At 35.7% G+C, this 544,621-nt stretch overlaps 1 protein-coding gene and 1 long non-coding RNA gene across 16 annotated transcripts; one reads left to right on the top strand and one right to left on the bottom strand.

The window, feature by feature from the left end:
• Nucleotides 1-31,139: 31,139 nt before the first annotated feature.
• Nucleotides 31,140-408,135, bottom strand: NOL4 (nucleolar protein 4). Of its 13 annotated transcripts, XM_054537788.2 has the most exons (12): nt 407,094-408,135; nt 406,175-406,565; nt 324,407-324,556; nt 298,924-299,035; nt 297,918-298,030; nt 287,365-287,497; nt 197,164-197,447; nt 134,088-134,267; nt 133,172-133,363; nt 118,884-118,997; nt 58,201-58,381; nt 31,140-33,073 (listed from the first exon to the last, which is right to left on the bottom strand). In XM_054537788.2, the coding sequence occupies exons 2-12, from the start codon at nt 406,436-406,438 to the stop codon at nt 32,880-32,882; spliced, it is 1,917 nt and encodes a 638-aa protein (XP_054393763.1). In that variant the 5' UTR covers nt 406,439-406,565; nt 407,094-408,135; the 3' UTR covers nt 31,140-32,879. The 13 variants fall into 13 exon arrangements, with proteins under 13 accessions (XP_054393763.1, XP_054393764.1, XP_024091891.1 ...); XM_054537789.2 differs by lacking the exon at nt 133,172-133,363; XM_024236123.3 differs by lacking the exons at nt 406,175-406,565; nt 407,094-408,135 and adding an exon at nt 405,205-405,670.
• Nucleotides 316,612-340,384, top strand: LOC129051542 (uncharacterized). 3 transcript variants are annotated; one of them, XR_008515901.2, is made up of 4 exons: nt 316,612-316,766; nt 317,681-317,779; nt 319,694-319,805; nt 340,103-340,384. It is a non-coding gene; the product is annotated as an uncharacterized LOC129051542 (long non-coding RNA). The 3 variants fall into 3 exon arrangements; XR_008515903.1 differs by lacking the exon at nt 340,103-340,384 and adding an exon at nt 325,319-325,540; XR_008515902.2 differs by lacking the exon at nt 340,103-340,384 and adding an exon at nt 320,423-320,984 and having other exon boundaries at nt 316,613-316,766.
• Nucleotides 408,136-544,621: the final 136,486 nt, after the last annotated feature.

Below are 544,621 nucleotides of genomic sequence, written 5' to 3' on the forward strand. Positions count from 1 at the left end.
TTACAATCCTTTAGCTAGACGCAAAAGTTCTCCAAGTCAGTACCTGATTAGCTAGACACAGAGCACTGATTGGTGCATTTACAAACCTTTAGCTAGACACAGATTGCTGATTGGTGCATTTACAAACCTTTAGCTAGACACAGAGTGCTGATTGGTGCATTTATAAAACTTTAGCTACACACAGAGCACTGGTGCATTTACAATCCTTTAGCTAGACACAAAAGTTCTCCAAGTCACTACCTGATGAGCTAGACACAGAGCACTGATTGGTGCATTTACAAACCTTTAGCTAGACACACGGTGCTGATTGGTGGGTTTACAAACCTGTAGCTAGACACAGAGCACTGATTGGTGCATTTACAATCCTTTAGCTAGACACAAAATTCTCCAAGTCACTACCTGATTAGCTAGATACAGAGCACCGATTGGTGCATTTACAAACCTTTAGCTAGACACAGAGTGCTGATTGGTGCGTTTACAAACCTTTAGCTAGATAGAAAAGTTCTCCAGGTCCCCCACCCAACCCAGAAGCCCAGCCGGCTTCAACTCTCAATGGCACTCTCCACGGGACTTTGAGCCACCTAGCCTGGGCACTCCGGCAGCCCAGAGGAAGCTCGTCCCCCAATCAAGCACAGGAGGCGCTGGGCTGCCGCGCCGAGTTCGGGGCCTGCCAAGCTGGCGCCCCTTCCGGCGCCCCACCAGAACCTGCGCCGCCGGCGCCCCGCCCGGACTCCCGCCCCTGCCTCCCCCTCCACACCTCCCCTCGAGCAGAGGGATCCGGCTCCAGCCTCAGAGAGGGGATTCCCACAGCGCAGCGGAGGGCTGAAGGGCTCCTCCAGCGTGGCCAGAGCGGACGCCTAGGCTGAGGAAACGCCGAGAGCGAGCAAGGGCTGCTAGCACGATGTCACCGCTCAAAACCTGGGTTAAACCTGAGTAACCTGGGTTACTTTCTACTGGTAGAGACATTGGCTTCTCACTGCAGACCTTGATAGAAATGTGTAATGATTAATTATATCTTGACTTAACAACAAATTGATTAATTTAATTTTATCTTAAATTAACAACTTGACTGAGTGTGTTTATATGTTTCCCGAACAGAGTAGCATTTGAATCAATAGGCTGTGTAAAGAAGATCCGCACTCACCAGTGTTGACCAGCATCATCCAATCCACTGAAGGCCTGTATAGAACAAAAACTTACCCTCTCTTTCTGAGCTAGGCCATTTATCTTCTCCCACTCTCAGAAATCGGCACACCTGGTTCTCAAACATTTGACTTCACCTGGGACTTACTTCAGTCTCTCCCCCTCTCCCACCCCCATCTCACCTTTGAAGTTGACTGAATTACACCACTGTTTTTCCTGGTTCTCCAGCTTGCAGATGGCAAATCATAGGATTTCTCCACCTCTATAATTCCCATAATAAATTATAACATGAGCCAATTTCCATAGTAAATTTCTATGCACACACACACGTAGATGTGTGTCCTATTGGTTTTGTTTTTCTGAGAAATACTGCCTAATAAAAAACGTGTGTGTGTGTGTGTTTAAATTGTAAAGGCCAGGCTCAGGAATTAATTGAAGAACACTTCGAAAGTTTCTGCTTTGTATATATAAAAAAATTTAAAACACTCAACTTCTCAATTTATTTACATAAGCCATATCTTAATGACCTTCCATTTTCCATGGTAGATATGTTTCCATACCTCAGATCCTTACACATAAAGCTTTTTGCTCTTTCTATAACAGCATAATCTTTCTCTCCAGGATATTATAGTAAAGTTGTTATGAAGGTCATGTGACCTCACACAATTTGCATAGGCCAAGACTAAACATGGCCAAATGTCTTCATTGCAATGAGTCAGAAAGTAAAGCTTTCATTAGTCATTTCTTGTGTAATTATAGGGAACAGAGAAATGATTGGCAACATAAATATGAGGCATGAGTGTTTTGTTTTTACTTTTTCAATCTGAACTTATTCCAATGAGAAAGCTATAACAAAAGCCCCAGATTCAAATATTCATGCGTCAGAAAGAAAAGCCCCCTTTCCTGCTGCTTTCCTAATAATGCATGTCAGCAGCAAGTGATTGCGGTTTAGCCCCAGCCTAATCTCAGATGGTTTCTTTCATAAGCTGATGCTCTGAGTTGACAAGAATCAGCTGCCGGGATCTTTCCCCTTTCCCCTACCAATAGCCGAAGAAAAGAAGTGCAAGTTCCTTACCTGGCTGGATAAACTGAAGGAGTTTCACTGGAGAGTACGCTACTGGGGAGGGATACATTGCTCTACTTTAAAAAGTTGTTCATTATAAAAGCCCATTTCAAATGTGTCACACTGGTTCTCACGGATGCCTGTGTCACTAAGTAATATAATTAATTTCAACCAGACAGGATGAAACAGAGTAACAATGATGGTTTCCATTCTTTGACTTCCTTTCTGTTATAAAATAACAACATGGTTCAAGGAGCTATGTCCGGGACATTAAAAAAGCCAAAATCTTGATTAGCAAGATGTAATGTTGAAAGTACTGGTTAAAAGCTTCCTGAAATAATGGAGAGATGATAAAATAGAAAGTTTAATAGAAAAGTATAATTAATGGTAAGAATAGCAGCAGTTTACATTTCTTGATTATTAATCAATGCCAAGGATGTATATTCAGTCTAGCATTCACAGCCCTCAATATCTTAAACTCATCCTACCTTTCACCCTACCTTACCCTATCCTACCTCACCCTACCTTATGTCCCAGCAGATTCCCCTCCCCATAGCTAAACCTTCCACGCACAGGGTTCTGGCCAGCCTTGACTACTCATCTTTCCCACACTATTCAATATTTTCTGGATTTCATATATCAATTACGCCTCCTCCTTACCTTCTTTTTCTATTTTGTTAAAATTCTTTTTATATATTAAGGACCATTTTTTATGATAGTGAAATATTTTCCATGCCAGTCAGAATTACTTTCTCTTTCCTGTGTTCATCTATTACAGTTTGTTTATACTTCCAGTTTATTATTTATCATTCTTTTCTTCATATTAGTATTTCTTATTGTGATAGAAAATGCTTCCCAGTATCCATTCTTACCTTCGTCCTCAGTGTTACAATTTCTAAATTTTTAGGTGTCCATTTTCTGATTATTGTTGCAGCTAGGAACAGCTTTGTGGCTAAATTTTGTCAAAGGGAAAGAAGTAGAATTGGTGTGTGAAAGATCCAGAAAATGTGTGCCTTTTTCTTAAAAAGGAAGGAAGTGTGCCCTCCTCCCCACACTCCCTTTTTATTTATTTTTTTTTGCTGCCGTTCAGGCTGGCACAGGAGTAAACATGCCAGGCTATGAGAAGGGAGCCTGTGATCCTAATTATTACAGAACTCCCATACTTGTGTTAAACTTCATATACTTATGAGAAGGTAATACATTTCAATCTTATTTGATCCTCTGTTCTTTTGGGCTTTGTCATTTGCACTAAAATCTAATCCTAACAATTAAACACTTGTAATATCTTTCCCGCTAAACTGTGAGACCTGTATGGTAGGTTTTATGCCTTCTTTTGCACTTCCTGGCAACTAGCACAGTGCATGGCATACATCAGTTGCCAAAAAATGCTTTAAAATAATATAGAATTTAATCAATGAAGAAAATGTACTTCCTGATATTTTCTCCTTATAAGGCAAGAAATGACAATGTGATGTACAATCAAAAGCTACATGAAAGCAGTTATTATTCAGAACTGGATTTACATGAAGAATGTGCTGAAGAAAGGGACTTACAGTCCACACATATTGTACTGTATCAATATTGTACCAAAGAGAGTTCAGTTGTAAGCACAGCTCTTGGGACTGCATTAGGAGCATTTAATTTTTTTTTTTTTTTAAACAGAGTCTCTCTCTTGTCTCCCAGGCTATAGTGCAATGGCGCGATCTCAGCTCACTACAACCTCTGCCTCCCGGGTTCAAGCAAATCTCCTGCATCAGCCTCCTGAGTAGCTAGGATTACAGGCACGTGCCACCACGCATGACAAATTTTTTTATTTTTAGTAGAGACAGGGTTTCACTGTGTTGGCCAGGCTGGTCTCAAACTCCTGACCTCTGGTGATCCACCTGCCTTGGCCTCCCAAAGTGCTGGGATTACATGTGTGAGCCACTGTGCCCTGCCTTAAAGTCATTTTTTAAGAGATGTAATATGTTTATTGAGGTATATGTGTTAGTTTATTTTATCAGTATATATTTATTATTGTGGGGTGCTATAACAGAGAGAGGGATAGATTAGTAAAGAAACAGGTATGGCTGTGCCCTCATGTAGAATGTAGTCTAGTGAGTGAGATTTTTATTAATTTAAAATTCCTGCAGAAAAATTATAAATTATTTCTATAATAAGTGCAGTGAAGGTCAAGTATGTGCATTCTACTGGAGTGCTAGAGATAGCATTGGAAGGCTTTGAAATTTATCTTGGGAATGAGACCCAACAGAGCTTGGTGTTGGACTGGATGAAGAGATAAGGAAATGAAAAATACCTAAGATGGCTTCTAGTTGCCAAGGTTTTGTAACTGTAATAACGGTGGTACTGTTCACCAGAAAATAAAAATGCTGAAGCTTGAGAAACAGAATTTTGAGTTACCTCTATATGATGGTAGTGGACACTGTGGGGATGAATGAAATAAGAAGGAATTTAGGACCTGGTAGTGAATGATTTCATTAAAAGCCAGGTCAAAAATGATTACTCTATAAAGGAGAAATAAAGGGAAAGAAATGGCCAGGGGAATAAGAAGAAATGACTTCCTAGAGGCCAAATAAAACAAGGGTCAAAAAGCAAGGAGGAAATAGTCACAAGTGCCTAAACATTCAGCTGTCAAACAAGATGAAGACTTAAAAACAATCTGTTGGAATTTATATCATAGAAGACATTTTTATCTTCAGCAATAGCCATTTTGGTGAAGATAAGAGAGTGGAAGCCATATTAGAGTAGGTTAATAATTGAACAGAAAACGAGAAAATTGAGCAGAAAAAGAGAAAATGGTGCCTGTAAATATAGATAATTTTTTAAAAAGCTTTGCTATACAAAGAGTGAGAGAAATAATAAAATCATGAAAGTGCTGTGGAAATCAATAAAGATTTTTTTTCCTTTTTATTTTACACGAGATGGCTTGATCATGATGCAAGGAAGGATTGCATATACAAAAATGGAATGATACAGATAATATAATTTTTCCAAGATGACAGGAGTAGATGAGATCCAAACCATAAGATAGAAGCTTAGATCTTAGTAGAAAAGAGGTAATTTTTCCACAGGACAAACAAATGATGATAGGATGTGTGTGGATACATTTGTTATTAGTTGAATCCAGCTACTAATATCAAAGTCTGTAGGTAATTGTGGCATAAATCAGATTAAAATTTATTTTTTTGTTGTGTAAAATATGTTTGAAGATAGGCTCACCCTTCTTAGCTCATTGCTACCATTCTCCATGTCACCTCAAGGGCCTAGATAGCTTGTGACCCTGCAGCCATCAAGTCCATGTTCCAGGCACAAAGAAAGAGGAGGAAAGTGAAGGAAAGAAGGAAAAATTATCCAAAATTAGTTAGCAACCTTTCAAAAAATGTATAGGCAGTCTTGCCCAATGGCTGCTGCCTACATCTCACTGGGCAACCCTAACTCCAGGAAGAGTCTGAGAATTTGCTTCTGTGAATAGAATCATAGCTTTGCTATGGTAGATTAAGGACAAATCAAATGGATACTGGGTAGGCAATTCTGTAACAGTAGTTGCAGATAAGTTGTAGATGATTTAGTTGAGAAATATTTAAGAATATCAGATGTCTGTGGTATACAAACATCTTGAGACAGGGTGAGACAATATATGAATGGGGGGAGCTTGATTTTTTTTTTTAATTATGAGAAGGTTTAAAAATAGTCATTGTAGAGAATAGGAGAGTGAACTGATGATGGAAACATCCTTCCTTGCAGTTTTTCGAGTCCCATTTGAGGCAACCAGGAATTTGTTGCAGGGCCAGTCTTCGACTGCATGTAACTGTCCACACCAGATCTTGGCTTCATTGATCCAACCACAAAGAAATCATATAGATATATTCACCTAGGGTTGAGGCTTTGCCCGATAGCTAAGACAAAAATTACAGATGGATCAGTAAATTAGATTATTAACTTATTGGCAATAATTATTTAAATTATCACTGAAGGAGTTTCAGCTGTATAAGCTAAAAAGGAAGAGTATGGAGGTTTAGGAAAATGAAAATGTCAAAGAACTAGAAATCCTTATGAGTTAAAATAATGACTACAGTTTGAGCAGCTGTACAAGAAAGCAATATCAGGTGATTAGAGTAAATAAACCGTCAAACATTGAGTGAAGGGGATTGAGTGAGGGAGTAGGACACTTGAACTTATGATTTTAGTGGTAAAGCACTGAGATGATGTCAACAGCCATGCTGTGACCATGGATTTGGGAAGCTTCGGTGGAGAAAAGACAGTTATTGGGCATGAGAGTTTCAAGGACCAGAGTGTCCTGAGCACCAAGAACATTAAGTGGGTAGTCATGGTAATGTCAATGTCACTGAAGATGATAGAATGTGAGGGTGTAGAGGAAGATGCAAAACCAGGTGCCTTAGTCTAAAATAAATATGAAAACTGACTAAAACCTTGGTAGGTAACCACCTACCAAGTGGTTGATGAGAGGGGTATGAAAGTGATGAGAGGGGTATGAAAGATCAGAGTGGAGTACTAGAGATCAGAGTGGGAAATTGTGTGTGCGTGTATGTGTTTAATTCTAATCCTGAAGTTCTAAATGTTCTAGAATAAGCAATTAGAAATGTCATGTCTAAAAATTTCGTTTTTATTTCTAAGTAAGTTTATGTGAAATAACTGTCATAGATAAAAACAAAAAGCAAAAATATTTCTTGGAAATTATTATTTTTAAATTATGATAATGAGAAGCACTGATTATAATTCTCCTCAAGGTAAGGAGTTGAAAATGAATTACAAAACTGAAGTTCAAATTTCCACTTTTCTCAGGTAGTCCTGTTTAGTCTCAGTTGGTTTGTGAATACAAGTACTGAAGTTCTGCTAATGAAAATTTCTGTTGTAGTCTTTATAGTACAATATAAGACTTTAGGACAGAAAAAGATTTGGAGATATTAACACTTTACATCATATTTGTTGTACATATTGTTCATTTATCATTTTTCAATATTTTTTATACTTTTTTGGCAAAGAGAAATTTATAATTTTTACTAAGCCCATCTTTTTTTTTTTTTCTATATCTTCTCCCATAGAGGGGGCACATTTCAAAGTGCTTGTTCTGCCTATGTACATTTCTCAGAGACCCTGTTCCAGCCCAAAGCCTGGTTAGCAGCAGCATGAATTCCCTCGTCATATGTGACCACAGCTGTGTTGGTAGGAATGAGCACCAGACTAGCAGACAACTGAACTTTGGGTGGCTCGTGACAGGGTAGGGGAAACATTAGCCCCTTTTTGCCTGGGACAGCCCCAATCACAAATTGAGCATGCTTTTGCTCTCAAAATGGTCCTGGTTTACATGAGAAAATATGTCACCCTCTGGATAAGTGTCACTGGCTTCAAAAAATATGAGCTAAGTCATGTGACCCCCTTTCTAGAAATTCAAAACAGATGTTTTGCAGGTCACCTGTAAGAACTTGAGCTCTTAGGTATGTTATGTATAGAGGAAGCTCACTAAAGTTATTTGGGATTAGAGCTACAAGGAAGCTGGTGCGGAGTAAGAGAAAAACAGCAGATGCACAGCAAGCACTAGGTAAAAATTTGTGTAACTGTTAGAGGGAGACAGGTAGGACACAAGATTTGATTTTGGAATTCTCAAGTATGAGAGGACAAATTATATTTCATTTCCTCTTCATGTATATATGTGATAATTTCCACAGTATACTGGAGCTTGCTGCTGCTTCTATATGTAGGCTAATTAAATTTTTCCTCTCTATAAAAGTCTTAAGTAGAGAAGGATCCATCCCAGTGGCAAATATTTTCTCCTAAAAATTTTATGCTTTGATTCTTCTTTAAGTACCTTTCTTAAACTCTGCAGAATTTGTTTGTTTCATCATGTGAGGAAAGAGTCCGCTTTATTTTTTTGTATATATATTTAACCAATTTTCTCAACCTCATCTATTAAATTATTTCTTAATTTATTTGTGATGAATCTTTTGTTATTTGTGCCTGTTACATATATTACTATTTCAGAGATTCATATATTTTATCTCATTAATCTATATGTTGACTTTTTTGCCATTACCACATTATAATTAAAGATTGTGATCTGTATTGATATTTGATAGTGAAAATGTTTATTCAATTTTTCCCCAAAATTTATTTGTTCCTCTTACTTGTTTATTCAGCTGTGGCGACTTTAAAATAATTTTGCCAGGTGACAAAGAAAATCTCAGAAAAATTTTTAATCTTAATTGCATTAATACTATAAATTGATTTGGAAGGATTTAACATTTTATAATATTGTCTTCCTCTGCAGTAATGTGGCATATTCTTCCTTTTGTTCAAGCATTAAAAAAATCTCTTAGCAAAGCTGCACAGCCTTCTTCATAAGGGTTCTTAATATTTTCTTCTGAGGTGTTCTAAATGAATTAATGTTTTCTATTGATACCCCATAAATAAATATTTTCCCTTTGTAGTCTTTAGTTCTTTATTGCTTGTATGCACAGAAGTTATTAATAGTTGAGACTTTTCCTTGTGCCTGTAGAGTTCACTGAGCTCTCTTCTTAATTCTTGGAGTTTTGGAATTTATTGTCATGGCTTCTCTGACTACAGTAATTTATCACCCTTCCAATAATAATGCTTCTTATGGTTATTTTCTTGTTCTTAGTTCATTGATTAAAACTTAAAACAATAGTAAGTAGTAATACTGAGATGTGAATGGGCATTATTCTCTTGCTGCCGATTTTGAGTTTAGTGCAACATTGCCCAATATATGTTTTATGGAAGAACAGTCCCACAAGATAATCTGTGAAAATGAAATCATAAATCTGTTAAACACTCTTCACTGTATTGACCCTCCTTGAAATCAGCTGTTTGCCTCCTCTGTCTCCTCAAAAATCTTCGTTAAAATATATTTTACTAGAAAGTGATTTTGTACTTGAATTCAGAGGGTTTAAACAATTTTTGTGGGGGAGATAGAAAAATGAGCTGATACTGTACTCAAAGGAAGAGAGGATGAGCTCACAGGGGCAAACCAGGAGGCCCCCATCACTTAGAGATGATACGACTGATGGTTTTTTTTAAATAGACATCCAAGTTTGAATGAGATGCCATTTTTAAGGAAGCTTCAGTCTTTATTAGTGATTCTTTTACCCAGTTCCTCTTACATGGTTTGTGGCAGAGGGCACATGCAAGGAATGCAGGCATCACAGTACATTCCCATAGGTCAACACATTAGGACTAAGATTTGTCTCTCTTTGCAAACCCGACTTTATTTGTTAATATAGCCTAGTGGAAATTGAGGGGGATCTGAAATGATGGCTTAAGAATGCATACAATGAATATATAGTGGTACTGTACCAGTGCCTTTTCAGGTTGCCTGTTAATTACCGAGGGATCTGAGCCTTATCTGACTTCAATTTTTATAGCTTTTTACAACTTTACTTGTCCTTGCCCTCACTAAGACTTTTAATAACCATCTCCTAGAAATAAAAAAAATGTCTGCAGATCATGTTATTAAATGTTTTTTTGAGGAAGAATGAAGTGTTTGCTGTGGATAAGGAAAGATTTTTTTTGTAAATTAAAATATTTGATATTCAGTCCATGTTTATTGGAAGAATAAAGCAAACAGATCCTTCAACAGCTCTAGGAGAACCTGCAGGGGTTTTGTAATTGGGGAGCTTTGCAAATAATCATCAGTTGATGGCAGGGACTGGAACAAATGATCCTTTGAAATAGATTCCAACTCTAGGATTATGTGTGTCTGTGAAATGACGAGTGTAAACCACATCACAATAATCTTGTTATTTTGCTGGCAATTAATTGATGCTTTTCAAAGAGTGACAAGTACTATAATGACTATGTGACATAAGAAACGGTATCAAAGAATGACAAAGCCATAGTAACATTATTGCTTTTTCAGTGTGGTTCATAGACAATGAGGCAGCTATAAAAATAACTTCATCAGTGATTAAAAGGATAAATGCCATTTGGTTTACTGTAAGTGATTAGTATAATTTTTTCTACAAATATTCCTCAAGAGTACACTTGGAACTATACTGATTCATTTATTTGTGTTACTTTATCTTATTTTAAAAAGGTTTTAAAGTAGTTCACAGAGATCCATAGAGTATAGCATGATAAAAATAAATGGAAAAAGAAATCAAAGAAACAATGAGGCAAAGGGAAACTAAGTTTATATAAAATGAATTCAGGATAGTGTGGTTCAGTGCCCAAAGGCATGACATAAAGTGCTTTCTGGGGAACAATAAAAAAGAAAGAGAAATCATTAGGTACACAATATGATCCATAATTTATATTAAAAATCAGTTCCTATGGGATGCAAAATTATATCTGATACTGTAAGCTGATGCCCATACATGCTGATAGAGAAGGCGCTTTTTATTATAAAGACCAAAGTACTAGAATGATGTCATTAGAGTAAACATAGTAAAAAAAATTCATAGGACTATCCTATTTTTAACTAAGCTAAGTCCACATTCAAATAATAATCTCTTTTTGTGCAGTGCAGTTACCTTGTAACAGCATACTTCTGGTTCTCTTCTCTAAATCTTATAACACTCTTAGTATTCATTTCATTTATCCATATGTTGTGATCAATCACCTCATGCATTATTACTGTTATTCTTTTAAACAGTTATCTTTTGATCAACTAAAAAATTTAAATATTTGACTTTCATGTTCTCTTCTCCAATGCTCATCCTTTATTTAACTAGATCCAAGTTTCTGACCTATGCCATTTTCCTCCTCGTTGAAGAATTCCTTTTAACATTTCTTAAAGGGACAGTCAGCTGGCAATGATTTCCCTCAGTTTTTGTTTTTGTTTCTCTATCTAAAACAGTCTTTATTTATCCTTCAATTTTGAAAGATAGTTTTGATATACATAGAATTATATGTTGGGATATTTTTTCTTTAAAATCTTTGAATATTTTACTTCCCGTCTTCTTGCTTACATTGTTCTGACAAGTATGCTTTAATTTATTATTCTTGTTCCCCTATAGATAAGGTTATATTTTCCTCCTCTGGCTTATTTCAAGAATTTGTCTTTATCTTTGTTTTTTCTTTTTACATTTTTAATACATATGCCTACCTGTAGCTTTAAAAAAAAAAAAAATTTAGGCCAGGCGTGGTGGCTCATGCCTGTAATCCCAGCACTTTGGGAGGCTGAGGTGGGTGGATCACGAGGTCAGGAGATTGAGACCATCCTGGCTAACATGGTGAAACCCCATCTCTACTAAAAACAGAAAAAATTAGCTGGGTGTGGTGGCAGATACCTGTAGTCCCAGCTACTTGGGAGGCTAAGGCAGGAGAATGGCGTGAACCTGGGAGGCAGAGCTTGCAGTGAACTACTGACACCACACCACTGCACTGCAGCTTGGGCGACAGAGCGAGACTCCGTCTCAAAAAATAAATAAATAAATAAAAATATTTACCTCTTTGATAAATCTGTGTTTTTTCATATGCTTGTATCAAGCTACATGTATCTATGGTTCAGTTTCTGTCATAAATTTTGGAAAGTCTCAAGTCATTATTAATAAAAATGCTTTTTCTGCTTCATGTTATTTTTCCTCTCATTCTGATTCTCCAATTATACGTATGTTATACCTTTTAAAACTGGTCCGCATTTCCTAGACTTTTTAAAAATATTGTTTTTTCTCCTTGTATTTCAGTTTTGGAAAATTATCTTGTCTGTCCAATCTTCAAGCTCACTGTTTCTTTCCTCATCTGTGTCCAGTTGACTGATAAGCCCATCAAAGACTTTTCCATTTTTCTTACAGTTTTTTGACATCTGGCATTAATTTTTATGCTTTTGTAGAGTTTCTACATCCCTGTTTACCTTATGCATTTAATCTTTCATGTTGTTTTCTTTATCCACTAGAGCTGTTAACATATTGATCACAGTTATTTTAAACTCCCTGGCTGGCCCAGGCACGGTGGCTCCCGCCTGTAATCCCAGCACCTTGGGAGGCTGAGGCGGGCAGATCACCTGAGGTCAGAAGTTCAAAACCATCCTGGCCAACATGGTGAAACCCCATCTCTACTAAAAATAGAAAAATTAGCTGGACGCAATGACACGTGCCTGTAGTCCCAGCTACTTGAGAGGCTGAGGCTGGAGAATCACTTGAATGCAGGGGGCGGAGGTTGCAGTGAGCCGAGATCACGCCACTGCACTCCAGCCTGGGTGACAGAGTGAGACTCCATCTCAAAACAAACGAACAAACAAACTAACAAAAACACAAAAAAAAATCCCTGTCTGATAGTTTGAACTATCAGGCTATCTGATTTGTTATCTGAGTTTTGTTCTGATGCTTGTTTTGTCTCTTCAGATTGTGTTTTTTCTTAGCGTTTTCCATGCCTTGTAGTTTTTTGTTGAAAGCCAGACATGTTTTGTTGGGTAGTAAGAAATGCCTTAGTACATTTGGATTGCTATAACAAAAATGACATTGACTGGGTGGCTTAAAAAGCAAAAGTTTAGTTCTCACATTTCGGAAGGTTGGGAAGTAAGAGATCAAAGTGCCAGCTGATTTGATTCCTGGTGAGGGCCCTCTTCTTGATTTGCAGACAGGAACCTTCTTGCCATATCCTCACATGTTGGAGTGTGAGATTATCTCACTTGTGTCTCTTTTTATAAGAGTGCTAATCTTATTTATGAGCACTGCATCCGCAAGATCTAATTACCTCCCAAATGTGCCACCTCCAAATACCATCGCACGGAGGTTTAGGGCTTCAACATATTAACTCTGGAGGGATACAAACATTCAGTCCATAGCATGAACTCAAGTGAATAGGCTTTTAGTGTGAGGATTTATTATTTGTCTAGAAGTTGGGCTGCATTTAATATTTGTTGTAGCTGTGGATATAAGAAGCTTAAAACTCCTCTAGTATCTTTGCCTTTTTTGTTTTCCTTGATTTGGAGTTTCTTAAGTTCTCCTCCTTTGAATAACAAGTCTATCTGTTGTTTGTTTAGCTGCATTATACTGTTGTACTGAAACCCGATTGGTATAAAAGTTAGGTGGCAGAGGGGAACATTCTTTAATGTTAAGATTAAATCTTAGTCTTTTAGTGGCCCTTTGTCTCTGGGCTTTAATCTTCACAAAGCTGTATAGTGCCCCCTCAACTCTTCTCTAGCTGTATAGAGCCCCCTCAACTCTTTCGTTGAGAGAGGAAGGATGGGGGTGTGAAATGGTAAGAATGTCCTTTCTCCAGTTGAGGTAAGTCTCTGGCAAAGATTTTTCTCCTGAGGAGGAAACTATTGTTATGAAGAACTCCCTGCTTATTTCACAATGGTTAACTTCCTTTTCTTCCTGCCTGAGACAACTGGGGATCTTGCATGGTTCTTCACCATGATAGCTGAATGGGGCTACTGGAGAGAAAATACCTGAAGGTGGGCCCTCTCCTGAGTGTAAGCCCTAGGATTTCTCACTGGTTCAGTCGTCCACATTTAGCCTTCAGAAAATTGTCAAAATTCCCATTTAGGCATTTCTACCAGTTTATGTGAATAGCTTCTGCTCCAGATAAGCAAGAGTCTTAGTGATGGCTTGTGTTTACCTCTCTCTTCAGGTTACTGGGTAGCAGTTAGCTTTGAGTTCTTTGATGTGTTCAAGGAAAGTCACTGATTTTCAGTTTGTCCAGCTTTTTCTTATTATACATATGGAAGAGTGACTTCTAAGCTCTTTATATATTGAGGCTGAAACTGGAAGTCCCTGGCCTTGAATTTTATTTGTTTGGGTTTTTTTTTTATTATTTTAAAACATTTTAACTGACAAAAGTTGTATATATTCAAGGTGTACAACATGATGAGTTGATACATGTATACACTGTGTAATGATTACCACAATCAAATTAACATTCATTACCACCCATAGTTACCACTGTGTGAGTATGGGTATGTGTATCTGTGTAGGTATGTGGTGAGGTCACTTAAAATCTGCTCTCTTATCACATTTCAAGTGAACAACACAGTATTATTAACTTTTTTTCCTACAAGTTTCACTTTTTAAATTAATTCTTGCTTTACCTCACTGGCCTTAAGGGGGCACTCCTTCTCTTTGATCACAGAGTCCAGGTATGGAAATAAGACAACTGGTATCCTTCCTTAATGGAGACTACTGGAACTTTGAAACAAGAATTTTCAGAAGACTTGAGCATAACACAGGGAAACGGTTATCACAGAAAGATTATGTGGTTTACAGGATACACATTATTTCATTAGAGCTTGGGGTTACCCAAGACGACCTCTTTGCCTAGCTTCCAATCTTCTTCTCTGTGGTCCATGTTATATTTCCCTCCAACCTCCTGGATCCCAGGAGGTCGTTAAATATGTGTGTGTGTGTGTGTGTGTGTGTGTGTGAGAGAGAGAGAGAGAGAGACAGATATTGAGTCTTTTCACACGATGGTTTCCCTCAATAAGCAATTCATCCTCTTAACCTTGTCTTTTCACAAGATCTTAAGAGGTTGGACCTCCCCAAAATGTAACAGTCCATCTTAAAGGAGCAGAAAATCAGGAAGGAATACATTTTTATGCTTGTTGGGTAGTAGATACCCAGTAAGCATTTGCTTAATCAATGAATAAATGACTCTAAGTCTAGGAATTTGAAGCTGAGGAAAATAGATTCAAAGCAAGAAATGGATTGGTTTGAATGGTTTCTGGTAATATCATTCTTTTAGAATACACAAGAAAAATCTGGAGAAAAAAAGAAAAGAAAAGGCTAAGGAAATGGTTGAATGGTTGTTACCATCACTTGCCTTTCCTGAAAAAAGGAATGCAGATACTCTTGGACATTTAGAATTGAGGATTAAATTAAAGCTGGTGTTTTAACAATCACAGTGGCCTAACTAATATGTTTGCATCCAGCACCACCACCCTACACATACTTTTTGACCTCCTCCAATTTGTCCTCCATTGCTCACTTAGGGTGAATTTTCCAAAATATAAATTTGATTATCTAATTTTTGTGCTGAAAATCTCTAAATTCCTGCTACTTAAAATTGACCACATGTATTTATTTGGCATTAAAATCCAATTTATTATTTTGCCTCAAATTTTTTTTGTTGTTTGTTTGTTGTTTTGGTATATCATTGACCATTCTTCCTCAAATAATCTGTCCTTCAATAAAACTTCTTACCATTGTCAACCTAAACAATGCATTGCCTGCAGTGACAGTGTCTGTTTTCCTTGTTGAACTCCTTACATCTCTGAAAACTCAGCTTACTTTCTATGAAAATACTTTCTTGAAGAGTCCCACACTTTCGAAGTTTCAGTTGTATTGTGCCATAACTATTTTATTACTTAACATTTTGTAGTATAAAAATCAATTTATAAAGTTTTGGCCAGGCACGGTGGCTCACACCTATAATCTCAACACTTTGGGAGGCGGAGGCGGGTTCAAGTGATTATCCTGCCTCAAGTGATTAACCTCCCGAGGAGCTGGGAGTACAGGTGCATGCCACCATACCAGGCTAATTTTTTGTATTTTTAGAATTTGAGCCAAGATTGTGCCATTGTACTCCTGCCTGGGCCACAGAGTGAGACTCCATCTCAAAAAACAAATACACAAATAAATAAAAATAAATAAATAAATATGAATTTATAAATTTTTATTGCTTCCAATGGTTTCCTCAATTACACAATATAAATGAAACCTAACCTACCAAGTGTTTGTGAGGATTAAGTGAATCGATCTTTAGACCAGTATTGGATACAAAAGTACACACAGAAATGTTTGCTATGGTCATGACCATGAGGATCATCACGGTGATGATGATGATGTAGAGATGCAGACTTGAGGGTATTGTTCGATCCATAAATAGTAGAGACACTTGAGGTTTGAGAGGGAAATTCAGGAGAGAGGAGACAAAATTTAGTGAAGTTAGGAAGACTAAAAACACACTGTTGATAGTATAGGGAAGGAGGAATAAAAAAAAAAAAACAGGCATATCTGGTTAAAACTTTTAAGTATTTTGTTGGTAATTCTGTGATGTAACTTCCCCTTGTTCCCATATTCCAAATGAGATTGTAAAATATGATTACAATTAAAATTTTGGTTTTAGAGATTTCCTCCTGGGTGTGAGAAGAGGTACTGAGTCCTGCTTCAGTGTGGTGTGGGGCACAAATAACATTTACAAGTGGGGATTGCTGACTTTGCATTGCAGACTGCCTCTTCTTCTAACAAATGAGTCCTGTGAGGCGTATCTTTTTTATCCCTCTTATAGCACTTACCATTCCAGCTTTCACCTCTGAAGAGGGAAAAAGAACAAGGATGATAAATAAAAATAAAATTATCAGCCCCAGGGCCAACTATACAGACCCCCCGCCCCCCACCACCAACCTTTGGCCAAAGGGACACAAGAAAAACCTTAAAACTGAGTTCATGGCCATGACAGAATGGGAGGTCCAACACACCTTGTCATCTCCCCTCACTCCCTAGTTGACATGAGGTTTTCTTCCCTAAAAGCTAAGCAGAAACCAGCCCTTTTCAAGAGATTCCACTGTGGATATCAACCAACCGCTTGGCTACTGCCCCTCCTTTTGCAGTTTTTGCACAATAACCAACCAGCCTTTCTTCTTGATAAGAGACCACCAAGGAAGCAGTAGTTCTGACCAGTCTTCAGAGGATGCACAGCGAAAACTTTCCTCTCTTCCGCTTCACTTTTTGACATCAGAGGGCCAAATACTCTACCCTTGGTAAAGACATGAAGCCCAGTTGTACATTCACATGTTTCTCCATTCATAAATATTCATGACTCCTTCTATAGATGATTGAATATGTATATTTGCCCACCCCATTCAGCATTAATCCCTGTCCTAGTTGGCTGAGCCTCAGTGTATCTGTTTCTGGCTTCTGGCCAGAGGCTACACTTCCCAGACTGTCAGAATGGCCACCCTGGGGACTGCAACACTTTATGAGAAGTAAAGCTCTCCTTTCCAAATGTATGAACCTCATCATTTTTGAGTTGAGAAAGAATATTAGAGTTTGTTTCTGAACTACCAAAAGTGAAGCCACTGGCATCCCAAGACTTGATTTTTCTTTTCTTTCCACTCCTAAACACATTTCTTACCCCGTGGGTATTCCTGACTGGTATTCTGAGCCACATTCAGTTTGCTGATAGTCAACAGGGATAATGTATGCTTTTTTGCTTTCTTTCTCTGTTACTAATCCCATTGCCATCCCCACTCAATGTCTCCAATAAAACAGCCTTGTTGCCCCACTTTCTGATGCCTCTTTTATTACAATTCTTTATCAACTTAGTATTTCTGTCTCAGGTACTTTCCCTTTGAAACTTGGGACACTTCCTTAAGGCTGATCTGAGAAAATAAAAGTAATGCTTTTTGTTATGCAGCCCAAATGTTCCCTCTCCAGCAATTAAGTACTCAGGGCAGAGGCTTTGATGAGTTACCTGCATTTATCTGGAGAAGGCACTCCCCAGGAGGTAAAGCTGGTCTTTGTTCATCATTTGTGTTTGAGAGCTTAAGTCCTGGAGTTATCTATCTATTTCAACAACTTTTATCCCCATTTCTCCCAGGAGGCTTCTAAGAGTCTCCAGCAAACCAGATCAGCCTGTTCTGATGAACCTGCACTCTGTACTGATGAACCTGCACTCTGTACTGATTTCCCTCTTGCACCTTTTAACTAGAATTGGGCTTTGCAGAAGAGAAGCTGGATTTCAAATTATTCCCAGCACAGTGCCAGCAGAGTACAGCTGCTCTTTGCTCCATTCCTTATCCATATGAGTCTTAATGAGCATGGAAACCTATCAACATATTTGACATGTTAAGAGGTACCTCTTTATATGCATGTATTAAACCGTTAACACCTATATGTCATCCAAGAAGTCTCATGAAGACAAGATTTTTTTTTAATTCTGGAGTTTCATGCACATGGAAGATGTTATATTCTAAGATGTGCTTTCTGAAATTGATGTGACCTAATTTAGGAGTATTTTATAAAGCAGAAAATTAAGTAATCTGGACTGAAATAATTGACCAAAGAGGCCAAGTTCAGTTTAGTCTACCTAATAAATAATTTCGTTCTTGTTCATTTCCTTAAAATAGTTCATCAGCTTATATTAATAAAAATGATATGAAACAGATCAATTATAATAAATAAGTAAATTGAGGAAGAGAGGGAAAGAAGCAGCAGGTGCCTGGAATCAGTTACAGCGAAAGAATTGACATGTAGCTCTGAGCCTTCTGTCAACAGGGTGGGATGCAGAAACAAATTTGGGTTGCAGCTGACATCTCTCAAAGGCTATGTGCCAGGTCTGGTTCCAAGGGACTTTTTAACATATGAACTTCTTTTACTTTCACAATTGCCCTATGGGGCAGGTACTATTGACACCCACATTTTACAGACGAGGAAACTAAGACAAAGGAAGTGAACATAACTAGCTCAAGGTAACATGGTACAAGAGAGAGTTGGAATCTGAATTTAGGCAATGTGACTCTATAGTTTATGCTATTAACCATAATGGTTCTTCTTGCTATCTACTAAGAGTCCACCAATAGATAAAAGCTTTTCCTTGCCCTGATTCTGAGATAACCTTACTTGGTAGAGCCTTGGACTGGGTAATGTAATGGAAACATGGAAATCAAAAATATGATGCTGGTTTTCCCAAAGAAATTATACATTCTTTACATGCAAATTCTTTTGTTACTCCTTTAAAGTTAGAGAGACAGCATTAACCTATAGTTTGGAGACATAGACACTTTGTTTTGTGATGTTGGAACTTAGCACAGGGTCAGAATTTAAAGGTACTGGAAGATATCTCAGTTAACCTGTCTTGCTCATGTTAGATGTTTTAAGCGAGATTTTGGAAGCACCTGCTTCAAATCAGTGTATAGTTGGCTTATTTAGCTAATGCTTTAAAAGATGTAGGGCATATTGTTGATTAAAGAAAAAAATTATATACTGGTAGAAGTCAGTATGCTGGTTTATAGGATGGTGTCCTTATCTAGGTAAGCACAGGGTAATGGGGTAGGGATAGCTTGCTTTATCTTGACATACACGTGAGGTTTGGTAGGGTGAGTTGTGAAACTGGAAGGGACACACGAGGCCAGAAGAAAACATTAAGGTCAGGTGTAACTAATCAGTCTTCTCTATAAAAGAAACTTAGTATCTTATACAATATGCATTTTTAAAATCAGGGACTTTATATATTTTATTATTATATTTATTATATTAGACATGACATTTACTCTATGAGTTTAAAGTTAAAGATATTGCACTAAATATGAGTTAATACAAGTAAATATGAATATATGCTACCTCTAATTTTCAGAAGTTTAATTTTTAGAAGTTTAACTTAGATAGCCTTTCCAATTATATTCTTCAACAGAGTGCCAGATGATAAGAACTGAGGTGGAGAGTTAATTATTAAACAAATCACACTTTAAAAATACTTCTACAGAAATAAAAGATTAATTTTGTTTTCAAAACGTGTCCTATATATAGGTTTGCTTTCCACTTTATTTTACTGGTAGCCATCTTATACTCCAATTGCTTTACTATTTATTTACTTTGGAAGTAGAAAGGAATGTGAGGCAGGGAAGAGCAGTTGTAACATGTAATTTACTCCAGCAAAAGGAAAAATTTTGTTTCTTGTTAAAAAAGCTTCAGTGCTCTTTTGCTAGTCCCTGTTTGTCATTACTCTCTCTTCCAGTAGGGGGCAGGATGTAGCAATCTGTGAACTCATACTTCTAAGGGGTTAAATGAGGAGCAGTATCATGTTCATTTCGAGTTGCTGTTTAAGTAATTAAAAAGCTGTTTTTTTTTCGTGGTGTATATGATCCTGGTTTCTTCCACTGAATCCCCTAAAGAGTTATTGTGATAATTTTCAAAATACTGCATTGCAATAAATCAACACCTACCCCAGTTCTCCTCCTCTAGAGTGCTTCCAAGGATTTCAAAAAAGAATTTTCGATCGTTGGCAAATAAGCAAGACAAATTTTGTTATACATTACAGTCTCTGTTCAGATGTTGTATTTTAGGACGAGTAAACAATATAAACGTTTATTATTAACTAAGAGGAGCCACACAGCAAATGCTTGCTGAACAGTGACACTTGTGCCTGGCATGCTCCCAGCTCTTGGGCTACAGATGCAAATGGAAGAAAAACTCTGCCGGCAAGGATCCTGCATTCTACTGAGAGGAGAAAAACAATCCAAACAGAAATGGCCAAATAAATAAAATAATTTCAAGCACTTATAATTACTGGAATAAAAATGAAATAGGGTACACAATGATGGGGTAGCCAGATTATCAGGAAAGACTCTGGGGACTGAGAGTCAGTTCCCCAAATTGCATATGGACTGCTTTCCCATAGCACATTTTTTTAGGGTCATGTTTTGGCACTAAGAACAACTTTTCCCATTAAAAGTGTAACATGGTGATTATATCCCTAGCACAGCTCATAAAAGACTCGCAGTCAGAAAACATAAACAAAGTACTGTTTGAATTCTAGATGTCTGCTTTAAACAGATCCCTTGACCTGTCTAACCCTCTTCCCCTGCAATATCATGATCATAACAACTGGGAAGGTTATTGAGAACATTAAAGATAACGCAAAAGGTAGCCAAGTAAAGCACCTGGCATACAGTAGTGGTGGAGAGCTATAATCTATAATATAATCCTCTAGACAAACATTTTCTGTAAAGGACCAGATAATAAATATTTTTGGTTTTGTGGGCCATATCATCTTTGTTGTATCTACTCACTCAATTCTACTGTTATTGCGTGAAAACAACTATAAGCAGCATGTAATGAATGAGCATGGTTGTGTTCCAATAAAACTTTATTTACAATAATGGGAGGCCGGCTACATTTGGTCCACTGGCCTTAATTTTATGACCCTTGTTCGGAATATATGTATAGTTATGACTATATTGATAAAAGTATAAGTAATTGGAGTATAGTATAATGGAATTTAACTCCCAAATATAGCAATAATTGTGTGATAAAAAGCATTTACTGATCTTTTTCAGTGTGCCAAAAATATGTCTCTACTCAGTCCAAGAGATAGGAACACTCCCAACCACCCAGTGTTTTCTGTTATAAACCAGAAGAGATTTACTGCCTGGGCCATCCTTTCCTCACAGGAGAGCTGCTAAGTGATAGGGTGGGGTCTCTAGGGAGAGAGCTGGGTGCTTTATTTGTGAAAAAGTAGGAGCCATGGAACTAAGAGCTTCTCCACAAAATAACTTTCTAGGAACTTGTCTCAATTCTGGGCTCTCAGGCCATCAGTTCATTTTTCCTCAAACATGTCCACTTATTGGCCCATCTCTTCCCTTTCTGTGATCCAGGTTAGAACTTCTAAAGCCATCAAGTTGCCTCAGCATCACCTAGGAGAGCTTAGCTTACTAAGAGGAGAGCTTGCTGTGCCCTAACTACACTATCATGCCCATCCCCCTCCCCCACCTACCTCCTCTCTGGTTTCAGATACAGCTGTGATGGCCCTCAGGCATCTAAATTTTAACACATATCACCCTAGGTCCTCCAGCTGATACTGAGAAATACTACTCCAGGGTAAAGAATTGTTTGGCATCAGGGGATGTGGATTAGCATAAAGTGAGGAAGTGAGGGCTGCTTCGGGAGGTGGAGGTCGCACTGAGCCGAGATGGCACTACTGTGTTCCAGCCTGGGTGACAAAGCAAGACTCCGTCTCAAAAAAATAAAAAAGTGAGGGCTCCTTCTTCTGAATGAGAAGCAAGAATCACCTGCCTTCACCAGGTAATTCTGCCACCACAGACACTTCTCATTGCGTTAACTATTCAGCTGGGTACCCAGAGAAGCATACTGCGGAAGTGAGAGAGATAAGAGAGGATGAGGAGAAAGAGAAGTAGAAGCCCACAGAAAGAGCCTGTGGACTGCTGGGCTGTCTTACCTTAATTTGTCCTTGAGGCTTGACCCAGCCCACAGTGTCTGGCACAGTGCTAGGCGCTATCTATTCGTTGTGGCTGAAGAGCGGGGGTGTTTTATGCTAGTCATGAGAGAAAGCTTAACTGTTTTCACAATTAAGATATGTTTATATCGCACACTTCTCTCACCTTCCCCACACAAAAAGGAAATAAATTAAAATATTAGTCAAAATTAATACAGCTGACACTTTGTGAGAAATACTGCTTTAGGATAAAGAATTGTTTAGGATCAGAGAGATACAGAATGGCGTTAAAATGGTATAATTTTAGAATTAGAGAATAAACGAGATTTGGCATGCGTATTTGTGTTCATGTTGAACTTGTTTTGTTTTCTAATCATAAGTTGAAGCTGTATGTAAATTTTAGGATTTTTCACTGATACGCAATAAATTGTTAGAGGAAGGATAGCCTGGAAGCTAAGTTTCTGCTACTTTTTAGTTGAATGATATTGGAAAAACTAATTTTGTCTTCCTGTGCTTTAGGTTTCTCATCTGTAATATGAAAATAATGCTACCTCCCTCATAAACATGATAAAGGTGTAAGAAGTTCTACCCGCTAAAACAGAGTAGACACATAGTAGCGCACAAGGAATGCTAGCTATTGTAAACCAGTAAGTGTCTGATACAGGTCTCAATCAATTTAGAGGTTTCTTTTGCCAAGATTGAGGATACACCTGGGAAAAAGAGATGCAAGTTACAGTAGGATCTGTGGCCTGTGATCCAAAGAGGGTTTTGAGGACTTCAGTATTTAAAGCGGAAAAAGCAGGCACGAGGAGAAAGAGAAACAGTCAATTATGCATCTATCACTAGCTCAGTAAATCTGCATTTTACGTATGATAAAGTAAACATAGAGTAGAGGAAAAAGTCAAATATGCATCTGTCTTAGAGTGGGCTGAGGGATGATTTCTAGTCTTGTCTTTTCCCCATACTTGTGAAAACAAGGTGTGCATTTACATTGCCAGGATGAGGGAGGCTACCTGAGGTAATATGTGGCCTTCTGTCTTGCAGCTATCTGTGTAGGAACAAAAGGAGGGCGGAGTTTTGCATGGCTCCATTTTGAAGCTTAACTTTTTCCTTTTACATGGTGAAAGGAATGTAAGTGAGTTTAGGGTTCCAAGATATTGGGGTGTGTGTGTGTGTGTGTGTGTGTGTGTGTGTGTGTGTGTGTGTGTGTGTGTATATATATATATATATTTTTTTTTGAAACCGAGTCTTGCTCTGTCACTAGGCTGGAGTGCAGTGGTGCGATCTCAGTTCACTGCAACCTCCGCCTCCTGGGTCCAAGTGATTCTCCTGCCTCAGCCTCCGGAGTAGCTGGCATTACAGGGGCATGTCACCACGCCCAGCTAATTTTTGTATTTTTAGTACAGACGGGGTTTCACCATGTTGGCCAGGATGGTCTCAATCTCTTGACCTCATGATCTGCCCGCCTTGGTCTCCCAAAGTGCTGGGATTACAGGCATGAGCCACTGCTCCCGGCCCTGAGATTTTATTTACCTTTCATGCTATTATGGACCAGCGCATCAGACTGTTACCTGGCACTCCTCTCTGGTAATGCAGAAAATGTAGTAAATCCTGCATTATCTCTATTTTTTCAGTTAAAACAGTGAAAAGAGGTAAGTTTTTATTGTCTTTGGTGGGAGCTCCTTTTAGAAATATGGAATGCATTGGACGTGTATTTGAAGAGTAACCAAACCATGGCCTCTATATCTGGACAGCGAGAGCTAAAATCACATCTCCACCACTTACTAGTGTGCCACACTGGACAAGTGGTTAAGCTGTAGGTACCTCAGTTTTCTCATGGACAAAAATAATGAGAAAAAAATCCACATGGGATTTAAATGTGAATGAAAATTTTATTATTATAGTTTTTTTTTCAGATGTTCCTTTCTCCCATTGCTAAATGACCATGTCCAAAATAGAGTGAGCAGATTGAAAATTAGATCTAGTGCAAATTTTAAAATAAACCTATGGCTTTGTTGTTTTTAGCGTACCTGGAGTCCCAACAGGGACCTCGTGTAAGCAACTTTTGGAGCATTTATGAATGTCCTATGCTGCCTAGGAGTGCAAAGCAGGGCTCAAATGCATGTTCCTATCAAATACAGGAATAAGCTCATATGTCTTTTGCCTTCATTTGGTTATACTGGCCAGTGGAGATAATTGTTCTTATTTTCTAAAATTAAACAATGTAGCTGAGAGCTTCAAGTGGAAATGCAAAAAAGAAATAGCACTCTGGGAATCTGTTTATTCAGTATATACAGCAAAACCTTCTGCTTTTATATTTACTGCTTTTATATTTGAGAAAGAGCTTACTCTCATTTTACACATGGACAAACAGTTCTAGTTCAGTGGCTGTTGGCACACAGGGCCTGGTGCCAAAATACTCACTGGTGACTTACAGATCCTTCATAAACATAGATTTCTTTTCTATCTGATCTCCCAACTCTGACTCCAGAGAAGCATGGGGTTCTGCAGGTTAGAGGCATTTAATACATCCTGGTTGAATGACTTTCTTAATGAATTTTTATTATGAAAAAGACAAAAAAAATCACAAACACAAAAACAAAACAAAAAAAACCCGACAGGTGAAGGAGGAGAGAAAACCAAAAATACCTAGGTTTAAAAATCTCCAACATTATAAGTGTGTCAAAAAATGAGTATCAGAAATTAGTAGAAAAACACAGATAGTATATGTTTGTGACATATAAAATAAATAACTCTTAGAAATGCAATGTGAAATAATGAGGCCCAGATGGAGAAAATACAGTACCTCCCTGTCCTCACAACAGGTCTCCCTAAGTAGAAAATTAATCAGGACTTGCCATTTTGTGTGTTCTCTGGCAAGAAAAGAACGGCTAAAGAGTAAAGGCAGGAAGATGGTGGTACCCAGGGCAAATTTTCTACAAAAATAAACAGATCTCAGCTGGGACACCCCCCTTCCTGTCTCTTCCTCTTTCTTTTCTCCTCTGCTGTGACCCACCTCCCCACCACTCATCAACACAGGGGCCAGAATTCGTGAGTTCAGCTTGTCTTATTGTATTTTCCTTCTGACAAGGAGGACAACAGGCAAAGCTACTGAGGGGAAGGGTTAAAGAATTAGGAGAAATACATATTTGGGTCTTATTGCCTCTACCAAAAGCAAAGCTTCTAAGGGTCTACCCAGAGACTGGGGAATTTGGGAATCTGAAGGCTAATTCCTCATCTCCAAATACAGATCACATATAGTCCTGCCCAAGTGGAGCGAGTTCTGGACTAACTGAAATGGCAGAAGAATATGAGAGACTACTGCCCCAAGCTCAGTGCCAGAAACACCTCCCATACCTCTGCTCTCTGTGCGTGGAACTCGAATACCCAACACTTCAGCTGCTGACCTGAAAAGAAAAGGTGTACATTTCAGACATGGGAAAGAGATGTCAAGGAGAGTTTAATCATACCACATTAGGACAAATAGTAAATTAAAAAGAGCATGCCCCTTAAATATAAACAAAAGTTAAAGAAACAACATGACACTTTATAGGAAGAAAGGAAGGCAGACAGGAGAAGAGTTCACAAAAATTAAAAAAAAAAGAAACTACACTTAAATTATCTTCCAATAAAACATTTTTTTCTTCAATAAATGCTGTGCTTGCTAAAATAAACCATAAGAGCAGGGAAACACGTTTTCACCTCATTTGACAACCCTAAATTATAATGATGTCACCTTATGGCAAATCTTTAATTATAAGGATTCTTTCTCAAAGGGTTCCTAAAAACAGAGCAGTCTATTGTTGCACACATTTTCTATCCACTACAGCAATGCAGGGTGGGTGCCTTAGACATTATGCCAGCCCAAGAGAATGTGGGGCCCCTCGGAAGACTGGAAGAAAAAGACTGTATAAGAGTTTCCTTAGTGGTATAGGAGAAGGACTAGTTTGGCAATGAAGCTGCAACCTCATGATATGGTATTCACATTGGGTTTCAGTTTAGTTTAGTTTGGTTTTACTAGTGAAATGACAATTCCTCATGGGTAGTGTTTTCTTTGGAAGATGGGACAAGGTGACCCATTGCATCACTCATACTGTATGCATCCCACACAGACAGCAAAGTAGTGCTGGACCTTAGATCAGCAGGAATTCTATGGCATGACTCTGCCACTCCTAAAGCAATTATTCTCCTTTTTTTTCATTAGTATTCAGCCTAGCTGCAGATATTGCCAACGCCAAAGGTCAAATTCAAATTTCTATATATAATCTTAGAATTCAATAGGAAGTTGTACTCCTGACTGGTGCCTCCAATGTCATGTTGGTACAGGATTTCTCACAGAAATTTTCCCCAGCCAGACTTCATTGGTGTATCCTTCTTCCCAAAACCACTTACAGGCTGAGAATATTTTCTCTCTAAATATATCTTATGAGCAGACTGGATTGGGTTTGCTTTTGTTGAGCCCTCAGGTGGTCACAGTAATATGTGGCATTTTCTGACTTTTTCTGGCTCCCACCTTACAGTGCTTATAGCAAAAAGACCCTTCCTTCCTTCCTTGTGAGTATGCTGCTCATGCAATCATTTTTGCTTTTTGTTTTCCCTTTTGGGATTTTCACTTTGGTGATGGAAGGAAGGTTCTATGATGCAGTATTACTTCATCTTACTCCAGAAGTTTCTGCTCAGAGCCATCATGCAATATTCAACAAAGGGACCAACCCACATTTACCACCCCACTATTTCAAATATGTCAGTGCCTCTTCATCCTCTACAGGACCCATCTGGCCCCTTTATTCTTCTCCAGGAATCTCTTATCCTCAAACTCTACCCTCCAGCAACACTAAACTTCTTGAGTGACTGTGCACTTGTTATCCCTTGCCTCCTCTGTACCTCCCACTTCGTTGCCCCTGCAGTTGAAACATCCTTCATTTGACACATGTTTCTCTTTTCCTCTATTCTCTCAAAAGATGCTCAACATTTGGCCAGGTATTCCCTAATGATCCAGTCTTTATAATGAGCTACACCCTCCCTTCATCCTTCTGCCCCCATGACCGGGTCTGTGCCCTCCCCTGACCTTTCTGGCACAGTCCTATCGTTGCATGTTGTATTGTCACACTTTATCCTTTTGTATTATACCAACTGTACTTCTGTCCCTCTCTTCCATTAGATGTTGACTCTTTGAAGCACGAATTGTAATTTTTCTGTATCAGAGCACAATGCTCAGCACATAGTAGGGAAAGAATGCACAATGATTAAATGAATGAAAATTAAAATGAGCTAAGAGGTTTACTTGCTCTATGGGTTTGGCTCATATCAGACCTTTGAATCCTTCCACCAGCAAAGGAAATAAGAATAAATAATCTATTGTGGAATCTCTGGCCACTATATTATCACCGTGATGGAGTGCCTTAAATAAATAGAAGACATTTCTCATGGACAGCCCTATCTAATCCACTCCCCAATAAACAGAGAATATTAGAAGTTAAAACTTTCAAGGGAAAAAACTGGTGCCAATCCCACACTTTTAGTAATAGCATTTGGTCTGTGTGGTCTATGCTTTACTGTATTTTTTCTCTCATAGTATTAAAAGTAGTCCTGAAAATTATCTTTAATTTTCTTTTCTTTCAGCCAATAGCCTTGAGTGGGGAAAAAAAACATAGTAAATGAGATGAAATACAATTTTTAATATGGAAATAAAAAAGGTTTTAGCAAAGAAATCAAGGGAGAGCTTTAATTTTTAAACTCAGTTGATCATCCTAAATTCAATAGATATGTTATTGCCAAACACTCTCATTTAAAAGAAATGTCATCTAATTACATCTAACATTAACCATATCTTTTAATTGTTCAGAGTAAATAAAATGCCACTGGTAATTACAATGAGAAGTTTTATGAATGTGGTTGGATTGCTTTCTGAATTTAATTAAGCTTTGGATTCTCATGTACTCTTTTCTCCTAATGAGTTGGAGCCTTCTCAAACATATTTCAGGGAATCTCTTGGGCAGAAACACCTTCTAAGAAATCAATATGGAGGAAAAGGTCCAGAGGTATTTCTTTTATTTCCCTTGAAAGACTTAGCTGCACTTTTATCGTATTTGTTTATTATATTTAATTTGAATGAGAGACATTCAAGAAAAATACCATTAAAATAATTTCCAAAGATCACACCCTTTATACAAAAGAAGAATTATAGGTGCAGCAGCTAACAATTATTCATAAATGTTTGTGCTGCTGACTTAAGATATTTTCTACAAGTGAATGGAAAAATGCAACTGGGTACAGAGTGGTTTTTAAAAGAAAAAACAAGAAATTAAATTAAGTACAGCAGTAAGCAGAATAATGGCTCCCCAGAGATAGTCATGTCCTAATTATAGAACCTGTGAATATGTTTTGTTACATGTCAAATTATGGAATTAAGTTTGCAGATGGATTAAGTTTGCTAATTAACGAACCTTAGTATAAGGAGAGTATGCTGTATTACTCAGGTGGGCCCAGTATACTTACAGGGATCCTTAAATGTTTTTGAAGAGGAAGGACAGGGCAGAGTTATAGAGAGATTTGAACATGTTATGTTCCTGGCTTTGAAGAAGGGGGAAGGAGCCCCCAGTCAAGTAATGTAGACAGCTTCCAGAAATTGAAGTAGGTAAGGAAATGGATTCTCCCCTAGAGCCTTCACAGAGGAGCAGAGGCCTGCCAACACATTGATTTTAGACCAGTGAAACACCTAACCTATGGTTGGTGTATGTAATACGTTGTTTGTGGTTTTGAAGCAGCAGTGGAAAACTATTACTAGTACACTCCCATAATGTCACACTACACAATCATTAAAGTAATTTAAGAAGAATGCCTGATGATTTGGAAAATATTTATGGTATATAATTAGGTTATGATAAAAGACCACATATGGTAAAAAACAAACAGAAAAAAATAAGTATATACACTTTAGATAAAATCTGAAAGATACACTATAAAATGTTTCTCATGGTTCTCTATAGATGCTGACATTTAATTCTTCCTTTATTTTTATTTCTTATCTTTTTTCTTCTACTTCCCAAGTTTCTTTTGTAATCAGAAAAAATTAAATGTTGAACATGACTGATGTTAAAACTGGAGAGAGGTTACTTTATTAATAGCATTGTATGTCGTTTCAGAAACTTTTTTAAGAAAGAAGACAGCTATACCTAATATAGTAATTTTCTGTAGATTAGCTTGTGTTCAATTGACTTTACTGAATATCGGCATCCCAAACACACTTCAAAAGATATGATAATGTCTACCTACTTCATTTTTGAATTTTTTTCTATGAAACATCTTAAAAAGTGGGCCACATGAAATTAGAAAATATTTTTGCCATAGAAAGTTTAATCTTTGAATGATATTTGTGTTCATGCTGTCAGGGTTAATGACAATAGCAGGATAGCACCTGTATAGTGTCTGGGGCAAAAACCTCAAGTGAATGAATTTTTCTTTATGAGTTCAACTAGATAATCCCTTTTACTTTCCCTTACAGAATTCAATACTGGCCCCCATTGATAAAAAGTCACTGCCTTTCCCTTTCATGCTTTGTGTACTTGATTTTCATTAGTGGTGGGTTTTATGGTGGCTTTTAATATTTGTAAAGAATGTATCGTAAAGGAAATTAAATCTTCTATAGCAGAATAAAACTGTGTTTAGTCAAATAATTGGATAAGTTATGTGCATTTTTAATAAGTAACTATGATTTATCTGTACATATAACATTTCTAAAATTTAGTGTAAAAGCTTGGTTCTAAGATACAGTGCAGAATTTAATTATTTAGTACTCGTGAAGGAGCAGATGACAGTGAGCAACAGGGTGGGCTCTGGCATCGGGTGTGCCTGGTTCAAAGGATGGCTTCAACTCTCACTGTCTTTGTGCTCTTGATTACTAATTTCCTCTTTTGGAGATGACTTTGTAGAATGGAGAGTGACTATGCTCATCTCAGGTTATTATAAGAAGTAAAGGAAGCAAAATACATTTCCTTGGTAAATAATCATTAAATGGTGGCTGAGATATCTTAAAGCCCTTTTCACTGAGTATTGTTATTTGTACTACACAATTTAAGATTCAGTGACTTTGTGCTTGCATGTGCTATGGTTATTTCACGGCACTTTTCATAAGCATGATAAAATAATACATATGTGACAAGAAACAGGTATTGTATGATAAGCTAACTGGCAGAAGTGACAGAAGCTTCTGTTTGATCTCTGTGTTAATGATAGTTTCCTATTTTTTAATCGCCTCATTTGAATGAGAGTATGAACCTTCACTCAGTTTCTCCAAAATGCTCTATAAAGAAATGTGATCTCTTTATTCTGCTGTGACAGAGGGTAAAAAAAGGACCAGGCTGTTTTTCAGGTACAAGTAAAGAAAAAAATGGACTTCATTTTGGCCTTTGTACTCTCCCAGGAATGATGGGAGTCCCAATATACTCATTCTTTTGAACAAATGTGCCAAACACAGAAAATTTGGGGTATTTTGTCCTTGGTGAGTGGATGTGGGAGTTATAATTGAAGATGAAAATGAAATAGAAACAAGAGCACCTTGTTGTAATTTACCTTCTTTACTCCCTTTGCTTCTTAACCATCAAGAATTTTTGACATATACGCTAAATTCAAGCCTGAGTGTTAATTTGCAAAATAGAAACCCTGTCCAAGCCTTTAAATACTATTACAGCAAAAGGCAAAGCATAAAACATGCACTTAAAACAGGCACGTGCTTCATCCAAGATGTTAAATCAGGAAGAACTAAAAAATAACAGGTTACTCCTGAAAAAAAAAAGTAATAAAATATACAAAAATATTCTCTATTCATATTTGAATAATCAAATGAAGTAGTCTTAGCTTCCTAATTTCCTTACCCATTCTTGGAATAAATTCTTTATTAGAATGAATGTTGAAACCCTGGGGGATCTTAGGATATTCTTGAGAAATAAATTTGAAGTGCCAATTTTGTGCTAAATCGGTAGAAAATAGCCTTTTAGATTTTAAAAGTAAATGGCTAAAAATTAAGCATTGTATCCTTCAGAAAGTTTATAAGGTTTGACAATCATTGTTTTAACACAGAAATCTGTTTATTAAACCAAACAAAACAGAAAAAATTATACCAGCCCTCAATTTTTGAATTTTCATTTAAATAAGCAAACTCTAAATCCACATCTTAAAAGATGTTTGTGCAGCTATGTATTTCCAAAATACTCATATTTCAATAAGATTTTCACATTATATTCACCAACAGTATCACAAAAGGTTTTTTTTTGTTTTTTTTTGTTTACATAATTGTAGGAACAGTAATTCTAGAAACACTAGAAGAAAAAAGCATAGCAATGTCCACAGTTACAAGAAAAAGTGCACATTACTCGGTCACAATCACAGTCATTACTTGAAAAACTATATGTAACAAGTAGATAAGAAATATCACTGATGCCTCAAACTCATTGTCAAAAACTGAATGACATAAATTTTACATGAAATAAGGCAAATTCAGGAATGCACAAAGAATTTGTAATCCAATCAAAGCTAAACAACAGAAAAAAGTTGTATAAGAAGCATGAACTAAAGTACTTCTCCCTAAATATTTTAAAAATAGGCTTGCCTCAGTGCACAAAGAAAACATCACTCATGTGTATCCCACACTATAAAATAAGAAAGAAGGGTAAAGTATGGGGGATAGCAGGGCACAGTTCATTGTAAGTTGCAGCTGCATCTGCTGAGAGTTCTTTACATTATTTTTAGCTAGAACTGAAAATTATACAAATCATATCAGGAGACGTAATGGTCTTTTTGGAAACTATTTCTAAAAGAAATGAAAAGAACTACACACAAGAGTGCAAATTTTCAGATTGTCACTTGCAACCTCTTAACATTCAGTCATGTACATCCAGGTGCTGCTAGAGGGATGCCTGGAGACAGCAGCGGCAATCAGGAACGAGCAGCTCTAAGAAACCAAGGTGTGATTATTTTTCAACAATATGTGTTGTCATTATTAAAAAAAATTCTGGGATGAAAACTGCTATGATAAAGTTGCAGTGTTGAGTGGGGTTTTTGAGATCAGCATGAGAGCAGAAATGCAGGCTTCTCTTGGTAGTAGTTCCTGATGTGACGATTGAAAGAACGTAGGCAAGGGTTTTTCCAGCATCAAGTGTTATTTTTGTAGAAAGAATTTGGAAAGAGGAGAAGGCAAAGGGATGTGGAAAAAGTACTTACAGTAGTTTCTCAAAACAGTTTTCTTTTAGGACCTATGAAAAAGTTACCAAAGTAAAAATGACAAGTTTGAATGAAAAACAAGTTTTCTTTTTATAAAAATTACATATTTTTTTAAAATACAAGATCCTTTTCATTGTTGTTATATCCTGTAGCAACAAGAAATTTGGCTTTTTTTTTTTTTTTTTTTTTTTTTTTTTGCCAGGTACTTCAGCTTTCAGTCCAATGAGTCAGTAGCAAATTCCACTAATATTTCAGCTGGATCTGGAACTATTGTTTTATACCACAAGCTTCTTCTGTTTTATCCTTGAATTAAGAATAGATAGCCTTTTATGCCCCTGATATTTATGCTGACACACTAAAACAAAAAGCAATAGGCTGGACATATTAAAGTATCTCAAGTACTTCAGAGGTCAGAGTTCCTTTGAAGCACCTTAACACATCACTTAGGGATCAAGGACAATGTGGCATAATGGAAGTATTTCTCTTAAAAGACTGTGCAGTAAGACCAGAAGTATCTCTGTTGGGAAATCAAAATGTCATTAGTGGAAACTGCAAATTTAGACCTCAGTGAATATGGTGGTCGTCTGTCTCAGTTCTGTTGTAAAATAAGATTTTCCAGTTCATCTGCAGATCGCAATAAAAATGCAGCTGATTCTCGATATCCTGCAACAAGCTGTCTCACGGCATTGATTTCAGTTGGACTCAGCTGGGGTCTGGAGTTTGAGCTGCTGGAGGATCCTGAGCTAGTCGCCAATTGTCTCTTCATGCTGAGATCAGTGGGTCCTAGAAAGAAAATCATCACAAAATTAGACATAAATATTATTTGTTCCAGCATCTTGGATGTGAGCATTCAATAAATTATAGTTGAATGAATTCATGAATTCTTCCACAAAAAGCTAGTGATCTCTTTGATCAAATACATCTACTCTCAGAAAGATTAATGAGCAATGTAATGGTAACCAAGTGGCTTCTCTTTGGTCTTCTCTCAGATGCCCGAATCAGCCTCTGGAAATCACTTCTTGCTGTGGAGAGATGGTGAAAACTTTCTTGGAACATGTGTTTTTTGAAAAATTCAATTTTAAATCTGTCTTCCATATGTTGTAGAAGCTTCTCATGTAGCATAACATGATGGGAATTACAAACATTTTTCATTTGTTACATTCATTAACAGATATCTTAGACCCCATCAATTTGCAATTTTAAAAAAACTGTGATGCTAATGACTTTAGAGTACAAACTAGTCAACTTAGCAAAAAGGAAACTAAGGACTAAAGGACTTCAGGAATATGTTTAGAGTTTGACAACGTTTCAGTGGCACAACCAGGACTTGACTTAAGTATTTTATTATTATTATTTTTCATTTCAGGCAGATGTTGTTTACCATGTTGATTAATATTAAAAGTGTTGACATATTACATTGGAATTTGCTTTAGAAGTGCAATAAGTAAGTGATTACTGCAAACAATACCACAGAGAACCTAGACATTTGGAATACTGACTTAAGTGTTTAGGAATTTAATGTCATCTCTGTATTTATTTGCACAAAACACATTCATGTGCCGAAACCTTTTTTTCTTACATATTTGAGCCATCTGGTGGGTATGCTTTTTGACAACGTTTTGTAAATTTTTATTTAAAAATTATTTATAAAGTTATTTAAAATCTTTCATTCAGTCATTTGTGTTGAGAAGATACTTCTTTCAATTATTCTTTAAGTGTTCACTTTTATACTTCTTAGCTGACATTAAGCATTTACTGTAATTATTAAATTTGCAGTATTAAATTTAAATCCTTGAATAAAACAGTACTAAGCACATAACTAAACATGTGTTCCAAAACTGTAATGATTCTATAACTTGAAAATGTTTTAACAGATTTTTCCTAAACATGCGTAAATTTTCAGATAATGGTATTCATTTTGTGAACTAAAACAAGAGATGTTATTTTATCCTTTTGGTTCTCCTTGAAGCATGATGGAGATAGGTCAAGACCCAACCCTCTCCACCCCCTACCTCCGCAAAGGAGACAGATGTCCCATGAGAGGGAAATAGCTTCACTTGAATTTAATTAGAGCAGAGACAAGACTAGCACACAAGAACTCTGACATCTGAGAGAAATGTATTTCCACTTCTGTAGTGGCCTTTCAAAGCTTTGATTTTTCTAGCAGGACTTAGGTTCCATTTGTTCTGCTATTTACAAAATCATGAGACTGACACAACAAGCTGGAAGAGAGATGTGTGATGTCATATTTGCAAACAGAAGTTACTGAACCTGTGTTGAGGCAAATCATTAAATTGAGTTTATTTGGAAAGTTCTGAGTGGATTAAAAAGGCATTATAACAGGCGTAGTGGTCCCCAGATGAACCCACTTTAAGTTTTGTTTTTCTTTATATTTAAGAAGCCCAGTACCAGGACAGATATTTATAACAGATATTGAAAGGGTTTTCCTCTCAGCTATGTCGTTATCTAGTATCTGGTTGGCTGACTATCATTATTTCATTACAAGGTGTAACATTTTGATGGTTTTTGTTGTCAATCCAAGTTGATTGGCATCCTTAACTAGAATTGAGGAAGGGTTGAGGCTAGGGCTCCAGTTCTTTCTAAAGTGAGGGAGATTGATTTTATTCTAATCAGCAGTTTTTGAATTACACCCTACCGCTGGCTCAGTGTTCTAAGCTTCCAAACCAAGACCTAGCTTTCACTTTCCTTCAGACCTTTGTTAGCACAGGCACAGTCTAGAGAAAGCTCTGCCATTTGGAGGCTATTCACACCTCCAAGTTGTTATTATTCTTTGTCTGGAAGCAAGTTGACATCATTATCTTGGCTTTTTTCAGATCTGCAGGATCAGGATAGAGTGCATAAACCAAAACTATAAGGAGACCTTTAGCTGAGTGTTTGTTATCCATGTCTTCACTACTATGGGGTTGGGTAAGGAATCAAGCTAAAGTAAAAATATTTGCAAATAAACAAGATATTTCACTAGTGACCAAATGGCCCTCACTGATTATCGCTACCATTCATTTCTGCCTCATTGAGTGAATCCCATACTTGACTGGTTTGGCTTAATTATCCCCAACAGTATGATCTGATTAGAATGCATATCAATTACAAGTAAAAAATCAAATTTTATAAAGATGCTACATTTAATGAAGTCTAGGAAAGTATTCTTGGAGACCTGCTAAAATCTCACACAAGGCTACTGAGAAGCATGGTTCTGGAAAAGCTGGACCAGTTAACAAGAAAATGACCAAGGGTAATGACACAAAAGATACTTCAAGAGAAATGATTTTGATATCCAAGGTTAAAGGCACACACCAAGGCAACTTGCTAGGTCCACATTTATCTAAGTGCCCACATTTTTACCAAAGTGATGCGAACCTGCTTTATGATCATTCTGAAAATATAAGAGATAAAAGATATTTCATGCTAACATACAATGCTGTTTGAAAAATTAAGCTCCACATACCAAAACAAATTATTTATTCATTTTTTGAGGTTTGAGGGATATTTAAGTTATAAATAAATTTCAGTTAAATGAAAATGTATATTTTCATTTTACTTCTTCATTTTCTTTTTCTTCATTTTATTTTTCAAATTAAGTTATCAGTTGAATATTTCTCCCCTGTTTATGGTGCATTTTTGGTTGTTGTTTTAAATAGACTTATTTTTGTGGTCATATTTTAGTGTCATTTATCCTTAGGTAGTAGGGCCCCTTAGGACAAAGTTTTGTTTTTGCAGTGTAAATTCTCTTTGAAAGACTATGGTATACATTTTTATTTATCAAAAATTAGACTGAAGGTAAGAATGCAAGGCCCATAAACGCAGGCACCCTTTGTGTCTCATTTACCATATCATTCTGTGGAGCTGTGTTTGTGCCTGGCACAAAGGAAGCCTCAATAATAATCAGTGACTGATCGATGTTTGTGTAACCAATAAATGAGAAGTGCCAGATTCTTTCTATAGCCAATAATTAAGAAATAGGAAATAAGTGATGTTATTAATAACACTAGTTATGGTTAAAACAAAACTAGTAGACATAAAACACAATGGTTTAATGTGACTTATTCAAGTAAAGTAACCTCTAATATATGGAAATATTATTATTGCCATAAAAGTCATCTAAAATTGTAAAAATGTAATTGCTTGAGTACAGTGATTTCCACATGAATCATTGCTGATAGAGAAAAATAAGTTATTGTCCATTTCCTAAATAATCATGTTTGCTTCACCACTAAATATTACCACAAGTCCTGAGTTGAATATAAAATAATTCCTAGCTTCATACAGCCTTCTCCTATGTTCCCTTCTTCAGCTAGGACCTCCACTCCCAAGTAATAGACTATGAAATGTCTGGATAACTGGCAATTAATTTAACAATTTAAATAAGTGAAGAACATTTTAAATTAATTCTTTACTATAGGGGTTGGTGAAATTTTTAAACAAAGAACAAGGTAGTAAATATTTTAGTCATCTTAAGCCATGAGGCAGAATTGCAGATATTAATATGTAGGTACTTATACAAAAAGAGAGAAAGCAGATTTTTACAACGTTCTCATGGACAAAATTCAAAGTATAACAATTGAGTCTTTTTTTTTTAAATAAAGGTCTACTAATGAGGAGAGTAAAAAGCTTTTTTCTTAATTGAGCTTCACCGTTAGTGTTCCTTTTCATCAAAATCAATTGCAAATGTTCATCTATTAATGAAGATTTGTAGTGATATTTTATGTGTTTCATCTTTGAAAATGTCTTTTTATACAGTTAAGTATTTTCAAATACTTTTATCAGGTCACAACCATATTATTTTAATTGAGCATATTCATCACTTAAAAGTCATTATAGAATTCTATTAGATCCTTCTCCTGATAGTTACCTTTTATTAGGTCAATACACTGCAGATTAATTACTTCCAATTAAAGTTTAAACTGGAAGCTCCTCAACTGAAGAGTGAAAAGGAATTTGAAATATAAGAATTTACTTTGCGTTTGCATCAATGTACTAAAATATTGCTGAGTCTGTGGTATGTGCTCAGAAAATATATCCACTGCAAATCTGCTTGGGAATGGAGATTTTACTTCTTGTTTTAACTTCTGATAGGACAAGAAGTTTATAAGCAGTTTTCTATTACTGTGATTCAAACAATATTGGCCATCATCAAAATAACTTTACCACAGCATAAGCTTTGCATATAAGTACTGTTTTATCTTGTAATTTCAGATCGAATTCAACAAGAAACATTGCCAATTCTGCAGCAAAAATTAATTTCCAAAACCATTGAGTGTTTACTGATACTGTCTGAGAGCAGTTCTTATTCAGAAAAAATTTAATCTTAGCCCTGATCTGAAAAAAATTTGTAATAAAACCTTACCAGGAAGCCATCAAACTGCTGTGTGGTAGGAAAACTCAGTATATTCAGATTCTATTCTGACAAAATTTCACAGTAATGAACATGGTTAATTGATGAGAACAAATGAAGTTTAAAGATGATAGTACTGTTTTAACCATGAATGAAATACTGAAGTGTTTTCCACAATACAACTGCTAATGGCTCTTTCAAGGAATAACCATATGCTTTATGTTTTAAGAAACTTTGTAAATATGTCCAAATAACCCTCTTTGTGCTTCACACCTCTTAGTTCCACTTTGAATTGTATTGAATTAGTTTTTTTGCAACTTTGAAAATATTCTCACCTATAGGTGTTCCACACTTACTATTCATAGAGGCTAATTATTCATCACTTCAAACTTATCATTGACTCCTCCAATAAGCAACAGCAGAGTAGTATTAGTACCATCTCAACGCAAGAGGCAAGGAAAACTACTTCAAACTAAAGTTACCTTGTTTGTTAATTGACTATTTATATTACCAATATTTCAATTTCCTCAAGCTTTCAAGCACTGTTCTTGCCATAATGCTGAAAGTCTTAAGAAGGCTTATTTTTCTGGACACAATTCTTTAGTTTTGCAGTAAAATGTGATTTAATAAACTTGCTATCAGTAAATGAAGTGATTTTCCCTGGTTGGCTAACAAATTCGCCACTTGAAAACTTTGTTTGTAGGCCATTTCATTTCTTATTTTTGTGATCAGATGTTTAATCAAGGTATTCATGATGATATTGTAGTTCTTTTGCCAAAGAGTAAAAAAAAATCAACTATAAAACCTCAGGATTTTAGCTAAGTTAGCTAATATAGATAAAGTAACCATCCAGCACAATGCCTGGTTATACTAGATATTCTATAAGTGGTAATTTCCTTCTCCAGATGACTGAATATTTATCAGTGGGCTAAAGATATCTAAAATATCACACTAAATATGCATTGCTAGATTCAACATGCTAATGAGTTTCATTTATATTCACAAGTGTGATTACACTATAATTTGCCTTTCTAATACTCTTTTTGATGATAGAATTATAGTAGCATCATAAAATGAGCTGGAGTACTTTCTCCTCTTTTATCCATTTTTCCTTCTTTTAGAATTGTTTGTCTAAAGTGAAGATTATCTAGCCTTTGAAGCCTTGGTAAAAATTTGTAAAACCATCAGAGTCTGATATTTTTTAATGGGCAGATTTTTATAATACTGATTCTATTTGTGTAATGGTTACAAGTTCATTGGGAATATCCATTTTTGAATTAATATTGGCCAATTATGCTTTTGTAAAACATGGTCTAATATCTCTAAACTTTCAAGTATAATGGTATAAAAATATGAATTTTATACTTTTTAAACTTTTTTTTAAAATTTCTATTATGTTTCATCTGTCTTTATTCATCTTGTCATATTTTTAAAAAAGCCCTTTCAAGAATGCTGCTTTTGCCTTTGTTAGTCTTCCCTATTGCTTCTTTGATTTGTATTTAATCAATTTTTTCACTTACTCTATTGTCTTTGGGTTTTCTCTGTTTTGACTTCTCAGGTTAAATCATTGGTTCATTAACTTTCTATTTTTTTCTAATGTGTATGCCAAAATACTAAATTAGTTATATTCCATAAATCTAGTTATGTAGCATTTTCATGTTTGATAATTATAAATACTTCTTAACACAATGTGATCTGTATGTTAATGATTATTTTGTTGTTTCCATTTGCTTAGGTGGTCAATATATGTGAAAGAATATGTATTGTTAGACAGTTGGGGGTCAGATTCTAGATATAGCTATTAGATTAAATTTTAATTATTTCTTTCAAATCCAAATGTTTTTCTGGTGTATCTTTTTTTGTTTATTTTTGGTTTTTCTGAGAGACTTGTGTCAAAACTCTATGACTATCATTATGACTTTCAATTTCTCCTTGCTATTTTGTTACTTTTTAATTTAATTTTGAGGCTTTGCTATTGGGGTACATAGTTGTATTAGTCCATTCTTATACTGCTATAAATACCAGAGGCCAGGCATAGTGGCTTACGCCTGTAATCCTACCACTTTGGGAGGCCAAGGTGGGTGGATCACTTGTGGTCAGGTGTACAAGACCAGCCTGACCAACATGGTGAAACCTAGTCTCTACTAAAAATACAAAAATTAGCCCAGCATGGTGGTGGGCACCTGTAATCCCAGCTACTTGGGAGGCTAAGAAGGAGAATGGCTTGAGTTCAGGAGGCAGAGGTTTCAGTGGGCCGAGATCATGCCACTACACTCCAGCCTGGGGGGACAGAGTGAGAATCTGTTTCAGAAATAAATAAATAAATAAATAAATAAATAAAATGAAAATACATACCCAAGACTGGGTTATTTTAACAAGGAAAGAGGTTTAATTGACTCACAGTTATGCATGGCTGGTGAGGCCTCAGGAAACTTACAGTCATGGCAGAAGGAAAGCAGGCATATCTTACAAGGTGGCAGGCGAGAGAGCACATGTGAAGGTGGAACTGTCAAACACTTATAAAACTATCAGATCTTGTGAAAACTCACTATCATGAGAACAGCATGGGGGAAACAACCCCCATGATCCAATCACCTCCCACCAGGTCCCTCCCAAAACACACGGGGATAATGGGAATTACAATTTGAGAGGAGATTTGGGTGGGGACACAGAGCCAAACTATATTCTGCCCCTACCTCCTCCCAAATCTCACATCCTTTTTACATTTCAAAACCAATCATGCCTCCCTGATAGTCTCCCAAAACCTTAACTCATTCCAGCATTAACCCAAAAGTCCAAGTCCTAAGTCTCATCTGAGACAAGGCAATGCCCTTCTGTCTAGGAGTTTGAGCAAGTTAGTGATTGTTACTTTTGCACCAACATAATAGTTACTTCCAAGATACAGTGGGGTTACAGGCATTGGATAAATGCTTTTATTCCAAATGGGAGAAACTGGCCAAAACAAAGAGGCTACAGGCCCCATACAAGTCTGAAACCCAGTTGGGCAGTCATTAAATCTTAAAGCTCTGAAATGATCTCCTTTGACTCATGTCTCACATCCAGGGCATGCTGATGCACAGGGTGGTCTCTCACAGCCTTGGGCAGCTCCCTCATGAGCTGGCATTGAGTGACTGAGGCTTTTTCAGGCACATGGTGCAAGTTGTCAGTGGATCTACCATTCTGGGGTCTGGAGGATGGTGGCCCTCTTCTAGGCAGTGCCCCAGTGGGGAATCCATGTGGGGACTCCAATCCCACATTTCCCTTCCACACAGCCCTAATGGAGATTCTCCATGAGGGCTCCATCCCTGCAGCAGACTTCTGCCTGGATATCCAGGTGTTCCCATACAGCCTCCAAAATCCAGGCAGAGGTTCCCAAGTCTCAATTCTTGACTTCTGTACACCAACAGGTCAATCACCATGTGGAAGCCACAAAGACCTGGGGACTGCATCCCCTGAAGCAATGGCTGAAACTTTACCTTGGCCCCTTTTAGCCACAACTGGAGCTGGAGTGGCTGGGATGCAGGGCACCAAGTCCCAAGGCTGCACACAGCAGCAAGTCCTGGGCTTGGCCCAGGAAACAATTTGTTCCTCCTAGACCTCCAGGCCTATGATGGGAGTTACTGCTGCCAAGATCTCTGACATGCCCTGGAGATATTTTCCCCTTTGTCTTGGTATTGACATTCTGCTCCTCTTTACTTATGCAAATTTCTGTAGCTGGTTTGAATTTCTCCCCAGAAATGGGTTTTTCTTTTCTATCTCATTGTGAGACCACAAACTTTTCTAACTTTTATGCCCTGTTTCCCTTTGAAACATAAGTTCTAATTTCAGATCATCTCTCTCAAGTTCAAAGTTCCACAGATCTAGGGCAGTGGCAGATTGCCACCAGCATAGCAACAGTGGCCTTTGCTCCAGTTCCCAAGAAGTTTCTCATCTCCACCTGAGACCACTTCAACCTGGACTTCATTGTCCACATCATTATCAGCATTTTGGTCAAAACCATTCAACAAGTCTCTAGGAAGTTCCAAACTCTCCCACATCTTCCTGTTTTCCTCTGAGCCCTCCAAACTGTTCCAACCTCTGCCCCTTACCCAGTTCCAAAGTTGCTTCCACATTTTCAGGTTATCTTTATAGCAGTTTCCCCCTGTCTGTGGTACCAATTTCCTATATTAGTCTATTCTCACACTGCTATAAAGAAATACCTGAGACTGGATAATTTATAAAGGAAAGAGGTTTAACTGACTCATAATTCTGCATGCCTGGGGAGGCCCTGGAAACTTACAATCATGGCAGAAGCGGAAGTTAACACATCTTATATGGTGGCAGGTGAGAGAGTACATGAAGGAGGAACTGTCAAACACTAATAAAACCATCGGACCTCATGAGAACTCACTTACCTTCATGAGAACAGCATGAGGGAAATCTTTCCCATGATTTAATCACCTCCCATCACATCCCTCCCTCGACAAGTAGTGATTATGGGGATTACAATTTGAGATGAGATTTGGGTGGGGAAACAGAGCCAAACCATATCAATAGTACCTAGACAATTGTTATCTTCTGATGAACGGTTACTCTCGTTATTAGTTAATAAATATTTAATTCCCCTAAGCTTTCATATTAACGCCAATTACAATGGTTCCTCAGTATCTTTGGGAACTTGGGTCCAGGATACCAAAATCCAGGATACTCAAGTCCTTTATATTAAATGACATAGTATTTGGATATAACCCATGTGCATCCTCTGGTATGTTTAAAACCATCTCTCAATTACTTATAATACTGAATATAATGTAAATGCTATATAAATATTTGTTATACTGTATGTTTTCATTTGTATTATTTTTGTTGTATTGTTACTTTAGATTTTTTTCCAATATTTTTGATCTGCAGTTGGTTCAATCTGGAGATATGGAGCCCACTGACACAGAGGGACAGCTGTAATGTCATACACCCTCACATAAAAATTCTTTCAATAATTCTGCAAGACTGTATTTTATCTGGATCACTGCTATCAAAAAAGAACTACATTTTATTTATGCATCCACCTGAGAATTTGTCCTTTAACAAATGGTGGATAACAACAGAACCAAATATGAGATGTAAGTATCTGGTCTTGGAACTCTCCATCTTCAGATAACTTATCCTTTGATTAGAGAAAAGATTGATACTACAGTTTGGTGGTAACTGTGTCTCTTCTGTAGTCTATGTCAAACCGAAGTCATTTTCAAACCAGTTAGGTCTAACTGTAACCCTAATATGATTGTGCTTTCAAATACTTAACTCTTCCTGATGTCATTAAGTTTACACTTCTCTATTTAGTTAACACTGATTAATCAATATTAGGTTACCAATAAATAGTATACTTTTCTACAAAGTAACAAGTTGCTAAGATACATATTGTACACATACTTAAGAAAATACAAAAAGCAAGATATGTATCACTGTCAAGTCCAAGTAACTGTTTAAGGCATTATGCAAGGGAGAAAAGAGAACCTTATAGATTGTACTCCCCCACCAAAGTTGTAAGACTTCTTTCTAGCAAAGCTAAGGATCAAACATTGACAGCATTTGCAGGTTAAATTAGATCCCCTTCATAATATATTCCTGGACTGATTTGAGGGCAATTTTGAATGTTTACTTAAAACATTAATTTTAGTTTAAGACTGTAAATATCAATCTCCCACACGTTTGAAAAATTAAGTACTGCAAAACTCAAATCTCCTGGACCTGCTTTTTTTAAATTCTAAATTTTTACACCAATTAAAACATTTTAAAATCTTCTTTTCCCACTGTCTTTATCCATTTGTGTTTTAGTTCATTTTTCTGATCTAAATTCACCTTGTTTAAAAAAAGAGAGAAAAATTGCTGTTGAACATCTCAGCACTTTTGCTTTTTATCTAAGGGGGTTTTCTACACATTCAATTTAAAGAGAAGCAGTTATTTGCCACATTGGCCTTTCTAATCTTTCCTCTACTTGCATTGGCTAATTCCCAGTACTCAGCTATGTAAACTGCCTGAGTTTATTCAGTAAATGACCTTTCTACCGAAGCTTCAAATTCAGTATTTTGTGGAGACCTAACTAATCCTTTGATAAATCACAGGATAACCTAAAGTGAGAATCAGTGTCCCATCAGTTTTAGAAATTTGTAGAGGGAAAGACTCCTAGCATGCTTCTGTTTCCAGGCAATTTTTGGCTTCTGGGAAAAGATACAAATACTGCAGGAGAGAGAAGAGTTACTTTTTAATTTAAGCTGAACAAACATACTATATAAGGGCATAATGATTTACTGTATTATTTGTTTATGTATATATTTACATACATGTATACATTTTCAAATAACAGGAAGCAATCCCTAAAACCAGAAAGAATAAAGCATGAATTTATTATTCTTCAGAGAGCCTATGAGGTAAAAAATATCACAATTGCTTAGACCATTGGGTTCTCTGGCCACTGTTAAAGAAAAGAGAATATTATGATTTGTACTCCCCTACCATTCATAATTCAACTTCATTTCTCCTGTTTCAACAAGCTGACAAATAAACAAGGAAAACAGTATTATTTATAGTTTACTTGTAAATACCATTGGGGTTAATTGTTTGCCTAAATTCACATAGCTTGGAAGTTTCTACATTAAGATTTGAACCTGGGTTTTCCCCTTGGTAATCTTACTATCTTATAGCTGTGTGTTGCATAATTTTTGTCTGTATATTAAATGAGATTTCATCATTTGGAGATTAAACTTGTGTTCAAGTTCAAACTCATTAGTAAATTTTTACTATTTTCTTGAGTTATCAGTGCTCTAACAAAGCTGGAATATTTACATATTTAAAGAGTCTTCAAATATTTCTGGAAATAGATTGAATAAACACAAATGTACAGATAAATTTTACAACTGACAGTAAAAAATTGTGGCCTATTGATTTTCTGTTCCCTTAAAAGTGAAATAAAATAAATTTGTAAAAGAATAAAACTGTCTAGTATTTCCTCAGGGCATTTTGGAGGTTTTCGTCTTATCACGCCCCTTGCTTACCACAATTCATACTAATCCCTGGAAATCTCTGGAAAGTTAAGACTCTAATGTGTGTGTATGTACACACACACACACACACACACACACACACACACATACAATTCCATATATATGTAGAATTGGCTCTTGCAATTATATAGATTGAAAAGTCCCAAGATCTGTAGTCAGCAAGCTAGAGATCCAGGAGGGCCAGTTGTGTAGTTCCAGTCTGAGTGTGAAGACCTGAGATTCAAGAGAGCTGACTCTTAGTCCAAGATCCAGGAGGCTCAAGGCCCAAGAAGAACTAATATTTCAGCTTGACTCCAAAAGTAAAAAAAGACCAATGTCTTGGCTCAAGCAGTCATGCAGGAGAATTCCCTCTTACTAAATCTTTTTTGTCCTTCTCAAGTCTTCAATTGATGGGATGACGTCCACCTACATTAGTGAGGGCAATATGCTTTACTCAGTCTACTGATTCTTTATCTTTTTTTTTTTTTTTTTTGAGAGAGTCTTGCTCTGTTGCCCATTCTCAGGTGGAGTGACATGATCATGACTCACTGCAGCCTTGACCTCCAGAGCGCGAGTGATCCTCCCACCTCAGCCTCCAGAGTATCTGGGGCTACAGGCCATGCTACTACACCTGGGCACCTGGGTAATTTTTTTTTTCAGAGATGGGGATTTGCTATGTTGCCCAGGCTGGTTTTGAACATCTGGGCTCAAGCAAACCACCCGCTTCAGCTAGGATTATAGGTGTGAGCCACTGAGCCCACCTGATTCAAATGTTAATCTCATACAGGAACACCTCACAGACATATATAGAAAAATCGTTGGTCATATGTGGGCATCTTATAGCCCAGTCAAGTTGACACATACAATTAGCCATCACATTTATATACTCTATTCAGGAGAATTCCCTTATAATATCTCAAAGGGAAGGTATTCTAAATCACATTCAATATTTTGAGATAATTACTAAGACATGTTCACTATAACATAGATGCCTGTTAACAACAATACAAGATTTAATAGGAGTTGCTTTTTGTTCTGTATGATTAATGGTCATATGAAATATTTTAAATTCCTGTATTTCACACACACACACACACACACACACACACACACATACACACGTTTATCCCAGAGTGATTAAATTTGGTAGTTTATTCCACTCCTTTAAAAACTTAGGACAATGAAAATCTATAACAGAAACACTGATGCCTCATGAGGTAAGACACATGAATTAGTGAAGAATTAGCTCCTCTGGAATTGAGATTACTAGTAATTAACAATGAAATTGACAGCTGATAAGGATACTATAATACATTAGTATTGTAAAAATCCAATACAACCCTCAGTTTAGTCATTATTATATTGGAAAATATTATTAAAAATTTCTTAAGGTGCTGTGAAATAATTTGTCTCACTGTTTTAAAGTACAATATTAAAAAAATGGTCCTCTTTTTGGCAATTTGCTGCTTCCTATCACTATCAATAACCTAACAAATATGTAGGTACCTATGATATGTCATCTGTATTCACATATTTTAAGTCCCTCAAATTTTACTGTAAGTAGATAATAATTATAAAATAATATTACAGCACATAAGATATTTATATAGAATACTATAAATATAAGTTCATATTTATAAGCTATATATTTATAGAACAAAGTACACATAAGATGGTTTAAGTTTGATCCATTTATTTTTAAACTTCTCAGAGACTGTTCTGTTTTACTTTTTGTCAAATGAGAATCAGCAAATTTTAATCAACTTACATATTAAGAAGATGTGTAAGTGTTTTATAGACAAGGTAATTTTAATATTTGTTGCTTTGGGAGTGGGGATGAAATTGGGGTGGGTAGATCCTGCCACCTCTAGAGTATCCTTTTTGCTCTTAGAGTATAACAATTTAAGGTAAGGAAGAGAAAAACAGGCTCCAAGTTTGTAAACGAATAAATGATGGAAGTCTAGCAAATAGTAGACTACAATTAAGTTGAATCACTAAACTAAACCAAAGGTCAGCAAGCATGGATATTCTGCATATTTAAAAAATCACATTTAATCTACAATCATCCAAAACTACAAACATATTTTTTATGTTATAAAACTGTAACTCATATGAAATATAGAATATTTACACTGAAATATCTACTTCTTTTATACTATTAGCCAATAAACCATGAAGGCAAAATTACAATTTTAAGGAACAGAAAATTTTAAGAATCTGTGTTTAGATGTAAAACACATGTGTCAGACTTCTCTTAGTGATTTCTTATCAAATATTTACATTGCTTCATCAAACATCCAGAGGTTTAAAAATAAAGCACAATCATTTTCGTGAACCTAGACAGCATATTTTCTTGTATATGAGGAAAGACAGGGTGGATGGATTTCCATTAATGTTAATGCCTGTCCTCATTTCTCACCTTTGTTATTAAGTTGCTTAGAAAGCAAATTAGTATTTTATTCAAATTTATTTTTTAATTGGCACAAATTGTATGTATTTATCATGAACAACATGAGGTTTTGAAGTACACATACATCATGGAATGGTTAAATCTAGCTAATTAACAAAAGCATTACCTCACCTAGTTATTTTGTAGTGAGAACATTTTACTTCTACTCACTTAGCAGTTTTCAAGAAGGGCATTATATTAAGTGAAATAAACCAGGAACAGAAAGACAGATGCTGCATGATCTCACTCATATGCGGAATCCAAAGAATTTGTTCACATAGTAGAGAGTGGAATGGTGGTTGCCAGAGGCTGGGGTGAATAGGGAGTAGGGAATATTGTGGAGACGTTGGCAAAAGAGTGCAAGTTTACAGTTAGATTAGAGGAGTAAGTTCAAGAAATCTACTGTACAGCATAGTTAATGCTGATATATTATATTCCTGAAAAAAAATTAATATTTTACAAGGAACAGAAGAAATCATGGGAGCAGACCATAGATGGACAGAGTGGTGTATGAAGAATGGCTTTTAAAGGATGTAAACATGGAGAGCTGAGTATATTACAAATGTACAAAAGATATGTCTGATTTGAAAAAACACAATGAAAATAAACATAATATGACCTCCTTCACAATTATGGAAAAACTGTGCTCATAAATATGCTTTCAGGAATAAAATGTAAAAAAAAATTCTTATAATATTGTCCCAAAGAACACAAAAGACATAATAACCTATATCATCCGAAATAGGCACCAACAAACAAAATCCTAAATTCAGAAGACTGTACAAGCTACTTTTAGATCCATTCAGAACACACAAGAGGATTATATTTCCTAATGGGTTTAAATTATAAGGAATAATTTGTTTCCCTCTGTGGCCATTTAGATATTGGCCAGAATGTTCGTCAATCACACACTTAATTTTGTAATCACTTTTAATTCTGAATTTTAGTGAGTGGACCAAGTAACAACTCAGGAGGCAAAACTTGCACTGTGTGGACTCATTCAAATGTATCTACTTCTACTAGTTCCAGCAATTGTTCGTGGATGAAAAAAGGGTTTACAGAAAAAACATTTTAAGTGAGTTAAGAGCCAAATGACATTTAAAAATTAACTTGTGCCTTGAAATCACAAAAGAAGATGTTAGCATAATAATTGTCATCATGCTCAAAGGTTGAAAAGTTTATGAAGAGGGGAAAACAAAGGCACATTTAGCATGAATACACTCTTGGAATGATTCAAGCAGACAGACCCAAGCTCTTTAGTGGAGGTAGGCAAATGCAAACAAGCTTGGTTCCTATTTCTGGAAATTCCATCAGCACCCGAGCCCAGGAAAGGGTAATGTGGACAATGACTAGCTCAATGTCCATATAAAGAGTGAGATTTCTGACTTCCTGAAAAAGCAGAACATCTGAGCTCCCCAGAACAACCCCTTCCTAAGTGGCAGAGGGCTGGTGAGACCAGTGATATTTAACTGGTTTGTTCAGATAGTTCCCCAGAGGATGTGTCAAAGTTCAAAGGAGGCTGTTTAAAGAAAACAACCCAAGCCAACCATAATGAGCCCATGTCACCTGGAAAGACCCTAAACAGTTTACTAGCAGACTCAAAAAGGAAGGTCCCAGGACACTTTTCATTCCTTCCCTTCAGTGAGTAGGCACAACACAAAATTCCCAAGAGGCTCTTAAGAGCATGTAAAGATCCATTTTACTGTACAGTTAGAGAACAGGCTTTTAGGAAGCTGCTGTCAGAAAAGCCTGATCAATGTTGAACTATAAAACCAATTACAAGTGCTGCATAGTTCAGGGAACACACAGGGTCACTCATTCCCTTTTCAGGGCCTTTCTTGGAGGCTTTCTGCCCTGCAGTAAACCAGTGAAAGATTTGAGGGCTCAGCCAGATAAACTGAAAGATGCTTAATTATATTCACAGATAATTTTTCACATAATTTTACTTTCAATTTTTCAGCAAATGATTAACATAATTGTAAATCATTAAAATTTACAAATAAGCATCATCTCTCTGAATCTATGTATCTCAATATATATCTGTATAAATAATTCACAATATCAATTAAATTATAGGTCATTATCATACTATTTGTGGGAAATCTGGAAACAAAGAATGAGCTCAGTGTCAAAAATGTGGTCACATTTCAAATATCTTGAGTTTAAGCTTGCTTTCCTTAAACATCACAGTTTCAAATTCTGTCACAATTAAATTCTTTTAAAATTTGTTTTGTTTCTAGTTTTTAAGTAATCCTAGCCTATGCCAAAGTGGTTTTCAATGCCAACGTTATAACTCACATTGGGATTGGTTCTTCTTAGAACCTTAACATGCCGGATGTTATTTAAAAGCCAGGCAGTTTGAACTAAAAACATCACTATTTAAGAATCAGCATTAAGTTTCTATAAGGTTGTTCATTGACCCCATTTATCTCATTGAAGAGTGAATGATATATGACAAATGACTAAATACAAAGAACCTGATGGAATAAACATAGAAAAGGTATTCTGCAATGACAAAATGACCCAAAGGCCAGTGCAATAATGTGAATAAGGTGAGAAGAGTTGAGTCTGGAATCAGCACTGTCCAACTGAAACTTCTGTGCTGATGGGAATGTTTCTTTGTGTTGTTAAATCAGTAGGCTCTCACTATTTTGCCTGTTGAAAACTTGAAATGGATCCCGGTGGAGGAACTAAATTTTGAATTTTGTTTAATTTCAATAGCCACATATGGATAGCGGCTATAATGTTAGATGGCACAGGCCTACATAAAATTATATTTGAAAGAAAGAGAAAACAATCAAAATATGGATACAAATTAGTAGAGTTTAAAATAGGAAAATACTTTAAGTCAGGTCATCAAGGAAACACAGATGGGAGAGCTTCAGCAAGCTGCACACTGGCGGAAAAAATTCCTAAATATAACACATTGTTTCTTTTATAACCAAAGTTTCACTGTGTGCTGCAGAATGTGCTTTGACAACTCACTCAGGTTTCATTGGACCTCCTTGGATATATAATAACTGCATAATTCCAGTTATATTTACTTCAATTAGATCACACAGTCACTTTTCTTCACATAATTGTTACCACCACGCAGATCTTCCAATTGTGTAAAGGTCATACAAATTCACCGTGGGGGATTGCTTAGCTTCCGTGAATTACTTTTAGGCTATACTCTATAAAATTATTATCTACAAAGTTTTACATGATAGACTTTATGTGTTTTTCACACAACAAAAACATCCAGCTGGTCTCCTGGAGCAGGATGACAATGGTTCCCTCCCCACACATCTGCACTACATCTTCGCATATGGTTAGTGAGCCAGAACAAGCTATTAAGAGTGTAAGCTAAAGAAGAAAAGCACACTCTCCTATGACCCTGGTTAATTATGGTAAACATGTCTTTCCTGAACTACGGGTTTAAGCTTAATAGATTTCAAAGCAGAATGTATGTATTTCAAGATATTTCTCTAAAATGTTGGATATGAAACATTTCCCTTCTTTCAATGTTGTGCTTTTCAGGATATTAAGAGAAAAAGAGAACAAACTTTAAGAAGACATCCTTAACTTCAAGTGATTATCTCCATGGTCAACTGGATTTAGTCAAGATCCCGTAAGAGGCATAATATTTTATTGAAGCAATTTCTTTCACTCAGTCATTCATCTATCCATTTAATATTTATTGAACACTCATATAAGGTAGTTACCTACTAACACTTGATGGTAAGACAGTTTTAAAAATGTCACCTTGCCTGCCCTTGTGCATAGTTTATAGTCTAGAAAGGAACACATAACAGACAGGTAAAATAATAAGAAATATGCTTAGAATATCATGGGAACATATTGGAAGAAAATTTAGCCAGAAAATTAGTGAGGTAAACAGAAAACGTATCATAGGGAACATAATAGCTGATATGAGTCAGGTGCAAGGGAGGGTATCTCTGCATGAGATAACCCCAGAGACAGGTAATAATATGCATGGGGATGAAGAATTCATTTTGTTAAATCAAATATTAGATTTCTCTGGATGTCTAGATCATGGTAGAGAACTGGATACAAAATCTGAAACTTACGGGAAAGATTGGGGTTTTTATGCACATTTGGGAGTATTTTCTAGTTGAAATTGTAAGAGCTATGAGTTCTATCTTGGTCATTATGCAGAACACAAGGATTAAGGGGAAAAGTGTGGGATGTTGAGAGAACCCAAGCATGAAGGGGCATGAGTACAAAAGAAATTCTAGAAAGGCAGCAAGAGAAAAATTATCTGAGAAGCACAAGGTACCATGAAATTGTATTTCAAGAATTTATGTATTTCAAGATATTTCTCTAAAATGTTTGACATGAAACATTCCCCTTCTTCCAATATTGTGCTCCTTAGGGTATTAAGAGAAAAAGAGAACATACTTTAAGAAGACATCCTTAACTCCAACTGATTATTCCCATACTCATTTGGATATAGTCAAGATCCCCTAAGAAGGATAATAAGCATAGTTGCCAACAGGGTGGACATTTCAACATTCTAATCATCAATAGATTCAAATATGCTTAAGAAATCTAGTCAAGTAAAGAGCAAAAATCCATCTTTTGTTTGGCAATAAGTGGAGTCACTGTAAACTTAGCCAGACCAGTTTCAGCAAAATAGTGGGGTGAAGCTTGTTATCGTGGAATGAAAAGTAAAAGGGAGGTAAGAAGTGAGGCAGTGAATGAATAAAAATGCTCCTTTGAACATTTCAGATGAAAAATATGTTTCAGAATGCTGGTTTCTGGCACTATCAACAGACACAGCCAGTCACACCACTGTAAACCAGTTCTAGTGTGATGGTGAATCTTATGGCCAAGTTTCCTTAGGCTCATAACTAAAGGACCTGAGCAGAGGAATCATTAAAGCCAAAATCCTAAATATTAATGAAGATCAAGGAAGCTAATGAACGTTAAGAGTTGGGAAAACTAGAAATTGCCATACAAATGTTAGTGATTATGGTCATTATTACTACAATTTGGTCTTGATAGATTTTGGTCTGTATATCAGCCCAGTTTATAATAGAGTTGAAAAACAAATTGAAAAGTCTCCCCCCATGGAGTTTGTAGAGCGGAAACATCAGTAGTTAACTTATGCATTATGCATATAATTTAGACTCAAGAGATCCAATGAATAACTGCAGTGAACTACAATTGCCCTCTTTAGACAGCTCAATGTGAACTTCCTGATAGAAAGAAAACAGTCCAAAGTCCTATGTAAATGGTGTGATAATAACAGGAGGATTGGCTGCTTGCTTGCTCCTCATTTCAGTTGGATAATTTGAATAAATTCTTTATACAGATTGTAACTGCTGTCATTTTGATAATTCTCCAACTTGAAAATTTGGATTGTTGGGTGCAGCCCCTTGCCAGCTCCAAACAAATGGAGGTTGGCTAATGATGGATTTGAAGGGCACCCTGGCATCATTGGTAGACAGAATATTTCCTTGCTATGAAGTCTTCAATCAGGCAAGATTTTCTATTGCTATTAAACAGGAGCTTATAAAACTCTAAAACTACTGTAGACCCATAAACTGATGAATGAACTGGAGCCTTCCTCTTTCACCCATAGAATCCCCAAGTTCAGTTTAATCATTCTCCTTGCCTCCAATTGCTTTGATTTATCTAAGATTAATCCTTCCCTCCTGCCATCCAAGGTACATACTTATCTCTGTAGCCTTTTTTCTTTTGACATCATTCTATTTTTTCTAAATATTCACTTATTAAGCAAATATTATTGAGCACTTGCTATATGTCTGACCTTACTTAGAGGGATATAACAGTGAACAAGATGAAGTTTCTGCTTTCAAGAAATGCATATCTATAATGGGAAATTTTCTTGAAAATATATCTCTCAATTCTATGAGATAGGTGTTAGAATAAATACACATGCAGGGGAGTGATCAATCTTCCAAAGAGTGGAACGATGATGAGGTAGAATAAGGAAGTATTTAATCAGAGTCCTAAAGGATTCTGACATATAGACAAGAAGAGGAAGAATATATCTCTTTTTGTTTACTTGATGTCATTGATTCTGCCTTATCCAACTTCGCTTCTCTTAAAGTTACAAAGATTTGAACATGAGAACTCCAAAATATTTAAATCAAATTCAAATGCTGCTAAGGTATCCTCTTTTATTCTTCTGCCTATAGATTTGTCTTGAACATGATCTAATCTGCATGGATAGTATTATTTTAATGACATTTGTTTTAAAGGTTCTGGAAACATCATTTTCCCTTCAATCTTTGCACTCCTAATTCTACTGCCAACCTGCATCATACTTCACAATTTCTCCAGAGAGTGGCTTGAATTCTGATTGTTTTCATCTATTTTATAAATTAAATCATATGTAAGGTTAGTTCTACTTGATCTCTTAGAAGTTACTACTCCCTTCCACATATATCAGATCTCTACAAATCCTAAAATCAAGAATTCTCAAACTGAGATTAACTGGAGTTGTCATCCATCAGCTATGAGGTTGGCATCTAATATAATGCTAATCTTCTGTTATGTCCTTTTTAGCTCTCAAGATTTATGCATATGTATGTAGTTTCTTTCTCCACAGCTCCAAAACTGTTACAGGGAATGACTATTTTGATGTCTTAAAGATGAAGAAATGATAGATATGATAATGCCATTTTAAAAAGTCAGAACATTTGGAATTCCCAGAATTTATGAAGAAAGTACCCAAATAAAGGACATTGTAGGCCCAGTCAATCAAGCTGCCTTTCTGTGATTAAAACAAGCAAAAACTAAATAAACAAAAGTAAAAGAGCAGGAGACAATATCGTTACAGGTAGTATACATTTTTTGGGTGAAGAAAACAAAACTGGAATTTAGAGCTGATATATAACAAGGGAAACATCACTTCCCTTGCTACCACTACATTGCTAGAATCCTTTCTCAAATGTACACTAGACAAATTCTCTTTGGTTTGAGACTAAAGCTTTTGTTTGCCAAGATTAGTGTTTTGATCTTTGTTGTTGTTATTGCTGTTTTTTATTTAAATTCAGCTACACTCAGCTCAAAGTCATTGCTCAAAGAAATTCACATCATTTTAAATTCTCTGCATGCCATACTGATTAATCTGTTACTTTTGTTTCATTTGAAGTGTACACAGACAGCCTGAAGTGTTTGATGTTATTGGTTGCTGTGTCCTTCAGATATCATCATCTCATCATATAAGAACCAAAGCAGGAAGATTGCATGAGCCCAGGAGCTCAAGACCAGCTTGGGCAACATAGTGATATCCTGTCTCAAAAAATAATTTAAAAAATCAAATTTAAAATTAACCAGGTGTGGCAGTGAGCATTTGTAGTCCCAGCTACTCAGGCAACTGAGTGGGAGCATTGCAGTTGCACCCCAGCCTAGGTAACACAGGGAGACCTTGCCTTAAAAAAAAAAAAAAAAAGAGCCAACGCATGAATTAACTAAACAACTCCAAAATCATTATACATGACCTTGAGCAAGTCACATAAATTTCCAGCCCTGTTTCTTTCTTTGTGGTCTTTACACAATGAAGTGGTTGCTATCAAATGATTTCTCATGTCCCTTTAGCCTCTGTCATTTTATGATAGGAAAGTTTTTGGGGAGAAACATACAGAAAAAATAGACCTCAACATAGTACCACAGCATCTATATTCAAACTGTGCATTTATAAAACATGCTTTCTAAACACTTACATGGCTGCATACCTGGGATTTATACCAAATTTCCTATGTGGCTTTTGGGCATCACTGAAAAATATAATTGAGGAATAGATACCAATGTTGTGTGATTGTGTGTGTGTGTGTGTGTGTGTGTATGTGTGTGTGTGTGTGTGTGTGTGCTATCATACATGCTTCAGAGGATAAATTGAGGATACTATGAGAGTGTATATCTATACCTCATCTAGACTTGGAGTTCTGGATTTAAAAAAGGGTGTGCAATGAATGAGGAGAGAGTTGGGGAGAAGCAGGTGAAAGAAAACTTCAGGTGAGTAGACCTTGAAGCTGGAAGAGCTGGCTCACATCCTTTCCCTAAGAACAATGAAAGCCCATAGAAGGTTTTAGATGGTGAAGTGATGTGATCAGATTTGCCTTTTCTTAAAAATTATTTTGGTTCCTCTATGGAGAATTGGTTGAAAGTCAGGAAGGACTTTGGGAGCCCTGTTCATTAACAATGCATAACAAAACTTTCTTTTGGATTTGCTATCAATTTTTACCCAGGATTGGTAGCTGCCCCAGAATGCTCTCTTTTCTTCTCAGAATACTCTTTCAAAGTGTTCTCACTTGTGTATTATCCTTTTCCTTATTTGTATACGTTATCTTTCTTACCACTGGTAGCTCTCTGCCTTTAATGAAAAAGCAATGCTTTCCTCTGGCTTCCTAAGTAAATTAAAAGGGCAAAGTGGGTCACGAAATGTTTGTAGTCCCACAGTACCACGTGCTTAGAAAAGTTCCATGCTTAGGTTAATTCTCTACTGTTAATGCCTTAAATTCTTAAGTTTTAAACAAGAGGCTTGATGTTTTCATTTTGCATTGAGCCCCCAAAATTATCTAGCTATATATGAAACATACTTCCAGCATTGTAAACTAAGTGATTTCATAGAGTATAAACTCAGACTAATAATGTAATTTCTCCCAAAATATAAGCTCACCCAGCCTAATTCAAAATTTTAAATTCAAGTTGGCTGTGGTTTCCAAGCATTTCCAGGAAAAGGAGATATATTTTGTGTTTTTTAAAAAACAAAAAAATACATCGTAAGTTCCTACTGGTACTACCAATTCAAATACAAGATTACGGAGTTTTTGCTCAAATGTACTGATTTTACATCTGTGTCTACTTTGACCCCTGCTGAAAATGCTAGCTTTCACTGACACCCACATAACTGGCAATTTGCTTTTAACCACAATACATAGACAACAGTCCCCAAATAATAATATGATTACTGAAAATACTTTAAGGTTTAATCACTGGCTTCAAACTTACGGAGTCAAATTATGATTTTTGGAATCACTTGAACAAGTCCCTCTCTATGTGAGGCTATGCCAACAACTCGTTAAACAATTGAAGTTTATTTGCATCACTTTTCTTTTAATTTGAAGAGTTTAAAAAAACAGTTTAATAGTTACATAAATATATATTGTTCCAAAGTTAAATATATAAAACGAAGTGTAAAAACCAAACACATTAGGAGTATTCTAGCTTTTATTCCTGCCCCTTATACTGTTTTCTCCCCACTCCACATCTAAATAAACTTTTTAAAAAAAGTTATAGTTTATGCATCCAATAGTATAACTCCTTATTCCATGAATGTTGGCATTCTATAAGTACTTTTCACTACCTAGAGACCACTATATAATATTATATAAAGGTATTTCCTGGCTGGGCATGGTGGCTCACACCTGTAAACCCAGCAGTTTGGGAGACCAAGGTGGGCACATCACTTGAGATCAGGAGTTCAAGACCAGCCTGGTAAACATGGTAAAAACCTTGTCTCTGCTAAAAAATAATAATAATAAATTAGCCCAACATGGTGGCATGCACCTGTAGTCCCAGCTATTCTGGAGGCTGAGATGGGAGAATCACTTGAGCCTGGGAGGCAGAGGTAGCAGTGAGCCAAGGGCACACCACTACACTCCAGCCTGGGCAACAGAGTGAAACTCTGTCCTAAAAATAAAAAAAGATAGTTCCTATTACTATTTATACTCTTTTGTTTGGATGAGCTACAATTTAATCAGTCAGCCATGTATTGCTGGGCACTTTTATTGGCAACCTTTTTTTTTTTGCATTTATAAATGACAGTGCAATAAATAGCTTTGAGCATATCTCTTTCTGTAACTTTGTCAGTGTGTCTCTGAAATAGATTCCTAAGAGAGAGATTGCTGGGTCAAATGGTAAATGTACATTCAGTTTTTTCTATTAATATATACTGTCAAATTCCACTCTAACTTTTTGCATTGAGCAAGGCATGATAGTACCTTTTTAACCACAGTCTTGTTAAAAAAAATTCTGTTAAGCATTTGGATTTTTGCTAAACCGATGGGTAGAAATTGCATCTCTCTTATTAGGAGTAACTGAGGTTGAACAACTTTATAAATATTTAAAGAACATTTGCATTGTCTTTCTGTGAATTGTGTGTTTCTTTTCTAGCATTTTTATCATATGATTTGGGGTATAGTTTTTCTTTATTTATAGAAGACCTTTATATATTGACCTGCTAATTCTTTGTGGTAGAGTTAGCTAATATATTTTCCAGTTATCTTTTTACCTTTTTATGGCGTTTTTTTGTTATGCAAAAGGGGTCTGTGTGTGTGTGTGTGTGTGTGTGTGTGTGTGTGTGTGTGTGTATGTAATGAAACTTTTCTCCTGGATTTAAAGTATAGTTAGGAAAGTTTTTCTTACCACTCAATTATAAGAACATTATCCATGTATTTTTTTCCTCATACATGCATAGCTTTATATTATACAGTTAAATTTCTGACTCCTTTAGACTTCAACCTGGTATATAAGTTCAGAAAATTCCTAAAAATTTACCAACCAAGAGTCAGTACAGGCTTGCTCCAGTACAACACTGCTGACCAAGCATGCCGTTGACATTGACAAACTATCTTCTGGAGACCCATGCGTCCTTTCCATGTGTTGTTTCATTTTGCATGTTCTTAGTTATGACTGTGTATGTTTCATGAAGTTGGAGAAATTCCTGGCGCCTCAAATTTTCTAAATCAAAAGCCTCTTTGAATATGGAAATAATGTGCATTACAGCATTGGTGGCAGAATGGATCACTATTTAGAAGAAAAGCATTTGCTATTTCTCTAGTTGAGTTTTTTTTTTTTTTAGTATAAACAGTAATCATTCAATTATATAATAGTGCTGCCACTTTCAGAGACAGCAACAAAAAGGGGGAGACACCCATGTAGAGAGACAATCATTATGTATTAAATGGCCTTGTTTTTATTAATAGAAGATTGGCACTGACTATTCTCATCACAGTCTATCCATTTTCTTCTCTCAAGTTTAAAAAATTTACCACCACCTCCCCTTACCAAAAAAACAAAACAAAAAACACAATCTATGATAAATACTCACCACTGCTGGAAGCATCATTCAGATTTAGCAGACCCCCTCCTAGCCCTCTGTAACTATGGTAACTATAGGTCCCATTTCCATTGATGTACAGCACGTCCTGTGAGCCTGGAACAGTTGATGTTGAGTAAGTGGCCTGGGTCGCCTCCGGTTTACACTGTTTGTCAGCTGGAGCAGACTCATCCTGCAAGGACAGACAGCATTCCATTATTTATCACCTCACTGTGCTATTTCACCTTGAACAGGACTACCTTATTGTTATCTAAATATCTGCATTGAATAAGAAAAAATATATAGTGAATGTTAAGTAAGCACAGATGCACATTTTCAACATCTTTGCTAAAAACTAAAATAAGGAAATCAAAATAACAATGTGGGCAGATTGGAGATGGAACAATTGACAGTTTTCAGCTGAATATAAAATGACATGAAGAAAGTTACTCACAATAACCAAGTGGTGGAAGCAGCCTAGACATCTATTGACAGATAAATGAATAAAGAAAATATGGTACATACATACAATAGAATACTATACAGCTTCAAAATGAAAGAAACCCTGTCATACTACAGCATGGATGAACTTAAGGACATTGTGCTAAGTGATATAAGCCAATCACACACAAAAAAATATTGTGTGATGCCACTTATGAGGTATCAAAAGTAATCAAAGACAAAGAAACATAAAGTAGAATGAGGGTTTTCAGCACTTGGGGAGGAGCTATTAGGGAGTCTTCTACAGGTATAGAGTTTCCATCATGAAGGGGTGGAGGTGGGTTGGTTCTGAGCACTACTGCACAACCATGTGGATGTGGCTGACAATATTGTACTGCACACTTGGAAAATGTTGGAAGGGTAATTTTTATGTTAGAATTGCTTAAAATAACTTGCTAGGCTTTAAAAATTAAATGAAGAGATATTACAATGGAAAATAAATATTTAATAAAAGTTGGGTTCTTGAAATCTGTTTTGCATCCTTTTATCTTCCTTTCTCTCCTTCTCTGTTGTCTCTCTCTTCCTCTGTGTATATGTGTGTGTGTGTGTCTTTCTCTTTTTATTATTTTGTTTATAGCAAAATTTGAGTGCCGATTCCAAGCTGATTCCATTACATGCGTTATAACAGACTGACAAGGACGTGAATACATCCAAACCTTTCAGTTTTTTATTTGTTTGCTCATTTTTAAGCTATGCTAGTGTTCACGAAATTTTCTTCAATCCTTCTAATCATGTCAAGTTGTGAGGAAATAAAATGTTTAAATTGCAATAAACTGTATATATTTTCAATAGCAACACAGATTGAATTTCCCTTCAGCTGTGAATTTGTAAGACTTAAAATATATATACATATATGAATTCACTTTCCTTCTACATTCTTCATCTTTTTTTTTTTACTTTTTGTTAATAGGAAAGAATTATAAAGAGATTTCTAGTGAATTCTTAGGAGAGTTTTTTGTCACAATCAGAAGTATTTTGCAGCTTGTAAATGTTGAGTATGTGGTTAATGGAACAAGTAACTTTCAAATACATTTTTTTGTGGCCCCAAAGGGGTGAAAACGAGGAAATATGAAATTAGTTGGCTCTGTTGAAACAGTGGTACTGTTGTATTGAGAATACTATGACCATCTATATTGTGAAATTATTGCCATGACTATCAGCATAACACAGTTATGGCTTTGCTCTTGTTCATCAAATTGAATCAACTCTAACTGACCCATTCAGCTCTGACCATTATACTCAGCTGTACACGTGAGACACATAATCTATAGCCTTTCAAATATTTTCATTTATAGTAAGACTATAAAATAAACAGCAAAATATCTCAAAGTAAATTGAAGTAAAAATAAGAAAATAATTGAAAGGAAAACATGGGACAATATTTTAAAAACTTGAATGTTGATATAAATTTATTTTCCAACCATTACTTTTTTTAAAAAAATCATTCCTCTGAGATATATTTAATGCAAACATTAATTGACTGAAATTGGTGTATGAACTAAAATGTCTAATTGTAATTTAAACTCTCGCTATTTAAATCATAGAAATCCCAATACCCCACAAGCACAGGCAAAGAAAGCAAAAATGGACAAACAGTATCACATCAAGTAAAAACCTTCTGCACAGCAAAGGATACAATCAACAAAGTGGAGAGACAACCCACAGAATGGGAGAAAATGTCTGCAAACTACCCATCTGACCAGGTTTTAATAACCAGAATATATAAAGAGCTCAAACAACTCTAGGGAAGAAATCTAATAATCTAATTAAAAAATGAGCAAAAGAGTTGAATAGACATTTCTGAAAAGAAGACATACAGATGAAAAACAGGCATATGAAAAGGTGCTCAACATCATTGATGATCAGAGAAATATAAATCAAAACTACAGTGAGGTACCATCTCGCCCCAGTTAAAATGACTTGTATCAAAAAGACAGGCAATAATAAATGCTGGTGAGGGTATGGGGAAAAGGGAACCCTTTTACACTGTTGGTGGGAATGTAAATTAGTACAACCAATATGGGGAACAGTTTGGAGGTTCCTCAAAAATCTAAAAATTGCACTACCATCTGATCCAACAATCCCACTGTGGGTTATCTATCCAAAAGAAAGAAAATCAATATATCAAAGATGTAGCTGCATTCCTGTGTTTGTTGCAACACTGTTTACAATAGCTAAGATTTGGAAGCAACCTCTGTCCATCAAAGGATGAATGAATACAGAAAATGTGGTACATACACACAATGGAGTACTATTTGGCCATAAAAAAGAATAAGATTCAGTCATTTGCAACAACATGGATGAAACTGGAGATAATTATCTTAAGTGATAAACCAGGCCAAGTAAGACAAACATTGCATATTCTCACTTATTTGTGGAACCTAAAAATCAAAACAGTTGAACTTATGGACATAGAGAGTAGAAGGATGATTACCAGAGGCTAGGAAGGGTAGTGAGGGGATGGTGAAGTGGGAGGTGTGGATGGTTAATGGGTAAAAACAAAAATTGAAAGAATAAACGGCTGAGTGCAGTGGCTCATGTCTGTAATCCTGGCACTTTGGGAGGCTGAGCCGGGCGGATCACCTGAGGTCAGGAGTTCGAGATCATCCTGGCCAACACGGGAAAACCCTGTCTCTACTAAAAATACAAAAATTAGCTGGGCGTGGTGGTGGGCCCCTGTAATCCCAGCTACTCAGGAGGCTGAGGCAGGAGAATCACTTGAACCTAGGAGGCAGAGGTTGCAGTGAGCCAAGATCATGCCACTGCACTCCAGCCTGGGCAACAGAGTGAGACTCCATCTCAAAAAAAAAAAAGAAAAAAGAAATAATGAACTATTAACTATTATTTGATAGTGCAACAGGGTGACTATAGTCAATAATAACTTAGTTTTACATTTTAAAATAACTCAGAGAGTGTAACTGAATTGTTTGTGACTCAAAGGATAAATGCTTGAGGTGATGGATATCTCATTCTCCATGATATGCTTATTTCACATTGTATGCCCGTATCAAAACATCTCATGTACCTCATATATATATATATCTATATGTAGATATATCTATGTACATATATGTCTATATATATCTATATATATTATATCTAGATCTATATACATCTATATATATTATATCTAGATCTATATATATAAATCTAGATATATATATCTCTCTATATTATATTTAGATATATATATCTATATAGATTATATTTAGATATATATATCTAGATGTAATATATCCATAATAATCTATATAGATATAATATATCTATATCTAGATATCTAGATATATTATAGATATCTAGATATAGATATCTAGATATATATAGATATAGATATCTAGATATATAGATATCGAGATATATATAGATTTAGTATATCTATATATAGATATATATCTAGATATAATATATCTAGATATATCTAGATATATATCTAGATATATATCTAGATATAATATATCTAGATATATATCTAGATATATATCTAGATATATCTAGATATATCTAGATATATTAAATCTAGATATAATATATCTAGATATATATCTAGATATATATCTCTATATCTAGATATATCTAGATATATTAAATCTAGATATAATATATCTAGATATATATCTAGATATATATCTCTATATCTAGATATATCTAGATATATTAAATCTAGATATATATCTCTATATCTAGATATATTATATCTAGATATATGTATATCTATCTATATGTATATAGATAGATACAGATATATTTATTATATACCCACTAAAATTAGAAATAAAAAGATTTAAAAAATAAATAAATCACAGAAATCCCTGGAAAAGTAAACTGCTTTAGAATAGCATAATCCTAAATGAAAATGTCTTAAAGAAGGAACCCTGAATCACATTTTGTTGGTATTACTTCAGATTTGGTAGTCAGCAAATGGCAGATTATTATTATATTTTAATTCTGAAAGTTATTCTTTGCTGTTAGAAAGTACCAAAGAAGGTGAGTTGTTTTTTTTTTTTTTAATTATACTTTAAGTTCTAGGGTACAAGTGCACAACGTGCAGGTTTGTTCCATAGGAATACATGTGCCATGTTGCTTTGCTGCACCTATCAACTCCTCATCTACATTAGGTATTTCTCCTAATGCTATCCCTCCCCCAGCCCCCACCCCCTGACAGGTGCGGGTGTGTGATGTTCCCTGCCTTGTGTCCATGTATCTCATTGTTCAACTCCTACCTGTGAGTGAGAACATGCAGTGTTTGGTTTTCTGTCCTTGTGATAGTTTGCTTAGAATGCTGGTTTCCAGCTTCATCCATGTCCCTGCAAATGACACGAACTCATTCTTTTTAATGGCTGCATAGTATTCCATGGTGTATGTGTGCCACATTTTCTTAATCCAGTCTATCACTGATGGACATTTGGATTAGTTCCAAGTCTTTGTTATTGTGAATAGTGCTGCAATAAACATGCGTGTGCATGTGTCTCTATAGTAACATGATTTATATTCCTTTGGGTATATACCAGTAATGGGATTGCTGGGTCAAATGGTATTTCTAGTTCTAGATCCTTGAGGAGTCACCACACTGATTTCCACAATGATTGAACTAATTTACACTCCACAAAACAGTGTAAAAGTGTTCCTATTTATCCACATCCTCTCCAGCATCTGTTGTTTCCTCACTTCTTAATGATTGCCTTTCTAACTGGCGTGAGATGGTATCTCATTGTGGTTTTGATTTGCATTTCTCTGATGACGAGTGATGGATGATGAGCATTTTTTCATATGTTTGTTGGCTGCATTAATGTCTTCTTTTGAGAAGTGTCTGTTCATATCCTTCACCCACTTTTTGATGGGGTTGCTTTTTTCTTGTAAATTTGTTGGAGTTCATTGTAGATTCTGGATATTAGCCCTTTGTCAGATGGGTAGATTGCAAAGATTTTCTCCCATTCTGTAGGTTGCCTGTTCACTCTGATTATAGTTTCTTTTGCTGTGCAGAAGCTTTTTCATTTAATTAGATCCCATTTGTCAATTTTGGCTTTTGTTGCCATTGCTTTTGGTGTTTTAGACATGAAGTCCTTGCCCATGCCTATGTCCTGAGTGGTATCGCCTAGGTTTTCTTCTAGGGTTTTTACAGTGTTAGGTCTTACATTTAAGTCTTTAATTTTTCTTGAGTTAATTATTGTATACGGTGTAAGGAAGGGATCCAGTTTCAGCTTTCTACAGGTGGCTACACAGTTTTCCCAGCACCATTTATTAAATAGGGAATCCTTTCCCCATTGCTTTTTTTGTTCAGGTTTGTCAAAGATCAGATGGTTGTAGATGTGTGGTGTTATTTCTGAGGCCTCTGCTCTGTTTCCTTTGTCCATATATCTGTTTTGGTACTAATACCATGCTGTTTTGGTTACTGTAGCCTTGTAGTACAGTGTGAAGTCAGGTAGCATGATGCCTCCAGCTTTGTTCTTTTTGCTTGAGATTGTCTTTGCTAAATGCCCACAAGACAAAGTAGGAAAGATCTAAAATCGACACCCTAACATCACTATTAAAGGAACTAGAGAAGCAAGAGCAAACAAATCAAAAGCTAGCAGAAGGCAAGAAATAACTAAGATCAGAGCAGAAATGAAGGAGATAGAGACACAAAAAATCCTTCAAAAAAATCAATCAATCCAGCAGCTGGTTTTTTGAAAATATCAACAAAATTGATAGACTGCTAGCAAGACTAATAAAGAAGAAAAGAGGGAAGAATCAAATAGATGCAATAGAAAATGATAAAGGGGATATCCCCACTGATCCCACAGAAATAGAAACTCTCTTCAGAGAATACGATACACATCTCTATGCAAATAAACTTGAAAATCTAGAAGAAATGGATAAATTCCAGGACACATATAGCCTCCCAAGACTAAACCAGGAAGAATTTGAATCTCTGAATACAGCAATAACAGGTTCTGAAATTGAGGCAATAATTAATAGCCTACCAACCAAAAAAAGTCCGGGACCAGACGAATTCCAGGACCAGACGGATTCTGGTAGGAATTCTACCAGAGGTAGAAAGAGGAGCTGCTACCATTTCTTCTGAAACTATTTCAATCAATAGAAAAAGAGGGAAACCTCCCTAACTCATTTTATGAGGCTAGCATCATCCTGATACCAAAGCCTGGTAGAGACACATCAAAAAAAGATAATTTTAGGCCAATATCCCTAATGAACATCGATGTGAAAATCCTCAATAAAATACTGGCAAACCGAATCCAGCAGCACATCAAAAAGCTTATCCACCACAATCAAGGTGGCTTCATCCCTGGGATGCAAGGCTGGTTCAACATACACAAATCAATAAATGTAATACATCACGTAAACAAATCCAATGACATAAATCACATGATTATATGAATAGATGCAGAAAAGGCCTTTGACAAAATTCAACAGTCCTTCATGCTAAAAACTCTCAATAAACTAGGTATTGATGGAACGTATCTCAAAATAATAAGAGATATTTATGACAAACCCACAGCCAATATCATACTGAATGGGCAAAAACTGAAAGCATTCCCTTTGAAAACCGGCACCAGACAAGGATGCCCTTTCTCACCACTCCTATTCAACATAGTTTTGGAAGTTTTGGCTAGGGCAGTCAGGCAAGAGAAAGAAATAAATTGTATTCAATTAGGAAAAGAGGAAGTCAAATTGTCTCTGTTTGCAGATGACATGATCGTATATTTAGAAAACCCCATCGTCTCAGCCCAAAATCTCCTTAAGCTGATAAGCAACTTCAGCAAAGTCTCAGATACAAAACCAATGTGCAAAAATCACAAGCATTCCTATACACCAGTAATAGCCAAATCATGAGTGAACTCTCATTCACAATGACTACAAAGAGAATAAAATACCTAGGAATCCAACTTACAAGAGATGTGAAGGACCTCTTCAAGTAGAACTACAAACTACTGCTCAAGGAAATAAAAGAGGACACAAACAAATGGAAGAACATTCCATGCTCATGGATAGGAAGAATCAATATCGTGAAAATGGCCATACTGCCCGAGGTAATTTATAGATTCAATGTTATCCCCATCAAGCTACCAATTACTTTCTTTACAGAATTGGAAAAAACTACTTTAAAATTCATATGGAACCAAAAACAGGGTGAGTTTTATACTGTAGTTCTCTATAAAAAACGGTATTGGGCCAGCATCAAATTTACAGATGATAATGAGAACTTTTAAAATACATATTTCTATTTGATATCTAGGCAAACAATATATGTTTCCTTTTGTACTTATGATGAACTTTTATATTATAGATAGTAAGGGAGTTTAACTTACTAGATATTAAAAATGATATTTCAACAACTCTGTTGTTGCTGGAAGTGTGTGTGCTAATACACAGGTCAGAGGTAAATAATCACATTATTATAGTGCTACTGCAAACAAGAATTATCAATAAAGAAATAGTGGTAGAGAAATATAGGTATCATTAGGGTCTGGAACCAGATGGCATGTTACAATGACAGAGTGGGTGGGTGGAAAGTGGTCAAACCAAAAATTACTACACCTCACACACTATCCATCAAACTTTCATAAAGGTACAATGAAAAATCTCCCATCTCGGAGAGCTAACCTTTCTGTCTGGAGAAAGAAATTTATATAATATAATGTATATATTATATGATTACACATATATTCTTCCATACTATAATAGGCATGTAATATTCAGGTTAAGCTTATTAAATGAGTAAATCTTGCCAAAAGATTAAGAGATGAACCTGTGATGTTCACATGGATTAATTTTTCTCATGCATAAAACAATTTCTTGTAAGTAGTTGATTTCAAGCTGATGTCCATGGAACTGTAAGGCTTCTGGGGGAAATGGCTCAGTGTCTTCCTGAGTTTATGGGTGAAGGCATATAAATACGCTTTCATGTCCTCTTTAACCAGACTAGCAGCTCTGCTTTCTTCTATTTTACACTTATAAAATCACCACATATAAAGCATTATGAAAACTACCAAGGTGCAAAGTATTCTTTCTGCAAATACTTGTAGCTATGGAAACTCTGAAAGAAGACACAATGTTCTATACTTCAAGGCAATTTTGGGGTCCTTGGGAAAAGGTGGCCTCAAACAGTCCCAACATTCCTGTAGCAGAAATAACTTTGGCAACATAAAACTTGAGTTTCTGGTTTTGGAAAAATGGTGGCTCTTCTGAAAAATAGAAGTCTACTTCTTTGTATTTGGAAAACAACAATGAAATGCGCTTGCAGAAGAGTTTCTTATTGATGAGTAAAAAGGAAAAAGGGAGAAGGCATTGTTGCCACAGTATTTTCTCTTGTATGGTAGAATCAATTCAAACTATGAGATATATTTTTTAAAAATTCCCTTCTTTCATTATTAACTGGTATTCCAAACCACAGTAACTGCACTAAGTAGGCAGATAATTTATTCCATTAATAATCAACACTGGCCTTGTAGGGATTCATTTGTATTCAGACATGGATTTGCATTATTAATGTTTTTGGCAGTCCACAATATTTTGAGAAATACAATAAATGAAACTTCCAATAAAATCTGGTCTGTAGTGACTTTTGGGCAAAAGTTTAATATAAAGTTAATTCATGTTTTTATCTTGAATGATGATTATTACTGTTTTTAAAGAAAGGTTTTTAATAACATAAAAATTAAATATCCCTGGAGCCATATTTTCCACTGGAAGCAAATTTTAACAATCATTAGTTCCAGGGCCAGTTGCAGTCGCTCATGCTTGTAATCCCAAAGCTTGGGAGGCTGAGGTGGAAGATTACTTGAAGCCAGGAGTTTGAGACCACCCTGGGCAACAAAGTGAGACCCTCTCTCTACAAAAAAATTTAAAAAGCTGGCTGGTAATGGTGGAATGTGCCTGTAGTCCTAGCTACTCAGGAGGCTGAGGTGGGAGGATCACTTGGGTCCAAGAGTCTGAGACTATAGTGAGCTATGATTGTGCTACTGCATTCTAGCTTGGGTGACAGAGTGAGACCATGTCTCTAAATGTAAATAAATAATAAATAAATAAATGAAATAATCATCATTATGAGTTTCCAAAGTTCTCACAGCTGACAGCTTGCCTCCTGAGTTACCATGAAGATTGTTTTCACAAGAAGATAATATTAAAATGCTACAAGGCTTCACATCTAGGCAATGAAATACATTTTATTCACCATGAAGTAATTTTCTTTTCTTCTTCTTCTCCTTCTCCTTCTTCCTCTTCTTCTTTTTTTTCTTTCGTTTGAGATGGGGTCTTGCTCTGTCACCCAGGCTGGAGTGCCGTGGCACCACCATAGCTCTCTGCAGTCTGAAACTCCTGGGCTCAAGTGATCCTCTTGCCTCAGCCTTGTGAGTAGCTGAGACCACAGGTGCACACTGCCCTCCTGGCTATTTTTTTTCTTTTTTTAGTTTTTGTAGAGACTGTCTCACTATGTTGCCCAGGTTGGTCTTGAACTCTTGACCTCAAGCTATCCTCCCACCTCAGCCTCCCAAAGTGCTGGAATTATAGGAATGAGCCACTGCATCCATCCAGAAAATAATTTTATATCCTAGCTTTCATTAGACATATTTCACATTTTTTATAATGTCATGAAAATAAAATTGAATCAATGAATGACCACATACAATACACTAGATAATGCACGGAGTTGTTTTGATTAGATTTATTTGATTAAAAATCTATAAGAGATTAAAGAAACACTTATGGTGACTTACATAATAAGGCTCTGGGTTTATCAATAAATATATTCTTGATATGTATCAATATGCATTTCATATATCCAAAAAAATGATTTATAAGAGGATGGGTGATATTTACAGATTAAGGGCAAGATTGAGAGCGGTTTAGAAGAGTACAGATGGCCTGCCATTGGCACACTGTTTGAGAAAACAGGTTTGTACTCCTTTGTACTCTTGTCCTTAGAAACCAGACACAGACAAAATTTGAGTTTGCTAAACCCGATTTGGTCCCTGAGCCAACACACTGAATTCCTAACTCACTCCAGATGCCTAAGAAATGCTTTACCTTTATTGCAGTACCTTTGATAGACATATTATTTATAAAACGAAGTTTGATTGATTCGATTCAACTTTTTGACAATAGGTTTTAATAAAAGTTGCATATAAAATGTTTCATTAACTTTTCTAAATCTTCCGAGAATTCCACTGTTTAGACTTTATATTCTCTACCATCCAATGAATGTTTTTATGTTTTCAGTAACTTTCTCTGCCTTTAAAGATCAGAAAACTTCAATAAAATTACTGCTATATTCAGTAGTACATATACCTTGTTTCTGTTTGCATTTTACCTGATATTTTTATAGCACTTTGAAGTCTACAAGGCATTTTTGCATTAGCACTGAATTACATTTTAAGAATATCATGTGATGTGGTCAGGGCAGGGTATTAGTGATCCACTGTTTTAAAGTAAAGAGCCTTAAACTGAACTTCTAAGAATATTACCACAGCAAAATAGTAAATAAGTGGATAATGAAGGCCTCAGTTTGCCTTTACTATCTCTAAGATTTTCTACTGGACTTCTCCTGCCCTTACATGCTGTTTGTAATCTATATGAAAAAGTATTTTTGTTGAAGTTACTCCTCTAAATGTCTCTTTTGCTCCATTAGTACAGATGGGGCAAGGGAGTGCAATTTGTTTCGTGTATAAAACTGGAAAACAGCTCTACCTTCTAGAAGCTTCTCTTCTTCCATTTGATAGCAAGTGTTCCAGAACTAAGTAAATTGCTGAGTTTCCAGGAAAATTCATTGAAATTCTGCGAGATCCAGCGCTCCTATTTAAAATGCTTTTCTGCTAAGAAAAACTGTCTGCAGTTAAAGTGAATGTGATTATTATTTAGGATGTTGAGAAGTGATTTTTGATGGCATCAACAAAACACACTCAGATACAGACACGCATACCCTCACATATACAACAACACACAGGAAATAATTTCTTTCATGTAGTTAGGAGCATTCTGTATAATGTCCTGTCCTTGCTGGCCATACAAATGATTAAGTACCCAACACAGAATTTTGTTCTTTACAAAGATGCTCCCAAACCCACTAAGACAGATAATAAGTAAATTCATGTTTTGACTAAATCCAGAGAACCAATTACAAGCTTTGAAATAACGAGGAAACCAGATTAAATTTGTTTCTGACTTGAGAAGCCAAAGTCACCGCAGGATACCTGTTACCAGAATTGTATCAAACTCTTCAAATAACAGGTTATTATTTTAACAAATTCTCTTTGTAGCAATATTTACATGCACATACACACACTACATGATTTTATTAACAATAAAGGTTTGATCTCACTTATATGTGGAGTATACTAAAGTTGAAATCAGAGAAGTAGAGAGTAGAATTATGTTTACCCAGCCTCTGAGCCAGTGTGGGGAGATATGGAATGGAGGGTTGTTGATCAAAGGGTGCAAAGTTTCAGATAGACACGAAGAACAGGTTTTGTGCTCTATTGTTCAGCAGGATGACTAGTCAATAATGATATATACTTCATAATAACTCAGAGAGTGAATTTCAAATGTCTCACCATAAAAAATGATAGGTAAGTGAATTGATAGATATGTCAATTAGCTTGATTTAATCATTCTACACTGTGTACATATATCAAAACATCACATTGTACCCTATACATTTTTAAATTATGGTACAATATGTCAATCAAGATAATATGAATAAATTCCTTAAAAATGCATTACTGTGAAAAATACAAATTTGAGAATGATAGGCTTAAAGAAAAATACAAAATAAATACAGTAGTGATAATCCTTAACTAAATTTATATGTATACATGACTAGCAAGAAGTAACAAGATGCAATGCAAAGTCACCTGTTCTTAAAACTTCCCTGATCAACATAAAGCTTGGTTATTAAAAGTAAAAATGGAGACTTGACATTTTTTGAATTACAGGTTTAAATGCAACACTTTCCATTTAGTTATTAACCAAAAAACTCCACATTTAAAAAGTAAATGTATTTTTTATAGGTTGGTAACATTTAATTTGGAGTTTGTTATTATGACCAAATCAAAATTTTTAAAGAAACATTTTCTGGAGGTTCAAAAATAAGATTACAGATATAAGTTATTTGGCCATTGGTTTTATATGTGTATCATAGTATTTTTCACCTCAGAAACATCTTTTAATTTTAACAAAGAAAAAAATGTGTCTTTAACATTGTCATATTACATTTTTGGAATAAGAAAAAAAATAGCCATCTACAATAAACCCACAGCCAATATTATACTAAATGGGAAAACACTGGAAGCATTTCTTTTGAAAACCAGTATAAGACAAGAACAGCCTCTGTCACCACTTCTATTCAACATAGTATTGGAAGTCTTAACCAGAACAATTAGGCAAGAGAAAAAAATAAAGCACATCCGATTATGAAGAGAGAAATTCAAACTAACTCTGTTTGCAGATGACATAATTCTATATCTAGAAAACCTCATATTCTCAGCCCTAAAGCTCCTACAGCTGATAAACAACTTAGCAAAGTTTCAGGATACAGAATCAATGTACAAAACACTAGCATTCTTATACACCACCAATAGCCAAACCAAGAACCAAATCAGAAAGGCAATTCCATTTACAATTGACTCAAAAAGATAAAATACCTAGGAATACAGCTAACGAGGGAGGTGAAAAATCTCTACAACGAGAATTACAAAACACTTCTCACAGAAATCAGAGAAGGCACAAACAAATGGAAAAACTTCTCATGCTCATGAATAGGAAGAATCAATATCATTAAAATGGCTCTACTGCCCAAAGCAATTTACAGATTCAATGCTATTCCTATCTAACTACCAATGACATTCTTCACATAACTAGAAAAGAAATTATTTAAAAATTCATATGGAACCAAGGCAGTCCTAAGAAAAAAGAACAAAGCTGGAGGCATCAGATTACTCAACTTCAAACTATACTACAAGGCTACAGTAACCAAAACATCATGATACGGGTACAAAAACAGGCACATAGACCATTGGAGCAAAATAGAGGGCCCCAAGATAAGGCAGCACATCTATGACCATCTGATCTTCAACAAAGCTGACAAAAAAAGCAATGAGGAAAAGATTTCCTATTCAATAAATGATGCTGGGATAATTGGCTAGTCATATGCAGAAGATTGAAGCTGGATCATTTCCACAAAAATCAACTCAAGATGGATTGAAGATTTAAATGTAAAACCCAAAATTATCCAAGCCCTCGAAGACAACTTAGGCAATATAATCCTGGACATATGAACAGACAAAGATTTCATGACAAAGACACCAAAAGCAATCACAACAAAAGCAAAAATTGACATATGGGATCTAATTAAACTTAAGAGCTTCTCCATTGCAAAACAAACTAACAGAGTAAAGAGACAACCTACAGAATGGGAGAAAATATTTGCCAACAATGCATCTGACAAAAGTCTAATATCCAGCATCTATAAGGAACTTAAAATTTACAACAGCAAAACAACCCCATTAAAAAGTGGGCAAAAGACATGCACAGACACTTCTCAAAAGAAGACATACATGCGGCCAGTAAGCATATGAAAAAAAAGCTCAGTATCACTGATCATTAGAGAAATGCAAATCAAAACCACAGTGAGATACCACCTCACACCAGTCAGAATGGCTATTACTAAAAAGTCAAAAAGTAACAGATGCTGGTGAGGTTATGGAGAAAAGGGAACATTTACACCTTGTTGGTGGGGGTGTAAATTAGTTCAACCATTGTGGAAAGTAGTATGGTGATTCCTCAAAGAGCTAAAAGCAGAACTACCATTTGACCCAGAAATCCCATTACTGGGTATATACCAAGAGGAATATCAATCATCTACCATAAAGATCATGCATGTGAAAGTTCATTGCAACACTATTCATGATAGCAAAGACATGGAATCAACTTAAATGCCCATCAATGGCAGGTTGGATTAAGAAAATGTGGTATATATACACTATGGAATATTATGTAGCCACAAAAATAGAATGAGATCATGTCTTTTGTGGGACATGGAGGCAGCTGGAGACTATTATCTTTAGCAAACTAGCACAAGAACAGAAAGCCAAATACCACATGTTCTCACTTATAAGCAGGAACTAAATGTTAAGAACTTAGGAACACAAAGAAGGAAACAGACACTGGGCTCTACTTGAGGAAGGTGGGAGGAGGAAGAGGATCAGAAAAGATAACTATTGGGTACTGGGCTTAATACCTGAGTGACAAAATAATATGTACGACAAAGTCCCATGACACATGTTTGCCAATGTAACAAACCTTCACATGTACCTCCAAACCTAAAATAAAAGTTAAAAAATAATTTCTTCTAATAATATCATCATTGTATGTCTCTTTTTCTTTTCTTTCATTAGAAAAACTACATTTAGGACAACTCAAACCATTTTTGAAACCATTCCATTGTTTATAACTGGGCTCCATTTATTTTAAAAAATCTTCTTTTTAAAATAACTTTTTCTTTGAGACAGGATCTCACTCCATCATTCAGGCTGGAGTGCAGTGGTGTCATCACAACTCACTGCAGCCTTGACTTCCTGGACAATCCTCGCACCTCAGCCTCCTGAATAGATGGGATCACAGGTAGGCATCACCATACCCAGCCAATATATTTTTTTTTTTTTGTAGAGACAAGGCCTCCCTATGTTGGCCACGCTGGTCTCAAACTCCTGAGCTCAAGCAATCCTTCTGCCTTGGCCTCCCAAAGTGCTAGGATTACAGATGTGAGCCACTGTGCCCAACCAAAAATATTTCCTAAATTATTTTTTTCTTAACCCCTTTTGACACAACATTCTCTTTTGGTAAAATAGCTGCATTGCTTTAGCTGGTGCACATGGCAGATATGGTTTCAGTTACTACCTATATGTAATAGTCACTCTCAAATTCTTACCCCTAGTCTCAGTTTTCCCCTCTGAGGCCTATGCCCAAATTGTCTATTTTTCAGTTTAAATTTTGATATTAAATTTATTTCTTCTTCCTCCCAGATAGCCCTTGAAAAAATTTTTAATTATAAAGAAAACAACACCCATTATATCACCAGTGTTCCTTGTTCTAGTTAATGCACCATACCAAGATTTTTTCTTCTCTTAGCACCACTTCCTTCAGTCAAATAATTTCCAAGTCCTATCAGTGACATGTTGAAAATGACAATTCTCGTCATCTGAGAAGCATTTATTGTCAATACATAACTTCAGAGCTCATCATCCCTCATTTGAATTATTGTGATAACATACCAATTCTGTTTCTTTTTTCATATTCATATCTTCTTAAGTTAATTTTTATTCACTTATGTTGATTGATCTTTAAAAACTTTTGAGACTTCTTTTTTTCCTGGAGAAAAAAACCCAAAGTTCCTGGCATGCAGAGCTCTTCAGAGTTTGAAAACAATCTTGCCAGCCACATTTTCTGTCACCTGCCCTTATGCACTCTACACTCTAGTCAGACTATAACAGTGAAAAGCAGGCCTAACATTATTAACTCAATTTTGCCTGTAATCTCACAACACCCATCCCCACTCCACTGGGGTGCTATCTTTTAGGTTAAATACTTTTGCTTATCTGTGCATTTAGGCCAAGCTAACTAGGGGAAGAATTTCATTTACTGTTTAAAGAAAAGATGATAATACTCCCTTCCTAAAACTAACCCCTGAGGAGATAAAGAGGGTGAATACACAAGTAACAATGTTGTGTTGAGAATTTGTGGGGGTATTGTAATCTGACCAAAAATGGAGAGGTTTCATGGCCTCCTAAGCCCCTCACTGGTGCCCACATGTCTGCAGTCATTGGTTACCTCTTAATCCCAACTCCCTTCTTTTCACCCTGATCTTAACATAATAGGAGCCTGAAATTTGTACTGACTTAAGATGGTTCTTTAGGATGTTAGTCCCCCATCTTTTCTGTTTGCTGGCTCTCTGAAACAAAGTTGTCTACCTTACTCCAACTCTTTGTCTCTCAATGCATTGGCTGTCATGCAGCAAGCAGAAAAAGTTTGGACTCACAATTTGGGGAAGCCTGCAGCCAGGAGAATTTGCTCCTGGCCAGCTGGCCCCAGCTTAGGAATTCTTGGCTATGTCCCTATCAGCTGCTGAAGACTTTTTCCTCTAGGGACCCCTGCTAGTTCCCTTGGCAGTACTGGCTGTCTCCATGCATACTGCTGAAACAAGGTATTGAAAAATCTCTATGAGTGAATGGACTCGATTCAGAAGCAGGACAAGTTGCTCTGGTGTTTACAGCTGGGAACTCCCTTTTCCCTCTGTTTGGGTTCATTTTTTGAACCAGCCATTTTGTTTTACCTTGGGGTATCCTGTTGGAGAGGGGGAATAGTGTTGGACTTGTATCTGATTTAAGAACCAGTTCATTTGCATTTGTCTTTGTTTTTTGTGGGCCCTGGGCTATATGTTTTAAAACATGAGAAAATTCAAATGCACGCTAGGTTTTCTGGGATTACAGCTGTTACATATTATGGCCCATTTCTGTGTACATTTTAAACTGATAGGCAAATTATAGCAAGAAAAATCAGAGATCAAATTGTTAACCTGCAACTACAGAGTTAAGTAGTGTCTTCTAAAACTCTTTATTAGTCCATTTTGCACTGCTATAAAGAAATACCTAAGTCTGGGTAATTTATAAAGAAAAGAGGTTCATTTGGCTAATGGTTTTGCATGGTGCTGGCTTCTGTAAAGTTTCTGGTGAGGTCTCAGAAGGCTTTCATTCATCAGGGAAGAAGAGGAAGCAGGTGTGTCACACGGTGAGAGAGACAGGGGGAGGTACAAGGCTCTTAAACAACCAGCTCTTGGGTGAACTAATAGACTGAGAACTCACTCATTACTGTGAGGACAGCACTAAGCAATTCATGAGGGATCCGCCCCCATGACCCAAACACTTCCCACTAGGCCCCAGCTCCAACACTGGGGATGACAATTCAACATGAGATACGGAGTGGACAAATATCCAAACCATATCACTTTCTATTGCTCTCTTTCCTTTCTGCCTGCTTTGAATTTCCCATTATTAAGCTACCGGTGTTGAGATAAAACTCACTTTTTATATAGCACCAACTAATCTGAAGTTACTTGGAAATTCTGTTTCCTTATACAGTTTAGCAAGTTCTAGCTAAAATGTAAATATTGAAAATTCATTTGAAACTGAAGGAAAAAAAGATAAAACAAGTTTTTAAAAAAATTAAACTGCCATGAAAACGGTTTTACCCATAATTTTGGTCTACATCCTTCACCAGATTATCTACTGGGGAAAATAAAGTTTTGGCATATGTTTTCAGGAATAATTTGGATCCAGCTATCTTTTAGAGGCCAGCAAAAGTACCAAATATTAGCCACTAGACCACAGGGTGGCATTTATAGGCCAGTGAGTTTGTGATGCCATCTTATGGCTAGAATTTTAAGGTAAAAACAATTGGATCTTGGCTTGTGTGTGTATATATCTGTTTAGATGTGTTTATGTGTATGTAGATGCATTATTTGTTATGTCTAGCATGCTACAAATTGGCTTATAAGTAAATGAGTACTTGTACATTAAATAAGTTCAAATGCTTTGCAAGTTCATATGAATTTAGGTATCTTTGGTAAATAAAAATGGTTTCAAAATTATTACTAAAATACAATAGAAATGTCTTTGGAATTTCCACAACACATTTTTGGGTTTACTGATTATTTTATATTTGCCTTTGATAGATATTTTAAGATATCAGGGTTTGGCATCAGGTCATAAGACTATAAACCCAACCAAAAACACAATAGTCTTTGTTTATGTGATTTTTTTTGACAAATAAGACTAATACAAGATCGTTTGTTCAATGAAAACAGCTGAATCATCTGAGTTATTGGCAAAATGCTCATGAGTTAACTTTAAGGTTCTTACTTAGATGAACCCTGATGTTCACAGGCTTTAAAAATGGTTAACAGGGAAATAACTTTAAATGATGACTGGCTTTGTTTAATACCTGAGTTAAGATGTAATTTAGGTAAAGTGTCATAAGTGAAAGAATTGAGTAAGTGTAAATAGAATAAATGATTCTAGGAAACTTTGTGTAATTTAAAATCTTAAAATTAGTTTCAATTGAAAAATAGGTGCTCATTGAATATCTGAGTCATTTTCAATTAAGAAAGGATTTTGATATGTGGAAACATGTTTATAAACATTTTGGAGTGTTTTCATCCATAACATATTAATATCTGACAGATTATTCAGGATTTATTGCCTCCTAGGTTTTCACTAAAATTTAAGGTTACTAAAAGTAAGAATTCTAGTTGACATAATAATTCTCTATATAAAGTGTCAAGGTAAGATGTGGGCTTTGATGAGAGACTAAATTATAATACATGTAAAGCTCTGTTACTATTGAGAAAAAATAAATTTATGTGACATGGAGATTATTTAAAAGTTGTTTCTGAAATAAGGTAGAAAGGAACCAGTAAGTAGAAGAGAGAAGTATGAAGAAGGCTATGAATATGAAGATGTATTTTTAGTAGGAAAGCTTAAAAAGAGAATAATTGTGTGTAAGAAAGGATCTTACATGGTAAATTTTGGTCCTAAAGTAAAATGGCTAGTTATTGAGAAAAGACAGAAGTATAGGACAAATCAGAAAGTCCAAGTATGTTGTAGATGGGTTTGAAAGTTGTAATAAGGTTTGTGAAAGAGAATTTATAAAAACAATTTTGATGTGATTCAGTTAGCTTTTTTTTAAAAGGGAATTATTTATAATAGTTCTTCTACAATTGGTCCTCTATGTTAAATGAGGTTTTCTTAAGGCATTGATTTGCTCCTAACAAAATTACTAGAATTTTGATTTTTAATTCTATAACCTGTTTCTTTTTGAAAACTTTTCAGATTCATATCTCAGAAATTCAACTTTTATTGTATCTCACTGCTTTCAGCTTTTTCTTCTGTTGAGAAGGCCTAAGATGATATGCTCTCCTTTAACTTTTTCATCCAATTCTATAACTTTTTTCCTCCAGTTTTAACTGTTGTTGTAGACTGATGCGGAAATGTTTTATATAGAAAAGCAATGTTTTCCTTGAATACAACTTGATATTGTACTCAGCTTTTCTTGATATGTCTGAATTTTTCCATGTAACCCAAGAACTTCCCATGCAGTCACTAACAGTCATGTATTTCCATGATATACTAATAACCTGGGACACACTTTTCCTGTGTCTGATTGAATGTGAGTTCTTTTTTCATCAAGTTTGACTTTGAGTCCTTTTTTCATCAAGTTTGACTTCCAGGTTATCTAAATAAGTTTCCCATAAGGAGAAGCAATCACATTGCAGGTTTTTCTTTGCCTTTTTCATAACTGGCCTAAAAAACAAAGTTTTTACATTTTATCAAAATAATCCCTATGTTATATTTATAGGTTTTTAATTACTTGGGCAAACTGAAATTTAAAAGGCTTAAAATTTCTATATGTATGTAATTTTCTGTATTGCTTTTAAAGTTTTTTGATTATCACATTTGGTTAAATGAATAACTATTATTCTGTTTTGTTCAAATATTTTGAGCCCTTTAACATCTTTGATAAACATCCTCAAAATAAAATTTTAAAACTAAGTCTCAGATTACTGGAGACTTATCAAAGCTATAAAGTTAATCACTTAAAGGTTGCAGAATCTTTTTACAACTTCCAGCCAGGTGATAAACAAAAGAGAGTTAATTGACTCACAATTCTGTATGGCTGGGGAGGCCTCAGGAAACTTACAATCATGGTGAAAGGCAAATGGAAGCAAGGCACGTCTTACATGGTGGCAGAAGAGAGTGCACAGGGGGAAACTTCCACTTTTTAAACCATCCAATCTTGCAAGAACTCCTTCACTATGATGAGAATAGCATGGGGGAAACTGCACCCATAATCCAATCACCTCCCACCAGGTCCTTCCCTTGACATATGGGGATTACAATTCAAGATGAAATTTGGGTGGGGACAGAGAGCCAAACTATATCAATACTTATCAGGTACTATTAAACAATCCTTGTGCTGTTAAGTTATAGGGTTTTGACTCCTGGGTACACATATCTCATCTAAAGAAGGCACTCACTCCTGCCATTATCTGACACCAAACTCAAGTTAACCAAAGCCTCATCTTTAGACCTGGGAAAAGATGACAATCAAAGTGAACTGCTTTCATGAGTCACAGGGATAGGCCCCTATTCAAAGAGATTTGGATTCATTTTATAATTGTGCCTCTATCTATATCCTTGATGCTAGATAGTTTGAATGTTTAGCTACCTGTGAGCTTCCTTTTTCAGTCATTCTCATAACTAGACAAGGCTTATGACCTTTTTGCTTGAAACCCTGCTAATACTTTATGTCTTGTTTTATCTTCAAAATTTAAAAACAATTCAATCCCACTAGGCCAATCCATTTTGCATTGCAAACATACTGCTGTTAAAGTTATACAAAGTCAACCACCCTCCCTCTATGCCCAGGGACTATTGCAGAAGAGATAGGCACATGTAATTTTAAAGGGTCTGTTTTGAGAGCTAAAACTAGTTCAGACTCTCCAAATCAAAGATGGATTCACAGATGCCTAAATGGTTGATGGTTCAACACATAAAACTTATAGATAAATTGATTTTATAATCTTGCTTTTTGGCTTTTGGTTTTTGGCTCTTATGTTACTTGAAAAAGTTATAATTGTTAATGAGTATCTGCCCAACTCCATTCCCACAGATGCCTAGAATTATTAGCTAGCTTTAAGTCATTTGGGTCTAATTCTCTTTGCCATAGGGGTCCCATCAAGGGATAGTATGGACCTAGGGCAGGTAGCCACACTACCCCAGCAATGATATGGAAAAAAATAAAAGCTTGGTCATTGATGCTGTCTCTGGCATATTTTGACCAAAAAGAGGGTATGTAAACTAAAAAAGTAGAATCCTATGTCCCTCACTAATTAAATGGACCTCCCTTGGCCAAGGGAGCCCCAGAAAAAAACCTTAAAAACTTAGTTCCCAGCCATGAACTAAGGGATGGGAGGTCAGACATGTCATGTTATCCCTCCTCCCTTTTATGGTTTAGAGAAAATAACTCAGCAGACTTAATGACCATTAGACTAACAGAACAAACTCTTTGTGGCAATAAGATACCAAATCATAAACAGGACATAAGGCCATGCCAGGCAAGTGTTAAGTCTTCACCTGAAGGTAAACATGGACCATATGTTACCTGTATGTTTTGTAAATATGCCTGTGTTAGGACTGCCTTTATAAATACTCATAGATTCTCCTATAACCTGTTAAATATGTATGTTTAGCCAACCTGATATCATGTCCCCATAGGAGTCCCAGTACAATTGATAGTGGGGAAGAAACTTACTGACTTTCTTATTGATGCAGGGGCCACAAATTCTGTAGTTAACACCCATCTATCCCTGATTCGAAGAAGACTATGATGGTTACATGAATGTCAAGGGAAGCTGTAACTCATTCCTTCCTGAAAACTTTGAATTGTCAGCTTGGAGACCATAACTGACAGAAAAATTGAAAAGATAAACCACAGTCTAAAAAGAAGCATCAAAATTTTCAAAGAATTAATTTAACTTGGAATAAGGCATTGCCAGTTGCCCTGCCGTAGATTACAGGAGCTCCCTGAAGTATGCTCAAACTGAATCTCTTTGAAACATTATATGATGGGTCATTGCAAGTTTCAGCTGGAGAATGAACTGATGTTTTCAGAGATTTAGCAATTGCCAAATACGTTAACTGTAGGCACTGTACTAACTTCTGTTCATGACTTTGCTTCTAGCAGGATAACTCATCCCACAGATGTGGTCTCACATCGTTTTTGACCAGGAGGGGTCTTCTTAAAGACTTGGAAAGAAAAAGGACCTGAACACCAACTTGTTGCCAAGTGAATGGGACTGTTAGAGGTGCTGCTGAATACCCACTTATCAGTTAAACTTGATGGATTAAAGCCATGGGTATATCACACTTGGGTCAGGTCACCCCACCATTCCAGAAACCAGGAAAACAGTGGGCATATGAGCCCCTGAAGGACCTAAAGTTACTCATTCACAAAAGGATAAATGAAATAAAAATGAAAACTCTATGTGTCTTGCTTGTCTTTTGGGGATTTTCATATGTCTGGCAAGACAAGTAGTTAGGATTTCTCAGTCTATTGCCACTTCCACTAACCTATCCCCCACTGCTGAATTTGCCATCCTACACCTTGTTCAGTACATGACAACTCTGATCGTATAGTTGTTGCTGTATATAGGGTATATAGGGCACAACTATATGCTGTATATCAGGAAGCATGCACCCAGAAGTTCCATGCTTCTTTCTTACTCAACTTCTCATTAGACACTACATGCAAAGTGATAGTGGGAACCCACAAGCCTACAAGGGGAATATTTCCTTAGCCAGGTCAAATGGTTTTATTCCACAGCCATCCCTCATCAACCCCATCCAACAAGTAGTACCCAGAAGGGAGACAACATCCCATTGTCCTCAATTCCATAAGATTTTGGAATGAACCTTTGAGAGTGGGGAAATTGTAGCAGTGAAAAGGAGGCCTAGCATGACTAACTCCATTTTGCTCCTAAACTCATCACTCCTTTTGTGGTGATATCTTTTAGATTAACTGCTTTTGCTTATTTCTGCATGTAGGCCAAGCTAACTATGAGAGGAATTTGGTGTATAGTTGAAAGCAAATATGATAACAGTTCCTTATGAAAACTAACCCAGAAGATAAAAATAGTGTACCCACATGTAACAATGTAGTGTTGAGTATTTGTCGGAGAGTCATGACCTGACCAAGGATGGAGGCGTTTCATGGCCTCCTCAGACCAGACCCATGCTGGCACCCAGATATCTGTGGTCATGGGTCACCTCTGGACTCCAACCCTTTCTTTTTTCCCCTTCCCTTAACATAAAAACAACCTGAAATGTTTACTGACTTAAGATGGTTAAGACATTACTCCAGCATGTTCTTAGTTTGCTAGCTCTCTAAATAAAGTCACTGACCTTGTTCCAAATCCTTGTCTCTCAACTTACTGGCTGTTGTGTGGTGAGCTGAAAGAGTTTGGAATCAGATACAAGACTTTAAAACCAAACAATTCCTACTAGTGTCATAATCTGGGCCATGTAAAATGACCAATATATAGGAAGTTTCTCACAATTAATGGGTGTTGTATCCTCTAATAATTTGTCATTTAATTTTTAATGTAATTTGCAAATCTTTAATATATGTATCTGTTGAATAACAAATTAATTTTTTTCTTTGAAGCATTTTAGAACTTTTAAAACATTGTTGTGTGAAATTGAAAAGTGTTATGTAGATAAAGCAGGCTTAGATATGGCTTTCATCAAAAGTAAAGGAGAAAAAAAGATATTTTCCTTTTCCACACCCTTAGTGCTCCAAGTGAACAGAAAATACTGTTCTTTTTAACTCTCTAATCTATCCCCCAGCCACTTTCACACACAAAAAGCAGGGTCTGTTTGTTAGAAATTCTTTTATCTCTTCTCTGTTACATAATTATCTTTATGAAAAATGCAATAAAAGCAAATAGTAAAATATATTTTAAGAGAAAATAAAGACTTTCATTATATATAAATTAGTTCTTTAGTTTTCAGATTGCTACAAAAGACCTTGAAAGAGGCAAGGCATGGTGGCTTATGCCTATAATCCCAGCACTTTGGGAGGCCGAGGTGGGTGGATCATGAGGTCAGGAGATCGAGACCATTCTGGCTAACAGGGTGAAACCCCATCTCTACTAAAAATACAAAAAATTAGCCAGACGTTGTGGTTGGCACCTGCAGTCCCAGCTACTCGGGAGGGTGAGGCAGGAGAATGGCATGAACCTGGGAGGCGGAGGTTGCAGTGAGCTGAGATTGCGTCCACTGCACTCCAGCCTGGGCGACAGAGCGAGACTCCATCTCAAAAAAAAAAAAAAAAGACTTTGAAAGAAATAATAATAAACAGTAAAGAAGATAATCTTTACCAATGTTTATCTTCTCTTGAAGATAAACAAAATCTAAAACGATCATCAACACAGTTGTATTTTAACGATAAGCAATTTCTCCCAAAGCAATAATCTAAGGATAATATTTATGTTAGAGTCTATTATCTATAAAAATATTACAGCTGTAATAAAAATTCAGAACAAATATCTTTGTTGTTAAACTTTTAGAAGCACAATGGAGGTACTTTTTTTATAGGAGTTAACCGTTAGCTACTACATAATCCTATTAATGTGGCGATGTTGGAAGATCAAGGCTGGCATCTGCATAATGGCTGTCTAGAACATGATGTTGGGCAGGGTGAAGAGCTGCATTATTTTATCTGCAATTTAATCAAGTTTTTGACACATAAAGGAGCTTTATAAAGGGATTTAATTCATGTCTGGTACTTAACAATTCTCTTTTGGTAATAAGGCTACATATTTATTTTGTCTACATATAATAATATGTATACATTATTGGTCAAGGCTAAAATAAACTCATAGGTGTTAATGCTGTTTTGACTGTAACATTTTATTTCAAATCAAATAAAAACAATACATGCCACTTTAAAAGACAAATTAAGGAAACATCCTGACTTTCTTTTCATTTGTTATCAACTTTCCCAGAGTATAAGACAGGACCTACAATTTATGTTAAAATTATGTTTAGATTTATTGTCACAAATGGTTCCATTGGCATGTCAAGAAAATTCAGGCCTGGTACTTCAAAAGTGCCCTCTCAGATACTATGCATTTTTCATAGAAGTCAGTTACCCAACACTGGCGTTCTCACTACTGACTTAAGAAAATTAGGCTCAAGTAAGAAACAAAACTTTGAAAAATACAATTAACGTCTTACAGAAAACTAGCCATCACAGTAAATTTTCATCTTTTCATATTTCTTTTCGAGCAAGTAGAAAAACTTGGACTGATGATGCGATTTCAACACTGACATTAGGATATAATCATAGATGGTTTTGAAATTAGAAACAGGTGTGCCAACATGGTTGGCTGAGCAGAATGAAGAGCTATCCCTTCCTAATATCACTACATAATGGATTTCTTTGTAGCAACTTTTGATGAGCATTATGTTCAATCATATAGTAAACATAATTCCATCTGGATTATATATCTTGAAGGAGTCATAAAATTGAGATCTTAATTCCTACGTGTTGAGATTAAAGTTTATAGGTTATTATAATTTAATTCAAACTTGTTGTAAAGATTGCCCATCTGTTTTGGTATTTCAAGCATATCAATTATGAAATAGTCAAACTAAGGTAATTAGATAAGCCATCAATATGGTGATGCCTGAGTGATAATGCTTTTATATTAATGTGAAGTTAAATTTTAAGAGGAACACGCATAGATAACATGAAATTGTCTAAAGACAAATAATCTAGTGATGGATTTAAAACAAATTGCGTAAGCCAGAATATGTGTGGGTGTTATATGGTGTATACATGAGGAAAATATTATGCTCTTTGTTAATATTCCCTTGTTTAATAGTACTGCTTATATTACTTTCAGTTTAGTCCTATAAAGTGTTCTGATTTATTATATTGACTATGGGTGTAGGGCATACAATAGGAAGATAAATATCACTGTTGGCATATTTCTTTAGACATTAAATATAAAATTTATAATTTTATTTCCATTAATTAAGAACAAGTTGTTATTTAAGAAGTTGTTAATTTTTAGGTGTTCTCTACTGTAACTTCTCAAAAATATGCACATATGCACCTATCAATATTATTTAACACTACTTGAATTTGGAAAGTAGTGGTTTTATCTTCCTTAAGATATTGAAATATATTACTCCACCACATGGTAAGTTTTGGTAGAAACATATATCTAAGCTTCTATTTTCCTTCCATTTTTATTCTCTAGGAGTCTTTTACTTTATCTGCATAATTTCCCTGCAAGATCTCATCTGTTGTTTATGACTTTATCTACCACTTCTTTACCAATGACTTCTAAATCTAAAATTGCAATTAAAACCTTTTCCTAAGTCCACATTTCCAAGTGGCTACTGGACATAACAACCAGCATATCCCACAATTATTTCCTAGGCATTATGTCCGAAACTGTGCACTTTAACTTCCCATGCAATCACTTCTCCAGCCATAATTTGCTGTTCCCTGAAATCCTGATCTTGATTAATGATGCTTTGATTTATCCAGTTTCCTGAGTTAGAGACTCAGGAGAATCATATTCAACCGTCCCCTTTTTTATTATCTCATGTCTATAACCCAGGACCAAGTCTTATACAGTCTAATTTTGTTTATGAATAAAAACTTAATATTCTGTTGGATGCCTTCTATCTACTAGGCTAGACAGTCAGCTGGGTGCTGGGAATATATCAACAGAAAAAATAAACATGATCCCTGCCCTCCATGGGATTTCCAGGGCTGAGGAGGAAGGATAGGCAAGAGGAAGGATAAAATATATAAAAAATAAAAATTATTTCATGCAGTGATAACCATTAATAATGAAAAAAAATTGGGTGATGTAAACTAATTATTGGGGATGGGTGTTCAAGAGGGAAGGTCTTTCTAAGAAAAACATGTAAACCAATAAGCCTTCAAAAGAATGATTTTAAAAAGGCAGTCATGTGAGGATATAAGCTAAGTGCACGTGTGCATGTACATATGTGTGTGTCCACACTGCACAGAAATACATACTACATTTGCTATGAAACTTTCTTTGTATCCAAAGATTTCTGACTATGCTCTTGAGGATTTCGTTTAATTGTGCCACGTAAGTATTCACATAGTTTAGAACTTCTTTTAACAACATGAAATTATAACACTATTTTTTTCTGGCACAATGAACATTCTTAATTTACCGCTCCAAATGCCCTCTCTAACACTGTTCCCTGGGGGTATACCCACTGTGAACTTAGGTAAGCTGGGCTTACTTGCTCTCTGGACTCTAGGGTTTCAAATCAGTGAAACACACCGACAAGAGTCTAGTGTTTGAAAGATGACAGTGCGTGGCCTATTTATTTCCCGGTATCCTTTCCTGCCATGTCATGGTTGGGCAGATGCTGTGTTTCCCCACAGCAGAACCTGGATCCTGACAGACATTCCCTCTCCCAGGGCCTCAGTTCCCTCCCATTGCTCCTCCTAGCTCTCAGTGGTGAGGGTTCCTCTCTCTTGCTAGTCCTTCACCATCTCATCTTGATTTCCCTAACCCACCCCACGCCTACGTAAATAGTCCGTTTATTAGATACTCTTCAATAATTTATTTTGAATATATTATTAATATCTCTCTCCTGCTGAGACCCAGGATGACGGTGTTGTTCACTATTGAGCCAACTGGTGAGCAATGAGTATACCTCTCCAAATGTTTGTTCCTTCAGTATTAAAACTCATTTTGGGGGTTTGGTGTGGTTTGCCTAGTATTCTGAGCCACTACTACTAGTTCTTCCCAAATTCTCTAACAAAAGTATACAAACCTCTTGGAATATTTTCCATGTTGTCAAATATATTAGGTGTTGCATCACTTAATATTTCCCTGTACACCTGTCTCCTGGAGACTTCTTATTCCAATCTGGAAAGACTGTTCTCCAGGCCTGCCACAAAGCGTCATTCTTTAACCTCCTTTCCCTTCAGTCTCTCTCTTCTTGGCTATAATTTGGGTGAATAGTAATTTTATTCAGAATTTCACAGGCTTTGCACCCATAATTTTTAGTGTTTGGGACAGTTTTTGCTGGTTGACATCTTTGGCTTTCCGCTTCTTTATATGTGCACCTCCCCACCCCCCAACCCTCTGGAGTATTTAAGATTTTGCCTTTATTTCATGTGTTCCAGAACTTTCACGATAATATGATTGCCACGGTCTTTTTTTTGCATTTACTATCCTGGTAATTTTATGTGCTCTTTCAGTCTGGTAATGCATATCCTTCATTTCTGAGAAATATTCTCTCTCTTTTTGTTTGGATAATTTCTTTCCCTCTGCTTTTTCTCTTTCTCTAACTCTCATTAGCCAGATGTTCACCCTCCTAAATTGACCCTCTACAATATATTTTTTACCTTTCTACTTTATTTTCTATTTTTTGTCTATTTAAAAAGAAAATTCTGAGTGATTTAACAAATGATCTTCCACTTATTTAAAAAAGTTCTATCATACACAGTATATGTTTTTAAATCCCAAGAGTTCTTTTTTGCTTACTGTTCTTTTTCACGCATTTGCTATTTACTTCAAGGATGACATATGATTTTGCTTTATCTTTCTGAGGATATAAATTATGTTTTGCTTTAAAATTTCCTTCTATACTATGTCTTGCTTCTGATATTTGCGTGCCAGGACTGTAATTTTCCCCCTCTGGCTTCTTCGTTTCAGGGGAACAATTCTAGTCTTTTCAGTGAAGGACATAATCAGACTGTCTCCATACTTGTGGCTAAAAACTGAAAAAAGGCCTGCAGCAGAGATGTATAGCTTTCATTTTGAATAATTTAATTCCTTCTGCCCATTTTTAGCGTATTTTTCTACTATTATTGTTTCTGGTATCCTGAGTTTAGACCTTTTTGCCTTTATTTCACTACAGAATGAACCCTCCATTTCCTACTTGGGTAGGAAAAGAATGTCTCCTGGCAATACAGAATTGGGGATGGGACCTGGGTCTAACAACTTGTTAGATACACTTTAGTCAATTCTCCTATTTTCACATTCGTATAAGTCAATTCTCTATAATACGTAGTGCCTTCAGTTCTTAGACTTCCCAGAGTCAACAGAGATTGAGTGGCTTCTCATTGGTTTCACCCTATAGTCAGTTAGGGGCAGATTTTCATTTTCCAAAAATGAGTTGAAATGTTTCATCCTTTCCTGAGTCCTTCCTCATTCTCAATATTTTCATAAATCTAAACTTTATAATTCACTTATAGTCATTATAGTAGCATTTTGGAAGGAAGTACAAATAAAATGCAAGGATTCAGTTTTCCATATCAAAAGGCATGCACACTTTAAAACCTTAATATATGTACGAAATTATAGGTAGGACAAATTTTGTAATATAACATAGTTAGAATCGGGATAGGTACATTGTTTTTGTTTGTATCTTTTATTTATTTATTTTATTTTATTTTATTTATTTCTTTTTTTTATTATTATTATACTTTAAGTTTTAGGGTACATGTGCACAATGTGCAGGTTAGTTACATATGTATACATGTGCCATGTTGGTGTGCTGCACCCATTAACTCGCCATTTAGCATTAGGTATATCTCCTAATGCTATCCCTCCCCCCTCCCCCCACCCCACAACAGTCCCCAGAGTGTGATGTTCCCCTTCCTGTGTCCATGTGTTCTCATTGTTCAATTCCCACCTATGAGTGAGAACATGCGGTGTTTGGTTTTTTGTCCTTGCGATAGTTTACTGAGAATGATGATTTCCAATTTCATCCATGTCCCTACAAAGGACATGAACTCATCCTTTTTTATGGCTGCATAGTATTCCATGGTGTATATGTGCCACATTTTCTTAATCCAGTCTATCATTGTTGGACATTCGGGTTGGTTCCAAGTCTTTGCTATTGTGAATAGTGCCGCAATAAACATACGTGTGCATGTGTCTTTATAGCAGCATGATTTATAGTCCTTTGGGTATATACCCAGTAATGGGATGGCTGGGTCAAATGGTATTTCTAGTTCTAGATCCCTGAGGAATTGCCACACTGACTTTAATTTCAGCTTCTTGACATTTGAAAGGCTTTAAAATGTGAGATGGTAAACTCCATCTGAAAACTACGATAGAAAAAGATAATATAAAATATGCAAACAGAAAGACTGCATTTTTTCTACCATCATGGCAACACAAGTCATTAAACCTTTTAAAATGGGTTAGAAGTGTTGAGAAACACATGCTAAACTCACCTTATTTTCTTTGTGATGGAACTATTAAAAAGGTGGACAATTGTGGTTTTCTAGAAGTAGAACAAATCATTTGACAAAATAAAGAAGTGTGTACTGAAATATAGTATTCTTAGTACGGTTCACATCTAATGGAATGACCACATCCAAACACTGATGAATGGATTAATCTAACTAGAAAAAAGGTTTTGCATTGCGTGTCATGGGCCTAAGCCCTAACGCCTTTGTTACTCAATGTTTAAATTAATGAGACAGATAATGTATTGGTACTGAAGAATTGTGTGATAAGAAGAAACAGGGATATGAAGAGGGAAGGGGAAGACTAAACAACATGCAGTGTTGATGGAAAGATAATTTGAACAATTTCATGCAATGTTGATGGAAAGATAATTTGAACAATTTCTTTACAGGCTGGTATTTCACAAGATGAATTTAATAGGCCTAAAAGTATAGCCTAACACTTAAGTATAAAAGTTTACCTATACACACAAAGTGAAGAATAAATGTCCTAACTTTGGCACGCTTAAAAAATAGAGATATAATGAAATAAAACATTTATTAAATACTTACGGAACACGTATAATGATCAAGACACTGGAGTTTTGGTGAATAATAGAGAAAGAATACCTGCTTCCAGTGAGCTTTCATGTTAGCAGGGAAAACAGATAACACTTTTGCAATTAATTATAACTGATTATAGTTTAACAAAAGAGTTATGATTGCATACAATGGGGACCTAATGCATAGTTGAATTAGGCAAAATATATATAATGTCATCTTAGGTCACATGAATAAAAGTATATTATACCTAGTAGAAGAGAGTAATATTTATTGAGCATTTGCTCTGTGTCAGAAACTATGCTGACTGTCATATTACCTTAATCCACACAATATCCCTAATGAATCAGACATTATTAAACTCTGATTTCACAGATTGAAAAACAAAGGAACAAAAGGCTGCTGAGTGACATATCCAGGGTCACACAACTGTGAGCATAGAAACTGAAATCTAAACCTGTGAACTTCCACTCCAGAGTTGGAAGACTTCACTACTCTGCCATACTGAGCAAGTCAAAGGCTCCTTGGGTGCCACACTATGAGACACACAATAAACTAAACGTATGTGTGTGAAAAAACCAGGTTCCTGGAAGATCTCAAAACTTAATAATGAACCCACATGAATAGGAGGTTTTCAACTAGTGAAGAGAAGACAAAGGGTAATAGTCATTCATTTATTCTACATATATTTATGTAATGCCCACTGTGTGCTTGGTAATGACCCAGTGTAGAGAATAAACAGCACAAAGTGCCTTCTCTCAGAGGTTTGTCTTCTAGTGCAGAAATGAACAAACATTTATTTACAAAGTAAATATTTAAAATATGCATTTTATAGGACAGTAAATAGCACCAAAAAGAAATAAAAAGCAAGAAAGGAGGATATAAAATTTGAGGGAGAATGCTTTGGAATTTTAAATGGGATAGCTAGGAAAGACCACACTGAAAAGGTGGTTTTGGAGTAAAGAAGGAAGGAAAGGAGCAAGCCATGTGAATGCTGAGGTGGGGATAGCATTCTAAGTAGAAGGAACAAGTGCAAAGACCCTGAGACAGGATCATAGCCACTGTGTCAAAACACTACAAGGAAGTCTGTGTGGTAGGAAATTACAGGAGAGGAGGTGAGAGAAGGGACACAAAGTCAGCCTAAGTGCAGCCTTTTAGAGCCTAGTAAAGACTTTGGTGCTCTCTCTGAATAGGATGGAAAGCCACTGGAAGTTTTCACTCAAATAATAATGACATAAACTGAAATGTTTTAACAAGATTACTCTCGCAACATACAAACAACAGACTAAATGAGGGATAAGAGCAAGAGGAAGAGGAGGACTGGCTAGGAAGTCATTGTAATAATTCAAATGAGTCATGATGTTGAACTGGAAAAGGACAAAAGGTGAGAACAGTGTGGGCAGATTGAATTCTGGACATATTTTGAAGGTAGTGCCAAAGGATTGATGTGTAATGTGAAAAGAAGGGGGAAGTCAATGGTAACCCCAAGGATTCTGGTCAGGCCAACTGTAAGAATGAAGGACATTAACTGGGTTGGGGTTGATATTGTGAGGTCTGTTTTGTACACATTATGTTTACTCCATTTAACATTCATCCAAGAGTACATGCTGAGGAAATGGTTGGATATATGGATCTGGAGTTCAGGGAGGAGTCCTGGCTGGGCATATCAATTTGTGAGTCATCACATTACAGATGGTATTGATAGTGGTGGGACTACAGGAGAAAAGAGAAGAGGTCTAAAGCCAGGAGCACTCTAAATTTTAGAATTAGAGGACAAGGAAAAACCAGCATAGGCAAGTGAGATGGAAATGCAAGGAAGCAGGAAAAGAATTCGTATGTTGTTTTAAAAGTAAATTGCAGCACAAATTCTCAAGGAAAACAAAGTAATCAACTGTGACAAATGCCCCTGATAGTGAGAGTAAGACGAGAACTAAGAAATAGACCATTGGATCTAGAAATGTGGAAGTCATCAGTGGACTTTTAAGGGAATAACTTTGGTGATGGGGTGGTAGCAAAAACCTGACTTGGTTCAGGATGAAATCAAAGGAGAGAATTTGGCAATAGTCATTTAAGACAACATTTTTAAGGACTACTGTTGTAAAGGGAAAGAGAAATGTGGAAACTGAGGGAAGGTGTAGATAATATTTTATTTTTTTGCTTTTTGGTTTGCTTGCTTTCTTTTGCTTGTGGTAGGAGAAGAATAGTATTTATACATGCTGATGGGTAGAATCCAGTGTAAAGGGGAAAGCAATCCTAGAGGAGAGAGAGCAGGGAGAATTGCTGGAATAGGCAAGAGGTGATGGGATGCAGTAAATAAGGAGATGGACAGCTCTGCTAGAGGCATGAAGTTTTCATCCTTAATAAGAGTGGAGAAGGCGAGATATATGGCTTCTAATAATTTATTTAAATATATGAAGAACTGTCTTATGAAAGAGGAGATACTTATTTTGTGTCACGAAATAGCGTAGAATATAGCAAAAGCGTGAATATTACAGGACAACAGAAATAAAGAAATTTCAATAAATGATGTTTGGAACTAGTAGGGCTCTCCCTGAAAAGTAGTAAGGTCTCTCTCCTGGGAACCAGGTAACAAAGTCAATTCCTCTTCGGTGCTTACTCTGAGTCATGCACTAGGTTGTATGCAATGTATACATGACTTCATTTAGTTTTCACACTTCTACAAGATAAAATTTATTCCCAAATTGCAAAGGAGGAATCAAAGTCACATGGATTGAGTTCCAACATTATCCAGTACAGAGTAGCACAGCAGTGGGGGAGGTGTCTAAGTGACTCCCAAAGCTATGGTCTAACAACACTAAGTGACTGAAGGTTAAGGATGCAGTAGAGTAAGTTTAACTATTTTCAGGGAGAGTGTAAGAGTGATAGAGTAAACATTTTTCAATTTTTTGAAGTGCTATGCTTCTATTTTCTGATTGGGGAAAGTTAGTCTCAGTTTCCCTCCTTATTCCAAGCTCTAGAATGACTTTCTATGTTTCATGAGTTCTAAATAAACGATTAAATTCATCTTGCATATTCCAGATAATGGCCTGTGTATAGGAAGCACTTAATATTTATTAAATTGAATTGAAGATGACAAGCAGGTAACTCTTCAGCCTCTCGGGCTGCAATTCTGGCCTTTCTCCATTAGGGACTGGTGGCTCATCAGGGAATAATCTTTATCAGGCGTACTCTGTCAAAGTCATCTGGGAACTCTTTTATAGGTGGCTAGGATAGGTTGAAGGAAAATGGTATCCAAAGCAACTCTTACCCACTCAGTGAACCACAAGTATAAATTAATTTTGTTAGGCAATTAGGAAAGCAAATGGCAAAAATGAAAAGAGAAGTCTGATTACATAGTTTTAATATCCAATGCTTATTTATTTTAATGTAAAATCTGTGCCAATATTCAAATTAAAAATGTCTTATTTTCATATATGTTTTGCTAGTAAACTAAACTTTGTATAATAATTGCTAAATATAAAGATTATTTAGGCATGCCTAGTACTAAATGTATCTATGTTTAGGTATAACTTCAGATGTTTATAGGCAAACATTCAAACTTGTTTTTTAATCTTTGAAACTTTGCTATTTGTCCTAAAGTATAGCTTCAAGTAAAACATTCAATTAGAGAGGATAGGGTGTTTTTATTCTAAAATAGTCATTAAAATAAAAGCAATCAAAGTGAAAAACAATGGAACTACATAGACTATTTCTCCATGAATTCAGCATTATCTTTACTTGAAAACTTCTCTTTGATGGGATTTGTTCTGTTTGTTTTAACCCAGGCACTATGCAGAAGGCTGGATTTGCTGATAAGCAGCTTTTTTTTTTTATTACAACTATCAGAAAGGTAATTGATAATTTTTAATTACCAGGAGCCTAGATTATGCAAATGAACTATAACTTTCTTTCCTCCTCCTCTGCCTTTTGTGAGGTCTTGCAAAAGAAATGACGGGCACAGTTGTCTGTGTAGATCTGTGAAGTGTGGGCAAGTATGCTGAACTACTGTTCAGCAGCTTGTCCAGAGTTTCAGTAAAATTTTGAGACCAGCACTACCCCCTCCTTTTATCCTGTTGTGTTTGGATGGATGAAGGGGTACAGTTCTATCTGACCTCAGGAATCCATATAAATGGGGTAATATTAATTTCTATAAAGCTTTTTGAGTAGTGTAAAATGCTATACAGATAGGGTATATAAAACAAAATCCAACATGATCATCTTAAACTCTATAGAAGGCGAATTTTAATTAATTAATGAATGTTTTAAAGACAGGGTCTCACTGTTGCCCTTGTTAGAGTGCAGTGGTGTAATCATAGCTCACTGCAAGCTCAAATTTCTGGGCTTACCAATCCTCCCTCCTCAGCCTCCCCAGTAGCTGGGACTACAGGTGTGTGCCACTACACCTAGTTAATTTTTTTTTTATTTTAATGCTTAGTAGAGATGAGGTCTCGCTATTTTGCCCAGGCTGGCCTCAAACTCCTAGGTTTCTGCAATCCTTCCCCCTCAGCCTCACAAGGTGCTGGGATTATAGGCGTGAGCCACTGCATCCAGCCAGAAGGCTAATTTTTAAATAAGAATCTTGTTCTGAAATATACACCTTTTGGGGATTGCTAATTGAAGCTGTCTTTTCCTTACTGGGTTTTCTCACTCCTGCCTCAACTACTTTAAACACATTTTATGAACTGTGGGTTTTTAGAACACTTAATCCCAGGCATTCTTCATTTTAAATGATTTATTTTTATTGTTGTCATTGTACAAACATCTTATTCTAGTTTAGGGACTCTGGCCCCATTTTAAAATTAAACATATCTTTGCTATGGCCAAACATGAATAATGTGTTTACCTATTAATATTTGGGGACCCAAAGGCTTATTTCCCTTCAGGACTTGTCAGGAATGACAGACAGCTCAGTTCAAAATGATAGACTGATGGACTCATGCCAAGAGGGGGAAAAATCTGCTCAATTGTTCCCCTTTCATGTTCTGCACTGAGCAAGGCTGCTGGTTTCAAAGCAGCTCACAGGAATCACACAAAATGTTGAAATTTTAAAAAGGAAGTACCTTAATTCAGTGGTTGGTTAAAGGTGAGGTTCATAATTCAGCATGAGTTGAACTTACATTCATACACTCACTGATGTGTATTCATATATTTATTCGTATGTTATTAATATATTCTTACTGATATATATGTTATTTATAATATAGCAAGTATCCTCTCAAGGGCAAAACCACACATTCACCCATGCTAAGATCTAGAAAAGGGAAGTATCAAATTTAAATAGCATTCTTATTCCTATTCTTTTAACATAATTTTCTATCTACTAAAGAAACTTGTGAAGGAGGCAGTACCTGTGCATTTGTGCCAACTGGAAGAAGTAAAACATCTAAAGACTAAACTTATTTTTAATTCAAATTATTTTTTGAAGAATCAGCAAAGCTTTAATTTTTAATGCAAAAATTTTGGTGTGTATGTTTGGGTGATAAGACACTTGCCTAAAACTAGGTGAATCAAAAATCCTGTCAAACTCAACTTCCTCTAGGGACCAAGTGAAACTAAAGAGGTCTGACTATTGAACAATAGGAAGTTATGAAGACAGTGCTAAATTCAAGAGCATTCAAATGTAACATTTTTGCAACAATGTTCAGGCCAAATAAAACACTTTTGCCATTTACTAGACTATAGATAGATAGGTTAATAATATAGATAGATTAATATCTCTCTATTAGTAATCTATATAGAGAGATTACTAATAAATAAATGATTAAATAAAATACCTTTTATTTTTATGTATTTTATGTATTTTATTTTTGCAGAATACTGGAGCAGTGTTTTTTAGGACTTGTTGAAGTAAATCATTTGTCTCAAATCAAGGGCAGATTGAATTATTTCTGGAAATACTTGTAAGACTTAATGAGCGTGTCATCTTTGGGTTGGACCCTGTTGCCATTGCTATAGCACAGCTCCAGGCACTCTTAAGTTGATCTAAAAGCAGCCACGGCATTTTTTACACATCTGAGCTTCTAAGAACAAGGGACCCTGATGTGTCACAAAAACAAGGAGGCATGCCCTTTCCTCCTTGTGAGTGGAGAGCTCAGGTAAAAATTGAGGGAAGGAATTTGAACCCAGGCAGCCCTGGTGTTTACCCCCTGAGCCTTGAACAGGGCTAGATCTGGGCTGCTGTTGGGCTTGCATTGATGCTAACTTGCATGTAACTTTTCAGAAACGCTGCCTTGAGTGGTCACTTCCATAATGCATAAGTCACTGCTGAATATTTTAAGAGCTTTCATATTTAGAGGAAAACAATAGGGTAAATAAACAAAAGACATGTATAGATTATTTTTAGTTTGATTTTAGAACGGAAGATATAATTTAAGGCTTGTTTAGCCCTTTACAGCTATGAATGACAGTACTTTTCAAGAAGCAGCTCCTTAGTAACTGGCTTCTTCATCATCAAGAAGTGCTTATTTGCAGTGTAATTACAGTGGGCTCCAATTAGAGGATACGTACAGGGTATGTATGTGTGAATCACTGGGTAACAGCTTTGTCTCTAGACAATGCCCTTTTAAATCTATATTGAATTCGCATCTTAAACTGAATAACTATGATTACAACTAAGCAAAACATTTAGGAAAAATGATTAAGAGCATTTAAAAATAGATGGGGTGTGTGTGCGTATGTGTGAAACTTTTTACCTTTTTAACAATAACAACATAATGGACTATGTATATTTTCTACATTCATGAAAGAGCAATCATGTACCTATTGGTTCATGTTTCACCTTATTCTTTTTAAATGACAACTCCAATACTTATGCTCTGCACATCTATCATTGATTTTAGATTACTGTAATTTCTTCATATTTTGATATAAAATTTCATATTATGTAAGAGTTTTTCTATAGTATGTATGAGGGACATAGAGAGAGAGGTAAGGAGAGAGGGAAGACGAGAGAGAGACAAAGACAGAAGGAGAGAGGTCTATTACAGTCTCCTGATGTTAAAATATGTGCAACTTAAAAATACAAAAAAAAATGAATATATTGGCTGCACCCCAAATCTTTAAATAAATAAAACTCTAAAATAATGTATAAGTAGTTTTCCCTCACTTAAAGAGAGTTGGTGGTAGTTATATATTTTACATCTGTAAATACACTTTAAATTATGTGCCTTCAATATTTCTGCTGGTAAATTCTTATTAGGTATAGCCAATGAGCATAAAGCCATACATGCATTCTTCAAAAAGTGCAATGTAAAAACTGGAGTTAGCTAATCTTATGGATTGAATTTGCCTACATGAAGAACCAGCACTTGATGATTTGGAAAATGTTTCAGATAGCATGCTCTGAAAACAGGTGTGGCTGGACAACTACACGCTAAAGAGATTAGGTATGTGATTTATGGGTCCAATCAACCATTTCAGTAGATTCCAGGAAGAGAGATGAGATTATTCAGGAAGAATGTGTAAAGAATCCTCTTGTCTAATAGTGTGGATTACCTTGACATGCATAGGAGACTGACAAAGTTTTTGAAAATCTTATACCAGAAGAAAAACTGTCAACCCAGACTGAAAAGGGACAGAGATGGGATTGAATGAAACAAGAATGATTCCAAGGGCAAAGCAACGAGCCCAGAGGTTAAGGCCAGCCAACTGGACATCATTGGCGAAGAGGTCATGGCCACTGCCCAGGCTGGCCTAGAGGAAGGTGCAGTCCACCAGGTGGGACAGGAAGGCAGAGCATGGAGCCACAGATGATTACTCTCAGTCCCAGAAAACTAATGGAATTGATCCTGCTGAATTTTAAACTTGCTTGGGAACTGTAATCCATTTTTTTCCTTCTCTTTTCTCCATTTTGGGAAGGAAATGTCCATCCTATGCCTGTCCCACCATTGTCTTTTAGAAGCAGGTAACATGTTTTCTAGGTTTCACAGGTCTGTAGATGGAGTGAAATTTTGCCCCAGGATGGACCATATCCAGAGTCTTACTCACACTGGATTTAGATGATTTAAAGATGATATCTGGGACTTCTTGAGTTGAATATTTTTAGAGGAGATTGGATTTAGAGTTGATGCTGGATGAATTAAGATTTCTGGGGATGTTCGGATAGGTGAATATATTTTTCAAGTTAGAAGGACACGAATTGTGGAGAGTGCAAAGAATATATTGCTATGGGTTGAATTGTGTCCCCCCAAAAAGTATGTTGAAGTCCTAATCCCTGATACCTATCAATGTGATCTGAATTGAAAACAGGGACTTTGCAAGTATAATCTAGTTAAGATGAGGCAATACTGAATTAGGGTGGATCCTAATTCAAAATAACTTGTATTCTTTTAGGAAGAGGAGAAGAGACACAGATGGAAACAGGGATTGGAATTTTGCTGCCAAAAACCAAGGAATGCCTGGGCTACCAGAAGCAGCAAAGAAGGATCCTCCCCTAGAGGTTTTTGAGGGAGCATGGCCCTTCTAATACTTTGATTTTGGACTTTTAACCTCCAGAATTGTGAGAGAATAAAATTCTGTTATTTTAAATCACTGAGTTTGTGGTACTTTATGTTGGCAGCCCTAGAAAGCCAGTACTGTCCACTGTAGTGAACACTGCTTTTCATCGGCTTTCCAGCATTCATCCCCCTTCCCCTTTTAGTAACTGTATCTGATCCTCCTACCCTACTCTTGTTCCATGTATTTTACAGAATTTACTCCGCCAATGGCTCCAAAACTAAATATGTGACCTATACACTTTCCATTTCTCCGGCCTCAGCAATTGCTTCAGGGATGAATATGTAACCCAATCACTTGGGGAAGATGGAAGGCTAGGGCTGCTGTAGCTATGTTGCTACTATGAGAGGATAATCTGTCTGAGAACAGAAATAACAAAAATGGAGCAGAACCAAGAGATCTCTAAGAGAAGACCCATAATTATGAGACACTCAATCAACCATATGTAAACTTGGCCCTACTGTTAGAATTTCGAGTCACCCAAGATAACAAATTCCCTTTTGCTTACACCATTTTTGACTAAATTTTGTAACAGTTTCAAGAGAATCATATGTGTTAAATCTGCCAGTTCCTGACATTGCCCTCCTTCAGTTGCTTTCAGCCATCATTGATACCAGATTGTTCTCTCCTGGTTTACTTCTAAACTTAAAAATAAAGTTAAGCCTTTGTTCAGGTGTTTCACTGATAACTTCATGAATGAAATAATTTGATTATTATCTACATAAAGTTATTTTTTGGGAAAAATGTTAACCAGATTTCCCATTTCTAAATGTGTACTTAATAGCTGCTTTCATGTCTAGCACTTAGTCTTGCAGTCTGCAGGCTGTATTTACAGATACCTTTAGTTAGTTGCATCTCAATGGCCTGAAAGAGCAGACAAATTGTCTTTAATTTTTTCCTGGGGGAAAAATATACAAGAGCATCTTTTCATATTACATATGGATTTAGATTAGATTGAATATACCCTCAATTTTGTGCTACTGAAACTAATATAGTTTATGTTTTGAAATACATTCTTAAAGTTTAGTTTATATATTAACAAGCTAATTTTTTAATGTTTACACTTCCTGCATAAAAACTGTGCTTTCAAATCTTTTAGAAAATTTTCCTAATTTCTGATTTGATTCATAACATAAACCAAATGTACTTTTGATTCTAAATATCAAATTTAATTTATTATGTATCCAGTGCAATTTATCATGTATACATCCTTTTGTAATTATTGAAATTCTGTTTAAAAACTATAGAGTCAACATATTCATTTTCCACAAGCTTTAGGCATAAAAGCCATACTATTCATATTGTATATATATTTTACCTGTCAGCTGCACAATTTTCATACATTCAAACAATTGAATGACAAAATACAATTTTAAAATTTCTCCTATTGGTTGGAAGTATATATTGATTGAGAAAGAAAGAATAAAACAAAGAATACCCTCCTGGATTTGGGTATACCAATTTTTTGTCTTCCTTTCCTGATGTCTATTTCATTATGTCATAAGGTCATGATTTAGAAACTGATTTAGAAATTCTATAAAGTAATTATTTTGAATACATAGATTCTCTGTTGATCATACATATTATTAAAACTTTTATCCTTTTTGTGTTTTAAGCAGAATTATCATAGATTATCATACACCTTAGTCATCACTGAAATATAATTTTTTTTTGCTATTTTATACATATTAACAGTTTATCTGAGTGTTTAGATATTATGCATTATTAAGAATTGTAACTCATTATAAAAGATTATTTCATAATGATATATATCTTAATGTTGTCACTAAAACTTCAGTTTTGACAAAGCATTTCCACACTTATGCTAAGTTTAGGGTACTAAAATAGAGGTAATATTTAAAAACATCAAATAATTACCTCAACAATGTGCCCAAAGTATTATTTACCATATTGACAAATACCATCTTCTTTATGTGTACATAATGTATTGTATATGTTTACATCTTTTTATACATCACTTCAAATTGTTATCTTTTGTGTATAAGACATATAGAGGTATATGCATATATTTATAAGCAAAAAGTAAATAAGAACAAAAATTATTTACTGAGTATAGATAAAGTATATATAGTTTTTAAAAAAGCAACAGCCACTTTACAGCATCTAAACCTTTCTTTTGTCAGCTATAGTGTTTTAAAATATCTTCTCCCCCTGGAGCATTACCCTAGACACATAGTATCTACTCTGGTGGATGGTGCAGCTAGTACTTAAGGGGCACATCATTATTGTTACCTTTAAACAGGGATTTCCTAAGAAATGAGTGCTTAAAAATTAGATAAGAATCCAATAAAGGAGAAAGATGGCTGCTACTAAGAAATCATATACACACTTGTATATTAACGTTCAAACGTGTTGCATTTAGGGCAGAACTTCCTCCAGTGTCTGCAGTAGCACTTGTATCAAGCTGCTCTATTCAGCCTGCTGCTGTGACAGCTATCGGGGGCAAATGTCAGGTCAGCTCCCTGCAGCTGCTTCTTGGTATAATTGCTTTGTCAAAACTAATAGCTGCCTTCTTTTTCTCAGAACAGTGAAAGGCAACAGTAGCCAAAGAACTAAATGCTGAAACATTCTTTATCTGCTCCACTGCCTACACCCTTGGTTCTGACCATATTGTACTTGTGATTTTCCCTATTTGATGCTAAAACTGTGTTTAATACGCTGTTGGACAATATTTTAAATTATGGCATTAATCCCAGTGAGTACCTCTCTATTGGGCCATCTGTTACCATTCTCAGGCACCAGCATTCCTATTGTGTGGTGGGCTTCTCACTCAAAGCCTCTTCCCCTCCCTAAAAGTAAACTTTTTGTGATGCTACAAAAGAAGTTACACATGGATATTTATTACGTACCTACCCTCATCCCAGTACGTAAATACACATATTTAGGGCTCACTGTGATAAAAAGGCAATGCTGTTTTATTCCTACAAAGTGATATAAAATTGTCGAGTCAAACAATTGTTGAGTGCAAAAGACATCTGGAGGCCATTACAATGTTAGCGGGGAATATAATTAATTACTAAAATATGTAGTGCTGATAGTTGTTGCTACATAGAGAACTAGAAAAGGGACTTAATTTTGTGGACTAATATTTGATCTAGGGAGTTGTTCTTAAAGCAGGTGCACTTTGAGATGGGTCTACAAATAAACACAGGAGTGAAATTGAACTGAGAAACTGCCTGGATAAAGACACGCTGGTGGAAAGAGCTAGGACAGCTGTGCCACACTCAAACATATCTCAATCCCCCAAGTATCACTTATACAGAAAGAAAACAGGAGCAACAAGGAGGAAACACATTTCTTACTTGTGTAAATTTCAGTCATAAATAATAATAGTGATAATGTATACCTGAGTTTTTGAAAAACTTAAACGAGAAAATATATGTTATTGCAAATTTAAAATATACAATAACACACAAATATTAGTATGATTATGTATGATGTGCTCTGCATACATGTCCTGATTTATTTTACAAATATAGTCAAAATGATACTTTGATAACTGAATAGTGAAGAACTTGGAATTGAAACCTGGATCTGGTTATTTGAAATAGTTTCAACAAATTTTGTAACTAGAATATAAATTATCAGATAAATGATAGTTGACAAAATTAATATAATGTAAAGACCTATAGAAAGAATCTTGTATTTTAAAAAACTAGCTCAAATGCAGGATTCTGTAAAAAGATTTAAAGAAACCCATTGTTAATTGGACAGTTCCTTAGAAAGAAATTTTCCTCACACATACAGAGGCTCAAAAAATCCTGACAGATTCATTGGACTTCCCAAATTTGCTTGATAGGCAATAATTAATGACATAAAAATGCAATTAAATTAAACTAATGTGACTTTCTGAGTTCTGCAATGAAAGTAGTATTCAAATTCTTGCATGCTATGAATGTATGATGACATTAAGAGTTGAAATTTATGAAGCATTCTGATTTTCATTATTCAGAACATTACCCTGAAATCCAAAGGGAGCTAAATATTTTGCACTGTGTTGGTCTTTTTTCTCCTTTTTAAAGGGAAATTCTGTTTCCAGTGGCATATGAAAAATGCTTTGAAAAAAGGAAGGAAGGAAGGAAACAAGAAGGGAAGGAAAATCTATGATGAAAGGAGAATTAACTTTTCCAGGCCTGTTTGTTTTATAAAATAAATTTGTTGAACTAAGAGGCCTGTAAAGTTCCCTCTAGCTATAACTTTTTTAATGAGTCTAATATGTCGTGTAATAAATAATTTTATAATTTGAATAATTTGAAAATAAAGGATCCTCTTTTAAAAAGTCGTATATTATCAATTCTCAAGTATAGCAACTTTGTGTACATGCCTACATACAGATTTAAGACACCTCAGGTGCGGTGTGGTGGCTCATGCCTGTAATCCCAGCAGTCTGGGAGGCCGAGGTGGGCAGATCACGAAGTCAAGAGATCGAGACCATCCTGGCCAACATGGTGAAACCCTGTCTTTACTAAAAATACAAAAATTAGCTGGATGCGGTGACATGCACCTGTAGTCCCAGCTACTTGGGAGGCTGAGGCAGGAGAATCGCTTGAACCTGGGAGGCGGAGGTTGCAGTGAGCTGAGATCACACCACTGCACTCCAAAATGGGGACAGAGCAAGACTCCGTCTCAAAAAAAAAAAAAAAGACATCTCACTACTTTCAATTCTCCACTATATTTGTTATTTAAAGTCCTAAATCAAGGCTACCTTTTTCCTCTGCCTTCTTAGATGTCTTCTGAAAACAATCTCTTCCACGCTACATATGTAGCAAAGATAAAGAAATAACCAACAAGAAAGACATTGGTAGAGTACAAGGCTTTGCTTTAGTTGCTGGGTTTTTAGATGGAAATAAGATTTTTGTTTGTTTGTTTGTTTGAGACGGAGTCTCGCTCTGTAACCAGGCTGGAGGCTAGTGGTGTGATCTCGGCTCACTGCAACCTCTGACTCCCAGGTTCAAGTGATTCTCCTGCCTCAGCTTCCCGAGTAGCTGGGATTACAGGCACCCACCACCACGCCCAGCCAATTTTTGTATTTTAGTAGAGACGGGGTTTCACCATGTTGTCCAGGATGGTCTCAATCTCTTGACCTCGTAGTCCGCCCTCCTCGGCCTCCCAAAGTGCTGGGATTACAGGTGTGAGCCACCGGGCCTGGCCAAGATTTTTTTCCTCTAGAAACTTTTCATTCACATTGAGCTACAGTATTTTATTACTTAAGTTTATAGTTACAGCTATAATCTTTTTATGTACTTTGGCTCTCTGTCCTTTTTCCAGAAGTTAGAACCAAGAGTTTTATTAAATGTCACTTACATTTTCAAAGAGGAGTTGGGAACAAGAGACTAACCAGAAACATGATGAAAAACGTGATTGATCCTGCCACGTTCTGAGAGTTTCCTGAGTGCCAGAGTGTACTACTCTGTTTTCTTAAGTAACAAAACCAAGAAAATCTACAGTAAGCACCTGGAATGTAACTGGAGAAGTGGTTTGATCTTATTGTAGGAGTTTCAATTAAACTGTATCATCTAAAATGCTATTTTGATGGTGTATTAAAGGCAAAACATTAAAAGGAACTTAAAAATAAATGTGACTTGGGTTTTGGTCCATATTCCTATCATTTTTCTCCTGATGAAGCTATAGGTAAGGCTCATAGAACATAGCTTTGGAAAACTCCTAAAGCAATGAGAGAGTGTCCTCTTTCCTCCTTGTATCTCATTAACAGGGTGTAATTAAGAACAAGTACAGCCTGTCCTGTAGTCATCTAAGAGTCAGTGGACTGTTGACACTCCTCCAGATTTAAAAATACATTATTGACAAATGAAGACGACACTGATACCACAGCAAAGATGGGGTTTCTTCCTGAGTGTGGAAATTTGAGAAATGTATAAGGATTTATCCATTTCAGGAAAGTTGATCTTTTGTCATGAAATGAAGATACATTGATTATATTTTGGAAAGATTTTAACTAAAAATACAAGTAAAATAAATTTAAATCAGTAATCTCCAGCTCTTTAGAAATTCCAGTTATGCAGAAACACTAATTCCCCAAAGTGCTAAGTAACTGAGGTAACAAGTATGTGTTCCTTGAGGCCACAAATCTCACCATGTGGACCACAGGAGACATGTCACACATAACACACTGCCTCCTTTAGGACGCATAGCCCAATTTCCCAAGCTGTTATATTATCTAACTCCATAATGAATTTGTGACTCTAGTTCAGTTTCTCTAATACACATATATTGTTGTTTCACAGTAACTAATGGGTTTTAAAGTGGATAGATTGAGGAGAAAGGACAAGGCAAGGAATGAACAAATTATGAGAAATAAATTATAAAAATGAATCCATGTGGCATAAACCAAATATGTCAGGTCTTCATTTATCCACTAAGCCTAAAAATAATTGGTTTAAAAATAACATTAACAAGGATGTTGTCTTCATGGAGATCCCAGTAAACCGCATGTTTCCCTGTCTTTGGCACCAAAAGTGTATCAACATCGTAGGTTAAATATTTCTGTCACTTGTATCCTGCTGATTATTTCCTTGAAATTAACAACAGCTTAAACCAAAGATGTATCTCAAATATTTAAAAAATCGAATTTTCCATATAAATGTGGGAGAATGCTTAATGAAGCTAGAAAACCAAACAGTAAAGTAGAATGAGTAATGGAAAGAAAAACATCAGAAATTGTGGCTCATTTCCAACTTCTTGAAAAAACCAGAGGTCACTCAGAAGAAATAAACTTTCTCAGCTTCAGATTCTCCATCCATGACAGAGGGAAGCCATCTACATGTCTCACAGTACTACTGAGGGACCAATACAATGACATTTGTACTTCACCACTCAGATATATATTGATATATCATTACATAAATATGTGCACTAAGGAACAAATTTAAACAGAAGTACTCTTATTCTAATTTTTTTTTTAAAAATGCATTGTTTGATGAAAACAATAATGTCTGTTTAAGGAGACACCATTAAAAAGCAGTCTATAAGACAGGAAGAATAGAAATCTTGGTATGTACTTACATAAGCTAACATTATAGGAGTTTGTTAAACTTGAATTCTTAATTAGCTGAGCTAATGTGGCATGGAAGAATAGACATTCCCAAATCACTCATGTTTAGTTCAGAAATACCCTGTAACCATAAGATTATTTTGTAGCAGTTAATATTCATAATTTCTTTTTGGCATATGCTCAGATTTAAATATCATTGCATTTAAATAGAAAACCTGAAATGAGAGGCGGATGGGAAAGTGACTCCCACAGTATCGGGACCTCACTTTTCCCATAGTCTCATCTACACCCCATTGTCTGTTTGCTTCTGAAACTTCCTAAAAATTCGGCATAGTCTTCTTTACCACTCCTCTCTAGCATGTACTTACAGTCTACATAACTTCACAGGGCATAGAAGACCCCTGCACCTTTATGCCCAGTCCTCTCTTCTTTGATTTCTTCACAACAGTCTCAAGTTTCCTCCACAAGAAACTGCTGTTTTTGATAGTCAAGAGCCTCTCTCATTTGGAAACACCTCATTTGTATGGAATACCCTCCTCTAGCTTTTCTGTCAATATCTTCATTAACCGAAAGGTCTGCCTTAACAGTGCCTCCTCTAGGAAGCCCTCCTGGATTCGTCAGGCAGTTAGCAATGCTCCCCTGGCTCTCACAGAAATCTGATTACAGACTTGTAATTTCATTTACCATGCTAATTTCACTTATTTTTAATAGAATGTGAGTTGATTGAGGAAAGCCATTATGTCTTATTCATATTCATCTGCAGTATACAAACACCTGCTCAGTGGTGATATTGTCAGAATTAAGAATATGATACTACAAAGCGCTAAGTAAATACAAGTAAATCTGGCACTTAGTAAAAATTCTCAGTAAAAGTTATTCTTCCTCACTTGTTTTGTAGCTTCTTTACTGAGTAAAATATCTGCCATATGATGACTGCTTAATATATATTTGCTAAATAAACAAGCTATTTTAGGATCTATTTAGAAGTATTTTTATCCTACTAATCATATTCCTTGTTGATACAGATATATTAAATACTTAAGAAAATAACTACAGCAGTTCAAAAACCATGGAAAATTTAGAAGTTTATAACTTCTGTCATTAAAAACTTATCTTTCAAGAACTCAAATTAGAATTCATTCATATTTAAAATCCAGCCACACTGGTAAGCTAGTACTGAAAGAATACAAGTTAGTAAGGCAATTATTTTGCTTACATGTACCAACAGAATTCAGGTCTAATATTCTTTCATGTAGAGCAAGTACAAAATTCCAGCAAAATTATTACTAAATATGGTATTATGTGCACAATGAACTCAAGTTTTTAAGTTACAATGGTAAAAGTCCATTGTAGATATTTACTAGTGATATCTATCTGTAAAACATTTTCATTTAATATATATATTTGCCTTTCCTTCATTTTTATGTTTATAAAATTTCTATGTTTATAAAATTATAATGGAACATCTATTATTTCAACAGCTAATTGTTTATAAATGTTATTATAACCATTCCCAGGATCTGTTCTGGACTAATAAAGGTAAGATGGTAAGATTTCAGAAGTGATAATTTTTGTAATCAAATTTCTCTGTATTGATTTTCTAATTTGTTCACCACTTTGCGATCATGAATTTAAGGTTATATTTTGATATCCACTTGTGCTAGCTATTTCCTACATAGAGAAAAAGTCGTATTGTTTTGGAAGATTACACCTTACTACACAGTACCAGGAACTTTAGAGACCATATGAGTAGATAGATGGTTGAGTGTAAATCCATCACTGAAACCAAAGAGCAAGTAAGTACACATTCTCCAATGCTGAGTAAACAAAAAGTATATTTATAGGTTATTAAAACTGATAAAAGCACACATTTTTAAGACTCTCTAGCCTGACATTTTTGTGCATTCCATTTGTAGCAAAATATTGGATTTTGTGGTCTCTCTGTTGTGAATATCAAACAGAAATTTAATTTATGATAGCTTTTGAAATTAAAAAGAATATAAATGTATGTCAGGAGACACTTAAAATAGTTGAATGAAAAATACAAAATGGAATTGTCCTTCAAAAATAAAACTGGAATTAGAAATCATATGTGACTCAGTTTTTTAGTGGGGCATGATGATATTGCCATTGATACTTAATTGCCTTATCCTTGCTAATAATTCCCTTAAACCAAAAGTACCACAATAAGTAATTTTTATCTTACGCCACATCATTTTTACTTCTAGGCTCTGGCAAATTAAAAAAAAAACACAGGAAAGGAAGAAAGCAAGGATGTAGGAAAAATTTATTTGACATAACAAATGCAAAGCCTACTGAAAATGTGAGGGTTTTGAGCCTCAAGTTCAGTCTCTTAAAAATGGGAATAACAGAGGCATAAGGATTCACTATCAAAGAATTAATCTGACAATTTAGGATTCTTAGTCCTCTTTTCAAATCTTAGACTATTCGGTCCATAGCAGTGCTTCTCAAAGTCAGTGATACTACCCTCTTGGGAACACTGGGGAACTCTATAGCAGGTGCTACTGACATTAAGTAGGTGGGGTGATGGGAACAAGTTTACCAGAAGCCCCAACATGTTCTAGGCAGTCTCATGTGACCAAGAATTGTATCTGTTCCCATGGGAATTTTTTAAAGTAGTGTCTGAGCACAGTGGTTCATGCCTGTCATCCTAGTACTTTGGGAGGCCGAAGTTGGAGAATCACTTGAGCCCAGGAGTTTGAGACCAACCTGGGCAACACAGCAAGATCCTGTCTCTAAATTTTTTTTTTTTTAATTAGCCAGGTGTGATGATGTGTGTTTGTAGTCCCAGTTACTTTGTCGGCTGATTTGGGAGGATTGCTTGTGCCCAAGAGTATGAAGCTACAGTGAGCTATGATCACGCCACTGTACTCCAGCCTGGGTGACAGAGCAAGAATCTGTTTCTTAATAAAATTAAAAAGAAAATTAATAAAAATGAAAGTTTTGCAGATATCAGTTAAAAGCCTTTTTAGAATTTTCTGAGCCTAAAACATAACCTTAGTTTGGTATAAACGCAAAGTTTGTATGTTTTTAAATATATATATTTAAAACTGCTTTTAAATATATAATGAATTATTTAAGGAATACCACTGTCATGCAAATCAAGAAAATATTGTACTATGCTTTGTTCAGAACTTTACCAGCACTTTCTTACCATCTGGAAAGTTCATGTCACTGATCACTGTGAGGTGTCACAACATATACATGTCAGAGGACACTTTAGCTCTTGCATTCATGTTGATTTGTGGTATAGGTGCAAACAGTACCTGATGATTTTATTATCTCTTTTAGTGCCATAGTATCCCCACATTTCCACATTGAAATACATATTAGTTTATTACATATTACTTTCTTTAATATATTATTTAAATTAATATCAGGACATTTTATATATTTTTTTAATTGCAGCCATATATAACATATTAATTATAAATTGCACTTCAGGTCTTAAGGTAGGGCATTTCAAGGTAATTCTTGTAAAAAATAATGCCATGTTTTTTAGGATTAGGAATTACTGGTTTTGTGTCAAAGATTCCTTAAAGTTAAGACAAGCTTTTAATAGGCATGTACCTATAAAATAAACTAAAATCCATCTTTTATAGGAATAAAATAGAAAATAAGAAAACACTACCTGTTTATTAAAACCTTTAAAAACCTTGCTGCTGTGTGACCCAGTAATTCTACTTCTCATAATTCTTCTAAAATATAGCAAGGCATCATTTTCATATGCAAATTATGATAGAAAAAAAGTAAAATTAGCACTTAATATTTTAAAAATGAGGTGGTGGAATTACTAGTAAAATTTCTTATTTATGTATTTCATTATTTCCTAATTATAAAAAATCCTACATGATTGAGAAGAGTATTAAAAATGAAAATATTTTTAAAGTATGATTTTAAAATCATGAGAATTGGATCAAAATGGGGTCCCATCCTGAGCAATTCTGTGACCTGGAGAAATTTATTCAACTTTCCTGAGCCCCAATTTCTATACTTTTATAAAAAGTATGACAATTATAAAAGAAAGGCTTGCAAAACACTTCACATAGTCCCACATTCATATATGTTTCTGCTGTGCTGTTATTGACATTATTATTAAAGAGGATGTCAAGACCCATTAGAATGAAATGACTTGCAAAATACGTTCTATCCCAGATAGTTTTAAAGTATACATGTTACATAGGAGATAGAACATAGTCCAAGAACTACCCCTGATGGTCCAGACATACCTCAGAGATACTGAAAGTTCAGTTCTAGACCACTGCAATAAAACAAATACTGCATTTAAGCAAGTAACATGAACTTTTTGTTTTTCCACTACATATAAAATTTATGTTTACCCTATATTGTAGTCTATTAAGTGTGCAATATCATTTGTCTAAAACAAAACCAGTGCGCTTAGCTTAAACAACAACAACATAAAACCGTTATTGCTTTAAAATGTTAACAATCATCTGAGTCTTCTTGAGTCAAAATCTTTTTGCTGATAGGGATTCTTGACTCGATATTGATGGCTGTTGAATGATTAAGGTGGTGGTTGTTGAAGGCTAGTGTGGTTGTGACAATTTCTTAAATAAAGACAAGAATGAGGCTTGCCACATTGATAGATGCTCTTTATCATGAAATATTTCTCTAAAGTATACAATACTGTTTGATAGTATTTTGCCCATAGTAGAGCTTCTTTCAAAATGGGAGTCAATTCCTGACACTGTTTAATCACCTTAGTTTATATAATGTTTTTAAAGCTTTGTTTTTATTCAACAGAATTCACAGCATTTTGACCAGGAGTGGATTCTATCTCAAGAAACCACTTTTACGCTCAGCTATAAAAAGCAACTTTTCATCCACTGAAGATTTATCGTGAGATTGCAGCAATTCAGTCACATCTTCAGGCTTTACTTAATTCTACTTCTCTTGCTATCCACCACATCTAAAGTTACCTCCACTAGTAAAGTCTTGAACCTCTCAAAGTCACCCATGAGGGTTGGAATCAACTTCTTCCAAACTCCTGTTAGGTTTGCTATTTTGACCTCCTCCCATGAATCATGAATATTCTTAATGGCATCTAGAATGGTGAATCCTTTTCAAAAGGTTTTCAATTTCCTTTTCCTAATCCATCAGAGGAATCACTAGCAATGGCAGCCATAGCCTTGGGAAATGTATTTCTGAAATATAAGACCTGAAAGTATGATTACTCCTTGATCCATAGGTTGCAGAATGGATGTTGGTTAGCAGGCATAAAAACATCAATCTCCTTGCACATCTCCATCAGAGCTCTTGGGTGACTAAGTGCATTGTCAATGAGCAGCAATATTTTGAAAGGAATCTTTTTTTTTTTTATTTCCTGAGCAGTAGGCCTCAACAGTGGGCTTAAAATATTCAGTTAACCATGCTCTATACAGACGTGCCATCATCGAGGCCTTGTTGTTTCATTTACGGAACACAGGCAGAGTAGATTTTCACGAGATTCTTAAGGGCCCTAGGATTTTCAGAATGGTAAATGAAAACTGACTTTAACTTAAAGTCATCAGCTGCATTAGCCCCTAACAATAGAGCAGCCTGTCCTTTGAACTGTGAAGCCAGACATTAATTTCTTCTCTCTAGCTATAAAATACTAGGTGGCACCTTTTCCCAGTGATTCACTACAATGATGTAGTGATTTCATCTACATTGTAAATCTTTATTGTTTTAGTGTACCCACTTTCTTCAATTATCTTAGCTGGATCTTCTGGACAACTTGCTGCATTTTCTACCTCAGTACTTGCTGCCTCCCCTTCCATGTTTATGTTCTGGCATAAACTTTCCTTAAATCTCATGAACTAATCTCTGCTATAATAGCTTCTGACTTTTCTCCTGCAGCTTCCTCACCTCTCTCACTCTTCACAGAATTGAAGAGAGTTAGGATCTTGCTCTGGATTAGGCTTTGGTGTAAGGGAATGTGGCTGGTTTGATCTTCTATAAGACCATGAAAACTTTCTCCATATCAGCAATAAGGCCATTTTGCTTTTTTATCATTCTTGTGTTCACTGGAGTAGCCCTTTTTTTTTTTTTTTTTTTTTTTTTTTTGATACAGGGTCTCACTCTGTTGCCTGGAGGCAGTGGCACAATCATGGCTCACTGCAGCCTCAACCTCCTCGGCTAAAGCAATCCTCTCACCTCAGCCTCCCAAGTAGCTAGAACTGCAGGTGCACTGCGCCATGCCTTGCTAATCTTTTAAAAAACTTTTTTGTAGAGATGGGGGTCTCACTATGTTTGCCGGGCTGGTCTGGAACTTCTGGGCTCAAGCAATCCTTCCACCTCGGCTTCCCAAACTGCTGGGATTACATGTGTGAGCCATCACACTCAGCTGAGTAGCATTTTAATATTCTCCAAGAATATTAAATATCTTTCACACTTACAACTTGGCTGTTTGGTGCAAGAGGCGGAGCTTTAGGCCCATCTCGGCTTTTCAACATGTGTTCCTCACTAAGTTTAATCATTCTAGCTTTTGATTTAAAGTCAGATACATGAGACTCTTCCTTTCACTTGAATACTTAGAAGCCATCATAGCATTATCAATTGGCCTAATTTCAATATTACTGTGTTTCAGGGAATCAGAAAGGCTGAAGAAAGAGAGAGACAGGGGGATGGCTGGTGGGTGGGGTGGTCAAAATACACACATTTATTAAGTTCTTTGTCTTAATTTGGCATGGTTCACGGTGTCCCAAAATAAGTACTATAGCAACACCAAAGATTACTGATCACAGATCACTATAGCAGATATAATCATGATGAAAAATTTGAAATATTGTTGAGAGTTACCAAAATGTGACATAGAGACACACAGTGACCACATGCTGTTGGAAAAATGGTGCTGACAGACTTGCTCACGAGATTGTCACAAACCTTCAATTTGTAAAAACTGCAATATCTCTGAAGCCCAACAAAGTGAAGTTCAATAAAATGAGGAATGCTTGTGCTTCATTTTTCCTATATAGTATATTTTCTTCTGTGAATGAAAGTGTCATGTTGAAGCACATTGAGAAACTCAAAGACACAGGGTTTTCCCCCTAACATATGTATATAAGAGAGAAAAATGCCAGGAGTAAAGTAAAAAGCTGAGGATGATTGAGAATAGGTGTGGACTGGCAGGCCATAGAAATAAGGTTCAAGCCATATCTTGTCAATATCACAATGTCTAAATTTAAGAATAAAACCCTATTGAACGGTGTTGCTTTCAGTTAGGTATTGTTAATGTTTATAAATGTTATAAAAAGGACACAAAACTGCAGAATTAAATGTGAAAGGAAAACTGCCTCTCATAAACTATGTCTTAATCATGGTGTATTAGATAGTTTTTTTTTTTTTAGAAAAGTCTGTATTAAAATTGCCCCCACGCTTATGTGGCTACATTTTCAACCTTTGCACCTGCAATTACATTTCTTTAATAATATTCCAACTTATTAGTACCCTAATAGAACAAAGAAAAATCATGAAGAGACACAGATGACAGTGAATTCACCACTACTAAGGGAAAAAACAGTTGCAAGGAATTGTAGAGTTACTAAATATTTTTAGGTCCTGGGCCATTGGGTTCATGCTGGTTAATTAGCAGTGAGGTTTTTTTTTTTTTTTTTTTTTTTTTGGTAACTTAGTGATGTATAACTTTTCAGTACTTTATTTTTCTTCTTCCTGACCTTTTATTACACCACAGGTAAGTAACATGCCATTTCCCCTTCCCTCCACTGTGTTCTTTTCAATAGAGTCAAAGGTGTCATATCACAGTCAACCATTGGTTTCCGGTGTGTCTTAGCTACTGCAAAATATGTCACCCAGCATTCCTGCCTTGTCCTTCTAGGGCAGTAACTGCTGGGCTCCTGCTGGGGAAGCCCTTAACTGGTGATTTTATATGATCTCATCTACAGAACTACAAACTAATTTAACTGAAAGCACTAAGAGCAGAAAACATAACAAGGAAACCCTCACATTCTCCAGAAACTTTCTACCTTAATCAGCATCAAGCCTGTTAATAAAATGTATGCCATCCCTCAAAACCAGCAAAAATCATACACTGATAGGAGATAAATCACCAACAAGTAACTGGTTCTAATCCCTCTTACTTTTTGCCTCTTTGTCTTCAAATGAAATGTAACCAATAACTATAAGATCTTTTTGGTTTAAGGAAAAAGAAATAATTATTAAATAATAAAGATATAGAGAAAAGAACACACAAATTTTGAGCTATGTCTTAGAACTCTAAATGTGAAATCTGGCTGCCCCTTTTGAATTGTTAAAGTGAAGAAGAATTTCCTAGATAACATAAAAAATACAGATTTTATGTTAAATCAAGAAAAATGCTATATATATTCCAAACTGCATTGGGAATGGACTTCTGTGAAATCTGATTCCTAATGAAGCAGCAGTAGGCTCCTGTCCTTGCCACTGGCTTGCTTCAGGGCTGAGGCTGCATAATAACAAGCTTCCTCTGGATTTTGGTACAAAATGGACATATGGAATAAAGTATTTAACACATCCATACCACCTTTCATGTTCATAGCTCAAAGAGCTTTATAAAATCCAATTAATTCATCAAGCTTCATAAACTCTGGAAGACTTACATAATTACATCTCTACGTGTGGCTAACCACTGGCAGCAAGCAGTCAGATGAGTGGCTTAACAGAAAGCCAATTTTGAGTGTTCATGTTTTGAACTTTTGTGTGCCTACAGAAAATTGGGGGCACAATGAAGAATCTCTGAGTCACTGGAAAATTCTAAGAATTTTGAGTCAGGTTAAGAATGCACACAGGAAGAGTGATCTCCTTGCTAACATGCAAAAGAACTCTGGCTCTCTCTAAATGGGCAAAGAGGGGTTTGATTCAATTAATAGAGGGATCCCTGCCAATTACATGCTTTGGTAGGAAGTAGAATCACTTGGTAGAAGTTTCTGTGTGACATAGCTAAGGAAATCTATAGAATTTATAGTAAGAAAAAAAAGTAGTTTATATACTTTTAAGATACTAATTATAAACACTAAACTAGTTTACAGTGCATAAACAGCTCTCCAGATGAAGTGAAGCACCTTGGGAAGTTTGTAGCCTTTTTTAGGCTGATGTCCAGGCAAACTCTAGATTGCTAGTTATAGTAAAGTACAAAATCTTTGTAAATAAAGTAAATGATTTTCCAGAAGAAAATTGCACTGCCGAAACCTTGTAAGCAGAGGCACAAATGATACAAGTCCTAAATGTTTGTTCTAGGCTATGGGTTTCTCTCCATGAACATAATACATGAAAATACATTATAGGATTGTGAAAAGATGTCAGGCATCAGTTTTATCTAATATAAACTCATATTCTGGCTTTCTCGTGCAGCTGGTGACCTTGCACAAATCATTCCACTTCTCTGGGCTGCAGTTTTCTTACATGTAAATGAGAATAATAATATCCTTTCTCATGGGGTTGTTGAGAATGGTAAATGAAACTATATCTAGAAATTGCCCAACAAGTTTTTAGTAAATCTTAAGAGTTTAATTAAAAAAATTTTTTTCTTCATTATTCCCCACAATTCCAAAGCTCTTTGAACCCTTCTGGGTTTGAAAATAATATTTTTCCCACCAACCGTGTAAAAGCATTGCTATTTCTCCACATCCTCTCCAGCATCTGTTGTTTCCTGACTTTTTAATGATCGCCATTCTAACAGGTGTGAGATGGTATCTCATTGTGGTTTTGATTTGCATTTCTCTAATGAGCAGTGACAATGAGCTTTTTTTCATGTTTCTTGGCCGCATAAATGTCTCCTTTTGAGAAGTGTCTGTTCATATCCTTTGCCCACTTTTTGATGCGGTTGTTTTTTCTCATAAATTTGTTTAAGTTCCTTGTAGATTCTGGATATTAGCCCTTTGTCAGATGGATAGATTGCAAAAATGTTCTCTCATTCTGTAGGTTGCCTGTTCACTCTGACGATAGTTTCTTTGGCTGTGCAGAAGCTCTTTAGTTTAATTAGATGCCATTTGTCTATTTTGGCTTTTGTTGCCATTGCTTTTGGTGTTTTAGTTATGAAGTCTTTGCCCATGCCTATGTCCTGAATGGTATTTCCTAGATTTTCTTCTATGGTTTTTATGGTTTTAGGTCTTACGTTTAAGTCTCTAATCCATCTTGAGCTAATTTTTGTATAAGGTGTAAGGAAAGGTCCAGTTTCAGCTTTCTGCGTATGGCTAGCCAGTTTTCCCAACATCGTTTATTAAATAGGGAATCCTTTCCTCATTGCTTGTTTTTGTCATGTTTATCAAAGATGAGATGGTTGTAGATGTGTGGTGTTATTTCTGAGGCCTCTGCTCTGTTCCAATGGTCTATACATCTGTTTTGGTACCAGTACCATGCTGTTTTGGTTACTGTAGCCTTGTAGTATAGTTTGAAGTCAGGTAGTTGATGCCTCTAGCTTTGTCCTTTTTGCTTGGGATTGTCTTACCTATACGGGCTCTTTTTTGCTTCCATATGAAATTTAACATAGCTTTCTCTAATTCTGTGAAGAAAGTCAGTGGTAGCTTGATGGGGATAACAATGAATCTATAAATTACTTTGGGCAGTATGGCCATTTTCATGATATTGATTCTTCCGATCCATGAGCAAGGAATGTTTTTCCATTTTTTTGTGTCCTCTCTTATTTCCTTGAGCAGTGGTTTGTAGTTCTCCTTGAAGAGGTCCTTCACATCCCTTGTAAGTTGTATTCCTAGGTATTTTATTGTCTTTATAGCAATTGTGAATGGGAGTTCACTCATGATTTGGATATGTTTGTCTGTTATTGGTGTATAGGAATGCTTGTGATTTTTTGCAGATTGATTTTATATCCTGAGACTTTGCTGAAGTTGCTTATCAGCTTAAGGAGATTTTGGGCTGAGACAATGGGATTTTCGAAATATACAATCATGTCATCTGCAAAGAGACAATTTGACTTCCTCTCTTCCTATTTAAATACCTTTCTTTCTCTTGCCTGATTGCCCTTGCCAGAACTTCCAATACTGTGTTGAATAGGATTGGTAAGAGAGGGCATCCTTGTCTTGTGCTGGTTTTCAAAAGGAATGCTTCCAGTTTTTGCCCATTCAGAAGGATATGAACAGACACTGCTCAAAAGAAGACATTTATGCAGCCAACAAACATATGAAAAAAAGCTCATCATCACTGATCATTAGATAAATGCAAATCAAAACCACAATGAGATATCATCTCACGCCAGTTAGAATGGTGATCATTAAGAAGTCAGGAAACAACAGATGCTGGAGAGGATGTGGAGGAATAGGAATGCTTTCACACTGTTGGTGGAAGTGTAAATTAGTTCGACCATTGTGGAAGACAGTGTGGCGATTCCTCAAGGATCTAGAACCAGAAATACCATTTGACCCAGCAATCCCATTATTGGGTATATACCCAAAGTATTATAAATCATTCTCCTATAAAGACACATGCACATGTATGTTTATTGCAGCACTATTCACAATAGCAAAGACTTGGAGCCAACAAATGCCCATCAATTATAGACTGGATAAAGAAAATGTGGCACATATACACCATGGAATACTATGCAGCCATATAAAAGGATGAGTTCATGTCCTTTGCAGGGACATGAATGAAACTGGAAACCATCATTCTCAGTCAACTAACGCAAGAACAGAAAACCAAACACGCATGTTCTCACTCATAAGTGGGAGTTGAACAATGATAACACATGGACACAAGGAGGGAACATCACACACCAGGGCCTGTCAGGGAGTAGGGGGCTAGGGGAGGGATAGCATTAGGAGAAATACCTAATGTAGATGATGGGTTGATGGGCGCAGCACACCACCATGGCACATGTATACCTGTGTAACCTGCACGTTCTGCACATGTATCACGGAGCTTAAAGTACAAAAAAAAAGGGGGGGGGAAGAAAACAGTATTTTTTTATGTGGAGATATTATTGGGTATCCTCCATTCCTAGCAACAGAGCCTTGCAATAAATACATGAGGACATATAAAAAGAAGAGAGTATGGAGAGTAGGGCCAAGGACCACTGGTCCTCATTCATTCTAGTCCCTACTCCTGGGGCAGGAGTAAGAAGTCCCATTTTTAATTATTTTTAGAAGTTTTTCTTCAGTGGGTAGAAAGTCTATGAAGTAAATTTGAGCTCAGTGTAAAGACCTTCAAAAACAATGATAAATCTCTGACAGTAGGAAAGTGCGTTAGTAAATAGCAGATCTTTAGCACCAGCGTGAGATTTGAGATACTAAAGCAAATAACAAATATATCTTTAACAACATATAAACTTATGAAATACATAATGCTTTTATATGAATTGACTTATACAATCCTCACAATAGCTCTATGAATCTGATATCTGTATGTCCCATTTTACAGATTAGGCCAACAGTATTTAAGTGACTGGATCAAATATCAGTTGATGACCAGCTTTGGGGAATATTGTAGAGTGATATTATAGGTAGTATATAATATGAATAAGTCATTTAATTTTTATAACAACTCCACATGATTAAAACTATATAGGGATATTCTAGAACGTACATTAGGTGGGATATATAGCTAGACAACAACCAGGAGAGCCCTTTCAATCCCAGAATTCTACAATCTCAATTTCTAGAACTAGCATCTGTTCTCAAACGGACTTTGACTTTGAAACTTCAATATCTGAGGTAGTGTTATTAATGCTTGTTTCTAGTTAACTGATATCAATACAATGACAAAACAGCTAGCATCAGTCTTTTCTGGACTGAATTTATTGATGCTTACTATGCACCAGGCAAAATGCTAAGTACATAACATGAATCTCTCATTTAAAGTTCTCATAACGACTCCACAGGATGAGTACTGTTACTATTTCTGTCTTTCATATGGAGTAACCAAAGCACACAGAACTGGAATAGTTTGGTGAAGTTTGCACAATTAGAAAAGGTAGAGATGAGATTCAAAACCAGGTCTATTTAGTTCCAGAATGTGCTCCCCTAATCACTATGCCAGATGGTATTATACATAGTGTTACAACTGATTGTATAAGATACATTTTATAGATATAACAATGATAAAACTCTTAACAGAGGGCACATATATGTGAATCAACACTGGTGACTCGATTAGCACATTCTAAATTGACATTTTCACATGGTTTTTATCTGAGACTAATACTGTATTTTTCATTTAACTGAAGGCTTCATCTTTTGTGGCATTTAGAATTATTAGCACATGACATTTTAATAATAAACACATCAAATCAATGCTGATGTAATTCTGAAACATGTTAAATTATTCTAAGCCTGAAATGAAAAACCGTTTTTGCTTTTTTCCTTGTGTCCACTGGCTCACTGTAGAATCAAAATTGAACTAACTTACTTTAGTCTTGACTCACCTCATCCTCTATTAGCAATATAAAGCATATAATTCATTTGTTGTAAAAATAATTTACAAGTGAAAATGTGGCAAAGTTTTATGCAGAATATTTAGTATATCATGTGATAATTTAGATTTTTACTATGGATACTTGAGAAAGGGGGTACATAGAAAAAAGAGAAAGACATTTCTGGGATGAGAAGGAGAAACAGAAATATTCAGATAACCCAAGGGAAAGACTGAGGGAAACACCAGTGAGTAAAGTACAAAAAATACAAACATCTCCAATACACATATGCCTTAGAAAAAAGATATTGAAACATGACATGCAATTGGCACACAATAAATGATTAATTAATGACAGATTAAGTCTAAGACATGAATTTCCATTATGTACATCCTCATTTTGTGACTTTCTAGTCTTTCAAAGTTGTGTTGTACTGTCACCACCCTCAGCATCATGTATTGGCATGCGGTAGTAGACCAGAGGAAATTAAGGAGAGGTTGGTTCATTTCATTCGAAATGAACATGATCAGGTCACTCTCATAAGTCATGAGGTAAATTTACAAAGGTGTTGGAAATGATCAGCTAGAACCTCTTAATAAGTAATTGACCTTTAAATTGGATACTAAACAGAATCATAACTTGTTAGTTTTGCTATTGTTCATTTTTGCCACAGAAACATTTTGTTCTTTGACCTTCATTGATCATATGAACACACATTTTCAAGTTTAAATTCATATCATAAGGACACAAAAACTATATCTCTGTGTACTTTAAATCCATTCAAGAGCTTTTACTCTTCAACATAAATCACATTAAGTGAATTGCATTTGCTATAGCTGGTGTTCACCAGACTTCAAGATGCCTCAGTACCTGCTGTCTCTCCAGACGCATCCTCTTGGCGGCATTTCTACTCTCACTCTCACAAGCTGAAGCCAAGATACTCTCTGCAACTGCTGAAGTAAGGTGGGAAGGAATAGGTCGAGACTAAAAAAAAAAGAGAAAAGTATGAAAAAAATTATTAACAGTATCATTAACAGGCCAATGCTATTCTCAGAAGAGCTCTCAGGATCATCAACATGTGCAGGAGTATCCATTTATTTCAACTGAACTTGTTTCAATAGAAAGAGGAAATGGAAATTGTAAAGATGAAAAATGAAAGCTAGTTAGAGGTTAAAGCTATCATTGCTACACAGATCCATCATTCATTCCCATAGATCCATTGTCACAGGTATCTAGCCTGGGCCATGAAGCTGGAGTTTGAACAGGCAGTGGCAAAATTGCTGACTGGATTTTGCAAATAAAACAAGGTCTTTAATTCTACTACAACATATGACATGCACAAAAAAAAAACAAAACAAAAACAAGTGACAGGGCTAAAACAGAGTTTTAAAAAACCTAATAGACACTCAGACCATGTCAAACAATCTTAATATGAAATATTGTGAATATTTACACTCTAAATTGTGACCCAATTGATGTGATTAAAATTCTTTTAAATATAAATAATTAAAAACTAAAAAGTCCTACAATGATTTTTATATATTAAAGGTTTAGTGCTTTAGATGTGAGATATGTTTGCCTATGTGTACATGCCTGTTTTGTTTTACTTATAAAATATGAGCTGATATTTTATAGGTACGTGTTGAAATCCATCTTCTATGTAGCCCACAAATAATTAATTCTCCAACTAAGCTCACGATTAACTGTAAATTGTTTGCAGCTCTCCATATTATTTGTGATAACCATAACAAAAATTATGATTTTCATTCTTTTTTCCATAATTACATGCAAAGTCATCCAACTGAAAGATGAAATACTTAATAATACAGAACAGTTTTTTAAAATTAAGATAAGCAAATGATAGATGAGAAATAACAAAATTAAACCAAATGAGGTAGTAAAATAATGTGAAATTATGAAATAAATGTATCTTTTGGGAATATAGCATATATAGTATATGCCGCCTTAGGGTTTTCAAAGCCTCAAATGAAAATATGTGTGAATGATATTTATTAGAAGCCTGAACTAATTGAGACCTTTTGAATTTTTTTCTAAAGGAATTGAAACACGCCTTTTTTATACATGACTCATTTTACCAACTCTGGCATGTAGAGTATGTCTCAGCAAATTGAATACAGGGCTTACATCTCAAATAATATTCTAGAACAGCTAAATTCAGACCACACCGTTTTAACAGACACTCCATAGTTAAATTTGTACAGTGTAGACAGAGACCAGGCTCTGACCTTGGGTGAACTAGGAAGCAATTTCTGCAGCTGCCTTAGCAGACTTCCTCACTACTCCCCCTCCAAAGTAGCCTCTGAGGCAAAAGGTAGGAAAGGTATAGGGTACATACTCCTCTGCTAACCCCATGGGACATCTCAAATGATGGATACACAACTTTGACAATAAAGCAGTTGGATATTTGGAATGTCATTTTTGCAAAAAAGAAGAAAAGAGGTCCATTGGTGGCAGGAAAGAAATGCAATATAAGCATTTTGAGAAGGAAATTAGAAAGCCAGGATTGTGCATTTGTAATAGAAAAGAGGGTCAAATGAGGAAAACCTAAAAGAAATTGCCATAAAGATGTAAGCATAATTTCAAAACTCATATTGCTTCTTCATTTCATTCTCTACTTCACTAAGTATAAATAAAATATTGTAGTCCAAAGCCAAATAAATTAAGCTATAAAATCAGTCTCATTAACCGATGGTCACTGCCTGGCTCAAAAATGTAGTCCAACTACATGGGAATTAGATACTCATTGATATCTTTCTTGATTGAGCTAATTTTTGAGGCAAAGGTATTATAGGAAAAATGGGAATAAGAACATTACATTATCAAAAAATAAAACAAATCATTTGATTGTAGTTAGCATTATTCAAATAGGAGAGAGAGTTCATATCTTTATAAACTACATTATTAGATCTTTTGTTTCCCGGGATGAAATTAAGAGAATGTAAATAAAATATCAGAAACCATCCTTTTCTTAATCCAATTATTGAGAGCCACATGGGATTCAGAGAGACATATTTCAGTTCTTCATTATCTCCATTTTTCTCTCTTTTTTTCAGCTATCACCATTAAAAATTAGGAATATATAAAGCTATAGAATTTTACTAAATGATTACATTGTATCAATAGGCACACAAGTAACTTAAATACATAAAAGTTCGTTTAACATGGAGAACATAAGTAAAATACCCCTTCAATTAAAATTATTTAGTAGCATTTTCTTTCAAATTCTTATTAATTTTTAAAAACAACTTTTACTACTCAACTTCTACTAAAGCAGTAAAAGTTGTTATGCATAATAATTTATGTAATTTCCTTTTCAGAAAAGATGAAAGGGAGAGTTGGATCTTCCCTAGATGTGTGAAATCAGTCTTCTCATGAACTAGAGTAATGTCCTGGCTAATTAGAACTAGATATATTTTAAGGTCATGTGATAACCTAATATTTAAAAATCAACTTCAAGATAAAGCAACCATGCACACTATCCTATTGAGTGGAAAAAAGTAAGTAGAATCAAAGATGCATGATTCAATACTTCCCATAGATAAACAGTATAATTTTGAAAATAGATTTGTACTGAGTTTATTGTAGGATCATAAGCTGACAACTCTCAATGGCCATAGAAGTCATCAGTACAAGTTTCTTCTCTCAACTTTGAAGAACTGAAACCTAGGTAGATTAAGTAATTGCAAAAGGACAAATTGAACTAGATCCAGAACTCAGGTTTCGTGTCTCCCAATTTTCAACTCTCACTTTCCTAAATTCTGTTGTATATTTAGTACTTTTACATACTTTGTCATTAATAAAGCAAAAAATCTTTAAAAAATATGTATATACAAACCATTGTTTTCAACTAAAAAAATAAGCAGAACAAAGGTAGACATTTACATGAATGTATTATAATCATCATTAACTCAAGCTCATTGGAGAAAAAGGCAGAATAAATCATAAAATCTGTATTACAATCTAAAAATTATATTTGAAATGTATTTTTGCAGAGAATGTACTATATCTCAATAATGTGTACCTCCAAATAGAAATCCAGTACCATCCTAATTTAACTTTTAGATAAATGTTAATAATATCTAACTCTTATTGAGTGCTTAGGACATTCAGGTATTAATACCAAAAGCTTAGATTTATTATCAAATTTAATCTCCTTAACAATCTTTGAGAAAAGTACTTATATTACTCATATTTTAGATAACCTACATTGAAGTTCTGAGAGATTATGCAACTTGCTCACAATTATGCAGCGATGTATGTGGAAATACCTGAATTCAAATTCAAGTCTGATGATGAATTGGGAGTTATAATCCCTAGTAAACTATTATTCATATTTTATAACAAAGTCCCCAGTGAGTTTAAATAAATCTAGAATTCTTAAATACTACACATTCCTGTGAGGAAATTCAATCACAGCTAACCACACATTGCATTTAGCAAAGAATATATCAGGATCTCCCTAGCATCCTTCACTTAAATGGTTGAAGTCCTTTAATACATTTTCCTATAAATTCTATAAATTATGAAATTTACAATCTTCATTAAAAGCACAAAGAAAAAAATGCACCTTGGCTAACTTATGCCACAAATTCTTAACTGATGGAATCTGAATTCATAAGATTTTAAAGTTTATACAGCCAGAAGTGTGAATGAATTACTATACACAAACCATAATAAAGCTTAATTTCATGGCCAAAATGAGAATACAGGAGCCAGGCAGAAAAGTTCTTTCCCTCCTGTGAGGTAATCATGCTAAAAATCTCTTTTCTTCTAATATTAATGAGCCAATAATAAATGCCAATACTCCCCAATACACACAGGGCTCAAGTGTGCAGCATTTGGTTATAAGATAGTAAAGACGAAAGTTTAAAATAATTTCTCTATAATTTGGCTTCTATCCACTTAACAACTCAAAAGTACTAACATCAAGATAGTGAGAAGGAAATTAATCAATTTTTCTCATTATAAAAGTAATATTACAGAGAAATTTAAAAATACTGTTTAGTATGTGCTCTGAGAATCATCTCCTTCTGAACTCTCCTTTCCATCATTACATTTGACAGTTGAGGGCTTATTCTAATGTCACCACAGTATGGTCCTTCTAAAACATAATTAGTAGAGTGTGTTAGGGGATATGGTCATAGATTTCACCAGGAATGAGGCTGAAAATTCCCTCTTACATTTGTAAGAGTGGCCATAAAACACAAAGCTTCCATGTAATAATTGGAGATAGGAATATTTTGATGCAAAAACCAAATGCAATGAATTCAATAGATACCTTATGAAAATAACACCTCCTCTGGCTGAAGATAGCTCAGTAAATACATATACTATTTGATATCTATCTCTCTATCTATCTATATCTTAGAATATTTAAAATATTAGTTTACAATGGATTTAATTCTACACTTCACATGATCTATACCTGGATTGGGAATATTTATTACATATTTATTTCTCTGTATATAAGATAATGGTACCTACCCTCATTAATTATCTCTTCATAATTAACTGACACTCTAACTGGGATCTGAGTTGATCTTTCTCCAGCAATGTTCTTATTGTAATAATTATCACTGCTCAAATCAGTGGCAGTTGTGTCATTAAACAGATGGCTAAACCATCACATGGAGCTTTTGGAGTTTAAAAAGTCACATTTTAATTGGGGACTTAAGATGTAATTGCTGTTGGCATGATGTAATGTGTATTTTCTTATATATGTTGATAAAATGTACCATCACACCAACAAACTATTCCATTTTTGTGGGTCTTAAAACTATACATGAAATAGCTTTAGAGTCCTCTGAACTTCAGCTGTACATTTAGGATGCCACAGGATTTTTGCAATTACAAAAAAGTACAAAGAAATTTAAGAATGTTAGGTTACGGTCATGGGTTAATGTAGTGATGCTCTCCAGTCTCCACAGTTAATGTGAAGCTTAATCAAGTATTATTAGTTAAGGCCAGATTGGGAGCAACTGTGACATCCACCCAAGGTTGTAAGTAGAATCAGCGCTTTGAAGATAATTAAATAATTCAGTAGTCAGAGTTTAGATAGTGTGATGAATTAAGATTATTCCTCCTAATCTTGTTACTTTATAAAACACATTATTAAGAATTCTGTAATTCAGATGGTATGCACACACTATCTCCCCCAAGTGGCATATCTATACCTAAAGGCATAATTGTCCAGGTTATATACATATATAAAGTTTCATGTTCTAAGAGATTCCTTCTATTAAGCAGGTGGTTTCATTCTTATGCATCAGTGGAATAGAGATAGTCTGCAACTAAGTCATACTGAACTGAATATTATTCTATAACCAGCTACTTGCTATGTGACCATTTTTGCAATTTAATCTGAGTCTCAGTCATCCTGCTAGGTATTATTATTTTTATTCTTAAGAATGACAAGACTGAGGTTCAGTCAGAAAATTATAAATAAGGAAAATAATCTCCCCGTTATGGAGTAGTTTTTAGAAGTCTATGAGAAATGTGCATAAAGTCACTAGCATATTTTATAAGTACTTTTTTATATGATAGGAACTGTGCCAAGTTTAGAGATTTGAAGATATCAGTATGGTCTCTGCCATCATAGAGTTTACTTGACAGGTTGGTACAATGCCTAGCACATAGGTTATAACTTTATAATATACATGGAAGTGCATTATTAAGAGTGTGTTTAGTAGACTCACAACCTTTTGTGAGCAATTTTGAAGCTCTAATATTGTATAAACTTAAAAGATTTTTCAAAAACTTGGGATAAACTCAGCTGGCAGAAAAAAACTGATAAATGAATACCTAAGGTTTTACTTTTTCCTAATTTATGTGAATATGCATATGTTTTGCTGCAGAAATACTGATATATTTTTATTTGTGATTTTTTCTAGGCCCCACTATGGGTGTTATGCAACAAACCTAGTACGCACTCTATCATGCCCCAAAATTGAAAAGTTCTGAATTCCAAACCATAGATAATCCAAGATTTCAGATAAACTGGTGAATGCAAACTAAAATAGTAGACCGTCCTTATTTCATTCCACATGGTTTTGATGGAAGTAATAAAGAAAGTTCCTTCCTCAATTAACCCTGGCCACCTGAGTTCATCCTGGGCAATCATAGGAACTCAATACTTTGTTTCCATTGACTGATCCAGGAAGGTGGACATATAATCCAAATAGGGCCAAGCAAAGTTCTTTCCTGGGAACTGAGACCTGGAGTTGGAGGATTGCTCTTGGGTTGTGAGTTTTAAGAATGGAGGCCTGGAAATGCTGGTGGCAACGTTTCCAAACAGGTAGCAAGAAGTTGTCTAAGATGTAAATCAATACACAAGAGAAGCATAATTAAGAAAAAGGAGAGCAGCAAACCCCTGAAATTGGAGCCCATGGATCCACTATGTGTGAATTCTTGAACTTTCTAGTTGTTTAAGAAAATTCTCTTGACTAAAAGGAGTTTGAAAATGTGTTTTAACAGAAGTGGAATATAAGCTAGTTAAACTTCGTCTAGGCTTTGATTAGAAATATTTCATTTATGAATTAATGATCTATGTCTTGGCCTTATTTTTAGAATATTATTGGTCATTAATAATGATCTTTTACGAATACATGGGGAATTAATAAGTCTTCTAGTTGAAGACGTAGAAACACAGTTTAGTTAATATCAGCTGACAACGCCTCTGATCAAGACACAGGATCAATTAAATTATCAACTGAAATAACATGCTTTCATTTTAACTACATGATCCTTTATGTTAAATATAAATAATATATTTTGTATATACTATGTACACTGTATATATTCTGAAAGTTGAGTGTTATATAAACTTACAATTATTGTACATTATGATGTAGTTTTCTTAATTATTTATTTGTGAAACTAAAAGTGTATACCAATTCCATTCATATAATTAGTATCACACCTATTCCCACTAATTGCTAAATAGATTTAAATTTTTTTAATGTATCAATTCTTGGCATTTTGGTTAAGATCAAGTTTAATTTTTTTTAACATTTTAATAGTTTAAAAGAGTTAAAATTAAATGTTATATAACTGTTTTCTTTTGTGAAAAAAAACTCGCTAAACATTTAAAATATATTAGGCTACATTTTCAGTTAGTAGTAGCTTTTAAAATTGAAATACCAATTGCAAGATACTATGAAACTCCTATCACACAATAAAAATTATCTTATCTCTCAACTAATTTCTACCACAAAGAAGCACGTTAGTAAATATCCATCCAGTCACTCAATCTTTCATTCAGCAATTTTAATTCAGTTGAATTCAACATGAATTAAGCAACTTTCATGAGCAGCTACTTGTATTATATAGGACATTGTGGGTGATACAGAGATGAACAAGTTAAGAAGCATAGTACTCAAGGAACATAATTTCTTCTTGAAGAGCTAAGGCCCATATATGGATAACAGCAATATAAGACAGGATAAAATAAAACTACAAAAGATGTACCACAAAGTACAATTTGCACACAGAAGAAAGAGAGATTTGAGGCTGCTGTTAGCTAGCAGTGAGGATTAAATAGGCAAAGACCTAGTTGATTTAGTCCTTCAAGTAGCTCAACAGATTGAGACAGTGCAGGTTTCCCAGGAAAGGGAAGTGTGAAATTCAATTTCAGATTAAATTGCATTTTATCATGTTTCTCACACGCACCAGGTACCATACTAGGTGTACCAGGTACTGTCATAGGAGTTTTTACATTTGTTATTTCAAGTGCTTTTGGTTTTCATTTTTAGGATAAGAGCTATTATTTCCATTTTTCTTTTCCAGGGTGAGACCAAAGCTCGGAGGTAGAAAATCAACAAGTAACAACTGGAAAAGCACAGACAAGAGCCAAGGCTCACTGACTATCAAATCCAGGTGCTTTTCTTCAGACGCTCACCAATGTTGCTAATTTTTTATTATTTCCTTTTGGATTCAGTTTCCTTCTTCTTAGATTACAGAAGCATTCCTCTGGAATCAGTCAGGCTGTATGAGTAGTAGCCTCAGAAATTATCTGAAGTATTTCTTTCCTCCTCACTCTGAAAGTAGAGCTGAGCTGGGCATTGATTTGTGAGTTAAAAGTAGTTTCTCTTGAAGACTTTTTTTCTTAGTACTCTGAAGAAATTGTTCAGGCTGGTTTTCACTTGTAGATAATGTGTTGTTTCTTTCTGGTACATTTAAGAATTTATTTGCTCTTCTGTGGTTTTACTATAATATCCCTAGGCATGAATTTTTTTAAAAAAATGTATACTGTTTAGGACTAATCTACTTATCTGTTATTAGGATTGAGGTCCAATCAATTCTGAAAAATTCTTCATCATTATCTTTTTCAATTTGCCTCTTTATTGTAATTTCTCCTCTGGAATGCCTGTTAAATCTATCTTTATCATTCTTTTCTCCATCTTAATTTCTTTTTCATATTTAACTTCTCTTTTCTTCCTGTGGGTAACTTGCATACTTCTGTGTTCCAGTTTGCTTTCTGCTTGGCTGAATATTATATTCCACTTAACCCATTTAGTAAGGTTTTAATTTCAATGCTTATAATGTCTGTCATTTTTATTCCTGAAAGTTGTATTAGGATATTTCTTAATTCCCCTTTCATAGAGAGGAAAATAGAGAATGAGCCTTTCTTGGGCCCAGCTTTATATACATTTCTCAGTTTATATGCCTATCTAGTTACAAACTAAAATGCATGTATCCTGGACTTGGGTGGACATTCATACCCCAGCCCTAATCTGTCTGGGTCTACATTTACTTTTTCTATCTTTCTAAGTTGTTACCCAATCCAAAGGGCTTACAATTCTGGCTAAGAGTTTCCTACTCAATTCAGGTATCTGGAAATTTCCTTTTCTTTCTTTTGAGCTTAGCTGAATATTTTTTAAATTGTTGTATTATATTCAGGATTTGTATGTGTTTGTGGTGGGAAGCTGGGTGGGGTGTGTGTATGTGAAGAGAACATACCCCATGAGGCTCAGGTCAACATCTTGCTTAAAGTAAAAGATGCAGTGAGAAGTAGCTCTGAAAAATATATTGGCTATATTCTTTACAACTTAGTTATTCTCCAATTTTAATGCATTGAGTAAATAATGAGCAAAGGTACCCATAATCTCTGAGTCATAAAAAATTAGTGAACCAAGAGACAACCCATTGAAAGAAGGAGCAGCAGTCTCATATGATGAACTAAGGTTTGAAAGAATATAATTTGAACATACCAGAAGAATAGGTAGAAAGGTACCATATTATATGCTATACATATACATACATGATCACATATAGTACCCCAATAGCCCTATCCTTTAGAAGAGACTCAGAAACACTACACTTGTACAGGAATTGAACTAAGCAAGGAATTGAAGCTAGGTCTCTCAGTTTCAAAAGGTCATATGCTAAAACATTATAGAAAGAAATATGAAATTTATTCTGCCAGGCACGGTGGCTCACACCTGTAATCCCAGCACTTTGGGAGGCCGAGGTGGGTGGATCACCTGAGGTCCAGAGTTCAAGACCAGCCTGACCAACATGGAGAAACCCCATCTCTACTAAAAATACAAAATTAGCCGGGTGTTTTGGTGCATGCCTGTTATCCCAGCTACTCAGGAAGCTGAGGCAGGAGAATCGCTTGAAACCGGGAGGTGGAGGTTGCAGTGAGCTGAGGTCACGCCATTGCACTCCAGCCTGGGCAACAAGGGTGAAACTCCATCTCAAAAAAAAAAAAAAATGTTCTAAGATGACAGAGTTTCACACTATCAAAGCCAAAATTGAGGAAGACTACTCTAGGGGCAAAGGCAGATTTATCATAAAGTCAATAAAGTGAGGCATAGGATGCCTCAACTGGATGAGCCTCTTAAGTGCTGGAGTTCCTGGATATTGTAAGCATTCTAGGTAGAAAGGGAAAGCCACTTTAAAATCCAGAAGCATTTATATGTAAGTGTGTCTGAAAATTGTCTAACAAGATGTTAGAAGAAAAGTGTTTTAATCTTCAAGATTTCAGTGGTTTCTAAATTTCTTTTGTGTAGGATATTTTTAAACTGCACATACACATTTTTTCTACCTAATTTTTTGCTCATAATTGTGTATTACTTTTCTTTTCAAAAATATCTCAAGACATATAATCTTCAGGTTTTACAAACCCTATTTCTGCCTCTGCCTAGGCATAATGTGTGTGGAGAGTGTAAGAGGAAAGTAGGGAGTTGAGTTAGGATTATGCAAGAGTACAGGTATGAGGTATGAAGGATTAGAACTAAAATAAGAGCACATGAAATCAGAAACTGTAAGATTTATTTGGGAAACAGAGTAAAGGAGGAATAAGCAGAATTCATTAAGTGGTAGGATACAAGACAGAAAAATAGTCAAATCTCATTCCACATTTTTGAGCAATGGTAAAAATGACAATATGGTGCTATTAACAGCAGGCAAGTCAAGAGGAATTTACTGGTGGCTTGATAAATGAGGTGGAATATCAGTGGAGAAAACAGGTGCTGGAGAATATAAAGAGTTCAGTGTGATATAATTATTGCCCTAGTTCCGACTGACATTTGGAATTAAATACCAAAGATTTGTATATTTTTGGTATTGTACTTTGAGAATAGGATACTGTACACAAGGACAGACATTTGTAATTGTGGTTAGGGTGATATACAGTACATGGCTAAACACATAACTGTAGTATCTGCCCAAAAGCAGGTAAGAGTAAATGAGGAGGAACAGAAACAAGTTTCAAGAAAATGAGCAAATACTTTAGTTGAATACGCAGTCTTTGAGTTTTGTGCAAAGGTGGTCATGTGATCTTTATAAGAACTAATTCAGTAGAGTCATCCTTTGGTGTCTGTGCGGGATTGGCTCTAGCACCTCTGAGGATGCTCAAATCCATTACACAAAATGGCATAGTATTTGCCTATTACCTAGGCACATTGTCCCATATACTTTAAATCATCTCTAGCTTACTTATAAATCTTAATACAATGTAAATGACATGTAAATAGCTGTTATACTGTGTTGTCTAGGGAATAATGACAAGTAAAAAATGTCTATACATGTTCAATACAGGCACAATCCCCTTATTTTTTTCCCATATATTTTTCAATTAGTTGATTGAATCCATAGATGAAGACCTTGCAGATCTGTAGGGCTGACTACACAGTGGTGAGAACCATAGTCTGGATAATCTGAATGTAAGGGACTACTGCAGGATTTGGTGGTAATAGGTATAATCTGTGAGTATAAAATGCTCTTTCGAGAAACCTGAGAAAGAAAGATGAACTCAGATTGTAGAAGAAGAATAAGAGATGTAACTTTTTTTGATATCTGAGAACTTTTTTTTTTTTTTTTTTTTTTTTTTTAGGAAAAAGGGATTAAATGTTCCTCTCATTGAAAAGGGAAAACTGAATATATAAAAGAGTAGGGGTGGTTGATGGAGCAATGTTCTGAAGAAGGTAGAATTATATGGGGGCAGAGATGTGAGGTTTATTTACCCAGGGCAAGTAAGAACAAGGCTTTTCCTCTATAAAGTCACCAGAGAATACTTGAGAACATTTAAAAAACTTTGAAATTTTTAATATTGCTTGTTCAGGCTCTTGGAGTGATGACTAAGACCAAGGTATATTCATGCTAATAAAGACTAAGGTGAAAGAGAGATCCAGATCCCTGAAGTGGAAAAGGTAAAAGAAATGTGAAATCAGCTTAGATATCAAAATTAATAAGGAGGATACTATAGGATGCAATTAAAAATAAAGATTATAAATAAAGATCTTAGAGAATGTGAATGTAACCTGGGGGATGGTAAATGACAACTATAACACAGAGGGCAAGAGTTAGTACAAATAGCAAGTGGAAAATTCAAACAAAATGTGTTTGCTAATTAGCATCAATTAAGTTACTTGGTGACAAAGAGAAACACATAGTTATATTCATGTTGTGCGAAGAATATTAATAGCTACATAGGTATTATAAAGTTTTTATCAAGATCTTTTATGAAAGGCTAGGTATATTTTTGATATAATTTTCGGTTTAAAGAATCGCTTAATTCATTTTTATAATACTTCTATTTGTTAAAAATTAATAGCAAGTGTCACTGTAGCTATTCCCATGCTTATGATATCAGGGAAACTATGTATTGAAAACAAGGTCTGATCCCTCTACTGTGAGCTGTGTTTGACAAATAGAAGCAAATGATCGAAAAGCTAAATCCTCTAAAAAAAAATATTATTTCCTAAACATGAAAGGCTTGCTTTCTGGTGCTTTCATAATTAGACTATTTATTTATTTGTTTCTAAATTTATATCTCCTCTTTTCCATTAAAAATTATCAAATCCACCAAGGAAAGTTGTCTCCACCAAGATAAATTAAACAGAAAGACAATGGAGAGTTTGGCTCTGAACTCCCTGGCAGTAAGGCACAAAAGTGAACATATTAAGGTTCACAGTCCCGGTGTTGAGAACAGGTGAAAGCATTCCATTTCCTCAGGAAAAACAATTATTTTTCTTGCATTAAATTCTAGAAGAAACTTCTGAAATCAGATTTTCTGTCATGGACATTTAGCAGCCTAGTAAACAATGACCTTGACAATACAAAAACTTGCATGAGATTTATTTCTACAAGGGAAAAGAGTCAATTGCATAATATTAAAAGCAACTAACTAGGTAATTTTTCAATAGATTGAGATTATTAAATTTAAATATCTAGGCTATTTGGTTTAACTAGGTACAGTGGCAAAACTTGGGATACAAGAGGAGCAATGGACTAAAAGTCTCCTATATATTCCCTAAATATTGTCATTTAGGTTTTACAGAAATACATGTATGCACCTTGGCGAAAGAGTCTCATAATGCAAATTCAGGAAACAAAAAACAGAAATCATGTCACCTATTGGAGATGATACTCAGTATGGGCCAACCCTACCTTGTTCATAAAGCTGTGCTTTTTATGGACTTTTCTACTACTATGAATTTAAGATCAGGCCACCTTCTGGAACAATAAATATTCTTCAGAGAAATTGCTGAATTTGAGCATCAAAGCCACACAACAGACTCAATAACAACTTGATATATTTGTCTACAGATTAATTTAATGGTTACTTAACTCATTGTGATTTTAAAATCTAATGAAAATGAAGACAGTATTTATTGATCAAACATTAGATTTATTAGATTTATCTTTCATAAAGCATGGCCTTTTATATCCAACTCTGGAGATTTTATGATTTGAGATAATTGGTACAGACATACTCTGAAACCTCTCTTATGTACACCAATTCCTACCCAATCACACCTAATTAATTAGATTCACAGATCACAAACACTAACAGCCTAGGCTTTTATGGTGCCTTCTCAAATAAGACGAGAAAAAAATGGTTTCACAAAATTTCGAAACTGCTCACATACATAAGAAATAAGAAAATGGGAAAGGCATACATTGTAAACGTGTGCGTTATTTCTAGATGTAACAATTAGAGCAAGGTGAAACAGAATAAAGTTTAAAAATCATTGATTTCTAATCTCCACCCTATCAGTAATCTAATGTCAACATAATCTCATCTGTCTATAACATCCACCTGAATATGGAAGCTCTTGGTACCATCCACCAGCACACAAATAAACATATCCAGTACAACAAATCCTTATATTTCACCTAAGCATTTTCATTCTCTGATCTTTACTTTCAAGGACTGCAATTTGTTAACCATTGATATGAAAACGGTATTCCTTAGGTGGATCCATCTGTTTCCTTTTGATTTAGAGAGTGCCATTCTTACATGCCATCTCAAGCAGTGACTGGTGCTTCAGTTCACAACTTAAATAACCTCATGCCCACTTCAGTAGCGACAGAAAGAAAACAAATATGAACGAGATGCTGGTTCTCACTGGTGTTTACTCATATCACCTTTATTTTCTGTGACATGGTACCACGTGGTTCTGTGAGCAGTGGACTCACAAGATATTCCTTATTAAATAAACAAAGGGAATAAATACTTCAGGAAGATGAAAAGGAGAAGGGGAAAAAAACAAACGAGCAAACAAAAACCCCTTTGACCTGACATTATGGAAAAAAATAAAAAAAGACACTAAGATGGAAAAAAAATAGTGTCATGGTTTACATGTGGGATTTTGATGGAGTCTAGGGCTGTGTTTTAATTCAAAACTCACCATCTCAAAACCACTTCTTTTCATCCGCCTGCAGGACTTGAGGTAAGTACGTATACGTTTTCTGGCACGCTCTTGATACTCAGGGAATTGTCGCCTGCATGAGTCAATGATAGCCTGGATCTTTTCTTTGGGCTGCTTAGAGATTGGGACCATTCGGTCCAAGTTTTCATCTACAAACAGCCTGACAAACATCTGTTGGCAAGAGGGAGACAGAGGAGAAGGGTTTGGAGGGCTGCTCTCTTCTGTTCCTAGCTTCCTGTCTTGATTACCGATAGGAAAATACTGTTTTCTGGTTTATGCACTGGAGAACTTTGCAATGGAAAGCCAGAAATTTTAAGCAAACACTCTTCAAAGACTTTCTAAATGGTTGGATTAAAAAATAGAGAGAGAAAAAGAGAGAAAGGCAGACAGACAGACAAACATACAGAAAAGAATAGACTATCGTGTAGAAAAAAATCAGGAAATAACAGTAGACTGTGACAATTGAGCACCCCTTTACGTTCTCTATTAATGATGAATACGACTGTTACATTGCTACACTGCACAGTGGACTAATCTCTGAAATCAAACAACTGACTCTTTTGTCATGCATAATTAGATAAGCTAGGAAAGCAAAAGAAATAACAGATGACGGGCGTACTCTTCCGAGGACTAAGCTGAGGCCCCCTCCATCCACTAGGTAAACATGCATACTCACACAACACAACTCCAGTTCTCAGCTCACATTTGGCTTTAAAATTCTAAACAAAACACAGCAATTCTGGTGTCTGGTTGGCAAAGAGTGTTTCATGTACTTTTTAAATCCTTCTGTAAATTAAACAAACATGACTCTAAAATATCCACATTTACCAACAAGCAACAACATGAAAGTGAAGTGGTAAAAATTAAACCACACTTGGAGTGTGGCAGGACTCACATTAAAAGCTTTCAGCCGCTCGGCTTCAACGCCGTCTGTCTCATTAACTTTCTCCGAATCGTCATGGTCCTCGTGGTCATCTTCGTCCTCATCGCCCCTGTTTAGTGAGAGGTCCTCCGCTCCTCGGTCTACACTCTCATTTTTGCCAGAGTCATAGCTGGAGTAACTATGTGCAGGAGACTGAAAAGAGAAGGTGAAATAACTGCTTTTAAATTCATTGCACAAGCTTATAAATTTTATGTTTCATCTTTAATTTCAACTGTTTCTCAAAAATCTGGTTTATGAGTTGATAACTCTAGAGCTGTGGTGATTTCAGTTTAAATAAAAATTAATTCAAATTAAATTAAAATTTCATTTGCTTGTTCACGTCACACTAGTTACATTGCAAGTACTCGTTAGCTGCATGGAACGTTTCCATCACTGCAGAAAGTTTTATTGAACTTAGCCATTCAAGAGCAATTAGTGTTTCCTCTCAATACTCATATTCCAAATAAAAAAGCAATCTGTAAATGATTTTGCAAGAGAATCATTGAGTCACATATTCTTAGAACTTAATATGACCTCAGAGCATTGTCAATATTAGTATTAGTATTACACTTTATATAATATTGTATTATATCATATCAATATTATACTAACTTTATTAGTATTCTTTAAACAGTTATGGAAACTGAGGGATGTTTAATTAACTTCCCCAGCAAGAGCTATACAAAATATTATTGACTATTAATTATTAGTTAACATGCTTTAAAATAAATGTATAAATTGTCTATGAGCCTTAAGAGCCTATGAGCATCTGATTTTGGTTTAGGAAACAGGAACTGGGTTTCTTCCTAATCCTCTGTTAAGTTTAATGTTTCTGGGTTCTAACACCATTCAAAAGACACAACAAATTTAAAGCAAGAACAATTAAATAATAGTGACACATATTTCCATGTAAAAATCATTAAACATCTGAAAAATTGAAAATGTTTAACAGTTCATTTTCACATGAAACAGCTGATAGATAGCCTTCGTAGAGCCTCCGTTGTCAGAATACAATGTATAAGTATATCTACATGTTAATGGGGCTGTTTAAAATAAATAAACTGGCTTTGATCACTTTTCATTTTGGGATTACACTTATTCCAAATATTTTCTCTTGGGACCCTCTAGGATTATTCCAGAGTAAGTTTGGAAGAGTGACCTGGAAATACAGAAAATCCAAGTATATGGTGTGATAAGGAGCTTGAATCAGCCATGTACAGCATAACCACAAACTATTTTATGTACTCTTTGAGACCATAACATTGACCAATCTTCTTAGCATATCCTAGGTAGTTTTGATAAGATACTAAACTAAGATGTAATCAAATTTAAAAAGGAGTATTCTCTATTTATTTTTGTTTCATGATATAAGAGATATTTTTTGAGACATCACATACAATAAAGCAAATAATGAAGCAAGTGAGAGGTAAAGAGAAGAAATTAGTACTTAGAACAACTGCATACCTAGTCAATTGGTTCCCTTAAGCTTCATAGCAACCTGGTGAAAAAGGATTATCCTCCAGATTCTACAGATAAGGAAACAGCTTTAGAACGTCTAAACAACCTCTTCTTATCTAAAGAATGAAATTATATAACTACTATGTGAACCTAGGTCTGCCTAAGAGCTAAGAGTGATCAAATAAGGTTTTCTCCTCAATATGAAGTTTTTCTTTCTAAGTGTGTGTGTGTCTGTGTATGCATGTGTGTGTATAATTGAAAGAACATAAAATATGCATTGGTTTATGTATATGTTAATCTTTAAACAAAATATTTTATAAGTGATTTCCCCTAAAACTGTTACTCCACCTAAATAAATTGGCTACATTATTTACATTTTCTTATAGAACAGTAAGCTGCAATTTATAAATCTTGAGTAAGAAGAATCATCACTTGCTATAAAATTTCCACATATAATAGAATATATTTAAATAATTTATTAGTGCTTCATACACAGTTTTGCTTATTTTTTTTGCTGGATAAAGTAGAATAAAGATACACTATTGTAATCAAATACAGATAATTACAGTTTCTTAAATACAAAACATCTACAGAAGGAAATAGTGACAAGCTTTCTTTTTTCAACTTAGGACTAAACATATTCTGGAATAAATATATTTATTTTAGGAAAAATATATATTTAAGAGAATAAACTCTTAATAAACAGCAATAACATACAACTTTTAAGACCAACATGGTTAGTAGTAATTTCTAAAATCTCCTGCTCCAACTCCAAGTATCTATCTCAAAGTCAATCATTTCTTCCCTCGGCAAACCTTTACATTAAGTATCACTACACATTTGGTTTTGTGCCAAGATACTCTGCCACAGAGCAGTTTTCATTCAACAAATTATTTATGGGCACCTATTATGCATCAGGCGCTATTCTAAGCCTTTTAAATATATGACTCATTTACAATGAACTGGTTAAGTGACTTTCCCAATGTCACATAGCTAGCAAGTGAAAAAGGATCTGAACCCATGCAGTTTAGCTCTGAGTTTATCATCTTAACACTATTCTATGCTGTCTCTATAGCATGACTACTTATGAGATTATTGTTATAATATGAGTAGAAATCAATTCCTAAGGCACTGTATTTCTTGACACCAACTTTTAATATAGAAGTACCTCTGCGACAAGACATATTAAACCCATTTCATTATTTAACATCTAACTATGAATTTCTCCTGAGCCAATCTAATAGAATACATGTATTTTATATGGGCTGGAGCCTATTTAATAATGTTTTTGTATTCATGAAGTGTCTTAAAATTTACATGGAGCTTTAACCTCGACATAATAACTTCACAGAAGAACTAGTATTAATATATTAATATATTACATTATAAATGGTTTCAAATATATACACAATAATAATAAATGATATTAATATATCTGAAAGTTAGCTTTATGTGTCAACTTGACAGGATGACACGGCGTCCAGGTATTTGGCTATCCATTATTTCCAGGTGTGTCTGTGAGGATGTTTCTGGATGAGATTGGCATTGGAAGTGGTGGATTCACTAAGACAGATTGTTCTTCACAGTGTGTGTGTAGGGTGGGTGAGGGGAGGGCACAAAGGCATAATCCAGTGTCTTGAGGGCCTGAATAGAACACAAAGCAGACGGAAGGAAAATTTGCCTATTCTGCCTGACTGCTGAGCTAAGAGACTTACTGAGAATTCTGAGTCCCCTGGTTCTTAGGGCTTCAAACTTGAACTGAACTCCACCACTGGCTTTCCTGGATATTTAGCTTGCAGATAGCAGATCATGGCACTTCTCAGCCTCCATAATCTCATGAGCCAATACTTTATTCTATATATTATATATCTTATTCTGTTTCTCTGGAGAACCCTGAGTAGTAATTATATTATTCACATTATCAATGACTTCATTAAGGCTCAGTTAATTTGACTTGATGAGATAACCTCAGACACTGAGAAGAGTGGTAGAGAAGTTAAGTAGAGGCCATCCATTCATCACTGGGCCGGTAACACTACACAGAATTTCAGCACTGGGGGATCATGGGAGTTAGCAAAATAAATGAAAATGTTGAGTTTTGGAATCTCAGTGGATTGCCAAAGTAGAAGGAGAAAGGTAAGTGTGTAAAGGAAGATGAATGCCAATCCACACAATTTTCATTAACTTCTCTATAATTGTGTCCAAGACCAACCATGGGGCCTGTTATGGTATCTCCTACTTGTTTGCTGGCCCAACACCTTTTTCTTTCAGAAATGGCCCTTTGCTCTACCAGGTAAAATTGCCAATCCCCTGGGTACCAATCTTCTTTATGCTAAGCACGCATCTTTGCCTCTAGGTGAGATGGCTGGCCTGAGTCTGAAATCAAGCTGAATCCAGCAGAGCTAAGGAGCATAGAGTCGTAATAGCACCATTTGTGCATCTATATCTCACTATTACTGAAATTAAGCCCTTGACCCTTCAGTTGTATCATACCATACATCCTCCACCCACCCACATGCTTTTAAATTTTGCTTAAATTTGAGTTTCAGTCACCTGAGATTGAATCTGGAGTGGCACAGCAACCAGTCATTAGAAGCCAGATTAACAATATAGATTTCACACATGATCATTCAAATATATAGATGGCCCCAGCCAAATGAATAATACTATCTTTGTAAGCAGCAGCAGATATTCTCGAATCTACCAACAAAGTAAAATGATAGTGAATAACCTTTATGAAGGGAAAATGTAAATTGACAGTGTTCAAAACTGCCTCCATGCAATAACATATGTGTAGCATGCTTTAAGGATCATACTAACATATCATAACTATATAGTCAGTGGAGGAATAATAAAACTAGAACAGATCTCTGACATTAACAGTAAAGTTAAATTTTAAAAATCAGCATAATATCTTTACAGTTCACATCATTAACAAGGTGGAATTACCTAATAAAATATATTAAGGAAAATATTGCATAGGTTTGAAAAGCCTATCTTTTTAAATCTAAAATGTAATAAGCATAATATATTTTTGAATGGCAATGTGAAATATTTAAAAATGTTACAATACAGTTATTTGAATGCAAGTATTCTAGGCTAATTCATTCAATACAGCTGTTTGATGGACACAGAACCAGTTGGAACAGTAAAATTGTATAGCCCTGTTTACTCAAGTTTTAAAGAACGTGCAATCTTGCAGATCTGAAAATATTCAGGATCTAGATCTCAAGGATGATTGATGTTATTTTGCTCTACAAAACAAACTGAAATTTTTATAACTGAATTCTGCTTTTCAGCTGGATTATCATTTCTTGCCGCTCTTACCATTTAGGACCTATCATTTAAGGCCGAATTAAGTTCAGTTTCCACAAAGATTCCAGCTTCTACCCTAGTCTACTTCAATCTTTCCCTAAACTGTGAAGCCAAGTTACTTAATTTGACAGATTTAAACACTATCATTGTTCTCTACTTTCCATATTAATTTGCATTTTTCTTCAAACTAGTCTAAGAACCAACACATATCCCTCACAGAATCCAAGACATGAGCTTTACAGATTGCAATTCAAGACTGCCTATAATTTCTCTTTTTTCTATAAAACTATTTGGTTTTTATAAATGGGGGAATGTGAGTATTGGAATGGTATCATAGGCTCAGGGAATACAAATTACTATAGGTCTCCAAATAACCCATATAATATATGGCAGCCATTTGCCCCATAAGCCTGCCTTGCCTTAATAAGAACTTTGGATGACCATAGCCTAGGAAACCTTCATTTCAGGTGCAATTGTTTTCTTACTTCAAGTATAAACCTAAAAAAATCCAAACCAGAACTAAAAAAAAGATCCAAAGTTATTAAAGAACCACAACTTAGGGTCTATGGAAGATGGATACATGCTTATCCTCAAAACACAGGTGTTGGCTTATGGGGATAAGGGTAGATTTTTGCCTTAGATGTATACTTTGCTTATTCCTTCCATGATAACATGTGGCTTTCCTTAGCAAAGAGCCTTCTGAGAATACATTTGCACTTTCCTTTTCTCAAATTTTCCCATCCCAATAGAACTGCCAGCATTAGGCCTTGAAAATTCCCACTTGGAGGAAACGTAACCTGTTTGCTTATCTGTAGTCAGAGCCTAGGATGGCTCAGATAGCAACACCACAGTGCTTGGTGTTAGACACAGCTGCGGTTGGGAGCTGTGTCTGATATTTGCAGCCAGTTGGAAAAAAGGCGAACCTGTGTTTCCTCATTATGTCCTAAATGAGGGAAGAACACATGAATTCAGTGCCAGGTGTCTATGCTTTCACGTGCTTTGCATGTCTATGTCACAGCAGTGATCGTAAGGTATCATGCAAACGAGTTTATATGTTCATATTCCATGCAGTCTGAGAGTTACTTGAGGGGAGAGTCACATAGGCATCTTTCATCTTTATAACATTGCACAATGCCAAACACATAGTAGGAACAAAGTAAACGTTTTCTGAGTGAGTGACTGATTACACTTTTCAGTTACACTGAAGATGATTTAATTTTTTAAATTGCAATTTTAAAAACTATCTTATATTTCCTTTTAAAAATATCAGTTATTCATTAGTGAGTTTACAAGCAATGTCAGGATCATTATAAGTGTAATGATCTAGCACTGTGTGTCTCTGATATGATATGAAGCACATGGCACTACTCAAGAAGTAAACTCACCATCAAGAAAGAAAGAAAGAGAGAAAGGAAAAAAAAGAAAGAAAAGAAAGGAAAGAAAAGAAAGAAAAAAAGAAAGAAAAGAAAGGAAGGAAGGAAGGTAGAAAGGAAGGAAGAGAAAGAGTGAGAAGAAGTTGAACCCAAACTTCAATCTAGAAACAGTGGTTCTCAAAATGTGCTGGTTGCACTAGCAGGATCAGCATCTCCTGGAAACCTCCTAGAAATGCAAAGGCTCAGCTCCCTCCCAAGACCAACTGAATCAGACACTTTGGATGTAGGCCCAGCAATCTGTGTTTTAACATGACTTCCATGAGATTCTGAGGCACAGTCAAGCTTGACCACTTGTCTGGAGCTAAATTCCATTTGTAAGAAAAATGGCAGAGAGAGAGGTTAAATAACACCAGAGAAAGCACACAGGTAAATCCAAAATATGAGACACTGGGCACGGCAATTGATCTTGGTTCTGCAACAATTTACTGATATGGAAATAAGATATATTAAAGGAGATTTAAGAGATATAATCAAATAAAATGTGTAACCCTTGTTTGTATTATGATTCAAAGAAACCCAAAGCAAGAGACATTTTTTGAGAAAAGTAAAAATATTCTATTATAGATGTGGATAATATATAATAACATGGAATTATTAATTTTTGTTAGATGTAATACCTTAACATTTGGTTAAGTAAATATTTATGTAAGAAAATATCCACACTTGTTAGAGATACAAGTTGAGATATGAAGAGATGATACGACAAGAATGCCTGCGATATGCTTTAAAATACTATAGATGGCCAGGTTACGTCTATAATCCCAGAACATTGGGAAGTCAAAGCCGGAGGATTGCTTGAGGCTAGGAGTTTAAGACAAGCCTGGGCAACATAGTGAGACCTCCATCCCTAAAAAACAAACAAACAAACCAAAAACCAAAAACAATTATACAAGCATGGTGGCATGTACCCCTAGAAGTGTACTGGGGAGGGTGAGGCAGGAGTATTGCTCGAGCCCATGAATCCCAGGCTGCTGTGAGCTATGATCCTGCCACTGAACTCCAGCCTGGGCAACAGAGCAATACCTTGTGATACGGTTTGGCTGTGTCCCTACCCAAATTTCATCTTGAATTGTAGTTCCCATAATCTGTATGTATCATGGGAGAGACCCAGTAGGAGGTAGTTTAACCATGGGGGAGGTTATCCTCATGCTGTTCTTGTGATAGTGAGTTTTCATGAAATCTGATGGTTTTATAAGAGGCTTTTCCCCTTTTGCTCAGCACTTCTCCTTACTGCTGCCATGTGAAGAAGGATGTGTTTTCTTCAATTTCCACCATGATTGTAAGTTTCCTGAAGCCTCTCCAGCCATGCTGAACTGTGAGTCAATTAAACTTCTTTCCTTTATGAATTAGCCAGTCTTAGGTACGTCTTTATTAGCAGCATAAGAATGGACTAATACTCCCTGTCTCTTAAGAGAAATTAAAATACTACAGAGAAAAAGTTAAAAAGTTAAACAATACGGGAAAGTCTTAAACACTGTTCAGTTTAGGTGATGAGTACTACTGGTTCATTGTATTCTCTATTTTAAAATACATTTTATATTTTCAAAATAAAATTTAAGTTTATAAATGTTGTGATTGATTGATATCCCCTCTGTTTTGACTATTTCTTTATTAGCTTATTCAACAACATTTAAGAAGCACTACTTCATGTTTAGAGCATTGTTTTCGGTTCACATGATTGGATGAATCCACATTTTGTAAAGCCTGAAAGTTATAAAATTTAGAGAGGGGGCTGTTTTGAAACATTAGATTAAAAAGTTATTATTTATTTAAGATGAGGAGAATAACCACAAATTACAAAATTTTTAAAAGCTTCTAAATATATAAAATACTTCAAAATATTAACAGCCATCTATGACAGGCCCACAGCAAAAATCATACTGACTAGGCAAAAGCTGGAAGCATTTCCATTAAGAACTGGAACAAGATAAGGTTGCTCACTCTCATCACTCCAGTTCCACATAGTACTGGAAGTCCTAACCAGAGCAATCAGACAAGAGAAAGAAATAAAAGCCATCAAAATAGAAAAGGAAGTCAAATCATCTCTCTTTGCAGATGATATTATTCTATATTTTGAAAACCTTAAAGTCTCCAGCAAAGGGACCCTAGAACTGATAAACTACTTCAGTGAAGTTTTAGGATACAAAATCAACATATAAAAATCAGTAGCATTTTTATACACTAAGAATGTTCAAGCAGAGAACCAAATCAGCAATGCAAACACCAATAATGTTCAAGCTGAGAGCCAAATCAAGAATGCAATCTCATTTAAAATAGCCACACACAAAAATGAAATACTCTAAAATATATACAACCAATGACGTAAAAGACCTCTACAAAGAGAATACTACTTAAAGAAATCAGAGATGACATAAGCAAATGGAAAAATATCCCATGCTCATGGATTGGAAGAATCAATCTCATTAAAATGACCATAATTTCCAAAACAAACTACAGAGTCAATGCTATTCCTATCAAACTTCCAATGACATTTTTCACAGAATTAGATAAATCTATTCTAAAATTCATATAGAATTTTAAAAAGCTCAAATAGCCAAAGCAATTCTAAGCAAAAAACAAAGCCAGAGGCATCACACTACCTGACTTCAAACTATACTACAAGGATACGGTAACAAAAACAGGATGAAACTGGTACAGAAACAGACACATGGACCAATGGAACAGAATAGAGAGCCTAGAAATAATGCCACACACCTACAACCATCAGATCTTCAACAAAATTGACAAACACAAGCACTAGGGAAAAGACATCCTATTCAATAAATGGTGCTGGGATAACTGGCTACCCATATGCAGGAGAATGAAACTGGACCCCTACCTATCACCACATACACAAATTAACTCAAGGTGGATTAAATGTAAGATCTCAAACTATAAAAATTCTAGAAGACAACCTAGGAGATACTCTTGTGGACATCATCTTTGGCAAGTAATTTATCACTGAGTCCTCAAAAGCAACTGCAACAAAAACAAAAATTGACAAGTGCGACCCAAATAAACTAAAGAGCTTCTGCAAGGCAAAACAAATTAGCAGAGTAAACAGACAGCCTACAGAATAGGAGAAAATGTTCATAAACTATTCATCCAACAAAGTTCTAACATCCAGAGTCTATAAGTAACTTAAAAAATTCAACCAACAAAAAACAACCCCACTAAAAAGTGGGCAAAGGACATTAATAGACATTTCTCTAAAGAAGACTTACAAGTGGCTAACATGAAAAAATGTTCATCATAATTAATTATTAGCGAAATGCAAATCAAAACCACAATAAGATACCATCTCACTCCAGTCAGAATGGCTATTATTAAAAAGTCAAACAATAATCTGGGCACGGTGGCTCATGCCTGTAATCCCAGCACTTTGGGAGGCCGAGGCGGGCAGATCACGAGATCAGGAATTTGAGACCAGCCTGGCCAATATGGTGAAACCCTGTCTCTACTAAAAATACAAAAATTAGCCAGGCGTTGTGGCGGGCGCCTCTAGTCCCAGCTACTTGGGAGGCTGAGGCAGAAGAATGGCTTGAACCCGGAAGGCTGAGGTTGCAGTGAGCCGAGATCGCGCCACTGCACTCCATCCTGGGTGACAGAGCGAGACTGTCTCAAATAAATAAATGAATAAATAAAAATAAAAATAAAAATAATTAATGGATCCTGACGAGACAGTAGAGAAAAAAGAATGCTTACACACTGTTGATAGGAATGTAAATTAGTTCAGCCACTGTGGAAAGCAGTTTGGTGATTTCTCAAAGAGCTTAAAAGAGAACTACTATTTGACCCAGTAATCCCATTACTGAATGCAAACCCAAGGGAAATCAAATCATTTTACCAAAAAGACACATGCAATTATATGTTCATCATGGCACCATTCACAATAGCAAAGACATGGAATCAATTTAGGTGCCCATCAGTGGTGGGTTGGATAAAGAAAACATGGTACATATACATCATGGACTACTACATAACCATTAAATAATGAAATCATGCTGCAACATGGATGCAGCTGTAGGCCATTATCCTAAGGGAATTAACACAGAAAGAGAAAACCAAATAGCACATGTCAACACTTGTAAGGGAATATAAACATTGGGTACATATGGACATAAAGATTTGAACAACAAACTTTGAAGACTACTAGAGAGAGGAGGAAGGAAGGTAGTGGGGAAAGTGTTTAAAAACTACCTATTGGGTACTATGCTCACTACCTGTGTGAGGGGATCAATCATACCCCAAACTTTAGCATCACGCAATATACCCATGTAACAAACCTGCACTTGTACCCCGGGAATCTAATTTTTTAAAAAAAATCTTCTAAGTGCCACAAACAACACAAATGCAAAAATATATGACATTTTCCCATTTCTCTTGACTGCATGCTCTTTGATTGCTTCTTCATATGACAATAGTCGTGTAGTAATGTATTCTATTGAGAGAACAGAAAAATAATTCAGTCTTTATTCTGTCTAATGAAAATGTCTTTTATTCTTGACAGTTTATGATTTTTACTGTTCAAATTAATTATTGCTAATATCGTGCAAACTGTTAGATTGTTTTTAGTTTGGGGAAACCTTTAATCAAGTTCCTTTCATGCCTGAACCATGAGATTTCAGGACATTTTAAGTTTCCCTGCGCAGTGATTGATGCCTTCATTAAAGCAGCATTTATGAGTTTTATGTTTTCTTCATTGATATCAATATTTTTTGTCAAATCCAACATGCAACTTAAATCTTCTCGCAATATGATAATATAATTCATTCCTCTTCATTAATTCTATTATTTCTTCCTCCTAAAGAAATATTACCTTCAATATGGACTGAAGTTTATTGCAACCCACTTCTCATTATCAGAAAAATATTCTTTATATTTCATTTTTTATCTTTATTTTTTCATATTACATTAGCACTTTATCTGAATGTGCTCTCAATCTTGTATTAAATAAATAGAAAGATAACAAAATGATGTAGCCTTCTTCATATATTTCCAAATTAGGAGTCTGTAATTTCTCAGCTTTTTCCAAAAGGTCAAAATTGAAATTGCAGTTTAAATGTCACATTCCACTGTGTGAAGGGCACACAAGATATCTCTTTATTATTACTTAACAACTGCATGTGAATCTGCAATTATTCATTTGTATAACAACAGATAGTACATGGTATCTGGTTTACTTATTTACCATTTTGTATATGCTTTCCCATTATTTACATTAATTCTTCTTAATCAATTTTGGACAAATAAGTCACATTTGACATTGCATTTTGACATTTTTCCAGTGCTTGTCCAAAAAAAAAAAAGAAAAAAAAGAGCAAATTTAACAATTACTTTGAAGATTCCCATGAAATTGTCATTTGAAAATAAATCCTTTTATCATAACCTGCCAACCAAAATCTCTTCCGCTTAATAATTTTTAAACCTCAGCTACATTTTTTAGGCACTTCAAAATGATAGAGAACATTATTTTAAGCCTTGTTTTTCAAGATATTGTCTGGCTAGAGCAGTGTTATTTTCATTTTGTCATGTGTTGAAATCGCCCAAAGGACTTGGTAAAACACAAGTTACTGGACCCATTCAGTAGGTCTGCAGTGGAGTCCAAGAATTTTGATTTCTAGTGAGAGCCCAAATGATGCAGCTCCTGAAAGTCTGAGGAACACATTTTGAGTTCCTAGTGTTTTTGTTTGATTTACATGTAATTCAAATAAGTGTAGCCATTATGAGCTCCACGAAATCGTCATGATATTTGAGAGTTCTTAATATATTTATCCATTCTAAAAACTCAGATATGTTTAATCAAGTTCAATTTGTCTTGTTGAAAATATTGTAGTTTACAACAAAACAGTATATATGACCTTTGGTTTTTAAATAAACTGGTCAGCATCTCTTGTCAGTTTGAAAATTTATTTTTACCTTTCCCATAAAACATGGTTGAAAAAATCGTTTATTAATGTTTTGTTGAATCTTTGACATACTGACATTTTTAAGCTTATGCCAGTCTTTCATTTTTTTTGGCTTCATGTGAGATACTTACTTTCTTTTATATATGAATTGTAGAATGACCAATGATTCTGAAGAAATACACAAAATTATCATAAAATTAAGGCCTATAATTCAAATAAGGCGGCCTATATTTTAAAAATTAAAAGTTTTAAACTGTAGGATCACATTATTCTCATAACTTATACAGATCACATTATCCTCATAATTTATACAGAGTGTCAGATAAATCTATATATAGAACTTTCGTTACTGGAAAACTTACTTCTTCAAGCTATTTTGTGTGTGTGTATGTGTGTGTCACTGGCAACTTTGCATGTTATTTCTTTCGGAGCTTCCAGGCCTCATCTGGACAATTATATGTTTCATACAATATGCTGAGAGAAATTTGACAGGTGAGATCCATACAATGTGTGAAAAGAGTATTAGGTGTTCTCAGGCCTGCTATGAGTTTATGTCATGCAAACACAAGAATTCAGATAAAGTCTTTTGTGTGGGATTCCAATAAAAGAAGGAAAAGGTGGTGTGCTTCAATATTTCTTCAGAGGACAGACCTTTTCATTTTGACTAGGTGTCGGTGAGATACAAATCCTACATTTTGTATTTTACATGTATAATAATTGGAAGAATGTGAAAGAATGTTTTTCATTCTAAACTGTGACTGAAAACAGTTCAATTTTTGTTTCTCCTGTTTCCATTTCCCTTATACTTTCGTGCCAGGAATAATAGCACATGTTCACATCAGAATCTGTAATCCCAAACACCCGTGTGGCATAATGAAGTTATGTTTGTTGGTTGAATTATTTCTGGAAGTTATTCCTATATTGGGATGATTAACAGCAACTCAAATGCATACAGAAGTGATGATGAACCTTCTCTTTTCCTCCATTGCTTCGTAGAAAGTGTTCTGTGTATGAGAATTTTGCAGTCGGATCTATCCTTTACAAGATGGGAAAATGATCAAATGAGAAGAAAAAAAGGACATTATTCAGAGATCCTAGACTTGAAACTGTTTACAATAACAATGAAATTTTGAGGTGATGTATTTTTGTAGAGGGGTCATATTTTCAGTTTACTCTTGTGAACTGCATTTCACAAAGGAAGTATTTCTAATTTTTAGAACGGTAAGTGATGTTGAGAGACCTAAGAGAAAATGTACTGTTCTAGGGGTAATTACTAGTGCTCAGTCTTGAAGTACTTCCATCAGGTAACTTCTGCAAAGTAAACCAGGGCACTGTTTCTGCCTGCAAAGGTTCCAAGCCTGATTCTCCACCCGTTCCAGAGATTACTTTATATAAATATTTTTTTTCTGCTGTAATCAGCCTGTTGTCTACAGCTAAAATTTCTGAATCCTACAAACATCAGACTCTTTGATGAGTAAATTAACATTTGAACCAAAAATACTTTTTTAAGGCTAGGCACAGTGGCTCACACCTGTAATCCCAGCACTTTGGGAGGCCGAGGCAGGTGGATCACCTGAGGTCAGAAGTTCAAATCCAGCCTGGCCAACATGGTGAAACCCCATCTCAACTAAAAAGTACAAAAATTAGCTGGGCGTGGTGGGCATCTGTAATCCCAGCTACTTGGGAGGTTGAGGCAGGAGAATGGCTTGAACCCGGGAGGTGGAGGTTGCAGTGAGCTGAGATCATGCCACTGCACTTCAGCATGGGAGACAGAGTGAGACTCTGTCTCAAAAAAAAAAAAATTAAACAAAAATTTAGCCCAAAGATTAAATCATGTATGGTATGCTGCAATTTTTTAAAACTAAATGTATAAAAATGCCTGCAACTCAACAATAAAAAAAACAAATAACCTGACTAAAAAATGAGCAAAGGATTTAAATCAACATTTCTCTAAAGATGACCAAGAAACATATGACAAGATGCTTAGCCTTACTAATTATCCGAAAAATGCACATCAAAACTACAAAAAGCTACCACTTCACACCCATTAGGATGACAACTATATATATATTAAAAAAAAAGTGTTGAGGATGTTGTGGAAAAGTTGGAACCCTTGCGCACTATTGGTGGGATTGTAAAATCGTGCAACTAACATAGAAAACAGTATGGCACTCCCTTAAAAAATTAAAGATAGGACTACCATATTTTCCAGCAATCTCACTTCTGGGTATATACAGGCATACATTGGAGATATTGCAGGCTGGGTTTTCAACCACCGCAATAAAGTGAATATCATAATAAAGTGACTTACACAAATATTTTTGTTTCCCAGTGCATACAAAAGCTATGTTTACAGCTTTTGTTAAACATAACAAAAGTGTGCAATAGAACCAGTTCTAAATAAAGCAATGCACATATCTTAATTTAAAAATACTCTATTTCTGAAGAATGCCAAAAATCATTGGACCCTTCAGTAAGTCATAATCTTTTTGCTGGAAGAAGGTCTTTCCCCCATGTTGATGGTTGCTGACTGATCAGCATGGTGATTGCTGAAGCATAGGGTGACTGTGACAATTTGTTGAAATAACACAACAATGAAGTTGGCCACATTCATTGACTGTTCCTTTCATTCAAGATTTCTCTGTAACATGTGAGGTTGTTTGATAGCATTTTACCCAGAGTAGAACTTCTTTCAAAATAAGAGTCAATCCTCTCAAACTCTGCTGCTGTTTAATCAATTAAGCTTAAGCTTATGTAATATTCTAAATCTTTTTGTTTGTTTGTTTGTTTGTTTCAACAATGCTCACAGGATCTTTACCAGGAGTGATCTTTACCAGGAGTAGATGCTATCTTAAGAAACTACTTTCTTTGATTATCCATAAGAAGCAACTCCTCATCTGTTCAAGTTTTATCATAAGATTTCAGCAATTCAGTCACATCTTCGGGCTCCAGTTCTGACTCTACTTCTCTTGCTATTTCCACACATCTACAATGACTTCCTCTACTGAAGGCTTGAATCTCAAAGTCATTCATGAGGGTTGGAATCAACTTCTTCCAAACTCCTGTTAATTTTGCGATTTTGATCTTCTCCCATGAATCACAAATGTTTATAATGGTATATGGAATACTGTATTCTTTCCAGAAGGTTTTCAATTTACCTTTTTCTGATCAAGCAGAACAATTAGTAGCTATGGCAGCTATAGCCTTGGGAAATGTATTCCTGAAATATAAGACTTGAAAGTCAAAATTACTCCTTGAACTGTCAGCTGCAAAATGGATGTTGGTCAGCAGGCCTAAATACATCATTAATCTTCTTGTGTATCTCCATCAGAGCTCTTGGGTGACCAAGCGCACTGTGCGGGAGCAGTAATATTTTGAAAGGAATCTTTTATTCTGACCAGTGAGTCTCAATAGTGGGCTCAAAATATTAAGTAAACCATGCTGTACACAGATGGGCTGTCATCTAGGCTCTGTTCCATTTATAGAGCACAGGCAATGTAGATTTAGCAAATTCTTAAGGGCCGTAGGATTTTCATAATGATAAATGAGCATTGGGTTCCACTTTAAGCCACCAGCTACATTAGCCCCTAACAAGATAGTTAGCTTGTCCTTTGAAGCTTTGAAGCCAAGCATTAACTCTTCCTCTCTGACTATAAAAGTCCTAGATGGCTTCTTCTAATAAAAGGCTATCTTGTCTACATTGAAAATCTGTTGTTTAGCATAGCTACCATCATCAATAATACTAATTCGATCTTCTGGATAACTTGCTGCAATTTCTACATCAGCATTCGTTGCTTTACCTTGCATGTTTATGTTCTGGTGAAGGCCTCTTTCCTTAAACCTTCTGAACCAACCTCTACTAGCTTCCAACTTTTCTCCTGAAGCTTTCTCACCTCTCCCAGCATTCACAGAATTCGAGAAATTTAGGGACTTGCTCTGGAATAGGCTTTGGCTTAAGGGAATATTGTGGCTGGTTTGATGTTCTATCCAGACTATTAAAACCTTCTCCATATCAGCAATAAAGCTGTTTTGCTTTCTTATTATTCATGTGCTCACTGAAGGAGCACTTTTAATTTTCTTCAGAAGGCTCAAGGAGAGGGAGAGAGATGGGGGAACAGCCAGTCATTGGAGTAGTCAGAATACACACAACATTTATTTATTTCATCATCTTATATGGGAGAAGTTCGTGGTGCTCAAAAACAATTACAATATTAACATTGAAGATCAGTGATCATAGATCACAGTAACAGACACAATAATAATGAAAAAGTTTATTATATTGCAAGAATCGCCAAAATGCAACACAGAGACACAAAGTGAGCATATGCTATTAGAAGAATGGTGCCAATAGACTTGCTTGACACAGAGTTTCCTCTAAACTTAAATTTGCAAAAAAAATTTCACTACCTGTGAAGCACAATAACGCAAAGCACAATCAAACAACGTGTGCCTGTATCCAAAAGAATGGAAAGCAGGATCTCAAAAAATATTTGCATACCCATATCCATGGCTTTACTGTTCACAGTATCCAATGGGTGAAAGCAATTCAATTGTCCATGGATGGATGAATGAATAAATAAAATGTGGTATATACATACAGTGGGATACTATGCAGCCTTAAAAAGTAAGGAAATCCTATCACACACTGCAACATGGATGAATCTTGAGTTCATTACACTATGTTAAATAAGACCCTCACAAAAAAGCAAATAATGTATAATTTCACTTACATGAGGTATCTAGACCAGTCAAACTCATAGATATAAAAAACAGAATGATAGTTACCAGTGGCTGGGAGAAGGAAGCAAAGGGGAATTCTTGTTTAATGGGTATAGGTTTCCATTCTGCAACATGAAAAGGTTCTGGAGATCTGTCGCACAACACTGTGAATGTAGCTAACTGTACCCTTAAAAATAGTTAAGATGGTACATGTGCGCAACGTGCAGGTAAGTTACATATGTATGAGGTTGGTTTAACTTATGTCATAATGATAAAAATACATGCATATATCATAAAATAGAAAATGTACACATGCTACATAATAAAAGAGCACATTGCATTTCCAAATCATAAAAAAAAATAGTTAAGATGCTAAAATTATGAGACTTTTTTATACCACCATAAAAAGAGACATAAAATATTTTCAGTCAAAATTACCATTTGTACAAAGAAGAAATCTAATTATAAGATAAGGAATATCTTCTTCTTTTCCTTTACTCTGATCTACTCTCATGTATTTGTTGTCACAAGACTGAGCTCACTATTCACAATACAATGGGGTTGTTAAAAGGCCGGGCGCAGTGGCTCATGCCTGTAATCCCAGCACTTTGGGAGGCCAAGGCGGGCAGATCACGAGGTCAGGAGTCTGAGACTAGCCTTGTCCAACATAGTGAAACCCTGTCTCTACTAAAAATACAAAAAAATTAGCCGGGCATGGTGGCGGGTACCTGTAATCCCAGCTACTTAGGAGGCTGAGGCAGAAGAATTGCTTGAACCTAGGAGGCAGAGGTTGCAGTCAGCCGAGTTGGCGCCACTGCACTCCAGCCCAGATGTTAAAAAAGTAAATAAATAAATTAAAAAAAGGAAATTGGTGAAGAAATTAATACACATGGAAATAAAATGCCCTCATGTCAAGCATCTCTCCCTTTTCTCTCAGTTAATGGTGGTCCTTTGCAGAAAGCACCGTTGGACACAACTTCTGAATATTAAGGAAGGCATTGAGAACACAGCTGTCATGGATTTTTGCTGAACACAAAACTTTTTATTCTGATGAAGGTAATTTGATTTATTAACGACAGGAAATCACCTTATGAGAAAGAGTTTTTTGAGGATGGAGGGCCTTAGAGACAGGCAGTGCAATCACACAGAGAGATTAAACACTGAACAGATAACAATCTTAGACACTAAACACATTTCAAGGCAGAAGAGAAGAGAAACACAGGTCAGGGGCTGGGGAGGGGCTAAGCTGTCTTTATAAAATGGGTTTAGAACAACTGATCCTTGTGACCATCTCACAGCACACAAGCCTGGTGTGCTATATGGTTATTGAAGGTTTTCTATCAGAGAAAAATTGCTCCATCATTCTGCAGATTTCATTTAGGAATACAAGGCATATGTCAAAAGCAATGCATTTTATTTGAAGTTATTTCATACTTCCATGTAAAAGAATTTCTTGAGAGAGTTTGACATATATTTTAACCAATTTAAGTTAAAAATGTCAATCCTAGATTTAACTCTTCTTTCAAAGTTACAAACATAATTATTAAAGTTATTACCTATCATTCTGAAGTAGAAGTCCCAAAATGGCAAACTTCATCTTCTGATACCTCAGTTTAGTTTCCACAATTGAAATAGTAGAAGATAAAAACAGACATCAGGTCTCAGGATGCCTATTGTGAATACCATTTAGATTTTGGGAAAGTACTTTGATGTTTGATGATGAAAAAAAGTTATGCATACTGTTAATGAATTTCTGTAAGTCTGATTTTACTATACGGTTATCTCATATTTATAGAACTACATTTTTCTCCTTTTAGAGTTAAGTTTGAGTTAGAAGTGAGCCTTGAAGGTGATTTGAACTCCCAGTAATTAATTTCATCACCACCAATTCAAATGATTATAATATTGTATTGATTTGAGGGCACTATTAATATTTTTATTCAAAAGGAAGTAGTTTTATATAAATATTTATTTCACTGGCCTAGGCTTTAGACATTAAAAGACAATTGCTGCTTAACAATGGAATTGCCCAGGCTGGCATCTATTTCTGCACTACTCTTAGGTTGCATATAGAATAGTTTTGCTTTATTTGTCTTATTTTAAAAATAACTCTAATAGTAAATGATAGCAACATCATCATCCTCATTAATAATAATAATATATACTATAATGATAATTTGGTCTTATAGTGTGCTTATTATATTCCAGAACTGTACTTAGTATTTTACACATATTAGAGTTCATTCTCACAAAGATCCCATGAGGTAGATACTATTACATTCACTTTAGCAGTGAGAAAAATAAGAGTGAATAGTGGAGTTGCAATTGAAACTCTATAGCCTAGTGATACTTGGCTGTGTCCCCACCCAAATCTTATCTTGAACTGTAGCAACCATAATCCCCACATGTCATGGAGGGACCCAATGAGAGGCAACTGAATCATGGGGGAGAGTTTTTCCCAAGGTTTTCTAATGATAGTGAATAAGTCTCATGAGATCTGATGGTTTTATACAGGATAGTTCCCCTGCATATGTTCTCTTGACTATGCCATTTAAGATGTGACTTTGCTCCTCTTTCGCCTTCCACCATGATTGTGAGGCCTCCCCAGCCATGTGGAACTGTAAGTACATTAAACCTTGTTTTCTTTATAAATTACCTAGTCTAGGGTATTTCTGCATAGCAGTATGAAAATGGACTCATACATCTAGCTTCAATGCCTACCCATCCATACCTACTATGTTATCGAATACAAGGTTTAACTAATATAATATCTGGTTTGATATTTATTATGTTGACACCATGTGACATATAAATATATTCTTAAATTAAATTATATGTTCATATATGTATTGGTCAGAATAATGCCAGCTGCAGTAACAGACAAAAATCCCCCCAATCTCAGTGACTAAATAAAATCTGGTTATCATTCTCATGAAGTTTAACATGTTTTCCCTGACTGGCAAAAGACTTCACATGTGGTAACCTAGGCTCCTTCCCACTGTGGAAGTCTAGGCCTTGGAGACCTTTGTATCCAGCCAGTAGAGAAGGAAAGGAGAATCATGCATGGAAAGTTGCTATGAGCTGGTGCTGGAACTGCATTTTTCTCTCCATGCATTTTCCATTGCCCAGAACTCAGTCACAAGGGCAAGGAAAACTTGGAAATGCTGTTTAACTGTGTGCTCAGGAAGAAGAGAATATTGGGCTGGTGACCAGCTGGCTGGTATCTGCCAAATTGGTCTTTACCTATCTATCTGTTGAATATTCTATTTATATTTTCTTATTCCAAAATTAATATTTATTGAAAGATGTATGTCTACCTTTTCTAGAAATTTCATATGCATATATCAAAGTGACTGATACCAGTACATAACAGTACAGACAAACGGTCTTGCGAAGGTAGAGTAGGATAGGAAAAATGGCCAAATTCTGGCCAAAGGAGAGACTTGGGTGTCGAGAGTAAGAGCTAGTGAGTATAGTATTCCATTAGTCAGGTCTCTACTGATGATACTTTTTCTCTTCCATAAGAAGGATTTATCTTCTAAATTACTATTCTCTCATCTGTCCCAGTTACAAGAAATTAACCTTCCTTGAGAACTTATGAAATTCCTTGAGGAATTATAACTGCATGAGTTATTGATACAAAGCAAGCACCCAAGATATTCTGGGTTTGTTTATTAAGTATTAATTTAGATGTACAATGTCATCCCTCAACCAGGGGAGACTGGTTCCAGGACCCCTGCTGATACCAAAGTCTGTGAATACTCAAGTCCCTTATATAAATGGCATAGTATTTGCATATTACCTATGTACATCTTCCTCTGGACTTTAAATCATCTCTAGTACTTATAATATCTAATATAATATAAATGCTATTTAAATAATTATTATATTTTTGTTTCTATCATTTTTATTGTTATATTGCTAATTTTAAGTTTTTAAAAAATATATTTTTCATTTGAGGTTAATTGAATCCATTGATGTAGAACACATAAATAGGGAGGTTCAGCCACAGGGATAGAGCAAGTGCTTAACAAATCCTGGTGTATAATTGTTTGGGCAATATTGATGTTTAACTGTGCAGTGAAAAAGAGGATCTGAACTATAAATTTAAATTAAATAAAGGCTAATAGAAACATAGACTATTTTACTTTGACATTTACTCTTGAAGGTAGGTATGTGAGAAATGGTTGATTGTAAAGCTTTGATTTTTAATATATAAAACAGATGAATGTTTAGATTATAGAGGTAAAACCTTAGAAGGAAGACTCAAATAGACATTATCACATGCTTGTTCATAAGGACCAGGGCAAAATATAAACAAAGTCACCCCCACATTCCCCTTTAGAGGTAATAACAGAAGGATGAGAGGGCAAAAAGAAGACAATGATAACTAAAAATTGACAATATTCTTTACAGTTATTTTATTGAAATTTGAGATTTATTTATGCTTAAGCAACATGCCAGATACAATATTATCCTTTAAAATTGTAAATTAAATTTTCTGACTATTTTTTAACCTATTTATAAAATGTCCTAACCATATTATCTTATTCTACCTCCAGTTAAGTGCAAAATAATTTACTACTTAGTAAAGACACATCTTAAATTATGACATTAAAAATACTATAACAGGTCCACAATCCTTTATTTAGAGCTCTTGGTACCATAAATGTTGAGGAACTTAGAATTTTTTTTTTGTATTTAGAAATAGCATGTGGAGTATAAATATGTACTTTGAAATACTCCAAAAGCATCCTATAAAATATATTGATATTTCTCCAGAAAATTATGTGAGTATTTACACTAAAATGGATAAAGACCATAAATAACTTTCATTCTGGTTAGCTTTTGCCAAAAAATGAGTTTGCCACAAACTTATGCAAAAGCTTTAATTTCTCAGAGCCATTTGAATTTTAGAATTATGGAAAGGGAACTGTCGGCTCATAACACCATAAATTATTCAGTGTTTAAATTAGATATTGCTTCTAACCTGCCTCATAAGAAAGCAATTTTAATGAATCACAATTATTTAAATGCCACAAAATTTTCAAACAATTATTATGTAGTGTATTCAATGTTTTTGGTGGTTTCCACTCCAACGTAAAAGGACCTTAGTTGTTGCCACTCCATCCTAACAACTAAAAAGCTAAACAGTTGAAAAACAAACAATTTTTGGATTTGTCAGAGAAGTGAGGTTCTAGGGCAGATTGCTATTCAAAAAATCAGACAGACAAACAGGTAGACAGAGACACAACTCACTAAAGCAGAAACCCATATCCATGGGAACCACTATTGGAGAAGGAAAACCTAAATTGTAATTGACAAATTTCTGGAAGATCAGTGTGGTGGACAAGCCTGAAAAGGAAAAACTTCAAGGAAACTTAGAACTTAGTCATAGAGCTGTCCTCACAAGTTTTGAGCTTTACCTCCAAGAATTTCTACCAAGTTTTTAACAGTGAATATCAGACAAAAATCCTTAGGCTTATAGCAAAAGGAGGGGAAAAGTAACCATTTTGAAACATGCCAGAGCATTCTGTTCTTTCTGGTTGTTAAGAGAAATTATTTTAGCAGAGCCTAAATTGCTGTGGTTTTATTAGAGTCCAGTTGAGTTTGAGGAAGAAAATTACCCAACTCTAGCCTGCTCTAGGCACCCTGTACCACCAAGAAGAGTGGAAAGACAATAAAAGAGAAAAACCGAGAAGCATTTGTGAAAGTCATAGTCTAGTGTCCAGGTTTACTAAAAACTTAAGACCTAATCAAAGGGCTATAGGATGCTTCCCCTCCCATGCAACATCTTACAAATATATTACTAAAGACCTGTTTACCTCATTTCCTTTTACCAAGAACATCATGTATTCCTTCTAGCAAAAATTTACAAAGCACACTAAAAGGCCAAAAGCATAACACGAAGAGACAGAACAAGCATCAGAACCAGATGCAGGTATGGCAGGCATGTTGAAATTATCATGCAATAAATTTAAAATAGTCATGATTAATATTCTGAGGAATCTAATAGAAAAACCAGACAACATACAATAACTGATGGATAATGTAAGCATAGAGATAGAAATTCTGAGATAGAAATTTTGAGAAAAATAAAAAAATGCTAGAGATAAAAATATTGTAACAGATACTGAGAATGCCTTTGATAGGCTCATTAGTAGACTGGACATGGCTGTGGAAAGAATCTCTGAGCATGAGGATATGTCAATAGAAACTTTCAAAACCAAAAAGCAAAGAGAAAAATTCTGAATAAACAGAACAGAATATGGAAGAACTGTGGGATAACCACAAAAGGTACGAAATATACATAATTAAAATAGGAAAAAAAGAGAAAAAACAGAATATTTGAAGCAATAATGACTGAAATTAAAAAAAAAATGTCAAACAACACACCACAGATCCAAGAAATTCAGAAAACACCAAACAAGGAAAATGTGGGAAAAACTACACCTAGCCTTTACTGTAGTCAAACTACAGAAAATTAATGATAAAGAAAAATCTTGAAAGAAGCCAGAAAATACAACTTAGCTAGAGAGGAGCAAAGATAAAAATTACATCTGACTTCTCAGAAATGAGGCAAACAAAAAGATTGGAGTGAAATATTTAGTGTTGATTTAAAAAGCCCCAGCTAACTAGAATTCTGTATCTTGAAAAATAATCACTCATAATGAAGGAGGAATACTTTCTGAGACTAAAAAACAAAAAATAATAAGAGAATTTGTTACCAGGAGACCTGGCTTGCAGGAAATGTTAAAAGAAGCTCTTTAGATTGAAGGAAATAATATAGGTTAATGACTTGGACTTATTTTTTCAAAGAATATTAGAGGAAGCATAAGTGGAGGTCAAATAAAAATATTTTTTCTCATTCTTAATTATCTAACAGATAAAATTGTGTTTTAATAATAGCAACAATCGTACAATAGCTATAGTTCATGTATAAATGAAATGTGTGGTAACGAACATAAGAGAAGTGAGGGAAGAATTAGGAGTATTTCGTTATAGGGTACTTGTACTACTCATGAATCTATATAGTCTTATTTGAAGGTGGTCTTGAGTTCATTGTGAATGTCTATTGCAAACTCTAGAGCAAGCACTAGAAAGAGTAAAAATAAAAATATAATTGATATGATAAGAAAGGAGAGAACACGGAACCACATAAAATGCTCAAGTAAAATTGCATACGGCAGGAAAAGAGGGCAAGACAAAAACAGGAACAAAGAACAAAGGCAATGAATAGAAAACAGTAACAAACATAGTAGACATTATTCAAACTATATTAATAATCCCTGCAAATGTCAATGGTCTAAATATACCAATGAAAGAACAGAGATAGTCAGAGTGGATCAAAAATCAAGATCCAACCATATGTTGTCCACAAGAAGCCCAATTCAAATATAAATACTCATGTAATTTAAAAATAAAGGAATGAATAAAGATATACCATGCTAATACTAATCAAGAATGCTGGAGTAGCTATACTAATTTCAGATGGAGCAGACTTCAAAGCCAGAAGATTTATCAGGGATAAATAAGGATATTACTTAATGATAAACGGGTCAATTCTCCAAGAAGACAGAACAATCTTTATTGTGTATGCTACTAACAACAGAGCATCAAAATCTGTGAGGCAAACACCGATAGAACCACAGGGAGAAATAGATTAGTCTGTTATTATAGTTTGAGACTTCAACAAATGTTAGAAATGGACATATCCAACAGGCAGAAAATCAGTAAGGACACAATTTAACCCAAGATATCCTTCAGCAGGTGCATGTGTAAATAAACTGTGGTATATCCAGACAATGGAATTTTTTTTTTTTTTTTTTTTTTTTTTAGACAGAGTTTCATTCTTGTTCCCCAGGCTGGAGTGTAATGGTGCGTTCTCGGCCCACTGCAACCTCTGCTTCCCGGGTTCAAGTTATTCTCCTGCCTTAGCCTCCCACATAGCTGGGATTGCAGGCATGTACCACCACATGTGGCTAATATTTTATATTTAGTAGAGATGGGGCTTCACCATGTTGGTCAGGTTGGTTTCGAACTCCTGACCTCAGGTGATCCACCCGCCTCTGTCTCCCAAAGTGCTGGGATTACAGGTGTGTGCCACTGTGCCCAGCCCAGGAATCTTAAATGCATATTACTAAGTGAAATAACACAATCTTAAACGCTACATACTATATGATTCCAATTAAATGACATTCTGAAAAAGGCAAAACCATGGAGACAGGAAAAAAATCAGTGGTTGCCAGGGGTTAGGGGGAGGAAGGGATAAATGGGCAGAGCACAAAGGATTTTAAGATACTGAAACTATTTTATATGATACTATAATGGTCATTATTCACTTGTCAACAGCCATAGAATGTACACTACTGAGCATGAACCCTAATGTGAACTATGGACTTTAAGTGATGATAATGTGTCATTGTAGGTTCACTGATTATAACAGATGTACCATTCTGGTGAGGGATGTTGATAGTAGAAGAGGTGGTATGTGCGTGTGGAAATAGGAGGTAGATGAAAGGTATACATAGGTGGTATAAACACATGCACACACGCACACACATACACAGATACACACACATATATATGTATACACATATATATGAAACCAAGTATAAATATTAGGTGTATGTATGTGTATGCATAAATATATATAAATAGGAGGTGCATACACACATATATACACATATACACATATACACATATATGCACACATATGTATATACACATATACACATATATGTAAACATGCATAATATATATTTACATATATATATTTAAACATTGTTGCTTTCAAACCACTCACTGAATCTTTGGCTTTCTTTTTCACTTTTCACTCACTTTTTAAAAATATTCTTTAACATGAAGTTAAACCAAAAGCTGAGTTGCCCTTTTGCATTCATGTTAGATTGAATCATACAAACTTGTTATATGAGTTAAAAAAAAAGTCAAATATTGGCAATTTTAAGTAGTACTAATTAAAAATTAACAATAGAAAAAATAGTAAAAATCTAATGCCTAATTTACAAAGTAATGTATTAAAGATGATGTATTTCTTTGCTTGCACATAATTTGAGACAGACTAAAGAAATCATTTGGGTTTCAACCAAGATATAGCCTGTGAAAAAATGTTTTCCAGGATCATAGGAAATCGAGTCCTCATACCTTACATGTGAGAGGGTCAAAAAAAATGTTTTCTTGATTAGGGCAATATTTAGTCAACAACAAAGAAACTAAGGAGACATTATTTCTTTACCAACAAACGAAATCTCAATACATTCATAGTACACAACAAATTATGAAGAAATAGAATGCAGAATGAGTATTGATCTAATTTTCACTCATATCTTACCCTAGGGTCAAATATACAGTGAAATATACCTCAGGATAGACACCATATACATCAGACTTACATAGAAATATCCCTCTAGGTTGGCGCATGAGAATTTGCAAGCTTCCCAATGATATAATAGTTGATAAGTTTTGGATCTGTGTCCCCACCCAAATCTCATGTTCAATTATAATCTCCATTGTTGGAGGCGGGGCCTGGTGGGAGGTGACTGGATCATGGGGGTGGTTTCTCATGGTTTAACACCATTCCCCCTTGGTGCTGTCATCACCATAGTGAGTTCTCATGAACTCTGGTTGTTTGGAAGTGTGTGGTACCTCCCCTCCTCTCTCTCTTGCTCCTGCTCTGGCCATGTAAGACGTCTGCTCCCTCTTTGCCTTTCAGCCATGAGTAAAAACTCCCTGAGGCCTCTCCAGAAGCAGATGCAGTCCAGCCTGCGGAACTGTGAGTCAATTAAAGCTCTTTTCTTAGATTAACCCAGTCTCAGTTAATTCCTTATAGCAGTACAAGAATAGACTAATACACTGGTCAATTTTATCATTTGAAGTAAAACAATACAAAACAACAATAACACAAAACCTAGTGAATTCTACTTTTTTTTGACTCTGGAAAAGGGTAATATGGCCTCAAGATTTTACAAATTGTTAGCATTTGTACAAGGACTACCTTTAACTTAAGCAATCACATTCCCCTTCCCCCTTTGTTATTTGTGTGACCTTGGACGATTTATTTTACCTAAGTCTGAGATCCTTCATTAAAAACAGAATAATAATACTACCTACCTCACAGGATTATAATGAGGAATAAATGAGATAGTGTTTCAGAACAAAAACTGATCAAAAATTATTTCCCAAAGAAAAAAGATGATACAATGCATCAAACAAGTAACATTAACTATTTTAACAATTAGCTTTAAAATTTTCTTTTTTTTTTTTTTTTTTTTTTTTTTTTTTTTTTTTTTTTATATTTTTAATAGTAACAGCTACTGTTTATTGGGTGCCCACTTTGCGCTGGGCATTGTGCTAAGCTCTTCCTATTTAGGCAGAATGACAAGAAGACAATTATTATTACCCCATTCAAAAATGTGGCAGCAAGAACCCTAAGAATTTAAGAAACTTGCCTCAGGTCTCAGAATTAGTGAAGGGAAACTGGAATTCAAGCCCAGGTGTGTTGGACCGCAAAGCACATTCTCTTTCCATATTATATCACTGTGCTTTCTTGGCCTTTATGGTCTGATAGGAAGGAAAAGCAAGTATACATGTAATTAAGATACAGAAAAACAAGAGAGGTGAAAAAATGCTGTACGGATCACACTGGCAAGTAGCATATGCAGTTGTGAAAAATCAGGAAGAATTTGATGGAAGAAGAGACACATTTTGACAGGCTTGAAAGCTGGGTAGTATATCAACAGGCATGCTCAGAGAAGTTTGGCCATTCAATGGTGGGGGAAATAAGTAAGTAAAACCTTGAGTAGCAGGCCTTCTTAAGTAAAAATTTCTGTTTCCTCGAATTTGAGATGGGTAACTAATTGGTTTACACGTTTGTATAATTTGACCAGTTTGGGGGGTTTGGGTGTGTTCGGTTTTTGTATTTTTTTGTTTTTTTGTTTTTTTGTTTTTTTTGTTTTTTTTTTTTTTTCTTTTTTTTTCTTTTATTATTATTATTATTATTATTATTATTATTATACTTTAGGTTTTATGGTACATGTGTGCAATGTGCAGGTAAGTTACATATGTATACATGTGCCATGCTGGTGCGCTGCACCCACCAACCCGTCATCTAGCATTAGGTATATCTAAAATTTTCTTAAAAATTTAAAGAAGCAACTCTAAATGTTTACCACAGTTGTAAAATCTCACACGAGGTTATTTTTGAGGGTAATGTTTCTGACACCTGAGGAATTCAGGAATCTAAAAGTGTTTGCTGAGGCAGCACATATCTTCTGACCAATGGGGAAATAAAACCTTGATAGGCACATAATTGTGAGTTTCTAAATATCTGAATTTCCAATATTTTGATTACATAAAATGTTATCAAGTATTTCACATTTTGTTTGTGTTTATTTTTCAATCCTATACAAATTATTTTATGTCATCTATTGAGAGGATAAAACTTTCAGGACCATCACTTTTGCTTACCAATGATTTATTACTCACAGTTAGACCTGATCCTCAAAAATCGCCTTTTAGTCACTCCAATTTGTTTTTCCTCTAGGCTAATAAGAAAAGACCCTCATGTCTTGTCTTCCTCAATATTTTCTATTATAGCAAAACACACTAACTGTCACAATAGGGGTGAAATAAAGTGCTATCAAAATTTTTAGTTTTGCAGCAAATGCTGTACATTCAGCAGATTATTGGGTAAAGTTTTATCCATAATCTATCTTTGTTGTATGTTGGGAAAGGCATGAAATATACAGAAGTAGATTTAAAATGCATGCTAAGTTCTGACTTCCTTAATCTCTCTAAATCTATTGCCTCATCATAGACTTGAGCCGAGAGTAATCAAAGAACCAATGGTTATCACCTACATACATTTTACAGATGAAGAAATTGGGATATATATATGTAGATGAATAAATAATCACTAGAAATGGTCATAAACTTTTCATCAAATAAACCTCTTGGCTTTATAGAATATGCCATTTATGAAAATAAAACGATTTGGCTTTATTCTTTAGCCAAAGTAAAATAAAATAAATCAAGGAAGAAAAACAAGTGTGCCTGATAAGAACTTTCTAATTATGTAAATCAACAAGTACTTTATAAGGCAAACCATGTTATATTCTCTTATATTTATCAATTTGAAAGTAATATTTGTTAAAAACTGTAATTGTGGCTATTCAATATATTGGTTTGAAATCTAGTATTGCTCTTTTAATTTCTTTATGGACAAAAGCAAATAATATTGTTTTATTTTACAACTCAGAGGAACTGTAAACCAAAGTATAATGTAAAGGTGTCAATTTACATGAAACAGAATAGTTCAAACAGCTAAATAAATAACTAAATATGCCCTTGAACTTTTCATAAAAACACTAATGGGCAGAAGGCATGTATAGTGTGGATACACTGGACAAAGGGAGGATTCACAACTCAGGCAGGACTGAGAGGATCAGCACAAAATTTCACCACACTACTGAAGACAAAGCACAGTTTAAAACTCATGAATTGTTTATTTCTGAAATTTTGCATTCAATATTTTTGGACCATGGTTAACCCCAGATAACTGAAACCATGGAAAGCCAAACCAAAGATCAGGGGACTACTGTAGAGCCACTGGAAAGAATTACCTGCCAGAATGCAAAATCATACAGCCACTTTGACAATCAGTTGGGCATTTTTAAAAAAATGTAACATATGTTTATACAATCAAAAAAATCTCACATTTATTTACCCAAAAGAAATGAAAATGTAAGTTCACACAAAAACCTGTTTGTAAATGTTTACAGCCACTTTATTTATAATTGCAAAAAAAACGGAGAAAGCACAAATGTGCTTCAGCTGGTAAATAAATTGTGGTAGATCCATACATTGGGATACTAATCAGTAGGTACTGTATGACTCAACTGATATGACATTCTGAAAAAGGCAGAAAAATAGAGAAAAAAAAAGGTTAGTGATTGTCAGTGGGTAGGGATTGGGGCAGGCATGTACTCCTGAATGGAAAGTGGGAATTTGGGGGGATATTTTTTGGGCCAGTGAATCTTCTCTATATCTTGATTTGTTGGTAGTTACACAACTATATATGGTTGTTAAAACTCATAGTACTTTACACTAAAAATGGTGAATTTTGTTGTATATAAAGTATGCCATAAGCTAGACTGAAAAATAACACTAGGGCCTCCTATTTGCTTTGGGAGATAGGGGCTGAAATGACCATGATCGTGATCGGAGCTTGGAAAGTACATCATACAGCAGTTGGAAAGTGACCCTGAAAGCTTCACAGAAGCATGCTATAGATGAATGACACTTGATCACGAGAATGACTGGAAAGCATTCACTAAAGCTTCTAGGAATGACATGGGGAGGAGAACAGCAGGGGAAAACAATTCACTCCCTGACTAAGTAGGGGCTCAGAACTGTTACGGTTTGGGCAATAATGTGGCAAAGCCTGTTTTTGTGGTCTTAAGCTGGACAAGAATATAATTATCCCATATTTGATCCTTTGCAGCATATAATGTGTGTTTGGATTTAGAATCTGTGATAATCCCCATTCCAAAAGCAACAATAACTGCAGGAAAGAATCAGTGTTCTCATTTTTATAAATGAATTATATGAGATGAAGAAAGATTAAATAATTAACCCAAAGTGACAAAGGTATTAGAGCCAGGATTTATTCCTAGGTCTCCTGAATCGAAATACTGTTCTTTTCCCAGTATACTGTTGATCTCCTACAGACTAGCAGCCACCTATAGGGAAGGGCATAGCAGTAGGTAGGCACCAGTGGGCAGGCTGAATTGAGGAGACTTGGAGCCACCCTGATGTCCCAATGTATACTGAAGCCAGATGATTTCTGCTTTTATCAGTGGAGCTTGGTGAAGTGAAAGCACCCTCCCCACTCCACATACTCTACCCTACTACTTTCCTAACCACAGAAGAAAATCAAGAACGAAGAAGAAACTCTTCATTTCCTGCCATTTTCCTGAAGGAGGTCAAACACAGGGGGAAATGCTCACTTAGCATATGAAGTCTTGGGTTTCCAGGTTAGAAGACAAGGTCCAAATGTTTTTAATGAAATATGAAATTCTTACGCAGGCCATAAGGTTGTTTTTGAAAAAGAAAAACACTGTCATAGGGCAAAGTGTAATTGACTCTACACTTTGGAGGAAATTAAACCCTTAGCCAGAGAAGTAAAATGCCTACTGTCAATATTATTCCTCCACTCTTCCCCACCCCAAGAAGCTATCACCAGACCTCCCTACTTCTATACATGGGAGTGGCCATAAAACCAGACAAAGGTGAAGATTTCAGTTTCAGAGGACGCTAGAAGTGTGAAATGTTCAAACATAAGAAGGTACTTGAGACCTGATCATTTCTTTTGGGAAAGATTACTCATCTCAGGAAACGGTCCAAACTATGAAACCCTGTTCATGTAAGAAGATGCAGGAGAGGTGGGGGCAGCTCCTCTTTCATAGTTACTCTCCTCATGGGCATGAGATTCTTTGTGGACTCTTGAAACACAAAAAGCATTCCCCCACTGATTACTACAGATTTGGAGCAAGTGAGGCTCAACCCAGTATAGATGATGTAGATTATGACACAGCTGAAGAGTGAGTAAAATTGATTACCTGGATGCAGACACTTGTTTCTCTCCCTCCCCACCCAAGACAGCCAGATATGCATCCTCTGGGGAAGGAAAAGAAGACACCTACACCACATGGTATATACACTGTATATATTGGAATTCTGTCAAAGACAAAAAAGGGCCTTGAAAGCCCCTATATTTTACCTTCTTCCTTTTCTGTGAGCAATGGAACCAAGTACAACTTGGAAATTTTTGTCAAGTTATTTAAAATAGAGGTTTAAAATTATTGGCAAGACTGGGTGCAGTGGCTCATGCCTATAATCACAGCATTTTGGGAAGCCAACTGGAGGACTGCTTGAACCCAGGACATTGAGACTGGCATGGGCAAGATAAAAAAGCCCATTTCTACAAAAAATTAGCCAGGTATGGTGGTGCACACCTGTAGTCTCAGGTATTTGGGAGGCTGAGGTGGGGAGGATCAACTGAGCCCAGGAGGTCGAGGCTGCAGTGAGCCATGATCACACCATTGCACTCCAGCCTAGGTGACAGAGTGAGACCCCATCTCTATAAAAAAAAATTTATATATATCATTGGCAAGTCATTCTGAATGAAGACCTAAAATATAGGCTGGTTAGTGATATTAAAGGGATATGCTGCCATTCACCATTGCATCTTAGTAAGTTGAATGGTGGCATTTGTTAATAATTATGAACCAGCTGAGTAAAAAAATATGAAAAATTTATAGCATACATGTTTTTACACAAGACAATGAAGACAGCTTGCTAGAAACCAAGCCAAGAGATAACTTTTAATACAGCATCTATTGAATGGTTATTGTGTGGCATTCGAAAAAGAAAGATTCAATTTTGTAAAGAGTGGCCCAATGAAGATCTACTAAGGATATTTGCTTAATCTTTTTATAATATTTATTTTCTGTAGAGACAGAGGGAAGATGACATTTTCATGCTCAGCATATTTCAAAGATTGAAGCCAAATATTTATAGAGCATGAAGCAAGTTTTTAAGGAATTACTAGGGAAGTATAACAATTCATCACTCATAATAAAAGAGTTGATGTTAGTAAAGCTATTAGAATAGTTCCTGGCATATTAAAGCACTGTGTAAATGTTTGACAAAATAAAAGGTATTACCATACCTGTGTTACAATTTCCTTACTGTTACTTCATTATAGCTGCGACATGATCATTATGCCCTATATAGCATGTGCAATGTACATTAAACAATGCATAACTCCTTTAGTCTTATCTCCCACCCATGATCGCATATCAGAATATAAATGAGTTGATTATTTTGTTTACCAAATATTTATTGAGCACCTGTTATGTACCAGGCTCTGTTCTAGAGGCTGAGGTGTAGTGGCAGACTAAAACACAAGATCCTATTCTCATGGGAAACTATCTTGTACTAGGGAAGGAAGATAATCAAAAACAAGTAACCAACATAATTTTAGACTTTGAAGTGTATGATGAAAAATCAAATAAGGTATTGTAATTGTGACACGAAGATAAAGAAGTTGTCAGTTTTAGTGACATCAAAACAACTTTACAAAATAACCTCTCTTAGAAAATGGAAGTGAGCTATTTTTTTGTATCTCACATCAGATCATAACTGGTCACTACCCAAAATGTACACACTTCACTCATTCTCTGAAACATCCTATTACGCTGTATAACTTTCACATAGGTTACCTCCTCTGACTCCCAGATCTTCCAGCTGTACCCTCTGAAACCACCCCCTTCCATAGCAGACACATCTCTTTGTCCCCTTAATTTTTGTAGAACAGAACATGCTTCCTGTTTCTCCTTGCCATATGTTGAACCTGGCCTTCCCTGAGTCCCTGCCTTATTGGTGCAGTTTGTCGATTTATACTGCATGGTTGTCCAAATCCTACAAATCGCCAAGGTCTAGACATTGGGCTGCTATACTCCTAGACCTACACTGACCCTTACAGCCATTTATTCTTCTACAGTTATATGAAAATAACTCTTCCTTTGAAATCTGTGTTATCCAATTAAACAGCCCCTGCTCCCTCGTCTTTATCATTTACCTATTGTCCACTTCCCAGAATTTAAAGAAGTACCTATCACCTAGCCCACAGTCTTCCTTTCCATCCTAAATGGCATCCCTGTCCTGAGTGAATTCCATGTCCTTAAAGTTGATGTATTCATACAAATATCTGGTCTAGTAATTCCACATACTTCTCAGTTCAAATGACATTCATTTTCATGCCATTTCAGCCAGACAGGCTTAAGCTCATAACCTAGATCTTGTTATCATAACGAATGCTTTTATAAAAATACAAAATCCCAGTTTTCAATTATCTAATTAAAACTTACTCTATTTACAAACTTTCAATATCTTATACCCGCTATGCCTGTTACCTGCCTTCGTAAAGGTGTCCAATCCTTTGGCTCAAATTTCTCCCAATCTACCAGTCTCTGCTCACTTTCATTTTCTTCTCATTCAACTTAAATATTTAATTATATCCTTAAGCATCCTCTCACCAATATCCACAACTAGCTTACCCCTCTACCTCTAGCTGACTCCAATATGGAAAACATCTGTTCTCTATCAGTCTGACTCTACCACTCATTGAACCTGCCACAGAGTTTGGGAAACTTACCTATTATATTGCTCAACATTTCTTGGATCTCTCATGTAAAAATCCACCCGAGTGAACTTTACTTATAAATGAATGCATATTTTTATTTTAAATTGCACATTGCTTCAAAATATAATGGTAGAAATAATAAAAATAAACTAAATGTTTTTATTTCTACTCTTTAACATCTACTCTGTTGACAGTCATTAAATTATCTTGTATACTTGGTTTCTCTGGGATACAACAATTAATCCTATCGTATTATTTTTACAGTGAAACGATTACACAGCGTTTTTTTTTTTTACAATTGTGGTGTTGGTGAGTGCTACTCTATGTGTGCTGACAGATGTGAGAGAGGGAGGGGAATTATAAATGGATCAATGCATCAGAATTACCATTAGCTAATTACTCTAGCTCTGTGGTTCCCATATAATAGCAGCTAGCCACGTGTATCAATTTAAATTTAAATCAGGTAAAATTAAGTAAAATTAAAAATGTTGTTCTTGAGTCATACTAACCATATTTCCCATGCTCAATAGCCACACGTAGCCAGTGGTGGCCATACTAGACACAGCAGAGCATTTCTGTCCTTTGTAAACCGTTCTATTGAACAGTGTTGCTCCAGGTAAACTGAATTCTAGACTGTACATGGATAGGTTATCAATGGGAGGCATAAAATGAGACAAAATGAAGTCCTAGGTTTTTGTACTTTTGATATATCTGCAAATAAAATTAATAAAGTTATTTTTGTAAAATTAGTAGTGTCATCTCTAATTGTAAAAAGGCAAATTCTTTAAGCATGTATCTGTAAGCTTTTTATGGAAAATACTTGACATTACAGATTCAGAGGTTAATTCCCCCATCAGCATGTGCATAGATCTTTTTTAAATGTTAACAGGAGAATGTTAATGATAGATACTCCAGTACAACATGAGAATGGTTTTTATACTTTGGAAATCTATTTTCTCTCCATTCTGATCTACTTAACCTGAAATTTTGCTTGGCATTTGCATAACTAAGTTTTGATTTATAAAATTAAATAAATTCACATTCTAACGTTTCAACCCTAAATCTATTTTTCTTTTGTAGTCTAAATTCAAAATGGTGTAAGATAAACTGATACATTTCCCTAAAAATGTATTGAACAGTTAACAATTATGGATGTCTTTTTAAACTACTTAATTTCACTTCTCAAGAGTTGACAGTCCAGATCAACTCTGTTATGACAGCACGAAGAGCTCTGTAGACCCATACCTCAGCAAAATTGGTGAAAATTATAAAACATACAACAAACAAAAAGTCTCTGGAAGTCATCCTAAGGGCATACAGTAAATGAGGAAACATCTATTCAAAAATAACTGCTAAGATTTAGTAATAACAGTGAGAGTCTGTGGTATTTGAACCAAGATCACTCTCACAACAACCCCCTTCCTGTTGAGACAGAAACTTCACCCCAGACTGATGTAGCAAAAATTCAGAGCTACCAGTAAGAGTACTATCTACCCAGGAGGGGCGAGATCTCAGCATTTCTCATCCGGCATTCAGCTCCTTGTTGCTAAAACCAAGTTCTAGGTAAATGTAGTCAAAGTGGGAGCACATCTCTTTCAATCAGGCTCCACTCATAGAATGGAAGCTTCACCTACACTAGAGCTCAGTTCCTAAGGTAGAGGTGTCAGTTGGAGAGAAGTACATCATTGTCCTCACTCCCAGCTCCAGAGACTTTGCCTGGGAGGAGAAGGAGACCATAATGTAGCACTTAATCTCTTACTAAAGAAACTAAATTAATTTGCAACAGAGCAAAGAGAAGTTTTAGGCTAAGGGAACTTCCAAAAACTAAATAAATGTTTTAGTGGAAGGCAACTGGAAGGAGATTGGCAAATTAATTGAAAATATAGACTAAACTGTAGGGCAGTTAGTTTGCAGGAGAGAACAAGGAAAGAGACAATTAGGAGGTGCCTTCCTGGGGACAGAACAAATCTCAAACAGTGACCTTGGTAACCATTCCTTCAAAGGCACCTGAATTTTATTGCCTTAGTCTGTACAGCATTAGTCTGAACAGCAAATTATACTCCAGTGCATTGTTAAAAATAATAGAAATATCAGCCAGTAATTAGTGGCAACTAATAGCTGGGTGTGATTAGAGAAATAAATAGTCTAAGAGAGCTTAACAAAACCACTGTCATCCAGGGTGAGTGTGGGCATACCCAAAGCTCCACTTCCCTGAGAAGCAGTAGAAAGGGGAAAATAGACTTCACTGAAATAATCAAGAAAGTCACTAACCAAATAAACAAGCAAATAACAATAACAAACCCTGTGTTGGGGGTTAGGAGGTGGGAAGTACCTGAAGTATTTAAAATGGGAAGTTTCCCACAACAACAACAACAAAACCCTAATATATGCAAAGGAACAGGAAAGTATGGCCTGTATACTGGAAATAAATAGGCAACAGAAACTGTATGAGTGACCAGATGTTAGATTTAACAGAATAAGATGTCAAAGTAGCCATTATAAATATGTTGGAAAAACAAAAAGAAGCGATGATTAAAGATGTAAAGGAAGATATGATGAGAATTTCATATCAATAAATAGAAATCATAAAAAGAATCAAATGGAAATTCTGGAGTTGAAAAGTATAGTGATTGTAATAAAAACTCTACTAGAAGGGATTAACAGTAGATTTGACCTGACAGAAGAGGAAAAAAAAGAAAACACAAAATACAACTATATGCTTTTTAAAAAGTGAAACACTTAGATTCAAAGATACAAATATACTGAAAGTAAAAGAATGGAAAAAGATATATAATGAAAATAGAAACCATAAAAGGTTGAGTGGCTACATTAACATAAGACAAAATAGACTTTAAAACAAAAAACTGCTACTAGAGATAAAAGGAGACATCTTACAATGACAAAATCTATCAGGAAGATATGACAATTATAAACTATATGAACCTAATAATACAGTATTATACCAATATACAGGAAAAAATAACATCAATGAAAGATGAATAGACAATTAAATAATAATAGATAATAGTTGAAGACTTCAATACTCCACTTCCTGGAATAGACAGAATAACTAGGCAGAGGAAAAACAACAAAAACCAGAAGACCTAAAAACAATATTATACTCCAGCTAGACCTAATGGACATTGATAGAATATTCTACCCAACAACAGCAATATATATGTATTCTTTTCAAGTGCACGTGGATCATTCTGCAGGTTAGACAATATTCTAGGACATAAAGCCAATCTTCATGAATGCAAATTTATTGAAATAGTATAAAATGTGTTCTGACTTCAACAAAAATTAAATTAGAAATCACAAACTCACAAATATGTAGAAATTAAGCAATACATGCACAAATAACCAATTTGTCAATAAAGAAATCAAAAGTTAAGTTAGAAAATACTTTTAAGTAAATGAAAATGATGACACAACATACCCAATCTTGTGAGATGCAACTAAAGCAGTGCTTAGTGGAAAATTTCTAGCTGTAGACACTTATATTAAAAAAGAATAAAGATCTCAAATCAATCACTGAAAATTCCACCTTAACACACAGGAAAACAAAGGACAAACAAAATGTAGTAAAAGCAAAAGAAAGAAAATAATGAAAATCTGAGTGGAAATTAATGAAATAGAGAATAGAGAAACAGTAGGCAAAAATGAATAAAATCAAAAGCTGGTTCTTTGAAAAGGTCAACAAAAAGACAAAACTTTAGTAGATCAACAATGAAAAGAAAGAAAAACTAATGTTCCAAATATAAATGAAACAGGGAACTAACAGAAATAAAAAAGACTATAAAGAATACTATGAACAATTAAATGCCAATAAATTAATACCTTAAATGACATGGAAACAGTCCTAGAAATACACAAACTACTGAAACTGACTTAAGCATAAGCAATCATGGTAGACATATAAGTGTAGGCACTGAGTTAGTAGTCAAAAACTATTATAAAGAAAAGCCAAGTCCCAAATTGCTTCACTTTTGAATTCTACCAAACGTTTAAAAACAGATGACTATCAATTATTCACTCTTCTAAGAAACAGAAGAAAAGGGAACAGTTGCCAACTTTATCTATGAATTGAATATTACTCTGATACCAAAACCAGCTACATACATCACAGAGAAAGAAAACTAAAGACTACTAATTTTTTATAAACATCCTCAGCAAAATATTAGCAAACCAAGTCCAGAAGCACATGAATATAATTGTACCTATTATATGATCTACTAAGATTTATTCAGGACTATATTGAATTAATATCTAAAAAACTGTCAATCATATCAACAGAATAAAAATATTGTCTCAATAGACACACAAAAAGCATTTGACAAAAATCCAACATAATTTCATGAGAAAAACTTAACAAACTAGAAATCAAAGGGAACTTAATGAATCTCAGAGAAACGTCTACCAAAACCCTTCCTTTCCTTTCTTCTATCGGGTCACATCAAAGTATTTTCTAACTTACCTTTTGATTTCTTCATTGACTGGTTGGTTATTTATGAATGTATTGTTTAATTTCTACATATTGGTGAGTTTGCAAGTGTCATTTTTTTTATTTCTAATTTAATTTTTATTGGAGTCAGAACACATTTTGTACTATTTCAATAAATTTGTATTGATGAAGATTGGCTTTACGTCCTAGAATATGGCCTAACTTGGAGAATGATCCATAGCAATGGAAAAGAATACATGTATGTTGCTGTTGTTGGGTGGAGTAGTCTATCAGTGTCTATTAGGTCTAGCTGGAGTATAATGTTGTTTAAGTCTTCTTTTTGTTGTTGTTGTTCTTCTGCCTAGTTATTCTAACCATTCCAGGAAGTAGGGTATTGAAGTCTTGAAATATTATCTACTTCAGCTAATATCATACTTAATGTTGAAAGACTGGATGAATTCACCAAAGATCAGAATAAAGACAAGGATGTATGCTCTCACTATTTCTATTCAAAATTGTCCTGGAGATTCTAGCTAGTGAAGTTAGATAAGAAGGAGATAAGGCCATTTAGAATGGAAAAAAAAGAAAGAAAACCATCTTTATTCACAGATGACATAATCTCATATGTAGAAATTCCTAAGCAGTCTCCTAAAACTCTATTAGAAATAATTACAGAAAGTTGAAAATGGAAGGATTCAAGATTCATATACAAAAATCAATAGTATTTCTGTACATTTGTAATGAACAATGCAAAAATGAATTTTGTATCTATTTGTTTTAATTTAAGTCCAAGATGTTTTTTTCAAATTTATTTTAGAATCAGGGATTACATATGCAGGTTTGTTACAAAGGTATATTACATGATGCTAAGGTTGGAAATATGAATAAATCCATCACCAAGGTAGTGAGCATAGTATCCAATAGGTAGTACTTCAACACTTTCCCTCTCCCATCTGGTATTTCCCAGGATCTGTTGCTCTCATCTTTATTTCCATGCGTACCTAATGTTTAGCGCCCACTTATAAGTGAGAACACATGTTCTTCTGTTTTTGTATTAATTTGCTTAGAATAATGGCTTCCAGCTGCAGCTATCTTGCTAGAAAGAAAATGATTTCATTCTTCTTTTATGGCTGCATAGTATTACATGGCACATATGTACAACATTTTCTTTATCAAGTCCACTGTTGATGGGCACCTGGCTTGATTCCATGTCTTTGCTATTGCAAATAGCACTGTGATGAACATACAGGTACATATGTCTTTTTGGTAGAATAATTCATTTTCCTATGGGTATATACCCAGTAACGGGATTACAGGGTCAAATGGTAGTTCAACTCTTAGTTTAAGTTCCTTACACATTCTGGATATTGAACTTTTGTCAGATGCATAATTCGCAAATATATTTTTTCCAATTCTGTATGTTTTCTGTTGATAATTTATTTTGCTGTGCATAAGCTCTTCAGTTTAATTAGGTCCCACTTGTCAATTTTTGTTGCATTTATTTTTGAGTACTTACTCATTAATTTTTTGCCAAAGCAGATGTCCAAAAGGGTATTTCCTAGGTTTTCTTGGAGAATTTTAATAGTTTGAGGTCTTTAATCCAACTTGGATTAATTTTTCTGATATGGTGAAAGGTAGGTTTCCAGTTTTATTCTTTTGCATATCAACAGCCAATTATGCCAGCAGCATTTATTGAATAGGGTGTCTGTTCCCTATTGCTTATTTTCATTCACATTGTCAAAGATGGTTGTAGGTGTGTGGCTTTATTTCTGGGGTCTCTATTCTTTTTGATTGGTTTATATATCTGTTTTTGTACCAATATCATGCTGTTTTGGTTAGTGTGGCTTTGAAGCATAGTTTGAAGTGGGGGTAATGTGATGCCTCTGGCTTTGTTCTTTTTGCATAGGATTGCTTTGACTTTTCTGGTTATAAAAGAACAAAGCCACAAGCATCACATTACTTCACATCAAACTATACTTCAAAGTATATACTTTGTATATATACTGTATATATATAAATAAGTATATATACTTTACATAAATATATACACATATACTTTATATATAAATATATACACATATATTTATATGTAAGTATATATACTCTATATACTTTATATATATACTCCATATATATATATAAATCCCACAAAATAAAAACATATATTCACATAAAAATTTGTACATGAATTTCATTGCAGCATTATTCATAATAGCCAAAAAGTAAAAACAACCCAAATGTCCATCAATTGATAAACAGATAAGCAAAATTTGGTATTATATACCTGTACAATGAAATATTATTGTCCACTGGGCTGAATAATGAAGGAATGAAATACTGACCCATACTACAAAATGGACAGACCTTAAAAAATAGTATTCTGTGTTAAAGAAACCAGTCATAAAGACAACATCATATATGATTCCCTATGTGAAATGTCTAGAATAGAATAATCTACAGAGCCAGAGGTAGTTTAGTGGTTGCTTAGAGATGAGTAAGATGGGAAGAAAGAGAGTCATAGTTAAGAAGTATAATGTTTCTTTGTGAGGTGATGGAAATCTAAAATTAACCATAGTGATGCCTGCATATATCTGCGAGTATACTAAAAACCACTGAAATGTACACTTTAAATCGGTGAATTGTATGGTATATGAATCTTTACCAATAATGCTACTAAAAAAGAAAGAGTTGATGGAATAGGTTAGCCAATTCCCTTTCAACATAAACCATAGATTTGCTTACCTCTTTTTTATCTATATGAAATCACTCTTTTTCTCCATAATTCCCCAGTATTATGTAACTTTTGAGGTCAGGAATAACAGATGAAAGAGAAAATGTGGTTAATTGACAGAAGAATATAGTTGTGGGCAGAAAAAGAAAGGCCCAGGCTTTTCTTATATTTATGCTATCTATTACATGATTTGTAGAGAAAAAGCTTGCAAAATTATGAACTGACTTGAAAAAGAGAAAATATACGAGGAAACAAAGATATATGCACATAGATGGTATAATTTTGGACAACACTTTTTAAATATATGAAAATTAAAAGTTAATGTTTCAGTAATGAGGCACAGGTTCAGTATGTCCACATGACAAGTGTTCAATCAATGTTTGCTTGCTTGTCAATTAAATTAATGAATGACCAGGAGATGTGCTACGGAGGATCTGTAGGGAAAACACTTCCATGAGTTTAGTACATAGATGGCCCCTGAAATGTATTTATTTTCCTCCTCACTCTTCTTCCCCTTCCACAGGCTTCACTTACATTTTTCATCACCATGTACTTATAGTTGCTGAGTAGAATGTAAAAAACAATGTGGAGAGAGAAGACAATGACAATGTTCTTAAACTGCTTGCTAACAGTCCTTCAGAAATCTTAAAGTAGATTTTGTACAGTGGATTTTTGAGCTGAAGAGACCACGTAGTGCAACTCCCTCATTTTTATGATGTCTAAATTCAGAGAAGTAGGTGTATTGTCCCTCAACATTTTTTTTTTGATACAGATAATGCTGAGTTTTTTGGTTTTTTTTTTTTTAGACAGAGTCTGCTCCATTGCCCATGCTGGAGTGCAGTGGCACAATCATAGTTTACTGGCTGTGGCCTCTAACTCCTGGACTGGCTCAATCAATCCTCCCACCTCTGCCTCTTGAGTAGCTGGGACTATAGGTGTGTTCCATCACACCTGGCTAGATAATGCTAATTTTTTCTTTTCTTTTATAATATCTATATAATCACAATAATTGTTACATTGTTATTATGAATATAACACACTAAGAAATATTATAAAAATATAATGTTATTTTCTAAGGCAATTATGAATGTACATACAATATGTTTATTGACTAGTATCTTTATGAGCTTATTTTTATAGGTCAATGTTTATTGGTAATTTCCTTTACAGGGTTGGGAGAGGAGTACCTGTGTGAGCTGGGACCAGATGTTTCAGAGGAAGATCATGCTGATAATTTTGAGCTGCACAGCATTATCTCAGGAATGGCAAAGGTGTTCCCCCGTGCCATGCTCACGAGACAACTTTCTTTTTTCCCCGAGACAGAGTCTTGCTCTGTTACCAGGCTGGAGTGCAGTGGTGCAATCTCGGCTCACCGCAACCTCCACTTCAAAGGTTCCAGCGATTCTCCTGTGTTAGCCTCCCGAGTAGCTGGAACTACAGGCATGTACCACTATGCCCAGCTAATTGTTGTATTTTTTTAGTAGAGATGGGGTTTCACCATGTTGGGCTGGCTGGTCTCGAAGCCCTGACCTCGTAATCCACCTGTCTCGGCCTCCCAAAGTGCTGGGATTACAGGCGTGAGCCACCACGCCCAGCCTGACAACTTTTAATTGACAATTTTTCCTTCTGAGCCAGAACATAATATATCAGCAGGATAGGAAGCCACTAGCAATATTTGCAACTAAGACAAAAGATGAAAACTATTTGTCATTTCTAAAATGGAGGATATTCAATTGTCATTCTGACTGGGAACATATCTCATCCAAGAAATCCAGGTTAGGTAGATAATAAATAGTCTTGTAGACTTGACCAATCGTTTGGCATTTATCCTGAGTGTCCATGAGGAGTGTAATTTCTAAGAGATAATGTGGCCCTTATAGTCAACCTGCTCAGGAGCTGGCCAATTGCTCAGAGTGGGAAGCCAGTCAAAAGGCCTATAAAACACAACCTTCTCTTTGCAATTATTGTAGATTGTCAATGTCAGAATTTGCTTGAATGTTATACTATACCACGATTCAACACTCTGTTGGGTATTTAGGATTCAACTATGAATAAAAACATTGTATTTGCCCTCAATTTATTTCATTCTAATTATCATAGAGTAAGGACATTTAAACCTATGTATGTTTTTATACTAGTCTTTTCTTCCCATAGTTCTTTATTTTCCATTAAACTGGCAAAATTCTTGCTGAACATATCAGTCAGTTTCAGTCTTGATAAGAAAGAATAGGAAGAGATTTGCAACTGTAATTGGATCAAGATCTCAATGTCCACATCATATTCTTGAGACCTGGTGATGTTCTCTCAAATTAAATCAAAGAATCCCAAAAGGTTAAAACTCTGGACAGTGTAAGCACTTGATAATGTCTGTTCCATCTCAAGGGAACAAAAATATCCATATTATTAATTATGGGCAAAGGTTATCTAAAATACCTCAGTGCCTGGAAACTTCTCTGCAGACAACATAAAATGCTAATTTCTATTCTCTCCACTCAGAAATACTGATAATGCTGTTACAACAAAGAAGTTATTAACATTCAACAATGTGACTTAGAGAGATGGTGATTTCATACTGAATTATTTTCTAAAGGAATTATAAATATGAATATAGAAAATGTAACAAAAATAAAATGTAAACAGTTTAAACTCTGAAATGGTAGGTCCTCACAGAAAAACAAGAAAATAAATCTTAAGGAATATGTTCCTATATTTTAGAAATTAGGACAATATATCTTAATGTACATCAACAATCTCAGCGTAAGAGTGATTGTAATTCAGTTATTCCTAGTAACTATATGATAGATGGTTCAGAAAGCATAATCATTTTTAGTGTAGTAGGGTACAATTCAATACAACTTCTCTTTACGTGAATTCTTCCTAAATAGACTGAGATTAGCATGCATTCCAAAGCACTAATTTTTTAGTGCTGCAAATAACGCGAACTACATTTCCTAATTGCGGACTGTAGATTTGTTCTACTAGGCAATTCCAAACTACATAATTGCCCTTACCTTTTATTCTTCCCATACCTATAGCATTAGCTAAGAACAATATTCCCTTTGTTACCTTTCAGCTAGTCTGATTTAGTAAATATCTGCTAGAAATTGTGCTAAATATTAATGTCTTAAAGACTTCATAGCCCTGACACAGTCTAAGTAATGGATAGAAGCACACCACGTCAACGCGACGTGTGCAGGTGTATGTGTGTGTCTGTGTGTGTGTGTGATGGCAAGAGCAGGTAGAGGGGTTGGGCAGGATAAGGAAAGCAGACACAACGAACTTTCTACATAGAAGAAAAACCTGTTCAATGATGACATTTCTTTTTTTATTATTATTTTTATTTTTAGGCCTGTCAAGTGAAGCAATGGGAATGGACAAGGAATAAAGAAATCTGTAACTGTGTGTGATCAATTAATTGTAAACACCACTGCACTCAGACCAGCCAAAGACAATATTTCATAAAGACTGGAACTCAGGTTTCACTACAGAGAGTGTTAAGTGCTAATACTGAAATTAATCATAATACTACATTTAGGTACTGAAGTGGGAAGAATACAGGGTGCTGTGAAAGCATGGACTAGGAGAGGCAATTATCTTCAAACTGGGTGTCACAGCAGCTTGAGGCCAGTGCCATCCACACAGAAACCTACCTTAGTGACTTGTAGTACAACTCACCCAGGTCCCCACGCCAGAAACAAAATCAACAAAATACCTTGCCTAGATTATTTCAAAGGCATTTTAAATTGTCTCCTTGACTCCACCTTGGCTCATCCAGTTCTCAACAGTTTTAAAACTAAAATCTTATCTTCACTACTCATAGTAGTGACAATAGTCAAATTTATAAGTATAATTTACAAAGACTTTTGAAATGTGGCCCTCTTTACTTTTTCAGACTCATTTTTTTCCAGTAGCCCCCCCCCCCCCATTCTCCAAGCTCCTGCTGCACTGCTGTTCTTTCAGTTCTTCAAACATGCCATGCTTAGGCTTGTCTCCAAGTTTTGTTTCCACCTGGGGCTAGACCTTTATCTTAGAATGCAAAGCTTCTTTCTTGTCTAGCTCCTACTCATTCTTTAGTTTCCTAATGAGATATTATACCTTCTGGAGAAAAAGTCCTGCCTCCCAAGACCCAAACCAGTGTCTTTTCCTGCACTTTGACCATACCATGTCTTCTTGTTCCACCTCCAACATCTTGCTAATGAACAGTGTGACCCAACCAGATGAGAACCTCTGAGAAAAAGGAACCACCTCTATCTTCTTCACTCTGGTATTTCTAGGTAGCAACACAGTACTTGGCTCACAGGAGAGGCTTAATAAATATTCATTAAATGATAAATAAAATGTAAACACTTTGCATCAAAAATGTACTATTAAATAAAAATCTCCAATCTAAATGTTAAATATGAATTTGCAATACTCATAACAATTAAGTCCCCATTTACTTTCTCATTTATGAAAAAATGCACTACATGATGATTTAGAATCATTGTGGATTCATGAAAGTTCCATTAAGGGCTCATGTTTTACTCTACCATAATTGAAGTCTGAAGTGACCATGATTTACATTTAAGATAAAAACCTGGGACCACGATGTGGGCATTTTTTAATTCTTTATATGAAACTTGTATGAGTAAATATTAGCCCCATTTTTCAAAAAGAGGAGTGCCAGGAAAACCCACTCAAGATCATTCTCTGTGTCCTTGCATAATAATTGTTTTTCAGGAGGTGCAGACATAATTTTACATGTTATTTTTGTTACTTACTTGAGCATTTAGTTCAAAAATCTACCCTTTCTGTGAACTTCTTAAGAACAAGCATTAAAGTATATGATTATCTTCTGGATTTTATTGATATTTCCCAGTGTTCTGAAATTTTGTTCATGTAAGTATGCTGCCTAGTGAGTATCTTTATTATTGTATGTGTTTTATTATAATTATCGATGTAGCTGTCTCACTCAATAGATTGAGCTTTTATAAGGTAGCGACTGCATTTTGTTGATCTTTGCATCCTCAGTGCCCGGCATGATATGTGGCATATAGTACACCCTGAATAAATATTTGTTTAAAAAGTGAAACAAAGTTTACCTTACCACTTTTGCAAATCTAACACTTTGATTATATTAAAAACCTTAAGGATTTAGAAGAGCATATTATTTAGCTTTCTAAAAATGTATATTCAACCACATATTTCCTGCTGCTGAAAATCTTTTTCTTATTAATTTTCCCTATAAGATAAAGTATAAGCCCTTCAGTATGCATATGAGACCTTCTTGTTCTGGCTCCTGCCTTATCTCCTCTCATTACTGCCTCACCTCTGGTATGAGGATGCCCTAGTGCCCATCATTCTCATACACACTTCACACTCTCCTGTTCTTCAGCAAGACTGTTTGGTTATCATTTGCTTCACTTACTGCCTTGTAAACTAAAAATAAAATTCTAAGGCCCTCAACTAACTAATAGATCCTCCCCCTGGCCAAGGGCATTCCAAAGTTAACCTGAAACCTAGTTCAGGGCATGATGGGAAGTTGGGTGTCCAACCTGCCTCATTATACCCTCCTCCCTTTGGAATTCAGGCACAGCTGACCAGCATTAACATCAAAATACAGACCTTAAGACAGATTCTTTAAGTTTGATAAGAGACATTTATAATCTAGTCTCTTTGAAGCCTGCTACCTGGAAGCTTTATCTGCATAATAAAATACTTCCTCTCTACAATCCCTTATCTTAACTCAGACACTACTTTTTATTGATTCCAGGTCTTTAGATAACTCTTTCAATCAACTGCCCATCAGAAAATCTTTGAATCCATCCATGACCGGGAAACCACTCCCTTCCCCTTCCAGTTATCCCACATTTACAGACCAAACCAGTGTCCATGTTACATGTATTGATTGATGTCTTATGGCTTCCTAAAAACGTATAAAACTAAGCTGCAGCCTGACCACTTTGGGCACAAGTTCTCAAGCTCTCCCAAGGCTGTGCCATGGGCCATTGGTTACTCATATATGGCTCAAAATAAATCTCTTCAAATATTTTGCAGAGTTTGATTCTTTTTGTCAACAGCATCATTTCATTCATTTATAGTTATAACACATAATGACAGCGCCTTTTAATTTTGTCTTGGGACAACAGTAAACATTTTAAAGATTTTTTTTTGTTTTGTTTTCATTTGATTTTCATCACCGTTACCATATCCTTAACATTTTACTCAGGGCTTAGCATATAATAAAGAGCAAAGCTATGTTGATGATTATATAAATAATATTTTGCAATAAAGATCATTCTCTCATGTTATGGGTGAGTAAACTGAGTTAAAGAGAGATTAACTATCTAAACCCACACACCCTAGTCAAATTAAAATTGCTTTTATTCATTTTTCTGGCTAGAAACTCTTTTTCTTTTAAAACCCAGGTAAGGTGACATTTTCAGGAAAATCTTCCCAGACCACCTCAGACTCACATCCCTATTCCTCCTCTCAATAAAATGAATCTTCCTCTTATATTCATGACTAACTTTCAATATTACTTTATCGCACTTATCAGACTGTCATGTTGTAGCAAGTTTAATGTCTCCTTGTTTTTCTTGATGCCCTGGGAGTGCAAACCTATGCTTTTTCCATTTCTACACTTTCAGGGCTTATTTCCTATTTGGTGCTCAAACTGCTAAATCCAACTGAAAAGTAAATGTTGAGATATGTGTTAAAATACCAACTTTATCTTATATTTTACTGTTTTAATCATACAGATATTATAACCAAAAATAATTTAAAGACTAATATAAATGCAATGAATCCTTTTACTACATTTTTTTTTTTTCTGAAGAAATCATATATTGGTTCATGCCTCAGTGCTTTGAGATTTGTCCTTCAGGGACATGCAATTCAATGGCCCATTTTGCTTTTCCATCTACTCCATCTCTCTCTGCATCCTTCAAAATGATCCATTGCCATCTTTTCGTGTAATTTGGGACTGGCTATGCTGGATTCTTCCTGTTTTCTGGCTCTCTTCTTAATCTCGATCCTTCATCACTGTTTTCTTTTCTTTCATACATTAGTGAAAGGCTCAGATCTTCTGACTGGCAACTTCCCTTATGGCAACCTGGTGACACTCTTCAGGCCTCTATTTCTTTTCTTTCTGGGCCTCATCCTCACTATTGACCTCACATTGCCAGCTGTCAGCCAAAATTAATAATCCTCTAGCACTTGAAACTCCATAATCTCGAAACTGAAGCTGGCAATGCTCCTGCCCTGGCAATGGCTCTTAACGCCTGTCCTCTGGAGGATGATCTCCACCTTCTGTCTCTTGCATCCTCAAACCATTCAACATAGTGCTGAGATGTCCTCCTGGCCAAGGCTCACACTCATTGCATCACTGTAATGCTTACATACTTTGATGATTCCCCATACTCAGGGATAAAAATCAAATAGCCTGTCAGGCCTAACCCTCTGGAAAGTGCCTCTCCTGACTTGCCTTCATGCACCCCTCAGTCCTTCTGAACTCCATGGTTATTTTCTCCCAGATAACCTTGCTGCCTCCTACTTTTGTGACTATTCTCTTCTTTCTTTTCACCTCCTCAAATTTCTCTCATGAAAGTGATGCTTATAATTTGGGCTCATACAACATGACTTCTTCCTTGAAGCCTTCTTCAATTTCCTACTTTGTGTTTTCACAGAACATTTTTTGCACATAAAAACTGACTTTTTTTTACATTTTATTTTAGTTAATTCAGTAACTGGTATTTCTCTTTCAGAAACAATTTTATAGCTCTCAATCTTTAGTAGGGCAACATACTTATATAGAAACTGATGAATATTTGATAACTTGTACAATTTTGACCCAAAGATTGTTCCAAATAATACTAAATTTATTAACTTATTTCAGCATTCTAAGACATCTCTAAGGAGAAAATGTAATGGTTAATTTTATGTGTCAACTTGATTAGGCTAAGGGATGCCCAGATGGCTGGTAAAACATTACCTCTGAGAGTATCTGCAAGGGTGTTTCTGGAAGAGATCAGCATTTCAATTGGTAAACAGAGTAAAAAAGCTCACCCTCACCAGTGTGGCTGGGCATTAACCAATTTGCTGAGTACCCAATCTACTGGCAGCAGACACCAATATTGAGCCCTAGATATGACATCATCCCCTGGGGTAACCAGCCAGCTATCTGGTGACAGACTGATTCAACTGGACTGCTTCCATCATGGAAGGAAAAATGTTTTGTTTTTACTGGAACAGACACTCTAGATATGAATTTTCCCTTCTTGCACACAACACTTCTGCCAAAGCTACCATCCATGAACTTACAGAATGCATTATCTACCTGGGATTTCATATAGCATTGCTTCTAATCAAGGGACTCAATTTACAGCAAAAGAATTGTGGCAATAGGCCTATCCTGATAGAATTCATTGGTCTTACTATGTTCCCTACCATCCTGAAACAGCTGATTAATAGAATGGTGGGATGGTATTTGGAAGACTCAGTTACAGTGCCAGCTAGGTGTGAATACCTTGAAGGGCTGGGGCAAGGTTCTTCAAAGGCTACATGTGCTTCAAATCAGCAATTAATATATGATGCTGTATCTTTGATAGCCAGGATTCATGAGTCCAGGAATCAAGGAGTGAAAATGGGAGTGGTATCACTCATTACCACTAGTGACAGACTAGAAAAAGTTTTGCTTCCTGTTCCCATGACTTTATGCTCTGCTGGCCTACAGGTCTTAGTCCCAGGGAGATAAATGCTTCCACCAGGAGACACAAAAATGATTCTGTTAAGCTGGAAGTCAAAACTGCCACCCAGCCACTTTGAGCCTCTCATGTCTCTGAATCAATAGGATAAGAAGGGAATTGCTGTGCTGGCTGGGGTAATTGGTCCAGGCTACCACGAAGAAATTTGAGTACTACTCCACAGTGGAGATGAGGAAGAGTATGTTTGGAATACAGGAGATCCATTAAGGCATTGCTTAGTGTTGCCAGACCCTGTGATATAAGGTCAATTAAAAATCACAATAACCCAATCCAAACAAGGCTACTAATAACCCATACTCTTCAAAAAGAAAGATTGGGTTTAATCTGAAGTTAAGAACCATGACTAGCTGAGGTGCTTGTTGAAGGAAAATGGAATACAGAATGGGTAATGGAAGAAGTTATAAATACCAGCTATCAAGACAAGACTAGATACTGAATATAGGAAAATAATTGTCAGGAGTGTTTCCTCCCTATTTTGTTATGAACATGCTTATATGTATATATTCATATATTAAGCAAATATCTTTGTTTTCTTTCCTGTCTTATTCCCTTCACAAATAACAAAAGATGTATTGACTTTATATTAGGGTATTTAAGTATTGTTAATTTTACATCATCGTATTTAAGCAACTGCATATCAGAAGAATAAACATTACTCATGGATTTTACCTCCTCTTCTGGTTAAGGAATTAGTTTGTTTTCTGTTACATGTAGTATAGTTGTATCATGTCAGGCAGAATTATCTCCTTGTTATTTTCTTTATTTGGAGATTCAGTATGGTTTAAGAAGATGCATATGGGTGCCGAGTTAATAAGCGGGGGACTTGTGATGGCTAATTTTCTGAGTCAACTAGACTGCGCTATAGGGTGTTGAGATAGTCTGTAAATATTAATTCTGGGTGTGTCTGTGAAGATGTTTCTGGAAGAGATTAGCATTTGAATTGGTAAACTGGCCAAAGAAGAATATCACCTTCACCAATGTGAGTGGGCATCATCCAATCTGTTGAGGGCTCAAATAAAAGAAAGAGGTGGAGAGAGGGCAAGTCCACTCCATTTTTGAGCTGCAACATTCATTTTCTCTTGCCCTCAGATGTTGGCACTCTTGGGTTTGTGGTCTTCTAATTCAGACTGGGACTTACACCATCGGCTCCCATGGTTATCAGGCCTTCAGGCTTACACTGGACCTATACCAGGGCTTTCCTGAGCCTCCAGCTGGCTGACAGCAGATCATTGAATTTCTTAGCCTCCACAGTTGTGTGAGCCAGTCCTTCATAATATATCACTTTCTATCTATCTATCTATCTATCTATCTATCTATCTATCTATCTATCCTATTGGTTCTATTTGTCTGGAGAATCCTGAATAATACAGATGACTAACACCAGTGATAATATCTTAGTTAATGAAAAATGTAAAAATAAATATTACAGGTTAATTTTGACTTTAAAATATTTGTCTCATACATGAAAATGTAATTGATAAAAAATACTTAATTATTTTACATGAAGTTTGCAAATTGTAATTTGAGAATCGCAATGCAAAGCTCATAAGGCCCCAAATATCTCTTTTATCAGCCCGCCATGATGCAATCCTCCTTAATCACCATAATGGAAATTTATTTCATTTGATTGACTGTTTTGGTGAAATATTCAAAAGGGAATATGTGCATCAGAGAGGTAAAATTGCTTACACATTGCCTGAAAGAGAAAAGACTCTATTCCAAATTAAGGCTAAAGTCAGCTGCATAGTTGGGAGTTCAGGGAAGCCAAATGGCAATGAGAAGAAATTACCAGAATGAAAAAGTGTATGGGATAAGATCAATGCAACATATTCCCATGTCACTGCATTTTGTTTAACAAACATTTGACAGGAAGCAAGCTTCACGCATGTAAATCACTTTAGTGTGCGACCTTACAACCCAACACCCTGCCATCTTGCCCTCATTCCTCATGGATCTTCCCCTCTAGAAGTTCAGAAAAGATTTTTTTTTCTAGCTGAGGTAGTGATCAGGAAAGGTGATATAAAGGAAGTAACAATTTAATTGGATAGACTCCAATGGGGTCAGGAAAGATATTAGCGAGCAGAGATAAGACATCCTAGAATCTATTTTATGAGTGCATGTTACTCACAGAAATGGGATCAAGAATGCCTATAAAATGCCTCTGGGAATGTGTATATTCCAAATTCCTGGATAATAAGTGTAACTTAAAGGAAATAAGGAAGAAGGGTCAAAAGAAGAAAAGAAAACTAATATTTGCTAGCTTAAATAAATCAATGTTCTTCTTCAAGTTGCCAATCTCAGTCAGAATTTTTTAGGCTATTAAAAACAGGTATTAAACTTCCAAATGAATATTAACGAATGGAAGACATTTTTGCAAGATTCAGCTAAACCCTAAATTCTGGAGCCAATAACAACCATTGCAGCAACTTCATTTATTGTAAAAAATGCACACCATCTTATTTAATCTTGATAATTGCCTATATGTTAAGAATTATTATCACCATTTTATTGATGAACTGTCCAGGCTCAAAAGATAGAGACTTGTTCAAAGTCACAGAGCTGATAAGTGTGCTTCCTGATTAGGAAATAATTATGAACCACAAACTAGTAGCTGGGGGTCTCAGCATCAGGTCAAGTTTGCAGCTACTCATTCTCAACGCCTACACCATGATCGTTTAACATTATAGTAGTTAAAAGGTGGGTTAAATTATTTGTAGTTTAAATACAAATTTTAGAAATTCTTAGTATAATCATATACACAATTTCTTTGAATCTTGGTTTTCCAATCTGTAAAAATGAGAAAACTAACAGAGCCTAATTCCATTGGATCACAGTGAGAATTACATAAGATAGTTATCAGAATAATCCTGGCACATAGTATACAAGTACTCAATATACGCTTTCATTTTTCCTTGGGACCGAGTTTATGACTTAGCTATTTTTTTTAACCTTGTCATCTGAGTTATCCTCTTGACCCCAGCTAACCCTAAGATTGCCATTTTAAAAGTATTAAAAAGCATACCATATTTTTGTACCTATTAACCATCTACACTTCCCCCTCTCCCCATTACTCTTCTCACCCTCTGGTAACCATCATTCTACACTATATCTCCATGATTTCAAATGTTTTAATTTTTGGCTTCTACATATGAGTAAAAACAGGCAAAATTTGTCTTTATGTACTTGTCTTATTTCACTTAACACGTCCTTCAGTTCCATCCATGTTGCTAGAATTTCGTTATTTTTATGGCTGAATAGTATTCCATTGTGCATATGTAATACATTTTTAATCCATTAATCCACTGATAGACACTTAGGTTGATTCCAAATCTTAGCAATTGTGAATAGTGCTGCAATAAACATGGGTGTACAGCTAGCTCTCTGATGTACCAATTTCCCTTAGAAATATACCTATAACATACAATTTAGAAAAATATGATTTATAACTAACCAGATTATTTATAAATGCATGGCAGTGGGGTTGCTGAATTATATGCTAGTTCTATTTTTACATTTTTGAGCAACCTCCATACTGTTCTCCATAGTGGTTGTATTAATTTACTTTCCCACCAATAGTATATGAGGGTTCTCTTTTCTCCATATCCTTGCCAGTATTCATTATTGCCTGTCTGTTGAAGAAAAGCCATTTTAACTGGGGTGAGATCACATCTCATAGTAGTTTTGATTTGCATTTCTTTGATGATCAATGAGGTTGAGCATTTTTTCATATACCTGTTAGCCATTTGTATGTCTTCATTTGGGAGATGTCTATTCAGACCTTTTGCCTATTGTTTAAATTGTATTATTATATTTTTTCTATCAAATTCTTTGAGGTTCTTGTATATTTTGGTTATTAATCTCTTGTCAGATGGGTTGTTTGCAAAAAATATAGTTAGAAGAATGAATAAGATCTAGTACCTTATAGCACAACAGGGTGGCTACAGTCAACAATAATTTATTACATATTTTAAAATAACTAAAATAGTGAAATTGGAATGTTACTAATACAAATAGATGATAAATGTTTGAGGTGATGGGAACTCCAATTACACTGATGTGATTACTACACATTGCATGCATGTATGAGACCATCACATATACCTCATGAATATGTATGCCTATTACGTACCCATAATAATTAAAATTTTTAAATAAAAAATAAAATAAATAGTAATAAGAAGGCTACAGATAATTGCTTCATGGTGCATAATGTAAGGCTCATCTAATAATTAAAATGTAAACTAGCATATTGAAACAAATTAGAATTTATAACTCTATGAGTCTAGTATTAATTTTTCTTCTTTTATTCTTTCTCCAAATTTGGGTCAATACTGAATATTTTAAGGAGTCCTGGTAATAGCAATTATCTTGAGACATATAAATCACTTCTGAGTATTTAAAATATAGTTCTTTCTCTTAGAGATTCTCCACTATTCTCAAGGCATCTACAGACTGGAATGATATTTTTAAGCATTTAACCTTATTCTTTTTATTATTATTATTATAATTATACTTTAGGTTTTATGGTACATGTGCGCAATGTGCAGGTAATTTACATATGTATACATGTGCCATGCTGGTGCGCTGCACCCACTAACTTGTCATCTAGCATTAGGTATATCTCCCAATGCTATCCCTCCCGCCTCCCCCCACCCCACAACAGTCCCCGAAGTGTGATGTTCCCCTTCCTGTGTTCATGTGTTCTCATTGTTCAATTCCCACCTATGAGTGAGAATATGCGGTGTTTGGTTTTTTGTTCTTGCGATAGTTTACTGAGAATGATGATTTCCAATTTCATCCATGTCCCTACAAAGGACATGAACTCATCATTTTTTATGGCTGCATAGTATTCCATGGTATATATTTGCTACATTTTCTTAATCCAGTCTATCATTGTTGGACATTTGGGTTGGTTCCAAGTCTTTGCTATTATGAATAATGCCGCAATAAACACATGTGTGCATGTGTCTTTATAGCAGCATAATTTATAGTACTTTGGGTATATATCCAGTAATGGGATGGCTGGGTCGAATGGAATTTCTAGTTCTAGATCCCTGAGGAATCGCCACACTGACTTCCACACGGGTTGAACTAGTTTACAGTCCCACCAACAGTGTAAAAGTGTTCCTATTTCTCCACATCCTCTCCAGCACCTGTTGTTTCCTGACTTTTTAATGATTGCCATTCTAACTGGTGTGAGATGGTATCTCATTGTGGTTTTGACTTGCATTTCTCTGATGGCCAGTGATGGTGAGCATTTTTTCATGTGTTTTTTGGCTGCATAAATGCCTTCTTTTGAGAAGTGTCTGTTCATGTCCTTTGCCCACTTTTTGATGGGGTTGTTTAACCTTATTCTTAACACACACATAAGCAAAAAACAAAAAACAGAGAACAGAAAGCCCATAAACAAACAAACAAAAATTAAACACAAAAATAAATAAAATAGACAACGTCTTTTTGAGGTATTGATGAGCCATCAAATAAAGGTAAGGATAATGACGGGTCAATTTTCTTTGTTTTGTATTTTGGTCAAAAATACAATCTATAACTAACCAGATTATTTATGAATACATGGCATCAGTGGCTGGAGGGCTAGTTAATATTTTGTACTGACTCATATGAACTATTATACGTCTAAAAAGGAACTCAAAATGCACATTTGACCGAATGTGCAGAATTAAAATCAACTTTACCTTGCACTTTTCAAGGCATAAATTAGATGAAGCCCCTCACCTTCTTCATTTTCCTGAGATATAAAATGTGAAATGAACCAACATGGACTGGAACATTCATAGTAGGCATAGGCACTTGTAATTAATGGCCCTGTCCTTCATCTTCCTGCAATAACATGTAGAGAATATGAACATATGCAATGGCAAACATGGTGGAATAATGATTCAAAAGGACACTGATTTGGGTGTTAGGTCATTTGGGTGGGTCTCAATTTCCTCGTCTGTAAAATGAAGTGGTTCCTGATTTTAAAATTGTATTATTGTATAATATAGTTGATTTTACAATCCCTAGTAATGTGGGTATTTATTCATAAAAGCATTGTAGACATTAAAATTTAGATTGCAATATGACATATACTACAAAGCTATTAACCTTATTATATCCTTCTTGTGCATCATTTTATTTTAAAAAATCTACTAAGAACATAAGAAAAAAATGTATCCAGTAATGAGCAGAACTGAAGAATATGTGATCTTTAAGTATGGAATATATTATTTATATGTATGTGTGTTTATATGCAAAATACATAGGTTTATATATGTATATAATATGAAGATGCTATTTTAAATTGGTATTTAATAAAATATAAGCTCAAAATTTACCCTAGAGCTGTTAAAAGAACCACTCTCATTCAATTATGCATTCATTTACATTTATGAACCAAAGCAATAAATGGATACTTTGAAGAAATGCTTAGTTTTATGATAGAGGCATCTGTTACATTCTTTTCATGGTATAAAGTAACTAAGACATCAAAAGCAAAACTAATATTTCAAATAAGAAAATAAGAAATGCCACTGCAAGTATTTGCTATTTATCAAAAGCTATGCACTGATTGTATTAGATACTATTCCTTTCTGTATAGCTTGCCTGTTATAGTCACCATGTGATCCAGAGAGATGACTGGTCTCACACAGCATCAGCAGGTGTGGGTGTAGTGAAAATTACATGGGCTGCAGAGGCAGGTGACCTGGGTTAAATACCAGGCTTTATCACTTATCTGATTGTATTAATAATGTCACTGGAATTACTTAAATGGCACTAGAGTTTATTTCCTTTTGTTTAAATAAAGCTAATAACTGTATTTGCTCTTCTTACATTGGGTTGCTTTGAGTTATGAATAAGAAAGCATTATACAATATTCATCATTACTACATTTGATATAGTATCCCAGTATCAAAACTGATATATCCTTTATCCTGTGGCTAAAATTTCTTTTATACTCTCCACCACCTATCTAATCAAACAGCCAATTCTGTCCATTTAACTTTCTATATATTTCTTAAATTTATGCCCTCCTCTCCATCCCAACTACCACCTTACTAAGGCAAGTCTTATTCTCTGTTAGAAGACTTCTCCCTTCTTATTCCACCTAAAGTCATCTTGTAAAACAGATGCCAGAATTTTTCCTACCCCAAAACACAATCTGACCACACTATTTTCCACCCTATACCCTTAAGTGATTCCTTGTCAACTAAAGAGTAAAATCCAAGCTTCAAAAGGATACTGAAAACCTTCCCTAGTCTGACACTCTAGTCTCCAGATTTAAATCGTCACCTTCCATCCTCAGCATTTCTAGTCCTTACGTCAGTGCTCTGTTCATCAATGTTCCTCTGTTTGGAATTCCCTATTCTGTGTTGCTAAGTGGCCATCTCCTATTTAACCGATGAGAATTAACTCAGGAACCTTCCAAGGCACAGTCAGTAAGCCTAAGGAGACTCTAACACACAAATCAATTTCTGTATTATAATACACTCATTTATATGTCTGCTTTTTCTGGCCAAAATGTGAATTCTTAATGATAGAGACTCTTTTTCTTTTCTTTTGTCCTTCTAGCACTCAGGAGAGTGTCTCACACATATTAAGCACATTTACTATTGTTGTTTCTACTCTGAATAAGAATACATATTGTTGCTTCTACCCTAAACAACACCTGGGCCAAATAAGCGTATAACACCTAAAAGCCAGACATTAAAAATCATCAAATTGAACCAATAATGAGCAGGGATATCCATATAACAAAGACAAAGATAATATTACAAAAGTCAATCCATCGCTCTTAGTTTGTAAAAGAATTTCTTTTTTTTAAAGAGATATTTTGAAACATGTGCTGCTTCCATTAATCATATTTAAATGAAATTAAATATAGCAAATATTAATGTTAGTTACCATTAATATTTTATAAACTAACTGAATGGTAGTATCAGTTTCAGTAAAAAATTAAAGATTAATTGAAAAAAGCTACATGAAACACACTGGACAAAATAAAATATTACTAAATAAAGTGAAGATTTAGGGGTCTTCGGAACTGAGCTAAAACCCAAATATGCAGTAACCACAGTTGCACATAAACTGTTCAACAATAATCACTTGCCCACCGCAGTCCTTATTGGAAACATTATTCTTTTGGGAAATTGCTTCAGAATATTTAACCATATAAAGTAAAATGCAGCTGGGTTACAAATACTAAAAGATAAATAGAAAACAAAAATTAAAAAGTCAATAATACAGTGTTTTTAAGTATTCACTGCCATTAGAATTCTAGCTGTCTTTCTATTCTCACTGATTAATAGTTCAAAACAATCTATACCTAGATTGGTGTTTGATTGGCCTTTCATTTTCTATATAGCTAATCCCTTAACACTTCCTCATGGGTCTCATTTTCCAAGCTCTCTATCATCATTTCAACTCTTTTGGAGCTCTAATGTTATTAGTTGTCCTTTTAAAATGCGGCCATCAGCAAGTAGAAAATAAATATCACCTAACTTCATTCAGTCTAATACATTTAGTCCTTAGATTAGTTAATGTGATTCCCTGCTAGTCTAGTGAGTGAATTTGCATAATAATAAGTAATCAGTAAATGACATAGTCCAACTCAACTGTTCGTTTTAAGCACTTCTATTCACTGTTCAATTTTTCAATGCTTTATAATCATTTTTGTTTGATTTTATTCACAATAAAATTGTGAAACAGGTCAACATTAAACTCACTGGAATCTAAGCTTTTCATATATTCTATATAATTAAGCTTTTATAGCCCTCCAAGGAAGAAGAAATGTAGTGTAAATTCAAAAGGTCACACAGAAGTGATGGAACAATCCTGAGAACTACAAAAGATTGCACAGTTTGAACAGAACTTTACTATGAAGTTCACTTCATAGCCTTGGGGTAAAGCAAGTATTGATCCAGATGCAGGAACCCTAGCGCACTCTACATTTGGATTAAGATTGCAGGATGAATCTCTAAAGCGAAATTCCAGACACAGTCTCCTTCGCAATTAAAATGATTCCACTTTCCTATCTCAGCCTCTATAACTGTCTTCAATCAAATTTCCCGCTAATTCTGTTAAGTGTTTCTTCTGCCATGTGATTTGAATCCACCTCTGAGCACTAACTCTCCTAACCAATGTTCAGGTTCAGGCCTATGTCATTTCATCTAAGGATCGCTTTGTTTAACAATTTATATCAATATTGAAATGCTCCACATTTTGGCTTCTAAAATATCCCCTTCTTATCTAGTTGCTTTCATTTTCTCCTTGGGTATATGTTTCTCCACAAATTCCTTTTATATCACTTGTTCCTAATGGATTGATATTCTGCGAGATGACATATTTCGACTCTCTCCTCATTCTATGCTCTCCCAAGGTGATCTTATCAACCACCACAGCTTCAAGCAGCACTTTTGTTCTGAAATCTTTAAAATGTCTCTCTCTCCATCCTGTACCTTTCTTCAGAGCTGACACATGTCCCCCGAATGCCTATTAAATATGTCCAATGGACACTGCATGTGCGCCGTAAACTACACGTCAAAACCTGCTTCTTCAAATGTTTCTCATTCTGAATCTTAGTAAACGGATTCATCATCCACTTAGGCAACAAAGCCAAAAATCTGGGAGTCATTCTAGAATGTTCCTCTATGCTTTGCTTTCCATATTCAATAAACATTTGTATATTTCCTCAAAGTATTGAGAAACATCTATGGACGAGATAGTAAGCCAGGTGTGAGGCATATTGCAGTGGACAAGGTAAACATCATTTTTATATTCACAGAATGTTCACACTAATGGGATATAGAAAGGTAAATATGCTATTCATATTGCAGGCTATGTAAATGGCACTCCCAGGAGTTTGGCAATATATTAATACAACCTATGGAGGTTAGATAAGTAGTCCTGCAAATACAATGTCAAAAGAACAAAAATAACATGTTCAGTATTTTTTTATACTATATCTCTGCTTTTCTTTCTCATTGTCAGTTATTTGATTCCAACTGTCAATATTTTCCTTCTGGATTGCCACAATAGCTCTCTAACCAGCATTCTCTCATTACTTTTTTCTAGTCCCTATCCTATTCATTCACCAAAACATTGCCAGAATAATTTTTATAAAATTCCAAGCTGACCACAAGCTTTCTAAAATTCTAAGCTGACCACTAAGCTCTTTCTATTAGACAATCCGAAGTCCTTAAAATGACCTACATTTATTGGTGGAGCCACTTTATACTTCATCCCTTCACACATGTTCTCTGCTGCAGCCATGCTAAGCTCCTCGCAAATACCCATGCCATGTATGCTCTCTCACAGCTCTGTGCCTTAAAACATGCTTACCCCTCTCCCATACATAATCAGAATAACTCCTACTTGCCATTCCACACTCACCTCTGGCATCAATCTCTCTTTAGAGTTTTCCTTAAGAATCATTATAGTCCATCAGCACCCTTCCTCTGTTTTTTCATTTCACCCTCCTTACCATATGTCCCTCATATCACTTACAGAATCAGACTGTAACCACAAGTTTGTCCCCACTGCTAGACCATGAGCTTTTAAAGGGCAGGAATCTTGCTCTTCTGGTTTACATATTTTTGCTTCCTACAACAGTGACTTGCATGTAGGAATCCTTTAGTAAATATTCGGAGAATAAATTAACTGGTGGCAACTAGTTTATCCTGCATAAGGATGTCATGTTCTTCCTCAATGCCATGAGGAAGTGATAAAATCATACTGAGGTCAGAATGGACAACGATTCCCTAGCCTGAGACCAAGTCATCTTCCCTATCTGCATTCCAGGCCCTTCACAGTGTCTAGCAAGAGACCCCTTCTGAAAGGAATAAAATGGTAATCTTATATTTCCTTCAAAGTTCAAGCCTCAGTTCCTCTAGGAAGCCTATTTTGACTATTACTTCAAATAGCATTTTCTTACTTAAACTCTTACTGTTTTCATATGAGAATAAGTATTGCCTGTGCTTGTTCTAAGAAACTTTTCTATGCATGTGTATCCTCTTTCTCAAAATTATGTATCAAGAGCCTTGTAAATAAAGACTGTTATTTCTGAGTTGTCTCTGCTACCTACTCCATTGCTGTAAGTATGCCAAGTATTTTTAATTGCATAAATTTAAGATGTACAACATGATATTTTGTATACCTATCCATAGCGAAATGATTACTCCAGGTAAGCAACTTAACATAGCCATCACTCCCATGTGGTAAGAACATCTAAAATTTACTTTTAGCAAATTTTCAATAGATGATATGACACTATTAGCTCTAGTACTCCTGCCGTTTTTATCTCTAGATGTATTTGTCCTTCATAGGTGCTAAGTATTTACTATGTTCTTTTTGAAAAAAATAATAAAAATAATATCTCTTGATTCTTTTCCCAATGTGCTATCAAAACTTCTCTCACAAATTTAACTATTTTCTATCTTCATCTTATTTGATTTCTCAACATTGTCCATTGGAGCTGCCTACACTCTCCTTCAAAGGTGGACTTTGCTTAGCTTTCATACATTACACCCTTCTGATTTTTTTTCTGCATCTTTGGCTATTCCTCAGTTGGGCTGTAGGAAGTATTCTTCATTTACTAAACCATAAAATATTAAGTGCATCAGGGGTATCTTCTTCTCTTCTAGGCTCATTTATCATCTTAACCCTCACGAGCAGCCCAAACCATCTGTGCTTCTCAACTCCATTGTAATAGAGGTAGAAAAGTCACTTCATTCTGTCTAATATGTGCAAGAATATGTTTTAATAAGCATCGTTCCCAGAGTAACACTGAATAAGGGAGTAAAAAAAAGAAGAGCAAACCATCGGATAATTTTAGAAAAAAATTTAATAGACACATATCATAGAAAGAACATTTCACGATTATTTAAACTTCATAAAGACAGGTTTACGTGGAGGGCAGGGAAACTTAGGAGTTATTTTGTTCTGTAAAATGTAACACAGTGCACAGTGAATCAGATCATGTTAGCAAATATAAAATCATTTGTGTTTATGTAATTTGGCTTTAAACCACCGAGGAGGATATTTGAACATTTGCCACAGCAAAAGTTGTAGCAGCCTCCCTCAGGCAGGAGTGCTTAAGTGTCGGTTGATGTCTAGTGACTTGCTTAAAAGAGGATAAAACAACACACCCCCAGGCAAGCAAGAAGATTTAAATAGAGCCAATTTAGGAAGCATAGTGCCTTAGCAAATTCAGAAATTAATCCAGATTAAGACATTTTGCTTTAAGGATCTATGTCAAAAAACAAGTTCTACAACTCTGACTTAGAGGTAAGGGCTGGGGAAGGCACTCAAAAGGTATATTCCATAAAAACCCTCATCTGTTCCAAAGTACACCTTCAAAAATCATAGAGCAAAGTCACCAGCATGTGTTATCTCAAACTAGCAGAAGTTTAAGCTTAATTAAAAAAAAGTCAGCTGGGAATGGGAGAGGGTTGTAATTTATTCTAATATTAATATAAAGAATCTAAACATTTAGATATGTCTGAAATATGTTTTTGTCTTTTGTACGATATAATTTATGATAAATCATTTCCTAAAATAATTAATCCACAAACTTCATCCAGGACCCTCATACTTAACAGTTATTTAGTGTCCACAAAGAAAATTACTGATCAAAGTCCCCAGGTCTCCAAAGCAAACTGAAGAATTTAATTGAAACTTTATCTTTACGTACACCTATCCATCTAGGAGAAACTAGATAGTGATCTTTTATAGTAGAAAATGGTGTACTGAGACTGAAACTGTCACATCTGAGCTCAACAAATTCCCAGAGAGATTCATACAGATAGATTATATACATGAGAAACATTAACTCAAGTGATTCTCTGGATCTAAAAACACCCACAGCTTTGAGACATGATTCATTTTGCTATTATTCCTGAAATCATATGTTATAAACACACAATATGCTTGGTCATAAGTTTCTTGGTATCCTCTTATTGGATTTGTTTATAATATTTTTATTAACAATAATGTTTATCTCCTATATGCATAGGTATTTTTCGTGACCTTCACGACCAACTCAAAAATTCTGGAAATTGTAATGTGATCATACCTTGCTTCCATTTTCTCTTGCCTCTCGTTCCATCTTGAGGTCAGAAATTAGAAGATTCTTATATTTGTTTTTCCCATTACTGTTGTGATCATCTATTCTGTATTCCGAAGTTAGCTGCGCAGAGAGGGGACTGTCACTCAGGTTCAGTGGCTGTTCATCTTGCTCCAGCCCAGTTTTGCCATCACTGTTGGAGTCTCCCATCTCCCTGCTGTGTGTTCCCCCTGAAGCAATTGAACTGTGCCCCAGAGTCTCATTGCCATTAAAGCTCTCTGCAGCAGAATCATCTGTTGGAAAGGAAAAGTTATATTTTGATTTTAATCAATATGCTATTCAGATTCTACTTCAACTAGTATTTATTGAACTCCCATTATGTGAATGGCATTTTACATACAATATGTAATTCATCCTCAGCAATAAGCTTGTAAAGCAGTTATTGTTATTTTTAATCTAGTAGGCACATGATAAGGTTTGAATGTTTTGTCCTCACTAAATCTCACATTAAAATGTGACCTCCAATGTCCATAGTGGGGTCTAGTGGCAGGTGTTTGGGTCATGAGGGTGGATTTTTCATGAATGGCTTGGTGCCATCCCTATGGTAATGAGTGAGTTCTTGCTCTGGGAGTTCACAGGAGAGCTAGTTGTTTAAAAGAGCCTGGCACCTCTTCTCTCTCTGTCTTGCTCCCTCTCTCACCATGAGAAAAACTGGCTCCCCTTCATCTTCCACCATGATTGTAAGCTTCCAGAAGCCCTCACCAGGAGCAGATGCTGGCACTATGCTTCATGTACAGTCTGCAGGGCTGTAAGCCAAATAATCCTTTTTTCTTTATAAACTACCCAGTCTCAGGTATTCCTTTATAGCAATGCAAATGCGCTAACACAGCACATTTAGGCACAATAAGTGAAATAAAATAATAAGAAGAAAACAGAATTGAGAGAACAGTTCAATCTCAAATGCAATCTCAAAGAAAAAAAACCAAAGAGAATTAAATAACTACCAATTATTTTGCAAATAGTTTTTGTTTTTCCAGTGAGAATATCTAGATTTGGTAAAAATTCTCTGATAAAAAGCATCATTTATCCTGCTGGTGGAATGTGCATCAGTATTAGCTGAATGAGTGTTTAATATGCATCTAAAGCATTAAAAGTCCTCATAAACTTTGTTCCAGTCATTACACTTCTGGGAGTTTAACACCTAAGAAGTTTAATCATTGTGTGTATCTCTTTGTAGGTAAACATTTATACTAGTGTTGTTCATAATAGCAAAAAATTAGAAATGACCTAAATTACCACAAATAGATTATTTAAATAAATGTTGAAATTGTTAGACTATTATGTAGTTATTCAATATTCCATTTTAAGATATGGGGATGTGAGTCATGAAGTACTAAACACAAAAATCTAGCTACAAAAGAGTGTGGTTGGTATGATCCCCATTTTGTAAAAAGAAAACACATAGACAAAGATTACATGAAATAACATTCTATTTTTCTTAATTAATTTTATCTTATATGATAAAAATTTGCTACTGATTTTTAAAAATTATGATGGAAAAGGTATTAAATTGTTTCATTTAGTTAAAAGCTATTAGTGAAATCATATAAATATGGCTGAGCAAAAGAAATATTATTCAATACTTGTGATTTTTATTTTTCTGAATATTATCAAGTATGTTTTTTTGAGGGGTGTAATGAAATAGTTAATGTTTTCTAATCAATTACATTCATGAGAATTATATTCAAATTCTGAAAGAGTAATATAACTCACATGTTCATTCATTTATTCACTAACATTTGTTAAGTGCTTACTCTGACCAAAATAGGGTTAAGTATTTGGCCTGTAGAGACTCTGTCTTCAACAAGTTCACAGATAATTAAAAGAGACAGAAAAACAAACATGCTCTTAAAATGCAGACCAAGAAGGCTGTGATCTAATACAAGGGATAAAGACGTCATAGAAGGCTTCCTAAAGAAGGGGATATGAGTTGAATTCCAAAAGGTGAGTGAGCCTCAACGAGGTGGAGAAGTTGGCGAAGAGCATTCTCTGTAGAGGGATCAGCATGTGCAAAGTCACAGAGGTCAGCATATGCAGGGCAAGTGAGAAGTAAGAGTAGTCTGGAGCGCAAGAAAAGAGAATGAGAAAAGACAAACATAGAAAGAAAAAAAGAGAATACCAAGAAAAGCATTTTGTTTTTCAAAGAACTTGGATTTTATTCTGGGAGCAAATAACAGTTTTAAGTTATTGTGGGAAGTGACATGGAAAAAGTTATATTTCAAATAGACTATTCTGACTCTGATGAGGAGAATGGTATGAAGGGGCAAAATGGAAGTTGGGGAGACCAATTAAGAGATTTAGAAGTCATCTAATTTGGCATATTTAAAAGCTCAAACTTCTGAAGCAGTGGCAGTGCAGAAAAAGAGGAGACAACTAGAAAAACTGGTACAACTAGTAGTAATGGAATAGGCAAGAGTCTAAGATGAAACCAGATCTGTAGTAAAAAATTAAAAAACAGGCTGGGTGCAGTGGCTCATGCACTTTGGGAGGCCGAGGTGGGTGGATCACCTGAGGTCAGGAGTTTGAGACCAGCCTGGCCAATATGGTGAAATCCCCGTCTCTACTAAAAATACAAAAATTCGCCGGGCATGGTGGCATGTGCCTGTAATCTCAGCTACTCGGGAGGCTGAGGCAGGAGAATCGCTTGAACCTGGGAGGCAGAGGTTGCAGTGAGCTGAGATCGTGCCATTGCACTCCAGCCTGGGCAACAAGAGCGAAACTGCATCTCAAAAATAAAATAAAATAAAATAAAAATATAAAAACAAAGCACATTAGGTTTAAGTTTAATTTGTAATGAAATAATATTTTTTCATTACAAATTACGCCTGGCCTGAATTATTATTTCACGCCTGGCCTGAAATAATATTTTTTGGCAGTTTTCTAAGACTACCCTGTGAACAATGTTAAAATATGTTCAAATGGCAAAATTCTATTAAATTACTCTTTTTATGTACCCATCAAAGAAAGAATTGATGTGGAAAGAAAAAATACATAGGAAAATTTAGGAAACTGGCCATAAATATAATATGACATTTTTTATTACATGGTACTTTCCATAGGTATTAATTCAGGGATTCAAAATATTATTTTAACATGAAATGTCTAGGGTTTTTGAAATGCAGAATTAAGGGGATGACTTATATAAGTAATTTAGATAAATGTGTGCATGTTCTTTTTTTGCCAATTCAAATTCTTATGCTAAATTATGAAGATGATTTTTATTACTTTATTATTTCCCACAAAAGTCCAAAGAAGAGCACAATGAAAATATTCAACTCCAATTTTTAATTCATGAAAAAAAGTGATGTAACATTTGTGTTCTAGAATCTTTTAAAAAATATAGTAACATTTAATGTATGAAAGCTTTGTCAATACGTTATTAGGTTAAATAACACTAAGTATATATTACATTTTAAAATAAAATCTACATTAGCATAAGACAAATCCAATATCTATCTTGGTTAAAAACTAAACATCCTACATCTATTTCTTCAATCTGAAATCATTATGTATATCTAATAAATGGTATACCATTCATTTATTTTTCAGGTAAGGTAAACATTATTATTTGTCAGGAAATGCTTTAATAAGTGCCTTGTTTTTATTTCAATAAAAAATATAAACAATAAGTTAGAAAATATTTTTAGATGGAGTAGTTCACTCCAGATGTTACCAAGGTAACTAAATTCAACAGCATTACATATTTCATTCCTGAGTAAATCAGTATGTTTTAAGAAAAACAAATACATGATGTACTCATTTGTATCAAATATACATACTCACATATTTTGTAATTTAAATGGTAAAAAACAATAATGTCTCACAACACTGTCCTATAAATCCAAATTTAAAACAAAGTTTTTGATGTCTTTATTTAAAAAATACCATATAGAACAGTGAGCACATATTAAACTGAGGATAAATTAAGAATTTTCTATTGTTGAGTTTCATGTAATCATGTTAAACGTTTTTATTCTCTTTCCCTCTCTCCCTAAAAGATACTTTTTAAGAATTTAAAATCACAGATCTCAGACTCCTGTAACCAATTCACATCAGGTCATCACTTTAAAGGGGTAATCTGCTTCCTTACCCAACATAGTTTGCTCCATCCTGAGTAGCTGCTACACAGAGGGTGCAGTATTTAGATCTGTGGGTATGGCCTTCAGGTTCACTGGGCCAGGGCGGTGGTTCTTCTCTCAAGGTTTCAGCCTGGGTACCATAGCATTTGAACCAAAGACTCTGTATATGAGTCCCAAGGAAAACAGCACCTGGAGCTTTGGAAAATAAGAATGCCCAGGGTACCTAGCAACAGAGGAGAATGTGGAATGTGATGACAAGGAAGTGTGGAATCTAGTGACATTAGGAGGGCAGTTGGATGTCGGGAGTTAATTTGTTCTGTGGCTACTTTCGATGGGATGGATTTATTGTTGGAGAATTATTGTGCTATCTCTGTGAGCACAGATGAGGCTCCTTCTTGTCTAGAGGGTCTAGTAACACAGTAAATGGCAGATTATTCATTTTATTGTTTCTCTTTTGCTACTCCCCATTCCCTCCATGAATTAGTAGAGACCCTAGAAATACTGTAAGTTATCCCACCAGCATTTTGTAGAAAAGTGGTTTCATCAGCATCATATTCAACAATTAGCTCTCTCTGTGTGAAGAGAATTGACCTAAAATATTATGTATCATGTATATGTCTACGTGTGTGTATTTAAGTGTGTGTGTGTATATGTAATCTCCCAAAGTACCTGACCTACTTTCTTATTCAGTTACTTTCAGTAGCTCAGCATCACGGCCTTTAGGCCAAGTGCCTTAGGCAAAATAAACAGGAAAAAAAATTATATATATATATGTGTATATATATGTGTATATATATGTGTGTATATATGTGTATATATGTGTATATATGTGTGTATATATATGTGTACATATATATGTGTATATATGTGTACATATATGTGTATATATATGTGTGTATATATATGTGTGTATATATATGTGTATATATATGTGTATATATGTGTGTATATATGTGTATATATATGTGTATATATATGTGTATATATATATACACACACACATATATATATATACACACACACACATATATATATATAATCCTCATTTTAACAGTAGTACTTGGAAATTTAGTCTCAAAATTCAGGTCAGATGCTCACAGGGTCCACAAAGATTTTATTGTTTTCCCCAAATTCACCACAATTTTCCTCCTCTAGTCCTTTGATGCCTCCCTTAGAAAACTTCTCTTCATATCTTACTGTAAAACTAAGTATTAGGTCCAAAATATAGACTTAAATAGCCTTGCTGAAAAGATTAGTACCTTCATATCCAAAAAAGTAGAAAAAATTTAAAAATTCCTTTGAAATCTAATTGCAAAGTAGTTTAAGTGCAACTCTCCTTTACCCCTTGTGGTCTCTGCTCTGTCTTCTCCCAGAAAGGGGCTCAAAAAACAAACAAACAAACAAACAAAACAAACAACAACAACAACAAAGGAAGCTTATCTATCACTAGGTCATACCTTACATCTTACACCATAACTGCCTTTACTCTGCAACACAAAGCAGGTAATGTAGGCTGAATTAATCCTTGGCAGCACTTTCCAGCCAGCCCAGTTTCTGCCTGGAGTCTGACTCTCTGATTCATTTCTGGCTTAAGCTCCTTTGTCACCTAGAAATTCCTCATTTTCCTTCCTTAAAACTTTGTGATGACCTTTTCATTCTTTAAATTTATGTTTTACTTATCCTCTATAACACAGTTTTTAACATGTAATTACATAGCCCTGCTCTCTGTTTTGTTTTTGTTATCTCACATGCAAAAAGCTCAATTCCTGACCACAAAGTCCTGTGCTTTGAAACCTGCAGAAACATAAACAATCAAAATTGCAATTGCAATTTTTATTGTATTTGCAAAATATAATTTGGATTATATACTATTTAGTAACGTTATCTTAAATATGTGCAAAAGAATAATGGGACATTTTGAAGTCAAAACATTCATACTTAAGTTTACTGATGTAAACAAATGTATATGTATATACATATTATGTATGTATGTAGTTATGTATATATATGTATGACTACTACTAAAAGATTAAAGGACATTTGTTTTAAAATGATAAAACTGATTTTATTGAAGGTAAGAAAATAACAGATGTTTCAGCCTTCTACTAAATTGTCCAAAAGGGTGACACTCTTACTCTTGTTTGATAACTCTTAATCCATTCTTTGTCATGGACGAATGGGATCTGCTTGAAAGAGGTTATTACAGTGAAGGCATAGAGATAAGCTGGATGTCTCAAAGCATATAACTAAATTTCAGTGCAATAATTAAATAATAAAACTAATTCTCACCTATCAATGAAAAGTTAATTTATATTGTTTATATTATGTTGTTAACAATATTTAACCAAACATCTATGTGCACAAGATACTTTTCTTGGCACTGTTGAGTCCAAAGAGACTCCATATAAAAATTGTTCTTATCTAAGATTAGACCATAAGACTTACAATGCAAGGTAGAGAATACTATCTGCTCCATGAGAGTTTCATATCAAGCATAATGAATAAAAAGTTTCCTCAGAGAAAGAAAAGTCACCTATGTATTGCTGGGGATGAAAAGTGTATCAGGGAAGGTCTTTTACAGGAGGTGGAATTTGAAGAAGGTGAGATATATATAGATGTATAATGGGGACGGTGGAGCTTATCCCGGTTTAGGAGATGGCATAAGAAAAAGCATCAGAGGCAGAAAAAAGCTGGAAGAGGACAGGGAATTAGTATGTTGTACATACTAAAACAAAGAATTGTGTGTGTGTGTGTCTATATACGTGTGTGTATATATGTATATATATGTGTGTATGTATGTGTATGTGTGTGTGTGCATATATATATGTGTGTGTGTGTGTGTGTGTGTATATATATATATATATAAAATAGGATCTCACTCTTTTCTCCCAGGCTGGAGTGCAGTGATGAGATCACAGCTCACTGCAGCCCCAACTTCCTGGGCTCAAGTGATCCTCCTACCTCAGATCCCCAAGTAACTGGGACTACAGGTGCGCACCACCATGCCTGGATAATTTTTTTTTTTTTTTTTTTTACTTTTTGTAGAGAGGGGGGTCTCGCTATGTTGCCCAAGCTGGTCTTGAACTCCTGGGCTCAAGCAACCCTCCTGCCTCATCCTTCCAAAGTTCTGGAATGCCAGGCATTAGCAATGCACCGTGTCTGAACAAAATTGTATATTTTAGAGTAGTGGATATTTTACTGTCTACTCTTTTTTCAGGAGCACTCATAAAATCATTCATTATTCTCCTGGCAGGGGGCAGGGTACTAGTAAAAACCCATTGATTATGTGAGTGTAGTTTGAGGAAGCTTATTTATCTCTGTTCCTACCTCTAAGCTGCTATTAACTGACCCATAACAAAATTTTCTCCCAATTCCAAGATGACACATTTTTCAAACTGGCTATTATGCAACAACTGGTAAATGGCTTCTTAATTATCTAAACAAATTGCAAAATACAGTCATGCATTGCTTAACGAGAGGGATACATTCTGAAAAATATGTTGTTAGGCAATTTCACCATTGTGTGAACATCATAGAGTGTGTTTACACAAACCTAGATGGCATAACCTACTATACATTTAGGCTATGTGGTATAGCCTATTATTCCAGACTACAAACCTGCACAGGATGTTACTGTACTGACTGCTGTCAGCAAAGATAACACAGTGGTAAGTATTTGTGTAATTAAATATGTGTAAACATAGAAAAGGTACAGCAAAATATATAACATAATCTTATGAAATCACTGTTGCATGTGAGATCTGTTATTGAATGAAACATCATTATGTGACACATGACTGTACTATTTTCACATTTACTCACTAGCTTGTTCAGGATTTCACAGAACTAGCTATTTTATATAAAATTATATGCAGAAGTGTATTTTGATATTTTTATAATGTGTTGGAAAATATTGGATTTATTTTGTTGACAAAGTCACAGTTATTGTAAATACCACTGTGTTATATTTCTTATAGTCATAGTAGAAAAAAAAGTTAAAATTTTATTTAGAAGTAAGTGAAAAAATACATACATAGATTTTTTTCCTCCCAACGCACATTTCAGATCTACTTATAGAATCCAGGGTAAGTGTTCCTGAACTAGATGCTATGCTACTTTTTTCACTTATATTAAATGGTACCATAATATATTATCATAACTCACAGGTTTCAGATCCCTAAGTCCAACACTGATACGGTAGGTTTCAGTGGGGGATCTGTGTTGTCCTTCTTCTCACCTTACAACACCTTGTCATTTTGTGACATTTAAAATCTATTTACCAGCTAGAATGTACATTTCCACAAGGTAGGTATTCTACATCTTTTGTTTCTTTGTGTTCCTCTATGGAATCCAGTCTAGTGTTTTACACAAAGTTAACATTATAGATATAGATGATATAGCTATAAATAAGGCAAACAATGTCACAGATAATATAATGCATTAATGCTGCTGTGCGTGAAATCCATGTATTAGTCACACACTCATGAGGCTATTTATTGCTACAACTTAAAACCAAAACAATACGTGAGATTTTTGATGTTCTGCCTCATACAGCAAGCAGTATATACAATGAGAAAATCTCCTGTTAGATTTAAAGTGAATGTAAGACAATCATTTCATAGCATGTCAGTGTTCTCAAAGAGAGCTGACCACTAACCACTGGAAAGAAATGCCCCAGAAAACCCGTCGAATGGGCAATAGAAACAAGAAACAATGCCATATAATATTATTATAGAGTCGTTCTATTCGAAAATGATTTGACAATTTATAAGGACATGGCTTAGAGATGTATCATTAATTATCCCCAACCACTAACTAAGTTATGGGAACAAATGTCACAGATTGGGGTAAATCATTTTGGAAAGAAATGTTCTAATTGAAGCTAAAACCAATATGATCCAAAAGGAAGTTACGCTAAATTGGTATTTAGCCAAAAAACAAACCAAAAGGGTTTCTTCTTGCCGAAAACAAATCAGAAAATACTTTATTTTGAAAAAAATGAAAATCTAGGAAAATAAAAAGACCCATCTGTAACAAGCTTATGTTTGAAACAGTGTCTTGGAGCTGGGCAGGACCTGGGCTAGCTTCCAATTTGCCCTTGTAAGAAGCACTTTGGTGGTGGCTATTCACCTTACAGAACACTACCATCCCCATCCCAGGACTTGTTCTTGATACACAGTGATAAGTTACCAGCAACTATGCTTCTCTCCTGTCAGTTGACCATTGTGATGGCCTGTTGTGGATTCTGATTCTCTCACTTATTTCACCAAGTCAGCTGTTGTTTTGCCTAATGCATTTTTCTGAGTCTCTCACTTATTTCACCAAGTCAGCTGTTGTTTTGCCTAATGCATTTTTCTGAGTCTCTGTCCAACCAGACCAGAATTTACTCTCACCTTCATGCTCATGTCCCAGAATAATCTGACTTCTGTGGTTCTGTATTACAATCCTCTAATTCACAGGGTCTTTGCCAAACCATATCCTAATGTACAGCCCCATAATTCTATATAAGGATAAAACCATGCTCAGAGGAGCAAAAATGGTTGATTCTTGTCTACTTTGGTAAGATATATAACAATAAAAAATATAAGATAACTAAAATATAGAGCCCTGTCTCCTCATTGAGCAGGAAACTAGTGTTTCAAAATATATCTACATACCACATCCACAGCAAAGGTTAAGTTCTTAAAACTTGACCTCTCTACTACTTAGAAGAAGACACATTACATAGTAGGTTTCATCTGGTTTAGATTGCAGTGAAAATGGCTTTTCCATTTGGCCTTCATGATGACAGAATAGACCAGCTGGAACTCTAGGTATCTATATGCATGAACCCTGGGGCAATTTTCAAAGAAAGAAATTGTATCAGTACAAATAAAGTTTTAGCGTAAGGCCCTGCATTCTTCAATGGGTGACTCTGCCTTTTGAGAATGTCTCCTGTCTCTTCATACACTTGGGCATCATGAACTGAGTACCACCTTAATTAAATTAAGACATGCTCATTAAATTTAGATACGCTCAGTACCTCTTTTTCATCAAGTGGAAGTGTGACATGTAGGAATGGGTCTTCTCAGGCTCCCATGGTATATGAATAGGTTGCTCAAAACCCACAAAACAACAGTGCCTTCTTTAATCTCTGTCTACTAACTTAAAGGAAATTTTTAATGAAAAATTGGTTGAAAATAAGAAAGGTCAGCCTTATTTATATGATAATGTGAAAGTCTGCAATGGTACAGTTGTTTACATAGATAGACCCAAATAAAGAAGGAAATACACTAAATGGGTAAGACTTTGAGCAGTAAGTCTTTTTGTATACTCTCCTTAAGAAAAATATAGTGTTAGGTTATCGTATTATGTCTTTGGCAGTGGCCAAATGGCATAAAGACTTGAAAGAGCCAGCCTAGATGATTTTTAGACAGAAGTGGAAGCATGATATTGATAAATCTTTTATAATAGGTCAAGGGCTTGAAAATCTTCATGCCATGTCCATGTCCATCAAAAAACCACTACAGTAGAAGGTGATTCTAATAATCAGGTGCCCAGTGTAACTTTTCCTGTGGATATGAAGCATCCTACCTGCTGGAACCAGGTTTGTTCAGTGAGATTATGAATGGAGTAGAAGTCAGAGCAGTAGTAGAGCATGGGTGCTTCATTCTGGGTGCTTCATTGGTCATGTTAATCTGAGTACTCAGTTGTCCAACAGAGTGTTCAATCTTAAAATTTTGATATAGTACATAGCTTTGAGAAGACTGCTAACTTCATTGTAGCAGATCAATTATATTGGATCTCTTTAATTCTGTATGGGCTAGCTACTTGTTCTTAGTGGAATAGATGTTTTATTTTTGACTTGGTCCTGCATTTCTTGCCCGTTCTTCCTCAGACATCATCATTTTTGGCCTCAGAATGTTTTACATGCTATACTTTTTCTGATACTACATTACATTCAATCAAGGAAATCACATCATAGTAGAAACATTGAAGCAACTATAGGATTTTCCTTGGAGTTATTGCTGTTATCTCTTCCATCACTGGCAGACTACTGACCTTATAAAATGATGGAATGAGCTGTTAAAAACTCAACTACAACGCCACCAAGAGATAGTAGCTGAGCCTGAGGGGCTGCATTTTAGGATGTGATGTGTGCTTTAAGTCAGCTACTGATACTTGGGGCTACTTATTTCTTAGCCACAACATCAGGCTGGAAACAAGGTGCTCGAGAGATGGAAGCAACACCTATCATAACTCTTCTTTACAATTGTAGGTTCTGCTCACCTGCAGAAAGGACACTTGCAACAAGTGGAATAGAAACTGACCATTTCACACCATGCAGACCACTAACGGAATTGATTTTTTTTTTTCTTTTTCTTTTATTATTATTATTATTATTATTATACTTTAGGTTTTATGGTACATGTGCGCAATGGGCTAATATCCAGAATCTACAATGAACTCCAACAAATTTACAAGAAAAAAACAAACAACCCCATCAAAAAGTGGGCGAAGGACATGAACAGACACTTCTCAAAAGAAGACATTTATGCAGCCAAAAAACACATGAAAAAATGCTCACCATCACTGGCCATCAGAGGAATTGATTTTTAAAAAGGAGGGCCATGTGTTGGTTGAGGTCATTAATCACGAATACCAATGGAATGAAAGATGGCCAAATAACAAAACAGGTTGGGAGGTGGATACTCAGGGAGTATCTAAAGTATTTTTCATTATGTTCTGCAGGAAGGAAAATACTATCAAGGCAATTCTTGTAGGCAGAGACAAGAAGATCGCATTCCCTGACATGCCATTGCATCTGGAATATTTCTTGAGTAGTTTTATTGCTGCTAAAGAAGTAAAAACATGGAATTTGTAGTTGAGTTTTTTAGTCATAAATACAAGCTGTGGCTTGGAAACCAGATGCAGAGACAAGGAGTGCAAAGTTTATCTGGATTTCTTTGCTTGCTGTCAAGTATCTGAATATTAAATAAACATATTCCTTCAGTTTTATCTCTATCATTGTACATAGCATGTGGTGGTAGTAAATAAATATATGAATTAGTCCATTAATTGTATAATTTCAATTGTTACAGAATTGAAATGGTAATGAACATCACTTTGTGATTTCAACTCAGAAAAGTGAGTCTTTTCAGCATGAAACCTGGGTGCAGTTGCTGGACATGGCTCAGATTTAGTTCTACTGGGGAAATAATAGGATTTATGTAGTTTATGCAAAGAAGATGGTTAAGTATTTGGTGGAAGTATATTTGGACATATGAGAAAGTTGTGTGATGGTGTGATGGTGTGATATGTGTGTATGTATTAGCCAGTGATAGCATGTACTAAGCACTCATAGGGATGGCAACCTAGTGCCTACATTCTCCTAATTCGCAAGTGTGGGCCAGAGTAGGCATGATTTCTTGCTGCCTTGGAAGAATCTGGAGCTGTGAGACAGATGAAATTGATGTCATTGGAACTAGGTATTTTTATGTTAAACACTAGAGAGTACTAAAACTATTCTCACTGAGGTCCCCATCATTTTTCTAGTTCCTAACTTTCCAGATTTGGGGTAATCAACTCTTTTGTGAATTTTGAGATATTCAGTCCTTCTTCAATAGATAATCACTTTTGCACCATTTTTGCTTAGCCAGTTTAAAAAAAAAAAAAAAAAAAAACTTGAAAAAGCAACCTTAAGAAATACATAAAATTTGTTTTGCTTTTGAAAAAGCCAAAAACTAAGGAGTGACATCAGAAAGAAGGTGGAATAGGAAGCCTCGGACCCTCCTTTCCCTCATGGATGCTCTGACTCAACACAAATACACGTCACTCTCTTTGTGAAAATTCCAGAAATTAGTTGAGAGGCTCCTACATCCTGGGTGAGTGCAAAGCCAGCCACACAGAAATAAGTAAAAATATTTGAGAAAAGTGAGGAACAGAAATGTTAAGTGGCTTGACTGTGTTCAGTTAAAATTTTAAAGGACCTCAAGTTATGTAATAACTTTACGTTAAAGGACTTCAAGTTATGTAATAAAGTATAGTCATAAAAATAGGGAATACTAAGCCTAAAAAGAATACTTTCAGGGACTATGGGGAGGGATAGAACTAAATCAAATATTTGATGGTTTTAATATGTTTGTATTACCTGTCAGGAACATAGAAAATTAAAGATTTGAAGATTAAAGATTATACACAATCAGTTTTTTGTACAGTATATCAGAAAACATTGATGAAATTATCAAAAGATCAAGTAAAGTATCTCTATCTCTGGAGGCATTTAAGGATGAAATGTAAGCTACTGGAGGGTAATTTCCAGTTCTTATTCCTTTATTGATTTATTAGCATATTTTAAATATTCAATAACTATTTGTTAGAATAGACCATCGCACTAGTTCACAGTTGCACTGCTAGTATCTCTTTGGTAAATAGACTGCGGGTCTTCTTATCCTTATGTGTGTTCTTGAACTAACTGTATGTATTACTGAACTGGAGACTATGATAGGAAGAATTCCAAAAATTCCCTCCAACCCAAGATTCTACATCCTAATTTCTAGAACCTGTAAATATGTGGAGGTATCACTCCTGTGATTGTTATGTCACGTGGTACAACTGATGTTGGTAGAGAGATTATCTGGGTGGGCTGATTAAATCACATGAGCTCGTAAAAGCACAGAGCTTCCTCAATTAGTAGCAGAAGAGAAAGTCAGAGAGATTCACAGCACAAAGGTTTTTCAGGATGGAAGAGGCCACATAAAGAATGCAAGCGGTCTTTAAGGAGCTGACAGAGATCCCCCATTGATAGCCAGCCAAAAACAGAGACTGCAGTCCTCCAACCACAAGGAACTGAACTCTGCCAACTACCTGGGTAAGATTGGAAGTGAATTATTTCCCAAAGTCCCCAAGTTAGAGCCTAGGCAGGCTGACACCTTGATTTTGGCTTTGTGATACCCTGAGGATAGAACCCAGTCAAACTTGCCTGTACTTCTGACCTATAGACCTATGAGGTATATGGGTTTTTTTTAATGCTGTCAAGTTTGTAGTAATTTTTAGAAAGCAACATAAAATGAATACAGTACAAACATAAAGAATTTTCTATGGTATGTTAGGATATGAAATACTATTTAAAATTATTCAAGTATATTTCAAATAATAGATGTGTATTAGTAGTTCTCAAACTTTAATTGCTTTGGAATTTCCTGGGGGAGATGATTAAAAATATGTAACTGTAGGATCCATGTGGACACTAAAACCTGTAACACAATAAAGGCTAGAAATCTTGGTAATTTATTTTGGTTGAGGTCAGGGAATCTAGAAGCATTCTCCCATAAGAGCTTAGGAGCCACATGTGAGAAATTAATGTAGATGATATCCAACAACCAGCCAGTGGAATATGCAATTAAAGGAGGCACCTGTGGATAGCAACAGAACTAAAGATGACTAACAGCCCTCAATTCTGGGTTCAGTAAGGCTGAATCTGAGGATATTTTAATCTCATTTTATAAAAATCTGGAAAAATTTCAGAAAAAGAAGCCAAAAGCCAAATATTCTCTCCCTTTATCACAACTAATAAACAAAAATACTTACTGCCAGAACGGCCCCATTTTTTAAAAAGACTCATGAAAGGATATGATCTTGCCCAAAGAATTAAAGGTAAATGCGTAACTAAGGAGCTAAAAACCTTATCTGGGGGAAAAGGATAAACTTAATTACCTTGGTTAACAAACCCCTGGAAGAAAAGGTCTTTACCTGGGTCAAGTGTATGTTTGGAAAATCAAGAATCTTTACTCCCCTTATAAAGTAGAGCTGCCTATCATATAAGCATTCACATGTGCTGAAGTCACTGTCAGTTTTGCTCACATAGCAGGTAAAGAGTATCACCCTGGGAAGAATTGTCAAAACCATCAAAGTGTGTCCTCTGGGTCCTGCATGTTCTCTTTCCCCTCTTGATCACTAATTCTCCAGCTATTTGTGTGCACACTGGCTCTATGTATGTCATTTTACTGAGTAATGGATTGACAGATTGATTGATTGATTATCCTTTATCTGAAATTCCCTCACAGAAAAATGTTACTTCAACTAGGCACTTGTAATTTAAACCTTTTATCTCTAATTGCGGAATGAAAGGCTTTTTCTCTTGGTATTTTCAGCCATTAGCAAACAGGTGAAGTGTATTGTGTTTTGGGAGTTTGTGTGGAGAGAGAAACCCTGTGATCATACTAGACCTGTTAAGTACCCATGTTTTTAAAGTAACTTAGAGGTGAATGATTAGAATGTATACTCCTTTAGGTATTCTCCTAAACTCTCCTACCCGTGCCCTTCAACAGTTCTTCTCCCTATGGTAATGGGTGAGCCAGGACTACTCATTGATGTAGCTGAATTTCTTACTGCCAATATTCTGAGACAGCAAGAAGCCTGAGCTATGAACCTCTTCTTGGATTTACAGAACAAATATATCCTGAAATAATTATTCTGTAAGGATCCACAATACATGCTCCTTTATCTAACACAATGGTCATTGGCTGTTTTGTTCTCAGATCTGTTCTCCTTCTATTGCAAATTTTATTTCCTAGGTTTTCTTGCCTAGTGCCTTATGACTGGGTTTAGACAATGAGAGACACTGGCAGAGATGGATAATTGGACAAAGAGAGAATGCCTGGTTATGCCCTCCTCCCTCCCCATGCACACACCCTCTCTGGTCAGGCAGTCTCTCCATCTCCAGCATGGGGGGTATATCCTCTATGCCCTAGTTCCTGCTAAGAAGATTCTTTTGTGAATCTGATTCCCATGTAGGAGCTCTGGGCTTGAGCTCTAGTATTATCAGCTCTTCCCTGGCCCTTCCACTGCTAGCTATGGGAGCCGCCTCTTTCTGTTATCAATCCCAGAGATGTTTCACTAACACCTGCTTGGCTTTTTAGCTCTTCAAACACCACTGTAAATAGTGCCTAGTGTTAAATTTTCCTAATGGATGTCATGGAATGGGCTCCATTTTCCAGACTGGATCTCAATCCCAACTGATACAATTTCCTTTCCTTTAGCCTCAAGACTTTTGTCTAAAAACTTTGATATTATTATAAATGATATTTTGTAATTTTTTAAATAATATAAATTCATTATTTGATATACAAGATAATTTCACCCAGTTCCCTTTACTGTTTCTCTCTCTTGCATTGAAATTAATTACTGTCAGTAATAGTGGTATTAAGGGAGTTATCGACATCTTAAAGAATGAAAAATCAATAAAAGTTTTGTTGACAAACATAGTATTAGAAACTGGTTTCCTAATTCCAAAATAAACTTCCACCTAAATTCTATTAGTATATCTCAGCAAGAAACACAGGTTTGGGTATTGTGAGGAGAGGAGCCTGAAAAAGACAGATGCTATGTTATGTAGGGGGAGAAAATGAATTAACTTTAGATTTGTGATGAATTAATGGCAATACTAGCACTTAATGACGTGTCAAATTCTACATTCTTTTCTCTATGTTATATTGTCTCTCAGTGAAGGCAGGCTTTAGAAAGAGTTGGATTATAGAAATGGTAGAATATAAAAAAGTAAACTCAGCAGCAAAGAACAGAGAGGAAGATAGAGAGGAGAAAGATGATGAGAGAAAGGTGATGATGACGGTGGTTCGGAACAAGCTCAGTAGTAGGGAGCTCTCATGTGGCTTGGAGAATAGGTATTTGGTAAAGGGTGTTGGGGTCAGGAATCATGGGATTAGCAAGAAATATCCTTGGAATTATTAAAAATTAAGTGATAATTGTTGGGGGTTAATGTCTGGAGGTACTGAAGTAGGAGAAATAACCCTCCAAGGAGAATACCTCTTCCTCTAAGGAGCAAATCAACTAAATTACAAACAGGTGGAGGACAGAGGCTAGGCTTTTCTTCACTGCTGTATGCCTTGAAGCCAGCATTATGCTTTGTGTATAGTAGATATTCAGCAAATGCCTAAAGCTATAAATTAATGACTCTAAACCACCTTCATTCTATTTTCTAAACTCATGATTTTCATAGCCCAAAATTTTATATTGTATTATACACTAATTTTTTCATGCATGTAAGTCATATTTTCCCAAATGGTCATAGGTAGTGAGGACCTTACTTTAATAGTTCTTTGCATAAAGCAGTATATACAGCAAGTCGCCAAATGAAAATATAATTTTAAAAAATCAATGGAAGAAGAGACAACATTTTGTTTTTGTGGATATTTTATTTTTGTCATAGTAAGAGGATAGCCAAGAAGTAATGTCAGACTGATTTGAGGAAAAAAACACAACTAAGAATAGAAAGGATTCCCAGATAATGAGTATCCTTTTTATAGTAGTGGTATATGTATTCATTTTCATTTAAACTGTTTCTGTCATAATAAAACATTGAGTTCTCATCAAATCAAAATTTAAAAATCTGTCTTGGATGACCATTAAGAAAAACTAATCTAAGTTACTGTACTAACTGTATCAATTTAAACTCTTTGAATAATGCCAAATTAAGAGCTCTTACAATGTGATTACTACTAATTAATCGAGAGCTGGTCATAGTACCCCCCTACCCCATTCCATGTTTTATGCTGCTACACCAATGTCACATAAGCATGGCCATCTATAAAATCTTTCCTTGGATAAAGCGCAGTAGATTCTATTTTGAAAATCCTTGTTTCTTTACTTAAGCCAAAGAGGGAACATTTACTGAGCTTTGAAGCACCTGGTTCAGAGTGTTCACTGCTGATGGCACATTTCCAGGATCCTTCCTCAATGGTTATCCATGCAACTAAACTAAACAGAACAATGAATTACATTGAATATATCATTTGGTTGTACACATCTCATTTCTATGCCCCCTTCTAGTATAAATTAACATGCCAACAGCCTACTGCATTGATAGCCACACAACTACTCCAGGCTGAAACTGCCAAAGCAGGCGCCTGACCAAAGGACCATCAAACCACAAGTCAAACCCAAAGCCAATGCAGCCAGACCAGAAAAATGAATTAGGCCAAAGGATTTCATCTCTTGGAATTTGAACTAACACTTTCTTCTCAAGGGCCAATGACCACATCAAAACTACCAGTGAATTTAGAAATACAGAATCAGAGACTTTACCCCAGACCTACTAAATCAGAATCTGCATTTTAACCAGACTCCCAGAAGATTCATTTGCATGGTAAAATTTGAAAAGTTGAAACCACTAACATCGCTAGTAGCTGCAGCAGAAGTAAAAGTGGTAGGGGGGTGTTGGGCTGGAGAAGTTACAGGGGTCCATGATGAATACAAAACTATTTCAACATTTCAATTTTTGAAGAGTATTATATTCTCTCTTTGATTACCAAAGAGTATATACCTGTATCCCTTTTTCCTTTGTCCCTTCCTCCTTTCCTTCCTTTCTTCCATCCTTCTATTGAGGAATTTACTTAGAATCTCTTGAGCCAAATTAATTAGAGAAACCCAAAGTAGGGAGACACATAGAAACAGAAAAGATAAGGGAACTGTGTGGGGTCTACCTCACACAGTCTTGGTGTACAGTTATTCTTTCAGTACAATTATTAATCATGCCCCCCTTTGGATCTCAAATATATCTTGGTTTAGGCAATAAACTATATGATATCTCAGTATGAAACTCAGTGAGGTTTATTTATGGCCTAGCTGTTCTGCACATTCTAGTCTTGGGTCCCTTAAATCACTGTCTCCCTTATTGGGACACATCATTCTTACAAAAATTGACACCCTTGTGCCCTGATTTTTTGAAGTAGCTCACACACATAAAAATTTTACTATTTAATTAGTAGATACTATGTGCCACTAAAGAGTAATTAAAAATTATATTGGGGTACTAATTTATCAATCCTCAAAGCAAGCCCAGGCTATCTAATGTCACAGGGGCATATCCTTGGCTCCTGATTGAATGGCTTTCTCCAGATGGTCTATGTGCCAAAGCCCACTTAACACCCAGGAGCAGCTGACTCCATAATCTGTGGCCTTTTCTCTCCACCATGTACCTTTCCAGGCTATGAGCTTACGTCTCCCAATTATCTGGTGATACTGCGAACACCTGCCATGGGAGGAAACCATGCCATACATGAACATCTCTGAGGGCATAGAAACTTTCTGTTTATTGGATAGTATGCTCTATATCTCTAGTTTTCTGATAAAATGTTTAGACGCTTTGTAGTGTGGATTGAGCATGATTTTCTAGATAATACAAAGCCAAGAGGTGAGATTTTAAAAATTCTATTCAAAGAATTTTTCTTTAAAGTACTATTTTATACAACCAACACAACATAATAACCAATTTTCAATAATAAATATAGTGACAAAAATCTAAAATAAACTAGTAAATTAAACCAGGAAAAAGTTCCATAAGTTTTCACATACAAATCACTTCAGCTATTACTTACAAATGTTATTAAGTAGTGGGAAATGTACTATAATTCAGTGATTCTGTGCTTCAGAAAATAAACTGTTTCTTCATTTATATAACGAGTCCTATCTTAAAGTCAAAGTAAAGTAATGATCTAAATAAAATTCCACTTTGATTATATTTTTGGGCTTTTAGAAAAAGGAGCAATGCCTATTATATTTGATATTCTTAATAATTTTCAAAAGCCATAAATGTTAATCTCTACTCATTTTTAAAGGATACATGCAAAGAAACTGCATCCTAAGACAGAGCATGACTAGGTTAAATATTCAAAGAATCCTGAATTCAAATTCTTATTTCTTTTGCTTATTTTTTCTTCTGGGGGTATGGAGAGGAAACAGGGTCATGCATACAGTGGGACAAAAGGCCTAATCTTCGCCACATAGCAAGGGCTCAAGAGATTCTAAGTAAATGCCTCAATAGAAGGATGCAAGAAAGGAAGGAAAGGAGGAAAGGACAAAGGAAAACGGATATAGGCATATACTCTTTGGTAATCAAAGAGAGAATATAATAATCTTAAAAAATTGGAATATTGAAATAGTTTTGTATTTGTTGATAGGAGAGATGTGTTAATGGATACAAAATTACAGCTAGATAGGAGAAATAAGTTCCAGTTTTCTATACCACTTTGGATGACTGTAGTTAATAATAACATATAGTTTCAAATAATAGCTAGAAGGAGCATATTGAATGTTCTCAATACCAAGAAATAATAAATGCTTTAGGTAATGGATATACTAATTACTCTGATCTAATCTACATATACTATATATGTAAAAACATCACTGTGTACCCATAAATAAGTGCAATTATTATTTGTCAATTAAAAATAAAATTTAAAAAGATGATTATTTACTCTATTGCCTAAATTGATAAAGTTTTTCAGATATAAAAATCAAAATATGCAAAAAAATAAAAGATTAAGGTTGACAATAGGGAGAACAAGTCATGGTGGGGAGAGGGAGGGAGAGGAGAAATGAATGGGTAAAGAGGTGGCAGGATAGGGAATCACAAGGGAGTGGAATGGATGAGAAAATAAAAGGGAAGGGATGGAGAGAGGAGAAGAGTAGTTCAGGAAGGGCACTTATCTCAGTTTGAATAACAAAATCACTGGAGAATTATTATTTGATTAATATCCAGGTGTCTCCCAGGTCTCAAGCTCTGAGAGAACAGGCTATGTCCGTCTTTGTTCTCTGTTGTATCTAGCGCAGTGCTAGTCCCCTATTGCAGTGCTTCTCAAACTCTCAGCGATGAAGACTCCAGTCTTGTGTTTCTAATTTATCATGGACAACCAGTTTGTAAAACAAAACAAAACAAAACAAAAGCAACAACTTTAAACATGAAATGTAAAGAAAAGACATGCAAAATCCAAGCCCATTTATTATTAGATTCAATAGATATATAATTGCTTGTTTCCAAGTCCTATACATATCTTGTCACGGATATGTACCAGCAATTGTTATCAGCAATAATCCACTAACTTCTTATTGATTTGATAGACTCTCATTAAAAATTTGTAGAGGAGCTTCAAGATGGTTGCCCAGAGGCATTTCATATTTGCCTCCTTCACTAAGAAGAAACAAAATAGTGAGTAGATATTTTATACTTTCAAAAGATGATTATCCAAGAGAAAACACTAAAATTCAATATGAAAGTGACAGGAACTACCTAAAATAGAAGGAAGAAAGGCATCTGCTCACCTGAAATCAACTGGGTGTCAGATGCCAAGAGAGACTCCTCAATACAAGGAAAGAGTAAGAGAGAAACCCTCAACAGTTCACATTTCCAACATGGAGTGTGGCAATCCGAGCCACAGGAAAGCCCCTTCACTCTTCCTAGGTCCTGAAACCAACAAAGGGAGCTGCTGGGAGACCTTACAATGGCACTACCCCAGAGAGAGGGCTCACAGTGGGTCCCAAAAAACACCTGGAGATATAAGCAGCTATAACAAGCTGCCATTTTCGAGCGCCAGTGGCAACACACTGCACTCTTCCGGGCTCCAGTGATGCTGCAGCTGAGGTGCTAGATAAGCCCTGGTTCTTGCCTCTGGAGCTTAGGTGTGAGCAACCACCAAATATTACTGCGTCTAAGGTGAAAGCACAAAGAAAGTGCACGCAAGAAGCCAGCTACCACAGCAGGTCTTAGATATGAATTCTACTAAAGCTTGGATGCAAGTGGTGTGCACTTTCCCCAGCCACCAGGCTAGGCTGCTCCCACTGAAGGTAGCACCACCCTATCCAGTAGCAGGGCTGCAGCATAACCACTGCTGCCCACAACCTGAGCATTCTGATGGTGGCCTGGGGATCACCCCACCCCTGCCTACCATGCTGACACCCGCACACACCATCAGGAGGCCTGAAGATGAGCTCACCTGGCCCAGTGTTGTCCAACTGCTCCCATCCCAGAGCACAGACTCTGGAGGCAAAGAGATTGCTTAGCCCAGCCCACCACCACTGCACATGAACACTCCTCCTGGGGCCTGAGGTTGGGACTACCCACCCAGCTACCACCACAGCTGGCATCTATCTGCACATAGCACCTGTGAGCATTGAGACTGGCCCACTCAGGTCATCACAGTCCCACTGCCAATATAAGTACTCACCACGTGGGACCCAGATAGTTGTCCTGTTACCTTCACCCATGCCATGCTAGCTGTCCAGGGACCTGAGAACCCACCCACCTGGCCCACTGCTGTCTACCAAAATTGGAGTAAGCCACCTGGAGGCTCAAGAATAGGTTTACCTGAACCAACAAACACCAGGGTACACCACTCTGGGACCCAAGGACAGGCATCTCAGCCCATTGCTGCCACTACTGGGGCCTAAAGGCTGGCCTTCCTGGCATCCTAGCCCACAGAAAAACCTCATCACAGCCTCCAATAACAATTGCACCCTAAGCCACTGGGAAAATCACAGATACTACTGATGATGTTTACAGTCAAAGAAATTTTACAAAGACTACACTACTGCACACATCTAAAATCAAAGCCAAAGTGCCCCACTCAACCAACATCATAGGTACATATTCAGGAAAAAGTCCTCCCTGATGAAAGCAAATTCAGAAATTTGGAAGAAATAACTATATACCAGATGCAGAGATATCAATGTAAAGGCACAGGAAACATGAAAAAGCAAAAACATATGACACCTTTAAAGGGACATAATAATTTTCCAGCAATAGATCCCAATCAAAAAGAAATTCATGAAATCCCAGAATAACAAACTAAATTATTGATTCTAAATAACCTCAGTGAGTTACAATAGAAATCTGAAAAACAATACAAAGAAATCAGAAAAACAATTCAGGGCATGAATGAAAATTTAACAGACAGATATTATTTTAAAATACCAGAAGTTTTAGAACTGAAAAATTATTTGAATAAAATTAAAAATACATTTGAAAGCTTCAGCAATAAACTAGATCAAGCAGAAGAAAAAAATCTCAGAACTTGAAGACAGGTCTTTCGAAATAACCTTGTCAGAAAAAAAATAAAGAGAATAAAAAGAATGAGCAAAGTTTTTGTGACATATGATAAACCCATAAAGCAATCAAATATTAAAATTATGGGAGTCCTATAAGGCAAAGAGAAAATTAAAGCATTCAATAACTTATTAAATAGATAATAAATTAAAACTCCCCAATTTAGGAAGAAATTTAGACATTCAGATACAGGAAGTTCTGAGATCCCCAAACAGATAAAATACAACACGATCTTCATGGCACATTATAGTCAAACTATCTTAAGTCAAAGATAAATAGGGAATTCTAAAAAGAGCAAGAGAAAAGCATGTAGTCACCTATAAAGAAACACTCCATTAGACTAATAGAATTCTCAGCAGAAATCTTATGGGCCAGTAGAGAATAGGATGACATATTCAAAGTGCTAAAAAGAAAAAAAAAAATTCACGAAGGACACTATACCCAACAAAATTATCCCTCATAAATGAAGGAGAAATAAAATTTTTCCCAGACAATTGAAAGCAAAGGAAATTCATTAGCACTAGACTCTCCCTACGAGAAATGCTCAAGGCAGTCTTCAACCCAAAAGCGAAAGGACAGCATTTACCATCATGAAAACACGTTGTAACTAATACTCACTGGTAAAGCAAACAGACAAATGAGGAAGAGAAAGGACTCAATGATAACACTACAGAAAACCACCAAACCAAAATGACAGACAATAAGGACAAAATAAAGGAACAAAGAATATAGTAAACCAGAAAATGACAGTATGACAGGAACAAAATCTCACACATCAGTAACAAGCTTGAATGTAAATGAATTAGATTCTCCTCCTAAAAGATATTGACTCGCTGAGTGAATTTTTAAAATAATCCAACTACAAACTGCTCACAAAAAATAAACTTTACCTCTAAAGACTCATTATAGAATGAAAGTGCAGGGATGGAGAAAGATATTCCACACAAGAAAACAAAAAGTGAAGCCAGACATGGTGGCTCATGCCTGTAATCCTAGCACTTTGGGAGGCCAAGTCAGGTGGATCACTTGAGGCCAGGAGTTCGAGACCAGCCTGGCCAACACAGCAAAACCCTGTCTCCACTAAAAATACAAAAATCAGCTGGGCATAGTGGTGCACACCTATAGTCCCAGCTACTCAGGAGGCTGGGGCATGAGAATCACTTGAACTTCGGGAGGTGGAGGTCATAGTGAGCAGAGATTGCGCCACTGTACTCCAGCCTGTGCCACAGAGTAAGACCCTGCCCCACCCCACCCCCCAAAAAAGCAACAATAAACAATCCCAAAGTGAGCAGGAATAGCTATATTTACATCAGATAAAATGTACTTCAAGTCAAAAACACTAAAAAGGAAAAAAAAAAGGACAAAGAAGGTCATTATGTAATGATAAAATGATAAAACAGCTAGAGGATATAAACATTCTAAATATATAGGCACTCAACACTGGAGCACCCAGATTCATAAAGCAAATATTACTAGATCTAAAGACATCTAAAGATGGCAATAGACTCTAAAACAAGGATAGTGGGAGACTTCAACACCCTACTCTAAGCATTACACAGATCATCTAGACAGAAGATCTGCAAAGAAACATTAAACTGCACATTAGACCAAATAAACCTAACAGACATTTAAAAAAACATTTTATTCAACAACTGCAGAATACACTGTGTTCTCATCAACACATAGAATATTCTCCAGGACCTACTATATGTTAGGCCACAAAGCAACTCTAAAAATATTTGAAAGATTAAAAATTATATCAAGTATTTCTCAGACCATAATGGAATAAAACTAAAAATCAACACCAAGTTAACCTTTGGAAACTTATAAATACTTCGAAATTAAACAATATACTCCTGAACAACCACTGGGTTATGAAGAAATTAAGTTGGAAATTTAAAAATTTTTTGAAACAAATGAAAATGGGAATATAATATATCAAAACTCATGGTACATAGCAAAAACAGTACTAAGAGGGAATATTATAGCAATAAATGCCTACATTTAAAAAGTAGAAAGATTTCAAATAAACAATCTAATGATGATCCTCAAGGAACTGGAAAAGCAAGAATAAACTAAACCCAAAAACAGCAAAAGGAAAAAAATATGATTAAAGCAGAACTAAATGAAATAGAGACTGACTAACAATACAAAAAACAATAAAGCCAAAAGGTAGTTCTTAAAAAATAAACAAAACTAATAAATTATTAGACTAACCAAGAAGAGAAGATAGAAGACTCAAATTAAAAAAGAAATCAGAAATGAAAATGGAGACATTTCAACTGATAAAACAGGGATACAAAAGATCATCAGAGACTATTATGAACAACTATATGCTAACAAACCAGAAACCTTATAGGAAATGGATAATTTTCTGGAAACATATATCCTACTAAAATTGAATCAGAAACAAATAGAAAACCTGAACAGACCAGTAATGAGTAGTGAGATTGAATCAGTAATGAAAATCTTCCAACAAAGCAAAGACCAGGACCAGATAAATTCACTAATGAATTCCACCAAAGATATAAAGAAGAAATAATAATAATCCTCAAGCTATTTCAAAAAAATCAAAGAGAAGGAAATTTTCCCTAACTCATTCTATAAGGCCAATATTACCCTGATACCAAAACCAGACAAGGATTTGACAGATAGTGAAACTACACGCAAATATTCATGATGAACAGAGATACAAAAATCCCCAGCAAAATACTAATCAACAGAATGCAACAGCATATCAAAAAGATAATAAACCATGATCAGATGAGATTTATACCAGGGATGCAAGGGTGGTTTCATGTACCCAAATCAATAAAAAGGAAATGCATCATATCAATAGAATGAAGGGAAAAAAACAATAGATGCCGAAAAAGCATTTGATAAAACTCAACATCACCTCATGGTAAAAGCTTCAACCAATTAGGCATAGAAGGACCATACCTCAACACAATAAAAGCTGTATACAACAAACCCTCAGTTAACATCATACTGAATGGGAAAGGTTGAAAGCTTTTTCCTTAAGATATGAAACAAGACAAGGATGCTCACTTTCATCATTCCTATTCAACATATTTCTGGAAGTTCTAGCCAAGGCAATGAGGCAATAGCAATAAATAAATGGCATCAGCCCAGCACAGTGTCTCATGCCTGTAATCCCAGCACTTTGGGAGGCTGAGGTGGGTGGATCACTTGAGGCCAGGAGTTCAAGACTAGCCTGACTAATATGGTGAATCCCCGTCTCTACTAAAAATACAAAAATTAGCTGGGTGTGGTGGCAAACACCTGTAATCCCAGCTACTCAGGATTACAGGAGGCTGAGGCAGGAGAATCGCTTGAACCTGAGAGGCGGAGGTTGCAGTTAGCCAAGATTGTGCCACTGCACTCCTGCCTGGGCAATAGAGTGAGACTCCATCTTAAAAAATAAATAAATAAATAGCATCAAAATTGCAAAAACAAAGAAAGTAAAATTGTCCCTCTTTGCAGATGATATAATCCTATATCTAGCAAAACCAAAGATTCTACAAAAAAACTTTTATATCTGATAACCAAATTTAGTAAAATTGCAGAGTACAAAATGAACATAGAAAAAATCAGTAGCATTTCTGTACAACATAGTGAAATAGCTGAAAATGAAATCAAGAAGGCAATTCCACTTACAATAGCTACAAAAAATCCCAAGAAATAAACTTAACCAAGGAAGTGAAAGGTCTCTACAAGGAAAACCGCAAAACACTGATTAAAATAACACAGGAGGACACAAACAAATAGAAAGATATCCCATGCTCATGAAAAGGAAGAATTAATATTGTCAAATGACCATACTACCCAAAGCAACATACAAATTCAACACAATCCCTATGAAAATAGCAATGTCATTTTTCACAGAAATAAAACAATCTTAAAGTTCATATAGAACCAAAAATGAGAAGAATAGCCAAAGTAATCCTGAGTAAAAAGAACAAAGCTGGAGGTATCATACTACCTGACTTCAAATTATATTACAAGGCAATAGTAACCAATACAGCACGGTATTGTTACTAAAATAAACACACAGACTAATGGAATAGAATAGGGAACCCCAAAATAAATCCTCATATTTACACCCAGCTAATTTTGACAAAGATACCAAGAATATATACTAGGGAAAGGACACCCTTTTCAATACACGTACAGGGACATCTAAATACTCATATGCCGAAGAATGAAACTGGATCCATATTTCTCACCGTATATAAAAATCAACTCAAGATGGATTAAAGACTTAAACTTACCCAAAATTATAAAACTACTGTAAGGAAAACATTTCAAGACTGGTCTAGGCAAAGATTTCACAGCTAAGACTTCAATAGCGTAGAAACTAAAACAAAAAGACAAATAAGATTATACTAAACTAAAAAGCTCTACACAGTAAAGGAAACAAACTACAAAGTGAAGAAACAATCAGTTGAATGGGAGAGAATATGTGCAAACTGTTCATCCAGTGGGGACTAAACCCAAAATACACAAAGAACTCAAACAACTCAACAATAAAAAAACAAATAATGTCTTAAAAATTCAGCAAAGGACATACACAGACAATTCCCACAAGAAGACATACAAATGGTTAATAGGTATATGAAAAAATGCTCAACATCAGTAATCATCAGGGAAATGCAAATCAAAACTACAATGAGAGATCATCTTATCCCAGTCAGAATGGCTATTATAAAAAATAAAATGTAAGAAATGTTGGCAAGGATGTGGAGAAAAGCAAACACTTATATGTTGTTGGTGGGAATGTAAATTAGTACAAGCACTATGAAAAACAGGATAGAGATTTCTCAAAAAACTAAAAATAGAACTACCATATGATCCAGCAATCCTACTACTGGATATCCATCCAAAGGAAATCAGTATATCAAGAGGATACCTACACTAGCATGTTTATTGTCGCACTATTCAAAATAGCAAAAGTATGGAATCAGCTTAAGTGTCCATCAATAAACAAATGGGCAAAGAAAATGTGGTACATATACATAATAGAATATGATTTGGCCATAACAAAGATTGAAATCATGTCATTTGCAGCAACATGGGTGGAACTGGAGGTCATTATGTTAAGTCAAAGAACGCAGATATAATAAGATGAATACCGCATGTTCTCACTCATATGTAGGAGCTAAAAAACTTGGTATCATGGTGATAGAGAATAGAATGATAGATACCAGAGGTGGGTAAGTGTGTTAGAATGAGTAGGGGAAATGAAAAGAGGTAGATGAGTGGGTATAAACTTACAGTTTAGATAGAAAAACAAGTTTTAATGTTTGATAACAGCCTAAAGTGACTATGATTAGCAACAGTATACTGTATATTTCAAAATAGCTAGAAGAGAGAACTTGAAATGTTACCCTTTTCAAGGTGATGAAATGATAAATACTCAAGGTGATGGGTGCCCCCAAATAAGCAGGTTTGATCATTATACATTCTATGCATGTAAAAAATACAAGTATCACATAAGTATGTGAAGAATTATGTATCAATAAAAGAAACAAAATGTAAAATAGATAAACAATATAGACATCAGAACATTAAAATTTCAGCTATATATTATAGTTATATCATATCTTATTCTGGAATTTGATCAATTTTGGATATTCTTTTCCCTCGTCTTATTGTCACACAATAACAAGGTAGAGAATATATCACCTAATTGTAAGTGGTTACATTGGGGATAAAAGACAGGTTTATTACTGAGGGTTCCATATTGAGTAGCATAATAGAATGAGACACAATTCTTTTGACAACCAGATCACTGCTTTTGCTCATAGGTCTGGGTGGCTTTTTTTTCCCCTGCAAATTCCACAGGCAGCATTAATTAGCAAGCTGAAAGCACTTTCATTTTCACTTTTGGCTAGCAGACTTCAATGAATCTCTAATTTACACATTTCAGCTCTGCAGACATTTGCAGACCAATATTTTAAGAGCAAGTCTTTATTTGGCTTAGCCTCCATTTCTGTATAAAGTTAAGATGTGCATTTACTTGTCATTTCAGCAAAACCCTTGCCACAATTAATGAATGGTTCCAAAAACATAAGTGTGTGGTCAATCCCATTCCACTTTTCTTTAGCCTGTAAATTGTTAGTTCTTTTGTAGTAACAGCTAGTTTAAACACAATGAAAACATCAGCAAAACACTGGCAAAATGTTCTTTCCAACAACTGATTCAAAATCATGATATAAATGAAAAACATATACAGACGGTTCCTGACTTATAATGGTTCAATTTGGCAATTTTTTGACTTTATGATGGTGTGAAAGCAAGACACATTCAGTTGAAACCGCATTTTGAGCACCCATACAACCATTCTGTTTTTCACTTTCAGCTCAGCATTCAATAAATTGCATGAGATACTCAACATTTTATTATAAACAGGCTTTGTGTTAGGTAACTCCATCTAACTGTAGGCTAATGTAAGTATTCTGAGCATCTTTAAGGTAGGCTAGGCTAAGATATGGTGTTAAGTACATTGAGCATATAAAACCCATTTTCATTCAGAATATTTTCAATTTACAATAGGTCTGTTGGGATGCAATCACATTGTAAGTTGAGAAGCATCTGTGTTCAAAATTTTGGTGACTATATTTTTAATAAAAACGATTGATTGATCTATTTATCTCTCGTTTGGAAAGGTACATACCAAACTGTTAATGGAGATTACTGTTGGGGGCACAGTAGATTGGGAGTGAAGAATAGGGGACCCTTCCTTTCTCTTTACACATTTTGGTACTTTTTGGAATTTTTTCATGACTATATACTTCACATGAATATGTAATATTTTATTAATCTTATATTGCTGATAGAAGCTATTTTGAGGATTAAGCTATTTTGAGGTGACTGAAGCTATTTTCAAAATAGAAACTATTTTGAAGTGATTGAAGCTATTTTACTGAGGAAAAATGCTTCAATCATGAATATGTATTTTTAAAACAAATCTATATTTTATTAATATACTTTATTAATCAATTGACTTTGAAATAAAACAACATGCGAGGTGGGGGTTCTTAGCCCATTAGTACATGGGTGCACAAACCATTGTGGAAATGTGAGTCTGAGATACGAACAGAGATAGTGTGTTAAGCCATAGTCTGTGTACTTTCCACTTCCTTATGCTGCAGGGATATGAAAAATGATTCAATTGTATCATTTAATGGAATCTCCTTGTGTTTCTAACTTAGGTATCACGGAGGATAAACAACGAAAAGAACCATGTAAGATATGCTCTGGTGACATTGATACAGCCCAGAATTCAGGGCAATCCCATGCAAAAATTGCTCATATACATTTGGTCAGAAATATATTTTATATTCATGTCCTTTAATTATAAAATTAGTAAAAGAAGTGTTTATTCTTTAAAAGATTAGAAATGGGTGCAGAGAACATTTAAGGGGGCAAGGAACACTCCAGATAATTTTGTCTGATAATCAAAAATATTCTAGGATGAAAAAATTTTCCAGATTATAAATCGAGTTTTCCATTGCAGGTCCAATAACATATATTTTGCTTTCAATTACTATTTCCTCTGAACCCAAATATTTAAAATAAGAGTTACTAATAATGTTAGTCCCAGCATTGTTACTTTTCTTGAGATGATAAAAACTATGATATAAATTTTAAGACAGCATGAGCCACTAAGAAAATCAAGTCTTGAGGTCAAAAAGAAGCAAGGCTAAAGTAAAAGGTTAAAATTCTCAGCTTAAGAGAAGAACTTGGGAACAATGCCGTGAGCAGTTGTAAGAAAAACTGAGTGAAAAAAATCACATCCTTGGGCCTTTACCCCCAATCCCTACTGTGAAGAATGGCAAACAGAGGAAAGAACTAAAGGCAAAGAAAATCCTTAATATACTCCTCTATGTGGCAGGTGTGAAGGGAAGCACATGTCTCTTTCCTGATATGGAAAATAGTTATCCATGGGGATCTTATTAGCTAAAGTGAAAAAAAAAAGCCACTTCGTTATCACCCTTAAATTTCTTACATGCTTAAAGCAATTTCTAGGAAGTGAACTCACATTTGCTGCATTCTTTAATAAAGCCCTGGCTTCTGGGATTTTCTAAATTTCTAAACTTCTTTCAAAGCATTAGAAAAGCATTATAGATTTTCTTTTTTTTCTTCCTTTTTAAGTTTTAACCTTTTAGTAGTTGGGGTGACCGACATTAAACAAAGTTGGAAGTTACAGACAGTATCAATCAAAGTTAATTTCTTATTCTACTTTTAAAATACACCTTGGGTTTGTTCTACAAGTCATATTTAGCCATATCGTAATGTTGATTATTGTTCTTAATATTTATTATACAGGGCTACAGTTTATAACTGCTATAGATAGATTTTACTAAAAGGTATGGGATATAATTTATTGTATCACAAAATAATAATCTTTAAACAGTTTTCTGTTGCATGAAGTTATGCATGTGATTTACAAAAATATAGGTTCAGGCAGCAATATAAAATTATACATAGGCATGAAGTCAGGAGCAAAAAATGAAGACTTTTTCTATAAATACAAAGTTCTGAATATACTTTAGTAAATTCTGATGTTTGGGCTCAGATATTGACCTCATTGACTCTTTTAAGAGCTGACTATACACTTTGCCTTTTCCTTACTCTAATTTTCATACACTTCTCTGCAACCCATTCTTCTCTGCAATCACATATTTGAATAAGGCTATATACACAAAGAGGCAAGCTCCCTAGCCAGTAATGATGGCTTGTTTTCCCAGATGAAAAACTCTGAAGACATCCCTCCCACCAAACCCCTTTCTATCTGCAAGTAAAGAATAAAACTGTGCCAGAAAACATGACGGTATTTTCTAAAGTTGAGAGGAATATGCCCATGATTCCTATCCCAACTATGAATCCCAGTGGATTCACATGAATGATCAAACGTTGAAAAGTTGTCTGTTGATCTTTAATCGTATTCCAAAATTTTAAGAAAAGTGTAGGAGAGGTAACATGTATATTAATAGACTAAATGCTTCTGAAACACCAATCAAAGCAGGAAGGCAAGAAAAAGAAATGTGACCAGTAATTGAAACTGAAATTGGTAGATAAGTGATAATGAGTGGATGCTTTCAGTTATTAAGCATCCAGTGCAGCAAGTTCCTTTATATTAGTTATTTCCTTTAATTCCCCAAACAATTCCATGAACTAGTTATCTCCATATTACAAATAAGAGAAATCTCATGTGCTAAAGCCTTCCCAGACAATCACTGCCAACTTGTCTCACATTCTCCTTTCTGTCAGCACTATATCTTGCACTGATCTTCATCATGACATTTTTCACACTTGGGAAATAGGTCAAATTACATTGTGGTTAAGACCATGATCTCAGCAGTCAGAAAAACATATAATCAGAACTTAGTCCTGTCATTCACAACCTGTGTGGTTTGGACGTAATCTCTCTGAGCCTTAGTTTCCTTATAAGGAGAACAGGGGCAGCTGTAGGATTTACATTACAGTACACGTGTTACAAATAAATGAGTTCATGTTTGCAGAGTAGCTAGCCCAGTACCTGGTCCACATCACGGAAGGTAGTATTATCTTTGAAGGGAGACAAAGCCTCTGATTTTCTTCATGTACTTACAGTGTGCATGATTTTCTTCATATACTTACAGTGTGCTTTGGCAAAAGCTGGTCCACAGTAGGAGTTTATTAAATGCTCACTGAATGAATGACAAATAAATGAATTTATGTATGTATGCAAATATGTATGTATGCATGTATAGATGGATGAATGGATAACGTTTTGCATCCTAAGACAGTAGTTTTCCTATTAAAGCTCCAATCATCTTTATAATTTTCCTCTTCCTAGAGTAGGATGAATTTTTGTGAGATAACAGACTATGACCAATAATCTGCTTATTTTTACAGAGATCAAAGTTATACATAGGTACCCAAGAAAAAACAATAAAAATAATTTTTTCTTTACCTATTCTTGTAGGATACAAGAATGACTATCTACAATGCATCATAAGAAATGACAATGTGAGGTGCAGAATGAGCTGGAATTAGCCTCTGTTTATTAGTTATATAACTTTAAAAATATTCCTTGATCTTTCTTAGCATCAGTTTCCTCACTCATAAATCTGGGACATAATAGTAATTATATGTGTCTTACAGTGTTGTGATAGTCCAATGAGATAATGTAAATTAAAGGGTGCACAGTGTAAGGGTTAAGGGATAAGTTTTCTTTGAAGCAGGGAGGCAGTTGCCTCTTCATCATAATACCCTCTTCAGTGTGTTTTCCTCTTTAGGGTGCCATCTCAAAAACATACAGGCCTGAATAAAAGGCCCAACCTTTTGACTTTCTAATTCAAGATTAGGTACTTCTGACCACTAAAACTGTAAATGTATACCTCCAGAATTAGCTTACGGGTCTCTCTCATGGGATAAATAAAAAGAGTTGCATCCATATCTATCAAGAAGATAGAGAAGTTGTAACTTCTCATTCTTCTCACTTTACTGTGTATGTGTATGAAATTCTGTTCAGACTTCATAGTAACTTTTATGTCACTTAACTCTAAAAAATTGTGTTATCTCTCTTTCTTTTAAGTAGGTACAGAGGGATCTTTTGTTAGAATTGTTTTATTTCTCCATCAATTAAAAACTATAAAGTACCAAATAACTGTTAATTGTTGAGGTTGTTATTGTAATTATTATAATTACGATCATTTCAGGACCACAATTATATAAAATTATAGCAATTATCCATATGAAAAGAAAATAAAATACTTTTATCTTTAACTAATTGGATAATTACTACAAAATGCTTTTCCCAAAACTCAGCTGAATATATACTTTTTTCCTTTGCCTCAAATTTATTTTTATCATATATTAATGCCAAGAACAAAAGTATAAAAGTTCCCAAATTAAAAGCTATTAAATTTTAGAACTGTCAGTCTCCAGTAATAAAAGACAAATTTTTTGTTATACTAAGAAGCTGTAAACTTTAAATGAAAAACACATGACAAGTTTTCATATACTCTAAATGCTATATACCAATATTAAAGAGGAAACAACATATAGAGTAGTCCAATGAATGCTAAAGATGCTTTGAAATTTTATGCAATGATGTAACCTAAAACAGACATTTGTAAATGATCTACATTATGAGTAAGTTAGCCATTATAATTCAATGCAATATATGCTTTTAAAGACTTAAACATCAAACTTAAGATGTCTAAAATCAAATTCGTTCCTGCCTCACATTAACACCACTGTTCTCTTCAAAAACTCCCTCTTTCTATTGACTTTCCTGTGTCTATAATGGCACTCATGCATTTTCAGTCTTGAAGGTTCTTTCTTTAATGCTACCCAGTCATGGGCCAAGACTATCCTCTGTGCTTACTTTATCACACTGCCCACTACAAAATAATACAATTTTCCATTGGTCATGCTCACCAGACTGAGTGTTTTTATGAAATCTTGAACATTAGTATTTTGCTCTGTCCTTCTTATCATCTATCTTTTCATCTGTTATTTGGATGAAGCCAAATTAATCATCTTTTATTTTGTATTAATTTTTTTTGAGACAGAGTCTCACTCTGTTGACCGGGCTGGTCTTGAACTCCTGGCCTCAAGTGATCCTTCTGCAACAGGCGCCGAAAGTGCTGGGCTAACAGGCATGAGCCACTGCCTGCCATGAGCCTGGCCTGCCAAATCAATTTTGGTTGAATAAATTAATAAATGAAATTCCATAGATTATATGCCTATGATTTCTTTCCCATTTATTTTCTACTCTTAATTTCTAGTGTTTCTATACTAGTTTAGGCTCTTAGTCCTAATTGCCTTCCCCAATTATTACCCCTACCATTTATTCATCTTACTCAACATTTGAAGAATAAATATATCTTAACAGAGCACTGCTTCTGCTTCTCATTCCTGGTTCACAAATGCCCATTGACCCCTATCTGCCCTCAAAAGTATACGTCATCAAAAGAACATATCCCAGTCTGACATTCTTTTCTTTCTACAACCTAATTTCAACAACTGCTCTGGCTATCCCCACACACCATGTTATCAATTTGCTTACATGCAACTTTAAGAAAACAAATAAATTTAGCATCTTACATTATTTTCCTGAGACATATGAAGTCAAACTTATAGCATATAGAGAAAAAATTTTCACGGCAGCATAAATCCCAAAATTTAAGAAATAGAAATTGTTGCTATTTAACAGTCCTCTAAAGTGGCCCTTCTAGCTTAACAATGTATCAAAGTATTTAATCAAATCAAACATTAATCTGATTTTTAAAAGCAAATACAAAACGTGTTCATATTATAGTATTATCTGTTATGCTGAATAATATTTTTATTTTCAATATATTTTAAAATACACACATCAACCATCAATCACAATGGGCAGTTTTAGAAACTATCCTTAGTTTAGGTAACAGACCATTATACCATTATGCAAATATACATTAATGCTTCATGTATTTGTTTGTTGAGTGTTCCCTAGCAGAGGTTTCTGTTGTAAATTTCCTGTCCATTCCTTCCTCTTGCCCTTTTCTGTACTCTGGTTTCCCATGCAAAAATTCAGACCATTTCCATATCACCTAATAATCCCAGAGCTTTCAGAAGACCTTGGCGACTGAAGATTTTTACTCTTAAAATGACTCCTGGACTTTCCAAATGCCATTCCAAACTCCGAGACCAGTTCAGAAAATATCAACTTCTTTCCTAGATTCCTGAAGCATTGCCTTTCAAGAGAGAATCTGACTATGGAGGATGACCTGGTCCTCACCAAGCAATACCTTAGAAGAGCAGACGGGGCCAAACCAAAACTTGCCTAAGAGAGATTACAAATCCCTGCCAGTCTTCAGTTGACAGCCAGCATTTGTGTCTAGGTCAGCCACCACTATATTTTCAAAAGGCATAAGCACAGAAGACAGGGAATGGAGAATTCTAAGAAACATAAAATTTTATTTTAACTGGTTAGGAATACCTATTGAAAAACTTTGGTTAAGGTAGTAAATTGGCTAAGTCCCTGACCATTTTTAAAATTTACTATTTAATTATCATATATATATATACTTTGCTCTGCTAGCTCAATAAATGGTGCCCATTTTTTTCTTAGGTATTCTTTTTCTTTCCTAGTCCTATTTTGTTAACTCTGCTCCCTGCCTCCTGCAGTGACCCTCTAAGTTTCACTCTTCCTGAAATAAAGTCATTGGTTTCTCTCCTTGCTATCCAAAGTCTATGAAGGGAGATAAGCTACTTTAGTTTGTTCTCTGGGAAGGACAAAAGGAACACAATTATCTCTTTCCTTTTGTAATTTTTAAGGGTCCTATCCTGAACTACTAATAGAAATCACCAAAAAGAGGTTGTTGGAATAATTTATGATCATTCATTGAGAGGGACTCCCTGACTTCCTGCTTTGTCTCCATTTTCTTAAGAGTACCAGGTTCTGCATAGTTACAACCTCAATGCTATTAAGCAAAGTATGACCTTTCTGGTTTTGTGTGTACTTCCTAACATATGAAGATAATAATTTTATCCAACATTTTAATATACCTGTTCAACTCTAGGACCAATGGTCTCTTCTAGCATTAAGTTTCAGGGAAAAGAAGTGCATGTGTGATCTGTGCTCTGTTTTTGCAGCAACACCCAAGTCTGTCTATTCTGAGAAATTAAAACAGCACACTTCAATTGGCAATTAAATGTTTTTATGATAATAGCTATGTTTAGCATAGACTGTAATGTTATTTGTAGTGTGTAGTACATTACTAGCCGGATTTTACACAGGGGAAACAATCCCAGTTTCTAAATATATGTTATAAATACATAGACATGATGGAAACAATTAAAAAACATCATGTATCACGGATGTAGCCTGATACAATTTTCATCATGAATATTTTAAATACAAAATAAATACATTCAGGGAAATACACATTGATAGTCATAAACACAAGGGTTATATATTAATATAATATGTAAAATCTACATAGTTTTGAAAAATTCTTTTCAATTTTGTATGTGGATTAAAGTGTCTTTTGAGGTAATTAAGTTTTTGAAAGACTAGATATTTTCACAATAGATACTAATATCAAATATTTAAAATTCATACAAGGTTTCTAGCTTCTAAGCTAAAAATCATATGCTTCGTAAGAATTGGGGAAGGAATTGTGTAAGCACAAACGAAAGAGGAAAAGAAAATGAACAAACCCACATAGACATAGACATCCCCCCAGAACAAAATCCATCTGAGGCAATCAACAAAAAAATCCTGAAAGGTATACACATTGCACATGCCTTATGCTGAAAAGTTGAAGTACCAGCACCAAACAGAATAGCTATATTAATTGCTCTTCACTCAAAAATGCCTTTTCATCATATTATAATGACCTAAAAAACCATACCACTTGCATACTTCTAAATGGATTTTTAAAATATGTATGCATAATTGGAAAAGGACATTTACAAACCTAAAATGAAATTTCATCACTTTTGGTGTTGAAGAAACACAACTTGCTTACACATGCAGATTTTTCCATGAATATTTTTTCTCTCTCTTGATGGAATTTTAGGTTTAAATGCACAACAATCTAGGGTAAATAAATTAAATGCCAAAAGCATATAATATATTCTTTTTGCTTATCTAATTTTACCATGCTCCTGAGATTTTAGATGGATATTTCAAAAGTACCTAAAATTTTTCTTCAAGTTTCTAATCTGGTCAAACCTTTAAATAACAACTGAACTAGGAAAACATTGGCATTTATCAGAGTCTACTCCTGTCATTCTACTGCTTCATGGGACAGTCTTCAACAAGACTTAGACAAACCTCATTCATCAATATTCTACTCTGGAGGAGCTGACACTTACTGTGAATTCTGCTCTTCAACTTAAATACCAATGTCTGTGGCAGGCCAATTCTATCATTGCAGATCCAGCATCCCTCAGGCGAGGTCCAACCTTTCTCTCGAAGTGCACCCAGGGATTAGTCTGACTTCCCCTAAATTCTCTCCTCTGCACAGTAAGAGCTAATCTTTCCTGTATGAAGCAGGAGATGGTGTTGCTATGACAACGGAGCACATTCTAGCAGTGGGACTACTGAGATGAGCCTTCAAAGACTCAGGGAAACATGCACTCAGTCTTCCTCCAGGGCTATGGGCTCCTTCCTTGAGGATTTAATCTCCCAACAAGTTTACTGTCAGACTGGGTTGTTGATTATCTGTACATTTTGCTATAGGGAGATCACTGGTTAAGAACATGGCTGGAAGATCACAGAGTTATTTAATAAAAGTGCCATTTTCAGTTTTAATAATTTTCCAGTTTAAATACTCTGTGTAGCTTTGTTAAAACACTACCCCCATTTAAACTAAAAGCATTTTGCTTACTTTTAGATTTTTAAAAATGATTATAATGAGTTGAGAATGGCACTATCAAGGAGAAGCTTTACCTTTTTTTGTTTGTATATCATCACCATTGTATCAACTTGAAGGTTAGATACAGACACACACACACACACACACACACACACACACACACACATCCATTTTCTCTCTCCAGCGTCAACGTCTGGAGCCTTGAGGTTTCAGGGTGGGGGAGGGGTATGCTAACAAAAGCAAATCCTGCAGCCACATTTTGCATACATATATTAGCCAGAGAATAATCACAATAACTGCTAATCATTTAGAAAAATAATTATAAGTGGAATTTAAGTGCCTGTGCCACAGCAGAAAAGATCTAGTATCAAGCCATATTGTAGGAGGGCAGATTTCATATGTTATTTTCAAACATGGCAGTTAGATTTTCTGGAAAATAATGAACACGTACATTAATATATATTTTAAACAGTTGACAGTATACTGTAATAGTTCTATTTTAAACATTGAACATTCATTTTTCTTCAGAAACGTTACTGCAATTCAAACGAGTACATCCTTTTCAATTGGAAGGAAAGATACAGGGCAGGAAAAGTTTTCCCCTCCCAGCAGCAGAGGTTCAGTTTACTCAATCACTCTGATTCAGGTTCTCATGCAGGGAGTCATCTGACCTGTCCTCTTTACTCCTTAATTTCCCTGTAATCTTTTCTATTTCTCAACCTTTTATGTTAGGAGCGTCTATTCCTGCATACCACCCTTCCCCCACTGGCTGTAATTATTCTCCTTTGTGGCTGAAGCAATAGAATCTATATCATCTACATCTATTCTTTCAAGTGCTGAGAGCGAACAGGACTTTATGGATATCACTGTCACTCAGAGGTGTGAGGATCTATATGTTAGTTAGATTCAATGCCACACTGGCCTTCTAGAAAATCATAGGGCTATCTTTAGTTACTTCTTGCTTGTCACCCTAATGCGTTTGAAAAGCTTTATGATATTAACTAGAATCTCATTATTGCACATAATGCATGTATTTACATTTAGTAGTTCATTTAAAAGAGACAGCGTATTTTAAAACTCATTTTGATTTGTATTTGTTATTTCCATCATAGTAAAAAATGCTGTTAAATTTTCGCTAATGTGTGCCATGGAATATATCTCCAGGATACATATGTACCCACTTCACAATATATGCAGATAATTTTCCCCTCATGATCCTCTTTTCAGAGCTTGCTCTGAAGATGCATCCTCATAATTCAAAAAGTTACAGCACCTGTTTTCATTATGTTCATTATTATCTAATTAGTAAAGGGCTTTCTTTTTTTGAAAAAAAAAATTCACTCTCATATTCAAGGAAACTGGATAAATGCCAACACATGTAAACAACATATGGTTTACTTTCAAAATCAATCAACCAGAATTATTTATTTCTAAATAATTTCTTAGTTAAAAATGTGTTGAAATAATTTACTGCTATAATAGATAATGTTACTATCTGCTCTTCCTTTAGGACTGACTATCTGGACATCAATCATATTATACATTGTCTAGCTTCCCCAAGAAGACAATATTGTTTGTAGAAAAAATTATTTAAGTAGTTATAGTGAGTGTGCCACAACTTAGATTTGGATGTTAAAAGTGAGTTATAAACAACTAAGGTTATATGAATGCCAGAAATCACTACTGCAAGAAATTTTATAGTTTTTAAATTTTTTCTCATGTATTATTTTTATGAGCCCTAATTTTTCAACATAATATTCAGTAGATCTGGTAAATTATAATAATATGTTTGTCTTAGGGGAAATAGGAAAAATGAGAGTAGGAAGAACAGCACTTTTCACAAAACAAGCTTTAAATATAAACCCCAAGGCAGTTCTGAGTAAAAAGACTGAAATATTGGAGCCTATAGTAAGGGGAACAAATGGGGAGTTGAGAACAATTTTTTTCTAAAAAGCCGCCTTTCATGGAAAGGCTTGGATACAGCCTCTAGACTTTGGCTAGACACTGAACACAGACTCTAATGACAAACTGCATTACTAATCTCTCTCTGCTTCAGTTTTCTCACCATCAGAATGGACATAATAATAGTACCTTTATGAGAATTCAAGGAGTAAATATGTATAAATTTCTCATAATAATGCCTGACATATTGAAAATACTATGTAAATGTTAGGTGTCATTTAGGACCTGAAGACAGGGACTAAATATTATTCAGCTTTGTCTCCCCTGTTCTTAATACAAAGTCTGCTATCAGGTGTATACTTAATAAATAAAAATAAATATTTTTAATAAAATCTATATGACTGTAATATTTAATAAAGCAAAGTGAATAGACAATACTTTAGAATTCTAAATGTGTCAGAAGAACAATGTAAATCTGTCTACATAATTATTATTGGTTTATAAAATTCAATAAATAAATATGTATTCAAGTAATCAATGAAGTAAATTTTAAATATATCATGTTATTGTATACTCTATATTTTAAGAATTATTTGCTAAACAATAAGTAAACAACATAAGTAGGATTATCTTTGACTGTGAATAACAATAACATCTCCTTTAGTTTTATAAGAGAATGAGTTATCACTTATTAGAAAATTGATTTAGCATCTGCTTTATTAGATATTGTAGTAGGTGCTGGGATACAAAGGCTTAGACCACTGTGCCCGTCTTCAGTGAGTTCACAATTTAATGCAGGAAGCATACAGTCACTCAGCATAGTCTATGTGCCAGGCACTGCTCTAGGTGCTGGGGATATGATAGCGAACCAAACAGAGAGAAATGTCTACTATAAGGAAGTTTCTCCCTGATAGTATGTGAGAGTGTGTGTGTGTGTGTTTTCAGGCAGGGGAAATGAATGTATTTTAAGTATTAGTGCTTCAGAGGAAAATAAATTCAAATTTTGGAATAATAAAGGCAGTAGAAATAGGGATAAAATTTTAATTTTAAACAGATACATTTAATGCAAATTGATAAGAGCCATAAAAGAGCTACAAAGAAAGCACCATGCAACTAGGAAAAAGAGTGGCTAACTCTCTCCTAAGGAATATGGGAAGGCTTCATACAGGGAGTAGTAAAAATCTAATGAGGATTAAATATGTAAAAAGGTTCTTATCTGAATATTAACTAGCATTTACTCACACCATCTATATAATTTAATATCTAATAAAACAAAGTGAATAAATACTAAGGATACTAAAGTATCAGGAGAGAAATATAAATTTGTCTAATAACTAATTCATTATAGGTTTAAAATGCTCAAAAATATTCCTTTAGTTAAAAAGCATGTTATTCTAGCAAATGGGGTAATACATAGTTGATCTATAAAAGTAAAAGTAAATTGCCCTTACTTTTGACACCATTGTCTTTTTTTTCCTAAGATAAAAAACAACTAAAGAAAGATAATTATAACTCACTTTATTTGTACAGCAAAATAAATTCGAGATGGCTTAAACATTTAAATCTTTTTTAAAAAGCTGTACAATACTGAAAGAAGTTAAGGAAAATGTTTTAAACACAAACATAGAGGAAAACAAACTTTGGAGTATCTGTCAGGTAAGTAATTGGCTGTTTGGTCCAGAAATCTACAAATCTATTCCTGCACTTTTAAATTATTTATTAAACAATCATTTATTCAGCAGCAATCATGTGCAATGTATTAGGAATACAAAGAAAAATAAGATAGTATTTAATTTCTAGAAGCTCATGGTCTAGTATTATAGTACAGATGGACAAAATCATAAGACTTTACTATTCAAAGTGCTAATTATTTTTATAAAATTATACACAGAATGCTACGAGAGAATCTAGGAGAGAACTTTTTCCCGGTACAGGGAGGTAGGCGTATGAAATCATCTAACGAGCATGTAGATACAGTCATAATGGAATAGATTGGAGCAGTCCAATGTTTCCAATGAGAATAACCAGGAAAGCTAATTTTGAAATATAGATGATTAAAATCTATTTAAAGGCATCAGACAGCTAAGAGAGAACTAGGACTTGAGAGCCCAAGATCCCTGAGGGAAGGACATCAGAGAAATGTGAACCAACATTCTGTAAGCAGATATTTTCCTCAAGGAAAACACCAATTTTGGTGTGAAAAGAGAGATGAAGAATATGAACATACATTGCTAATAGGTAGAGAACTTCTGGAACTCTTAAAATACTGAAGAAAAAATGGATTTCAGATTGAAGATGGTAGCAATGATGTTAAGTAGTCAAGATTACAGAGAGAAGGTAGTAGCAGAGAAGTGAGATCACCATTCTATGGATTTGCCTTCAAGGCTTTGCATATTCTTAAATTGCCAAGAGCAAAAGACAAATGAGACAAACAGAACACTGTTGAAAAAAAATACAGTAGTGTTTGCTGTACTCTCAGTTCTAAACTAAAAAGCCAAGGACCATTAGGAAGGAAGAGCTTTTATGAGGAGTCCTGGCTCTCAGTTGGGACCACCAGTAGGTTAGACCCTATGAGTGGAAGGAAACATATGGAGAAAAAAGCTTATTATAAGAACTAAAACCCAGCATCAAGCCAGTTCAATACTTAATTTAATTCAAATAATCTGTGCCCCCTTATCTGCTGAAAGATGGAAAATTGTCTCTGAGACAGATAACATTCCTAAGACCCTCTCTATTATCACTCTACTATTTTTCATACACAATGTCCAGACTTAAGAAACATACTTAAGAAAATAATGTTAGGAACATACAGGAAACAGATAAATGGTAATATCAGTTCTATGCTGATAAATGTTTAATAACCAGTTTCCAAAAAAGGGGGAGCAATATTACAATTATACTGATATAAAAGATTTTTAACACGGTTTTTGAATTATAAAATATTCAATACTCTATTATAAATTTCATATATCCAATTGATTCTTTCAGAATACTCACATTGATTTTTTTATCTGTTCATCATTTATTTTATTTTATTTTATTATTTTTTATTTTATTTTTTTATTATTCTACTTTAAGTTTTAGGGTACATGTGCACAATGTGCAGGTTAGTTACATATGTATACATGTGCCATGCTGGTGTGCTGCACCCACTAACTCGTCATTTAGCATTAGGTATATCTCCTAAAGCTATCCCTCCCCCCTCCCCCCACCCCACAACAGTCCCCAGAGTGTGATGTTCCCCTTCCTGTGTCCATGTGTTCTCATTGTTCAATTCCCACCTATGAGTGAGAATACGCGGTGTCTGGTTTTTTGTTCTTGCAATAGTTTACTGAGAATGATGATCTCCAATTTCATCCATGTTCCTACAAAGGACATGAACTCATCATTTTTTATGGCTGCATAGTATTCCATGGTGTATATGTGCCACATTTTCTTGATCCAGTCTATCATTGTTGGACATTTGGGTTGGTTCCAAGTCTTTGCTATTGTGAATAGTGCTGCAATAAACATACGTGTGCATGTGTCTTTATAGCAGCATGATTTATAGTCCTTTGGGTATATACCCAGTAATGGGATGGCTGGGTCAAATGGTATTTCTAGTTCTAGATCCCTAAGGAATCACCACACTGACTTCCACAAGGGTTGAACTAGTTTACAGTCCCACCAACAGTGTAAAAGTGTTCCTATTTCTCCACATCCTCTCCAGCACTTGTTGTTTCCCGACTTTTTAATGATTGCCATTCTAACTGGTGTGAGATGGTATCTCATTGTGGTTTTGATTTGCATTTCTCTGATGGCCAGTGATGGTGAGCATTTTTTCATGTGTTTTTTGGCTGCATAAATGTCTTCTTTTGAGAAGTGTCTGTTGGGCAAGGACTTCATGTCTAAAACACCAAAAGCAATGGCAACAAAAGCCAAAATTGACAAATGGGATCTAATTAAACTAAAGAGCTTCTGCACAGCAAAAGAAACTACCATCAGAGTGAACAGGCAACTTACAAAATGGGAGAAAATTTTCGCAACCTAATCATCTGACAAAGGGCTAATATCCAGAATCTACAATGAACTCAAACAAATTTACAAAAAAAAACAAACAACCCCATCAAAAAGTGGGCGAAGGACATGAACTCATATTGATTTTTACCAAACTATTATATTTGTAGGCAATGACAATCAAGATGACTGCAACTGACAATCAAGTATACTTCAACATGGATGTGGGTTCATTTTTTAATTTATTCATGTTTATGAGTAAAATGAAAGTGAATGTTAAAGATGAATACTGGAAATTCACATACTTGTAAGTGATGCAAGCAAATTCTCAGATAATTATTTTTAAATGCTAGATAGTTGGTATAATTTCAATCATTTTAAATATGTTAAGACTTGTTTTGTACCCTAACATGAGGTCTATTCTGAAGGATGTTCCATGTGCACTTGAGAAGAATGACTGGAGTGTTCTTTATATGTAGGTTAGGTCCAATTAGCTTATAGAATTGCTCAAGTCCTCTATTTCCTTATTCATCTTTTGTTTGGTTGTTGTTCTATCCATTATTAAAAGTGGGGTATTGAAGTCTCCTACTATTATTATGCTGCTGTATGTTCCTTCCTTCAATTCTGCCAATGTTTGCTTCATCTATTGGGAACTCTGATATTGGGTGCATGAATATTTATAAAATATTATATATTTTCTTGGTGAATTGGCCCTTTTATAATTATGTGATATTATTATTTGTCTCTTCTAACAATTTTTATTTTAAAGTCTCGTTTTTTGATGTTAGTATAGCACCTCTGCTCTTTTTTAGTTATCTTTTTTAGTTTAGAATATGTTTTTAACCTTTGTGACTCTCAGCCTATGTGTGTCCTTAACATCTAATGTTAGTCTAGTAGACAGCATATAGTTTGATCTTGACTTTTTAAATCCATTCAGCAAATTATATCTTTTGATCAGGGAGTTTAATCCATTTACATTTAAAGTCATTACTGATTTAGGGAAGGAGATACTATTGCCATTCTGTTAATTGTTTTCTGTGTGTCTTGTAGCTCTATTACTTCTCCCTTCTTCTCTTACTGCTTTTCTTTGTCTTTTGTTGACTTTTTGTGATGGCATGCTTTGATTTTCTTTTCATTTCCTTTTGTATACATTGTTACTGTTGCAATTAGACAAAACATTAAAGTTGTAACATAACATTCTATATAACGTTATATATTATATTAATATATTCTATATTGCATATTTCCATATTATATATATTTTATATATAATATATTAAACAAATTATAACATTTTATTTTAAACTACTAACAACTTACTCTACTCCTTATTGTCCCTACTTTTGTTACTGATGTCCCGAAGTACATCTTTATGTATTTTATATCCATTAACATATATTTATATTTGTTTTTACGTTTTTGTCATTTAAATTTTATATAAGAATTAAAAGTAAATTTGTGCACCAAAATTATAACAATACAAATTACTACATGTGGCCATGTATTTTTCTTTACTGAAGTTTGTATTTTCATCTAGCATTCTTTGAAGGACTCACTTTAGCATTTCTTGTAGAGTAGATCTAGTAGAATGAACTTCCTCAGATTTGTCTGATAAAATCTTAAATTCCTCTCCATTTTTGAATTATTTTGTTGGCTGTAGTATTCTTGGTTGACAGCATTTTTTCTCTAAACACTTTGAATAATATTATCACACTTCCTTTGGCCTATAAGGTTTCTGCTGAGAAATTATCTGATAATCTTATAGAGGCTACAATGTACATGATGAGTCTTTTTTCTCTTGCTGCTTTCACAACTCTCTTTGACTTTCAACAGTTTGATTGTAATGGGTCCTGGTGGAGTCTCTATGGATTCGTCCTGGTTGCAGTTGGTTGAGTTTCTTGAACATGTATGTCCATTTCTTTCCTCAGATTTGGGAAGTTTTTGTCATTATTTCTTCAAATAAACTCTGCCCCTTTATCTCTCTCTCTGTCTCTCTCTTTACCCCTTGAATTTCCATAATTTGCATATTGGTCTGATTGACGGTACCCCATAAGTCCCTTAAGTTTTGTTTACTTTTCTTCATTCCTTTTTTTTCTCCACTATCTCAATGATTTCAAATGTCCTGTCTTCAAGTTCACTGATTTTTTCATCTGCCTGATCAACTTTGCTATTAATTCTCTCTAAATAATTTTTCAGTTCAGCAATTCAGTTATTATATTTTTCAGCTCCAGAATTTCTATATGATTCTTTCCTATAGTTTCTACCTTTTCACTGATATTCTCAATTTGTTCATACATTATTTTCTGGATTTTGTTTAGTCATCTCTCTATGTTCTTTTTTGAGCTTACTGACCATATTTAAGATAGTTGTTTTTAATTATTTGTCAGAAAGTTCAGTGATCTGCCTTTCTTTAGGTTCTATATCCAAGGTTTTGTTTTGTACATTTCATCAAGCCACAATTCTTTGTTTCTTTGCATGCCTTGTGATATTTCTTGATATTTGAGATTTGGGCATTTGAGAACACATTCACCTGCCCAAGCCATTATGCACGGAATTTGTGCAGAGAATGGCCTTCATCAATGAGCCTAGCCATATGTTTTGGAGACTCTCAAAATGTTTCTGAGGATGTTTCTCCTCTGGGCTTGTGTATGTCTTTACTTCTCTCAAATTCCCTAAGCAGCCTGCCCATTTTTTTTCTCAGGAGCTCATAATCTCCTGCTCCTTCTAGCATCTGCCTGTAGAACTACAGAACCTCTGCAGCTCTGAGGATCCACCATGCCAAAACACTTGCCTCTTTTTTCAGTGGTTTCCAAACTCTGCTACTGTTCCCATCAGTGCTATGATATAGAAACCAATACTTTGGGAAGCCCCTAGACAAACCAGAATATCTGACTCACAATCCACTCTCTTGTTGCTATTGTAAAAGAAGAGCCCTTGTATGGAATGTTTCCTCCAGTGTGTACTACGCTACACTGACTCAAGAAAAGGACATGGGCATGCAAAATTCTCTGAACTTTACTAGGATCTTTTTTTTGGTTTTGCATTGGTCTGGGTGCTGCTACTTCTTAACTGGTCAATAGAGTTCTTAAAAAGGGATTCTGGTCCATGTATTGTTAACTCAGTGTCTTCAAGGGGGGAATTAGGGCCTCGGGCCTCTTGGTTTGCCATCTTGCCAACATCACTTTCTGTTAGTTTAATTTTAACTGAAATGCTGAGAAATACTCAAAGATGATAGTTGGTTACTGAAAAGTAACATTGAACAAGACTTTAGTAGAATGCAATAAAATCCTTGACTTAGGAAGATTTGTTTCTTCTCTAGCTTCAGGCATAGGAGGAAGTCCTGGAGTGCTTAATGAACCCTGACATGTCCCTCTTAAAGGCTTAGAAACAGGGCAATTCTAATACTAATCATCACCTTAAAGCAGGAATTTAAGTTAAGCATCACCTTAAGGCAGGGATTTTACACTGTTTGGAGTTCTTGAGAATCTAACGAAATCTACCTCTCCCCCCACCATGTACTTATATTTACATATATCCTCTCTTCCTCCAAAATTCATACGTGTGCATATGTACACTCACGAGCACACATAATTGGGCACATGATTTATTCACCTGGTGCTCAGATAAAGAACACTGCTATATTGAAAAACTATGTGATTTCTGTTTACATTGGGCTTCTAAGGTTAAGCCTAGATAAAACTAAAATGTCCTTTGCCTTGTATACATGCCACTGTCCTGACCTGGTCAACATCTCAATCAAATCTGTTTTCTAGAATGAGAGTAGAACTGAATTTCAGGAGTGTGGGTAAATGGCCTATCAGTGGCATCTGCTGTGGCCCTGAAAGATCTGTGATCTATCTTTATTAATAATAATAGTAATAAGTAACAGTATCTATTGACAATATTACTTGCTAGGCAATTTGTTAAATACAAATTAGAATATGATTACATGCACTGGATGGTCAAGAAACACTTCCTGAAGGAAGTTGCACTTGAAAGTTTTTTGAGGGTAAGAATCCTGCCTTATACATCTCAGCTCTAGTTGCACATTGCTATGGAAATAGCAAGTGAATATAAAATACTGCTCATAAAAATTAATATTAATTTTTATACAGTGTAAGTTACTAACACATTTGCCTCCTTTATATTTAAGCTTCTATGATTATTCTGCACTTCATGGATTTAAAAAATGCAGAGCATGATTTCAGGAATTGTAAATGACTTTTTTGCTTATTGATTTCAGCTGTTGATAATTTTCCAGTTATTTTTTCTCATAAATGTCATTTCTCCCATTCTCTTCATTGTATACTAAGCTCTGGCCATAATGATGCTATGCTATATCCAGCTCCTCACTTTAACAGGCCTGCTCACATCTCCAGGTCTATATTGTGCTCTTCCTCTGCTGGCCTGTTGTTCCTTATTTCCTTTTTTTTTTTTTTTTTTTTTTTTTTTGAGACAAAGTCTCACTCTGTCACCCAGGCTGGAGTGCAATGGCACGATCTCGGCTCACTGCAAGCTCCACCTCCCAGGTTCACGCCATTCTCCTGCCTCAGCCTCCCGAGTAGCTGGGACTACAGGCGCCCGCCACCATGCCCGGCTAATTTTTTGTTATTTTTAGTAGAGACGGGGTTTCACCACGTTAGCCAGGATGGTCTCAATCTCCTGACCTCGTGATCTGTCCGCCTTGGCCTCCCAAAGTGCTGGGATTACAGGCATGAGCCACTGTGCCCGGCCTCCTTATTTCTAACTCTTTGTTTTTGCCCCTGCTTTGTCCTGCTAGGTGAGGCCTTTATCTTTTTAAAATTTTCTCCTGCTGGCTTTCATGTCTTGAGTAAACTTCACTGGAAAAACTCTGACAGACATTTACTATCTGGGTGTAATGAGACTCCTATGTGCCTACATCTAGCAAGCACTTGTCATATTTCATTGTAATTATCATTAATATTACAATCTTCATAACAAAACTGTGAACTTCATGAATGTAAAACTGTATCTCACAACTAGAAATCGTATCCACAGTTTTTAACCTAGTGCCTGCACTGTGAGAGACCTTAAAAAATATGAATATACATATTGCAATAATGAATGAATTATTAAATGGATCTACTATGTTAGGAAAAAAGGAAACTAAAACAAGTTGTGTGTTTAACTTACAATTTCTAGTTTTTTCTCAAATCCTTTTCCACAGCCTCTGCCTTCTGTATGTCTTTTCTGTTGACCTAGAAAGCCATCAAATTGATTATTCTTTCTTCAGCATCTATCTTTCTCATAAATTCTCTGGACTCTGCACAAACGGGTCATTGTAAAATGCAAATCTTATTCTTTATTGGCTTCCTATCCACTTCTGGTTGACATTCAAACCCTTTATCATGACAAAAAATGTTAAAAATCACACATATAGATAGATAGATAGATAGATAGATAGATAGATATACATATATATATATACACATGCTTAGTTTATGTGCCAGATACTTGACATAATTTAGTCCTCAGACCAACTCTCTGTGAGAGTATTGTCTTCATTTTATAAAATACCCCTGATTCAAAGTTTTGTCTTATGCAGCCTTCTTTCTCAGCATTTACTGAAAGGATTTATACCTCACTCTCATATTAAATAACTGGAAGTTCTCTGGACACACCACACTCTCTTCTGATGCCATGTCCTGTATATGTCTCACGCTGTCTCTCTTCCTGGCATATCCTGTTCCTCATTGACTGGTTAATTCTGATTTTTTTTCTTAATGTCTAGCTCAGCATCCTTTTGTTCTTGGAAGCCTCACCTGAATGCACCCAGATTGATAGATTATCTTCTTCAGGGTTTCCACAGTACCTTGTGTATATTGTAAACACTGTCGCTTGGGATCACTAGCTTCCAAAAATGGCTTCAAATAATCTGTGAAACCCATAGCTTTCTCCTTGTGAAATAACCTCCCTGAATCTGGAGTGGTCTGGTCTGGGACTCCCTTTAACCAGTAGAATATAGACGAAATGACCCTGTGTAAGTTCTGGAACTAACTCTTGGGAAGGTCTGTCAAGTTCTTTAGCACTTTGTGTACCACTGAGCCACCAAGTAAATGTCTCACTATCTGCTGGAGAAATCATGTGCAGAGACTATGTAGGGAGAAGTCGCATGAAGAGGAAGAGGCTCTGACACCTGGAGAGAAACAGATCCGAATGGTCTAGTATCCCAGATTCATTGCTGAGATAGCCTTCCAGCCTTCCCCCACCAGAGCATCGGTCATTGAGTGAGCCACCTCTGACAGTCCGGGCAAGTCAAGTCCTCGGAGGACTACAGCTCCCGCCAACACTGGGAGAAGCAGAAGCATCACCAGCTAAGCTGTGTGAACTCACAGAATCACAAGAGATAATAAAGTGGTTATTGTTTTAAAGGGCTATGCTTTTGGATGGTTATTTTTAAGTAGCAATAAGTAATTATAATATCCTGTCCCCCAGCCTCTGAACAGCTTGAGAGTGAATCTACACTATAACCACCTCCATACTCACAGTCCCTGGAACAGCATTTTCTACCAAGTGGTCACCAATGAATGTCTACTGATTGAATTAATAAATTTAATTATTTTCTATTTGAATATGTAAACACAGGATTGTGTTTACACTTTCAATTTTGAACTAGTTTTTAATGATATTGCTTTACATAGTTGGGAACTTAAATCATTTCTGAATCAACTGGCTTAACTTATTTACATATCCCAACCACATATCCCAACCACATGGCCTAACTTCCTCATAATTGTTTTTCCATTGCATTTATTTCTTATTAAAATACTGTATGTTACTAATGGTGGTGTTTATTTTCTGTCTTCCCCACACCCTTCTTCCCATTATTAAAATATAAGTTTCAGGAGGACAAAGAAAGGGTTGCTTTGGTTGATCTTGTTTTGTTTTTTATCCTGTTTTGTTCATTGATTTCTCCCAACTACCTACAACAGTGTCTAGTAACAGTGGATGCTCAATACTTGTTGTTTGAATTAATTCATTCATTTTAGGAGGAAATGGACGAATCTGTGAGACAACACTGTAAAGAAAACCAGAACTTAGAGAAAGTTCACATGTGGTGCCTAAGAAGGACTACATAACCTGAGGCAACAAATTTCATTCCTCTATGTTTTGGCAACTACTGCAGAAGGAAAATCTGGGTGAAAAAGATAATCCATATGAAATTCCCTGACCTCTTAAAAATAAAAGTGCTATGTAAATGCACAAAGACATCATTCCTCCCTTGCTGCTTGATGTAGTGCAAGTCACAAAGGTATTTCTCAGACATTCAGCATTTTTTCTTCAGAAGATAGAACTTCAAAATTACTTAGAGAAATGTCTGAGGCTGACATGCCCTAAGAGTGCGAGTTTTATAGAAAAAGAAACCCCAAGGTTTATATAAAACAAAAACAGCCTTATATTATCATGTAGCACTCTCTTAAATGTTATAAGATATAAAAATGTAAGAGAGAACATAGTTAAAATCTAGGTTTATATACATGTATTTGGCTTAGTTATCAGTTCATAATAGATATTTGAAAGATATTTGCTGAATTAGTGTTGAAGGAATACATTATTCTTAATGATACTCTTCCACATACAGTGGGTAAGAAAAATATAATGAGGTGTTATTGACAATATGCAAATCCTGTAGACCTAATTATATGGGGAAAGAAGATCACTGTTAATCTATTAATTATTATAGTACTCATTACTGTGATTATAAGTTGAGACAGTTTCAGAGCCCTTTGGAAAAATATCATGTACACAAAATGAGCTTATTGGATGGTGGCCAGGGCTTTAAAATATTACCTAAAAGGTCAACCAGTAGTCAAGCTAAACACATTCTTTCAAGGCACATACACAACATGGCTTGAATGACACTACTGTGTTGATTATAAAGTTGGCTCAGGAAGGACGACCTTGCTGTTTTCATTAATTCCACACTGGTGGAGTAATAACTCCTAAATGGTGGAGTAATAACTCCTAAGAACCACAAATAAATGAAAAACGATAAAATACAGTCAGTTTATTATAATATGTACTTTTTATTTTTATATTGGGTAATATTTTTATTCACCATATTATAAATTGAGATAAAGAGATCATGTCTTAAATATCTACTCTATTTATTTTAATATCTAGAATGATTGAACAGTCAGTAGGCAGTTAACAATATTTATCATAGTTGCTACACTCCTCTAGTCATGTTATCAAGAACTACCTCTTTCTTCAATTACCAAAGGAAATAACTGTGTATTATTCAGAATGATATATACTGAGAGAAACGTTAAGTCTACCAAGATAGGAAAAAATATATAGCAGGAGCACGGATAAAAGTGAGATAAAGATAAGACTTGACAAGCTAGGGGAAATGGTCAAAGGAAGCAAATGAAGACTCAAAATAAGAAATGCCCAATGAGAACATGCTGTATTTGGTATTCTGTTCACCGATGTAACAAACCTGCACATTCTGCACGTGTACCACTGAACTTTAAAAAAAAAAAGTTTTTTTTTTTAAAGATGCCAAATATCAAAGTTTGTGCTGTTAATAATTAACAGAAAGACTGAAAGGAACAAAAGAAGAAAAGGGGCTGTAAAAATCTGGTAGAAGAGAGATAATAAGAGATATTAGTTATATACTTCAGATAACCAGAAATTTAACACTGAATAATGCTAGATCTCATTTAGCACTGAATAATTAGATCTCAAATATCTGAGCTTCACCTAAGGGACAAGGAGGGGAAGTTGCCGAACCTCTTCTGGAATTTATAAACTAGCTAAAGAAGTACAGTATGACCCTTTCTTCATAAGTGTATAACATGCAGCAGCAATAACGCCTGCCATTTCCATTCCATTCCCCATTTGAAATTTTCAAAATTTCTAAGAAATAAATTTAATCTGGTTTGTATGCAGAATGTGTTAAAGAAGGGGTTATATGACTTTTAAAAATGGAATAATATATTCAATTTTACTCAATGTCCAACTTTTTGTATATCAAAATAAAAATAGGCAGGTAGATGGAAAATATGTCTATAGCTATTGTCATAGAAGAAAGCCACTTGGACTTTTATACTAGCAGATAGAAAGCCATAGTGCATATTCATATAAGAAACTACCTATATCCAGAATAAAATGTTTTGAATATTTGAAGTAAATGAAAATCCCAAACCAAAAACGTTGCTAATATACAGAACTGGTTGGACATTTTCAAATTTGTCATATATAATGCCATTAATCATTCAACCAACTTTATATCATAGAATTACAGGAGAATTTACTTATGGATGCTATATTGTCTTTTCTATTAGCATTGAACCCTTGCTTCTGAATAGGTAGAGAAGAGTGATTTACCTTTGATTTTTTTTACATCTCACTCATTCCTCAATCACTCATTGCTGGGTGAGGTGTGGATGAAAGATGAAAAACTGAACCCAAATGAAGTAAATGGAGAAGAGAAACCATAGCTATCTCTTGACTTAATCCAACAGGATTGATCAGACTATGGGAAATAAAGCCAAATGGACAGCAGCCCTGAAATCAGCAGTAGCAATGTAGAACCACAGAGCCAAAGGTCTCAACACAAGTACTCCCTTATAGGAATATGTGTTGGGCAAATATTTTGCTTTTCCAAAATAAATTAAGTGGAATTTTCAGTCTTTATCATCCCATTACTTAATACCCACTAATTATCTTATTTTCCCCTTCCATTTGCACTCCATCTTACCCCTAAAATATATGTTTTAGGGACTATAATTAATCAAAATTATTTAATAAAAATTTTGCAATCTCTGACAACAGAAATTGCAATGTAGAAGAATAAATATTCAGTATTAAAATGAAGTATGTGAGGCTTTCGCTCTTGCACTTAAAATGTGTTATTGGACACAAGTCAGCACTTCAAATCTGAGCTTTCCTATCTGTTAAGTGAACATAACCAACCCTCTGTTGATCTTAACGAATTTTTGTTAGGACCAAATAAAACAATGCCTGTACATTCTCTTTATAAATCATGATGTGAAACAAAAATATAAATAAACATTATTGCTTCCAGATATTATGTGCTGCTTTATTTGTTATATGATAATAATTCATAAATATATAAACTATATCAGTAGTATATCACTGAATATTACATTAAAGATAGATTATTTTCTCTCAAGGTGATATTATATTGCTTAAAAGGAACACATCCTAGGAGTTCTACAAAAGTGCTTTTATTATGATTACGCTACTCTAGAGAAAACAATTAACTCTATTTATGCAGTTGGAAGCTGACATTTATTTTTCCTTGCCACACACTGACTGGTATAATTGAGTGGTTCTTGTGTTTAGAAATAATTAACAATTATGAGACTACAAAGACCATCATATGAAATCAAATATAACCTACAGAATACAATTGGCACATTGTCACTTATGAAACACAAAGCATTCTGACTCGTTTATTGGTGCAAGGTGAGCATTATTGAAAGATAGAATGAGTCCAAGGAAAGTGAAGCAGGGACCACAGGACTAAACAATATATATTAGCCAAGTTTTCTTATTTGCTGAAATTTAATGAAGCAGGTCAAGGAATAAAGAAAAATGAAAGCTACAACAAAGGATTGCCATCAATACCCTATGCAAAAATACTGCAGTTGTACTCGTTGTATTGTCTGAGATTGTATATAGCCTCAGAGCACATGTCCTTTCCCTCCTCCACATTTACTACAACATTTTAAAAACCTTGGACCCTGTACTCTCCATTCAGAAGTTCGTCTGAAATAGTATCAGAGAAATTGCAGAATCTACCTTTAATCATTAAAAAGGGGAATTGTTCTTTAAGGATCACATACTATGGTACAATTTATCCTGATAGATTAGCATGCATTCCAAGTTATGAAATACCAATTTATGCTCATAGACTATTATTGTTATGAAAACTACCCTTTGAAATCTAAAATGATAAACAAATATGTAGTAGTTAATAGTAGTACTCTGTATGACACATAATTCAGTTGTATTATAGCAATGTAAGTCAATCATTACACAAAGTTCTGTGGTTTGTCTTTATGTATCATTAGTATCCCCAAAATTGATACAGTTGACTTAAGTCTTGCAAATCTTACAAGTATGTTCTATATTTTTTATCCAAAGGAGCTTACTATAATTACCGTAATGCATACAAATTTCAAAAACCATGAGTTTTATTCCCTACGGTATTTTCACACACACACACACACACACACACACACACACACACATCATATGTGTCTTGTTTTTATGCCAAAAAAGAAAAATATACAATATTTACTTGCATAATCTATAGAAACAATCTATAGAAATTTTTTGGATTTATTAAACCAATTCAATAAAAACAGGCAGTCAACTTGAAAATAAAAAGAGTTAGATAATGATATCACTACGTCCTTTAGCAGAGAAAGGAGCTTAGTCTTGTTTAGAAACTAGCATAGAAATCCAGCCTAGAAGAGATAGCAAATGCTTGAAAGAGAACACACACATATAATTTAGTTTATTCTCTCAAGTATCCCCAATCACCTCATAAATTCATTTGATTGTGTAACTTTGACACTTAATATTTATTAATTTTTTCTGGAGGTTAAAATGTTAAAGTAACTAAGAACTAATAAGAGCTTATTAACCCTCACATAAACTGGTTTCCATTACCCTTTCAGTTAAATGCATCCTCCCTACATGCCTATTGAAGTTAAAATGATGTCACAGTGCATTCTAAAATTTAGAGACCAAAAGAGAGAAAGATTAGGTATTGTAAAAGTAACTACCCAATAATTTCATGTAAAGCAATGCTTCATTTTTTAAGGCTAAAATGCAGAATGTTTTAAATCAATTGTGCTACTAGCAAGGATTCTGGCATGCAAATGAGCCCCACCCCACACAAAACATTTTTAAATGGATTTCTCTGTCGTTACATTACAAAATGCACACAAATTTTAGTGAAGCTTCATTTTTTTATTATAAATCATGCAAATCTATGTCTACTCACTAGTACATAGTACAATAACTTTTAAAACTTTGAATAATCTATTAACTACATGGTCTCATTACAGGTACATAAAAACTTTTGATAAGAGATTAAATGCTAAGTAATTGATTTCTAAGAAGTTTCAAAACACTTGTTTCTTTGGTTTTGTTGAGGACTTTGGCTGAATATTAGAGGAGATTTTTATCTATTATAAAAAGGAAGTTGAAATTTCAAATCTTTGCCAATAAATGGCATATAGTTATTATACTTTGAGAGGTTTTAAATATCTATACAGCTTTTCAAAATATAACCCTTACGAGTTTGACTTGGGGATTGTTAATCTCAAAAAATATAAGCAGGTTCACAGGATTAATTTGAAGTATATATTCTAACAACAAAAATAAAAATTTAAATTTGCTTTGGGAATTTGTATGCAGTGATTTAAAGTAATTTCTGCATAAATTTTAAAAAATAATAGGTATAAATAATTTAATGTAGAAGGCAAACTTGAAATATCATTTTCTTTTCTCCAAAGTTATATGGTAAAACAGTCATTCTTTATTATAGATGATTCATTCACTTGAGAATTATCAAACAACTCTCAAGAGATGCTATCATTTTATTACATTAAAATAGAAAGTTTCTTATGTCCATTCTTAAACTGTGAGCAGCTACTCTTAATCTTTCTGTGTCCAATTATTTAAGAGTCTTCACAACTGCTTAAAATATTACCACAATATAGCCTTAAATTTGCTACGAAAAGAAAATATTTTGGAGCTCTGTTACAAACAATATTGAACTATTTACATAGAACTTGAATGTTCAAACTTTATTTACACTGTACACCCCAACTTTTCAAAGCAGCATGTAGTGGCTAGTAGAAAGCTTGCATGTCAAATCAGTACTAAAGTATTCCAAAACTGTCTATGAAACAAAATATTTTAATTTACTATATTTGAAAAGTTTCTTATTTACAAAGCTTTTTTTCTAAAAAAAAAAAAAAACAAAACTGAAGTATAAGTGTATGTTCCTTCCCTAAGATAACATTTAACCTTTGTTCAAGAAAATTGTGTTGGCTTTTCCTATTCTATCTGTAACAATAATTCCAAAACTCTATATATAATTAATGTAAAAGAATAATCAGAAAGCAGTCAGGGATTACTATAAAACAAAGAAGTCTCTTCATCTTTAGACTCAAGTTGGTAATACAACTCAATAGCTGACTAATAAAGAATCAGCCACTAATGTATTAACACATTTAAAAATACCTTTATATGTCAGGCATTATTCTATGGATAAAGCATAAAGAAAATAGAAAAATATATTTTTTCATCCTACAATCCTACTTCCCCCAATGGGGGAAAAAAGAAAATAAACAAAATACTAAAGTAAGTTATATAGATAGAAGAAAAGATGTGTTATAGAGAACATAAAATGGAGGTGGTGTACAGGATTCACGATTTAAAGAAAGCAGTCATAGATTTCACTTGGAATATTATATTTGAGCAAACTCTTGAAAAAGGCAAAGAGGCAAGAAATGTAGTAGATAAATGAATTTTAGGCAAAAGTACCAACGATCAAAAAGAACTCTGAAGTCAGTGTATTCCTGGCATGTTTGAGGAGCAGCAGGGAGGCTGTTGTAGCTATGCCATTTACAGGACTTTAAATTTTACACTAAGAGATGAGAAACCCTGAAGGGGCTTTGAGTAAAAGAGCCATGTGATCTGACTTCAGTCTTAAAAGAATCATCGGGCTAAGAATCTACTGTAGGATAGGAAAAAATACAAGAGTAGAAGCAAGGAGATCAGATATGAGGCTACTTTAATAAACCAGGCAAATGATGAGATGGTTTGGACTAGGGTAGAGACTTGAAAGTGGAAAAAAGTGTTCAGATTTTAGGTACATTATGAAGGCAGAAGGAACAAACATAAGAGTCTTCTGATGGACAGAATGATATGTATTCAAGAAAAATGGGAGTTATAAATCTAAGTCTTTTGGTTGGAGCATCTGGGAGGATGGAGTTGCCTTTGAGAAGGAAAGGATTGCAGATGGAGTAGGTTTTATTTATTTATTTAGTGAAAGAGATAAGCTCAGTTTGGGATGTGGTTTTTTTTGGTTTTTTTGTTGTTTTTTTTTTTGTTTTTTTTTTTTATTTTGTGCCTGAATGTTACTGTCAAATAGCCTGTTGGGTATATAAGCCTGGTTTGGGGGGGTGGGTCTGGTTTGAAGATATAAACATGAGTCATCAGTGCATAGGCAGTAGTTAAAGATGTGTCTAGACAATATCATCAAGAGAGTGATTGTACATAAAAAAACAAAAACCATCCAAAGATGAAGCCACAAGGCACTGCAAAGTAAAGAGATGGAAGAAATGAGATAAAATTAAGAAAGAAAATGAGAAAGAAAAGTCAGTGAGGTGGGAGGAAAATTAGGAGGTGAGCAAAGATCCTCTTAGGCTTCCATACATGAAGTGGGCATTAATGTGCATGAATAATGGAGAAGCAGACCTGCTAGAGAGGGAGAGGCTTTGCAGGGCTGGGGAAATCAGCCAAGACTAAGTGACAGTTCAGTGTGGCAAAATGCTTAAAAAATGGAAAATAGCCCCAAATATAAACACAAATATCTTAGTGTGTCAACTAATTCTCCTTCCTCCCTAAATTGTAACATGAAAACAGCAGCAGTGAAGGCGGAACAATGCTAAGAGAATTGCTTATTTCTTTTTTTTTATTAATTTTTTTAATTTTTTATTTTTTTGAGACAGAGTCTCACTCTGACGCCAGGCTGGAGTGCAGTGGCGCGAGCTTGGCTCACTGCAACCTCCAACTCCCTGGTTCAAGCAATTCTCCTGCTTCAGCCTCCTGAGTGGCTAGGATTACAGGCACATGCCACCACGCCCAGCTAATTTTTTTATGTTTAGTAGAGACAGGGTTTCAACATCTTGGCCAGGATGTTCTCGATCTGCTGACCTCATGTCCACCCGCCTCGGCCTCCCAAACTGTTGGGATTACAGGCGTGAGCCACCGCGCCTGGCACAGAATTGCTTATTTCTGAGCATCCTCACAGTAATTGTATTCCAAAAGTTTTCCAATTTAAACTAAATAGTGAATAACCATATCTGGAATTGCAATACAACACCCTCTCACTTCAAGTACTGACTAGATTTAAAAAGCTATGTCTGGGAGATTAGAGGTTTGGCAACTCAAAGATGAACTCAATATCATTAAAACTATGGTGAAAGAAAAGGGATTTATTATCTGGGAAATAAATAAAAGCAATAAAATATTATTATTTAATCATTCTTTTATAGCAATACTCAGAATACAATAAAGCTCTAAAAGATACATGAAGGAAAAAATTATCCATAATAAAGGTAAAGCAAAATAAAAAGAATAAGACCCATGTATAACTCAGTTATTGAAATTAACATGTCTGGGCTTTAAAATAACCATTATTGATGTGTGAAATAATTTACAACAAAATATGGATATAGTGGATTAAATAATGGGATATTTAGTTGGAAAATTAGAAACTCTAAGAAAACACCCAATGGAAATTATGGAGTTGTAGAAAAAAGTGTCTGAAATTAAAACGCATTGGATCCCTTTTACAAAAGATTGGACATGGGTAAAGAATGAATAAGTGAATTTAAAATCAAGTGAAAAGAAATTATCTAAACTAAAACATGAGAAAAAAGATTGTAAAATCAAGTGGAAAACAGATGGTCAGTGACCTGTGGCATAAATTTCAAAAATACACATACAATTATGTAATTAGAATCTCAAAAGAGGAGATGAGAGAAAATAAGACTGATAATTTCTAGAAAGAAAACTGAAAAATTAACAAAACTGATGAAAAATATCAACCCATAGATCTAAGAAGCTCAACAAACACTAAGCAGAATTTTTTTTAATGCATTTAGGCATATCATAGGCAAACTGATGAAAACCAAAGAGAAAATAAAATTTTAAAAGAAGAGAGACAAAATGAACATGACTGAGAGACTAAATACACAAATGGATAGCGCCATTTCAATTACAAAATGGAGTTTCAACCCACAATCTGCAGCAACCAGTCCAGAAAACAAACCCATTATCCACAGTAACCCGCTCAGGAAAGCCAGCTTACTTTCCATGTCAGACTTGTATGAAGTCAGACCACTAGCTCTAGCAACCATTTCAAAAAATCAAACAAAAACATCTGAAATAATTGGTCCCAAATGGCTAAGACTTGATTAATAACAGACAGATCTCCTAATTTTAGTCCTGCCTCCAACTTAGGACCAACCAGAGAAAGTCCTATGCATCCCTAACTAATCACATAAGATACCCCAGTTCTAGGTAGCCCACCTCCAGCTTCGCTATGCCAACAGTCTTCAATTAGAGCATACCTGTAGCCTTGCCTTTTTTTGTTTTGTTTTGTTTTTGAGACGGAGTCTCGCTCTGTCGCCCAGGCTGGAGTGCAGTGGCGCAATCTCGGCTCACTGCAAGCTCCGCCTTCGGGGTTCATGCCATTCTCCTGCCTCAGCCTCCCGAGTAGCTGGGACTACAGGCGCCTGCCACTGTGCCCAGCTAATTTTTTGTATTTTTAGTAGAGACGGGGTTTCACCATGGTCTCGACCTCCTGACCTCGTGATCCGCCCGCCTCAGCCTCCCAGAGTGCTGGGATTACAGGCGTGAGCCACCGCGCCCGGCCCGCCTTGCCTTTTTTACACTATAAAGTTTCACCACATCTCTACTTGCCTTTCAGTCTTTGACAAATGAAAACGTGATGGTGGCTGACTCCCTTGTTATACCAAGCCCTGAATAAATAGACTTTGCCTCTTCTCATTTGTTGATCTTCATTTATTTCCACATAATATAGAGAGGAACAACCATAAGAATGATGGCTGACTGCACATAAACAACTTAAGCCAGAACATAAAGGAACACAATCTTTAAAGTACTCGGAAAACATGTTCACAGTGTAGAGTTATACAGTCAGTGAAAACATCCTTTAAAAGTGAGTGTAAAATAAAGACATAGCCCATAAACAATGGCTGAGAGAATTTGTCACTAGTAGAAGCTGCACTATAAGACATGATAAGGTAAATTTTTCAGTATAAAGAAAAATGATTTCAGAAAGAAACATAGCTTAAAAGAAAGCTGAAAGAAATAATAAATACATAGGAATATATAAAGATTCTTTATGCTTCTTACTCTCTGTAAAAGGCTATTATAAGCAAAAATAACAATATAAACATGAATCTTATAATTTATGAACAAGTGTAATATATAAAATCAATAACACAAAGAACAAAGGAAACAATTGGAAATATATAATTTTAAAATTCTTACATTAAAATAAAATGGTGTGGTCAATGGGTACAAAGTTACAGTTAGGAGAAATAAGTTCCGGTGTTCTATAGCATAGCAGGGGTGACGATAGTAAACAATAGTGTATATTTCAAGGTAACTAAAAGAGAAGATTCTGAGTGTTCTCACCACAAAGAAATGATAAATGTTTTAGGTGATGGATATGCCAAAAAACATGATTTGATCATTACACAAGTATACATATATCAAAATTTATATTGTACCCAGTAAATATGTACAAAGATTGTATTAATTTAAAACAAAATGGTGAACAAAGCTCTTTTAGTAAACAAAAATAATATGGTGAAGTATGAATTCAAAACTTGCTATAATATAGATACATATTGAAATTCCCAGACAACCACTAAAAGAAATAGAGTTTAAAATACTCCTGTTAAAAGGCAGAGATTGTCAGGCTGAAGATATACACAAATAGACAGACAGACACACACATGCGTGCACGCGCGCGCACACACACACACACACACACACACACACACAGAGATGATCCCTGACTTCACGATGGTTCAGTTTATAATGTTTTGACTTCGCAGAGGTATGAAAGTGATGCAGATTCAGCAGAAACCATACTTTGAGTATCTATACAACCATTCTGTTTTTAACTTTCAGTAGATTATTCAATAAATTACATGAGATACTCAACACTTTATTATAAAATAGGGCTTGTATTAGATGATTTTGATGAACTGTGGGCTAATATAAGTGAATGTAAGTGTTCTGAGCACTTTTAAGCTAGACTAAGCTAAACTATGATGTTCGTTAGGTTAGGCGTATTAAATGCATTTTTCACTTATAATATTTTCAATTTATAATGGGTTTATTGAGATGTAACACATCATAAGACAAGGAGAATCAGTATATGTATATTATGCACATAATGGGGGGGATGTACCTAACTATATGATAACCTACAGAGCTATATCTTAAATATTACAAAACAGTTTAAAGATAAAATGAAAGGGCCAGGTGCAGTAGCTCACGCCTGTAATTCCAGCACTTTGGGAGGCCGAGGCCTGCAGATCATGAGGTCAGGAGTTCGAGACCAGCCTGACCAAGATGGTGAAACCACATCTCTATTAAAAATACAAAAATTAGCCGGGCGTGGTGGTGGGCACCTGTAATCCCAGCTACTCAGGAGGCTAAGGCAGGAGAATCGCTTGAACCCGGGAGGCAGAGGTTGCAGTGAGCTGAGATCACACCATTGCACTCCAGCCTAGGTGACAGAGCGAGACTCCATCTCAAAAAACAAACAAACAAACAAAAAAAGATAAAATGACAGACAAAGGCACACTATTCAAACCCTAATCATAAGAAAACTGTTGTGGCTATATTAGCATCAGACAAAGCAGATTTCAAGACAAAATGCACCAGAGATATTCAGGGACATCCCATAAAGACCAATGGGTCAATTTAATAGGAAGACATCATTTTAAATGTGTATACTTCAGTATACATGAAGCAAAAATGGAGAGAATTAAAGAGAAGTAGATAAACGCACAATCGTAGTTTGAGATTTTAACATGTCTTTATGGCAAATTAATAGAACAAGTAGATGAAAAAAAGGAAAAGACTATATATTTGAATGACACTGTCAATCAAGTTGACTTAGTTTGCATTAACAGAATACCACACAAAACAACTGTGTAATACCTCTTATTTTCACGTGCGCATGAACATTTACCAAGTCAGGTCATGTGCTGGACCATACAGCAAGTTACAAAAAATTTTAAACTACTTAAATGCCTTTGTCTGTCATTTTATTTCTAACCTGTTTTTTTTATATATAGAAGACAATATAAAATCTAAAAAAAACCCCAAATATTTGGAAATTGAACACCAACTTCTAAATAATCTATTGGTTAAGTAAGAAATCACAAAATATTGTAAAATATCTTTGTTTAAATTAATATGAAAACGAAATGTATCAAAACGTGTAAGGAAGCTAAAGTTGTGCTTGGAAAGAAATATATAGTTTTATATGCTAGTATTAGCTATGAGGAGTTTAAAACTAAATAGCCAGGGACAAAACAAATTAAATGCAAACTAACAGAGTGAAGTAAATCCTAAGTTAATAAGTATGACATCACTTAAATACAAAACATACAAAATACAGAGAAAGCACAATATAGCTAGACGCTCATTTGTGATAATATTAATAAAATTGATAACCCCTTGAAATAACCAATCAGGAAAATAATAAAAAGAAAAATACATCAATTACCAGTATCAGGAATGAAAGGTGATATGACTACACACTCTACAGAAATTCACAGGATAATAAAGTGTTATTCTGAACACTTTAAGCAAATAAATTCGGCAAATTAGATAAAATAGAGAGGTGATAGTCGCCCTTTGGTCTCTGTGGGGGAACTGGTACTCCCATGGATATCCCGAAATCCAAAGATGTTCAATCTCTTATAAAAAATGAGGTAGTATTTGCATATAACTTATGCACATACTCCAGTATACTTTAAATCATCTCTAGCTTACTTAAAATGCCTAATACAATGCAAATGCTTTGTGAATACTTGTTATATTATATTGTTTAGGGAATAATGACACAGAAAATGAGTCTGTACATGTTCAGTACAGAGACAACTATTTCTTTCTTAATAAATATTTTCCATCTGCAGTTGGTTGAATCCATGGAATGTGGAACCCATGGATGAAGAGGGCTGAATACTTTTAAAATACACTTGTGACAAAAGGGAACAGTAAATGTAAATAGCCTTGTATATATTAAGTAGTGAAGCTACAAAATAATAGGGACATAGTAATGCAATCAAATAAAAAACTAGGCATTTGTTTCTTCCAGAAAAGAAAAAAACAATAGAGAAACTTTTATAGGAAAGAAGACATAGTCATCTATGGACAACATTTACATAGCCAAAGCAATGTAAAATTAAATAATGTCTAACCAAAAAATGCGATATGACTAAATTGGGAGGATAGGGGAGAAAGAATGGGTGAATGCTATAAAAAGCCAATATATAATGTCTAACTAAGGAAAAAACCAAGAAATAGCAAAAACAAGAAGTTACTTATAAATACATTAGAAAATAAGAGGAAACAGCTAAAATATTTGAAGTAATTACTTTTGTAGAATAAGAAAAGGGGAGAATAGTCAAAGAATTGTATTTTTTAATATTCATATTTTTGGAATATTTTGGTAATATTTAACATTGTAAATCTCAAATAATTGGATTTTTCAATATTCATATTTTTTAATATTACATATTAATATCTGAGACTGTAAATTATTTATATGCATTATTTCATTAAAACTTAAATTAATAATGATATAAGCTCATTATAGAATTTTTGAAAAATACAAAAAGTCTAAAGAAAAGAAAAATCATATTTAATGTATTTTAGAGTTAACACTCTTCATATTCTTGTGGTATTATATATAACCTTGTGTAATAGACACGAACAAAAAATACATACCCTAAGAAATTTGCAAGTTTTTATATTGTTTTACTTAACTGATAACATTTTGAATTGTCAGTTTTTATAGTATCCATTTTTTATGCTTATCTAAATTTATAAGCAATATATCACAAATCATGAAACTAATGCAAGCATAAAGAATAATAAAAATGTGTTTTATAATAGGGAAGAGGAATAAGTTTCATAGCCCAAGGAAGATGATATTTCAGGAGTACCAAGAATTAAGGGAATATTAGGGCACAGTGTAATAAACAGATAGATACTTTTTTGGACTTTTCTCTTCTGGTTATCAAACAATTTTAATAAAAATGGTTCTTAAGAGAATAAAGTAGTCTTTCTATTATTGTTCCAATACAAAATGGTTTTACTTTTCTATACTTCCTCTCATACGTAGGGTTTAATGTTTTAGCTTATATTATGTAATTGGCTTACTCATTAAGTCATTAAGACTTCAGTTAACAAAGTATCTTTTGTCTGACTTGTTTATTGCAATAGCCCTGGTAATAAACAAATGTCTGGCTCATAGTAAGTACTTAATAATTAAGAAATGGATGGATTACTTTAAAACTCAGTATATTAACAATTGTCTCCTCAATCATATTTATGAAATTTTTGAAGTGCTTCCAGGAGTGAAAAAATTCTTCATACATTACACAGGTTGAGTATCCCTTATTTGAAATGCTTGGGACAACAATTGTTTCAACTTTCAGACTTTTTTTCAGATTTTGGAATATTTGCAAATATATAATGAATTATCTTGGGGATGGAACCAAAGTCCAAACATGAAATTCACTTATGTTTCATATACACCTTGTATACGGAGCCTGAAGGTAACTTTACCCAACATTCTAAATCATTTTTTGCATTCAATTTTATGTACATTGAACAATTTTATTAAACTTTGTGGGCGTGTGTGAGAGAATCTAGGAGTGTGCAGAAAATATATATTGCCACTGAATAGAGCCAAGGGTCTTTTTTCCCCTGAGAATACTGAATAAATTGTGTTTTGGGTGCATGTATTTTGACTGTGATTTGTCACATGAGGTCAGGTTTGGAATTTTCCACTTGTGGCATCATGTTGGCACTCAAAAATTTCAGAGTTTTGAGCATTTTGGGTTTCATATTTTTGGATTAGGAATGTTCAACCTATATCATGTTTATCACAGTTGAACAAAAGTGGGAAAGAGGCTACACTCCACGTAAGTCTTACTGCAAGTCATGACATTAGAGACACGGTCAAGGTGAGGCAAAATTATGAAAAGTCAAAACACATTCTTTTACAGTGTTCTTCTTCCTCCAATTTGAAAAGTTTTCACATGGATAACTGTTACAGCTGGAAGATGAGTACATTCATATATTCTAGTACTTTCTTTGAGTGCATTTGAATTTTTGTATATGAGTTGTATGTGAAATATATATATTTCCATAAAAGCAGAAAACAACCTCTAAGTTCCTGCAGAGCCTTCCCAGTTACTAATTGGTCATTTCATTTTAGGTGTTCATTTATAATTGCTAAGGCTTTATTTTTTTTGTGGGGGGAGTATAAATTTTTTATAAGAAAGAAAATATAAAAAGTTTCAGATCCCCAAGTTATGATGGTAAAAATTTAAATACTATCATAGGTGAATGAGAGACACTTTAATAGAGGACAGTCAATAGCATAGAGTATATCTGTGAGTAAATTACAGAAGGGCTGCCTATTTACGAAAGGTGCTTCCTCTGGTCAGATGAATTATGAAAAGGTTCCCTCTCCTCTACGCAAATGCAGCTTCCCACTAGCAAAGCTGGCTTGGCAAAGCAGAACATGACCTAGAATGAGCCTCTACTTTCTCCATGGTTAGCAGCTTTGTAGTGCGCACAAACTTTTTCACTTTATTATACCCATACACAGCGGCCAGGAGGAACCATTTCTGACATCCTCCAAATCCCTCACATTGGCAGTAGCCTATTCTACTTACTCCAAAGGTCATCCTGAATAGTGTAAATGATTATCTAACAGTATGTGACAAAAAGTACTGCCCATTAACTGGACTGAGCAAAAGTTACCCTTAGACTTGAGAGAATGATGAAAATGATATTCCTACTAAGCTTTGAAAGCTGGGACTGTTCAAAGTACTGCAGTTGCAGGAGACCCTCAGACTGGAGGGTGTTTCTTAGTGATTCAAATGTCACTCGAGCCCCACTCCAGGAACAGAAGTCACTTGAACAATTTTTACTGAGCTCCTCCTATGCGTCCGAGTTCAAAGATGGGCTCCTTAATTCCTTCACACAGATTCGAGTCACTACCTTCTTTTATATAAAAGAATGCAAAATGGTAAATCATATTGAATAGCAAAGTAACACTTAATACTTCCAGAATTCTTAGACACAAATTTTCTACAAAATCGTTGCTAGTAACATTTATTTATAATAAAGTCGAAAACATCTCTTTTTAGCAACATGACTGATAAACATGAGTCTTTAAATGATGAACTCTCTGCTTATATTTGATCTGCACACACATCTACAAATTCCCAGGGGTGCATTCACAAGTTAGCATGAAAATGTCTAACACCAAGCAGGAAATTCTTGCCTTAGAAAGAAATGGGGCTAAGCACAGTGGTTCACACCTATAATCCCAGCACTTTCGAAGGCTGAGGTGGGTGGATCACTTGAGTCCAGGAGTTTGAGACTAGCCTGGGCAACACAGTGAAACCCGGTCTCTACAAAAAATACAAAAGAAATAGCTGGGCCTGATGGCACACCCCTGTGGGCCCAGCTACCTGGGAGGCTGAGGTGGAAGGATCATCTGAACCCCAGTGGTTGAGGCTGCAGTGAGCCGTGATCATGCTACTGCACTCCAGCCTGGGTGACAGAGTGAGACTCTGTCTCAAAAAACAAAACAAAACAATACAAAACAAATCAAATGGAACTGACATTGTCTACTGAATTAAAAATCAAGACAAATATTTCTTTTTTACTAATGCTTTCATATATCTACATATATAGAGATATATACACATATATATACACACACATAATCACACACACATATAAAAATGTGTATCTATCCACACATATGCATGTATATATATGTATACATATTTAAAGTACTTAATTCCCACAAGGCACCTAAAGATTAACTTTAAATATAAGTCATAATATAGTATTTAAACACAACATGCAAGGACAACAAAACAAACTAAAACCTACCAAAGATCCTAATTTTAAGTGGAATTAAAGTCTACAGAATAAAAAATACATAAAACAAAGAAGAGAAAATTCACTTTCATTCATATGAAATAATTAATTTAAAACATTTGTAGAAAGGAAATGTATTGACAGAAATTTGATATCAGTAGACCTCTAGCGGTTATTAGAGTAACTGATAATTTTACTACTCTCCATTACTGCTTTCTCTGACCTAAAACAGTTTTCAAATCTGCCAAAATGTTATTTCCCATGGCAATACTACAAATAGTAACCTACTCATGTAGGTTGGAAAACAAAGCAAAACAATTAAAGTACCTTAATAAGTTAACCACAAACTAACAAATAAAATAACTTTTACACCTAAAAAAAGTCCTTATACATGCTTAATTTTAGAAATTCACTTTTCTCATCATAAAATTTCCATGAACTGAAAGAGAAATCCATTGCATATCTGTATGTTACTTTCTCTCATTTTTAGATAATGGCAATATGTTGGCATTTTCTTGATGTCAAGATGTTTTAATCAAAATTTAAATATGCGAGCTATAAATAAATACTTGTATTTATCTTTACCTTAGAATGAAATGAATGTTAGTTTCAGAGGATGGTAGTCACAACCCTATCAACATTGGTCACATCACAGAAATTTGTTTTAGGGAGACATAAATTGTGTCTGAAGTGAAGTTAATTTCCTTCTTTTAAATTTAAGTAATTATTATTGAAGGATGACTTTTCACCTTTATTATTAAAGACAATTGTCAAAATGTAAAGGATGTCTTTAAGCAACACCATTCCTGATGTGAAACTAGATGTCATGGACATAAAAATTACCTCCATAGGATAATGATGGACAACCTCAGTGCCATCACTTCAACAGATCAATTACTTCCCACAAGTAACAATACATTTCGTTCCTACAAATCATCAAATCATTTCAAAAGGGGAAGGGTGGAAGAAGATAAAACATTTAATAATTCATGTTCAAGATAACTTATTGGTGTATCTATAATGGCAAGCCAATATGAAAACAATAATTCAATAATTACTTATATGGGAACAAAATACCATATCCAGCAAACACAGTTTTAAAAAGTTTTGCTCTAGAGAAGGAATTCTAAAATGCCTCGTGGTCACTTATAAAAGAACATATGTACATAATAAACATAATATCCAATTTACTACAAGCTTTAAAAAAGGAGAGACATTTATCAGGATGATAAATTTAAGGTAGCTGTGAAGCTCTAGATATGGTAATTGCTGGCCTCTGCCCCAAACCTAAGGTTAGTGGTTATTACTAACACTTGCACTTCAGGTAGGACTGGCATAAATTCACATGGTCATCAACTCAACTGTACAAAAATAGAAGACATTTTTTCTTTTTAATTGAATCTAGTTTATTTGCCCTACTTCTGGTCAGGGAAGGAAACTGGGGCCAAATGAAGCTCGCTTAGCCAACTAAAACTCAGTTTAGCCTGCTAAAACTCAGTAACTTTTGTCAGGATTCTAACACCACCACACCTTTCTCTCTAGGAACCTAAATAACAATATTTTGTGAGGCTTGGGAAATGTGGGTTGGCAGAAAAAGAAGGCCAGTGTATTCTCCCCTAATTATCCCCGAGGAAGAGTAACTTTCACATCATATGTCTATCATTGTTAAATCTGTTGATGATGACCATGAACTTGTCAAGGCTTCCAGGTGACAGACTCAGGACTTCTGTGTCCTGAATCTCCAGTTAAGGAGATTCTCCCAGTTCACCAAACCTCCCAGCTGCTTCTCCTTGCCACTCCATCCTAGGCTTGAGTATGTATCTGTGAGATTTTCCTTTAGTGTAAATACCTAAATACCTCACGCCATTCTCGCCGAACCCTTCAGGTGCCATGTTGGACAAATGAGGCTAGCAGTTTTCCTGACTACACCTTGAGTAATGAGACACACACTTGCTCTGATCTTGTGCCTTCAACCATATACCAACTACCCTGCCACAGGGACAATATCCACTATGCTTTTCCCAGTGAGCATTGCATCTTATGTCTCCAAATTGCTCTTTCCCACATACATATGATTGAACGATTAAATTCTTTGGAAGAAAAAAAAAGTTCTTATGTAATTATGCATTCTTGTCCCTTCTATAATTTATTCATTCAGACTTTTAGGTTTTTGCTCCTATTTAAAGCCAAATTTTTAGAATTCTGTTATTTGACTGCGTCTTGCAAGTCAAAGTCATGGTTTTAAAGATATATAACTATGCTATTAATTTTAAAATATCTACTTAAGCACTCAAAAACCAAGCAATTGATTGTTGCTTCTTTCTATACCAGACTTAGCCTAAGGGCTGTTCATTGGGAAAATCCTGAATTCTGCTTAAAGGAGATGTGGTAAGCAGAAGTAAAAGGCATTGAAAAACCAAGCATACATAATACCAAAATATTGCCCCATTGTACCACAACAATTTAGAAGGCACGAGGCCTTGACACATCCTATTGCTTCTGCCTTACATGTTCTTGTGCCTTTTGCACCTGTGAAGTGTCATTCATCCTCTGGATCTCCGTCCCTTACACTGAGAAGCATTTGCAGCTCCTCCATCCTCAGGTCAAACTGTAGCCACTGCTAGACTCTCTCATAAGACTCCTCTTCCAGTTTGTAGTTATACATATAGTCCTATAGTTATCTAATGGCCTCACCCCAACAACCAGATTACATATCAGCTGCAAGATTGTGGGCCTCTTCTATTTTGCACACTGCTGAATCTCCAGCCCTGCATATAGTTCTGGCACATAGTAGGTGGTCAATAACATTCTGTTGTAAATGACTTTATTATCTAATAAGTTCCTATAGACTCGGATGTTAATAAGGCATATATTACTCCTAATTGAAATGAAGGGCTCATAGGCTAACATACAAAGTGGCATGCACCAGGGCACACAGGTTATGTCACAGAACTGGGATCTAAACTTTGATACTGCGAAGGCTGGGCCACTGCTATGTCCATTGTACCACATCCTTGTCCATCATATTCATCCTTTTTTAAGAGATGGGCTCTTGCTACATTGCCCAGGCTGGCCACAAACATCATCATCTTTAATAACAGTTAGGATGTGCTTTATAAAGAAGTCTTAGAAAACACATGTTTAACTGGGTAAAGCATCATTGTTAGTGGCAAAAAGAAGCACAGTTTAATGGAAAGAAAATAAAATGTAAGGTTTAGCTTTGAAATAGGAATAATGTGTGACATAAGATACTATTTTGATTGTTAAACTACATGATAATCATTATTGTAATAGTACCTCAATGGGTAAAAAAACAGTTTTCAAAGGAAAAAGCCAAAGCATCTAGTCTATCTGGAACTTATTTATAAAATTTTCATACCAGAATAACATTCTGCAGTCTTCTTTTTAAGAAATTAGAAGATGGGGAGGAGCCAAGATGGCCGAATAGGAACAGCTCTGGTCTACAGCTCCCAGCGTGAACGACGCAGAAGACGGGTGATTTCTGCATTTCCATCTGAGGTACCGTGTTCATCTCACTAGGGAGTGCCAGACAGTGGGCGCAGGTCAGTGGGTGAGTGCACCGTGCGCCAGCCAAAGCAGGGCTGAGGCATTGCCTCACTCAGGAAGTGCAAGGGGTCAGGGAGATCGGGCCACTCCCACCCGAATACTGTGCTTTTCCAACGGGCACCAGGAGATTATAGCCCGCACCTGGCTCAGAGGGTCCTACGCCCACGGAGTCTCGCTGATTGCTAGCACAGCAGTCTGAGATCAAACAGCAAGTCGGCAGCGAGGCTGGGGGAGGGGCGCCCGCCATTGCCCAGGCTCGCTTAGGTAAACAAAGCAGCCTGGAAGCTTGAACTGGGTGGAGCCCACCACAGCTCAAGGAGGCCTGCCTGCCTCTGTAGGCTCCACCTCTGGGGGCAGGGCACAGACAAACAAAAAGACAGCAGTAACCCCTGCAGACTTAAATGTCCCTGTCTGACAGCTTTGAGGAGAGCAGTGGTTCTCCCAGCACGCAGCTGGAGATCTGAGAACCGGCTGACTGCCTCCTCAAGTGGGTTCCTGACCCCTGACCCCCGAGCAGCCTAACTGGGAGGCACCCCCCAGCAGGGGCAGACTGACACCTCACACGGCCGGCCGGGTACTCCAACAGACCTGCAGCTGAGGGTCCTGTCTGTTAGAAGAAAAACTAACAGAAAGGACATCCACATCAAAACCCATCTGTACATCACCATCATCAAAGACCAAAAGTAGATAAAACCACAAAGATGGGGAAAAAACAGAGCAGAAAAACTGGAAACTCTAAAAAGCAGAGTACCTCTCCTCCTCCAAAGGAACGCAGTTCCTCACCAGCAACGGAACAAAGCTGGACGGAGAATGACTTTGAAGAGCTGAGAGAAGAAGGCTTCAGACGATCAAATTACTCTGAGCTACGGGAGGATATTCAAACCAAAGGCAAAGAAGTGGAAAACTTTGAAAAAAATTTAGAATAATGTATAACTAGAATAACAAATACAGAGAAGTGCTTAAAGGAGCTGATGGAGCTGAAAACCAAGGCTTGAGAACTACGTGAAGAATGCAGAAGCCTCAGGAGCCGATGCGATCAAATGGAAGAAAGGGTATCAGCCCTGGAAGATGAAATGAATGAAATGAAGCGAGAGGGGAAGTTTAGAGAAAAAAGAATAAAAAGAAATGAGCAAAGCCTCCAAGAAATGTGGGACTATGTGAAAAGACCAAATCTACATCTGATTGGTGTACCTGAAAGTGACGGGGAGAATGGAAACAAGTTGGAAAACACTCTGCAGGATATTATCCAGGAGAACTTCCCCAATCTAGCAAGGCAGGCCAACATTCAGATTCAGGAAATACAGAGAACGCCACAAAGATACTCCTCGAGAAGAGCAACTCCAAGACACATAATTCTCAGATTCACCAAAGTTGAAATGAAGGAAAAAATGTTAAGGGCAGCCAGAGAGAAAGGTCGGTTTACCCTCAAAGGGAAGCCTATCAGACTAACAGCGGATCTCTCAGCAGAAACCCTACGAGCCAGTAGAGAGTGGGGGCTAATATTCAACATTCTTAAAGAAAAGAATTTTCAACCCAGAATTTCATATCCAGCCAAACTAAGCTTCATAAGTGAAGGAGAAATAAAATACTTTACAGACAAGCAAATGCTGAGAGATTTTGTCACCATCAGGCCTGCCCTAAAAGAGCTCATGAAGGAAGTGCTAAACATGGAAAGGCACAACCGGTACCAGCCACTGCAAAATCATGCCAAAATGTAAAGACCATCGAGACTAGGAAGAGACTGCATCAACTAACGAGCAAAATAACCAGTGAACATCATAATGACAGGATCAAATTCACACATAACAATATTAACTTTAAATGTAAATGGACTAAATGCTCCAATTAAAAGACACAGACTGGCAAATTGGATAAAGACTCAAGACCCATCAGTGTGCTGTATTCAGGAAACCCATCTCACATGCAGAGACATACATAGGCTCAAAATAAAAGGATGGAGGAAGATCTACCAAGCAAATGGAAAACAAAAAAAGGCAGGGGTTGCAATCCTAGTCTCTGATAAAACAGACTTTAAACCAACAAAGATCAAAAGGGAAAAAGAAGGCCATTACATAATGGTAAAGGGATCAATTCAACAAGAAGAGCTAACTCTCCTAAATATATATGCACCCAATACAGGAGCACCCAGATTCATAAAGCAAGTCATGAGTGACCTACAAAGAGACTTAGACTCCCACACATTAATAATGGGAGACTTTAACACCCCACTGTCAACATTAGACAGATCAACGAGACAGAAAGTCAACAAGGATACCCAGGAATTGAACTCAGCTCTGCACCAAGCGGACCTAATAGAGATCTACAGAACTCTCCACCCCAAATCAACAGAATATACATTTTTTTCAGCACCACACCACACCTATTCCAAAATTGACCACATACTTGGAAGTAAAATTCTCCTCAATAAATGTAAAAGAACAGAAATTATAACAAACTATCTCTCAGATCACAGTGCAATTAAGCTAGAACTCAGGATTAAGAATCTCACTCAAAACCGCTCAACTACATGGAAACTGAACAACCTGCTCCTGAATGACTACTGGGTACATAACGAAATGAAGGCAGAAATAAAGATGTTCTTTGAAACCAACGAGAACCAAAACACAACATACCAGAATCTCTGGGTTGCATTCAAAGCAGTGTGTAGAGGGAAATTTATAGCACTAAATGCCCATAAGAGAAAGCAGGAAAGATCCAAAATTGACACCTTAACATCACAATTAAAAGAACTAGAAAAGCAAGAGCAAACACATTCAAAAGCTAGCAGAAGGCAAGAAATAACTAAAATCAGAGCAGAACTGAAGGAAATAGGGACACAAAAAACACTTCAAAAAATTAATGAAACCAGAAGCTGGTTTTTTGAAAGGATCAACAAAATTGATAGACCGCTAGCAAGATTAATAAAGAAAAAAAGAGAGAAGAATCAAATAGATGCAATAAAAAAATGATAAAGGGGATATCACCACCGATCCCACAGAAATACAAACTACCATCAGAGAATACTACAAACACCTCTATGCAAATAAACTAGAAAATCTAGAAGAAATGGATAAATTCCTCAACACATACACCCTCCCAAGACTAAACCAGGAAGAAGTTGAATCTCTGAATAGACCAATAACAGGAGCTGAAATTGTGGCAATAATCAATAGCTTACCAACCAAAAAAAGTCCAGGACCAGATGGGTTCACAGCCGAATTCTACCAGAGGTACAAGGAGGAACTGGTACCATTCCTTCTGAAACTATTCCAATCAATAGAAAAAGAGGGAATCCTCCCTAACTCATTTTATGAGGCCAGCATCATCCTGATACCAAAGCCGGGCAGAGACACAACCAAAAAAGAGAATTTTAGACCAACATCCTTGATGAACATTGATGCAAAAATCCTCAATAAAATACTGGCAAACAGAATCCAGCAGCACATCAAAAAGCTTATCCACCATGATCAAGTGGGCTTCATCCCCGGGATGCAAGGCTGGTTCAATATACGCAAATCAATAAATGTAATCCAGCATATAAACAGAACCAAAGACAAAAACCACATGATTATCTCAATAGATGCAGAAAAGGCCTTTGACAAAATTCAACAACCCTTCATGCTAAAAACTCTCAATAAATTAGGTATTGATGGGACGTATCTCAAAATAATAACTATCTATGACAAACCCACAGCCAATATCATACGAATGGGCAAAAACTGGAAGCATTCCCTTTGAAAACTGGCACAAGACAGGGATGCCCTCTCTCACCACTTCTATTCAACATAGTGTTGGAAGTTCTGGCCAGGGCAATTAGGCAGGAGAAGGAAATCAAGGGTATTCAATTAGGAAAAGAGGAAGTCAAATTGTCCCTGTTTGCAGACAACATGATTGTATATCTAGAAAACCCCATTGTCTCACCCAAAATCTCCTTAAGCTGATAAGCAACTTCAGCAAAGTCTCAGGATACAAAATCAATGTACAAAAATCACAAGCATTCTTATACACCAATAACAGACAAACAGAGAGCCAAATCATGAGTGAACTCCCATTCACAATTGCTTCAAAGAGAATAAAATACCTAGGAATCCAACGTACAAGGGATGTGAAGGACCTCTTCAAGGAGAACTACAAACCACTGCTCAAGGAAATAAAAGAGGATACAAACAAATGGAAGAACATTCCATGCTCATGGGTAGGAAGAATCAATATCGTGAAAATGGCCATCCTTCCCAAGGTAATTTACAGATTCAATGCCATCCCCATCAAGCTACCAATGACTTTCTTCACAGAAATGGAAAAAACTACTTTAAATTTCATATGGAACCAAAAAAGAGCCCGCATCGTCAAGTCAATCCTAAGCCAAAAGAACAAAGCTGGAGGCATCACGCTACCTGACTTCAAACTATACTACAAGGCTACCGTAACCAAAACAGCATGGTACTGGTACCAAAACAGAGATATAGATCAATGGAACAGAACAGAGCTGTCAGAAATAACGCCACATATCTACAACTATCTGATCTTTGACAAACCTGAGAAAAACAAGAAATGGGGAAAGGATTCCCTATTTAATAAATGGTGCTGGGAAAACTGGCTAGCCATATGTAGAAAGCTGAAACTGGATCCCTTCCTTACACCTTATACAAAAATCAATTCAAGATGGATTAAAGACTTAAACTTTAGACCTAAAACCATAAAAACCCTAGAAGAAAACCTAGGCATTACCATTCAGGACATAGGCATGGGCAAGGACTTCATATCTAAAACACCAAAAGCAATGGCAACAAAAGCCAAAATTGACAAATGGGATCTAATTAAACTAAAGAGCTTCTGCACAGCAAAAGAAACTACCATCAGAGTGAACAGGCAACCTACAAAATGGGAGAAAATTTTTGCAATCTACTCATCTGACAAAGGGCTAATATCCAGAATCTACAATGAACTCCAACAAATTTACAAGAAAAAAACAAACAACCCCATCAAAAAGTGGGTGAAGGACATGAACAGACACTTCTCAAAAGAAGACATTTATGCAGCCAAAAAACACATGAAAAAATGCTCACCATCACTGGCCATCAGAGAAATGCAAATCAAAACCACAATGAGATACCATCTCACAGCAGTTAGAATGGGGATCATTAAAAAGTCAGGAAACAACAGGTGCTGGAGAGGATGTGGAGAAATAGGAACACTTTTACACTGTTGGTGGGACTGTAAACTAGTTCAACCCTTGTGGAAGTCAGTGTGACGATTCCTCAGGGATCTAGAACTAGAAATTCCATTCGACCCAGCCATCCCATTACTGGGTATATACCCAAAGGACTATAAATCATGCTGCTATAAAGACACATGCACACGTATGTTTATTGTGGCATTATTCACAATAGCAAAGACTTGGAACCAACCCAAATGTCCAACAATGATAGACTGGATTAAGAAAATGTGGCAAATATACACCATGGAATACTATGCAGCCATAAAAAATGATGAGTTCATGTCCTTTGTAGGGACATGGATGAAATTGGAAATCATCATTCTCAGTAAACTATCGCAAGAACAAAAAACCAAACACTGCATATTCTCACTCATAGGTGGGAATTGAACAATGAGAACACATGGACACAGGAAGGGGAACATCACACTTCGGGGACTGTTGTGGGGTAGGGGGAGGGGGGAGGGATAGCATTGGGAGATATACCTAATGCTAGATGATGAGTTAGTGGGTGCAGCGCACCAGCATGGCACATGTATACATATGTAACTAACCTGCACATTGCGCACATGTACCATAAAACCTAAGGTATAATAATAACAATAATAATAATAATAATAATAAAAAGAAATTAGAAGATGGCCCTTTATCTATTGACACAAATGCAGAAGCTGGCCTATTTACAGATTCACAATTGTTAGACAGAAAATATGCCTAAGTGGTAACTGATTCTATTATTAATGTCTCAATTTACTAAACGTAAGTTCTTAGGACCACAATATCTTTTAAGTACTTTTAATGAATTTTATTGGTCTAGTTTCTTTTTTCCACAAATGCAAGTAACTTCAGTTAATAATATTAAGACTTCTTTTGAAGTTTGGCATTTTATTTTGAAAAGTTTGCTCACATTTGTGTAGGACTGAATATATTTGCTAAGTCTACTTAACTATAATCTGGATAATTTCCACGTTATACACATTTTAATATTCTTTTAAAATATTTTTATTAGATTGAAATGACTATTACTATTATATAATGTATGTTATTTTAAGACATGTGACTTGTATAATTGATAGCTGAAAATAGCCTATTTTTCTGGATGCTTTATGTAGGAAAATGGTACTCTTCATCAAAAACATATATATTTTATCGTATGTCACACAAAGCAAGGCTGAATAGTTATAAAATAAGCTTATAAGATAAGGTACATCACTATTGACATGAGTGGATGGTCATGAATGAAGAGTGTTTTTCTTTTCCTTCCATCATAGCTTGGTCTTATTCTTTAGAATAAAGCACAGTAAAATGAAATGAGAAGATACAAAATAATAAATGCAGCCAAAGAGGGCAGCCACATTTTCCTATTGTCCTTTCCAGACAAAGGAGAATTGGAAGGAATGAAAGAAACTGTCAAAAGTCAATTGCATATTTAACAGATATAAGAAAATATGAATTTTAAGCACAGGGCAATTATTGTCAAGCGAGATTATTGAACAAACAGAATTTAGGTTTGCTACTCCTGTTTTAGAGAGCTAGACAGAACCAATAAATTTCAATGGCTACAAATAATATTTTAATTTCTTTATAACAATGCAGAAACAAAGAGGATACATGCATGATAATAGCAAGTTATGAGAAAACATCTACAAGTGGTTATTATAGACAGATTATAAAAGCACAAGCTATATAAAAATATTAGCTATATTATTAATTTTCTGTTTAGAAAATAAGAACATAATGGAATGGTTGAGCCTGCAAAGCATAAAACAATAGATGTGAGCAAGCATAAACTATAGGATATAGTAAATGCAGTGGCTACACAGCTGGGCTTGTGGCAACTTAGAAACTCATGCTTAAAGCCATGGGCATCAGAACCAGAAGGCTGTGTTCCAATCCTGTTTCTACTACTTAGTAGTTGTGGTGATGATAGGCTAGTAAATTAGCCTCAGTTTCCTCTTGTATACCAAAAAAAGAAAAAAAAAAAGTGTCTACCTCAAATGGCTCTAGTAAAAACTTTAAAAAGCTAATTCCTCAAACAGCACCTAGCATTCAGTAAACAGTCAAGAAATTTTAGTTCTCGTCATCATCTGTCCTTTGGGTTAGAAATACCTTTCAAAAATAATTTGATTTTATATGGTTGAATTGGATGAGAGTTTATATGGTTTTTATTGACTCTAAAATAGAATCATGCACACAATATTTTAGATAAACAAACTACTGGTTCTGCTGGCATGCTTTAAGAGAGTAGGCATGTCCTCACAGAGACCATTTTAGAACCCCACATCAGCATTCAGTGCACTAAACTCCACTGTCCCTATACTGATAACCTGATTTCTCTTGATTGTTTTATCACAGATTTGAATAGACAGGGCTAAGCAGTGATAAGTTGCACGTTTTATCCTGTATGGCACCAGGAATGATTCTCCTTAACATTGTCACACCACAACAATAATGACATGTTAGTGAATTAACCCCATAGGGAGAGATGGGCTGACTGATGATATTTGACTGCCAGAAACCCTCAACATTTCTAAAATGTATATGAACATTTAAGGTTGCCAAAGACATAACAATGCAGTGGTTGAAGGAAATCCCAAGAAATACTCCAGTACCTTAAAAACCTCAGGAAATGTTTTGTGAAAAGTGATTGAGTGGAAATTAAAAATTATTGTTGAAACAGCTAAATTTTGCTCTCTCTCTCTCCATCTTTACATATACACATACCCACACATACATACACATGTACATTCAAGATGGATTAGGGATAAGGGTTCTTATGAATGAGATTCTTCATAGAGGAAAAAGAAGGAAGTGATGATTTCACAATATTTTGGCAATATCTGTGAGCTTTCATGTTGACTACAGTTTCTTGAAAATGGAGTGGCAGATTGGGAGGGAAAAGGAGGAAACAACTCTGAATGACTCTCGCAGCCAGGACAGGAGGGAGAAACTAGAAGAGTGGAAAGTCTGTTCTTTCAGGAATCACCTTGGTTTTCTAAGGAAGGGCCAGCTGGGAGAAAAATGGGGGTGTCTCCATTGCCTTTAATTCCTTTCTCTAGTTTAAGAAAGCACTAAACCAGTTTAGAGATGTACAGAAAATGAGACAAGATAAAATGTTAGGAACAAGAAAGAAAACCCTAACAGGGTGAACACACAGATGGTTCTGGAACTATAATAAAGTTTAGAGAGAGATTATCTAAAGCTTCTCATTTATAAATATAGAAAAGGTTGTCCAAAGTTGTTAATAATACTTAAATAATGTTGCAGAACTAGTTACTGGCCAAGCTAGTGTCAATATTTATGGTTGAGAGGTCTTTTATGCTGTCTTCTTAATGAATTCACTTTAACATACCAAAGCTACTAATTATTTTATTGCTTCATAGTAGATTGTGGTTGTAGATAAGGAAGAATTCACAGGCTTCAGGAACCCCAAAGTAAGATATAAAAAGGACAGAATATTCATCAATGGACGTTGTTGTTGTTTCTTTCTCTTTGGTTTTCTTTTTGCAGTCAGGCCCTTCTTCCTTAGGGCTGCTGCGGTTTGTTGGGGGTTCACTCTAGACCCTATTCACCTGGGTCCCTCTTGCCCCTGGAGATATCACCAGTGGAGGCTGCAGAGCAGCAAAGATGGCAGCCTGCTTCTTCCTCTAGGAGTTCTGTCCCAGAGGGGCACCGACCTGATGCCAGCTGGAACGCTCCCATATAAGGTGTCTGGAGAGTCCTGTTGGGAGGTCTCACACAGTCATGAGGAGCCGGATCAGAGACCCACTTAAATAGGCAGTCTGGCTGCCCCTTGGTGGAGCGGGTGTGCTGGGCTGGGTGGAATCCCCCTCCTCTGGGCTGCCCTGACTCTCCAGAGCTAGCAGACAGGAAAGACTAGGGCTGCTGATCCAAGATACCGCGGTCGCCCTTCCTCCTAGGGGCTCTTCTCAGGGATATCAGAGTTCTGTCCATAAACCCTTGGCTAGGGATGCTGAAATTGTAGCAGGGAGGCCCCGCCCATCGAGGAGAAGGAAAGCAACTGCCTATATAATATTTGGCAAGAATAACTGAGTCTAAGGGTTGAGTGCCTTTCACTATAAAAGTAAGCAGATGGGGAAGAAATTTCAAAACACTATTTCAATTCAAAAAGTATTTATATTTTATTGTATTGCAAATACTGTGTGTGGCTCCAAAGGGAATATGCAAGGATACATAAGATATACTTTGTTTTTTGTCCCCAAAGCACTCCCAGTCAAGTGAAGAAATGAGACTGGTAAGAAAATAATTACACTGTAAATTTATAATAATTATAATGAAATATCCTTTCAACCCCTTTCTTCAATACCTTCCAACTGTTCTTTCTTTATATCACCCACAATCTAACTAGGATCCCTATAAACCTAGTAAATAAAGATTTTCATGGCCAATTTACCCCTACGTTGTAGTTGATTTATCTGTCTGCACAGCTGGCATGCAACACCAGCTTCAAAGCCCTACTAAACACCGAAATTGCTTTTGCCTAAAGGCTAAAGCTGTTTTTAAAACAAGTAGTAGCTAGCTGACCCAAATTAGTACAAGAAAGTTATAAAGAAACACAGCATGGTGTTCAGTTTATGGTAAGAGTTTATAAAGGCTAGCCAGGTGATAGTAAAAACAAAAACAAAAATAGACAAAAAAGACAGTTGTTCAAGACTTTCAAGTCGGAAATGCAGGTGGTCTGATTCTATAATATAGCTGGATATATAAATTGATAGGTTCAAAATTTATTTGAATAAATGTAGAAAGGATATGTATTGTCTAACATCTCTCCAGTTGTTATGAGGCTTCTTAATTTTATTTATGCCTTAACAGACAGACAGAAATCCATATTTAAGGATTAAAGGGTCTAGCATCTGCTACTTTGCCCTAACAGAACTTTGGCATCTCCTGGAGGTGCTGAAACTGATTGAACTTTGGATCCACATAAACATTCATGGACTGGCAAACACTGTCATGAAGATAGTGACAAAACCAAAAGAGCAATATCTCAAAACAAAGAACTAACCCAGCAGTAAAATTTCAAATTAATCTGACGTCCTTCACTGATCAGATTAGACTCTCCAAAGCAAGCATATAACCAAGCCAATTTCCCCTAGTTTCCCAGAGGATCAGAACCTAGCTAAGATGGGACTGGTCTCTAGGGTGTGGCAAGTTTGAGCCTGAAATCAATGAGCTAATTCTCTAAACAAGCACTCGTTTATATGAAAAAACACTTACGTAATATGAGTAAAGTATTGAAAGGCAGAATTGTCACTAAAAAAGGTAGAGCAAACTCCCAAATAAGTGATCTTAAATATAAAAAGTAAATAACATTCCCTATATATGCATTTTAAATAAATATACAACTAAACATCATTTTTCATACTTATCCTTTATATGTAAGTCAAATTGCCTTTTCTTCTGCTTTTGGAAACAGATAATTACTGCTTAAAAGCAATTTCAAACGATTAAATACTTACACATGAACACACACATACACACAAATAACAATATTACGAATGGATTTAATAATCAAAATTTCCTCCAATTCATAGTGACATTCCTTCAAATTACTTGTTTTCTTTATATTAGTTATAAAGGTAGTTTATACTTCTGTAAATTATTATACAATTATTTATAGAAAAACTGCCATAAAGAGTGTTTTCTAAAAGCTTCATCAGCTTAACTAACTCAATTCAGAATATTTAAACAAATTCATCATGTGAATTAGGTTTAATAAGGCATTAAAACAACTTGAATTAAGAAAAAACAGCAGCATTGTATCATTTTTAGGTATTTTAAGTCCAGAAGTGTATGCACATTAAAAAGTGAGAGCAAAAACACCATTAGGAACGAATTCAATTTTGAAGTCAAATATTTTATTACATTTGTATGAAATAATCAACATCCTTTTAACAATTTTTGCTCTATCCCAAGTTTCCCAAGCAATTGTAAACACTGAAAGAAAACAAACTTGCACAAGAAAGAAAATGACTTACACAAGACAACATAATCTCTCCAGGGAATCTGGTGTTCAGCCTGAAAAACATTTTAATAGCTTTTCTGATTAAAATTCACCATCACAAAAAAGTTAACCACTGAATTTAATTTCCTATTCAGTATACTGTTTTACATCACTTTTATTAAAAACATGTTTTATTAGATTTTCCAATGAAATTAAATGAACAATACATAGTTCTTGCTTTTACTGCTGGTTTATATGCTTTAATAACTACATAAAACTATCTTATTCAACCAAATTGAATGCAATTTTAGCCACAAGCATATTTTTACTAAAATTTTATTCACATATAAACTGGGCAGTAAAAACAGCATTGCAAAGCAGTATTTCATGTGTGTTTGTGTGTGTGTTCTAAAGTCCAGTGTATGCAGTGTTCATATACATAAGATTGAAAACAGACTGTAAAATTTCTTAGAGTAGAATAGGAGCATTTTCAAAATTTATAAAAGAACTGTCATATGTGACAATTGTCATAACTAAGAAAACAGAGCTAATTGAAACACATACAAACACATACATATACTAGGAATGAACTTACATGCTATGCCTCATTCAAAAAGTAACTCAGAAGTTACTGGTCACAACATTTGAGCATGAAGTGCACCAATGTGACTTAATCCCCTTTAGACCTATTGCCATTTTGACACTCCAGAACAGCTGGGTAGAATAGTAAAGAATATCTTCACAAGCATAGTGTGGAGCACTGGTTCCCATACTTACATCCCACACAATTCTTAGTCATCCCATCTGAGACGGGTCCCCTGAATCTGTATTTTTAAAATAAATTCCCAATGTAGGAGTTTCAGGAGGCCAGTTTAGCACACACTCTGAATTAAGATATAAGAAAAAGTGAAACTCCAACAATCATATCTGTTAATGTACTTATTTATCTCACAATCAGATTGCTATTTTTTGTTAACTTACTCCCCTCTATGTTTCCACTGAAAAGAGGACTGTGATAATTTACCAGTGTACAAGTCAAGAGATACACAATGTACGTATGTAAGCATGATTGCTATCTGAAACAGAAATGCATCTCAATTTCAAAAACACTTTGTTTCCATATCTTTCATATTCTAGTTTAAGCTATTTTAAAGCTTGGACCATTAGTTCAAATCAAGGAAGTATGGCAATTTCATATGGTTCAATCTAATATGCAATGTTCATGCTTGTAAATCCATTGTCCAACTTATGCTAGAATTTAATATGTATTAGTTGAGTGAATAATGAAATATTGGACCTCACATCATTTACCCTTGTCCTAAGTATACCCAAGGATCCAAGTGAGTTACCTTTTAGAATTATATCTCTGAATGGTACATTTGCCTTTTTTTTTTTTTACTACCTAGCCTCTGAATATGCTTCCTATTTTTGATGAATTCTATTAATATATCATATGTGTTTTAGTGGGAGGCAAAGATTTTTACTATGGAAGCCAAAAGGCTCAAAGGACCGTGGGAAAATATTTAATATAGAACTATTTTAAATGGATTTCTTAATAGCTTTTATAGCTGATTAAGCTGACATACAGAGAATTTAAGGGTATGCCTCAACATTCCTTTGTATTCCTATTATCTTTTTAAAAAATGCAAATATATATATATATAAATTGTTGCAATTTAAAAATACATAAATACATTGGTAATATCTAATAATCTTTCTAATTATTTGTGCTTAAAAAAGCAGAAATACTCCCTTACAAAATATCAATAGTTTACATTAAAGTGTTAACTCAGAAAAGTGATTAAAATGGTTCTTAGAAAAGTATCCTTCTATAAAATGAAGTAAAATGCTTATTTTGAACTGAAACTTTAAGTCTGTTTCTAAATCTGACACTTTTCTTTTGCCAGATATCTTTTAAAAATAACCCCAGACAAGGAATGAACATCGGCTGTTTTAGAAGGTACAAATTCATAATAAAGTAAATAATTGATTTAGGAAAGGGAATACATTTTTGAGCTAATCCATGCTGCCATAAATGTCTAGGATCTGAGATTCAAACACAGAAGCTCAAGTGACAAAATTTCTGTTTCTAATCCACTTAAATGGCTGGCAGAAGAAGAAGAATGCTTACAAATTGCTGAATATTTGAAGGATGCCTTTAGCTGTTAGGCCTCGAGATGCTTTTTGAAATTCTGTGAACCGCAGCAATTGCATAGCAAAACTTCCTCCATAATAAGCTCCTTATATTCCACAACACCTTCAAGGTGTTGTGCTTTTACTCATGCTTTCATGAGTAAAGCAGATGTATATATAACCTTTAAATGATTTTAACTTAAAAACATTCTTTTAAGTCTGTAAAAAAAATTTAAATAGCGCAACATAGTTCCCTCAAAACCAAAAATGAGGGTAAAATACTTTTTATGCGAAGATTCAGTTTCTATGCATTTTTTGCCTTCATGTTTTTATTGAGTTAGGGAAATATTATAAACCTAAAAAAGGCAAAAGAAGCAGAATACTATACATTAATCCTGAAGCGTTCTTCTCATTACAAATTCTTCATTCAGGTTTGTGTCTTCTTGACCTTTATCTAATTATCTAGCCTGGGGAAAAATATTTTTCTTCTTTTTCACCTTTTCTGAGTGTATACATATCTATATATATAGATATATATTTCCAACACAATGCACATTTGATAGTCTTCTTTTCCCTTAGTTTTTAATGAATACCTTTCAAATTTTCTATAACCATAGTGAAATAAAAATTGTAAAAAAGTTATTTTACTCTTCATTTTATATGGTGCCCAATAAGTACATTTTTATACCTACCTGTTATAATTATTAGGAAGGATTTATAAAAATCATGATGTCCTACTTCAATTTCTCTAAATAAAGTCTTAATCACTTAATGTTAAAAAAATTTTTAATTTAACCTAAAACAATTTGTATTGTTTAGATTTTCAAAATATTAAACAGGGATTTCAGTCAACTGTTAAAATAGGAATTTCTCCTATAGTTTTTCCAGACTTCAGACACATTCAACCAATGGCTAAAGAGAACAGAGTTTAACTGCCAGTCAAAATAAAATAATGATCTATATTTACACTGTCTGACACAGTAGCCACCGGTCACGTGTAGCTATTTAAATTTGAATTAAAATTAAATTACAATAGTTTCTCAGTAACACTAGCCCTATTTCAAGTACACAATAGCCACAATGTGGAGAGCGACTATCAAGTTGGACAGTGTAACTAAAGAACTATTCTGAGATTGCAGAAAGACAACTGGGCACTGATTCCTAGGCTTTTCTTCGACCCGTAATTCTCAACATCTCTCCACTGCATCTCCTCAATCCCCATCATACTGGATTCTTGCACAGACCCTTATTCTCTGCCTATACCATTTGTTTTCAACTTAGGGTAATTTTGTCCCACAAGGGACATTTGCAACATCTGAAGATATTTTTATTTGTCCCAGTTGGGAGAAGGGGAGCTAAGAACATGCAGCAGGTAGAGGCCAGGAAGCTGCCAAACATTATGCAATGCAGAGGACATCCCTCTCCAACAAAGAGTTGTGTGTCAATAGTGGCAACACTGAGTTTGATACACATTCCTTAAAATTGTGTGTTATATGAGGTAGGTCCCATGCCTTTTTTTTTCTTACTGTGATACACACACACACACAAACACACACACCCCTAATATAGGAAGCTCTAAAAGAAAGGTAATGTTAGACAAACCAAGATACAGAAGAGCATAAATGACATAATTCTAGGTTTTTGATGACAAAATTTTCTGAGTATGTATATGGGTGTGTATTTGTAAACAGGAAAAAAAGAAATTTTACAGAAGGTTGTCAATATGGATTACCTAGGAGAGTACCATTGTCAGAAGGAAGGACAGAAGAAAATAAGATAAATATGTAAAACTTATGTTACAAAATATAATTATGGTGAAAAGTTATATTTTAATCATTTAAATGATGGAGAATGTAAGAACTAACTCAAATGAAGCCAATGAAAGGAAAACCTTAAGTATGTGAAGACTCATTAATTAATATGGTATTTTCATTCTAGAAGAGAAACAGCTAATAAGTGAGAAAAATAATGCAGTTTCATATAGTGATAAGTCCTCTGAAGAATGTTAACAATTAGGAAATAGGTAAGGGGAGATAGTCCTGAGCTCAGGAAAGATGTCAGGGCTTGGAGAAATAAATTTGGGATTCATCTAGATACAGATGGTATGGAAAGCAACATGGTTAGATGTGGTGTCCTAGGGAGTGAGAAAAAGGAAGAGAGAGTTGAAGCCTGCACTCTGGCATCTATAGAATAGAACATAGAAAAGGAGCCTACAGAGATGAATGAGACAGAAATTGCACCAGAAAAAAAAGGTGGGGAGCGTTGTCCTTAAACATTAGCATTGAAGGAGATGAGGACTAAGGGTTGACCAATGAATTAAGCAATAAGAAGCCTGCTGGTGATGTTCACAAGAACAAGTGAAGTTGGTGGCAAGGATGAAAGCCTACTTGAGATGAGCCAAAAAGGATAGAGTGGAAATAACAGGACAAATCTTTCAGAGTTTCACTATAAAGTCTTTTGCAGGGGTGGTGCAGAGAAATAGGGTAATGAATGAAGAGGTGCAATAGGATATGACATGGTTGAATGTTTCTGTCCCATCCAAAATTGATGTTGAAACTTAATCTCCAGCATAGCAGTATTAAGAGGTATGGCCTTTAGGATGTGTCAGTCTCATCTGATGAATAGGATTAGGTGCCCTTATAAAAGGGCTTGATAGGCCAGCCACAGTGACTCATGCCTATAATCCCAGCACTTTGGGAGGCTGAGACAGGCGGATCACTTGAGGTCAGGAGTTCAAAATCAGCCTGGCCAACATGGTGAAACCCCATTTCTACTAAAAAAAAAAAAAAAAAAATTAGCTGGGTGTGGTGGTGTGTGCCTGTAATCCCAGCTACTCAGAAGGCTGAGGCAGAAGAATTGCTTGAACCCGGGAGGCGGAGGTTGCAATGAGCCAAGATCATACCACTACACTCCAGCCTGGGCAACAGAGCAAGACTCCATCTTAAAAATACAATAATAAAACAAAATAAAACAAAACGGCTTGACAGAAGGAGTTTACCCCTCTTTGGATCCTGCCACCATGAGAGGATATGGTGTTCCTTCCCTCGGGAGGATTCAGCAATAATGCACTATCGTGGGAGAACAAGCTCTTCCAGACACTGAACCTACTGGCACCTAGATCTTGGACTCCCAGATCTCGGACTCCAGAACTGTGAGAGATAAATGTCTGTTCTTTATAAATGACTCAGTCTCAGGTATTTTGTTGTAGCAGCACAAACGGAAAAAGACAAAATCAATTGAGGCATTTTAAAGAAGATATTTATCAAATTATGTTTGTATGTAGATTCTAATAATCCAGTAGAGTGGGGAAAACCTCTGATGCAGGAGAAAGAGGAGGGATCATTGCAAGAGAAAACTCAGCAAGAAATGTAAGAAAAAAGTATCTTACATGTAAGGCAAGGAAGGGTTAGGCCTAGGTTAGAAAAGGAACAACTAGATAGGTGATTACCCTTGAAACATTCATCAATATATCATGAGAAAGTGCTTTTCCCTAAGAGTACATAATATTTGGAGTTATTCTACTGCATTTGATTAAAATCAATATAGATTTATATCACAGCAGTTGTGCCATAGCCAAAGACCTGCAGCTTGCAACTTCAGTCAAGTAAACAATGAATTTGCATGATGAGAGACATCCTCTACATTCTCTATACATCCTCTACATTATCTATATTCCCTAAAATTATAGACTAAGATGATGAGGAGATACCTAAGTTAAATGCATAAGCAAATTAATGGAGTGATATACATTACTAAGAATATTTCAGTTACTCTATGATCTTGGTACTATACGATGGCCATTAAAAAAATACAAAATCTGAGGAATGCCTACTCATGTTTTAGAAGAAAAGAGAAAATTTATATCTAAATCAGAAAAACTTCATTCTTATAATATTTCCAAATAAATGGCTTTTCTACTGCAATAGCTATTTTAGCACGTAGCAATTAAGATACGATCTTAAAGTCACTGATAATCAATGCATTCCTCATTTTCTTATAACTCATGCTAACAAGGACACCAGCATCTTTTAAGATTAATCTGAAATGAGAAAAAGAAAAGCCCCTCTGTTCTTGGACGTTTTTTATGCTTAAAACTAGGGATTTCTTAAGCCTTGCCAACACAAACAGAACACAAATAGCAGCTAGAAATACAGCAATCTTTTGCAACCAGTTTGTAATAGCAACTGTCAGAGAAAGCAAAGATTTTTTCAGTATCTATAAATGTAAGCACAAAACTCTTCAATCAAAAAGTTCATATGAACTTGTTAAATACAGAAATAATACACAAATTTTGAATATAATTGGCCAATTTCCTTCTATTTAAAACCCTTTTTGTCCGCAATTACCAAAATAAGTCACATTGACTTGTATACATAATTGTATATTTACAAAGACAAAAATCTACAAAGGTAGTGTTCAAAGATCTCCAAAAATATTAGGCCTACAATGTTAGTATGACATCTACTTTCTCTACATATCTAGCTTTCTTCCTATCAAGAACAATAGGCTGATTCAGAAATCTTTCATGAACCCAGCAATAAGAGATCATGAGCTTTCTTTCCTTAACAGCTGAATAAAGTAGCTCAAAAATCATAGCAAAATATCATCTTACTCAGCACTATTGCTCTGGTAAAATCTCCTTTAATATCTAGTGATTCTTATTTGAAACTTGTCTTTTACATAGAAGATAAACATCCAAATTAATCTTTTGATCATATCTAACTGCTTAATTTAGTCAGAAGAATGACAGTCCAAGAAATCAAAGCTAGAAAATATCACAGACACCAAACTGTATAGATATAACACATATTTTAAGTTCAGGGAGCAAAACATGAATTAGCTTGAATTTTATAACCAATATCTGCTTATAAATCAGTCTAACACCTTGGTTTTGAACAAAGTTTTGAATTAAAAAATAGTGAAGTGGATGATACAACCTAAATACATAGAGAAAAGTTCCCATAAAAATTGACACAAGAATTAAGAGGTAGTTGTTGTTTCCATGCATTCTGACTCATTTTTTTGCTGTTGTTTTGCTTATTTAGTCAAACTGAAAGGCTTACCGTCTTGCTGGCCATGAAGATTCTGGGGACTTTGCATTCTTTCTTCAAGATTGGAGCTAAGATCAGAGTTCACAGCTGACATCCGTGTTGAATCACTCATGTCAAATTCATCACTTTCTATTGAACTTTCATCCTGAAAATAGTTTTAAAATACCATCAAGCAATTAAAAATATAATACATTTAAATAATAACCATTTTATCTACACGGTCAATTGAAGTTTAACCAGTAAATTTTTACAGAATTCAGAAAAGTATGTTACAAACTAATAGATGTTTAAAATAACAAACAATGGGCTGGGCGTGGTGGCTCACACCTGTAATCCCAGCACTTCCGGAGGCCGAGGCGGGTGGATCACGAGGTCAGGAGATGGAGACCATCCTGGCTAACACGGTGAAACCCCATCTCTACTAAAAATACGAAAAGAAATTAGCTGGGCGTGGCGGCGAGTGCCTGTAGTCCCAGCTACTCAGGAGGCTGAGGCAGGATAACGGCTTGAACCTGGGAGGCAGAGCTTGCAGTGAGCTGAGATCAAGCCACTGCACTCCAGCCTGGGCGACAGAGCATGACTCCGTCTCAAAAAAACAAAAAACAAAAAACAAAAACAATGGAATAATTTCTCCCTTCAAAGAATTTCAAGACTTGTGAAATAATATAAAGAATGATTTTATAGTAAATACCTTCTAAAAGAGTTAATCATAAAATGTAACATAAAGAGAAATACAAGTTTTGATTAAAAACTAAATGACCAAAAAATGTTGTAAGCAGAAATCTCAGAATGCAGAAACGGCTTTATAAAAAAATTTTCATTGGCAAACAGGATAGATTCTAATATAGCGAACTTATATATTAGGTTCAAAGTCCACATGTAATGGAGAGCAAGATAATCTTAGTACACCCTTTCTTTCTTTACAAGCAAATATAAATTGCAGGGCAACCACAAAGAGGAGTTCTAGGTAAAATTGTCCATGAAACATTTACTAAAAGTCAGTTCATAAAACGGAATTACCAAAAGGCCAGTTTGCCAAATGGCCAATTTATCAAAACTTTCCAAATGTTAAACCAAATTTAGGATATATTATTGCAGTCGTTTACTGAAGCAAACTTCATTTGGAGAACCAATTTTTGGACAAATGGTATACTTATACAGGCTGGAAGGCCCGGGAAATCTGTGCAAAATGTAAATTTTTAATCAAAATCTCTAGCTTTGACTTTAATTTGTAAATGTTTGATCTGAACGTTTAACACTAATATAATAATCAGCAGTAGTAGTGCTGCTATTTATGTTGCACACGTTGTTCTTTATATTTTATCACAACTATGAATTAGCTACAAATTTGCAAACAATTTATAGATGAAGAAATTGAGGCACAGAGAAGTTAAATCATTTTCCCTGCTATTATATACTACAACCGGTAGTCATATGAAGTCATCCAGACTTGAGGAAACAATATATTTGAATAGGAAGAATTACCTTGGTTTCATAAATGACATCTTGGCATCAGCAAAGAAGTTTCTATTATTAACGAACAAGACCATCCTGGTAGACTAATAAATTGGCATTCTGATTCTTAAGTCAGGCTTGGTGGTTTTGGCTGTGGTGTCTTTCCTTTATCAAAGACTGGGTCATGCTTGGGCACACTGAGTAGCACTAGCTCTTCATTAACTCAGTAAGGAAACGCCACTGTGTTAGACCTCTGGACAATCAGCCACATAGACTTCTCTTAGTTGCATGCCCTCTCTCAATACATTATGTTTACTCCAATTCTAAATTCTAATGTGTGTGTGTGTGTGCAAAAATAAGAGACTTCAATGTGGACTGACATTATCAGTGATAACAATGTGGACTTGTTACTAGTGTTGATCATATACAAATACATACATATATATACATGTTGATAGATGATACAGATATCTATCAGATACACTATATATACTTTCTGTGATGTCATAGTATTTTAGAGGATATTCTCAGAAGCCAGACTTCCTAGATTCAGGTCCATATTCTGCCAGTTATTAGATATGCTACCTTAAGCAAGTTACCTCAACCTACTTGTGCCTCAGTTTCTTTATCTATACAATGGGAATAAAAATTGTGCTGATCTGACAGAGTCACATGAAGAGTGAGGGCGTGTACTATATTTAAAGTATCTAGAACAATGTCAGGTACATGACAAGCAAATAAAACTGTTTAATATTACTATATGGAATATACAATAAATTCTACAGTATATAAAATTATGCACATTTATTACAGTATATGAACATATACAACAAAATATAACACATTTCAATATAATGGTAAAGGCAAACAAAATGTGTTACTAAAGGAGCTGTGTGTTTACATAAACATATAAAGAGTCTTTATAAGTATTTGTTATAAAGGTCACAAAAAGCTAACTATAAGTAATCTAGTAAAATATCATTTATATGGCATATAAATATGTAAAATGTATATGTATATGAGGGTATGTATGTGTGTGTGTATTTATGTTTAAAGAAGAGCTAAATATAAAAATTCAAGTCACAGCCTCTGTTCTATGAAATGGTTGTAAAAACAGCCACAGCATATTATGGAAAATCAATATATTTTTTATCACCACTAAAATGTATGCTGACACTCTTGCCAGCATACATTTTAATAAATTCAGATGAGAGATTAAAATGTTTATGTAACCAAGTGTATAGTTATGTATTTTTGTAATTAAAAAAACCATGTTAAATTATTTACCATCATAAGTGGCTTAGTGATTGAGAATATTTTAAATATTTTCCTCCACTACTACATATGAAATATAATTCATTTTCACAATTACATTCCTTATTAGAATTCAATTGTTATACATTTGTTAAGAGCTTTAATGAGACTAAGTGCATGTATTCATTCTGTATATTCTATTCTAGTTAATAATTGATTAAATTATTGTTTTTAATAAAAGTTAGCAGAGGTATATGAAATATAAGCTTGTGCTTTTTTACCAACATAGATAAAATACTAATTACACTAGGAAGAAACTACTGAAGGCTTCTAAGAATAAGGGATCAGAAAACTTGACTGATCTGATATTAAGTATTTTATTCATGATTATCTCTACACCATTCATCTAATTCCTTTCCTCTATGAAAATCTATTTTGTTTGACAACCAGAAAAAAACTCTCCACATCATACTGTGTAAGCTTATTTCTTACATGACTAAAACCTCATGATAATGAAAGTCATGGCCAGAGACCATAGTAATTCTGCCTCCTTGAAACTTAATGTTTTAATATTAGAACAATTTAACTGTAACAAATAACTTTCTTTTCAGTCTTTTCCCTTTTAAACATGGCACTTATTTATTTCTCAAAAGCTTTGTTATTGAGCTTTTATTTCTATCTTCAGAAGTTGCTTGAAATGGAGACCCCTAATCTGCTCCATATTTCATTTTAGTTTTCAAGTTCCAGATATTATCTATAAAGGGTCTCTACCATGTACCTCCTGATTTCGCCTGCTATTGTCCTGCCTGATTAGTTCAAAATTGTATTTTGCCATTTCCTAAACTATGTAATAATAGTCTCCCAGTTAACTTATCCACATCCAGTTTCTCTACACCAGTCCTGCCTATTAACAATTGCCAAATTAATCTTCCCATTTCTGAACTTGTCACTTCTCTGCTTATAAATTTGCAGCCCTATCCATTGTTTATCAAATAATGTGTATGCTATTCAATCAAATATTTACGGTTTCCCATAAGACTGCTTAAAAACCACTCCCACCAATCTTCTCTTCTGTTGATTTTTTAAAACTTATCATCTGCTCAAATCAAATTAAAGCTTACATTATCAGCATCTCTATGAAATTCATCATCTCAAACCTCAGTGTGCATCAGTGTAGATCCTGTTAAAAATTCATATCCCCAGGTCCCACACATCAGACCTAGAATTAGAATCTTTGGGGTGGTGTCCTACAACATGTAGTTTAATGAGCTATTTAATGCTGGCTATCTGCCCAGTCCAGTGCTGTTCAAGAAAACATTGTGCAATGATGGAATTGCTCTATAATATTCTCTATTCAATAAGGTAAATACTAGTCATATGTGGCTATTGAACATTTGAAATGTGGTTAGTGTGACTTAAGACCTGAATTTTTAGTTTTAGTTAATTTTAATTAATGTTCAGTTAAACTTATACATTCACATGTGACTAATGACTACCATCCTGAGCAGTGCATGACTGACAATCCTTTGTTGTGAGATCTTGAAAATATACTCAGTCATTCACTACTAGCAATACAGTAAACATCTTAATAGATAAATTGTTGTTTCATATATCACATTCCTTAGGATAAATTTCTAGTCAAGTAATATAAATATATTTGAAAAGTTTTTAATAATTATCATCAAATCATCCCCCAGAAAGTTTGTTCGAGTTTAAACCCTCACCAACAGTTTATAAGAAGGTCAAATGATCTCATATTGGATACAGTATTTTGTAAAATCTGTCTCAATGTAGTAAGCTTCAAATAACAAGTTAATTAATTAAAATTTTATTTTGGTTAATATAGGAGGTTGAGGTTTTTTTATGGATATTGACCAAGTAGTGGATAATTTCCAAAGATGGCTACGATGGATCCCGTGCCCTCTCCACTGCCCCTTACATGCATGCAGCTCCTCAGATCAAGGAACAGTATTTCTCTCTCCTCCCCTTGAAACTAGGCTGGTTTTGTTATTTGCTTTGGTCAATAGAAATGTGGCAGAAGTGATGCTGCGTCAGTCCCAGAACAACAGGGAGCTTCCGCTTCCTGTCTCTTAGAAGCCAGCTGCCATACAATAAAGCTGTCAGATAAGAAGTCTGACTACCCTGAGACCAGCACACTGTGAGGAAGCATAAGCCAGCCACATGGAGAGTGAGAGGTCACGTAAAGGAGCATAAAGGAGCATCAAGGAGCCAGGTACTTAAGTGAGGTTTTCTTGGACTATCCAGCCAGGTACAGCTACCAGTTGAATGTCACTGAGTAAATGATCCTAGCTTATGCCAGAAGTAACAAAATAAATCACCCAGAGATTCTTGGCTAACTGCTTAACCCATAGAATAATGAGTATTAATAAATCATTGTTGTATTAAGACACTAAGTTTTAGGGGTGGTACATAGCAAAAGAAAACTGAAAAACATCCAATTTCTCCCCTTTGAACTACACCATAGCATTCTATTTACATTGATTTGTTGCTTAAAAAAACAAATAGTTAACACTAATTTTAAGTAGATGTGTTGCAAAGTAGGAAAACTTTGGGCTCCAAAGTTATTTAAACCTACGTTCAAATATCTAATCTTCTCTCAACCAGTTTAATCATTAGGGTAAGTTTTATCAGCTAAAAACCTTGGTGCCCCATCTGCAAAATGGAGGTGGAACAACATGTCAGTGGTTCTAAGTAGTAAATTATTTATGGCCAGTTTCCTAAATTTTCCTGTGTGTTTTTTCTCTCCACATCAATTCTTTCTTTGATGGGTGAATAAAAAGAGTAATTTAATAGAATTTTGACATTTGAATATGTTTTGACATTTTTCACAAGATAGTCTTAGCAAACTGTTTAAAAATATTATTTCAGGCCAGGCACGGTGGCTCACACGTGTAATCCCAGCAGCTTGGGGGGCTGAGGCAGGTGGATCACCTGAGGTCAGGAGTTTGAGACCAGCCTGGCCAACATGGTGAAACCCAGTCTCTACTAAAAATACAAAAATTAGCCTGGCATAGTGGTAGGCACTTGTAATCCTAGCTACTCGGGAGGCTGAGGCAGGAGAATCGCTTGAACCCGGGAGGCGGAGGTTGCAGTGAGCCGAGATCGCACCACTGCACTCCACCCTAGGCAACAGGGTGAGACTTTGTCTCAAAAAAAAAAAGACAACAACTACACATGCTTCTGTCCCTGATTATTTCAGTATCTCTGGAAACATCCTGACCTGTCACTTCCATGAACTCTTCCCTAATGATCTGGTCTTCTACCTTTCTTCAACCATTTTGCTCTCATAATCATGTTCTATGCATTTCATTACCAGCAACTGCACATCCTCCAAAATCTTGATTTCAAGCATCTCACTGTCTACACAACATCTCAAATTTCCCAGATCACTTGCTCTAGTATTGCATGTATTTTAGTATTCCAATGAAATTTCTATCCCACTGATATTTATCACCCCTTGATTCTAACCCTCTAACCCTTTTGCACTAACCTCCCCTGCTCTCACCCCACCTCTCTCATGACCTCACTTATATTCTTATGTGGCTAGAATTCCATGGCTTGTCATTTTAATCATACCCTTATATACCACTTCTATTCTTTCGACAAGACCCAAAATATGAGTAATTCTGTTTTTTCCCTTACTCTCTTCTACACATGCCCCTATATAGCTGGACATAGAGATATGCAATTATTTAAATGACTTCACTTGAAACTCAAAAGAGGTCCATTTTCCTGGTTAATTCACTCCTCACTGTCTAGATTTCTACTTTTCACATCCTCTCCTCTTCTCAAACTTTCAACACCTTCTCAAACATCCTCAGTCTTGCTTTTTTTAAAAAACTGATGAATTAGGAGCAAACAGAAGAACAATTCCACAATCTCCACCACTATTTCCATTCACCTACTTCTATCTGATCCCTCCTGTCTGTGCTCCACTCTAAGGCCAAATTTTCCAATTTTGTACAAGAAATCCTACCTATTAATGCCAACGATATTGCTTCATCAATTCTCCTTCCTCTTTCCTGAATCACTATTTTCCTCTGCTACATGAATCTCATCAACATGTAAATATGCTATAATTTCTCTGATTTTAGAAAAAATACATAATAAAACACTCCTGTTCCCATGCTCCCTCTAGCTCCCAACTCTTTCCCCTGCTCCCCTTCATAGCAAACTCTTCAATGGCCTTGCTGCTCTCATCCTGAGCACCCCATAAAAACTGCTCTTGTAAAGAACGCCATTGACTTCCACCAGGCTAAATACAAATTTAATTTTCAGACTTCAGTATAACTGACTTATCACTTGATTTGACATAATACATTACCGTAGACATATTGAAAAACTTTATTTCCAGTTTTATTCTAGTTCACAAACCCTCCTGCTTTTCCTAATACCCTGGCTGCTCTTTCTCACTATCCTCTGTTGGTTCCTCCTCATCTGCCAGATGTTATAACATTGGAATTTCCCAAATCAAAGTTATTGGGCTTCGTTTGTTCAATCTACACCCGTTACCTTGGTAGTACCTTCAGTCACATGGCTTCACACACTATCTGCCGATGGATGATGCTTGGCCTTATGTCTAGCTTAGTTCTTTGCTCTTAATTACACATGCCAACTGTCTAATTGACAAATCTACTTGAATCTCTAATAAACCTCTTAAATATACTTGAATTTCTAATGAAGAGCTCACAATTGAACTTCTAGTATCATACCTCAAATGTTTTCTACCCACAGTTTTTCTTACACTAGTTAATACCAATTCTACCCTACTTGTTCAGACTAAAAACCTTGAGGCCATTACTACCTCTTGACCTTCATGCTTCACATCGAATCTGTCAGCAAAACTTAAAATCTATTCATAATTTCACTTCTTTTCACTACCTAAACCACCATGTCTTTGATCCCAGCCACTATTATCTTCTTTCCTGAAACATCCTTCAGAAGCTTTTGTTAAATCCAACAGAACGTATACTCATAAGAGGACCATTGAAAACCCTTGGCACTAGCTTCTTCTAGAAACATGTAGCAAAGGAAACTCTTGCCAGCAGGGCAGCATCAGGTGTTTCTCTTCATGGAAGCCCTTGCAGGGCTCATGTAGCAATTCACATAGTTAATTAGACATATTTTCTTTAGCTCTTCCTGTGATATAGCTCAGGTACAAGAAAGCAGTAATCATACTGGGTAGGTTAGAAACTTAGCAGAGAAACCCCATGACCCAAAAGAGACAAAATCTCTTATCACACCACAGCTAATAACTTAAGGTCCCCACAAACGACATGCCAATTACAAAAATCATCCAACTCAAGGAAATCTAAAGATTCTAACCAGATATTTCTAGTCTTCTGATACAGTTTATCAATTGGAATCATTTTTGCCATAGCAACCTTGCCTAGTAACAGAGTTATCATTTCAATGTTAGCAGTTTTGTGGAGAGCAAACTCCAAAAGTTATTCAAAGTCCAATTTCTCATGCAGGAAGGAATAGAGCTTTGTTAACTCCTTACCCACATTGATTTCTGTAATAACCTTCTACAGGTGTCCCTGCATCCAGTTTTTTTTTTCCTCTTCGATCTATTCTCAGCCCCCATGATTATGTTAAAATATAAATCAGATCACATGACTTCTCTGCTCAAAACCTTCTAATGGCTCCCCATATTACTCAGAGTAAAATTTAAAAGTTCTTAAAATGTAAGACTCTATATAACTTGGCTTTCCACTATCTCCTTGAACTCCTCTCCTATTTTCCTCTTCCTTGAACATTCTGTTCCAACCATGTTGACTGTCTTGCTGTTCCTGCAGCTACTAGACATATACCTGCCTCAGGAACTTTTCACTATATCCCTCTGCTACATGCAGACATTTCCTTCACTTCTATTCAAATGATACATTTTAATAAAGCCTTTTAAACTTGTGATTCCCTAGTTCTAAAGGGAGTCACATGTCTGGCTTTCTTTATTTATCTTAATAGCATTTAGCATCTTCTTATATACCTATGGCCATTATTTTCTTTATTATCTGTTTACCCCCACAAAAGACAAAGATTTTTCTCAATTTATTCACTGTTTTTCTTCAGGAGGGCCAGATACATAGAAAGTACTGAATAAATATTGGTTGAACTTATTGGATTAATGCTTATTCAAATTTAAATATAATTTGTTAGACAGGAATATTTCACTTACATTCCATTTTAATGTGACTTCCTTTACTTAACCTCTTTTTCATCTTTCAATAAACACAATTTTCTAAAAATTTTGCAAATAATCTAACTAGTCATTTATCTAAATATTTTGAGGAAGTGTGACATCCAATTTAGTATTTTCAAAATGTAAGGATAAGAGTTATTTTTCTAATCTAGTTATAAATTTTAAAGGATCTATTTCTTTTGTGTAAAATACTTATGATTTCTTAGAAGCCAGAAGGGATCAGCATATGTGGGCGCATTGTTGGCACAAAGTGGATCTTCTTACATTTTGGCCTAGAAATAAACATATCAACATCTAAATGAGCTTTCTACAAATAATCTGACAGCTCTAACTAGTTAATGAGACATTTAAAAATTTTTTTCAACTATATAATGAATCATGAAGATAGTTTTTTTAATCATTCTCAGGGATGGAAAGACATTAGTATTTTCTTAATTGTCATTGATGTATTTAACCCAATGATTTTATTACTATTTATTCAATTATTTATATGTAGCCATATGGCAATATAAAATCCAATATTGCCACTGCACTAATATGAATTTTTGTATGGAGTATACCCTGAATAACGTCTATTGAGATCAAACGATTTTATAAATATAGCTTTGAGGTTAAACCTGCTTAAATACAGAGGAAAACTAAAAACTTGATTTGAGTTTTATGAATAAAGTAAGTTCAACAAAGTAATTTTAAAAGAAGGCAATCATAGCTTAGCAAATAATTCTGTATTTGAAAAACAAACATTTAACCTCATTTCCTGTTTTAGAGAAATTTCAAGGAGATAATTTATTAGCCTGAGGACCTGAACCTGTTCCTAATATAAATAACCTGAATGCATCTATTGAGTATTAACTAGTCAACAAGGATGTACTAAGCACCTATTGTATATCTGCTATTGTTATTTATTTTGAAGAATATAAACCATACATATATAACTTAGTCCCTGCTTTGACATAGCTTCAACCAAAATGGCTAGCTGACTAGAATCCTACAGAGTATTTAAGAAATATGTTTTTAGTGTCTATACATGCGGCATGTTGCTAAATTTTCACTATACAAATTAAATAGGATAACTTAAAACATCAAAACACTTCTAATTAAGAATGACCACAGATTATCTCTAGGAAATGCACAGAAGTAAATAAATAATATATAGAATAGCAGTTAACTAAAAAATAACTTTAAAATTTACATAAGGTTTGACTGGTGGAGAAATGATAATACTTGAAATACCCATTAAATCTACTTTTCTGATTGCCATGCAAAATAGCCTTAGTACTTAAATTTCCTTAGAATCTCAATTATTTCGGATACTTTACTGTGAACTTACCCCCTCTGAACTTTGTAGCACTTTACCAAGGCCAGCTCAGTGATGGTCTACTAAAGAAAATGTAGCTTTCTTGGGAACAAACAAATTCCCATATAACACTAAGACAGAGGTGTTAAGCAGGGGCTCTGTATTGTGCACTAGGAGTTTCTGCTCACTTTCTCCATCTGTGCAACCATGGTGAGATACATTCATTAAAAAATAAATTACTGTCTTCAAAATGCCATCATGCTTAATATGATAGTCATGGTTATCAAGCTTCGTTCCAATTTGTAAGTAATACAAATGTAGATGTTTTTATTTTACCTCATCTTGCTGTGAGTTTAGCAGCTGCAGCTTCATGTGCTTCATGTAGGCCATGGTAATTGGCATGTTGTAGTCAATCATGCTGGTCACCAAAGTGGGAGGTTTTCCATTATCTGTAATAAAACATTTTTAATGGGTAATGAAAGTGATACTGCATTCTACCTGTAATTTGAAAATGATCTATTTCTCCAAATTGAAACAGGATTTTAGATATCAAGTGTCTTAAAGCATGGTAGCATTATAGTTGGATGGCAGAAAAAATAACTAGTAAGGTTCTACAAAGGTGTATTGACACTGTTTAACAGTACTAATTAATTAATTATTTATAAATGCAGGGGAACTTTTAAATATCCTGAGTAACAATAAATAAACCTAATGTGGTGACTAACACATTTATTTGTATTTTTCTTCTTTGCTTTACTTTCTACATGTATTTTTTGAATGCCGAAGGAAATTTGCTCAATTTTTTGCTTTTGGCCATTCTATTTAACCTTCAAGACATAGGAATGAGCCAGCAAAAAATGTATCTCTGAGACTGATATAATCTCTGAGAGAAAGTCATATTTAGCTAAATAATTTTCAATAATTTTAATGAGAGCTAAAGCCAAATCATAATTTTTATGTAAAATTTTTTAGTAAAGAAACTCCACATTATTCATAATTTTTAGAAATAAGGAATCAGTAGATTTAAAAAGACATTGATAGAAACCAATTTCCTTGCTGAATATACCTAAAATAGCATGAAATACATATAATAAATGAAAATTAAAACATTATTACAGGAAAAAATGTTATTTGCCACAGCTGAAACTGTCTTTCTTCTAAGAATGGGCACTGAATTACTTTGTAAGTGGATATTCAAAATCCACTGCCTCCTACTTGAATAAATGAGATGATCTGACTTGTTCAACTGTTTCAGTCTACCACGTTTTTATAAAAATGTGAGATACAAATGGCCATTATGAATAAAATTACTTTAAGTCTCCCTATTTGACACTGCAGCTACCTTTATGATCTGTTCCATCTGGGTTTAAATGCATTCTTTTCTGGCACTCTGAGCAGCTCATTAGAAATCGTGTCACCGCTTCTCTTGGTAGGAAGGCATAGCTCTCTGAAATCTGAAATGATTCACAAAATATAGGTGTTATTATATAAGCTGACTGAGCATGATTTAACAGAAATGATCATTGTATTTCCAAATAAGACACGTTATTCCATAATGGCAGGAAGCACAATGAAAGCATGCATTGCATACCATGCATCATTTCAAGAAATATCTATCAAACTTGATTAGATGTCTTTTAATAAAAGCCAATAATGCCATGTGGAGACAAAAATCAACCACATCTCTATGGGCATCTGTTTATATTTTTGCATTTCTTTCAGGTAAAATAATCACAGTGTACAGATGTCCTAGTGAATTTTCCTTATTATTAAACATTGCCAACATTGTTTTTAAACTTACTGCTAGCACAATCAAATTTGTACCCAATTTTAAATACTTTTTTTTGTAATTTAGCCCCGAGTAGGAGCAATAAACATTGGATTTTGCACAATGAACATTTCTTCATTGTTGCTTTTCAAAATATTGTAAGTGAGAATAAAAAATAAATTCAAACAGAACTTATGTATATATTTACTGCAGTGAATCATCCCTTCCACAGAAAATGACACACCTGGAAATGCATTTAGGCCACCTATTTCATTCATTTTATGTCAATTTTTTATAATGTATGTCCATAATAGCTCACACTGACTGTCAGAGCAAGCCTTTTCTGTGGCCTATATAGAGCTTTGTTTTCAGAACCATGATCTAGAATCAAGTTAGAAATCTATACTACCATTACAGTAATTTTATAAATATTAATTTTCTAAAACCAAGTTCTCTCATCAAAGCAAATAATTCCTTAAGTGAAACTGATAGATAGTTGAATATCTTTAAATAAAAGTGGACAGTGACTCAGACAGTGCTAAGAAGTCTGATGCAGTGCTTCAGTTTTCCACCATAGCACTAACATTTTACATGAAACATAAGATAAGCAATAGGAATAAATGAGTTGCAAATAAGACATAAATGCCACAGATGATTTCTTAGGTGCATCTATAGCCCTTAAAAACACTGATGTATTTTAAATTAGTAAAAATGAGGGAAAATGTGCAACAAATGTATAATTGAGTGTAAACGGGTGCTAGTTCTCTTAGTGGTGATGGAGCCAACTTTTGCTTAGCCATACTATAGGAATAAAGCCTTGAGGAAACCCCATATACTAAGATCCAAAACTGTAAAGCTCATTTTTCTCTTAATTTAATATTAAAATCAGTTTGTACCACATAGCCTATCCTATTGACTTTAAGGGAAAAGAAGCCATAAGAATACTGAAAAGGAGAAACAGGCTTACAATTAAAATCTGCCACTGATAATCAATATTCAGGTCATTAAAATTCAACGCTCCTAGGGGTTGAAATATAGAACTCTTATTTTTAAATATTATATTGACAGAGTAAGATATCCAGATTTCAAAAAATACTGTTTCAGACTATGCAGTTATTGTGTGAGGAAAATGATCAGAACAATTCTAAACTATTTTGTGAAAAATTTTATATTATTTAATAAGAAAATATATATATAATTTACATTCTCATTCATTTTCTCTCTCTCTCTTTCTCTATAAACACATGCAGCATATATGAATTTGAATCCTATTTTTCTATTTTTACAGAGGGAATAAACACTTTTAACTGACTTATTTATTTCATTAGATATCATTATTTTCTTACTCTCTGAAGAAATATTTTATACTAATTCAGAAGAAAAAAAGTCTATAATGCATGCTCCATCCTTATATTTTATATTTCAAATAATATCAAGTTATAGTCCACTAGAACTAATGCGTCTGACCAGCAAATTTATTATCAAGTAGGATTTTAGGTAAAGGCTCCATTGGTTTTTCTAGATTTCTATTAAATCTTTTATCTACTTCATAAAAGAGAAACATTTCATTGAAAGATAGATAGGTAAAAGTGCTGGAGTTGGAGAGACACTCCATTGGCTTCCACGGCCCTGATACTTTCTGAAATCTTCTTTTCCCCATGCTAATGAAGCACTTGTGTAGAAATCCCTTCTGGATAGATTTATCATTGACATGAATCAATCCTATGACTTGTCTAGCAGCATTTAGCCCCAAATCAATTTTTCTTGAAATTATTAATAACCATATCACATTAGTTTTATAGCTTTACTCTGAAAAATACTACATGTAATGGTCAAAAATATGTTTTTGTTCATGTATACATGTGTGCATGAAATAATACAAAGCCCACTTTGTATCTTAGAAAATATTTTTAAGCAAATATTTTATCATATTATTCTTTCTGGTAAGGCTCTAACATAGTACTTGCCATGTCACTATATATTACATAAGATAAAAGCACTTATTTGGGAATGGTTTTCTTGGTGTTTAGAATTCATGTTATAGAGACATCTGCCATGGCATTCCACTCCCCTTGAATCTTTTCTTCCCCACTTCATATTCACTGGGGCCCACAGACTACAGAGTCCTCCTATGCACAGGGAAGAAAGATCCTCCAAGCAGGCTTTTCACATCTCATACTCATTTCTGAAAAAAAATATTTCTCCTGCAATGGAGGTAAAGAGAAAAAAAAAAAACAACTTTTTTTCCCTATTCAGAATCTTTTCTCCCAGGCCTATTCGAAATTAACAGTCCTGGAATTTTCAGGAGTCACCAAGATGGTGAAATAGGAGTTTCCAGCATTTGTCCCCTCACAGAAACATGAACTTGAATAACCATCCATGCACAGAAATACCTTCACAACAAATAAGGAATCCAAGTAAGTGATTACAGCACCTGAGTAGAGCATAGAAATAAGAAAAGACTCAACGAATAAGGTAGAAAAGATGGTTTCACATTATATATGTCAACTCTCCCTCAAACCCATGCAGCACAACTTGAAGAAAGAAGTTCTCCACAAGGCTGAAGGAGAGTGAAGTGAGCACTCAATTTCAGCTTCACTTTGGACTCTAGCAACAGGCCCTCCATTACACTCCAGGCACCAAGTATTGAAGCCATTGAAGTTAAGTTGCTATCAGCTTAAAATAGTTTGTTATAAGTTATTTTATGTAAGTCCTATGGTAACCACAAAGAAAAAATCTGTAAGTAGATATGCAAAGGATGAAGAAAAAGTAATCAAAACATACAACTACACAAACATCATCAAATCAGAAAGGAAGAAAAGAAAAAGAGTCATAAAACAATTAGTAAAATGGCAATAGTAAGTCCTTATCTATCAACAATTACTTTAAATATAAATGGATCAAATTCTCCAATCAAAAGTCAGAGTGGCTGAATGAATTAAAAAAAAACAAGAACTAACTATATGCTGTCTACAAAAGAATCACATTAGCTATAAGTGGACAAATAGGCTGAAAGTGAAAGGATAGAAAAATATATTCCATGCAAATGGTAACCAAAAGGGATCAGGGCTGGCTATATTTACATCAAACATAATAGGGTGCTTGTTAAAAATTGTCACAAGAGGCAATGAAGGTCGTTAAATAATGATAAAGAAGTCAATTCATCAAGAAGATATAACAATGGTAAATATATGAGTACCTCAAATCAGAGCACCTAAATATATAAAGCCAATGTTAATAGAACTGAAGGGATAAACAAACAGTAACACGTTAACAGCAGAGAACTTCAATATATCCCTTTCAATAGTAAATAGATAGTTCAGACAGAAAATGAATAAGGAAACAGCAGACTTGAACAACACTAGAAACTGAATGAACCTAATGGACATATACAAAACTTATATATATATATATGTTTGTATATATATATATAAGTGTATATATATATATAAGTGTATATATATATAAGTGTATATATGTGTGTGTGTGTATATATATATGTGTGTGTGTATATATATATATATATATATATATATATATATATATATACAGCAGCAGAATATACATACTACTCAAGTGAACAGGGAAGAATCTTCAGGATAGATCATATGTTGGGCCACAAAACAAGTCCTAACAAATTTTAAAAAACTGAAAACATGAAAAATCTTTAGAGCACACTGGTATGAAACTAGAAATCAATAATAGAAGAAAAATTGAAAAATTTACAAATATGTGAAAATAAAAAACACACTCCTGAGCAAAGAAGAAATCAAACAGGAAATCCAGAAATATCTTGAGTGCAACAAACTGGGAACACAACATATAAAAACTTATGAAATACAGCAAAAGCAGTTCAAACAGGGAAGTGTATAGCAATAAATGCCACAGGTAAAAAAAAGAGCCAGGGGTGGTGGCTCATGCCTGTAATCCCAGCTACTTGGGTAGCTGAAAAGGAAGGATCATTTGAGGCTAGGAGTTTGAAACAAGCCTGGGTAACATAGTGAGATTCTGTCTCTAAAAAGATTATAAAAAGTAAAAATTCATCAGGCACGGTGGCATGCACCTGTAGTCTCAGCTACTCAGGAGGCTGAGATGGGAGGATAGCTGGAACCGAGGAGTTCAAGACTGCGGTGAGCTATGATCATGCCACTGCATTCCAGCATGAGTGACAGAGGGAGAGCCTGTTTCCTGTTTCTAAAAACAATAATAATATTAATGAATTAATTTTTAAAAGAAGAATAAAAGATCTCAAATAACCTAGCTTTATATCTCAAAGAACTAGAAAAAGAAGAACAAATTATGGCCAAAGTTAACAGAAGGAAATAATAAGGATCAGAATAGAAGTAAATAAGGTAGAGACTAGAAAAACAATAAAAAAGATCAATGAAACTTGAGTTATTTATTTTTTGAAAAGATATACAAAATTGACAAAACTTTACCTAAACCAAGAAACAGAGAAGAATCAAATAAATAAATTTATAAGTAAATGAAGAGATATTATAAATATCAGAGAAATACAAAGAATCATAAGAATCATGAACAATTATATACGCCAACAAATTGGATAACACAAAAGAAATGCATAAATTCCTAGAAATGTGCAGCATACCAAGACTGAATCATAAAAAGCAGGACATATGAACAGATCAATAGTGAGTAAGGGATCAAATCAGTAATCAAAAACCTCCCAATAAAGAAAGTCCCAGGACCTGACGGCTTCACTGGTAAATTCTACCAAACATTCCAAGAAGAATTAACAATAATCCTTTTCAAACTCCTTCTATCCCCACCCTCCCACAAAAAAAAGAAAAAAAAAAAATACTGGGTAGGAGGGAACACTTCCAAGTTCATGTCAGCATTACCTTGATACCAGAGCCAGACAAGGACGCTACAAAAAAAGTTTACAGCCAATTTCTCTGATGAACATAGATGAAAAACTCAACAAAAACTAGCAAACAAAATTTAAAAGCACATTCAAAGGATTATACCCTATAGTCAAGTGGGTTTTATCACTAGGATGCAAGGATGTTTCAACATACACAAATCAATAAATGAGATTCACCACATTAGCAGAATGAAGGATAAAAATAATATAATCATCTCAATAGATTCAGAAAAAGCATTTGACAAAATTCAACATCTGTTCATGATTAAAACTCTTAACAAATATGTATAGAAGAAATGTACCTCAATATAATAAAAGCCATATGTAACAAGCCCACAGCTAATGTCATACTCAGTGGTGAGAAAATGAAAACTTTTCTTCTAAAATCAAGAATAAGACAAGGATGCCCACTTTTGTCACTTGTATTCAATATGGTACTAGAAGTCCTAGTCAGAGTAATAAAAAGTTAGAAAAAGATAAGCCATCTAAACTTGAAAGAAATAAATAAAATTTTCTTTGCTTACAAGTGAAATTATCTTATAGATAGAAAATCCTAAAGACCCCACCAAAACAATGTTAGAACTAATAAACAAATTCAGTAAAGTTGCAGGATAAAAAAATCAAGATACAAAATCAGCTGAATGTTTATACATAACAATGAACTATACAAAAAAGAATAAGAAGACAGTATCATTTAAAATAGCATCAAAAATAAAATAAACTAGAAAAACAATTCAACCAAGACGATAAAAGAGCTATACAATGAAAACTATAAAAAAGAAAGAATAATCTCTGACAAATATACCAAGAACACACAAAGAGAAGGGATAATCTCTTTAATAAATGGTATTTGGAAACTGGATATCCAAATGTGGAAGAAATAAATTGGCCCTTGTATCACACCTTATACAAAAATAAACTTAAAATGGATTAAAGACTTAAATGTGTGTGTATGTGTGTGTGCACACATAGAATGTGACAACCCTAGAATGGAGGGAATTATTTGCAAACCGTACATAATAAAGGGTTAATTTCCAAAACATATGAAGAACTCAGAAAATTTCATAGCAATAAAATAAATAACCTGATTTAAAAATAGGCTGCTATGTTTTGAATGTCTATGTCTTCTTAAACTTTTTCTTTGAAACTTAATGCCCAGTCTGGTAGTGTTGGGATGTGAGGCCTTTTGGAGGCTCTACTCTCATAAATGGGATTAGTGCCCTTATAGAAGAGGTCTAAGGGGGCTTGCTTGTCTCTTTTGCCCTTCCACCAAGAAAGAAGTCACCATCTACGTGGAATGATTCCTTGTCAGACACTAAATATGCTGGTAGCTTGCTCTTGGGCTTCCTAGGTTCCATAACTATGGGTAATACATTTATATTACTTTTAAATTATCCAGTCTAGATTATTTCATTATAGCGCCCAAACAGACTAAGACATAGGCAAAAGACATGAATGGGCATTTCCCAAAAGAAAACATACAAATGGCTAACAGGTATATGAAAAAATGTCGAACATCACTAATCATCAGAGAAATAAAAATCAAAACCACAATGAGATATCACCTCACACCTGTTAGGATTGCTATTATAAAAAAGTCAAAGACAAAAAGTATTGGCAAGGATGTGAAGAAAAGGAAAGCCTTGTACACTACTGGTGAAAATGTAAATCAACCCAGCCATTATAGAAAACAATATGGTGGTTCCCCTAGAAATTGAAAATAGAACTGCCAAGTGATCCAGCAATTCCATTTCTGGGAATATATCCAAAGGAAATGAAATCATTATCTCAAAGAGATATCTGCACTCCTATGTTCATTGCAACCTTATTCACAATAGCCAAGATATGGGGACAACTAGGCCAGGTACGGTGGTCCACACCTGCAATCCCAGCACTTTGGGAGGCTGAGGCAGGTGAATCACCAGAGGTCAGGAGTTCGAGACCAGCCTGGCCAACATGGTGAAACCTTATCTCTACTAAAATTATGAAAATTGGCCAGGTGTGGTGGCAGGTACCTGTAATCCCTGCTACTTGGGAGGATGAGACAGGAGAATCACTTGAACCCGGGAGGCAGAGTTTGAAGTGAGCCCAGATTGTGCCACTGCACTCTAGCCTGTGTGACAGAGCAAGACTGTCTCAAAACAAAAAAAGATGTGGGGACAATATAAGTGTCTACTGATGAATGGATAAAGAAAATATGATATAAAATATATATCAATATTTATTTAATTTTATATGTGTATATATACATATATATTTCATGTCATTACACATACATAATGAAATATTATTCAGCCCCAAAAAAGAAGGAAATCCTGTCATTTGCAACAACATGTATGAACCTGGAGATTATCATGGTAAGTGAAATAAGCCTGACACAGAAAGACAAGCATAATCTCATCTCTATGTGGAAATTGGAAAAGTCAAACTCATAGAAGCTGAGAGTAGAATACAATGGTGGTTCCAGTGGCTGGAGGGTGAGGAAAATGAGGAGATATTGGTCAAAGGGTACAAAGTTTCTGTTATGTAGTATGAGTAAGTTCTAGCGATCAAATGTATAGCATAGTAACTGTAGATAATTCTGTAATGTATGCTTAAAATTCATTAATAGAGTAAATCTCAAGTGTTACCATGTGTACCCACAAATGGTTACTATATGAGGTGATGGACATGCTAATTAGCTTGATTGCGGTAATAATTTCACAATGTATATGTGTATGAAAACACGTTGTACACCTAACATATATAAAATCTGTTTCTCAAGACAGGGTCACAGGGTCTCTTTCTATTGCCCAGGCTGCATTGCAGTGCTGCACTCACAGCTCACTGTAGCCTCAAAGTCCTGGGCTCAAGTGATCGATCCTCCTGCCTCAGCCTCCCAATTAGCTAGGACTACAGGTGCAGACCACTAAACCCAGCTTTTTTTGTTTTGTTTTGTTTTGTTTTGGTGAAGACGGGGTCTCATCATGTTGCCCAGTCTGGTCTTGAACTCCTGGCCTCCAGCAATCCTCCCACCTCGGTGTCCCAGAGCTCTGGGATTACAGGCATGAGCAACTGCACCTGGCTACAATTTTCATTTACCAAGTATGCCTCAAGAAAGCTAGCAAAAGAGGAAAATATCCTAGACAAGCTTCATTACTGAAGTTCTCAGCATGGTGGCTCACACCTGTAATCCCAACAATTTGACAGGCTGAGGCTAGAGGGTCACTTGAGACTAGGAGTTCGTGACAACCCAGCCAACATGGATCCTATCTCTATATAAAATTTCAAAAATTAGTTGTGCATGGTAGTGTGTGCCTGTAGTCTCAGCTAGTCAAGGAGGCTGAAGCAGGAGGCTCACTTGAGCCCATGACTTCCATGTTGCAGGCAGCTATTATTATGCTACTGCACTCCAGCCTGGGTAGCAGGGTGAGACAATGCCTCTTAAAAAAAAAAAATTAAAATAGTGTCCTGTCCTTGGAAAATTCTTAAATTGTGGTATATTTGAATAATTATATTTCATAATTAAACTTTTATGCTGAAATACTGCCATTTGATTCTGTGGGCATCCTTATTTAACCTAATTCAGAGATAGCATTGAAAGCCTATGCGCCAATCCTCTTCTAACTTGAGGCCTATGCTAAGTACCTCTATGACTCTTACCCTAATGAAAGGCCTGTTCTCATTTGCTGGGAATTAATGTTTGAAATGTTAAATCAATTTTAAATAGATGTTCATAAATGGGGACAAAACTCAGGGACATGTCCCTCAAGGTAGCCCATTTATCAAAGTCCTAATATCTTGCAGTATGTAATAGCAGTTGCAAATAAAACCTAGAAGGAACAGAAATTTAAAAAGATTTTGATTCAGATACGAAAAATACTATCTACTAATATTACAATTAACTATGTAAAATACTGTAATCATTCATAAATGTCATAAATGTCTTGGACCCAGCTTTCCAATGTGAATATTCTGCTTCTAGATGGAAATTGGATTTTGAATATACAGTACAGAACATTTTCTAGAATATTGGTGAGAACATGTTTCACTTGAAAATGTATTCTTAAAAATATTTTTATATTGCAGAAAGATAAAGAGTATTTCCTTAGAATTTGTTTATGAACACAGAAGCACTGTCCCTTGATAGTGATAAGATACAAAATATAAAGAATGGATGTTAGTCTTGATCCCTCTTAACTAAGCACTAAAAAAATCACAACTTCCATGTGACAAACCACATATTAAATATATTGCTCACAACAGAAACAAACATGTTAAGGATGAACTAGAACATGGCCACATTGAATCTTAAAACTAATGACCTAACATTATTTATCAAGTAAATAATTATGGGGAATTTATTTCTTACAAATGTTGTTTTCTATGAATCTAGATTTGTTTTCTTACGTTTATATAATGTTATAATTTTCACTGTGGTTTTACTACCATTATTTTAGCATATGGTTAAAACAGATTTTCCAGTAAGTTTTTGATAAATTGGTTGACTGCTGTAAAGAGATGAAATGAATTGTCACTGTTACACAGCAGAGGGCAAAGTAAAATGCTGGAAGTCAAACACGGATTTCCCAAATACTGGTCTATTTCTGTAAATTTAATGGACCATGGGTGGCTTATCCAACAGACAAGACAAATGCTAAGGGCCCAGGGAAAGCAGACAAAAAAAAAAATTTCAAGAAACCCAAAGTATCAAAATGTCATCACAGAAAAATTCAGTGTTTGTTAAACTATCTTCAACTTGAGTCATGGGAAAGATTTGTTCTTGTTATTATTTTTTAACCTTGAATTGAGAGAGAAGGAAGGAAGAAACTCGCTAGGCAAACAGGGCAAAGAGTCCTCAGCAGAATTTCTGCTCTAACAAAGAGCAGCCTGGAAGATCAGGCTGCAGACACAGATAAGGAAGCAAGTTCCAGCACAAAGACGGAGCCTCCTGCGTAATTAGCAAGTTTCACATGCATACAGTGGGTCCCAGTAAGCACTGTGGGCCCTAGTGAGCACATTCCTTTCCTTTTATGGACATACACCAATAAGGAAGCTGGAAGCTTGCATGAAGGTGGTGCATGCAGCTGCACCAATCGAAAGAACTGCCTTGGGCCAGTCACATCCACCATGGCCAGGCACATCACCCAAGCTGGAGTGGAGTAGCATAATAATAGCTCCCTGCAACCTCAAAGTCATGGGCTCAAGCAAGCCTCCTGCCTCAGCCTCCTTGACTAGCTGGACTACAGACACAATCTACCATGCACAACTAATTTTTAAAATTTTGCACATGCACATGCACAGTGGGGAAAAGATAAGCAACATGGAGTAACTTAGGCTAAAGACCTGCCTGGGCAATAAAAGGTTGGGGTGGGGACTGCCAGAGTGTCACACCCTATGCAAATGACACACCTAGTCCTAATTATGTTTTTTACGCCCTGTGTAGATGAAATACTCCCTCTCCACTAACTTGCTTTTAAAACCCTTGCATTTCCCTGAAGAACAGCAACCTTTTTTTGGGGACTTCTCTCTGCAACAGAGAGCTGTTCTCTTTCTTTTGCCTATTAAATTTCTGCTCTAATCTCACCCTTGGTGTGTCCACGTTCTTGATTTCCTTGGCAGTGAGACAAAGAATTTCAGTGTCACCCCAGACAATGAGGCCATTTCAGAATTATCTATGGTTGTGGAGTGGGGGAATTTGGCACAAGGTACATTTTTCATAACTTACCACTTGTAAAGGCCTTAATTCATTTGAGTATTGGGAAACATTGATAGTGTTTTCATTGTAAATATTACAGTCTAAGTCCTTTAGGACTGGAATTCATCAGTAAAACAGAAAATAATAGATTAAATTATTTCCATAAATTAGAAGTAGAAATGACCTCTACCATCCAAAAAGTATAGTAATACTTTCATATAAAAGTAATTTAACCACAGCCTCTTTTGATGGACTGAACAATAAAATCAGCCTCTGGAGCAATAACAGCACAACATTAGTGATCCAGTGACAAACTTATCCACCTGCAGAAAGCTCAATGATCAAGTTCTATAAAGGGCATGGTTTCCTATCTTCCATCTGTGGGTTATAAAAAAAAACAACAAGCAAACTCTTGGGAATACCTTACTGAAAATCCCACGGACAAATATACTTGTTTACTTGCCAATGTTCTGCCTTTCGGAAGAAAAAAAATGGTACTACAACTATAAAGCCAAATACTGGCCATTCCTGATTATTACTAGCCTTCACCTTAACACAATGCAGTTAAGGTAAACATATAAGTTATCCAAAAATCTGAAATTTTAAAAGCAACCACAAGCAATCTAATTTGCAAAACTCATCTTGTAAATTCAATAATATATAATACTAAAGTTTTTTCACATTTTCTTTTTTAGTATCAGAGTCTTCAGAAATAAATTACCTTTCCAATTTGGATCTGAAGTAACATAAAGTTAGAAAAACTGAAAAAGTTAATCAAAAAAATTTAATAACAAATTGTTGTTTTGCTCTATTTTTTCAGACTATGTATCATAAGTATGTAATGTAAGTTTATCTCCTTAACTCAAGCCATAAAATAGTGCAAATTAAGAGAAAAAAATAACAGAAAATAATTTTAAAACATGGGGAATTTGACCATGTCTTCTTTTCTCAGTCCCAAGTATCCTTCCTCTCTAATTGCAACAATGTTTCATTTCTAAGTTATTCAATAAAAAGGGTTTCTAACTATTCAGTTTGTATTATATATATACCTGCAAACCTCTGGTTCCTGAAATGGTAGAGAATTTGCAATCCTCAAAATTAAGATTCTCGTTAATTACATGACAATTATTTGTTTTGGCTGCATTACATGGAAGAAAACGTCACCAAGCAATCTGTCTGATTGTTTTCCATTAATTGAGTACTTAGTAAATGGATTATGATGAATCAGAACTTTACATGAGTTTCATCATTTAATCCTCACAACAATCCCACAAATAGATTACCATGATCACTATCATGATCTCTGTGTAACAGATGAGGGAGCTAAGCTTCAGAGAGGTTGTGTATTTTGCCAATTATGTACAAGAGACAGGACTCACCCGATATTGTGGTTTCAAAGCCTATCACTTTAACCACTGTTTTATAGCCACTCCTAGTTATCAGTATTGAAAAAAGATAGACTGTTTCATCCATAAAGAGCTGGGATATTAACCTCACAGCATAGGTTAATTATTCTAAAATGTTTATAATGTTCCCTGGTGTGAAGTTCTTTATAAGTGTAAAATGCTCTAACTAGTTTGCGGTGACCTTTCTGAATACAAGGGTCAGTCAAGCACTCTGTACCTTGTTTCAGGTTACAAAGTTCCACAAGAACAAGTCAGACTGTGGAGTAACAACACAAAGCTCCGCCTGGGAAAAATTAACAGGCCATCTGTTCCATTCCAGCAAAACTGAGGACTAAAATGATGGCTTTGTGACAATGCTGTAATATTTTAGCAGCCAGTCAGTAAATGCATTGGACTTCCACTTTTAATGGAATTTAGGAGAGGAATGTAAATAACTGCCTCTTCCTAAAGGAACAAGGCATCTAATTGTAAGAAGAAATTCACCAGCAGAGAAGCCATTCTTGGTCTAAGATTTGAAGCTAATGTGCGAGCTGAAATAAAGCCATCACATAACATTGGCAAATTATGAGTAGTACAATCACTTTATAAAGCAAACAAACAAAAATAAGTTAATCAAAAGATTTATCAACCAAAATTATACAATTTTAACCTAAATTCACTAGTGTAATAAAAAAATGATGAGTGTTCCTAAATATCAGTAGTTTGAAAATGTAACTTGGTGCTTTGGTATATTGTGCCCCTTTTCAGATACTGAGCTTTAGAGCAAACAATAATTAATATAATCACACAAATTTTTTAAATCACCTTTCTCCACCTTTTGTTTTTAAAATGAACTTAGAGAATAGCAATAATGCCTTTATTTAACTAGAATAAATATATGAACACCATAGTTTTTGGCAAATATCAAACTGTATGTACCTAAAAGAATTTGCCCTTTAGGCCAAACTTCTGACATTTTCTCTTATGAATATCCTGGAGATCATAGATAAAGAATAAATTAGAAATCATCTCCCAGTGAAATTTGTTTATCTTACTAGATTTGCGAAAATTTGTATCACAAACCCTCTGCAATACATATAACTAGCTAATTAAGATATAGAAAATTTGTTTGTAAAACACAAAATTGAAATTAAATTGAACAGAGCCTGTAAATCCAAATGTTATTAAAAGCCCATATGTCCTGATTCATAAACATATAGAACATCAAACTCCAGAACGGCCTCTATCTGAGGAAAACAAATCTAGGCTCTATGCATATCTTCAATTCAAGGAACATCTGTCTTTTTCTGTTTTATATATTGAATATCTTTGCATTTAGGACTTTAAAAAGTATGCAACCACTGTCACATTTGAGCCCAAGTGGAATATAACGTGATAATTTACATTAGCTATGACTTTGATAGTTTTCTAGATGTGTTATAAAATTGAAATGCTCAGACACTAATTTTCTTTTCTATTAAAATATATTTTAACCCATTTGTCCATGAAAAAGGATTAGCAGTGTACATCATTGTACTACTGCAGAGGAAATAATTAATTTGCAGAGAAGTGTTAAGGAAACAGTCTTGCAAAGATAAAGACATTTTCAACTACATATGTATTTATTCAGCAAATATCTATTGAATGCATACGCACCATAATTACCCCTGAATACTACTCAATATGGTTCTACAGCACTAATGTGCCTGGATATATCAAATTATTGGAATTATCTATTGGTAATTGTTTGAATAGTTTCAAAGCAACTCTGAAAAAGGCTTTAATCAGGACTCAAAAAGAAAACTCTCAGATAAAAAGTTCTTGTCTAGCAACAATCAGTTAGACAAAAGACAGACTACTGGCCTGCCTAAACAAATTTGTAATCACTGTATCTCTCAAAAATTTTTGCTTCCGAATCCTAACTACTCATCTATCTATAGATAGAGTATCTGTCTGACCTTTGAATGCCTGTTAAAGACCAGAAGAATTCCTGTGTCTAAATGATGTTTCCAATAGCAAAACCAAGAAACTGCCAGATTTGCACAATCACCCCCAAATCCCCATGCTCCCTGGTGGAGGATTCTTATGTTTTCTTTGAGTTCCTATCAATCCTGCAGTACTACTTGTTTTGCTATGACTCTGGCAATATTAGCATTACTCCAATGCACCATTTGTAGAAAAGCACTGCCCACATTTTCTTTTTCTCCCTTCTTCTCTGATCATGTTCTCCCTCAGTCTTCCCACCCGTTCATCTACCCTTCCCTTTTTTACCTAGTTGAGACGGGTGATCTAGCCCAGTCAGGAGTATCTGGGTTGATTTTTTTTTTTTTTGAAACGGAGTCTCACTCTGTCACCCAGGCTGGAGTGCAGTGGTGCGATCTCGGCTCACTGCCAGCTCCGCTTCCCGGGTTCACGCCATTCTCCTGCCTCAGCCTCCCGAGTAGCTAGGACTACAGGTGCCTGCCACCACGCCTGGCTAATTTTTTTGTACTTTTAGTAGAGACGGGGTTTCACAGTGTTAGCCAGGATGGTCTCGATCTCCTGACCTCGTCATCCACCCGCCTCGGCCTCCCAAAGTGCTGGGATTACAGGCTTGAGCCACCGCGCCCGGCCTGATTTTTAAATAGGATTAAGTTTGCTAGATAAAATATAAGACACCTAGTTCAGTTTGAATTCTAGATAAACATACAATATTGGAGCCAAACATATTACAAACTATTGTTTATCTGAAATTCAAATATAACTGGTTATCCTGTGTGTGTTAAATCTAGCAACCTTAAAGACTATATTTATCTAATATGAATGAAAATATTGGTCTGAGTCTGAAGGTAATTTTAACTTTGGAAAAAATTGTTATGTCAGGAAAATCTAAGGATATACCAAAAGCAGAAGTGATAGGGTAGGTGGAAGCGATTATTGGAGAGTCTGCAGGCAGCTTGAAATCATAGTGCCTATTTAAAGCAAGGCTTTCCAACATTCTATATCGATAGCACAGGTATACATACATTTTACATCATAAGCTAGCACATATACACACTCATAAAATCAAACTGATCATTTCTATTCTCTTCTCTATTTCATTTTTAAAAGTGATCACAGCCCACTAAATTAACTTGATGAGTCATAAACGGATTATGATATCTAATAAAAAAAAAAAACACTGGTCTAAAGCAGACGAATGCACTCTGTCCATCCAAAGTTATTTTGTGGTGCTGAGAATTTGATGAGTATGTGGTCAAATTTAAAATAAAAGTAGGCAAATCTGAAGAAGGTATAAAGCAGGCAGGAGTATTTTTAGATAGTTCAAGGCAGTTTTTCAGACAGTTAAAAACAATTTGGAGATTTGAGGCAAATGCATTCAACACAGAGTAAAAGAAATGAAAAGTGAATGTGCTACAGAGGTAGGAAGTCAGTATTCTCCAAAGTTAGGGAAATGGTACAAGTGCTAGACCAGAGGCAAAAACAGCTTAAAAGAAGGCAAAGCATTTCACCATATGATATAAAGAAACTAGAGGAGGAAAACATATACAGGTAGCAGCATTCTAGGGCACCATCAGATGAATTTGGTACTACATCAGTATACATTAGTAGACTGAAGTGTAATCAAGCAGAAAATAGAATGTGGTTTATGTTAAATTATAATTAATTTTCATTGGAAACTTTGGTTTTGCTTTACTGATTATATTTCAAACTCAGATATATTGATTTTCACGAAAGAGCTTTATTTTATTATTTTAGCTTTTTATAATGACTAACATCTTTAATTTGGAACTTTATTTTACAATAATTAAAATAGCCATCCACTGAGTAAATTAAACCATTTCAAAAAAGAAATAGTCAAACTGGAGATGTATCTCTGAACTTGTGGGTGCTATTTTTCTGTCACTTCTTTTTATTTTATTTTACTTATATTTTGTTTTTTTAGAGACAGGGACTCACTCTGGCACTCAGGCTGAAGTGCAATGGCATGATCATGGCTCACTGTAGCCTCGAACTCCTGGGCAGGTGATCACCCACCTCAGCCTCCTGAGTAGCTAGGACTACAGGCATGCTCCACCATGCTCAGCTAATTTTTTTTATTTTTATTTTTTGTAGAGATAGCATCCAGCTATGTTGCTCAGGCTGGTCTCAAACTCCTGGCCTCAAGCAGTTCTCCCATCTTAGCCTCCCAAAGCACTGAGATCACAGGCATGTGCCACCACATTCAGCTGTTATTTCTTATGATTGAATATTTGGCTGCTAAGGAAGATTGTCATAACAGAGAATTCTTAGATGAAAATGAAAAAATAAGCAGATGGGCAATGGAAAAGATCTTTTTCATGCATGTTCACTAATCATAAAATAAAGATAATTCCTAAATATTGCATTAAATAAGATAACTCAGCAAAGTCACTCTTTATAGAATTACTTGTGACATGAAGAATTACATTAAAATACACAATTACTTACATGGGAATGTGGAAAACCTCTTCCTGTCTTGATTTTTCCTGAAGAGTATGTGTAATATGATACATTTATATTTCCCCTGGGCCATAGGGGAGAACCACAAACAATGCCACTTTTCTGGTTTAGAGTTCATCGGCATGTTCAAAACCTCCTAGGCTTCTGTTGCAACTCCCCTTATTAAAGTTTACCTTTCTTACACACTGCTGGTCAGTGGGGAGCCAGCAATTCTTTTTGAACACATATCCAAGAATACAGTTGCTGTAGCCACTCAAAGCAGGCAATAATTAGCCATCTTAGGGAGACAGAGAAAGATGGCGAAGATTTCACTTCATTCTGTTAGGGACTCCAGTAATTTGCATATCGTTCATGTATTTATGCAGGAGGCAAAGTGCAGAGTCTGTGAGATGATGACAGCGCACTATGGTTGCAGAATCAGTTGTCTGAATTATTGAATTGCTCAACAACTGGCAAATAAGAAACACATTTTTCAAAGGTACCAAGGAAAGAACTGGCTATGTGGTTTCCTTTATAAAATGTCTCTCAACTGGGAGCGTTTACTGTTCTCACTAGGTGACTTTTGCAAACAGAGAATAAGAAGGCATTTTGGTTATTACAGTATCTGGGGTTTGGTGGTGCTGAAAATTAACATATTATGGGATATCAAAAGGCCTGGAGTACTTGGGACAATGCCACCTGTCTGCCCCTAAGGCCTATATAGCCCAATTCAGAGATAACACTTTAGACTATGTAAATAATTAGACACTAATGAATATATCTGACCAAATATATCACAGCTATGAATTATCTGTTGATGAGAAAAAGCACAGAAAGATAGAAACTTCCTGTTCCAAATTCCAAATTCTCGAAGAGCAACTAGGTTACCGACTCAGTTTCTTTCAGAATTCACCCGTAACCAAGGAACTCAAATACAGCTGAGGAAAGTGTTTACTGTGAGAGGACATTCCCAGGAAATTGAAGGTGGAGGGGAAAACGGGAAGTAGAAGAGATAAATGGATAAAAATAGGTAAAAGCTGGCTCTTTACTTATCATAAGACAACTAAGTCTGCTGCTCATAAAGCTAGTGAATAATATTCTCAAATTTATGAGAAAATCATAAATGAAGACATGGGTGGGTATTATCCATAGGTCACTAAGGAGCATAGTAGACACAAAAAAAGAAGTAAGCTTTTCATTACCTGATTAATAGGGGGAAAAAGCAATTTAGAACATCTGTTACCCCCAAAACAACTCCATATTAAAAGAAAAAACCCATCTTTCTAGTCACCACATTATTATTATATCTATAGTGTTTGAAGCAATTATTATGTTAAAACTTTACCTATATTATTTATGGCCCTAAAAACAACCCTACAAAATAATAACATGCCAGCATCACACATGTAGAACTTACACTATCAAGATTTAAACTCAAGTCTAGTTGGCATCAAAGCTGGCCCATTCTGTCTCCACAATCTCATGCCAGTCTCCCATGTCTTACATCTCCTCGCTATTATACTCTATTCAAATTCGTTACCTATATAGTTATTTATATAGGTGCATACATGCAGGCACTTTAAGAAATTTGGTCATTTTATTTTTTTTTTACGCTATCAGAGTAGCAAGGAAAACAAACCTCTTGATCTGAGTGAGATGAGAATCACCCACTAGGAGGCATTAACCAGCTACTTTTTAAAGCCGCATTGGCTCCTTTTCACCACTAGGGAGCACTAAAGCAGTAATTTACTAGGCTGTCATAAAGAACTAATGAAGTTTCTACAAAAGGTAAATTATATTTCAAGGAATATTCACTGGGATATTATAATTTAACATAAAAATTATTGATGATGTGGTGTGTGACACTAGCTGATGATAAACTTGTTTGGATGAGCTCTTACGTCTTTTTTTTTTTTTTTTTTTTTTTTTGTCTCCACTACCAAGAAGACAGCTTCTGAATCTTACAGATTTGCAGTATTACTCTGGCCACTGCGATGAGCAACTACACCTATATGAGAAATAATTCAATTTTAATGAATGGCAGTAAGCTATTCTTTTGTTTTAGGATTGCTAGTTAATAAATTTAATTATCATGCTGAATTATTTTTAACTGTTTCCTTCTGAGATGTTGTACACATCTGACAATAATCTGAATAATATTCAGTAGTTGTAGCTAATATTTAGAAATCACTTGTGTAAAACCTATATATGCTTGTGTGGATATGGGGTGTGTGTGTATGTGTGTAACTGATAAATAAACCAATGTGAAAAGTAATGTATTTATATTCTACCTCAAATGTGATATTATATATGTGATAATCATATATATATATATATATATATATACGGTTCTCTCTCTATATATATGAGAATATATATAGAGAGATAGATCTACATCTTTCTATATTTATATCTATATAGATACAGAGAGATATACCTACATATGTATATATAGATATGTATCTATATATCTAATAGATATATATGTATATATAGAGAGAAAGAGATAGATGGATACATATATGTCTATATAGATATAAATAGATATAGAAAGACATAGATCTATTTATCTATAGATAGCTACAGATATATCTAGATATTTTATATTTATATAGAGAGACACAAAGCAAAATAACCTAACAAAATTATCTGTAAAATATCTACATTTGAGTGTTATTTTATACTGATAAACTCTCTAAGGTAAAATAGCTATAAAATACAATTTTAGATCACAGATTTATTGTGTAACAGTGTAAATTATTAATGAGTTCAATATTGGACAAAGTCTACCAAAAATTTGAACTTAGAATAGTTCATTTTAAGTTTTTTCTATCTCAGTTAGACATCCAGAACAGAAGCTTATTTAAGGTACTCTAGTTTGTAATAATAAAATGGGGAAAAAACAATGCATCTGCATTAAAAAGGCAGGAACCTATATTTGTCTGTTGTGTTATTTTGCCTTAATTTTCTTTCTACATTAAAGAATTTGGCTACAGAAATGAAATTAAGTTCTAAGCCTGATAGAGATTTTCTTAGCCCCTTTGCTTCAAAGACAATCTATACTTGCACTTAGATCCGTGGCAAGAAAGGGAAAAATTCAGAATAGTAAAAAGAAGGGAAAGAGACTCAAACACAGAGTATTTTTATATTCTATGAGTGAATCATGCCTAGAGAGTATTTTTTTCTGAGAAACGTATGTAATTCTCAGTTTTTCATTTAATGATATTCATTTATTTCAAAATATACTCTAACATTTTTAAATATTTTGAATAGATATAGTTCCCCTTTTTATGAAAATAAAGATTTTTCTATGGAGTTTGCTGAGACTTCTTCCTCATCTTGGTGACATGGTTCTTAACTTTTAACTGTCAAACACATAAGAAACGCTATTAGGTGTGATGCCACATTAGGACTCATATAAGAATCAAGGCTTGGTGCAATGGCTCATGCTTGTAATCCCAGCACTTTGGGAGGCCGAGGCAGGCAGATCACCTGATGTCAGGAGTTTGAGACCAGCCTGACCAACATGGTGAAACCCCGTCTCTACTAAAAATACAAAAAAATTAACCAGCCATGGTGGTGACTGCCTATAATTCCCGCAATTTGGGAGGCTGAGGCAGGAGAATCGCTTGAACCCGGGAGGCGGAGGTTGCAGTGAGCTTAGATCATACCATTTCACTCCAGCGTGGGCAATAAGAGCAAAACTGTCTCAAAAAAAAACAAAAAACAAAAAACCAGACAGGTCCTGTGCTAATTGGGAGGTCAATAGATTGCTCTATGCCAATGACTCACCTTTTCTTTCTATCTCACTCCTGACTTGAGTTAAATTTAGCTAGAGATGAGAGACAGAAACAAGTATGTTAAATGATCATATAAAGTATCAATGACTGCTAGCAACTTAATTGATTCTCCACCTTCTCTTGCCTAATGATATTTGAATTTTATATAAAAATACAGGAGTCAATGGTTTAACGCAAATAGATTGAGTTCTAATTGTAAAACTTGAGGCACTATGACTAAGAAGGAAAATGTGCTTCAGACCAAAGACTTCCTGGCACGAATCAAAAAGGTATGTAGATAAACCCCTATTTCAACACTGTTAAGATCTGCAAGCTCTACAAACTCTGTCTTAGACTATAGAATTATATCATATATGTGAGTGAATTGTGGCCTATGCACAAAGAGGTTAAATGAATTGTTCAGAATTCTTGAATTTGACTTTAGTGCTATTTTTCCACACCATGATGGCTGCAAATTTGGTTAAAATTAGTCCCATTATAAGTTGACAAAAATTCTGCGAATTTTTACATGCCAAACTAGCAGAAACTGGTGCAAGTTACAATATTCTATTTAGCAATAGAGACAGTGAACCAATAGATATTTATAAAAAGAACTAGCCAAAAAATAATGCTAACTAGGGTTTTAAGGTTAAGTGTCCTAGATATGATAGTATAAATATTTTCTTTGTTAATCTTCAGAGTAAGGCTGTAGAGATTCTACATGAATATGTTACTATTCTACAGCATATCTCTGGAAAGGAATATCCCATTCATATTAAAAGCATTTTTTTAAAAAAGAGACAATTTTATTTTTTTCCAGAAAATTAATTTGAAATTAGTTTAACAGATTTAATCTTTGAGAAAAGCAAATGAAATAACTGAAGCTCTCACAAATTTCATTTGGCAGGAGAGCTCCTAAACACAAGAACTCTGGCCTTTCCTCATGCTTTCTTATAAACCCAAACTGTGGACTTCCAGGGATAGTGACATCTAAAGGACGCACCAAAAAAAATGCCTGCATGAAAAGTTATTACTATTCCTGTCTACCAACACAGAGGCATCAGAGCGGGCCTAGGAAATTAGATCCGTAATTGTAACTAGGGTAAATGATAGAGCTATGCTAATTTTGCTGCCTGTCCTTCTACGTGAAACATGAGCAGTGATTGGACAAAGAAAGAGAGAAGTAACACCAATCACAAGTTTACTATATGCCGAGGACTTTACACATAGTAACTCATTCATTTTAGTGCACAATGTATATCATTATCCACCATATAAAGAAAAAGAGTAAATAATTTGCCAAAAGTGGTACAGATACAAAATGAGTGTTAGATTTGAAATTTGAAACTGCGTTAGTCTGGCTTCCAGCCTATTTCCTTTTAGCTATAGCATATGTTCTCCACTCCTGACTTGAATGTAATTATTGGCAGTTATATATATGAGTAATACATATAAGTTTACAATATCACACTATGAGTTGTATGTGTGTATGTGTTTATACACAGATATATGCAGACTGTTTTCTCTATTGATAACACTGACTTTCCCTCTTAGTTCCTGGATTTCTACCAGTTAGTCTTATTTTACATGTAGCAAGAAAGAGCTTTGAAACTTAACCCTTTGATTAGTCCCTAATTTAAGAAATGTGTCTGAACTCGCTTACCCTGTGATATAATACATTGATAAAAGAAAACCAGAAAACAGTGATGTAGTCACAGAAGGTGAAGTTTTGGCAGAATTTGAGAAAAGTTAAACACTGGAAGAGAAAACAGGGTCCCAAGTTATTTTTATAATGTCACATCATTAATTTTGAAGTGACTTTCCAAATTGCTAACCACATCTGCATTCAGATTATATTTTTTAGTAAAAGGATATATTTTAAGTTCAAACATGAGTGATATTGAGTTGTCCACACCTCTTCTCCGTTTTGTTCATGTAGATAACCAAGAGTAGACTACGGACAAATATATTGAAAGAAACACATTCAATGTACCAGTAACAGTTAATATATACACAGATACAAATGCAATAAAGAGACCTAAGAGTCACTATAATTCAATAATGACTGAAAAAATAGTTATGATAGCCTTTACATATTCCTAAAATGTGTCATTTTGTGTGGGATTTTCAAGAGCTCATGAGAAATAATATATATACCCTCCAATTTTATCTAAAGTCATATCAGATTACAATAAAGTTTAAGCTTTATAAATGCCTAGATATTTCAAGGAATGATATACTGCAGATAGAAAAAACAAATGCATTCAAAAGTTAATCCAACATTAAAGGACCACCATTTCCTGCAGAGTGAAAACATAGAAAGATTTGCAAAAAGGCAAAGTAAATAAAATGACCACTAGATCTATTGATAATATTGTTAAGACAATATGATACACTTTAATGATTAGTTATATAAGTATGGTTTCTTGGCCATGTAGGAAAAAGGAGAAAAAGAAGGTCAATAAACATAATCATCATGCATGCTCTATAAGCTAATGTTTAAGAATTAGAAGAAATCTTAAACTTAATGGGAACCATTATAATTGCAATAGTTATCTAGCTGATTCTACCTATGACTAGCCAAATTCAGCATTAGTATTAAGAATTAAAGTCTGGCCCAACAGTCTATGGCCTTAATAGCACTAAACCATTCTATTTCAAATTACATTTTAGTTTTATGCCTCATTAATTGAACACTTACATCAAATTTTAACATTAGACTTAAATTCACTGTAGAGTCACATGCACAGTTTCACTGGCATTGCAAGCAGTTCTATATTTTGTTTCTTTCCTATAATGAATTATTACTGCATAAAAAGGAAATGTTTCCCAATTAGAATTCATTTGAGAGAGATCAGAGGGAAAAAGTTTAGGCCAAAAAGAACCTTCATGGTATTAGGAAAAGGTGACAACACTTTAGATGTGCAAATAAAAAACTTGGGAAAAGAGAGGATATTCAAATAGGACATTCTCAAGAGGGATTAGATAAGGTTTCAGATTCTGGATATACTTTCAAAGGTTGTATCCCTACCCCAAAATGTAGAAAATGTCTTCCTAATGTTAATTCAAAGTTGTGTATACTGGAAACATGTTTATCAATTTATTACAAGTGTTTAGCATGCATAATCGCAATGGATCAGATTCTCTACATTTCATTTAAGAAAACACAGGGCAAGAGATTTGGATTTAAATCATTGACTCATTTTGCATTTTGATTAAAGGTCTATAATAAATGCATTTCAAAGATTAAATTATTTTAAATTGCTTTTGGCACCTAAACAGATTTGGCTGCCACATTACTATTGACAACGAAACCACTTGATTTTTGCTTGTTATTTTGGTTTTTGTTTTTATTCATTTAATACAATTGAAATTATGCATCCCTAGCAAAGCCCTTTTACAAAGTTCTATCGCGTTCAGGTAGCTATTTCATGAAAATGTATTATTATAAGATTACACAGTTAGTGATATTAGTAGATCAATATACATTTCTTTTTTCCTATTACTGTCCAGAGGAATAACCCTGGCTTAGGAGACAGGCAAAATGAGTATGTTCAGTAATGTTAGTCTATATAAAAATATCTCAAGAAGCTAGGCCATTATCATTAGTCATGACAAGAATGTCTCCTGGAATGTGTAAGTCAAAAGAAAGTTTATGTGGCAGATTTATGTAAGGAAACTTACAATAGTGCCTGCCCACAAACCATGCAATTTGGAAACAGCCAAGAAACAAAACCATAGAGGAGGAGGGATAAATACAACATGTATTAGGGGTTATTATGCAACTACAAAGATTCAATATGACCCTGGCAATATAGCAAAAAATAGTTATGAAAAAGAAGCTATTTCTTATGCTCAGTAGCTAATTTTCAAACATAGGTACCTGTATTTGAAACTTTGAGCATTTCACACATTTTTCTGTATCTGAAAAAAAAATGGATCCAGACTGATATTGTATATCAATATAGCTGAAAACAGTTAATATAAAGGTAGCCAAAAGCAAAATTCAATAAGAATTCTCAAAAAGGATATTATTCTCATTGCTGACAAAGTAATTCGGATGTACATTTTGCCCATATAGGAGAAGAATAATTTACTGTTCAATTTTCCTAGACAGGATGAAATATCTATAGTAATATGATTTTATAAAGTTTTTAATTAAATAAAAAGCTAAAGTGTCTAGATCAAACTGTAGGTATAATTAGAAACTTTAGAAATAATATATTACTCCATTTTGACAATATATATTTCAATATCTAACAATCTACTTTTTACAAAATTTATGACAAAAACATCATGTACTTCCATTTTTGAACTTTCAAGGGCATTAGATCTATTAAAATAACACATATCTTTTAATAATCTATCCTGGAAAATTAAGAAATACATACACTTCAGGATAAATACATTGAATATAAGGAGATATAAAAAAATACATAAAATGTTCTTACTGATTTTATTATTACTATGAACTAGAAAATACCTAAACATATTAATATGATTTGATGGAAAATAGTTGTTGATAGTAGTGGTAGTATAAAAGTTCTTATGTTCCAGTCCATAATTCATATGCTATGACTCACTGAATATATAATATTCATAATATAATATATAATATATCTTCCCATCTGTGGGCATTTGATTGGGACTACCACATGTTATACATTTTTAAAGGCAACAATATGAAAATTCTAGAGACAGTTGTAAATTATATGAATAGACTAGTGAACATAAAACCAAAATAATTATAGTTTAAATGTTGGGCATGACCATCATATGGCTTAATTTATGTTGAAGATAGAATATTTATAATTATCGAACCCATTTAAACAAGGATACATAATATCAAGTCTCAAAATGCATGCTCTTTTATTTTTCTTTTTTAACTTACTGCTTTGTAAGTTCTCTTTTGTCCAGCGTGTTTCCGAATTTGTTCTCCATTTGGCCCCGTTTCCACATGCATTGAATAAATAATGTCAAAGAAATCTTCAACCACAGCTACCCGTCGTAAAGACAGCTTCTCATCTACCCCTACGCCATCCTGGAAACAAAACAACAATAACAAAAACCCATAAGATTAATAAACTAATTTGCATTTAATACATAAATTGTTTAAAACAAAATGTTTTCATAACCTCAACAAAATCATCTATATAGGAAACGTCAGAAATTTATGAATGAATATTTCAATATTTTATGCATTACTTACATACAGAACTTGAAGAAACATGAGATAAGATATATGGCATAGTTAATATTGAATAAATCATGCTTACCCATCAATTCCATCTTTTAAGTTTTTATAATGACTTATTTGTTGCCATCAGTACGACTTTCTTAAATTATTTTAAAATATATTTTGAGGCCCAGTAATTTTTTATTGTAATAATTATATTCTAGATATTTATTAATTCATCCAAACAATATTGAGTTGCTGGGCCCTGGAAGTTGTAATTCGAGAAATGAAAAAAATGATACAGAGTTATCCTAGGTTATTGTATAACCTAGGAAAGAAAACACATTTATTATGCTATCAGTATTGGTCTAAAGAACAATATGTGGTAAAGGTTAAAAACATGAGCTCTAGAAATTATCTAGGTGAAATTTAGATCTACTTGGAAGCAGCATATTTTGTGCAAATCACTTAAACTTCTCTAAATTTCAGTGTTTCTCTCCTGTAAAATAAAGAGCCCACTACACAAAACTGTTGTAAGAATTAAATGAAATGATACATTCAAAGGATGTAATCCAATGTTTGCCATATAATGAACTCTCAGTAAACGGTGGCTCTTGTCATTTTCAGGACCATGATAAAAAATATGCAAAGTACTATAGGAATTAAGAGAACATATCACCTTCTGTTGAAGTGGATTCCAGGAAGAAATATAATTTAACATAGGTTGGAGTTGGAGCCAGGCAAAAGCCATTTTGCTGGGAAGCACAGCAAAGAACAAAGCGTTTTCATGGATAATAGAGAGGAGTAAGAAATAACTTTGGAATGAGATAATAAAGTTAATCTTACATGACTGCAACATGAAAGGGCTTCCTGCTTGCAAACACACACATACACATACACACACACACACACAGACACACACAGACACACACACACACACACACTTCTTATTTGGACCCTGTGATATAATTTGAAGTAACATAACATAGCCATTAACCCCAGCATACAGCACAAGACAGTGATTAATCTGAGCAAAATCATTATGCAGTGAAATGGCAAGAGTTTATTTGAACAGTAACCCCAGCAGACTGAGCTCACTGCAAAACCAAAAGTAAGTCACCTAATGCTTTCTGTTAGTTTTTTGTTATTTATTTATTTATTTTTCTGACTTACGGTAAGCCTTGTGAGTAGTGATGGCTGAAGCAACATATTCAAACAACTATATATAGGAAATCACATGTTAGGTCAAATAGCTAAAAACACAATTTCATATTCCTCCTCCTGACCTATGCCCTATACCTGAGAGAATAACCACCTTTCCTAGGCTGAAAACTCAAATTCTAACTCTATCCACTAGTAAAACCACCCATAAAATTTTGTCTTCTTTGTTCCCAGCCATGAAATTTGTACAGTCTCCAGCAAAGGAACTGAGAGGGTTCCTTTTCTGGAAAACCAAAAAATATCATAATCTTTTACACTTAGTCTGTATTTATTGTTTATGGGAATAAATATATATTTGTCCTTTAATTCATTCACATGTTCACTCATTTATCTAGCTAAATACTCAACTGTGAGTGATGTGGGTATCACAGCCTATTTACCCATTTTATCAATAAGTATTCAACAAGGCCCAGATACTATTTAACCCTCTGCTAGTAGCTGGAGTTAGCAAGATGTGTAAGACAGATAATTGAGGCATTTGTGAAGCTTACAGTTTAATGCAGAAAATAGGTATTAAAGAAATGATTGCTAGGGTAATATATTAATTTCTTATGGATTCTCTAACAACTTACTACAAAATGAGTGGTTTTCAAAAAGAGTACTTTATTTTCTTATAATCCTGGAGGCCAGAAGTCCAAAATCAAAATGTCCACAGAGCTATACTCTTTCTGGAAGCTCTAGGAGAGAACCCATTCTTTGCCTCTTCCAGCTTCTGGTACTTGACAGCATTTCACAGCTTGAGGCTGCATTATATTACCATCATTTCTTCTGTGTATCTCTCCTCTGTGTTTTTCTCTCTGGTGAAGACCCTTATGATGAGATTTAGAGCCTAATCAGATAATCCAAAGTAATCTTCTCAAGATGCTTAATAATATCTACAAAAGTCCTTATACCAAACAAGATAATGTTTACAAGTTTTAAGAATTAGGATTTGGTATCTTAGGGTGGCCATTATTCAACCAACTACCAGTAGGTATGAGTTAGAGCACAGGAGGTACAAATTGTGCCATAGGAGCATACATTTGAAAAGTTTCACAAGCATTTCTTAACAGTCAACATTGTCTCAAGATATTGGAAGTTCAGTGTTAGTCAAGATAATATTAAAATCTCTCATATTTGGGGAGGAAAATTGTCTATTATCTTCTTGTCATGTGGACCTGTTTACTCTCAACTATGATTTAAGCACAATACACATCTGTACTCTATAAGTAAAAATCAAAAATGCCTTCAGAGGTTAGGTCTACCATATAAATCAGCCAAATCTCATGAGTTAGACAGTAAGGTATAATTAAGTCATCCAGAAACTGGAAGAAATATATTTAATGAGCTTAGAACTCAACAAACCCAAAGTTTCAAAAATGCAAAAAAAAAAAAAAAAAGTAAATAGACACAGTACAGTAGAAATTAAAAACCAAAGGCAAAGACAAGAGTCTTGAAAGCACCAGGAGATAAAAGACTCATCACATATAAGTTAACCCCAATTACAATTAACTTCGCAAAAGAAACAAAGGAGGTCAGAATGCAATGGGATGACATATTCAAATTGCTAAATGTAAAAAACTGTCAACCAGGAATCTTATAGCCAGAGAAACCTATCTTTCAAAAATTAAGGTGAAGGCTGGGTGCAGTGACTCACACCTGTAATCTCAGCAATTTGGGAGGCAGAGGCGGGTGGATCACCTGAGGTCAGGAGTTCAAGACCAGCCTGACCAACATGGAGAAACTCCATCTCTACTAAAAATACAAAATTAGTTGGGTGTGGTGGTGCGTGCCTGTAATCCCAGGTACTTCAGAGGCTGAGGCAGGAGAATAGCTTGCACCTGGGAGGTGGAGGTTGCAGTGAGTCAAGATCACATCATTGCACTCCAGCTTGGGCAACAAGAGCAAAACTCCGTCTCAAAAAAAAAAAAAAAAGTGAAATACACTATCCCAGATGAATAAAACTGAGAGAATTCAATGCTAGTAGACATAACATATGATAATGCTAAAGGAAGTTATTTGGGCTGAAGGTAAATGACATCAGACAGTAATTCAAATTCACATGAAAATATCCAGAGCACCAGTAAAGGTAAAAATAATATAATATAATACAAATTAATATAATGTAATATATTAATGTTAAAGACAGTATAATTGCATATTTGTTCTTGAATGACTTAAAACGCAACTGGATAAAACAAGATGTAATTGATTTATTGGAATAATAACATATAGAAATGTAACACACTTGACAATAACAGAGAAAAGGGGCAGAAACAAAGGTGTATTAGAGTTTGGAGTAAGAAAATGATACCTCATGGTGATGCAGATCCACACATAGAAAGAAAGAGAACCAAAAAGGTCAAATAAGAAAGTTGGCTGGGCTCAGTGGCTCAGGCCTGTAATTCGAGCTCTTTGGGAGGCTGAGGCAGGCAGATCATGAGGTCAGGAGTTCAAGACCCGCCTGGCCAATATGGTGAAACCCCTTCTCTACTAAAAAATACAAAAGTTAGCTGGGCGTGGTGGCGTGCACCTGTAGTCCCAGCTACTCAGGAGGCTGAGGCAGGAGAATCGCTTGAACCTGGGAGGTGTAGGTTGCAGTGAGCTGAGATCACGGCACTGCACTCCAGCCTGAGCCACAGAGTGAGACTTCGCCTCAAAAAAAAATATATATATATATGTATATATATATATATATATACTTTTCTACTTTCTTCCCTCAGCTTCTTTAAAAGATATAAGATTATAAACAGCAATAGTTATAACAATATATTGTTGTATTTTAACATATATAGATGTTTTACATGTGTGTGTCAGTTTTATGACTTATCAGCCATAGAACAAAATATATATCAGTCACAGATCAAAAAAGTGGGGAAAAAATATAGCTATATAAAATTAAAATTTCTTTACTTGGTCATCACCAAAATATTATATATGTGAAGTAGATTCTGATAATTTCAAATGTCTATTGTATGCTCAAGAGCAACCACTAAAATATAATTTAAAAATATAATAAAAAAATACAGAGACTCATTTCATAGTAATAAAAGGTTCAATTCACCAGACAGACAAAACAACAATCAACATATATGGACCCAATAAGAGACTCCAAGTGACACACACACACACACATACACACACACATACACACACACACATTGATGAAGCAAAAACAGAATTAAAGGGAGAAATAGACAATTCAACAATAATAGCTGGAAACTTAAAAGCTCACCTTCCAAAGTAGAACAATTACGCAGAAAATATATAAGGAAATACAAGACTTGAACAATACTTAAAAATTTTTTAAAAACTAATAGACATACATAGAACACTCTACAAAACAGTAACACATTTTTCATGAGAGACCTCATGCTATCATAAAACAAGCCTCAATAAATTTAAGCGATTGAAAATATATTTTACATGTTTTATGACCAAAATGGAATTAAATTAGAAATTAATGACACAAGGATATTTGGGAAAACTACAAATATAAAGAAATTAACATACTTCTGAAAACTAATTGGTCAGACGAATCCAAAGGAAAACTAGAAATACTTTGAGATGAATGAAAACAAAGACACAACATGCCTAAACCAGTGCTAAATGCCTATATTAAAAAATAAGAAAAATTTCAAATCAGACTTATCTTTTCACCTTAGTAACCAGAAAAAGAGTAAACTAAAATCGAGCAGAAGGGAGAGAATATGTAAAAAATTGATGTGAAACAAATAAAATGGAGAGTAGAAAACAATGGACAAAATCAGCAAAACCAAAAGGCAACATGTGAAAACAACTTTTTAAATGGCAAAGTTTAAGCTCTACTTATATGAAAATGTAAAAAGAGGAGGGAAGACTCAAGTTACTAAAATTAGGAATAAAAGAAGGATCATTATTGACCGTACAAAAATAAAAGAATCACAAAAACCCATAAACAAGTGTACGTCAACAAATTAAAATAATATAAAATTAACAATTCCTAGAAAGACTTAAATTACTGATAATGGCTGACGAAAAATTTATAGGCCTATCACAAGTATAAAGACAAAATTAGTAATTAAAAAAGCTATTCACGGCGGGGTGCGGTGGCTCGTGCCTGTAATCCCTGCACTTTGGGAGGCTGAGACGGGTGGATCACGAGGTCAGAAGATCGAGATCATCCTGGCTAACATGGTGAAACCCTGTCTCCACTAAAAATACAAAAAATTAGCCGGGTGTGGTGGTGGGCACCTGTAGTGCCAGCTACTTGGGAGGCTGAGGCAGGAGAATGGCATCAACCTGGGAGGCCAGAGCTTGCAGTGAGCCAAGATCACACCGCTGCACTCCAGCCTGGGCGACAGAGCGAGACGCCATCTCAAAAAAAAAAAAAAAAAAAGCTTTTCACACACAGAAGAAGCCCAGGCCCAGACGGCCTCACTGAACCAAACATTCAAAGAATCAATGGAATTCATCACAAACTCTTTTAAAGCAATAGGTGACAAAACACTTCCCAAATTATCCAATGAGGCCGCATTATCTTGATACCAAAATCAAATATATCACAGGATAAAAAAGATATACAAAACAATATATTTTATGAATATAGATACAAAAATCCTCAATAAAATACTAGCAAGCCAAATCCAACCACATTTACAAGTTATTATATACCACAATCAAGTAGGATTATTCCAGGAATGCAAGGTTAGTTTAATACAATGAAATGAATTAATTTAATATATCATATTAATACAATAAAGGACACAAGCATATTATTGTTTCCATAGATCCAGGAAAAAAAAATCATTTGACAAAAGCCAACATACTTCCCTGACAAAAATTCTAAGTAAATTAGGAATAGAAAGGAATTTCCTCAACTTCATAAGGGACATCTACAAAAACCTCCCATAACTAACATCTTATTTAATTGTGAGAGACTGAATGCTTTCCTCCTAAAAATAAAAGCCAAACAAGAATGTGTGCTCTAGCCACATCTGTTTAACATCATACTGGTGAATCTAGCCAGGAAAATTAATCAGGGGAAAAACAGAAAATACACCAAATTGGAAAGGAAGAAGTAAAAATATCTTTGTAGATGCTTTGTGTGTCACGAATGACATGCTCTCATATATAGAAAATTCTAAGGAACCCATTAAAAAACAGTTAGAACTAATAAATGAGTTCCAGTCAATATTAAAAATCAATTGTACTTTTTATTAACAATAAACAATCTGAAAATGAAGGGGGAAATATAATTTCTTTTATAAGGGTTTCAAAACACTAAAATACTTAGGAATAATTTAGATATAACGTTAAAAAAGGTGTAAGACTTATACACTGAACATTATAAAACATTGCTGAAAATATTTAATATGAGCTAAATAAACTGAAATACACCTTATGTTTATAGACTAGAAGACAATATAAACATTATTTTGCAGGATCATTGAAATCACTACCAAAATTCCAAATAGCTTTTCATGAAAATTGACAAGTTGGCCTTAAAATTTATATGTAAATTCAAGGAAACGAGATTAGCCAAAATAGCCTTTAAAAAAAAGAAATTCAGAGTTCATACACTTCTTAATTTCAAAGCTTACTACACTAAAGTCTTTATTAGATAGTGTGGTATTGGCATGTGAATTGATATATAGATCAGTGGAATAAAATTGAGACTTCAGAAATAAAGCCTTCCATTTATTCAATTCATCTTCAAAAGACATGTCAAAACAATGCAATAGGAAAAGAATTTAACAAATAATGCCAGGACAACTATATACCCAAATGAAAAGGAATAGTCAGGTCCCTACCTCAACCCATACATAAAAATTAAATTAAATGATCAATGTAAATGTAAGAGCTAAAACTCAAAATTTGTACAAGGTTACACAGAAGTAAATGTTTGTAACCTTGGGTAAGGCAAAGTCCTCATAACTGCCAAAATTAAAAGCAACAAAAGGAAAAATTATAAATTGAACTACATAAATATTTAAAATGTTTATGATGCAAATAATACCATCAGAAAGTGAAATGACATCTCATACAAATGGGAGAAAATATTTGGAAATTATATATCTAATAAAGGACTTACATCCATAATATATGAAAACACAACTCAGTAATAGAAAGTCAAATAACCCAATTTAAAAACTGTTAAAGAATTTGAACAGACATTTCTCCAAAAAGATGTTTAAATGACAAACAAGCACAAGAAAAAATGCTTAATATAATTCGTGATTAGATAAATGCAAATCAAAATAACAATGAAACACTACTTCACATGCACTAGGATTGCTATATTAAAAAATAACAAGTATTGGCAAGGATCTGGAAAAATTGGAATCCTCATACATTGCTGGTGGGAATGCAAAATAATGCAGTTGCTTTGAAAAGACTGGCAGTAACAAAAGTTAAACATAGACTTACCAGACGACTTGGTAAGCCAAAATCATGTATATATGAAATATATATACAACACACACACACACACACACACACACACACACACACATTCAAAAGGAATAATACAAGTTCACCCAAAATATACTATACATGAATATTAATAGCAGCATATGTGTAATATCCAAAAAGTGGGAACTCAAATGTCCCTGAACTGAAAAATGTATAAGCAAAATGTGGCATAACCATACAAAGGAATATCTTTCTACCATAAAAAGAAATGAAGTACTGATTCATCCATGGATAAACCTTGAAGACATTAAGTTTCATGAAAGAGGCTAGACATAAAAGACCACATATGTTATGATTCAATTTATATGAAATGTAGAAAACAGGCAAATGTATATAGATAGAAATAGGGGCAGATGTGGTGGCTCATGCCTGTAATCCCAGTGCTTTGGGAGGCTGCAGAAGGTGGATCTCTTGAGCCCAAGAATTTGAGACATAGTGAGACCCTCATCGCTACAAAAAATATAAATAAATTGGCTGGGCATGGTAACACAGGCCTGTAGTCCCAGATGCTCAGGAGGCTGAGGTTGTAGGATCACTTGAGCCCATAAGGTTGAGGCTGCAGTGAGTCGTGATTTTGTCCCTGCATTTCAGCCTTGGCAACACGGTGAGAAACTATCTCAAAAAAATAAAAATAAAAATAATGAAAGTAGTTTATTGCTTATTTAGAACTGGGGAGGAGAAAAAAAATAAGGACTGGCTGTTGATAGCTACAAAGTATCTTTTAGGAGGGACAAAATGTTCTAAAATTAGAGGATGGTGGTTGTACAACGTTCTGAACATATTAAAAATGTTGAATTATACACTTTATATGATTAATTTTATAATATGTGAGTTCTGCAAACAGGGACAATTTGACTTCCTCTTTTCCTAATTGAATACCATTTATTTCTTTCTCCTGCCTGATTGCCCTGGCCAGAACTTCCAACACTATGTTGAATAGGAGTGGTGAGAGAGGGCATCCCTGTCTTGTGCCAGTTTTCAAAGGGAATGCTTCCAGTTTTTGCCCATTCGTATGATATTGGCTGTGGGTTTGTCATAGACAGCTCTTATTATTTTGAGATACGTCCCATCAATACCTAATTTATTGAGAGTTTTTAGCATGAAGGTTGTTGAATTTTGTCAAAGGCCTTTTCTGCATCTATTGAGATAATCATGTGGTTTTTGTCTTTGGTTCTGTTTATATGCTGGATTACATTTATTGATTTGCGCATATTGAACCAGCCTTGCATCCCAGGGATGAAGCCCACTTGATCATGGTGGATAAGCTTTTTGATGTGCTGCTGGATTGGGTTTGCCAGTATTTTATTGAGGATTTTTGCATTGATGTTTATCAGGGATATTGGTCTAAAATTCTCTTTTTTTGTTGTGTCTCTGCCAGGCTTTGGTATCAGGATGATGCTGGCCTCATAAAATGAGTTAGGGAGGATTCCCTCTTTTTCTATTGATTGGAATAGTTTCAGAAGGAATGGTACCAGCTCCTCCTTGTACCTCTAGTAGAATTCGGCTGTGAATCTGTCTGGTCCTGGACTTTTTTTGGTTGGTAAGCTATTAATTATTGCCTCAATTTCAGAGCCTGTTCTTGGTCTATTCAGAGATTCAACTTCTTCCTGGTTTAGTCTTGGGAGGGTGTATGTGTCCAGGAATTTATCTATTTCTTCTAGATTTTCTAGTTTATTTGTGTAGAGGTGTTTATAGTATTCTCTGATGGTGGTTTGTATTTCTGTGGGATCGGTGGTGATATCCCCTTTATCATTTTTTATTGCGTCTATTTGATTCTTCTCTCTTTTCTTCTTTATCAGTCTTGCTAGCGGTCTATCAATTTTGTTGATCTTTTTAAAAAACCAGCTCCTGGATTCATTGATTTTTTGAAGGGTTTTTTGTGTCTCTATATCCTTCAGTTCTGCTCTGATCTTAGTTATTTGTTGCCTTCTGCTAGCTTTTGAATGTGTTTGCTCTTCCTTCTCTAGTTCTCATAAAATGAGTTAGGGAAGATTTCCTCTTTTTCTATTGTTTGGAATAGTTTCAGAAGGAATGGTACCAGCTCCTCTTTGTACCACTAGTAGAATTTGGCTGTGAATCCATCTGGTCCTGGGTCTTTTTGGTTGGTAGGCTATTAATTACTGTCTCAATTTCAGAACTTGTTATTGGTCTACTCAGGGATTCAACTTCTTCCCGGTTTAGTTTTGGGAGGGTGTATGTATCCAGGAATTTATCCATTTCTTCTAGATTTTCTAGCTTATTTACATAGAGGTGTTTATATGGTAGTTTGTATTTCTGTGGGATCAGTGGTGATATCCCCTTTATCATTTTTTATTGTGTCTGTTTGATTCTTCTTTATTTTCTTCTTTGTCTGGCTAGCGATCTGTCTATTTTGTTGATCTTTTCAAAAAAAAAAAACTAGCTCCTAGATTCATTTATTTTTTGAAGGAGTTTTCTTTTCTCTATCTCCTTCAGTTCTGCTCTGATCTTAGTTATCTCTTGTCTTCTGCTAGCTTTTGAATTTGTTTGCTTTTTCCTTCTCTAGCTCTTTTAATTGTGATGTTAGGGTGTCAATTTTAGCTCTTTACGGCTTTCTCCTGTGGGCATTTAGTGCTATAAATTTTCCTCTAAACACTGCCTTAGCTGTGTCCCAGAGATTCTGGGACATTGTGTTTTTGTTCTCATTGATTTCAAAGAACTTATTTATTTCTGCCTTAATTTCGTTATTTACCCAGTTGTCATTCAGTAGCAGGTTGTTCAGTTTCCATGTACTTGTACAGTTTTGAGTGAGTTTCTTAATCCTGAGTTCTAATTTGATTGCACTGTGGTCTGAGAGACTGTTATGATTTCCATTCTTTTGCATTTGCTGAGGAGTGTTTTACTTCCAATTATGTGGTCAGTTTTAGAATAAGTGAGACGTGGTGCTTAGAAGAATACATTCTGTTGATCTTAGGTGGAGAGTTCTGTAGATGTCTATTAGGTCTGCTTGGTCTAGAGCTGAGTCCAATCCTGAATATCCTTGTTAATTGTATGTCTCGTTGATCTGTCTAATATTGACAGTGGGGTATTAAATTCTCCAACTATTATTGTGTGGGAGTCTAAGTCTCTTTGTAGGTCTCTAAGGACTTGCTTTATAAATCTGGGTGTTCCTGTATTGGGTGCATATATATTTAGGATAGTTAGCTCTTCTTGCAAAAATATATACAAACTATTTTTTTCCTTGAGAAATGAATTATTTAATATAAATATAGGGTTCCTCTGAAGATTTAATCATTTGAGCTATCTTTTTTAGATATTGTGGCTAATTCAGTGTTTGACTGCAATTGAGAAGTACAATTACATCTTCTTGCATTTTCCCTTAACTAATAGGCATAATCATTTTGTGATAGAGCAGTAAATTCCTTTTTATACCTTTGGGGATAGGATGCAGAGCAAAGAAAATAAAAATTAGGTTGAGACATGCTAATATTCATAGTAATTTTAATGATTAAAAATAGGTCAAAATATTTCTGGTGTCCATAGCCAACAATCTGTAATACATGAGCATATTGGAAAGAAATGCTAAAAGAATAAAAATCTTTAAAGCCTTCAGAGATAAGTGTCAATCTTGTGAATAATAATCCCAGAAAATAAAAGGACTTTTATTTTGGGAAAATTCTGGGACGAGTAACTTTGTTAGGGTGCATGTGGCCACAAAGTAAGAATTTAAAACCTAAATACAAGGGAAGGATTTAAAGCCTAGAAAGAAAGATTATTATTTCACTACTAAATTAATCAGAATAGCTATGATAGTGTTTTAATAGGAAGTAAACATGAAGATTTAGCAAGTAAGATCTGTGAGAGAGATATCAAAACTTTGTTATCATCATACCCTATGTTTTCATTGATGAATAATATCCCATTGCATGATGATGCCATAATTTGTCTTTCTATTCTCCAGTTGATGACTGTCTAGGTTGATTCCAGTGTGGCACCCTTTGGAGAAAGCTATTATTTTATTTTAACTTGTTTGTTCACTATATGACACTCTACACAATGAACTCATTAAGAGAAAATGCTTAGTGATCATTATTTTGAAAATGCAATACCTAGAATTGTCCCTGGTATATAGTACATAATCAGCAAATATTCAATTGAAGTAGAATTTATACCTCTATAACCTGGTTTATTTGAAGAATTTCCTTGCTGAAAGTTAGTTAATGCTGTAGGTACTGGGAGGTGATACCACATTATGCCCCTTTGAGGCAGACTATCATATTCCTCTATTTACTACCTAAGTTGCCTTGGGGAATTTTCTTACATTTCCCCGGGCCTTGGTTTTCTCATCTAAAATATGATGATAATTATATAATATATCTACTTAATTTATGATTAATTGAATTTTGCCCAGAATTTAATAAGTACTCAACAAATGTTAGTTACTACTCTATTACTGATAATGTGCATCCTTCAAATATCTGACTAAGCCTATTACATGAAGAAAACGTTGAGAATAGTGCCCTCAAAAAATGTGGAAGGAAATTTAAAGGCACCAAGTATAGCCAACACAATATTAAAGGAGAAGAATAAAGTCATAGGACTGACACTACTCAACTTCAAGGCTTACTATAAAGCTGTAGTAATCAAGACAGTATGTATTGGCAACAGAACAAATGAGGATCAGTGGAATAGAATAGAGAGCCCAGAAATAGACCTACATAAATATATCAACTGATCTTTGACAAAGGAGCAACAGCAATACAATGGAGAAAAGATTGTTTTAACAAATGTTGCAGAACAGCTGGATATGCAGGTGTGGAAAAAAGGAGGCTAGACACAGAACTTACATCGTTCAAAAAGATTTTCAGTTGAAAATGAATCCTAGACTAAATGTTAAATACAAAAAATATATACAACTTTTATCCTAGAAGATAAAATAGGATAAAATCTACATGACTTGGGCATGGATATGACTACTTTTTAGATACAACACCAAAGGCATGATCCATGAATGAAAGAATTGATAAGCTAGACTTCATTATAATTCAAAACTTCTGATCATGAAAGACATAGTCAAGAGAAGGAGAAGACAAGCAACAGACTGGAAGAAGACAAGCCACAGACTGGAAGAAAATCTGATAAAGGACTGTTATCTGAAATATACAAATAACTCATAAAATTCAACAATAGGATAACAAACAAACTGATTTTAAAATGTACAAAAGATCTGAACAGACACCTCACCAAAGAAGATGCTCGACATCACATGCCACTCAGAAAATGCAAATTAAAACAATGAGATACCACTACATAACTATTAGAACGGCCAAAATTCAAAACACTAGCACCACCAAAAGCTGGTGAGGATATGGAGCAAAAAGAACATTAATTGTTCATAGGATTGCAAAACTTTATAGCACTTTAGAAAAAAGTTTAGCACTTTCTGATAAAACTAAACACACTCTTGTCATATGATCCACCAAACATAAACCTTTGTATTTACCCAAAGAGGTTGAAAACTTAAGTCTACAAAAACACCTACATACAGATGTTTATAGCAGCTTTATTTATAATTGCCAAAATTTGGAAGCAAACAAGATGTCCTTCAGTAGGTGAGTGAATAATCTCTGGTGCACCCAGACAATGAAATACTGCTTAGCACTAAAAAATGAACTATCAAGCCATGAAAATACATGAAAGAATCTTAAATGCATATTATCGAGTGATAGAAGCCAATCTGAAAGGTCTAAATACTATATGGTTCCAAATATCTGACCTTCTGGAAAAAGGCAAAACTAAGGAGACAGTAAAAAGATCAGTGGTTGCCAGAGCTTATGGGAAGGGAAGGATTAATAGACAAAGCACAACATATATTTAGGGTAGTGAAACTATTCTGTATGACACTATATTGGTAGATACATGTCATTATACATTTTTTTCCAAACTCATGGAATGTACAAAACCAAGATTTAACCCTAATGTAAACTTCGGATTTTAATGATATGCCAATGTAGTTTCATTGATTGTAACCAGTGTATCACTTTGGTGCAGGATGTTGATAGCAGGGGTGCTTATGAGCTTGTGAGGGCAGGGGATACCTGGAAACTCTGTACTTTTGCTCAGTATTGCTGTGAACCTGAAGTCTATTTAAAATGAGAGGGGGAAAAGGATATACTCTTTGGGGGAGTGAAAGCCTTGCTGTCCTGTGTGGCAACAGAGGAAAGTTATTCTAGTGGACTGACAACCAGCTCAAGGAATTTTTTGTAAACTATGCTTGATCAATTTGAAAAATGAAAAATTCACATTAAATTAAAACATAATAACGAAATATTTGTATCCCTTTTTAGTGCATGTATCACTAACTTTTTTTTCGAAACAATTCATATTGAAAAATAAAAATCTGCCAAGGATAGGAAATGAAACATTAACTTATTTTAATATTCTTTTTAAAAAGAAAGAAATCTTCCATTATAAAATAACTAGAAAGAATGACTCATAAGCATAGTTTAAAATGCAGAGTTGACAAAGTCAGGTAAATTTCTAGCATCATGTGAGCAATGGGCCACAAGACTTGAAACAGAAATGTTCATGTAAAAATAGGACTCTTAAAAAAATGTCCACATGCAGTGAACGAATGAACTACTTGTAAATAGACATGACCAGGTGATGTGTCTTAGGTTTATTTGGCTCTTGGTTTGAAAACAAAATAGTCTAATCTTTTGGGGAAACAATGGAGGAAAATTAATAGAGCTATGAGACCTCAGATTTAAGAAACACAGTGAATCCCACACAGGATAATTTTGTTTGCAAAAATTCACTCTTGCATACATTACTATGTATAAAACTGCAGATAACCACAAACTGATTATATTTAAAAAAAAAACAGCCAGAAAGATGAGACAGATCACCCTGATGGAACAAGAGTTTGTCTGACAGCAAACCTCTCAATAGTCACCAAGTGAGAAGGCAATACAATAATAGCTTCATGACTCTGAGGGCAAATGCTGAAAAATATAGATTTATATAATCAGATAAATTATCATGAAAGAAAGAGTGTTTTCTTCTGGCAAACACATCAAAAACATTTACCACCCTTATGAAGGGACTTAAAGGAAGTACTTTAGACAAAAGAAAATTGCTAGAAGATAATTGAAAGGGAATACTAAAAATAGAAGTTCAATTTATGTTTAATACCTTAGAGACTTTTAGCAATTTTTCCCCAAATCACATTGTAATAGATAAGTCATATTCTTAAGCAGTCAATAGTCAGGCACTATTATTACCAATTTTTGAGAAGAAAGAGAAGCATGGGACAGTTAAAATAAATTTGCCAAAATTAAGAGTTAGTTTTGCTCTTATGTGTAGGAAACAACGGGGTTGTTTCCAGTTGTTTCTATTAAAGATAATGCTGCTATAAATATTTTCGTTATATTTTTCATATACCCATGTACTCATTCCTTTTCGATACATCACTAGGAGCAGAATTAATTGGTCATAAAGTATATTTATATTAACATTACACTATTTCCAATATTTATAAAATAATAACAAATCTCTAGAAGGCTCGAATCATGAAACAACACGAACTTGTCTCTTAAATGTCCTTAATTCATATCCTCTTCCAATGTACATTTTATTTGTTGTGCTATTGCTCAGTTCCATATCAATTATTTACATTAAAACTATTAGGTGAAAATAATATTTGTTGAGTGCTTAATATGTACTCCAGACTGCTAAACACTTTACAGGTATTAACTCCTTTAGTGTTCATAATAATCATCTATTATTCCCATTTCACAGGTAACGAAGCTGAGACTCAAATAAATGAATACATTCCCCATGGTCAGATATCTAAGAAATGGAAAGCACTGCAAGATATAAATCAGTGAATATGGCACTTCTTGGAGATCATTTCAGTAGGTCAGGTCATCTCTGGAAAGAGTGATTAGCCAAATCAATGCACAAAGACACATATGAATTGCAATGTTTATAACAAACGGTGTTAAGACAGAGACTATATTGTAATAAAGGAACCTCAAAATATTATAGCTTAAATAAAACAGAAATTAATTTCTCTTTCATCTAACAGTCCAGTGATCCACAGCCAGCATGGTAGCTCTGCCATCTAGAACACGTGGCTGCCAAGGTTTCCCAGACATTGCTATTTCCCAGCCGGAAGTAAAAGTGAAAGTAACATACAGGAAGTAAGTCAGACCCATCACTTCCGCTATGAATCACTGGCCCAAACTTAATCACACAGCCATATGAAGAGAGCCTAGGCAGGCTAGAAAATGGTCAGAAGATTGGCCAAAAGGAGTCAGACATGTGTCCAGCTAACGTTCAGAGGATTCCACTACTAAAAGGACGAAAACAATGAATATGAAGAACAATTCATTTACTAGTCAAATCTGTTGAAAACATAAGACACATGCAAAGATGTAAGAGGAAACATCTAGAAAACAGGTTAAAATCCAACAGGCAAAGGCTGAAGAGAGTGATTTAATACAGTAGTTAATGACAACTCTTTAAAAAAATAATTGAAATATAACTAAGACAAAATGAACAAAATATAAAGTTTAATGAATTTACACATTAAACACATCCACATACAGATCACCAAGTTCCAGAAATAGAAGAGTAGCAGCACCCCTACAAGCTCCCTTTGACTGTTTTCTAATCACTAATCTTGCTTACCTCCCCAGAGACAGCTACTAACTTAGCTTCTCAACATAGACTCGTGTTGCCTATTTTGTTATGTCATTATGTTTGTGGGATTTATACATGCTGTAGTGTGTAGAAGTACTTTTTTATTGTTGCATAGTATTCCATAGTAAAATATGCAATAACTTATTTAACAATTTTTTTCAGGAAAAACATTAGAGTCATTTATATTTTTTAACTATTAGAAATAGTACTGCTATAACGGTTTCATTCGTGTTTTTTTGTGCACCCATCACTCATGTCATATAGAATTGCTATATATATATCTCTCTTTGTAAAGTGTGCTAAATAGTTTTTCCCAAGTGGGTGTATTAACTAAATGTCTCTCTAGCAGTATACTAACATTCTGATTGCTCAACATTCTCACAAACACTTTGGAATGTCAATCTTTTTCATTGTTGTCATTCTGATACATGTGTGGATAGTGGTTTTAATTTTAATTTCTCTGATGACTACTGAGGTTGTGAATCCTTTCTTACATTTATTAGTCATTTAGATACCCTCTTTTGTTGAATATCTCTCTTAGTCACTTGCCCAGTATTTTATTGGCTGGTCTCCCTTTTTCTTATAGTTCTCTATAAAGTCTGAATACGAATCTTTTGCCAATTTGTAACTTTCTTCTCAGTAAAGAGCTTTTGAATTTTTGAATGAAAGGATGACAAGAGTAGCCCCATACTTCAAGAAAATAAATCTGCCACAAATAAGTGAAAGTTGGTCAGAGAGATGTTAAAAATGTAACATATATATATTTGAAAAATATGAGAATCTAATTTAGATAGAGGAAAACAACCATGAAAAGAAAGAAAAATGTTGAAAGATATATTTTATAAAGAATCATTGATTTATTCAATAAATCAGAGAAACCTTGATAACTGAGTTGGAAAATTATGAGATACAGACCATTCATGAAGGATAGTAATAACTTGATAAAACAAGGCAGTCGATACTGGCTTAGTTGTGAATGCAGGAAAACTTAAATTTGGAATTACAGTCATTCATTGCTTAATGAGGGGGATATATTCTGAGAAACGCATTGTTAGGTGATTTCTTTATCATGCAAACATCATAGAGTGTTCTTGCACAAACATAGATGGCATAGCCTACTACACACCTAGGCTGCATGGTATATTGCTTCTAGGTTACAAACCTATACAGCATGTTACGGTACTGAATATTGTAGGTAATTTTAATACAGTGGGTATTTATATATTTAAATACAGAAAAGGTATGTAAAATACAGTATTATCATCTTATGAGACCATCATCATATACACTACTCATCCTTGACCAAAACATTATTATGCAGGACAAGATTGTACTAAGGAGTGTTTCCTATAGAATTAGCAAGACATAAAGAAAATCACCAAGTAGAAGCAAGTCTCAACTTTTTCCAGCTTAAAGGTATTCTATTATTCTTGTCATGATTAAAAACTTCATATCCATTTTCTTTCTAATCACTGTAACAAGAAAAACAAAATGATTCAATGCAGGCTCTAAGAAAGCAAGATTAAGAAATCAGAAAGGAACAGAAAATGCTTTCCTATAGAAGGGTTTCCCCAAGAAGGGAGATTTGAGGAGCAACTATTTTGGATGCCTGTTTGTCAGAATATTTCCCATTTCCTTCCATGCTAGACATGATGCCTTTCCTCTTCTGATTCTTAGTCTTACTAACAAGTTACAAGGAAAGGCTGCAGAACTTCCCATGCATTATATTAAAATGTTTATCAGGGTAAGATCCTACATCCTCTATCATTTTTCATCAGCAGCAACATCATCATCTAAAATTTACTGAGACTTGCCATATACTGTGTATTATATGCATTATTTAATCCCCATAATATCCTGTAAATAATTATTATTACTGTTATTCCTATTTTGTAGCTGGAGAAAATGAAACAGAAAGGTTAAGCAATTTGCCCAAGTGACACTGCTAGTAAGTCATTGGAGCATGGCTATGAACCAAGGCAGCTTAACTCTGGAGCCTACTTTTTTAACTATTGTTCTCTACTTTCTCCTTGTCATGTAACATGTAACTATCATTCAGTTAAGGTTCTAAAAGTATAGGAACCATAAAAATAGGATTTATCAGTAAGGACTTGGGATGTGGAAAGCCCCATACTGCATGGAGTGCTCTAAGGACAGAAATGAGACTGACACACAATAGTGAGTGATAAAGACAAAAGACCACTGAAAATACCTCACGTCTGTTCACTCGTCTCCCTCTCTACTTCTGTACCACTGTCATCGCTGATCCGGAACACTTCCATTGTCGTTAATATCTTCTCCACTTCCAAGCTGTCACCATTCCAATTCATTCTCCACCCTACAGCCTAATGATCATCTATAATTATGAAACAGTTCAGCCACTCTTAATAAAAACATTCAATGGATTCCCGCTGCACATAGTATAAAATCCAAATTCCTCATCATGGCCCAGAGTCATGCAAAATCTGTCCCCTGCCTCCTTCCCACACTCACTACACCCCACTGTCCCCTTCTCATCATGTATATTGGCTTTTACATCATTTTCTTGAATACAGGAGGCCCTTCCCCACTGCAGGATCTTTGTGACTGCTATTCTCTCTGCCTGACCTGTTTTTTTTTTCTCCAGCAACTTACATGTTTGGCTTCTTCTCATTCTTCATTCTGGTTTAACACATAAAACTTTTTTTGGACCATCCTGTGTAGAGTACTCTTCCCAGCTCTTCTTTATCATATAACACCTGGCTTATTTCTGTAGTAGACTTTACCAAAAGCTGGAATTATATTACTTGGTCATAAATACATTAATCTTTCTTTTCTACTAGAATTAAGCTTCATGACACTGTCTGGCATATGGTAGATGCCAGTAAGAAAATTTCATTAGATAAATATATACCTCAATAAATGGCCCTCATGCTTCTGATCTTGTGTAAGTAGGGGCATAGGGTCATTAACTGAGATAGAAAATACAATAAGACAATCAAATTTTGGATAGGAAAATAGTTCAGTGAGGCACAGGTTGAATTTGAGATACCTGCAGGTAAGATATATGGAATTGTCCATGAAGTAGCTCAGAAAAAAGGTCTAGAGCTCAGAGGAAAGTTTGCACAAGGTAACACAGATTTAGAAGACAAGACAATAAGATGGCAGATAAAACAACTGATGTGGATGAAAAGGTCCAGGAAAATATGCAGAATGAAAAAAAAAAGCAGATCAAAATACAGTATCAAAAAAGGAAAAGAGAAAAGTAAAAAGACTGAGAAGGGACCTTCAAATAGGTCAGAGAGCACAAGAAGATGGGAAGAGATTATCAAGGAAAATGAGAAGTTAGATCAAGAGGGTCAAATTCTTATAAGAGGTTAAGTAGGATGACAAATGAAAGGGACCATTAGATTTGGTATTTAGGAACCCTGGTGACCTTTGGGAGAGGTAGGAACAGGGTAGATTAGGACATCGAAGATAAACATGTTTCGAATTCATAGCTTTACCTAGGGCTTGCACTATATCAAAAATCTCTTTTAGTGGCTTTGAAAACACCATGACACAGAAAGTGTGACAAAATGAAATTATTAAGTATCCCACCTATCAGCTTTAAAAAAAAGAAATAGTTATCTTGCATTGTTGGGATTTTCTAAAGAGGTAGTATCAAAGTCAGCTGAAAAGGCTTGTCTATTCAAACTTGCAGAACTATGTAAGGAAACTCATGATTATCAGTAGCAAAAGCTACCGGGGTGCTTTCAGAGAATGAAAGCTTTACCATATATACACTCAACAGAAAAGAAATTTGAGAGCAAGGGGTTGTGACCAACAGCAGTTCACAGAGCCTGCCAGGGTATGGCTGGCAATTCAAGATCACAGATGCCTCCATTTGCTCTAATCAGGGAGAGTCCTTTTTACTAAGTGCATTTACGTCGGTAGTCAGTAGAGATGCATCTATGCACTAAATCTTGCACCTGAGCTGAGTGTAAGTAGTCGAGTATTTAATTTACCCCCCACCCTGGAGTTCAAAGACAGAGCCATGTTGAAATAAATCCCCTTGCAAAGTCAAAAACTGACCTCAAACACAGATGGATTAGAGCCCAGAAAAGAGATTTTAGCACTGGCATATAGAACTGGAAATGAGATGGGGAAAGAAGGGGCTTTAAACAGCTCGTTTCTACGTACTATGTATCCCAGATATTCTGACACAGAATTGTTCTACTCATTTGTCAAAAAGTGTTTATTTCAGGGGTGCTTAGCAGCAAGAGAACATTCCTATAAATATCTATACATCCTTCTAATGAAAACTAGGGATTCTACATATCTGCTGTAATACAAAAAACACACTACTTTTAAAATATATTTCTTCTGATAATTAAATAGGGCCCAGGACAGTGTTTTGTAGAATTAAACCAGCTGTCTGCTAACAGAAGAGGCGTGGCAGACGGTATAAAAGGAAGGGTTTTTCCATCCTCTAGACCATTTACTCTGGAAGATGCTGAGATACAAAATGTAGAATGGAAAGCCAAATAAAGAAAGGCATGGTAATGGAACAAGGACAAATGTTGGACGTCTGCCCTCTCACTTCCTGTTTGTGGGAGACAAGCGGTGGCAGCTGCTGGGTTAGAGTCCCGGGAAGAGATGCTGGCGCAAAAGAGAGCTCGGGTTGTTGTTTCTACTTCAGCGGCGGCGGCTGGAGCAGCGGGTACAGGTGAGGTTGCCCTGGCGGTGTCCATAGCAACGCTGGAGGGGGTGGCAGGGAGAAAGGCGCGCTCCGCCCTGTCAGCCTCTTCCTCGCCTCCCCCGACCTGCAGGCGCGCTAGGCGCTCCGGGCGCCGCGCTCCGCGAGGGGGAGCAGTGCTCCAACCCGCGACCCTCCGCCTCACTACAGACATCACAGTTGCCGCGGCAACGGCCGGAGGAGGAAGGCCAAGGCTTTTCTCCCGCTGACGTCTCCCGCCCCCAGTACCCAGAGTGCTGGGGCCTGGATGAGATCTGCGTCCGCTTCACCCGAGCATGAGCTTGGGTCTCTCGGAGGAGCAGGAGACGCGGGCTCGAAGCCGCGGGCCTGACCCTGATCCGTGGATGCCGCCGCCGCCTTCTCCTCCCCTTGGTGGTGGGGGACAGGGCTTGGGAGGCACGGTCACGCCGAGTTTGAGCACGTGACCTTCCAAGAGCTTGAGAGTCCCCTAGAGAGCGGGCCCTACCCCAATTCATCCCGCCTCTCCGGAGGGGTCCCTCTGGCTTTAGTCCTTCTCTTCTAATTCCCTGTATGTCCCGACCCGACCAACGGCAGCACACTCTCCCAGTCCCTTCACTCCCACCTAGAATTATCTTCGAGGACTATAACGCCGGATCCTTTCTCCCTTTTCTCTGCCCTTCCCGGGTGTCTGGGGAGCAAAGGAAGGGTCAGAGGCCTTCAGAGAAGGTGGCCCGCTCAGACAAGACCAGAGAGCACCCAAGACCCGACCCCGCTCGCTGTAGGCCTCTCAGCGGGAGAGGGATGCGGGGCGGGGAATGGGGTGGGGTGGAGTTGTCAGCTGGCCATATCCAGTCATCCCTGGCCAGGTAAACTACATGCGCAGTAGAGACACCCGTAATGGACTTCAAAATTGCATACAGGAACAGATTTTGCTCAGAGCCCAACTGAATCCTGTTTTTATTTACTGGAGCAAAACAAACCCAGGCTGAGAAGGGTGTCTCTTCTGGCAGCTAAGTCAACGGGGACTCTTGCCTCGCTTTCCAATATATCAAAAGGAGGAAAATTTTGCAAGAAACCCTATCGTTCAGCTGTAGACAAAGAAAAAGGCAAAGAAACAACTTTTCAATTCTATATGGATTGAAAAAATGAAAATTTTTGAGGGCAGTTTTTCTGAAGTATACAAAATGGATCTATCCTCTTGAATAATATTTAATATTTTATTGCTGTAACCAGGGCTTTTATGAAAAAAGATTTTATTGTGATATTTTAATGTAATTCTCAAAATTTTAAAACTAAAAAATATTGTAAGTAATAAATGTGTTTCTGATTATATATATTATATACTTGATTTTTCCAGAGATTAATGGAGATGCTTGTGAATCTATGTATCATTGAATGATTGTTGGCTAACTAGCACCTATGGCAAAGATAACCTTTAACTGGAGAAAATGCATAAGGAAATGAAAAGCATTTGCCAAACGGAATTAGTGTAATATTTTGTTGAAGAAAGTTTTAAATGAATTCTTATATATGTGGTCATTTTGAATACTAAAACAAATGATCTTTTAATTAGAGTTTAAAAAAATTTTAATTGGCACAATAATTGTAGATATGGGGTTCAGTGTGGTATTTTATATATGTGTACAATGTGTAATGATCAAATTGGGATAATGAGCAAATTCATCACCTCAAACATTTATTATTTCCTTTTTCTGGGAACAATCAAGATCATCTCTTCTAGCTATTTATAAATATACAATATATTGTTGCTAACTATAGTCACCCTGCAGTACGATAAAACATTAGAAGTTATTCCTCTTATATAGGCATAATTTTGTGTCCATTAACCAACTTCTCCCTATCTTCTCTCCGCTTCACCCTTTCATCCTGTAGTTACCAATCTTCTATTCTCTACTTCTATGAGATCAACTTTCTTAGCTTCCACATATGAGTGAGAATACGTAGTATTTATCTTTTTGTGCGTGGCTTATTTCACTTAACGCAATGTCCTTCAGGCTCAGCAATGTTGCTGTGAATGACAGGATTTCATTCTTTTTTATGGCTGACTAACATTCCATTGTGTATATATACCATATTTTCTTTATCCGTCTGTTGATCGACACTTAGGATGATATCATATCTTGGCTATTGTGCATAGTGCTCCAATAAACATGGGAGTGCAGATGTCTCCTTGACATTCTGATTTTCTTTCCTTTGATATATATCCAGTAGTGGGATTGCCATTCTATTTCTAGTTTTATGAGTAGCCTCCATACTATTTTCCATAATGGCTATACTAATTTACATTCCCACCAACCTTGTATAATACATCAAAAGGAGGACAATTTTGCAAGAAATAAACACTATTGTGTTTATTCCCCCTTCTCCACGACCTCTCCAGCATTTGTTTTTGTCTTTTTGATAATAGCCATTCTAATTGGGGTAAGATGATATCTCCTCTAGGTTCTGATTTGCATTTCCTTGATGATTAACGATGTTGAGACTTTTTTTTCATATACTTGTTGGCCATTTGTACGTCTTCTTTTAAGTGATGTCTATTCAGATCATTTGCCCATTTTTAAATCAGATTATTTCTTTTTATCCTGTTGAGTTATTTGAGTTCCTTGTATATTTGGAATATTAATTCCTTGACAAATGTGAATTAGAGTTTTGAGATTAGATATATGCCTTAAAATACCAACTAAAGTGTTACCTGATTGTTAATTTAGATATGTTCTGGTGTCTTTGCACTGAAATATTCAACTTTATAAGGCAGTCATTTCCATAGATTATTTTTCTAAGGAATTTCCCTTTAAATGTGATTCAGTAAATAGGAGATTAGTAAAGGTAATATTTATTTAATTTTTAATTTAATTATCCTCCAAACTTCTAAACTATCTGCCAAACTATTTCTATGCTGGCAGAAATCTACTATCTCCACAAATATATTATCCATACCCTCAAGTGCCAAATTTGCTCATTTCTGCCCACGCTAAATGCAAATGTATATTTCAACTGTGAGACAGGTCTGTGTATAAATTAAAGACTGTGTATACACTAGTGTTTAAAACCTCAGTTTCTGTCCTTAGTATCTCACAGCAGATGGGAAATGATCAGAACACCCATGTTCCAGTGTGTAGATGTTTAATTGAATGGGAAAGTTAAGTAGAAAAGCTTTTAGTCTTCTGGACTGGTTCTTCTGCCATTTGAAAAGGTTAGCCTAGCACACCACCCTTTGTGTATTTCACATAGCATTAGAAGCCTCAGTGGGTATGGCATGCTTTCCAGCTGGGTCTCAATGTTTGCATATTCAAGTGCTGCTTTATTTCTGTCAATGCACAATATATAGTAGGACATTAAATTATAGAGAGTAACAAATATGAAAACTTTTAAAATGAATAATTATCTTATTTGACATTAGTGTACACTAGAATTAAGGAGACTAGAAAAAGTTAAGAAATGATTTTAAAGAATCTAAAATCAGATATCATACCCCAAATACGTAATTTTTATTAATAGTAGACATCTCTAGATAATCAAACCAGAGGTGATTCTTTTTTTGTTTGCTTTTTTTACTTTTAAATGTATAATAAGCAGATATTATTGAATAATAATAAACAATAATATATTTTTAAAATTGGTTAATGTTTAGGCTTTTAAAAGTATGTCATAATTTCTTTATTTTACTCTATTAATTATTACTAACAACACTTTCTTTCAATATTTTAGAATGTTTAAGTTGTAACTGTGTACTAGAAAAAAGCCAATAGAATAAAAACTTACAAAATATGTCTTTCCAAAAGTTGGGAAATTTTCACAGATTCTTAAAAACAATAAGGGCCAGATAAACTTTAATCTCTAGCTTAGTTAATAAACAATATGATATTACAAGAAACTGTAATATTTTAAATATTCATTAATATTTGTATAAGCTTTTCAAATTTTAAAAGCATGTGATGAAATGCTGACAGTTTTTATCTACTGATGTTTCAGAATATAACCACATTATAGTTCATCTGAGCCAGTGGATACCAAGGAATTTATAAGTTGGATTTAAAGTATTTGATTAAAAGGCATTAATAAAACAATAAAAGAACAACATAAAAATAGCCAACTTGTAATTCCCTCTCAACAAGGTATGCCACTTTAAACAATGGATCTTGTATCTGGAACTGAAGTAAGTAAACAGACTTGTCTAGAAGAGGGAAAAGGAGAACTGAAAGGTATTTGTTTTTTACAGAAAGTAGATAATGTGAAAATTTGTCTATCTCCATTTTCCCAAAGTCCCATTATCAAAGATCTATCATTTGAACTGGAGCCAATAGTAAATGTCCATAAATGCAATCATGTCACTAACACAATAGAAAAATATTAACTACAGCTCATAAATTTATAAGAATCATGCTGTAACTTTAACAAATATGGAATAATTTACATACAGTTGACCTTTTGGGTCTGCAAGTTCTGCATCTGCCAATTCAACCAACCATGGAATGAATAATATTTGGGAAAAAATAAAAATATAATAGTAAAAAAATACAAATAAAAATATAGTATAACAACTATTTACAAAGTCTTTATATCATATTAGGTATTATAAGTAACCTAGGGATGATTTAAAGTATACAAAGGGATATGCATAGGTTATATGCAAATACTAGACCATTTTCTATCAGAGAATTGAGCATCACAGGAAGGTCCTGGACCCAATCCCTAATGGATACCAAGGGAATACCATATAATGTTCAGTTCACCTTTAAAATAAGTCATCTTTGATTTCTTACACCTCCTACATATCCAGTTACTAAGTGTTAATTGTTAAACACTTCTCTAATCTGCTGATACTTGCTTCTATCTCTGGCTTGGATTACTTAATTTACTACTTGTTCTACCTGTTTCATATTTTGGCCCCTTCATTCTTCTCTTAAGTGCCTAAAGTATCTTTCTAAAATGAAAAATCTGAGACTGTTTCTTCAAATAATCAGATAGATAGATAGATAGATAGATAGATAGATAGATAGATAGATAGATAGGTAGAAGTTTGTATGTGGGAGAGGAAACAACTACATTTTAAATGTATTGTTAAGCTCACATATATGTATGCGAAATCTTCAAGGACCCCCAAATTAAAATTTAAATAAATGCTAAAATGAAACCAGATTAGTGAGTTTTAACAGAAAACTAGAGCTGAGGCCTATCTGAGAGCAATTTCCTGTACCAGGAACAACAACATCTGAGGATTGGAGGGAGTAAGGAGAAGCAGTGAAGTCTTGGATTCTAGTAAAGTTGGGTAAATGTAGCTGTTTTATAAGTGCAAGGAATTGGAGGGAAAGGAATAATATAAAAATGACTACATTTTGGACAATATCTTCACATCCATTTTTCAGTGCACTAAATCTCTTTTTAATGTTATCTAAGCTTCTATTGAAACAATTGAGTTCCTGCATTTTACATTTTTTTCTGTTTTATTTTATAAATCTGTCTAGTCACTTTAATATCTTTTTTTCTTGATTCAAGGAGATAAAGAATTTTCTATAAGTGACAAAATCATGAATTTAGAAATTTAGGAAAAATGTCATATATCAAGTAGGATAATTATTTTAAAATCTACACCTAGAACATTGCAATGAACCTATAGAATGCCAAAAAAAAGATAAAAATTTTAAGACTGTCAAGCAAGAGACTGATCCTCTACTACAAAAAGACAATAAAACTGCACATTTCTCAATAGGAAGTAAAATGGAATACAGAAAATAAAATTATGTGTGTAAATATTTAAATGTTTAAAAAGTTAAAATAAGAGATATAAATAAATTTTTTTTAGCCAGAAAATTAAGAAATTTAATCATTCATAGGCTTTAACTAAAGGAACTTCTAAAGTAATAGTTTCGGGGGGAATAAAGGTCTGCAGAGTAAAACCCCACAGATAGGAAAAGAAAGTAGGGGGAAGAAAAATGAAAAAAACTAGTAAATTGGAAGATGAGTCTGAAAACAAGTGGATCTAGTAAGGATAATTGATATTTATGTTATTTATAATATATATTTTAAAAGAATATAAAAGAAGAAGAAGAAGGCTATTGTCCATGTTCTGGAATTCAAAAGAAAAAAATTAAACCCTTGATAACAAAAGATTTTAATTCACTACAATATGGTAGGAGTCAAAGGATTAGCAGAAATATTAAGATGTAGAATTTAATACGTTTGCATTTTCAAATTTAAACGGAAATTTCTAAGATAATTCTAATTTATAAATTCCAAACCAATCAAGGGGGAAGGTGAATAAAAAATAATTTTACACTTAAAAGTAGTGGATAAGGAAACATTAAAAAATAAACAAGATAAATAGATACGACAAGAATACAAAGAATGTGATGTTAAAAATAGAAATATACAAATACTTGCAATATCTTATAAAAATTAATGCAAACCCAAACACATTTTCAGACATACAAAGCTAAAATAATTCACTACTACCGGATCTGTTTATAATAAATATCAATATCCTTTAGGCAGAAATGTCTTTTAAGCAGAATAAAATGATGTCAGTTGGAAATATAGATCTACAAAAAGGGAAGAAGAGCACCAGAAATAGTAACCACATGAATATATGATTTTTATTGTTATTTTATATAAATCACTTTAAATATAATTGATATCTGAACAAAATAAGAGTGTATAATGGGATTTATCACATATGTATAGGAGAAATATACAACAACAATAGCATAAACCAAGAAGAAGGAAATAGAAGTATTCTAAGCTCCTTACATCATATAAGTGGCATAATAATTCTTGAAGGTAGACTTAAATAAGGTAAATAAGTATACTGTAAACCCTAAAGTAACCATTGGTATTTAACTAATTTTTAATGTGCAGGAAAAAGAAGGTGAAAAAAACAAATAACAGATTGGGCAAACAGGAAAAAAAAAAAACAGCAAGATGATGATGTAAACCTAACCACATTAAATGTATATGTTCTAATGAACATCCAATTGAAAGTCAGACATCGGATTAAAAGGCAAGCTCCAAATATATGCCACTTACAAAAAATGTACTTCACATTTAAAGTCACAAATAGTTAACCAATAAAGGGATAGAAAAATATGTACCATGCCAATACTACAAGGGCTAGGTTATCAATGGAATACAAGGTTAGTTTAACATTTAGAAAATCAATTGTCATCCATTGTATTAACAAACTAAAAAGAAAAATGTTCATCTCAATAACACAAAAAAAGACATTTGACAAAATCCCACATCCATTTCTAATAAAAACTCTCAGGAAAGTAGGAATTGAATGGAACTTCCTTATCAGAATTAAGGACAAAATTTTACTATATTTTATATATAATATGCACTAATATACAATTATTTTTCTATTTTTAATCAATTCTCTCTCTTGCTTTTTAGATTTTGTATATGCTGTTCTGTTTCTTCCATTTAACTGCCATCTCCAACATTCTACAGATCCTTTTTGAAAACTCTACTGGCAATCATAAGCATATTTTTAGTTAAATATCTCAAGGATAAAGGTAGAAACTTGCACTTTCCAACCAGTAGTCAGTAGCAACATGTGGGTATTGAGCCCTTGAAATGTGAGTAGTCTGAATTGAGATGGGCTGTTTAAGAACTATTTTTTTTTTTTTTTTTGAGATGAAGTCTCGCTCTTGTTGCCCAGGCTGAAGTACAATGGCGTGATCTCAACTCATGGCAACCTCTGCCTCCTGGGTTCAAGTGATTCTCCTGCCTCAGCCTCCCAAGTAGCTGGGATTACAGGCACCTGCCACACTGCGTGGCTAATTTTTGTATTTTATTTTATTTTCTTTTAGTAGAGAGATGGTTTTCACCATGTTGGCCAGGCTGGTCTCAAACTCCTGACCTCAGGTGATCCACCCACCTCAGCCTTCCAAAGTGCTGGGATTGCAGGTGTGAGCCACCACGCCTGGACGATAATTATCTAAAACATAAAAAGTAAAATACCTCCCTTCATAATTGTTTTAAACTGATTACATGTTGAAATGGTAAAATGTTGAATATATTGGGTTAAATGAAATATGTTGTTAAAATTATTTTTATCTGTTTTTATTTTAAAATGACTACTAGAAAGTTTAAAATTACATCTATGGCTTACATTATATTTCTATTGGATAGTGCTGGTGTAGCCATTTTTAATAGACTGAAAATTCTCATTAGGAAACTCTAATCATACCTAAAAATGATCCTCAAATCTTGCAAATGGTCTTTAAAAAGAGGATATCAATATACATACTATGGCTAAGAACTATGCTTCAAGCTTATTACAATTTCCCCTATAATAGACCAAGATGTTGAGCAGCCTAAATGAACACTAAATATATAATGAGTGTATATTTATGCACAGTTCTACCAGTAAACATCCAGTTTGCTATAAATAGAATACAATTTTCTATAATTAAGCTAACATTGATCAGCATTTTTAGCAGATAGAACATGACTTTGAGGGAATAAATATTTGAGGCTTTCTTTTAATTCATAGAATAAGTGGTTAGTTAGCCTCTCATTTTCTTGTCCACATAAGAAAAATTTCATCATAACTGTAGTTTATCAGATGTTACATTTATTGTTATTAGTTCAATTCAGGTTTATTGGTTCTTCAGGTAATCATACAACACATTTTCTTGGTTTATGTTATGAAATGTGACGTAGATTTAGGTTTTCTCAGCCTTCTACCACTCTAAGATCTCAATCCCCCTTTTGTTGTTGTTTTTTGTTTTGTTGTTTTCATCAAAGGCTACCATTAAGTAAAGAAGGTAGTACACTTTGTATAACCATTTAATAGGCTTGGCTGGTTCAAGAAATAATACAAATGGAAAAGTTTCATCATAGAATAGAGAATAAGTTTGTAATTAATTTGCTCTTATGAGCCACCATATCACCTATGTCATTCATCTCCCTAAAATTTAAAGTAGCAATCCAAGATACTGTAGAGTTTCCAGAATATTCACTTTGTACCCTCCTTCAAGAAGAAACAGCCAAATACCTGACTGACCATAGTCTTACTTGTTAAAAGTCCAATTAGGTTAACAGAGAAAACCAAAGCAGAGCAAAATTGGGCCTAGTGTGAAGGGAAAGTCAACATTCTTCTAGTAATGCTTGCTCTTACTTCATTTCTTCCTCTTCGACAAATAAAGAGATGATAATTGGATAGATATTTGAATGTAGTCACTCAGGAAAGTCAGAAACTTTGAGTCTGAGCCACATATTCTGACCATGACTTTTATCAAGTAGTATTCTAAGTCACTATTTTTATCAAGCAGCATTAAATTAAGACTCTTAGAACTACATTCTAGCCTTAATCAGAATTATACTCTCTATCCCAAATGGTAATCAAGTTCTTAAACATTACTAACTGCTGAACCATTTGGTGCAAAACTCCAATACGATACCCAGCAATGAAGCCTTGCCTGTACAAAAGAATGAGAGCTTTTGTACAAAAGGAAAAACCTCAAAATGCAAACTTGACTTAACTTGTAGTTCTGGAGGCACAGAACAGAAGAAAGCTATGAAGAAGGGAAGTCCTGGTTTTATGATCTTTAATAAGGTATTCTAACATAAACGTAAAAGCTTTAAGATCAGGAACTAAAAGATTCATAATTATTTTTTCTATATCACTTGCAGCATTATTTAAAGCAAATAAACTAAATATTTTTGGATAACTACATCAAAGTATTTATTGAAATTAATCTTTTGACTAATATAACTGAATCACCCAGCTTTAAATGCTGATTAAAGTAAAAAATCAACTTATACTTCCAAGTAAATTAAAATTGTATTATTTTTATTCCATTATGCATATGCATGTGTGTATATACATATACTATTTTCTTTATTCATTCATGTGCCAATAGACACTTTGGTTTTTCTTCCATATCTTGGCTTTTGTGAATAATGCTGCAATGAACATGAGAGTACAGATATCTCTTCAAGATACTGATTTCATTTATTTTGAATTTATACCCAGAAGTAGAATTGCTGCACTATATGGTAGTTCTGTTTTTAATTTTCTGAGGAAACTCTATACTGTTTTCCATAATGACTACACGAATTCACTTTCTCCCCAACAGTACACCAAGGTTCCCTTTTCTCCATATCAACACTTGTTTTTCTTGCCGTTTTGATAGCCATCTTAACAGGTATGAGGTGATATCTCATTGTGGTCCTAATCAGCATTTCCCCAATGATTAGTGATGTTGATGAACTTTTCTTATACCTGTTGGCCATATTTACATCTTATTTGGAAAAGTATCTGTTCTGGTTTTTGCCAATTTTAAATCGTGTTGTTTAGATTTTTTGCTGTTGAGTATCTTGCATTTTTTATATTAACCCCTTATAAGGTATATGATATGAAAATATTTTCTCTCATTCCATAGGTTGACTTTCAATGTTGTTGAATTTTTTTCTTTGCTCTGCAAACAGCTATTCAGTTTGATGTAGCCTGCCTTTTTTGTTTTTGCTTTTTTGGCCTGTGTTTTTATTATTCAGCAATAAAAAGAAGGAAATTCTGCCATTTGCAACAACATGGATGAGCCTAGAGGACATTACGCTAAACAAAACAAGCCAGATGCAGAAAGACAAATACTGAATGATTTTACTAATATATGGAATGTTTTAAAGATCAAGCTCATAGAAGAAGAGTAGAACAGTCATTTCCAGAGGCTGGATGATGGGATAAATAAAGAGATTTTGGTCAAAAACATAATCTTTCAGTAATAAAATAAAGAAGTTCTATAGATCTAATGTACAGCAAGGTGATTATAATTAACAATACTGTATTATTTGATATTTGATGAGACGGCAGGTTTTCAATGTCCCTACCATACGCACACATGCATAAAAATGTTATCTATGAATATGATGGATATGTTAACTTGACTATACACTTGTACCATTACACAATGTATATGTGTATATCAGATCATCATGTTGTATACCTTGGATATATAAAATTTTCATTTGTTAATTAATTAAAATAAAATAAAATAATGTTTTAAAGTTATTTGATATGAAAATAAATAAGTAAGGAAAAAAATCAGTTTCCCTCTGTATCCACCAAATAAATGCTGAAAGAATATTTTTAAAGTATCTGTTTAAGTGGTGCCAAGTTAACAACCTGCTATGGGGCTCCACATATCTTGATCTGTCTCAGCCTATGACAGAGTGTTATATGAATTATTGAAAGGCAAATCTTTGCCATGCTCACAGATATTACAGATGTATGAATTTTAAATCTTGGCAGTGCCATGTGTTGTATGAATGCGTTTTTACTAAGGAAAAGGATCCTCTGAACATGAGTGATATGTTCACCTTTTCTAATGTGAATGATATAATATCTATTTTAATTTCAACCGTAATCATTATTAACTACTTTCTCATTTAGGAGCCTCCAATTAATGCCAATTCATGATTCTTATTAATTATTTCAATTGAAGTTTAAAAATCTCTTATGAAACATGACCTAATGGAGTGAATCAGAGCCAGAGCAGCTGAACAGTACAATACCATGTAACAATAAGTGAAGTGGATGATGACTGGCAAACTGTCTTACACCATTCAGTAAGTAGTGTCCTACCAATCTGCTTGCTCCTTTAGAGGGCCCGAAACTAAAGTGTCAGGCTAAAATTGTACTGTTCAAAGAAGGAAACTTAAACTGTACTATTTAAATCCAGGGCACAGAAGTAAAATCAGTGAAAATGGCAGAGAAAGAACCTCTGAAAATTTGCTCTTCATAAAACAATTTAAACACTGGCAAACTGTCAAAATCAACTTTTCAAAAACTCTAGAAATTTATCAAAGTTTCACAACAATCCAATAAGTATCTGTTAAAAAGAAATAAAAAAGCTAAGTCTTGGTGAAAAAACCTAAAAATTTGGGGTGTTTTAGCTTGCTCTAGATTCATCTTCTGCTCTGTATGTCTCAGTAGCCTGGAAAAATAATGGTCCACATTTTTTTTCCTTTTTTTAATATGCTTTAAGTTCTGGGGTACATGTACAGAACATGCAGTTTTATTACATAGATATATAGATGCCATGGTGGTTTGCTGCACCCATCAACCTGTCACCTATATTAGGTACTTCTCCTAATGCTATCCCTCTGCTAGCCCCCCACCTCCCAACAGGCCCTGGTGTATGATGTTCCCCTCCCTGTGTCCATGTGTTCTCATTGTTCAACTACCACTTATGAGTGAGAACCTGTGGTGTTTGATTTTCTGTTCTTATGTTAGTTTGCTGAGAATGATGGTTTCCAGCTTCATCCATGTCCCTGCAAAGGCCATGAATTCATCCTTTTTTATGGCTGCATAGTATTCCATGGTGTATATGTGCCACATTTGCTTTATCCAGTCTATCACTGATGGACATTTGGGTTGGTTCAAAGTCTTTGCTATTGTGAATCATTGTGGAAATTCCTCAAGGATCTAGAACTAGAAATACCATTTGACCCAGCAATCCCATTACTGGGTATATATCCAAAGGATTATAAGTCATTCTACTATAAAGAACACATGCAGTTTACATGCTTTTTACATATGTTTGTTGCGGCACTATTCACAATGGTCCACATTCCTATACAGCCCGGTAGCCACCAGAGAAAGGAGAGTGGAACTGGGGCTTTTTCAATGCCTCAATCCTAAAGAATTATCACATTATTTTACATGTCTAGTGCTTCCATGGAAGACAGCACTTAACAGGCTGCCTCTTGTTCACCTGACTTGGATTTCACCCAGTGTGAAAAACCTTCTTCTCAGCACCCATGTAAAAAACAATTACAGGAAAATGTTTTATCTTTGCAGCTGTCTAAAGCTGTGGATAACAGTTGAATCAAATACTAAACTAAACAAAAAACTTAAAGGAAAAACTAGGGAATGAAAAAATCCATAGATTCTTGAAACTCTGCAGCATATTCCCTAGGAACCCAGATGACCACACATGTACAGATATATGTACATGCTCAGAAAAAATCTAAGACTGGGCTAAGGTTTCACCTCTGACTGAACTTAAGGCACTGTACAAGCAAGAGGTAAAGGTTAGGAAAGAGCTCTCAACTTTAGGTGAATGTCAAATATTTGTGCTAATGTACACTACAGACCCCATTGGCAGAGGCTGGAGAATTTATTGGTTCCAAGCATTAAAGGAAATCACTGTTCTATTATTAGATCACTATGCTGAGAAATGACTTCAGTTGCTACACATGACAAAGAATATAGACTTTAAAAATTAAATTTAGAAAATTTACTAAACAATTAACAACTATAAATACAATAAGCAGCAACAGCAAATCCTGGGGAGAGACAAGAATCTCATTCTAGAGATCCCATATAATATTTTAAAATATCAATTTTCATTAAAAAATTAATGGCACAAAGGAACAAGAAAGTATGTTCCACAAGCAGAAATAAAAACAATCAATAGGAAATGTCTTGGAGGAAGCTAGTTTATTGGATTTACTGGACAAAGACTTTAAACAAGCCAATTTAAATATGCTCAAAGAGCTAAAGAAGAGTATAAGAACATTGTCACACTAGCTGGAGAATATTAATAAGAATATGGAAATTATTTAAAAAAATAAAGGACCAAGTGGAAATCCTGGATTTGAAAAGGAGAATCAATAAAATTAAAAATTTGCTAGAGTATCTTAGTAGCATATTTGAACATGAAGAAGGAAGTATCAACGAGCATGAAGTCAAGTGATATTATTATCTGAGGAACAAAAACAAGAATAACAAAGAAAAGTGAACAGACCCTTAGAGGCCTGCAAGATATCATCAATCAGTCCTAGGAAACAAAAGAGAAATGAGGAGAAAGAATATGTGAAATAATAACAGAAGAAAAACTTCCCAAATTTGATGAACATTAATTTACACATCCAGAAAACACACTGAACTCCCCATAGGTCAAACCAAACTCAAACAAGTCCACACACAGTGCTATGGACTGAATTGTGTCCCCCTCAATGTTCATATGTTGAAGCACTAACCAAATATAATGGTATTTGGAAATGGGGCTTTGGGAGGCAATTAGGGCTAAATGAGATCATAAGAATGGGCTCTCATAATAGGACTGGTGCCCTTATATGTAGAAATATTGAAAGCATGAGCTCTCTCTCTCTCTACCATGAAAGTATGCAGAGAGAAATTGTTCATCTACAAGCCAGGAAGAGAGCTCTCTCTAGGAGCTGACAATACTGTCACCTTGATCTTAGACTTGTGTTTCCAGAACTATGAGAAAATTAATTTCTGTTTGTTAAGCCACGAAGTGTATGGTATTTTGTTATGGCAGCCAAAAATGCTAAGCTACCTACATACATCACAAACTGTCAGTAGCCAAAGACAAATAAAAATTACTGAAAGCAATAAGAGAGAAATAACTCATCACATAGAAGGGATCCTTTATAAGATAGAGTTGATTTCTTTTTTTTTTAAATACAGGAATGGTCATAGTTATTTAAAATAGCCCCAAACTGGAAACAATCCAAATGTGCAGCAACAGACGAATAGACGAATGATATGTCAAACCTACTGGCATACTAGTAGGCAATAAAAAGGTATAACCTATTGATTCATGTAACATGGATGAGTGAAAATAAGCGAGTCAAAAAAAGAGCGCATTGATTATTCCATTTATATAAAATTCTAGAAATTGCAAACTACTCTATAGCATAGTGACATAAAGCAGATTAGTGCTTGCCTAAAGATAGGGATAGATGGTTCACGGAGAGGCAGGAGGAATGGATTACAAAGAGGCATTAGGAAATTTGGGGGAGTAATGTATGTTAATTATCCTGACTGCTTTACACGTGCATCCATATGTCAAAATGTATCAAGTTGTACACATGAAATATGTACAATTTATTGCATGTCAATCATACCTAAATAAATTTGTTAAAACTTCAAATAATAAACTTAAATAAAACAAATCTGGCTGATATGGTTTAGCATGAAAACTGAGACAGGCTGAGTGTGAGTCCCCTTTTTGCTGAATATCAGAACTAGAAAATACACATTTAATTAGCACAGGTGTGTTCAGGCTAGGCTGCTATTAGGTTTTGGCAGGATGTTTTCAAGAAGATAGAGTTAATTTCTAATAAGAAATTAGGAAGGCCAAAGCAATGGCCAGATGTCATGGAGGCCAGAATGTACATAGTCAAAGCACTAAAGAAAATAAACCTGTCAACTAGAATTCTATATCCAGAAAATCTATTCTTCAAAAATAAGGATAAATTAGTTCCCAGATAAACAAAAATTCAAAGAATTTGTCACTAGCATACTTGAACTAAAAGAAATGATGAAGGAATTTTTCAGCTTGAAATGAAGAAAACTAGAAAGTAATTTGAATCCACAAGAAGAAATAAAGACCTCTGGTAATGGGTAACTACACAGATAAGTATATGAAGGGAGAGTTAAATACAAATGATGTATTTTTTGTTTGCACCTCTTTTTTCCTACCTAACTTAAAAGACAACTGCATAATGCAATCATTATAACCTTGTGTTGATGGACAAACAATGTATAGAGATATAATCTGTAGCAGTAACAGCATAAGGACTAGTTGAGACTATTTAGGAGCACAAGTTTTATATACTATTGATACTATGTTGGTATAAATGTTAACTAGATTGTTATAGATTAAGATATTAATGGTAATCCCCACAACAACCACTAAGAAAATAACTCAAAAACATATTGTTAAAAAAACAAGATGAGAATTAAGATGGTAAACAAAAAAATAACTACTTAATACAAAGGAAGACAATAAAGAAGGAATTGTGGGGAAGAAAAACAGACACAGACATAGAAAACAAATAGCAAAATAGAAGCAGGTTATTTTGTATCAGTAATGATATTAATTTTAATGGACTAAACACAACAATTAATATGCAGATATTGACAGAATGGATTAAAAATTATCCAAAAATATGCATACAATGGACATATATTCTGACACAAAAATGTTGAAAGTAAACGGATGAAAACTCACATACGCTGCAAAGGGAAACCAAAAGAGAAGTGGAGAGGTTATAAAAATATCAGATCAAATATACTTTAAGGCAAAAGTTGTACTATAGAGAAAAAAGGACAGTTTTTCATGATAAAGGTGTCAAGCCATCAAGAATATATGACAACTTTCAATATGTGTACTTAACAACAGAGCCACAAGATACAAGAAATAAAAACTGACAGAATGGAGGGGTGAAATAGTTCAGAAGTAATAGTTGGAGACTTAAATAACCCAATTTCAAAAATGGATAGAATAACCAGACAGAAGACCAGAAAAGAAATAGAGAACTTGACAATGTGATAAACCAACCTGTTTGGACAGCTACAGAATACTTCATCCAACAATAGCTAAAATACATAGTTTTCTCTATTGTACATGTAGCATTCTCTAGGATAAGTGATACTTTAGACTATAGAACAAGTCTCAAAATAATAAAAATGACTTAAATCACACAAGGTATGTTTTATGACCACAATATAATGAAATTAGACATCAACAACATAAATCAATTTGGAAAACTCACAAACGTGGAAATTATACAACGTGCTCTCAAAACTAATGAGTCAAAGAAGAAGTCATAAAGGTAATTACAAAATACTCTGAGATGAATGAAACTAAAAACACAACGTATCAAAACTTATAGGATGCAGCAAAATAACTGCTTGGAGCAAAATCTGACTGTAAATGCCTGCATTTAAAAAGAAAGATCTCAAAAACAAACAAAAAAAAAACAAAACAAACAAAAAACAGTCTTCCACCTTAATAAACTAGAAAGCAAAATCACACTAAACTCAAGACAAGCAGAAGGAAGGAAATAATAGTGATTATAGTGGAAATAAATGAAATAGATACTAGAAAAAACAGAATAATCAATAAGACTGTAAGTTGGTTGGTTTGTGGTAAAGATCAGCAAAACGGATACATCTTTAGCTAGAATAAATTATTTTTAAAGAAAGAAAATACTCAAATTACTAAAAGAATGAAAAAAATGTATATTACTACCAACTTACATTTTTAAAAAAGATTATAAGGTGGTACTACAAACAGCTGTTTACCAAAAAAATAGATTAATATGTTTAATAATGAACAAATTCATAGAAAGACCCCAACTAACAAAACTAATTGCTATGGCCTAAATATTTGTTTTCCCCAAAATTCATGTATTGAAACCGAATCACCATTGTGATGGTATTAGGATGGGGGATATCTTTTGCCATGTGAGTACACAGCAAGAAGACACTCTCTGTGCACCAGAAAGCAGGCCCCTATCAGAAATTAAATCTTCCAGTGCTTTGATCTAGGATTTCCCAGACTTCAGAACTGTAAGATATAAATTTCTTTTGTTTATAAACTACCCAGTTTATGGTATTTTGTTTTAGCACCCCAAATGGAGTAAGACAATCACTCTAGAAAAAGTAGAAAAAAGGATAAACCTGTGATGATTAAGCAGATTGAAAAAAAAAATACTTTCTACAAAGAAAGCCCAAGACCACATGGCTTCACTGGTGATTTTATCAAATATTTTAAAAAGAATTAACATCTTCTCTTTATATAGTCTTCCAAAAATTACAAGAGGGAGAGGAAACACTTACGAATGCATTCTATAAGGCAACTATTAGCCTTATCCAAAAATCATGCAACGATTTCACAGGAAAACAAAATTACAGAACAATATCCTTTATTAACATAGACACAAACATCTTCAAAAAATATTAGCATACCAAATTCGGCAACATGTACAAAAGCATATGCTATCACCATATGGAATTTATCTCATATGGATAAATGCAAAGCTGAAAGAATAGATAAAAATTAGCAATGCAATATCTCATAAAATAAAGTAAAAACACATGATTATCTAAAAAGATGCAGGAAAATTATTTGAGAAAAATCCAATATGCTTCCATGACAAAAAAGCTCAACAAACTGGGGACTTAAAGAAAAGTCCTCCACCTGATTAAGGGGATCTACAAAAAATCAACAAGTAACATTAAGCATAATATCCCCCCAAGATCAGGAAGGAGACAAGAGTGTATGGTTCTGTCACCTCTATTCAACACTATAGTGGAGATTCTAGCTAAGACAATTAGGCAAGAAGAATAAAAGCATCCGTGTTGAAAAAAGAGGAAGTATATAACTATATTTGCAGATGACATGATCTTGTATAGAGAAAATCATAAGAAATCCACTGAAACACTGATAGAATTAATAAATGATGTCAATATTTTTAAAATGTTTCATTTTATATACTAGCAACGAAAAATCTAAAATGAGACTAAGAAAGCAATCCATTTTATACCATTAAAAAGAATAAAATAGGCAAAAATAAATTTAACAAAATAAATGACATGTACACTGTAAACTTTCAAAACATTATTGAAATAAATTAAGATTAAAATAATGAAAATATATTCCAAGATTATAGGTTGTAAGACAATATTTTTATGATGGCAATACTCTATAAATTATCTACAGATTCAACAAAACCCCTATCAAAATTCCAAATGTCTTTTTTTGGAAGGAGGCCAAAAATTGGCAGGCTGATTCTAAATTTCATATGGAAATGCAATGAATCCAGAAAAGCTCAATCTGAAAAAGAATAAAGTTGGAGAACTCATGCTACCAAATTTCAAAATTTATTGCAAAGATACAATAATCAAAGCAGCATGGTATTAGAACGAAGACAGACATGTAGATCAATGGAATGTAATTGAGCATCCAAAAGTAAACACATATAGTTACGTAAAATAATTTTTGACAAAGGTGCCAAGACAATTCACTCTGGTAAATAATAATCTTTTCCACAAATGGTGCTGTGACTACTAGATATGCACACGTTAAAAATGAATTTGAATACCTATCAAAAATCAACTCATATCATATCCAAAAATCAACTCAACATGGATCAACCACCTAAATGCAAGTGCTAAAGCTATAACAATCTTAGAAGAAAACAGAAGTACACATCTTTATGACCTTGCTTTAAGTAACAGTTTTTAAAATATGACATATATAGTATAAGCAGCCAAAGAAAAAATAGAGAAGTTAGACTTCATCAAAATTAAAAACTTTTGCATATAAAGAACACTATCAAAGAAGTCACAAGCCAACCCAAAGAGTGGAAAATATTTGCTCATTATATATTTGAGAAGGGTCTAATTCTAGGTTACATAAAGAACTCTTGCAGCTTAACATTGAAAAAAAAATTGAAGTGGGCTAAGTGTTTGAATAAACATTCCTCCAAAGATACACAAACATCCAATAAACATATTAAATTATGCATAACATCATTAGTCATTAGGGAAATGCAAATCAAAACCACAATGACATGCTACTTCACATCCATTAGGATGGCTGTGATGAAAAGACAAAAAGAAAATAACAAATGTTAGCATGTTAGGATGTGGAGAAATGGGAACCTCATAACGTTGCTCTGGGGATTTAAATAGTACAGCTACCTTAAAAAGAGTCTGGCAGTTCTCCAAACAGTTAAGCATAAACTGACCATATGACCCAACAATTCCATTCCTGGGTTTATATCCAAGAAAACAAAAAAATATATATCAGCACAAAAACTTATACACAAATGTTCATAGCAGCATTATTTGTAATAGCTGAAAATGGAAACAACTCAAACTTCTATCAACTAATAAATGGATTAACAAAATATGGCATATCTGTATAATGGAATATTCATCCATAAAAAGAATGATATGCTGAGGCACACTATAACATGCCTGAAACTTGAGAACATGCTAAATGAAAGAAACCGGATATGAAGTTCCCATACTGTATCAATACATTTATATAAAATGTTCAGAATAAGCAAATCCCATTAAGATAGAAAGTTGAATAGTTGTTAGGTGCTGGAAGGACAGGAAAATAAGCACTGAATGCTAGCAGGTGTGAATGATTTTTTTCTGGAATGATGAAAATATTCTACAACTATATAGTGGTGATGGTTGCACAGCCTTGTGAATATATTTAAAACCAATAAAATATACACTTTAAAACAGTGAATTTTAAGCTAGGTAAATTACATTAATAAAAATCAATACATTGATACATTTGTGAATAGTTTCATATCTTCACTAATTTATTATCAACTGAGTGCAGGAGGAATAAAGCCTGAAAAGATAGGCTCCAAAATGTTTATAGTGAGTATCTTTGGGTAGTGAGAATAAGGATTTTTTAAAAAAAATTAAACTTCTTTCATTTTTAAAAAATAATTGCATTAACTTTATAATCCAAAAGAGTTAAATGAATTTAGTTGATAAATTAAAAATGGATAAAATTAAAATGGCCATTAGAAATTATTAGACATTCATTTACCAAAAAGTACATGAAATTTGACCCATTCTTCATACTTTGTTAACTCAAAATGAACTATAGAGTAAATTTAAAACATAAAACTACAGAATATTTTAGTATTAAACATAGAATAATACCTGTTTAACCATGGTTTTAGCAAAGCGGCCTTCAGTATGACACAAAAATATGATTTGTGAAAGAAAAATTGATAAATTGAATATTAACAAAGAAGAAACTTCTGCTCTGTGAAACATGCAATTTTAAAAATGTCAAAATAAGTCACAGAGTAGGAGGAAATATTTGCAAATCACATTTCTGACAAAGGACTTGTATTTAGAACATAAAAATAATTCTTAAAATTCAATAATAAACAAGCAATCCAATTTAATAAGTGGGCAAAGATCTGAACAAACACTTCACCAAATAAAATATGTCGATGCAGATAAGCATAGGAAAAGGTGTTCAATAGCCCTATTCATGAGAAAATGCAAATTAAAACTTGAAGATATCACTATACACTATTATAATGGAGGATTAAAAACCCTGACAATGTCAAATGCCAGTGAAGAGTAGAGCAACTGACACACTATACATTGCTAGTGTGAATGTAAACTGGGTACTGTCACTTTTGAAAACAGTTTGACAACTTGTTATAAAGTTAAACAAGAAAATGAGAACTTACATTCACATAAAAACTTGTACGCAATTGGAGTAGCTCTATTCATAATTGCCAAAAACAGAAATCATTCAGATGTCCTTCAACAAGTAAATGGGTAAATTGTGGTATATCCCTACAAAGAAATAGTATTTAGCAATTAAAATGAACAAACTATTGATTCACATACCATCTCCACTGCCTTTGGCTAAATGAAAGAAGCCAGACTCAAAAGTCTATATGTTCCACAGTTCCACTCATATAACTTTCTGGAAAAGGTAAAATAGAGACAAGAGAACCCACCAGTGGTTAGAGGAGCTGTCTACAAAAAGGAAGAATGAGGGAATTTCAGAGACAATGGAACTGTTCAATGTTATGGTTGTGGTGGTAGATGTACAGCTCTAAGCATTTGTCAAAACCCATAGAACTGTATATAACAACGAGAATTTTACTCTATGTAAATAAATATGTAAATAAAAATATAAATAAAAATGAATATAAAATGTATTCCAGATAAAAAAATGCAACTGATAGGATATGAAAAGAATGAAATAAAGTTAACTATGCAAATGAACCCCATCCCAAAGCATATAATGACACATACACTTACACACACACACTCAGAGCTTAAAATGTATTTTTATCTAAACATTGAACAAAATGGCCCTGCAAAGTAATTTCAAAGCTTCAGCCGAATTGAAACTGCAAACATAAGCTCAGTGCTAATTCTGAGTATGTACTGGATTTACCTAAATAAGAAAATTATTTATATCATTGTTATTACTACCATAATAACTGCATATTATGTCATGTAATATAATATTTTATATATAATAGCATGATACAATTATGTTTCTAAGAAGGATGAATCAATTTCAAATTTAGTAATATAATGGAATATGGAAAAGCAACATGAAAAAGAGGCAAAGAGCATTTTGAAGGGATAACTAATAAGTTGTTGCCATTACTTTGACATTCTTCCACAACATTAGGAAGACCCAAAACAAAGAAAAAGAACATAGAGTTGGAAAGTGGGAGCGGTTATGATAGAAAAGGAGTCAAGGAAGAGACTGAGTTCTGTATTGATACTAGTTTGACGACAAAGGAAGATCCACAAGCCACAGAATGAACAGCAAGAATTCTGAGAAGGTGGGGGTTCAGTTCCAAAGGTGATATGGAGATAAAAGCTCCTTATGAATTCACAAAACATTAGGGGATAGCATTTGACTTTTCGAATTTCAGAATGGAGGCTGAAACCAATCTCATTTAGATGTGACAGGAAGGGCACTTCCGGCTAACATGTGGGAGCAATCAAACTGTCTACTCTCAAACAACTTATGAAAATAAACCACTTAAAAATAGGGTTTGTATAAAGTAAGTGGTGAAGAAGACATACATGTAACAAATGGGTGAAACTGAAATTTGGGTAACCAGAAGTTGGAATTCAGAGGCAGTGAGCAGAAACCTGTGGTGGCTAAATAGGACCTCAGATTAGGGACTCAAAATTTTCTTACCTGTCATCTCATCCTCTCACTACACTGACTATCTTGTCCCTAGTTAAGGCTTTCAGTTACTTCCTCCTGTCTCATGGTTCCATTTATCAGTAAGTACTCTTTTCAGCTTCACTTGCCTCCTTACACTAGATTCCCATGGTCAACCACTAAAGCAATGTTGATGTTCTAATCTGAAAACTGTCAAGAATTGTGAAGGAGCTGAGATTGTGCCCTACTTGCAAGCTAATAATTTAGCCTGCTACAGTTTCATGGATTCTGGCAGAACACACAAGACTTCTAATCAGAAATAAAAGACCATGGATTACTTCTAGGAATAGCAATAGCCAAAGGATCGGGATTTTCATAGTTCTCCACACCCCACTTCTCACAAAGCAACAGGAAGAAGGCCAGATGACATCTGCGCACATCATAAGGTGTGCTGCAGGAAAGAAACTCTGAGCTCAGAGAAACTGAATTTTTTACAATGGGCAGATAATTTGCAAAGAGGCTAATTTTTTTTTCAAGGTAAAATTCAGAGAGAAAAATCGAACAATTATTCAAAGGGAAGAATTTCCAAGCCACCATACAATTTCACAAAGGGGAAGAAAGACAAGCTTTTCAGCTCTTGTCAGACCCAACTCTACTCTTTTCAATTGTGTTCCATGAGAATCTCTTGTTTCTCATTAAGTTCTATTCAGGCCCCAAGTTATTCTGCACTTTCTTTCACTGTATAGAGTGCATGAGCTTTGTACCTCTCATTTCAAGAATAAGGCTTGAATACAATTTCACTTCCTAAGAACATTATCAATCTACCCAAATCATGACTTATCTCCTACTTCACCAAGGAGATAAGAATAATTGTCATGAGGTCCTTTTACTCTACCTCAAATGACCTGTAATAACTAGAACATACATGCAACAGCAATTTTTCTTCATGCTGTGTGCCTAATATGAGAGCTAACAGTCCTGTGATGCAGGAATATTTTTCTTACTTCATTTTAGTGATTAGGTTTAAAACTAGGCTTTATAGCTTCAGGAGAAGTCATCAAGCTTGTTGTGGTAATGGTATCTTTAGTTCTGAAATACATCATTTTGCTTTTGGAATCTTTTTGGTGTTTGCTGACAAAAATGATCCATTTTATTATAAAATGTATTATTTAGCTCAAGTCTGCACTATCAAAATATGAATGTTCTCCATGTTTGGGTATCTCCACTTTCTTCATAATCTATTCTGCTCACTTCTACCACATTGATTTGAAGATGATGTTCTATTTTGCTACTGTCCAACATAAGAAAACACAACAAAAAAACAAACAAACAACAAAACTGATGGCCAATTAAAGTTTAAACTTCTTATTTTAAAGTTCTAGGACCCTGTGTAATTACTAAAGTATAAAGTAATACAATTTAGAACAAGGAATTAGGTGACAAATATTCATAACTAATTGTGTTATCCTACCTGTAAGCCTCCTTCCTTATATGTGTAAAATGAGGAGTAAACACATCAAACATTCTAGCTGTAAAATTACACAAGTCTACTTTCTAAATCTTAGCTTCCATTACTCTACCAATTGCTCACTGCTTTTCGGTCCAGTGAAACTATGTGCCATTCCGCAGAAAAGCATTTTGAGAGTACTATACCTGCTAAAATTTTTGCCACTGCCATTTCTCTCATATACAATATTTAACTCTTACCCATAATAAAATATTAGCCTTATATCATGGTTACATCTTTCATAAAATTTTTCTTAACCAGAACCAATAAACTGCCTTTTATAAATTCCCAAACATGGATTTTGTTTTTGTTGGCACTCTGCAAAATTTATTCATATTGAAGCTTTAAAAAAAAAAAAACTTTAATTTTAGTGAAGTTGTAAGTTCACAGCCAAACTAGATAGAACGTTCACAGCAAAACTGGACAGAAAGTAAAGAGATTTCCCATATATGCTGTATCCTAACATATGTATAGCCTCCCCTACTATCAACATCCTGCAGCAGAGTGGTACTTCCATCACAGTTGATGAATCTACCTTGGCAATCATTATCACCCACAGTGGACTTATAGTTTACATTAGGGTTTACTCTTGGTGTTCTCAATTTTATAGGTTGTGACAACATGTATCCACCATTGTAATATAATACAGAATAGTTTTATTGCCCTAAAATTCCCTTGTGCTCTGCCTATTCATCCCTCCCTCCTGCTTAACCCCATAACAACCACTGATACTTTTTCTGTTTCTATATTTTGCTTTTTCCAGAGTGTCAGATAATTGGAATCATACATCATGTAAGCTTTTCAGATTGGATTTTTTCACTTAGTAATATGCATTTAAGGTTCTTCTATGTCTTTTCATGGTTTAATAGTCCACTTCTTTTTTTTTTCTTTATTTTGAGACAGAGTCTTGTTCTGTCGCCCAGGCTGGAGTGCAGTGGCGCATCTCCACTCACTGCAAGCTCTGCCTCCCAGGTTCACGCCATTCTCCTGCCTCAGCCTTCCGCGTAGCTGGGACTACAGGCGCCCGCCACCACACCCGGCTAATTTTCTGTATTTTTTAGTAGAGACGGGGTTTCACCGTGTTAGCCAGGATGGTCTCGATTTCCTGACCTCGTGATCCGCCCGCCTCGGACTCCCAAAGTGCTGGGATTACAGGCGTGAGCCACCGCGCCCGGCCAGTCCACTTCTTTTTAATGCTAAAATATTTCATTGTCTGGCTATACCAGTTTATTTAGCCAATCACCTACGGAAGAAATTGTTACTTTTAGGTTTTAAAAATTTATTTAAAAAATTTTTGCAGGTTTTATGTAGACTTATGTTTTCAACTCACTTGTGTAAATACCAAGGAGTCTGATTGCAGGATTGTGTTAAGAATATTTTTAGTTTTATTTAAAAAACCGTGAAACTGTCTTCCAAAGTGCCTGTACTATTTTGTGTTTCCACCACCATGAATAAGAGTTCTATTGCTCCACATCCTCACGAACATTGGTACTGTCAGTGCTTTGTATTTTCACCATTCTAATAGGTAGGTAGTGGAATCTCAGTGTGCTTTAATTTGCATGTAATGTCCTAATTACGCATGACGTCAAGTACTGTAGTTATTTTTGTAGACACTATGTATCCATGTTAATTACAGGCGTTTTAAGAGTGTCAAAAGTCATTCATCTTTTTGTCATTAACTGAATACAGTATAATGCCTCATATATACTTGCCACTCAAATAATTGTTGAATATATGCTAGGATTGTAGTAAAAAAAAATGAAAGAATTCAAGGAGATATGCCTCAGTTCATTAGCAGGGCAAATTCAGTCTCAGGGGTGTCTAAGATATAATGCCAGAGTTAGCAATTGCTTAAATTTTTAGTAATTTCACATTTTGATAAATGTATATATTGCAGATATTCCTCAACTTATAGTGGGGCTATGTCCCAATAAACCCATTGTAAGTTGAAAATATTATAGCAGACAATACAGTATTTAATACAGTACACCTAACCTACTGAACATCATAGCTTGGCCTAGCCTACGTTAAATCTGCTCAGAACACTTATATTAGCCTACAGTTGGGCAAAATTGTCTGATACAATCCTATTTTATAATAAAATGTGAATACCTAAAGTAATGTATTGAATACTCTACCAACAGTGAAAACTAGAATGGCTCTCTGTCACTGCCCACCACCCAAAGAGTGTATTATATCACGTATCACTAAACCAGGAAAAGATCAATTCAAAATCTGAAGTATAGTTTCTACTGAATGTGTATCATTTTCTCAACATTGTACAGTTCAAAAACCATAGTCAAACCATAATAAGTCCATCATAATTTGAGGACTATCTGTATTTAGACCCAAATGAATATTCTCACCTATACAAAATTAACATATGAACCCAAGGTACATGACCTCAATGTTTTATAATAATATTGGTACTTTCTTTAAAAATAGACTCAGGGAGATTAAAGGTAAAATGAGCTATATTTCCAATATATTAACTCCTATCAAAGACTTCCAAGAACCTTGAATAATGGCAATGTCTTAGTCTGTTCTCTGTTTCTGTAAGAGAATACCTGAGACCAGGTAATTTATAAAGCAAAGAGGTTTATTTGGCTCATGGTTGTGGAAGCTGGAAAGTCCAAGATCAGGTGGCTGCATCTGGCCAGCGTTGGGTTAGGGCCTTGTGCTGCATCATAACATGGCACAAAAGTGGAAGGGCAAGTGAGTGTATGCAAAAGAGGCAAAACATGAGGGGCACTCTCAGTTTATATTAATAACCACCTGATCTCATAGAAACTCTTCCAGTCCAGCAAGAGTGATACTCGCTCACTCCCTAAGAATTCACCAGTTCCACAAAAGCAGCATTAATACCTCTTAATGACCCAATCCAACTTAAAGGCCCCACCTCTGAACACTGCCATGCTGGGGACCAAATTTCCAACACATGAATTCTCATGAATACACTCAAAACGTAGCAAGCAGTTTGACTTTCAAAGTCAATTTATTCAGGAAAAATTGATTGGGTGTTTACTATGTAAGAGGCCCTATTCTAGAACAAGAAATGTATTAGTGAGCAAAATCAAAGAATCCCTATTAATGAAAAAGTTAATTTTACCAAGTTATACATGTAAGCTTATTCCATTATATGTAATAATACATTTTAAGACTATATTCCACCTAGTATATTTTAAATTAATGTATTCTGTTTAGAAATGATTCAATCTGAAAAAATAACACTAAGCCATTTTAAACTGAGTTCAAAATATTTACTTTATTTTGATTCCTCATTTGCAAAATAAATACATATTTTTTAATTCCCATAAGGCTGAGTTATTTGAATCCAAAAGAGTCATATTGGCAGTGCTCTACGGACTTGGAGATTCATTTTAAACATCTATTTTGCAGGTTGCTATGACATCATGAGGTTTCCATCTAAACTTCATACTGGACAATTGCTCCTTTTTAGAGTTACAATTCCAATAGTAGAGAAAGTTAGATATATGCATGCATATATATATATATATATATATATATAGCTTGTTATATATATAACATATATTACTTATTTTATATATATTACTTATTTTATATCTACATATACATACACACACACATGCATATATATGTATTAGATCTATTGCATATAGATAGTATCCAAACGAATTTCAACATTTCTGTTTTGGCAGGAATTCAGATTTATAAACAGCAAGCTTCCATCTGGAATTATGGTCTATATAAAGTGGCAAAACAGATTGATTGATATTCATTTACCATAATTACAAGAGCTGAGAATGCTTAGCTCTTGATAAGTATGGCTAGAGGCCATCTGTAACAGATCGCATGCAAATAAAAGCTTGGAATATAAATTAAAATGGTCTCTTATAATGTAATGCAACTGGACAAATGGTGTATATGATTGTACATATCTCCCAAATACTCTTCTATAAATAACTGTCAAATAATAATATATTCAGTAACATTGTATTATGTTTATATATTCAAAATTTATATGAATAAATGTGCTGTCCTTTATATATGAAGGTAGAATCCCAGTCACCAAAAATAAACTGTGTGCTTTGAATTATTAGTAGCATTTATCTGTTTACAGTGAGTCCTAGTCTCTTTTTTATCCTTGTAACTTATATTCATAAATTGAGTAGAACAGGTCAAGGGAAGAGTCCAAAGACATTTTTAATATATAAAAATAGCAAATGAAATGTTAGGTTTTGATTATTTAGAATTTAATTAATATTTAAATATACATATAACTATATTTTACCAATAATTTTAAATTATGCATTTTATTACAATTGTAGATTTATTTCACACTCCAAAAAAGTACAATAATGTTATTCAGATCAGAACATGATAGAAATAATTTTATATTCCAAAACATATCAACAGCATTTTATACATAGGTTTCTGGCATAACTATGCAAAACTATTTCACATATTACAAAAATATTCTGACACAGCCAAAGAATATCATCAGGCAAAGAATTATAAGTATCCCATGTTACCTAACAATATAAAGATATTGCTTAAAAATCACTGAATAAGCAAATAAACTTTAGTTTGAAATTGTAGAACAGAAAGTAGAAAGACCCTATGTTTTACTGTGTTTTCTTAAAAATACGACTACATGATTACACAATTTCAGGTCGTGGACATGTGATAAAACAAGAAAATTCCACAAGTACTTGGTTGTATCCCCACCCAATTCTGCTAACTTCCTAATTTTGGAATGTATTATCGGTTGAAAATACTATTAAGTCTCACTCTCTTCATTTCCATTGTTCTAAATGTTTCAGAAATTGATTTACACTATACTATATAAAATACAGACATATATAACATAATGATATTGTACTACATAACACAATAATTGATCACTTGTCAGTTAATATTTTACTATAATTAACATAATATCCAACTTTAAAATTCTTACACATTTAATATTTCATATACAAAAAGTTCCAGAGGCAGTGCTTTTCCATTTGGTTCTGAGTCAAAAAGGTATCATCATGACCCATGTAAGTAATTGCCAATTTTATCCTTTGTCATCCACGTCATGATAATTCTATCTCTCTGTTGTTTGCAATATGACTTTAGAAGTCTCCAGCTTCATGTTTGCTTGCCATGTCAAGCAAAGACTGTTTTATTCTTTTAATCTCTTTATTTATGGAGAAATAACTTTCCTGAAAGCTTTATAAAAGACTTTCCCTTAGCTCTTGTTTTATAGATGGGGTTTATAGTCCAAATATCTAGCTTCCAGGGAAGCTGGAAAAGCAAGTGTGTAGCACATTCAAACTTTACAAAAGGAAGCCGACTACGCCAGCAGAGAAAGGCCAATAGAGGAATACAGGTTGGTGGATATTAGCTACAAGTCTGTCATATCTGTATATTTGTCTAATTTACCCTACATGGTTAAAAATTCCTCTACCTACCAACCTATTTTCCCCCTACACACACACATACTGACTCACATATGCACATGTGCATGCTCCTCCTGCAATTATTAGCTTAGGTAAAGGAGATACTGTTTGTTGTGATGTGCTAAGATATCAGGTGTACATCTTTCCACTATGTCAGGATTGTATATTAAAGCTCTGAAATTTTGGCAAGATTTTCAGCTAAAAGGATTAAGAAGCCTTTATTGGTATCTGCAAAAATCAAAGAGCTGTCACAAGTTTATAGCTCTTTGAGATTTACTGCTTCTTTAGTAAAATAAATCATTGATGAAAGACATCATTGATGACACAAATAAATGAAATCCTATGTTCATGATTTGAGAGAATATTGTTAAAACATCCATAGCACCCAAAGCAATCTACAGATTCAATGTAATCCTTGATAAAATTCCAATGACACTTTCACATAAACAGAAAAAATTTCCTAAAATTTGTATGATACCACAAAAGATGCAAAATAGCCAAAGCAATCTTGAGCAAAACCAAATCTGGAGTCCTCACACTACCTGACTTCGAAATATACTACAAAGCTGTAGTAATAAAAACAGTATGGTACTGGTAATAAAAACAGACACACAGACCAATAGAGCAGAATAGATAACCCAAAAGTAAATTGACACATTTAAAGCCTATTGATTTTTAATAAAGGTGCCAAGAACGCATAATGGAGAAAGGACATTTTCTTCAATAAATGGTATTGGGACAACTTGATATCCTCATGCAGAAAAATAAAAGTAGGCCCATATCTCACACTGCTATTGCTTAAATGTGTCTTCCAAAGCTCATATGTTAGAAACTTAATCCCCAATGCAACAGTGTTGAGAGGTGGGGCTTTTCAGAGGTAACCAGGTCATGAGGGCTCTTCCCTCATGAGTGGATTAACAGCATTATCATGGGAGTGGGTTGCTTATCACAAAGTGGATTGTTATAAGAAGCAAGTTAGGCCCCCCTTTGCTCTCTTGCTTTTTCATGCTCTCTTGCACTCCCACCTTTCACCATGAAATGATGCAGCAAGAAGGCCCTCACCAGATGCAGGCTCCTCGACCTTAGATTTCCTAACCTCCAGAACTGTAAGAAATAAATTTCTGTTCTTTATAAATTACCCAGTCTTTGGTATTCTGTTATAGCAACACAAAATGGACTAAGGTGCATACCATATACAAAAATTAACACAAAATGATTAAAGACTTACACACAAGACCTAATACTGTAAAACTGCAAAAGAAAAACATAAGGGAAAAATTTTATGACATTAGTCTGGACAATGATTTTTTGATATATACCCAAAACACAGGAAAAAAGCAGAAATAGACAGATGGAATTATATCTAACTGAAAAGATTCTGCACAGCCAAGGAAACAATTGACAGAGTGAAGAAAGAATTTATGGAATGAGAGAAAATATTTGCAAACCATGCATATATTAAAGGGGTTAATATCCAAAATATATAAGGAACTCAACTCAATAGCAGAAAAATAATGAGCAAAGGATTTGAACAGACATTTCTCAAAGCAGACATACAAACACCCAATATGAATATCAGGATAATGCTCAAAATCACTAATCATCAGATAAATGCAATTTTAAACCACAATGATATATCATCCCATACCCATTATAATGGATATTATTTTTAAAATATAAAAGTCATTTGGGAAGATGTGGAGGAAAAAAAACCTTTGCACACTGTTGGTAGGAATGTAAATTCATACAGCTATTATAAAAAATATGGAGGATCCTCAAAAAATCAAAAATAGAACTACCATATGATCCAGCCATCCTACTACTGGGTATATATTCCAAGGAAATGAAATCATAATGTTGAAAAAATATCTATACTCTCATGTTCATTGCAATCTTATTCACACTAGTCAAGATATAGAATCAACCAGTGTCCATCAACAGATGAATGGATAAAGAAAATGTGGTATGTATACACAAGCAAATACATGCAGCATTAATAAAGAAGGAAATTGTGTCACTTGCAACAACATGGATGAAGCTGGAGGAGATAAGTGAAATAAGCCAGGCACAGAAAGATAAATTTTTCATGATCTCATTTATATGTGAACTTTATAAAACTTGAATAAACAGAAGTAGAGAATAGAATGGTGGTTACCACGGGCTAGGGTGGGGGATAGGGGTTGGGGAAATGTTGGTTAAAGGATACAAAATTTCACTTAGGAGGAATAATTTCAAAATATAGAATGTATGATTTGGTGACTACAGTTAAAAAATGTATTATATTCTTGAAAATTGCTAAGAAAGTACATTTTTAGTATTCTCATCACAAAAAAGTATGTGAAGCAATGCATATGTTAATTAGCTCATTTTAGTCATCCCACAATCTATACATATTTCAAAACACGTTTTACAAGATAAATATATACAATTTTTATTTGCCAATTGTTAAACAAATATTTTAAAAGAAACTAAGAAAAGAAGAAAAGAGAGATAAGGAAAAAGGTAGGGAAGGAGGGAGGCAGGGAAGGAAGGAAGGAAGGAAGGAAGGAAGGAAGGAAGGCAGGCAGGCAGGCAGGCGAGAAAAGAATGAAGAAAAGCAGCAAATTTTTATTGGATTGATTAAATTACCTCGTAAGTAAGATGGGAAAAAAATGTACCATTACCAGCATTTCAAAGTGTTTTTGTTCAAAATTTAAATATGTTTACACATTTTGTTTCATCTTACTCATTTTTCAAGAGCTACTATGTTAGCTCTGTCATCCTCAGTAGTTTTTGGATAATAAAGTTACAAATAATTTTTGCATGTAATTAATATAAAAACTACCTACCTAGGCTAGGCACGGTGGCTCACGCATGTAATCCCTGCACTTTGGGAGGCCGAGGTGGGCGGATCACCTGAGGTCGGGAATTTGAGACCAGTCTGACCAACATGGATAAACCTCATCTCTACTAAAAATACAAAATTAGCCGGGCGTGGTGGTACACGCCTGTAATCCCAGCTACTCTTGAAGCTAGGGCAGGAGAATCTCTGGAACCCGAGAGGCAGAGGTTGGGGTGAGCTGAGATCACGCCATTGCACTCCAGCCTGGGCAACAAACAAGAGTGAAACTCCATCTCAAAAAAAAAAAAAAAAGAAAGAAAGAAAAGAAAAACTACCTATCTAAATGTGAATATGTGAATATCTTTTTAAGAGCTATTTAACATACAGATATTTTACTTACTCCAACCCACTTAATTCAAATTAATGAAAAGTTTACAGTAAAAAAGGATTTTCAAATGAATTACCAAAATCTTCTAATTACAGCCTTGTTAAATCAATTAAAAATAAAATTTTAAAAGATACTTTATCAGAAATTACTGATACAGTTTTCAAGAAATGCTAAGGCATCACTGCAACATTTTTCTTAAATCTTCACTTTATGGATATTACTATTGACAATTGGCATCATCTGTTTCTTCTTAAATTCTTTCTCAAAATTAAAATTAATAAAAATAATCTAAGGATGAGTCTCAAATAACAAAATATTTATCAATGTAGAAATTGATGTAGGGAAGAAAAAACAAAATTTGCAAATTTGATGATTTTATTAGTACAAAATACTGAAGAGGCCAAACCCAGTTTGTTTATATTTTATGTATGTTTGATAGATTGTTACCTTTTCAAATAATACTGCCATGTTCTCCTTTAAGTTTCAAGGTTTGTAATGCAAATGTTACTTTAAAAAAAAAAAGTTATTTAAATTTAACAAAGCTTTGTACCAGTGTGTGCCAAGTAAGCTTCTTGTAGCCACTGTATTATGGCCAATTATGACAATTTTACAACTAGTTGTGTGCATTTTATTTTCCACTGCAATGATGAATATACCTGAAAGTTTAAAAAATGTCACCTTGCCTGGGATTCTTCACTAGCATTGCTTCAGTAAGGTAAAATATCATGACATTAGCATTAACGTATAGGTGGAACAATCTTTTATTTTTAAAAAATCTCTCCCAGTAGATAAAGAATTCATTTTTCTGTTCTTTAGGGTAACCTTTCTCTAACTCTCTTACTTTAACAATTTAGATAGCTGTAGAAGGTCACACAGGAGATAGCTGTACTCATGAATACTCAATAAACTAATAAATCTCATTTTCTGACCAAAAAAAAAGATGACTATGTATACCTGCTTTTTCTTCTTACGTTTGAACAAAATGTGTTAATTGCAAAATTTCAGATTCTCTTCAGGAATGTCTATGCTGAAAACATTGTTTCCCTCATATTTCTCTAGGACACAGATAAACATTTCTACCATTGTGTCAAGTTCAACAAGAGCTGTCCGCTTTAATGTGTGCATATACTTACCCTCATAGAAATACTAAGGGCAGTCAACTAGCTTACAAAGATTCTATCATCTTGTTTTACTCAAACTAAGGAAGGTAACTGCTGACAACATTATATGACATCTTAGAAAATCGCTGATCAGAGCCACTTGAGACTGATCACCACACGCATTCACAGTCTTTTCAACTGTGCAGAGTCAGAATCACAAAGTGGTTTAGATCACAACATAATTCAGTAAATAATAAAGTAAATGGCCTGTCCTCTAAGTGAAGTTGACATTACTGAGCTATTGTCAGTAGAACATGAATTTTGATTAGATGTTCACAGCAGGGATTTGGGGGCCCTCAAGCAAATATTTCTGAGAGGGTTTATTCACACTTTAACTGCAAAACATATGTATTTGCAGCAAACTTCCATGCAACGGAAAGATTACTTGGCATTTACAGAAAACAGCAGAAAGGGACTTTTCCCTTACAACAGTTTAACTTATTTTCCATTAACTTTTGTCTTTCTCCATGTTATAATTCCTTAATCTACACTTAAAGGTTCAAGAAACTAAATAATATTCAACAAATAAGTATTTTCTATAAATTCAATGAGTTTAGTTTTATTATATATGGTATACAAACTATTTCATAACTCCTTATATACTGCTGATAACAGTCTTCAAGAAGGCTTGGTAAATTAATGAGCAGATACTTTAGAACTTTTTGAAATACATTCCTGTTGCTTTTGCCGTCTCTTTGATATCAAACAATAGGTATAGCGAAGGTTTTGAGTTCTGTTTTCTTCTAGGAGTAGAAAATATAATGATGAATTTATGAAGATCCACTACTCTCATTTATACAAAATTATTTGTGCATGAGAAAAAATACAAAAGGGTGCTAACTCATATAGGAATTACAATATATAATATGAGAATTAAGCAGGTTTTAGTGATAGTCAATATTCTATTCCATTTCATTATGATTTTACAATTAAGAAAATAGAAAACTGAAAGCTATGATCTTTATCCTTTTTCTATTAAAAGCATCCTTTTAAACCAATAATAGATTTTTTTAAAAAATGGCATTTCAGTGTTGAATAAATCTATAGGTAAAATCTAATCCAATTTCTTAATTTTATAGTTCAGCAAGGAGAGGTCAAAAAGAGAAGCAAATGAGTATTTGACTTGTCTACAGTAAACACAGGTGTATAGGCTGATAATACCATGAAAGAACAAAGCTATATGTTTTATACTCAACATTTATTATATGCTTGCTTTGTGCCAGAAGCTAAGGAATAGTGGCAGAAAATTTAAACTCTGCCTGTTCCAGTGGAGTTTATCTCATGGGAATTACAGGATTTAATCAAATAATCACACTAGCACATGTATTATCATAAAGGGACATAAACACTAAGAAGAAATACTAAGGAGACATGCTGTAAAAAGCATCACTTGAGATGAGACCTGAAGGATGTGTAGGAGTTAATTCGGTGGAGAGGGTGGTGGAAGGTGGTTTGAATTCCTGGCAGAGGGAACAACATAGGAAAAGGCCTTTGTAGGGAGGAAGCATCATTAATTTAAGGACATGAACAAAGACAGATCAATAGATCTATCAATTACCTAATGTGAAAAGAGAGGAAATGGGTTGATAAAAATGAAAAGAGCTTCAGAGATTTATGGGACAATATCCAAATTTTTATCATGTGGGTTGTTAAAGGCCCAGAAGGAAGAGAGGTAGAAAAATATTTGAAGAAGTAATGGGCAAAAACTCACATTTAGTGAAAGACATAAATTTAAATGAAATTTACAAGAGTCAAGTCACCAAATCACAAGGAGAATACAGTGAAACCTAGTCATGTCACAGTGAAACTGTTGAACATCAAAGAAAATGTCAATCTTCAAAGCAACTAGAGAATAAACAATACATTGCGTACAGAATAAAAACAACTTGAATTTTTGTGGATTTCTCATCAGAAAGTATACAAACCCACAGTCTTGAAAGGGTTTATTAGTTTCTACTTTTTTTGTTATACACTTATTTTAGATTATCTTTATTTTTTCCTTTTCTGACTTCTTAAATTATACGGGATATCTCATTGATTTCCAATCCTCCTCACCCTCTACAAAGAGAAACACTAAAAGTGACAAACGCCAATTTGTCTGCCTCATAAAATTTCTGACATAAATACTTTTGTTACTTGCTTCACAATATTTTCTAATTTCCATTTTGACTTTTCTTTGATAGATGAATTATTTTTCAGTGTGCTTTTAAAACTTCCCATTATATTTTCAAATAAAAATTCACTTCCAATTTTTAATTTAAATTAAGAATTCAAATTAAATGTATGAATCCATCTTAGAAATGTATTGATGCCTGTTTTATAGCATAATGCATATGCAACTTTAAAAAATTATTTGCATATTCTTGGGAACTATGTGGATGCTGTCATTGCTAGGTACAGGTAAAATACCTGTACATTTGACCAAGCTTCTTCACTGTTAGATTAAATCTTGTACTTTTTTAGTAAAGAGCAGTCAAACCAGACAAGAATTGAATGAAAATATGTGACAAACTTTCCACTATTATAGTGTTTTTGCCAATTTTTCATCGTAATTCTGTCAAACTTTGCTTTATATATGACAAAATTCATACTACTTGCAGCATACAAGCTCAAGTTCAAGTTCAGTTGTGATTTCTCTGTTGGAATTCTAGGGGCCTGTGTTAAGTGTATCATTCCAAAGATAATTTGTAAAAGCTTCTGTCAGTCACCCTCAGGTGCTACCACCTATTATTCACTAATGTTAATTTCTTAACTTTGAATCTTCATGATTGCATTGCTGTTGCATATTGGAACAGCAAATCAACATAAGTGAGGGACTTATGGTTATGAATTATCAGAGGAAATGTTCCTTCTTTTTCAGAGCAAAGCCTGAGACAGAGAAGTTTTTTTTTTTTTTGTATTTTTTGTTTTGTTTTGTTTTGTTATACCCTAGTCCAACCTCTACTGGGAACAAAATCCTTAGATGGCTTCAGCTCTATGAAGGGCTTTAGTTCAAACTTCATACCTTATGTGGTACCAGGGCCACATCTGCTGGCCCATGGACAGATGTTAAAGTGCTAGCCTCCAACCTAATCAGCATTTTAAGTAGATGAAATCTGGCTAAAATGGGACAGTAGCTTCAAATAAAAAGAGGAGCAAAAATGATCTAAAAATGCTTTAAAGGGTAACATAAACAGGTTTATCTGTCCCCCCCCCACACACAAATACACACAAATAAGTAAACAAACCATTAAAGCGCTCCTTAAGGGAAAGAATCTCAACTTAACTCTGAATCCACAGCATTAAATGTAGTTTTTAACTTCACTGTATCCCAGCCCAAACCATAAAAGCCAAGTAAAACTTATGCATAACACCAGAAGATGAACACTTCAATGTTCTGTAAACCTATTATTCTATCATGACACAAGCCTAGAAATCAGTGGCATAGCTCATTGTTGGAGTTAGAGAACCAAAGATTTGAATATCCTGGAACATTTTTTGTTATGGCATAAGGTTAGAAAAAAACAGTGACATCAGTGAATTCTAGGAGGTAGGAAGAGGGATTTCTACAATCAGAAATCACGAATTATTTAATTGTTCATTTAAAAATATGGTTTCACATCAAACTCTACAGTTCAGAGAGGGAAGGAGAGGCTTGCTGGATAAACACAGGGTAAGTAATAGCTGCTGTCAACCCTAGTCCTATAACTGGATACCAACAAGAGCAGCAGCATCTTAAGCTGGGATATATACATAATTCCTTTTATACAATGCCTACTTTGTTCTTCAGTTTTCATTTTAGTAATTGTTGTGTTGTTTTTCAGACCCTGGCACCATCTACAGAGTGTCATCACAGAAGTAAGCAAACTAAGAGTTGACAGAGAAATAAAGATGTTACTTTTTATTGGAGAAGAAAACTACTACTATGAGGAAGAGCTCATTAGAAAATTCATTTTCAGCCATCGCTCTTAGCAGATTATAAACTGGACCATGAGCCCTGTTGACCTGGTAGCACTTCATTGGCTGTTCTTCTGTAATTAATATATCCTGATAAACCAAACAAAATGTGCCTCATAAAGAGAAGAAATTGTCTCAGTACCGGTGCCAGATCGTAATGTAGTCCTATTTGAGAAGAAATAATTTTTAAAATAAAGTGAATTTTTTATTAAGTTAAACTTATTCAATTTAAAAATCTTGACTCTAAATCTTTCCTAGTTGTTGTTGTTAGGTTAACTTATTCTTTGATACAATGTTGGGTATGATAGATGACAATTTATTCTTTAATGCTCTTATATCTTCATATGGCAAAACAAAAATTTGCCAAATTGGTTTTGGTCTCCTGCTTAACTTTTACGAATTTTTTACTAGTCCATAAAACTAAAATGTCCCAATGAACCACTCTGAAAAAATAATATATTAATATATTACATACAATATCTCTCAATCAATGCAGGGCATACACTTAGGCATGTCACTGTGGTACCAAAAGTCAGCTGCCAATATAAGAAAGTTGATCTGTTCAGAGGAAAAAAATAAGAAATGTATTGCTGAAATGTATTGCTGAAATGAACTAACTGGTTAATTCAGTAAAAACATTCAATGGAAGAGTTCCATGTGGCAAGAAGAGTTCCATAAGAAAGATAATTTTTTTTCCCAGAATGTTTCTAACCAATAAGACAGTTCCTTAGACTGGATAGGAAATTTCAAACTGAGGATCAGCTTCTGACTTAAAAAAGAGGTTCATTTTTGTCTTAAATTGAACAAATTAATATAATAATATACTCCTATGCTTCTCTATATAGGGTTGATGTTTTGCATAAGATAAAGAGAGAGACTGTGTAACTTGCCACAAGTCCTACAGCCAACATATGACAGAGCTGGAAATAAAACTCAGGAAGCTGCATGCCTTTAGAGTTCATGTTCTTAACCACTACTCTTACTGTCAATGGAAATTAATGGTAGGAATTATATATCCCAAGAGACAGAAAAGTAACACACTCACTCTAAAGATTACACAAAGATAGCTATATAAATACTACAAATAACTCCTAATTATTTGATACTTTTCATCTGCATCCTTTCTCCATTAACATAAAATATTGAGGTTTTTTTCATGGTTTCTTTCATAATTTTACTTCTAAACCCACCTGAATGAATATTAGGCCACATTCAATACATTCCTAAGTTCCACAGATTTCACATGATAGTTCTCAGTTCCATAACAACCACTTGAAATTTTTCAAAATATTCTACGGTCAGAATTATATTTTTAAAATATCTGTAAATTTTCTATTTCAACCTACAATTTAAATATATCAGTTTCATTAATATAAATTTTATATTCAGTGCTATGAAAATACCAATATTCTGTTACTAATGGTCTAGTCAAGAAATAAACTATCTCTTCTTTCATATACATCTAGATCTATGTTTACTCTATATGGGAAATTTTCTACTTACCTAGATTTGTGTAAATATTTTTTATTATCAGCAAATATATTTGATTATTTTATTTTGGAACATTAAAAATGTTAAACAATCTCATTAAATTGTATTTGTCCTGGATCTGGTAACCAGTTAGAGTTTTAGTACCAACAAAGTTTATTTCAATTTGTATTGACCTAAAAGAAAGTCAATCCAAATCCCACTTTTACTCTAATTTAATTATTATATTAAGTGTTTATTAAGCACTTGCTCTGAGTTAGATAGCATGCAGGGTTCTAAGGATACTAAGATGATTAAGGTAAGTATTGCTGCTGTTAAGGGCTTATGTTTGAAAGACAAATTTTAGCATATCCCTGTTAGTCCATTAGACTGAAATTGTTAAGTAATAAATTGCACATCTACATGATTTACTGTAATCTATCCTTTTCATATCAATATTTTAATCTTAGAGTTAAAAACTGAATCCTTTCTTTCACTGCTTATTATAAACATTAATATTGAAAATATTTATTTCTACAGCTTCCATTTTATGAAGATACCCACCTGGTTGGATGATTTAGACCTGTCAATTTTCCTAACTTTGACTAAAATGGAGAGCACTAGTAAGAAACTTATCAAAGAAAGTGAAACACAATCTATAAGGTAAAGGTATTGATGGTGGAGATGACTAAACTCAGTAAACACCCATAAATGTTCTAACATGAAAATTGAGAAAATATTAAAATGATACCTCTATGGTCATATTTGTGTTAGTGACAGTTATCTTCAAATCCACTGAATAATTGCTCATAAAGAGAAAGTGTGACTTTCATGATGTTGTTATTGGTATAAATTGTTATTATCATTACATTTAAAAAATGGCTAGGATAGGGAAAGTGTACCACACATATATAGCTGGTAGGAAAGTAAAATGGTACAGACACTCTGGTAAACAACTTAACAAACTAAACATACAATTAACCCACACCACAACAATTGCACTCTTGGGCATTTAATTGAGAGAAATGAAAACGTGTGCTCACACAAAATCCTGTACACAAATATTTATAATGGCCTTATGTGTAACAGCCCAAAGCTGAAATCAGACCAGCTATCCTTCAACAGATTAATGATGATGAAATAGTGATACATACATACTATGAAACACTGCTCAGTAACAAAAAGAAACAAACTATTGAAACAAATGAAAACTTGGATAAATCTCCAGGGAATTATACTAAGTGAAAAAAACAAGCCAGTCCCCAAAGGTTATGTGCTATATAGGTCCATTTTGAAATAAGAGATTTTGGAAATGTAGTACAGATCAGTGGTTAGGAATGGGGGTCACGGCAAGATGAAGGAACAGGAAAGAGGTGGATGTGATTATAAAAGGGGAGACTGAGGGTTCCTTGTGGTATTAGGACTGTTCCATATCTTGAGTGTGGTGGATACACAAACCCATTCACAATGAAATTGTATAGAAATTAATATGCAGACACACACACACACACATACACACAAGCTGGGAAAATTTTAAAAAAAGACTGGTAGATTATATCAGTACAATTATTTTGGATGTGATAATATTATATTATAGCTTTGCAAATTGTTACCATTGGTGGGAAGTGGAGTAACTGTAATATTTCTTACAATTGCATGTGAATCTACAATTATTTCAATAAAAAATTCAGTTCAAAAAAGTGGGATTAGAGAGCTGGAACAGCCCCCCGATCTCTCTCTCTCTCACTCTCTCTCTCTGTCACACACACACACACAGACACATACACACACACAGACACACACACACACACACACACACACACGGCCCTTTCTGCCTAGAAAGCAGCATATTTATCAGCACTAGAGCAGCCCCAGCAAGTGGCCTTGAGAATGAAAGCTATACATTAAAGATGGCAAGCAGAAAAATAGAAGTCTTGGTCCCATATGACCCAGGGACTCCACTACATCATCTGTACCCTAACTACTTTTGACTTTATTTTGAATAAGAAAAAAAACACTCCTTTATTTCTATTTAAAAAATTAATAGGATGTGACAAGTGCTGATAAGACAGTGTAGACAGTGTATACCTCTCCTCATTATTTCCTGGCCTCACCTGAAGCCACCCTGTAGAGTGATGACTCATTAAAAATTCAGTTTGTTCCAAAAATGGTGCTCAACAAACTTTAGTATGTGCATATAAAATACACATATGTAACACCTTATTATTCTGCAATAACATACATGGTATTTCTCCCATGATCTGATTATTATGTGTAGTCTCTGCAAATGGAGGAAAGTCCGTGCTCTTTGACAGTGAGTTCTAAACCCCTTATCACAAATAATCTCAAGTGATGATTAGTTCTTGTAGTCTGCAATATGTATTGTTTAATTCACTAACCCCCAAAGCAATCCTTCCAGTAATACTATCATATTTGTCTTATGTCATTCCTTTTTATTTTAATATTCTGAGGTTCTCCAATCCTTGGATTTTTCTAATTTTGAATATGCTGCATTTTAAGGCTAGGGTAACAAAGCATTCCATTTATATGAAAACACTTTTAAAAATGTGCTTTGGTCAAAATGTATCCTAAATAGTGAGTAGGAAAAAAGAATGAGTGAAGAAAATTAAGTCCCTACTCTGCCTTTAGCCAGCTGGGTTCTAATTCAGTGCCATGGCCACAAGCCTCCCTTCAAGCATATTATTTTTCTGAATTGTTTCACAGATAAATGAATAAACCCTAAGACATCTTTCCATTATCTTTAGTCAGAGATGGTACTTCAGAACCCATAAGTTTATACCAATTATATAAGAAAAAGGTGACAATACTAAGTAAAAAAGGAAGAGGTGAGAATAATGGAGAAAAAAGGGAAGAAGAATTAATTTCTTAGTTGTCAGAAACTGGCACATGCATTACATCACATGTATTGTTAAATGTACTCATTTAATCATCACAATAACCACATGAAGTAGATACCATTTACTGTCCCCATTTCACGTATATTGAGAAAAATGTCGAAGTGTGAACCAATTTCTGTCATTTGCATTTCTATGTGTATCCTAGTCCTTTCTCTAAACCAGATTGTTAAGGCATTCCATCCTTACTGCCCTGGATTAAGGTTGTTATGGAAACAGGTTTTTTGAAAAATGTTTAAGTCCTGGATTTTAAATTTCAAAAGTTTACTTGGATTTACAGAACCCTAAGCTTTCAAGCTTCAGAAACTTAAAGTCTGGAAAACTCATCATAATATTATTTATGCCACGAACAATAGACCTGAAGGAATGTTGATGAAGTAATAGACAGTTTTCACACTTTAAATGATATAAGAATTCTCTCAGTAGATAAAGAGATATGAAAAGAAAATGTAGCCTAGATATTCATGAGTTCCCGAGAAGTAGCTCTGCTTTCTACGCCTCCCCAGTGTGTAAGAATTCTAGGAAACGAAACCCAAATAGTTTTGGAAAATTATGAAATTCCAAATGTATCAGCGGGTGGCATGTCTTTTACACTTTTCTCCACCCAAAGTGGTTTCTGAGCAGTAGAATAGAGATAATTGAATGCTGGTGCATGTTAGTATAAGACAGCCTCACTTGGGAAATTAGGTGAGTTCATCCCATGAACTCTTGGGATGTCGCGCAAGAAAGAGACGAAAATATTTAAGAGGGTCCTAATCTTGCATATTCCCTGTGTTCAGAAGCAAGTGAATCACACTGACAATCTACATGACAGAAGCAAATTGTATGGGAAAATGTGTATATAAGCAGTTGCCAAGGTGATTAGCAGATAACCAAGACTCTATCCCCTCCTCACTCTGGGAATATGCCCCTATATGGACCATCCTTGAATGTTAAAACCCCAGGGAAAGGGATACCTCAAAGTTACCAAGGAATTAACAAAATTAATTCACCAGGAATTAACTAAAATTAAGCTTCTGCTTTCACCGAGTTCCATTTATTCTTCTTTTTCTCATTTCTTAGGCGGAAGCTTAAATTATTAAGACATTTCATCTTTAATATTAGCAGGTATTGGCATAAATTTTCCTCAAAGCCTTGCTTAAGGTGCATCCCACACATTTTGATATGCTACATTATCATTTTATTCACGTCAAAATAGTGTCTAATTTATCTTTGAATTTCTTCTTTCACCCATGGACTATTTGGATGAATGTTATTTAATCTTTAAGTACTTAGGGAATTTCCAGACAACTTTCTCTTACAGATTTGTAGTTTAAACCCTTTCTGGTCAGGGAACATCCTTTGTATGTTGCATAGAGCCATACATATCACAATATCACATCTACACAGAGATTTAAAGCCCTACCATATAAGGCTGTATTTTTTCAGCAGTCATACATATTTTAAATAATGTATAGAATAAAAGTAATATAATTTCTTTTGGTCTTTTTACATTACTGAAGTTCCAGATATCCTTGTAATATCATATCTACTCATACTGAAGAACTTCCTTCAGCATTTATTTTAGAATAGGCCTGCTGGAAATTAATTCATGGTTTTTCTTCATCTGAGAAAATCTTATATCACCTTTTTTCTAAAAAAAAATGTTTCACTAGATATACAATTATTTTCTTTCAGCATTTTAGAAATTTTTGTCTTGTGGGCTTCATGGTTTCTGATTAAGTCTGCAGTAATTTCAATTACTGTTTGCCTACAAATAACGTGTAATTTTCTCCTGGCTTCTTTCAAGATGGTTTTCTTTCATTAGTTTCAATTATGATGTGTTTGGGAATAATTTTTCTTTGAGTTTATCTTGTTTGGGTTCCACCAAGCATTTTGAATTGGCCTGCAAACAAATTTGGAAAACATTCAGCCATTATTTTTCTATTTTTTTTTAATCTACCAATTCCTTTGTTTTCTCCTTCTATGATTCCACTGGCACAAATATTAGATTTTTTGATACTGTACTACAGATTCCTGAGTCTGTTTTTTTAAATATTTTTTCTACTCTGTTTTTCAGCAAGGATAATTTCTATTGAGCTACTTTTAAATTCATGGACTCTTTCATCTGCCATCTCCATTCTACTTTTGAGCCCACCTAGTGAATTTTTATCATATATTTTTTAATTCAAATATTAACGTTTGATTCTTTTGATAGTTTGTGTGCTGAAAAGGTCTATCTTTTCATTTATTTCAAGAGTGTTTGCATTTTCAATATAGAGCATGATTATGTTAGCTGCCTTTAAATCCTTTATAATTCCAACATCTGGTCCAACTCAGGGTTGACATCTATTGATTTTTTTCTTTTTTAAGATTTGTTCCCTTTTCATTGTTTTTATATGCCAAATAATTTCAGATGTAAACTGAGCATTTTGAATACTATGTTGTGAAACTCTTAGTCTTGTTAAAATCCTCTGGAAAAAAATATTATATTTGGATAGCATGCAGTAAATCCCATTAGATTGACACCAAAAATTCTGTCTTGTCTTCACAGTTAATGATTCCAATGTCAGTTCAGTTTTTAAATTTTGATATGTTTCTTTGGTTCTATCCTGCATCCATGCAATTCAGAGGCCAGTCTTGGATTTGTGCAGTGGTTTATATCATATTTTAGTTCTCAAAGACTTTGCCATGGTGCTTTGCATATATTCTGCACATTCTTAGCTTGACAATGAACACAGTTAATACAAGATTTAGGGGATCTTCTCTTTCAAATTTCCCTCACACTCTCTAATTCCCAACAGATTACTTTTCTTCTGATGTTTCTTGCCTGAAAACTTTGTTACTTCTTAGAGTTTTAGTTATGTGCACTGTTGCACAATTCCATGGGATTGAGGCCATCTCCAGGAAAATGCAGCCCTGAAAAAGAGAATCTCACACACACTCTTTTGCCACAGGGACCAAGGGAACTTCTGTTTTCTGTTCCTCTGGCCAGAGACAGGTTTTTCCACTGAGGTTTTTAGGCCCTTCTCTGCTGGCACTGCCATCATCACATCAGCAGTGCAGCTCCATGAGCAGGGCTGGCCGCATGCTAGGCTATTAGTGAAAATAGGAGGAAAAAAATAGACATGGTGATCCCTCCACATTCTGCAGGTGTCAAGGAACCCTATTCCTGGTCCTCTGGACAGAAAGAGCTTTTCTTCAAAATTTGTATTGTCTGCTCTCATTGTGCAGTTTCATGACCAAGGCTGCCCTTAGATTAAATCCAGTAGATGAAGGGGGGCAGGGCAAAGGAAACTCACCCCTTGTGCTGTGTACTTGCAGTTGACATCCATCCTCATTTTCCCTGCTATTGTTTGTTTTTCAGAGTCCTCAGGGAGTTATGTTGTATATTCCTTCCAGAGTTTTTAGTGTAATCAGTGGAAGGGATTGTTCATAGTGAGCTTAGCCAGCACTGGAACACTATGATAGTTTTCTAGAAACAAAGACTCAAGAGCCCCACCCTGACCCAGAATGTCCATTTTAGCAAGATCCTCAGGCGACTGGTAAGCATGGTAATATATGAGATGTCCTCAGCTAGATGACAAGAAAAAGATTTAAAAAAAAAAAACTCTCAGAATCTTACTAACAAGATTCATGTAAAGTCCTCCAAGGTTCGAAATATCAGTTGTAATATACAAACAGACACTTATACATTTTTAAATGAAAACTGTAATTATTGGCTGAGCGTAGTGGCTCACACCTGTAATCCTAGCACAGGATTAATCCTTGGGAGGCCAAGGTGGGCGGATCACCTAATGTCAGGAGTTCTAGACCAGTCTGGCCAAAAGGTCAAACCCCGTCTCTACTAAAATCACAAAAAAAAAATGATCCGGGCGTGGTGGTGCATGCCTGTAGCCTGAACTGCTCGGGAAGCTGAGGCAGGAGAATCACTTGAACCTAGGAGGTGGAGGTTGCAGTAAGCTGAGATTGCGCCACTGCATTCCAGCCTGGGCAACAGAGCGAGACTCCATCTCGAAAAAATGAAAAGAAAACTATAATTATCATAATTCATTGGGAAAGGGGATTTAAAGCAAGAAATAGGCCAGGTGCGATGGCTCACGCCTGTAATCCTAGCACTTTGGGAGGCAGAGTCAGATGGATCACCTGAGGTCAGGAGTTAGAGACCAGCTTTGCCAACATGGTGAAACCCCTGTCTCTATTAAATATACAAAAATTAGCTGGGCGTGGTGGTGGGTGCCTCTAATCCCAGCTATTCTGGAGGCTGAGGCAGGAGAATTGCTTGAACCTGGGATCTGAGATCACGCCACTGCACTCCAGCCTGGGCAGCAGAGTGAGACTCTGTCTCAAAAAAAAAAAAAAGAAGTAAAATCACACATTTTATAGAAATGGTAAATAAAATTACAATACATATACTTATTTGTAAAGGCATAAAAATAATTATGATGTAGCAACATTGAGAAATGTTGATGGTAATAATTTTAATAAAAAACAGCAGAATTGAAAGTTATATTTTAAACCATAACTCTAAAAAATATGCTAGGTATTATATTTTTTTAAATAATCCATTCATTAGGCATGATGAATGGCAAGAGAACTAGAATGGATGAACAGGATGGCAAGAGAACTGAAATCCAAGATAAAATGGTTATAGAAAAGGGAAAAGGGAAAATTCTAAGCGAGTCAGGTTATAGCGGACTCCCTAACATCCATTTGCCCTCCTCTTCTCAACAGCCACCCAGTGATTATATTTTTGGGGGTCTCATTTGTGTATATAGACTGGTTAAAATATAGACTCTGAACTCAATCAAAACTCACAAGAAATTGAAATAGTATAAAACTAAGATTACTTAATTTATAATGAGAAATATAACTGTTAAATAGTCCCATCATTGGCAACAGTTCAACCTGTGAATTCTCTCTGGTCAAGGCAGTTAGAAACACAAATAATTAAAAGGGGTTAAATATTGATTTAAAGGGGTTAAAATAATGGCAAGTATTTAAGAGTTCTCAGGCTCTTATGGATATAAACATTTTCATCAATAATAGGGATAACCCTTCAGGAAACACTAAGTTCCTCAGTTATCAAGCAATATATTATTCTATGGGCACATCCAATATTTATATCTTTAATTCATAGTTCTATGGCTGACCAAAAACTTATTAACACTTCCCATGTTAATTTAAATAGCTCTTGTTATCAATTGTGAAGCTGTTCAGTCACACGAAGTTAAAGTTGGAAGGCATTAAAGATCATATACTTCTTAATATTAAATTTCCATTTAACATGTAGTAATGTATAATCATTTGCTAAACTTTTGTGATAGGACAAAGATCTTTAAGTATGAGTCATTAAGCATGTTGAGCATTGCAAGTGTATAACCCTTCCAAGAAACATTGTCTGTAATTTCCAGTTTCAATTACTTTAAAGTAGAATGGGAAGTTAGTAATTACTTGTAAAGCAATCTAAGTAGTTCAGAATTCGAAGTTCTCTTTTTTTCCCATAGGTCTTTTTAGTAACTCACCCTTATTTTGAGTCTTTGTAATGCACTGAATTTAAATTTTGCACTCATTTTCTCAGTTTATGATATATTTAAATCACATAATTATAAGTGAAACTAGCAAAAAATAGTACGGGAAAAACATAACCAATGCTATGCCTGCAACTCTATTGTATGTGCACAAAGTGCAAACAACCACAGAGCAGATCACTATGAGTGAGCCTGTCCATGCCCTGGGTATCAGTCATTATGTTATACAGAAGAAAGAGAAAGTTAGTGTTAGTTCACTAGTGAAGCTCTATTAAAAGAGCTTTTAGTAAGTTTTCAAGCAAGTTACAGTCTGGTCCTACAGTGTTATAGCCATTCTGTCACTTTAAAGTGACTTTGGATATCACTGTATTGATTAACTATGTTGATTAAGTTTTAATTTTAGAGAGTGACCTTTTTTATTTGAAAATACTAGGCATTTACAACAAAGTAACGCAAATTAGCTAAAGGTTACTTACTTATAACACCTAATTTTTACATTAAAGCACCATTTATAGTGGAATAGACATACAAATTGTTTATATAAGGACAGAGAAAGTTTAAGAAAAAGCTTTTTCTTGTTGTAGTAGAAAAGCATGCCCCCTCTGCTATCTCATCATGAATTTGTAGAAAAATCCTCCTTTACGGTGGAGGTTGTAGTGAGCCGAGATCGCAGCACTGCACTCCAGCCTGAGTGACAGAGTAAGACTCTGTCAAATAAAAGAAAGGAGGGAAGAAAGGAAGGAAGGAAGAAAGGAAAGAAGGAAGGAAGGAAAAGAAAAATCCTCCTTTAATAGGTAGTTCAAGGTAAATGTCATCTTACCCCTGTTCAAATTACTACTAATTATGAATTACATATTCTAAATTAGTAAGAACAAACAAATAATCAAACTAATTGATTGTGATGGTAGCTTTTACAGAGAAAAATGAGCAACAACATAGCAAAAATTCTTTCTTGGTCTCAGGTAAACAACAATGAGCATGTAAACAGAGAGTGTTTAGAGAACAATGACCCACATCTGATATTCAAACAAACCTTTGATATTAGATTTGAAAAAGCTCATCTAATTAGGTCAATTGGGTAGAGCATGGCACTAGTATGACCAGGCTAGGCCTTAGATCCCCATATGTGCCACTTAGCTTTACCCCATGGCCCTAGATTAAACCCCTAAAACCCTTCAGCCATCTGGCAACTGTAGTTACATCCAGTGAGAACCAATAAGGTTGTTCCTTATTCTCAAAATTAGTCTTTCAACTTCTTAAATGTATTCTCTGAATTTTTCTCAACCTTTCAATTTTCTAACAGCTCCAAAACACTTCAAACACTCGTAACTGTGAGAATAACTATCACAAATGAATATTTGATTAAAATTAGAAAGAGTGGAACATAAGAGGCTATTGAATAAACCTCAGATAGAAAGGAAGAAAATCAAAATAAAATCAACGTAGAGAAGAGAGACTAATTTACAATTTCCTCCAGTATCTTGATAAAAGAAAAAGACTTGCCAATTACTGCTATTTTTTATATTCTATTCCCCAAATGTTAGGCAGATCTTCTTCAAAATGTGTAATATTTAAATAAGTTAAAAAAATAAAATTATAGAATGGTTATTTCTAATAAATAAGAACAAATATTATATTGTTATATTTTCTTGTAAATTTTCAAAAATCCTTTAATGTAAATTAATTATAATTATGAGAATAACGATTTCCTTTGATATGTGTAATTGTCTTTCTCCATCCTACTGCTAAAACAGTAAGCTACCTTGTATTCTACTCAAGAGGCTAATGGAATATAATGAAATAAATAATGTTCAAAAATAAAAACATTTAGAGAAAAATCAAAGTAACTTTTATATACATACATATTCCTAATGAGAGTCATTAGTCACTAAATATGTCAAATAATCTGTGAGAGCTTACATCTTTTACTAAATTATAGACCATCTCATCAAAAACCATAGAAATGGCAATACATAAGGTATTAGAGAAAAAGAACATTTAAGCTATTCTCAGCTGTATCCCAAACCACAAATAATCTTGGTCAAATACACTTGTTAAAAATTGATCGGTTAATGACAAACATGTTTTTGGTAAATTTTACATTAAAGAACTATGTATCAGTTCCATTTTACTATGTAACAAATTACCACAAATTGAATGGCTTACAACTTCTCAAACATTATCTCATTTTCTGTGGGTCAGAAGACTGGCATGTTTTAACTGGGTCCTCTGCTCAGGTTCTCATAAAGCTGAAATCAAGGTGTCAGCCAACTGCATTCTCATTTGGAAGCTCCACTAGGGAAAATCCACCTCCAAGTTCCCTTAGGCTGTTGGCAGAATTCATTCCCTTGTGGTTGTAGGACTACAGTCCCCATTATTGTGCTTGTTGTTAGCCAAGTCTGCTCTCAGCATGGAGAGACTGCTCTCAGCTCTTAACCACATGCCCCCATTCCATTTCAGCAAGAAAGAACCTCTGCAACAAGTACATTTTAGGTTTCAAACCACCCTGACTTCCTCTTCTTGGACTAGCCAGGAAAATACTCCCTGCTTTTAAAAGGCTAATGTGATTAAATCAGATCCCCATGAAAGGCCCCCCTTTCTTAAAGTCAGCCTTACCATATAACATAATAATTATGAGAGTTATGGGGCTTGTCATGTTCACAGATGCTGCCCACACTCAAAGGAGAAGGGATTATACGAGGGTGAGGGTCATCTGAGACTTATCCTGGGATTCTGACTACCACAATGTACAAAACACTGAAGAACCCTTCATGGTAGAGAGAGGCATATGGCATATCGCCAGGGTTTGAATGTGTTCCCCGAAGTTCCTGTGTTGGAAACTTAATCTCCAATGCAACAGTGTTGAGAAGCGGAACCTTCAAGAGGTGATTAGGTCATGAGGGCTCTGTTATTTACTTATTTTTTTTTTATTTTTATTTTTTCTTTTGAGACGGAGTCTCACTCTGTCGCCCAGGCTGGAGTGCAGTGGTGCAATCTCGGCTCACTGCAACCTCCACCTCCCGGCTTCAAGCAATTCTCCTACCTCAGCTTCCTGAGTAGCTGGGACTACAGGCACGCGCCACCACGCCCAGCTAATTTTCGTATTTTTAGTAGAGCCGGGGTTTCACCACGTTGGCCAGGATGATCTCGATCTCTTGACCTTGTGATCTGCCCGCCTCGGCCTCCCAAAGTGCTGGGATTACAGGTGTGAGCCACTGCGCATGGCTTCTGTTCTTATGAATGAATTAATGTCATGATCTCTGAAGTGAGTTTCTAATAAAATAATGCGTTTAGACCCCTTCCCTTCTCTCTCACAAAAGGGCTCCCTTCTATTTTCTGACATGGGATGAGGCAGCAAGAAGGCTTCTTGGACTTCCCAACCCTCAGAACTGTAAGAAATAAATCCTCATTCTTTATAAATTAACCATTCTGTTATAACAACACAAAATGGACTAAGACAGGTATAAAATCAAAGAAGTATAAAAGCAAGAAAAAATGGGGTAAAATTTAGAATATTGCATTCAAGCATGAACTTCATGTTTGGAGAAGCATTTGAAACATTCATTTTACTTTTAAAAGGTCCATATTTAAATAAGTACTCCATATAGAATTCTCCACTTGAGTTTTTAGAAGGATTTCTCCAATGGGAAATCTTTGTAGTTGTGAATGTACTGATAACTAAGAGGTCAACAATTATTCCTCCTTAGTTTCCCTCTACATATAAAAATATTTTATTACAAGATGACAGAAAGTATTTTAGCTGAGTGTAAAGTCTTAACTTCAATGTTCTCTGAGAGGCAATATGGTGTTATAGATTAGAATGATATTCAAATAGGTATGTGTACACTCAGGCAGTGCATAAGATAACCTATTGAGGTAAAGAAGGAAATATTAAAACTTGGATTTATATATATTTTAATCTCAGCCCACTATATTTGTACTTTTAAATATAGTTTATAATGGGTTAAGTATTGGTAGAGTGTTATATAGATGTATTTTATAAAAGTGTATATATTGGGGGAATTTTTTTTAGCAATTGAGTTATGTTATCATTAGAATTTGGAAACCAGTGATTTAAAGCAAGGGCTTTAGAATCCAATTGAAATGGTTTCTTGTCCCAAGCTGTGTGATTTTTAGAAATTCACCTTAATGTAAACCATAATCTTCACATAAGTATAATAAAAAGTGTTAATACCATAGGACTATTGTGAAGATTAAAGGGACTTTTTGTTTCAAATTATTAGCCCAATCATTAACCTATAATAAAAACTTGATAAATGTAAGCCATATATATAATGTTCCTATTAATTGCATTACATTCAACACTTGCAATTGCCTAAAGAAAGTAGTTTGCCCATTAAATTGCTCAAGAGCAGGAACAAAATCAGCTGTTTTTTAGCCTTAAAGAGTGCCCGCCCTTGTATACTGTTGGTGGGACTGTAAAATGGTCAAACTGCGATAAAAATAGTAGGGCGGATCCTCAAAAAATTAGAACTACCATATGATCCAGCAAACCTGCTTTTGTGTACATATCCAAAAAAAATGAAAGTAGGGTTTTGAGGAGATATTTGCCCACTCGTGTTCATAGTGGCACTACTCACAATAAAAGAAGTACAAGCAAACCAAATGGCCATCAACGAATGGACAAACAAAATGGCATATACCTACAATGGAATATTATTCAGCCTTTAAAAGGAGGAAAATCTTGTCACATATAGTTATAACATGGATGAATCTTAAAGACATTATGCTAGTAAAATGAGTCAGTTATAAAAAGACAAATTCTGTATTATTCCACTTATACGAGGCATCTAAAGTAGTTCAATTCATATAATCAGAAACTAAAATGGCACTTCACCAGGTGATAGAGAGAAAGGAAAAAGGGGAATTGTTGTATAATATAGTTTCTGTTATGCAAGATGAAAAAGCTCTGGAGATCTGTTGCAAGACAATGTGAATATACTTAACACTACTTAAGTCTACAATGTAAAATGTCTAATATGGTAACTTTTATGTTGTGTGTTTTTTATCACAATTAAAACACATAGTTGGATGGATGGACAGTTGGACAGATAGATATAGATGTAGATAAAACTAAAAAGCTCTTGTGTGGTGGTAAATAAGAAGCTGTTGTATAATGTCCCATTATGTCGTGTCTGATTGAGAAGTGATTTTTATTTATTCCTTTAATACTGAACATCAGAATGCATCACCCATTATGCCAGGTACTAGAGATTAAATCTTTCTTCAAAATAGTTTTGCGGAAATTTAACAAATTATCAAGTAATAGACATATTTTATTATATGGCGAGAATCTGATGGCTTCAAGAAATATTAGTTTAGTGGAATTAACCAACAGTTGAACATTGACTATAAGAGGGAGAAATCAAGGCTGCCATACAAATTTCACCTTGTATGGGTAAGGGAAGTTGTGCTGCTATCCATGGAGAGAGGGAATAAGAAAAAGATGTGTCAGCTCAGAGGACCTCGGATAGGAAAATGGAAGGAAGAAAAATGTGTTTCTAGACATACTTAATTTGAGATATTTTGGGATATCTTGGTGGAAACACCCAATAGAAAATCCAAAATACAGCTGACCCTTGAACAACCTGGGGTTAGGTGTACTGACACCCTCTGCAGCTGAAAACCTGCATATAATTTTGCTCCCCCAAAACTTAACTACTAATAGTCTACTGTTGACGGCAAGACTTAGCAAAAAGACAGTCTATTAAGCCATGATTAGACTAGTACCTGCATAGATTTTAAGCATTCATGGCATGTATTTTTCTTAGATTTTTATATATTTCTAGATTATGCAGTTTATCTGAAAGTTTTTTCAAATTGTTATACATTTCCCAAAATTTTCCAAATATTTATTGAAAAAAATCCATACGTAAGTGGACCCAGGCAATCCTGACCTGTGTTGTTCAAGCATCAACTGTACAGATTTGGACTTCAGAAGATATACATTATGTCACCAGAACACAGGCCTAACTGAAGTCATAAACAGGGGCACAGTTACTCAGGACAAAATATATAGAGTTAGACGAGAAATTCAAATATATCTTAGCAAAATAATTGTATTTCAATGATAAAGAAGTAAACAATTCATGAAATTTGGGAAAATCAATTTGCCTTAGAATTTTACAGAGCACACACAATATCTATAATGTTCTGAGAGAAAAAGGAAAATACAGAATCTGCATCTGGTTAGTTGTCCTTCAAGGATAAAGGTAAAAGACAAATATTCTCAATTGTATATAAAATTCAAAGAATAGAGTGCATGGACCTACTTTAGGAAAAAAATGATGAACTGTAATTAGAGTCAATCAAATCAAGGAAATCAGAGGTAAAGGAAACCAGATAACAAAACAGATAATAAACATTTAAATAGGAAAATGATGTTTAAAATGAAATTATATAATTTAACATTAATATCAACAACCCTGACAACACAAACATAATTATAATATAATGAATATAATAAATTATAATATATAATAAGTATAATATAATAAGTGAAATGAAATGTAAACCAGGATCTAAGAAACAAGGAGGTGGGAAGAAGTGAAAATATGCTTGTTTCTCATTTATCATTAGAGAAAGTCAATAATACTTATAAAATGGAAATTTGTAATTGGTAAAATAAGTGTAATTCAACATCCTAAAGTTTTTCTTAATCTTTTCCATTAACTTCAGGAATAAATATCTTTGAGAAGAAACATTTATCTATTAGCAATTCATTAAATTTTATGTATTTCTTCTTTTGTCGCATTGACAATCTTGTATTTTCTTATTCTTAAATTAGCATATCATCATCATCCTAGTTTTAGAAAATTATTTCTGCCTGTCCATGTGCAGCTATCAGTCATTTTATCGACTTTTCTTTTGGCATATATTTCTAGAGAGGAATCTAGAATGATGTTCATAATTAGCCTATGGTGATTATAATTTGATGGGACATTTGGTATGACTTTTTCTTTGTTTCTTTCCTTTTCATTTAACTTTTTAAAAAAACTGATACAGTATCACTTTTATAACAGTCATTTTTTCTTCCAAAAATGGAGTAGGTAGAATCTTAATAATACATATGTACATAAATACATACAAGTATACCTTGTATTTCTTTCTTTTTTTTAATTTTTTTATTCTTTTTGAGATGGAGTCTCACTCTGTCGCCCAGGCTGGAGTGCAATGGCACGATCTTGGCTCACTGCAACCTCCGCCTCCCGGGTTCAAGCAATTCTCGTGCCTCAGCCTCCCGAGTAGCTGGGACTACAAGTGCACACTGCCATGCCCAGCTAATTTCTTTTGTATTTTTGTAGAGACGGGGTTTCACTGTGTTGCCCAGGCTGGTCTCAAACTCCTGAGCTCAGGCAATCCACCTGCCTCGGCCTCCCAAAATGCTAGGATTACAGGCATGAGCCACCATGCTTGACCTTGTATTTTAGTTCCGTGTTGCAGTGTGATTTTGAGTTCATAAAATATACCTAATTATAATTACATCGTGATTTTCATGTTCTATTAATCATATTTTAAACAACTTTTTTTTTTTAGCATTTACTATGTGCCCGGCATATGCTACATATACCACGTGCTTGTGTGTATGTGTGTATATGTATGTGTATATATGTGTGTATATGTATACATAGTATATGTTAGTATATATTATATACACTACTAATTATGCAAAACTCGTAAGACTAGTATTAATACTAACATTTTACAAAGAGGAAACTGTATCTTTAGTTGAACTTTAGCTGACCCAGAACTCCGGTAAATGTCAGAGCCAGGATTTAAATTGTGCTCTAAAATCTACACTCTACTCACTATGCCATGTTTCTTGCCATCTATGCTATCCGTAAAGTTTGTTTTATCTTGCTATCTAAAGATTGTAAAAATGAATATAACCTAAAACATAGTAGATTCACATTCATCTTTCCCAGTTAGACCAAAAAAACAAAAAACAAAGAGTGAAAGTCTTAGCAAATACAACAGCTATTAGGAAAAGGTCTTTATAGACTTGACACAAAATTAAAGTCCTTGAAAGTTCTCCTGCCATATGCCTGTATTTTCTTCTTCATCATTCCTCCGTCTTATGCAGTGAGTCTAGAGAGTAAACCCATAGGGAGCAGGATCCCAGCAGACTAAGGAAGATTATAGAAGAAATACATACGAGTGTCAAACCTTGTCCCATCTCCCTATTGTGGCTACTAACAGGACAAGGAAGAACCAACGGAAAAATAAAAAACTGGTATCTCAAGAAATAAGTGTGGGATAGTCTTCATACTCTAACAGGGTCATATTTCCTCTTTATATTCAGAGGAAATCTCCTGCCCCTTAATACTCAAGCCAGAGTGGCCTTTACTACTGGTCTCCACTGTTCCCTGAGAGCTGACCTGTGCTGGGGACCTGTGCTGGGGACCTGTGCTGGGGACTTGTGTTTATTCTTCACAACTCCACAAAGAATCACTAAGTCAGCTAATAAGCCACATTGCTGATATTCATTCTTGGGATCTATTTGACCCCCAAATCCCATGCTACAGGATCTCCCAAAGTACTTTAATGAAAAGAAAAATGCATGGGCTATCAACAGCAATGTCCACTGTAGAAGCAAAAACGTGCTTCCATCTCAGTGACCACTATGATGATTTTTCTTTGTGTCATAGATACAAAGTATCATGATAAATAACTGGGTCTGTAGCAGATTCCAGATCAAGGCCTAATATAGGTGCCTTAGGCATAAAGTTAGGCCAGGTGGAAAGGTATACAGGACTCCTCATGGGGTATTATTTCTTTCACTCTGATGTAGCATAAAGGATTTATGACCAAAACCACAGTCAGAAAAATAACAAAAACAGTTACTGTTTATGAGTCAGTCCATGAATATTCATTATAATCACTGTAAAGTAATCAATTAGTAGTATGCACAGCAAGAACAATATGAAATCTGAGGCTACAGATTGCAGAACTGAATAAATCATCATTTGTAAATGACACAACTAAAGATAATGCATTTTCCTTTCTGGATGGAAATTCATTTTATGACCTGTATTGGAATAAATATAAGAAAGAAATATATATAAGAAAGGCATAATTTAGACCTTTGTGTCTGTTTCTACAAATATAGGTCAAGAAAAGTATTACATCTTTTGATTATACAGTTTCAATATTCATATCCATTACTTTCTTTGCTTGATATTGAAAGACAAAAACATGAGCTTACTAAATTCCTAATGTTTTATACAATGCAGTGGACTTTTTAAAAAGAGCGTTTAATAAATTTTCTGCTTTCCTAAGTTTACCATTCACAATATCAAATAGTATCATGTGTTCTGGTAGTTTAAGTTGCAAGTGTGATGTTTCCACTAATTGTTGCCAAAAAACATTAATCAGGATCAAAAGCTTCTAAAAACAAACTAAACTGGAACTACCAAATGTGTAAAACAGAGTTACCATAGTTAAGTGAATTTAAAACTATCGCTGCTTAAAAGTTGGATGTAATCAATGTCAACCATTTGCTATATCGTTTTCAGAACTGTTTTAAGTCATTCATCATTTCATTCTTCTAAATTTCTGACACTTTTAATGAAAGAATGTATAAAAATAACAGTGGTACTATCTAAAAAGCAGATGGGTTGCTCAACAAACTGCATATGCGCGTGCGCGTGCGTGTGCGCATGCGTGTGCAGTGCAGGCGGGCTCGCAAAAGCACAGGTCCCACACCAGACCTAAAATGGCTGAGTTGCCGGATGTTGTTGCTTAGTGACCAAACAGTATCTACTCCATCAAAAAGCAGTCTAAACATCAGTGACAGATATGTCCCCTCAGGTTTAGACATGACCAGGACAAATATTAAAGGACATATTTATCCTTTCCAGTAGTCAATATTTTTATTTTAAGTCAGTTGTAACTTGCTCGATTTTATCATCAGTTAAGTTTAGGCTTTAGGGGGAAGAGTAGTTGGAAAGCTACCTTTCTTTTGGGAAAATAAGAGTAGAACCAAGCTTCTTTAACTATGAGACTTAAAGATAGTCTTGTTTCAATTAAGTCTATGTGGTGTGTCTACTCTGTTCTAGTATAACCTGCCAGGTGCCATCAGTCTCTCTTTCTTTCATTAAACTAAACTAGATAATTAGCCTCAGCCTGTCCTCTCCCCTTTTCTCTTTCCCTTTTCGCAGTAGTAATGATGTCTAATTATCAGCAGCAGTGGATTACTGCAACATCAGGAGCAAAGCATCTCTTACTGACAGCAAAGCCAGCCGCGAACCCTCAAACCTCAAGCAGCTAAGAATGATTCTTAGTCTGCACGAAAATACCATTCAAATACAGTATTTTATTTTGATCAATATATGCCTTGGAATTAAGAGAAAATATATTTTTGTCTTCTTGGTGACTGTACTCCTACCATTGGAAAGAAAAATCAATGTATCGTTAAAGAAGGAATAATTCGAGATGTAGGGAAACACATGATAAAAGGGGATCCTTTATTTTTTAACTCATTGAAATGATGATTGGCTGTCTCTCAGAGAAGGAGGAGCCTATAATTCTATGTCGGGAGCAGTATAAAAATTTTATAAAGAGCAATAGACAAGTTCATAAATTAAAAACCTCTTCAATATTTCAAAACAGGCTTGAATGAAAAGCAGAGCTCTTAAATACTACATGAGAACCATTATCTAAGAATCACCTTATGAATTATATTCTCTCCCATAAATGTATGGAATCTTTACTGAATAGAGAAACACGTGTTACTTTAATATTATCCCTGAAGTTGTCACTCTATACTAGATGTCTTAGCAGTAATTCTTTAGCTATTCTGCATAAATTTTTGACGGAAAACAGTGGCATATGAATGCGTGAATGCTAGTTTGAATAACTGACATTTATGATGATCTTAGTATCTCTAAAATTGTTCTGAATTTATGTTATTTAAAATAGTCAATCCTTTAAATGGACACATATGTTAACACATATAGTGGGTGTAGTCAAATCCATATGAGTATAAACTCATTGTACCAATATCCACGTGAAGCTATCTGACAGTTAGAGGGACCTAAGTTTAACATAAAAGGAACGAAAAATAAACTTCCCAACTAACAGTGTTTCTTTAAAACATATATGATATTATGAAATAATACCTTAAGTAAAGATATCTTAAATGATTTTATCCATTCAGTTAGCTCAGTTTTGTCCAAAGGAAAATGCATGTTTATGTTTTGAATTTAACAATAAATTATTTTTCTACATCATTTCTTGATATTATTCCCAATACAAATTAATCAAAGCACTTCATTCTGTATACCAGATTTCTGGCTCATCCAGATTTAAATAAACCTCAGTTCTAATTCATGCCAATCTAGTCCTCATTATTTAGGAAAGCCAGACAATAATTTCACCATTGTCTTTAGTAGTGCCACATGCTAAAGGAGAAGACACCTTTATAGGTCCATCTCCTAGAAATCTCCCAACAATAGTACATTGTTTAAAAAAAAAAAAAACAACAACCACCACAGAACTTTTATGTGTGTTTCCATTTCACTTTTATTTTTGGTTCCCAATTTCTATATAAATTCTAAAATAAATATACATCCTTCAAACAACTATTTCTAATTAATCTCAGGAAACCATAAACTGATTTCCAAACATAAAAGCCCCTTCCAAATAATACTATAAAAAATAACTTTTCATGCACATATTTTCAATTTAATATAATATACCTCCATTAGAGATAGAATAGCTTTCAAAGCGTCTCCTTTCTAGCATCCTCCAGGAATACTGCACGGGGAAACAGTTGCCAATACAGGAGGAGGGAAAGGAGGAAACGCTCAAGAAACCCCAAAGCGAGGCAAAAATACAAAGGATGCCAGATAGCCTCCCCCATCCCTACTCCAGGCGAGTACCCACCGTGGCATGATGCAGAAAGGTCTCCTGCATCAGATCTGCCATCCTACTTGTAGCCCACAGTTCCCATCTTCTTGTGAAGGAAATCGACGCTGCTGCGGCTCCCCAGCCCCGCTGGCTTCTGCAGCGTGAGGCTGAGATGCACTGGGCTCTCAATGCCAGTGCCTCGCGGCGCCTGGGCTAGAGCTTTGTGGCCATGAGTCTAGAGCCACCCCAGAAAGAGGAACAAATACACACACCATTCGACAGCGCCTAAACCCATCTTTCTTTGTTGTTCATCTTCTAGCTGCGGCTTTATTTGTAGAAGAGGGAAGTGAGGAAGGGAATGGGGGGGCGGGGAGGAGGAATCTCCAGGACCTTATCTACACTCTCAACAGTCGCGGCAACGATCTCTGGGAGTGATTGAGGCATTCGGGCTGCCCCGTGCCTCCCGGGCGGCGAACTAACGATAAAACCTGACAGTGTCCTGGGGAAAACCCCACATCCACCGCTAGCGCCACATTCGGGCTTTATGCCAATAAGGAGACACTGTAGACTATCGATCAGACTGGTCTGCTCTCAGAGCGTGCGGCCGGGCTTCCAGCCTGGCCTTTATGCGCGGTGGCGGCGGTGGGACACGCGCCAGGCGCCCAGAGAAGGACATGGGACAATGGCCTAGCCCGAGAACGCCAGACGTCGCCGCCCGACCCGGGGAAGGAAGCTCCTGCAGCCGGTCCGGGAACCCGAGGCGGGGAGGGAGGCCAGCTCTGGAGGTGCGCTGCCGCTTTAAAATAAAGGACCACAAAGACTGCACAGTGGGGAAAACGCGCCTGGCTAATGCGAGTGGGGACGACTTGGGGAGGGGGTTGAGGAAGGTAGGGGGCACACGAGCCAACGGCGGCTCACGGCTCCCCCTCTCTCCCGCCTCTCTCCTTCCTCCCTCCCCGCCGGGCTGCTCCGGCAGACAAATAACAGAGGAAGGCGAGTCACTCACCGTGGTCTTGACAGGCACGTAGAGCACTTGCTTGGCGCCGCCGCCTCCCCCGCGGACCTCGTCCGGCTGGCCCAGCTGGAAGCCCTTCGATTTGACCCAGAATTTAAATTTGGCGTTGTCCGTGGAGCTCGACTCGGAGCCATTGAGGAGCTGGACGATCCGTTCGTATTTTTTACGGGTCACCGTCTTGGTCTTGCCTGAGTCCCCGTAAGTCCTGAGGCACCAGTCCTGGAACTGGCGGTACATGTCGCGCTCGCTCTCCATGTTCCCCGCGCCGGGCCGCTGGCCGGATGCTCCCAGCGCACTTCGCACCTGTTCACCCTGGGCTCATGAAAAATGCAGCCCCGGCCACGTTGCAGGGATGCGAGGTCCCGGCCGCCGCGGGAGCCTGCTTTGGGTGGGGGAAGGGATGGGAAAAGGGGAGGAGGGTCCGGTTGGGCACCAGCAATCAATGCCCTGTGCTACCAAGTCTGGTCCATTCGTAATTGCAACGGCTGTCTCGGACGTTTTTCCTGTTCCCTTAGCGGTCGGTCTCTTCAATATTTTGTGACCAGGACCATCCCAACACCATTCTGGCCCAGAGGAGCTGGGTTTTGAATAATTAAAATCCCATTCCTTCGTTTATTAAAAATCCCAATATTGAATTGGGGTGGTCCCTAGACGCCTCGCCCCCGGGCTGCGTCCGGGGCTGGGCAGGTGGAGCGCAGCGCCGCCTCTCCGCGCGCGCCCCAGAAGCTTCCCCAGCCACTAGCCCCGTGGTCCAGGAGTGAGGGCTGCGCCTCTCCCGAAAGCAGCCGCCCGCCCAGCGCCTTTGAGCCCCGAAGGGCACACGGGTCCCGGATCTCTCCTTCCTCCTGGGTCCTGCTTTGACCTTCCCCACGACGGGTGTTAAGGGACTAGAAATAGAGAAAGTTCTTACCTGTCATGTTTTTAAACCTATCAAATTCTGTTTTACAGAAATTTTTATCAAGATATTTTAAGAAACGGTTTAAAATGTCATTTCTTCAGATGCATTTTGAATAAATTCCAGCCCTGTATGTAGATTCTACGAGTTAAGTCCCAGAAATTAGCAAAGCATTGATGGAGATTTGGCCATAGTTCTACAGGATAGATTGTAGTGCCCCAAACAGATATCCGTTCCAGGGGATGTGGGTAACCGAAGGCAGGCCGCTGGCGGCGGGTATCCCGAATAATGATGGGACCCCCAGACAAGACTCCTCTGGTTTCTGCTGAACAAGACATAGAAGTAAGTTTAGGATACAGATGCTTGAAACCCTTTGCACGAAATTAAAATATATAGAGAAAGATCATTTTCCCCTTGCTTGGTCACAGTTTGCAGTTCACAAGGGAGGTTTCAGTTGTCTATTTTCCCCCTGCCACGTCATGGACACCCCCTCCACTGCTCTGAGTAGCCAAATATGAGTTCCTCTGGACTATTTTTCCAAGCAGATGAAGTCAGCAGTTGCTCCATTCAGGACTTCCATCCATTTGTTTCCAGAGCTGGAAATAGGGGAGTTCCCATCCTCCTCGCGCGGCGGTTGCGGCCGCTCCTCTTTATTCTACTCTCAGCCGAGGCCCGCGCCCGTCCCGGGGAGCGGCTCTGCCAGGAAAACGGCCCGACCAGTGCCCGGCGCCTAGGCTGCGTCCGAGCCCACCTTCTTCCCTCGTCGTCGTCTCCCAGACTAAAGCCCGGAAAGGGAAAGCGGGATGTTTGCGCCCACTGCGCTGTAGCTGGTCCTGGCACTTGCAAAATGGTCAGTGGCTCCTGCTCGGCCAGGCTGAGTGTGTGCGTGTGTGTGAGCAAGGGAGCGAGGGTGTGCGGTGTGCAGGGGGTGCGCTGTGTGTGCGCGCGTCTCCGGGAAGGTCTCGCGGCGGCTGGAGCCGGGACTGACAGCCCGGGCGGAGCGCAGGCAGCTCCACACACTAAACCTCTCGCCTTTCCCCTCACCCCCACCCCTCCCACTCCCTTCTCCTCCCCCCACCCTCCCCGGCCCCTTCCAAGCTCTCTGATTGGCCAATGGGACAAAAGTTTCTGTGGAGACGGCTGGGCGCTGACGTCACGGGCAGAATTGTCCCATTTAGGGATCCCGGGGGCAGTGCGCATGCTGCAGGCTGCAGGTTAGAGGCAGAAGGAGGTAGCAGCGGGCCCGGCGGCAGCCAGGTGGCAGAAAGGAGCACGCAGCATCCAGGTGGGGGGACGACTCCAGCAGGGTTTCCATGGAGATTCCTCTGGGTCTAGCCTAAAAACAGCAGATCAGCTGACACCATTAGCTCAGGACCTAATTACTGCTTATTGGAGCAACAAATGAGGGAAAGGGCCAGCTGCAAAGGAAGAGTTTTTATCCCCCCACCCCATTCCCCCATCTCCTTTCTCCCCCTCTCTCCATCCCTCTTGAGTCCCGGGTGAATTCTCATTAACTTGCAAGATTCCTGCAACAACAGCTCCCCTTCTCCAGAGGCCACCCCGACTGCTTTTATTCTTTTATTTCCTTCTTTTGTATTAAAAATAAATGCTAAAATAAATCAGTTGTTGAGTCCTTGAATTTTTGTTCAATACATATTAGACCATAGAGCTCAGAGAAGACACTGTCCAATGAAGTCACAAGTGAATCTAATACAAGGGACACAGGGGAAAAATATCACTTTCAATTTATTGAGTTGAATCTTTAGATATTTCACATTAAAAAATTTCAATATCTTAAATACATAAATATTTGAAACACGCAACTGGACAGAAGAATATTCTGAACCACCCTTCTAGTGGGGTATACTTCACAGGAACAACTCCGTTAAGTTTCCCTTTGTGGCACCAGAGCTCGATTTAGTTAGATATTGGTCATGTGTTTCCTGGAAGTTTCTGGAAAGATAATTGGTCCTGGGGCAGTCATTCAAGAATAAGCTGGTTCTATAGATTTCACTTTCTCATATGGTTATAGTTCACAATTACAGAATTATTTTATGCAGCTTTTCATCTGAAAAGGCATCCCATCCCCTCTAAGCTTTATTTATGTACTTTCAGCCTCCAAAAACCTTCCTTAATCATTCAACTTAATATTAACTTTCTTCTATAATCATCTCTATTGTGTCTTTCAAACATTTTTTTAACCCTGTCTTGTAGTAAGCCATACACTTTACATCGACATGTAGTGCATACATACATTTGTTCTGCAGAAATTTTATGAAAACATCTATTTTATTACCTGCAATATACACTGATATTTGCCTTTTTCTCTCCTGTTGATTTTGTTATTATTATTTGGTAAAGTATGGTCCCAACCAACTAAATTTATTTTATGACCCAGCAAAGAATGACTGGCAACCTACAATTTGAAAAATATTGTTTTAGATCGTAATGACTACACTGCTCCTTTTACCTTATTTATATTTTCATGTGAGTATGTTTTGTTGTTCAAATAAAATCTTAATTGGAAAACCCTTGAAAGTTTATGTCTTTTTTCTTGTTTTGTGCAGTGAACAATGTGCACAGTAAGTGCTTAATAAATTGAGTTAATAAATTAATGAAAGAAGGAGAACAAGAGTAAGGGAAGGAAGCAAGAAGGTAGGCATAATCTTTGTCCATTCTTGTTGGCTTTTGCTGGGTAGTGTTTGGTTGAAGTTGGTCCCCCGTCTTAAGGAAATGACAGGGCTTTACCACACACACATGTTGTTCATTGTATTTATAACTATACTTGACACCCTAATGCATAGCAACTAGAACACCCTAGACATACAGAACTCCCAGAAGATAAATATGTCATCAACCCCCACTTGTATTCACTAGATTTGATATACAAGCACAAAAACCCCACAAAATGAAATAGCTTATATGAAATACGTTCTTTTTAAGAAGAAAAGGTAAATGATTAACTACTGAAAGACTGTTTGCATTGGAGGAAAGGAATACAGAGTTCAAAGATTTCAAGGGTCCTAAGTCTCAGAGCCCTGCACATTCTCTTGTTTTCAGTGGAACTCAAAGTGTAATATGCTCTGTACTTGCACGCATTATTAATTGTGCTGGCTGAGCCACACCTTCAACCATATCTTGTCCACCTAGGAAGGTAGGCACCTAACAAAAATCTAAAATCTGCTTCAGCAACTTACTCTGGACTAATTTTCCTTCTTTGAGCTTCTCTAGAGTCAGGTCTGCCCAGCCCCATCTCAGGGTCATCCTGAGCTGCTTCCTTAGCTATATGGTTCATGTGAACAGGCTGCCTGGGATTTAACCTGGTATGTTCCCAGGACACTTTCCTCAGAATTGCCTGGCTACAAAGCATATCTCTCCGAAATGATTTTCTTCACCCCTTCTGAATGCCAATCCCCAATCTGGGCCCAGGGGTCCTGTCTGCCTGGCAGGCAGAGGAAGAAAAGAGAGGAAGAGGAAGGCAAAAAGGTATGTGAAACTTATATTTTGATTTAAAATAATCCGAAACGTGGGCTATCATCAATACGATTTTGTTATAGAAGTAAAATTTCTTCTAACTTCCTGGTCAGTTTGTAAATGACATTCTAAAAATCCGGAAAATCTTGCACTTTAGTATCAATCACAAATATTTACACGACACTATGCGTTCATCAGCAAAATGTTAGAGTACAAACAACATAGAATCTGTAATCAGAAAATCCATGTTCAAAGAATAAACAAGCTTTAATTCCTTCAAATAATTGTGGTTTTTATTAAACAAATATTAACCAAGCTTCAGTTACTCTCACAGGTTCTAGGGTTAACGTCGTCAGCAAGACAGATGTTTATGCATGGTTCCCATCTCATGGAACATAAATTCTTCTAAGGACAGCAGACAACAAAGCAAAAAATAAATAATTAGAGCTTTATGTAAGTGCTAGGAGGGGGAAAAATAGCAGCATAAGAGAAAACAGTGACAAGGTAGAGAGACTTGTTGAGCTTAGGGAAGGTCTTTCTGAGTAGGTAACATTTATCATGAGACCTGAAGATTCAAAGGAGTCAATTATGTGAAGCCAGGAAGGTGAACTATAGGCAAAGCGCAAAGGTCCTAACGTAAAAGAACTCTTGGCATGTTTGAGGAATAGAAGGAAGGCCAAGGCAACAGGAGCTTGAAAGAGAAAGGTAGAATGTGAGATCTGAGTAGACTTCTGCAGCCAGATCTTGTAGGGCATTGCTTACATTTTATTAATAAGTGCTTATATTTTATTGGTCCAGCGGAAAACCAGTAAGATATCTCAGGCAGGAGAATTATATGATATGGTATGCATTTTTATTAGTGTCACTGGCCACTTTGAGGAGAAAGGATTGGAAAGGGACAAGCATGAAAACAGGAAGACCAGCTAGAAAAAATGGTGATAGTTGTAGCAGTAGCTTAGATGAACCATTACGGCGATAGATTAGAGTATTAACAGAGGAGGTAGAGGGAGAGAAGTGATGAGTTGAAGATACAGTTTAAAGAAAGAATAGAGTTTCCTGAATGTGTATCTCCTCCACCCCCCTGCCCCCACCCCACAATCCATATGTTGAAATCCTAACCTCCAAGGTGATGGTATTAGGAAGTGGCACTTTTGGGAGCTGATTAGGTAATGAAAGCAGAGCTGGTCATGAATGGAATTGATGCCTTCATGAAAGAGGCCTCACAGAGCTCTTCTGCCACTTCCTCCATGTGAGGACGCTGAAAAGATGACCATCTATGAAGAGGAGTCTCACTAGACATCACATCTGCCAGCATCTTAATCTTGGACTTTCCAGCCTCCAGACCTGTGAGAAATAAATTCCTGTTGTTTATAAGCCACCCAGCCTATGGTAGTTTGTTATAGCAGCCCTAGTGAACTAATACACTGATGGACTGCACGTATCAGATGAGAGAAACGATTGAATCAAAGATGACTACATGGTTTCTGGCTTTAGTAGTGAGGCTAGTGAAGCCATTGACTTACAGAGAAATGTTTGGGGGAGGAACAGATTGGGAGTTGGAGGCTGAGGGAGGAGCAGAAGCAAGTTGGGGTGGAGAGGCAGGAAGAAAGAATTTAATTTCAGAGAAGTTAAATTTGAAATACCAGGAGAGTTGTTCATGTAGGAATTGAATATAGAAGCTTGAACTACAGAGAAAAGTCTGGATTGGAGATATAAATACAGGGAATTTAAAGCCATAGGAATGAATGACATCACCTTTGTCCACATTTCCTACAAAAAGGGAAAGCCCCCATCTTTTGATATTGAGTTCGTATATACTAATACCTTACGACTAAAATAGAATGTCATGTACTGAGCAGCAGAAGTTGGCTTCTGTTGCTATAATACTGGTATTGGGAAAAGCCTGAGAAAAATAGAAAAGCAGTTTGAATGAATCCTTGACTAGACCTAAACTGTTAGTAATTTCCAAATTTACATGGACTTAAAATCATTTAAAACTTAAAAGTGAAGCTGTGAAAGCTTTGGTTAGACATATTCTGGATTAGATCAGGACCTGGAGGCATGCTAAAATAGGAATCAAATTTTAGGATGTCCTGTGATCACATTTCCCATTGAAGGGGTTGACTAGAGACTTGTCTACTGAGTTAAGTTCATAAAAGAATCTGAGCCTTTTAGCTAGATTAGAGATTATGGAGGATGGTACTTGCTACTTTGAAAGTTGAGGTTCTGAATGTCGTTATGCATTCAGAGGGTTAAAAGTCTATTAATAATCCCGTCAAGGAAAAGAAAGTTGTAAAGGAAGCAAATGACCAACTCAATCAGCAACTTGATTATGACATAATTTATTAACTTTTCAAAATGACACAGAATAAACAAAGTTAAAGCAGAAATGCCCTGTTTATGCAGGTAGAGAAATTTGGAACTATGTAAAAATTGTCACAAATCTGATTTTATTAGTTGACTTCCAATGTATTGACTCTTCTACCAAATAATTTTGAAAAGAGCCTGTCTTTAGGATGCAATAGCTATCCTTTAATTAAGAAAAGAAACACTTTTGAGAGAGTTTAAATATTTTTCTGATCTTTATGGTGGTGATTACTAAGACACAGAAAAACACATATTTTAATTTGTGAACTGTAATATCAGTATCTTTATTCCACTTTCTAAGCCAAAAGAAAAGATTAAAAATTTGATGTTTATTGTTTTGCCCAAATTTACTGATATTTACATTTGGTAAGAATTTCATTACATATTATGCATTAACCAAAATTTAATTTCCATAAATAATTAAGTGTGTAAATTAAGAACAAATTAGATTTGATAGTCTAGTTGATTTTCTAAATTTCTCTTTAATTTCTACTTTTAACATGATCCTATGAGCAAGTCCATGGTACAGCCAGTTCCTGCATTTTGACAGTGGCATATGGATTTATTCAACATTCATCCACCCGACATTTTCATCTAGCTGCAATAGCTATGATAAAGTCCAAAGTTAACAGTCTGGTGTTCGTGTCCCTTGTAACAGAGAAGAAAATACATTTTTTTCTGGCCCCAAATATTGCTTTATTTCCCACTAGCCATATGGCTTATCTTTTCTTCCAAAATATATGTCTTAAAACAGTAATCCACATATTCATCCTCAACTCAGTGGACAGTACTATTATAGAATTTTTAGATTATTTTTAGAAGTTATTTTGTCATAGAAAATAAAAACTATTTGGGGATAAAGGAGCAACACACCTATGCTCGATTCCCACTATATTTTCGATACTTCCAGTTTTTATTCTGATTTCTGTTGAGTGAACCAATTCATATCTTGCCATCATCATCTAGCCCTTATATCTTATTTAAAATGCATGATTAATCATTTTAGGACATTTGTTTAACTTGCAGTATAAAAGTGACAAGAATGGCACACAAAGATTTCTTGGCTAAAACCACAGACTCCAGAAATAGTTTTTACAGGGGAACCATCTGAGCTTAAACACCAGAATCTGTAAAATAGTGGTAACAATGCTAACTTTGAAATAAGGGAAGCTGAAGGAATAACCACCCCCAGTTTTCCTGGGCCCATACTAATAGGATTTAAGAGCAAGGTAAGAAAAAAAAAGTTTTAGATTTCCCTTTTATTTTTTGTCTTCTAAAATGAACATCTCCCAAGTCTTTAAGAAAGTCTTTAACTAATCTTCTTGATCAAAAAACAGAGAAAATATTTAGAGGTTCCAAAAAAAGTGCTTATAGTAGTTTATGTGGAGTTTTGGAAATGAAAGCTAACTTAAAAAAATTAAGTGTTCATGTTAAATGCAAAAATACATCTTAGGCAATTCAACTTCAACTGTCTCCTTTCCTGATTTTGCTAACCTGGTAAAGAAGAGCACGAATATGAGGGTGATACACTTGCATTTATCTTAATGAATGTTATTTTTGGATTGAATCAATCTTCAAGGCACAGTCTTATACATTTGTGCATGAGATAGACTTTGTCTAACATATTGTACAGCATAATTTATTAACAACTTCACTAGGTACAAAGAAGCTATGAATCAATCAAACATTGAAGAGTCATGTTAGCCAGTAATGTATAACTTGGTGTGATGACTGGAGCAAACACCTACATAGAAAGGGAAGATGGAACAGCTCCACGCGGGTCAATGGTAGAGAATAGGTTATGAAGAAAGCTGTTTGAGAGAATATTTATGTGTGCATGTGTACATGTAGGAAAACAAATATAAATGAACTTTGAAATATGGATGACCCTTGAAAGTGCAAAATTTATTTCAAGAACACATAACAGTTTTTAATGTTTATGCACGTAACAACAGTACATCAAAAAGTGTCAGGCCAAAATTGATAGAATTGCAAAGATAAATAAACAAAGCCACTACTGTGGTTGAGAATTCAACATTCCCCTGCCAGTAATTGATAGACAATGCAGGCAGAAAATCAGTGAGGCTACAGGCAACCTGAACAGTACTATCAATCAACTTGATTGAAGTGATATGTTTAGAGTATTCCTTCCAACAACAGCAGAATGCACATTCCTCTCAAGCTCACATGGACATATACCAAGGTATAACACATTTTGGATGAAACAACTAAACTCACAAACTTAAAAGAATAGAAGTGATACAATATATGTCCTCAGACCACAAGAAATTAAATTAGAAATCAATAACAGAAAGAGAGCTGAAAAAAATCCCCCGAATTTGGAAATCAAGCAAAACACTTATGAATAGCAATTGGGTCAAACAAGCTTTGACAGAAAATTTTAAAATATTTTATGCCAAATTATAATAAAAATGCATCTTACTAAACTTTGTGCTTTGTAACGAAAACAGTCCTTGGGGGAAATTTATAGTTTTAAAAGCATCTCTTAGAAAAGAAGATCTAAAAGCGATAACCTAACATTCCACCACAGGAAACTAAGAAAGATCAAATTAAGCCAAAATCAAGAAGAAGAAAGGACATAATACAAAATTTGGACAGAAATTATTGAAATTGTAAATAGGAAAGCAGTAGAGAAAATCTGCAAAACCAAAATCTTATTCTTTGAAAAGAGCAATATAATTTTTAAAAAACTTATAGGCAGATTAACCAAGAAAAAAGAGAGAAGACACAAAGTACCTAATGCAGAAATAAAAGAGAAAATAATATTCCATAGACATTAGAAGGATGGTAAAGGAATATTATGAACAATTCTATGCTCATAAATTTGATAACTTAGTTAAAATGGACCAATTTCTTGAAAGACAGAAACTACCAAACTTAAAACAAGGATAGACCAACAAGTTTAATAGATTTATATCTATTTATAAATTTGATTAATCAATTAGTGATCTTTCCAAAACGAAGGAAACTGACCCAGATTATTTTATTAGTGACTTTTTTTCTGAATTCTACCACTTAAGGAAGAAATAATTTCAATTCTCCATAATATCTTCTAGAAAATAGATTAAAGGGAATACTTCCTAACTCATTCTGTGAGGCATCATCACCTTAATACCAAAACCAGATAAAGACAACTGAAGAAAAACATACAGACCAATATCTCTCATGAATATAGATGCAAACATGCTCAAAAAATACTAGCAAATTATGTACAATATATGTTTAGAAATACATCATGACTAAATGAGATTTATTCCAGATATTGAAGGCTAATTCAATATTTGAAAACTGATCATTGTTATCTACCAATATAGAGGTTAAAGAAGAAAATTCATTATGACCATATCAATTGACATCAATAAAGCATTTGACAAAATCCAACACACATTCGTGATAAAATTGTCATCTAATTAGGAATAGATGAAAACTTCCTCAGCTTGATTTTTAAAGATCTACAAAACTTCTAAAACTAACATCATACTTAGTAGTGATACTGGACGCTTTCCAAGTAGGGGACAAGGCAAGAATATCCTGTCTCTCCACTTCTGTTTAATATTGTATTAGAAGTCCTTTCTAGGCCGGGCGCCTCAGCTCACGCCTGTAATCTCAGCACTTTGGGTGGCTGACGAGGGTGGATCACGAGGTCAGGAGATCGAGACCATCCTGGCTAACACAGTGAAACCCCGTCTCTACTAAAAATACAAAAAATTAGCCAGGCGTGGTGGCAGCGCCTGTAGTCCCAGCTACTCGGGAGGCTGAGGCAGGAGAATCGCCTGAACCCGGAAGGCAGAGCTTGCAGTGAGCCGAGATCTTGCCACTGCACTCCAGCCTGGGCAACAGAGCGAGACTCCGTCTCAAAAAAAGAAAAAAAAAAAAGAAATCCTTTCTAATACAATAAAACTGTAAAAATATATATATAGATTGGAAAGACAAAAAACTATTATTCCCAGGGAACATGATTGTCTATGCATAAAATCATAAATAATCTACAAACCAAAATTCCTGAAGCAAATAAGTGAGTATATAGCAAGGTTGTGAGAGGTGACAGCATGCTGGCAGCCCTTGCAGCCCTCCCTTGCTCTCAACGCCTCCTTGGCCTTGGCGCCCACTCTGGCCACGCTTGAGGAGCCCTTCAGCCCGCCGCTGCACTGTGGGAGCTCCTTTCTGGGCTGGCCAAGGCCTGAGCCGGCTCCCTCAGCTTGCAGGGAGGCGTGGAGGGAGAGGCGCCGTAGGGAACCGGGGCTGCGCGAGGCACTTGCAGGCCAGCGCGAGTTCCAGGTGGGCATGGGCTCTGCGGGCCTGCACTCAGAGCAGCCGGCTGGCCCCGCTGGTCCCAGGAAGCGAGGGGCTTAGCACCTGGGCCAGCAGCTGCTGTGCTGGATTTCTCAGGGGACCTGCAGCCCTCCATGCCTGAGCCTCCAATCCCTACCGCCCCCGCCCACCTCCCCGCCCCCCCCGCCCGCCCACCTCCCCGCCCCCCCCGCCCGCCCACCTCCCCGCCCCCCCCGCCCGCCCACCTCCCCGCCCCCCCCGCCCGCCCACCTCCCCGCCCCCCCCGCCCGCCCACCTCCCCGCCCCCCCCGCCCGCCCACCTCCCCGCCCCCCCCGCCCGCCCACCTCCCCGCCCCCCCCACCCGCCCACCTCCCCGCCCCCCCCGCCCGCCCACCTCCCCGCCCACCTCCCCGCCCCCCCCACCCGCCCACCTCCCCGCCCCCCCCACCCGCCCACCTCCCCGCCCCCCCCACCCCCCCACCTCCCCGCCACCCTCACCTCCCCACCACCCCCATCTCCCCGCCCCACCCCTACCCCCCCACCTCCCCGCCCCAACCCCCCACCCCCCCCGCCCCAACCCCCCACCCCCCCACCCCACCCCCTCACCCCCCCGCCCTGCCCCGCCGCGGGCTCCTGCGCAGCCTGAGCCCCTCTGACGAGCACCGCCCCCTGCTCCATGGTGCCCAGTCCCATCCACCGCCCAAGGGCTGAGGATTGCGGGGCCCATGGCGCAGGACTGGCAGGCAGCTCCACCTGCACCCCTGTGCGGGATGCACTGCGTGAAGCCAGCTGGGCTCCTGAGTCTGGTGGGGACTTGGAGAATCTTTATGTCTAGCTAAGGGATTGTAAATACACCAATCAGCACTCTGTATCTGGCTCAAGGTTTGTAAACACACCAATCAGCACCCTGTGTCTAGCTCAGGGTTTGTGCATGCACCAACCAGCACTCTGTATCTAGTTAATCTGGTGGGGACTTGGAGAATCTTTATGTCTAGCTAAGGCATTGTGAATGCACCAATCAGCACTCTGTATCTAGCTCAAGGTTTGTAAATGCACCAATCAGCACTCTGTGTCTAGCTCAGGCTTTGTAAATACACCAACCGACCCTCTGTATCTAGCTAATCAAGTGGGGACATAGAGAACTTTTGTGTCTAGCTCAGGGATTGTAAATGCATTAATCAGCACCTGTTAAAACAGATCAATCAGCTCTCTGTAAAACAGACCAATCGGCTCTCTGTAAAATGGACCAATCAGCAGGATGTGGGTGGGGCCAGATAAGAGAATAAAAGCAGGCCACCCCAGCCAGTGGTGGCAACCCACTGGGGTCCCTTTCAACGCTGTGGAAGCTTTGTTCTTTTGCTCTTTGCAATAAATCTTGCTACTGCTCACTCTTTGGGTCCACACTGCGTTTATGAGCTGTAACACTCACCGTGAAGATCTGCAGCTTCACTCCTGAAGCCAGCAAGACCACGAACCCAGCAGAAGGAAGAAACTCAGAATACGTCTGAACGTCAGAAGGAACAAACTCCGGACAGGCCACCTTTAAGAACGGTAACACTCACCGCAAGGGTCTGCGGCTTCATTCGTGAAGTCAGTGAGGCCAAGAACCCACCAATTTTGGACACAGTTGCAGGATACAAATTCAAGGTACAAAAATCAACTACTTTCCTATGTACTAGTAAGAACAATTAGAATTTGAAATTTGAAATTACTATTTACAGTACACCAAAATAAAAATACTTCTGTATAAATCTTAACAAAATGTATAAACTCTACGTGTAGAAAAATACAAAACTCTAAGTAATCAAAGAAGATCTAAATAAAGGTAGTGATGTCCCGTGTTTATGAATTGGAAGACTCATATTTTAACAATGTCAGTTCTTTCCAAATTGTTTATACATTCTATGAAATTCCAAACAAAATCTCAGAAGCTATTTGTAAATATCAACAAGCTGATTCTAAAATTTATACAGGGAGTTAAAGGAGCTAGAATAATCAACATACTATTAAAGAAGAACAAAGTTGGAGGACTTAACCTATCAGATTTCGACTTGTTATAAAGCGACATCAAGACAGCATGCTATTAGTGAAACACCAGACCCATAGATCAATGGAACAGAGAGCCTAGAATTAGAATCAAACAAAATATAACTGATTTTTGCGAAAGTGCAAAGACAATTCAATGGAGAAAGGTGGTCTTTTCAAGCCATAGAGCTGTAACAATGGGATGTCTATATGCTTAAATATGAACCTAGACATAGATCTTACACAATTTACCAAATGGAACTCAAATGGGTAATAGACTTAAATGTAAAATACAAAACTATAAAATTCCTAAAAGAAAACATCAGAGAAAAATTGCTGGAACCTTGAATATGGTGAGGAGTTTTGAGACAAACACTGTAAGTACCAATCCATGAAAGAAGAAAAAATAGGTGTTTCAGATTAAAATATTTTGGTTTTTAATTTATTTTTGTTTTTTCAAATTTATTTTTAATTGACAAAATTATATATATATTTTCTTGTACAATATAATAATTTGAAGTACATATACATTGTGGAATGATTAAATCTAGCCAATTAACATATGCATTACCTCACATAGTTACCATGTTTGTGGTGAGAGCACTTCACATCCACTCTCTAGCATTTTTGAAGAATACAACATTAGCTTTAGTAGTACTTCTTTCCAAGTTATCTATGCAAAGAATAAATACCACTAAAGATGAAAACTATGGCTGTAATATCCTTATTTGGAAAAAAATTCAGTGTTGTTTACCCTGTGAATTTGTGTATAGAAGACTCTTAATACTCAGACTGGAGATTATTCAAATTCAAGAAATTTCTTCTACTCCTGGTTCCAGGACAAGTCATTTAGAAGACCAAATTGTTTATGTAAATTATCCATCTACTGATTGGTCTTTAGATAGAATTTAAGGGTGCGTTTGTTTGCTGAAGAGTAGCAAAAAGAATGTTTTTCTTAGTTATGTCCAGTTTTTTTTTGCAGGGCTTTGCTTTTTCACTTTTACATGTCTATGATCGTCTCACATCTTTATTGGTTCTGGGATTCTTATGGTGTCCAAAGACAATATAAACAGCACTTGTTTTTAAATGACTGTATTGTAATGATGGTGAGCACTGGAAAGACAGCTACATTCTGTCCTTAGGAGAGCTGCACTTTACTGACTGGTGGAGCGATGGACGTAATTTAGAAGACAGCTGTGGTGAATTTCTTCACTCACAAAGCACAAAGCACTTTACTTCAGAAAGCACATTAATGCTTGCTCAAATTTTCTAGGTTTGGCCACTGGGAGCTATTGTAATTGGCTCCTGTGTTCCTTTGACATAACTTATCATGGTTCCTTATTTTGCTTTATGGTTTTGTTTTGTTGGTCCTTACATTCTGGCACTACAAGATCTCCAGGATCAACTTTAATGTTAATTTCCTGCCTCAATCCAATAATCAGCCATTACTCCAAGGAGCCCTGGTTCCTTCTATTTTACAAGATCTCAGTGTTAACTATGCCCATTGCTACAGAGGTGTTATTCTAGACCCTCTCAGATCATAAAGCAAATAAACATACATGTGTGTATATACTACCTTATGTATTACATACCTATAAACACTTCCATACGCAGCTGTCTGTGTCTGTATTAAGTTAAAACTTGAGTTAACACTGATGTCTCCAACTCTAATCCGTGAACACATAGGTCATTCTAACTCCCTCCACTTGCTTATCTGTAAATTTCCATCCCAACAGTGGGAAATCTGTCTCCTACCACCTGACATCCATTTACTTAATTGTTCAATTCATGTATACATGTATATAAGCATCAGAATTGTTAACCCTTACCCTCATGGAAAATAAATTTATTAACTGGATACTTTCTTTTGCTTTTAGTTTCATAGACTCCTTATTTCCAAGGCTACTTAGGTTTTCACCTCTTTCCACTTCAATGAGATTGTAATCATACATTTGTAATATAGTTGGTTTTTTTCTGTCATATTCTGCATTCCATCTTGGGATTCCCTGACCTCTGAAATGTTTTTCTTTTTTAAATTTGCATACATTCAGGTTCACTCTGTAGTAAAGGTCTATGGTTTTTGATAAATGTGTAGTGTCTTATATCCACCATTACCATATTTTCCTTTAAAAACTCCCATTCCTCACTTATTCAGATTGTTCCCATCCTAATCACCTGGGAACCACTGATTGTTTGTTATCTCTATGGTTTTTCTGTTTCAGAATGCCATATAATTAGAAAGAGGTAGTATGTAATTGTTTTAGACTGTCACCTGGCAATATAAGATTTAGCAGTGTCTTTTTATGGTTTGATATTTCATTTGCTTTTGTTTCTGAACAAGATTCCCTTGGATAGATGTAGCACAGTTTGTTTACCCTATCACCTACTAAAGGACTCTTGGTCATTTACAGTTTTTGATGATAAAGCTGGTATAAACTTTCACAAGCAATTTTTTGTGTGGACATAAATTTTCAAATCATTTTGGTTGAAAGGTAGGCATGCAATTGCTAGATTGTATGACAAAACTATCTTTAGCTTTGTAAGAAACTGCCAAACTCTTCCAAAGCAACTGGACCAGTTTGCAAGCCCATCAGCAATGAGTGAGAGTTCCTGTTGCTCCACAACTCCCAGAAATTGGTATTGTCAGAATTTTTTTTTTAATTTTAGCCATTCTAATAAGTATATCATGGTATTTCAATTTTGTTTTAATTTGAAATTCCCTAATGGAATATATATTGAGCCTCTTTTCATAGGCTTGTTTGTCATCTGTATAATTTTTCTTTGGTGAGGTATGTGTTCAGATCTTTAGCCATATTTTAATTATTTGTTTTTTTATTAAGTTTTAAAAGTTCTTTGTATATTTTAAATATAAGTACATTATCTTGTATATGCTTTGCAATATTATCTCCCAATCTGTAGCTAGTTTTTTATTCTCTTAACTGTGTTTTTCATAGAGAGAAGTTTTTATTTTTAACAAGGTCCAAAATCTCATTTTTTCTCAAATTATGCGTTTATTATTGTATATAAAACTCACTTCCAAACTGAAGTTGACATAGACTTTTTTTCTAAGTTTTATAGTTTTAGGTTTTACATTTAGGTCTATGATATTTTTGAGTTAGTTTTTGTGGAAAATATAAGGTCTATGTTAGCCTTTTCTTTTATTTTGCATATGACTGCCCAGTTGTCCAGCATCATTTGTTGAAAAAATATCTTGTTTTGCATTGAATTGCCTTTGCTCCCTTGTCAGTATATTTGTGTTCATTTCTGGATCTCTATTCTGTTCCATTGACATGTGTCTATTCTTCAGCCAAGAAAATGTGGTATCCTGAGTACTGTGAATTTATAGTAAAATTTGAAATTGGGTCTTGTGTGTCCTACATTTTTGTTCTCCTTCTTCAGTATAGTGTTGGCTATGCAAGTTTTTTTTTTAATACTTTCTACATAAATTTTAGAATCAGCGTGTTAATTTCTACAAAATAACTTGAGTTTGGTAGTTTTCTGCATATAGGTTTTCTACATCATTTGTTAGATTTATACCTAAGTATGTCATCGTTTTCTGGTGCCATTGTAAATGGTATTTTAAAATTTCCAATTACAAGTATTCATTGCTGCTTTATGGAAAAGCAAATTGACTTTTGTAATATTGATCTTGTACCTTGCAATCTTGCTTTAATCACTTATTTGTTCAATAAAATTTGGTTTAAAGATTATGTAGGGTTTTCTCCATAGACAATCATGTCATCTGCAAACAAAGGTAGATTTATTTCTTCCCTCCAAATGTACCTTTTATTCTCTCTGTCTCTCTCTCTCTTTCTCTTTTTTGTTTTTAATCTTATTTCACTAGCTAGGACTTCTAGTAGGATGTTGACTAGGATTCTTAAGACGGGAGATTCTTGCCTTGTCCCTTATTTTAAGAGGAAAGTGTCAAGTTCTCACCATTTAAGTACGTTAGCTGCAGTTGGTGTTTTGTTTTTCAAATGTTAATCATTGAGTTACAAAAGTTTTTCTCTACTCCTAGCTTGCTGAAAGATCTTGTAATGAATTGGTGTTGGATTTTTGTCAAATGTTTTATCTATGTCAATTGATATGATCATATTACTTTTCTTCTTTAATCTGTTGAAGTGATAGAAAACCAAGATTGATTTTGAAATGTTGAACCAGCCAAGTATACTTGGAATAAATTCAAGTTGGCTGTGGTGTATAATTGCTTTTCTATGTCATTGTATATAATTTGCTAATATTGTGTTGAGAATATTTACATCTATGTTCATGAGAGATATTGGTCTGTAGATTTCTTTTTTTGGATGTCTTTATGGTATTTATAATACCTCACTTCAGTATTAAAGTGATGATGGCCTCATAGAATGAGTTAGGAAGTGCTCACACTGTCTCCATTTTCTAGACAAGATTATGGAGAATTGAAATCATTTATTCCTTAAATGGTATACTTCCATAAAATTCACTAATGAAACAATCTGGATCTGGTAACTTCTCTTTTGAAAGGTCACTAATTGTTGATTCAAATTCTTATTATTTTCTTCATTGTTTTAAACTTTTATTTTAGATTCAGGGGTACATGTCCAGGTTTGTTATTTAGGTAAACTTGTGTCACAAGTTTCATCATCCATGTATTAAGCCTTGTACTCAATAGTTATTTTTTCTGCTCTATTCCTCTCCCTCCCACCCTCAAGTAGACTCCAGTGACTGCTGTTCCCCTCTTTGTGTCCATGTGTTCTCATCATTTAGCTCCCACTTATAAGTGAGAACATGCAATATTTGGCTTTCTGTTCCTGCAATAGTTTGCTAAGGATAATGGCCTCCAGATCCATCTATGTCCCTGCAAAAGACATGATTTTGTTCTTTCTTAGGGATGCATAAATTCTCATGGTGTATATGTACCACATTTCTAAAAAATTCCAGTATACCATTAATGGGCATTTATGGTGATTCCATGTCTTTTCTCTTGTGAATTTTGCTGCAATGAACATACACATGTGTGTGTTTATGATAGAACAATTTGTATTCCTTTTGGTATATATACCCAGTAATGGGATTGCTAGGTTGAATGGTAGTTCTGTTTTTAGCTCTTTCCGGAATTACCACACTGCTTTCCAATATGGTTGAACTAATTTATACTCCTACCAACAGTGTATAAGCATTCCCTTTGTTCTGCAATTTTGCTAGCATCTGTTGTATTTTGACTTTTTAGTAATAGCCATTGTGACTGGTGTGAGATGGTATTTCATTGTGGTTTTGATTTGCATTTCTCTAATGATCAGTGATATTGGGCTTTTTAAAATATGCTTGTTGGCTGCATCTATGTCTTCTTTTGAAAAGTGTCTGTTTATGTCCTTTGCCCACTTTTTAATGCACTTGTTAGTTTTTTTCTTGTAAATTTGATTAAGTTCCTCATAGATGCTAGATATTAGACCTTTCTCAAATATTTTCTCCCATTCTGTAGGTTGTCTGTTTACACCAATGATAATTTATTTTCCTATTCAGAAGCTCTTTAATTAAATCCCATTTTTCAATTTTTGCTTTTGTTGCAATTGCTTTTGGCATTTTTAGCATGAAATCTTTGCCAATTCTTAAGGCCAATATGGTATTGCCTAGGTTATCTTCCAGGGATTTTATAGTTTGGGGTTTTACATTTAAGTCGGTAATCCATCTTGAGTTGATTTTTGTGTCTGATGTAAGGAAGCTATCTAGTTTCAATCTTCTTCAATCTTCTTCATATGACTAGACAGTTATCCCAGTACCCTTTATTGAATAGAGAGTTCTTTCCCAAGTGCTTGTTTTTGTCACCTCTGTCAAATAACAGACGGCTGTAGGTGTGTGGCCTTATTTCTGGGCTGTCAATCCATTCTATTGTTCTATGTGTGTATTTTTGTACTAGTACCATGCTGTTCTGGTTACTGTGGCCATGTAATATAGTTTAAAGTTGGGTAAAGTGATGCCTCCTTTTTTTGAAGCAGCTATGTTGACTGGGGTTTATACACTGGAGTTTGTTGTCACTTGCCAGGAAAATTTAGGACACGAACACACATGAGGAGTTTCGGAGCAGAGTTTAAGTAGAAGAGAAAGAGAAACAGCTTCCTCTATAGAGGAAAGGGTCTCTGAGCAGAAAGGACCAGCTTTGTGAATGCCCCAAATTTTATAGTCCAGTTTGAAGAGGCAGCGTCTGATTTACATAGGGCTCATAGACTGGTTTGATCAGGTATGACGTTTACACACTGCACAGGGAAGGCTTGTTGCCCCACCATAATCTTATTACACAAATGGGCTTTCCAGTTGATCCCTGCCATCTTGTCTACTTACAGTACACGTGGCTGGCCGAGAAGGGAAGATGGAGTCGCCATCTTGAACATTTCTAGTTATTAGTTCCTGCCGGCATTCACCCATGGAAGCTCCCAGCTTGCTTGTCTATGTCTGGGGCTCAACTTTACAGGCTGCTTTTTGTTAGAAAATGATTTGGGGATGCTTTTCATGAAAAAGAAAAGTCTGGGCCGGGAACAGTGGCTCATGCCTGTAATCCCAGCACTTTGGGAGGCCAAGGCGGGTGGATCACCTGAGGTTGGGAGTTCGAAACCAGTCTCGTCAACACGGTGAAACCCGTCTCTACTAAAAATACAAAAAATAAAACTCCAACCAAAAAAAAAAAATAAGAAAGGAAAGAAAAGCCTTACTGAGGACTCCCATAGTCTTGCTATCTGCTTAAATAATTCCATCTTAACTCCTATATCACTTTGTTCTTTTTGCTTAGGATTGCCTTGGCTATTCAGGCTGTTTTTTGATTCTACAGGAATTTTAAAACAGGTTTTCTAGTTCTGTGAAGAATATTATTGGTAGTTTGATAGGAATAGTGCTGAATCTATAAATTGCTTTGGGCAGTATGGCCATTTTAATAGTATGTATTCTTCCAAACCATGAGCATGGAATGTTTTTCCATTTGTTTATGTTATTTCTGATTTGTTTCAACAGTGTTTTATAATTCTCATTATAGAGATCTTTCACCTCCCTGGTTAGCTGTATTCCTAGGTAGTTTATTCTTTTTGTGGCAGTTGTGAGTGTGATTGCATTCCTGATTTAACTCTTGGTTTCATTGTTGGTGAACAGGAATGATAGTGATTTTTGTATGTTGATTTTGTAGGCTGAGACTTAGCTGAAGTTGTTTATCAGCTGAAGGAGCCTCTGAGAGAAGACTATGGGGTTTTCTAGATACAGAATTATGTCATCTGAAAACAGGTATCGTTTGACTTCCTCTCTTTCTATTTGGATGCCTTTTATTCCTTTCTCTTGTCTGATTGCTCTGTCCAGGACTTCCAATATTATGTTGAATAGGAGTGGTGAGAGACCAGATCATTATCTTGTGCTGCTTTTCCTTTTTTTTTTTTTTTGAGACAAAGTCTCACTCTGTCACTCTGTTGCCCAGGCTGGAGTGCAGTGCTATGATCTTGGCTCACTGCAGCCTCCACCTCCTGGGTTCAAGCAATTCTTGTGCCTCAGCCTCCTGAGTAGCTGAGAATATAGGAACCTGCTGATTTTTGTATTTTTAGTGAAGATGGGGGTTCACTATGTTGGCCAGGGTGGTCTCAAACTCCTGGCCTCAAGATGATCTGCCTGTCTCGGCCTCATAAAGTGCTGGGATTGTAGGCATGAGCTACCTTGCCTGGGTTTGTGCTGGTTTTGAAGGGGAATGCTTCCAGCTTTTGCCCACTCAGTATGACATTGGCTGTGGGTTTGTCATAGATGGCTCTTATGATTTTGAGGTATGTTCCTTCAATACTTAGTTTGTTGACAGTTTTTAACATGAAAGGATTGAATTTTATCAAAAGCATTTTCTGCATCTATTGAGATGATCATGTGGTTATTGTCTTTAGTTATGTTTATATAATGAATCACATTTATTAATATTTGTATGTTGAACCAACCTTGCATCTCAGGGGAAAAAGCCTACTTGATCATGGTGGATTAGCTTTTTGATGTGCTGCTGAATCAGTTTGCTAGTATATTGTTGAGGATTTTTGCATTAGTGTTCACCAAAAATATTGGCCTGAAGTTTTCTTTTTATGTTGTGTCTCTGCCAGGTTTTCATGTCAGGATGATGCTGGTCTCATAGAATGAGATGGGGAGGAGTCCCTTCTCAGTTTTTTGCAATAGTTTTTGTCAGAGTGGTACCAGCCCTTCTTTGTAAATCTAGTGGAATTTGGCTGTGAATCTGTCTGTACCTGGGCTTTTTTTTTTTTTTTGATTGGTAGGCTATTTATTACAGATTTAATTTCAGAGCTTGTTATTGATCTGTTCAGAAATTCAGTTTTTTACTAGTTCAGTCTTGGGAGGGTGTATGTGTCCAGAAATTTATTGATTTCTTCTACATTTTCTCGTTTGTTTGCATAGAGGTATTCATAGTAGTCTCTGACGGTTATTTGTATTTCTGTGGGGTCAGTGGTAGTGTCCTGTTTGTTGTTCCTAATTGTGTTTATGTGGATATTCTTTTTTCTTGTTCATTAGTCTAGCTAGTGGCTTATCTTATTAATTTTAAAAAAAAAGCTCCTGGATTCGTTGATTTTTTGAATGGTTTTTCATGTCTCAATGTCCTTCTGTTAAGCTCTGATTTTGGTTATTTCTCGTCTTCTGCTAGCTTTGGGGTTGGTTATATCTTGCTTCTCTGGTTCTTTTAGTTGTGATGTTAGGTTGTTAACTTGAGAGCTTTCTAATTTTTTGATGTAGGTGTTTAGTGCTATAAATTTCCCTCTTAACACTACCTCAGCTGTATCCCAGAGATTTTGATATGTTGTATCTTTGTTCTGTTTAGTTTCAAAGAACTTCTTAATTTCTGACTTAATTTTATTACTTTCCCAAAAGTCATTCTGGAGCAGATGTTTAAATTTTTATGTAATTGTATGGTTTTGAGCAATTTTCTTAGTCTTAAATTTCATTTTTATTGTAATGTGGTTCTAGAGTGGTTGGTATGATTTCAGTTCTTTTGTATTTGCTAAGGATTATTTTATGTTCAATTGCTAGGTCAATTTTAGAGTATATGCCATGTGGCAATGAGAAGAATGTATATTTTGTTGTTTTTGCATAGAGAGTTCTGTAGATATTTATCAATCCATTTGATCTAGTGTTGAGTTCAGGTTCTGAATACCTTTGTTAATTTTCTGCCTTGATGATCTGTCTAGTACTGTCACTAGGGTGTTGAAGTCTCCCACTATTATTGTGTGGGAGTCTAAGTCCCTTTGTACGTGTCTAAGAACTTGCTTTATGAATCTGGGTGCTTCTGTGTTGGGTGTCTACATATTCAAGATAGTTAGATCTTCTTATTGATTAACCCTTTATCATTATGTAATGCCCTTTTTTTGTCTTTTCTGATCTTTGTTGGTTTAAAGTCTGTTTTGTCTGAAATTAGGATTACAACTCCTGCTTTTTTCTCTTTTCTATTTGCTTGATAGTTTTTTTCTCCAACCTTTTATTTTAAGCTTATGGGTGTCATTGCATGTGAGATGGGACTCTTGAAGACAGAATACTGATGGGTCTTGGTTCTTTATCCAGCTTGCCACTCTGTGCCTTTTAATTGGAGCATTTAGCCTGACTACATTCAATGTTAGTATTGATATGACTGGATTTGATACTGTCATCATATTGTTAGCTGTTTATTATGCTGACTTGTTTGGTTGTTTTATAGTATCACTGGTCTATGTACTTAAATGTGTTTTTATATTGCCTGGTAATGGTCATTCCTTTCCATATTTAGTCCTTCTCACAGGAGCTCTTTAAGGCAGGTCTGGTGGTAACAAATTTCCTGAGCATTTGCTTGTCTGAAAAGGATCTTATTTCTCCTTCACTTCTGAAGCTTAGTTTGAAGGGATATAAAATTCTTCATTGGAATTTATTTTCTTTAAGAATGTTAAATATAGGTCTCCAATCTCTTCTGGCTTGTAGGGCTTTTGTTGAGTGGTCTGCTGCTAGTCTGATGAGCTTCCCTTTGTAGATGGCCTATATTTTCTCTCTAGCTTCCTTTAACATCTTTTGTTTCATTTTGACCTTGGAGAGTCTGACGATTATGTGTCTTGGGGATAAACTTCTTGTAGAATATCTTACTGGGGTTCTCTGCATTTCCTGAACTTGAATTTTGTCCTCTCTAGCTGTATTGGGGAAATTCTCATAGATAATATCTTAAAATATGTTTTCCAAGTTGTTTCCATTTTTCCCATCTCTTTCGGGGATGCCAATAAGTGGTAGATTCAGTCTCTTTCCATAATCCCATATTTTTTTGGAGATTTTGTTTGTTCCTTTTTGCTGTTTTCTCTTTATTCTTGTCTGTCTTATTTCAGAAAGTCAGTCTGCAAGCTCTAAGTTTCTTTTCCCAGCATGGTGTATTCTGTTATTAATACTTGCAATTGCATTGTGAAATTTTTGTAGTGTGTTCTTCAGCTCTATCAGGTTGCTTACATTCTTTTCTATACTATTTTATGTCCAATATTATTTTATTATAATTCTTACCTTTCTTAGGTTGGGTTTCAGTGTTCTCCTAAATCTTGATTATCTTTGTTCTTATTGATATAATTAATTTTATTTCTGTAATTTCAGCTGTCTCAGCACAGTTAATAACTCTTGCTTGAGACTTAGTGTGGTTGTTTGGAGGAAAAACACACTCTAGCTTGTTGAGTTGTCAGAGTTCTTGCACTGTTTTTATCCAATATTTGTGAGCTGATGCTCCTTCAATCTTTGAAGTTGCTGTTCTTTGGATGTGTTTTTTTTTATTTTATCATATTTGATGACCTTGTCTGTTTGATTGTGGCATAAGGTGGGTTCAGTTAACTGGCTTCATTTCTGGAGCGTTTTAGGAGGCCATAGCTCATCTCAGGGCTCCTAGACTACATGTTTAAACTCTGGGAAACTGGTGTTGGGCCCCATCTTTTTTCTTTGGCTCCTCAAGTTTGGGAACATTCTGCAGTGGAGGGGGCAAAGTACTCCTGGACTGCTGTTCACAACACTCTGTTGAGTGATCCCAGCCAAAGCATGCCATAGGGTGGTAGAAGCAGGATTCATCCTCGTTCACACCTGCCAGCAGCAGCAACAGTATGGGGAGGGTGCACACTTGTAAGCCATGGCAGGGTGGTAGTGAGTGCCAGGGTGCCAGCCTCCATGTGGGTGTTTGCAGCAATGACAATGGCAGCATGACTTAGAGGTCTAACGGGCCTGCACCAATGACTGTGCATACATTTTTGCCAGTGGTGGTGTTAGCATGGAGGCAGGACACTGATTGATGCAAGACTATATGCTCTCTCTATGCACATTCACATTGGTGGCAGTGACCACTCAGAGCAGCAGGTAGTCCACTGTTCACTGTGCTTCAATTAAAATTATTTAATAGATATAGGTCTGTTCAGCTTGTTGGTCTTTCCTGTTTTAGGCTTGGTAGTTTTTGTCTTTCAAGGAACTGGTCCATTTTAACTGCATTATCAACTGTGTGAGCATATAATTGTACATACTATTCCATTATCATCTTTCTAATGTCCATGGAATAAATAATAATGAACTTTCATTTCTGCATTAAGTACTTTGTGTCTTCTCTTTTTCTATGGTTAGTATATCTACAAGATTTTTTCTTTTACTGTTCTTTTCAAATAACCAGCTTTTGGTTTTGCTGATTTTTCTCTACTGTTATTCCTATTTACAACTTCATCAATTTCTGCTCTAATTTTGTACTATGTCCTTTCTTCTTGTTTTAGGTTTAATTTGATCTTCTTTCTGAGTTTCATGTGGTGGAAGATCAGGTTACTGCTTTTAAATCCCCTTTTCTAATACATGCACTTAATGCTACAAATTTCCCTCTAAGGACTGTTTTTACAGCATCTCATAATGTCTGGTAAGGTGTATTTTCATTATCATTTAGCTTAAAATATTGTCAAATTTCTGTGAAGACTTCTTTTACCAAGTATTATTTAGAAGTTTTTTCTTTCAATCTCCAAAATTTGGAGATTATTTTTAGCTCTCTTTCTGTTGTTGATTTCTAACTTAATTTCATGTGGTCTGAGGACATACTTTGTATAATTTCTTTACTTTGAAGTTTGGAAAGTCTATTTTATGTTCCACAATGTAATGTGTCATGGTAAATGTCTCTTGTAAGCTTGAGATGACTGTCTATATTGCTATCTTCATATATAGTGTTCTATAAATGTCAGTGAGATCCTGATGATTGATAGTGTTTTGCAGATCATCTACAACCTTGGTGATTTCTTCCTGCTCTATCAATTACTGAGGAGGGATGTTGATGTATGCAACAATAATGGTGGAATTGTTTATTTTCCTTTCAACCGTTTCAGTTTTAGTTTCTTGTATTTGAAGACTATCATCAATTGCATATACATTAGAGATTGTTATATTTTGGGGGGAAATTAACCCATTTATCATTATGTAATTATGCTCTTTACCCATTATAATTTTTTGTTATGAAGTCTGCTTTGGCTAAAATTAATATTGATATTTCAGCTTTCTTATTATTAGTGTCAATATGGTATATCTTTCATCACTCTTTTACTGTTAACCTGAGCCTTTACATTTAAAGTGGGTTTACTGCAGATGCCATTAAGTTTGGTCTTCTTTCATTATTCACTTTGATAATTTCTACCTTTTGTTTGGCATTTTTGTAGATTTACATTAAAATTGATTAATAATATTGTTTGATTAATATCTACAATTTTTTTACTATTCATTGCAATGGGTTTCTGTTACTTTCTCCTTTTTTCTACCTTCTTTAGTTTAATTGAGTTTATGTGATTTCATTTTATCTCCTCTTTTAATCTACCAATTATAATCCTTAAAAAAATTTAAGTGACCCTAGTGTTTACATGATACAGTTTCTACTATTCTAAGTTTACTATCACATAAGTCACAACCATGTCATGTGTAGAACAGAAATCTATGTATCTTGTAATAGAATATTTCCAATTCTTCTGTCTCATCATTTGTGACACAGTGTAAATGGGCCCACATTTGCCTGCTTATCAATCAAAACTCAGATGCAAGAGACAAGGATTGATAGTAGGAAAAGCATGTTTAATTGGACAGTGAGCAATTCAAGAAGATGGCAAACCAGATTTCTGAAGTATCGTCTTAAATTATAAAATTTACCATAGAGTTTGTATTAGTCCGTTCTCATGCTGCTAATAAAGACATACCCAAGATTGTATAATTTATAAATGAAAGAGTTTTAATGGACCCACAGTTCCAACTGGCTGGGGAAGCCTCACAATCGTGGCAGAAGGCAAAGGAGAAGCAAAGTCACATCTTACATGGTGGCAGTCAAGAGAGCTTGTGCAGCGGAACTCCCATTTATAAAACCATCAGATCTTGTGAGACTTATTCACTACCAGGAGAATAGTATGGGGGAAACCACTCCCATGATTCAGTTATCTCCACCTGCCCCCACTCTTGACACATGGGTATTATTACCATTCAAGGTGATATTTGAGTGGGGACACAGCCAAACCATATCATTCTGCCCTGGTCCCTCCCAAATTTCATGTCCTTGCATTTCAAAACCAATCATGCCTTCCTGACAGTCCCTCAAAATCTTAATTCATTTCAGCATTAACTCAAAACTCCACAGTCCAAAGTTTCATCTGAGACAAGGCAAGTCCCTTCTGCCTATGAGCCTGTAAAATTAAAAGCAAGTTAGGTACTTCCTAGATATAATGAGGGTACAGGCATTGGGTAAATATACCTATTCCAACTGGGAGAAATTGGCCAAAATGAAGAGGCTACAGGCCCCATGTAAGTCTGAAATCAAGCAGGGCAGTCATTAAATATTAAAGCTCCAAAATGATTTCCTTTGACTCCATGTCTCACATCCAGGTCATGCTGATGCAAAAGGTGGGTTCCCATGGCCTTGGACAGCTCCACCCCTGTGGCTTTGCAAGGTACCTCCCCACTCCCAGCTGCTTTCATGGGCTGGTGTTGAGTGTCTGTGGCTTTTCCAGGTATATAATGCAAGCTGTTGTTGGATCTGTCATTCTGGGATCTGGAGGATGGTTGCCCTCTTCTCACAGTTTGACTAGGCAGTGCCCCATTGGGGACTCTGTGTGGGGGCTCCAACCCTGCATTTTCCCTCTGCACTGCTGTAGTACAGGTTTTTCCATGAGGGTTCTGCTCCTATAGCAGACTTCTGCTTGGATATCCAGGCATTTCCATACATCCTCTGAAATCTAGGTAGAGGCTCCCAAGAGTGAACCCACAGGTTTAACACCACATGGAATCTACCAAGGCTTTGGTTTACATTCTCTGGAGCAGAGGCCCAAGATGTATTTGGGTCCCTTTTAGCCACAGCTGGAGTGGCTGGGACACAGGGAGCAGTGCCGCCCTGAGGTTATGCAGGGGAGCAGGGACCTGCGTCTAGCCCACAAAACTGTGATTTCCCTCCTAGGCCTCAAAACCTGTGATGGGAGGGGCTAGTGTGAAGTTCTCTCAATTGGCTTTAAGGTGTTTTCCCCATTGTCTTGGCTATTAACATTAAGCTCCTCTACTTATGTAAATTTCTGCAGCCAACTTGAATTCCTCCCCAGAAAATGGTGTATGTGTTTTTGTCTTTTTGTAGGAAAAAACAAAACAAAACAAAACAAAACATTTTCTGGGGAGGAATTCAAGCCTGCTACAGAAATTTGAGTAAGTAAATTTAATCAGGCTGCAAACTTTCTAATTTTTTCTCCTCTGCTTCTTACTGAAATATAAGTTCCAGTTTCAGATCATCTCTTTGTTCAGGCATATGACCATATACTGTTAGAAGCAGCCATGTCACATCTTGAACACTTTGCTGCTTAGAAATTTCTTCTGCCGGATACCCTAAATAATCATTCTCAAGTTCAGAGTTCCACAGATCCCTAGAAGAGCACAATGCTTCCAGTCTCCTTACTAAAGCAGAGCAAGTGTGACCTCTACTCCATTTCCTAGTAAGTTCCTCATTTCTGAGACCACCTCAGCCTGGACTTTATTGCCCATATCACTATCAGCATTTTGGGCACAACAATTTAACAAGTCTCTAGGAAGTCCCAAACTTTCCCTTATCTTCCTGTCTTCTTCTGAGCTCTCCAAACTGTTCCAACTTCTGCCCATTACCCAGTTCCAAATTCGCTTCCACATTTTCAGATAACTTTATAGCAATGCCCTACTCCTTGGTACCAATTTTCTGTATTAGTCTGTTCTCGCACTGCTATGAAGAACTAGCTGAGACTGGGTAATTTATAAAGAAAAGAGGTTTAATTGTGGTTCCACAGGCTGTACAGGAAGCATGGCTTGCGAGGCTTCAGGAAACTCACAATCATGCCAGAAGTTGAAAAGAAAAGAGGCACATCTTACATGGCCAAAGCAGGAAGAAGAGAGAGAATGGGGAAGTGCTACACACTTTTAAGCAACCAGATCTCATGAGAACTCACTCCCTATCATGAGAACAGCATGGGGTAAATCCACCTCCATGATCCAATCACCTTCCACCAGGACCCTCCTCCAACATCAGGGATTACAATTCACCATGAGATGTGGATGGGGAAACATATCTAAACCATATCTGGAACATGTGGAGTTGAAAATACTCATGAGTCTCTGGGCTTACAGAAGAGAGCTGCTGGAGCATCATGATATGAGGGGTCAGAAGCTTTTGGGAAAGCTGGTCTTGCATTCCCATACATAGTATGTAACATCAATACAGTTTACAGCAAAACTTATTCTTATAGTCATAGCTAAAATCATGAGTAACTTTTTCCACCAAGAGGGGACGGATAAAAACCATGAAGAGAGCCACTGATTTAAAGACCTTGTGGGATCAGCCACAGCATTAATTTGCTTGTGCATGACTCGTAGGGCTAAATACATGTTTCCAGAGTTATCCAGAATGTACATATAGCATTCAGTCTTAATTACAGCACATATTCCCCACTGTCAATTATACCCAGAGCTCCTGTGTGTATATGATGACAGATTGGCTATACATACATATTTCGCAGGTTACAGGAGAAACTTTGAATATTTAGGAAGGTAGTCCTGACACATGTGTATTGAAAAAATATGCATGTAACATATGACCCATGTTCATTTTGGGGTGGAGACTTAACATTTAAATGTCTTTATACATCAAAGGGGTTTTTACTAGGACACAAAGGCACACAAGTATGCAAGTTCTAGCAACTGGCCAGAACCAGTTCACAGTCAGTAGTCTTTTTAGCAGGAAAAAGCAACTGAAATCAGCCTCTTGTTTAATTAAAGCTATAGTTATGGCTGGTGGAACAGGGGCTGAGGGTCAGTTAGTCAGCGTTTGGTGGAGCTGTAAATTGTTTCAATATTGCTTATCTTGAAGCCAGTGCTTATTTGACTGCTTGGGAAAAACAGAATCCTCGTGGCAGTTAGAACATGGTTCACCTTTTAACTATAGGAGTGTCCGACTTAACCTTTGCCTGTCATAGTCTTAGGTCTGGTTTATGATTTGGTATCTTATTATTACAGAGAGTCTGTTTTGCCAGTTTTATGATCTCTATTTTAATGTTAATGTTGGTCAGTTGTACCTGAATTCCAATGGGAGGGAGGATAAAATGTGTCATGTCCAACCCCCTTCCTGTCATAGCCTGAAACTAGTTTTTAGGTTTCTTTGAGATCTCAGCTGTAAGGAGGAGAGTCCATTCAGAGGGTGGACTTGGGTTTTTTTTTGTTTGCTTGTTTGTTTGTTTTTTAGTTTATATTCCTCCTTTTTTGGTCAATATATGCCAGGGGCAGTATCAATGGCCAAGTGTTTATTTTGTTCCATATCAATGCTGGGGTGCTGTGGCTACCTGCATCAGATCTGTCATGTCTCTCAGTGGAACTCCTATGGCAAAAGGACTTAGAGTCAAAAGATGTACAGATAGCCAATTAAATGTGCTAGCCCCAGATGGGAATGAAAGTAGGCTGGCACTCATTAACCCTTTGAGCAATATGACAGCCAAAAACTAAAAGCCAAACTCCTTTAAGCAATATAAGAGCTCAAAACCAAAAACCAAAAACCAAGGTTATAAAATTGACTTGTCTATAAGTTCTATATATTGAGCAAGGGGTCCTGAACTCCCAGGCCATGGATTGGTACTGCTTCCTGGACTGTTAAGAACCAGGCTACACAGCAGGAAGTGAGTGGTAAGTGAGCAAACATTATCATCTGAGCTCTGCCTCATGTCAGATCAGCAGGGACATTAGATTCTCATAGGAGCATGAACCCTATTGTTAACTTCACATGCAAAAGATCTAGGTTGTGCACTTTTTTTTTTTTTTTTTGAGATGGAGTCTTGCTCTGTCTCCCAGGCTGGAACACAGTGGCACGATCTCTGCTCACTACAACATCTGCCTCCTGGGTTCAAGCAATTCTCTGCCTTAGCCTCCCAAGTAGCTGGGATTGCAGGCACCTGCTACCATGCCTGGCTAATTTTTTTTTTTTTTTGTATTTTTAGTAGAGACAGAGTCTCACCATCTTGGCCAGGCTAGTCTTGAATTCCTGACCTCGTGATCCACCCGCCTCAGCCTCTCAAAGTGCTGGATTACAGGCGTGAGCCACTACGCCCTGCCAGTTGTGCACTTTTTATGAGAATCTAATGCCTGATGATCTATCACTCTCTCCCATCACCCCTAGATGGGACTGTCTAGTTGCAGGAAAACAAGCTGAGGGCTCCCATTGATTCTACATTATGGTGAGTTTGTGATAACAATAGAAATAAAGTGTACAATAAATGTAATGCACTTAAATCATCTTGAAACCATTCCTCTCTCCCATCTGTGGAAGAAATGTCTTCCACAAAAGTGGTCCCTAGTGCCAAAAAGGTTTGGGACTGCTGTGTTGAGCATCTGTATACCTGTCTTTGATTTGGGGGTCTGAACTAATTTTATCCCTCAAAAGTGGCCCTTAAAATCTCATTTACCCACCTCTTCCACAATAGGTCCTGGGCCTGGAGGGATTAAATAGTTTCAAATTCTGGAGGTAAAACAAGACATAAAGAATTAGCAATGTGGGCCAAATGCAGTGGCTCACGCCTGTAATCTCAATACTTTGGGAGGCTGAGGCAGGCAACATGATGAAACCCTGTTTCTACCAAAAATACAAAAATTAGCCAGGTGTAGTAGTGGTGTGTGTCTGTGGTCCCAGCTACTCTGGAGCCTGAGGTAGGAGGATCGCTTGAGCTTGGGAGGTCGAGAATGCAGTGAGCCAAGATCATTCCACTGCACTGCAGCCTGGGTGCCAGAGTGAGACCCTGTCTCAAACAAACAAATTAGCAATGTTTTAAACAGAAAAGTCATAAGCCCTGCCTAATTCTGAGAATGACAGGAAAAGGAAGCTCACAGGTAGCTAAACATTTAAATTATTTAGTATCAAGGTATAGAATACATTTTATTAATTCAGATAGATGCAGAATTATTAAATGAATCTTAATGTTTTTGAATACAGGCCTGTCTCTGTGTCTCATGAAAGCAGTTTACTTTGATAGTCACCTTTACTAGGATCTAACAATGAGGCATTGGTTAATTTGAGTTTGGTGTCAGATAGTGGCAGGAGTTGATGCCTTCTTTAGATATGTTTACTCAAGACTCAAAGCCCTGTAACTTAACAGCACAGGATTAGTTAATAGGGTATGATAAGGACATTTTCAGGGGGCTAGAGGTGGTGATACTGACTCTATGGTTTTTATCAGTCCTCTCCTGGTGGAAAAAGTTACTCATAATTTTAGCTATGATTATAGGGATAGGTTTTGCTGTAAATTGTATTGCTGTTACACACTATGTATGGGAATGCAAGACCAGCTTTCCCAAAATCTTCTGACCCCTCGTATCATGATGCTTCAGCAGATCTCTTCTGTAAGCCCAGAGACTTTCTGTATTCCCTTTGAGTTATTTTAATTATTACTCTTGGTTAAGTGAATGATTATTATTTTACAATAAACTGCGATTCTGTTTTGATAAAATGCTTTGAGCTTTTTAACATCTTTGACAAATTTTTTCAAAATCAAATCCTAAATTAAGTCTCTGATTTATTGCTGGGGCTTATCAAAGCTATAAAAATTAGGGGCTGGGCACGGTGGCTCATGCCTGTAATCTCAGCACTTTGGGAGGCCAAGGTGGGTGGATCACGAGGTCAGGAGATTGAGACCTTCCTGGCTAACACGGTGAAACCCGGTCTCTACTAAAAACACAAAAAATTAGCCAGGCGTGGTGGCAGCGCCTGTAGTCCCAGCTACTTGGGAGGCTGAAGCAGGAGAATTGCTTGAACCAGAGAGGCAGAGGTTGCAGTGAGCTGAGATCTCGCCACTGCACTCCAGCCTGGGGGCGACAGGGCAAGACTCCATCTCAAAAAAAAAAAAAAAAAAAAGCTATAAAAATTAATCACTGCAAGGTTGTAAGATCTTTTACGGCTTTCAATTAGCTGATGGGACTGACAAAACTGGAACCTGTCCGCATGGCTAAACTTTGTTTTCCCACAATAGATACTCCAATGAAGGCTGTGGATCAAGATCTTGAGTAGTTTCCATAGCAGTTTACTTTTTGAAAAACGTCTTTTACCCCCTTTTTAAATTCAGTTTCAAGTGAATTTCCAATGTTTATATTTTAGCTAGAACGGCCATAACTGTATAAGAAAAATAAAATATCTTTTGTATCTGACACTAAACTCAAATTCATCCTTGAATTAGTGAGTTTTATCTCAACAGCAGTAGCTTAATAATCTCTGGTTCAAAGGAGATAGAAAAGATAAATTGATATACAGCTTTAGAAGAGCCTACTTAACAAAAAAGTTGCAGGGTAACCATTTGAGCTCTGACTTTTTCTTGCTGTAATTTGCCTATTAGTTTAAGATGTGTACAAAAACTGACCATAACGTGTTATTAGCTGGAGCCCCAGAAAACTTAGCATGCCTTTGAATTTTCCATGTTATTAAACATGTAAGCCCAGGGTCCACAAACAGACAAATGCAAATGAACTAGTTCTCAAATTGGTAGAAGTCCAACAAATATTCCTCTCTCCAAAAGGGTACCCCAATCAAAAAATAAAGTAGTTTATTCCAAGGAAAAGCCCAAATGGGAAGGTAGTTCCTGGTTGAGCACACCATAGTGACTTACCAACCTTTCAGCCTGTTAACTCCTCAGACACCACTTTTCCTTGCTTCAACAAAGCATTTCAGGCAGCTGATGCCAGAAATGGGAAAGATGAGAGAATTCTCAAGACAAAAGCGTTCTTGGCAGCTGCAGGGACATCTCTGGAGTCGAAGCCATGAAGTCACCTAACCATGAGTAGCTGGCACTCATGAGCATCTGTTGCTCTGCCTGATAGCATAAATGGGTAAGCCCTGGCACACTGCTGTAGTAAATTGCTCCATCCTTTGGAAACCAGGCAGGCTAGACCACCCAAAGTGCAGCCCCATATTTGGGCACTGAATTTCTAACTGAACTTAGGTTGGGCTGCTCACTGCTTGACAACAAGACATGAGAAGTGAGGGTTGGAGCAAGGAAAAGCAAGTTTAATCAGAGAGCCAGTAAACCAAGATGATGAACTAGCATTCTCAAATAACATCTTAAATTTCAAAATTTACCATAGGGTTTGTAAAGGGAAATTTGGTACAGGAGGCATGGGAGTGGTGCAGATTGCAAGGTCTGTGTGTCTTCATTCTGATGGCTGTTTTTGGTAATTGCCCATCCAGAAGTCTGATTGGCATTATCTTTAGTTCAGCTTGGCAATTCCCCTAATCAGGAAGCTTCTGCAATTGGGGCTCCATGCCTGGTTTGTTCCAAGATTAGCCACTGAAATTTCTAAAACAAAAATTTAATTAGATAAGCATGGATTGCCAGAGGGAGTATCTAGACAGGGAAGAAATAAAAGTGTAAGAGGGAAGGGAAGAAAGAAAAAGAAAGTGGATGATTAAAATATATTTTAAAAACTGAGGTCCTTGGTTGCAATAACCATTATTCATTTAATGTATCCATATGCTATAATACCTCAATACATTAATAATGCTTTAAACAATGATTATATTTTAGATCAGCTAAGAATCAGCCAGCCTATGGTTATCTTTTAGATCAGCTAAGAATAAGTCAAAGAAAATATTATTTTACCTTATTTTATTCCTTATCTAACATTCTTTCTTTCTTTATATAGATCTGAGTTTTTGACTTATGTCATTTTCTTTCCCTATAAAAAATTTCTTTTAATATTTCTTGAAAGGAAGGTCTAGTGGTATTGAATGACTTGAGTTTTTGTTCATCTAAGAAAGTATTTATCTTTTGCTTTAATTGACAGTTTTTTGGATATAGAATTCTAAGTGTGTAGATTTTTTTCTTTCAACATTTAAACACTTTTCTTTCACATTATTCTTACTTGATTTCTGACAAGATGTTTGTTATAATTTCTATCCCTGTTATTGTATAAATAGATATGTTTTCACTCTCTGGCTTTTTTCAAGATATTGTCTTTGTCTTTGTTTTTCTACAGTTTGAATATGATACGGATAGGTGTATGGGGGTTGTTTTTGTTTGTTTCTTGTGTTTATCCTGCTAGTGTTCCCTGAGCTTCCTGCTACTTGAATTGTCTGTCTCTCATTAGTTTGAAAACTTCTTGGCCTTGTTACTTCAAATATTTCTTTTGATACATTATCTTTTTCTTCTCTTTCTGGTATTCTAACAATGGGTATGTTTTATCGTTGCAATATTGTCCTACAGTCCTTGGATGTTCTGTTATGTTTTTATCATTGCTTCTTTTTTCCTTTTTTCTTCTCTTTTCTGTTTTTTTTTTCTTTTTTGCATTTCAGTTTGGGAAGATTTTACTGACATATTTTCAAGTTTACTTATTCTTTCCTCAATATGTTCATTCTACTGATAACCCACCAAAACCCTTCTTTATTTTTGGTACATTGTTTTTTATTTCTAACACTTCTCTTTGCTTCATAGAGTTTCTATCTCCCTGCTTACATCTGTCTTTTTGCATGTTTTCTATTTTTTTGCATTAGAGCACTTAACATAATCATGATAATTATATTACATTTTCTGTCTGACAATTCCAACATTTTGATCATATCTAAGCCTATTCTAATAATTGCTGTGACTCTTCATACTGCATTTTTTATTGCCTTTTAGCATGCCTTGCAATTTTTTGTTGAAAACTAGACATATATCAGGCAATAGGAGCTAACATAAATAAACTTTAGTGTGAGTAAGGAGTTATGCTCATCTGGGTAGAAGTGAGGCTATATTTAATGTTTACTGTAGTTATAAACGGCACAGACTTCATAATCCTTTAGTGTCCTTATTTTTGTCTCACCTCTTGATTTTGGTCTTCTTTAAGTACTACATCTCAGAGATAGTCTGTGTTTTCAGCTTTCTCAGCTATAATTACTGATATTATATTGGAGCCCTATTGGTATTATACAAGGAAGTGGGTGAGGGGGCTTTCTATAATTTTTAAATAAAATCTCATTTTTTTCTCAGCATGTGTTTTCAAGCTGTGACCATCAAAAGTGTTTTCCAGTGGTATAGCTTTTTATTTCCTCCTGCTACACACTCCCTTCCCTGAAACACTGACCCCCTACTAATTATTCCCCAATCCTGCCCCTTAGGTTAGACAGAGAAGCTAGAGGGAGATGAAATCAGGCAGCGACTCCTCCCCCAAGGAGCCTGCGATAAGGCTCTGGCAAGGTCTTTTACTCCAAAGGTAAGCCTTTGTTTTGAGGAAGGCTTCGGCCATATTACACAATGATTGCTCTTTCCCAGCCCCTGCTAGATCTTTGAGGATATCTTTCTTGGATCTTCATCTTGAGAACTTAGTGAGATTCTTAGAGGAAACAACCAGGAGAGTATGGGGAATCACCTCAGACTGCACCCTCATGAATTTCTCTCTCAAACTAGTCCACATTCTCTCTCAAACTAGTCCACATTCAGTCTCCATGAATTCATCAAAATTAATATTTAAGTGTTTTGATCAGTTTAGGATTCCATTGACTTCTGTTCCAGTTAGCACATATTAGCTGCACCTGGCTGGATATGTCTTTCTCTCCAGATTTCAGAAAAGTGATTTGCCCTGCAACTTCAATTCTCTGATTGGTCCAAAAATAAGTCATTCATTTTTTTTCTGCATGTTTTTCTTGATGTAATTACAAGAGTGATGATTCCCAAGTATTTTACATATCAGATTTAAAATCAAAAGTCACAAAAAAGTTTTAGATTTTGGGGACCTCGGTCAATAAAAGATGCCTCAACATTATAATGAAAATTGTTTGATGTTTTGAAATATTTATATTCTGGATTAGTAATTGGGTCAAAATGGAGTTAGAATGAGTCTTTTTATTCATCTATACATTTAACTGTATACACTGGAAGCAATAGAGATGTGATACATTGATCTTACAATTTCAAATTAATATTTAGACCAATGATTGTCAATTTGTAGTCCCCAGGACTAGCCCTGTCAGCCTCACCTAGAAAATTTTTAGAAGTGCGAATTCTTAGGCCCCACCCCAGACCTACTGAATTAAGAACTCAGAAGTTTGGCACCAAGGAGTCTTCATTTTTAACCAACCCTCCAAGTCGTTCTGATGCCCTCTTGAGTTTGAAAACCACTGATCAGCAGTAATGTTTAACTGTAATTATCTAGTCCAGTTATAATTTGACAATTAAATTGTCTGTTAGCTTTGTACCTGTTGTAAAAAAAAAAAGACATTACTCAATTAGTCATTTTTAATGATTTTGTTACTCTAGAGATTCTCTCAAAGAGTCACAAAATGAGCTCCTAAAATCATATAAAAATTTGAATGGATGAATATAGAATGAAAGATTTACAAGTTTTGAGTCTTATTGGATTGGAAGGAAAAGTTTCATTTCAATTGATAAAATGTTTTTAAATTGAGATACTTTATATTAAATATTAATTTTTAACCTCTTTATTTTGAAATGATTTTATATTTGCAATAATAGCACAAAGAATTCCAACATAGCCATGACTTAGCTTAGCCCCCAAATTAATATTAAAATAGCCATAGGGTAATTATCATAACTGGAAAGTTGAAAATGCTATTAAACTATAGATATTTAAATTTCACCAATTATCCCATAAATGTCCTTTTTCTAACCCAAGATGTAAACCACGATTGCACATTGTATTTAGTTGTCATGTCTTCTTTTTTTTCAAACTTGCTTAAGGTTTTCTCCTTTTTTTAAAAAAAAATTATACTTTAAATTCTGGGGTACATGTGCAGAATGTGCAGGTTTGTTACATAGGTATACACGTGCCATGGTGGTTTTCTGCACCCATCAACCCATCACCTACATTAGGTATTTCTCCTCTTGCTCTCCCTCCCCTAGCCCCCCACCCCACAACAGGCCCCGGTGTGTTATGTTCCCCTCCCTGTGTCCATGTGTTCTCATTGTTCAGCTCCCACTTACAAGAGATAACACGTGGTGTTTGGTTTTCTGTTCCTGTGTTAGTTTGATGAGAATGTTGGTTTCCAGCTTCATCTATGTCCCTGCAAAGGACATGAATTCATCCTTTTTTATGGCTGCATAGTATTCCATGATGTGCCATTCCATATATGTGCCACATTTTCTTTATCCAGTCTATCATTGATGGGCATTTTGGTTGGTTCCAAGTCTTTGCTATTGTGAATAGTCATAATAAACATACATGTGCATGTGTCTTTACAGTAGAATGACTTATAATCCTTTGGATATATATCCTGTAATGGGATTGCCAGGTCAAATGGTATTTCTAGTTCTAGATCCTTGAGGAATTGCCACACTGTCTTCCACAATGGTTGAACTAATTTACAGTCCCACCAACAGTGTAAAAGCGTTCCTGTTTTTTCACATCCTCTCCAGCATCTGTTGTTTCCTGATTTTGTAATGATCGCCATTCTAAGTGGTGTGAGATTGTATCTTAATCTCCTGTCATTTTGGATAGTTCCTTGTCTCTTTGATTTTCATGGTCTTGACTTTTTTGAAGAATGCCAGCCAGCTGGTTACTTTGTAATATGTCCTTCAACTTAGGTTTGTCTAATGTTTTCTTATGGTTAAATTCAACTTATGCATTTTGGGGAAGAATAACATTGAAATGATACGTGCCCTTCTCAGGATCATATCAATGTGCTATTATGGGTGCTGTTAGTTTTGATGACTTGGTTAGGATAATGTCTACCAGATTTCTCCATTGTAAGGTTACTATTTTCCCCTTTATAAATAATAAGTATCTCATGGGAGAAATGCTTTGAAATTACAGAGATTCTCTTTCTCATGATACTTTTCCCATTAATTTAAAAAAATTCATTGACAATTCTTGTCTACAACAAGTATCACTGTAATGGTGATTACACCAAATGGTGATTTAACAATATATGTATCATTTCTTCTACACTTGTTAAATGGAATTCTACAGTAATGAAGAGACATTCTTTCTTCCCCTTTAAGATTTCATTCAATTATAATAACTATACTAGTATAAACTCACAGAAAATTATTTTATTCTACTGGCTATACTCCATCACTCTCACTTATTTTATTGCTCAAATTGAACCAGATACAGCCACTGGGTACCTCAAATTGGCTACAGTGTCCTTTCAAAATACTTTCATCATTTTCTGAGCATGTCTTTACTTTCTGGCCCAAAAAAGTATTCAAGGCTCATTTTGTACTTTCTTTCTCCCAATTTTGGAATCAGCCATTTCTTCAAAACACAGGTTTGTTTTATTAAAGAATGATATTTAGAACCCAAGATCTGGGCAGTAGTTGTGCTTATGCTACTAAATTGTCCTTTCTTCCAGACACTGTCAATGGAGAAAGCTCATAAATATATGTATACAAACTTACCTGCATCCATGTTTATTTTAAATTTTAACCCTTTCCTTATTGGTAACTACTTTCCATAAAAATATCTGGCTCTCATTTTCCACAGTGTGTGTGTATATATATATTTGTTCAGTGCTAAAATACACATAAAGTAGTTTCAGAATTGCTAACCCATACCTCTTTGAAAAATAAATTACAGTCTAAAGTACTGTAAAGTCCTTATTGTTTTTCATTTGGACAGTTGTTTATTTCCAGAATTTCGGATCTTTAATTTTGCTATTTAACTCATAGTTGAACATAGTCAACCCAAAGAGCTTCCATCCAGGTATAAAATTTTCCACTGTTGCCACCTAATTTGTTGCAATTATGTAAAATTGTGTGTCTTACATTTCTCATAATCAAGCTTTTTTTATTTTCTGGTTTTTTTCCCTCTCATTTTTATTTTAGAAGAGAACAAAGTGTAATAACATGTAAGCTCCACAAGGGCGGGAGTTTTGTTTATTTGTGTTTAATCTTGTTTTCTTTTTTGTTGTAGCCCTTGTGTCTGAAATAGAACTGAGCCTACACATGCAACTCAATAAAAATCAGTTGACTAGATTATTGAAATAATTAGACAAACACTTGTATAACAATGACAATTCTGGCAAAATTAAGTTGTTGGTGGATATGCAATCACCACTGGTTGACAACACTATAAAACATTCATACATTAGCTAATGTACAACTGTCTAAATTTGTCCTAAGTAAGGAAAGTTAATCATGTCACTATGTAGTGCACAGAGCTTGACTTAGGGAAATCTCGGTATATCTATATAAGAAAAGCATTAAATAGAATGTACAAACCTAGTAAGTGCTCTTCTATGATAATAAGATTAATATTTTGGGAATTGGAGTTCTGTTTAAAATAAAAAATTGGGTTGGACCTCAGAGAACTTTGTCTTTAGAAAAAAGTGAAAAGGATCGGAGTAATAGTGAAAGCAGAAAATGAAGTAGAAGCTGCTAAAGCCTCAGGGACAGTAGTAAGGTAAACATTAACCAAGAATAACTTGAGTGCTTTAGTGTTGAATGAGATCCTAAGTCATTGCCAAGTTAAGTAGTAAAGCAACATGTAGGAAATGTTGGTAATATTTGTCTCTTTTTAAAGAAATGAGAACATTGAGATGAGTGCATTCTTAATGTCATATAGCTATTCTGACTCTGGAATCCAGGCTTTTTCCCATTACTTAAAACATCCTCTTGCTTCTAAACTCTTGGTAATATTAATTATTAGATTCGAAATAGTGTCTAAAATTGCTCCCCTGTTGGACTTTCAAAAACTCTAAGAAAACTACACTAGTAGCTGATTAAGGTTTTGTTTTGCTTTAAACTTATGTGTAAAGATTTTTGCTTAAGAATGTTGACTGTTTCAAAAGTATGTGAATTAAAATACATAAATTTCATCCTTTTTCATAAATAGGAGTTTTTATAATGTGTCACAGTTTTAATGAGAAATTAAAAAGTGACGGTGAAACTAAAATATTCACCTAAAATTGTTTCTTCTCTGGGGAAAAGGGAAGCTATTTGAATAAAGTATGTTAACCCAGAATTCTGCTTTCCAGATATTCCTAGAGAGGAGAGATGACTTTACTGCTAATTGGGATATTTTTCCTTTGAAGGTTTTAAGTGCATCGGTTGAATTATAAAGAAAAGAAGCATAAAAAAACACATAAAATATATTGTTTAAATTTATTGTGTTCCATTAGTCTCTCCTAGAGTATAATTGATTGTTTTAAGATAGTTAATCTCTCTCTCTCTTTTTTTTTTTTTTTTTTTTTTTGAGGTAGGGGTCTCACTCTGTCACCCAGGCTACAGTGCTGTGGAGCCATCTCAGCTCACTGCAACCTCCGCCTCCAAGGTTCAAGTGATTCTTCTGCCTCAGCCTCCTGAGTGGCTGGGACTACAGGCACGTGCCACCATGCCCAGCTAATTTTTTGTAATTTTTAGTAGAGACGGGGTTTCACCATGTTAGCCAGGATGGTCTCGATCTCCTGACCTCGTGATCTGCCTGCCTCAGTCTCCCAAAGAGCTGGGATTACAGGCACGAGCCACCGCCCCCAGCCAAGATAGTTAATTTCTTGCAAACCAAAATATAGTTTTAATAAAACGTGTCTAAGAATAAAAGACCAATTGGCAGCATAGATTTGAAGTAGAAAATAACAAGAAATGTATTATTTCGGTCCTTCATTACTAAATCTCAATGTGTTTGTCTTAACTAAGACTTGGATATCATTTAGGTCATTTACGTATGTCTAAAATGATTAATTGAAATTTAAAAGTAATTGAATTTTGTACTTTTAGCAGAGAAGTTGGTATTTCCACATAATGATAGCTATAAACATGCAATAGGGTAATATCTAGAGACAAAAATTATTATTCTTCAGGAAAATTTTTAATGTTAACTTTTATTGATTTTTCTCATTGTTTCATTAATTGCCAGATTTTTAATGTTATATTCCTCCATTAGTAGAATAGTAACAAAAAAGATGACAAAGATGCTCATGTGAAAAGATCCAAAGTGGAATAAACATCATTTGTTTATAATAAAAAGAGTTAAATTCCTGGATACGTAAATAAGATAAACATTCAAAATATTATGTAATCTTGCTACTTTTAAATAATGCATAAAAGGAGTAACTAACTCCTATATATACTAACAAATGAAATATGATTAATTAAAACACAGTTATTGAAAGATTGATAACATTAATATAATCACAAGCACATGCTTTGAACATGTATTATATACTTTATAATGTAGTTACAAATTATTCTAATAAACTCGAGTCTAAATTATGAAAGCATTAACTTCATACTTTGTGAAAAAGATAAGTTCACACAGTGGGTTTTGGCAATTTATTTTCCAAAAGAAATAGCAAATTGCCAAAAATAATTAGATGAATTATAATCCTCAACCATTTATGAATAATAGTTAAAAATAAAATTAATATTGCCTATTATGTACTCTAGGTGTATCTTAAAGTACACATACAAAAACAAACACAAAAACAAAAATCCCTTCAAAGGACCAAATAAAAAGTTTAGATTAAAAAAAGATTCTTATGCTATAACTTGCTATACCTAGTGCTCAGAATAAACAATTGCTGAAATTTTACTTTGTGTGTGTGTGTTTATATGAAAGTATATATATTACATATACGTGTGTGTGTGTATATTCTGAATCATTTTGAAGTGAGCTGTCGGTATCATAATACTTTATCATTAAGTAGTTCTGCAAGCATCTGCTAAGAATAATAACAACTGGACTGGGCCACAGTGTCTGGTTATTTGGTTAAACTTTATTCTTGGTGTCTGTGAGTGTATTTTTGAATAAGATTTACATTTAAATCAGTGGAACTTGAGTAAAGCAAATTGCCCTTCATAATATGGATGGGCCTCATTCAGTCAGTTAAAGGTCTGAGTAATACAAAGGCTGACCTCCCCCAAGCAAGAGGAAATACTGCCAGCACACAGTCTTTGACTTGAACTTCAACACTGGCTCCTTCTGGTTTACCAGCAGACTGCAGTTGAATTTGACCTCTGATATTTTTCCTTAGTCTCCTTCCTGCCAGCTTCCTTCATCAGATTTTGGACTGAACAAGCTTCCATAATTGATTTGTTTCGGCTCTGTATCCCCACCCAAATCTCATCTTGAATTGTACTGCCATAATTCCCATGTGTTGTGGGAGGGGCCCAGTGGGAAATAATTGAATCATGGGGGTGGTTTCCCCCATACTGTTCTCATGGTAGTGACTAAGTCTCACGAGATCTGATGGGTTTATCAGAGGTTTCTGCTTTTGCATCTTTCTCATTCTGTCTTGCTGCTGCCATGTAAGAAGTGCCTTTCATCCTCTGTCATGATTGTGAGACCTTCCCAGCCGCATAGAACTGAGTCGAATTAAACCTCTTTGTTTTGAAAATTCCCCAGTCTTGAGTATGTCTTTATCAGCAGCATGAAAACAGACTAATACAGTAAATTGGTACCAGTAGAGTGGGGCATTGCTGAAAAGATACCCAAAAATGTGGAAGTGACTTTGGAACTGGGTAACAGGCAGAGGTTGAAACAGTTTGGAGGGCTCAGAAGAAGACAGGAAAATGTGGGAAAGTTTGAAATCTCCTAGTGATTTATTGAATGGCTTTGACAAAAATGCTGATAGTGATATGAACAATAAGGTCCAGGCTAAGGTGGTCTCAGATGCAGATGAGGAACTTTTTGGGAACTGGAGCAAAGGTGACTCTTGTTATGTTTTAGCAAAGAGACTGGCAGTATTTTGCCCCTGCCCTAGAGATTTGTGCAACTTTGAACTAGAGAGAGATGATTTAGGATATCTGGTGGAATAAATTTCTAAGCAGAAAAGCATTCAAGAGGTGACTTGGGTACTGTTAAAAGCATTCCATTTTAAAAGGGAAACAGAGCATAAAAGTTCAGAAAATTTGCAGCCTGATGATGCAGAAGGAAAATAAAAGCATTTTTTGAGAGGAAATTCAAGCTGGCTGCAGAAATTTGCATAAGTAGCAAGGAGTCTAATGTTAATCCCCAAGACCCTGGGAAAAATGTCTCCAGGCCATGTCGGAGACCTTCATGACAGCCTCTCTCATCACAGGCCTGGAGGCCCAGGAGGAAAAAATGGTTTCATGGGCTGGGACCAGGGTCCGCATGCTGTGTGCAGCCTAGGAACTTGGTGCCCAGTATCCCAGCTGCTCCAGCTGTGGCTGAAAGAAGCCAATACACAGCTCGGGCCGTGGCTTCAGAGAGTGGAAGCCCCAAGCCTTGGCAGCTTCCATGTGGTGTTGAGCCTGTGGGTGCGCAGAAATCAAGAATTGAGGTTTGGGAACCTCCACCTAGATTTCAGAAGATGTATGGAAACGCCTTGATACCCAGGCAGAAGTTTAATGCAGGGGCGGGGTGCTCATAAAGAACCTCTGCTAGGGCAGTGCAGAAGGGAAATGTGGGGTTGGAGCCCCCACACACAGAGCATCACCTACTGTGGCATCACCTAGCGGAGCTGTGAGAAGAGGGCCATCATCCTCCAGACCTCAGAATGGTAGATCCACTGACAGCTTGCACTGTTCATCTGGAAAAGCCACAGACACCCAATACCACCCCGTAAAAGCAGCTGAGAGAGAGGCTGTACCCTGCAAAGCCACAGGGGCAGAGCTGCCCAAGACCATGGAAACCCACTTTTTGCATCAGCGTGACCTAGATGTGAGACCTGGAGTCAAAGGAGAATATTTTCGAGCTTTAAAATTTGACTACCCAGCTGGAATTTGGATTTGCATGGGCCCTGCAATGCCTTTGTTTTGGACAATTTCTCCGGTTTGGAACAGCTGTATTTACCTAATACCTGTACCAACATTGTATCTAGGAAGTAACTAGCTTGTTTTTGATTTTATAGGCTCATAAGTGGAAGGGACTTGCCTTGTCTCAGATGAGACTTTGGACTGTGGACTTTTGAGTTAATGCTAAAACGAGTTAAGACTTCGGGGGACTGTTGGGCAGGCATGATTGATTTTGAACTGTTGAGGACATGAGATTTGGAGGGGCCAGTGGCAGAATTATATGGTTTGGTTGTGCCCCCACCTAAATCTCATCTTTAATTTTACTCTCATAATTCCCATGTGTTGTGGGAGGGGCCCAGTGGGAGATAATTTGAATCATGGGGGCAGTTTCCCCCATACTGTTCTCATGGTAGTGAATAAGTCTCATGAGATCTGGTGGGTTTATCAGGGGTTTCCACTTTTGCATCTTCCTCATTCTGTCTTGCCGCCACCACGTAGGAAGTGCCTTTTACCCTCCGCGTTGATTGTGAGATCTTCCCCAGCCACGTGAGTCAAATTAAACCTCTTTCTTTTGTAAATTGCTGAGTCTCTGGTGTGTCTTATCAGCAGTATGAAATGGACTAATACAATAATCATAAAAGCCAAGTCCCAACAATAAATCTCTCTCCCTCTCTGTTTGTGTGTGTGTGTGTATATATGTATATGTATACATATATATATACATCTATCTATAGATACACAGAGATACATATATATAGATGTGTATCTACACATCCTCTTCGTTATGTTTCTCTGGAAAATTCTGACTAATGCAAACATCATCATATTTTAAAAATTACCATACAGATTAAGCATCCCTAATCTAAAATCTGAAATCTGAAGTGCTCCAAAATCCAAAACTCTTTGAATACTGACATGACACCAAAAGTAGAAAATTTTACACCTGACTTTATGTGATGGGTCACAAAATATAGATGCACAACACAGTTTGTTTATTGCCTCCAAGGGATAAAAGACCCTCTCAGCTTCCTTTAGCTGTGAGATTGCCCCGTGGAACACATGCACAAACGGTAACAAAACAGCATGTTTGCAGGCTGATCATACTAACAGCAGGTTCCCCAATGCCCCGCATAGGACCAAGACCTAACGCGTTACTCATTGTTTTGTTTTGTGTGTGTTGTGTTGTTTTTTGTTTTGTGTTGTGTTGTGTTTTGTGTTGTTTTGTTTTGTTGTTTATTCTCTGTTCTGTAGTATAAGAGTATTGTTGAGATGTTAAAAAGGGCTGCAGATACTCCTGTGATAACAAAAAGAGGTGGCATTTATGTTTATCTATAGCACAGAAAGTCAAGCTGTTGGAGAAACTGGGCAGTGGCATAAGTGTGAAACATCTCAGAAGAGTATGGTGTTGGAATGACCACCATGTGTGACCTGAAGAAACAGAAGAATAAACTGTTAAAGTTCTATGCTGAAATTGATGAAGAGAAGTTAATGAAAAAAATTTTTTTAAACCACATAAACCTAAAAATGAAGATCTCAATTGTGTATTGAAAGAGTGGATCCATCAGCATTACAGTTAATACATGTACCTTAATTGTATGCTAGACATGAAGCAACAAAGATCTATCACAATGAACTGAAGACTGAAGGGAATTGTAAATATCCAACAGGCTGCATGAAGAAATTTTAAAAAAGACATAATATTAATTTTTTAAAAGATTTTTGGCGACAAAGCATCTGCTGATCACGAAACTGTGGAGAAATTCATTGATGAGTTAGCTAAGGTCATTGCTGATGAAAATAAAACACCAGAACAAATCGATAATTCTGATGAAATATCACTATTTTGGCATTGCTGCCCTAGAAAGACATTGAGTACAGCTGATGAGACAGCTCCTACAAGAATGAAGAATGTCGAAGACAGAATAACCATGCTGGGATGTGCTAATGTGGCAGACACACTTAAGTGAAAATTTGCTGTGATAGACATAACCTTGCATCCTCACTGCTTTCAAGAAATGAATTTCTTGCCAGTCCATTATTATGCTAAGAAAAATGTATGGATCACTAGGGAAATCTTTTATGATGGGTTTTACAAACATTGTGTACCAGTGGCTCATGCTAACTGCAGGGAATCTGGACTGGATGATTACTGCAGGATATTGTCATTCCTTGAAAACTGTTCTGTTCATCCTTCAGCTGAAATTCTCATCACAAACGATGGTTATGTTGTGCTCTTCCACAAAATGTAACTTTACTAATTCAGTGATGTAGCCAGAATATCCTTAGATCAATGAAGAGTAAATGTAAAAACATTTTCTTGAACAGCATGCCTAGCAGCAGCGAACAGAGGCATGGGCGTAGAAGGTTTCCAAAAGGAGTTTAGGATGAAGGATGCTATATATATGTTGTTGCCAATGCTTGGAACACAGTGACTAGAGACACAGTTCTGGATGCCTGACACAACCTCTGGCCTGCAACTATGTTCAGTTATCATGATGAACAAGGTGGTGACTTTGAAGGATATTGTATGTCATATGAGATAAAATGATGCCTGAAATCCTTATATTTTCAAAAATATGACTTTAATCAGTGAGCTGGAAAAAGTAGATATTGAAGTTTTTGACATCAATAATGAGGCTTCAGTTGTTCATTCCTTGACTGATGGTGAGATAGCCAAAATAATTCTGAACCAAGGTGATTGTGATCAATAGTGACAATGAAGCTGGCATTGTTAACACTGTAGAAAAAAGTGCCTATAGATGACATGGTTAAAATATATAATGGGCTTATTGAAGGACTAGAACAGCATGCATTCATAACAAGAAATTGTGTCAGCTTATACAATCAACAAATCAAAGACTTCTAAGACGACAACTGTTGTTAATAAGGCACATGACTCTAGGAAACATTTTTTAAAAGTCATCCAGAAGAATGCCTTTTCATCAGTAGAGAACCCACTTCCTGGTCCCTCAACTGCTTCTGATGTTTCTTCTCACCTGAGAAAATAAAATAGAGTGTATAGTAACCTTTTAGCCAAAACACAGCATTGTAAGTGGAGAGAGAAAGCCTGTCATTGTTCATTGTTGTTGTTGCTTAGCAGCTGAAACAGGTATTTTAGTAACGCCATTGGGCTGCTTAGTTACCCTGGACACATTATTTTTTCACTGTATTAATTGTATGTCATACATTTAATTGTTAAATACTTATGTGAGAATAAGTGTGAGAAAATTATTGCTTATAGCATACAAATCAAGTCAGGAGAGGCAGTGATGCCAACCAACCACAGATTGTCAACATGCGTAGCGAAGATAGTGACACCTTTGCTTCCTGATGGTTCTATGTACAAAAGCTTTATTTAATGCACAATATTATATAAAATATTGTATAAAATTACCTTCAGAGTATGTGCATAATAAAAGGTGTAATGAAAGATAAATGAAACTTGTGTTTAGACTTGGGTCCTTCCCCTAAGTTGTCTCATTATGTATATGCAAATATTCTAAAATCTGGAAAAAATATTCTCAACTCTGAAACACGTCTGGTCCCAAGCATTTTGGATAAGAAATACTCAATCTGTAGTTCTATAATATTATTTAAGAGCTGTCCATTCTCAAATTTTCTCAATTTTCTCCAAAATATACTTTTAGCCTTTTTTTTAGAACTTTGACTCAATCAAAATTCACACTGCCCACTTCTCTTTTTCTTGTGCATTTGACATTTTGAAGAGACTTAGGCAGTGTAACTGTACAAGGTTCCACAGTCTAGATGTGTTCTTTCCCTCATGGTGTCATTTTTCTAACCCTGTCTATGTCCTACAACACAGGAAGTTAAAGAGAGAGGCTTGATTTTATCCAGGTGTAGCACACTGGGCAAGAATAAGTTTCAGGCCCTGCCCCATTTCATCAGGAAACACATGATGTCAAGCAGTCCACTGTTAGAGAGACTGCTTTTCATCCCATGGCCAAGATGGTGACTGCCAAATCTTTACATTTTAAAGGTAAATATTTTGCCCCTTCTTTATGCAAGTAGCAAGTGATTTTGTTGTGATGCTTTGCTTTTAGTAAATATCCTGTTTCTCCAAAACATTTTCTTTAATGACTTTAGCCTCTAAGTCCTTTTCTGAACTATTTTACTCAGGGTTACAAAATAATCATTTTCTAATTCCCTCATTCCCTCTCTTCTCTAAACTGGCATTAGTAAACTTCTGGTATTTGTTTGTTTGATTGTTTTTAAAGAGCTTTATCTCATACCATTGTCTGAAATGTACTTCCTCCAAGCGTAATAACAAACAATTAACTTTTCCATTAATTACTAATTTTAAAAATAGTGTAATAATCTCCTCATTGCAGCAGGTATCTTCCTGTCTGACACCATGGTGGTGTCATAGATTTTTATGTATTTAATGGTTATAGTCAGTTATGTTCATTATCCTTTTTGATGCTCAAATTATTCCAAAACTGATTCTCGGTTTGTGTGCATGTCTCCATTCATACAGAGCTTGCTTGTTTTCTGGCATAACAGGATGTATCAGGTTCACTGTGTACTCTCCATGAGCCAGTCCTACAGCAGCCATTTCTCAAAAATAGTATTTAGAAACCACAATCTGGACATTAGGTGTGCTCATTAGATAAAATATTTTTAAAATAATTTTTAAATGCATGGTTGAGTTGGCAGGAAAATAGAAGCTTTTGGAGGCATCTAAAGAGGTAAGAAAACACTTATGGTGGTGTAGCATTTTGGCCTTTAATGAGCCACAGACATGGAGAACAATCAAAATTACTGTTTATGGAGCACTCAAAAAAGAAAGATAAAAACAGAAACCACCACACAGAACCTGAGATCCTGAAAGGCAATGCACTGTGTGGTTGAATTAGGAAGATTAAAAAAAGAAAAAGAAAGAAAAAAGCAGAGGGACATGGTAGAATATTTGCCTAGTTTGGCCATGAATCTATGTAGAACTAGAAAGAAAAAGAAAATCTTCCCCTGAAATTTTCCAAACATGAGTGTACCTTTACTTGAGATTGAGAAACAAATTAAGTAGTACTACCTTTCTGGCCAACAAATTCTGTAAGTCAAACACTAAATAATCCTACCGCACACTCAATTATAGAAAACAGAAAAATTATTCTCTGAAGAAATGGGTTTTATATCTCAACCTCATAACATTTTCACATTAGCAAAATAACTACCATCAGAGAAAGATAGAAAAACTGAATTAGCAAGAGGAAATATTTTAAACCTACAGAATACTACCCCAAAGATACAAATATTGGTATTATCAAGTAAGGAATATTAAAACAAAAGGCTTAAAGAAAAAAATACAGGTAAATGTGTAATACAGAACAAGACATTATCAAAAATAACCAGAGAGATATTTCAAAATTTCTAAATAGAATTTTTACCATCATTAAAATAAGTAGCTCAATAGATGGGTTAAAAGCAAACTCTAGGGGCTGGGCATGTGGCTCAGCCTGTAATCCCAGCACTGTGGGAGGCCAAGGCGGGCAGATACTTGAGGTCAGGAATTTGAGACCAGCCTGGCCAACATGGAAAAACCTTGTCTCTACTAAAAATATAAAAATTAGCTGGGCATGGTGGTGGAAATCCCAGCTACTTGGGAGGCTGAGGCAGGAGAATTGCTTGAACCCAGGAGGCAGAGGCTGCAGTGAGCTGAGATTGCACCACTGCACCCCAGCCTGGGCGACAGAGTGAAACTCTTGTCTCAAAAACAAGAACAAAAACAAAAAGCAAACTCTTCGCCACTGGGTAAAGAGAGAATTTATGTGAGAGAATATTGAGCTTAAAAAGTCACCCAAAATGTAGCACAAACTCATAAAGAAATGAAAATATGAAATAGAAGTTAAGAGATATTGAGGATAAAGTTAAAAAGTCACTATATGTCTATTCATAGTTTCTGAGAGGGGAATAGGGAGAATGGATAAAAGGCAATATTCAAAGTGATAATGGCTGAGAATTTTCCAGAAATGATAAAGACACCAATTCTGAGGCTCAGAAAGTCCAATAGACTTTCAGCAGGATTACTAAAGAGAAATATATGCCTAGATGTACTATAGGAACTACAATGGCACTGAAGATCAATAAAGAGAAAGTGAAGACTTTAAAAGCAGTCTGAGAGAAAAGACATTTTTTATGAAGGAACAACAAAACAGCTGAATTCTCAAAAGCAAAAATAGAAGCCAGAAGACAGCTGAATGTATATCTTCAAAGAAGAGAAAATAGATGCCAACCAGAATGTTATGTCTTCCCAAAACTATCATTCAGGAATGAGAGGGATATACAGACATTTTTAGCAAACAACAACAAAAATGAAGATGAAATAGAGATTACATCGCCACAAAAACAAACACAAAATCTTATAAGAGAACAGTGAGTGAATATACTTTAGAAATACAAGAAATCGTTTCAGAAGGAAGGCCCGAGATGCAAGACACAGCTATCAAAGGTGCCAAATTTAAACAAAAAATCGCCCTCAAGGTTCAAGGAAAAATTGAAATTAAATTCTAGGTTAAAAAACTGCATCACAATTAGGCTACATTATTTGAATTAAAGTATCAGAAAAGCTGTGTATAATGATAAAAGGCCCAATTCACTAGTAATATGTAAAATTCTAAACTTCATCCAATAATGTATCTTTTGAATATCTAAAGCAAAAGGACAAAACTATATGGCAAAATTGACAAATTCACTATTATAGCAGATTTTAATATAACTTTCTCTGTAATTGATATAGATAAATCAGACCAAAAAATTTGAGGATGTATAAGATTTAAATATCACAATTCACAAGCATGTTCTATAGAAAAAAATACACTCCCAAAATTGAAAGTATATGTACTTTTCAAGTACTCAGAGCAAAATTTGCTCATTTAATGAACCACAAAACTAGCATCTGTAAATTCCAAAACATCATTACCATAACAGCTAGATATATCTTTTCTGACTACCTTTAAGCTAGAAATCAATTATGAAAACTAACTTTAATCACTTACACATTCGAAAATTTTAAAATATGCTATTAAATAATTCAGATCATAAAAGAAATCTAAAAAAATAGAAAATACATTGAAACAGTGATCATAAAATTACTATGTACCAAAAAGTATGAAATGCAATAAAGCATTACTTAGAGAAATGCTAATGGATTTAACGTTCTTATACTTGAAGAAAAGCTGGAACTTAACGAGGTAATATTCCAATTTAAGAGTTTAGAAAAAAGAAAAACAGAATAAATCCAGAGTAAAGCTAAAGACAGAAGAAATGAGGAAATAAGAAGGACAGCTCTGAAGTTAATGGAAAACAAAAATAGTAATACTTTCTTCTGAATAGTAGTTCTTGGAAAAGGCCAATAATCTGATTGTCCTCTGGTAAAACTAATCAAGAAAAAGAGCACGTGCTATAAATGTGAAAAATATAAGAAATTTGTTTTTTTGTTATTCTGACAAATATGTTTTACTATACTTCGTTTCCTGTATAACCTTGTGTGTTTATTTTTTGCATATTTAAACATATTATTTTGTGAAAGGGTCCATAGGTTTCTCTGGACTACCATGGGGTCCACAGCACAGAAAAGTAATAAACCCTATTGTAACTTAAATATTGGGTTAAAAAGTTTTAGAGCCATTACCTTTTTCTTTACCTGGAAGGCTAAAAAAGTTGTATACTTTTTATTGTTTTCTTTAAAACTCATTGCATAGATACAGGAAAAGCAGGATGAATAAAGCAATAAGGAGACAAATATATGGATGAATAGACAAACAGATGTACGTATCTACAAAATATTGGTCTATCTACTGCAAACATATTGACAGTGTATATTAGGTCTGCAATTACCAGTATGTCCTATGTTTGTTTATATTAATGATTCTAAATTTTTCATTTAAATGATTATACGATATTATGTATCTTAACTACTGTTTTCTCTTAGCAATATCTTGCCTTATTCTAGGTCACAAACTTACTGAATATACTCATTGATGTACTTCAACATATTGATATCTATATGCATTTTTCCTTTTAATTAGTTAAAACCTATCATATGCTCATCAGGGCTTTCAGTGTAAAAGTTGTCAAATTTAATGCAAACAATTATCTCCATTTCTTTTTCAGGTCCACTGAAATGTTTTTTAATGAAAATTGGAATATGTGGGGGAAAAGTGAGCCAGCAGTATACTACAAGCTTTAGAGTATATTGCAAATAATTTTGATAAATTGGGAATAAATAATTAAACTGGGATCAATTATATATGAGATCAATTATAGCAATAATTGGGAATATAGCAAATAATTGGGAAGAGAAAACATGACAGAGAAAGCCTCAGCTCTAAACACTAAATGAAGGATCTGTCTTTCTCAAAATAACCAAGGATTAGCTCAAAATTTCAACAACCAAACTGTTCTGTTGTTTCATGCTCAGTAACCTACAGAGCGATACATTACTGACACATACTCTCCATACGAACAAAGCCACTCACCCATAAAAAAATCACACCTCTCATAATTGAAGGTCTGTTAGAAAAACAATACACTACCTCTATTAATCATCTTAATCTTTCATTCAGTAAATATAAACTGATATCTAAATATCACCACATATTGGAGGAAAACCAATAGCATCCATAGCAAGAATAAAAATAAATAAACCAAAAAATTAGCCCCATAGGAAACAAATAATTTAGGAACCAAAATGAAGGCTAAAAATATTCCAATTAGTTCACTCAGAGAAGGTGAAGATGATATTGCATCCATAAAACAAGAATGACCTATTAAAAAAAAGAAACACCAGAGAATGAGTTTGTAGAAAATAAATTTTAATTGTGATTACAAAAGAAATAAATCAATGCATTTAATAAGAAAATAATCAAGCAAGACCAAACTTAGTATTGGAAAGTTTATGTTTTAAAAAATCCAATGTTATTTATTTCCAATATTTAATTCCAATATTTATTTATTTATAAAGTTACAATATGCAGGTACAATTCCTGAGTGCCAGTGTTAATCTAATAAGCATTTCAGGAATGATTAATGGAGGAAAGAAAGTAATCAAGGGAATAATAGAAATAATAGAAAAAAATTTATATTGAAAGGCCTTATCAGATGCTGAGCTGGTTATATAGCAGAAAGTCACATATCAATAACACTGGTAAAATTTCAGGGCTTTAAAGATAAAGAAGAGATCAATAAATTTTTCAGAAAAATATAATAATAAGAAACATGTACAACAAAAGAAATCAAACTGATTTCAAAAAAACTGGATGCTCAAAGACAGGAAAATATTACAAAATTTGAGTGGGAAAATGATTCTAAATAAGAATGCTATGTATAGTTAATCTATTAATCAAACTTGTATAAAATAAATACATTTTTAACAACCAAAGATAAAAAAGTTGTACAAATCCTTCCTACCCACTATGAGAAATAACACCAGGAAATTACAAAATAAGAAAAAGAAATGCAAGGGAAAGAATGCCATTAGAAATGAACAGCCTGAGTATGAAGTAGAGGAGTGGTCCTCAACTTTGCACAAACATTAGGATCACATCTGGAGCTTTTAAAAGTATTGATGTCCAGTGAGAAGGAGCATCAGGAATTCTGGTAATATTTATTGTTTTGCCAAGGATTATAGGTACGCCTATGTGTTCACCTCGTAATGTTTAATCACAATAAATACATATGCATAATTTTCACTCCAGACATCAGAACTTCTAGGGGTTGGGTCTAAGAGGGGGCATTGTTTAAAAGCTCCTTGGGTCACTACGATTTGCATTCAGTATTGAACCACTGCCCCCAAAGAAGCTAAAATGCAAACAAATTACTGCTTTTTGAACCCCTGGTGCAGAAGGTTACGTTAATCATATCCCTTAAATCGTAGCATGTTATGATCCCTTTTGTTTTAGTCATTCATTTATTGATTTTTTAAATTGTCATCTCTCACTCCCATTCTCCATTCCTTCCCTGACAGTCATTCTATTGTGTTTAGTGTAAAACTTTGTTTATATGTTTCATGAAATATGAATTGTTATGTATGCTTGTAATTTTATTTTGTTTTATTTTTTTAAATTTGTGTGGGTACATAGTAGGTATATATATTTATGGGGTACATGAGATGTTTTGATACAGGCATGTGATATGAAATAAGCACATCATGGAGAATAGGTTATCCATCTCCTCATTTGCTTCTAATTTTTTTAAAGGTATTGTGTTTGATATCTCATTCTGTTACTTCAGACAGCTACTGCCTGAAATGATAAATTAGGACCCACAAAAATAATTATAATGAGTATGGTGGTTAACAACACAATAAGCTATGAAACAAAGTATTTCAAAATACTTAATTTTACACACTAGAGCTGAGCAAGGGAGTAGAGTGCTTTCATTTTATTAGACCCTAATTTTCAAGATGACTTCTCAGAATAATCAATTGCTTTTACTTTTAGGGGCACGTGGTGCCATTATGGCATAGTTTTTGTAATACATGTTTAGTTATTATTCCTCTGGTAAAGTTTTAATTTGCATATGACCTTTTTGCCTTATTAACATCATGTTTTGGACCAATTTTTATATTCATGTTTAGGCTAGCGTAGAATAATTTCAAAGTCCATGGAGTGGTCATAGACCTCTATCCTGAATGTAGGAAACATTCTTAACAAGTGACGTTTTTCTTTAATTGCATTACTTTGCTGAAAATATTTAGCTTTCCCACTGACAAATTTGTGATTTCTTGAAAACAGCACATTAAAAAGTGGATCTGTCACTGGATAAGTATAACAGTTTGTTCTAAAAACAGGCACATATCTATGTGTTGTACATATTCTAATACATACACACTGGAGAGCATTTAATTGGACATAGCTAAATAGTAATGTATATGTTTAAAAAAGGCAAAAGAACAAAATACATAGAAATATACGAATTCTTTTGTTATCTATAATATCCTGATCTCTTATGAACTTATGTGGAATGATTAGATAAACTCTTTCATTCCACGGATACTGGGAGAAGAACAGCTTCCATCTTCCATTGAGTGAGACAGCTACTTACCCAGGGCTGCCTCAGGAGTCGGTCAAGATGGTCACAGACAATGAATGCCAAGCCAAACCCCCAACAAAAGGAAAAGCAATTGTATATGTTCATTCTAATGAGAGTTTTCCATTGAAATACCTATATAACTGAAGTTGGAATTGTCAAGACCATGTTGTGATATGATATAAAAGATTAAGTACAGAAAAATTTTTACAATGTAGAACAAAAATGTACACAAGCATATCGTATTTGTTTCCAAACATAGGACTTTAAGTCAATGAAAATTGGATCTTAATCTCATGTACTGATTACTCAGTAAGTTTGAAGAGTTACTATTGATGAAGAGATGAAGAAGTTGTGCATTTTTGGAAGACGTATTACTTTTTCAATGAAAAAGTGAATTAACCTAATCTATATTCAAAAGGTCAGTTACAAGCCCATAAGTGGACACATAAGGCAGGATACATTTAAAAGAGAAATTTGGAGGAAGGTTGAATCTGATGATCCTACTACCAACTGTTAGTGTATATCTATATATATAAATATATATATTTATATAATTATATATAAATTATATATAAATATATATATCATTACAGAGAATGAAAGAACAAACCATATAGACACACACACACACGTATGTATGTATACACATACTGATTTGATCTATTTAATAACCTTGAAAGATAAATAGCACTAGAGTCATTATTTCCAAGTTGCAGTTGAAAAAATTAAGAGGAGTAGAAGAAATCAAATGACTTGCCCAAGGTGCTACAGCTAGAAGCAGTACTGGGCATACAGCCAGGTCATCAAATTTAACGTTATTCTGCTTTATATTTTATCTTGTGACTTCAAACAACCACAGGTAGCTGCTGTTTCATGTTCATTTTTGAAGTAATTTCTAGTTCTCTGTCTTTTTAGCAACATCATCATGCTTGATGCCTTGATTACAATACCCATACTGCAGAATAATAGCCCCAAGAATGTCCACATTTTAATCCCTAGAACTTGTGAATATATTAAGGCTGCATGACAAAGAGAAATTAAGATTGCTAATCAATTGACCTTGAAATAGATGGTCCTGAATTATCTGGATGAGCTCAATGAAATCACGAGGGTCCTTGAAATTAGAAAAGGAAGCAGAAAAAGGCATTCAGTAGAAGATATAAGTGTGGAATAATGGTCAGAGAGATGCTATATTGCTAGCTTTGAAGATGATGGAAGGCAGCCACGATCCAAGGAATGTGGGCAGTCTCTAAAAGCCAGAAAAGGCAAGGAAACAGATTTTCTCTAGAGTCTGCAAAAGAGAACATAGCCCTGCCAATATCTTGATTTTAGCCCAGTAAAACTCGTGTCAGACTTTAGTCCAAAAGAACTAAAGAGAATGAATTGGTGTTGATAAAGTTGCTAAGTTTATGGCAATTAGTTACAGCACCAATAGAAAATTCATACATATACCTTATCATCTCATAATACATACACCTTATCAGTTCATGACGGCAAACACATATTTCTTGCTCAGATCACCTGAGGTCTGAAAGTTAGCTGTGGCTTTAATAGGTTCTGCTCAGTTCTGTGCTCTGAGTTTTCTTTCTGCAAAGCACTTTGAAGAAGTAACCAAGTAACCACTGTCTGGGTCATGCTGTTCTCGATTAACGGAAGCCACAAAAGATCCAAAGCCAAGCTAATGCTAAGATTTTGCTCAGATGTATTTCTCAAATTTAGCAGGGCCTTTTGAAGAATTGTAAATAATTCTTAGTTGATCCTTCCTCCAATCCCCTCCCTACTATGCTACATACCCATTTATATCCATTACTAGACCATGGGCTCCTACAGGTCCAAACCTATCCAGCTAAAAATTTAAACATGTTTCCTGGGAAGAATACTACTTAACTCCACAAACAAATCCACCAATTTGACATTTGTTAAGCTTATGTTCTACTCAAAGCAACGTGCAGGTAGCAGGGGATACAAAGCAGGAAAAGATGCAGTTTCTGTTTCTAGGCAGCTCACATTCTTAGAATGGAGGTATCTACATAAACAAACACGATGTGAAGCACTAAGTGCTTTGCGCTGGTTCCGAGCTGGTCCACCTTCAGATTCATGCCTCCTCCTAGCTCTGTTCAACCCTGGAACACAGGAAGCCAAACCCTGAAGGCAATGTTTCTCAGGATACTCTGTCAGCTGGCTTCCTGCTAGATGCAGCCAAAGGAGGTACTAGATAAAGATTGGAGGACATAAAATAAAGGTGAATAAATTAGTACCTATTTTGTTCTTATCCTCACTTTTCCTCTTAATCTTGAGAAGATATTTTAAGAGTGAATGGCCATAGAAAAGAGTATCTGGAGCAATGCAGTTCTGATGGATTAGCATGTAATTAAAAATAGGAAAGAAAGGAAAAATGGATGTACATAGGTATCTACATAAAACACAGCCATGGGAGGTGCATGCATCTGTACTTATTTGAGGGTCACTTCATTAACTGAAAGAAAACCATTAGAAACACTGCAAAATTCTACATATGCACAATTCTATAAATATACGAATAGGCGAAGGGTATCAGAAATGTACCAAATATGAAATCCTTGCTGTGCACTATATATTATTTGAGGGAAGAGAGTTGATTTGGTACAAAATGAGCTTAAGCATTATGCTTAACCTCCTGGCTGGGCGCTTAAACAGAGCAGGCCAAACTCTGAAGAAGCTCTTTTCTTCCTCACCCAGAGGTTGTTCCCATAGAGACCACTGGAAGGCAACAGAGTGAGCTGACACAGATGGTTGTGCGCCTATCCTGTCTGGTTAAATCCCTAGCTGTACCAAGTAGTAAAAATGACTCCAGAAAAATCTCACATTCATCCATTGTTTTTTAACATCTACAATGTGCCAAATACTGGGCCAGGGATCAGGGTTATAAGGATGAACAAGTTAGGCATGGTCCCAAATTAGAGTTCAGTGAAGAAACTAAAGAGTGGGGAAATTTTGGTTTATGACGTTGCCAAAAGTCACACAGCTGGTAACGGGGTAGCCAAGGTTCATGCCCGCATTTGACTGCCCTTGAAAGTCCTTTCCCTCAACCCCTACCCTATGCTTCCTTTTTTTCCTTTTTCCCTCTGAAATTTTTTCTCCTGTAAACTTCAGGGCAACAATTTTTATGGTGCAGTTTGTCCCACTGCCTAATGAATGTTTCTTAAAATATAAATGTGAAGGTCCTTGGAATTGTATTAGGTTGCAATTTTGTCTTCTCCGATAAGCAGCGCGGGGCAGGGTCTGCCAAGCCCGGCCTTGACTGAATTAATCAGCCCGAGGCTGTCCCAGGGAAGCCAGCAATTCTGCAGTGACTTTCCCCATACAGATGGCCCCTTAGTCAGCTCTGAAAATGCAGAGGGAAGTCTGGCGTGGCGTTACAGCAGCAGACTGGGTGGACAAAGGCCTGGGTGGACACAGATGCCCAAGCAATTGTATTGCATCTATTTCCTGTCATTTAAACCCAGTGTCATTTATTATTCAACTCTGAGTGTATTTTGGAGATTCAATTTGTAGGGTGTATGACACACAGAGTAAATTGGTATGTGTTATCTCAACTCATTTGCTGGAGGACAGGTGTTCACATCACAAGAACTAACAGCCCCATCCACAGTAATTGGTGCCTTGGCTGGCAGTCTGAGCCTAGAGGGCAAGGACCAAAAGTGCGTGAAGAATGAACCAATAATAATTTCCACACGTGGCATAGTGTGTTTTACTTGCGGCTCTCAAAGCACATTTTAGGCATTCATTCTCTCTCACTACAATACCGCCCAGGCTTGCTATTACTCTCATGCTACAGCCAGGAAAACAAAAGCAGAGAGTGGCTGACTCAAGAGCACAGAGGGACACAATGGCAGAACGGGGAATAAAAATTCAGAAGGCCTGATCTCTCATTCTGTCTCCTTGGAATCTCCCCACGTCCATTCTCCTCTCATTTATTATTTAATGTCTGAGGCAGGATATTATTAAGGAACCTAGACTGGTGAATTCAATTTTGTTCAGGTTAATTAATTTCAAAATGCTTGCAAGTCTGCATAGTGCACAATATCACACTCAACACGAATAATAGACCAAAAAAAAAAAACAACCAAATATAGTTGCCATATGTTTCAAATGTATGTAGCATACAAACAATAATCACCACAAGCTATTGAACACACTTTCAGTAACATGCAGATCGTGTATGAATAAGTATTTCTATGTGCACGGAGGGTAGTCAATCCAAGTAGAATATAAAGATTTGTATGAAGTGAAGAAACTCCAGAGCCAACATATTATCTTAACTACATAGCTAATGTCATTTCAGAAAATTTTGCATGCAAAATTCACTTAAAATATGAAATTAAAAAACCCTGTACTTGTGGGGTTTATTAATAGTGAGCAGGGAAAAAATGGAACTTTTGCCCTGGAGCTCAGGTGAAAAGACATAATTAAAAATACTGCACTGGAAAAAGTGATTTCTACTTCCCAGATGGCATTTGGTTTCCTCATACTTACAAATAGCCATATAGAGCAAAACCAACATATTCCATTAAGCTCCTTCCACTTATAACAAATGCAGGTTTCTTTATCACTGATTCAGAAATTCCAACAAATAATAAATAAATACATGAAAAAAGATTGACTGCCATCTTCTCTTTTCGGGTTAAGGTATGCAAACATGAAATAATTTAAGAGATTTCTCACCACCAGAAAATTAAATTTTACCTATAACGTGACAAGGGTATACAGGGTCACTACCCACAGCCATATAGGAAGTACACAGCATAACCCCAGGGAACCCTAACATAACCCAGGCTGAGAATGGAGACCTTGGGGTTGAACAGGTAGTACTTATTCATTCTGTTAGGAAAAGATAAAATTCCTTTTCTATTACATCCAATCTACCTGTTAACTGACCAAGCCTAGGCATATATGCAGAGTATAAAGTTATCTGAAACCTCTTCATAGAGGGGCATCAGCTTTTGTTTAACACAAATACCAAGATGTCATGAGTGATCTCTACCATAACAATATTTTCAATGTAATTTTCATTTTCATCTAAAATGAAAGTAGAAAGAAAGGAAAAGGAGATAGGGAGGTCTTCACAATAGCACTACAAGGCTCAGGAAGTTAAAAGTAATGGGTCCACAATAGTAATCAGAGGATCTAGAAAGATGTGAGTCTATGTAAGAATCGTGATTTTCCAATTCCCCTCTAAGTTGTTGGATTTCATACTATTAAAGGGATATAACCACTTTATGTAATGAGTTTCTTTAAAAGCTGGTTTCCACAGCTGAGTAGAGTGAAGCTTTATTTGTAGGTTAAGCCTCACCTGTAGCTCTAGGACCTGATTTTCAAGAGGAACAAAACATGAATCAAGCCAGGAACTTGGTATCTCTCTAGCCTAACACTCTGCATTAATAATTAAACCCTTACTTTGTTCTGGAGACGTATTTGCCATCTGTATCCCATCTACACTGCCACCTCCTGAACTTTTTGATGTCTCAGTTCCTCCCATGAAAGCCTGATTGCCTGTATTTGTCATTGCCTTGCCACACCCCTGCCAGGACCTGCCTGGTTCCTGGACCAAGGCCTCTACTAGGTCACCACGGTGGTCACCATGCTTTTAGCTTTAACCAGTCTGTCTGCATCTGCATTTGTCATCAGAGAAGCCAGTTCCCCAATACAAAATAGAAGAGCGATAGAGAATATCAGAGCAAGGAACAGGAAGGAATGTGTTCCTAGCTACTATAATTTTATTGATATCAATAATAATCTCCCATATGGTCTTTGTCTTCATCCCACATTTTGGCCCTATAACAAAGGCAAATGTTGAATTCATTTCCTGACTACATGTGGCTTTCCACTGGTCCTTTCTTCTTCTCCATCAGTAGACACATTTATCTTCTGCTCATTAATTCAGCTGGCATGAGTTTGCAAGCATATGTTCACTGGAAGAAATTTAAATGATAGTGACCTCAGCCTCAAGAGAAAAATCTCCAGTCATTTAAAGAATTTTAACATAGTTAATATACTAAATGCCTGATAGATCATCTGAAGATCAGACATGTCTTTATTCATTCAAAAACTAAGAAATGTCAAACGAATATTGATGGCTTCTGTTTCCATTAAGAACAGAAAATTGCTTGGTAAATGCCTGTCGCATCTAGAACAGTGCCTGGCAGGTAAAGGGCCCTCAATAAATACTTGCTGAATGAATAACTTAGGTAAATGAGAATTATTTATTGGCAGATTTTTTCTCTTCTCAATATTTTTCTTTCCTTCTTTTGCATTCCCCGTAATATAAACTGGAGTTTTTCGCAAAAAGTGATGAATGCCCAGTGAATGGATTGGTGAATGAGAGACCCAGGAATACCAGCTATAAACTCTTTCTGTATTATGACCTCAAATATGTCTAAACACCCGTATGTAGGCATAGAAAAACATTGTAGAAGGGAATGCAGCAAAATCTGAACAGTGGTTGTCCCTGTGTTGTGTGATTATTTTTTTCCTGTTTCAATTTTTCTATGATGAATATGGATAACTTTAACATATATTATAAAAACCATCACACATGATAAACAGAACTCAAATGATATCAAAGCTGTTTAAATAGAAATTCTGTTTTCATTTCAAACCCTGCTGCGCAGAGATAAATATTATTAGTACTTAGATGTAAATATACACACACACGTACACGCACATATTTTGTACATAAATGTAAAATGGCTCAGTCACACTGTATGTACCATATTTGAATCGACTTTTTTCATTGAGTAACAAGGGGTGTGTGTGTATATTTATATATATATATATATTTATTTGAACAGTTGCCAATTATTTCATTGAATTGATGGGCCATAATTTAATTATTATTTAAAATTTTTAAACAATTTTTTAACAAGTAATTATTTCCAATTTTTTGACTTAATAAATATACCATTTTACACTTGACTGATTATTTTCTTATATGAAATTCCTATGAACATATTTATTATTCAAAGAGTCGGAACACAGTTAAAGATTTTGATGAATTTTTTCAGGTAGTTCTCCAGAAATGTATCAATGCACACTTATGTGTAAAATAAGTGTGATTTGTTTCCCTGTGACATTTACTAAAATCAGACATTAGGAAACATTGTAAACTTTGTTCATTTGATAATGTTAACGTATCATATTGCTGGTTTTTTTTGTTTTATTTTGTTTTGAGACAGAGTCTCGCTCTGTCACCCAGGCTGTAGTTCAGTGGCATGATCTTGGCTCACTACAACCCCGGCCTCCAGGGTTCAAGCAATTCTCCTGCCTCAGCCTCCCAAATAGCTGGGATTACAGGCGTGCACCACCATGCCTGGCTAATTTTTGTATTTTTAGTAGAGATGGGGTTTTGCCATGTTGGCCAGGCTTGTCTTGAACTTCTAACATCAGGTTATCCACCTACCTTGGCCTCCCAAAGTGTTGTGATTACAGGTGTGAGCCACCCTACCTGGCCTGATGTTTTAATTTATAAATCTTTGTCTCTTATTAACATAATGTATCTTTTCATTTTTATAGGATGTTTATTCAATTGTGAATTGCAGTGGATGTCCTTTGCCCATTGCTTTTCAGGGTTCTTTGGGTTTTATGTTTTGTTAGAAAGCACTTTCTACCTCAAGAACATTAAAGTAGTCTACATTTTCTAACAGTGTTACATGTTACATCTTTTATATTTATATTGTAGGTCCATCTAGAATTGAGCATATGTGCATAAGAGATGCAGATATTTGAATTAACATTTTGTTGTTAAGTGGAGAGCTAATTTTTGCCAATGCAATTTATTCAACAATCTATTTTCCTTGCGTATGTATGGAATATCACTGTTATTCATTGTATGCATCCATATATTCATAGATATCTTAGCACCACATTCTTTTAATTAATTTAACTTTTTAGTACATTTATAGATTCATAAGAAAATATACTAATTTTGAAATCTAAAAAACATATAGCATAGAAAAAAGAAAAGCATAAAATTAACAAAAACTAATGAAAAAAAGCATGAAATGGCATGAGGTCTGTCTGCTATTATACGTCCTCATAATTCCTAGTAAGTTTCCATCTATAACCTTAGTACATTTATAATTTCTCATTCTATTTCCTCTAATATACTGTAAGTACTCAAAGGCAGAGCCCATATCTTTGTTATTAATCTTGAAGCCCTAGACTGCAGATTTCCCATCATATAGCAGGTATTCCTGTTATTCACATGTCTATTGAATAAAGTGCTCCTGATCTTACAGAATTAGCCAAGAGAGAAATTTCTGATGCCAGAAAGTGTAAGATAAAATTCCAGAATGAGTAGCATAGACAACAAAGTGCCAAAATATTTCAGAAGACAATTCAGCTTCGTGGTTTTGAGCTGATCTGGTGTTGGAGTGTTAGGGAGGATGTCCTGAAGTATTTGACTGAGTTCTAAAGCATGGATTGGAATTGTTTGGTTAAATGAAGGAGAGAGGAGTCCAACAAGTTAATCTTTGGCATTTAAATTTGCTTGGGAGAAAGATTATATCAAAGAAAATTGAAGAAACCAATTGGATGAGTCATGTGGAGCGTGTTAAAGAGAATATGAAATTCATTTAATTATATAGTGTGTTAGACCATTCTTGCATTGTTATAAAGAAATACCTGAGGCTAGATAATTTATAAAGAGAAGAGGCTTAATTGGCTCATGGTTTTGCAGTACAGGAAGCATGACATCTGCTCAACTTCTGGTGAAGGCGTCTGGAAGCTTACAATCATGGTGGAAGGTGAAGCAGGAGCCCTTATATAACATGGTGAGAGCAGGAGCAAGGTGTAGGGGAAAGGTGCTACACACTTTTAAACAACTAGATTTTCCAAGAACTCACTCAGTACCATGAAGACAACAACAAGCCATGAGGATTCTGCCCCCATGACCCAAATACCTCCTACAAGGCCCCACCTCCAATGTTGGGGATCACATTTCAATATGAGCTTTGAGTAGGGATGAATATCCAAACTACTATATCATTCTGCCCTTGCTCCTGCCCCTCCAAATTTCATGTCCTTCTTACATTGCAAAATATAATCATGTCTTCCCAATAGTCCCCCAACGTCTTAACTGATTCTGCCATAATCTCAGAAGTCCCAAGTCCAAGTCCAGTCTCTCATCTGGAGATGAATTCATTCACCTATAAGCCTGTAAAATCAAAACAAGTTATTTACTTCCAAGAAACAATGGGAGTACAGTCATTGGGTAAACAGTCCCATTCCAACGAAAGAGAAATCACCCAAAAGAAAGGGCTACAGGCCCTGTGTAAGTTTGAAACCCAGCAGGGCAGTTATTAAACCTTAAAGATCCAAAGTAGTCTCCTTTGACTCTGTGTTCCAAATCCAGGGAACACACTGGTATAAGGGGTGGGATTCCAAGGCCTTAAGCAGCTCTATCACTGTGGCTTTTCCATACTGAGGTTGCAAGCTTCTGGTGATTCTACCATTCTGGGGTCTGGAGCACAGCAGCCCCCTTCCCACAGCATCGCTAGGCAGTACCCCAGTGGGGGCTCTGTGTGGGGCTCCAATTCCACATCTTCCCTTACCACTCAACTAGTAGAGATTCTCTGTGAGAGCTCTACTCCTTCAGTAGACTTCTGCCTAGGCACCCAGGCTTTCTCATACATCCTCTGAAATCTAGGTGGAAGCTTCCAAGCCTCCTTTACTTTTGCATTCTGTGCACACACAGGCTTGACATCACATGGAACCCATCAAGGCTTACAGCTTGTGCCCTCCAGAGTGGTGGCCCCAGCTGTACCTGGGGCCCTTTGATCCATGACTGGAACTGGAGTAGCCAGGATGTAAGGAGCAGTGTCCCAAAGCTGTAGGGCCCCAGACCTGGCCCCCAGAACAATTCTTTCCTTCTAGACCTCTGGATCTGTGATGGGAGGGGCTGCCCTGAAGATCTCTGAAAAGCTTTCAAGGCCTTTTTCCCATTGTCTTGGCTATCAGCACCTGGCTCCCTTTTAGTTATGCAAATCTTCCTAGGAAGTGGTTGCTGTGCAGCCTATTTGAATTCTTCTCCTGATAATGCTTTTTATTTATGTGCTACATAACCAGGCTGCATGTCTTCCAAACTTTTTTTGCTCTGCTTCTCTTTTAAATATAAATTTCAACTTTAAGTCATTTGTTTACTCTTACATCTGAGAATAGCTTGTTAGAAGCAGCCACACCATTCCTGAGTGCTTTGCTGCTTATAAATTTCTTCTGCCAGATATCCTATATTATCCCTCTTAAGTTCAAATGTGAACTTCTGCTATATCTTATATCATCACTCTAAAGTTCAAATTTCCATAGATCTCTAGGGCATGAACAGAATTCAGTCAAGCTCCTTGCTAAGACAGAACACAAGTGACCTTTGATCCACTTCCCAATAAGTTCCTCATTTCCATCTGAGATCTCATCAGCGTGGACTTCACTGTCCATATCACTATATCATCATATTGGTATAACCATTTAACCAGTCTCTATGAAGTTCCAAACTTTTCCTTATCTTTCTGTCTTCTTGTGAGACCTCCAATCTCTTCCACCTCCTGCCTATTACCCAGTTGCAAAGTTTTTTTTTTTTTTTTTTTTTTCACAGTGTTCTGTTTTATTGACTTAATTATTCTACCTGTAGGTGGACAGACTACCCTATGAGGGGAGAAAAATACACACAGAAATGGCCACACTGTTTTGTAGTGTGCTGTATTTTTGTTATTGAACACCCTAAGTAGTTTGTCGTGGGACTTGCTTGCAGAAGTGACAAAGGGGCCCTTTGGAATGTTTCTGTACCCTACAGCACCCACCCTACAGAGGGCCAGCTGGCTCCCTGGGAATTCTATCAAGGCTAACATCTCGTATGGGCCCACTCTGGCTTCATAGAACCAGATATCATCATCAGACGCAAATGACATGATGAATTTGCCACTCACAAGGCTATGTTGACATGGAGGGGTTTCTTTACATTGTTTACTTAGGCATCAGATTATAAGTGTGGGTAGGACCCTGTTTTAGTGAAAACAATGATCTAAAAACTGATTATGTTGTTAATAACCAGAATATTAATTCTAGCATGGCAAAAATCATTGCTGTCTTCAAAATGCCTCTTGTCTCTTGAAGCTCTTTGAGAGTGAAATATTCAAATAACGACTCTTAATTGTACCTCATAACCTAGATTCCTTGGGAGATGAATCACTGTCAATGCAAAGAGGAGTTTTCTACCCTACTTTGTACTTTCATTAATGTTTTCTGCATGACTTTGCTCACTTCAGAAATTTTCTTTTTTTTTTTTTTATAATCTGGCCACTTAGAAATAACTATTTTTTTTTTTTTTTTTTTTTTTTTTTAGGGTATAAAATTTTATTTATTTTTTTTTCTTTTATTATTATTATTATTATTATCATTATTATACTTTAGGTTTTATGGTACATGTGCGCAATGTGCAGGTAAGTTACATATGTATACATGTGCCATGCTGGTGCGCTGCACCCACCAACTTGTCATCTAGCATTAGGTATATCTCCCAATGCTATCCCTCCCCCCTCCCCCCACCCCACAACAGTCCCCGAAGTGTGATGTTCCCCTTCCTGTGTCCATGTGTTCTCATTGTTCAATTCCCACCTATGAGTGAGAATATGCGGTGTTTGGTTTTTTGTTCTTGCGATAGTTTACTGAGAATGATGATTTCCAGTTTCATCCATGTCCCTACAAAGGACGTGAACTCATCATTTTTTATGGCTGCATAGTATTCCATGGTGTATATGTGCCACATTTTCTTAATCCAGTCTATCATTGTTGGACATTTGGGTTGGTTCCAAGTCTTTGCTATTGTGAATAATGCCGCAATAAACATACGTGTGCATGTGTCTTTATAGCAGCATGATTTATAGTCCTTTGGGTATATACCCAGTAATGGGATGGCTGGGTCGAATGGAATTTCTAGTTCTAGATCCCTGAGGAATCGCCACACTGACTTCCACAAGGGTTGAACTAGTTTACAGTCCCACCAACAGTGTAAAAGTGTTCCTATTTCTCCACATCCTCTCCAGCACCTGTTGTTTCCTGACTTTTTAATGATTGCCATTCTAACTGGTGTGAGATGGTATCTCATTGTGGTTTTGATTTGCATTTCTCTGATGGCCAGTGATGGTGAGCATTTTTTCATGTGTTTTTTGGCTGCATAAATGTCTTCTTTTGAGAAGTGTCTGTTCATGTCCTTCGCCCACTTTTTGATGGGGTTGTTTGTTTTTTTCTTGTAAATTTGTTGGAGTTCATTGTAGATTCTGGATATTAGCCCTTTGTCAGATGAGTAGGTTGCGAAAATTTTCTCCCATTTTGTAGGTTGCCTGTTCACTCTGATGGTAGTTTCCTTTGCTGTGCAGAAGCTCTTTAGTTTAATTAGATCCCATTTGTCAATTTTGGCTTTTGTTGCCATTGCTTTTGGTGTTTTAGACATGAAGTCCTTGCCCATGCCTATGTCCTGAATGGTAATGCCAAGGTTTTCTTCTAGGGTTTTTATGGTTTTAGGTCTAACATTTAAGTCTTTAATCCATCTTGAATTGATTTTTGTATAAGGTGTAAGGAAGGGATCCAGTTTCAGCTTTCTACATATGGCTAGCCAGTTTTCCCAGCACCATTTATTAAATAGGGAATCCTTTCCCCATTTCTTGTTTTTCTCAGGTTTGTCAAAGATCAGATACTTGTAGATATGTGGCATTATTTCTGACGGCTCTGTTCTGTTCCATTGATCTATATCTCTGTTTTGGTACCAGTACCATGCTGTTTTGGTTACTGTAGCCTTGTAGTATAGTTTGAAGTCAGGTAGTGTGATGCCTCCAGCTTTGTTCTTTTGGCTTAGGATTGACTTGGCGATGCGGGCTCTTTTTTGGTTCCATATGAACTTTAAAGTAGTTTTTTCCAATTCTGTGAAGAAAGTCATTGGTAGCTTGATGGGGATGGCATTGAATCTGTAAATTACCTTGGGAAGGATGGCCATTTTCATGATATTGATTCTTCCTACCCATGAGCATGGAATGTTCTTCCATTTGTTTGTATCCTCTTTTATTTCCTTGAGCAGTGGTTTGTAGTTCTCCTTGAAGAGGTCTTTCACATCCCTTGTAAGTTGGATTCCTAGGTATTTTATTCTCTTTGAAGCAATTGTGAATGGGAGTTCACTCATGATTTGGCTCTCTGTTTGTCTGTTATTGATGTATAAGAATGCTTGTGATTTTTGCACATTGATTTTGTATCCTGAGACTTTGCTGAAGTTGCTTATCAGCTTAAGGAGATTTTGGGCTGAGACGATGGGGTTTTCTAGATATACTATCATGTCATCTGCAAACAAGGACAATTTGACTTCCTCTTTTCCTAATTGAATACCCTTTATTTCCTTCTCCTGCCTAATTGCCCTGGCCAGAACTTCCAACACTATGTTGAATAGAAGTGGCGAGAGAGGGCATCCTTGTCTTGTGCCAGTTTTCAAAGGGAATGTTTCCAGTTTTTGCCCATTCAGTATGATATTGGCTGTGGGTTTGTCATAAATAGCTCTTATTATTTTGAGATACGTCCCATCAATTCCTAATTTATTGAGAGTTTTTAGCATGAAGGGTTGTTGAATTTTGTCAAAGGCCTTTTCTGCATCTATTGAGATAATCATGTGGTTTTTGTCTTTGGTTCTGTTTATATGCTGGATTACATTTATTGATTTGCGTATATTGAGCCAGCCTTGCATCCCAGGGATGAAGCCCACTTGATCATGGTGGATAAGCTTTTTGATGTGCTGCTGGATTCTGTTTGCCAGTATCTTATTGAGGATTTTTGCATCAATGTTCATCAAGGATATTGGTCTAAAATTCTCTTTTTTTGTTGTGTCTCTGCCAGGCTTTGGTATCAGGATGATGCTGGCCTCATAAAATGAGTTAGGGAGGATTCCCTCTTTTTCTATTGATTGGAATAGTTTCAGAAGGAATGGTACCAGCTCCTCCTTATACCTCTGGTAGAATTCGGCTGTGAACCCATCTGGTCCTGGACTTTTTTTGGTTGGTAAGCTATTGATTATTGCCACAATTTCAGCTCCTGTTATTGGTCTATTCAGAGATTCAACTTCTTCCTGGTTTAGTCTTGGGAGGGTGTATGTGTTGAGGAATTTATCCATTTCTTCTAGATTTTCTAGTTTATTTGCATAGAGGTGTTTGTAATATTCTCTGATGGTAGTTTGTATTTCTGTGGGATCGGTGGTGATATCCCCTTTATCATTTTTTATTGCATCTATTTGATTCTTCTCTCTTTTTTTCTTTATTAATCTTGCTAGCGGTCTATCAATTTTGTTGATCCTTTCAAAAAACCAGCTCCTGGATTCATTTATTTTTTGAAGGGTTTTTTTGTGTCTCTATTTCCTTCAGTTCTGCTCTGATTTTAGTTATTTCTTGCCTTCTGCTAGCTTTTGAATGTGTTTGCTCTTGCTTTTCTAGTTCTTTTAATTGTGATGTTAGGGTGTCAATTTTGGATGTTTCCTGCTTTCTCTTGTGGGCATTTAGTGCTATAAATTTCCCTCTACACACTGCTTTGAATGCATCCCAGAGATTCTGGTATGTTGTGTCTTGGTTCTCGTTGGTTTCAAAGAACATCTTTATTTCTGCCTTCATTTCGTTATGTACCCAGTAGTCATTCAGGAGCAGGTTGTTCAGTTTCCACGTAGTTGAGCGGTTTTGAGTGAGATTCTTAATCCTGAGTTCTAGCTTGATTGCACTGTGATCTGAGAGACAGTTTGTTACAATTTCTGTTCTTTTACATTTATTGAGGAGAGCTTTACTTCCAAGTATATGGTCAATTTTGGAATAGGTGTGGTGTGGTGCTGAAAAAAATGTATATTCTGTTGATTTGGGGTGGAGAGTTCTGTAGATGTCTATTAGGTCTGCTTGGTGCAGAGCTGAGTTCAATTCCTGGGTATCCTTGTTGACTTTCTGTCTCGTTGATCTGTCTAATGTTGACAGTGGGGTGTTAAAGTCTCCCATTATTAATGTGTGGGAGTCTAAGTCTCTTTGTAGGTCACTCAGGACTTGCTTTATGAATCTGGGTGCTCCTGTATTGGGTGCATATATATTTAGGATAGTTAGCTCTTCTTGTTGAATTAATCCCTTTACCATTATGTAATGGCCTTCTTTGTCTCTTTTGATCTTTGTTGGTTTAAAGTCTGTTTTATCAGAGACTAGGATTGCAACCCCTGCCTTTTTTTGTTTTCCATTTGCTTGGTAGATCTTCCTCCATCCTTTTATTTTGAGCCTATGTGTGTCTCTGCACGTGAGATGGGTTTCCTGAATACAGCACACTGAGGGGTCTTGAGTCTTTATCCAATTTGCCAGTCTGTGTCTTTTAATTGGAGCATTTAGTCCATTTACATTTAAAGTTAATATTGTTATGTGTGAATCTGATCCTGTCATTATGATGTTAGCTGGATATTTTTCTCGTTAGTTGATGCAGTCTCTTCCTAGTCTCGATGGTCTTTACATTTCAGTATGATTTTGCAGTGGCTGGTACCGGTTGTGCCTTTCCATGTTTAGCGCTTCCTTCAGGAGCTCTTTTAGGGCAGGCCTGGTGGTGACAAAATCTCTCAGCATTTGCTTGTCTGTAAAGTATTTTATTTCTCCTTCACTTATGAAGCTTAGTTTGGCAGGATATGAAATTCTGGGTTGCAAATTCTTTTCTTTAAGAATGTTGAATATTGGCCCCCACTCTCTTCTGGCTTGTAGGGTTTCTGCCGAGAGATCCGCTGTTAGTCTGATGGGCTTCCCTTTGATGGTAACCCGACCTTTCTCTCTGGCTGCCCTTAACATTTTTTCCTTCATTTCAACTTTGGTGAATCTGACAATTATGTGTCTTGGAGTTGCTCTTCTCGAGGAGTATCTTTGTGGCGTTCTCTGTATTTCCTGAATCTGAATGTTGGCCTGCCTTGCTAGATTGGGGAAGTTCTCCTGGATAATATCCTGCAGAGTGTTTTCCAACTTGTTTCCATTCTCCCCGTCACTTTCAGGTACACCAATCAGACGTAGATTTGGTCTTTTCACATAGTCCCACATTTCTTGGAGGCTTTGCTCGTTTCTTTTTATTCTTTTTTCTCTAAACTTCCCTTCTCGCTTCATTTCATTCATTTCATCTTCCAGGGCTGATACCCTTTCTTCCATTTGATCGCATCGGCTCCTGAGGCTTCTGCATTCTTCACGTAGTTCTCGAGCCTTGGTTGTCAGCTCCATCAGCTCCTTTAAGCACTTCTCTGTATTGGTTATTCTAGTTATACATTCTTCTAAATTTTTTTCAAAGTTTTCAACTTCTTTGCCTTTGGTTTGAATATCCTCCCGTAGCTCGGAGTAATTTGATCGTCTGAAGCCTTCTTCTCTCAGCTCTTCAAAGTCATTCTCTGTCCAGCTTTGTTCCGTTGCTGGTGAGGAACTGCGTTCCTTTGGAGGAGGAGAGGTACTCTGGTTTTTAGAGTTTCCGGTTTTTCTGGTCTGTTTTTTCCCCATCTTTGTGGTTTTATCTACTTTTGGTCTTTGATGATGGTGATGTACAGATGGGTTTTTGGTGTGGATGTCCTTTCTGTTAGTTTTCCTTCTAACAGACAGAACCCTCAGCTGCAGGTCTGTTGGAGTACCTGGCCGGCCGTGTGAGGTGTCAGTCTGCCCCTGCTGGGGGATGCCTCCCAGTTAGGCTGCTCGGGGGTCAGGGGTCAGGAACCCACTTGAGGAGGCAGTCAGCCGGTTCTCAGATCTCCAGCTGCGTGCTGGGAGAACCACTGCTCTCCTCACAGCTGTCAGACAGGGACATTTAAGTCTGCAGAGGTTACTGCTGTCTTTTTGTTTGTCTGTGCCCTGCCCCCAGAGGTGGAGCCTACAGAGGCAGGCAGGCCTCCTTGAGCTGTGGTGGGCTCCACCCAGTTCAAGCTTCCAGGCTGCTTTGTTTACCTAAGCGAGCCTGGGCAATGGCGGGCGCCCCTCCCCCAGCCTCGCTGCGGACTTGCTGTTTGATCTCAGACTGCTGTGCTAGCAATCAGCGAGACTCCGTGGGCATAGGACCCTCTGAGCCAGGTGCGGGCTATACTCTCCTGGGGCACCGGTTCCTAAGCCCGTCGGAAAAGTACAGTATTCGGGTGGGAGTGGCCCGATTTTCCAGGTGCCGTCTGTCACCCCTGTAAGGGGAACTCCCTGACCCCTTGCGCTTCCCGAGTGAGGCAATGCCTCGCCCCTGCTTCGGCTGGTGCACGGTGCACTCACCCACTGACCTGCGCCCACTGTCTGGCACTCCCTAGTGAGATGAACACGGTACCTCAGATGGAAATGCAGAAATCACCCGTCTTCTGCGTCGCTCGCGCTGGGAGCTGTAGACCGGAGCTGTTCCTATTCGGCCATCTTGGCTCCTCCCCCCCCAGTTGCAAAGTTGACTCCACATTTTCAGGTATCATTATAGCAGCATGCCACTCTTGGCACCAATTTTCAGTGTTAGGCCATTCTTTTGTTGCTATAAAGAAATATCTGACGTTGGGTAATTGATAAGGAAAAGAAGTTTAATTGGCTTATGATTCTGCAGGCTCTGTAGGAAGTATGGCACTAACATGTGCTCGGCTCCCGGTGAAGATCTCAGGAAGCTTACAATCATGGTATAAGATGAAGCAGGAGATTGTGTAACACATGGTGAGAGCAGGAACAAGAGAAAGGTGTGGAGTTGCCACAGACTTTTAAACAATGAGATATTGTAACAACCCATGCACTTTTGTGAGGATAGCCCCAAGCCATGAGGGATCTGCCTCCATGACTCAAACCTCTCCCACCAGGCCTCACTTCCAACATTGGAGCTTATGTTTCAATATGAGATTTGGGTGGAAACAAATATCCAAACTATATCATATATGTTAGGCCCAGATTATGAAGGACCTTAAAAGCTAAAATGAGGAGTTAATATTGTGTTTTGTGGGCATTCACCACTTCATGTTTTCAGTGAGGAAGTGACATAATATTATGTTTAGGTAGATTAAACAAGAGCTAGTGCAGAATATGCATTGAAGAGTATAGCTGAAATTTGAATATGTCAGCTGCAGTTCATTCATGAGTTCCCCAAACATGTAGAAGATAGAGCCTTCTCCCTGTGTCCTAACATGGTGGAAAGGGCAAACTATCTGCCTAGGGCCTCTTTTATAAGGGCATTATTACTATTCATGAGGGTTCTATCTTCATGATCTAATCATCCCCCAAAGGTCCATACCTGTTAATTTAGACATTATATAGTTATTCAAAACCAAAACAATAAATATTTATGTACCAAAAATTATCTATCCATAGGCTAAAATACAAAAGTCAACGGAAAATGGATCATAAACCCAAGACCATAAAATTTTAGAAAATAAATACAGAGCAGACACTTTTCGGTCACCTTTGGTGATGTAAAAATACAAAAATGGAAATCATAAAAAAACCATAAAAGACTGATAAATAGAATTTTTCAACTGTAAAACATCTGCTTTTGTAAATACACAAAAAATAAAAAGATAACTCAGAGGCTGTGAATAACTATTTGCAAAACATATATCAGATACAGAATTTTTATTCATAATATGCAAAGAACTTTTCACAACTCAATAAGAGTAGGCAAAATATTTGAAGGTAGGTTATCAAAGGTGAGTTACAGATAGCAAATATACACATTAAAATATATTCAATTTTACTGATCAAGAGAATGCAAAATAAAACTGTATATTTATTACACACTTATAAAAATAAGATTTAAAAACTGACAATATTAAATGCTGGCAAGTGTAAACAGTAACTGATCCCTCACGTATTTCTAATGTATGCAATAAGGCACAGACACTCTGGAAAGCAGTTTTTGGCAATTTTTATAACAATAAATATACATTTTACGTGTCTAAATAATTTTACTTCTAGGTATTTACCAAGAAAAATGAAACATATATTCACATAAAAATCTGTGCCAATTATTTATGGTAGTTTTATTCATTATTGCTCCAAACTGGAAACAATCCAAATTTCCATTTATTAGTGAGCAGATAAACAAATTATGATGCACACATGCAACAAAATAGATGGATCTCAAAATAATTATGACAAGTAACAAGCCAGACATAAAAGGTTATATTATGCATGCTTCCATTTATATAACATTCTGGAAAAGGCATATTTATAGGGACAGAAATTAGTGGTTGCCAAGGGCTAGGAGTTGGGAAAGGGAACTGATTTCAAAGGGACACAAAAGATTATTTGAAATAAACTAAAATATTCTATATTTGATTATTGATGGTTATATGACAGTTTACATTTACTAAATGTCATCAACGATAAATTTTACTGTATTTAAATTAGACCTTAATAAACCAAGATTTAAAAACCAAATAAGGAAAACACTTTTTAAAAGAAAAACAAAACAAGGGCATTCTGAGAAAGTAAAGTTTATGCTAAAACCTGAAGAATGAGTAGAAATGAGCAAACTAAAGGATTGGGACAAAAATATTTGAGACAAAGGGAATAATTTGGGCAAAATCCCCAAGGAAGGAAGAATCTGGACGTTAGAGGAAGTAACCTGAGGCCAATGTGGCAAAGGCATTGTAAAGAGTATGAGTTTGACAAGAAATGTGGGAAGAGAAAGAATTGAGCATCAGATTACAGAGTCTTGTACCAATTATGAGGAACTTTAGATTTTATTCTAAATACAGTGGGAAGTATCTTAGTCTGTTCAGGCTGCTAATCACAAAATATCATAGACTAGATGGCTTATAAACAACTACGATTTATATGTTCCTGAATAACCAGTGGGTCGATGAAGAAATTAAGAAGGAAATTGGAAAATTTCTTGAAGCAAATGATAATGGAAACACAACCTACCCAAACCTATGGGATACAATTCTGGAGGCTGGGACGTCCAAGAATAATGCACCTGCAGATTCAGTGTCTAGTGAGGGCTGGTGCCTCATAGAGCCTTCTCCCTGTGTCCTTACATGGTAGAAAGGACAAACTATCTCCCTAGGGCCTCTTTTATAAGGGCATTAATACCATTCATGAGGGCTCTATCTTCATGATCTAATCACCTCCCAAAGGCCCACACCTGTTACTACTGTCATTTTGGGGTTAGGTTTCAACATACCAATTTTGAAGGGACACTTTCAGACCATAGAGGAAGCCTCTGAAAGATTTAAATTAGAGGAATGATGTGATATGATATGAAGTTTTGAAAGATCATTCTAGATTCTTCAGTAAGAAGGACTGATGAGGGCAAAAGTGGGTGCAGGGGGACAGATTAGGAGAGCATTACAAAGAGGGACAATGGAAGCTTGGACCGTGGTGGTAGTTATGGATACAGAGAGGAGGGTCCACATTTGGGATATATTTGGATCCTCATCCATCAATTATAAAAATGGAGTTAAAACATATCTATGTCATGGGGCTGTTGTGAGGACAAAATGTGTATAATTAGTTTGTGTTTTTGCTCAATATATTTTAAATGCTTAAAACATATTTACTATTATTTTAAAAGATGAGAATGAATTAAACACTGCTTCCCTTGTTTTTGCTCTCATCTTCTTCCAAGTTGCCACCCTCACATAGTGTGTTCACTCCCTGGGATGCCCTCAGTGCCTGCATATCTCCTTATTTAAGCATGTATTTATCATATATTTATGTGAACCCAGCCCTGCTCTTCTTTAGTAATAATCCTAATGCTGATCGGTCTTCACCCAAGGATATGTAATAATACATGGTCAAAACCATGAAAAACCAGACCTTCACTTCCGGTAAAAGCTTATGCACCCTAGGTATATCTAGGTTGTATTAAATTGACCTTGTTTTGTTTGTTTTGTTTGTTTGTTTTTCCCTATCTTTGAGCATTTGAGTATTCTTTTATGGAAGGGTGACATAGTGACAATCTTTTTTCTTTAGTTATATGTGCTTACTTTTATAGTAACATTAAACCTATTATTTTTATTTTTATTTGCCCCACAAGGCTATTATAATCATGCAAATAGAAATGATATGGACCTAGGCAAGAAAAGTAAAAATGTGAATGGAAAGAGGAAGATTAATATGAATTTGGAGGGAAGGCTCAGAGAGACTTTGTGAACAATAGAATACAGAAGGTCATGAATACAGAAAAGCCAAAGACAACTCCAGTTTCCATTCCTGTTGGCCTGGGTGAAATCTGTCACCACCGACAGACAGAAAAGTCACTAGAGAAATCTTCTTGGGGATCAACAACAACCACAAAAGATAATGAATTCTCTTTAGAAACGTTGACTTTGAGACAACAATAGATTTTCCAAACAGTGGCAGTGGCATTTGTCAGTTATCAGATGGGGCATTAGTCCTCTTGAACACTCTAAATGAGACAGCTAGATGCTAAGACTAGAGAGAACCTCCAGAGGAAAATGAAAGAACCAAAAATCATTCAGCAACAGGTGATAGGAGGAAGATAAGTTGAGCATCAAGCATGTCAGAGATTGCATAATACCTAACAGTTCAGACAGGCAGTTTGGCATGAGAAGACAAAAGTCGTAAAAATTCTGCCCCTACGGATTGCTGTTCAGGGCCATAGTCCCATTTTTTAGGATAACTTGGAATGACTGTTTCCACAACGAAACAAGGACTCGTGTAGAGATACAGGATACGGACCAGGAACATCTAAATTAGTATCCTATTCAGACAAACACAGTGAAATTTGCTCTCTAAACATGGCTTTTAGTATCTCCTTGAAAGTGATGAGCGCTAAAAAAAATGCTTAAAAATAGCTTAGGATAATGCATAAAAATCTTAGAAAAAATAATCATTAACCTCAAAGATTGTATTTATGTTTTTAGATGCTTATTTAGTTTTCTGCCTTGGAAACTCAGAAAATGAGAACAGTCGAGTTTGAAATCTTCACTTTTACTGATACATCTTCTTTCAGTATATTTAATGGCAGTTTTTGTTTATAAATGTCTTTACATCTACCATTATTTCTTGCTTTTCGGTGGTGCTTGTGGCATTTCCTAATGTATAATCTTCTGCAAGTTTTGTTACAAGCTGTCTACTCCTACAATTAATAGAGATGTTAGGTAGGCTATAAAACTCACATCACTCTCTACCACCATTAACTTCGTACATTGCCATATATTAACATCTTTTAGTTTAGTTTTGTTTTGTTTTGTTTTTTGTTTTTGTTGTTGTTATTGCTGCTGTTGTTTTCTTTGAGATGGAGTTTTGCTCTTGTTGCCCAGGCTGGGGTACAATGGTGTGATCTCGGCTCACTGCAACCTCTGCCTCTGGGTTCAAGCAACTCTCCTGCCTCAGCCTCCAGAGTAGCTGGGATTACAGGCGCCTGCCACCACGCCCCACTAATTTTTGTATTTTTAGTAGAGATGGGGTTTCACCATGTTTGCCAGGCTGGCCTCAAACTCCTGATCTCAGGTGATCCACCCACCTCGGCCTCCCAAAGTGCTGGGATTACAGGCGTCAGTCACCACACCTGGCCAACATCTTCGTTTTCATCCTTCATCCAGATTTCAACCCCTGAGAAGGTGCTTGAACTTTATCCAATATCAATTGATACAGCAGCTTTCATGAGAAACATGGTCCTGAATGTTACTCAAATATTGGTTTAGTATACATTGATTAGTATACTCTTTCTATGATATCAGAAAGGCAATTACTTTTTATATCTATGGTTTGTCCTTTAAACACAGTGGCACTTGAAATTTTCAAACAATAATTGCCAAGATTAATCATTAGTATTTCATGATATACATTGTTTTATCATGTTTAATTGTTTTATATTTGTACATTTTACCTATTGAACAAAAAGCCATGAATTTGTGGGCTCTTTGATTTACCCATTTATCAATATGTATTAAATACCTAGTACATTGAGATTTTATCTCCTTTTCCTTTTATTTATGGATATTTGATTTCAAAGTAGTAAAAAAGATTTTATTGCACAAAAATCCTCTATAAACATTAATGTAAACACATGAGGGATTAAAGACATACTACTTTCTTTAGAAAGTGATCTTCATTTTTATTACCATTCTAAATTGTTTTGATAAGCCAGTCTTATTTTTTAATACTGGTAAATTTTTTATTATCAAAGAATATGTTAAGCACATCTTAAATCTAACTAATCTTTTTCTGAGTTGAAATTTTAAAAAGCAAGCATAATCTAGCACACTCTAGCACAAAACTGTATAAAGTATTTAGAATATTTTGTGCCAAGAGCCAATATGTGCTGCATGAAAACTGGAAAGATGTTCGTTAATATTATTAAGATATATATAAACTGAAACTTGATGGTAAGAGCATGAAAACATACATGTTAAAGTAAAAAATAAATACCATGGAAGATATATATTCGATGGAATAATAAAAATAATAATAAATTATTGAACTTACAATATGTGCCAGGCACTCTGCTAAGTACTTCACATAAATTATCCCATTCAATATGCACATATTATTTTATAATACAGGAAACTGAGAGTCTGAGGCATTAAATAATCTAAGAATACCTAGCTTGTAATAATTAGAACTCAGCATTGATTCTAAAGCCTGGGTTCTTAACCACTCTGTGATACTATTTTTATTATGAAAAAGGCGGCATGCATAATTCTACAGAGAAAGAATAAGAAAGAGAACCTGTAATTCTTTTTTCTTTCTTTTTTTTTTTTAAATTGAGTCAGGGTCTCACTATGCTGCCTGGACTGGTCTAGAATTCCTGACTCCTGGTGATATGGTTTGGCTGTGTCCCCACCCAAATCTCATCTTGAATTATAGCTGCCATAATTCCCACATGTTGCAGGAGGGACCTAGTGGGAGATAATTGAATCGTGAGGATGGGTTCCCCCATACTGTTCTTGTGGTAGTGAATAAGTCTCATGAGTTCTGATGGTTTTATAAGGGGTTGCCCTTTTCACTTGGCTCTCATTCTCTCATGCCTGCCACCATGTAAGATGTGCCTTTTGCCTTCCGCCATGATTGTGAGGCCTCCCCAGCCTTGTGGAACTGTGAGTCCATTAAACCTCTGTTTCTTTATAAATTACCCAGTCTCGGGTATGTCTGTATCAGCAGTGTGAAAATGGACTAATACGCCTGGCCTCAAGTGATCCTTCTGCCTCAGCCTCCCAAACTGCTGGGATTACAGGTACGAGTCACCATGCCCAGCCTGTAATTATTAATATGCCCAAAATTATTTATGTAACTCAGAAGGTTCAATTTACAATTGAGCAGAAAATGCATCCTCTCCTCTTTATGTCCTTTGTCTAGAATTCACATATGTCCAAAAAAATCCCTCAGGAGTCTTACTTGTATTCAAAAGTCCAACTCAATTTGTTTTCACTTTATCCCTGGAAATGAAACTCAAATGCAACCCTTCAGCCTGGTGAACTCCTTAATCATTGCCAGGTCTGGTTACCCTAGAATGTGCTCCCACTGGCTTTCTTTCTCTGCCACCAAAGATGGAGGCCTATGTCATAGCTGAATACATACAATGCATAAACACTAGGGTTTTGCTGCTGCTTTCATGTTGGAATATCATGATTGCTGTTTTTTCTCGGACACTGGGACTTCTGCTCTGGTAGCCTCCATTACTGATGGTGCAGACTTCTGCACAGCTGAGTGTTTTCTCTGAGGTGATATTAAGGATGATTCCCATTTCTGTAATATGCTCATTCAGTCATGCAGTACTCACTATAAAATTGGCTCTGGCACCGAGTAGTATAGTTCCTTAGATTCACCAGATGAATCTTCCCCAGGGCATAAGCCTCCTACTATGTAAGGACACCATATAAGAACAGGCTTGGTTTAGGGCTTCACACAGCTAGATCTACCCTTTGATCTCTTTATCTTTATCCATGCTGCAAATAATTGAATCCAATTAGAGTGAATTGGCTGATAATGGGGAAGTAAAATAATTATTGGATAAAAATTACAGTATCACACTGGAGTTCATGATGATGCAGAGAAACAATGCTGGTTATCAGTCTGTTTAAATAAAAGTTTTAGGAAAAGAGAGTCCCAAATCAAAGGAAAAAATTTATATTTGTGGTTTCATGGGTGAAGAGAAAGAAACTAAAACAGAAGAGTGATTATACTCTCTAAAACAAAATTCTGACATGAAGAACTAGTTCCAATATAAAGGAAACAAGCGTGCATGTCTAAGGAAACCATAAATATTGCATTTGGAGCATTAAGATGAACTCAAATAGATAGGAACAACGATGAAAATGTTGCAAAAACGTTAAAGTAAAATAAAAAGTTTTGGTGAACTTATAAGAAGAATTTCAAAAAGACTGAACTTCTAAATGACATGAGGCTTAGAGGGGAAAAGGACAAGAAAAATATACACAGCTTTAAAACAATCATTGAGACATATCTTACATATGATACAGTGTACAAGATTTAAGTGTGCAGCTTGAATTGTACATACATCTATATGCATGTAAACAAACCCAAATCGAGACATAAAACTTTTTTAACACCCAAGTGACTCTCTCATACTTCCTCTACAAGTCAGCAGTCCTCCAAAGGAAATTGTTATTCTGACTTTCATCACTGTATGTTAGTTTGGCTTGTTTTTTGAAATTTTAGGTAAATGAAATTATATGGCATGTATTCTTTGGAATTTTGTTTGACCTAACAATATTATAAGAGTTACCCATGTTGTTGAGTTTTAGCAATGGTTATTTTCCATTGCTGTGAAGTTTTTTTTTTTTTTTTTAATGAATATACCTCAACTTATTCATCCATTCTGCTTAAGCTGAAGACCTATTAACTAAAAGGACAAGCCATCTGCCCTATTCTTCCTATCCTCCTCTGACACCCAACAAACAGTACAAGATGATCATAGTTAATGCTCTTATATGGAAGAGGAGGGAATGGGAGATATATAGCAGTCTTTGGGTCAGAATAATTCTGAAATCTTGAGGTACACATGTTGTAGGAGCCTCTATTCTCAGGGTGAAGATTGTTCCTTGATTAGACCTTAGTTTTTGTTTTGGGGTGTAGCTTCCTGGTCCATTGTTTTGTATAACACTTCATTCTGCCCTCTGGGAGGTCCTTCCTTTCCCCTCTTGGCCACATCTGAATAGGCTACAGCTATGAATAATAAGCAGCTTTCTCAGCTTGTTTTGTTCCCAGAGAAGACTGGGGACCTGAGGTTAGTTTAAGGCTCAAACAATTACTGTCAATTTTTATCCAAGATGGTATTCCTTTGGCAGTAACACTCTTTGAAAACAATAACTTCTAATTTATTTGAATTTGTTCCATGTGCCAATACCCACACCAACAGTTCTTCTCAAGAGATGGCTCTTTCTAGACTTAATTATAAGCTTAGTAGTCCATTGGAGAGTCAATTCTTTAGTCTCTTTGTTCTGAGACATTTTCTTCGACTAAAAAAATTAGCTGGGTGCTATCTGAATCAATATAAAGTTGTTAACAAAAGGCCTGGCAGCCACACCCAAACTTGCTAGACATGAGAAAAAGTTGAATCTTCTAACATGCAAATTTCCAGAATTTGTGGCCTGTTCATGTTTTCTTTCATCCTCATATTCGATGTGGCAAATTCTTTCTAAATAAAGGTCATCTTTTTCTTGTAGATTATTTCAAATGACCAAAGCACACAACCAGTATTATTTACCCCACGCATTCTTAAAGCACAGGCTCTTTCGCTACATTATCTACTTCTTAAGTTATGTCAGTGGATTGTTTTACCAAAGGTATTTTCTCTGCATAATGTGAGTTGACATATTTCCAGCCTCTAAACACAGTTTTCTTGCCACCTACTGCCAGATCTTGCAACCAAAGTCACAAAATTTAAACTTCTTCTTAGGGAAGCACCCCACTCCTAGGTACCAATTTTCATATAAAAAATAATAGGCAATGCTGTGTTATAGTAATCTGTAAGTTTAAATCTCAGTGGCTTACAAAAATGAAATTACAAGTTTCGCTCATAGTGTATATCCACTGTAAATCAGTCTGCCCCATGTGTTCTTCATCCTGGTACCCAGGCCAGCAAAGAAGCTTCTATCTGAGACATTGATAATCTTGTAAGGAGAAAATGTTTAAAGGCAAACTTGAATTTCGACACTTCAAGCTATTATCTGAAAGTGGCACATGGCACGTTTGTTCATACTTTACTGGCCAAAGCAAGTCATATGGTAAAGCTTGATATTAAATGGATGAAAATAAATACTCCTTTCATGGGGAAGAATAATGAATACTTTGAACAAAAAAAGTACAATTCTACTGTAATAAGGTGCAACTTTCTGACAGTTAGATCTGAATAGCAGTATAGTGAGCAATAAAAATATCTCAACAGAAGCTGGAAAGTCGTCACTATTATAATAAATATAGCTACTATTCATTAAATATGTAATAAGATTCTAGATTCCTGCCTTCATTTAATCCTCATAAAACATAAACAATGATGGGAATGTTGTTTAAAAAAGGCACTTTACTCAAGATAAGTGGCAAAGCTAGAATTAATAGCCAAGTCTGAACTGAAAGACTATATGCTGTCCCCGCTTTCCCCATTGCAAAACAAAATGGTAGCTACAAAATTGTTTAACACAGTGAATGAGGCATTGGATTGATATCCTCTATCATTGGCTTCACTACTGAAATTTTTTATTGTGGGCATTTTAAATAAAAATTGTGATTAACCCTTTATTGGGTTAGGATTTAGCAAATGTATATTTGGAATGCAATATCAATTGTTAAATATTTAAATACTTCTGGCTAGCTAAATAACATTGTCCAAAACCCCCAGTATCAATTTCAGACATGGTTGTGGTCCCCCAGCACCACATTTTGATTCAGCAATTAACGGTTTATTTCTGTCCCAATAGGGTTTACTCAGGATCCTGCTCAAATGTAAGCTTTTGGTAATTGGTCAATTCTTGCCCCTTACTGGCTGTTAAATACTGTGAATGTCAAACTACTCAATAACTCTCATTGTTGAGTAATTAATAGGTTAAGTAGAGATTACGAATTTTCTGAAAGGAAAAATTAGTCAATTGGGACCAGAACTGTTCTTTTAAAAATTAAGATTGTTAACTATTACATGTGAAATATAAAAGGGTCATATTTTTAAAAGGCTTAATTGTAAAAATGCATAATTTAAATTCTTTGGTTGCAATTGATCAGATTAATAACTAAATACGTACTTTAAAAAATTGAAGATAAAATGAAAACTGTGTTAAACCAGTTCATGTTATTCTTTTTCACAGGCTATTTCATGTTATTATTGATATTAAATAAGGTGAACTTTAAATATTATATCACTGATTGGTATTAAATAGGACTCAGTATCATTAACTCAAAATATATTCATGTTGGATACAGAATGGCAGAGAAAGATGGTAGAATAGAATCTTTCACCGATCATCCCCACCATGGGAACACCAAATTCAACAACTGTCTATAAAAAAAAGCACCTTCATGAGAACCAAAAATCAGGTGACCTATTACAGTACCTGATTTTAACATCATATCACTGAAAGAGGCACTGAAGAGGGTAGAAAAGACAGTTTTGTATCACTGACAAACTCCCCATCCCCTGGCAGCAGCTGCATGTCACAGAGGATCTATGCATTTGTTAGAGAGAGAGAGCACTGCAATTATAGCATGCTGCTTTGAACTTAGTGCTGTCCTGTCACAGCAGAAAGTAAAACTGCTGAACTCAGCCAATGCCTACCCACGGAGGGAACAACTGGAACAGCCCTAGCCAGAGGGGAATAGCCCTAGCCAGAGGGGAATTGGCCACCACAGGCTAAACTGCTCTGGAGCTCCATATAAACTTAAAAAGCAGTCTAGGCCACAAGAACTACAATTCATAGGCAACTTCTAGCACTGAGCTGAGCTCAGAGCCAGTGGACAAGGGGACATGAGACCTACAGAGACACCAGTGAGGGCAGCCAAGGGAGTGGTTGCACCCTTCCACAAGCCCAGGCAGCATTCCCTCATTTTGCTTGAGAAGAAGAGAGGGAATAGTAAAGAAGATTTTTTCTTGCATCTTGGATACCAATTTAGCCACAGTAGGAGAGGCATAAGGCAGAGTTATGAGGTCCCTATTCCAGGTCCTAGCTCCCAGACAACATATCTAGACACATCCTGGTCCAGAAGGAAACCTACTTCCTTGAAATGAAAAACCCAGGCCTGACAGGATTCATCACCTGCTGATTAAGAGCCCTTGGGCCCTAAATAACAAACAGCGATACCCAGGTAGTACACTGTAGATCTTGGATGAGGCTCTGAAATGGACCAGCTTCAGCTGAGTCCCAGCATATTTACAGCTGTGGGGGCTGCAAGGAGAGACTCCTTCTGCTTGAGAAAAGCAAAAGGAAAAGTAAAGGGGTCTTTGTCTTGCATCTTGGATACCAGCTCAGCCACAGCAGGATAGGGTGCCAGACAGACTTATAAGGCCCAGATTCCAGTGCTTAGTTCATGCATGACATATCTAGACATGCCATGGACTAGAAGGGAACCTACTGCCTTAAAGGAAGGGTGCAAACCTGGCAAGATTCATCACATGCTGACTGAAGAGCTCTTGTACCCTGAAGAGCAAGCAGAAATACTTGCAGATAGTAAGCCATGGGCTTTCAGTGAGATTTTGAGACATGCTGGCTTCAGGTACAAGCTCAGCCATAGTGGAATAGAGCACCATATGAGCTCTTGGGGTCTTTAATTTTAGGCCTTGGCTCTTAGATGGCATTTATGGACCTGCCCTGGGCCAGAGGGGAGCCCACTGCCATGAAGGGTGAATCCAAGGCCTGGAAGCATTCACCACAAACTGAGTGAAGAGTCCTTGGGCCTTAAGTGAACATTGGCAGTAGCCTGGCAGTACCCCCTAACCATGATCTGTGATAGTGATGGCCATGGGTAAAGTCTCCTCTGACTGTGAAAAGGGGAGGGAAGAGCAGGAAGGACTTTGTATTGTGGTTTGCCTACCAGCTTAGCCACAATAGAATAGAGTACCAGGTAGAGTTCTAAGGTGTTTGACTCCAGTCCCTGGCTCCCAAATAGCATCTCTGTGCACATGTGGGGCCTGGGAGAACTTGTCACTCTGAAAGAGAGGACATAAGACTGGCTTGTTTCGCCACCTGCTGATTGTAGAGTCCTAGATCTTTGAGCAAACATAGGCAGTAGCCAGATAGTGGTTACAGGGGGCCTTGGGCCAAATTCAGTTCTGTACTAGCTTTAAGACTGATACAGCACAGTCCAAGTGGTGCTGGCTACAGGGGTGCATGTGTCCAACTACCCTAAGTTCCAGGTGGCTCAGCACAGAGTTTGGGTGAAAGTCAGGGAAGAGAACAATAATCTCTGGTAATAATCTGGTAATCCAGATAATTTTTCCAGATATTTTCTAAGGCCACCATGGCAGTACCTCCGTGTGTCTGGAAAAAATCACAGCATTACTGGGCTTGCAGTGCTCCTAATGCATATACAACTTATACCACAATGCCCAAGACCCTTTGAAAGGGTCTTTCCAAGAAGGACAGGTATAAGCAAGCCCAGACTGGGAAGACTACAATAAATACTTAACACTTCAAGGCTCAGACTCTTATCAACATCCACAAGCATCAAGACCGCTTAGAAAACAGGACCTTATCAAATGAACTAAATAAGGAACCAGAGCCTGATCGTGGAGAAGCAGAGATATGTGACCTTTCAGATAAAGAATTCAAAATAGCTGCTTCAAGGAAACTCAAAGAAATTTCAGATAATACAGAGGAGGAATTCAAAATTCTATCAGATAAATTTAACAAATAGATTGAAATAATTAAAGAGAATCAAGCAGAAATTCTGAACCTGAAGAATGAATCAGAGTCTCCCACTCGCAGAATTGATCAAGCAGAAGGTAGTATTAGTGAACTTGAAGACAGGCTGCCTGAAAATACACAGTCACAAGAGACAAAAGAAAAAGAATAAAGCATACCTACAAGATCTAGAAAATAACTTTAAAAGGGAAAATCTAAATTATTGACCTTAAAAAGGAAACAGAGAAAGAGATAGTGGTAGAAAATTTATTCAAAGGGATAACAGATGACTTCCCAATCCTAAAGAAAGATATAAATATTTAAGTACAAGTAGTTTATGGAACAACAAGCAGGTTTAACCCAAAGAATACTTAAAGGATTTTAATAACCAAACTCTTAAAGGTCAAGAATAAAGACAGGAAAAGCAGCAAGAGAAAGGAAGCAAGTGCCATACAAGGGAGCTCCAATACATCTGGCAGCACACTTTTCAGAGCAAACCTTACAGGCCATGAGACAGTGGTATGACAATTTAAAGTGCTGGAGGAAAAAAAAATTACCCTAGAATAATATATCCAGTGAAAATATCCTTCAAACATGAGGGAAAAATAAAGTCTCTTCCAGACAAACAAGAGCTGATGGATTTCATCAACACTAGCTGTGTCTTATAAGAAATGCTAAAGGGAGTTTTTCAATCAGAAGGAAAAGAATGTTAACGAGCAATAAGAAATCATCTCAGGGTACACAACTCACTGGTAATAGTAAGTACATGGAAAGACATAGACTATTACAACACTGTAATTGTGGTGGGTAAACTACTCTTAAGTAGAATGACTAAATGATGAATCAACCAAAAATAATAACTAAAACAACTTTATAAGGCAGAGACAGTACAATAAGATATAAACAGAATAAAAGGTAAAAAGAAGGAGGATGAAGTGAAAAGAGTAGAGTTTTTATTAGTTTTCTTTTTACTTGTTTGTTTGTTTACACAATCTGTGTTCAGTTGTCATCAATTTAAAATCATGGGTTATAATGTAGTATTTACAAGCCTCATGGTAATCACCAACCAAAAAACATACAATGGATGCATAAAAAATAAAAAGCAAGAAATTAAATTCTATCACCAGAGAAAATCACCTCCACTAAAAGGAAGACAGGATTGAAGGAAAGAAGGAAGACAAACCACAAAACAACCAGAAAACAAGTAATAATATGGCAGGAGGAAAAGTCCTTACTTATTAATAATAACTGAATGTAAATGGACTAACTCTCCAATCAAAAGACATAGAGTGGCTGAATGAATACAAGAACAAGACCCAATAATCTCTTGCCTACAAGGAATACACTTCACCTATAAAGACACACAGACTGAAAATAAAGGGATTAAAGAAGATATTTCATGCAAATGGGAATTTCAAAACAGCAGAAGTAGCTACACTTACATCAGACAAAATATATTTCAAAACAAAAACTATAAGAAGAGACAAAAAAGTCACTACATAATGATAAAGAGGTCAATTCAGGAAAAGAATATAAAAATTATAAATATATATGCACTCAGCACTGGAGCACCCGTATACATAAAGAAAATATTATTAGAGCTAAAGACAGAGATGGACCCCAATACAATAATAGTTGGAGAATTTAACACTCCACTTTCAGCACTGGACAGAACTTCCTAACAAAAATCAACAAAGCAACAATGAACTCTATCTGCACTATAGACCAAATAGATCTAACAGATATTTACAGAACATTTCATCCAATAGCTATAGAATACACATATTACTCCTCAGTTCTTGGGACATTCTCAAGAATAGACCATATGCTCAGTCGCGAAACAAGTCTTAAAACGGTCTTTAAAATATTGAAATAATATCAGATATCTTCTCTGACCACAATGGAATATAACTAGAAATCAATAATAAGATGAATTTTGGAAACGATACAAACACATGGAAATTAAACTGTATGTTCCTGAATAACCAGTGGGTCAACGAAGCAATTAAGAAGGAAATTGGAAAAAAAATTTAAACAAATGATAATGAAAACACAACATTCCAAAACCTATGGGATGCAACAAAAGCAGTACTGAAAGGGACATTTATAGATACAAGTGCCTACATTGTAAAAGAAAAAAAACTTCAAATAACCTAATGATGCACCTTAAATAACTAGAAAAGCAAGAGCAAACCAAGCCGAAATTTAGTAGAAGAAAAGAAATAATAAATATCAAAGCAGAAATAAATTAAATTGAAACAAAGAAAACAATCCAAAAGATCAATGAAATGAAAAGTTGGTGTGTTGAAAAGAAACAAAATTGGGAAACCTGTACCTACACTAAGAAAAAAAGAGAGAAGACCCAAATAAATAAAATAAGAAATGAAAAGGGGGACATTACAACAGATAGCACAGAAATTCAAAGGATCATTCATGCTACTAAGAACAAATATATGCCAATAAATTAGAAAATCTAGAGGAAATGGATAATTCCTAGACACATACAACCTACCAAGATTGAAACATGAAGCAACCCAAAATCTGAACAGACCAACAACAAGTAACAAGATTGAAGTTGTAATAAAAGGTCTCGCAGCATTAAAAACCCCAAGACCCAATGGCTTCACTGCTGAATTTTACCAAACATTTAAAGAAGAACTGATACCAATCCTACTGAAAATATTTCAAAAAATAGAAGAGGAAGGAGTACTTGCAGACTCATTCTACAAGGCCAACATTACCCTGATGCCTAAGCTAGACAAAGACATCAAAAAAAAAAAAAAAAAAAAAAAAAAGAAAAGAAAAGAAAAAGAAAAAAGAAAAGAAAAAAAAGAAAGAAAGAAAGAAAAAGAAAAGAAAACTGCAGGCCAATATCTGTGATGAATATTGTGGCAAAAGTTCTCAAAAAAATATTAGCGAACTGAATTCAACAACACATTAAAAAGGCATTCATCGTAACTAAGGGGGATTTATCCCAGGGATGCAAGGATGATTCAACATACACAAATTAATCAATGAGATACATCATATCAACACAATGAAAGACAAAAAACATATGATCATTTCAATTGATGCCGAAAAAGCATTTGACAAAATGCGAAATCACTTCATGAAAAAACCCTAAAAAAACTGAGTATAAAAGGAATATACCGCAACATAATACAAGCCATATATAACAGACCCACAGCTAGTATCATACTGAATGGGGAAAAACTGAAACCCTTTTTATTAATATCTGGAACATCACAAGGATGACCACTGTCACCACTGTTATTCAACATAGTACTGGAAATCCTAGCTATAAAACTCAGAGGAGAGAAGAAATAAAGGACATCCAAACTGGAATGGAAGAAGTCAAATTATCTTTGTTTGTAGATGACATAATCTTATATTTGGAAAAACGTAAGGACTCCACCAAAAACTCTTAGCTAATAAACAAATTCAGTAACGTTGTGGGATACAAAATCAGCATACAAAAATTAGTCACATTTCAATATGCAAGTGGCAAACAATCTGAACAAGAAATCAAGAAAGTAATCCAATTTCAAATATCTGCAAATAAAATAAAATACCTGTAAATTAACCAAAGAAGTGAAAGATATCTTCAATAAAAACTATAAAATACTGATAAAAGAAATTGAAGAAATAAAGGGCAAAGTATAAAACACTGATGAAAGACTGATAAAAGAAATTGAAGAGAACACCAAAAATGGAAAGATATTCCATGCTTATGGATTGGAAGAAACAATATTGTTAAAATGCCTATAGTAAGCAAAGCAATCTACATATTTAACGCAATCCCTATCAAAATACCAATAACATTCTTCACATAAATAGAAAAACCTATCCTAGAATTTATATGACACCACAAAAGACCCAGAATAGCCAAACCTATGTTGAGCAAAAAGCACAAAACTGGAGGAATCACATTACCTGACTTCAAATCATACTATAGAGTTGTAATAAGACAGCATACACTGGGGAAAAGATAATCTTTTCAATAAATGGTACTGGGAAAACTGTATATTCATATGCAGAAGAATGAAACTAGATCCCTATCTCTTTCCATATACAACAATAAAATCAAAATGAAATAAAGACTTAAATATAAGACTTCAAACTAGAAAACTACTAAGTACAAACAATGGGGAAAGTCTCCAGGACATTGGAGTGAGCAAAGATTTATTGAGTAATATCTTGAGTAATACCCCACAAGCAAAGGCAACCAAAGCAAAAATGAACAAATAGGATCACTTCAATTTAAAAAGCCTTCTGCACAAAAAAGTAATCAATCAACGAAGTGAAAAGACAATCCATGGAATAGGAGAAAATATTTGCAAAGGCCCTGTCTGACAAGGGGTTAATAACCAGAATGTTTAAGGAGCCCAAACGACTCTATAGGAAAAAATCTAATAATCAAATTAATAAATGAGCAAAAGGTCTGAATAGACATTTCCCAAAATAAGACAATACAAATGGCAAACAGGTTTATAAAAAGGTGTTCAAAATCAGTGATTATCAGAGAAATGCAAATCAAAACTGTAATGAGATATCATCTCACCTCACTTAAGGTAATTTTTATTCTAAAATGGGTAATAATAAATGCTGGTGAGATGTGGAGAAAAGGGAACCCTCATACTCTGTTGGTGGGAATGTTAGTACAATCACTATGGAGAACAGTTTGGAGGTTCCACAAAACACTAAAAATAGAGCTACCATATGATCCAGCAATCCCGCTACTAGGTATATGCCCACCCTCTCCCCCCCAAAAAAGAAAGTAGTATATTGAAGAGATGTCTACATTCCCATGTTTATTGCAACGCCACTTACAGCCAAGATTTGGAAGCACCCTAAGTGTTTATCAACAGATGAATGGATGAAGAAAATGGGGTTCATATATACAATGGTACTATTCAGCCATGAAAAAGAATGAGATCCCATCATTTGCAACCACATGGATAGAATGTGAGATCATTATGGTAAGTGAAATAAGCCAGGCACAGAAGGAAAAACTTCTCATCTTCTCACTTGTTTGTGGGAACTAAATATTAGGACAATTAAACTCATGGAGATAGAATGTGGAAGGATGGTTACCGGAGGCTGGGAAGGGCAGTGGGTTTGGGGTGTTGGGGAAATGGGGATGGTTAATGGGTCTAAAAAATAGTTAGAAAGAATGAATAAGATCTAGTATGTTCTAGCATAACAGGGTGACTATAGTCAACAATAGTTTAATTGTACATTTAAAAATAACTAAGAGTATAATTTTGTTTGTAACTCAAAGGATAAATGCTTGAGGTGATGGATACCCCATGTACCCAGATGTGGTTATTACACATCGCATGCCTGTATTAAATATCCCATGTGCCCCATAAATATATACACCTACTATGTACCCACAAAAATTAAAAAATTAAAAATGAAAAATATATATTAAAGTTGGAGACTTAACGCAGGAAATAGAGAAAACACTTAAATGTCGCCATGTCAGTAGTTCTCAACCTTGGCTACACATTAGGTTCACCTGGGGAACTTGCAGAGCCCACATCCCAGAACAATTACATCAAGATTTCTGGTGTTAGGACACAGGTACTAGTAGTTTTTAAAGCTCCCCAGGTGATGCCAATGCACAGCCAATAACCATATGAGAACCATAACCCTACATCATCTAAGATACTATCCAGTCCTTTCCTTTGGTTATGCTCCTTAGGTTTTATCAGCTGCATTGCCCTACTTCTCAGGTTTCTGATGCACATCTGCAAATAGCTCCTGGAAAAAAGAATGAAAATATACTAGGAGCTAGTGTGAGCAACCACCCTGATTTGCCAAGACTGAGAGCTTCCCAGAATATGGCTTTCAATATTAAAACCTTAACTGGCATAATCTCCTCTGCCCTTTCTCTGGGGTCAGCTCATTCTGGTTCACTCTTGGTCTGGGATCAGAAATAAAGTCAAGAATATTATTATTGGTATGGCCTGGCTTTGTGTCCCCACCCAAAGCTTATCTCAAATTGTGATCCCCAGGTGTTGAGGGAGGGACCTCGTGGGAGGTGATTGAATCATTCGGGCAGTTTCCCCCATGCTGTTCTCATAATAGTGAGTTCTCACAAGATCTAATGGTTTTATAAGAAGCTCTTCCCCCTTCACTTCCTCTCTCACCTGCCACCATGTAAGACATGGTTGCTTCCCCTTCACCTTCCACCATGATTGTAAGTTTCCTGAGGCCTCCTAGCCATGCTTCCTGTTAAGCCTGCAGAACTGTGAGTCAATTAAACAAACCTCTTTCCTTTATAATTACCCAGTCTCAGGTAGTTTTCTTTATAGCAGTGTGAAAACAAATAAATACATTGTGAAGGGAATTGAACAAATTCTCTGTTCCTTTATGAAACAGCTTACACTCTAGAAGTAATATAGAAATGGTGACACCTATGAAAACTCTAGGCAGTGGAATTTTTCCATCATCAGGAGTTTAATTTTGTAGAAACCTGAAATATTTGCACATATGATAGCAGTTTGGCTTTTTTTATTCTTCTTTTACCCTCAGGCACTTGGTCCACTGACTGGGCTAGAATTTAGAAAGTTTTGCCAAAATAGGCCAACATCAGCAACATTAAAAAAAAAAACTATTTATGGGACTAGACTGTTTTCAAAAGGGGAAAGCTGTAAAATTGTTTTGTAACTTCATGGCTGTTTTTTTTTTTTTTTTTTTTTAAAAAAAAAAAACAGTTACACCTAGCCTTCTAATATTTGTCTCACACAGCTCAGTCAACAGCGTTTGCATGCAAAATCCTATGGTTTTTCAATTTGCACTGAGTACAAACAGAGATGTTTGCTGGCAATGGGGAAGTTTTGAATCATGGTGTAGGACAGTTTATATGCATCACCTGATAACTGTCTACTGCAGCACTGACATCAGCACTCTACCCTATTAAAGTGAACTCTTATCTAACAATAGTGAATGGGCCACAGACAGCTGTTGGGTTGCTTTAAGCATGAAACTACTTGAATATTGATGTGCTTTGAGACAATAAAAATGAATGAAATTTAGCTTGCCTTCTCTCTAAATGCTTTTTATAGAGGTATACGAAACCATTTGCATACCTACAGTTTTGTTGTTCTTTTTTCCCCCTGAGTTCCTACAGTCTTAACTGTGGCACAGTGATGCCCTTGGGAAGAACAAAGGTGAGTACCATACTGCCATTACAATTTGCCTTCCATTTTTTTTTTCATTTCCTTTACTGCCACCATCTTGCTGCTATTGCTGCTGCTCCTTGCTGATCTGTTCCCTTTATTGTGTTCACTTATTTTTTTTCTCTTTATTTCTTCCATCTCTTCCATCACCTTGGCTTGCACACCAGCAACTTGGCTTTAAAATCAAACTTGTTTTTTTCTGGTCAGCGAACTAGCCAGTGGCTTTATGTTAGACACAGTCTCGGAAGCTTCTTCAACAACGTTTTCCAGAAGCTGTCCATCCTACCAGTGTCTGTTTTTCTGGCTCAGGCTTTTTACATGCTTTTAAGTTACATGAAGATTGGCTTCTAGGTTCACGAGGCATTATTATGTTTCTGTGTATATAAGCATTATGAATTCATGTTATTCAGACAATGAATTTCCTGTCTGAGCCAAGGAAGAAGTCTCATATTTTGGAAGAAGTGTCCAAAAATAAATAATTTCCCTCAAAATGGAAATAATGGTGGACGTGGAGAGGATAATTTGTAGATTATTACACCTACAAATTATGTATGTGTTTGTTTTTTTTTTTTTTTTTTGAGATGGAGTTTTGCTCTCGTTGCCCAGGCTGGAGTACGATGGCATGATCTCAGCTCACGGAAACCTCTGCCTCCTGGGTTCAAGCAATTCTCCTGCCTCAGACTCCTAAGTAGCTGAGATTACAGGTGCCTGCCACCATGCCCAGCTAATTTTTGTATTTTTAGTAGAGATAGAGTCTCGCCATGTTGGCTAGGCTGGTCTTGAACTCCTGACCTTGGGTGATCCTCCTGCCTCAGCCTCTCAAAGTACTGGGATTACAGGCAGGCGTGACACTTATGTGTTCTTTTATTCCACATTCAGTCATTAAACACTGTTCTACATTAGGCTTTAGGTTGGGTGTTGGAAACATAAAGATGTTAGAGTTTGGGTTCTCAGTAAAACCTTGAGCTTGCCTTGGAGATAGACTCATAAACCATGAATACTTCATTTTCTCTTAAGGTTTCTATTTACTCTTTTGTGAAAGTAAGTCATATTTAAACAGCTTTTGATTTTAATACCTTTTTTTAAGTATTTTTCTCACATTATAAGAATGATACTTCAAAAATAATCTGTCAGAATTAAAACCATGCTTTTCACATGTGGGCATTTGTGTAGATATCTTCTGAGGGTTGCTTGGTATTCAAAGAATAGAGGATATTGGTCATTACTGTCATTCAAAAAAATGAAAGAAAAATACATTTGGCACTTCAGAATGTTTTAATCTCTTGACAATGTTACTAAGTCAAAAGATGTGTTAAATTTCATGAAAATATTCAAATTCTTTTTATTGATTTTAATACTGTTTATAAAAATGTTACTAAGTCTATAGGTCTAAGTCATGAAAAATAGTAATCTAGTAATTGTGTGAATATGAAACTGGGCAGTCATCCCTTGGTATCTGTGGATGACTGGTTCCAAGACATCCGTGCATACCAAAGCCTGGGACACTCAAGACCCTAATATAAAATGGCATAGTATTTGCATATGACCTACCGACATCCTCCTGTGTAGTTGAAATCACCCGTATAATACCTAATGCAATGCAAATAGTTGTTAGAATATATTTTTATTTGTATTATTTTTATTGTTGTATGGTTATTTAAAATTTTTCCATTTATTTTTGATCTGCAGTTGTTTGAATCTGTGGATGTGGCACCTGTGCAGAGGGCCAACTATAATTGCTACTCATAAAATACTGTATGTGTGAGTGCTTGTCTGTGTGTTTGTGTGTTTGTGTTTATGAGACAGATAAGAAAAAACAGATTTCTCAAATACCTACACTAAAATTAAATTTAATAATCAAATAAAAACAGAGCTCATAAATCTTAGGACTGAACTATATTATGATTCTTTTTGGAAAATAGACTAACATACAGAAAATACCTCTAAGGAGCACTGCTTTTGATATCTTATAAATATGTTAGGAGGTTAAATTGTTTTAATAAATTGCCTTTTATATTTTAAAATTCACATACTGGCATAGAAAAAGTGAGTCTTCTTCAAGTTTTCTATTACATGACATATCTTGAAGTCCATTGATACTGGATGCATCTGTGATTCTATTAGCTTAAAACATTTCTGAGATAGGATCTTTTCACTCACTTTCCTCTTGGAGCTCTCTCTATGAGGCTCATTCTGTGATACATTTTTCAATTTTATACTTCACATCTGATCTTGAGTTACTTTATTTGACTTACATTCTTGTAGAATTTTTTTAGCATTAATTTTATCAGCCATTTGCAACACACTCTGGAATTCATCACTTGAAAGACACTATTGAAGGGGAGCTTAATTGGATGAGATTGATTTCCCCACACACATCATTACACATGCTATATATATGTGTGAATGCTGCTAAAGGAGAAATGGGGAAAATATGTTATTCTTTCTCTGACATACTATGTAAATAATACTATTAACTTGTTAATCAGTACCAGGAGCTATGTGGAATGTATAGCTTTGGTCTTCTGAATTCTGATTGACACTGAAAATCAGGTGATAGCTCTTTTGAATTGCTACTCACTGATTTAGAATGAATGTACATCCATCTAGAATAAAATCAAATCTTTCTGAATAATCAATTTAACCACAATTATTTATAGAGAAGTATACTGTGTCTATAAAACTTTAGTAATCATACTGAAGCATGGGTAAGCTGGTTATACTAATACGCCAATTAGGAGTGTCACAGATTCTTTATGATTATTCAAATATTGTACACTAATAAATTCTAAAACACTCTGAATATACCACTTTTTTTTCTTTTCAAATAGCTACACAGCTTCGTATTAACTTCTAGGGGTGGAAGATGAAGAAAGAAAGCATACAAATGTCATCTCATTTGCCTTCGAAAATGGTTCCACTTTTTACACAGATATCAGAGCCCAGCATTTGGGGAAATCATAAGAGTACGTAGTGGAGGTTTCTTGGGAAGAAAAATAAGTCTAGGATAGGGGAAAATAAAAGACCACACAAGGCAAAGCAAAACCTAGAGGACTAGAGTGCAGCCAGTGTGGGATAATCTGAACATGGTAATGACAAGAATATATAAGCATGCAAATATTTTACTACCTTTTCAGAATCTTCCTTGAGTTTGAATTGCTTGGCTGATGGAAAAAGTCAGACTTTCATTTTCAAAGTCTCAGAACCCTTAGTAGTTTTATCTGTTAGGGTATCGTTTTTGACACTGCCAATTTACTTTTCACTATGTATGGAAGCACCAAGATACACTCCAGGGAATTCCCTGGGTTGCAGAAGAACTCCTAGTAGCAATTTCCTATTAGCAATCTTAGCTCTGATAGTAATCAGTTCCAGTTACTTCTGCCAATATCATACCTCCTTTCTTTGTGTGCAGACGCACTAGCAGAAAGAGCCAAAAGTGGTCAAGTGATAGTTAGGTTAAGTGGAATCTGTACTGTGTCCCTTAATGGAAGTATCTCCCACACCCAAAAGACTAAGAGCTTTATTCAGTAGGGACCAAAAATGCTGAGACAGAAAGCACAGATTTTATAGGTGGCTAGCAGGGAATATAGTGAGAGAGGCCAATCTTCCTTTTACTCCTTGCTTCCCAGATCTGTGCATTCAAGCTGTTGGGAATATGGTGTCTTAATGTCAGCTATTGGCTCAGTATAAATACCACATCCTGGAGGTAGCATTCCTGCCCTACAGGGCATTGTCCCCAAACTGGCACCTCTATGGTATCTTTTATAAACCATTTCAGTGAGGTTGTCCACTTTCAGGCCATATAGTGTATGTTAGAACTAGTAGATCTTATGTTCATGCAGTCATTGTCATCCTTATTAATTGTAAAATGTGTCCCTTTGTCTCATGTAATAATTTGTTGCCACTGAACAAGTCATCCTGTCTCCCTAGTTGTTGATTGTCTCCTCTACCACAGATACTCTCTGGTGAGCAATATCATATGGCATAGAGATCCTTATGTTTGTGTCAACTCTTATGTGTCCATCCCGAGGGGTAATAGTATGGTGGCAGTCCACTTTCACCTAGAAGCAACATACACAACCATCCATTTGTGAACCATGCCTGGGCTTTTATTTCTGCTGGGTGGTGATAGAGAATATCCATTTCCCACTACAAGACCATATGTGTGAGCTGAGAGAGAAGAGCGTGCAACAGAATTAAGGGGTATGGGAATCTAAACCACTTGTTCATGTTACTTAATAATGCCCTCTAGACCTCACTGAGCCCAAACTCATATGTGCTATTTCCATCCTGTGGGCAGATTGCTATTGTACTGTTCACATTTCTTACTTGGTGAGTGTGATAACACCCGGTTTAGGATGGGAAGCTTTGGTCACACAATAACTTCATATTCCATGATCAGGCACTCATCCTCTACTAGTGCCCAGGAGAATGGCAGAGACTGCTTTTACAAATGGCAAGTAGTTCTCTAACTCACAAGGTACAGACTATAGGATGTTGCTTAAGGATTCCAGGCATCTGCCTGTGCAATGGCTCTTACCGTTGTACTAGAAAGAGACTATACACAGCCTTCGAAGTGTTGGTCACTTGGATTGACTGCAGAGTTCCCTCTTGCTCTGGGCCCCATCTAAAAGCCTCAGCCTTCCAAGGTGCCCATTATGTTGGTTACAGCAGTAATCCTAAGCACACTATGTGTAGCCTCCAAGATTCAAAAAATCTCACCAAGAGTCGTGTCTCTTTGTGGGTAGGAGTACGTGGGCAACAATTCTTTGCCTTAAAGGGAATGCTACTCTGCCCCAGAACATTAGACTCTTAACATCCTTACCGATATCACAGGTTCCCAAATATCCATGCTGTTATTCTCTCACTTTCCCTTACTAGGGAATACATAGTACTTGCCACTTCTTGATCACCAAGTCCAATTAGCATATTTCATCAATATAGTAGACTGATGCAATATTATTCAAAATATGAAATTAATAAGGATCCATGATAATTATATCATGACAATGATCAGGAAAGTTAATAGAGCCCTGGGGCTACAGCCTTCATAGTCTTCCAACATAATATAACTGCTTTGGATCATCTTTATGAATAGGATTGGAAAACAATGCCAGTTCAATGCAGAACCCTCATCAATGGTATTAGCGCCCTTACAAAAGAGAGCTCCTTTGCCTTGTTTACCAGGTGAGGACATGAGACAAGGTGCCATCTATGAGGAAAAAGCCCTCACCAGATAGTGAACCTGCTGGCGCTTTAAACTTGGACTTTCCAGCCTCCAGAACTGTGAGAAATAAATGTTTGCTGTTTATAAAAGTCCCATTTCTGGTATTCTATTATAGCAGACCAAGCAGATTAAGAATGCTCTAATCTCTGCAGTTTTACCTGGGGTGTGATTTTCTGTTTGGGCTGGGCTGGGATCTGGGCGAGAGGTAAGATAGTTTCTGGGATGTCTACTTAGCTTAGCCTTTCCTACAATAATGGTTATTACTCCACAGGTCAGTGAACAAATGTGAGGGCTCTGCTAGCTGCTAAGTACATTCACATCAACCATATACTCAGGAAATGAGTAAGTAACCTTAGAGTGGGTTCATGAACCCATCATCAAAGACTTGAGCCAGAACTTTGTATATTTCCTGGTCTCTAATTACTCTAACCCTTGAATCATGTTGAACTGTTGGATTTTTCAGTGTCAGGTCAGATCTAGTGTCTAACAACACTCAAATTGTTAAGTATTTCCTTTTCTCCAGGTAAATGGCTGAAGATTCCTTTGGGGGAAGATTGGGTAAAATGATTATTGTACGTATTTGCAGTAGCATTGCAGGGTTCTTCAAGGAGACTTGGCTTCCACCTCAATCAATCAGTTTGGATCTGAGTGTTATATCTGTAAACCAGTGGAATTATACCCTGGCTTGAAGCAGATCAGAGTTACCAAGATTTTCATAGGTGGTGGATTGGACTGAGTGCAATGGAAGATTAAGTGTTGGCTTTTCTAATAGCTGAGGTGCTTCAACAGTACAAGGACAATGGTAATAAGGGCTGTGATGTCGACTGGCTTGTATAACACAAGTGCTTTTAGAGGCTTTGAAAATAGAAAATAGGCTTTGAAAAGTGCTCAGGTTAAACAACCAAACAAGGAGAGACACATAAAAAGAGACTATAAATGACACCTTTCTGATACTATTGGAATCTTAGTTATTTGGATCTAAGCTTTCTAGCTGGCCTCCCATTCATGCTTAGGCTTGTTAATATGTGGAGAGTGCCTGAATAAAGATACTGTAGCAGAAACAATTGATCAGCTTTCATAGCATTTATCACCATTTGTTACTGACATGCACTGGTGGCTTTATAGGAATGACTCCCCACTGAACTGCAAGCTCTAGTCAGGGATGGGAATTGTGTCTCTGCAGTTTACTGTGGCACACGGCTTAGCACATGGAAGCAGCTCAGATTTTCTCAAATGAATAAAGAATAAATGAACTCATTGGTGAAAAGTCATGGTTTTATATCTCAAAGTAAAGTTTAAGTAAATAGGTTTGGAGATTGGATGAGTCTATTCTTACGGGAGCACCGGCTGGATGAAGTTTAATTTGACTGACTGCTTTTTCGCTTATTGTGTAAAACCACAGTGTGGGTGGATTCATTCTCAGGGTCAAAATGCTACCTCCCAACTTTGGATGATGTGACACATGGGAGCTGCTAACTAAAAGAAAAGGAAGTGGAGAGGGGTAGACTTGAGTATTTGAGTATTTTCTGTGTTTAGAATTTAGATAAACGTGTGAAAGTTTTTAAGAAGAATCAATCTCATTGATCACTAAAAGAGACATTGTCTTTGTCTCAAAGGAATAGGAAAAACTTAAAATGAGAGACAAAGAGACCAGAACAACCTCCAGGAGACCCATTATCCCACCAGCTCTGCCACTACCTGGTTGAGTAGATTTTAGCCAGGTCTTTTCATATGGTTGATCATGTTTCCACATCTATGATTTAAGAGGGTTTAATGAGATGATTCTTAAAGTTTCCTCCAGCTCTAACATTCAAGGACACCATGACTTCCTACACCAGTGTCCACATATCTTCATATTATATAGGTCCACTGGCAGTATAGTTCTATAGCTTAACCAGTGGGACTTAAGGACTCCACCAGTTCCTTCACATGGGAAGGGAGTGGTTATCCTGATGGGGTATTAGAGGAAAAACCTGAGTCCTATCTCCCATTTGAAAGCTTCTCTTTAGGTAGCACTGACCGGAACATTGTCTTATTTCCATTTCCCTGAATATGCTATTCCCTCCCATGACCCTGTGTATAATTCACCTACAATCATAAATCTATACTTTCTTGGGATATATTTCATCCAGCTGGAATTTCATAAACTGTCCACGATTTTGCTGATGGTCAATAATTTTAAATGACTCATTCTCCCCTTTCCTTTGTGATAGCTTCCTTACTGTGGAAGTCACCCACCTTTTTGTGCTTTAAAAACTTCTTTGAAGTTTAATTTGCTCTCCTCTTCATGACTGCTTATGCAGAAGCTCCACCATGCACCATTTTGCTTTAAAAGCAGAGTCTTCTGACCTCCTGTCTTCCCCTGCCTACTCCCCAGCCCTCTGTCAGATAGCCCTCAATTGGCTTCTAATGTCCTATTTATTGGAGCCCCTTGTCTGCAGACACATGCTGTCACTTGCTAGGACATTTTTCATCCTGCACACTGAGTTACTTTAATACCAATATATTTCAGAATTTGCAAGGGACACAGTGTGCTATTAGTACTCAGAGATGCCAAGATATTTAGCATCTCCTCCTTTACTCAATATATTGATTTTAACAGAAGTATTAGACTAAGTGCTACATGATGTAAAGCTACTTTAACATGGTCCATTGTAAAGGCAAAGTGAATGTGGGAGGTGTTCTGGTGCTCTTTCTAATCAGTGGATTCTTCAAATTACTGATTAAGGAGCTAAAAGAGGCACTTTTTACCCAGGAAAAGCTGGATTACTCTATGGCAGCAGCCACCGCTGCCCTGACCTGTAATTCAGTTGCTCTAGGGCTTTGCAAAGGCCTATCCCAGCTGTATACAAAGACGGCCTTTTGAGAACCAGAGACTATTTTAAAAATTAGATGTCCAAAGCTTGGTAATTTTTGACTTTAGATTTATATTTAGTTTTTGCTTTTATAAATAATTATACACAAAAGAAGAGATGTATTGCTTTCTTTTTAATATAGTATCACATTCATATGCACAGATGAAAATAACCTATTAAAAAAAAACAAGTATCTGGCATTCTAGGTATGGAATGTCACTATTATCAAACAAGTACCTGAAATTCAATATTTTTGTTTTGGATGACAGAAAAAGAACTATGGTCAGTTTCAGAAATAAACATAAAAGCTGAGTTTTAGCAAAAGCCCACTTGAACAGATATCATATGCTAGAAAGAAGGACAACAGATCCTACAGTTCTATGTGTATAAGAAACACAAATAGACATCATTATCTCTGCCCCAGGGACTTAACCCCTTGGGGAAAAGACCAGTCTTCTAGGCTCCTTATCAAACTAAAATAATTTTGAAACACATTTTTCATTTCTTCCAGCACTGGTTTAAAAATGTTTGCAGATAGATACTGTTTGTTGTTGTTGTTTTTTTCTCCCTTCATTTTGTTTTCAGTGTTCATAAGGACAATTAAAACCCAGGCTGTAATAAGGCATCTGTTGTAAACAAGTTCAGACAAAGGAAGCAATTTCTTTGGCAAGTAGGGGGCATAAGGAGACGTAAAGGTCTGCATTATAGAAAGCATAGATAATAACAGAAAATAAACCCTTTTCACCTCCACCCCACTCCACATACCGTGTGGATCTCATTGGCTAAAATTATCAGCTTTGTAAGTTGTTTTTGGTATCATTAAATAGCAAATATATTGTTAATCTTTAAAATTTACATTAGGGATTCTGGCCACAACCTGTATTTCTCCATTCTAAATTAAGAGCCGATAGGATTTTCCTGTATTTCTCCAGTCTAAATTAAGAGCAAATAGGTATCTGCCTACAGCATCAACAAGAATACACCCTACTAGAGTCCCTTCCTTAGTGTTTGTTTGCACAATCACACACACATACACAGACATGCACACATGAGACACACTGACACACCACGCTGAGTGCACAGACTTCTGCAAGGAGACACACGTGCACACATGTGCACAGGTATGCACAAGTGCACACTCACATACATGCACAGAAATGTACCCACAGAGACACACTTACACACAGGCACATGCACCCACAAACACACACAGTTCCCTGGCCAGTCACTGAGAGGAGGTATCTGTCTTTCCATGCTCCATTTTAGGCCGCTGGGCTTCTGAGTTTGTGCTCATTTTCATTGCTGAAAATAATAATTTTCAGCCTAACTCGCCTCAGTGCCTCAGGGAAAGTTCATTCCTATTGCTTCCTCTATATCCCTTTCCCACATTAGGCCCCAAAGCCAAATCTTTCCATTTCAAAGAAAAATCGCTGTTCACCAAACTGGACAGCATCTATATTTGCCCAGTTAGAAGATGCTGCTTTTCACATCTTTCACTGAAATACAGGACAGTGACACAGAGTTCTTAGAGTGTTCCTTTTCAGGAAACAGCTTAAGTGGTAACTTTCTGCCTCTCCGCTCCTACCAGAAAGCCAGTGGAGTGGTTATCAAAAAACTAAGTCTATTCCCTCACTGCCCCTGGGCAGGGATTGTGTCTTATTCATCTTTGCATCTACAGTGCCTAGCAAAGTGCCTGTCATGGAACAGAATCCAGTAAAGATCTCTTCAATAAATGCAATTTCAGCATTAGATCCTTCTCCCTCAATTTCTCAAATTTGTGCATGCATACTCACAGGGGTATGCACTTGTGTGCGATGGAGCATGAGCAGTCACAAGATAAACATAGTATCTCTCCAGCTTCTTGGAAAATCCATTTATTTTCCAAGTCATGTTTAAAAGATTATTTTTCTATTAAAGCAAACATTGGATAAGGAGAATCTAATAAATGTCATGTTGGTAGTTGTGGTAAAGATCATGAGCTTTGAAGGTAATTTTAAATTCTGTACCTACCACTGATTAGTGATATGACCTCAAGTACATTCTAAAAATTCTTCCAAGCATTTTTATTCTCAGTTGTAAAATGAAGATAATCATAACTGTTTTATAGAGACCTGGGGATTCAAATAAGAGAATATACACAATTGTAGTTAAGAATGATACTGGAGACAGTCACCGTGGCACTAAATGTGATTGCAGCGGCATACTAATATTGGTAGTAGCCACAATAACGTTGAGATTAGCAGGGGCAATTGTAACAGCCACAGAAATAAATAGCAAAAGGAGTGAGTAAATAAGCAATTCAATGTACAAATAAATAAGAAAAGTTAACCTAAATGTAAAGGCACTAGCCTTTTAAGTCAGTAGCCACCAATGAAAATTGTTTAATCCTACTACTCGGTTTTACAGGTACAGACAAGGAAACTGAGGCTCAGAAAACTTAACAAAGTTACTCGCTCAAGTTCATCATACTTACTGACAATATCAAGACTAGAACCATTCAATTCCAGGTGTAGGGGGTATAGGCTACAGTATGATCTGTCGTCTCTGAATATAGTTATTATCCTTATGCAGCGGTAAAGATATATGCCCAGGACCAAAAGTGGAGAATTGACGGTCATGCACACTGTAGCAAAATGAACTTGGACTATAGAGCCTGAGACTGAAAATCATCTCTGCCATTTCCAAGATTTCTGACTGTGGCCAAGTTATTTAATATCTCTGAAAATTGTTATCTACATGTGGGGTAAAGACGACACCATCTGCCTTGCAGGTTGATGAGAGAATTAGAGAAACTGTATCAAAGTGCCTTGTGACACATAGTGGCAGATACTAAATGATAGCTTTTCTATATTTATCCATATTCTTCATTGTCACTCATTTTTAATGTCTTTTCAAATACAGTTATCAATCCCATAGGAAAAATAATTATCATGCACAGGATATATTCCAAACATGACAGGAGCTAGAGTTATAAAATACATTAGAAATTCATGGGGTTTATGGCCTCATCCTGACAGTCGCTAGAGTTTCATTGATAACACTTGACTTTTCTAAGTGGTAAATTTCTTCACCACTATAGGAATTAATACAGGGTGGGGTGAGAGTATAAAATAAATTGAAAATTTTAAAGAGTGAGTTTTCTTAAGAACAATAGTAACTAGAAAGCAGACTAAACACTTGATATAGTTGTCTCATACTATTTTTATTTTGAATATGGTTTTCTTTTTTCCTGTTTTGAAGGAATTCTCTCACATTCTGAAGAACATGATGTCACATTTGTCAACCAAGTTCTGACCTGGAAATCAAAAAAAATTATAGCTAAAAAGTGAATTACGAAATAACTGCACAAATCAGTTTTCTGTGCTCTATCTAGCTCATTCCTCACCATCACCAAAAAAAAAAAAGTGAAAGTAGGCAGTATGATCACATAATAAAGGAAGATTATTTAAATCAAGAATAATGTTATTGAAAACTTACTAAATTATTGTTATTTTCTTCATTTTCCCTGGGCCTGGTGACAAGCCCATTTTGAGCAGCACTGGCTGCTTGGAAGAGGCTAGCAGGGGAAAGTAGAAGGCGTTGGCCACACCAATCACCCTCTGTGTGACCCTGAGCTGTTTCTGAACTCACAGTCTCAGATACATTGTACTCATCTCTAAAGTCTGTTCCAGCTCTAAATTTATATCCTCTGACTCAGACCAATAGAGTGCCTAAGAACTAAAACCATAACCCTTCCTCAGGCAGAGTAAACTAGGGACCTCTCCTTAGCTTTGCTGTATGCTGGTATCAGAACAGGGGTAAGGGAATGAAGTTATGAGAAAGCCACTATTTTGAGATAGTATGCTGACCCCTGGGGTATCCACACCTTCTCCCAGTCATTCAATCAAATGCAAATCTAGATTCGCTATAAAGGGGTCTTGCAGTTCCACTGAAGGACCCGTGTCAGTTAATTTTAAGAAACAGAGGGATTATCTGGGTGGGCCTGACCTAATCAGTCTCATTAGCCCTTTAAAAGCAGAGAGATTGTTTATTTTTCTCAAGCAGGCCACAGAGGAAGAAGTCAGAAACACATGTTCTTCTGGGCCTGGAAAGAAGCAACGCTATGCTGTGAATTTCCAATAGGAGCCACATGGCAAGAAATTGTGAGTGGCTTCTAGGAGCTGAAAGTGGGCCCTAGCTGACAGCAGGAAAATGTGGACCTCAGTCATAGGACCACAAGGAAATGAATCCTGGCAAAAACATTGAGCTTGGAAGCATCTTGATGTCAACGCTGTGATAATCTGAGCACAGAATTCCACCATGCCATTCCCAGACTTCTGATCTATGGAACTGTGAACTCATAAGAGGATATTTTTAAGCCATTAAGGTTATGCAAATTTGTTACACAGCAGTAGAAATCTAATATACCTCTGTGATTAGAGAAAATAGTAGATAATTTAATAGTTGTTTCTTATATTGAAAAATACTTCTTAGGCATTCTACTTATAATTTCCTCTTCATGTAGTTCAGCTGAAATGTCATTCTCATCCGCAGTTTGAGATAGTACACTGGCCCCTGGTGTACACGTACCTTCTCTTAATGATGTACTATAAATCACCAGGTCAGCCTTTCTCCAGGTAGGTAGAACTGGACCTTTCTTTGCCTTAAGGCAATTTCCCTCAAGGGAAAAACAGAGGATCCCAGGAGGCAAAAACAAAACAAAACGCTGCTATTTCAGAGCATTCTCTACCCCAGAACTGTTTGCTTTGTGGAGATTAGGAGTCTAAATTTAAATGGCCTCATACAAGAACTCTACCCATTAAACTTTGTTTTTCTTTATCGCAGTAGTTCATTTTATTTCAGGATGGCTAGAGCAAGTGAGCAAGCTGTTGGTCAGGAAGCTGGGGTGTGCTGGAAATTCCCCGGTGATTCATTTATAGGGAGAACGACAAGAGTTCTGAATGGACGAGAGGGGAACGGTGGCCACAAGAAAGCTCTGGGAGTATCATTAAACCAGTTTCCTTATTGTTCAGAACCGGATAGGTTCCACCTGGTCTTCACTCTTGGGTCCAGGTGGCTCCAACTTCATGAACCAAAGTAAAGGGCATCTGCAGGTTTTCCAGAAGGAGAATGAAGCAGAGAGGAGGTAGAGAAAACATTAAAAAGAATATTTATTTTCTAGGACCATAGAAAGCTGAGTAGTGAATTTTATTTTTAACTTCATTTTTTGATCAACCCTTTTCTTGAAAAGAAAACGCTAGCGATTTCACTTAAGGCACAACCAGAGCGCCACCATGTGGTGGAGTCTTTATGGACGCACGCGGGCTTAGAGTGGGTTTGCAGACTGAGAAAGTATCGCAAGAAAAAAATTGTACATCGTGACAAAAGCCAGAAAACTTAATAATAAAGATCATGCGTGTTTTCGAAAGTTTGGTGATAGCCTTGTTTTATCATCATATTTCTAGAAGGTGTGACAATGACTCACACATTTAACACTGCGTAAAGTTATCATTGGTGTCATTTTTAAAGTGAAGTTATTTTGTTTAATTGCCTTATTAAAAAAAACCAGAACCGAGCTAACACTAGCACACAGGAACAGAAAAGTATATGCTCTACTTCATGAAAACTCACATTTTTTGCAAATTCCTCATGGAGATCAGCTGGTATTAGTGGATTTCTAGATTATTTGGTTGTGAGGTTGCTGTTTGTGAGCAGATAGAAAAAAAGGTGATCTCATTCATCAATTAGAATAATGAGTTCAATCATGTTGTGTCCTTGTAACACTCTGCTTTAGGTTAAAATTCTGGAAGAGAGTGCGTGATTAGCTTTGCTTGATCTTCTGACCAACCTTTGTCCAGGGGCCTTGACTTACAGTCTGGCCAAGATTACATGCAATGAAGGGTAGTTCACAAAATCAAAAGTAGGCTTAGAATAGCAAGGAGGTAGGCAAAAACCAACATATGACAAGTGTGCTTTGTGTCATTTCAGGGACTAGTTTATCCCTAGATACCACTAGGAACCAAACGTATGGCACACATACGTGTCCTAACTCCCAGTGTCTACTTACTGAATAATGCAGAGCCTCCTAAGCTGCCTGAGATCTTCTGGTCCACGGACATTCTGCCACTGTGGGCTCCTGATCAAAGTTTAATCTCAGAGTCACTGAGGTCACCTGCCACTATATTATAAGCTTCCCAGAAGCTCACACGATATCTCCTTTCACCATATCTTAGGTCCATTTCTGGCCCGAAGATATTTGTGTTTTGTTTTTATGCTGCATATTCAGGTATTTCAATGGGAAACTACCTAAAAAGGACCTGAAACCTTCTGGACACCTTGGTGAAATGATTTTTCTCTTTTGCAAGGAGATTAAGTCATCATTAATGCTGTCACTGTTGCTTTTGTGCAGTGTGCTGTCTTTGTGTCCTTGCCAAGAAAGAGCTTGCTTGTGATGAAAAAGACCCATATAGTGTCTGAAGGTTCCTTACTCTTTCAAATTTTGCTTTGGAAATTACAACGTGTTTAAATATTCTTTGCCAAAATATGTCCCTTTCTTCGAGGACTTATGACCGCTTATTTTTTTTGGTTATTTCACAGTATACATATATATGAGGCAGAAGTGATCAGTGTCCCAAATCAATGAAAAAAAAGTTGTTATAAAATGACACCTTGGTCTCTTAATTTGTCACCTGTATGAAAATTATAAAGGAGGTCAGAACATTTCTTCCCCACATTTTTCTGCCTTTCCAGCAATTATCCAGTTTTACCCCTCAAGAAACTTCTTATTTACAGGCCTGCAGTAATCCCTACTGCAGGTGCCTTCATGGCTGTTTCTTGATATTGCATGATTGCTATTTCATTGTAATCAAAGAATATCTTCTGGCCTGAGAGAGAGAGAGAGAGAGAGCCAGACTTGCCAGGGGAACTGGAAGTCTTCTGACTCAGGCCATGGCTTTTCTCATAGATGACTTTGCTTCTCCACAGTTGTGATCTTTTCTCTTACTGATGTCTAAATGACATTACTCTTATGTTAGAAAATACTGAAAAAGAGATTATTAAAATATCTAATCAGCTTATTATAATAATACATCTATGCTATTCGGTAGCTTTAAAACCTCTTTACAAACAGTTGGTGGTAGGTTCAGACAATTTCTGAGCAGAAGAAGCTTCTATTCTCTTAGTATCACATGCTTAATAGTTGATTTTGAAACATTCTTTGTCTTGGAGGATTATTTTTTAAACTGTCTTAGTGACAAAATATCAAATTATAAAATATACTGAGCTACAGGGTGATTTTTCATTTTTGTACTTGACTTATTTTAGCATTTCACCTAAGTGCTGCTTTTTCCAGCAGCTTTTTCCCCCAATTTCTATAGAAATGTCATTCGAAGGAGTAATTTTCCCAAATGCCCTATTATTTCTAGGTGAGCAACAAAAGTAAATTGTCTGTTGAAGACAAAGTAGGCTGAGAGGATATATCACTGATACATGTGCATGCTGCCTTTGTCAGGTTCTTGGTACTTGCTGTGTGGAAAAAAGAGTACACAAAAAAAGTTATAATGTGTTTTTAACAATGTAGCCACAGCCTGGTGGCTCACACCTGTAATCCCAGCACTTTTGGAGGCCAAGGCAGGAGGATCACTTGAGGTCAGGAGTTCGAGACCAGCCTGGCCAACACAGCAAAACCCTGTCTCTACTAAAAATACAAAAATTAACTGGGCATGGTGGTGCGTGCCTGTAATCCCAGCTAGTCGGGAGGCTGAGGCAGGAGAGTCCCTTGAACCCAGGAGGCGGAGGTTGCAGTGAGCCGAGATCGCGCCACCGCACTCCAGCCTGGGAGACAGGGCAAGACTCTGTCTCAAAAAATAAAATAAAATAAAAGGAAGAAAGAAAGAAAGAAAGAAAAATGTAGCCACTGCTAGCCATTAAAAGCGCTGAAATAAGAATCTTTATTCACTTTGTGTTTTTTTTCTTCTAACAGACTTTCTTCTACCACTGACTTTGAAAGATGAACACGTTGATTTATACAGATTTTAGAGGACAGAAGCTCATTTTGTAACTCCCTACAGGGTAAAATCCTACTTCTTACTTTGGCATATGAGACTTTACCAAATGTAGCCTTAATCATTTATGTGCAGCTCATTTGCAGCATTCCTTATTCTGGCTATATTCAGTTGCTATTATCCAAGGATACAGACACTCTCTTGCTAGTGAGCTTTTATCATACTGTTCCTTGTGCCTGAAATACGTTGATATTACTCATCCTTCCTGATCAAGATTAGGGATCAGCAAACTGTGACCATGGCTCACATCCGACCTGCCACTCTACCTCTTTTTGCAAATAAAGATTTATTAGAACACAACCATGCTCATTTATTCCTATATTGTCTATTACAGCTTTTGCACTATGACTGCAGAGTTGAATATGTACAGCAGAGACTAGCCACAGAGACTAAAATATTTCCTATCTGACACTTCACAAAAAAAGTTTGCTGATATCTGGCCTATATCAACATTATTTTTCTGGTGAAGTAGTCACTCCATCCAAGTCTCCTAGTCAACTTATCATTTCTATAATCCTAGAGCATTCTTCACAAGCCACTAAAGAGTAACTAGCATTGTTAGAAAATATGTTTATTCTATACTACAAGGCAATAGTAACCAAAACAGCATGGTACTGGTACAAAAACAGACACATAGATCAATGGAATAGGTTAGACAATCCAGAAATAAAGCTGCACACCTACAACCATCTGATCTTTGATAATGTCAACAATAACAAGCAATGAGGAAAGAACTCCCTATTCAATAAATGGTGCTGGGATAACTGGCTAGCCAGATGCAAAAGAATGAAACTAGACCCCTACATTTCACAATATGCAAAAATTAACTCAAGATTGATTAATGACTTAAACATAAAATCTAAAACTATAAAAACCCTAGAAGAAAATCTGGGAAATATTATTCAGCACATAGGCTTTGGCAAAGATGTCATGATGAGGATTCCCAAAGCGATTGCAACAAAACAAAAATTGATAAATGGGACTGACCTGATTAAACCGAAGAGCCTCTGCACAGCAAAATAAACCATCAACAGAATAAAGAGACAATTTACAAAATGCAAGAAAATTTTCACAAACTATGCATCTGAAAAAGGCCTAATATCCAGCATCTATAAGGAACTTAAATAATTGAACAAGTGAAAAACAACCCCATTAAAAATGGGCAAAAGACATGAACAGACACTTCTAAAAAGAAGACATACAAGCAGCCAACAAATATATGAAAAAATGTTCAGCATCACTAATCATCAGAGAAATGCAAATCAAAACCACAATGAGATGTCAACAGTAAAATAACAACAGATATTGGCAAGGCTGCAGAGAAAAAGGAATGCTAATACACTGTTGGTGGGAATGCATATTAATTCAGCTACTGTGAAAAGCAGGTTGGAGATTTCTCAAAGATCTTAAAACAGAACTACCATTCAACCCAGGAATCCCAACACTTGGTATATACCCAAAGGAATATAAATAATTATACCATAAAGACACATGCACTTGTACGTTCATTACAGCACTCTTCACAATACCAAAGACATGGAATCAACCTAGATGCTCATCAGTGGTAGGCAAAGTAAAGAAAATGTGATACATATATACTGTGGAACACTACACAGTGATAAAAAAGAATGAAATCATGTCCTTTGCAGCAACACAAATGCAGCTGGAGGCCATTATCCCAAGTAAATTAACACTGGAACAGAAAACCAAATGCTGCATGTTCTCACTTTTAAATGGGTGCTAAGCATTGAGTACGCAGGAAAACAAGGGAACAATAGCTATGAGAACTTAGCTGAGAGTGGAGGGTGGGAGGACAATAAAGACCAAAAACTACCTATTGGGTACTATGTTCATTACCTGGGTGACAAAATCATTTGTACACTGAACTCCAGCAACACACAATTTACCGATGTAATAAGCCTGCACAGGTACCCTCTGAGCCTAAAGTAATAATTAGAAAAAAAAAAAAAGAAAATTTGTTAATGAGCCTACCCATACCAAAGCAACTTTTCATTTCCTGTAGATCAGGACTATTTTATTTTATTTATTGCTACATGACCAGTTCCAAGAACAATGACAGAAATAGAGAAAGTGCTCAGGCAATGTTTGTGGAATAGTGAATAAAGTATTTGAGAAACCAACTAAAACCCCAACAGGAGGAAATGAGAAGTAAAATAAAATATTTTCCACTTTTTTTTCATTGGATATGTTACTCGTTATAGTTTTACAAGAATTAGATATTTCTTTGGGGATAGATTGTCCTCTGGTTTAGGTAACTTCCATAAAGTAAAATCAAATGGTGCTATAGTCCCATTTGACTAGATATGTCAAGATGACTATTTCTAGGCAGTTCAGTGTAAAAGGGTAGCTATAAAATATTGGTGCTGATATTTTAAAGTGGCATCAAACACATGAACGGGAAAAATTTTTTCCAGTCTTTGGCACATGTATTTATGTCTCCGATGGTGGTAAATCCTCAGTCTTGGGGTGGGGGATGAATGGATTTAGTTTTTTAAAAGTTCCATAGTCATCTGATGACACATGTTATGAATAAGGTAGGTGATAAAGTTGAGAAATTTTTTTTAATCTAACAAGGAATATTCTTATGAAGCAACAAGAATGATGTTTTGTATATATCTGAAATTGGGGCAGTCAACAAACAACAATTGAGTTCTTATTGTATAAAAGTGTTCAGAAGGCAATTCCAAATGAGGCCTTCCCCAAATGTTTGAAGAATGCAGGATCATAAGAGTATATGTAAGGCCCAGCACACATGTGATGAGTATTTACAAATGAAGATGAGCCAGACAGACTCCGATATGAGTGGAGGACTGATGAAAACTCCTACTTAGATCTTCTTACCAAAATTGGGCAAGAGAGCACTGGCCCTTACCAATTGAGAAGGTCTTCCTCCTTTGTTGGGTCAGTCACAAGAGCATAGGTGGACAATGCTAGGCTGGTATGTGGGAGTCAGAAATAGAACACATAGGATGAGGGGGCAAAATTGAGGCGAACAGCAGATTGGAGGGTGAAGTTGGAAAAGTTGAAGTAGAATTCAATCTCACAGGCAAGTGTTAGGCTATAAACAGGAAAGCCAGAGGTCAAGAGCTGAGTGAATACAAATGAAGCAGGACAGGGGACAAGAATGAGATGAAGGGCAGGGCACGGTGGCTTATGCCTATAATCCCAGCACTTTGGGAGGCCAAGGCAGGCAGATCACAAGGTCAAGAGATCGAGACCATCCTGGCCAACATGGTGAAACCCCGTCTCTACAGAAAACACAAAAATTAGCTGGGTGTGGTGGCATGCACCTGTAGTCCTAGCTACTCTGGAAGCTGAGGCAGGAGACTCTCTTAAACCCGGGAGGTGGAGGTTGCAGTGAGCTGAGATCGTGCCACTGCACTCCAGCCTGGTGACACAGCGAGATTCTGTCTCAACATAAAAGAGAGGAATGAGATGAAGGAACAGGGTCCAAAACTTTGATTATGAGCATCACTTGGGCTCCTAGAGTCCCCTTGTATTGGATGTTGACAAAGTAGAGGGTATGAGGTCCACATGGGCTAAAGGCACAAGGTCAAAGCAAACATAAAGAAACTCTGTGTTCAGACTGGAGGAACAACTAAAGGAAAATGTCAAGATAATCAATCATTCTTTTCTTTTTTTTTTTTTTTTTGAGACAGTCTCGTTCTGTTGCCCAGACTGGAGAGCAGTGGCATGATCCCGGCTCGCTGCAAGCTCCATCTCCTGGGTTCACGCCATTCTCCCACCTCAGCCTCCTCAGTAGCTGGGACTACAGGCGCCCACCACCACGCCCGGCTAACTTTTTTTGTATTTTTAGTAGAGACGGGGTTTCACCGTGTTAGCCAGGATGGTCTCGATCTCTTGACCAATAGCAACCTGCTACTTCTTTTTTTTCGTGTTGAAAAATTATTTACAAATATATGTTTAGGCTACTTCCTAGGACACAGTCTTTAAAAATTAGTAAATACAAAATGCTTCCACAGGAAACTTCTTCCCTGACATTTTCTCATCTGTTGTCTTTCTTTCTTCCAGCCCTCAGAAAAATCCTATCAGATACAGATGAGAAGCCTCTGTCAGGAGGCATTCCCTTTATGACCCGAATATTTATAGTCTCAGACACTGTAAGACACGTAACTCCTCTACTAACCCACAGAAGGTGAGGTCTCCCTTAAAAATTAGAAAACGCCTCAGAGGCACAAACCACTGTTTCATTTTTTTATTTTGTCGTACTGGAGGTTATATTCACCTGCAAATGAGGTACAAAGAGTCAAAATCTTTTATCAGAATCAAAGATCTGTGCTTACTAGTTACCTTTGTACTGACAAGGAGCTTCACACAAATAGAACTGCAATAATGTTTATTTTCCTGGCAGCCAAAACCATAATACTCTTACAGATATTCAACTGCCTGTAACATTCTTGGAGAGTAAGAAAGGACAAAAATGGCTAAGCAGCCAACAAGGTGAGCAAAGCATTCAGGACTTTATATGTGGAAATATCTAATTTTTAAGCACCATGGGTCATCTTAAGCCCCAAATGACTTGTAAGGTAGGCAGGAATATGCCTAGTCTGATTTTATTAAAAGGCCCACTTTACAAACTGGAAACTTTTTATACCATCCCCTTCCTGACCTGTCCTGAGAAAGAACTAGACTTCAGTACTATCCTGAACGAATTAATCTCTAAAACAATAATTGCTAGGAAAGGAACCTGAGAAGACATCTGGAGATAGGTTTCCAAGCTGGGTGAATTATCACATTCCCCTGGGAGCTGTCAAAGACTACAGAAATAAAGGGAGCAAATCTGCGGGCTCCATCCCTAGAGAATGATTCATAAACCTGGGGTGTGGCTCAGATTTTTCATATTAAAGGACTCCCCAGGTGACAGTGAAGATCAGCCAGGTTTAGGAACCACTGATTCATTGTATTTTCCTTGCACCAGGAAAGGGCACCCCTAAATCACCCTCCACGAAAAAAATTTAAAAAACAAAAACAAAAACTTCTTCTTTAAAGACAAAATTTCCTAATTTCTTCATGTAAAATATAATTATACTGTAAAGCCCATTTAGAAATAATCGACACATCGAGTCTATTTAAATAGCTACATTTAGATTAAGATTTCCCTTTACAAAGTAATTCGTTTGTGAAATTACACGCATGTTCTCTCTTTTACTGCTATTGTATTGCATTTTGGAAGGCATAAATAAAATATAGCCAAGTACAAAGATAAAAATCTACTGGCCCAAAACAGAATATGTTGGCTTGTTTTTATATTTGCATCAGGTCTTTTTTGTTATTGTCAGTTTGTTTTGGAAAATAAAACTGGAGTAAAAATTAATCCCATCCATTTCTTTCACCACTTCTACCTACCATCTCTCCTTCTCTCCAGTTCAATAAACACTATCATAGATTTGCTATGTAGTTTAAATGTTTATTTTCTACCACACACCTGTATCCATTAACAATATACACATATTAATTATTTTTTAACTTATGCAAATGTTATTATATTGTATTTAACACTTTGAAACTTCATTTTTTCTTTCAACATTGCATTTTCAACATCTATCCATGTTGAAAAATATACTATGTTAAATTCATTTATTTTAAGTGCTGTATGAACCTTCCATCATATAAATATGGCACCACAATATAGCAAACCATTCCATTAATGGTAGATATTTGAACTTTTCAAAAACGTTTACCTTCAGAAAAAATGTTGCTAGAGTGTCCATATATTTCCCTATTGATACACATACACAAGAATTTCTGTAGGTATTTTAGTTCAACTGCAAAGTTATAAGATATGTACATTTTCAAATTTACTAGAAAATATCTAATTTTTTCCAAAGTACTTATGAAAATTTTAATCAGCAGTGTATGATAGGTGTTTAGTTTCCCAAAGTTTTGCTAACATTGGCATTTGCAATTGTGTCAATATGGTGGTGTCTTAGTGTCATTTTAATGGCATCTCCTCAAATGCTTATGACATTGGATGTATTTTTATGAAATTATGTATTCAACATTCCTTAATACATTTATCTTCTGAACAAAAGTTTTTCCCTCAGAGAAATGTCTTGATCTGCTTCTCTTCCTCATTTTTAGTACCCATTCACTTGATTGTTTGTATATATTATCAACAACAATGGACTCATATAGTAAAAAACTCTATCAGGATGAGAGGATTCTGAAAACAATTAAATGAAAATACCAAAAGCACCTTAAAATCTTCTATAAATATTTTTGAACACTTACTAAATGGCAGTAGAATATTATGATAAAGTGTGCAGTCTTTGAAGCTGAACCACATCGTTTTAAATTCCAGCCCCACCATTTTATAGCTAGGTGAACAAGGAAAATTCCTTAACCTCTCTGTGCCACAATTGCCACATATATAAAATGAACATCATAATGGTACTTTTCAGTTGAATGTTATATTAGATAATACACATAAAACATTTAGCAAAGCATACAGTACATCATAAATATTCATGTTTTAGTTTTTATTATAGTCATGAAGATGTCACTATTTGTGGGAAGAGAGTAGTGGTGACTGTCAGGAGCTATGTTCCTGAGAAAGTAGAATCTAGATAGAAATTAGCATGCAGAAGCTTTTTTAGGATGTGCTCTTGGGATTACCACATTGAATGCAAGGAGAGACAACAGGACTGGGCAGACAAATGAGATCGGTTATGTTGCATGTTTTGCTGTCATTCAATACCTATATTTGCAGCTTATCAGAAATATAAAAAATATTGCCATTGAATCTTAAAAATTATGAGAAGAAGAAAGAGGAGACAGAAGAGAAACAGAAGGGAAGAACAAAAGGAAGAAGAATAAAAGAATAGTCCCTGGCACTATTTTAAACATTTTACATATTAACTTAGTAATCCTCACAATATTTATAAGGATAATCCTGGTTTAACAGATGACAAAAGTGAGGTAATTTAAATAACTTGTCCATGGTCCTACAACTAGGATGTCATATAGCTAGATTTTGAACCCAGGCAATATAGCTTCAGAAATCATGTTCTCAACCACTATCCAGTACAGCCAGAATTAATGTCAATGCCACTAACAAACCTTATCAGTTTGTTATTGTGATTTCTATTTTTGTTCTCTACCAGACGTTTTGCTAGGGTTTTACTTACATTATCTCACTTAATTGAATTCTTATAACTCATGAAGGGTTATCCTCATTTGTAGATGAGGAAAGTAGGTGATGTTTAGTTACTTTCCCACAGACAAGTTATTAGTTGAGCAAGGATTTTACTCTGTGCTTGTTTGGCTTTAAATCCCTTGTTCCTTCCCACTATAATACAGTTTCTCTTTAATAGGCGACTTTCTTTTCCAGCAAATTGATGACTATATCATACCTCTTATGTCATGTTTCCCTCAAATAAATAATATCAATTTGTTAACTTCTTCATTGTCTACATTGTCTTAGATTGGCATCCTTTGAATATTCTTTGTGTACATTGCCTCATTAAATTACAAATTCAGAATTGAGCATGTAGAGGTTTTGACAGTTTTGAGTACCTAATGGGAAAGTTGCCAAGTGCTTTCCACACTCTGAATTCTCATTTAGCATGCCAATGCCATAATTACTTCTTTAATAACAGAATCGCTGAGCTGACTCATATTTAATATGCTTTCTGAAGTGACCAATGGACTTCTTTCTGTGGTGCTCTTATTTCAGATTTCCTACATGTTGTCTGTGTATAATTTGCTTTATAAGTATCCTGAGAATTTTTACCACCTATCAAGTTTGTGCAGCTATTATCCAGTCCTAATCATTTTATTTTCAAATTAAATTATTTTAAAAATATGCAATTTTTTAAAAATTTGAAGGCCTTCCTACTAGTTTTATCCAAGAGAAAGTTTTTATATAGATATGGTATAAAAGAAGGAATATATTATATAAATTCTAAATATTATTTCTTTATCACTAGCCATAGGTGCAGCTTAAAAACTCTTAATTCTAAAGATGCACCTCAATCTACTTCTTAGAAATATTTGTGTGTGTGTTTGTATATGTGTACTTATTCACAGATGTATAAGTTGATATAATAGGACTCTTAAAAGTAGAAACAGTCTAGTCTTGACAACTTACAAACTTCAGCCCTCTAAGAGTATCTTAAATATATCCATGAGAAAAACTGTCTTATTATATTATAAAACCACCACCATGGGCCTTTTTGTTTTGCACAAATAAATCAATTGCAACACCTTTTTCCTGAAAAATATCTTAGATGCAGTGTAATTTAAATGTAGTTGTTTTAGTCAGAGACAATAACTATTCTGGATAATCATATAAATTATGTCTCCACAGATTTTGATGCTTTGGTGGAAAAATGTTCTTTTTCTCCATATGAATTTAGTGATTTGTACTTGTGCTTAGATATTTTTATTGAAACAGTTAGCATTACAAAAACTGTAAGTAGAGACACTGGGCACTCTATGTGGGCAAGCAGGTATATTCCTGGTCTCATACTGGAGGAGGAGCTGGAAGTGTCTGAGAATGGATGGATCTCGGCTTGATGCAGCTTCATGCTGACAAATCTGTTAGTAACCCACCATTCCTACAGAACTGCAGGACTGCAGAAAAAGTTCTGAAGTTAGATTAGTTTATTCTGAGGGGTTTTGAGGGCTCTAGAGCAAGGCCTCTTGCCTCTGGATGGGGATGTAGTTTACTCTTAAGGGGATGGATTTACCTACTGAATTGTCAACCATCCCTTTTAAATCTATATTTATTCCAGTCTCATGGTTTTAAATAAAACATATGCTGAAAACTTCTAAATTTTTAATTTCAGTCAAAATCCCTTCCTTAAACCCCATATTCATATATCCAATTGCCTTGTCAAAATATCCACTTGGATGTTTAATACATTTCAAACTCAGCATGTATTTAAAACCGAGCTCCTCATCTTCCCCAGCAAACTTATTCGTCCTTCAGTTTTCTTCTTTCAGTTCCAGACAATTCTACTCCTTCATTTGTAAATAAACCCTTAGATTCCTTTCCATGTCTCACACCCCGTATCTGACACATCTCTGAACTCTACATTCAAAATATCTCTTTAACCTGATCAATGCTTAGCCACCCTGACTGCCACCACCAGTCTAATACACCAAAATCTCTCCCCTGGATTATTGCAATAGCCTCATAACTGATTGCTCTGCTGCGCCCTGACTCCCCTACAGGCTATTGTCAACAAGGCAGCCTGGTAACTCTCAATCCAATGGTGTTACTCCTCTGCTTGGTGCAATCCACTCTTCCTCAGAGCACCTGACAATGGTCTACAAGGTCCCTTACAATTTGATCCATTATGCCCACCCCCAACCCCATCTACCCACAACTCTGACTTCATCTCCTGATATGGCCCCATTTTTCATGTCACTGTAGACACATTGGCTTCTTTACTGTTCCTTACACATGTGAGAAATCCTCCCAACTCAGGGCCTTTGTATCTGTTGGTCTTTGTGCCAAGAATGCTTTTCCTCCATGCAATGGACTCTCAAAATTCACATGTTGATATCATGACCCTCAACACGATGGAGATGAGGCCTTTGAGAAATAATGAGGTCATGAGAGTGGAGCCCTCCATGCATGTGTTCTAACCAAAGAATGCACTAAAAACCATAACACAGAGCTGTTCAATATAGTTCAGAAACTTTAGTTTTAGTTGAAACAAACTACTATGGGCACATTTTACTTGGGAAACACAAACATTAAAGAGATCCAAGGATCCCCCATTTTTTTCCATCAGTGAAATATATTCAGAAGGATATAGGGAGGCAACACCACTTTAGGATGAAATTTGAATCCCCATTTTTGATTTAGGAAACTGGTTTTACTGAAAGCGTGCCTCAAGCCCCTGAGGATGAATCCCCAGTAAACAAGATCCAATCCATGGGGCCTGATCGGACACCATGTTTCCATCTGGCTGCCAGTGTGGGACCCTGGTTATAATCCAAAAAGATGGAGCCATGTGAGCACTTTAACCTCGTAACTATTAGGCCTTATCAGAATAGAATTGCTCTTGGGGGTGGGGGAGGGGTTAAAATAAAAATACATATACATATACAGTGTGCATGTATCTATCTATATGTACACACAGTATATACATTTTATTTGTGAAGATAAATGGTTTAGATATACTTTTATGGTTATGCAGGGCATAAGAATTGTATAGCCAAGGTGGATTTTTAAGGGAAGTGAGCGATACAGCAACCTATACAACTATATAAATTTACAAAAAAGTTGATGGCCACTCCCAAGAGAAAGAGTATGGCATATCTAGGACTCAGAATTGAGGTCATTAGGTAACCAGAGAACTGCCTGGCTTTATCTCCAAGTTTGGGGCATGTCCCTGGCTTGTATGATATGAGATATCTTGCATCATCTTCCTCTGGGAACTCCATTCACCATCCAGATCACCCTTAAACCTAAATGCAGGTGCTTTTGAACCTTGCTTAGTGCTTCATGAGAAGACAGTCTGAGAAAACTGGTGAAGGGACTGGGCTTTGTGGCTGAGTGTAGAGCAAAAGGTAATAGTGTAAGCAGATGCAGCGTCCACCATCAGTGATGACCATGACTGAATAAATTACATATATTTCACGAGGCAACAAAGTTCCTTTGACTTTAGGGCTTTCAAGTGAGAATGTGGGAGAGAGAAAGAAAGAGAGAAAGAAGTTCCATTGATTTCAAGGGCTTTAGAGGTGGAATTTGGGAGAGAGAAAGAAAGAAGCAGGAAGGAAATAAAGGTCAGTATATACTTCTGACCTTTTATCCCAAGCATTTCCTCACAGAATTAACTGCCTTCTTCTCTTGCTGTCCACACAATATCCACTGCGGGAGTAATGAAACTCTTCCAGGAAGCTATGTAGAGACCACTAAAATGCGTGAGCAGCTCAAAGCCCCATCCTACCTCGAGAGAGCAGTTAATCCCATGCCTCTTGTCCCCATCACAGCCTCAAATGCCAGTCCCTTTGTCATCTCCATCTTTCTAGACTCATTCCCTAATGTTTGATTTTTCCTTCCAGCTCACTCGTTTTTGACCTAAGCAATGTTTTACCTAACCTTCCCATTATTCGAACTTTTACAATATATGGTTGACAGGGCCTCAGCTGAGAGATTAGACACCGTTGGTTTCAGGAAGCATTCAGACATGGGTGACTTTTTAAAGCCCCAGGAGGTGATTCTAATGTGCAGTGCGATAAGAATCTTAACCCTCCATGCTCCCCAGATTCTAGTCCTATCTTCAACTTAGTTTTCCTCTCCAAATCCTGCCCTTCCTCCAAGTTCTTTCAAGTTTGGACTCTTTCTCAGAAAGCCCAGATGCCTCCGGCCAGGAGGTATGACTCACCATCTGGCTCCTAAATGCTGTATGAAATTCCTGAAATAACTCATCCTCCTTGGAGTCCTGCCTTTCCTGACCCCCACATCATTTTCCCACCTGCTGTTCATTTTCCAAGCCAACTTCTACCATCATTCTGGGGACTTCTATGAATGTGTAAATCACCCATTTTTTACCCTGGATTCATGGTTCTTTGACCTTCACAATTAATTCCAGTCATCTCCTTATTTCCTTCTCTTCAGCATGAACACAATTGGAGCTTTGTCATTACCCACAACTGTCGCACCTCAGAAAGTGTATTCACCAACACTAACCTGCTAAGCATAATCTCCTGTCCTTCCAGCTCATACCTGCAATACCTTCAGTCTACATCTAGTGTAGACCATTTGATCTGGTCTCTGCACTTCTCCAATTTCTCCTGTCTTCCCCCTGTTCAGGGCTTCACTTGATTCAACCTATTCCTCTAGGCACATTATATTAATCATTTCCTTACCACCTCTCTCAATCCCCTCTTGTTGGAATGCCCCTGTCCTGCTATTCCATTCTTACCCTCTGTGATATACATATTTATGGTATCTGATCTTGGTTTTGTGATCACAAAGAGAATAAATATATTCTAACACTTGCCAGTAAAATGTTCCATTAGCCACAAAAGTGAACATAATGTTATCATCACATGAACCTTAAGAGGCAGTTGCAATTATTATTGCCATTTTACAGGTGAGGAAAATGAAGCTTAGAAAGGTAAATAACTTACCCACAGCCACATAGGTGGTGAACACTGGAGCCTACATTTAAACCATTGTCCATTTAACTCTTAAGATTGAGTTCTTGAGCTGCTATGCTACAATGCCTCTATATATACCGTTTCAACCGTTTTCAAAGGGGTCCAAATGATGAGGTTGCTATTTAAGTTTTGTTTCTCTATTCAATCAGTTATGTTACAAAAATATGATTTGGTTAGGTGTTATATTGCAAAATTACTTGTAAGGTAAAATAATCAGTAATTTCTGTTTAAATCAAGTATAGAATGTTATTAAATTTCATAGACAATCTCTGCTAATCTCACATCTTTTCCTATATCACTGATCTCTGTGGATAGAACTTACTCCATCTACTTGAAAATCACCTACTTGAATGCTTGCTTTCTTTGGAACTGGGAGGCATTTTTGTAGATTCGAAAGACACCCACTTCTCATGTCAAAATCACACAAGTAGTAAATTCAGGTACAACCAAGGAACTGAGAATCACTTACATATTTTAGAAACTAGCTTAGTGACCGCTACTTAAGTTTTTTTTCAAAATAAAAGGAATGTGTTTCTGGAACTAACTATGCATTGGAATGGACAACCCCAGCCCCTCACCTCTTCAGGCTCCATCTATTTCTCATCAAGACTGCCCACCCTCTCTCACTACTCTTATGCCCACAGTCACTCTGTTCACCTTCTGAAATGGCAGATGTACCAGTAATCACTCAAGCTGTGAGAACCTGAGAAACAATCAAACTAAGGTATTAAAGAAAATAATTCCACCCCCTCCCACTGCCATGGGTATTAATGTGACTAGGAATCAAATAAATGGATGTGAATGGAAGAAACCTGGATTCTAGGTCCATCCTATCACTTATGCAAATGATCGGGTTGCCATTTAGCTTTCTGAAGTTCAGTAGTCTCTCATCTTTAAAATGGGCATTGAAGTTTTTGTACCTATAGAACTTAGGCTAGATTTCCTTTAAGAGATAAGATTAGGCATAAATAGCAGAATACCACTCATAACTTAAGAATGAAGTCTAACCTGCACATAGTGCACTTGTACCCTAAAACTTAAAGTATAATAATAATAATAATAATAATAATAAAGAAACTATAAAAAATAATAAAAAAATGAAGTCAATAAAATATCTCTTTCTCATCCACAAAAGAATGAATAGCCTTATTTCCTTATAACCCAATTACTACCTAATCCAAGTCAATATAAATTTTCTAAAAACTGAATTGAATTCACATTTTCCAACTCATCTTCATCATATGCATTTAATTCTTCCTACTTTCACAATATTTTAAAATATTTTTAAGATAATGAAAGGTAGATGGTGGTAACTACTTTGGAGGTTAAATAACTGGTAAGAAAAGTGTCCATGGACATAAGACAAAACCTCAGACCTTCAAACAAAGTGTTCTTAATAATTATGCAAGTTTGGTTGTGCAGAATTATTCCATAGATTTTACATATTGCCAGTGCCAGCAACATATGGGTAGTGGATGATTTCTGCCCACACTTTGTAAGCAGCCTCCTCATAAATCCCAAAAGTTAATGATGACAAAAAGCAGTCTTGTCTATTCCCTTTAAAAGCCTGAAGCAATTTGTTCAGCAACCACACTGCTAAGGTAGAGATAAAGAAAAGGAGCATTGAGGACAGAAAAAAAGGATAAAAAATGTAGAAGAATGTGTATGGAATTAAAACAACCATGGTAAAGAGAAACTGCTCATGGACCATTTCACCTTATTACTCTGGAAATATATTGCTAGTTATAAAGGAGAATTAGGAATTGAAATTTTAGGAGAATAAATTGTGACTCATTCCTCTGTGCAGAGTAATTTCTGACTCCAAATTCCATTCATTACATTATTTATTCAATAATTGCAAAATAAATGAATATAAGTTCCACACAGCAATTTTTACATGTAATACATGGTAAACCAAAAAAAAAAAAAAAAACAAAAAAACAAAAAAACAAGAAAAAAAAAGAAAGAAAAACACACAGGCATCACTTCTGTATTCCAGACATACCTCTCCTTATCCTAACTGTATAGTAGCAACCGATTTCCCATTGATAGGAAAATATAACCCACCCAGTACAGTCTTGTCCTTGTTTGTTTCATGATTCAACGGCATGAGACACAAAAGTTAATCAGGTGGCCGTCTCAGCTTCCAATTCAATGGAATTATATCCCCTAGTAGAAGACTTCCTCCTGTTGTAATTAAATGCTAACAAGCAGAGCCTAAAGTTATGGGAATAGGAAGTAAATATTTTGATAGTGGACTTACAGGATTAATGTTGAAAAGAGCCACTTTAATTTCTATCCCATGATTTCTGGACCTGTGAATCCTGGTTATTGGAGAAAGAGCACCAAATACTAGATTCTGATTTAGGACATACACCATATCTTGGAAGACATTGCCAACTCCAGGTTATTGTACCTGAGCTGGTGCCATAATCAAATTCTTAAAAGGCCATTCCAGCATCCTAACAAGTCAGCTCTTTCAGGACAATGGTATCACATGATACGTCAGTGAATTCCATGAGCATGGGCTTATTGCTCCAATTCATTTGCTGCAAAGTGATTTCCTTGGTTATCAGCAATGCTGTGTTAATGTCATAGTGATGGATAAGACATTCGGTAAATCCATAGCTGGTAGTTTTGGCAGAAATACTTCCGACAAGGAAAGCAACTTGGGAGCAGTTTGGGTACTAAGCCATAGCTATAGCCAGACTGGCCTTAGTGATTTAAAAGTTGTGTTGCTGAGCCCATGTTTACCCTCCCTTCTTGCCACCATGGACTCTTTTTTCCTAAACTCTTTTTTCCTAAACATCCTCAGCAACAGCAATGGCTGAGGATGGAGGCTCACTGACATATACAAAATAAGTCATCTTTTCTACCTGATTATTAAAATCTCCTTCTGCTGAGATCATTCTTGGGTGAGCATTCACAAGAGACACAAACATCTTTACACCAAGGGCCCATTCACGGAGGACTAGTCACATATGTCTCTCCTAGACTTCTCTGTAACCAATTTTCCAATTATGTTCTTTCCAAGTTCCAGACTATCCAGCCAACCCTTTAGCTGCAGTCCAGAAATAGGTATAGAACCATAACTCTGGCCATCTCTTCCTTTAGGAAAAATAAACAGCACGAATTTCTGTCCACTGGATGGCTTCCCTTTATCACTGCTTTTCAGGGCCATCCTGGAGTGGAGCTATAGAGCTACAGCCATTCACCTTCGGGATGTGCCTGTATATTTTGCAGAACCATTTGTTAAACTAGGCCCTGTTTCTTTCTTCTGTAATCAATTTGTCATAGGGTGAGATTGTAGGTTAAGAAGTTTGAAAGAAATAAGACAATGTAATAGGAGAAGAGGCCATGGGCATCTGAATCTTCCTCATGCAACTCAATTGTGCCTTTGGGACCTATCTGTGCCTAATCTAGTATGTTTCCCCTTTCATTTGATAATGGATTTCTGCTGTGCATGCTAAAATTTGTGGCTTAATGGGTCAAATAATACCAGTTTGTGATGGCAGCACAGATTGCATGGTAACTTGGTAGCCTGTGGTCAAATGTTCAGTCTCCACTAAAGCTCTGAAGCAAACCAAAAATGTTTCTCAATTGGAAGGTTGTAATTCATAGAGGATGGCAAAGCTTTCCTCCAAAATTATGATAATCTGCTCTGTCATTTGTCCATAGGACCCTGGAAAACACCCCATACAACATTCCTATTCACCACTGCCTTTTCAAGTAGCATCCAGTATGCTGGAGGACCTGTTGATCTGGAGGATTCCCTTTCAAGATGGTATACTCACATGGCTATTGGCAGAACTCAGCTCAGTTCATTCTTAATTGAGCCTCTACACAGGGCTTCTTGAATGTCCTCTCCCAGAACAAATAAACCAAGAGTGAGATTGCAAGGATTAAACAGTGACGCATTTTACAGTCTAGACATGCAACATCATTTCCACCATATTCTGCTTACAAGAAAAAAGCAACTAAGCACAGACCTCAATCAAGGGGAGGTGAATTTGGCTTCACCTTATGGAGGGAGGAGCTAAAATATTTGTGGACATATTTTAAACTACCACCATATCTTATGTATAATATTGAAAAATAAAAACATCCTTATGCAAAAATCTTTCTCTCATTAATACATAATAATGTATACATATGTGGTACATATGATATTTTGATACATTCTTATGATGTGTAATGATCAAATCAGGATATTTAGAATATCCCTTACCTCAAATATTTATCATTTCTTTATGTTGAGACCATTTCAAATATTACCTTCCAGTTATTTTGAAATACACAATAAATTCTCCTTAACTGTATTTACCCTATGGTGCTATCAAGCATTAGAATTCATTCCTTCTGTATAACTGTGTGTTTGTACCATTAACCAGCTTCTCTTCATCCGCCTTCTCACTAGAGAGTAATACTTTCCTACTCTCTACCTCCATGAGATCAAACTTTTTTAGCTCCTACATATGAGTGATAGTATGCAATATTTGTCTTTCCGTGCCTGGATTATTTCACTTAATGTAATGACACACATTATGAAACAGAGAGAAAATATAATACATAATACTAAATAACTCAAAAAAAAATAAAAAACTCTAAATAACAAAATGCAACACATAATCTAGGGTAAACAAACCGGCATTGACATATACATTAGAAACATATTTGAGTATGTGTGTCTATGCTTGTATAGGGAAAGAAAGCAGAAATCCTTTAACTCAGGGTTAACTGCACAAATAAAACTATTTCTGGGTTTTGGTGCTAATTTCTCTAGCCTATTTTCATTACTCTGAGAGAGTTCCATAGAACTTCCTAAACAAAAAGATTGGTAAGGGCAGAGAAATCCTGACCCTGGAGTAAAAGTTCAGGCTGAATCTCTCAGAAGGCTTTCATTACATTAAGGGATATTTCTACATTTCCAATTACTTTTATTAATAGAACCAAATCTTAAATTGAGTATACTCACATGGGATTTCTATCTGGTATTTGTCCAAGGAAGTATTTGAGGAATCTAGGAAATTTGCCACTGTCTGCAATGTGGTATCACATATTATGTTCTTTACCATGCATGCATGTTCTTTACCATAAAGTTCTAAGAGACACTATACTTGAAAATATGCAGCATAACAAAGATTGCCTCACCAAAATTCACACTTTATCAATATTGTCTAAGGATGTTAATATGCATATTCCTAGATTGATCCTCAGAGATTCTGATTCACTAGGTTAGGGAGAGGACCTGATTATCATTCTGGTGATTCTAGTGCAAGGAGCCTGCAAAACATACTTGAAAAACATTGGTTTACACTGACGAAAGTGGGAATGTTCTTAACCCTGACCTAAGCTATTTTTTTGTATACAATCAGGAGCAAAATGAAATAAAATCTAAAATAAAATTGAGGTAGGAAATCAGAAATGGTAAGGGGGATATCACCACTGACCCCACAGAAATCCAAAGAAGCATGTGAGAATACTGTAAACACCTCTATGCACATGAACTAGAAAATCTAGAAGAAGTGAACAAATTCCTGGACACATACACCCTCCAAATACTGAACTAGGAAGAAACTGAATCCTTGAATAGACCAATATGAGTTCTGAAATTCAGGCAGCAGTAAATAGCCTACTAACTAAAAAAATAAAAAATAAAAGCCCTGACCAGACAAATTTATAGCTACATCCTACCAGAGGTACAAAAAAGAGCTGATACCAGTTCTACTGAAACTACTACAAAAATTTGAAAAAAAGGGACTCCTCCCCAACTTATTTTATGAGGCCAGCATCATCCTGATACCAAAACCTGGCAGAAGTGAAACAAAAAATAAACTTCAGTCAAATATCCTTGATGAACATTAGTGCAAAAGTCCTCAATAAAATACTGGCAAACCAAATCCAGCTTCATCAAAACGATTATCTATCACAATAAAGTTGGCTTCATCCTTGGGATGCAAGATTGGTTCAACATATGCAAATCAATAAATGCAATTCATCACATAAACAGAACTAAAGACAAAAACACATGATTATCTCAATGCATGCAGAAAAGGCTTTTGATAAAATTCAATATCCCTTCATGTTAAAAACTCTCAATAAACTAGGTATTGAAGGAACAGATCTCAAAATAATAAGAGCCATCCATGAAAAAAACAGTCAATATCATCCGAGTGGACAAAAGCTGGAAGCATTCCCCCTAAAAACCGGCACAAGACAAGGATGCCATCTCTCACCATTCCTAATCAACATAGTATTGGAAGTTCAAGGCAATCAGGCAAGAGAAAGAAATCAAGCGTATTCAAATAGGAAGAGAGGAGGTCAAACTATCCTCGTTTGCAGATGACAATATCCTCTATCTAGAAAACCCCATAGTCTCAGCCCAAAAGCTTCTTAAGCTGATAAGCAACTTCAGCAAAGTCTCAGTATACAAAATCAAGGTGCAAAAATCACTAACATTTTTGCATACACCAACATCAGGCAAGCAGAGAGCCAAATCATGAATGAATTCCCATTCACAATTGCCACAGAAATAATAAAATACTTAGTAATACACCTAACAAGGGAAGTGAAGGACCCCTTCCAGAACTACAAACCACTGCTAAAATAAATCAGAGAGAACACAAACAAATGGAGAAACATTTCATGCTCATGGATAGGAAGAATCAATGTCGTGAAAATGGCCACACGGCCCAAAGTAATTTATAGATTCAGTGCTATTCCCATTATATTGACATTCATCACAGAATTAGAAAAAAAACATTTAAAAATTCATATGGAACTAAAAAAGAGCCCGAATAGCCAAGACCTGGGCACCCCTATGCTCTTGGGAATTAGGAGTAGGCAGGACCCCTGCCCTCCTGGGCAGGACAGCAGCTGCCCAAATTGTGGCTGTGGATCTGGGCCTCCCATCCCACAAAGCGGACAGAAGCCCTGCCCCCCAGGGTGCAGTTGCAGCCACCCAAACCAGGGCTGCCCACCGAGGCAGCCCTGCACTCCTGGGGGGACTGGGAAGGTCCCCTTTGCCCATGCAGTCTCGAAGATCCCTGTTCTCACTGCCTGGCCTCTCCCAGCTCCTGGAACCTGCTCCAATCTTGAAGGTTGGGACCAAACCCGGGCACTGTCACAGCCCAGCCAGGTGTGCACGTGCTCAGGGCAGTGCTGACATGCCAGTCCCCTGCTGCCTCTGCCCCTCCTGACTGTGGGCTCCCCTCTGGAAGGGGAAGCTGATGGGAGGTTGAGGGTGGCTGGGCACTGGCCTTCAAGTGCTCCTTGGTGCCAGCAGCCTGGGCACCACAGATGGCCACAGGAGGCAGACAGGGTTCTGGGTGGAAGGGGGCAGGTCTCCAGTGAAACCCCATCTCCACGCTGGGGCAGGCCTGAAGCCTAGGAGGTGGGCTGGCAGTCCTGCACACTGGAAGGGGAGCTCATGATGCTTTATCCTGGGCCCACTCATGGCTGTCCATGGACCAATGAGCATACACTTCCCTGCTCTGAGGCCCATAAAAGCCTTGGGTTCAGCCAGAGCAAGGCAGAGGATGGGAGGACCAGCTGCAGAGAGGGGCTACCCTCTCTGCTGATAGCTGCAGAGGCCCTAGAATGACCTGCGGGCAGAGAGGAGCCACACTCTCCAGGGCCTCCTCTCTGCTGAGAGCTACAGACATGGAGAAGACAAGTTGCAGAGAGGAGCTACCCTCTCCAGGACCTTCTCTCTGCTGAGAGCTGAACACTTGGTGGGATGATGATCTGCCTACAGAGAGGAGATACCCACTGCAGGTCTCCTCTGAGCTATTGTGACACTCAATAAAGCTCCTATCTATCTTGTTCACCTTCCACTTTTCTGCATATCTCATTCTTCCTGGATGTAGGACAAGAACTCGGCCAAAGGCACCTCTGGCCACAGATGTTTCTGGCCCCAAAGATCTCATAACACCAGTGCCATGTGAGTTTACTATTGCCATGGCAACACCTGGAAGTTACTGCTCCTTTCCATGGCAAAGACCCAGAAGTTACCACCCCTTCTCTAGAAATTTTGGAATAACTAACCCCTTAATTTGCATATAATTAAAGTGGTTATAAATATGAGCGAAGAATGAGTGAAGAATGACTGCCTATGGGGTAGCCCTGCTTCGCAAAGAACAGTATCTCTGCTGCTGCTGTACACTGCCGCTTTAATAAAAGTTGCTGTCGAACGTCACTGATTTGCCCTTGAATTCTTTCCTGGGCTAAGTCTCAATTTTGGGGCTCTCCTGTCCTGCATCAAAACTACTCTATTCTATTTGGAAATCAATTAAAATCCTGGCGGGCCAGAGAAGATAACAACAGTTACTGGCTGCCGTTGAAATCTGGCATCCCTCTCTGATCCACTTCCATTCTACCTCATTTTCCCAGCTCCAGAACCATTCTGACACGGGTGAGATGCAGCCAAAATCAGGTTATCTCCCAGTTGACTTCTTCATCAAATATTCCCCACAAACACGTCAGTTAAAAAACTCCCAAGCAATTAAAAAAATCTCCATTGTGTCACCATTAATGTAGTTCATTGCTTCTTTTACTCGTAAAAACAGCAAGTGGAAACAAAATATCAATACTTTATATTTTATTTTGCCCTCATTTTGTGAATTATCTACAGGACTTCTTCATTCTCATGTGGAGGGTTCTCAGAATCAGAGCATGATTTTGCAAATGCTCTAACAGAAATTTAACATAAGCAAAGTGATGGAAGGGATGATGTTTATACTCCTCTCCACCAGCTCAATGTTTTTCCTCTTCCTCTCTAGCAGGTGTGCACAATTGATGCTTGTAGTTGCAAGGTGCTCATTTTCCTGGACCTTTGAGAATGTACATAGATTTCAACTTCACTGTATTTAGCTTTGTGATTGATAGGTTGAGTTCCTGACAATGCACCTAGAAGAGTGACTGTAGCATTTCTCTCTGATTGTTTATTTATAACATTTATCTGCTTTTAACGTTTCATTTAATGTTAACTATTTCCACTTACAGAGAAATTGAGGCCAGGAACTCAGACAAGCTCGTTCTGCTTCAGCAACCTTCTAATTCAAACAAATTTCATCCAGTGCTAATATTTGTTCATCATACAACAAACACTGAAAGAGTATTTTATCTTCTGTAGAGAAAAACAGTGCTGCCTCTATCCTGTTTTCACATTTCTTCGGGCAGCTCACAACATTCAGTAAACAAAATGTCTGCCAGGGGGCAGCAGAATGTAATGCTTTCATTCCCAAGGGATTCTAAAGGGTTTTATGAAACCTACTAGCATATTATGATAATTAACTTGAAATTAAAGCCTCTTGACAACCACGTTACACTGCATTTAGAAGAAAAGGCTTGTCTGAGGGTCTTTTATTAAATCATATTAAGGGCTTTCATAAACTGAAGCTACATTTTCAGACATAAAAATCAGAGGGAAATTCTAATAAGTTGGTGTTGCTTAAATCATTTGCTCCCTAATTCTGTCCTTCGTAACTCCCCCCAAGTTTCCTTGCTCTTTTGAACCATCTGTGGACAGCCATATTGCTTTCTATAAGCAAAATAAGATATTTTTAAAATTTAAGAATACTTGGCTATGGTCTCAAAAAACGTGACTCATCTTGAAAGAAGTTGGGAATTGTTATTTTTGTTGCTTATGACAGAAAAAAATACTTCCATAATAAGCTCTCATCTGGCAAATTATTTTTGCAAAGGACTTCAAGTATATGTGAATTACAGAACTGCACTGTAGCAGGACAGTTCCTGGGGAAGAGGGAGGCATTGAAAGAAAGAGGATCCATATTGCATCCTTTTGAAATCTTATAAGTTTAAGCAATATTTATACAGAATCCCTGGCAAGAGTGTTTTTTAAGAACATCCTTTGCCTGCCTGTGTACTGTTTTTTGTAATATGCACTTAAAAAGGGGGCCCCAGGCTAGTTCTTTAGGGAACTTTGGTGGTTGGAACTGATGTCTCAAATTTTATAAAGTGGGTCTTCACACTTACCTATTTGTAAGTAATTAGTTTTAATCTATTTGAAAGCACTATTTATTTTGTTTACAATGTTCTATTCTGAGTAAGTTCCTTTAAGAAAATGGTTTCTAGAGATGTCTGGTTAAAGATACAAAATAAATTAATCCCTTAAAAACTATAAAACCACTAAGACAAAATTAACAACAGAGGAATTAACTGAAACAGAATTCTGGAAGCTGGCAAGCAGATGGGTTGGAATAGCTGCTCAGAAAACTTGAGATGAATTCTGAGCTTCATTGGTAGCAGTTGTGCAGCAATAGAATTTAACTACAGAATATCCAAACCGTTCAGAAGCTGATGGCTTGGAGGTAGCGATATGGCTGAAAAGCAGGGGATTGTTTAAATGCCATTTTAAGGAGCAGTTGGACCCTTAGGCCCCCATTCTTGCTCTGCAAGCTAGGAGACTGCCCCAACAAAAAATTGGAGGCTTATTCTTTGGAAAGGAAAGAAACAAAGATCTTGTGAACCAGAGATGTTTATCTAATCCATTGCTGTGTGACAAATCACTCCCCCAAACATAAGTATAACCATCTACCATTATACCCCATGGTTCTATGAGCTGACTGAGCTCAATTGAGCATATCTCCCTGGGTCTCTCTAACACAGTTCCAGTCAGATGTCTGTTGCTGGCCTGGAATCTCTGAAGACTTGAATGATTTGGATGTCCAAAATGAGTTCTTTGCTCCCATGCCTGGAACCTCAGCTGGGATGGCTGGAACAGCTAGAGACTGACCAGGTGCTACTGTCTTCAGACTGACTCTCTATATGGCTGGTTTGGCCCATCATAGCTTGGCAGTCTGCGAGAAATTGAAACTCTTCCAGGGAGGCTGGCTTCTTCTAAAGCAAGCATTCCAAGAGATCCAGGTGGAAGTTACAGAGAGTATGACATAGAGTTGGAAGTCATACTCCATCACTTCTGCCACATTATATTGGTCAGAAGACACTCACAAGGCCAGCACAGAGTTAGGATGAGTGGAGCACACAAAACTGTGACCACCAGGAGATGTGGATTCATTACGGGGCAGGGCCATTTTTGGAAACTCATTACTGCAAGGAAACACCAGGTACAGATGAGGACTGAAGAATTTATTTTTATTTTTTTCAAGTGAAAGTAAGTTTATTAAGAAAGTAGAAGAATGGCTACTCCATAGACAGAACAGCCCCACGGGTTGCTGGTTGCCTATTTATATGGTTATTTCTTGATTATATGCTAAACAAGGGATGGTTTATGATTGCCTTCCCTTTTTAGACCATATAGGGTAACTTCCTGATATTGCCATGACATTTGTAAACTGTCATGGCGCTGGTGGGAGTGTAGAGGTGAGGACAACAAGAGGTCACTCTCATTGTCATTTTGGTTTTGGTGGGTTTTGGCGGGCTTCTTTACTGCAACCTGTTTTATCAGCAAGGTCTTTATGACCTGTATTATGTGCTGACTTCCTATCTCATCCTGTGATTTAGAGTGCCTTAACCATCTGGGACTGAAGTGTTTAAAACAGAGAAAATAAATAAAATATTAAACCTTCTCTTCCTTTCTTCATTGGATGCCCAGAATTCAGGCCTCTAGACCTTTGCCTTCAACATAGGAAATCTGAAGAATTTGCTGCAGAGCATAAATACACAGTCCTTGGAGGTTCATGGGAAAAAATGGTCCCACTGCACCCATCCAAACCATCCAAGATTAAAGTGCACTAATTGGCAAGCCCTAAATGCACACAAAGTGCATCAATTCAGCTAGTTATGCTCCACTTCTCAGTTACAAAAACAGATCCCCAACAGACAAAGAAACAAAAAGGAAGTGAGTAAACAAACAATGGTGGGTGAAGAAAACATCAAACATCATTAATGCCATTAGATGGAAAAGGCAATATAGTATGATCTCAAAACAAAAGCACAATGGTATAAAAAGTAACATAGTAAGAGAATATAGTAAAGCCCTTAGATATACACATAGACCTAGATAGTGGGTGGGTGGGGTATTGTGGGTTTGTATATGATAGGAAATATAAAACATTAAATTAAACTATTGAAAGTTAAATGTTTTAAGAGAAAGAGATGAAAAGGAAGAAATAAGTTAATACACTTAAAAGTTCACTTCACAAGTTCTGTGATCAAAATAGCAAGTGTTCCAGAGAGAACAGAATAAACAAAAAACAGGAAAATTTTCTTAGAGTCAATTCAAAGAAATTCTCAGTATTAAATAATTAAATTTCTAATTCAAAGGTGCTGTTATGTGTTAAAGTGCATTGAAGTCCTAACTCCCAGTACTTCAAAATGTAATCTTGTTTGGTACTATCATCTTTGCAGATATAATCAACTAAATATGAGGTCATTAATCCTCACCAGTGCAAAATGACTGGTGGTGTCATTACAAAAGGAGAAATTTGAACACAGCCCTAGAGACACACAGTGAGAAACCCAAATGGAGATGCAGGCAGAGATGGGGTGAAGCATCCACATGCCAAGGAATGCCCAACATTGCCAGTAAACCTCCAGAAGTTAGGTGAGAGGCATGGAATAGATTCTCCCTCACAGTTCTCAGAAGCGACTGTCAAATGTAATCTCAGTCTTAGAGCCTCCAGGGCTCAAAGACAATAAATTTCTGTTCTTTAAGCCACTCAGTTTGTGGTACTTTTTTTACAGCAGACCTAGGTAATTAATACTGGGTCCACCAAGTATCCAATAATATAGATAAAAATAGATCCACAGCAAAGCACATGACAGTACAATTGCAGGATCTGAGTGAGTGTAAAGAGAAGATTCTAAAAACTGGGGAAAGGAGAAGAGAGCTGGTTTTGAAGGATCAATGGTTATGAAGGATCAATAATAAAAATCTATCAGATTTCTCAATAATAATGAAAGGGAGAAGACAGTAGGGAAATGTCTTCAAACTTTTTGTGGGAAAAATAGTAATTTCTAACCTAAAATTCTTAATCAGCTAAAACACCAATAAAATGTTAGGGTAAAACAAGGACATGAGATTGCAAACATTCATTTCTCAAGCATCTATAGAATGACATGGTCCACCAAAAGGATGGCATAAGTAGAGAAAAGGAAGACATGGGATTCAAGAAATGAATCCAACATAAGAGAGAATGGTAGAGTGGCCCAAGGCAATTGTTGAGGATTCTTCAGGATGGGAGCTGTGGAAGAGGCCCAGGGAGCACCCAGCTCCTTTTGGAACATGTCAGATGACAAACAAGAAAGAGGAGGAGGATAAGGAAGAAAAAAGGGACAAGGGAGAGGAGGAGGAGAAGTTGTTAATTAATTAATATGATAACTGATTTGTTTGAGAAATTTTATACTTATGACAGGGGATAGTAGATTAATGAATAATCATTCATTAAGAAAGAAAACTTAAGGGGTTAAAAAATAAAGTAAAAGAAAAAAATGAATTCTCTACTTAACTACAGTTTTAAATAGGATTTCTCATAGTCATAGCAATGTAAACACTGAATATGGATTTAAACAAAAATTGTAAATGAAATTAAGACAGATAAGGGAGAATTTTGATTATATGGGGTAGGAAGTAGAGGTGAAAGAGTGCTAAATACTCATCTTTTATAGTGAAAACTTAGTAGGAATATGCTCAATATTAAAAACAGTAATGATAGAAATATAAAAATAGTATATATGAGTACAAAATAAGTACCCCACCAAAGATTGCCTTTGCAGAGCCAGAATGGGGGAACAGGTGGGATACTGTCATTTTCATCACAAGCCTGTAAAGCTACTCTACCACTTACATAACATTTATACATAACTTTGAAAGAACTAAAGGTTATTAAGAGATGACTTCTTCTGAATAATTCTATATTTGAAGTATAGAGGTAAAACTTTGGTCATTTACTCTAGGCCAGTATAATGTAACCAGGAATCACCTGGTATTTGGTTGAAAATGCAGGGCTAGAGTAGGACCTGATATCGTACATTTATCTTAAGCTCCCAGGGAGTGTCAATCCCACTGGTCCATGAACTGCATTTTGATAGCAAGCCTCTAGAACAGCATTTTTCAACTCATTTTCAACCATTTCAGTCACATGAGGACCTTTATAAAAAGTGTAGAAGGCTGAGAACTATTACACTCTTTAATGGCTCCTATATTGTTTGTAGCCTGGAGTTCAAACTCTCAGAATGGCACACAAGGCTCCTCCAAACAGAATCCTGTCCTGCTCTGCTGCCATTACCCCATTTCTTCTAGTAGCTCCAACTGCTGATCTCCCCCAAGCCCACCATGCTTCTTGTAGAGATGACTCAAAGATCACCTTGGTGTGTTGGCCTCTAAATTGTTTATTTCTTCACGGCAGGTGGAGTTCTGTTAGCCCAAAGCCCAGTCCATACCAAACTCAAATTTTTGTACAGTCATTTCCTCGTATCTGCCATTTTGCTTTCTGTGGTTTCAGTTACCCTTAGTCAACAAAAGTCTGAAAATATTAAATGAAAAACTCCAGAAATAAATAAATCACAAGTGTTAAATTACTCACTATTCTGAGTAGCATGATGAAATCTAGCTCCATGCTCTGTCTCGCCTAGGACATGAGCCATCCCTGTGTCCGTCAGATCCACATTGTGTATGCTCCCTGCTCGTGAATCACTTAGTAGCCGTCTGGGTTATCAGATTGACCCTGGTGGTATCACAGTGCTTGTGTTCAAGCAGCTTTTATTTTATTTAATAATGGCCCCAGAGAGAAAGAGTAGTGATGCTGGTAAATCAGATATGCCAAAGAGAAACCATAAAGTGCTTCCTTTAAGTGAAAAGGTGAAAGTTCACAACTTAATAAGGAAAGGAAAAAAATTGTGTGCTGAGACTGCTAAGATCTACAGTAAGAACAAATCTCTCCATGAAATTGTGAAGATGGAAAAAGAAATTCGTGTTCATTTTGCTGTCACACTTCAAACTGAAAAGTTATGGCCACAGTGTGTGATAAGTCCTCCGTTTAACATTGTAGGTATGTACACATAGTGAAAACATAGTATATATGAGGTTTGGCACTACCCAGTTTCAGGCATCCACCGGAGGTCTTGAACTGTTCCTCCCAGGATAAAGGGGAACTACTCTGTAGGAAGGCACTCAGAGAAGATTGTATGTCCAATTATTTTTTTAAATAGCTCAAACAAGCACATTTTTTAGCCCCTGTGAGCCTAGCTGACCCTTACCCACCCCAAACCTCACCCCACATCTGCTGGAGATAAACAAGAGAAGGCCTGGGCCATGAGGATCCCTACCTGCTGCTGCCCTTCAGAGATCTCTGACCCAAAAATTCCTCACTGCACTGCTGAGCTGACGTCACCTAGACACTTAAATCTCCTTTCACACTCTCTCATCTGACTGTCTCCTGGGAGTTTCCCTGCCCTTCTCTTGTAAGTAGCAACTTCTATGCCTTTGCCTGAGAACACACTCCCGCTGGAAGGGACTTCCCCTGCATCCAAACCTATCAAAGTGTCACCCACAAAGCTTGTGTGTGCTACTGCCACATCATGGTCATATTTTTTCCATGATTGACCTCCACATTTCAATCTCTCTATTAGGCTTTAAACACCCTGAAACTCACTCCATTTTAATTGGCTAACTTCTTTTTATCTTCTAAGACTATTTTTAGGTGGCAAGTGCCACAGGAAGCTTCCTTGGCCTGTAACACGGGGAATTAATTAGTGTCCTGCCTTGTAGCATCTCTGCATAGAACATAATCACAAATCAGAAGTTTCAAGGCTTAATTTGACCTTTGCTGATCTAAAAGTACTTTGGGGAAAACCTCTCTTTTCTTACAGACAAATGGTTTTCTTTCAGTCAAATGAATAAAATGTTCATTGAGCAGCATCTATGCAAGTATATATATATATATATATATATATATATATATATATATACAGCCTCTGGATTGGATTTTCAATGGTAAGTAATAAAGTATTGCAGATTCTACTCCCGTGGAGTTTATAGTTTACTGAAGTAGGCAGGCATTAGTCATACAAATAAGTATAAGTGCAACTAAGATAACTTCTCTGGGGGAAGTCACTCAGAGGAGATTGTAGACCAAAATTTATGCCAGCAGTGCAGAGTACCACATAGACAAACATTTTTAATTTCATCCTGTCTTGAAGCTAGTAGTCTTCAGACTGTTCTCTTTCTGGACTATGCCTTTGGGTGATGAAGCTAAAATCATTATGTCTGTGCATCACAATGAAGAACCCTGGGCCTTTTAATTTATTTATTAATTGGGCTGAACCCAGATGGACTTTCAAAGAGAACTCTTGGCACAGCTTCAGGTGCTCTCTTGGCCAAACCCAGCATGAAAATGGAGTTGCCATATATCAGGCACATATTCCAATGAAGATGTTCTTTATTTCAACCATCTTCTGATTATATATGTCATACATCATAGAAAACTTTGAAAATACAATTCAGTTTTAAGAAGGAAATAAAAGTCACCTATAATCACCACCTAAATATGAGCATGGTTGACATGTTGCTGTATTTCTTCTCCTTTGTTTCTATGCCTCTGTAACAGAAGAGGTATATTAGTTGCTGTCTCCACCCAAATTCTCCTGCAGCCATCATCTCCTCACTGGACATCTAATTTCCCTACCCATTTGCAGAAACATCAGTTAGTGAATTGCCTGTGGGAACCAGTTGGATGGAGGCAGATGATTTGGAGCACTAAGCCGGTAGTTGGTAAAACTCTCTGACCAGCAACAAGAAGACTCTTCACATTGTGTCACTGTCTACACTTCCCTGGTACTTGCAAAGGAAGGTTCTGTTTTCTTCCCCAAGGATTGAGGTATCTCAGTTCCTTCCTCCCATCTGCTTGTTCTCTCAGCCTTCTTCTCTCTCTTCCACAGTTACACATCTTTCAGGGAGTAGAAAAAGCTGCTCCTCAAGCAAGCCTATGAGTATTTTTGTGC

This window comes from Pongo abelii, chromosome 17, assembly GCF_028885655.2.
Source record: "Pongo abelii isolate AG06213 chromosome 17, NHGRI_mPonAbe1-v2.0_pri, whole genome shotgun sequence".
Taxonomy (NCBI): domain Eukaryota; kingdom Metazoa; phylum Chordata; class Mammalia; order Primates; family Hominidae; genus Pongo; species Pongo abelii.

Excerpts from the sequence above, each read along its gene's own strand:
- NOL4 (XM_054537788.2), bottom strand. The coding sequence starts at position 406,438 with ATGGAGAGCGAGCGCGACATGTACCGCCAGTTCCAGGACTGGTGCCTC. Across the intron at positions 197,448-287,364 it reads TCTTCATGGCCAGCAAGACG|ATGATTCTGCTGCAGAGAGC; the intron begins GTAAGCCTTTCA and ends CCTTTCCAACAG. Across the intron at positions 133,364-134,087 it reads AGCGGCTGAAAGCTTTTAAT|ATGTTTGTCAGGCTGTTTGT; the intron begins GTGAGTCCTGCC and ends TCTTGCCAACAG.